Source organism: Bubalus bubalis, chromosome 3 (genome assembly GCF_019923935.1).
Source record: "Bubalus bubalis isolate 160015118507 breed Murrah chromosome 3, NDDB_SH_1, whole genome shotgun sequence".
NCBI lineage: Eukaryota > Metazoa > Chordata > Mammalia > Artiodactyla > Bovidae > Bubalus > Bubalus bubalis.
In genome coordinates this window covers 11177661-11703985 of record NC_059159.1, presented here as the reverse complement: position 1 = coordinate 11703985, position 526325 = coordinate 11177661, and the positions used below count along the sequence as shown (strand labels likewise).

General features: G+C 49.9%; 6 protein-coding genes and 1 pseudogene across 28 annotated transcripts; 2 read left to right on the top strand and 5 right to left on the bottom strand.

Annotated features, from left to right (window-relative positions):
- Positions 1-6529: 6529 nt before the first annotated feature.
- PVALEF (parvalbumin like EF-hand containing) lies at positions 6530-9066 on the bottom strand. The gene is given in 6 exon segments (XM_025282395.2): positions 6530-6576; positions 7645-7715; positions 7717-7755; positions 8033-8150; positions 8153-8167; positions 8952-9066. Coding segments are annotated over 6 exon segments (405 nt in total).
- A 10041-nt stretch (positions 9067-19107) lies between these two features.
- AATK (apoptosis associated tyrosine kinase) lies at positions 19108-58871 on the top strand. Of its 14 annotated transcripts, none has more exons than XM_025279673.2 (14): positions 19108-19384; positions 42457-42590; positions 45583-45730; positions 48014-48093; positions 48715-48833; positions 49021-49108; positions 50035-50168; positions 51443-51527; positions 51600-51721; positions 53093-53242; positions 53705-56360; positions 56452-56599; positions 56760-56945; positions 57781-58871. In XM_025279673.2, the coding sequence occupies exons 1-14, from the start codon at positions 19330-19332 to the stop codon at positions 57819-57821; spliced, it is 4146 nt and encodes a 1381-aa protein (XP_025135458.2). In that variant the 5' UTR covers positions 19108-19329; the 3' UTR covers positions 57822-58871. The 14 variants fall into 14 exon arrangements, with proteins under 14 accessions (XP_025135458.2, XP_044794614.1, XP_025135459.2 ...); XM_025279674.2 differs by lacking the exon at positions 19108-19384 and adding an exon at positions 24866-25057; XM_025279675.2 differs by lacking the exon at positions 19108-19384 and adding an exon at positions 30472-30591.
- Positions 58872-59564: 693 nt separating this feature from the next.
- On the bottom strand, positions 59565-123464 carry BAIAP2 (BAR/IMD domain containing adaptor protein 2). Of its 5 annotated transcripts, none has more exons than XM_006064176.3 (15): positions 123286-123463; positions 108800-108875; positions 107193-107279; positions 85613-85674; positions 85050-85121; positions 84330-84467; positions 75560-75712; positions 72670-72894; positions 72321-72522; positions 71471-71672; positions 70553-70621; positions 70046-70208; positions 68218-68252; positions 65690-65737; positions 59565-60348 (listed from the first exon to the last, which is right to left on the bottom strand). In XM_006064176.3, the coding sequence occupies exons 1-14, from the start codon at positions 123337-123339 to the stop codon at positions 65710-65712; spliced, it is 1566 nt and encodes a 521-aa protein (XP_006064238.1). In that variant the 5' UTR covers positions 123340-123463; the 3' UTR covers positions 59565-60348; positions 65690-65709. The 5 variants fall into 5 exon arrangements, with proteins under 5 accessions (XP_006064238.1, XP_006064235.1, XP_006064239.1 ...); XM_006064177.3 differs by lacking the exon at positions 59565-60348 and adding an exon at positions 63072-64044; XM_006064173.3 differs by lacking the exon at positions 65690-65737.
- A 27390-nt stretch (positions 123465-150854) lies between these two features.
- Positions 150855-158265, bottom strand: CHMP6 (charged multivesicular body protein 6). The gene is made up of 8 exons (XM_006064168.3): positions 158088-158265; positions 155532-155641; positions 155305-155392; positions 154672-154758; positions 153759-153824; positions 153452-153532; positions 152403-152457; positions 150855-151765 (listed from the first exon to the last, which is right to left on the bottom strand). The coding sequence occupies exons 1-8, from the start codon at positions 158148-158150 to the stop codon at positions 151710-151712; spliced, it is 606 nt and encodes a 201-aa protein (XP_006064230.1). The 5' UTR covers positions 158151-158265; the 3' UTR covers positions 150855-151709.
- A 9319-nt stretch (positions 158266-167584) lies between these two features.
- Positions 167585-492755, bottom strand: RPTOR (regulatory associated protein of MTOR complex 1). Of its 6 annotated transcripts, XM_006064162.3 has the most exons (35): positions 491516-492741; positions 418814-418916; positions 410783-410865; positions 356941-357099; positions 341297-341443; positions 326552-326727; positions 296124-296183; positions 269804-269904; positions 269162-269306; positions 260136-260211; positions 253684-253785; positions 246563-246646; positions 245185-245295; positions 222006-222080; positions 218877-218942; positions 218184-218375; positions 217702-217842; positions 212623-212740; positions 211330-211470; positions 210892-211050; positions 205283-205401; positions 201675-201778; positions 200913-201096; positions 199627-199737; positions 189815-189920; positions 186516-186630; positions 185113-185237; positions 183897-184001; positions 180363-180410; positions 173838-173944; positions 173001-173128; positions 171218-171304; positions 170226-170342; positions 169842-169971; positions 167585-169173 (listed from the first exon to the last, which is right to left on the bottom strand). In XM_006064162.3, exons 1-35 carry the CDS (start codon positions 491675-491677, stop codon positions 169105-169107), a joined length of 4056 nt encoding a protein of 1351 aa, XP_006064224.1. In that variant the 5' UTR covers positions 491678-492741; the 3' UTR covers positions 167585-169104. The 6 variants fall into 6 exon arrangements, with proteins under 6 accessions (XP_006064224.1, XP_006064226.1, XP_006064225.1 ...); XM_006064164.3 differs by lacking the exon at positions 341297-341443 and having other exon boundaries at positions 491516-492749; XM_006064163.3 differs by lacking the exon at positions 180363-180410 and having other exon boundaries at positions 491516-492735.
- LOC112584172 lies at positions 225498-225641 on the bottom strand (annotated as a pseudogene).
- Positions 471382-471863, top strand: LOC102413618 (protein mago nashi homolog 2-like). Its single transcript, XM_025279671.2, has 2 exons — positions 471382-471624; positions 471660-471863. The coding sequence occupies exons 1-2, from the start codon at positions 471382-471384 to the stop codon at positions 471861-471863; spliced, it is 447 nt and encodes a 148-aa protein (XP_025135456.2).
- Positions 492756-526325: the final 33570 nt, after the last annotated feature.

Below are 526325 nucleotides of genomic sequence, written 5' to 3'. Positions count from 1 at the left end.
CCAACTTCATGGTTGCAATCACCATCTGCAGTGATTTTGGAGCCCCCAAAAATAAAAGTCTGACACTGTTTCCACTGTTTCCCCATCTATTTCCCATGAAGTGATGGGACCAGGTGCCATGATCTTCGTTTTCTGAATGTTGAGCTTTAAGCCAACTTTTTCACTCTCCTCTTTCACTTTCATCAAGAGGCTTTTTAGTTCCTCTTCACTTTCTGCCATAAGGGTGGTGTCATCTGCATATCTGAGGTTATTGATACTTCTTCTGGCAATCTTGATTCCAGCTTGTGCTTCTTCCAGCCCAGTGTTTCTCATGATGTACTCTGCATATAAGTTAAATAAGCAGGGTGACAATATACAGCCTTGACATACTCCTTTTCCTATTTGGAACCAGTCTATTGTTCCATGTCCAGTTCTAACTGTTGCTTCCTGATCTGCATATAGGTTTCTCAAGAGGCAGGTCAGGTGGTCTGGTATTCCCATCTCTTTCAGAATTTTCCACAGTTTATTGTGATCCACACAGTCAAAGGCTTTGGCATAGTCAATAAAGCAGAAATAGATGTTTTTCTGGAACTCTTGCTTTTTCATGATCCAGCGGATGTTGGCAATTTGATCTCTGGTTCCTCTGCCTTTTCTAAAACCAGCTTGAACACCTGGAAGTGCACGGTTCACGTACTGCTGAAGCCTGGCTTGGAAAATCTTGAGCATTACTTTACTAGTGTATGAGATGAGTGCAATTGTGTGGTAGTTTGAGCATTCTTTGGCATTGCCTTTCTTTGGGATTGGAATGAAAACTGACCTTTTCCAGTCCTATGGCCACTGCTGTTCCAAACTTGCTGGCATATTGAGTGCAGCACTTTCAGCATCATCTTTCAGGATTTGAAATAGCTCAACTGGAATTCCATCACCTCCACTAGCTTTGTTCGTAGTGATGCTTTCTAAGGCCCACTTGACTTCACATTCCAGGGTGTCTGGCTCTAGGTGAGTGATCACACCATCATGATTATCTGGGTCATGAAGCTCTTTTATGTACAGTTCTTCTGTGCATTCTTGCCACCTCTTCTTAATACCTTCTGCTTCTGTTAGGTCCATACCATTTCTGTCCTTAATCGAGCCCATCTTTGCATGAAATGTTCGCTTAGTATCTGTAATTTTCTTGACGAAATCTCTAGTCTTTCCCATTCTGTTGTTTTCCTCTATTTCTTTGCATTGATCGCTGAGGAAGCCTTTCTTATCTCTCCTTGCTATTCTTTGGAACTCTGCATTCAGATGCTTATATCTTTCCTTTTCTCCTTTGCTTTTCGCTTCTCTTCTTTTCACAGCTATTTGTAAGGCCTCCTCAGACAGCCATTTTGCTTTTTTGCATTTCTTTTCCATGGGGATGGTCTTAATCCGTGTCTCCTGTACAATGTCATGAACCTGAACCTCCATCCATAGTTCATCAGGCACTGTATCAGATCTAGTCCCTTAAATCTATTTCTCACTTCCACTGTATAATCACAAGGGATTTGATTTAGGTCATACCTGAATGGTCTAGTGGTTTTCCCCACTTTCTTCAATTTAAGTCTGAATTTGGCAATAAGGAGTTCATGATCTGAGCCACAGTCAGCTCCCAGTCTTGTTTTTGCTGACTGTATAGAGCTTCTCCATCTTTGGCTGCAAAGAATATAATCAATCTGATTATATTCTTCTATTAGGTTGGTGTAAAAGTAATTGCGGTTTTACATTGTTGAACGTTGCTGTTTGATATTGGAATACATTCTTAAATAAATGTAGTTATGTTATATATCATTTTAATGCACATTTCTCGCTTTTTTTTTTGGCTAATGACATTACTTGCTATTTATTTTATATTTATTTTAGACTAGGGAAATGGTGTTAGCAAATTTGAGCAATTTTCTTATTTGAGTTCAAAATGGGTTGTAAAGCAGCAGAGACTACTTGCAACATCAACAATGCGTTTGGCCCAGGAACTCCTAACAAACGCACAGTGCAGTAGTGGTTCAAGACGTTTTGCAAAGGAGATGAGAGCCTTGAAGCTGAGGCGTGCAGGGGCTGGCCCTCAGAAGTTGACAGTGACCAGCTGAGAGGTTATAGGAGCTGATCCTTTTACAGCTACATGAGAAGTTGCAGAAGAACTCAATGTCAACCATTCTCTGGTCATTCAGCATTTGAAGCAAACTGGAAAGGTGAAAGCTGGATAAGTGGGTGCCTCATGAGCTGACCACAAATCAAAAAAATCGTTGTTTGGAAATGTCATCTTCTTTTCCTCTACCCAACAACAATGAACCATTTCATGATCAGATTGTGACGTGCGACAAAAAATGGATTTGATGACAACCGGTGATGACCAGCTCAGTGGTTGGACTGAGAAGAAGCTCTAAAGCACTTCCAAAAACAGTCATGGTCAATGTTTAGTGGCTTGTGGCCCATCTTATCCACTCCAGCTTTTTGAATCTTGGTGAAACCATTACATCTGAGAAGTATGCTCAGCAAATTGATGAGATGCCTGAAAACTGCATGCCTGCAGCTGGCATTGCTCAACAGAAAGGGCCCAGTGCTGCACAACAACGCTCGACTGCATGTCACAAAACCAGCGCTTCAAAAGTTGAACGAATTGGGCTACAAAGTTTTGCCTCATCCACCATATTCACCTGATCCCTCACCAACCAACTACCACTTCTTCAAGGGTCTTGACAACTTTTTGCAGGGAGAATGCTTTCACAACCAACAGAAGGCAGAAAATGCTTTGTAAAAGTTCGTCGAATCTGAAGCACCAATTTTTATGCCATGGGAATAAACAAACTTATTTCTCGTTGGCAGAAATGTGTTGATTGTAATGGTTCCTATTTTGATTAATAAAGATTTGTTTGAGCCTAGTTATAATTTAAAATTCATGGTCTGAAACCACAATTACATTGTACCAACCTAATATTATTCAAGCTCTTCACTTTACTTTTATTCAAGTTTTTGTTGTCGCCCATAATAATTTGCTCCTGACATTAACTGGTTTGGGCCTTTGTGTCATCCAGGGTCTCTGTCCTGCCTGTAACCTGCCCATTGGCCTTGTGGTGGCATCCCACACATCCCAGCTGGTGAAAACGTGTCCCTGGGAGGCTACAATGGTGCGGGTGGGGTAGGGGGGCCTGCCTTGCTGGGACTGTTCCACCTGCTCAGGTGTGCCTCAAAGGAGGGGGACTGAGATGCCATTCCTGTTCCCTGGGTAGGGATAGTGGGCTGGGTGGCGCTATACCCTGGGTGGAGGGTCATCTCTTAGGCCTCAGCCTCCAAAGAAAAATCTCTTTGGCTTTCTAGCTCCTCTGGTTAATTCATTGTGCTTTATCCTTACTGATTCCTTTCCTACTTGCTCTATCAGTTCCTAAGAGAGGAATGTGAAACTTTCCAACAGTGATTTTGCATCACCTCTTTTTCATATTAGTTGGTCCATTTTTGCTTTATGTGTTCGGAGGCTATGTTAGTAGGTGCATACAAATTTAGAGCAGTGTATCTTCCTGGTGAGGTGTTGACCCTTTATCTTTTCAAACCGTCCCTCTTTGCCTAGCAGTGCATCTTGCCTTAAAGTATCCTTTGTCTGACGGTAGCAGCCACATCAACTTTCTCTACATGGCATTTGCATGTTGTATCTTTGCGATTTTTTTTTTAAGCCTTTCTGTGACCTTCTAGTTAAGCATAGCATGAAACCAGCCACAGACAACATGCAGACGAATGAGTGTGGTCAGGTGTGGTCTGCATTGAGCTGAATTTGGACCTCAGTTCAGGGGAATTACTTTTGCTGTAGTAGCAGTTAGGATAGGGACTGGGCTGGCTGAGGCTGGGCTCGTCTCTGTGAGGGCTGACCTGGTTCCCCTGTCCTCACCCCTCACTCCTAGCCCCATAGGACCCACAAGCAAAGACCCTCTTCTCTAGTAGATATTGAAGACCCAGGAGACCACTGGACGCCCTCCTCAGCCACTCAGCCTCTCCCGCACTGTTGTTCAGTCGCTCAGTCGTGTCCGACTCTACGACTGCATGAACAGCAGCATGCCAGGCTTCCCTATCCTGCACCATCCCCGGAGTTTGCTCAGACTCATTTCCATTGAATCAGTGATGCCATCATCTCATCCTCTGTTGTCCCCTTCTCCTCCTGCCCTCAATGTTTCCCAGAATCAGGGTCTTTTCCAATGAGTCGGCTCTTCACATCAGGTAGCCAAAGTACTGGAGCCTCAGCTTTAGCATCAGTCCTTCCAATGAATATTCAGGGTTGATTTCCTTTGGGATTGACTGGTTTGATCTCCTTGTTGTCCAAGGGACTCTCAAGAGTCTTCTGCAGCACCACAGTTTGAAAGCATCAATTCTTTGGTGCTCAGCCTTCTTTATGGTCTGACTCTCACATCGATACATGACTACTGGGAAAATCATAGCTTTGACTACACAGGCCTTTGTTGGCAAAGTGATGGCCCTGCTTTTTAATGTGTTGTGTAGGTTTGTCATAGCTTTTCTTCCAAGGAGCAAGCGTCTTAAATCAGCTTCAAAACTTGGCAGGGACCCTGTGCCAGTGTTAGGCTCGCTTCTTGGACTTTCCTTTCTGGAATCTCAGAACCCATGATGCTTTGCTTGTGCATAATAAACAATATATAAGCAAGTGATGTGTTATATTAGGGGCTTCCCAGCTGTCACCAATGCAGGAGACGCAGGTTCGATCCCTGGGTTGGGAAGATCCCCTGGAGAAGGGCATGGCAATCCACAGCAGTATTCACGCCTGGAGAATCCCATGGACAGAGGGGCCTGCTGGGTTATGGTCCGCAGGGTGGCAAAGAGTCAGACAGGACGGAAGCAACTGACACGTGTGCACGTGGTATATTAGGAGATGGGAGCGCTATGGAGAGAACAGCAAGAAGAATGTGGGATGCTGGGCAAGAGAGTGGAATGTGGGACAGGGTAGGGTTGGCCTCTTTGAGATGCAACATTTGAGGAAAACATAGGAGATGAGGGAGTTAGTCATGCAGATGCCTAGGGAAGCATGGTACAGCCACGCAAAGGCTCTCGGGCAGCGTGGTTCCTGTCTGGGGAGCAGTGGGGAGGCCAGTGTGTCTGTAGTGAGGGTGGGAGGGTCTGAAGTCAGGGAGCATGTGGGCATCCCAAGGATTTGGTTCAACTGCATGACAGGGGAGCCTCTGGAAAGTTCCAAGAGAGTGACAGGTCTGACTGTATTTTAAAAGAACTTCTCTGGCTGCTATGTTGAGAGCCCATTGTTGGAGGGTGGAGGCGGGGAGGGCAGTTGGGAGCCCAAGGTGGTCATCTAGGCAAGAGCTGGTGGTGGCCTGGATGGTGCGGAAGTGGGGCTCTGGATGCGTGTGGAGGGCAGAGGCAGCTGGGTTGCCTTACAGGCGGGTGTTAAAGGGGAGGAGCTAGGATGATGGCTCTTTGGCTCACGGGCTGCCGCTCCTGCAATAGCCCACCTCGGGGGCTCCCGAGGGCAGTGCCTTCGCCCTGCGGTGACCCAGCCACCTGTGGTCCCTCCACCCTAGGGGGCCTGGAGTCCCATGGTGGCTGTGAGGAGAGAACCCACCCACACCCCCGTGGACACAGGGGCTGAGATGGGGGCCCAGCGCTGTCCCAGCCACCAGCCCCAGGATGAAGTGGGGAGCACACTCACACCCTCTCTACACGGTGACCACAGGGCTTCCTGCCTGAAAGCCAAGGAATGACATGGTTCTAACAGATGGGAAGACCAAGGGTGGGGCTTCGGGAGGAGGCTGGGAGCTCAGCCTTGGGTAGGTGCAGTCTGAGACACCTCCATCCCACGAGACAGGGCATCATGTAGCCAGAGTAGATGCAGGGGTCTGGAGTACTGGAGAGAGATGCTGAAACTGCAAGATGGGAGCCTGCCAGGTGGGCGGGTGTGGGTGGAGCAGTGGTTGGGGCAGGCCAGGTGGGGTGGGGGGACTCCTCCAGGAGGAAGGGCTTGGGGAGAAGGGAGGAGGTCTCATGGGGAGGAGGAGGAAGCAGAGATCTGAGCCCTGGACTTGTCCAGAGGGCAGGGCTGATGCTGTCCCCTCACTGTGGACTCCAGGTGGCCTTGGACCCAGCCTGGTGAGCAACCTGTGCAGAGCCCAGGGGAGCCTGGGGCCAGGGGTATGCGGGGATGGGTGGCACGGGTCTGGGCCCAGAAAGCACTGAGCTGGGAGGGCTGATCCATCTGGAAGGGATTGGGCCTGGAGAAGGGGCCACCGTCCAAGGGTGTAGGAACAAGAAGGGGCAGAGGCTGGATGCACCACCCCTCAGCCTCCCATTTTCACTCCTGTACCCCCCGTGCCACCTGCTCCCTACCTGCCACCCAGAGACCCATGACCCCACCCTAGCTGATGCTGCACACCCCCGACAAATACATGAGCTTCAGTTCATTCCATGCTGTTTTTCTTCCATTTTCCTGGCCCAAGCTGTGTCCACCGCCATGGCCTTCTCCACAGGGCCTCTCGAATCCCATGATGCTGCTTGGGGGACACTCAGCTGACCGGAGCTGAGTGTGGCGCTACGTCTTCTTTGGATTTTTCTCCTTTTTGATCAATTCAGGAAATTCTAGAGCAGGAGACAGATTTTCTAGTAAATAACCCCCTGGCTGTACCTCTCCAAGGCCTGCAGGCCCCACGGGAAGCCTCCTTTATGATGGGAGACCCCACGGTGCAGGAGACCCCTGCATCCTGTATTCCCGAGTCCTGGGTGTGGAGCAGGAAGGACTTGGCTGCCCGAGTGCCCCTCACTGCTGCCACGTGCCCTGTGTCCAGCCTGCTTGGTGGTGATGTGTTCGCCCACCCTGGGTCTTACGATGGACCCTCCCCTCACAGCCTCAGAACAGGGGCTCCTATGACCATCCCACCTTCAGTGGGGAAACTGAGGCCTAGAGAGGCTGGGAGGCTTGTCCTAAATGGACCCCTTGGCCAGACTGCCCCTCGGTTAAGCCTCGTGACCACCTACAGGTCAAGTTTTGCTGGCATTTGGGGGCAGAAAGTGGAGGCTGGGGGTGGTGGGGACGGGCACCACCCCCAGTCTGTCCGGGGCTCTGGCCCGTGCTTGCCTGTTCCCAGGGTCATCCTCCAGGCTTGGGGTCAACATCTGGGGAGGATGGGTGGGCAGCAGGATGATGCAGATCCCCAGAGCAGCCATGGGGAGCTCCAGAGAAGGCCTGCAAGCCCCACGAATGCCATTCCTCCTGGGCAACCTCCTTCCTTCTGCACCCACCTCTGCAGCTTCTCAGGTCCTGGTCCCTGCTTCAAATCTCTGCACATCTCAGGAACCGCACCCCCCCATCTTCTGTGTCCCCTTGACCTTCCCCAAAGCCAGCTTGGGCCATCCCTCCTCTGCTCAGAAACTTGCAGCAGCTCCCCTGGACCCAGTGAAATGCCTCAGCCTACTCAGCATCCCCCAGACTCAGCTTCTCCATCTGTGAATTGGGGATGATGGTGACCACCACAGGTGGCTGCAGCTTCGGGGGGTAGGGTCCATGCCTGGCAGTGGGGAACCTGGTCAGCTCTGCGCCAAAATGGGCACTGGACGTGGAGCTAACTGCCTGAGTGTGAGTGATGGAGGGGTGGGGGGGCAGGAAGGTACTGAGAGGTACTCCTGCCCCTATCATCTCTGCTGCCCCACCTTCAAAGTCAATCCTCCCATCCCCATCTGTGTCGGCCCCCTGGATCACAGCCTCAGCCTCCTCGTCCATCAGTGCTGGGTCCCCTGCTGGGGATGGTGGACAGGGTGTACCTAGGGTCAGGGGTGGGCTCAGGTCAGAACTGAGGGGGCATCTGGCTGTTGCCCAATGGCTTATGAGGTGCTCCCCACTTTACAGTGGGGATACTGAGGCCCAGCTTCAGAGGGGTCTCTGGGCCTTGGCCGAGTGCTGTTTCTGGCCTGGCCCCATCTCCCACAAGGCCTGCTGGAGCCCCAGGGGGGTATCAGGTCTTCTGGAGTGGGCATGGTAGCCATAGGCTGGGAAGGGCCCCAGGGTTCAGGACCCCCTGTAGCTGGCTCTGACTGTTACTTTATCTCATTTCACTCAATGAAGCTGCTCTGGTCCTTGTCCAGGGTCTGGAAGGCCTTGCGGATGACGCTGTCCAGCTGCCCTGAGGCCTGGAACTTCTGCAAGTACTGGAAGAACTGATGTATCTGAAGGAGCCTGGGAATGGATGGGTGTGTCAGCCAGCAGGGCCTGGGCTCAGAGGGAGACTCCTGCCCTGGGGCGCGGCCCGCAGTTCCTGTGCCCTACCCCAGCCCAGGGGCTCCTATGTCCACAGGGGGCAGGGTAGTCCGAGACAGGTAGTACCTTGGTGCCTCACGTCCAAGGACAGCAGAAAGACAGGGGGCTCAGACTGACAGACACTTTACAGAAAGCCAGGTGGGGTCAGCTGTCCTAGTACCTGGGGTCCCAGCCTTGCAGAGGCCCCCGTGCCCAGGCCTTGAGAAAGACGTGTCTGAGCCCTGCCTCTTGGTAGCTAGCCACCTTGAGGTGTTACACCTCTACACGGAAGAAGAGACTGAGGCTCCAAGACATTTAATGATGCATGCGAGGTCCTTTGCTCTGCTCCCAAGAGGTGGGGGTGGCGCTGTCTGACCCCTAGGAGCTGCTGGGTAACTTCCTCCATCCTTCAAGGCTCATCTCAAAGCTGCCCGCTCTGGGAAGCCTTCCTGGTTACCTGAAGCACCAGCTCCTCCTGCAGGACTCAGGGCCCAGGGCCTTAGTCTCTCTCTCTCTCCAGGCCCCAGACCAGTGGGCCCTGGTCATCCTGGCTGGACAGGAACTGCCAGCTGGGAGGCATGCTGTGTGCAGGACGGTCTCAAGCTGGTTCTGGACTGAGTGAGACCCAGACGGGCTCCAGGAGGATGGCCCCGCCCCACTCTCAGGTGCTCAGGAGGGCGGTGCATCTGCCCTGAGGGTGTGTGTGCAGGGCATGGTTCCGCACTTCCGGGAGAGTCAGGCGGGAGCCCCTGGGTTAGGCTAGGACTCCGGCTGGGCATGTGGGTCTGGACACAGGCCGAGGGCTGGCAGGCGGGGACCAGGCCGTCCTGTGCCCCCATAGTCGCAGCTTGTGACCCACAGTGCTCTTGGGTTGCTGTCCCCAGGGCGGGTTGGTTCTGGGGCTTGTAGCAGAGCAGCTATTTCAGAGGCTCCTTGGCCCTCTCCAAAGTTGGTGGAGCCTTCTGGAATCTGCTTCTGCCACCAAGAGAGGCAACTCCTTGACCTTTAGGGTGAAAGCCAGTCGGGCAGTGGCTGGAAGAGACTTTCTCCCAGTAGAGAAGCCCCGGGCCAAAGGTTGCAAAGTTGCTGCGGCAGGGGGCAGGGAGGGCTGAATGCAGCCCAGGGCTGTGTCCTACTTCCTGACCCTGGGCATGGCCCTCCCCAGCTGCTTTGGGCCTCAAGCTCCTCATCTGTGACATGGGGAGACCCCTGCCCACCTCTGCCCCTTTGCAGGGTCCTGCAAGGAGCCAGGAGGGAAGGAGATGGTAGGGAAAGGGTGTCGGACCCTGTGGGGGGCCTGGAGCTAGGTCCTCCATGTGTCACTCATAATGGTCAGTTCTTACCGCCAGTCTGGGAGGTGGGGCAGGGGCGGTCAGCTGGGATCAGGGGCAGGCCGGGGCCTTAGAGACAGGACAGACACTGCCAGCCTGCATCCTGAGCTGTGGCCCCGATTCTCCCCTCTACCCTGGAATCTTGGGGTCCATCCTGGAGGGAAGGGATGCCCTGCCTGGGGCCAGTGTCACCCTCTTCTGGAGGTGGGACTGGGCTGAATTCCAGGCCAGGTCTGGCCAAGCCTGCGGTTAACATCCTGACTGCTGAGTGCTGTGGGAGCCCTGGGCGGGGCTGTTAACCGCCGTCCTCCCACCCCATTGCCATCTGGGGCATCTCCACACCCTGCCCTGAAGGCAGGGGAGCCTGGGATCAGAGCTGGGGACGGCAGGGGCCACGGGGCTGCGGTTAGTGTATTTATAGTGCCTGGTCCATGGCCTGGGATAGAGTCTCACTTGGCACGCCTAGTCAGGCCGGGGAGTGGACTGGGGAGGGGGCTACAAGGCACCACACAGAGCCAGACCTGCAACCCCTACCCAGTCTCCTGGGGTGCTCCCAGTGCCTGCAAGAACCCTGCCCTCCTCCTCCTTCCCCCTGAAAAGGCCTTCCACCCTCTCCTCCCACCTCACTGCCCTCCACAGCCAAAGCTGGCTGTAGCTGGAAGGCCTAGCCAAGCGCCCCCAGACCCCTACATATCCCCAGTATTGCTGCATTCTGGATGCCCCCTCCAAGGCGGGCAGCGCCCTCCCCTGACCCCAGACCACCCTGGACCGCCCAGGGGCCTGGCCTTCTTGGGGCTGAGGTCTGCATCTAGCACCTGAGAGTGATCACAAATTCAGATGTTGAGTGATAAAGGCCTCATGGGTGTGGGGGAGGTGAGCAGGGGTGGTGGAGGCAGTGGGGCCCACTGGGATGGGCATGGGGCCCAGAACTGGCTTGGTGGGCCTGCCAGAGTTGGCAGGTCTGGGGGTTTTGGAGTCTCTGTTCTGCCAGGCCCTTCCTCCAGTCAGCACCGGGAGCCCTGTGAGGTGGTCTCAGTCTCCCACTGCTGACCCCACCTCACAGCCATGCTCTCAGAGACCCACATAGGCACGTGTGTGCACACGTGTGCCCACCCCTGTAGATCCAGTTGCCTCAGGGCTACCTCTCTCTTTTCTCCTCCTTTTCCTGCCCACCCCCCAGACCTCCTGGGGTCCCCTAGCACCCATGACCTCCCCTCATCCTGCAGAAGACCAGGGCTCAAGCTCCCAGAGTGCAGCTTGGGCAGCTCCAGCCCAGCCGGGCACCCACACCTCCCCTCCCCGGGCAGGGGTCACCTCCACCTGGCTTCCCTTGAGGGCTCTGGGGAGGCGGGTCGGGCTGGGGGTGCTGAGGGGCTGCGGGGGGCTCCAGCTTTTATACCTGCAGCCACTTGGCCTGTTTACTGCTTGGGGCTGCAGCTGTCCCCCGTCCCTCCCGGGCACTCCAGCTTGGCACTGACTACCCCCAGGGGCTCGCTGGCACGGTACACCCTTACCGGGCTGGGCAGACTGACCATCAGAGGCTGACCATCAGCAGTGCGTGGCCTCTCTGAGCCCAGGGTGAGCAAGTGGACTTTCTGTCTGTCCCAAGAGGTTCCACCCTGCCTGCTGGCCTCATGGGGGTGGGAGGGGGCGGTGGTCCAGGAGATGACCCAGGCTGGCCAACGTGTCCAAGGCGGCAGCAGAAGGCTGGACCATTGACCTCCTCCGGCGAGAAGCCAGGCCGGGCAGCTGTCCTTTGCCTCTGGGTCACTGCAGGGGGCTGGGGAGCCATGCCAGGGTTGGCCTTCAAGGCGAGGGGAGGAGAGGGAGGTCTCTGTCAGGGAGGATGGCTCCGGCAGGCACAGGGAACAGAGCTGTGTGACCCCAGGCAGGGCTGGCCTCTCTCCCTGGGTAGGGACCTCCCAGGGCGGTCCCCAGGGTGAGGACAAGGGTGAGAGAAGGAGGCATTGCCGAGAGCCCCTCTGGCCATGGCCTGCTTTCTCTGCTGCAGGATTTCACAGAGCGGTGCCCCTAGTGGCGCAGACGTCTGTGCAGACTCTGCAACCCCTCATCACCAGCTGTCCTCTGCGGGGGTCTCTACCCCCGTCATTTTACATGGCGCTCATATAGCTCAGTGATCTGCTTTCCCTGCACAAAAGCTCATCACGTATCGCCGGACTCTGCTATGATGTAAGGCCAGCAAGCTGCGGATGCTCTAGAACTTCCTTGACTGACCACCTGCTGCTGCTGAATCTGGAACAGGTCCTAGTGCTTCTCTTCCTTTCTTTTTTGGCCACACTGCAGGGCATGTGGGCTCTTAGTTCCCCAACCAGGGATGGAACCCCTGCCCCCTGCAACGGAAGCAGAACCTTAAACCACTGGGTCGTCAAGGAAGTCGCAGGTCCCAGTACTTCTGTCATCAGAGACACCATGGGAGACCAGAGTGGGAGGACCAGGATGAACGATGGAAGTTTCCACAGTCCTGCCACGTTCTTCTCCGGAAGGGTTACCCTGAAGCTTCCCAGCCTAGCCTGGATGCCTGACATGCTCTGGTCCTGCAGGAGGCGTCATGGACATCGCTCGATGTGTCTGTCCATCAAGTGGAATGTTATTTGCATGAAAACAATGAGGCACCGGCACACAACCACACAGATGAGCCTGGACAGCCCCACGCCGAATGGAAAGGGCCAGTCGCAAAAGGTCACGTAGTCTGTGATGCCGATTGTACACGATGTCCAGAAGAGGTAAACCCCCAGAGACAGAGGGCAGCCTGATGGTTGTGGCGGGGGTGGGGGCCTCACTGGGAAATGGGGACTCACTGTGTAATGGGTACAGGGTTTATTTTGGAATCGTGAAATGTTCTGGAACTAGAGAGCAGTGGTGGCAGTATCATGAATGCGCTAAACACCACGGAATTGTTCACATTAAAATGGCTTCTCTTATACTGTCTGAGCACTCCCTCCGCGGCATCTTCTGGAAGCCCCTGTCCTTGCCCACCCCTGCCCAGGCCACAAGATGAGGGGTGGGGAGCGGGTGGGCGGGCTCCTGCAAAGCACCAGCCGGAGCTGACAGATGGCCAGTCGCCCAGGCAGCCCCTCCCATTTCATTTCTGTCGGGCTGCCCCCCTACCCTCCGCCCCCTCCTGAAGCCCTGGCCCCAGCTTACTGGCCTCACTCTGGGCTGAGCTGGATCTGAAGGGGCCACAGGGTCCAGCTCTGGGGACACCGCTGTCCCCTGTGCCCAGGCTCTGCAGGCACTGCCCCCTTGGGAGGCTCTGGGCACTCAGGCCTTTGTGGGGTTGACACTGCCTACCCGCCATCACCGGGCTGGCCTGCCTGGAACAAATTGGCAGGAGGGGGATGGCCTGCTCTGGGCCCCTCCTGCTTAACCTGGAAACCCCTGCAGAAACCTGCAGCGGGGTCCTGCCCGTGACGTGTTAGACCCAGAAGAATTAGCTCTTCTCTTCCAGGGACCCGTTTTTACATAAGCACAAAGCTCTTTCAAGGCACAGCCTCCTCAGGGCCTGGTGTCTGCCCCCCGCCCCCGCCACCGGCTGGCTGGGAACACCAGGCAACATCTCCCACTTCCGGGGGGCGGGGCAGGGTACCCTTGGCAGCTGCACTTGCCTTCTGAGGGCTCTTTGGCAAATGCTGGAACCCCGCTTACCCCCACTTCGCAGAGCACAGCTGCGGTAGGCGGGCTTGCAGGAGATAGGTTCTCCCGAGGCTGGGGCCTATCCCTGGGCAAGTGTGGGTGGGGGCCGGCCTTTCCCCTTGGCAGCTGCACCCCTCCCGGTACACAGAGGTGGAGGTGAGGACCAGTGATTACTACAAAGGACATCTGCTTCCCGGCCCCACCCCAGGCAGGAGTCACATCCCTGTGCATCAGGAAGGGGTGGGCCAAGGGAGCCCCCTAGCAGGGTGAGGTCTTGGCAGGTAGGGGCGCCTCTGGGGCCCTGTACTTCAGTGCCCAGCATGTGGTTTTGAGAGCTGAATCTAAGGCGACCTTTCATGCAGAGATGCTGGTTCAAGTTATTGTTATAGGAAGGACTCAAGAGGTGCTGGCTGTCCCCATGGCCCTGCCCCTGTGTCCTTTACCACAAAACGTATGTCTGTGTCCTAATCCCAGGACTTTGAATGGGGACTTGTTTGGAAACAGGGTCTTTGCCAACATGACCCTTAAGACGAGGTCACACTAGATGAGGAGGGGCCCTGATCCAGCAACTGGGTCCTTATAAGAAGAGCGACACAGAGGAGAGGGGAGGGCCATGTGGCGATGGAGGGATAGAGGCAGAGGTTGCAATGGTGTGGCCACGGGTCAAGGAGAACCTGAAGCCACCAGGAGCTGGGAGAGGCAGGAAGGGCCCATCCCTGGACCTTTGGAGGGAGACTAGTCCTGCTCACACCTCAGTTTTAGACTTCTGCCTTCAAGACTGAGAGAGCATCCATTTCAGTTGTTTGAAGCCCCGCCCCAGCAGCCCCTTCTTTCCCAGGGACCCTCTCATGGGACCCTGCTTCTGGCCTGTCTCCACCTGCTGTTGGCCCCCACCCCAGCCCCTCTCCAATCTGATCCCCTCCCCAAGCCTCAGGTGAGGACCTGAGTAGGATGCAGCCTGGAGCCCGGAGGGACACAAAGGCAGCTGCATCCCCTAAGCTGGCCAGGTGCCCAACAGGGCTGTGGTTTTTTTTTTTTTTTTTTTTTTTCTTTTTTATGGCTGTGTTGGGTCTTTGTTGCTACACGGGCTTTTCTCTAGTTGTGGCGAGTGGGGGCTACTCTCTAGCTGCAGTGCACAGGCTTCTCACGGCAGTGGCTTCTCTGCTTGCAGAGCGTGGGCTCTAGGTGCACGGGCTGCAGTAGCTACGGCTCCCGGGCTCTGGAGGACAGGCTCAGTAGTTTTGTGGTATGCACAGGCTTAGTTGCTCTGCAGCATGTGGGATCTTCCTGGATCAGGGATCAAACCCGTGTCTCCTGCATTGGCAGGCAGAGTCTACCACTGAGCCACCAGGGAAGCCTGGATTTTATTTTTTTAAGATCTGTTTATTTTATTTTTTGGCTGTGGTGGGTCTTTGTTGCTGCAGGCTGGTTTTCGCTAGTTGCCGTGAGTGGGGGCTGCTCTTCATTGCATCATGCAGGCCTCTCATTGTGGCCACTTCTCTCGTTGCAGAGCAATGGGCTCTAGGTGCTTGGGCTTCAGTAGTTGCAGCCCATGGGCTCTAGGGCGCAGGCTCAGTAATCGTGGCATGCACAGGCTTAGTTGCTTGGCAGCATGTGGGATCCTCCCAGACCAGGGAGCAAAATGGTGTCCCCTGCATTGCAGGGCAGATTCCTAACCACTGGGCCGCCAGGGAAGCCCCCGGGCTGTGGATTTAAGGGATGTCAGGCTGACAGGTGAGCAGTCCTGAGCTTCCCTGGCCTCAGGCTCCAGATGGCTCAGTAGTTTCTACTCCTGCCTTGATTCAAATGTGGGATATGTTGCTCATCATGGATTTTTCTCAATAATTTTGATTCTCTAAGATATTGCATAATACGCAGTATGTGGGATCTTCCTGGACCACGGATGGAACCCATGTCTCCTGTCTCTAAGATATTGCAAAAATAACAGTTACCTCGATGGCCAAGTTTGTTTTTTAACAGCTTTGCTGCTGCTGCTGCTGCTGCTGCTAAATCGCTTCAGTCGTGTCCGACTCTGTGCGACCCCATAGACGGCAGCCCACCAGGCTCCCCCGTCCCTGGGATTCTCCAGGCAAGAACACTGGAGTGGGTTGCCATTTCCTTCTCCAATGCATGAAAGTGAAAACTGAAAGTGAAGTCTCTCAGTCGTGTCCAACTCTTAGCGACCCCATGGACTGCAGCTTACCAAGCTCCTCCGTCCATGGAATTTTCCAGGCAAGAGTACTGGAGTGGGGTGCCATTGCCTTCTCCGTTTTAGCAGCTTTATTGAGATATAATTCACGTGCTGTGAAGTTGACCATTTTAGAGCCTACATATCAGTGTTTTCTAGTCCCAGGTTGTGCAACCATCACCTCTATAAAATCCCAGAACATTTTCAACACCCCCAAAGAGGCCCTATACTCCCATTTTCTCGTCCTCTGGACCTCTGACAAGAGTCAGTCCTCTTTCTGTCTCCATAGGTTTGAGCAGGCTAGGTCTTTCCTATATGTGGACTCCTGTGGGTTTTGCCCTTTTGCTGCTTTCACTGAGCACTGTTTCTAAGGTTTATCCATGCTGTAGTGCATGTCAGCACTCCATCCCTTTAAGTTTTTATTTATTTATGTTTGGCTGTGCTGCATCTTTGTTGCTGTGCAGGCTTTTTCTCCAGTTGCAGTGAGCGGGGCTGCCCTCTGGCTGAAGTGTGCAGGCTTCCCATTGCAGCGGCTTCTTGGTGCAGAACACAGGCTCCAGGTGCATGGGCTTCAGCAGCTGCAGCTCCTGGGCTCTAGAGCGCAGGCTCAGTAGCTGTGGTGCACGGGTGTTGCTGCACCGCGGTATGTGGGATCTCTCCGGACCAGGGATGGAACCCTGTCTTCTGCTTTATCAGGTGGATTTTTTTTTTTTTTTTTGGCCACTGAGCTACCAGGGAAGCCCCTGCTTCACTCCTTTTCACTGATTCCAACACTGCCCTGTATGGACCCACCACGTGTTGTGTATCCATCTGGTGATGGATGTTGTTAAAAGTTTTCGGTGTCCTGTGGTGCCTCCCTCACTCCCCTGATGCCCTAGTCTGGTGCCTGTGCCGTTCCTGACACGGGAGGCCTCTCCCCTCTGTCCCAGGGCCTCTTGGACATTCTCTGGGCCCAGACCCCCTGGGGGGCAGCTCTTTCTAGGGAAGGTGCCCTTCCCCTACTATACCCGGCTTGTCCTTGACCCCATATTGTCTTCCCTGAGGCTCCTGCCCAAGGCCTCTGTCTCCACGGGCCCAGGTGCCCCAGGTCCATGAGAGAGAAGCAGCAGCCCCGCCAGCCTGGCCTTGAGGGTGGAGGTGCCTGAGGCAGTGGTCTCTTGGTGTGGGGTGCCCGGCCCCCACCACTGTCGGGCCTGGCCCCCGCTCAGGTGGCAGAGGGCTCCGGGGCTCCTCGCTTCCCTAGGCGGGCGACCACATCTTCAGGGACCTCTCTCAAGGGAATCCTGAGGCAGGCTGGCCACTGGGCACTCTGTGAGCCCTCACGCCTGTGCTCCCTGGCCCCAGCACTGGACAAGCCAGGCTCTCAGTGAGGGGGACTTTGCCCCTGGGGCTCGAGTTTCTACCCTCTCTGTCTTTTCTCAGAGACGTGTGTGTGTGCACGCATGCGCCTGTGCTGGGGACAGGCCCTCAGGTCCTGAGGCTGAGGAGAGAGCCCCATGCACTGAGCTGCTTACCTCTGCCCTGCCCAGGGCCCAGCACCCCATCCTGTCCATTAGACCTTGTCATGCCAGCGGAGGGTCAGGCTCATGGCTGGCCTGGAGGCCTTGGCCTCAGGGGACCCTGCAAGCACAGCAGTTCTGTCCCAACCCCGGGAAGAGCACAGATAAGCCCTCTCCACTAAGTTCCAGCCCCAGTCTTCCAGCACCCTCGCTGGTTGTCAGTGAGGGCTGGTGGCCAGCCACACACTGGAATCACTGGTCAGAGGACTGGACTAATGGTAGGGGGTTCAGGGCATCCCTGGTTCGATAGCCACCATGTCGTGGAAACAGCAGGGCTCCTGGTTCGGGCAGGGGAAGGTGTCCCTCGGGTCAAATGCAGTGACAGGGCTGGGCCTGCAGCCCTGGTGGCCTTGTCCTGCCCTACCTGGACCCCGGAGTACATCTGCAACCCTAATGCCCCTGGGGTCTGGCCTTCTGTGTGCCCGTGTGTGCACACACGTGTGTGTTCACACGTCAGCCTGTCACAGAGGTTTGCACAGAGGGTCTTCTGACCCTGGTCACTGAGGCTGGCTGTGAGAACATGAATAGGGTCAACTTAGGGCCACTGGATTTTTCCCCTGCTTGTCCCCAGAGAGTCCCCCGGCTGCATCGGGGTCCAGGTATCTGGGGCGCCTTCCTGGTGGGCAGAGACAAGGCCCGTGGTATGCGAGTGGGCAGTGTTGGGCTTTCCTCCTGGGTGGGGAGGGGAGACCTCCACCGGGGATCTAGCCCCCTCAACACTGCACACTCCTAGATCACAGCCCTCAGCCGTCCTTGCCCCCCAGCCCGCCTGGGTCCCTGCCTCTCCCACTGGCCACCTCGGAGAGGAGCTCCTTCCACCTCAATTGCGGCCTGTAGGGCAAAGCTGCTTAGAGTAGTGGCCACACCATCAGGGCCAGTAAGATGCCTCATGCTCCTCCACAGGCCTGAGGGGCCTGGGACCGCCCATGGCAGCGGACCCCGCAAGTCTGAGAGGAAAGAAGGTCCCATCCTTTGCCCAAGGGGGAACTGTCTACACAACAAGCCCCCTTAGGGTAAGAAGAATGTGTCCTGGCACCCTCTCCTGAGGGCTGACCCTCACCATCCTTTCTCTCCCTGCCCACCCCTGTGCCATTGATCCTTGCTCTCCCCAAAGCCTTCCGGGCCCCCACACCCAGTGTCCTCCAGCTGCGTGTCAACCAAGCGGCTTTGCTCATCTGGCCAGAGAATGAATGGATGGATGTAGACTGAGTGACCCAAGTTACATAAAACTCAAATCCCAGCTACACTGTAACTCTCTCCGCTCCCAGGGCGTGGGGAGGGGCCGGTCCCCAGCCCCCTGGGCTCTCAGCCCGCCGGCCTTCCCGCAGCCGCCGCAGCCGCGCAAGATGGCGCGGCAGGGCGCGCGGCCGGCGGGGAGGGGACTGTTCCTCGGTGCCCGGCGCCGCCGCGCCCGCCCGAAACGCCCGGCGCTGTTCCCTCCCGGGCGGGGGCGGCGGCTCCTTCTCCACGGTTGTCGCAGAGTGGCACAGGCGCGGGCGGTTTGTGCAAAAATAGCACCCCCACCCCCCACCCCGCCGGCGCGGGCGCCGCCCAGAGGGCGCGGAGCAGGACCGGAGCTGCCTCGGAAACCGGCGTGTGCAGGCCGCGTGCCAGCCCCCGACCCACGCGTGCCGGGGCCCGCACCTCCCGGCCACCCCGCGCGCGCTTTCGTATTGCTCCTGCGTGCACCGTGCCCCCGCCTTCCCGCTCCTCCTCCCCACGCCTCTTTGCCCACCCCCGTGCTTCCAGGTGGCCCCCTCCCGAGTCTCCATCCCGCCCCCACTCCCCAGCACCTTTGGCCTCCACGGACCCCTTCCCCATTATCCGTGCCCCCGAGCCTTTGGGTCTCCCATCCCGCGTCACTGAGCCCCCCTCAGGCTTCAGTATACCCCTCCCCGCGTTTCTGTGCACCTTCCGCCTCCCAGCGCCCCTCAGCCTCCGTGCCCCCCCATCCTCCGTGCCACCCCTGCGTCTCCGGATTTCCCATTCTGCATCTGTGTCCCCCCGTGCCTTTGTCCCCCCCGCATTTCCATGCCCCCTCAGCCTTCGGGTCCCCCCTGCGCGCGTCTCCGTGCCCCCCCCAGCTCGATAGGGAACCCCCCCCCGCCCCGACCCCGCGCGCGCGCTCCCGCCGGTGTTTTCGGACTGCACCGGCCGGGGGAGGCGCCTCGTCTGTCGCCGCCGCCCGCACCCGCACCCGCACCCCGCCGGCCCCGCGGCTGCGGCTGTGGGTGCTGAGCGGGCGCCGCGGCCAAGGCGCGCTCGCACCTGCGGCGGCCGCTCGGGTGATGGCGCGGTGCGGGCCTCGGGCGTCCTGAGCTGAACGCAGCGCCAGTCGGGGGATGCCAAGCCGCGCTGCTGGCTTTGGCCATGTCGTCGTCCTTCTTCAACCCCAGCTTCGCCTTCAGCTCGCACTTCGACCCTGGTGAGTCCCCTGGCCGCGCCCCTTGCCAGCCCTCTGCCCTCTGCGGCTGCCCCTAACCTGCCTAACTGCGGACATTGATGCTTCCTGAGCCGCTGGTTTTCTATTTTGCATGAAAATTAACCCCTTCCTCTCTCTGAGAGGAGCTGCAGACAGAACTACTTTCCCTCAGGAACCCCTGGAGGCCCGGAGGTGGGCAGGCCTAGGGGTTGGCACCTGCTTGTGGCCTCCAGCAGCCGGGGTGGGCAGTGGGGGCACTGCCTGTCCCCATGGAAGCTTCGATCTCGTGTATCTGGGGCAGGAGGGCCCGTGTTGGGCCAGGTGTCCAGGGGAGGAGGTAGCCAGGACTAAGGGCTCCAGGGAGGGGTGAGAGTGTTGCTGCCCCAGGCCCATGGACCCCCTTGCTGGGACTAGCATGGCAGGCTCCTCCCTAGGCTGGGAGTGCGTTCTGGAGAGCCCTGCCAGGCCACCCAGCCGCCTGCATGGGGAGCTGGGAGCCGTAGTCGACCCACGGAGCACAGTCTCAGAAGAGATGGGCCTCAGTGGATGCCCAGGCCCTCGGGACAGGGATGAGGCCGAGGTGGCGCTGTCAAAGCTGGCTGCAGGGGACATGGGGCCAGGGCTCTTCCCCCCCTTCCCCCAGGCTGGCGGCCCTGGCAGCCTGTTTACCCATGGCCGCCTGACATCCTGGCAGCAGTGGGCCACCATGGTGGGCAGTGGGGCCGGGGGCAGCTGAAGGCCTGCCTCTGTCGCCAGAAGGTGGTAGACTTTCTTCCCTCTGCCTTCATAGGCCCCACCACCCACCCCTCCTTGGCCCTAGTGGGAGATAAGCCCCTGCCCTGGAACTGTGGCCTAAGGGCCCAGAGTCCCACCCACTTGTCACTGGGGCTCTGGCACAGGCTAATCCAGCCAAAACAAAGCCGGATGAGCACATGATGGGCTCTCCTGGGTCTCCCTCCCTGGAGTAGGGCCCAGTTTGTGCAGTGATGCACAGGGTCCCCTGGGTCCGGCCCCATCTGAAGGCATTTGCTCTTGGGGGAGGGGAGCAGACGGCAGGTTTCTCTACTGGACTGAGGATGTGGGTGTCCCTGGCTCAGAAATAACTTCCCAAGGCGACTCCCAGAGCTTGAAGAACATGGAGTCCCAGTGGATGGCCCCGAACCTGGCAGTGGCAGCCCTGCTGGACTCTGAGGGCAGGGGTTGGAGGTGGGGGTGGAGGTGGCCCTCCTGAGCAGTCAGTCCCAGGCCCAGACAGCCTTTTGGGACAGGTATCCAGGTGGCTCCGGGCCAGTGTTCCAGGCAGCGTGGGTCCAGCCTTGGAACCATAGGCAGGGTGGGGGTGTGTGTGCCAGGACTGACCCAGGGATGGGGGACACCCTCCCCACGCCCTGCCTCTTGCACTCTTTGTAGGGCCCAGACCTGCCCTGCGTGGGTTCAGTACCCTCTCCCCCACCAAACACACACTCGGGTGTGTCCCAGCATGAGACCCTTCCCCCATCTTAGGGAAACAACTAGGCTTGTTCCTTTTGCAAATGTTTCTGTTAACAGCTGTGATCAGTGTAATTATAATGTGTCAGTTTAAGGACTTAGCAGGGGAAAAAGTTGTCAGGAGGAAAGGGGAGGTCTGCTCTTTTCAGGTGGAATGGAGGGGAGAGCCCTGCCCCACTGTGGGAGGGGCCCCCTGGATGGTAGAGGTGCATTACCTGCCAGGGTGCAGAACTCCAGGGCTCCATGCTGGCCCCCATGTGGGCATTGGGAAGGAGGAGAGGTGGGGTCCTCTGCCCTCCTGCTAAATGCCTAGCATTCAGAGCCCAGCTCCCACCCCTTGGAGTCCCCCTGCTTACCCTTGCCTTCTCGAGTCTCAGTTTTCTCATCTGTAAAAAGGGATAGCAGCGCCTACACCAGGCTCGGTTAGGGGTTAAGCACCCGATGAAAACCTGACCCTCCATGAACATTGGCTGCTCTTTTGGAGGGGGTGGTGTATGGAGACAAGGCCACAGTGGCATGTGGCTTTCCTCTGTCCCCAAAGTGGGGAGAGATGGTTTTTTTTGAGGTTGATTCCTGTCTAAATGGGGACCCTCCTTGGGATCCACCAAACTCAGAGGGCAGGGGACAGTCATGTTTGTGGCTATCTCAGAGTTTGTTTCTGTGGTCGATCTGGGGTGGACAGAGGGACCCGGCCTGGGCTGAGGGTCCTCAGAGTGTCTCCAGGCCAGGTCTGTTGCCTACTGACAGCTCTGTGTCCGTCATGGATGCTCTGGTAGTCTCCATGGAGGTGGTGACGACGGTGGCAGTTATGTAGAGAGTGACGGGGGCTGCGTTTGAGGCTCCGGCTCTCGGCACGTACTTGATTGCAGTATGGGTGCTGGGGGGCCTTATTTAAACTCAGCTCCTGCCTGGGCCACCATCACCTATCAGAGATGGTCAGGGCAGGCCACTGGAGGGGGCCAGGCCCGAGCATGTTCTTCTGGGACCACAGGCTGGCACAGGCCGGCATCTGGAAGGGCTTCCTCTTCTGGGGTTCAGCTCTTCCCACGATGTGGGTGACTTTGGGGGATTTCTGGGCAGTCACAGATCTCTGACCTCAGTGCTGTGTGGCCTTGGGCCAGTCACTCAACCTCTCTGAGACTCAGCTCCACATAGGTGAAACCTCACTCTGAGGAGACTGGGTGGGTGGGATATGGAAGCCAAGAACTGAGGGGTGAGGAGGGTGTCATGTGGGAGCCAGGAGCACCTGGGCGGAGCTGGTGGGGGAGGTGTGGCCTTGAGGGGGCGGGGCTTGCCTCTCACTGGCGCTCTCTGAGGCAAAGGGCCACCCTTTTTTCTCACCTTCTCAAGCCCTGGGGGGACTGGGTGCAGCCCAGGCCCTCAGCAGGTGCCTGGCAGGCTCAGGCCTCAGTCAGAGCTCTGCAGCCCAGGGCTGGAGCTGTCTGAAGACCCCCGGGGCAAGTAGTGGACCAACCCCTCCCTGATCCCATGGCCCTCTCTGTACCTCTGGTTCTTAATCTGGAACATTAATCTGGTTCATTAATCTGGAGGTGGGCATTACTGGGGTGCCTACCCCAGAGGGTGACTGGAGTGCTGGGTGCAGGCCAGTCCCCAGGCAGCACCCGTCAAGGCTGACCTTGGGCCAGGGGTCACGGTGGACCATTTGGGGGGACTTGGAGTTTGAGGAAACTCATGGAAGCCAGGGCATCCCCCAGCCTCTTGGTCGCGTCCTGCTGCCTGCCCACATTCTTGCCCTGATCTGGCTCTGCCGGGAGCACTCTCCACCGGCATTAATGCGTGTGCTGCCCTGGCTCGGGGCTGGGCAGGCTCGGGCTTTTGGGTGAAGGCATTGCTGGGGGACAGGGCACAGGGAGGGCGTTCTGGCCAGGCATGGTTTGACCTGCATGGGGACGGGTACACTCGGGGACTTGAGTGTTGAGAAGGACCCCAGGAATGAGTTCTTGCGGCCCTCGGGGTCCCATTCCATGGCTGATGGCCATGCACTCATGGTAATTCTCGAAATTGGTGGCCCATCGTTCACTGCCTGCTGCCAGTGGGGCTTGGCTGAAGGTAGATGCTCCCAGACGGGCTTGGCCCAGTGCGGGGAGGGCATCAAGAGCCAACACTTTGACGTGTGTCACGTCCCCTCCCCATGCCCGAGAAAGGCTGGCCCCAGGGTGGAAGCTGCAGCTATTGGGCTGAGTCTGGGGGCATAGGCCAGCTCAGGGCAGGAGGAAGGTTGCAGTATCCCCAGGGCAATTTCTTTGTATTCTGGAACATTCTCTAGGAAGCCAGACTATGCCTTTCTCTCAGAGGGGCTGTTTCTCCCCCACGCATTCCTGTGCAGCTTTATACACGCAGGTGCTCAGGCTCACACACGCGAACACACACGAATGCTCGCAGATGCCTTCATGTGTATGTATGATGCACAGAGCCTAGGCCGGGCTGCAGTCTCTTGGGGGCAGGCAGTCAAGGGCTTGGCTTGGCGGGGGAACCCGATCCACCCTCACCTTTGGCCCTCAGCCTCATCTCTGCTCTCACGTCAGTTGATGGACTGAGCCACCGGGTCCTGGTGGCCTGAGGCTTGGGTAGCCTGGAGCCATCCCTCCCAGTGGCTGGACCTAAAGGACTCCCTGCTGTCACCTGGCCACCTCTTTCCAGGGTGGGCTGAGCCTTGACCCCTCCACCTGCTGTCACTGTCCTTGAGCATATCTGCTGGTTCTCCATCCTCCTAATGCCCTACCTCCCCTAGGTGGGGGCGCCTGGGTGGAATGTGTGTCGCTTCAGTTGTGTTCAACTCTGCAACCCTATAGCCTGCCAGGCTCCTCTGTCCATGGGATTCTTTCTCCAGACAAGAATACTGGACTGCGTTGCCATGCCCTCTTCCAGGAGATCTTTGTGACCCAGGGATTGAACCCACGTCTCTTATGTCTCCTGCACTGGCAGGCAGGTTCTTTACTGCTAGTGGCCACCTGGGAAGTCCCTGGGTGGAATAGTGTTCCCTTAGATGCCCACCTGGAATCTCAGGATGGGACCTTGTTTGTAAATAGGGCATTTGGAGCTGTCGTAAGTTAAGATGAAGCCATCCTGGCTTCATCACTTAGTCGTGTCCAACTCTTTGCGACCATGGACTGTAGCCTACCAGGCTCCTCTGTCCATGGGATTCTCCAGGCAAGAATACTCGAGGGGGTTGCCATGCCCTCCTCCAGGGGATCTTGCCAACCCAGGTCTCCTGCATTGCAGGCGGATTCTTTACCATCTAAGCCACCAGGGAAGCCCCTCATCCCAGGTCTCCAGCACTGCAGGCAGACGCTTTACCATCTGAGCCACCAGGGAAGCCTGTCATCCTGGCTTAGGGAAGCCTAAATCTATGGCTGGGGTCCTTCCAAAAGAGCTGGGGGAGACTCGGAAGAGACGAGGATGTCCTGTGCCCTGTGATGATGGAGGCAAAGTGGGCTGATGCATCCACGAGTCAAGGAAGGCCTGAAGCTGGGAGAGGCGGGAAGGGTCGTGCCCTGGAGCCTCTGGAGGGAGCGTGGCCCTCACGTGGGATGTCCGGCCTCCAAGCATCAGACGGTCCTGTGCGCTGAGGCCCCAGTCTATGGCACATTTTGACAGCAGCCCCAGGGCACTCCTTCAGGGCGGCTCTGAGCCCCACGGGGCCTGGGCTGGGGCTGAGCCTGCCTCTGCCTTCATGCCAGCCTCTGTCTCCTCTGTGTAAACTGGGCCAGCCCTGCCCACCTGGAGGCGTCTTTGGAGGCAAGCGAGGGAACACGTGTGTAAGCGCCTCTGAACACGCGCGTTCACTGGACCACGGTGATGGGAAGCAGCCTCGGCCTGGACCAGCGCGCCCTCCTCTGGGCACCTTGGGCCTCACTCTCCAGCCTCTGGTTGCCTCTCGCAGAGGAACCAGCACCAGCAGGACAGGCGGCCGTGGCCTCCCCGCCCCCGGCAGAGGAAGCCGGCAGAGGAAATGAGGGCAGCGGACGCCGGGCCGGAGCCAGCTCCCAGGCGGCCTGTCTGGCATGTCGTGGTAGGCAGTGTCCACGCCGGGTCCCTGCCTTCCTCCACCAGGGTCAAGCTGGGGGGCCGGGGCCAGGTGCCCCGGGCTCAGGGAAGGTCTACGAAGGGTGACTCTGGGGTTAGACCAGCAGTCGGAGCCACGCGGGAGCAGCCACCCAGAGCTGGGTATGTGGGGGTTTCTGAAGGCCTGTGGGCTCCCCCACAGCCAGCCCGGGGGTTGGGGGGCAGTGAGCAGATGGGGGCTTGTACTCGAGAGGCCCCCTAGTCCCTGCTCCGGCTCTGCCAGAGGAAGCGGTGGGACAGGAATGAACGTGGCCAGGGCAGGGGGTGGTGCTGGGCGGCCCGGGGGGCACTTGTTGTGGGGTGTTTAAGGAGAGGTGGCAGGGTGCTGGCCAGCATCTGAAGGCTGGGGCAGAGTCGCCTCTCATGGTGGGATGTGGCCGGGCCTGGCCTTGCTCACTCCTGGTGAAGTGCACTGGTGCCTTCTCGTCCTGCTGGGAGGGGGAGTGGGCACATGGGCCAGCTGGCCATGGGTGGCCAGGGATACAGCTTGCCTGTTCTGGGAGCCAGGGCAGGGGTAGGGAACCTGAGCCCCAGACCCGGGCTCTGCGGAGGTCACCGCGTGCTGAGGCTGGCGTGGGAGATGGGCAGCAGTATGATGTTTCAGATGCCGTCAGGCACCATGGAGGGTCTTTGTATGGATGGGGTCATTGTGGAGAGGGTCCCGCAGGGCTCATGTTCTGCTCCTGCTGTTGTAAAATTCTGAATGATTTCACAGTGGGCCTTCAGATGCTGATGGGTTTGGTTTCCCAGGTGGCGGTGCTAGTGGTAAAGAACTCACCTGCCAATGCAGCAGACATAAAGATATGGGTTCAATCCCTGGGTCGGGAAGATCCCCTGGAGGAGGGCATGGGAACCCGTTCCAGTATTCTTACCTGGGGAATCCATGGACAGAGGAGCCTGGCGGACTACAGTCCATGGGGTCAAGAGAGTCGGACAAAACTGATGGACTTAGCATGCATGCATGCTGCAGATTGTGCAGCTGGTCCTCTTACCTGGGGACACCTGTCCAGTCTTAGGGTTCAGTTGGGAGGGCCCCGGGCAGGTGATCACTAGTAGGGGGCCGTGGTGCCTGTGTCATAGCTGGTTCCCGTCGGTGGGAAGCTGCTGTGATCCCAGGCCGTTGGTTTGGCTCCGCTAGCTGTGAGGCCCACCCAGATGTCCCGGGACCACCCTGGGAAGAAGGAATCCCACTGTGAGGGGATGCCACACACACAGGACCTACATACGAATGCGTTTCACTGGTCCTGCTGCTCCTCACCCCCGAGGTTGCTCCCTGCTGACGGTGAAACGCCGGGCTCTCGGCCCAGCCATCGACGGACACAGCCTTCCAGGATGCCCAGCTCTGGGCATCCTAGCACCGTCTCTTCCTGTCTGTCCAGGCTTTATTGAGATATGATTTCCTGTACCGTATGATTCACCCACTTCCAGTGTGCTTTTCACTGCACACACAGACACGTGCGGCCATGACCACGGTTCAGAACACTTCTGACCCCTTTGTGAAAGCCCCACACCCACCAGCTGCCCCTTGTCTGCTCCCCATCTCTGGAGGTCACCCATCTGGACATTTCCTACCTGCGGGCATGCAGCTCAGGGTCGTCTGTGTCTCTCTCCACGTGCTGTCTGGTTCTATGGTGGAAATGAGGGGAGTGGGCCTGGATCTGGGGGTGGCTTTCATGGAAGCTGAAGGTGGGGCCACCCCACGCAGACCCCTGCCCAGCACTCAGCCTCTCGGCCCTGTCCCCTGAGCCTTCTAGGAGCGCCACTGGGCAGCCTGACTCACCTTTTCCCCCAGCCTGACACACTCAAGGAGACGCCTCGAGTGCCCTTCTGGGGGCTTGTTGGCTGTTTGGAGTCATCGTCTGGGATTGCCCGTGGGAGCCAGGCCTGCCTGGCTGTGGGTGGCGTTTATATGCTCTGGAGCCAAGCCCTTGGTCAGAGATGGGCGTTGGGATGGCATCTCCATGTCTTCACCATCTCGCTGGTCTGGGGCCCTAGTAGCTGCAGGGCGTGTAGGCGCCGCTGGCATGAGTCTTTCCCGACCCCATGCTCAGTGGCATCAGATTGGTGGCTTGAGAGGGGCTGTGGTGGGAGAATTTGCACCCCAGGAGCCTGCAAAGGCTCCATGTTGGAAATCCCCTTCTGTTTCTTTTTTCCAGAAAGCTGGTTGTTAAGCATTACGAGAAAATCAGGGGTGTAGGCCAGTTTTTTTTTTTTTTTTTAATATTTATTTATTTGGCCGGGTCTTAGTTGCAGCGTGTGGAATCTTTCATTGTGGCAATGCTAACTCTGAGTTGTGGCATGCGGGATCTGACGGGAGATCGAACCTGGGAGCCCTGCATTGGGAGCACAGAGTCTTAGCCACTGGACCACCAGGGAAGTCCCTAGGCTAGCTTGTTAACCCCAGGAAGCCACCTGGAATCGTTTTGACAGGAGGCAGGCATCCCCAAGAGGCAGTTTCTGGCCCCTGGGGATGAATGACTTAGAGGGATGGCCCTGCTTCCTCTTGGGGCCACTCAGCCTGGAGGGAGCCCCTGGGTGGGGCCTGCTTGGGCGCGCAGGGCCAGGGCCTGAATAGTCCTGCTCATGGCTGAGGCCACACCTAGCCTGGGTCCTGCCCTGCCGTCCTGCTTCCCCAGCTCACCTCACACTACTTTCTGCCCCGCAGTGGGGTCCAGGCAGAAACTTGGAAGCCAGGATGGCAGGAAGTTCTGGGCTTGGGCTGCCCACCCCTCCCTGAGCAGCTGGTGGTGGAGTGGGAGCCAGCACATCAGATTCTGTTTTATTTTTCCTTCTCATGACGGGTGGTCCTGCAAGTCCTTTCTGAGACTCACTGTGGCTTCAGTGTGTTGCTGTGATGTCTCCTGGGTCTGGGGATGTGCCAGATCTGAGCCTCGCCGCCTCCAGCTTCTGCCCAGCTGCTCCCTGGACGCTCCCCTGCCCAGGCTTGTGAGAGGGACTCCTTTGTCTGACTCTGGACCCTCAGGGTGACCCCATGCCCCGCAGGTGTCAGGGTAGGGTCCCCAAGTGAGCAGGATGGGCCGGTCTCACCCTCCCAGGGGGTTGTCCTCAGGCCCCTGTAGGGTTGTGGAGGGACCAGTGGGGAAGCAGTTTGGTGGCAGTGGCCCTGGGAACAGAGAGACAGGGACATAGGGGGAAGTATGTAGGTGGGAGTGGGTGAGCACCTGTGTAAACGTGTGAGTGTATGTGCACATACGTGTGCGTGAGTGTGAGGACGTGGGGGCGTGTGTGTGTGTGTGTGTCCTCTCTCTAGGGGGAGGCCCAGGCCCCTGGCTCTCCTCTGCCCCTGGGGGTGAGACCCCTTGGGCTCCCTCTTAGGCTCTGGGTGATGCTGTAGCTTCTGACCCCGCTGGATGGCAGGAGCAGGGCTGACACCTGCCATGCCGACCATCCAGCCACCTAAGCTAAGGGTCTGAGGTTCAGGGCTGAGGAAGGAGCCCTCCTGTGTGGGCAGCTGCCGTGACACGTGACCCGTGGCTGCCGCGGGGTGGTGCCTCCCAGCTGCTTTTTCTCGTGTCCGTGGACTTTGCTGGGTCTGGATCCCTCAGTTCAGGTTGATTCTTAAGCCGGCAGAGCAGCTGCGTCCACTTAGCCGCCGGACACCTGAGTTCCCTTCCCTGGAGGAAGCAGTGCCCCCTGCCTTCCAGCCCTCCTCTCAGTCCTTGGGGTGTGAGACCATCCGGGTTACCTGCCCCTCCCCTCTGTCCTTGCAGCAGTGGCGTCCACACCTGTCTCTGTACATTAGGCCATCCAGACTGGGTGGTGAGGGGGTCTGGAAGGTTCTGGGGTGGGGGCAGGGGGGCACAGCTTCCCCACCATGGTGCCCCTTGGGCCCCGCTCACCTGCTGGGGATGGAGTTGGGGCAGCTGTGGAGGTGGGGGAGCTGCACCCCTGCTCAGAGCCGTATCCTGAGATGGGGTGGGTGAGCCTGGGTGGGTGTCTATCAGCTGGGACTGGGGGCTGTCCATGACTGCCCCCAACGCAATGCCAGCTCTTGGGGCATGGGCCTCCTGCAGATGCACCTTCATCCAGGGAGGCCCCCAAGGAGGCGGGGATGCTGGGGCCCAGTGACCAGTACGTCTGAGCTGTCAGGGCTCTGAGTTCAGTCGCCAGCGTCCTTTCGTTTCTTCACCTGCCCCCAGACATCTGGGCGAGGGAGGAGCAAGGACACAGATGGGTTGGGCCTGGGAGCTGCCTCGGAGGCTCCACACAAGCGCAGTGACCTGCTTCCCTTCCTCTTCTGGGCAGAGGGCCGCCGTGTCCCCATCTGAGGATTCTGTTCCTCTTGGGAGGAACTTCCATGTCTGGGCCCTTGGCCAAACCTTTGCCAAGAAACTGCCCCATGGGGCCGCTGGTGCTGGATCTGCCTTCCAGATGGCTTGTAGGGTACGGACACCCCTCCTGCTGGCCCCTGTCCTGGAAGCCCTCGACTCTTGCTACTTGCCTCAGCTGGGGTCGGGAGGTGGGGGTACCAGGGACAGTTGATGGGCTCCTGGTGGTCTGGGCAGGCCGAGCTCCTCCCCTCCCGCTGTCTGCTTGCCGCAGCCTTGTAACTCAGAGACGCCTGCCTGGTTGCACAGCTCCTTCCTGTACAAGATCCTGTTTGCATCACCGGGCTTGGGGGCAGGGGCACTGGGTCAGCATGTCACCCAGGTTACGCTGGTGACGCCTGCTGGTGACGCTGAGGTGAGCCCCCATCGGCTGCACCTGCACCAGGCAGGGAGGCTGGGGCACTGGAAATAGTGGGATGCGTGGATGTCTTGCTGAAGCCAGGCTTACTGTCTGGGCTTGGTGGAAAGGAGCTCTGGGGGGAGCAGTGACTCATCTAGGGGCACGTTGGGGGTACCCACCCTTGGGGGCCATCAGGGTTGGCACACCCCTGACTTGGTCTCTACAGGTGTCAGACTAATTAACTTTTTAAATTGAGGTGAAATTCATGTGCCATTCATATGCACACGTGCTAAGTCGCTTTGTTCATGTCCGACTCTTTGTGATCCTACGGACTGTAACCCACCAGGCTCCCCTTTCCATGGGATGCTCCAGGCAAAAATACTGGAGTGGGTTGCCATTTCCTTCTCCAGGGAGTCTTCCTGACCCAAGGATCGAACCCGTGTCTCTTAAGTCTCCTACGTTGGCAGGTGGGTTTGTAACTAGCGCCACCTGGGAAGCCCTAAATTCATATGACATGAAATGAACCACTTTGTAGGGTATGGTTCAGTGTTAGTACATTCACGGGGCTGTGCAGCTTCCATCTCTATTTCCAGAGCCTTCCACCACCCCAAAAAGAAGCCCTGTGCCACTCCAGTGCCCTCAGCCCCTGCCCACTGGACTTGCTTGTTCTGAACACAGGGTGCCATGGAGGAGCTGTAGAAATCACCCACGGCTCCTGCATCAGCTGTGCCGGGGCCGCTCTTTTCTCACATCCTCACCAACACTGGTTATTTTCTGCTTTAAATATCATGGCCGTCCTAGTGGCTCAGATGGCTCGCTTATTTTTCAGAGTGGAGGCCTGGCCCCTCCCAGCAGACTGGAAGACCGAGGCACTGGGCTAACTGGAAATGCTTCCTGAGTGCGTGTGTCTTAGGCTCCCAGGGATGTTGAGATCGAGCCAGGCCAAGGTACAGCGAGGGTGAAGGAGCAGTGGGGGGATGGCCACCAAAGGGCAGGTGGGCAGGTAGAGGGCTCGGTGAGGACTTGGGTGGTGCTTTTGGAAGATGGCTTCAGTCCTGGATGAAGAATAGCCTGGAAGCCACAGAGCCCCAAGGAGTTTGGGCAGGGTCGGGCTGTGGGTTGGAACTCAGTGGCCTTAGCGGGGCTGGACTTGGGCAGTGGACAAGAGGGATCCAGAGGCAGCTGGGGTATCCCACTTGGGGAAGGGATGGGAGGGACCCAGGGAGTGGGTTTGCCTTGAGGTGGATGTGGATTCTATGCCGTGTTTGGTTTGAGATGCTCCAGGACACCCAAGGGAAGGGCCAGGGCCAGGTGGTCACTGGGGTCTGGGACCCCAGAGGAAACCAGGGACCAGGGTAGGAGGTGGGGGAGTTGGGGAGTTGGCCCTGATGGGGTCAGGGAAGGGGTATAGGCCCAGCCTGGGCCTACTTGGGGAGGAGGAGGAGCGGGTCCAGCCAAAAACAGTGAAGGGAGTGGCTGAGAAGGTAGAGGGTGTGGGGGCCATCCCAGGACCCAGAACACAGCCCAACCTGCTGTCCTTCCTGTACTCTGGCCTCGAGATGCAGCCACAAACAGAGACCCTTCGAGTGGGTCCACTGACCTCAGGATGGCTGGAATCTCTGATCCTTCTCTTGGCTGATCAAGGCCACCTCCACCTTCCACGTCTGTGTCCCTGGGGAAACCTTGCTTACCTCCAGCCAGGGAGGCTCTTCTGGGTGGAGGTTGAGTGTGGGAGTCGGGGGCAGAAAGGGACCTATGGAGACCCAGGACCCTGGGACATCAGAACAAGGTCTAGGCTCTAGTCTGTGTATGCTGAGGCCGTAGGGGTCTTTAAAGATGGAAGTGATGGGGATAGGCGTGGGTGATAATTAAATAAAATTATACACATCTGATTCTAGACGTAGTACATGCTTATTGTAGAAAATCTGAAAACTGCAGACGAGAAGGTATTAACCACCCAGAATTCTACCACCCAAGACAACAGCCGCTGTTCACATTTTGAATTATTTTCTTCCAGTTTTTTTTTTTTAACATGGTTGTGATCAGGATTTATAAACAATTCTATGTCCTGCCTCTTGTTTTCAGCTTTACTGAGGTATAATAGAAACAGACTAAACAGCACATGTTTAAAGTATGGGATTTGATGGATTTTGGTGTACAGATATGTCAAAACTCATGAAATATATTTATTTGGGAGACCCCATGAACCCTTGCTGCTGCTACTGCTGCTAAGTCGCTTCAGTCGTGTCCGACTCTGTGCGACCCCATAGACGGCAGCCCACCAGGCTCCCCCGTCCCTGGGATTCTCCAGGCAAGAACACTGGAGTGGGTCATGAACCCTTGACCCTATAGTCAAATAACAAGCATTTGCTTTGAGGCCAACTGTTTCCTTGTGTATCCTCCCCTTTAAAAAAAAAAAAATTATTTACTTATTTAGGCTGCGTTGGGTCTTAGTTATGTCATGTGAGATCTTCTATTGCAGCTCCCTGGGCATGTGGGATCTTTCTTCCCTGATGAGGGATCAAACCCACCTCCCCTGCATTGCAAGGCAGATTCTTAACCCTGGATCACCAGGGAAATTCCCTTCCTTTTTAAAAATTAGCACGAAGTTGTTATTTCCTTGTTTATTTAAAACATTTCCTGAAATTTACTCTCTATGGCTTCTTTTGCAGATGTACCATTGTTTTTATTGAATCCTTCTTTTATTGTGACTATTTAGGCTGTCTTTTACTCTTATAAACACCACTGCAAGGAACATCTCTGTGAGATGTGATTCCTGCCTGCGTCATTAACATGCTCCTTCCTTTGTTTTTATTCTGGATTTGTGTGCCATCCGGGCTGCTCTCTCATTTGAATTCCCAGCCTGGGAATTACTTGGCCTGGGAGTTGGCAGGTCTCCCAAGGCCTTCTCGCACGTCTCCAAGTTGCTTTCTAAAGGCTACTCTGACTTACATCCACCAGGGTGTCTGGGTAGCTAGCTGGTCCTGGTGTGCGGGCTTTGGCCAGACACCAACTTCTAAGAACTCCTGTGGTCGGGAAGCCGATATCCGGTGTGACTTCATTTCTTTGATTGTGGATGAGGCTGCACGTTTCCTTTGGACTAGAGAAACTGTATTTCCTTGTTTGTGGCCGGCTGTGTAGAGTTTGCCTGTGTATGTTTTGAGATCTTAAAGTATTTTTATATTTTGTTGATTGTGTTCCCCCCAAAAGTAGTAACATCAGTCTTTGACAAATTTTCCGTCAATCATTCTTCCTGGTTTGTTGTTTGCCTTTAATTTGGAGCTCTATGGGGCTGCCCTGATAGGAAAGAATCCGCCTGCAATTCGGGAGACCCTGGTTCGATTCCTGGGTCTGGAAGATCTGCTAAAGAAGGGATAGGCTACCCACCTCAGTATTCTTGGGCTTCCCTTGCGGTTCAGCTGATAAAGAATCCGCCCGCAATGCGGGAGACATGCGTTCAATCCCTGGGTTGGGGAAGATCCCCTGCAGAAGGGAAAGGCTACCCATTCCAGTATTCTGGCCTGGAGAATTCCATGGGCTGTATAGTCCATGGGGTTGCAAGGAGTCAGACACGACTGAGCCACTTTTGCTTACGGAACATACATTTTTATGTGGCCAAACCCGTTGATCTTTCATGATGCCTTCTATTGCTTTCAGCTTAAAAATCCCTCTCCATGAAGAAGGCTGATATTTACCTACTTTTTCTCAGATGCTATAATTTGACTCACTGATGTCGTATCTGAAGTTATTCTGGAGTGTGGTCTGAGATGAGACAGCTGATTTCCCTGGCCCGCTCCTCAAGTCACGGGGCCAGGTGTTCTGTGCAGGTGGGGCTGGGCCTGGCTCTGGGCTGTGATTCTGTTCCTCACCTGTTGGCCCATCTCCGCCGCAGAACCATGTGGTTTCAATGATTGTAGCTTTTAGGCATGTTAAGACCTAGAAAGGCAAGATGCCTCTCTCTGCACATTTTCTAGTTTCTCTCTCCTGTTCAGAGCTTCATCTGTTACAAGGCTGTGGATCTCGTTGACGGGCGCCTGGGAGGGGATGAGGGAAGTGGGGTGACCCAGGTCATGTGGCAGAGTCCTCTCATGGACTCCGCTCATCTGACTTTACCCCTACTCATGGGCAGTGCAAGTCACTTTTTTTTTTTTTAAACTATTTTTTTTTTAATTTATTTTTTAAAATTTTGACCGTGCCTGCAGCTTTGGGATCTTTGTTCCCTGGCCAAGGATTGGAACCCGGGTCCCCCCCAGCAACAAAGTGCCAAGTCCCCACCCCTGGACTGCCAGGGAATTCCCACAAGTTACTCCTTTTACCAGAAGCCTGGCCTGGCCCCTGGTTCTGGAGCGGCACCATACCCGACAAATGCTCTTTTCCCATCTTCCTGCCAGCCCCCCAGAGCCCTCCCTGGAGACAGCCTAAGGCCAGGACCAGAGAACGCCTGCACTGAGGGCTGTTCACCAAAGGGGTACTGACGGCCATCTGCTCAGGGGAGCACCCCTTCTGTACCACTTGCAGGGCCAGGTCCCCCAAAACAGAAGCCCCTTGATGAAGGGCCCTGAGACCTCCAGTGTGGGCCCTGGGAGGATCTTCTTTCTGCTAGGTGTCCTCCCAAGGGACTCCCAGGTCCTGGCCCTGCAGCCCCACCCCAGATTAAACCAGGCTCCCTCCTTCCTCCCCTTCCACGTGCATCCACTGAGGGCTAAGGGTGGGTGTGACTCGCACCCAGTCCTGGACCCCAGACCCCACTCCTGCCCCTTACTTACCTGCCCTCCCAGCAGGATTGGACTGGTCCTGGAGAGGGCCTGTCACATGGCAGGTGTTACTGTCATGTACCTGGGGGACAGGGCAGGGGCAGTGTCCCAGAGGCAACACCAGGCAGGTTTTATGGGGGGCTGTGGGATGTCCAGGAGGCAAAGAGGGCCTGGGGACACAGGACCCTATTCCTGGGGGGTCTCCAGGCCCACCTGTCTCCCCTGGGTTCCCTACCCCAGTTTCAGGCCCTTGAGCTGATCTGGGGGGCAGCAGAGAAAATGCAGGAGCGGGGAATCCTCAAAGGAATGTGTTGAACTTAAAAACAGCAGGAACAGCAGAAAGGGGGACTGGGGAGGGAAAGGGGTGGAGGCCCATTGGTGGACCCAGGGTCCCTGCTCTGGGAGATGTGCCTGGCTGCAGCTGCATGGGGGGCTGTCACCCTGAAACAGGCTGTAGTCAGACTCCTACGTGTGCCTGGCTGAGTGGTGGTGGGGCGGAGCCAGAGAAGGGTAGTTCTGGGGGGAAGCTGGGTGGTGGGAGTGAGATCGGACCCAGGAGGCCTTGGGGGGGTCCTCTCTGAGACCCCGTTTGCTCATCATAAACTGGAAAGTGGCCCTTCCTAGCAGGGAAGGCATCCCTGGGAGACTGTCGGGACACCCCGTAAGCGTGAGTCACTATTCCTAAACGTGGCCGTGCAGTTTTACAGAATATGGTGCTTCCTTGGAAATGGCTGGGCGGTGTCTGGCAGTGCTCAGGCCTCCAGCTGGCGACGAGGGCAGGGTCCCGTCCGAGTCGCAGAGGCTGATGGAAGCCATGGGCCTGCTGGGTCTACAGGGAGTTTGCTGTCTGTGGTGCTTCTGCAGTGGATGGAATTATTATTTTTAAAAAGGATAATGAAACAGGGTTCACGGCTATCAGTCATCTACCCCGGAGGGCAAGGCTGAGGCAGGATCTCAGCCCAAGGGGTGGCCAGGGACATGGGGCAGCTCAGGTCCGCTTGCTGCTCTGGCTCGGACACTGGGTGTGTTTGTGGGTGTTGTGGGGGGCTGGTGGCTGTCAAGGTGAGCTGGTGAGCATTTGCCAACCCCCCAGGGTGTGAATGCTCCCTCCCTACTACCCTAGGCAGGAAGATGGGATAGCGCCTCGTGGCTCCACGTGCACCAGCTTTGTTGTGATTGTTAACGGGTGTTTGTATTTTGCAGGATGGTGGCTTTCACAGCCTGTGTTTCACATGAGGGAGCTGGACTCTCACTCCCTTCCCACATGAATTTATCTGATTAAGTAGAGCCTTAATCACAACAGAAAGGAGCTGCTCTTACTCCCAGAAACATGGTGGGGAGGTGGACTGGCAGCTGCGCTCAGGGAGCCCTTGCCCCAGAGACCCCCGGCCCCTGTGAGGTTTCCTTCCAGAATCCCCGCCCAGCACCTGCCTCTTCCAGCCCTACAGGCTGCCGTGGCCCCTCCAGGGGTTTGGGCCCAGGGTTTGCCCTGTGCTCTCAGCCACCCACAAGCGCTGCTTCTCCCTGTGATGTCACCACCCTGTTCCCAGTGCCCTGGCTCCTGCTCCAAGTTCCGCCCGCAGAGCGGGCAGGGGTCCCGGCTGGCGGCCCCAGGCTCCTGTCTGTAGCTTCCTTGTTTGGGTGAAGGCAGGCAGGCTGTGTGTCTGTCTGGTGACCTTAGATGCAAGTGCCCCAGAGGGGAAAGGGACTGCTTCATGCAAGTGAGCCCTACAATGGTGGAGGGGTGTGTGCAGACACCCACGGCCGCTTGGCAGGAACCTAGCCCATGGGGTTGACTCGCCACCCAGCCTCCTCCTGGTGAAGGGCTTCTCTGGCCACCTGTCCCTGCTTAAAGCAGCTCAGATTGAGGCCTCCTGCCCTGCCCAGAGTGGCTCTGATGGGGACCACCTGCCCCTACTTAAAGCGGCTCAGATTGAGGCCACCTGCCCCTGCCCAGGGTGGCTCAGATGAAGGAAGCTTGCAGAGCAGCTCCGGTGTCTGCGGGCTGCTGAGGATTGGGGAGGAGGCTCCAGGGACTGAGTGGGGCACATGGCAAGTGAGCGGACCCGGGAGACCCTGGAAGGCAGGGTCCAGGGTTCAGGAGGCAGGCGTGAGCCGAAGCAGTGAGAGCCTCACCCCACTCCATGGGGGCCACACCCCGTGAGTGTCCTGGCCCTGCCTTGGTGGCGCTGAGGCTTGGACACAGCCAGGAGGAGGTCTGCATAGCCCCAGGGTAGACCTGGACAGTGAAATGGACCCTAAGACAGAACTTTCCAGCACTCAGCCATCCTGCTGTCCTGCCAGGCTTGCCCTGTGTGTGCTGAGCGAGCCCTCCCCCATCCCAGCTGGACGGAGATTGGGGAAGTGGGGCCTGAACGGGCTCTGGGATCTGGGTGCCCGTGGGGGCTACATTTCCTGCCTGGAGGTGGGCAGGTGCAGGGGTGGGGGGCTTACTGAATGGGGTACAACCAAGGTCTCAGGCTGCAGGGCCACCCCTGACCACTCCCAGCTGATCTCGGTGGTCTGAACTTCACCTGGGTCTGCAGGTTTTTTTTTTTTTAATTTAATTTAAAAAATTTTTGGCCATGCCGGGTTTTCGTTGCTGTTTGTGGGGTTTCTCTAGTTGCGGTGAGTGGAGGCTACGCTTCGTTGCGGTGCCTGGGCTTCTCTTGCTTCAGAGAGCGGGCTCTAGACACGCGGGCTTCAGTAGCTGCGACACGTGGACTCGAGTGTGGGCTCAGTAGTGCTGGGGCAGGGGCTCGGCTGCCCTGTGGCTGAGGGATCGAATCCGTGTCCCTGGCACTGGCAGGCCGATTCTCAACCACTGGGCTCCCAGGAAGGTCCTGTCTGCAGGTTATTTTTATGATCTTGGCAGGCCCTCTGGGCAGGAGTGTGCCCTCTGCTCAGCCAGCATTATGCTTTTCAGCCTACACTTCAACCCCTTGCCTGGGGCTGGACTGATGTGGCGGAGGGCAGGGGGCATTCTACTGCACGCTCGGGGTCGGGTGGCTCCATTTCCAGACGAGGAAGCTAAGGCTCCCGGCCCCACAGCTGGTGAGGGGCAGGGCTTCCAGCCCAGGGAAGCCCTGCTGCGCCAACCGCTGTCCTGCCTGTCCCTCCCAGCCTAGTTCAGAGCTGTCCCAGCCCAGCCTGGGGAGAGTGAGCAAGTGGCCTCTTCCCACCACAGCCCGGAGCCCCCTCATACTGGTACAAGGTCATGAGGGTATACAGGCACGCCAGGTGCCCATCTCTGGTGGGGAGGACCACAGCGCTGGGCCCCACAGAGCTGAGTGCCCCAGAAGACAGGGGAGGCTTCTCAGGGAGCTGGTCTTCCTCTGCCTAGCAGGTCCCCTGTCACCCCTGGCCCTGACTGCCCGCTTCCTGGAGCTGCACTGGGTACCCCAGCCTGCAGGCCCTGACCATGAGCTGCCCTGGGAGCCACTGCCCCCACCAGCGCCCTCTGAGGCGGCGCCTGTCCACGCATGGCCACTGTGTCTGTGGGGCTGGGCTGCAGCTGTGGGCGCCAGGAGGGTCTGGCCTTGACTTCTGCTTTGGGGGTAGGGTCTTGGGTCAGGGATGGGACCGCTGGTGACGGTGCTGCAGAGCTGGGTCCTGTGATGGTGAACAGGACCCATGGAGGCCCGGGGAAGCCCCGAGTGGGGCCCAGGCACAGCCAGCCAGCGGGGCAGCACCTTAGGGAACGCCTGTAACACAGGATGTTAGCTGCGGCCGTGTGCCAGGACGCTGGTGGGTCCCAGATACAGCAGCCCCAAGCTTGGACCCCTGAGCGGCATGCATCCCGCTATGTCAGTACCCCCCCAACCAAGCAGGGTATTTGTTTCCCACATCCAGGGGCCTACCCTGGCCACCCGGAGGGAGCCTGGCACCTGACACCCAGCCTTGCAGCCCCCAGCCCCACTCCTGGAGCCCCTCATGGTCACAGAAGGGGGTGGGCGTGGTGAGGTGTGTGCTGGGCTTCGCACCCACATCCAGGGCCTGGAGTTCCAATCCTTGCTCACCTGCCCAGTGTCTTCAGGAAGGCTCTCCCTGCTGAACCCTTGGACATAAAACAGCCAGAGAGTGCCACCTGGTGGGCAGCAAGGACCCCACCAGCTGATGCCTCACTGCCGAGGGTCCCCTGTGCCACCATGGTCAAAGCTCAGGTGAGGGAACCGGGACCCAGCTGGCCTGCCCTCCCGCTGGCTGTGTAGTCGTCCCCCAGGCCAAGGTAGGGCGGCAGGCGTCTGGGCTTGGGGTCTGGTTGGAAGTGGGCCTTCAGTGCTGGGCTCGAGTGGGGTTAATAGTCACACTAGGGTGAGTGGCCACAGTAGGGCAAAGGGCTCAGAGTCTGGGAGCAAAGCTGTGGCTGGACACTCGCTGCTGCAGAGCTGGATGACTTGAGGTTTGTTCAAATGGGTTTTTCCTCCTTGAAACAAACAACAAAGCCGTTTGCTGCTGCCTTTGTCTTCCTGGGTCCCCGCGGTGTCGTGCTGGTGATGACATGATCTTTCTGCTGTGTGAGTGGCCTGGCACTGGGGGGATGGATGCGGGGTCATGCTGGAAGTCTCCCTCAGTGGATGGAGCAAGGAAGGACATGTGTGCAGGTGCACAAGCACAGACACACGTCCGTACCCACCCGTGCACCGTAGGTGTGCCGGGTGTTTGTGACCCCGGACTCCACCATCCGAGGCGGGCACCTCGGGCTCTTCCTGCTCCCTGTCCTGTACTGGCTGCAGGGTGTTGCTTATCTGCTCCGTGGAACGAGTCCCCGCCTGCAGCTGCTTTGCCCCCTCCTCGTCCCCTACTGCCCCAGCATCAGCCTGACGGGCCGCGGTGCCCTTTGTGGCCCTGGCCCCCTTCCCTTCCCATTGTCCGTCAGCACAGGCTTTTGGTATTTCCAGTCCTGGGTGTCTGCCTGGCCCTTGACACAGAGAGCGTTCCTGGCAGTCACCCCTCTCGCTGAGGTTGTCACAAGAATGAAATGAGGTGCTGACCCCTCTTGCCCTCTGGGAAGAGGTGGGTCATGAACAAGACCCCACACGGGTCTCGCTGGCTGTTAGTGGATGTCCATCCTGAGGGTACATGTGAGGCCTTCCCTATAGGCGTCTTTAGTGGGTGGTGGAGGGACAGTGAGCTGGAGTCAGGACTGGGCCCACTCAGGCCCTCAAGGACCATTCCTATCAGCATTTGGATGTGTCCACAGTTCTCCAAGTCTCAGTTTTCTTACCTCTAAAGTGGCATGATGATATCTCCTGAGAAGACTTACTGAGGGCACTGGAAGAAAGGGTATGTGTGTGTGTGTGCCTGTGTGTGCACACGTAGTACCTGTAGTGTGTTCATGCTGTGTTGACACAACAGACCTTGGTCTGTTTCACATGTTCATGGCCAGCAGGGCCTGGGCTGTAGGCGCCTGCCTGTGGGCATGGAGAAAAGGCTCTGGAAGTTGAGCCGGAGGTGCTGAGGGCGCTGGCTGCTCCCTCCTGGGGGTGGCCGGGAAGCAGGACTTGAGTGAGTGAAGCCTACATGTGGGAGGGGGTTGAGTGGCCCCCCTGTGTGGCCTTGGGGTCTCGGGGGTGACCCTGGAGGGGACAGGTCTGCCTGCTGCCCAGGGGCTGTTGGAACCCTCCTTCTCCCCCCAGGATCATCCCCTCATGCTGGAGGGCAGGGCACGAGCTACCTGGGGACCGAGAGCAGTCTCCTAGCTTCCACGGGCCTCATGACCTTATGTGCAAAGTGGCTCTGAGGGTGCCACTCCCGTCACCTGCTGCAGTCTCGGGGGCAGGGTTTTGGCTGTTCCAGCATTGGCAGGGATCCAGAAACTGGCTTGTTTTATAGATTTGAAAATTCAAGTCTGCAGCCTCTCAGAGCCACTCCTGGCTCTGCCCATCTGTTTGGTCTCCCCATCCCCGCAGGTCCACTTTCAGGGACGTGGGCATTGGGTGGTGGGGGAGGCCCACCTGCCACCCTCCTTCTGCTGCTGAGTCTGGAATATCATGCTGAATAACCCCTACCCTCAGCCCAGTTTTGTGACCAGGGCCTGCAGAGGGATTGTGGGGACCCACAGAAGGGCTGCACCCCAGTACTAGCACCATCAAGGAGACTGAGGGTGGAGGCTAAGGCTGGCCACCTGAGGTTGCCTGGTGACTGCTGCCTCCTTCCAGGCCCTGGGACCAGCCAGGCTAGGGAGGTGCAAGGGTGCGTGAGCTGGCGGAGGTGGTGGGAGGGGAGCCTGCTGAGTGCCCATGGGTCACCATGGCAACGGCACATCCTTGGGGGCTTTTGTGGCTTCCTGCGGCAGCCAGTGCTGCTTGGCAGCCTGCAAGTACAGGTTATTTGGGTGGGAAAGCCCAGCCCGGGGTGGGGGGGGTGGCCTTACACAATGGGTGGGGTTGTTGTGTTTGCATATGTGCCCATGCACGTACACACACCTGAAACCTGGCCTGTGGAGGCCCCTGTGAAGGTATCTGATCATAGCCCCACAGGACTGGGGGACACAGCCCACATTTTGAGGTCTTTTGTGGGGGCAGGCTGAGCTGGTTTCCCTTGCCATGGTGACCCTTCCTACCTGGTCCCCCCAGCCCTGCCTCTCTTCCTTGTATGTGGATATCCAGAATGAGCTCAGAGGCTTGAGCAGGAGTCCAGGCCACACTTGCCATTGTTCCAGCCTCTTGGGCTCACACTGCCTCCAGGAAGCCCTCCCAGATACCCCATTAGCTGGCAGCGCAGAAGGCCTGAGAGCAGAGGCACATCAGTCAGAGGTCAGTTGTGATGCCTCGGGCAGTCGCCTCACCCTCACTGAGCCTCCATTTCTTCCTGTTCAGTGGAGACAGGCATGGCAGCCACCTCGGTGCCCGTTAGGACCCGGTGAGGTGCTGCTGAGACCTGCTGTGACCTGAGGGACCAGTGATGGCAGGTGGGGTGACGTGGCTCTGAGGGATCAGCTATTGGGAACTGAGGGGTTGGGGTGCTTAGTGGGCAGAGGAGCTGGGGGTAGGCAGGAAACCTCAGGGGCTGAAAGTCCTCAGACAGAGAAAGTCCCTGGGGAAGGGGCATGCATTGGAGCTGGAGTGGAGGGACAGGGGGGCAGCCCAGGGGTGGGGCTGCCAGCCCAGAGTTTAGGGGACATCTGGCTGGCCCCACCACCACGTCCTGACCACGACGTCCTGTGGGCACCAGATGATCTGAATTTCCCTAGAGCTCTAGCTCAGCGGGGGCATGAGGGCAGCTTGGAACCTTATCTTGGGGGCCATGCTTGTGTGTTTGGGGGGTCACGTTCTGCTGTCCTGGGCACTATAGTTTACCTGTCTGGTGAGGGTGAGCCATGAGGGACTCACATGGACCAGGTGTTGCAGAAGACAGGATCCCACTGTCCTCAGAACAGAAACAGCACTGGGGGGCCCTCGGTGGGCAGTCAGTGAGAGGGTGACTTGGAAATGCCAGGCTGCACGGAGGAGCACTACTGTCTGTCCTTCTTGGGTAACGTGACATCCCTGTCCTCAGAGATCAGGTCTTGTGTCTCCTGGCCCAGAGCCTGGCATGTGGCCAGCAGCCAGGCCCTCAATCTCTCCCACTCAGTGGGGCCTGGGTCCCCCTCCTACACCCCCAGGGTCTCATGGCCTCTACCAGTTTCACCCCAGAGCTAGGGCAATGTGACAGCCCCAGGGGCCTGCTCCAGAAGGGCCAGTGTAGGAAGGGGTTCCTGCAGCCCTGAGAGCCTGAGCTCCCTGGGGGCTGTCCACGAACCCCCAGAAATGGGAACTCTGCCAGCCCTGTGTCCCCTGGCGAGGCCAGTGCGGTGCCCAGGGGCCGGCCGCAGATGGCAGCCTTGGTCTGCTGTGGCCGCCCCCAGGGTCCACCTGCCCTGGGCCTAGCGGCTGTGCCTCCAAGCACCGGGTCTTGGAGCAAAAAAGGGTGAAGGTGCTAAGTCTCAGACCGCAGCAAGTCGGGGAGGCACAGAGCCAGGGATAGGGTCCAGCTGGCCCCTGAGTGCCCCTGGGGGCCGGGTGCAGGTGGGGATGGGGACGCAGAGCTGCTCGTCACTGCTCTCTCCCTCGGCAGACGGCGCCCCACTCAGCGAGTTCTCCTGGTCGTCCTCCCTGTCCGTGGTGGCCGTGTCCTTCTCCGGGCTCTTCACCGTCATCGCCCTCATGCTGGCCTGCTTGTGCTGTAAGAAGGGCGGCATCGGGTTCAAGGTGAGGGCTGGGGGTGGGGGGCTGAGGACGGGATCCCCAGGGCCAGCCCTCTGCCATCCACTCGGCACTGGCCTGCCTTCCCTCCTGGGGCTGCCTGGGGATCATGGAGACCCAGGCCTGGGACCCCATAAACCCCTCTTCTGGAGGCAGCTGACAGAGGCGTAGGGGTTGTCAGGGACCCCTCCCACTGCCTCCCCCAGTTTGAGTCTCCCCCATGGGGACAGGGGCTCATTACCATCACCTCCCAGCTCAGGGCCGGGCCTCCGTGGGCTGTGCCTCCAGGGACAGTGAGGAGGGGCCTCAGGGTGGTGGGCGGGGGCTCTGTGCTCAGCAATTCTTTGAGTCTCTGTTCATTCGAATCAGCAAAGGAAGACCAAAGTTGCCCAGACACACTTGCCATCCTGCCAAGCAGCTCTCTGGCTGGGGTCACCTTACCCAGGGGTTTTTCTGCCCGTGAGGAAAGGATTGTGTGCTGTGCAGGAATCATGGAGCAGGGATAGCAGGAGTCGTCATTGCTGTTTCTGAAGCATCGGCTGGACACTGGGCCACCTTTCCTCAGGCTGCCGCCCTGGCGGGGCTAAGCTCCCGGGTCATCCTGGGCTGGATCCCAGGGCCGAGGTGCCTCCTAAGGAGGGTAGCCGAGGGGCATCCCCTGGGGTGCTGTTCCCCAATCCTACAAGTGCCCTCGGCTGCCCCCATGTTCAGCTTCTGGTCCTCTGAGCGTGGAGGACCAGGAGAAAAAGCTGGGAACTGCGGAGCCCATCTAGGGCCCCCGCCCCCAGCCCCGTGGGCCGAGTTCTGCAGACTTAGCACATCGTGCTGCCTGTGGTCATTCTCCCGCCCCCTCGGCTGCCCCTCCCTGGGCTGGAGGTCAGATTCCTGGGCCGGCAGGGTCAGGGGGAGGGCTGTCCTGTGGCCCAGCATAGCGCCACTCTCCACCACTGTTCCCGTTCCGAGTGACCCACTCTGCAGCCATGCCACCCTCCTTTTAGAAGGTAGTGCCCTCCCCACACGTGTCTCACCACTTGGGGGCCGGGAGAGCTGAATCCGCCTGGTGCTTGCCTTTTACCAAGGTATCTCTGCCACACTTCATGGCCAGGTCATTCTCCCAGAGCCCTCTGAGGGGTGGGCTGGGGAAGCTCAGGGCCTGGGCAGCAGGGCCATGGCCCCAGGAGCCTCGGGTCCACATCCAAGCCCCTGTGGTGTCTCCATGATCTTCAGGCACAGTGGGCTGGGCCAGAGCGATGCTGGCATTTTCCTGGAGGATCCTGGCGCCAGGCGAGGTGGAGGAGGGGAGGGCTGGGCTGGGGGCGGGGGCCTGGGTCGGGTTGTATAAGTCAGCCCCTCCTCAGGGTGCTGTGAGAACAAGGCCCCAAACAAGGGCCAGCGTGGCCCCCTCCTACCCGTGCCCTCCTCACCTCCTGGGAACATGGTGCCCGGAACATTCCAGCAGCAGCGCGCTTCCGTGGGAGGGCCAGCCTGTGCAGCAGGCTCCTGCCTGGGCTCCCCCACCTGGAGCTGCACTGGGGGAAGGGGCTGGGCCACGATGCTCACACTGTCCTACCTGATCGCCCGCTGTGCTGGCTCCATCCGGCGGGCTTCCAGGTGGCAGCGTCAGGTAACCAGCTGGGGCTGGGGTCAGGCCCCTGGGGGTGGGGGTGGGCATCTGTGCCCTCTTCAGAGTCCCACCTGGGATTACAGGGCAAGGAGAGTGGTTCTGATGGCCCCAGGGTGGTCGCCTGGGGAGGGGGAATCCCTTGTAGACCTCGTCCCCAGCGGCTCCATTGTCTCAGGGTGCAGTCCAGGACAGGTCCACAGGGACACCCCAGAGGGCTCCCAGCCTCCTCCTTTTAGCCGAGGAAATCGAGGCCCAGAGAAAGCAGGGTCCTTGGGTCTCAGCACTGGGGGAGGAACCCAGGCCTCCTGGCTCCCAGGCCGGCTGCCTGTCCACGGGGGTGGCCCCACTGCAGCTCTGGGGAAGTCCTGCGACCCTTGGCTTCTGTTTCCCGCCTGGCAGTGGTCAGTCCAGGTCAGACAGGCCTGTGGCGCTGGAACTGGGGTTCTGCTTCTGGCCCAGGGCTCCTGGGGAACTTGGCCATGGCTCAGGAATGTGAGGGGGCTTCCTCAGACAGAGGCGGGTGGGAAGTTGTGAAGTTCAACATAGCAGCCAGGCCCAGGAGGGACCCAGCCTGGTGCCCAGGGCCAGGCTCTTAAGGAGTCTGGGGAGAGGATGGATGCTGGCCCGCCTGGGTCAAGGTCCCGGGGCCCTGCAGGCAGACAGCCGTAGCAGATGGCAGCGCCTGTCTGGGGGTGAAACTGGTTGGGGAGATGGGCTGTCAGGAATGCTTCTTGTCCGGGAGGGGTGGGCACTTAGTTGCTTGTTCACTGGGGCAGAGTTGAGGGGGATGATGGAGCCCCCATCCTGGATCTCCCGCCGTGACCCTGAAGCGACTGACCGTGGGTGCCCCACCCAGGGCGAAGGCTGCAGGGAAGTGGGGGGGCTGAGTCGAGTCGGGGGCTGACTCTGGATGGGCCAGGGCAGCTGGCCCCCAGCCGCGCCCCACCCTACTCCCTGCCACCGAGGGGCTGGTGCTGCCTGCTTCCACCTGAGCCTGGTAGGCCTGGTGTGGACGGGCTGAGGCCGGGGGAGGCGCAGCTGCCCTGGGGCTCATGGCCCCCACCCTTGAGGCTCTGCTTGTGGGGGACAAACCCCAACCTCCCCCCCAACCAACACAAAACAAACCCTGCCCTCCTGGGGCAGCTGGTGTCCCTGGGGGAGAGGGGGGCAGGGAGTGGGGTCTGTTCTCTGCCCCGAGGAGAAGAGGTGGGTGGAGGAGGCAGCTGGCAGGGGTGCTGTGGGAGCTGGGCCCTGGGAAGAAAGGGGCCTTTGAGAGCTGGCCTGCACCCCTTGTTCCCTCCCCGCCCTGCCCCCCGACCCTCCCCGTTCTGGGGAGCCCTGGAGCTCACCGCATGTGTTGCCTGCTTGGCCCAGGAGTTTGAGAATGCCGAGGGGGAAGAGTACGCGGCCGACTTCTCGGCACAGGGCTCCCCGGCCACAGCAGCTCAGAACGGGCCCGACGTGTACGTCCTGCCGCTCACCGAGGTCTCCCTGCCCATGGCCAAGCAGCCCGGGCGCTCAGGTGAGTGACGCACCCCTGCCCTCTGGGCCCAGGTGGGAGGCTCGGGAGAGGCACAGGGTTGGTTGTATCCCCTTCCGCTGGGACCTGGGGCGCTGTGAGCAGGCTTGGGCCAGCTGGGGCTGCTGGGTGAAGGGGCAGGAGTTGCTCTGTCTGGTCCTGGGATGGGCACTGGTGTGCTGGGAGGAGGGGCTTCTCCGTGGTCCCTAGGACGTGGGCTCCGGGAGCAGGGCCCACCCATTGCAGGGAGGGGCTCTTTGGGGTGGAGCCTTTCGCTCGGGACCCTGGGTGGGGGCAGGAGAGGCCTGGGTGGGCGTGTGCAGGTGCAGGCGGAAGCCTTGGCGTCCTTGCCTTTTCTTCCACCAGCCCCATCCTGTGGTCCCCCACCAGGCTGGCCACCCCCAGGGCAGATGCAGGGCCCAAACCACAGAGGTTAAAGGTCCGTGGCCAAGCTGGGCTTTGCACCTGCCTTTGCCTGATCCAGTGCTCTGAGAACTCCCAGTTGTGTCTGGAGGCTCCCTCCAGCCCTGGGAACCCTTCCCGACAGCTTTGTGGCCAGGCCTGGGCCTGCCCCCAGCTCCTCCAGGCGCACTGGGTGGGGTGTCAGGCGCCGGGGGGGGCTCTGTTGGCACCAGGGCCTGTGATATTGGCCTGTCCTACCGGCTTGTGTTCTGGGCCCTACTGGGTCCTGCTCACGACGCTGCCCACCCTGGAGCCCAGCCTTCATCCTGGCCTGGGGGCTTCCAAGATTCAGGGCTGGGCCCTGCCCCCAGGCCCCATGACCATCGCTCCCTACCCCCACCTGTATCTCCTGGAGGAGAACTCACCAGTTAGGCAGAAATTTCAGGGCCCACAGGAGCACCCTATAAAGTCTTGAAGGAAGGGTGCTGCTATAGGAGGCCCTCCAACCTTCCTGGGTGACTGGACGTCTCCGCCTGCGCTGACACTGGGAGCTGGTATGGACCGAGTGGTCCCCTCAGGGGACACTGCACCTCTGGCCTGGGCCTGACAACTGCCCCTGGCAGTATGTGGGACCCTGAGGAATCTTTGAGACCCAGCTTCTCCCATCCCTTAGGGGACTGTCCCTGGGGATAAGGGGGACAGAGACCCAGGGGAGGGCAGTGATCACGTTTTCCATTTTACAGCTCTGCTCTGCTCTCTGTTGGGTACTCTGCTTCCGGGGAGGGGTAGAGATTTTGGTGAAGCTGGGAGAGCAACCCACCTGGAGGTTAAGGATTAAAAACCCGGGTAGCAAGGGCCACCCCTTTACACTGTGGGGGAAGATGGCCCAGCCAGGCCCAGTCTTCAGGCTCCCCAGCCTGGCTCCATGGGCTCTACCCCTTGGGTGCAGACCCCAAGACCCCTGGCCCAGCCCGCCTTGCCCCGTGCAGCTGCCAGGAGAGAGAGCTTTTCCACTGACTGGCAGTCGGCATGCTCTCCTCCATCACTGCCCCAGGGTCCACTGTCAGGGCTGCTGAGCTTGCCTGGGGAGACGCCAGGCTGAGGTGGAAGGGGGCAGCAGGCTGGGGCCCAGGGGGAGGAGCCCTGGGACTCAGGGCCCAATGGGACCCCTTACCCCCAATTCTGCTCAGCATCGAGATCAGCACTTCCTGGGGTCTGCAGTCCCCGGGAACAGCCCCTCACCCTCGGAGTCCACTGGCTGGCTGGCTCAGCCTGCCTCCTGGGCCCTCTGGTCAGCTGGCGTGGGAGCAGAATTCGGGGAATCCCTTGGGGCACAGGCAGTGTGTGGGTGGGCTCAGCAGCTCTGGCCCTTCCTCTGGGGCTCTCACTGACCCTTCCTCCCTGCTGACCTCACCCCGCCCAGCCCGCAGGAGAATGGGCCCAGTGTGTTCCGTACAGGGCTGTGCCAAGCAGCCCCCAACAAAGGAGCCTTTGGGGTGCCTGGCGCTGGAATGCCAGCCTGTGGCAGGGGTGAGGGGACGGGCCACTCCACTGTTCTCCTCCCCAAGGCCTCCGCCCCAGCCACACTGCCTGCCTGGCCTTGCCTGTGAGCTGGTCCCGGCTCCAGGCCCCGCTGTCTCCAGCCTGGCTTGTCCCTGTAGGTGGGGGCACAGCCTTCCCAGATCCACTCAGAAACATGCCCAGGTGTGGCTTGCAGGGCAGCAGGCACCCTGCTCCCGATGGCAGCCCCCATCAGGAGGGAGCAGAGGGCTCCAGGCGGCTCCCCAGAACAGGCCAGGCAGGCAGCCTCTTTAGGGGACAGGCGAGAGATGGGGTGATGATGGAGGCTGAGCTGGCATCCCTGAGCCCCCTGCCCTGTTACAGTGCAGCTGCTCAAGTCCACAGACCTGGGCCGGCACAGCCTTCTGTACCTGGAGGAGATTGGACACGGCTGGTTCGGGAAGGTGAGTTGCTGTCCCAGGGGTCAGTGGTGGCAGAGGCTGGCAGCGTGGTCCCTTTTGCCTGGCAGGTGGAGTGGGCGGGCTGGAGACATATTTCCTCTAGAAACCTCCCCAGTCCTGGGGTCCCCTCTTAAGGTGCACCCACTGAGCCCTCCCTGGGGGCCTCCGGATCTGGCACCCCTTCTCCGCAGATCCTGGTATCATGATGGGAGGTACCTCTGACTGGGCAGGGACAGGGAGCAGCATCTTGGTGGCTTCGCCCTGAGCACCAGGCAGGGGGCATGGTGGGTCCATCTTCCTCACGGCAGACCCAGAGCTCTGAGAACAGCTAGGGACCTCGGGGGAGGCAGATACCAAAGACAGAGTATTACAGCCAGGAGGGTTTGCCTAGGAGGGATCCGGAACCCATTTTGCAGATGAGTAAATTGAGGCCTAGAGGAGTCCATGGACAGAGGAGCCTGGAGGGCTACAGTCCATAGGGTTGCAAAGAGTCGGACATAACTGAGGTGACTTAGCACATACCCAATTTGCACAGAATGAGCCAAGCTTTGGCCGGAGGAGCAAGGCTGGGGGCAGAGCCTGGGGAGGGTGGTGTCTGCCCACCTGGCGATGCCTGCCCCGCAGGTATTCCTGGGGGAGGTGAACTCGGGCATTAGCAGCACCCAGGTGGTGGTAAAGGAGCTGAAGGCGAGCGCCAGTGTGCAAGAGCAGATGCAGTTCCTGGAGGAGGCGCAGCCCTACAGGTGGGTGGCCCTGGGGACTGGCTCTGCTGGAGGGGCTGGGGTTGGGCAGTGCCCAGGAGGTAGGGGCAGGGGCCCTGCAGACAAAGGCAAGCTCTGTGCCCTGCAGAGCCAGCCCCCTTGCCCCCTCGCCCCCTCACCCCCTCCCTGCTCTGAGTGCAAGTCAAGGGTGGCTTGTTGGCTCCCGCAGGGCCCTGCAGCACAGCAACCTGCTCCAGTGCCTGGCCCAGTGCGCCGAGGTGACGCCCTACCTGCTGGTGATGGAGTTCTGCCCAATGGTGAGTAGCCCACTCCCCCCAGTCCCTGCCCTGCGCTTCTGGAAAACGGGACTGGCATCCTGCAGAGGGGCCTTGGCGGAGCCGGGGACCCCTCAGCCCCACCCTGTGGGCCTCACATCCCCCCCAAAGTGGGGTCCAGGTGGCCCTGTACCACTGCCTTCCAGAGCTGGCCTGGGGGAGGAGGGAGGTGACCCCACTGCCATAGAGACGGCGGCTGTCAGGGCTGGGCCTCCATGGTGCCCGGGGTGGGGGTGGGGGCAGCTGTGTCCCCTGTGCTGCCTGTGCTGCTTGGAGTCACGGCGGTTTTCCCAAGGGGCACCCCGGCCCGCTTGGGGGGCTCAAAGCCCTCACGTCTGGTCCACAGCCTCGCTCATACTTTAGTCTCCGGCCGTGACTGAGCCTGCTAATGGCCTCGCAGGGTCCCTTACAGACAGACAGACAGATGCACACACATGCACACACGCACAGCTGAGCCGCCTGCCCACAGGGAGGTGCCCTTCCTCAGACATGCGTCCCCCCGCTGTCTAGTTTCTGGACTCCCAGGGCTTCCCCAGGATGGTCGGGCCCCCTGGAGCTGGGTGGTGTCAGCAGGTCAGGGAGTTTCCCGTGGACCCTCTGGTCACCGGCTCTGGGTTCTGTCCAGGCTCGGTGTCACAGCTCATGTGGCCAGAGGCGGGATGTGGCCCCGCTGGCCCTCAGGGCTGCCTGGGGCCAGGGGTCAGCTTGGGGAAAGTGTCCCCTGCCCGTAGGATCATCCTGCTGACGGCTGGCGTTTGGGGAGCGGACACGGGGGCTTCACTGGGCAGCAGCAGCCCCGCAGAGTTAGCAGGACACCTGGTCTCCCACGGGCCCTGCTGGGGAGGAAGGGCCCGGGGGGTGGGCAGCCGCTCCCTGCCGGCAGGTGACGGTGCTGCCCTTCTCGGCAGGGGGACCTCAAGGGCTACCTGCGGAGCTGTCGGGTGGCCGAGGCCATGGCGCCCGACCCCCTGACCCTGCAGCGCATGGCCTGTGAGGTGGCCTGTGGCGTCCTGCACCTGCATCGCAACAACTATGTGCACAGGTGAGGGTGGGGGCGGCCCGCGGGTGCTCAGCCCGGCCTCCCCCTGCTCCGGGGCCGCTGGGGGGCCTTCGTGAACTGGCTAGTCTTTGTTCAGTCTCTCGGGACCACCGTGCAAAGGGATTTTATCAAATAAAAAGCACCAGGCAGAGGGGAGCTGGACACCTGCTTCTGCAGGAGGCTTAATCGAGGGGACGCCCTCTGTCCACCTAGCCTGGGCAGGTACCCGTCCTTGGCCCCCATGATGGTCAGCGCTGCCCAGTGGCCCCATGCTGGCCCTGCCCTCCTCTGTCTCCCTCAGGCCCGGGGGGAGGGGTGGCTCTGTCCTGTTTCCCGCCCTGGCCCCCGAAGTCGGAAAGATGGGCCAGGGTCTGGCCTGGGGGGGCGTGCCTGAAGAAGTGGCGATGGATGTGGCCCCGCCAGCCCTGGACAGCGCACGGGCCGTCCTCCCCAACAATATCCTGGTGCTGAGTGATGGCACACGCAACTCCAGCATCAGTGATTTTGTTGAAGAGGGCAGCTGCCAGCCTCCCGACGCCCGCCGAGCCCGCCCCACCCCACGCCACCCACCCACCCCAAGCGCCCGTCTGTGGCTCCCGGCACAGCAGCACTTTGGCCGATGGGTGCTGAGCCCGTGTTTGCCCAGTGCCCTGGGCCCCAGACTCCCATGGGGCCACCAGGCAGGCAGGGGAGAAGCCAGTAGCCAAGGCTGGCCTTGGGTGGGAGATAAAGGTGGGGGTGAGCAGTCCCGCTGGGTGGGCACTCCACAGCACCCCCTGCCTGGGGCCCTGTGTGGACAGGGCTGGGGCAGGACCCCGTGGCTCTCCATTTCTCCACTGACGCCTGCCTCCAGGGAGTGGAGAGTGGCAGTGTAGTGGGCCGGAGCAGACTGCTGTGTCCCCGGGCTGGCTTGCCCCCAAGGGACAGGTCAGCAGACTGGTGTCTGAGGAGAAGCAGGGGAGTGGATCGGCTTCCAGTGAGGGAGGCCTCGTCCAAGGAGGGCCCTCGGGTGCCTTGCAGCCGGCCCTGGGCCTTGTGTCCCTTGTCTGCATTCTAAAGTGTGCTGCCCGTCCACTCAAACCCTCAAAGTGTCCAGGCTGGGGCTCTGGAAAGGGGAGGGCAGCCTCTCGGATGCCCCTTTACACTCACCCACTGAACTGAGCCCAGGACACCCTTGGCGACAAGCGGCCCAGCCCCCTCGGTGTCCTGGACGCGCCCCCACCCCCCCCACCCCTCCCCCCAGCACTGCCGGCTGACCCCACCCTCCCGCCCCCCAGTGACCTGGCTTTGAGAAACTGTCTGCTCACGGCTGACCTGACGGTCAAGATCGGCGACTACGGCCTGTCTCACGGCAAATACAGGGTGAGTAGGGGGGCCGGGCCAGGGCAGGGCCAGCCGTGTGGCCTGGGGTGACCCTGTCCCACGTGCCAACAGGAGGACTACTTTGTGACGGCTGACCAGCTGTGGGTGCCGCTGCGCTGGATCGCGCCTGAGCTGGTGGACGAGGTGCATTGCAATCTGCTGGTGGTGGACCAGACCAAGGCCAGCAACGTGTGGTGAGTGTGAGCCTGTGGCCCCTGTGAGGACGCCGACAATGCCCTGCCTGTCTGCACCCGCAGCCCTCACGGCTGCCCTACCCGAGCTGAGTGAACATGCTGTGAGGACCGGGGGCATGGAGGGGCTGAGTCCCACCTGCCCACCCGCAGGCTCCCTGCTGTTGGGGGGAGGCATACTGGCCACTCAGGGCAAGGCCACGTGTGTGAGGCTGTGCTTGTCTGTCTAGCCCTGTTGCTCTGTAGGAGGTGGCCAAACGTGGCCCCAGGTGAGGTCGTGGGGGTTCTGGAGCCACCTGTTGCTGCTGGTGCCAAGGCTCACGGCAGCGGGGCGGGCAGAGCTGCAGGGCCCGTGGAGGAAGCCCTGCCCTCCTCTCCCCTCCCAGGATCTACTGGGCAGACGCCCGGAGACGGCAGGGTCAGAGTAGCAAGTTGATGAGACGTGGGGCGTCGTGGTAGCACCTGTTCCCATGAGAGGGTGGGTAGGGGCTGGGGGTCTCCTGTGACCACAGCCTGGAGGTGCTAGGCTGGGCAGGTGTTTGGACCCAGTACTGCAGCCTCTAGAGGCTTGGCCATGGTGGTCCCCTGTTCCTGGTCTTGACCCATCTCTGCTTCCCACTCCTGCTCCCTTCCAGCCTGAGGCCTGTCTGGCCTCCCTCTGCTCCTGATGAACCCTCAGGGCCTGGATCCAGGGTTCAGCCCTCCTTCCTCCAGGGGTCTCTCCTGAGCCATTAATTGTGCCCCTGACACGGACACTCCATTTCCCTGCTTGACTCTCCATGTAGCTGACTCTCCCCTGCCTGCTCGCTCACCCACACTGACTGGTGTCCCCAGATGGCTTTGGCCAAGGACACTGACTTCTCTGTTGCCAAACCTTCTCTGTCCCTCATGCCCCCAGCCTCCCAGGATGGCCTGGGGTACCCAGGAGCTGGCGGAAGCCACCACCCACTGGAAGGATCCCAGTTGCCTTCTCCCAGCCTCCCAGTGTGCTGACTGCCTGGCCAGTTCCCCTGGCCCACTCACGCTGGTTGGGGTGTCCCTAGGCACCCCCATTCCCTCCGTCCAGCCTCCGCAGGAGCCTGGTGGGACTGGGAGCTTCTCCAGGGCAGCTCCTGCCCCTGGCAGTGTCTGGGTTTCAGCCCAGCATGGGAATGAACGAATGAACAAATGGAATTGGTTGGTGGGAGGCCAGTCTGGCTTTTATTTGTCCAGGCACCCCGGGCATGGGCTCAGACCTGCTCAGGTGGCACATCCTGCCCGTTTACTGAAGGAAGGCGCCATCTTCTGGTCACGGGTGTGATGATGGGAGCTGCCCTTGGCATCCAAGGCTTTGAGAACATTTGGACAGCGCTCTGATAGCCGTCATCCTCACAGGTCCCTGGGCGTGACCATCTGGGAACTCTTCGAACTGGGAGCGCAGCCCTATCCCCACCACTCGGACCGGCAGGTGCTGGCCTATGCTGTCCGAGAACAGCAGCTCAAGCTGCCCAAGCCTCAGCTGCAGCTGACTCTCTCCGACCGCTGGTGAGGCCCCTGGTACCAGGCAGGGGCGGGGTGTCCCCAGTGGGAAGGCCAAGGCTGAGAGGGGTGCTCTGGGTCCCCAGAGCCTAAGTGGCTCTTCCTGACCACCTGGGTTTCTAGCTCGCCCTGGCTGCCCCCTGGCTAACAGTGACCTCTGGGCCACTTCCTGTGCCCTCAGTGGAATGGCTTCTTTACCCCAAACAGATTTGCCTGCAGGCCTGGCAGGGATGAATGAGCTCTGGGAACTGTGCCCTGATCCATGCCATCACCCACATCACTGAACCCATTTTAGGAGACTCCCTTAACTACCTCCAGGGGCTCCTGAGTGTGAGCAGGAGGGGAACCAAGACTGGCTGGGGGCAGACTGGCTCACTCCTTAGGGGCTGGGGTCCTGGCTGGGCAGTACCACCTGTGTGTGTGTGGGGTGGGGGCAGGGGCTGAGCCCCAGGGCATCCCTTCCTGCAGGTACGAGGTGATGCAATTCTGCTGGCTGCAGCCTGAGCAGCGGCCAACGGCCGAGGAGGTGCACTTGCTGCTGTCCTACCTGTGCGCCAAGGGCGCCACCGAGGCAGAGGAGGAATTCGAGCGGCGCTGGCGCTCACTGAGGCCCGGTGGGGGCAGCGTAGGTGCCGGGCTAGGGGTGGCAGGCCTGGCCCTGGGGGGCACGGGTGAGCTGCTCGCCACCTCCTCCTTCCCGCTGCTGGAGCAGTTCGCTGGCGACGGCTTCCACGCGGAGGGCGACGACGTGCTGACAGTGACTGAGACCAGCCATGGCCTCAACTTTGAGTACAAGTGGGAAGCGGGCCGTGGCGCCGAGGCCTTTCCGCCACCAGAGGGCGCCCTGAGCCCAGGCCGAGACGCGCGCCTGCAGGAGCTCTGTGTCCCGGATGGCGCGCCCCCGGGCGTGGTGCCGGTGCTCAGCGCTCACAGCCCCTCGGTGGGCAGTGAGTACTTCATCCGCCTGGAAGACCCTGCGCCTGCCGCGGACCATGACCCCGACTGCACTGGCTGTGCCCCCAGCACGCTTGCCGCCGCGCTGCGCCCTGATGGTAGTGACCACGATGATGACTCTGACGGGAGCACGGCCGCGTCGCTGGTCATGGAGCCGCTGCTCGGCCACGCGCCGCCCGCGGATGGCCCCTGGGGCCACTGCGACTACTACCCATGCAAGAGCCGCGCCCGTGACCTGTCCTGCGCCTCCCGCTCACCCTCACCGGAGACACCGATGCTGGCGGAGCCTGGAGCCGAGGATATTGACTGGGGTGTGGGGGCCTTCTGCCCCCCGTTCTTTGAGGACCCACTGGGCACATCCCCCTCGCGGAGCTCTGGGGACCGACTATCTCCAGGTGGGGAGGAGCTGGGGGAGGCTGAGGCGTCCAGAGCCGCCCAGTATAGACACTGGAGCTCCAACGTGTCTGCCAACAACAACAGCGGCAGTCGAGCACGGGAATCCTGGGTCCCAGGCCTCTCAGGCTATACGGATTGCTGCCCTGGTATGAAGCAGACTTTGTGGGCCGTCCCTGAGCTGGGCCATCCTCTGACCCCAGAGGATCCCAGAGAGTCTCTCCTTGGGCCAAAGGGGGCCTCCTTGGGTCAGGAGCTGGGCCACTGCCTCGGCCTCCCCCATCTGTATCCTGCTGAGGGCCTGACACCTGCCCCCTGCCTGGTCGCCTCTCCCTGGACAGAGGCAGCCATAAGTGGGGGTGACAGCCCCCAGGCAGAGCCCAGGCTTGCAGAGGAGGCTGAGGGCTCTGCTGGACTCCAACTGCCCCTTCCCTCCATCCCATCCCCATCCCAAGAGGGAGCCCCACTTCCTGCTGAGGAGGCCAGCACCCCGCCCACCCTGCCTGCCTCACCCACGCCCGCTGGAAGCCAGGCACCTGCCACCGAGCCAGCCCAGACCCGCGACAGCGGCAGCAGCTCCCCTGAGCTGGAGGCTCCAGGGAGTGAAGATGAGGACACGACCGAGGCCACTTCTGGTGTCTTCACTGACTTGTCCAGCGACGGCCCACAGGCTGAGAAACTAGACGTGACACCAGCTTTCCGCTCCCTGCAGAAGCAGGTGGGGACCCCTGACTCCTTGGACTCCCTGGACATCCCGTCCTCGGCCAGTGATGGTGGCTGTGAGGTCTTCAGCCCATCAGCTGTCAGCACCCCTGGCGGGCAGCTCCGAGCCCTGGACAGCGGCTATGACACGGAGAACTACGAGTCCCCCGAGTTCATACTCAAGGAGGCACATGAGCCCTGTGAGCCCGAGGCCTTTGGGGAGCTGGCCTCAGAGGGTGAGAGCCCGGGGCCCGAGACTCGGCTCTCTGCCTCCCTAGGTGGCCTCAGCGAGAAGAATCCCTACCGTGACTCTGCCTACTTCTCAGACCTGGACACGGAGCCAGAGCCCCCCGTGGGCCCCAAGGAGAAGCATGGAGGTGTCCCGGTCCCCGGGCCGGAGCCTGATCTGGACAGCCCGAAGAGCCCCAGGCTGCAGTCTGCACAGCCCTCCCCTGAGCTGGGGGTGCCTGGGGAGGCACAGGGCACTGGACCCAGGGAGGTGCCACCACGGCCACTGTCACTGCCTGAGGACTCTTCCCCAGAGCCAAGCGCCTGCCCCACAGGCCCCAGGCAGGAGCCTCCCTGGCCCCAAGACCCAGCCCAGGTGCCGCCCATGCCCAGCCCCGTGAGTTCTAAGATTTTCTTGCTGACTCCAGTCCGGCCAAGCTCAGAAAGCCACCGCCCGGAGCTCCAGGAGACCCTGGGTCTGCTGTCAGGGTCAAACCTGCAGGAACGGACGGGGGGCCCAGGTGCCTCCAGAACCCCGCTCTGCCTGGCCCTGCCTGGACTCCCTGTGGCCCCGGAGGGGCGGCCTGAGGAGGAAGAGGAGGACAGCGAGGACAGTGACGAGTCGGATGAAGAGCTCCGCTGCTACAGCATCCAGGAGCCGAGTGAGGAGAGCGAGGAGGAGGTGCCGCCCGTGCCAGTGGTGGTGGCCGAGAGCCAGAGCGCGCGTAACTTGCGCAGCCTGCTTAAGATGCCGAGCCTGCTGTCCGAGGCCTTCTGCGAGGACCTGGAGCGCAAGAAGAAAGCTGTGTCCTTCTTCGACGACGTCACTGTCTACCTCTTTGACCAGGTGGGCAGCCGCCCTGGGCTTGGTGTGGGGAGAGGGGGTCTGTGGTGGGACTGGAAGCCTTGGGCAACAAGTGTTGCTTTGATTCCCCCAGGAAAGCCCCACCCGAGAGCTCGGGGAGCCCTTCCCTGGTGCCAAGGAGTCACCCCCCACGTTCCCAGTGGGCAGCCCAGGCTCCCCCAGTGCCTCCTGCCGGCCACGGCGGGCTGACCCCTCCCCCGAAGGCCCTGCGACTGAACAGGGTGAGCTAGGGGCGGGGCGAAGCGGCGGGGCGGGCCCTGGTGGAGGCGGGGCGACGTGGCCTGTGGCTCATTTGGTGGGCGTGGTCAGGGCGTGACATTACGCTCTGGGCGGGGTCTTCCCATCCCATCCTATCCACAACTGACTACAGATTTCTCGCAGACGGAGAGTTCGAGTGGAATGACGGCCTCATGCTGTCGTCGGCCCAAGAGCCGGCCTCGGGCATCCCCGCCGAGACTCCCAAGTCCGTCGCGCCCAGCCCCTTCTCGCGCTTCACCGTCTCACCAGCGCCTGCGTCCCGCTTTTCCATCACGCACGTCTCCGACTCGGACTCCGGGTCCGTGGGAGGTAAGGCACTTGTTGGGCGCCGAGGCCCTGTGCTCATTATTTCTTGTTTTCTGGACAAGCTCAGTTTTCAGATGGGGGAACTGAGGATCGGAGAGGTCAAATCACGTCAGGCCTGTTTACTGTGGCCACCTCGGTGTGTGTCCTCTCCTCCCTGGGGAGATGTAGTGCCCCAGACAGAGCTGACTGGGCCCTCCCAGGACTAGGCTAGATGCCCGCTCCCTCCCAGCACGTCTCAGATCTGATGGCGCTTGTCCAGGGGAGATGGTGATGGTGGTGGTGGTTCAGGTTCCCAGGTGGGGCCCTACTTAGGGGCCTTACCTCGCTCGCCCCTCCCTCCAAGCTCCACCCGTCAGCCTCAGACCAAGTGGGCTCATCCCTGCCCAGTTGCCCTCACCTCCCACCCCCATTCTGCTAGGCTTCCCTGAAAGCTCAGCTCCACTAGGATGCCCCTAGTCGTCTTGTCCCCCAGGCAGACCCAGCCCTTCCCCCTGCTGCCCTTGACCTGTGGCTGCAGCTGCTAGGGAAGGACCTGCCACCTGTCACACAGTGGCATGTCGGAACAAGCACAACTCACCAGGAGGTGGGCATGTGACCCTAGCCAGCCCAGTCCTGTTTGGGTCTGTTAGGAGAATTTCAGAGGGCTGATGCTGAGTTTTGTTGGGTTGGGTCCTTGGTGATGCGGTAGGAAGGATAAATTATCTAGCTCTCACCTAGACAAGCAGGCTGGCAGGCCTGTTGCAGCCTTAGCTGTTCAGTGGCCCCCAAGCCAGGGATCGAGGCCAGGTGGGAGTCCCTGAATCCCCAGTGTTTCCTCAAACACTCATGTGTTTGCCAGGTCCTACAGCAGGTGCTGGGGGCAGCTGTAAAGAGGCTTGAGCCCCAGGCGGCCCCTGCCCCGCTTGGAGCCTCTGCTGGTCCTGTCCCTGGCAGCAGCGAGGATGGACTGAGTGGTGGGGACTTTGATCCTGGCCGTGGTCAGCCGCAGCAGCTTCCAGCGCTTTGGTGCCCCCTTGCCACGCGCCCTGCAGGAGCAGGGCGGGATGAGGCCCCTCTCTGGCCCTGGATGGTGGAGCATCTGTGCACAGCAGCCCCGTGCTGCCCTGGGGGCAAGATCTGTCCTGGACACTTGGGTTTGCTGCTAGCCCCTAGGGATGCCCTACAGCCCTCCCCCCGCCCCCTGCAGCTGCCCCCTCCGCCCTGGCCCCTGCTGTCAGACTGCTTGGCCCTGCCCACGGTCCCTGTGGTGCACTGCAGGCTGCTGTGTCCCCGCTGCAGGTGAGAGGGCAGGCACAGGCCCCCTGGGACGGCCTCTCCCTGCCTGCTTCACCCCTTCTGCCGGTTCAGGGTTTGCTCAGTGCAAGAAGAGGTCACCTGGCTCAGGTGACCCTGCTCCAAGTCGGTGGCTGTTTCCCCTTCACCGAGTCAGCTAGACTGTAAGCTCTCCCTTCCTACAGGGTCAGGGCTGGCTCCTGTCTGGGTCCCACTGGAGCCCTGCGAAGGGGCCGAGGTGGGCAGCCTGAAAGATGGGGGGCTTTCAGGTCGCAGTCTTGCCGCTGCAGCCCCATCTGGAGGTGCCCATGGCTCCCCTCTGCAAGGTAGTGCTCAGCCCTGCCCAGCTGCCAAAGCAATGTGGGTGCACCCCATGGTCAGCGCCAGGGGGTTCCTGCTGCAGGAGTGGGGGCAGTGGGAAGGGGTGGGGCAGCACAGGGAGTATTTTTGTAACTGCTGTTGTCAGAGCCAACGGATATGGGACGCTTTTAAGTTATTGTTGCCAAAGAGACGTAAAGTTTATTGTTGCTTTCGGGGGTGTGGGCGGGGACTTGTTTTGGGTTTTTTGTTTATTCGTTTGAGGCTTAGGATGCTGGTACAATGATCTTGTTCCTTTTTTGTCTGTTTTTTAAGAGAAATCAAAGCTAAGGAAAAAGCCTTCATGCTAAGCGTGTGTGTTCTTTTGGAGTCTGCAGATGAAGCCCTGGGCAGGGCGGGGCCTGGGGTGGGGTGGGGGTGGGGGGGGGTCCCTGTAGTCCCTTGTGACCACTGGGTGAGTGCAGGAGGGAGGCCACCCTCTTTACCCCGCTGTCCCTGGCACACCTTGGTGAGGGAGACAGTGACCTTGGGCCCCCAGTGTGCCCGGGTGGGGGTGTCTTCCCAGAGCAGGGCAGGGGTGCTGACGCCTGCAGCTCTCGCCTCCTGCCTGGTAAGCTGGCCCTGCCTAGGAAAGGCCGAATGGGGGGACCCCTCTGGGAAGCTCTTCCCCCTGCCTTTCCCTCAGCACGGGCCAGCAGGGGGAGGGGGTGGTGAGCCGGGAGCAAGGTGGGGCACCTGTGCACCCCCACTTTGACCATCTGTCTTAGGACCTTGCCTCGCTCCACCTGGCCCGCCTCCAGCTTCCCCCAGGTGAGAGACCTCCGGAGCGCACCCCCCCCGCCCCCGCCCATCCTGGCTTTGTGTTCTGGGGTGTGGGCAGGCTGAAGGTGGTGCAGGGCTCCTAAGCAGCTCCTTGGAGGGTCTGGGAGGTGAGCGAGCGCTGCCTGGGACATCTGAGGTGAGGACTGCTGTCACCAACGTGGTTAGCTTGGCTGTATTTCAGCCTCAAACGTCAAATACCACAGACCCAGGAAAGTTTCTAGAATCTTGTATTTCAGCTGAAATAGGGAAGCAGCCAGGGAATCAATGGGGGAGGCTCACCCAGGCGTCCTGGGCCAGGACCGCCTCAATGGCACACAGCTTGGGGACCCAGGCCACAGCATTGATCCCCCTCCTTGGGGCCAGGGAGGAGAGGCGGGCCCCTGCAGCCATTTCTGGGTGCGAGTTCGGGTATGGGCAGGGAGAAGCCCCCCAAACTGCCAGTGGGCACAGGGAGACCCAGCAGAGGCCCAGGCAAGAGTCTGCCGAAGGTACGTGTTCTTAATAAATGCGTCTTCTGAGCCAAAGGGGCAGGCCCTCCGCTCCCCGCGCCCTTGTGTCCTGCCTGCAGGCACGCACAGGTGAGTGGCCTCATGACTGACCGGACAGGGGCTCCCCTGCAGCTACAAACCGACGGGATGGCCTTCCGTGCACCCTGGAGGCTCCCTGGCCCACACAACAGACATGCCTGATCCGAAAGGTTGGCCCTGCAGGCCCCCCTCATTCTCCTCAACCATGGCCCAGGTGCCACCTCCTGACCCTGTGGGAAGAGCCAGGGTCCAGCCCAGGCCAGATTGAGGTCGGGGCAGAAGGGTTTGGAAGGAGGGAATTCTCTAACAGGGAACAAGCTGATTGTAACAAAACAGGTTGCAGGGCAGGGCAGGGCGGGGGAGAGGGGCCCACAGGCAGTGGGTGCAGACGTGGCGGTCAGCTGAGGAGCGGGGCAGACCTGTCATTGGTCACTGTCGGCTTTAGCTGGACGCTGGCAAAGGGGTTCCTGGGGAGAGGAGAGAAGAGCCATTTCAGTGGTTTTCAGGAGAGGTGCTGCGTGCTGCCCTGCGGCTGTGGACAGCACCAACCCCCACCCCCGCCCCCAGTCAGCCTCCCAGCTCAGAGCTGGGGGTGGTGGAGGCCCCGCCTGCAAGGCCAGCTGAGCCTCAGCGCACCACCCTCTGCTCCCAAACCTGTCCTGCTTTGAACTGCAGGCCCTCCCAGGGCAGGTCGGCTTGGGAGGGCCCTCTGCTCCTTCCACATGTGCCCCAGTCCTCTCTCTGCAGCCCGAGGCAGCCCCCCATGAGCTGCATCCGAGCTCAGTGTGCAGAACCCCTCCAAGGCCCAGTGTTCCCCCCCACCCCCCACCTGCCTGAGCAGCAGCTGAGCCCGTCTGCAAGGACACGGCCATCGACACACAGACAGCTCAGCAGAGCGCACAAGCCCGGCCCATGCGTCCCGGGGGCTCGGAGTGGCCCGTCCCAGACCCACACGACAAACAAGGCGCAGGCACAGTCATGGCGAAGGGGCTGGCAGGGGTGGACACCCACAGCCCCTGCGGAGGGGCTGACCGTCTCCTCAGAGAGGAGCCGTTCCACCCCTGGGTGCTGAGACGGCGGCTGACGGACAGACAGATGCGTCAGACAAGGGGCTGAGACAGAACGAGAGGAGCGCAGGGTGGGGCCGGCACCTGGCCTCGAGCTCACGGAGGCCTCTCCTCCTTGGTTCCCAGTGGGCTCGGAGGACCCCGCCCGGGCGGGGACGACATAGGACAGCAGGCAGTCCCGGGGCGACAGCACAGATGGCATGGAGGACACGGAGGGCTCAGCACGAGCAGAGCCGTTACCTGGGGCTGGGTGGCCTCTGGCGCGGCCGGGTGTCCGTGGGAGCTGGGCAGGCACTCCATCCAGGTGCCCAGGAAGAGCACGAGGAGGGGCACCCTCCTGTGTGCCTGAGGACCTGGCACTTTCTGAAACACTGAGGCACACTGGACTCAGCTGTTTAAAGGTCAACTAGGGAAAAGAGGCTGACGCAGCAAAGCGTGGCTTCCGCGTCTCCAAGACACCGCCCGACAGCTGGCAGCACCCACGTCGGCCTCGGTTCCACCCCTGCCTTGGCGCATCTGCACCCAGCTGGTGGGGCCGTGGGCTCCCTCCCTCAGGGCCTCTCTCTGGTATCCTTGGTTCTGGTCTGTGCAGATACGCTTTGGGCAGGGACTGCCTGGCAGTTCTGCTGTGACCAGGCTCATGGCCCCTGGGACAGGGTGCAAGGCAGCCATGGGGGCTGCTGCCCTGATGGGACTCTGGTCCTGGAGGAGGGCTCTATGCCCTTGGCTGTCCCCAGCCAGGGTCAGGGCAGGCGGTCCTGGGGGGCCTAGAAGTGGGGCAGGTTTGTCCATCCAGAGCTGGGGACCCATCATAAGTGGGGACCCAGAGAAGGGAGGATGGCACGTGTGCTGATCAGAGTTGGGGGCAGAAGGGGGCGCTGGCCAAGTGTGTCCTGACACACCTACAGTCTCATCAGAAAGGGTTGGTGACCAGCCTTGTGTAAATTAATGAAGTTAGAATGCACCCTCACACCCTACACAAAAACAAAACTCAAAATGGTTTAAAGACTTAAATGTAAGACATGACACCATAAAACTCCTAGGAGAAAACACAGGCAAAATATTCTCAGACATAAATCATACCAATGTTTTCTTAGTCTCCCAAGGCAACAGAAACAATAGCAAAAGCAAACCAATGGGACCTAATCAAACTTACCAACTTTGGCACAGAGGAAGCCATAAACAGACAACCTATGGACTGGGAGAACATACCTGCAAATGATGTGACTGACAAGGGCTTAATTTCCAAAATATACGAGCAGCTCATATACCTCAACAAAGAAAAGCAACCCAGCCAATAAGTGGACATAAGACTTAAGCAGACGTCTGTCCAAAGAATACACACAGATGGCCAAGAGACACGAGCAAAGATGCTCAACATCACTAATGATTAAAGAAATGCAAATCAAAGCTACACTGAGGTACCAACCTCACACTGATCAGAATGACCATCATTAAGAAGTCAAAAATAAATGGTAGAGTGGGTGTGGAGAAAAGGGACCTCTCCTACACTGTTGGTGGGAAATTGGTGCAGACCCTATGGGAAACAGTATGGAGAGTTGCCATGTGATCAGCAATCCCACTCCTGGGCATAGATCCTGAGGAAACGAATTCAAAAAGATAAATGCACCCCTATGTTCAGAGCAGTACTATTCACAGTAGCCAAGACACAGAAAAACCTAAATGTCTACTGACAGATGAATGAAGTAAAAATGATCATATATACAATGAGATATTACTCAGCCATAAAAAGAATGGAACAATGCTATTTTGCAGCAACACGAATGGACCTAGAAATTATACTAAGTACATCAGAAATACATCATATGATACCACTTATATGTAGAATCTAAAAAATGATACAAATGAACTTACCTACAAAAGAGAAACAGATTCACAGAGAACAGAGCTGTGGTTGCCAAGGGGGAGGTGGGATGGGTCTGGAGTTTGGGATTAACAGATGCAAATTATTATTTATAGAATGGATAAACAAGGTCCTACAGTAGTACAGGCAATTATATTAGGTATCCTATGATAAACAGAAAATAATATAAAAAAGAATGTGTATGTATGTATAAATGAATCACTTTGCTGGATGACAGAAATTAACACAGCACTATAAATCAGCTACACTTCAATTTAAAAAAAGGAAGGACTGGTGGCAAACCCACATTGTCACCTGCACCAGAGAGACCTTCCCCAAGGGGCTGCCCGGCTCTCAGCCACACTGTCTTTATTTTCTTCCCCAAAACAGTGTGACCATGGAAGCGTGTGCTGTGTACACCCTGAAGGGAAAACTGCGTGACCATGGAAGCGTGTGCTGTGTACACCCTGCAGGGTTAGAGGAAGCAGGTGGTGGCTGCAATTGCTCCAGGCCACTGGAGTAACTGTTTCCTGCAAGCCCTGGCCAGAGACTCTGGGGTGGGACACCCTTACCCTTTAGCACCAGAGGAAAGGGCAAGGCCCCCATGGGTGCCCACTACCTTCTGGAACATTCTGTGAAAGGACAAGCTTATAAGCCACTCTGACGGGGACACTTTAGTGACCCAGGGTGGGTGCTGGGGTCAACACTAGAATGACAAAACAGGACAAGATTTGGACTGAAGCCACTGTCGATCCTCCTGTCCTGGAAACGTCTGTCACCGCTGGGGGCGGATGCTGGGGCCAGTCAACAGCGGACCACCCAGACATGGAACAGCACTTCTTAACCCAAACGGGAGACGTCGGAGTGTGCAAGGGTCAGAGCTGTCAGGATGCGGGGGCTCCTCCCCCAGGGAGGGCCACGAGGCACTCTGGCAGAGGACCAGGGGCTGGGCTCTGTCCCCCTCCTGAGCAGGGACATGGGGACAGCGGCAGCTTTTACATGGAATCCATTTGCTGTCTTGGATGGGGGCAGGCCTGAAGTCTTGGGTATGGTGAAGGCAGGAGTGAGCCAGGCCCCCTGCCCTTTGTCCCCACTGCCCAGTCCTCTGCAGACCCCCTGGCCTGATAGGGTGGGACCCTTGCAGCCGAGCAGCATTCGGGTCCAGCCTCCCGAAGACGTCCGTCACTGAGGATTTGGGGGAGTCACCTTCGGTTATCTTCTGGATCCACTTCCTGAATGAGAAAGGGGGTGGTTCTGAGAACACCTGGGCAGCACGAAGTGCAGCTTGTATCCTGGAGCGACTCCAGAGCAGAGAAGGCATGGAGGGCAGTTACAGCACATACTCCAACTTGCGCCTAGACGTTTTCCTCTTACAACGTGTCTTCCACAACTGCAGAACGTCGGCCCTTCTGGACTTGACTTGGTCTCTTCCCCAGAGCTGTGAGCTTGGGCAAAGCCAAGCAAGGTCCCGCAACCAACCAGAGGCGCCTTGTGACACCCCTGCCCCGGAAGAACCATCCAAGGACAGGCCGTGGCCGCTGTGCTGTGTGCGCCCCAGCCCACTGTGCCCCTGGGGCTCTGTTCCAGACAGAGGCCACGCCAGCCTCCCTGGGCCTTCACCCCCTTCCAGTACCTCCAGGGGATGAGATCTACTGGGCCCTGATAACTCAGAGGGACCACAAGGGCAGTAGAGGTGGGGGTTGCTCAGCTGGGGGCAGGAGATACAGGTGTCTCAGAGCATCTCGTAAAGGGAGGGACAGAGGCAGGGGAGAAGGATGGCCCAGGCCATTCACGCTAAGCCAGCGTCGAAGCCATTTCCCCTGACACCGCCATCTGAGGAGCACTTGTCTCCCGAGTTATCCAGGAATCACACTGAAGCTCAAAAGAGAAGGGCGACAATATAAACAAACACTGAGCAACTTATAACCCTGGTGGTTCCGTAGTTAGGACTTCGCACTTCCACTGCCAGGGGCCTGGATTTGATCTCTGGTTGGGGAACCAAGATCTCACAAGCCACACAGTGTGGCCAAAACCAAACCCAACAAAGGTAGCAAAGAAGAGGGAGGGTCCAGGTCCTGCTGGAGTGGCCCGGCTGCCCACAGGGAGGTCAGCATCGCGGTGACGACCAAGGGGGTGAAAGGACCGCTATCTTTGTAAAGGGCCATGTGCCAGCTTCACGCGGCAGTCTTCCCAGGGAGCGGGGCTGGGGTGGGACAGGGGGAGCAGCGCTGCCCTGACCCAGGCACAGGCACCCAGAGCGGTGGGCTCTCCCCACCTGGCTGCCAGTGCTTGCTTTCCAGAGGCGCCAGGGAAGAGACCGTCACCAGGTGGGAGTTGGAGGCGGCCACTGGGGCTGAAGCTGGAAAGCCTGACGTAGCCCCTCAGCCACTTTGGGGCAGAGGGGAGGTGAGCGTGGGCACACTGCCGGGCAGAGGCCTGTGCCTGCTCCCCCTGCGTGCCTGTGGCTCTCTCCACAGCCATGGCAGTCTCCAGACCTGTCTTGGTCTCCCTAGCCCTCGAGGGGCTTTGATACTCACCAGCCCAGGAGCCAGCCAGGCCAGGTTCGGATCCACGCCCAGAGACTGGTCTGAAGGGCATTCAGCCCAAGTAGCCCAAAGCCAGCCTGGCAGCTGATCACCAGGCTCCACCCCGATTGTGGCCAAAGCACCCAGCAGAGGCACAGGGAACCCAGACAGAGGACCAGGCCAGACCCGCCAGCTTCCAGAGAGAGGAAACCCGAGAGCCCAAGGACAGGTCCAAGGGAAGCAAAGGCCAGAGCTGAGAGCAGAGGCAGGCTCAGCAGAGGCCCAGGTCAGAGGGTCTCCAGAGCTGCTGGGAACACAGGCTGACCAGCACAAGAAAACCAGGGCAACTTACTAACTCTAGCCAGGGGCCGCTCAAAATCTGGCCACTTCCACATCGGCGCTGCAAGGAAACACAAGGCTTGGTTGGTGCAGGTAGAGGGGGTGGGAGTGAGGGCTGAGGACCCCGAGGAGACGCACGCTGGACGGAGGATGGGGCTCCTGGCAGTTAGGCACGCCGCCTGGAGCCAGAACCACTGAACGCAGGGTGGAGCTAGTTGTCCAGCCCCAGGAGGGTGACCCGGGGTCAGGCCCACGTAGCTCTCACTGGGGCGGGGGCCTCCCCAGCTGCGCCCAGGGAGAGCCATGTGGGCCAACAGTATCTGCACCTTGGCTGTTCTGTCGGCAAGGTGGCCGGGCTTGCACAAGGCTCAGGAGCACGCAGCGGGGCTGGAAGGAGGTGCCACACTCAACCGGATGCAATAAATAAAACTTTTATTCAAACAACTGCAGTACAGGGCACAATTCAGATTTTTAAAAAAAAAAAAAGGGAAAGGAAACAGGAAAAATATTTTCAGCACTTTACATCTTCATACAAGTTTTGCGGTTTTGTGTCTACATTCATCCATTGAGCATGGAATCCCCTGGATTTGAGATCTTTTAGCAAAATTAGAACACCAACATAGAAGGTTCTTTTTTTTTTTTTTTTTTTACAAAGGTCCGTGTTCTGGCTTTGTTTTCTCCTTAAATTATAAAACAGGGTCTGTCTGCGTCTTGAGCTGCTTCTCTCACACACGCTACCAGGCACGTCCTAGCCCACTGGAGGGGGCAGGAAGGTTTGGCTAAATCACATCAGAAAAAGGAGGGTCCACAGCTTCACGGGGGCTCCCGCGGTGCGAAGGGCAGAGCAGCTACGCCCTCGCTCACTTCCCAGATTCAAGGCGTGAAGAGGCAAAACCAGTAGCCACTCAGTCCAGCGTGTCTGCTTCTGAAGCCACCGAGACACACAGAGACGAGAGCGTTTAGGGAGGATGCGGCAGGGTGCCCAGAGCTGCCCTCGCTCCATCACAGGCTGGTTAGAGAAACGATTTCCAGAACACGTGGGGGCGGGGGTGGTCTCTGGAGGTCTTTGGAATGTCCGAGTGCGGCCGGGCCCCCTCCCTGCCAGCGCCCTGTGCGGTCGCGGCCATGGTGCCCGAAGCTGGCACCGCGCTCTGGTCTGCACATCGTTCAGTGGCGTCTGGGACCCGGGAGCCGTCAGGGGCCCGGCCTGGCGGGCAGGGCCGGGGCCTCCCTCACAGGAGCGGCCAGCTTCCTCAGGAGGCCCCCTGGCTCGGCCCCAGCCCCTCCCTGGGTGCAGCCCAGAGCCTCTCGGAGCCCCCAGCACCCCCTCTCCCGACACAGGTGCCAGTGTGCGCTGGGGGTCGGACGCGAGATAACAGTGCGCACACCGGAGTCCATGCAGGTCTGTTTTGTTTTTCAGGAAAAAAAGAAAAAGTCCTTTTCCTGTTTTTCATCTTTTTGTTGTTTTTTTGTTTTGTTTTTTTTTGAATTTTTCTTTTTCTTCAGACTTTAGACCTGGCTCATGGTGAGCCTTCAAAGAGGGACAGCGCGGCATGAGTACGGCGGTGGAAGGGGGGCTGTGGCGAGGACGCCCCGCCGGCACCAGCCGGCCGCCTGGCGGGACGCACGGGGGCGCAGGGGCGGGTGTGTAAACACAGGGAACGGAGATGGGGCAGCACCATGGACCCTGGGGGATCACAGAGTCTGGGGTCACCAACTGAAAGGCGGGGAGGGGGCAAGTGGGAAAGAAAAACGACCCAGGAAGACACCAACGAGAGCGGAGGAGACCGATGGAGACCAGACAGACTGGGGGGCGGGGGGCGGCGGGAGCTCTTCTGAGCAGCTGCCCGGTCAGCGTCCTCACACTGTGGACACCAGCGTGCCGCTGCCGCTGCGAACAAAGCACAGGACAGCTGCCGGGCCACACGCCTCCTCGCGGCCAGCCGCCTGGCCCTCAGGGAGTGGGGACAGGAGACCCCCAGGGCCAGGGTGGAGCCCAGGTCAGGGGCACATGGGGCAGATGAGCCCCCCTCCTGGCCGAGAAGAGACGCCTGGATGCCAGGAAAGAGCCAGGCCACAAAGCAACCAGGCCAAGGGGTCATGCGGCGGCGGTGGGCCGCCCGGGGGCCTCCCCAGGAGAGAATGGGAGACCCGAGAGTGGCTGCAGTGGGTCCCTGGCTCCAGCCTGGGCACAGGGCCAGTCCTAACCCCCACCCACCCACAAGGGGAGCATGAAGGCAGCTCCGGGAGGGGCCGCTTTCCCCAATGGGCAATATCCGGGGACCCCCAGCTGCTGCCAGGGGTCAGGGCATCCTGCACTGAGGGCCCTGCCCTGTAGAGCGGACTGGGGAGGGCACAGCGGGGTGAGGGTCAGAGACCAGGCGCCCCAGGCCCCGCTGACTGTCTCGGAGTGGAGACACTGTGGTCTCCAGCCAGGCCCCAACCGAGCAGGCCTGGGAGAGGGACCACCCGACCCCAGCTTCCGGTGGGACGGCTCCCTACTGCCCACAGCTCCCGAAGATGAGTCTGAAAATCTCTTACCTGCTCACGGCCCGTGCCCCATAATCATCCAGACCCTGGTGAGGAACAGGCAGAAACAGGTCAGGCTGGGGAGCCAGGGGCTGAGGCGGGGTCTGCAGGACAGGGGTCCCTCCTGACCCCAGGGTGTGTGATGCTGCCTGCGGCTGAGGACACGAAGCGCCCCTCCCACCCCCAGCAGGGCCCTCCCCGATTCTCAGTGATGCCTCCTTATCTGGCCAGTGGACAACGGAGAGCTCACACAAGACAGGTCACCTGGTGACCCCCTTCCGCACATGTTCCCTGCGGCCCTTAGCTGTGAGGGTCATGTGATAAAAAACCCGGCATGTGAGGGCTTCCTGGGGACCCCAGAGCCTGAAACCATGGAGGGTGGAGGGTGGGGTCTGGGTGGGGAAGCTGGGCTGGCAGAAGCTGATGCAGGGAGGGCAGCCTGCCTCATGCATACCTGTGCTGGACCCTGGGCCAAGCGTCCCCCTGAGCCCCAACACTCCCACTGTAGCCGCCTGGCCCCAAAGAAGTTGCTGCCCCAAAGCCACCGAGGGGTACTGGGGACACCCTCCTCAGCTCTCTCAGCCTCAAAACCAAGTCCAAAGACTGGAATGCAAGAGCAGCAAGCAGTGGTCAGACCCCTCCAGGCATGGCCAGCTGTGCCATGGGGCCTGGTAGGGCTGGAGAGGGACCGGGGTGTCTCACAGCTCAGCAAGTGGGCCCCGTGACCCCTGAGGTGCCACGGCTCCCCCAAGGCTGGATCCGCCTCGCCCTCCCTGCTGTTCACCCTGACCCAGCCTCACTATCTCCAAGATGTTCCATCCAAAGGCCCAGCCACACCACCCACCTCTCCCCACTCACCACCTAAGTTGTCTCAAATCACATGCTCACTGTGCCTAAATCATCAGTTCCCTGAAGACACCCTGGACACCTCATACAGCGTGCACCAGCTGAGCCTTCCTCGTGGCAGGGAGGGGTGGGTGAGGCCGCTCACGACAGCCTCCAGACACGGACATCTGGACAGGGCGAGTCGGCCACCATGTACCCAGAGCCCTTCCTTGCCTTGCCCACTTCTGACGCCACACTGTCAACATGGGAGCCCCCTGGGAGCGCCCCCACCCCACGCTGTTGGGTCAACTCTCTGGCTGCCCAAATTCTAGAGAAATAGGAGTTTTCTTTGATTCCTCTCCCGCCACCTGGGTCCCCTGGCTCCCAGGCAGAGTGAGGCTCTGACCTGGAGACCAGCATGGAACAAAGTTGCTGGCCCCTGCCCACCGTGCCACCACAGCAAACATCCTGGAAGTCTGGGCCCTCTCCAACCCATGAGCTTCCCAGCAGAGCTGTGGGGACCATCCACACTCACATCACGGGCCCACCTTGACCTGAAGACCACCCTGCACTGGAGGACCGCTGGGTACCCAAGCCTTGATCTTTTCCCTCTGGATCCCTGGTTCCAGGCAGGCTGACCACACATGGCTGGCCCTGCCTCCTAAGAGCCCAGACACGCTAGCTAGAAGGTTCTGGTCACGTCTCAGGCAGATACGGGGTAGCCACCCGTCTGCACTCAAACCCACGACTGCAGGAGCCTCCTGGGTCTCAGGGAAGGAGCTCCTCCTCCCAAAAGGTGGCGTCCAGAGTGATCCCCAGGCTGAGGGTAGGGCAGACAGAGGGGTAACCACGCTTCTCTGGAGCCCTGAGACTATAGAGGATGCTGGGCTGTGACCCCTGAGCAGATCACTGCAGGGGTGTTAAGGCCGAATCCAAAGCTCCGGAGTACCAGGCCTTTTGGGGGAGGCACCCTGAACCCGCCCGCCTGCAGCCCCCGCTGCGGCCCCGCACTCACCTGCGAGAACGCGGGCACTGCCACGCTGTAGGGCCTCTGCTTGAAGGCGCCGGCCGTCTGGGTGGGGAATGCCCGGGAGGACGTCCCGTAGTCAGGGGGCGGGAGGGCCAGGTCCTCCTTGTCCAGGAGGTTACCCGTGCTGCTGCTCTTGCCCTGCTGCAGGCTGCGGGGGTGGGCAGGGCGATCAGCCGGGCCCAGCTGGGCCCCCTGCTTCTCTTGCCCCACAAGGAGGATGGAATAGAAGCTGGCAGTGATGCTGCCTGGGTGGGCCTGGGCCTCCCCCAGCCCCCACCCCGCCCCCTCTTAAGAGCAGAGTGTAAGGCATGCCAGGGTGGTAAGGGGAGCCCAGTTTGCCCTTGCTGCCGTCTTGGGTGAGCCCCCACCCCACCCCACCCAGCTCTCAGACACCTCCACCTCTCACAGCACCTCCACACCCCTGGACTCAAGGGTCTCAAGTGTGCAGCCCCTGCCCCGAGCTACAGGTCACCTGCCCGTCAGCACGCTCACCTCATGTGCAACCTGTCCCCGCCGTCGTTGTCCAGGACTCGGGTGTAGGAGAAGGGAAACCAGCCCCGCCTGGAACAGGAGGCCCCGTCAGAGCGCGTCAGCTGGCCCCAGGTCCCACCCGTTCCCCTGCCCAGCTGCACCCATCTGAGGAGGGGTGCGTGCACACACTCCAGGGAGACCAGGAGACCCCACTGGGGCATCCATCCAGCTCTGGGCCACCTTGCCCTGGACGGGAGTAGGGCTATGGGTGAGCGAAGGTGCCAGGACCCAGCAGGGCTCTAACTTCTTCAGCAAGCTGGATGGGATTCCTGGCTCAGCTCCACATGGCTGCAAAGCCACAGACCCAACAGGAGAGGCTGCCCAGAGCCCCCACTGGGAGGGTGCCCCTTGGCACTCAGAGCTCCCCACCCAGGATGGCACTTGCCAGGAAGCCAGAGCCAAGCTCAGCCCAGCCTCTCCCTCCCTGGTGGAGGCAGGCTGACCCCTGGGCAGGGGTCTCTCAGCCCACCTAAAGACACATGCACGATGGTGGTGGTGGTGGGGGCAGTTGGAAGGGACAGCCCCTGACCTGGGCAGCTTCTGGCTGAGCAAGAGCCAGGCATTGGCACAGCCTCTTGGCAACAGGCGTCAAACTGAGCTGTGAAAGTGTGGCCCGTGACTCAAAGCCACTTCTAGAACCCTCACAAGAGTGGCTCACGTGCACAGAAAGGCTCTGGGGTGGAAGGCTGGCTTCTCCTGACTGGGAGGCCATATGCACACGTGGGGTGCTGGGCTGAGTCAAGGGACATAAAAGCGAGGGCTGGTGGGGGTCTGTCCCTCCTAACAGACCCGTGGGACCTGGATAATCGGTCTGAAGGAGGACCCAGGGACAGGACGCAGGGACCTGGGTCAGGAGGCTGACGCCCCCGCCGGACTCACATCTTGGTCTTCTCGCTCTCGCCGTAGTGCCAGCCGTCTCGGGCCTCGGGCACCAGCAGGGTGATGAGGTCACCCTCCTTGAAGCTCAGCAGGGTGCTGTTGTCCCCGGCCGCGTGGGAGAAAATGGCCTTCACCCGCATGCGGCCGTTGCGCTCCAGGCCGGCGGCCATGGAGCTCGAGCGAGGCAGGGTCTTGTTCTCAGCTGCCGGGAACATCAGGGCAGGTGTGAGGGGGAGCTCCACCCCACGCGGGGAAGGGCGCAGTCACCCTCCCGTCAGTTCGGCTGTCTGACCGTGGGACACTCGGAGCCCCCAGGTGGGCCTGGAGGTGGACGCTCCACGCTTATGGATGGCTGCCAGGCCTCCAGGGCTGTCTAGCTCAGACTCCGGAGCTGGGAGCTGGGGTGCGTGTGGATGCGGCCTCTGACCTGCGGCTCATTAGCTGGGGCAGTTCTCTGGGTCTTAGGCTCAGCTTTCTCATCTGCTAATGGGGAGACCCTCACAAGCCAAAGCCCACTGCTGGGGCTGCAGGAGGGGGAGTGCTGTCCATAGCAGATGGGCTGGAGGCAGGGCAGGGAATGGTCCCACGGTCAGCAAAGTGCTCTCCAGCGACGCTCACCCGCTCTTGTCGCTGCTGAGCTGCTGGCGTCCCTGCGCTGCCCTGCCCTGCCACACTCACTTCACGGGGGAGCCCGGTCAAGCTCAAGGATCTGGGATGGAAATCTCGCAGCGGTCCCCAGGGTGCTGCACACACGCGTGCCCGTGAGCCTCCGGGCTCCCCCCAGCCTCCCCTCGGGGATGCCGTGACTGCTGTGGGCCAGGTGGGCCTGGGGCCCCAGTGGAGCGCTTACTGGTGGCGTAGCTGTTCTTGGGCGCCACACTTTTGCGCACGGGAAGCGTGTTGGAGTAGGAGTCGCTCAGCTTGCTCTGAGACTGCGGGGGAGACGTGGACTTGGGCTGGGTGGCCTTGCGGTCAGCCCATGGGTTGTAGTCCTCGCTGTCTGGGCCCGAGACGCCATTCATGACGGGTGCGTTCTCCTGGGCAGACAGCCGCTGTCGAGAAGAGGTGGTGTGGGTGTGGTGTGGCAGGAGGGCCTGAGCCCGGCAAGGTCTCCCTGTTAGGGCACCCCAGGATGCCAACCACTGGCACCAAGGGGAACCACCTCCACACCCACAGAACTTTCTGAATCAAGGACTTACCCCCACAAATGGGGCCAGTTCAGGGGGCACCGGCAGGGGCTTGGCCCCCGGAATGGGGTCTGAGATGACCAGGTTGGACTTGGAGGCCGACAGGCCGCTGGGGAGGATGGAGCCGTTACTGTTGCCCATCTGCTGCATCAGCTGCACGGCGCGCTCAGGGATCTTGTTGGGGTCGGCACAGGCCTGCTGCCATAGTGGCAGCTTCTGCGCCAGCAGCTCCTTGCCCTAGAGTGGAGGAAGCCGAACAGGGCGAGCGTGAGGGCCAGCTCAGGCTTCCGTAGCCAGGGGGGCCTCCCCGCAGGGCCAGGAGAGGCCAGGGCCTGTGGTCCACCTCACAGACACAGCCCCTCGGCTCCCAGCTGGCATCAGGTGGCTCCTGAAGAGACACACCCAACCCCAGGTAGGCACACCGGGCTGGGGCTGCTCTTTGCCAGGTGGGGTGCCTCAACCAGGTGAGCCACCTCTAAGTCCCTGACTCCCGACCTGGGAAAGGGGCCGGATATGGTACAGCGTGCCCCTCAGCTGAGAGACCCCTCAGAATGAGGTCAAACCAAGGCCTGACCTGAAAGGGGCCTCCCCAGGGAGTTGAAAGAACAGAAGCTCACGTGGTCAGCCATGGAACAGGATAGGCTCTTCGTGGGCCAACCATGAGGTACTAGAAGAGTGCTGTTCAGGTAGATTGAGGGCACTGTGGGGAAGGGACAGAGCTGCCCAGGGCCCAGCTGCAGTCTGCCTCCCACCCCAACCCAGGGGCCCTCGAGCCCAGCTGTCCCTCCAGTGTGCTCCGGCGTCTGCCCAGGACACAGGGGGCCGGAGGGCACAAGGGCCTGACAAAGCACGAGGAAGCCACAGGCCTGACCAGGGTCCCAGCATGGGAGAGTGGCCAAAAGCAAGACACTAGCCTGAGATCCCCTGCAGCCCATTCAGGGGTCCTGGATCCAAGGCGTGGACACACTTAGGGCCCTGGAGACGGCTCTGCCTCCCCTGTCCTAGCCCTCTGGCCAAAGTGGGCTACCCTACCTGCAGCACATGATACAACTGTGTTTCCACGCAGATCCCAGACCCACCCTGGGTGGAGCTTAGGGCAGTCAAGGTCTCCAGGACCTCGGATGGGTCTGTCCAGCCCTGTCTCTCCTCACTTATCTTCCCACTTCTTTTGACCTGTGTCTGGGGCAGGGAGGTGGCGCCCACATGGGAAAACTGGGGGATGTTGGACAAACAGCCCTTTGGAGCAGGCCAGGGCCCTTCCCCCAACTTCCGGTTTAGACCAGGGGCCAGCAGACCCCTGCATGAGGGCTGGCTGCTCATCTGCGTAGAACGTTTAACTGGAAAACAGCCAAGGCAGTTGGCTTACATGTCAGTGGCCACATTCCCTGTGCAATGGCCCAAACTGAAGACAGTTACAATCCAGCGTCTGGCTGAAAGGAACAGCTGATGGGTCTGGGCTGGTGGTGAAAAACTGGGTCAGCAGGAACCCTCACCAACAGGGCCCACTCAGGGATCCCCCTCAGTTGATGGCCCTGTCATTGTCAGGCCTGAACCCAGGCAACAGGGAAATGTTAGCTGCCTGCTGCTAGGAATAGCAGTGGGGCTCTGCCTTCATGCCCTGGTGCTCCAGACCCGGGGCTTGTGCCTTTCTCAAACCTCCTGGGGGGCTGGGGTCGTTTCTTGGGAAGTCATCTCGCATACACACGATCTGCCCTCCCGCAGGAAACAGAGATGGTGGCATCCTAGAAAAGGATGGCTTTCCTGCCTTCCTTCCGGCAAGGATGGGTCCGCGCTCTCCTGAGCAGCCACAGGGCCCAGCGGCCGCCAGAGGGCGCGCACGCCTGCCGCACGGCTGCTGGAGCCGCGTGGGCGCTGCGGCGGCCCTGCCGGAGCACCGCAGCTCTAGCAAGCCCCTCCCCGCTGCCAGCCAGCCCCCAGGCACAGGACCTGAACGCAAAGTCTCACGCGGCGGGGTGGCCACCCCGACCCTGCAGAGGACACAGGGCCCATCACTGCCCTTGCGCCGCACCTGTGGCAGCAGCAGGCCCTCGGGCGCCAGGCAGGCAGGAGCCTCTCCATGGAGGCTGAGGGCATCTGCCAGCCTGGGGACCAGACGCTGAGTCAGGCCAAACACGTGTGAGGTGCGGCCCCCAGAACACCTTTATGCAAAAAGGACACAAATGAGGGTCTCCCTGGTTGGCTCGGGCTGCCTAACCACACCTAAGCTCTCAGAACATCCTGGAATGTTACAGCTGACAGCTCTGACCGCACTCCAGTTCCTACCTGTGGACTACGGGGAACGGAAGCCCCAGTGAAGTTACCTGTTTTTTCAGGGGAGATGTGTACTCTGGGTCGTGCTGGCCTCGGGGGGCTAAGCTGGCCTCTACAGGGGCTGGTACTGCAGCACCTCCCAAGGAGCTTGCTCCCTGGAGAAGACCCTCTCAGTGGGCTACTGATGTGAAAAGTGAAACTTGAAGAGTTGTTCAGTCATGTTCCACTCTTTGCGATCCCATGGACTGTAGCTCGCCAGGTTCCTCTGTCCATGAAATTCTCTAGGCAAGAATACTGGAGTGGGTTGCCATTCCCTTCTCCAAGGGATTTTCTTGACCCAGGGACTGAACCCTGGTCTCCTGCATTGCAAGCAGATTCTTTACTGTCAGAGCCACCAGGAAAGCTTGAGTTACTGGTGTAATTGCTCTCAAAAAAAGCAGCTGGCAATTTCTACTGGGAGTTGTAAAACATCTGCAACCTTGACCTGGTAACTGTCCTTCCAGAACTCTCCTCCTGAGGAGATCAGCACAGTGTTCCCTCATCACAGCTCAAGGTGGGGCACGCCCCCGTGTTCCCCAGGGAGGCAGTCTCTGCCAATGAGGGCCCAGCCCCTTGCGGAGCAAGCACCCACCTTGGAGTGGTAGGCAGCAGAGTTCTTGGCCACGGCGCACTGCTTCTCCACCAGGAAGCAGAACCTCCGCCTCTCCTCGGTGAGGGCGGTCTTGTAGCCGTCGGACACGTAGCTCTCCAGCTCACCCTGCTTGTTGCCGATGGCGTCGATGTACTGGGGGTGGGAGAGGCAGATGAGCCCGCAACGGGACAACACCCCGTCAACCTCCCGTTCTGAGCAGCCCCACAGAGGTGGAGCACACCTCCCGGCCAGCCCACCAGGGTGGGCGCTTGGCCGTGTGACTCACTTTGGCCATGAGGCTATCCCGCTGAGCCACTGCCCTGGTGCCCTGGCAGCTGCATGTGTGGGGACCACGTGGCAGACTGCCCGGTGAGGCTGGTGTGGCAGCTCCCTCAGACCCAGACACCAACCATAAAAGCCATCCTGATATTCGGAAGATCAGGACAGCTCAGCTGGCGCTGTGTGTTGGAAAATGACTAGTTCACGCGCGAATCCCACGGGAGTGGGCAGAGAGCACAGTTCGATGCTACAGCACACCAGAACACTCTGGTTCTGCAGGATGGAAAGTTCCAGGAACAGTCCCAGCAAGACGGGGCAGCTGTCCCAGGGAGGCCTGCAGGCCCCCGCGTCTATGTGTGGCCCTGCCTCTGGGACGCAGGAGAGCCTTCCAGCCCCCTCCCTGTCTGCCCTCCCTCCCCCAAGCCCACTCCACGCTCCACAAGTGGCACAGACTCCTCTGTCCTGAACTGGGATCCCCCTCCACCGCGCCGGCCGGCCACGGGGACCAGCCTTCACAGAATCAAGCCCCATCCTCTGGCAGGGGCAGACCCGGGCCACGAGGGGGCGGCCTCCCCCGCCTGACTCACCGCCTCCCCCACAGCTCTGACTCAGCAAGGGTGGGCGCAGTGCAGGCTGTTCCTGGCCCCTCCCTGGTCCCCCCTCGCAGCGGCGCGCAGCTGGAGGGCAAACGCCTGCTGGGTGTGGGCCGTCCCCAGCGCTGTCCCCAGCTCAAGGCTCTGCCAGTGTGAGCCTGCCTGCCCAGCACTCTCACCAGGACAGGGACCCTGCTCCCCCCTGCATGTGCAGACCACCCTCCCTTCAACACTGAACCCCACTCTCCTCACCCTGAGAGCTTAAATGGGCCTCCACATGGCCAGCCCACTCCCTGACCCTGGAGGAATCCGCCCTGGCCCTCCTGAGCAGCCGCACGGCCGGCCAGGCCACGAGGTGTGCCTGACAAAGTCCGAGCAGGAGGGGAGAGGCCCTCAGGGCAGCCCTGCTGGCTGCCTCCACCACCCTGTCTCCCCACTCCCGAGCCCCACGTTATGAAACACGTGCACACCCAGACCTTCAGCCTCTGCCCCTCCAGCCTGCACAGTGGCTCCTCTAGGAAGCGGGGGAGTCTGTAGATGTGGGGTGCCACAGCAGGCAAGGCTGTGCTGTGTGAAAGGACCCCTCAGATGCTGCCCACCAAGGGGCTGGCTCACACCCCAAAGCCCCCATGTGGACAAGAGGCCTGAGGGTGGGAACACCCGCTGGACACAAGGGCCTGGAAGGGGCAGGGCTCGCTCAGAGACGGGGACACTGATGCAGGCCCCTGCTGCCCGCGTCCCATCACCTAAATAGCACCCGGCATTAGACTGAAACCCCCCAGGGCCTCCGCCCACTCTCCTCCGTGGCTGTCCTACCCGCTCCGGGGGACAGTCAAACATCGGTGTGGCCTTGCAGGCTTCAACCAGCCCTGAATCAAGATGCCTCCCTTGGCCTGCTCTCGAGTACATGGCTGCACCTGGGCTCAGCTGCGACCCTGAGAGCCCCCTAAGGGGCTTCTAGAGTCTCTGCAAAGCTCCAGGAGGAGAACTTTGGGGTTTAACTCTAGTAAAAGCCGAAGCCAGCCGGTCCCTGGGGTCACTACCTCCCACCCTCCGGGGTGCCACTCCAGTGCCAGGCAGGCCTGGGAGGCAGGGTGGGCGTGGGGTGACTGGGTAAGAGAGGCTGAGGCCCTGAGAAGTCAGCACAGAGCCTCGAGAAGGCAGGCCCAAAGGAGGCACCCACGGTCACCTAAGCAGAGACTTTGGGGGCGGAGGAAGGCACCTCCGTGAGCGGTCACCCCAGGACAGCGGTGTAAACCGGGACGCGGGCCCCCCGGGTCCACCCGCCCCGAGCCCGCTGCTGAGGACGTCTCCTCCTCTCACCGCCTGGCGTCCCGTCCGTCCTGCAGCCGGTTTCTGGGTTTTCAGGCTGCAGTAACGTCTTTCACCTCAATGTTCCCACTCCCTGGAGGGGAGAGAAACTGGCTCCGGGCGAGCTGGCGCGGGGTGCTGGCCTCATTAGCTGCCTGGCAGCCTCCCGTGCCGGGGGAGGAAGCGACAGTTTATTTTTAAGATTTCCATTTACTCAAACGAGCCCCAAGATCGGCCAGAAGCAGCTCAGGTCTCAGGCAGGGACCCGGGGGCTCCCGGAGCCACGCAGTGTCTTTCCAGGACCACACCTGCCCGGGATGGGGCAGGAGAGACGTCGCCCTGGCTGGGGTGCCCGGCCCAGGAGAGCTGACCCTTCCTCCTCACCCAGCATCTGGCCAGGACCCAGGCTGCCACTTCTGTCAAGGAATAACTGCCAGCCCTCCTGACCTTCCCCAAAGCTGCCTCCTTGCGGAGAGAGGCCACCACTTTGAAGGGCAGACCCTAGAAATCTAGGCCAAGTGAGGAGCTTCGTATCCAAAGTGGCGGGAGAGGAGGACACCCCAGGCCACACTGGCCGCTGTGGGCAGGGGACATTCCCAAACACGCAGGAGTGCCCACACTCTCCGGGACGGGCAGAGGACAGAACGTGCCTCACCTGACAGCTCTGAGGGGTTTCAAACAGGCCACAGAAAATAGCCTGAGCCTGTCCCCGCCACAGGCGGGCACAGTGGCCAGGCTCCCAGCGTCCTGCCTCCCCACCCCCTACCCCTGCTCCTGGCTTAGCGGGTGCTATGGCGACGGCACTATAGAAACACCCAGCTGAAAGCATTTAAGACCCACGGAACGCTCCCACTTAGTCACCCTGGGCTGAACAGCCCTGTAATCCGAGAAGACAAAAGTGATCGGGACACACGTCTCCTCTGTGAGCGGCCTGGTGACTCAGAGCGGGGGAGGGGCGCTCTAGCAAACACCCGGGGCTCTGGTCTCCCTCACCCAATAGGCCAACCCAGCTTTCCCACATTTCTCCAAATTTCTCAGAACCCCCATGCGGTCCCTAACCGCTGCAGCTGGGGAATGACAGGGGGACCTTTGGCCCTCAGCTGTCACTGCCCATGACCATCACTCCAAGGAGACAAGGAGGGAACCCCGGCAGCTGTGATGGACAGAAAGGAACAGCCGGAATGGGATGCCCCCAGCTGCATCCAGTCACTGGGTACGTTCTGGGGTCAGCCGGTGGCTTCCCTGGACCCTTGGACCCTGTGCCCAGGCCAAGAACAGGATGGCCAGCCTTCGGTTCAGCGGATTGTTAAGAATCTCTCTTAAGCACAAGAGCTCCAAGCAGGGCTGGGGACCAGGGCTGAGCAGAGGGCAAGTGCGCCCTCCTTCCCGTAGGCCAGCAGGTGGAAAAGCCAGCAGTCAGCAGTATGGGGCACGTGCTGGGGGCACATTCTCAGGCAGAGAGCGCAGTGCCACTCGCAGGCGACACAGACCCGGGGGCCCAGGCTGCCCATTTTCCCGAGAAGGGGCCCACAACCATCACTAGATCGGCAAAGGGTTCCGTGACCAAACAGATCCCACTGCCCCTGCCCTGCTGGGTGCACTTACCCACTGGAGTCCAGGAAGAATATGCTGGGAGGGGCATGCCAACAGCATCCCCGAGTCCAGACCCCAGGAGAGAATGTGAGGCCACTTCCGTCCACACCAGTGGGTTGGACACGCTGACAAAGGCCTTGAGGCCCAAGGGGACGGGTCTTAGTAATCTGCGAGCACCCTGAGCCAAGTCCTTCGGTGGCTGCTGGGGAGCCCAGTGGCTTCTGGGATCCATGCCACCTGGGTCTGCTTTGCTGCCCTGGGACCTGGAGGAGGGCAGAGCCTGGGCTCCCGTGCCCACTTGCTGAGTGGCCAAGTCTCTGGACCCTTCGGGTCTCAGGTTCCTCAGGGGCTGAGACAGAACGTCACCACCCAACTAGGCAGCCCCTCCTCACGTGACCCCAGAGGTTTCGCAGGTACGGAATTCACACCCAATTTCAAAGACTCAGCAGGAAAGAGACAAACACAACACACCTCACTAGCATCTGGTGCAATGATTACATGTCTAAATAACACTCTAGACGTGTTCTGCCCAGTAAAACGCTTTTCCTGTATCACATTTATTATGTGCCCACCTCTCAGTGCAAGAAGACAGGTGCCATGTGCCTGGTGCTGCCCCCACAAGTCCTCCCAGCTCTGAAAGCATAAGTCGCTCCAGATTTCTCACAGTGTTATCTAGCTAGGCAGCCCACTGGGGGGGCTTAATCTGGGGAACTGGGGGTAGGTACGGGGCGGGGGGCAGAGTCCCCCGGAGGACTGAGCAGATGATGCCATCTCGGGACACAGAAGCCCTAAGAGGATACTCGGGCTTTTCAGTTGCTTTATCCAGAGGACCTCTGCTTATCTCCAAGGAAAGACAACATCCCACCGCTGGGATGTCTTGTCCATAGATGTCTTTCGCACTGAAAAGCTCTTTATAACGAGAACAGCAGACACATAAGGGGCTTAAACCACTGCCGTCAAACCTCATGTGTTATCGGAACCAGCCTCTGCCATTATCTTTTTTGAAGATCTAAATTATGGTTATTTTGTTTTTGCTTTGTTAATTACACATCCCTTTAAATAGAACGAATCTCTCCCCTTTCTCAGACCGCAGTCTGAGCCCAGGGAGGGGGAGCCGACTGCCGGAACTGCCTGCTTCAGTCAACACAGGCCCTGGCAACAGCCCACACCCCACAAGCCAGAACACCCGAGGCCCTGCTCTCGGCATCTCAGAGAGGGAGAGCGGAGGATGGCTAAGGACGCAAGGGGGGCTCTCAGCAGTTCTGGGTCCACCGGCAACCCCAACCCCAGTGGGTGGGTGGGCTGGGGTGGCTGGGCCATCTGCCCTCCTGACAGCAGGAGCCTGCCAGGGTCAGCAGCTCCAAGGACCAGGCTGCTAAGGACATGGTGCTGGGCTGGCAGGGATGGTCAAGGGCCCTGGCCCACTGCACTCAGGAAGCCGGTTTGGCCCACACTGGGGGTGACCCTGCCCCACACCTATGCCCACCCATCTGCCTCCAGCCTTCTCTTCCTGGCTCTCACCTCTCCACTGCGGTCTCAGCGGCCCCTCCCTCAGAGCCTGCACAAGGGCGGGAAGGACGCGCTGTGTCCCCATGACCCCTGCTGGTCACACGTCACACACCAATGTGAATCCCAAAGGCACGTTGACTGCTGGGTTTTCTAACAGTCACGGTGCCCCTCAGAGGCCGAGGACTCCTACCTAATCAGAGCTGGGCTGCGGGTGGGGCTGAGGGAAACAGAAACGGAAGAAATCCTTGGCCAGGTCCTGCAGAATCTGTGAGGGGGACGCGCACCCAGAGCCTGGCCAGCTCCACCTTCCCAAAGGGCTTCACCGGGGACGGCTCATGGCACAGCCACACCCCAGCCCAGACCCTTCTGTCAGAAGCCCCGGAGACCACCGACCAGCCGGGGGCCAGCTGCCCATCAGAATCACCTCGAAGCTTGGAGAACCTGACACTCAGGCTACAATACAGCCATGCACCCATGCCTGGGGAGGAGGACCCCGGGCCAGAGATGGCGCCAGATGAGGCCTGTGACCACACACTGTCAGACACGCAGTGCGTCCTCCACGACCGCCCCCGTGGCACTTCAGCGCCTGTGAGCCGGCAGTGACAGAGGTGTGGAGCGTGACCTCGCCGTGTGGTCAGCGCTTGGGGCGCTCCCTACTTCTAGAAAGAAGCCCGCGTCCTAATTTGCGCCCCAAATGCCTCTAAGTGCCTAATTCCTGACCTAAAATCAGTTCTCTTCATGGAAATCCCAAAACACAGTCTCAATTACCAGCAGTTCCTGAAGATGGCCGGCTCTGACCCAGTCCCCATCACGGGGAACCCATCACAGGCTGACTGGCGGTCAGTCTCCCCCGGCACCACCCGTGGAGCATGGCCCGCGGGCACAGCCCCACCTCAGTGCTCAGTGCAGACGGGCCGCTCGGCAGCAGAGGCGCCTAGGGGAGGCGTGTGGCTGCTCCAAGGGCCGACCTGTGCCTGGCAGGTGCCCAGAAGCCTCTCTACCCTCCCTGGTGAGTGTCCTGTCCACACTGAGCTCTAGTCAGAAGCGGAACACGTGGGCCAGGGGCTCCAGAAGGCTCACAGGTGACCCCAGGGATTGCCCCGGGCAAGCCCACCTGTCTCAGGAGCACTGAGCCACCTGCCTGTGGGAGCCCTGGGCACACACCCACAGCTGGACACCAGAGCCACAGGGCTCCATCAGTCTGGGTGTCCCATCTCCTCTGCCAAGGGGTGTCACAGCTCAGGTCTGCCCAGGCTGTGGCTCAGGGATGCCCAGGTCGGTGCCCTGTGCCAGCCATGGGGCTCGGGATCACCCCTACCTGCACATACGGCCCACTGGGCCACACATGGCCCAGACCCTGGTGAAGGTCCCCAGGGTGCCAGAGACTCTGGGGACTCACAGAGGCTCCGAGGGAGCAGGGGGTCGCCAGTGCCTGGGGTTCTTCCCCCCCCCAGGGGTCCACAGCCCGGAATCCACCCCCACTTGGTAACAGTGCACAAATACACCCGCTTGCAGCAGGCACGTCTAGCGGCCGGGTCACTGCGGTCCAGGTGAGGCCGGGCTCTCCAGGGCAGGGCCGTGAACTACAGTCTGGATGGACGGAGCTGCCCCCACGGCTGATCTGCTACTGGGTGGCCTGTGTGGGAGCACTGGGGGTGGAGGGGCGTTCTAAGAAACAGAGACGGGGAGAGCAGAGTCCTGCTCTCCCTCAGTAAAAGAGTCTTTAACAAGCTGCTTCCTGTGACTCGCAGGACCTTGGCCAAGGCGAAGGGCTGGGCCAACTCAGCACGCCTGCCCTGCTAGCCAGGCACTCCTCCCGGGGAAACGGTGGGAAGGGGAGGGCTGTCACACCAGAAAGTCCCAGGGCCCTCCCAGCCCCTCAAAGCAGACATCAGAGCCTGGCTCCTGGGCCAGGTCCGCAAAGGTTCTAAGAATCAGAAAGAACAGCCCCAGGTGCTGAGGGGCCCTCAGATGCCCGAGTGGGTTGGGCATCCCCACAGGCCACCAGGCAGACCAGAACTGTCCACGAGACAGGCGGCTGGTGTGCCTTCCACTGGCTCAGAGCACACCAAGCGCCTGCCCCCTGCCGCACAGACATGGGGTGAGGGACTCTGATGACCCCCAGCCTGTCCTCTCAGGTTCAGCGTCACCAGGGAACAAGAAACACTCCTCGGACTGCTGCTCTGATTCCCGCCCTTAGAAGATAACTGGAACAAGGTCACGTACTGCCTGTCACCACGTGAGCAGCCTGTGCTGGACACCGGGAGGGACAGGGCAGAACACAGCCCTACCCCGCCCCTGAGTGGACTAACCAAGGCTATTAACACTGCAATAGCACCCTCAGGAGGCTAAGGGGCAGGTGGAGAAGAGGGGTGGGGGTGGGCTTGGGAAAGTGAAAGATGCTACAGAAAGGCTGGAGCTGGGTTATTACTGCAACTCCGTGAGAAACTCGTGAGGAAGGGGCTGCAGAAGCCCACTCCCCTGCAGGCATGGCTGCTTCCCGCATGGTGGGTTGCAGTACTTAGCTGTTGCCCCCTGCCCATCCTCTCCACCAGGAGCCCCAGGCGCAGAAGGCGCAGAGGCCGGGCCGCTCCGGGGGAGCAGGGGGCCTGCTTGTCCACGCCTTACTCAAGTGGCCAGGAGCAGCCTCGTGGCCCTGGAGGGCTCCAGAGGTGCTTGAGGGCAGTGGTGTCGGCACCAGGGGGCATGCCATGCAGGGAGGCCCCGATGGTGTATGTGGTGCCCCCAGACTTGCTGCCCTGATGGCCGGCAGGAAGAGCAGGGCTTTAGGAGCGGAGGAGTCCACCCCAGTGGTCACCCCATGCTTGTGCCCAGGAAGCGCTTCCACTGCTGACCGGCTTGAGGGGTGGGGGTGGCTGTCCTGTTTTTCCTCCTCGGACGCACGACCTTGGAGAGCAGCGTCTGGGCCCGATCTATGTCAACTGGCGGCGGGGTTCTGGTGAGTCAGGTGTATCGGGGCTATGCCTGTCACAGGCCACGCTGTCCTAATTCCTTGCCCCCACCCCAGCACACAATGCCTGCAACCAGGGCTGCCCCTCCTGTGTCCTGTAGCGCCATCTGCCTCACACTGCAGGGCCCCCGAGATGCTGAATGGGCCAGTGTCTGCCTGATGGAGGCTCTGAGCCCACGCTGGGCGTGGGCATTTGTGAGTCAATCGGAGTAGAGGCCTGAGGTCTCTCTCTGAGGCAGGAAGGTTCCCTGAGGCAGGTGGGTTCTGCTCCTTTGGGGGAGAGCCATGGCACCCACCGAGGCTGCAGGACAGGGCTGCCAGCTCTGGGACGTGGGGCACCCATTTCCTCCACCGGAAATCCCCCAGGAGAGTGGAGCCTGGGTCTGATCCATCAGGAGGGCCTGCCCTTCATTGCTCTCTGAAAGGACTGAGAGTCCTGACACCATAACAGGGGCCCGAGCCCTCCGGCGTGTCCCTGTAGGCAGAGCGCCCGGCACGCGCAGCCGAGTCCTACCTGCAGCTCCTTGTCTGAGTATTTCTGGGGGTTTTTGCTCCCTTGGCTCTTTTTGCGGAGTTTCTTCAGCTCAGCTTGGCACTTGTCCAGCGCGTCACCTTTGCTCCTCTGCTCCGTCTGATATTTCTTCAGGGCAGCCTGAGAAACGAATGCCAAGAAAATGTGGGCAGTGAGCCAGCGTGCCCCTCCCGCTCTCCACAGGGCCACGGAGGCCCAAGCTCGTGGATGGCAGGACTTGCGCAGCTGCAAACCTGAGGCCTCAGCTCTGCGCATCCTGGAGATAAAGATCAGGGCTGGGACCGCCAGCTGGGCCTCCCTCTTCCACCCCGGGGCGGGAAGGGTGTGAATTTGTGTAATGAGCACCGGGAGTCCAGGCCCCTCGCCCTTCTGGTCGACCTGGGGGAGGGGACAGGACAAGGAAACTCATGACAGCAGGTCAGAGGAGCTCGTGCAGGTTCCGCACGACGGCCACTGCACAGCATCGTCTTTACTAAAGCAGCTGAGAGGAGGGGCAGAGGACCAGGGCGCGTGGGGCATCTGATGCAGGAGTCCACCACGGGGTCACGTTTGGTCTCAAAGGGACACGAAATGTCAGAGAAGCTGCGGGAAACTACAGGACGCAGAGCTCACAGGAAGCTGGAAACCCCTTGGACTGAGAGAAGTGTTCACACAGAGCCCGAGCAGGGCAGGCAGACCAGCAGGAACGGGTGGGCTACTTACACTCAGGTACCTGGAGTCCAGCTCCACCTTCTGCTCCAGCTGCGTGAGCAGCTCGTTGTGAAAAGACTTCAGCTGGTACGGAGAGAAAACAGAGATCAGCTCTGATGTATACCCCGAGGGAGGGAGCCGCCTAGGAGAGGGGGCCGGTCACCATGACAAGGGTGCCCAGGACACTGGGTACCCCCATGGGAGAGAGGAGCCTGTCTGACCCGTGAGCCAATGACCCTGGTGGCCCCGCGGAAACAGGCGGCCCTGGGAGAGACTGCTGAACTGGAGCCTGGCCTTCGTGGCCAGCTGAGTGTAAGACCCCATCTGGCCTGTGCCCTGCTCTCCCAGGTCCTTCTGTATACCCCTAGGCCCCACGATGGTCACCTCGTTCATATGTGATTTCTGTCTTGGGCCCTGGGTATGCCCCAGACCCGAGTGTGACCCAGGGCAGCACACGCCTCCCTAGGGGACGCACGGCGAGGCACATGCTCACCTCCTCCACTTTCCTCCAACAGCGCCAGCCCACCTGCAGCTGCCCCTCCCTCCCCAGGCCTCCCTGGGAGGCTACGACTCACCATTTCTTCCAGCTGATTCTGAATCTGCCTGTGGACTTCTGCCATCTGGAAGAGAACGTCCCCTGGAAGGCAGATGGCAGGAGAGAAAAGCAGAAGGGAAGTGAGAGCCTCAGAATCACTGCCCCATCACCCCTCCACGGCCGGGGAGCACGCACCGGCGGGCCGGGCACTGGGGTTGCCGTGGTCTAGGGACCGGCAGGCGGGCAGGGTTGCGCTGGGGGCAGGCGGAGGGGTGCCTCTCCAGGTGATGCCACCCAGAGAGATGGGAAATTCTAAAACAAGGACGCACAGTTGCTTGGTGTCTCTGGGGGCTTGTGGGTGTTTGCATCGGAGCCGAGGTTCACGGTAGAGGTCAGATGAAAGGCTCTACTTTTGCAGGTTTCAACCCTGCCTGCGATCCCACGAGCACCGGCATCTCCTCTCACTCGCAGGTGCCAACTACCACTGCCCCAACCACCTCGGGCCCAGGCAGAGGCGGCAGCCTCGACGAGCAGCCCGTGTGTCCTGGGACATAGTGTGGAAGGTGGGGCGACTGTGGAGGGAAGGACCCCATGGCCCAAGACACGCTATGGTCAGCAGAGCCCCAACATCCAGCACCCCAAGTCAACGCCATGGTATAGAAGCTCCGAGCTGGGGCACACACAACAACTGCCTCCAATGACCCTCAGGGCCACCGCCCACACCCACCAAGTCAGCACAAAGGACCTCCCTGGACAAATGGCTCACTTCTTCCCCTGGAGAGAGTGGGTCTGGAACGGGCAGTGTGGGCTGCATTCATTTCACTGGCAAGTATTGCTAAACAGGCGCTGACCACGCACTGTGGCCACATGGAGGAAGGTCTGTCCCTGCCCTCGAGATCTGCTGACTAACTGTCCCAGAGGTGCTGCCTACACCAGGATGTCCCTCCCCTCGTGGCCAGGCCACTCAGGGCTCACATGATCCAGAGAATTCTTTGGTGGGGGGCAGCCATGAGGAGCACCCCTGGTCTCCATGAGGCTTGCTAGAAAGCAGAACAGTTCCTGTGCCTCCTGCCCTAAAGGGACAACGCTGTCTGCTCTCCAAGGTCACATGGATGGCATGCAGGTGATCCCTCCCAGAAACACAGTGGGGTTTGGGGGAGGCCAGCTCCTCCTGGTCATCAGGCCATTCCACCAGCTGCTCTCAGCCCTGATGACCACAGGGCATGGTGACCACTGACCACATGTGGTCAGATCTCCACCAATCCTTGGGGCAAGCTGCCCAAGGTCACTGGGCTGTTAGATGGCTGCGGTGCCCACTTCCACCCTGCAGGCTCTGGAGCCCTGCCTCCTGTCTGAATTCTGAGTTCTCACTCTCAGTGTGCTGCTGGACTGAGTTCCCAAAAGACTGGCTTCCCCTTGGACATATGGATGTCTATTGAGGGAGGAGGAAAAGATGAGAGCGCCTCTGAAGGTCATCTGGCGGCTGGGAGGAGCCGTCGTGTGCTAGCGAACAGGCCCTGCAAAGCCAACCGCACGTCCCCATCAGGAGACATGGTTGGGGGGTGATTTTCCTGGTGGTCTAGTGGTTAGGACTTGGCGATTTTACTGTTGAGGGCACAGGTTCAATCCCTGGTCTGGGAACTAAGATCCTGCAAGCCGTGAGGTGCAGCCAAAAGAGAAGACACAAGCATGTTGGCAGGTCCCCTCGGTCATGGGGTCGGATCACATGTGGCTGGGGTTCACCAGGCCCCGGGCTGAACATCCAGCCTGCCGCCTGTGCCAGTGGAGAGGAGACCCCCTCCCAGGCGATACGTGAGGAAACAGACCCCAGGCTGGCACCAAAGGCAGCAGGCCGTGCACGGCTGCTGTGGAGAGAGAAGACGCCCAGACCCAGCCTGAGGCCGCAAAGGGTGCTCGCGGGCAGGGCCCACACCACAGCGCGTGAGCGTGAGCGAGCACGTGGGTGTGAACGCAGTGTCTGTGTGGGTGTGAGTGGGGAAAGGCGTGTGCATGTGGGTACACAGGGTGTGTGTGGGAGTGAGTGCCTGCATGAATGCAGAGAGAGTGGGTGTGAGTGTGTGTGGCCATGTTGCACGTGGGTGTGGAATGGGCACACTTGTGGCTGTGTGCGTGAGCCTCCGGCTCCCTTCTCTCTCCCAGCAGCACCCCAGGGCTATGTTCCCATAGACACGCGGCTCCAGGAAGCTAAGTGACCAGAGGGACCAGGGCTGGGCCACACAGGGTCTGCCTCCAGGACCACACTCACCCACAAGTGGGCGATGAGAGGACGGGGCGGGGAGATGCCACAACAGGGGCACACTCTGGAGCTCCCGGGACATGACCCCCAACCCAAGATGATAAACGTTACTGAGCCACCAGGATGCCAGCTCTGGGACCAGGGTACGGGGGACACCCATTTGGGACCAAGAGTCCCTGGAAGTCACTTCCCTCAGGGTCCAAAGAGCAGCCTGACCTCGTGCCTGACGGTGCTGTCTGGCGCAGGGAAACAGGGAGGGGTGGCGCCTGGGGACGAGGAGGCCCCACCTCCACCGTGGCCGCCCATGGTCAGCATGGTTGATGGTCAACCACGCACCCAGGGCTGAGCTGAGGTCGACCTGCCCCAGCAGGATACTGCTCAAGTCTTACTCACCCTCTCCTAGCCCTGATCCACTTCTCCACCCCGATCCCAGGGGCCTGGCCAAGGACAACAGGGGACAGAAGGTTCCTGGTCCCCGTCCCTGGCTGAAAAGGAACCACAGAGACAAACAGAAGCAGGCAGTCCAGGGGACAAGGCCAGGCTGCTGCCACCCTGACCCACCTGGCACAGACCTGCAGCTCCCGAGCGGGGTGACGATCCCCCAGATCTGATCTGCTCTGTGGGGACACTGTCCTGTGTCAAGAATGGTGTGCACCTAAGTCTGGACCCACAGGTCACCCTCAGGCCCCAAGGGCTCTCTCAAGTGACATGAAGTCCATAAATAACAGAGCAAGTGGCGTTGTTGGCCATACTTGAGGCCCCAGAATCATAAGTTAACATCCAGATCAAACTGAAAACACGTATTTCCTTAAAAGGCCGTACACAACTAATTCAAGACCATTTGAAAAATGGCAAAAACAACAACAGCTAATCCTTTAAAAAAGGAATTTTTGTTGCCAAGAAGAGTATGCGGAGATTCTCGAGGATTCTGGCCCCTGTACCCCAGGCTCCATCAATGTATTGGGATGCACCCCATCGCCTCTGCTGGCCAGAGACCCCACCAATCCCCGGGGGTGCATGCAGGGAACAGGCACATGGCTCTGAGCTAAAAGCCAGTGGTTACACAAGCCGGTCCACACGGGGAACTTATACAGTGTGTTTTACAAGCCACTGCAGTAAGTCCCATGAACACGTCTGCAAAGTGGTGGTGTGAGCATGTGTGAGCCACTGGGCAGTGGACCCGAAGCACCATGGGGGCACTGGGCCAGCTGCAGGAAGGAGATGGTCACCCCGCCCCGAGATGAGGCTGTGCCCCGAGATGAGGCTGTGCCCCGAACTTGGCTCCCCAGGACAGCTGGGAGCCTCAGGCGTCGGCATGAACACTCACTGGTCCTTTTTTACCCAAGTTCCTTCCGGGTCCTGGGAGGTGGGCTTGTGAAGGTCCTTGGTGCCAGGGGGCCAGCCAGAGCCTCATCCCGTCCCTGGGTTCCGTGTGCCTCCCCGCTTCTCCGAGCTCAAAGGACAGCACGAGAGGGCACACCTTCGCAGGCCCACCCCGCCCAGGGAGGAGGGGGCCGTGGGCTTTGAACCAGGCCTGTTTGGGAATCCAGGTCTGGGTCTACAGTGCATGTGGGTCCTAAACTCAAAAAACCAGGTTTAAAGTAGCAGCTCAGACCTGGCCTCACCAGAGCAAACAGTGGGCGAGCAGGGTAACCAGCTCAAGTGCCACCAGCTGGTGGGCCTGCCAGGGTCCCAAGACGTGTGAACACAGGGGGCAGTGGGCAGGTGGCCAGGCCCCCGGGTGCTGCAGAGGGGGCGGTGGGCAGACCACCCTGGCACTGAGGAGGGTTCAAGAGTGGCCCTTCGGGAGCAGAGACAGGAGAGGGGCACACACAGGTGCCATGGGGCTTCACCCGGGACAGAACCATGTCAGAAACACACACAGGCACCTGAGAACTGGGCGACGCCCTCCTCGGCCCTGCCACCCGGTGTTTACCCTGCGAGGAGGCCGCCAGGTCAGCGGTGAGTCACCTCCGGCTGCACGCCCTTCAGCTCTCAGTTTAAAAATTCCTGGTACTCCCGGTAACCTCATCAAACACCCGCCTCCCGGCTTTGGTTAAGCATGGAAACCGGTACACACGGCAGCTCCCTGCCCCCAGGGGAAGGCGGGGGCTGGGGCAGTGCTTCCTCACAGACACAGGCGATGTGCCGATGTGCCGGTCACCACCTTTCCCTCCATCATAGTCCGGCTGGTGGTGCAACTAGGCCAGGACAACGTCAGGACAGTTGCCACCCACTTTGCTCTGGACACCTGGGGCTGGGGAGCCCAAGCATCCTGCAGATGGTGTGTGGGCCCCTGAAAAGAGGCAGGGTGGTGGCCCTGGGAGCCAGGCAGGGCCCTTGTCCCCCAGGGTGGTGGCCTTGTCCTGGGTGACAGACGCACAAAGAACTGGTCTAACCTCTTAGTAGGGACATGGCCCCCAAAAGGGACACAACCCTGGAGCCGGGGTGGCTGGACAGGGAGGGCTGGAGAGCCCCGGTCTCTGGGGCCCCCAACAGGCCACTCTGTCCTCAAGGACAGTCACAAGGTCGAGCAACCGCCGCTCCTAATTCCAGAAGGTTTCGTCACTCCAGAAACCTGTCCCCATCAGCGGTCACTCCCCTTTCCCTCCAGCCTTGGGCAACTACTCATCTAGTGTCTATTCGGATCTCCCTGCTCAGGGTGTCTCATATCAACGGGATCCCATGATGCAGACCTTTGTGTCTAGCTCCCTCGCCGAGCGTGTTTTTGGTTTTTGAGGCTCACCGGCGGCAGTGTGTCAGGGCTTCATTCCCTCCCTAGTCGGATGACATTCCAGGGAAGGGGCCACACTTTACCTAGTCCTCTGCTGATGTCCGCCGGTGGACATTTGGGTGTTTCCACTTTCAGGCTGTTACAAACACTGGTGCTGTGGTGACCAGCTCTCTCCTTAGGAAGCGGTTTTATAACAACTCTAAATCCTGTTTGTAAACAATCTTCACAACACGATTTTTTAGGTTTTTCCCATCTTCTTAGAGAAAGGAAGTCCACCAGCCAGCAGATCCTGGGTGGGTGTTGGGGAGCTGAGTAAACAGGGGGCCTCTGGCCAGTACCGTGACCACGTCAGGGGCTGGAGCCTCAGTGCTGCCAGGCCCTCCGAGGTTCCTCCAGAGCCAGCGTCCCTCCCAGGCACCCACTGCCATCTCTGCAGGGTCTGCTCCCTGCTCCAGGCTCGCCCAAATCTCCTGGGAAGACGAGGCTGCAGATACTAATAGGAATTGATTCCACAACGAGGAGCTTGCCTCTCCAGCAAGTCGGGGTGACTCAGCATCCCTGTTGCTTCAGAGCTCAGCCAGGAGGGTGGGAGCTGTCCCCAGGGGAGACTTTGCCCCCACTGGCCCCCTAGTAGGAGCTGGCTTCTACCAAACCCAGGGATCGTGAACCAGGGGAAGCACCAGGGCTGTTACTCTGCTTCTATTTTACCAATGATATAAAAAAATTCCCAACAAATTCTTAAGAACGGTGCACAGCCCCTGGCAAGAACCTCAGTATAAGGACAAGGTGGAAGGGCCTGGCATCGGCCAGGGTGAGTGTTGGCCAGTGCCTGGGGCCCAAAGGCACCCACCGAAGGGAGGAGAAGGCAGAACCTAGAGACCCCGCCAGCACAGAGGCAGTGTGGGGATGTGCCAGAAGGTGAGGGCACGGCTGAGGAAAAGGGGGCCCTGGTGTGGGAAGGCCCCACACCTGGGAGGACGGCAGCGGGGCAGACCCTGAGCAGAGTGGCGTAAGCAGGACCAAGGCCCACAGGAGGCCAGGGGCTGGAGCCGCTCGCTTGGAGCTCCAGGCCAGGTCTAGCCGCCCTAAGGGCAGGGCCCCGCTGTGATACGGGAGGAGCAGCAAGAGTCAGGAGTGAGATGTCTTCACTCACTTTACATGTGTTCAGGGATGTAGGACCCACCACTGATATCTCAGATCTCAGAAACATTCAAGTGTTTCCCCAAACTGGGATCTTTGGGAAAAGATAAAAGAGTCCAGGAGACTAGAGAAAGTTACATGTACCAGATTTTTAAAAGGCACAGACTCTAGAAACTGCAGGCTGGTGTCTTGATGTGGGAGTTGTTACTCTGACGAAGGTGACCTGCTCGCAGCCTGGGGCACTTGCTCACCTTCATCTTACCCCTCTGACGGTTGTTTCATGAGCACATGCTCTGTGCAGGTGCCGCCGCAGGTGAGAGAGTTAACCAGAGGCCCTGCCTCCGTGGTGGCCATGCTCCTTCTCAGGAGAGGAAGATAAACCATGGGCCGGTGAGGAACGGGGTGGAGTGAAGGGCGAGTGGGCCAGGCAGGTCAGGAAGGACAGCCGCCTGCGGGCCAGGAGAACAAAGGAGGCCTGTGGCCCTGGATGACCCAGAGATGGTGGGGTGGAGTTCGGCAGGGAGGTTCATCTCACTGATTCTTAAGCCTGAGGTCAGCCCGGGTGCAGCCCTGCCTCCCACCCGAGCTCCACAAGACATCAGGCAGTCCCTCAGGGCACTGAATGCTGACCCTTAGGGGACTTGAATGGAGGCCAGTTCTGTAGCCACACCCAGAAGTTCCACCCACGGCCCTGCGATCAATGTGACCATCGATCTGTCCTCATCAGCACTGAGAAGACAGAACACACTTCTCCCAGCCCCACCCTCCAAACCTCCCCAAAGCTGCAAAAATAGTGAAGCAGGTACCCACTCACCCTCCACCAGGCTCCCCAGCTCTCTACCCAACACACGCACGTTATGTACCACACACACATTTTTTGGCTGAACCATCTAAGACAGTAGTGAGCATCGTGGTGTGGCCAGCACGTCAGCTTCTACAGCTGGAGATCATGACTCGTGTGCACTGGCCCGCGGCCATCCTGACCCAGGGAGGGCGGCCACTGACACAGACCCTCTTCCGTCAGCGCCTGCATCACGGGGCCTGGCGCCCCGATGTGCAGGGGCCCCGATGGCGCCCCGCCTGAGAGCTACTCCCCAACCCGGGACCACACACCCAGCTCCTCAGGTCTTTCTCTCAATAAATCAGAGTTCTGTTTATCTAATGCTGCTCCGTGAGCATCTGGAACAAGTCAGTCATAAACAGGCTAAATCACGGGTTACGAGGAATTAACCTCCAGCGGCACCAGAATTCTTATCTCTCCTCCGGGAGTCAGAGTCTTCAGCCTCTTAAATCCAGAAGAGTCCTCTCCACTTGCATCTCTGACAACGCTGACATTTTTAAAGACTCAAGCTGCTTTTCTTTTTTCAAAAAAAAAAAAACAAAAAAAACATGTTCTTATAATCTGCAAACGACAAGAAGCTGAGGGGGAGTGTGGATCTGGAAGACTGGGAACAAGCCAGGATGGTGGGAGGGTGGCCCTTGTCCCCAGGGTCTGGTGGTTCACAGGCCGGCATCTAGCAGACCTTGGCAGCTCCACTCCCCCTCTGTGAGCCGAGGGGGCAGACTCCACTTGAGGGCCCCTCCCAGGCCACAACACTAGGCTCCTTATCCCAAAGGAGTGAAGACAGGATTTCAGGAAGGATTTGAGTTCTCACCCACTTAGGCTTAAAAAAGAACATGTTTTTTTTTTGCCAAAGCAACACAGGCCTGAGGAAACCAGCTTCGCACTGGCTCCCATGGAGACGGCCAGTGGCCTGAGCTGACCCCCAGCAAAGGTTAGTGACAGCATGGGATGAAGAGGGTAAAGACCTGGCTGCCAGACCCCAAGGCTGGGCACACTGCACGGAGGGCCAGTCCCCTCTCCATAACACTGTGACCGTCACAGGAGAGCAACGCCTCCAATGTCCGTGTCCAGGGGGCAACCCAGTGAACTTCTAAAACCTGATTTACGTGAGGAGGAGAAGGCGGCTGGGCCCCGGGGTGGGGAGGCCACAGAGGGCAGTTCCCATCTCTGGAAGACACAGGTGGGCTGAGCCCTGGCTGGGGGGTGGGGCGGGAGTCCAATAACCACCTATGGAGGGGCCTCCCCAAGGACCCACTGCCACACAGCGGGACCACCCCCCAGAGCACAGACCAGCCTCCACCCTGGTGTGTGTCCACCAGCTGGGAGATGTCCATCACGGGGGCGACAGGTTCCAACAGTCCGGGCATCCCAGGAAAACGGCTCCAGGCCTGGGCTGACCTGTCTCATCATTTATGTGTACACATTTGTACCCCATCCCAGGATTAAATCAGTGAGACCACAGGTCTCTTGATTAGGGGACTGGACTGGCAAAGCTCACGGCATAGTCCCTGCCCCAGAGAAAGGGCCGGGCAAGTATCTGCCCCCATCAGTAATAGTGACCTCGCTAGCCAAGCATCTGGGTGCCATCCATCTAGACATCAGAGGTCCCACCACACTCTCCTTCTTTAAGCGGGAGGATGGCAGGTGCAGTGGTTCAGGAACTGGGCACCAAGACAGGACGTCCTCCTGCGGAGCCCAGCCCCAGCAGGCAGGAGGGTACCACCCACCTGTGGTGCCCTTTTCTCTCCAGCCTATGCCCTTCTTCCCTGGTGACCATGTCTGGCTGGGGCAGGGGTCCCGACTGTATGCTCTCTTCCTCACCACCCTACCCCATACCCATGTCCTTCTGAAAGAGGGCTGTGCCCATCTCTGACCTGGTCGTGAGACGAGCCTTGCATAAAGCCCTGTGGACAAGAGCACAGGGTAGAGGGGCTCCTGGGAAGGCACAGTGTTGGAGTTCAGGGAAGCTGATGTGACAAGAAAGTGGGTATCTTCAGTAGCATTACAAATATGACGGACGCTGATGAGAACCCGGCTCCCCAGCTGCCTGGACCTGGGCAATGTCCAGTGACCCCAGACCAGACCGGGCACTCCCAGCACATGAGGCTTCTAGGATGGATCAGAACACGTGGGAAAGACGGGAATGTCCAGCGCAGAGTCCCTGCCCGCGTGGGTCCCTAAGGGCTCCCTGGGCCACCGCAGCCCGGAAGGCCAGTCCTGTAACCCGCTCTCTGCCCCAGCAGACGTCAAGCTGTGCCACCCCAGGACACGAGCACCCCAGCCAGAGGCGAGACCGAGACTGCACGGCCGTGACTGTAACCACGAGCTTAGCTTGTGTGTGTGCTCCGGTGGGGTGGGCAGGGTTGCTGGTGTTCCCTACCTCCTCCCAGGCAGAGCCCCATGCCGGAGTAGTCCTCAGCAGCCCCAGATGGTGCTCGAGGCTCAGAGAAGGCCTCCGACCCTCCCTGGGGACCAGACCTCCAGCCCCGTCCTCCCAAAGCCGGACTTCAACCCGGCGAGCAGGATGCACCATCACTGCCGAGTGATCACGGTGTTCCTTTGGGCCACTGGCAGCCACTGAGGGGCCAAAACACTCGTTTCTTGAGGATCTGTCATTCCAGGAGGAGCCGGAGCTCGCGGCCCCTGCTGGTGGCCAAGGGGCTCTGAGCCAAGGGGTCAGCTGCTCAAACTTGGCTGGGAGCACCCACCACCTCCTGAAGCCTTCTAAAGCAAATTTCCATAATGCTCAATTATTCTGGTGGCTTCCAGAGCGGAAAGGCGCCTCTGAGAGCTAATTAGCATACGCCTGAACAAGGCACGAATATAGAGCTCTCGTTCCAGGAAGACAGACAGCCAAGGGGCTGCGGGGATGTCGCGCCGGCTGTGGGAGCCACCAGGATGGGACGCGGAGCTCAGACAGCACCGGGGTACCCCTCTGGGATCAGCCACCAACCTCCCATCCTCCCTGCTGGCCTCAAAGCCTCCAGCTCCTCCCTGGGAGAAGCAGTGTTCTTCTCCTGCCTACAAAATGGCAAAAAATGGCAGGTGGCCAGAGGGGTAAGCAGGACAAAAATCGATGGCTGTTACCATGGTGATGATAGCGGACAGTGACCCTCCCTGACTGCCGCTCTGAAGCAGAGCAAGACCAGATGGCTCCTTGGGGTCAGTGCTGTGTTCACAGCTGGACACCCTGGCACCTGGGAGTTGTGGAACGAGGTGCCAACCACACATGGTCCAACTGTCCGGGCTGGCCTCCACCCTACCTGCACTGGGTCAGGTCCTGGACTGGCACTGGCCACTCTGGTAGTCGGCTTGGATCTCAGAAGCTCAGGCCCCACCCAACTCCTCCCGGAACCAGATATACATTTGGATGCATCCTTGGCCGATTCACAAGCTCTCAGGCATCCACGGTCACACTGGGAGTTCTCAGGGTGGCCACTCAGGCCAGCTGGGGGAATTGCTTCAAGGAACTAGATGATGGAGGGCTGTGGAGCACATGGGTTGAGCCTGGGCAACAGGGAGGCAGGGACTTCAGGTCAACCTGGTGTCCTCTCCCCTCGGTCCAGGCAGACCCCGCTTGTACCGGGTCAACAAAGGATCAATAAAGGACCACTTCCTCCTCACTCTCACCTGCAGGGGTGGGGGTGGGGGACTGCAGACACTGAGCGCACACTGCGGGAGGTACCTCAATTCAGCGGGAGACATGGTGGGGTCGCAGGACTGGGGGCCCCCAGCACCCTCCAGACACGCAGGCCCTCTAGTCAGACTGGCCAGGCCGGGAGAGCCTTCGTGGGCATGCTGCCGCACCTCAGTGAGCCTCCGGCTGCAGACCCCAGACAGGCCACACGTCCCCCCTTGGCAGGAACTAGGCCCAGGCCCGGTCTTCACAGACCCCGTCAGCCCCTCCCTTATCACCACCAGTATCAACACGGCTGAGGGCCCCCTTCCCCTCCTCTCCAGCAGGACCCCCAGGAACCAGGTCAGAGGGCCTGGGGTCCCCTGCTCGCCCTCAGGAGAAGACCCAGCCACGCACTGCTGTTCCCTGTGGATGTCCCCACCCCAGAGGGGGCCCTTGGACACCAAGGAAGCTTGAAAACATGCTGAGCCATCTCTCCTGCTACAGCCAAAGCCACCGAGAATAGGCAGATCCAATTAAGACGTTTATTAATCCCTCCCGACACAGGTTTGAGCCAGCCCCATAAGGCTCTCACCAGGGCGGGCAAAGTGGATACACTGGAGCCCCCAGCCCTTGACACCAGGTATGTGAGTCCAGGGGGCCCTGAGGGGTCCCCCTCAGACTGCAGCTCCCCATCCCTGCTCAGCCCCTCTGATCTGTCTAGCATCCACACAAAGCCAAACTGGGAGACAGAGAGGCCGCCAAAGTCCTGCCTGGTGTCAAGAGGCCTGAAGGAGGCTACGAGAGCAGAGAGCGTGGTCCTGGGGCTCCAGTGACTGTCTGCGTGCCAGCCACTCCTCCCGGGGCTGAGGGACAGCTCCTCCACGCTCTGTGGCGCTTCAGCTGTGAAGGGCAGGTGAAGGCAGGATGCAGGTGAGAAGTCCACTCCAGGCTGGCCTGGGGACGCCGTCCTGCACAGAGGCCTGTGGCCAGCATGGAACCACAGTGTGGGGCGACACGGTCCCGAGTGGGGACCCTCAGGGATGTGAAATGAACACAGCTCCCACTGTGGGGTCTAGTAAGTCCTCCAAGCGGCGTCTTGTCAGGAGGGTCCAGCAGGCACAGTCAGGTCCTACTGTTAGGGTCTGACAGCAGGTGGACGTGATAGACTGTCAGCCACCTGCAGGGGAGGCTGGGACACATTCGGGCTCCCCGGCCAGGTGTGGCCGGCTCTGCCTTACGTGGAAGGGACCATGATGTAGCCTGACAGCCTCCTGGAGGGCACAGGAGCCAACCTGGCAGGCAGCCCCCAGCCTGTGGTGCCATCTCAGAACCATCTCTGTGAACAGAATCACCCGGCAACAGTTGCAAAGGTCCTTGGGGCCATGTGGCCCCTGCACTGCAATGACCCACGTACAGGGACTGGCCACCTCACGCTGCTAAGCATGAGGCAGTTGTGGGCAAGTTGGCGGCATCGGCAGGAACCAGAAAAGGTAGCCGGGTCCCACAGGGCAAGTCTCCAAAGGTGGCATGGGATGGCCTGCCTCTGTTCTTCACTTGGGCAGCCAGGCATGGACAGCAGCCAAACGCTCAGAGGAGTGTTCAGGCCACACCTTAATCCAGTGACTCACTGCCAAACCTGGCCCAGTTTCAGGGGCAGGGGAGCCACCTCCCGCCCCAAGGCCCCGCCCAGCAGGGAGCTCCTGCCCTCTCCTGGGCATCAGGACAGATCTGGGTACTCAGGGCGCCTGCAAGCATGAACATGCCTGGGTTCACAAACAAGCGGGCTCTTCAAAGGCAGAGAACACAACAGAGGCCTCAGGAGATGGTGAGGGCCAAACAAAACAGCTGCTCGGTCGCTGGCCCTCAGCTGCAGATGGACAAGATGGCCAGGCTGAGGCCCTGAGCACAGGCCCGGACAGTGGCTCTGGAGGGATGGGCCCGCCGTGAAACTCGGCCACACGCTGAGGAGACAGGGCTCCGGGCAGGCTGGGCCTTTGCTGCAAATGACGGCCTCATGTCAGCACTGACGGCCAGGAAAGCCTAGAGTGTTTGTGGGGGGTGTCACTTCAGCCTCCTGCACAGCCAGAGGAGCTAGCTGACCCCATCTCACATGAACGATTCCAGCACAGAGCGCCTGAGCCACCTGCCCATGTGTACACCCTGTGCCCAGAGCCCGGGTGCACGGGGACCCTGGCCTCCACCTCCCACTCCTGCCCGTGCTGGGCTCAGCCCCACTCTGCACAGTCGCTTTGGGGAGCAGAGCCAGGGGCCTGGCTGCAGACGGCTGCCCAGTGGGCAGGACGTGCTCAGGTGTGCCAGCTCCCTGGGGGCTTCTGTACATGGTGGCATGGCTGTCAGGGGGATGGGATGGCGGCCTCGCCTGCACAAAGAACCAGATCACAATCCGCAGGGGCACCCCCAGGAGCCAACACTGGGGAAGAAACCAGCAAGCAGGACAGACGCTGATTCTGCACAAGTGGACGTGAGGGTGGAACAGAGGGCCCGGAGGCCAGCCTGCCCACTGCCTGGACTGGGGGACCTGCGCTTGCAGCAGGGCTTAGGGACAGCTCGCACGGAGGCTGGGTGGAGAAGTGAGGAGGGGCCACTGTGCTCGCCCCAGGGGAGCAGTCACAGGGCATGGGTGAGACGCCATACCTGGTCTCTGCCAGCAGGGGACAGGCACTGGGGGGTCCCCACCTGCTCTCTCTGCTTTGACATGGTTGAGGGGCCCTGTTACTTAAAGTTTAAGGCAGCGGGAGAGCCTGGAGGGGACACGGCACTGCCGACAGTACCTAGGGCGGGATGGCTCCTGCACTGGCCGCCTCCAGGGCTAAAGGAGTTGACCCGGAGACCTGACCTCCCCGAGCCCACACCGGAGCACAGACCCGCGCTCTGCCTCAGTCTCCCCACCACGCTGGCATCTCAGGCTGGGAGGGGTGTTGGAGGGGTGGGACCAGCAAGGGGACACCTGCCCCCTCTACCCTGCAGCCTCCAGGCAGATGGAGAAGCAGGAGAAATGAATGTTTTCACTCTTAGATCTCAGCAACCCCCCAAATTCGTGGTCTATGAACTTGGAGCGTAAGCCTCCATGGAGCGCTGTGATTGGGGTCACCCTCTTCGCTCCCTGGCCTGGGGAAGGCACAGGTTTGCACACACCGGGGACTGGTTTAGAGCCTTGAACCCAGACGGCATACGCCTTCTGCCCTGAGCTGCCGAAAGCAATGAGGAGAGGGAGCAGATGGGGTCTTGGACCGAAGTACACAGATCAAAGACGTCATCCCCCGCCGCGGGAGGTCCCGGGCATGCCTGGACAGAGCAGGGAGGATGGCAGTCCGGGGACACGCTGACTGCAAGTGTGGGTGGCTGCCAGCGGGGGACAAGAGGGAGGTGAGGCGATGGGAAAGGCGGCCGTCTCGGCACCCTGGCTAAGCCACCTGCCTATCAAAGCCGATCCAGAGCCGAGTGGAGTGAGGATGAGAGGCCGTCTCCATTGTGAGGTCTGCGGCTGCAGCCTCAGACCACCTTCCCGGCCGTTGGACCAAAGGTGGAGCAGCCACTCGCTCTCCATGGGGAAGGGGAACAAAGGGACAGCTGCCTGCTGCTCGGCTACAGCACGGGGACTGGGCTCTGACCTCTGACCTCCACGGGCCTCAGCCTTGCTCACAGCAGGAGACTGCACAGCGGAAGCCTCTGCCCCCGCAATGAGAGGTCCAGCTCCAGGGAGTACACTGTGATGCAAGTGTTGGGGGCACTGTGCTGCTCAAGATCCTTACTCTACACAGGAAGGACAAGGCACAGGGCTTGCAGGAAGATGAGGGGGTTCGGTCCACTCAGGGTCGGCATGGCTGAATCCCACAGCGTCTTAGCAGGCTGCCAGCCCCGGGAGCAGAGCCTGAGCCCTACGTGGGAAAGAAAACGGCTCCTGCCCTTCGTGGGAAAGAAAAGGCAGGAAGAACCGGAAGAACGGGGCAGGGATTGACAGAGAAGGAGGGTGACCGGGGAGTGGCCAGGGTGTCTGCCACTGCTTGGCTGGCAATCCTTGACCCCACAGCCGCCAGGGGCCACACCCAGAGGAACCCCGGCGGGAAGCGGGCCATGAGAAGGCAGACAAAGCCCCATCAAGATGATGTTCCTGGTCAGGAGCGCGGCGCCCAGCCCGGGATGCCGCCAGTGTGAACAGAGCTCCCTCCAGGCCGCCACCACACCTCGGCTGGGGCGCCGCTTCCCCAGAGGCACTCGCCCCTTGAGGGCTCTGGTTCATCCCTGGCAAAGCAGAGGTTCCACACCTCTTCCCTCCCACCCAGAAGAGGAAGGTCTGTTGAGAAGAACGTGGTCAGAAACTGAGCTTTTCCCCAGGGTTGCAGACAGGAAGGGCGGAGGAAAACGAACTTGGCATGAAACAAAACAGGCTGAAAACAGGACTGGTGGGGACAGGGGTCCCCTCACAAAGTTCAGCTCGTCAGGAAAACACAGCTGTGTGCAACTCGCAATTTACACGCTCGGTAACACAAAAACCACACAGAGAAACCAAGGAGCCCACCATCCCAGGGAGTAAGAGGGACACTTCTTTTACTTACTAATTAGGAAGTGGAATTACTGAAGATCTGAACAGTTAGGAAGCTTGCACCCAGAATCAGAGAATAGTCAGGGAATAAAAGTTCTCTTCAAATGTTATAGACATCTATAAACATGGGCATGTGCCAGACCAAACAGTCTGCCGATGAATGTCCAAGATTCAGGATCATTCGGCATCAGCACAGGCCCCCTCCCTGGGGTCCTGATCAGCACTGGGGGAGGGGGAGCTCCTGCAGATGCCCAGGGCCATAGGCAGAGCCAATGGGACCAAGGAGCTGCCAAGAGCATGTTTCCTAAGCAACAGTTTCACTGTCAGATAGTGGCCAAAATGCACTAGCGTACCCCATCCCTGCCACATTACAGCCACGAGCAAAGGGTCCCAAATCTGAAAATCTCTACCATTTCTACCAGAGTCTTCAAGCAGGGAGCAGAAGCAAGCAGTGCAGAAGGACCCGGAGTCCTTGGCTTTCTCAGCAGGTCACTGCAGGGCAGCCCCAGTGTAGGCACCCCCCTGGGCTGGATCGCCCACCCCTGGTACATGGGTGCCCAGCACACCCCGAGCTGTAACCGGGTGCAACTGTCATTCTGCTATGTCCAAGATGCTGGTCCTGGGTTGGTCTTCCCCTCCCGTTCAGGAGCCAGGTGGACCAGAGCTGCTGCCTTGGCACCTGGGAGTGGGGTGGCCTGCAGGGCAGGACTCGCCCACACAGAGGAGGGCACGAGGGCACAGGAGGAGAAGGCAGTGGTGCCCAGCCTCACTCAGATGGGAGCACTGTGGATCATCACATGGGTCATGTGGGAGGACGGCGAGGCCAGGAAGGAGAGACCCAGGACGTGGCTGTTGTGGAACCGCGTGGAGGTCACCTGTGGTGGGCTTGGTTGGCATCACGGTCCCAAGGACCAGCTCGTTCAGAGCGGCAACCCCTCTAGCCCTCATTCCAGGGAATAAGCTGGGCACTGAACGAAAGGACCGAGAAACACACGGTGTTCGTCACATGTTCATGGAATATTCCTCAGCCGTGAAAGTGCAGCGCCTGCTGCTGCCAACGGGTGGATCCCAGTGCAGAGACAAGCAGGCTGCACAAACCTGGAGTCCCAAGGGCGAAGCCCCACCCCACCCTCAGCCTTGCTCCCCTCCTTGGCTCCAGGCTTTCCCACTCCTCCCAGGATGCCTCCTTCTCGTCCACCCTGCACTGGTGGACGTCCCTTGCTCCTGTCCTCCACCCCTCCCGGTGCCCTTGCTGTCCTCAGTTCGGGGCTGCAGCTTAACTCCGGCCTGTTATCCCTCCCATGGCCCCAGGAGGCCGCATGCCTCCTCCACCCTTGGGATGCTTCGTTCTCCAGGCCCCCCGGGGCCCTCCCTCAACATACACACTGGAGCGATGTCTGGAAATTTCACAGCACCTACCCAAGGATAAGGACCTCAAAAGCTTCCAGGAGGGGAAAAACATAAAACTCACATTAAAAAAAAGAAGTCACCAAGGCACTGAAGACAGCAACACCGGGAGTCAGAGGAAAGGAAGCGATGCCTTCCAACTCTGAGGGGTGTGAACTTCCACCTGGAATTCTAAGCCATCAGCGTGAGACAGAAGCATCTACAGACAGACATGCGTTCAGAAATATGTTTCCCCTTTTCCTGCTGAGGAACCACTAAAAAGAAGGATGGTCGCCCTAATTGAGGGAGTAAGACAGGACCCAGGATGCAGAAAATACAGTCCCAGGTTGGAGAAGGGTGTCCCATGCATGCACAGCCCAGCCACTGGCCCTGGGGGGGTGAGGGGGCTCCAGGAGGCAGGTTCTAAGATGGGGAGAAGCAGCCAGGTTAACGGGACCACCGCCAGCTGGGAGGAACCCCAGAGTGCAGTCTCGGGTTCTCGGGTTTGGGACTGAGTTCATGATTGCAAACTGACAACTATGCAGATGAAGGCAGGCAATTATTACCTCTAGGAAAAACAAAGCTGTCAAAATAGTAATGAAAACCTATGGACCACAGTTCAGGAAAAAAAAAATATCACTCAACTGGACTTCATTAAAACTAAACATTTCTGTTCTAAAACTACTGTGACAAAAATGAAAGGCCAATGAGTCTGGGAGAAAATATTTGCAAAGTGTGTATCTGACAGAGCACTTCTACCTAGAATACAGAGAGAACTTTTACAACTCAATCAGAAGACAAAAACCCAACCAAAAAAGGGGGACAAAGACCTGAAGAGACACTTCACCAAAGAAGATAAACAGCAAACAGCACATGAAAGATGCCCGACATCATTAGTTCATTAGAGAAATGTGGATGTGGAAATGCCCCAAACTGGAAACAAGCCAAATGTCCATCAACAGAAGAACGTATAAACAATAGGGCATGTCCACACAGCGGAAACTACTCGTAGTGAAGGCAGGATGGTCTGGAGGTATGTGTAACACTGGGATGACTTTCAAAACAATCATGAGATAAAAGAGGCCAAACAGAGAGAGCACAGCACACCCTTCGTGAGTCTATTTAGAGAGACTCCAGCAAATGCGCTCTAAGTCTCAGGGCAGAATGCATGGCAGTGGTTGTCTGGAATGGGGTGGGCTTGGAGCGAGAGAAGCAGGAGGTGTTCCCTGGGGCTGATCACTACCTGGGCAGGTGTGTGCTACCTGGGCAGATGTGCGCTCACGTCTGTCTCATCATGCTTCCATTTCAGACCTGCTGTCCGCTGTGCTGTGAGCAGACTGTTCTGAGCTGAGGATTCCCGCCAGTACCGTACAAAGGCTATATTGGGCACTGATTAAAGCAAAAGTTGTCATTGTTCTCTTGGGTGGGGAGAGAGGAGCAATATAAAAATGCTAAATCCAAATCCTCTAGAAAGATTCATTAAAAAATGTCCAAAATTAAACAGAAGAAACAGCACAAACTTGCCCGTTTACATGTATGGAAGCAAACACAGGCAGGCAACACGCACGGCTGAGACGTGGGCCTCAGGCGTGTGGGGGCAGGGGGACTGATTTTTAAACCCGGGTGTGTGCCGCTTTAATAAAAATTCAACCCCAACCGTGTGACTCAGCAGTTCCCCTTCCAGGGATATATGAAGTGTCCACACAGACATTTGTGCCGACTGCTGACACCAACAGCGTTGAAACTGGTCAAAATGTGGAAACAGCCCTGATGTTCATCAGCTGGGGAATGGAATGATATTCCCTTGTGTGGACAAGGGGATCTCATTCAGCCATCAAGAGTGGAGCGGACACACGCTACAACACGGATGCACTTCGAAGACACGTTCGTCAACTCAAAGAAGCTGGAAACAAATGGGTTGCCACGGGTCAGTGACCGCTTTCTTCTGTATGAAATCGTCCAGGTAAAGCCACGGACACAGACTTCCAGGTCAGCGGCTTCCAGGGGCTGGGAGAGCAGGAGTGACGCTAACGAAGATGGCCTGCATTTCTGGGATGAAGAAAAGTTTGGGGATGAGACAGTTGTGATGGGTGCACACCTCCCTGAATATACTAAAATGCACAGAGTTGAACACTTTCAATGGTAACCGTATGGCACGTGAATTATGTCCTGATAAAGCTGTTACCTAAAGAAAAAATTGAGCGATGATGTGAGAAGAAAGGCACGCTGGTCTCTGCCTCCCCCTGCCCCCAACAACTTCCTGATATAGAGCTCCTAATCCCATTATCTCCTGGTGATAGCAACGTCCTTTGTTCCAGAGGCAACTCTGCCTGGGCTCCTGGATGGGGGCTCGTCACCAGAAAGACCCAGACAGCGTCAGAAGTAGAGGCCCCACCCCATCCTCTGGGACAGGGGCTAGAGGCTGAGCTAACAACTGCTCATGCCTGGAAACTCCTTAAACACGGGGTTTGGAGAGCTTCCAGGGTGGTGGACACACCTATGTACTGGGAGGGTAGGGTACCCCAACTCCACAGGGACAAAGCTCCTGTGCTTGGCACCCTCCCAGACCTCGCCCTGGGCATCTGCTCCTCTGGCCGCTCACCTGGGTCCTTCATGATATCCTTAAGACAGTAAGCCTGCTCCTGAGTTCTGTGAGCTGTTCCAGCACAGAGCCAGACCCGAGGAGGGGGTGGTGGGAAGCCCATTCACAGCCAAATTGGACAGAAGTGTGGGGAACCGGGCACCCTCCACTCGTGCTGGCCTCGGGGTGAGTGAGGGGGGAGCAGTCTTTTGGGACAAGGGTCTGCACTGGCCCTGGGGAGACGGTGTCATAAGTGAGCTGAGCTGTGCGACCCCCGGCTGGCGTCCTCAGACACCGGAGGGCTCGCTGGTGCTGGAACGCCCACATCTGGTGTTAGAACTGTCTTGAGTGGAGGAAACAGGGTCTCCCCTTGGCTGGCGCATCCCTGGACACACACAGCGGGAACTCCCATTTGGTGATGGACCCCACGCACCACAAGCCCCTGGAGAGATTTCAAAAACCCACAAGTAAACCAGAAGTTCCAGGATTCAGGCTGGAGCCCAGCAAGTAAATTGAGTGGTGGGAGGAGGGACGCCCCTTCCGCAGCGCCCAGTGTGGCCCCGCCCCCTCCACGAGCCGACTTCACGGCAGGAGCCTGCCATCCGCTCCCCGGGCCTGCTGTACAACCCCCAAGGACTTCGACTTCGGGAAATTCGAGAATCGCATATAGATTCGCACATGTTCACCCTCACTATGGGGCCACGTGGGACTTGATCTCCCCATGGCAGACCCTCTCCTTCCGCACATGTGCGTGACCACAGGGAGAAGACACATGTCTCCCCCGGGCTGCCACAATCAACCATGATAAGAAAAGTGTCCCTCTCACAGACAGGAGTCATGTACAAACACACAGGCTCACACACAACACCCGAACTTCCTCTGAGGAACCACAGCTGGGAGGCCCAGGAGCACTAGGCGGGGCCCACAAGTGGCCTCTGAGCTCAGAGCCAGCTGGTTTACAGCCATGACTGGTCACCAAGGAGTTCAGGCCTCCATCCACCCAAACATCCAACATATCACCAGCCAGGCCCAGCCTGCAGGCCTGCCCACCAGCGGTGCCCTGGCCTGACGTCCAGGGCAGGTTGGCTCAGTGTCCTCAAGAGGCCACGAGAGTCCCTCTAGAGCTACAGAGGTCTTCCCTAGTGGCTTAGTTGGTAAAGAATATGCCTGCAATGCAGGAGACCCCACTTTGATCCCTGGGTCAGGAGGATCCTCTGGAGAAGAAAATGGCAACCCACTTCAGTATTCTTGCCTGGAGAGTCCCAGGGACAGAAGAGCCTGGCAGGCTGTATAGTTCATGGGGTCTCGAGAGTCGAACACGACTTATCAACTGAACCGCCACCACCTAGAGCTACAGAGCTGGACACCAGCCAGCTCTCTGGACACTGATGAAAGGCCCACAGCCATGTGAGCAGAGCCCGGCCTCTGTGAGGAGTCTGGCCCCGGTCACTCATGCTGCCTGCCCTCGTCTCCACAGTCACCAGCCCCTGCTCCCAGCCCAGGAAGGTCCCGTAGTTGCTTTGGTTTTTACACTGGCCTCAGGGAAACCCAGATGCTGCTGTTGCTCTGCCAGGGTGGCAGTCAACACACCAGCACACCTGGCAGGCCTGCCAGGGACGGTGCTGGCTCAGGGCTGGGACAGTGGGGCCAGCCAGGCCACCGTGTCCTCAGACAAGGGAGTGGTGGAGGGCACCATAAAGCCCTGTGGTGGACCGGCACGGCTTTCAAGGCAGGATGGTGTGAGAAGTTTGAAGGTGGGCTGCTGGCGAGAGTGGGCGGGTTCTGCTGACGACCACGCAGTGGGCAAGACACAGGCACCTCTGGGAGCCAGAATGAATGGGCACACAGAGAGACCAGACGCCCTCCCACCTGCCAAGAACCGGGGGTTGCGCCGAGGAGCCCATGGCTCTTTACATCCCACACTGTGTGCCTCGATTATAAAAGAAATGTGAGCTGCTGTTGGAAACGTGTCAAACACAGAAAAAGTGGAAAGAAAAGAACCCCACCCAGAAACTCCACCTGTTAAGCTTCTGGGGTCTCCATCCATGAGATAAGCGTGCTCCCAGGGTATTTTTACAAAATCTGGTCAGACTATGCCATGGGTTTGTATCTTTTCTTGCTCATTTTTATACCAGAAATGTTTCCCCACACCATCAAAGGCCATTATCTGAATCCACCTTTTCACATGGCTCCCCTATGCCAGCCAATTCAAGTTTTGCCACAAACACCTATAAACGTGGATCTGCCTGTCCCCTCGTCCCCACACCATGCTTGTAAGGGGACCTGGAGCCGCCTGGTGCACCCTATGCACCCCACAGCCCTCACTAGCTCCAAGGACAACAGTCTGTCTATCAGTTTAGGAAGTCTTTTCTTACTGGACAGGGAAGACACGATCCCAATTGAAAGAAGGGCCAGACACAGGGCGGGTCCCTGATCTGCCTGGGGACATCTGACTTCAGGACCTTTGGGGTCTCTGCCACGGTTCAGAGTCTTACCGAGTTCTTTGGAGCCCTGGCTCTCGCTGGCCAGCTCGCCCATCTTCACCAGGGCGTCAAAATAGCCTTTGGCAGCATACGTCACACCTGAGAGAGGAGAGGAGGGAGTGGTTACTTCCCTCGCAAGGAAATTACCACCTGCGGCACCTACTCAGCCGCCCTGCCCGCCTGCCATGCAGTCGGCTCTCCTGCGCCCAGCAGGCTCCAGCCGGGGCAGGACCTCCACCCGTCTCTTGTTGATGTCCTCTTTTCCCAATGCTGAGAGCACCTTCTCTAAGGACACAGTGTACCACTCAGGTCCAGAGCTAATCCAGTCAAATTACAGGGTGCGCCCTGACCACGAGGCCTGGTGTCCCTGACGAGACGAGCACCGACCTCCAGCTGGAGACCTGTGAAGTTGATTCGACAGGAAGACCCCCCCACAGCCAGCCTGGGCTGAGGAGGACTCTGACAACATCCTCCGTCTCAGAGCTGAGCCGTGCAAGTGGGGGTGAGTCACACACTCAAATCAGGCTAAAGGCAGCATGGCTGGGGGTGGGGGGTGGGGCCTCACACACCACTTCCCACGGCAACTTCTGCTCAAGCCAGAGGTGGACCTGACTTTGCGGGGGATTTGGACGGCAAGCTCCAGGCCGGCTGACTTCCTGGGACCAAGCCCGGGGGGCCGCTGCCTGGGGCGGAGCTTCCTTCAGGAACTCAGAGACCCTTCAAAACCTTGGGTGTTCCCACAAACCCCTTCATCGGACGAGCACCCCCACACCGCCCTTCAGGCTGCAAGGAGGACGAGGGCACCTCCAGAGTGGGGCTGTGGGGAGCATCCACCATACCTACAGTTTCTAATCCGCTTTCTCTAGAACCCAGTTAGGGGCTTATAACTGGGATCTCAATCAAATTTTATTTCGGTAGTTTTCAATTAAGTACACGCAGTCTGCTCTGCAGCCCGGGAGCTCGTGTGGGCCCCAAGCCCCAGGGGCTGAAGTGCCCGCTGCTGAGCAGGGTGGGCTCCTTGGAAGAAACAACAGGAAAGCCTAGCAGGTCCCGGCCTAGCCTTGGAGGGGCCGAGGGCCGTTGAGGGGCTCCATCCTTTGGGGAGGTCCAGGAAAATGGAGGGGAGGACACCTTCAGACCTCCTCCCACCCCAGTCCACGCAGAACTCATGGGGGGGTCCCCCGGTGAGGACGGAGCGGCCCAGAAGGAGGCACGTGCCTCATATCCAAGCAGCCAGGGCGTGTGAGCAGGAGCCCCCAGGCGGGCCGTGATGGGTTCCCCGAAGGCCGTCGACCTGTGTGGCTGAGAGTGAAGTGACGTCACTCCGAGAGAAAGCCCACAGGGGTGAGACATGTCCTTGGTTGTTCCTTTCAGAAAATAAACTGCCATCAGCCTGAAATGTGCTGGCTGACCTGCCCACTTCTAGAGTTGGCCCCATGTCCACGGTGTGCACAGAACATCACAGGCTTCCGTGGTGCGGCACCTACGGCATACACCCTCGCTCAGCCACATCGGGCTTCTGGAAAACATCTTCGTCCCTCCGTCATCAGGGCCCGTGAAGCAGTCTACCTGCTCGGGCATCCTCACTCCCACCCGCAGGCCAGGGACCCCAGCCTCACCTGCCAGTGCCTTCTCGTAGTTCTTGCCCATGGCGATGAAGTTCCGCAGGCTGGGGTTGAACTGCTCCATGATGGTCTGGAAGAGAGCAGAGAACAGCATTAGGGGCAAGGCACCTGGCTTCTTGGAGGCCTGAATGATGAGGGAAAAATCATGCAGGCATCACACATGGGTCAAGCCCATGAAGCCACAGCCGGGCTTCGGGTCCAAACCACAGCTTGGTCCCTGTTGAATGTCCTCTGGCAAGTGACGTTCCAGAGCCTCAGTACCAACACCTGTACAGTGGGGGAAAGGCCAGAACCTGCTCTGTTGGGGCCTGGCAGATCAAACAAGTGAGCATGCGCAGGACGCGTGGGGCCGCACCCGGCATATAGCTGGCGCTCAGACACGCTGTGCTGAGGAGCCATTACCCCGTCTGGCAGGGCTGAGTCAGTGAGGAAGGCCCCCCAGCAGGCCACACACAAAAGGCTCATCGCCGCCTGGAGCCCCCTCCCACCACGATCTTCACTCAGCACATCAATTACCAAACATCAGCTCTGATTAGAGCAATGCTCAGCCTGATTGCAAACACCGCACGATGAACAAGCCAGCAGCTCTGGATCCGCGCACCCGATGGACTCAAGTCTTGGTGCCAATAGCACCAGTTCTTAGATTGAAGAAATCAGATTTTCACTGAGAAGGCCAAATAAATGTTTTAATTACAAGGCATAAAAACAGGCGCACACAAACAACAGCCAAATGTGAGCTCCACGGGGTAATGTGCCCTGACGGTTGGGTGCCAGCCCCCGCCGGTAAGAACACCGCAAGGGAAAACCCCGTCTCAGCCACATCCCACATCTCCGGGTCAGTTATCGTGATGTGCGTCTGATCTTCGCTGAGGGTAAGAAACAAACGCCGCCAGGGAGGGGAAGTCGCCTGGCCCTGTGGGCAGACCATGGAGGCCCAGGTGCTTCTGCATGAACATGGGCAGTGCCAGCCCCTGCTCACCTGGCACACGGGCAGTCCCAGCCCCGCTCTCCTTCGTGCTCCTGGCCCTCAGTCAGCGGGACCAACACAGATTCCAAGAAGGGCTGTGGGGTCACACCCGACGTGTGCCCCAATTCACAGGGCAGGTGCACCCTCCTTTCTGGACATGGCAAAGGGGTGGGCACCTGCCATGTGCTGCACCAGGGCTGAGGCACACGGGGGATGCAGCAGTGACCCCAGAGGACAAAGTCCTGGGAGGGGAGACAGGCCCACGTCACACATGGGCAGGATCCCATGCCCAGAGAACAGGAGAGAAGGACTCAGCTCAGCCGGAGGGGACACCGGGGAGAGAAGCATGTTGTTGAGAGAGGAGGGCTTCAGGCAGGAGCATGCAAAGGCCCCGAGGCCAGGGCCTGCTGGGGTGAGGCACAGGATGGCAGGAGCCAGGGAAAGGGTGGTGGGAGGGAAGAACAGGCAGAAGTGGTGCAGTAATGGCCAACCCCCCGCCTCACAACCCGTGGTGGGGACGCCTCTTTCCCCAAGCAGGATGGGAAGCCAAGGGTCTATCCGAAACATTTCAAAAGGAAATGTACCCCCTGGCTGCTCCAAGGAGACCAGATCATAGCCAAGACTGCTCAGACGCAGGCGACCCCTCAGAGCTGCTCAGAAACCTAAGAGGTGAAGGTTCAGTGGAAAGCTGGCCCCATCACGAGGGACGGAGCTCAGTGGTCTGGAGACCACTCTGGGGGAGAACCTGAGTCTAGATTCATCCAACCCGAGGAGGGCCTGGGAGTCAGGACAGGGTGTCAGGTACCAGGCAGTGGACAACGGACTGGCTTCCAGAGAGGCTGCAGAGGGGCCCCAGGTTAGACTGCCGAGGGTGCACGCACAGGCTGGCTGAGCCCTCCGCCTCGCTGCTCAACGCCACCCAAACCTGTGTTGGGGCAGAGAAGTGCTGGCGGGTGCATGTGTTTGCCTGTTCAAAAGAAACGGACCTGAAGTAGAGTATAGACCTGGTGAGGGTAGCTTCTGACCCCGATTCTGTGCTCCAGACGTGCACACGTGTATGCGTGTGTGTGTGCAGTTTCAGTGTAAGATGTGTGTCTCACTGCAGTGATAGGCACGGGGCTGAGACAGGGACCCCGGGTGGGGGCCTGTGAGAGCCAACCCAGGGCGCAGAACTCTAGGACCACCCCCAGGGCAGAAGAGGCGGCTCCGCAGCTCCCACCAGAGCCCCACACACCCTGAGTGATGGCAGCACACAGCCTGCGGCCGCCCACACCCGCCAGTGACACGCGGGCACAGCGGCCAGGTTTCGCTTCCTCAGTGCAGCAGCTGAGCTCATGCACGGGGAATGTGGGTGCGAGGGGGCAGGGCAGGAGGGGCGCTGCGGTGCCGGCCAGGCCACCTGGGCAGGGCACTGCCTGGTCACATGGGTGCCGCTGACTCGCCTGCCTGAGGCAGGGGCAGAGACGTGAACGCTGCGGGGCTGGGGAAGCAGGAGGCCCTCCCGCTCTGGCCGAAGAACTGTCCTTCCTTCCAGCTCCTCACAGACACCGCCCTGGTGGGAGAGCGGGCTTCCAGCTGCCTCCAGGTCACTGAGTGCTCAGAACTGCGACCACCAGACACAGGTCAGGTCCAAGACCGCCTTGTCTGGAAGGACCCTGGAGGCCTGAGAAGGGCCTGCCCCTCTGGTGGGGCTCCTCCCCATGGGGCCTTTCCTCTGAGAGGGGGCCCTCTCAGAGCCTGAGCCCAAGGCTGTACCAGGGCTCGGGCAGATGCACTTGGACCCAGGAGGCCATGCTGTGCCCAGGCCCGTGACAGGCCCAAACCCACCCTCAGAGACCTGCAGTGGGGCCCTGGCACCCCGACTGCAAGTGAGCGCTCCCCTAACTAGGGGCCTGGGCAGCACCTCCACACATCGCAGGGCCCTGGAGGGGCAAGTCAGAGGCTGACAGAGGCCCGGTGAGCAGGCCAGGGAGGCCCAGGGGCTCCGCTACCTGTTACTTTCTCGGAAGTGAGGGAACTATGGTGTCGTTCTGGGGGACTTCACTGGAAAGATGGAGGGAGTTGAGAGTCAAACCCACAGCACATGCCGGGACTGGAGAAGGGAGCTCGCTTCCTTACTGACGCCAAAGGACGTGTGCAACAGAAGCCCAACCCAGGAGAGCGGCCTCCTCGCACACACCTCTCTGTACCACGAGGCCAACCTCACGCCCGTTGTGGAACTCGGGTGAGCTCAGGAGAGGCCCTGCACCGAGACCACTTCCCTGCAGCCAGGACGGAGACCCAGCGACATGAGCAATGACCAGCGCCTTCTGCAAACTCACACCTGTGCTGTGCAAGTGAAACCAAACCCCTTCAAGTGTGGCGCTGTGGCACACAGTGACTGGGCCTGCCCCCCTCGCAGGGGTCCTGGGCTGAGCGCCATGCTCAGAACCAGCATCTTCTTTCACTTACCTCCCTGGCTGGCTCAGGATCTATGAGGGGCCAGAGGGAAACGGGGATTGCCACCCCACTGCACACACGCTCCAGAAGGGTCAGGGAGAGGAGGGGGTCCCTGCCAGAGACACTTGAGAGCTTGGCGCAGTTCCTGGTGGCCCTCTTACCAAGATGTCACACAGTCCATGTACCTGCCACCCTGCGGTCCCAGGAATCCAGGCCTTAAGGCAAATCTCCAAGGCAGGGTCAGCCCCGCCCCGCCCCGGGGCCCCCAGCCCTGCATTTCTACGGGCATCAGTGGGAGGGGCCAGGCCCGGCTGCATGGGCAGTGTTGGCAGGTCCCTCGCGGCCTTCCTGCCCGGCTGGCTCCTGGGCATCCCAGTGCCTGTGCAGTGACACCCGTTTTGGCTGACTTGGGTCACAGATCTGCCCGGCCAGTGAGGACACAGGGCAGCTGCACAGCCCCGTCTCCACCTTGGGGTCACGAGGAATGAGGGAGCTCTGCCAAGGGACTGTGCTCTGGCTCTGCCCGCGCCCAGGGTCCCCTGGTCGCCATCCTGGCGATCCCGTTTATCCCTCAGCTCTTGCTCCTGGCGACAAACCCCTCCGGAACTTTCCTGGCAGGACTGCGACAAACAAAGAGCAAAGCTCCTCTGCTGAAACAGGGAAGTGACGTGCCTCCTGTTTCCCCTCCAGTTCTCGTGCAGTCTAGGAAGATGGGTCCGGGGGTCCACCTGTGCCCAGCGTACATGTGCACATGTGTGCACGCGTGGGTGTCTGCTTGTGTACCACGGCCAAGCCAGGCTGCACCCTCCCTACACGCTCAACCTTTGGAAGGACAAACTCAGGGGACGAGACCACACTGGACTCCACCTATGGCCTGGGGAGAGGTGGCCTTACACCCTCATCACCCTGAGTCCTCAATGGACTGGTGATGGGTGTTGCGGTCCACTTTACGGATGACAGAAGAAGGTTGAGGGAGGCTAAGAGCCCGTCTTCTGGGTCCTGGTAGAGCCAGTCCTGGCTTCAATGCAGGCTGGCCACACAACCCGGCTGTCCCACTCTCCATACAGGCCTTGGTGTTCTCCGGATGGGTCGCCAAGGCAGGCAGGATAGAACCAGGTGCCATCTGGCAACTCAGCCTGCGCCAGGCTCCCTCAGGAGCCACGTTCTAGCAACGTAAGGGCAGAGGCTGATGCCAGGACACCTGGTGCCTCATCCACTCGCCCCGAGGGGCCTGGCTGCCTCACTACTGCCGACCACCGGACCCACGCCCCACCTCTGTCACAGGCACAACAGGCGCTAGCTTCGGGCCAACAGCTCGCACCCAGTGGGGCGCCACCATCCACCTCTGCTGGGGGAGCTGGCGGCACTCCTCAAAGGGGGCTGTCCTCGCCTGAGGCCGCTGCCCCCCTCAAGGAGCACTGACCGCGTGAGGCTCTGGGCAGAGGGCCCCGCTCACGCTGAAGGAGGGGTGGGGTGAGAGGGGCACGAAGGATCACCCTCCTGAGACACAGAGTCTGGCATCTTGGGGCAGCGCTGCGTGACTCCCGCCTGTGCCCCGCTATGATAACTGGGACCTCTGTCCTGGGGACCTTCCTCAAAGGAAGGAAGCCAATTGGGGAAGTTCCGAGAGTGCTGGGAGGGTTTCCTGGAGGAGGCGGGTCTTGAGCTGGAGCTTTCTTGGCTCCAGCCACAGAGAAGAGGACAACAGGTTTGCACTTGAGAAACTGAGCGGACGCGGCTGCTTCCACTTCCACATGAAATGGCCTGAGGGGTGAGGATGGGAGAGTCAAAGCTGCCGGTGGCTGCAGAAAAGGCCGCAAAGGAACAAGAACACACCAAACTGTGCTCCACAGCGGCTGGTTTCACTGTAACGGCCCCAGGCTCCCCGCCCCCATGTCCAAGAGATGCCCCACAGACAAGAGCCCCCACCCGACATGCGCATTCTCAGCCCAACAACCTCCAGCGAGGACACCGGCCAAGGTCCCCGAGGGCAGGGAGCGGCCAAGCTCCCCACAGCCTCCCCAGGAGGGCGCATGCGAGAGGACCCGGTCTTAGGGACCAAGGCACCTGGGTTGCCCAGTAGCAAAACGGAGTTTCTCAGCCTCCGCCAGCTTCCGGGGAAGTCACCAGCATTAGAAAAAAGTGACAACTTGTGTCTTGGGCACGGAGCCCAGAGTGACACCGGGGAACACAGTGGCCTCCCATGAGGAGGGACCAAGGGGCAGGTATCCCTTCCCATTGCCCCTGTGGGCCCTGCACCTCGGGCTAGGCGATACCAGGAGAGAGACAAACAGGCCAATTCCCCTGGTCCGAGTCCGAGGGTGGGGGAACAGCATGGGCCACGCAAGTTGAGGAAGGAGCAGCCAAGCTCCCAGGGCCCCCCAAGTCCCCCACTCCCTGCAGGGACTAGGCGCCATCACTGACTCCTGGGGCTGAGGATGCCCAGCTCTCACCCCAGCTCTCTCTTAGGACCTGGATCCTCAGATGCCTCCAGCCTGAGCCCTCCTGGAACAGGTCCCGGGGGCAGGAAGCCGTAAGTGGGCTCAGGGTGGGGAAGGGGTCCAGTGAACACTGACTGGGGACTGTCCCACTGGGAGGGCCACCGCCACAGGAACTGGACAAATCCATTAGACCAGGAGTCGCAGAGCAGGGTCCAAACACAGGACCCTCCAGCCCAGCCACCTCCTTCCTATCCAGAGGCACCTCTGGCCGGTCCTGACTTCAGTGGGGCAGGGCCCTGTAGGCCCCAGACATCTTCCAGCATCCAGGCCCAGCCATACCTGCCCCACCTGCTCGGCCTGGCCCCAGGGCACATGCCTTCCACTCTTTCTGTCCCAGGCCAGTGCTAAGCTGGAGCTCAGGCTCCCCTAGTAACTTTCATGGCAAAGCCAGCATGCTCCTGAGAAAGTCCTCACGGTGTCAAGAACTGAGGGCTGCCATCTGACTAACATGGAAAACCTTCAGGGGCTGGAAACACACAGCTCCCTGTGATTCAGACAGTAGCACCCAGGCCGACTCCTAGGTACCAGCCTGCTGCACCTTGGGGTGGCGGCCCCATGACTGTCTGGTGTCAGGGACTGAATTCCAGCCCCGCACCCCCCCCCAACTAAAGATTCATGTGTTAGGCCTAACCCCACCATCTCATTGTAAAGATGCCCTCCAAAGACAATCACCAGAGACAATGCAGGTAAAAACGAGGTCATGGGGATGGACCCCAACTGCACAGAACTAGGCCTTCTTAGGAAAGATCAGGACACAGACACACAGGGGGACGACCACGTGAGGACGCAGGCAGGAGTCCGCCTCCACGGCCCAGGAGAGGGCCCACGGGAGGAACTGCCCTGCCCACACCTGGATCCCGGCCTCCAGGCTTCAGAGGAGCTGCACCTGTCTGTTGTTCAAGCACACGTGGTGCTTTGTCTGGCAGCCTGAGCAGACCCGACGGCTGGACCAATCCCTGCTCGCCCTGTGAAGACTCAGCCGTCAGTTCTCTTATTGTCTGGTTACTGCTTGACTGGTTAGAACATTCCAGGGCTGCTGACCTGTCCTTGTCCCCGGGAAGGCTCTGATCCGAGTTTCACAAGGCTGGGCTCCTTGCTGGACGAGGAACCTCGATGAGCAAGCAACGACACAGCCCCAGACACTCTGGAGCTGTTCTCTTGCTTCCTGCCTCCCTCCGCTGGGTGGAATGAGCCAGCCCAGAAGGCTGTCGTGCTGGCGGGAACACAGGCCCCTCGGCTCTCGGGAACTCAGAAGGCAACAACAGAGGCCTTGCCTGGGCCTCCCGGCCCTCACCATGGACTACTTGCTTCTCCAAGAACTTTCCATCCTGAAAGCCTAATGCTCCCTGTGGCCAGGAAGGGTTCTCTGCTCCAGCTAATTGTGAAAGAGAAAACGGTGGCACAGAAGCTGAAGATCCTCACCTGAAGCCCAAAGGACTCCCAAGTGGGAAAACAAAACAGGTTTGAAGCCACAGGGTAGGCCTGGCTCCAGCTCGGGCTCAGCCGAGCACCCGGGCTGGGCTGGGACACGCCGCTTCACATCTCTGAGGCTCCTCCACCCGCTGGGATGGCCAGGGCCCCTCGTGGAGCAGTGTAGAGATAAACAAGGTCACACACCACTCCCAGCATGGTACCTGGACAGAGTGACCCACTGAAGGCTCTTCACACGATCATTCAGAATTACCAGCCAACTGCAAAACCCCAGGTGGCCACAGCACCTCCCCCAGCAGAGCCAGAATGAGAGGAGCGTGTGAGACCATCTGGGCCCCAGTAGCCAACCTCACAGTCTCCTGCCTGGTGGGATCTGTGCAAGAAGCCTGCAACCAGGCCTCCTGCCTGGACTGGACTGCGGCCCTTGGCTGCCTCCCAGCTGTGACCAGCAAGGTCCTGGATCCCCAAGGGCAGGGCTGGCCATGGCCTGAGCGCCATCAGTCCCCTGGAGTGCAAACGACATGACTTCCGTGGGAGGGGCAGGAAGGAAGAAATGGAGGTGTGGACAACAGATCACTTCTGCCAGGCTGTCCTCCAGGTCAGAGGGGGCTCCACTGGCCCCAGAGTGGGCTCAGCGGAGCAGTGGGTGTACAGAGACCCCTGGTTCCCTCCACCTGGGCCACATCAGCGACACTTCGGCCTTCACTACACCCCCTTCTTTGAACAGCCCCGCTGGAAACAACAAAGGCCACTCTGGCTCAGCAGGTAAGCTCTGCCCACGCTTGGCTCCTAGAGACACAAACGCCCTGCTGGATGAAAGTCTAGCTCCCAGGGGTGGGGGCACGCCCTCTCTCCTACCAAGCTCCCACCCCCATTCTGCAAGATGTCGACTTCTTTCACAGCACAGACACCTGTGAGGTCCTAGCAAGTTTCACAGCCTGTTACGTGTGTGTCGTCACTCACACAGGCCTGCCTGATGGCTGTCCCCAGCTTGGCTGAGCGGGGACATTACGTCCACACACCACTCAGCGACTAAGAAGGAACGGAGATCCTGGCTATCATGGGGGAAACTTCTCAAATCAAGGAACAAAATGTCAGCAACGAAAGTGGCAGAACAAGAGTCTGAGAGCTTGGAAGGAACCCCCCCACCCCGCCATGACCAACACCTGGAGGGCCAGAGATGGGGCCCAGCAGATGCTCTGACCCCAACAACTGTGAGCTGAACCAAGGCTCCTTAGAGTCAGACTTTGAATCCGAAGAGGTATTAGGAAAATCTTGCCAATTTATTTCATGTACATTTGACATAGAACTTTTAAAACATCTGTCCAAATAATTCTAAAAGAACTGTTTCACAACTAGAAAACCAATTTCCCAAGCAAGAAAAAGGCACTCTGTTCCAACTGGCGGCCCCGACTCCTCCTTGTGGTCCAACCTCTCCCAGCGCCTCACAACTCAGGGTACTCGTCATAGAGGACACATGGCCTTCTCACACACACCCCGAGGGTTTGCAGGAGGCCCTTTGGCTGTTCACCTCACAGCCCAGGGTGTCAGAGCGTCAGGACAGGCTCTACCAGGCCCCGCTCAGCCCCTGGAGCCGCAAGGGAAGCCTGGAGGGATCCAGGCCCATCCTGGTCACTGTGCACACCCCACCAGCGAGGCTGCGCACGGCCAGAGACAGGGGGGAAGAGGCAGGAGTGCCCGAATGTCCCGCAGGCGTGGAAGACCAGACAAGACTTCCAAGGAGACTTCCAAGGCTCCTGCGATGAAACTTGGGAGGAGAGGCCAGGGGCAGCTGGAGGTGCCAACCTGAGACCCCGCTGCCCTGGGCAGACAGAAAGGGGTCCTGTTGACACCCACTGGACACTGAGTCGCAGGTGCAGATCCCCTGCCTGTCCCCAAGGTGCGCAAGGTCACCTCTGAGAGACAGGATGCCCTGGCTCTCAGCATGGCCTGGCTGCACACCACCAGCTGTCCCTTGGCCCCCAGGACACGGCGGCACCAGGTGCTTCTGGCTAACACCCTGGCCCACCTTCAGGCCCTGAGAAGGGACATGAGCTTGCCACCGCCTCCAGAACCTCCAGGGGTCCTGGGCTACTGCCTGTGGAGCAAACAGCTGAGAGACCAGACCCACGACCGAGATGGTCACAGCGATGCACACACGGGGGCCCCAGAACCAGAAATGAGGCTCAGCCACTTCCAAGCACTGACACACACATGCCAGCCATACTTCCAGGCGGGGGGCCCCCCCACAGTCAGGAGCCACGTGGCTCCTAAGTCACCACACCTGGCTGCTTGACAGCATGTCAGGTGGGGACAGAAGGATTTTCCCCAGTAAGAGAGGCCTGGGCACCAACCTCCGCCCAGGCCCGCCTGCTGCTGGAGCCCCTGGGTGCAGACCCTTGGGCGCCCCACCCCTCTGGTGGGGCCCCTTGTGTTATTTCACAGCTGTGCAGTGCCATCAGGACCAGGATGAATCAGAGCAGGGGCGGGGGGAGGGCAGGGGAGGCAGGTGCGGGCACGGTCCACGCCTGCCTGTAATTACCAGGGCCGCAGGCTGCAGACAGTAGCGGAGCGCTGACAGCCCCACTGGGCACCTGGTGCAGGGTGTCCAGTGGGCATAGGCCTGCACCGTAATGAGGACAGCCTCTCCACCCCAAGGCATCAAGAGAAACCACCTGGGCACAGAGGCCACACAGGATGGGCCCTGGCGCGGTGCACGTAAGGGCTGAGAAAAGAGAATGGCAGGCAGGTAGCCAACCGGTGGCCCAGGGCACCCCCACCAGATCATGGCTCAGGTGTAGCTGCCCTTGGAGAGCAACACCAGTCCCAGAAGCCATGCAAGAATGAGGGGGGACCACCGAGCGACAAGGGCAGCCCTGTCTGCCAACCCTCCGTCCTACGCAGGGCTCCCCTGAGCAGGACCTACTCCTGCAAACTAGGGGTGGGGAGTGCCAGGTGGGCCTTGGGCTCCCTGCCAGCCTGCCTTCCTGCTCAGGAGGGGACAGGGTCCTCTGCTCAGCGGCCAGTCCTCCCCTGAAAGGCCCCCGAATCTGGGCAGCCCAGCCAGCACCACCTGTGCTGGGGAGGGACGGAGGGAGGCAGAAGGACCTCTAGGCCCTCAGTGAGCTTCAGGAACCTAAAATCAGGTGGCAACAACAAGCACACACGCGGCTCCCATGGCAGCCCCCACTGACGCCCCGAGAGCCCTGGGCAGCGCCCGGAGCCTCAAGTGCACATGGTCTGTCCCATGAGCCAAGGAGCCTCCCCAACAAAAGACACATTCTCCAGGCGAGACCAGTGGGGATGGCAGTGCAGGCAAAGCACTCCTGGCCTGCGAGGAACTCTGCAGCGCCACCACGCCCCGGGCCCCCTCCTTTATGGCCATTAGCAAACACCGGCAAGGTCCAGCAGCCGCAAGGGTCCTGTGCCAAGGGGCCCACAACCTCAGGACCGTGACCTGGGCACAAACAGCTGCTGAAGCCGGTGGCCCAGAATCAGCGCAACAGAGAAAGCACCCTTCGCTGCCCGGGCTACTCCAGGGGATCGGAGATGTGCTGCCGCCGCCACACAGGTGGTGGCGAATGGGCTGCACGCTGCATGGACGGCTCAGTCTACTCGGACAGCAAGCCCCACGTCTTATTGGAAGATGCTACCTCCACAGGGTACCCTGAGGTGCCTCTATAGCAAAATGAAGTCCCACATGCATGCACACACAAACTCACCTGGACACAGAATACTTGTGAATACACAAACATGTACATGCATGGGCTTGAACTCACACCTGTCTGCACGGACAACATATGCACGCATGTTCCTGCGCACATAAGTACACACAGAGCCTCAGGTCTGCTGCCAGCACGCATTTCTGTTGCTAAGGAAGCGCCTGTCAGAGCATCCACTTCACCACGCTCAACTGCGAGCCCATGGAGCCCTGTCCATGCTGGGTGCCAGGCTCCTGATGGCAGCCAAGAGTTCCGTGTGACTGCTGAGCAGTGGAAGGGGTTCTGAGGTAGGCAGCAGAGAACCTGGGGCCTCCTGCTTTCCCCTGCTCCTCTAAACACTGGGAGGAGGGTGACGGGCAAGGCCTGGCCAGCAGTGGGCTCTGACCTACACAGGTGGGCTCCCTTCTGCCAGCGCTGATGCCCACCACCTTGCACTAGCAGTATGAAACCTGACGGGACTCCAGTTGCAGGAATCTACTGGCCACAGCTGTCTTCACAGGACAGATGCAACAAGCTTCCCCACAACGGCCGGAGAGTGAGGACCACCAGACAGCCTCTGGTGACACAAGCCTAAGGCCCACGACACCCTGAACAGCCATGCCTGAGGCCTTCCTAGGGACTTTCTTCGCCAAAGTCTGTGCCCATCTTCCCACGTCCTCAGGATAGGATGGAGGTCTGTGGGGCTCTTCCTCCACAAGGTGCCAGAGCCAGCGCTCTCCACGGTCACAAGGTTGCCTGGAGCCAGGGCTTCTCATGAGACATAGGACCATGAAAAAACCACCAACCTGAGAATCACTCCCTGGAGCTGAAGACTAAGATCAATTGCTAAAGAAAGCCCTCTTGCTGCAGCACGTGGGGACATTTGGAGGCCTCTCCCAAGAGAAATGTAATTTGGGCTTAATTCTCAGAGGCAGATCCCCACCCTGCAATTCTGTCTCTTGTCCCAGGCAATCACCTAGGGCTGCCTGTAGTCCCATCACGAGGGGCCCAGCCCAGGCTCTACCCCAGGAAGCCCCCAGAGAGCTTCAGTCCCTGTCCCTCGGCCCAGGGTCCAAGGGTAAACTCTCAGTGAATGTCATTTCCTGCCCCTTCATCTTCCATGAAATTCCCTGAGGACACAGCTCCCACGGGAAGTGGGCCACGAGAAGAGAGATTAAATCCTGAGATTCGGATTCTTCCAGGGAGGAGAAGCAAAAGTGGACATTTTATTCTCGCGTCTGTAATCAGCAAGGCCAAGGCCGGCTGTCCCCGCTGTTCCCTTCTCTGCCAAGGCAAACACCACTTAGAACTGCAGCTGATACGACAGGGGCCAAAGCAAACAGCTGAGCTGTAGCTCAGGGTGACGCCGAGCAGGGCCACATCCTTGCCACTCTCCCACAAGTCACCAAACCAGGCACAGAGTTAGGGTGGAGGACCAGCCAGACTGGCCGGGGTCTCCACACAGCAGCTTTGGCTGTGTCCTGAGCATGCCTCGTGTTGGCTGGATTCTGCCCAGCCAGTGTGCCAAACTTACCCAACCTGTCCTGGCTCTGCTGTGGAACCCGAGCTCCCCAGTGACGAGCCACAAATCGTAAGAGAGCCACACCACAGCCGCAGAGTGGCAGGGGAGCACCACCCACAAGCCCACCTGTCCACTGGCCCCGCAGCCTCAACTGGCCAAGAGAGTGTAAGACACCCAGCACTGTGGACGCCCACTTCCCGAGGTGTCTAACCTGAAAGTCCCTGGTCTCGGCCACACCTTCCCATAGGAGCTCAGTCATCAGCTGACTGGTGAGCACAGAACGCAGACTAGCTTGCTGAACGTGTGCCCCAAACCCCCAAACACTCAGATCCTAATAGTTTTCTGCCGACAGATTTCACTCCAGACGTGCAAACACATCTTTGCTTCCTCCAGAAGCTGCTCCGCTGGAACAGCATGCCTGACTGCTCCGTTCTAAGAGTTTTATTAAGACCGACCATGGGGTTCCCCAGAGCAAAGCCACGCCACGCACTCCCTCTTAATTCTGGCCATTAAAGTTCCTGTCTAATGGTTTCGGAGAAGAAGCAGGGAAAAGAGGGGAAAAAAGACCAAGACTGGCACTTCTCTTCCACCCCCTGCAATAATGAGCAAGTGGAAATGAAACTAATGACTAATAATTTAATAAATCTCCCTCCCTGACAACCATTTACAGAGCAACAGGACCAAAAAGCGTATGCCACTGACTCTCGTGATACAAACATAAAAACCCCAGAGGCTGTTCCTTTTACGTGCTGCTTCCTCGTCAGTCTCCACTCCTGTTTACCAGCAGCTCCAACATGGCTTCAGAACTGACTTAGTCCACCCTGACCCGGCCTCCAGATTCTTCCAGGTGACCTAGCTGCAACTTTAAAAACCTTTATTAGCAGCTGGGATTGACTGCGGCCGCGCTGGACTCCAGCTGAAGGCTCAGGGCCCATCAGAGGCCTCCCTCCGCGCAAAGAGGGCTTGGCAGGCCGCTGGCTAAGGAGGCACAGCGTAGTTGTTTAACACAATTAGAAACTGTTGCTCTGCCAGCGCGCTGCAATCCCACTCCGCCGCCATGAACCAGCCGCCGCCGCCTAAATATCAACTCCGAAACCCCTCGGCCCCTCGCGTAACCCCCAGACACAGTTTTGAAACAGAGCCCGGCTTTGTACGAGGCCCGCGTGGACCGCCCAGGGCACGACTCTCCCGTGAGGAAATGCTGCCTGGAACAGCCCTGAGCCTCCGGAGCCTGGCTCTGTGCTGGTGGGGGTGGGGGTCCAAACCGAGAAAATGGATGCTAAGAAAAGGAAACTCGGGTGTCTGCCAACGTGCACAGCGGCGCAAAACCGGCCCCGGGCGGGGGCGGCAAGGGTCCGGCGGGCTGCCGGCGCTCCGACACACGCCCGCGTTCCGCACCGGGGGCTGAGAGCCGACTCCTCACACATCAGAAGCAGAGGCGGGCGCGCCAGCCTCCCACACAATTAGTCTTCTCCCTCCGCGGTTACATAAGATGACGGATTATCTGTCTACCCATCGAACCTGCCCGCGCGCGACCTCCCACCCGGCCACATCCACCGAGAAGGAGTTGTGGAAAGGGAAAGCCTGTTGAGAAAAAAGTGCCCTAGGCTTGCGTAACCGTGCCCGGTGGGGCCACCACGGGGCGCAGGGCGACGGGCAGCCGTGGCCCCGGACCCCCGCAGACCTCGGACTCCGCAGTCCGCACACCTACTCAACTCGGGTCCGAAGGCTCCGGCCCCCGCGCACGCGGAAGACTCACGGAAGGGCGCGCGGGGGCAGCAAGAGGCTGTCGGGGCAAGCGGACCCGAGCGAACCTCTGCCGGTCCGGCGCTGGGTCTCCGCGACAGCGCCGGTAAGACCCCCGAGGGCCCAGGGTCCGCCCCGGGAGGGCGCGAGGGCGTGTGTGGCGCGTAGCTCACCTTGTAGACATTTTCCGTGAGCCGGTGCATCTCCTCCGAGCGAGACAGTGACATGGTGCTGGTCCGGCTGCACCACTGACCAAATCAGGGGCGCAAGTAGCGGCGACTGCGGAAGCGACGAGGAGACCTGACAAACAGCGCACGGAACCGCACCAGGAGCGCGGCGCCCAGCCGGCGGCCTCCTTTATAGTTGACTAGGCCCCGCCCCCTAGAGGCCCCGCCTCCCGCGCGCCCGCCCCCGCCGCACCCGGATCACCACCCCCGGCCTCCCGCCCCCGCCCAGCCGCTGCTGCTAGGCAACCGACAGGCCCCGCCCCCGCGCCGTCTTTCCCATTGGTGAATTCCGAAGACTGGGGAAAGGGGCGGGGACAAGGGCGGGGTTTGTGGGCCGGCAGCAAGGAGCGATTGGCCCGTGGCGCCGTCGATCGCGGGGGAGGAGGCGGAGGCGCGGCGCGGGCTGGGGCCCTGGGAACAGCCTGGGGGGCCGGGGCGACAGCAGTGCTGGGGGCGGGGAGGCGGAGGCGGGGTGGCGCAGGAAGAAGGGAGCAGAAATCGGGTGGGGGCGGGACGCCGGCCGCGAACGCGCGTGGGGGAGGCACTCCGCAAAGTGGCGAGTCAGGGAGGCCGCGTCTTGGGCGCCGCTCCCCCGAAAGCGGTCGGGATCAGGCGTCCGCACTGGGCAACAGAGGTCCCTGAACGCTCGGACACTTCCTGGGGAAGGGGGCGGGGGCAAGGGTAAGGACTCGGTGAAGGAGGATGAGAGGCTGGCGTGCTGTCCCAAGGGTCCAGCCTCTACCGGGCACTTTCGGAGGTAAGTCCGGTGGGTGGCTGCGAGCCCTGGGCCGGCTCTTCCGGGGAGGGAGGACCCTGAAACGGGTCTCGGGGAGGGAGGACCCTGGGGAAGACCCTAGAGAGGGGTGGACCCTGGGGAAAGACCCTGGGAGGGGTGCATCGTGAGGGGGGGCCCTTAGGGCTGGGATTCTAGGGAGGGCAGAGCCCTGGGTTTCAGAGAAGGACTCTGCTAGAGAGGGGTTTTGGGGGTGCGGATTCTGGAAGGGGTGGAGGAGGGATGGGGAAAGGATCCTGTGGTGAGGATTGAGGGGCACTCAGAGAAAGAGGACCCTTGTGATGGTGGAAGAAGATCTTCCTTGAGGGGTAGTTTCCTTGGGGAGAGGAAACTCAGGGAAGGGGAGGGGCAGGGAAGAGGGAGGTGAGGGGGGTGGGAAGTGGGGGGGTAGGGGGTGGGGAGGGGGAAAACCTGGGGGAGGGTGAACCTTCCTGGATGGAAGAGATGGGATCAGAGATGTCTGATTTTTAAAAGCAATTCCTGGGAGGTTCTGCTGAGGAAGTTGACCAAGTTGGCACAGGGGGTTCCTGGTACAATTCCTTTGGAGAAATATTTACATAAATTACACTAACATAGAGAAATTATTTGCTTTACCTTGTAAAACACCAGATCTAAGTGTTTCTCTTTAATTAAACCTGACACTCTCCACCAGCACCACCCTCAATCTATCCTTGGACAGTCATCCCTTCAAGAGCAGGTGCCCAGGAGACAGAACCCCCAAGATGGCTGGAGGACTCCAGAAGACAGCAGGGGCTGAGACAGGTTTTTTCCATGGGGTCATTAACCCAAATGAACTATGCTCTGCTTCACATGGATTCAAAGAAATTGGAAGGGATATTCAGGAAGCATTTGCCTTTGCTCCTAACCTCAGAGCCTTCGTTCACAGAGATTCTCCTTGGTTTAATTTCCTTTCAACACCAACTCCAGTTTCTTCCTTTTTATTGCTTGCAGTGTTTTAAGGTAGATTTCAGTATAATATGTAATTTCTGGGATTCTTTTGGTTGCAAGTAACAGAAAGCTGGCTCAAACTGGCTCCAACAATGAGGGCGTTGTTGACTCATGTGTCAGAAGTCAGGCCTGTCGTCCTCCCCCAGCTCCCTTTCCTCCAGGCCAGCTAGAGGCAGCTTCCATCCTTCCCACCCCAAGACTGATGTCCATTGACCTGTATGAGGTCACAGGCCAATGAGGAGCCAGGTGGGTATAGAGCAAGAGGTGTTGCTCATTCAAAGGGAGCAGAGTGACCAGGACAAGGAGAATGGTGGGTGGAGGCTGGCCAGTGAAAACAGGGTCTCATTGCTCTGGGAGGGGAATTAGCCTGGGGAGAATTCTCCAGGGACGTCTGCTCCCATCAGTCACGAGACAGTAGAGGAAGGATAGGGGCTTTCCAGAAAAGCTTCTGTGGCCCCGAGCCCCACCCAACCCCACCCCCTTGAAGATCCTAGTCTTGATCGCCCTCCTGCCCAACTGGACGCTCACGTTTGGTAGCAGCTGAGGAAGGAGGGCTAATCACCTCACTTCGGGCCTGCACCCTCCAGCTGACATCTGGGCAGGAGGTGAACAGCTGGGAGAGAAGCCATCATTCAGAAGAGCGTTCGCTGAGCACCTGGGCCAAGTGGAAATAAGCACATCCAGCCAAATGGCACTGAGAACGTGGGGCTGATGGCAGACACAGGGCAGGACTGGAAAGGGGCTTACACCTGGGCCTGGAGAATTGCAGTGAGAAAGTCCACCCCCTGCTGGGCAGCTTCCCTTCCCCCGCCCATCCTCCAACCACCAGTCTACTGGGGTGCCCGGCCCTGCATGCTGACCCCTTCAGCAGCGAGGAGGTCTGAGCCGCAGGCCAGGAGCCCACCAGTGATCCCCGAGGCCTTTCCTAGGTGGGAGCCCTTTAGATAGCAGCAGTGTCTGAGCGGGGCTCAGCAGTGCCCAGGGCTAGGGGTGGGCTGGGTGCTGAGGCGGTCCCAGTGCCACTCCTGGAAGTCAGAGGGGCCCGCTTAGGGTCAGGGCCACCTCTCTTCAAGACCAGCAAGTCACCGCCACAATGGAGAGGCTCTGCTTGTTCCACCGGCCCTGCAAGGACTAGCGGCAGGGCCAGCACCCCAAGCCCCCTGCCCTCGCGCAGACCAGGGTGTTGTTCTCCCTGCACTATTTGGGGGGGCAGGTAGTGGCTCATCATGAGTCCCTGAGAAAGTAGATGGGCTGGAATCTGCCCACTGCTGGTTTCCCTGTCACTTCTGACTGCCCATCCTCACCTCTATGGGCCAAGCGACCAGAGAAGTATGTAGCCATGGCGACCCGCAGCACCCCACCTCTGAACCTGAGGTCCCCCCATCCCCGGCACCGGTGATGGGACCTCGCGCACATAGGGTGCCGAGCCAGGGTCAGCGGCAAGAATCTGACCACGTGGTGCTGCGGACACTAACCCCGGGTCAGCTGACCCCAGCACGGGTGGCCCAGGAGAAAAAGGCTGGAAGCAGGGAGAATCAAAGTGCATCTCTTCATCAGCTTATTTTTAGTCACGTTATGTAAGTGGCTTCATCTCAACGTCACGTAGGGAGGGGGGGTCTCAGATTTAATTACAGGATGACAGCCTCTGCTTTTCAAGCAAGCTGTTCTCCTGGCAAGGCAGGCACAAGGATCTGTGATTTTTTGCTAAACAGAAGGAGCCCTTTCTGAGGTGACCGCAAAACTTTCAGGGTTTTCACCACCATCTCTCTCTCTCTGACCAGCCCAACCGGGTTTCTGCGGAGCTTGGCCTAAGGGGGTGGCAGTGTGTCTCAGATCACAGGGAAATTTCGTGCCTGTCAAGGGAGCTGTTTCTCCACCACCGTCTCCTGGCAGCCTCCCCGTCTCTCTAAGAGAAGGATCCACCCAATCAGAACTCCTCTTCCTTTTCTCCTTCCTGGATTAGAGCACTTGTAATCGGCAACCAGAAAGTTCCAGAGCAGGAGAGAGAGGAGGCGTGGACACTGTCACGTCTTCCCCATCCTCTCTGGCCATCTCTGCCTCCTCCCTCTATGCCAGTGCTCTGGGTGACTGACTGGGGCAGGGCTACCAGGCCGAACTGTCCAAATTGTGTCCAGAGGACTGTTTTCTTGGTCCTCAGCCCACATTCTTCACACTGTCAGCGTTGTCAGCAAGAAGGCGTGGGGGTGCCTGGAGCCGGAAGCTCCAGGGGGTGTGGTGGGGGAGGCCTGTGTCCTGCCAGCGGGAAGTTCACCTCAGCGGCCTCCAGCACACTGTGGCTTTGTACGGCTGAGGTAGGGCCACGTCGCCTGCCACGGGGTGAAGCTTAGCATCTACCTGGGACTACTGCTAAGGGCGTGGGCACAGACTTGGGAAGCCAGTACCCGGGGCTGGGCCAGCAGCTGCATGATGGCCTTGGAAGCCTGGGCAGCAGGTTCTGGATGGGCAGGCTACCTGGGCAGGGTGTCAGAAGGGCTGAGGTATAGATGGCAGAAGAAGCCTGGCACCAAGAACCATGCCTGGCCTGTGGCAAGTGGTCAGTGTGTCTTAGAGATTGTCATCATCAGTGGTCAGACGGGACCTTCCAGAGAGCACCCAAGCACCCATGGGTGCTGCCCCCTCTAGTGGGTGCTCCAGCCTCGGTGTGGGCTGCAAGGCAACTTCCAGGAAACACAGGTGCTGGGAGACACTGACGAGCACGCCATAGCCAGGAGAGCCAGGCCACGTCTTCAGGATGAGCCATGGGACTGTACGCGGCCTTGACATGCTGAGAAAGGCGGCACTCCTCCCCAGACCCGTCATCCCAGGCTTATCATGAGAAACATCACCAATCTCAGTAGAGGGACAGTCTGCAGACCCCTGTCCAGCATGTTGCCCAAACCAGGGAAGTCTGAGACCTTCGGGGCCAAGAGGAGCCCGAGAAGACGTGATGACCAAATGTCACCTGGGATCCGGGCTGGGTGCTGGAGCAGTAAGAAGACACCAGGTGAAAGCTAAGAAAACCTTAATAAAGTCCAGACTAGTGAACAACAGTGAGTCCACGTTGGTCTGTTAATTGTAGCAAACGCATCACAGCGACGAGAAATGTTAACGGGGCGGGGCGGGGGGGATCTCTTAGGTGTGGGCTATCTTTGCAGTAGCTGTGTAAATCTAAACAGTCCTAACATGTAAAGTTTACTCACGGGGGCACCTATGGCCTTGGCACAAGCCTCCATTTGGCCTGTGGGTCTGAAGGAGGGGCCTGCGCCTCAGCCCAGAGTCCGGTGTCTGTGGGTTCAGTGGGCAGAGCAGTGGCCCTGTCCCCACAGAGTGCCCCAGGTCCACTCTGCCACCTGCCGCATGGCGCCCGTGCAGGAGGCTGGCCTGGGGTGGGACGGGGGGCGGGACGCGTGGGCCGGGCTGATGGCCAATCTCCTGCCTCCTCCCTCCTCCCCAGACTTTTACTAAGATTTGCTCTTCCCTCAAAACCCGCTCCCCCTTGACCTGAACGTGGCTCAGAGGCTTTCGTCTCTCCGACCAAAATGTTGGCTGCAGACAGCACAGGCTTCACTCTGCCTCTGGGGATGGGTGACATTGCCCTTTCTGCCCTCGGAGGGGCCTCTGAGCCGGGCCTTGCCTGGGAGGAGGAGACACCTGGCGCACAAGGGCCCTCTCCCCTCTCCAAGGAGGTGGTGGAGTGTTTCAGGAGCAGGTGGCCTCCCGTGTCCTTCCTAGTTCAGCTTTAACCCTCTTATCGAGGCAGCGTAAAAAGTTCCCAGAGCTTCCTTACTGGCCAGGCCGGGAGGGGCCCGCGGGGGCTTCCACTGAGGGGACCTGGGGAGGTGTCGCCCTGTCACTGCGCTGGGTGGGGAGAGGTTCCCCAGCAACGGGCCCTCTTACATAATCCAGCGCATCGGCGTGACTCCAGGTGCCCGTGGGAGGCAGTGTGGGGGTGAGCGCAGGGGCGAGGACGAGTCTCAGAGTTTCACTCGGTGTTTCTCCCCCTCTTATTACATTTCAGCGTCATCCTGCGTCTGCCAGCTCGGTCACCCACTTGCTCGTTAGAATATATTAACTGACAACGCGGATTTAAATAACTCGGGCAGAGCCCCCAGACCCGGGTCTCCCGCACCGGCCCAGGTGAGGCAGGAGGGCTGGGGCGGAGGCAGGATGCCGGGGTGAGCGGCCTGCTTGGGCCTCGTGTCCAGAGCTGGATGGGGCGGACTGGGAAGGGCAGCCCAAGCTCAGGGGCTGGGTCGGGTGGGCAGGGAGGAGCTAAAGGCAGGCAGCAGGGGACCCCCCCCACCAATCTCAGGCACACACACCATCTTTTGTGCAAACCCAGCTTGTGACAGAATTCTCTGAGCAGGGGGACCGGAAGCTAAGGAAGCCAACGATGGCCCTCACGCAAGCCCCCTTGGTCAAAAGAACACAGTGTATTAGGCGAGGAGGCCAGAGGTGAGTGACCTGAAGGGCTGAGCACCCAGCCGGGCTGCCCCAGGCACACTGGCTCTTGGTCGCCACTCAACTTCATGGGAAAGGTGAGGCAAGAGGCTGGCTTCACCCTCAATATCATTATTTCATTTCCCTCTGAAACGCAGTCTTTGTTTTCTTATCATTCCACCTCTTAAATGACTTAAACTGCCTTGAAAGTGATCTCAAAGCTAAGTTCGGAGTGGAGAGGAGAGAGTCTGTTGTCTGGAACGTGAACTTAGAGGACACTCCGAAAACAAGGCTGGACGTGTCCTCGCGGGTTCTTCCCAGAGGGAGGGCGGCCCCAGGCCTGCGGTGCCGGCTCCCGGCGCTGCCAGCGAAGCCCAGACGCCGCCTCGCGTGCGCAGATGGCTTCCCTGCCCAGGCGGCTGCTTCTAATTTCAGCTGCTGGAGGCTCCGCGCGCTCTCTCTCTCTTTTTTTAAATCCCATGTTTATTTAAAGCCAGATTTTAAAATGTTGTCTTCAGCCCTGAAACCTGACTTTTTCTTCTTGCTGCAGATCCTAAAACCCCACTTAGGGTCCCAAAGCTCCCAAAGGGGGAGCTTTGCGGCCGACTTGGGTGGCTCTGTGGGTCAGCCGGTCAGTGGGACAGAATCCCCTCCCTGCTGTCCAGCACTGTGGCATTTGGACAGCTGGCAGATGTTTTCCTATCAGGGCAGTCTCGTGTGGTGTCGACACAGCCAGAACATGGGGCGATCCTCTGCCCCCTGGACGTCCTGGGTTCCCAAATGTGTGAGAAGTGGTGTGCGATCTCGGGAGAGGAGCACGACCCCTATGATGCCAGGTGTTCCCAGGAGATGGGAGTCTGGAACCACCCACCTCGTCTCCCCATCTAGGCCCTGTGGCAGAGGGACCTGTCTGGTCTAGGTGGGTGCCCTGGAGGTGGGAAGGGACCAGATGGGCGGTTCCTGCCTGGGGAGGGGTGTGGTGGGCAGCAGCTGCCAGTCGGTAGTTTGTGGACTCCTTTCCCATCTCAGTCAGAGAAGGCAATGGCACCCCACTCCAGTACTCTTGCCTGGAAAATCCCATGGATGGAGGAGCCCGGTAGGCCGCAGTCCATGGGGTCGCTAAGAGTTGGACATGACTGAGCGACTTCACTTTCACTTTTCACTTTCATGCATTGGACAAGGAAATGGCAACCCACTCCAGTGTTCTTGCCTGGAGAATCCCAGGGACGGGGGAGCCTGGTGGGCTGCTGTCTATGGGGTCACACCGAGTTGGACACAACTGAAGTGACTTAGCAGCAGCAGCTCCCATCTCTGCTATCCCTGGCACCCAGGTCTCCTCATTTCTCTTGTACCTGGGAACCAAGGACATCGAGGGGGGCACTCCGTGTTCTGACTGTGTAAACACCACACCAGACGCCTCAGATAGGGAAGCATCAGTTCACTGTCTGCAGGCCAGTTTGCAAAGTGTGGGACAGCTGATGCTGAACAATGGGAGGCTCTGTCCCATGGGCAAGGTACCCCACCGACCCACCCGAATGCTGGTGGGCACTCGGGAAATGGGAGGTCCTATCCCTTTTAGTGTAACCACTTCATCTGCTTCTGTGGCTCACTCCAGAATGTCCTAGAGGAACTGTAATGAAACTGGATAGTGAGAGGCCAAAATCAGTCAGGGGGCCAGGCTGGGCTCTGGGGGCCTGCGGGGTGGCGGGGCAGGTGCTGGCTGGATACTTGTGAGGACTGAGTTTACTGGTCTGATCACAAGCTCCTACAGCAAGAGGTAGAAAGGCTGAGAGCAGAGAGGCTGGGGTCTTTGGAGAACTGTGATGGCCTGAGCCCAGTCTGCAGTGAAAGCCACAGGACTGCCCAGGTGGCTGGGAGGCTGGGGTGGTCCAGCGAAGACTGGTCTGAGTTGACGCTGGCTGCAGGGGCACAGTGGAGCACCTGTTCCTGTCCGGAACCAGGGAGTTGTCTGGATGGGAATCAAAGCTGCCGCCCGGGCTGTCCCAGCCTCAGGAAGCGTGGAGTATTTTGGAATTTCTTCATTGATAGGTCTGGTCAGAAAGTAATAGGATTTTGAGAAAAATTATTTTAGTGTCAAGCTAGAGAATATCATTTGCCCTGTCAGGCTCTTTTTCTTTTTTTCTCAAAAATCAGAAGAAACATATCTTCGTAGAGGTTCATGGAAAACTTCAGCTGTTGCCTAGCTGTCCAAACAAAAAGATGATTCCATCCACGGGGGAAAAACAATTTCAACGAATCCAGGGGACCTTTAACCCACAGTCCAATCAGACACCATGTGACCTCTGCAGTGTCGATCTGTTGCTGGCAGAAACAGGGCCCCTGCAGAGATCTGGCAGCTCAGCCCCTGGAACCTGCTGCTAATTCTCACCCAGATTTTGAGGTTTTCTCTGCAACTTCAGGAGCCGAGTCCTTTGTGTAGCCTCAGGCCTTGGTTTTCAGAGCCCCTGGGCTTGGAGATGTTAGATTCGGTTGTAATTTCCCCTCATTCCTTGGCTTATAGGTTTCCCACTGGGAAAACCCCAGAGACCTTGATTCCACCTCAGGTGAAGTCAAAGCCGAGGCTCCCCACCGGGCACAGGCTCCTGGTGGAAAGCTGTGGACTTGTGGTGTAGTGGAAAGCTGAGGTAATGCTTTGCAAGCCGTTTCAGGCAGATGGGGTCTCATGCGATGTCAGCTGCAGGAGCACAGCCCTGTGGTGCTTTGCAGGACAGACTCTGGCTTTCAGTCTCCCGGCCTGGTGTCTGGAGCTCAGCCTCCCCTGAGTTAGGCAGAGAGGACTGAGGACGCGGCCACACTCATGGGCGACGTGACCCCAGCATCTTGGCTCCTGGTCCGCAGAGGACATGGGGTGCTGGCAGGGCTGCTGGGCAGGGACACCACATCGGGGAGCCTCCACTGCCACCTGGTGGACAGACGCATGGTGGGCGACGAGCCGCATGGCAGGCACAGGGAGTGGTGGCCCAGCCAGCCAGGTGGACAGGCTGCAGGGGGTGGAGGGGTGGTGCCAAGGGTGGGGCCGCCCAGGCTGGGGCGGCGGTCTCGTGCTTGCCTGTGAGTCTGGGTAGTCAGCGGGCAGCCCTCAGGGCACCGGCTCCGTGGGACCTGAACTCTACTGATATGCATTCTCAGGTGGAAAGGAGTACCATCCTGCCAGGACCCAGTAGCAAAGAAAAGACGGTGCCTGGGAGAGGCTGCCTGGAACCTGCAGAGGGAAAGCGGGGACTGTAGACCGCTGGCCATTTTCACTCTGAGAAAACTGCTCACTGTGATGCTGATTTTCAAAGGGCCCTATGACATGCTTTTTGAGAAAATGGAGATAAAACTCAGCATAAAATCACCCATTTTAAAGTCAACAATCCTGTCCACTTTAGTGGCGTTTAGTGCTCTCACACTGTTGTGCACCCACTGCTCTAACTGGTCCTGAAACAGCTTGATCACCCCGAGGGAGACCCCGTGCGCATTAACCGCCAGGTCCCGCGGCTCCCTCCCCTGGCCCTGGCCCTGTCTCTGTGGTCATCTCACATCAGTGGAATCACGTGACGTGTGACCTCTGGCACCTGGCATCCTTCACTCAGTGTCTGAGGAGCATCCGTGTTGTCACGTGGCCTGTGCTTCACTCCTCATGGCTCAGGAACATTCCTACATGGGGAGGACTTTTTGTGCTTCCAGTCATCGGTGGTCGATAGATGGTTGTTACCGCCTTTGGGTGGCCGTGGGGAGTGTGGCTATGAACAGGCACGGGCAAGTTTGGAACACTGGTTTCCAGTCTACTTTAGGAGCGGAGTTGCTGGTCTCAAGGTCGTTTTATGTTCAGTTTTCTGAGGAACCACCAAGCTGTTCTCCTAGCAGCTGCATCATTTTATGCTCTCATCAGCAGTGCACAAGGATTCCACTTCCTCCACATCCTCATCAACCACTGTTATTTTCTGTTTGTTATTATTATTATTTTTTAATTCTAGCTCTGTCTTATTGGGTGCAATGCAGTGCTCATTGTGGTTTTGACTTAAATTTCCCCAATCCCTAATTGAATGTCTTTTCATGTGGATAACATTCTGTTTATTTTGTACTTATTTATTTTTACTTTTAAATAAGTACAAAATAAACAGAAAAGTGAAGAGGAACTAAAAAGCCTCTTGATGAAAGTGAAAAATGAGAGTGAAAAAGTTGGCTTAAAGCTCAACATTCAGAAAACGAAGATCATGGCATCTGGTCCCATCATTTCATGGGAAATAGATGGGGAAACAGTGGAAACAGTGTCAGACTTAATTTTTGGGGGCTCCAAAATCACTGCAGATGGTGACTGCAGCCATGAAATTAAAAGACGCTTACTCCTTGGAAGGAAAGTTATGACCAACCTAGATAGCATATTCAAAAGCAGAGACATTACTTTGCCAACAAAGGTCTGTCTAGTCAAGGCTATGGTTTTTCCTGTGGTCATGTATGGATGCGAGAGTTGGACTATGAAGGAGGCTGAGCACTGAAGAATTGATGCTTTTGAAGTGTGGTGTTGGAGAAGACTCTTGAGAGTCCCTTGGACTGCAAGGAGATCCAACCTGTCCATTCTGAAGGAGATCAGCCCTGGGATTTCTTTGGAAGGAATGATGCTAAAGCTGAAACTCCAGTACTTTGGCCACCTCATGTGAAGAGTTGACTCATTGGAAAAGACTCTGATGCTGGGAGGGATTGGGGGCAGGAGGAGAAGGGGACGCCAGAGGATGAGATGGCTGGATGGCATCACTGACTCGATGGACGTGAGTTTGAGTGAACTCCGGGAGATCGTGATGGACAGGGAGGCCTGGCGTGCTGCAATTCATGGGGTTGCAAAGAGTCGGACACGACTGAGCGACTGAATGATTTTTACTTTTTATGTTCTTAAAAAACTTTTTTTTGGAGTTAGTGGCTTTACAACGCTGTGTTACTTTGTTATGGTTTTGTCACTCAGTTATGGCCTACTCTTCCGCAGCCTCCAGGGACTGACGCCTGACAGGCTCCTCTGTCCATGGGATTTCCCCAGATAAGAATCCTGGAGTGGGCTGCCATTTCCTTGACCAGAGGATCTTTCCGACCCAGGGATGGGACCCGTGTCTCCTGCCTTGCAGGCGGATTCTTTACCACTGAGCCACCTGGGAAGCTTCTGTACAGCAAAGTGAATTAGTTGTATGTACACATATACCCACTGTTTTTAGATTTCCTTCCCATTGAGGTCACCACAGATCGCTGACTAGAGTTCCCTGTGATAAACAGGAGGCTCTCATAAGTTATCTAGATTATATAAAATAGTATATATATTGGCATCATTTTTAAAAGGAACCAGGCTTTTGAAGAATTTCAGCAGCTTTACCTCAGAACTCTGTCAGGGGTGAGCCTGGGAGGGGCTCCCTGGTCCCCCCAGTCAGCTATGTCTTCCAACCAGGCCGAGTTCCAGAAGCTGCAAGGCCCACCAAAACTACTTCTATGAGTTGAGCAATTCCTGCGTGCCTTTAAGATGAAACCCGCGGTGTGATGAGGGTAGAGCGTGGATTGAGGGCTCCTGAGCAGACCCGTATCAGAGAGGTCTGTAAGAAGGCCCTATAGCCCCTACCCTTGGCCATGTGGAGTGAGTGGAAGTCCTGACAGGCTGCCTGCAGATGCCTTGGGTGGGAGCCCAGACCGTCCACGATCCTGGCAGGACTGTGATGCCAGGTGGTGGCCCAGAGCCAGGGAGTCAGGCCCAGCAACCTGCCAAGGCCTCTGACCACCAACCCCCAGGACAAGAGGGGCGGGACTGGGCATTCATCAGCCTCATCGCGCTGGGGCATGGGCTGGGAGGGGCTTTCCCAAGGCCACACAGCTGGGCAGGAGGACTCAGAGCTGCCCCACCTGGGGCACAGGCAGCTACACCTGCCGGAACTGGTGGGCAAGAGCCTCAGCGACTTCAGCAGAAATGGGCTTTGTTGAAAGGAGATCAGGTAGATTACTGGTTGAAACCCTGGAGAGCCACCTGAGCCAGGCCTGGCCTGAGGACCACCTACCTATCAAACAGGCCTAGCTGGCCCAGCAAACCTGACCCTGGGCTGCTGCTGTCGCTGCCCCCTCTGCTCACCGCACCCCCACGCCAGGCACCACAGCTCTCCCTCTCTCTCTAGGCCCCTCCCATCCTCTGGTGGCCCCAAACCCCCCATACTGAGGGGCCCCCAAACCGGGAAGGGGATCTGACACCTGCTGTGCCAACAACTGACTCCTGAAACCCTCCCTCCTCTGCCCTCTAGCCCTGTACCCTACAGAGCTCCCAAGATCACACTTGAGGACACGCACATCAGACTCAGGCAAATGTTTTTAATTCTGGAGACCCCTAGAGGCCCTGACCTCCCTCAGTAAGTCCCAGTCTTCCTTGAGCTGCTCATCAAAGGGAGCCTGAGCCTGAAGGTTTCCCGTGAAGGGCTGGCAGTATCCACAGGCCTAAGAATCAAATTAATTTCTCAAGGGACTTCCCTGGTGGTCCAGTGGTTAAGAATCCATCTTGCAATGCCGGGGACTCGGGTTCGATCCCTGGCCAGGGAACTAAGATCCCACGTGCCGAGGAGCGACGAAGCCCGAGGCACAACTATTGAGCGTGCCACAACTAGCGCGCCTGCGTGCTGCGATGAAGCTCCTGAGTGGCGCAACTGGGATCCAACGCAGCCAGAGACATAAATATTAAAAAATCAATTTAGCAAAAAGAGCACAAGGAGCGGTCACGGACTGAGGCACCCTAGGGTCCCAGAGCAGCAGGAAGCGACCGTGACTGCTATTCACTCCACGTGCTGCTCCAGGCACCTCTCCATAGCTCACGAGGTCGATTCGATTCAGACCCTCACTTGGGGTGAGGGAACTGTGGCCCCGGGAAGGAATTTCCCTGGAGAGGGGGCTGACTGAGCCGCCAGGCGGGGAGTCAAGAGGTTGCCTCCTGCTCCCCTGGGGCCCCAGAGGGAGCCTGGCACAGGGCCCCTGCCTGCAGGCCCGCCCCTTGATCATCCCAGCTCCTGGTGCAACTCAGGTTTTCCCTTTAAACCCAGACGGCTGCCCAGTTCGTATCTCGTGCCCAGACCTCTCTCCTGGGCTCCAGCTCTGACCACCTGCCCAGCATCCCCCCTCCAGGCCTCCTTTGTGGACCCGGTCCAGGTCCCGTGCCATGATTCTCTTGCTTTACTGTCCCCCACCTATCCCCAAGACCCTTAGCTTCGTGCTCCTAATTCTCCAATCCAGTTCTCCACACCCACCACCCACCCCTCCACCCTAGACCCTGGCACTGGTCCCTCCCGATCCCCACATCCCTCTGGTCTGTACGAACTGGTCCCTATACTGCAGCCCCAAGAGGCCGACCCCGTCCCCGTGGTATTGTGGTGCCAGCCCACGGCATCCTCATCCCTGGGGAAGAGAATGAGACCCTCGAGCAGCCCCTGAACTCCCACCTCATGGCCCCCTCCCCCAGGGCCACAAGGATGACTTTGGACGCCTGTGTGGTCCTCAGCCCTTGGCCTCCTCACACTAGGCTGCTCACTGGCTCCCCCAGAAAGCAGGCACACAGGGGAGGGGGCAGAGAAGGGGGCCTATGATCTGGGTAGGAAGGTTCAATCCCCATGGGCACCCTTCGCAGGTAGTTACCATTAACTAACTTGGTATACTAACTTGGCACACTTCTGGTGCCAAATGCAGCTTCACTTATTAGCTGCAACATTGAAATGCAGCCTAAATTGCCCAGGATGAAGTGTGAACTGCTCACATCTGCCTGGACAGGGAAGTGTGGAGATGGCAGACTCTTAAACGTTGGTTTACATAGACTCCGTTTCTCCATCTTTTAATCTACTTTCTCCATCATTTCCTCTATTTAGAAAAGTGTCCTGTTTCCAGATCTATCAGAGTTCTTGTCTGCTAAACCAGTGCTCAGATAACCTGTGGACTTGCTGCCACTGACGGGTTTTTTCCTCTTGGCTTTCGGTCACCTGGTCCTCTGAATTAGTGCTGGTGTCATGTGCTAAAGAAGATGGGAGGGGCTTCCCTGGTGGTCTGGTGGTTAAGAATCTGTCTTGCAATGCAGGGGACATGGGTTTGATCCCTGGTTGCAGAAGTAAGATCCCACATGCCGCGGAGCAGCTAAGCGCCTGTGCCGGCTCACCTCTTCTGAGCGCGAGCGCCGCAACTCGAGTCAGCGCCTCCCAGTGGAAGAGCCGGCACGATGCAGCCAGGACCCCGAGCGCCGCAACTAAGACCCAATGTGGCCAGATACTAGTAAATAAATATTTAAAGACAGTGGGAGCAACGGATTGGGGGTCAGCCGACTACAGCCTAGTGGCCAGATACCTGTTTCCGTGAAGTTTTATTGCCATGTCCACAGCCATGTCCATTTGTTTACACAGCGTCGACATGGAGACAGCAGAGTTCAGTAAGTCAGAGATCATACCTCCTGAGACATTTACTATCTGGCTCTTTAAGGAAAAGTCTGGCAACCCCTCCTCTAGACAATGTTGAGCTCCAGCACAACAAAGGACAGGAGACAACCTCCCAGAGGTTCCCACACTAGCTCTTTAATTAGCATCCTCACACATTCCTGAATCTGTCAGTCTTAAAGGAAAGATCAGCCCTCAAGTCTCCATTCTTTTTATGACTAGACAGCCCTTAAATCTTAAATTCTGTCCGTAAACCCAGCATGAGCCAACACTTGGCAAGCAGTGTGCGCAGATGGTCAGCTATCGTTCCGCGGTCCTGCCCCTCTGTGGAATCTTAAACCCGCTTGTTTCCATTGCTTCTGCAGTTCTCTGACACATTTAAAGAGATGATTTATATATTTTGTCTAGCTTCTCTAGTTCTTAGTGGGAGCACTGATATACCACACACTACTTCTTCCCACTTGGGAAGTTTGTTTCCCGTGTTTAAACGTCGGTTTCCGGTTCTTTGTTGCTAGTCAATGGAAGTACGTATTGAGTTCTGCACAGTGACCTGGTATTCTGTGGCCCTGCTAAATGTACTGACTAGTTCTAGTGGGTTTCTTACAGATTCTGTGGGATTCTGCATTTTATCTCTTTTCTTTGCTTATTACATGGACTAGGACTTCCAATGTGATGTTGAATAGAAGTGGTTACAGTAGTCCTCTTTGCCTCATTCTCAGTCTTGTGGGGGAAAGCATGCTGTCTTTTACCATGAAGTGTGACGTTAGCCACAGAGTTCTTGTAAATGACTTTTATAAAGTTTAAGAAGTTCCCTTTTATTCGTAGTTTGCTAAGAGTTTTTAAAGTTCTTTTCCTGCATTTACTGAGAAATCATAAGCTTTTTCTTCTCTAGTCTATTGATATGCTGAAATATACTGATTAATATTTAAAGGTTGAGCTAAACTTTTATTTCCAAGATAAATCCCATGTGATTTATCCTGTAAAAAAACAGGCTATTCTAAGACAAAGGCCCCACTTTACATACTGCTGGGTTCCATTTGCTAATATTTTATTGAGGGTTTTGTATGTATGTTCATAAGGGATGGAGGATTCCCTGGAGGAGGGCATGGCAACCCACTCTGGTATTTGTGCCTGGAGAATCCCCATGGACAGAGGAGTCTGGGGTTGCAAAGAGTCGGTCGGACACGACTGACCAGCTAAGCACAGTTTAGTTTCTTTAAAAAGACATACGACTATTCATTTTATCTATGTATTCTTGCGTAAGCTTTAGTAATTTGTGTCTTTCAACAAATTTTCCCATTTCATCTAAACTGTTGAATTTATGGGCACGAAATTGTAGTAATTCCTTAATATTTTTTTTTTTTTTTGACCATGCTATGTGGCTTGTGGGATTTTAGCTCCTCAACCAGGGATTGAATCCAGGCCCTCAGCAGGAAAAGTGTGGAGTTCTGACCACTGAACCAAAGGAAAATTCTTGCCTCAAAAATATTCTTTTGTTTTAAAGGATTTGTAGTGATGTTCCCTCTTTTATTCCTGATGTCATAATTTGTATCTTCTCTTTTTTTCCTCATCAGTCTAGCTCAAGGTTTGTCAAATTTACTGATCTTTTCAAATAATCAGTTTTTGCTTTTTTCCTTTAGTGTTTCTCTGTTGTCATTTTCTTTGATTTCTGCTATTATTCCGTTTGTTCTGACTACTTTAGATTTAATTTGGTATTTTTGTAACTAATTAAGGTGAAAGTTTGGATGATTGGAGACTTTAAAAAAATAGATAAGCACAATCCATAAATGCTGATTTGCTGTGTTTTCATGTTCTGTAGTTCAAAGTATTTTCTAATTTCCCTTGTGATTTCCTCTTTTATTCATGATTTAATATTTGTGGATTTTCCAGATCTCTTTGTTACTGATTTCTAGAGTAATCCCACTATAGTCAAGAACACACTTTGTCTGATTTCAATTGTTTGAGATTTGTTAAAGTCCAGAACATGGTATTTTGGCAAAAGTTCCACATGTGCTTAAATAGAATATGTGCTCTGTTGTTGGGGGCAACATTCTATAAACATGAGTTAAGCTGGCTGATAAAATTGCTCAGGTTGACTGTACCCTTAATGATTTTCTGCTCTCGCTTACTGAAGGAGGGGTGTCTAACCTTTAAGAGGCCATTTGTCCTTTAGTTCTGTCAGTTTTTGCTTTCCATATGTTGAAGTTCTATTGTTAGGCAAATATACAGTTAGGATTATCATGCCTTCTTTCATTTTTATGTAATTACCTCTAGTGATACTAATGTAACCACTCTAGATTTTCTTTGAATAGTGTTTCCATAGTATGCTTTCCCCATTTCTCTACATTTAACTTGTCTGTCTCCATATTTAAAGTGCGTTTCTTGCAGATAGCAAATAGTATTATTTTCTTTAAATTTCCAATTTGACCATCCTGTCTTTAGTTGGTGTGTTGGAGAAGGCAATGGCACCCCACTCCAGTACTCTTGCCTGGAAAATCCCATGGATGGAGGAGCCTGGTAGGCTGCAGTCCATGGGGTCGCTGAGAGTCGGACATGACTGAGCGACTTCACTTTCACTTTTCACTTTCATGCATTGGAGAAGGAAATGGCAACCCACTCCAGTGTTCTTGCCTGGAGAATCCCAGGGACTGGGCAGCCTGATGGGCTGCCGTCTATGGGGTCGCACAGAGTCGGACACGACTGAAGCAACTTAGCAGCAGCAGCAGATCACTTACATTTAATGTAATTAAAGTAGCTGAATTTTGGTCTACCATTTTATTGCTTTCTGTTCATTTCCTTTGGTCCACGTTCCTGATGCTTTCTGGATTATTTGAGAATCTTTTTAGTGTTCCACTTTGTTTTACTTACTGACCTTTATTAAGGCCCTATCTCTATTTTTTAATGATCACACTAAGGATTTTTATATACATGCCTATCCTTTGTTTATTTAGGTAGTGTTGTACCGCCTTACCCCCAAGTAATTTCCTCTATCTTCCCCCTTTGTGTTATAGTTGCTGCACCAATTACTTTTACATATGTTGAAAATCCCACGAGGCAATGTTATAATTTTTGCTTTCAAGAATCATACATATTTTTTAAACCTTAAAGGGAAAAATTACCTTGTTTATTTACCCACATGTTTATCATTTCTGTTGTTCTCTTTTCATTTTCCATCTGGTGTCATTTCCCTGCAGCCTGAATAGTTCCGTATTATAACCTGCATAGTAAATTCTCTTAGTTTGCCTTCATCTAAGAATGTCTTTATTTTCCCTTCATTCCTGAAGCATATTTTTGCCAAATGTTGAGCTCCCATTGACATTTATTTCTATTCTTCGATACTTTAGACACTGTTTCATCATTTTCTAGCCTCTGTGGTTTCTGATTAGAAATTTGTAGTCCTTCAACTTCTTGTTACTCTGCATGTAATGTTACATTTTAATCTGGCAGCTTTCAAGATTTTTTCTTTCCCTTTGATTTTTAGCAGTTTAATTATAATGTGACTCGGCCTGTTTTTCTTTGAATTTATCCTTTTTGGGGATTATCACGTTTTTTGAATTTGTAAACCGATGTCCTTCATCAATGTGGGGAATTTTCCTCCATTATTTCTTCAAATGTTTTTTTGTCTGCGGTAATCTCTTTCTCTGCTCCTTCTGGGATTTTGAAAACACATGTTAGATGTTAGTCCTTTTGATATTGTCCCAAAAGTTCCTGAGGTTCCCCCCCCCGCCCCACACACACACCCTAATCTTTTCTTTCTTTGTTCTCCAAATTGGATGATTTCTGTTGCTCTGTCTTCAAGATCATGGAGTTGTTCCTTAGTCATCTGCTTTCTGCTGTTGAGCCTGTTCATACTTTCTCAGATATCTGGCATTTTTTTCAGTTCTAAAGTTTTCAATCTGTTTATTGATATAGTTTCTGTTTTTCAGCTGAGACATTCTATCTTCCCATCTTCAGAGGTATGTCTGACGCTACCTTATATGATCGGTCACAATAACCACTTCAAGATTTCTGTCTGATAATTCCGCCACCTGGATCGCCTTGGAGCTGACCTCTGTTGACTGTCTGTCTCCTTGCATAATTTGGGGTTGTAAACTGGATATTTTGACTGTTATGTTGTGCAGATTCTGGGTCTGTTACAATCCTCTGGAGAACTTTGCCCTGACTCAGGAGCCCATCAGTCTGGTGCGTTCAGACCACAAGCCCTGCTCGCCTTCAGTGGCCAGTGGTTCCACTCTAAGTTCAGTTATCAAAAGCTTTCTGTGCTGCTCTGGGTCTTTCCCGTGCCCGTGTCACCTGGAGGTCAGCCCACGACCTGCACTGGTTTATCCAGAGCCAGGCCCCTTTCTCCAACTCTCTCCTCTCCAGGACCCCTGCACTTTCTAGAACTTGGCTCCTCTGTCAAGAGTTCCTCTTGCCAGAAAGACAGAGTTCTACCAGAGTTTTGGTCTGGTGTTGCTGTGTGGTCCTGCAACTGAGGCCACCCGAGGCAAAAAGGAAAGGGAAAATAAAATGGGAAGGCTCTCCCTACACAGGTTACAGCGGTTAAGTCTGAACTTGCCTTCACAATCCACCTGCTTTGGTTCACTCGGCAGAGGCCTTAGGGAGCTGCCTTTTTTTTTTAACTTGAGTTTTCAGTTGTTATAGACAAGGGCGGAAGTGGGCTTACATTACCATAACAGAGCTGGCCCCTCCATATATTACTTTAAAACAGTAGAAAAATAATCTGGAGATGATGCAGTTAATCCAAAACAATTGATTTGTAAACATTTCCACTTTGCTTAAGGATTCAGCATTACCTGTTATTCAGGGATTCACTACGTCCACGCTCCCCTTCCGGTTGAGCGCCACACAGCCAGATTTAAAGTGTATTCGTGGGCATAGAGGGAACACACCTCAACATAGTAAAGGCCAAGGATGACAAACCCACAGCTAACATCACATCAACAGTGCAAAGCTGAAAGCATTTCCTCTAAGATCGGGAACAAGACAAGGACACCCACTCTCACTACATTTATTCAACGTAGTATTGGAAGTCCTAGTCACAACAATCAGAGAAGAAAAAGAAATAAAAGGAATCAAAATTGGAAAGGAAGATGTAAAACTGTTGCTGTTTACAGATGACATGATACTGTATGCAGAAAACTCTAAAGACGCCACCAGGAAACTACTCGAGTTCATCAATGAATTAGAGAGTTGCAGGATACAAAGTTGATATACAGAAATCTGTGCACTTATATATACTACCAGCAAAATATCAGAAAGGGAAATTAAGGAAACAATCTCATTTGCCATCCATCAAAAAGAATAAAATACCGAGAAATAAACCTACCTAAGGAGGCCAAGAGACCTGTACTGTGAAAACTCTAAGATGCTGATGAAAGAAACTGAAGACAACACCAACAGATGGAAACATATATCATGTTCTTGAATTGGAACAGGGCATAGCAGCACTATTTACAAAAACCAAGACATGGAAGAAGCAACACAAGTGTTCACTGACAGACAAATGGATAAAGAAAATGTGGTGTGTGTGTGTGTGTGTGTGTGTATAATGGAATATTACCCAGCTATAAAAAAATGAAATACTGCCATTTGCAGCAACATGGATGGACCTAGGGACTATCATACTCAGTGAAGTCAGACAAAGTCAGTCATATGATATCACTTGTATCTGGAATCTAAAAAATAAAACAAATGAACTTATTTACCAAAGACAGACTTGTTGGTAGAAAACAAACTTATGGTTACTGAAGAGGAAAGTGGCAGGGTGAGATAAATTAGGAGCCTGAGATTAACATATACATACTACTATATATAAAACAAGAGAAGAAAATGACAATCCACTCCAGTATTCTTGCCTGGGAAATCCCATGGACAGAAGAGCCTGGCGGGCTATAGTCCATGGGGTCACAAAAGAGTCAGACACAACCGAGCAACTAGACAACAACATGTATAAAATAGATAAGAACAGGGTCCTCCTGTACAGCACAGGGAACTCTACTCAATATCTTGTAACAATCTATAATGTGAAAGACTCTGAAAGAGAATACATACATACACATATATTGAAATGCCTTTGCTGTACACCTGAAACCAAACCAACGCAATATTGTAAGTCAACTACACTTCAATTAAAAAAAAGCGTGTTTGCTATCCCTCACTTCCCTTCATGCCAGTACGCTGAGGGCAGGCAAAGCAAGAGGTGCAGGATGAGCCCCAGGTCACCACGTCCCCAAGAGTCTGTTCAGTTGGTGGTACGGGCGTGTGTGACGCACCTCAGTGTGTCAGACGAAAAGTCCATGGAGAATGGGGCTTTCCTCCAGGACATCACCCTTGGAATAAGGAAGCGGCCACTTGCTCTTGTACAGACCCATGTGTTCTCTACACAATCTACAGCTAAATGTGTGTTAAATGTTACTGATTTGGAACTAATGGAGAGAAAGTAAGATGAGTATATTTTTATATTATTTACTTAAAGAAATGTTTCCTAAGAAGTGAAGTAAGGGAAAACTACAGTACTAACGTGACACTGTGCTTAGAAACATATTGTTTCAAACGTGGCTTGGTGGCTCAGGTGGCAAAGAATCTGTGGGAGACCTGGGTTTGATCCCTGGGCAGGGAAGATCCCCTGGAGAAGGGAATGGCAACTCAGTCCAGTATTCTTGCTTGGAGAATTCCAGGGACAGAGGAGCCTGGCAGGCTACAGTCTGTAGAGTTGCAAAGAGTCAGACATGACTGAGCGACTAACACTTTAAACACATGAGGAGGACAATACATAAAGAAAGACGTACGGAGACCCTCCCCCAGCCTGCAGATGTCACCAGGAAGGACACATTTCTCATATAGCTCACATTCCTCATAGGATTCCTCATACAGGAATCCTGCAGATAGCCGCAATCTGCCTGTGCAATCAGTGAGCACTTGGGAAATGCTGATCACCACGACTCTAGCCCAGCTATGGTGATGCCTGTTACATGACCAGGTCAGCACTCAGGAGGCTGGGACACCACAGCAAACGCCTCAGACCTGTCTCTGCCCTTCTCTGGTACACTTTGCTTAAGCAGAACATTCAGAATCTAGCCTTTTCTTGCTGACTTGGGCAGCACGGTAAACATAAGCTGGGGAGGGGATGGCGGCAGCCCACTAAGATACCCTACTGGTGAAACCTATGGGTCTATCAAGGATTTAGTAGCTGCACCCACGGTTCCCCTGCAGAGTTCGCAGGCAAAGTCCCCAGGTCGCCTTCAAATGCCTCACCGCCCCACAAAGGTTTAACCTATCAGCCCACACAGTGGCCTTTATGGGACTTCACGTGCCCTCTGTTAACACACTGTCGGGGGCTTTGGCTACCACCAGAGCCATCGCTGTGAGTGTTGCTCACTCTCTTGCTGCCCCTCCCAGTGGAGTCACAGCACAGGAGATCTTTTCCCTCTGCTGCTGTGGAGGCAGTAATCAGTGCCTGCCTGGCGGCAAACCCACTCGCAGCGATGCCGCTATCAAGCTCACATTTCATGACGGAATCCACAGAAACATCAGGAAGACTGACGAGAACGGTGAAGGCCAAGTGGGTCAGATGTTGCCTGGCCTGTCAGCCCCACCACCCCGCCTGGCTAAAAAAAAAAAAAAAAAAAAAAAAAGATGATGAAAAGAGAAAGGTAGGAAAGAACCATCAGGAAAGAAAAAAGAAACAGACTGGATTTTGTTCCAAAATTTTGTAAGGATTTTGTTCTTCCTGTTTTTTTGGAGGGATGGGAATGGAATAGAAACATATAAAATGAAGACATCCATTTCTCTTCAACACTGTCCTGGAGGTCTCAGCCAGGAAAATTAAGGCAAGAAAGTGAACTAAAAGGCATCCAGGTTGGGAAGAAGTAAAAATATCTCTATTTGTCATGACATGATCTTGCATATTGAAAATCCGAAGGGTTCCACCAAAAACCTACTAGAACTAATATATAAGTTCAGCATACCAAAAAAAAAAAAACCTATTGTATTTTTATACACTTGTTAACCCGAATAACCTGAAATTGAAATTAAGGAAAAAACCTCTATTTACAATAGCATCAAAAAGAATAAAATAATAATAAATTAAACAAGTGTAAAACTTATAGGTTGAAAACTACAAAATTTTTTGAAAGGAATTAATGAATAAATGAAAATACACCTGTGTTCATGGATCATAAGACTTAATATTTCTAAGATGGGAGCACTCCCCAAACTGATCCACAGATCCAAAAAAATTCCCATCAAAATCTCACCTGACTTCTTTTCAGAAATTAACAAGCTGATCCTAAAATTCATATGGAAATTCAAGGGACCCAGAATAGTAAACCCAATTCTGAAAAAGAACAAAGTTAGAGGATTCACACTTACAATTTTGAAACTTACTACAAAGCTACAATAAGGGTATAGTGGTAGACACAGACAAATAGGGTAGAATTGAGAGGCTGGAAAAAAACTCTCACATTTGGTCAATTGATATTTGACAAAGGTGTCAAGGATTCAACGGGGGAAATAACTGTCTTTTCAAATGGTACTGAAATAATCGGAAAAGAATCAGTCAACTTCCACATTAAAGGAAGACAAATGTGTTCGTCTTCTTAAAAAAACACTTCTAAAAAAAAAAAAATCCACGTGTAAAAGAATGAAGTTGGACTCCCAACCAAATACATATAAAAATTAACTCAAAATCGATCAAAGATCTAAGTGTAAGAGCTAAACTATTAAACTCTTAAAAGAAAACGCAGAAATAAATCTTCATGACCCTGGATTAGGTAAAAAAAAAAGCCCAAGCAACAAAAGAAAAAATAAACTGGATTTCATCAGGATTAAAAAACACTTGTGTTTGAAAGGATACTATTAAACACGTAAAAAGAAAACCCATAGAACAGGAGAAAATTTTTGCAAATCTTATATCTGATCAGAGTGTAGGATTAAGAATATATAAAAGGGGGACATGCCTGGGGGTCCAGCGGTTAAGAGGCGAGGCTTCACTGTCACGGACCCAGGCTCGATCACTGGTCAGGTACTAAGGTCCCACGAGCAATGTGGTGCAGGAAAAAACAATATATAAAGAACTCTTGTAACTCAATAATTAAAAAAAACCAAATCCAATTAAAATATGGGTAAAAAGATGTAAACAGACATTTCTCCCAAGAAGAGGTACAAATGGCCACTAAGCACAAGAAAAGATGCTCAACATCATCAGTCATTATGAAAATACAAATCAAAACCATGCTGAGATAACACTTGAGGATGGCTATAACGAAAAAAACCAAGAACGAGCTAGGGCTAGGCAGGACGTGGACAGAGTACAGTCCTCACATCTGCTGCTGGGAGTAAAGATGGCACAGTCACTTAGGAAAATAAGCATTGCTTCCTCCAACGGCCAAACGTAAGAGTCATTACATGACCCAGAGTGAAATCACTCTAGGTTTATACCCAAGAGAAATGAAAACATGTCTACACAAAAATGTGTACAGAAATGTTCACAGGAGCATCATTCATAAAAGTGAATAAATGGAAACAACGCAAATGTTCATCAGGTACTGCACAGATAAGATGTGGTCCATCTATACACAATGGAACATTACTCAACCACAAAAAGAAATGAAGTACTGATACACACTACAACATGGACAAACCTCAAAAACACCACACTGAGAAGCCAGACCAGAGAAGGCAACGGCACCCCACTCCAGTACTCTTGCCTGGAAAATCCCATGGACGGAGGAGCCTTGAAGGCTGCAATCCATGGGGTCGCTGAGGGCCAGACACGACTGAGCGACTTCACTTTCACTTTTCACTTTCATGGAAATGGCAACCCACTCCAGTGTTCTTGCCTGGAGAATCCCAGGGACGGGGGAGCCTGGTGGGCTGCCATCTATGGGGTCACACAGTGTCAGACACGACTGAACTGACTTAGCAGCTTAGCAGCAAGCCAGACACTAAAGGTCATTCATCGTGTGACTCCATTTATGCGCAATGTCCAGAATGGGCAAATCCAGAGAGACAGAAAGCCGATCAGTGGCTGCCAGGGGCTGGGGGGAGGAGAGCGGGGAAGAGGGCACTAGTTAGAGGGCACAGGGTTTCCTCAGAGATGATGGGACTGTTCTAAAGCTGTCTGTGGTGATGGCTGCACCACTTGGAGCGTAATACAAATGACTGAGCTGCACATTCAGTGCTTTTTACCAGAAGAAACCCACAAAGCGCAGCTCACTCCTCGCGGGTCACAGTGCCGAGCGCCTCCCATCCACAGCACAGCTCCCACGGTCCTCATTCCCTGCTTACTCTTTTGAGCTCATTTCAGAACTCTGGCTTCTTAAGGAGTGCTTACCCCGCAAGCCAGATGAGAGAACAGAGTCCTCACACCCATTAAATGTCTTCCCTAGATTAGCGTGCGCCTCCCTCAGGTACAGGTGTGAAAGAACACATCTGCCTTCTGACACCAGTCCGGGACTCCTCAGGGACAAGGTGGCGAGCGGCGAGAGCAGCCCCAGAGGCCCCCCAGCCCCCAGCCTGAGACCTGGTCCTTGGGGAGGCCTGGGCACCAGTGATAGGGCGGGGCTGTGTGTGGGAAGTCACTCTGTAAAGTTGGGGTTCAGGGGGTGGGGAAAATGACTAAGGGAGAAAGATCCGGAGTGTTCCCACTTTCTGAGTGCCCCAGACACATAGCCTCGAGGATGCTGGGGATCAAGAAAAGCGTGAGGCGCATGCCAAGGTGGCAGCTGTCCCGGCTAAGGGGCGCAAGTGTCCACAGAGGAGGCCAAGGCTGGGTGTCGAGGCTTTGCCTGGGGCCACAGGCCAGCTCCACCCGGGCCCAGGCCCAGCTCCACCTGCTGACCTGCTGCCCCCACCCCAGTGGCTGAGCACCAGCAGAGATGGAAGGCGTGGTGGGGTCCCCTGCTGAGTGACCTGGCTCCGTGCCTCTCCTGGGAAGGCAAAGGCCCTGTGTTGTCATGACAATTCTCTGACATCCCCAAGTTCTCTCCATGAGCAGGCAGGGGGGCACCAGATCCCATGGGGCAGCAGTGGGTAGGTGGCAGGGCAACCCTGTCCCAGGAATACCCCCACCCAGCCCTAGGTGCCCTCTGACCCCCAATTCCCCATCCCTTGCTTTCCTACTTTCCACATTGCCTGATCACAAACATGCCTCCGGCCAAATGGTCCCGCTGCCTGGGTTCTTTTCCCTACTGTCCTGGTCTGTCTTTTCTGGATGCCAGGCTTGCCGGCTTCCTAGAAGTCCCCTTTGTGGTCAAACGGGCCTCTTGGCTCCCCCTTAACGCCTCTCCCACCCACCAGGCACGGGGGCTCTCAGGCCCTCTGTGGGTGGCTCACTTTGGCCTCCCCTTCTCCACCCTCCTCCCCCACCAGGCCACCACTGATCTTCGGCAGGATACCAGCTCTGCCCCCAGATTTTGCACCCTACTGTGACTGATTTGTCATTGAGTCCTAGGCCCCCCCAGATTAGGAGGCTGGGTCAGGGTCACACAGTTGGTGCTTTAAGAGCAAGGCTCAGCGCTCAGCAGGAGGATGTCTCATCCTGGCAGGAGGGACTCCCCTGACCCAACACATACATGGGGGGGGCCTAAGAGCCAGGCGATCTCCAAGGCTGGAGCCCTGGAGTCAGCTTGACGTCAGCTGGATTTCAGAGCAGGGCCTCCCTGGGTCCACTGGATAAATTTTTACAAAGAAAAAGGCAATTTGCTAGGTACGTGACATCTTACATGTTGGTGGTGAAAGGATGGGGCTTCTCTTGTCGTTCCAGACAAGGGGACCTCTTGAGCAGGCCAGGAGGAGGCTGGTCATGACCTTCCCAGTGGTTCCCAGGGAGCCGAGCCACACACGCCCACAGGCAAGTTCTCCAAGCGCTCGCCCAGCGGGGGTCAGAGCCCACAGGCCCACCACAGAGTGCCTGGTGATGAAACCGTCAAGGAGGTGGGGAATCTCACCAACGGCGGCCCTCACAGACCTCCCTGAGCTCTGGGTGCTAGGAGACAGAGGAAAAGGGAAGGGGTCCACCCTGCTGGGGTGGGGAAGGGTGGTCTGGAGGGGCCGGCCCTCCTTGCACACCCTCCCCTGGCCTGGGACCCACTGCTGCAGAGGGGACAGGTCACTGGGGGCAGGAGGGGCAGGGTCTGCTTCCCTTCTCAATCAGAACTGTCCGCAGGATCCCCACAGTTCCAAAACCAAGTGGGCGGGGCCCAACAGACAGACTGGCACTGGCCAAACCAGTTTCTGGCAAAATCCTGAAACTGGCTGGCAGAGAGCCCCTTCCTGGCTGAGGCATGCATTGCACCTGGTAAGCGTGCTTTCACATGAAGACTATCCCCTCAAAACTGGGGTCTCTAGCTCCTCTTGAAGAACCCCAGACCTGGCAACTTGTCTTCATCCTACTGTGCCCTCTGAGTGGAGGGCATGGAGGTCCCCTGAGGTGGAACACCCACCTCTCCCTCCTTGCTGTTGCCTGCTTGCTCCCTGGGGCATCTGGCCTCCCACCCTAGACACAAGACTCTAACCCAGACCCGCTCACCCTGCAGACACTAAACTGCACAACCTCCCGGCCACCTGCCACGGAGTGACGCAAAGGGTCTTTCCCCCGAAAGAAGAGAAACCACTAGCATCCCTTCTAAGGGAGGAAGGGCCAGAGTACCACCCTGCACCTTGCTGCAGGCAGCTGCCCCGGAGGCGACTGCCAGAGCCCAGAGTCCCGGCCTGCTTTCCACCCACAGCTGGGCAGGGCTAGAACCGCACCAGCTCCTGAGTCCCCAGGCCCCATGTGGCACTGACCAACCAAGTGTCCCGAAGTATCCCAGGAGGGTCAAGAGGCCGTGTGCCAGGACCAGAGACAGGAGCCACACTAACCCCCCCAGGCCCTTCCACAGACCCCAGTCCACGAGGCGGCAGGCTGTATGGGCGTCAGCTTTAATATGGGGCTGGCCTGTCTTGGGGCTAGGAGGGTCCACTTTGTTTTCTTGTTGGGAGCGAAATCTCAGTGAGATTGTCTTAATTCCAAAATGAATCATGAACTAGGGAAGGCATTTCCATCCTTCCCAGTCTCTGCTTGGCTGCTGACAGCTCGGGAAGCCTCGGCTGGACCTGCTGGCCGTCCTGGAACGTCCGTCCTGGCAGGACTGGGCCTCAGCGTAAGGCCCCAGAGAGGGGGGTGCGGGCAGAGATCCGAGAGTCAGCAATCCAGCAGGCATGTGCCCCTCCTGATCTACCACCCCCAAACGCCAACACAGAAGCACAGAGGTTTTCACCCCCAAATCTGCATGGAGAGTGGGCATATCAGGGAGCCAGACCAAGCCAAGGATCCCTTAGCCAAAGCCCCCGTGAGCTAATGAGAGCAGCAGGAAGAAGGGGAAGGGCGGGGCGGGGTCTGAGGTGCCTTGAACAGAAGACAGCGCTGTGGAGACACTGGCTCGTGGAGCCTCACGACCCGGGTTGGGCGGTGTGACCAGCACCAGGAGCGTCGAACCTGGCCGTGGCCTGTGGGAAGCACAGCTTCAGAAGCTGTGTTTGGCTGGAGGATCTGAATGTTGCCATCTAATCCAGAAATGAGAGCAGGACAGCAGGGCCAGGGCAACACTCCGCAGAGTCAACCCGACCGGGAGCCCTGTGTGTGCTGCGCCGCTCCGTCAGCACCCGGCCTGCCTGGCCCGGCGCCCGCCTCCTGGGAGCCCGGTCAGGGCTGGCCACGCACCCAAACTGTGGGCTCCAGTCCTCCGAAGTCCCCGAGAGTCCCATGCGAGAAGGCCGCATTACGAGGCTGCCACCAGTTCCGCCTGCCTGGGCCTGGCTTTGACGGGGACTTTCTCTGTGGAGGAAACAGAGAGATGTCTGTGGCGTACAGAACACCCCACAGGCAGGAACTTCCCGAAAAGGACAAGAGGTGGCAAGGAGCCAGGTCAGGGCTTGGTGCTCTGGGAGGAACGGGCGCAGCTCTGGGGAAGGCGAGGCATACACAGAAGCCGGGCGGCTGGCAGAGAGCAGGCACTGGGCGCAGGCACTTGGGACAGCGCAGCGGCGGGCGTGCACCCTCCCACGGACCCCGGAAGGAGGCCAAGGAGCAGCAAGCCGAAGAGGAATCACGAAGGCGGATTTCTGAAGGTGCTAGCGATGCCCCAGGGAAGGTCGTCCCAGTGACGAATCAAGGACGGCTGGTCCTGGGCTGGACCCGGAAGAGCCCGCACAGCTAAATGTGCCCTTTCCTGATGCTTTGGGACTCGCCTCTCTGAATGGGGTTTGGCTCTTATGAAGCTACCCAAACCCCTCAGAGGTCTGGGCCCAACCCCAGGGCGAGGCTGCACTCTGCCTGAGGTGGTACCATTGAGCACCCAGCACGGAGGTGGGACCTGAACCTCACCAAGGAGGAAGGGCAGGGCCCAGCGGCCGGGAGATCATGATTTGCTCTAGGAGGCACTGTTCTCCAAAGGACATAACAAGGCGGGTACCTGGGATCTTCTCAGGAAGGGGCTCTGAAGGAACCGCTGGTAGCTCTATCTGTTCCTGCGGGAGACAGAGGGTAAAGGCCGTGAGACACTCTCGCCCCATCCTTGTCCTGGGAAGGACAGCATCCTGTCCACCTGGCTGCTCTCAGCGGAGTTTAAATGGCACGTGACGCCGCAGCACGCACACCCTTGGCTTCTGGCGTTTCTGTCACTCAGATCGGTGACCACAAAAGGTGGCTGCTCCCAATGACCTGGACCCTGAGGGGTTCCCCGCCCAGAGTTCTGTTCTGAGTCTGGGCTGAGGGCTTTGGAGCAGGTGCCCATGCAGGTCAGGGGCCACGGTGGTGCCCCAGCTTGGTGTGGTGGTGCCCAGGTTGGTTCCTGGGTACGGAACCACTGAGCATGGGTCTGCCTCTCGGGGCTCAGGAGGAGGTGAGTCAGCGGGCAGGTGCACGTGGGGCCCCTCAGACGGCTAGCAGCAGTGCTCAGGACCTGCTTTCCTGTGGCCAATGGCCAGCGGGGTGGCAGGCTGGTGGGCACGGCGTGAATGTGGCTCGCTGAGGCAGGGGCCCCCAGAGATGGAGACGTCCTCTGAGGGAGCAGACTCAGGGTCTGAAGAGACGGCTGACCAGTTAGAGGCCTCCAGGCCGACACGTGGCAGTGACAGCGAGAGACCCACCACAAGAGGGAAAGAGCACCCGTTTGATCTAAACCCCACCACTGCCCATTGGGGAGAAAGGGGCCGAGGGAGCTAGGTGAGCCAGTCTTTCGCTCTGTGCACTGGGCTCACTCTCAGACTTGCCACACCCGGTGGACAACCTGCAAAACGTTCTCTCCAGGCCAGTCCCACCCTGTGGCCAGCCAGGCGGACGGGGAGAAGGAGCTTCGGTTTAGAACAAATGCTAGTTGTCTTAGGGAAGTAAAACCAGCTGTAAAACCAGGGCTTGTGGGCTCAAGAGAAACTCAAGGCAGGTGCTTGCCGAGGCCAGTGAGCAGAGGCCTCCCGGGGGCCCCTCCACCGGAGCCTGCGTCAGTCCCAGAGCTCCTGTTACCTGAGTGATGGCGTCCAGCTCCTCCAGGATGGCATCTTCATCCTCCTGAGTGAAGCTTCCTGCCAACAGCTCATCTATTTGCTGCAAAAGGAGGAGCAAAGGTGAAGAGCATGGCTGGGCCAGGGCAGGGGGAGAGGTGCCCCCTCATGGAGGAAGGAGACAGCCCCGGCCCAAGGCTGCTCTCCCTTGAACGAAGACAGGCAGCCCCCGTGTGGCGTGGGAAGGCCTGGCCCTCACGGGCAGGGCTGGCCACTGGCCACCACACTCCCTGGCTGCCAGACAGCGGCCCCGACACGGCGACACGTACCCGCTGGTAGTCCACGGCCTCCTGCGTCTCGTCCAGTATCCGCTCCACCTCCTCTATGGACATCACCTGATTGGTTACAAGTTTTTGAGTCTTGTCAGTGAAGCATGTGACAGAAGCCCCTTCGTGAAGCCCACCTGCACTGGCAGCGCACACGGCCTTGCCCCTCTGTTCTTGTTTAAAGGAAGCCACGCCAAGTGGGATATGGTTATTTATGTCTGTAAGTAACAGCTTTGGTTATTTATGTCCCCGGTAGGGCCTGTCTACACAGGCATGGAGCAGTTAGACCAGTCTTTTCAGAAGCCTCAACTGACCTTCTCAGACCCCTACTGGCCCTTCTCAGTGGACCTTCTGGCACCCAGATCAACCCTAGCAGTAGTAACAAATATAAAGTTTTCTCTGGCCACATGACTTAATTTGTTTTGGGTTCAAAGCAACACCTTTGCTTGACTGGCCCCCACACTGGACAATCAGAAAGGCAACGTAACTTCAGCTCTCTGCCCAGCCCCACCTGCCATCCACTCATCGAGAACGAGATGGGGTGAGGCTGGGGCGTGGCCTCTCTGCACCTCACTTCTCCTTTCACCATCCACCTCTGTGCTGCTTCCTGAGACAGGGCTGTGTTCACCTCCTCCAGGAAGTCCTCTGATTAGTTCACCACACCCCTCCCCCACTCTGAAGAGGCGATCCCTCCGGTCACGCTTAGAATCTCTGGATCCAAGTTCTAGCTGGAGTCCCTATTCTCGGGTCAATATTCCTGAGTTTGTCTGTCTTACTAAATGGTCCGCCTCTCCTCATAATGACTGACTTTCCCTCATGCCCAACGGCCTGGGTGCAGCTGTGGCCTCAGGGACAAGCCCCCTCCTTGGTCCACAAGGCTCCCTCTCCTCTCTGCCCCCAGCCCGCCAAGACTTACCTGGTGCATCTTATTCAGACACTCATTTCCAATCTTCAGCCCCTCGATCACCTTCATTTCAATCTGGGTGAACTCAATACTCTGGACCTGAGGAGGAGACCTGTGTGGTCAGGGGCCCGCCTTCTCTGCCGCCTCACGCAGACCCACGATGGGAGTTAGGGCCACACTGTCCCCAAGACTGACGGTCTCTGCCCTCCTCTTCCCTCTGTCCTTTCCTGGTGCCCTGACCACCAGCTGGGCGGGACTGAGAGGGCCTGGGAAGAATCTCTTATCAGACTGCTTGTAACAGCAAAACTGTTAGTAAATGAGCACAACCCGAGCGCTGCACCCTGAACCCAGGTTGCCTGGGAGCCTCCTGCAGATCTTAACACCTCTTCAGTCACTGGGGCAGAACCGGCCCCCCATCCCCACCACCCAGAAGCGGCCTAGCCCCCCAACCACAATCCTGCAGCAGCCAACCAGCCCCAGACCCTTAAGAACATCAGGCTCCCAGTAAAGCTTCTCCTTTGCCTCCAGGCCTGACCCATTCCATAGCCTCTGGCTGAGGGTCCAGGAAAGGAAAATGGTGGGTTTCAGTTCTCTGAGGGGCCTCTGGCCTACATGGCCCATACCCCTGACCCCCACTAGGCCTACCATGGTCTCCAGGCTGGTGATCTGGTTTTCTGTCTTGTCCAGGAGCTGCTCCCGGTATCGCTTCTTCTTGAGCAGCAGCTTGGCCCGTCTGCAAAGGGGACCCAGCAGTCACGGCCTTTGGATGTCCTGGCCCAGCACCAACCAGCCTCCCCGGCCTACCCCACGCCCAGCTCTAGGCTGACGGGGGATGGCTTCCTTCCCCCGCACACTGGTCCCACCCCACTCACTCCTTCCTGCCGTCACGCAGGAGCTGCCGGGCGATCTCCCGCTCCCGCTCCAGCTGCTGGGTGATCCTCTTCTGGTACTGCTTCAGCTTGTCCCGCTGCTGCTTCAGTTGCTGTTGGGAGAGCAGGCCTTGTGTTGGCACGGGCCCATGCAGTGCTGGACACTCGGTGGGCTACCTAGTGCCCAGGAGAGCAGGCACAGAGACTGCCAGGGACACCGTAGGGCCCCCCACAGGCCAGGCTGCCCCAGCTGCCACCCATGGAAGCGCATCCTCTGAAACAGAGCTCTCCATGGGGACCAGTTTGCCCTCCAGGGCACGTGGTACACTCCCTGGAGACATTCCTGGCTGGCCCACTGGGGATGCCGCTGGCATCTAGGGGGTGGAGGCCCAGGATGAGGCTGGATATCCTACAAGCCCCCAGGATACCCCCCAACCCCAGACAGCGAGGAGTGTAAGCACTGGTCAGGGAGTGTGGCCACCACCTCCAAGGTGCAGAGACGACACAAAATCATTGGTGAGGGCCACCTGAGTGCCACCAGCCCAGTCCAGCTGTAGCTGGAGATGGGGCCGTCCCTTCCAGCTTCACCCCCCTGGGGATGTCAGCCATATGCCTTCAGCTCCCCCACTGTTGTCTCTTGCCACTACACGTGGGTGGACAACAGACAGCGCATTGAGGTGATGGGTTCACATGACTCACGAAGCACCTGGCACCCTGGAGTCCTGTCCCAAAAAGGATGCAAGGCCATTTACACGCCTTAGCCTCTCCTTCCCTGTTTTAGGTCATTTACGTTTCTTCCAAATTCCGTCATTTCAGGTGACGCTGACGGTGAGCACCTGCAAGTGTGGGGCGCTTCTCCGATGGAAGATGACGTCTTCAGGGTCGGTTACCAGGAGTGAGTTAAGTGAGTCAAGGGTGTGCACATCTTTTGGACTCAACATGGTGAGAAATTAGCCCCCGGCATGGACATGGTCTAAAGCGGCCGCTCCGTAGCTCCCTTTTTAGAGGCCGTCTGCCCCAGTGCACTCTGTGGTTGGTGGCTCAGGGCAGCCACATGTCCTGTCCACGCTGACATGAGAGATGTCCGCTGACAATGAGATATCACCCCATAGCCAGCCTATCAGCCGGGCTCAACTCTGACTTGCTTCTCTTCCATAGGGGCTGAGCACCCACTCTGCAGGCGGCGGACAAAATGTCAGGCAAGAGCCAGAGGGAGGCAGGTGTGGCCAGGCCGCCCCTTTGTAAAACAAGAAGTCTCAGCAGAAGGTCCCGGGGCAGCTCAAGGTTCCTCAGCTCAGCTTTTCATTCTCAGAAAACATCAGGCAATAGTTTGTTCTGTGGTGTGCCAACTGAGTTGTTCCTGTCACGACCCCACCAACGTGTATCCTTGGCAACAGAAAGGAGAGCTTCGGGGGCTTCCTGCTCAGCCAGAGGCCCAGAAGCCCAGGATGGAGGCCAGCACATGTTGGGGACCGGACCGCAACCACAATAAAAACCCAACGACAGCTGATCTTCTCCGGTGACAAACAGGCCTCTTTTTCAAGGGGAACTTCAGTTAAAAAGTTTTATAACTTCTGGTTTCAGAAGCCACAGTAAAACCACGCCCCACCCCACCCCAAAACAACCTGCCACTTGAGTTAGTTTCTTTTTTAGTACCAAAAATTACGTACTCTTCCTGCAGAAAATTAGAAAAGAAAGCGAAGGTAGATTCCACTCACATTCTAGGCTCTCTCCTTCATGACACACTTTTCTTAAAAAAATGGGTTATTCTCAACACGTCATTTCACTTAACATACCACACGATTCTTTCCCTAGAAACTAACTTTCATATCAGTGCTCTCCAGAAAAAGACGCTGGAATCCACAGGTAGAAACATAGAAACATCACCATCATCTGAAACTTTCGAGGGCCAGGAGTGGCCTGGAGACAAGGGCAGCCCACAAGCTCGGGGCCAATGGCTCGTTCCTCAGGGGCCGCACAGATTGTAAGTTTGACAAGGACTGGGACAGGTGTTGAGTCCAGCCTGAGTCCTAAGCACACAGAACACGACCGTCCCACAATGAGCGCGTTTGCTTAGTCCCCCAGTTCTGGGAGCAGCAATGAGGCCCCACTGCCAGATATCCCCTCCCCACGACCTCCCACCTGAGTCGGCCACGCAGGCTCCGAGCCCGCACCGGGCCGGGGCTGGGGCTGGAGTTTAGAAGCCCCACCCGCAGGCGCGGACTCGCCCACGGACAAGGTACAACCACGAGACAGTACAACGAGGGCCCCGCCTCCCGAAGCACAGCTCAGCCACACCCGGACCACCTACACCCGCAGCGACAGGATTCGCTCAGACTCGCTGGGAACCGGGCCCGGACATGCTTCCCAAGGGGAGCCCACTGCGCATCGCCCCAGACGGGCTCCGAGGCTGCAGCCCGGGCGTGAGGCTGGGCGGCCAGAGGGACCGGACCCCTTGGAGAAGCGGAGCGCAGCCTGCCGCCGCCCAGCCTCGGTTTCCCCGTACGGTCCGGGGGTATCCGGCCCGCGCCCACCCGCCTGCAGGGCCCGGTATCTCACCAGGATCGCCTTGTCCTGCTCCGTGACCCGGCTCTGTTTCTTACGGCCGAACAGGTTGCCCATGGCGGCCGGCCCGGCCCGTGCCCCGCCGCCCTGCCCGGTCGGACCCGTGCCCCGTGCCACACGGCCACCGTAATCCGGGCCCAACCCACCCCCGCTACGGCGGCCGCGCGGGGCCTGGCACCGCAGAACGCGGAACGCGGCCGTCTGAGGACGGAAGCCCCGCCCAGATAAGGGGCTGGACCTGCAGTGGGCGGGGCTCAGGGACCCTGGATTGTGCGGCTCAGGTGCATTTCCAGAAGGCCCCACCTGCTTGGTCTTCAAGACTAGAAGTTCCATCTACGGTGGGAACCCTGCAGGGTGACCGCGTGGACCGTCTCCCAGGTCAGAGATCTTGTTCACAAATCACTGCCCCGCCGGCTCGGATGCACAAAATGCTGCGTTTACTGATGTTACAACCCTGATCTCCAGTGTCCACTGAACTGTCAACTAGGCAGCGTGCCCCACCGATTCTGTCATCCGGGCCGGTGGCCAGTCCCCAGGGGAGCCCATCTTCTGGTTCCGTGGTCCCGGAAGAAGCCTCCATGGGGTATCAGGGATATAGGTTGGGGTGCCACCCACACCTGCAGCCCTGGCTTCCACTCGTGTGTCCTGGCTGGCATGAGGGATCACAGTACTCAGCCCGGTTTGGTCGCCCAGGCTGAGACAGCAGCCAAGTCTGCATGGGCCCCACCACCTTTCTAGCAGTCCTGGGCAGGTGGGGTCATAAGATGAGGTGTCCTATGGCACATCCCCAGCGCTCACTCCTTTCTGTGAAATGAACTCCTTGATCAGAAGCAGAGTTGCATGGACACCACTAATGGCTTCCAAGTCCACAACAGTGCAGCTGGCAGAAGCCTCCTAGAGTGGGCGGAGACAAATCCATATCCAGAGTATCTATTCCAGCAGCAGTCCGTGGAGAGGGCTGTGTGGGGAGGAGTCAGCATCCCTTGCTCTCTGGATAGATGCGCTTTCTTGTCAGGGGAGTTCTTATCCCCCATCAGCTGGGCCATTCAGCTGGCATCCCACAGAGCAGAGATGAGCCTTCCCTGCTGACTCTGCCTAAGTGCAGAGCCGGGGCAGGGGGAGGTTGTTAGGCAGCAGCAGTACCTGGCACAATGGTTCAGGCACTGGGGGGAGGTTTGCCAGGCATACTACATAGACCCCTTCATGAGGAACCCATTCTCCCTTCTGTTCAGTCCCGGAACTGGGTGAGAGGTCATGATTCTCCTCTAAGGCCCTTCCCATCAGATCTCTATCTCCCAGATCTGGCTCGTTGCTTAATGATCCATTGAGGCTTTCTGAGACTGTCCAGCTTTTGCAGTTGGCCAGTGTCAAGGGCTCTCTGGAACCGTGCATTGTGACTACTGCTGGGTTTTCTGCCTTTTCCAGTGACCTGCCCATGTGAGCTCTGAGCCTGCGCCTCCTGGTTCTCAGGAGAAATCAGGGCCCCTGTTTTGAGGGCAGCGCTTCTACTGTCTTCCCTGGCCTGCAGACCTTGGAGGGCTTTTCAAGAGCCTGAGGTCCTCACCAAGGGATTTCTTGGGGCCTCTGTCCAGTGCCTGTGCCTTGAGGACACAAGGAGCTCAGTGAGTGAGTTGCACCTGATGAATTCATGTCAAGTCCTTATCTGATCCAGCCCTTGGAGTCCTTCGTCTGTATTATGCCAAGAGATTCCTGGTATCTCAGCTGGGCCATACTAAGTCCAAGTACAGATGAAAGCAAACAGTGCGGCCCAGAGTCTCAGGCGCTCATACCCTGTCCAGCTCGCCCAGTGTTGGCTGCCATGTGCACCCGTGAGGTCTCCCCAAGACTCTCCAGTGTGAGTCAGCAATTTCTCGGAATTCTTGGGATGTGCCCCCACCTTCCCTGGAGTCAGCTGGGCTCTCACTGCAGTTATGGATCTGGAGGCAACATGGGGTTACTGGATGGGGTCTTGAGGAGAATCAGTCTCCTCTCAGCAGGTCTCCCCCTACCTGCTTGGGGTGGGGTCTTCATGAGCAGGGGGTGGGAAGGACACTTCAGATGGGGAGCAGGGTCGCTTCTGCTGGCAGGCAAGGCTTGATGTGATTATGAGGGGGTCAAGATCAGCCCACTCAGCTCTCTCCATCTGACTCTTTCACAATGACCTGCTGAGGCTGAGAATTCAATTAATGTTGTAAGCCTACAACCCGCAGAAAAGAACCGGGGGAATGATATCCAGACACAACAGTCCTGCTACAAGAAATAAGATTTTCTTTTATAGTAGTCCTACACATTTTCTGCTTTTCAGACTCTATCTTGAACTGAGAATTTAAAGCCCTTGCTTGTCGTTTTTTAAAATGAAATCTTCCCAGTGTGGTCAGAAATCACTCGCATGCCCCATAGCCCTGATTTCCCCCAGGACGTTGCTTTGCAGCTACTTGGACTTCCAGAATCTGGCTTTCAGGAAGTGCTTCCTTCCAGGTCATCGCATAAAAGTGTGTGGCGAAAGCAGGCCTCCACTACCTGTGTCCTATTTGCCACAGGCTGTGGTAGTCTGCTCTGGCTGCCGTGACAAATTACCACAGGCTGGGCCTCTCAGGCAACAGAAATGCATTGTCTCACAGCCTGCAGGCTGGAAGTCTGAGTTCAAGGTGTCGCAGGGATGGCTCCATCTGAGGCTGTGAGGGGGAATCTCCAACCTTCTGTTGGTTGTTGGCAAGCCGTAGCATGGAGAAGCATCACTGGACTTTTCCTCCATCTTCACGTAGCCTCCCTGTGTGCCCATCTGTGTCCAAATTTCCCCTTTATATGAGGACACCAGTCTTGTTGAATCAGGACTGACATGAATGACCTCAATTAACGTGTTCACCTCTGTAGAGACCCTCTCTCCGAATCAGGGCATAGTCTGAGGTGTTTGGGGTTAGGACTGCAACATCTGAATTTTAGGGGGACACACAGGTCAGTCCATGACATAATAATGAGATCATCACTGCATACAATCAAGTTTGGGTCTCTGTCTTCCAGGGTCTCTCTCCGGGACTGACTTCTGGCCCTAACTATGCATCATGGGAACCTCTGTAAAGAGGCAGCTCTCTGGGCGTTTCAAGCAGGAAGACGTCTATTACAGAGAATCAGTGATTCAAAGTCAGGGTAGCAGGAACGAAGGCCAGGGTTCCCGTCACTGGGTCTTGGGGAAGAGGGAGTTTTCTTAGACTTGAAAAGAAACTCAGGGCCCAGTGACACCCCACCCCACCCCTATTCTGCCTCACAACTACCAAAGCCCAGTCAGCCGTCCCTGCAACTCGGCCACCATCCACAGCTTGGAACACTTCCTACCGGAGGAAGCTAAGCTGGGAGCCCGATGGGAGGACCTCTAGGGAAGGTGACAATGGGGTAGCCCTTACCTGATGCGCAGACCCAGGGAGCAGGTAGCGTGCAAGTGCAGCCTTGTGGGCTGGCCTGCCGTGTGCGCACAGGCGTCAACAGGGTCTTGCAGGCCTGCGGATGGCAGCCCAAGGAGCACATGGCAGGAACCTCCACCAACCCCGACGACGGATGAACGATTAGCGCAGGAAGCCATCCGGGACCCCTTGCCCCTTGTCGCTCTGCGGCTCACATTCGCCATCCACCTCCTCTATCCACCGTCTCCAACCACCCGCTCCCTCCAACTTCTAGGCCTACCGATCAGTCTCCGCTGGGTGCCCACCTTCCCAGACTGCCAAGCGTCACTCCCAGATAAGGGCTCTGATTGGTTCCCTACAAGCCAATCAACTGTGGCCTTGCTGGTGTCATATCCTCGCTGGAGCCAATCCGCAGAGGGGAGGGTGGGCGCTCGCGGGCAGAGTGGAGGGAATTTCCTCTAAAACAGGCACTTTTTGAGGCCACTAAGCACCAGGGTTCTGGGATAAAGCTTCACATGAGAACAGGAGTCATTCCGATGCTTGGTCGGTCCAGGACACATGGGGAGGATGAACTGGGGGGCTGGCCAGCGGTACACGTGCAGCATGTTGAGAGCTGTCAGGGTCGTGGTCAAGGGTCCCCAGGGTTAGGGGTCCTGGGGGGTCAGACTATGGAGGCGGTGACAGAGCAGCAGAGAACACGGGGTTAGCCAAGGAATCTTCTGGAAGAAGTCAGAAGGATTCAGGCCAAGTCCCAGGCGTTGGGTGTGAGCCCAGGAAATAGTGCTGAAGACACAGATGAGGTGTTGGTAGGACCAGCTTCATGGACGCTACGTGGGCACAGAGGATGGGGCATCCCAGGTCAGTGCCGGTAGAAGCCCCTAGGCGTGTGTCCTGAGACGAGGGACGTCCTGGGGAAGGCGGGAACTCGGGCTGCATGGAGGGCTGAAGAGAAAGTGCTTGCCTGCTGGTAACCCTTGGGGGACCCATGAGTGGGGACGCTGGGTCGCGGCGGGTCAGAGGTTGAGACGGCTCTTGAGGGCTTGAGAGCAGATAAGACGCGGGGCCAAGGAGAGGGGTGCAGGGCCGCGGAGGCGTCCATCCTTCTTGGAAGCCTAGCGCCTGACCCTCAGCCAAGCTGCATCCGGGTAAGAGCGAGCCCCGCGGCGGCCACGCGGTGGCGCTGCAGGACAACCTGGAAGCCGTAGGACAACACCTGGGCCAGGGATGTGGGCTGGCTCCCCAGGAGGTGGCGGCACCGGTGGCCGTCCTCAAGCACTCCACATCCCAGCACTGGACACTCAGGCACCCCCACACCTAGAACCCTGCGCTCTGCACCCCACACCGGGTACCTGCTCCCAGACACAAGCCCCTTGTACCCCAGCACCTGTCACCCCACACTCAGCATCTCAGACACCTCACCCTGTGCGGGCGGCATCCCGCCCGCATCCTAGCACCTTCCCAGCCCACACCCAGCACTGGTGCAAGTCCACCCCTTGCACCGGTGGGGGAGGTGCAGGAAGGTGGGTCCAAGAACAGACCGTGAGGTCAGGGGGAGGATCTGCCATGGGTCTGCCCTAGCTTGGAGAAGCCACATTCTTTGAGCTATTTTGCAGATACTGAAACGCCCACTAGGTGGGAAAAGTTAACTGTATACTGTCCACAAGCATGTAGACACCAGACCCACTGGAACCAGAAGATGGGTGATGTTGACTCCCAATTACCTACCAACCAATCAGAAGAATGTCCATGAGCTGATCGTGTACCCCACAACCCTTCTCCCTCACCCGGTCTTTAAAAAACCTTTCCCTGAAAGCCTGCAGGGAGTTTGGGCCTCTTAAACGCTAGCTGCCTGGGATTCTCTGCTTGGCACCTGCTGCCGCACTTGTTTTTACCATTACTTGGTGTCAATAGTTCGACTTTACTGTGTGCGGGAAACAGACCCAAGTTTGCCTCTTTGGAGAAACGTCTGTTTAAGTCCTTTGCCCAGTTTTGAACTATTTGTTTGTCCTTTGGTGAGTTGTGAGAGCTCTTTATGAGTTCTGGATATCAAATCCTTAAACTCTTATCAGATATATGATTTGCAAATATTTTCTCTGAAATCTTTTTCTGCAGATTTCTTTTACATCCTTGTCTTTTGATGCACAAAGACATTTTAATGAAGTCCAGTTTATCTAGTTTTTCTTGTGTCAAGCTTCTGGTGTCAAATCTAAGAATCTGTTGCCAAGGTCATGAAAATTTACCTCTATTTCCTGCCCCCCCTCCTTAGGAGTTTTAAAGTTTTAGCTCCTGTATTTATGCCATTGATTGATTGTGAGTTAGTTTTTGTATGTGGTGTAAGGTAAGGGTCCACCTTTTGTGTGTAAATATCCAGCTGTCACAGCACCATTTGTTAAAAGACTATTCTTTCCTTACTGAGTGGTTTTGTCACCTTGTTTGAGAACCAGTTGCCCCTAGATGTCTGGGTTTATCCGGGGCTCTCTATTCTGTTCTATGCTAGAACCACTGTAGAATGATTACTGTAACTTGGTACTAAGGTTTGAATCAGGGAAGTAGAAAGACTCCAACCTTTTATCTTTCAAAGTTGTTTTGGGGACCCTTGTAATTCCATATGCATTTGAAGTTTGATCGGTCCAATTCTGCAAAAGGGTCTTTAGGATCTTCTAGGACCTGCATTGAATCTGTAGATTGCTTTGGGGAATACTGCCATTTAATAATATTGTCAATCCGTGAACACAGAATGTCTGTTTATTCAGGTCCTCTGTAATTACTTTTAGCAATGATTTGTTGTTTGGTGTACAATCTTTCATCTCCTTTACTGCATTTATGCCTAGGTATTTAATTCTTTTTGATGCTTTTGTAAATGGAATTGGCCTGTTAATTGCCTTTTCCAGTTGTTCAGTGCTAGTGTGTCATTTCTTTCCCCAGTGCAAAAAGTTCCAGTAAAGAGCAAAAAAGACAGGAAACCCCACGTGGGTTTTGCCTGGGCTTTGGTTGTTGCTGGCAGCTGCCACCTTCCCTGTGGAGCTGGGATCACTCCCTCCACAGGCTGCAGGGGCGGGAGTCCCGCACGTGGCTGGGTTCCCTCACAGAATAGCCCCCAGGCCATTCCTCCTGCAAAGCAGGGCCCTATGGGTGCTGGTGACAAGTTCTGGGCTGCCCCCCATCACCTCCAGTCCCTCCCTTGCAGTTGGGGGCCTCTCTGGGAGCTCCCTTGCCTTGTATCTGGCATGGAGGGCTCTGCTGCCCCAGAAGCTGTACCCGCCTTGCCCCCCCTCCTCTCTGCCCCCTGGTGTCTGCTGTACACTTGGGTAGAGCATCTCCTCTTTCATGGCCTCTCCTCCTTCAACCAGTGGCAGCCCCTGGATCGGTGAACTGGACGCCTCACCTGGATTCCTGATCCTCAGCAGCTCGTCCCAGCTGCACACTTTTGGGTGCATGTGGGCCTGGCGGGGGTCTCAGGATGTGCCTGCTGGCTGTCCCTTTAGGGGACACAACTGGGCCCATCCCAGTTGCCACTCTCCCTCTGGTCCCTTTTCCCTCAACTGTTCTCATCCTACCCCATCTTCGCCTGCCCCAGGCCAGGAGGCACTGGCCAGTTTTCGGGCCACGTGCACCCTCAGCCAGCTTGTACAACTGAACCCGAGAAGCAGGACAACCTTGAGAGGCCAATCCCTCTGACCTCTTCCCAGAGGACCCCTGTAGAAACCCAAAGATGGAGACAGTGGCCAGCCAGCCTTATGGTGCACCCAGCCCTTGTCTGTTGTTATGTTTTTCCAAACTTGTTCTGTAGGCCCCACGTCCTGAGACTGAATCACTACCACCCACCTGCATGCACACGCTTGACTGTGTCGCCCAGGTGAACACACCTTTGCTGGGAATTCCTGGTGCCTCCTATGTGCTGAAGCATGGTGTCTGCGTGGGGTTGAGGACAAGCCTACGGCCAAGTCTCAGGTGGTCCTGTGCCGAAAGCCACTGAGCCAGGAGGGACCCACAGAGCAGAGCCTCCCCGAGCTAGTCCTCCTGATAACACCTTCCCACCCTTTCTCTCCTCAGCTGGACGGCTGTCCCTGCATGGCCACCTAGGACAGTTATCCTTGGCTCCTGGCTGGCAAGCTGACACCGGCCCCTTGGTGCTGGTGGGCTCTTTTCCAGCTCCTTCACTGCAGCCGTTCTGAGCTGGTGCGTGGAGGGTGTAGCCCTGGGTCTGGCGCCCTCCTGTGGTAGCTCCAGCCACATGCCCATCTTTCATTTTTACGAGCACTTGATTTGTATTCAAATCCCGGTGACAGGATAACTGATGCTAATGGGGAAAATATTACTCTCGCTGCTGAAGCGTGCCAGGTGCAGCTGAGTAAGTGCTGGGTATCCTTCTTGTTTTAAACAAACTGTAATTTAATTCAGGAGTTCCAGCTGCTCAGACCCCAGGTTTCCATGGCAACAGTTCCCCTCCCCTCTTTGGAGTGGGTGCTGTACTGGGGAATCCACCCGTTTCCCCACAGTCTCCCTCACGTGCCAAGGCCTCAGAGCCTCCTCCTGTGGGTCTCCCCAGGGATGGAGAGGCAGCTGGCTCAGAATGCACAGAGGGGCCCTTCCCTGCTCCTCAAGAGCAGGGATGGATGTCTTGCTTCCCATTTCAGTGACCCCTCACCTCCTCTTAGGCCACCCCCGGCATTTGGGGGCTCTGCTTGGTAGGGGACTTATAGACAGAGAGAGTGGTCAGCAGAACCAAGTCTCTCAAAGAGGCCCACATCCTAGTCCTGGGAGCTGTGAACCTCAGGTCATGTGGCAAAGGGGATTAAGGCTGCCAATCAGCAACTTGGATGTGGAGAGATTGTCCTGGATTCTTCAGTGGGGCCGTGCCATCACAGGGTCCTTGAAAGCGGGGGGTGGGGTCCGAGTCCGAGTCCGAGTCCGAGTCCGAGTGATGCCCTGTGAGAGAGACTCCAGCTGCACTGCCGGCTCGGAAGGAGGAGCAAGGGGCCACGAGCCAAGGGATGAGGGCGGCTTCTAGAAGCTGGAAAAGGGGAAAAGTGGTTCTCCTCCGGAAGGAACCTGCCCAACTCCTTGGTTCCAGGTCTGGCGTGGGGCTCTCCAGGCCCAGGAGGGTGAGTCTGTCCTGGCTGACATGTTTGGGGTGATTTGCTGCAGCTGCCCTGAGGGCTGACACAGGGGCTTCCCTGGTCTGGGCCCAGGGGGCGGCTGGTCTGCCTCATTCCTGAGTCCTGGCTCCTCTCTTCCCCGTGTGCCCCCACAACCATGCCCGTCACAGCCTGCCTGGCCTCCTCAGGGGCTGGCCTCTCGTCCTCGGCCGGGTCAACCCCACCCAATCTAGTGAACCCGGTTCAATTCCTGTCGCTCCTTCGGCACCAGTGTGCATGGCTGGCTCCCGGTGCTGCCCACTTCCCCACTCACCACACCCTGTCTGCTGAGTGAGGTTCCATCTTGAGGCCACGAGGTCAGGATGCTGGGTGGGACCCCGGTTCCTGCTCCCACCCACCCAGTGGGTATGGCTCTGGGTGAGTTACTTCACGCCTGGGGCTCCATTTCCTGTCATCAGGGTGACAAGAGCTGGGACCCAAGCTGCTTCTAGGGACTGGGACCCCTAAAGCGTGAGGTGCATTTAAGGGGCTGGGACCCCTCAGGTCTGTTGGCGTGTCAGTGGAACATGGACTCCAGGCCCCACAGGGGAGCCAACCCTGGACCACTAGGTGGGCCTGAGGAGTCACAGGAGGACCCTTCAGGCTGGGATCAGAGGGGATGCTGGCTGAGGAAGGAATTGGGGTCCCCAAGCCACAGGATGAGGGTGGGAAGACGGATCCCCAGGACAGAACCCAGACGCAGCCTTCTGGCTTCTAACTGTAGGTGGTTAAGTAAAAAAGACACAGGAAGTGGCAGAGGGATTCCCTCTGGGAGCCTGGGCTCACAGGCAGAGTGGGGTGACCCCAAATCTAGGGCCTTCTCTTGGGCCAACTGTCCAAGCCACAAGGCTGGGGCTGTGCCCAAGGGGGCCAAGGGCCGGGAACCACCACCTTGTGCCTGGAGCCCCGAGGGCACGGAGGACTTGCCTTAAAGGACAGCGCCTCCAGCCAGCCCTCTGCGTATTTATCTTTTATTAACAGTTTATCCTTCTCGCTTTTTGTGTTACAATTCCATGTTTCATCAAAGTCTTTCAGTTCTCATTTTGATAAAATAAATAGAGATAAATGAACCCTTAGGTCGCACTCTCTCGAGCCTCTGTAACTTCATGATTGAATTTTCGCATCAGACCTGTGAAGACAGCCCCACTGGGGCCCCCGTGCTTCGCCTGGGGATAGTTTTGTCTCAAAACAAACAGAACCACACGTGAGCTCAAAATGTGGAGTGGAACTGCTCTGTGAAATCGGCTGTGGGCAGTCAGCTCGGCATCTGTGGGTAGAGCTCAGCTTCTGGAAGGTTCCCAAGTCACCATGTCTGGAGCACTGGGTGAGCTGAGCTTTCTGTGGCCTTCCCTACCCGCACGCTGCTCACTCACCCAGCACACGGTGGACACCGTCCTGGAACTTTCTTGGGGGAGCAGTCATGTCCAGCCCCTGGCCCAGCCATGTGCCCTGTACAGCCCCCGCAGGTCCACAGCATGGCTCTTCCTCACATTCCCACTATTGTTGGCCTCTTACCGGCAGAATTAACTAAGCCAGCTCACTCCTCTATCTTTGAATAATCCTGATTCCCAAGGAAAATGGAAAAAATGATTTTCAAAATATCATCGTGGTTGTGTCTTGCGTTCCAGGCATGGCTGCTCAGGGCCCCTCCACAGATGCGTGCATGCAATGGTCACGCGTGAAGCTGCCGCCTACCTGGGAGCCCTCCTGTGTCCCTTGCAGGTGTGAGCTGCCCCCATGTGTGTGGGGACAGAGGGTTGGGGCGGCGCCGTTTAGCCCTGGATACTTGGGGCTGGGCGGCCCCTCCACGTGTGCTCATGTGATGCATGTGGGGCACGGGTGGGGAGGCCAGGGTTCCCTGCACCAGCCGGGGAAGAGCAGCACTTGAGAGAAACAGGCCCTGTGGCCCAAGGGACCTGCCTCTCCTTCCAAACCGGAGCCCCTCCTGCCGACACTCAGAGGGGAGGCCTGCCTGTGGGGAGGGGTGCGCTCGGGCTCTGGGGTTTGGCCAGACGGCCTGGGGTGACAACCAGCGGGTGGCAGGCCACCTCCATCTGTCCTTCACTCAGTCTCAAGCCTCCACCTCAGCCAGCGGCCTCGGACCACCCTAGGAGCCCACGCCGGGGGGGACGCAGCCCCAGGAGCTGGCTTCCGTCTGGTTTGGAGACTAATGCTCGCATCGCTTGGAAAATAAAGCAAGTGTGTTACCCCCTTAAACCTCAGACGACAGCAGGACGGGGGGAACTGGAACGCACAGGGCCGTGCCCTCCGCCCGGGAGCCGTGTCTCAGCAGGGCAGCCACCGTCACACCAAGGACTCCAGCAGAGCCCCCTTCTCTGGGCTCCTGGGCATGACAGCGAAGACAGACAGACAGACAGTGCGGGCCCTTGCGAGCCCTCAGCAGCTGGTTCGGGCCAGTGTTCAGGGCAGCGTGGTGGGTCCCCTATGTACACGGCGGCCTGTGGGGAGGGGCCGCTATCTGACACGCTTCTCCACCGAGTACACGGAGATGTAGTAGTCGTTGCTGCCCACGGCCAGGTGCGGCTGCGGGAGGGAGGAGAGAGCAGGGGGTGAGCGGCTGGCGGGGGTGTGTAGGCCAGGCCTGGTCACCTCAACTCCGCCCGCAAGGCCAGCGTGGAAATGACGGGCTCCTGGGCCACACAGCTCGTGCAGATTCCTCACCTCCGCCCTGTCACAGGGAACCCGCCCGCTCTGCACACCGCCCACGTTTTTCTTTCCAGCATGGCTCCCCAGGGACAGCTCTGGGACCCTCATGCCATGCGTTTTGGCAGAGAGCCACATGCCAGGCTCCTGGGGAGCCTTGCGCTGCACACATGCAGGTAGGGAGAATCCTAATTTACAACATGGCAGCCCCCAGCTGCACGGCTGACTGTAATTTAGGACGGTGCCGTCACCCGGGTTATGGGGTCTGGGCTGCTCCTACCCCAGTGGACTTTTCAAGGGGAGCTTTCTCTGGGGCTGGGGTCTATGCAGGGGCCAGAGGGGTCGCGAAGAGCGGGGCTACTTCATGTCTTCCCTGAGTGACAGGGAATTTGACACTGCTTCCAGAGGGAGTGCAGTCTGGGGGCTATGGCCCCTGGAGATCCTAGGGTAGCCGACTGCAGTGAGGGGCGGGGGCCTCTGCCTGCCGCTGCTAGCACCTCCCCACGCCTCCCGAACCCCCAGCCCTTGATGGGGGCAGAGACACAGACCCAGTGTGGGTGGAAGGCCAGACAGCTGATGGCACCGACCCGCTGGCCCATGAAGCCGTCGTAGTACTTGATATGGTTGATCAGCTCTCCGCTGCCGTTGTAGATGGCGGTGAACTGGTTCATGGAGCCGCTGCATAGGAGAAGGCCTGGCGGTCAGCGCGGGGAGCAGGTGTGTCCATGGGGAGAGGGGGCTCCTCTCTGGTCACCCCCATGAGGGGGCTTGAGCCTCAAGGGCTGTGAGGCCAGGAAGGTGAGGAGCAGCAAAGGGGCCCCACACTCAGTCCCTCCTCCACAGGTGTGGGGGTGGGTCATGGTGCCTGCTGTTTACACAGGGCCTGGGAGCTGGCTGGGCAGCGCGGGGGGCAGAGAAGAGGCAGCACCTACCACGCAATCAGGTTTGCCTGGGGGTGGATGTCGAGCGCTGTCAGCCCCTTCACGATCTGCATGACGTTCACAGACTCTGGCAGCCGAGGGTCAAAAAAGCGCACATCCCCGTTGACGCTGCGGGAGTGGGTCGTGGTGATGCTGGGTGGGCATACCGGGGCCCCAGGATGCACCACGTGCAGTCAGGGGCCGTCCACACGTGCTATTCAAGGCCACGGTCCCCTGGACCCTCAGAGTGTCCAGGGAGGCCCCTGGATGGCACATGCGCCCACCCCACTGACTCTGGCGCCAGGCCTGCTGCTGAGCCCCGGGGACCCCTCCCTACAGGCAGAAAAGGCCTAGCCGCTGAGGCACACAGCAGGGTGAGCAAAGACCTGGGGGAGGCTGTGAGTTATTTGTTCATTTCCGGCCGGATATTAGATTTTGCATAGCAGGGAATGTGGTGATGGGTGGGAGGGGAAGATAGGAGGTCACCTCTTCCTGCCCTGGGCCTGGCAGGCAGCGTTTTGAGAGCTGTGCTCTGTTTCCACATTACAAACAAAGGAAGAGCATCTCTTTGGAGAAATGGTGGTTTTGTGATAGTAAATTACATCTGCTGTCCCTCTAACAGGCAAATAAATATCCGCCGCTCTCAGCACAGGATTTACCAGGCAGCAGGAATGGATTTATGGGCAGACGATGGATCCGCACGGTGATCCTGGCACATGCCCGGCAGATGCTGCTGTCGCGGAGAGGCTGTGCCCCGGTTGCCTCGTTCACCCCTCTCTCCTGCCGCCCACAGGACGCCCGTAGGCCAGGCTCTCCAGCGGGAGGACCTGCTGTCCCTGCCCTGGTGCTGGCCCTGACCTTTCTGGCCAGTCCCAGAGCAGAAGTTAATTACTACCCTGAAATGCCATATTTCCCAGCTGTTTAAATACCAAGGACATATTTTAGATGGAGGGAAAATAATGTTTTTACAGCAAAATGTCTCACGAATATTCCACGCTCATTACCTGACGCTCATGATGTGGCCCTCGGGGTGCTTCTGGAGGTAGGCCTTCACCACCCAGGCCGTATGCTCCCGGTAGGTCATGACGCGGCTGGAGGAGAGGAAGGAGGGGTCAGGGCCCGGGCACAGCTGTGGCGTCCCTGACGCTCCGAGGCATCAGGACGGGAGGCAGAGTGGACTTTGTTTTGAGCAGAGGGAACCAGGCACTTATGTAAAGTGTCCACGGTCTGCCCATGCCCTGAGGTCAGCCCTCACTGTCTCAAGTTTGCCGCGAATGACTGAGTGATCCCGCACCACTGGCATGCCCCTCCGTGGGCACCTCAGGCCATGCTGGGGCCTCTGGAGGCGGGGTGGCTGTCATGCCCTCTTGGGGCCCCAGGCACTGCCAGCCCCCCTACTAGGACTTCACATTGCATCTCCCTGTAGGTTTGAGGGCGGGGACCGAGAACCCCAGACTGTAAAGCTGTTGAAACAGAGGGACACGGGCTTTCCTGGAAGCCTGGTGTGGTCCATGACTGGCAGCGGGATTGGGATGCACGTGACGGGGAGGTGGGGTCAGACTGTGACCCCCGGGAAGGGTCCAGGACACAGTCACACCCAGCACACACAGGTCTCTGCCCGGGGATGCCCAGGAGCCCCCGTGTATCTGTCCTCAGACCTCAGGCCAAAGAGGAGGTCTAGAGACCCCAGCCCCTCCCTCACGGCCGCTCTGTGACCCTCAGCTCTTGTCGATTTGCCAGGTTACTGCCTGCCCAGGGAGGCTTCTTACAATAAGTCTGATTGACATTTGATTCACATACATAAGAGTCTCCTGTAAGCATGTATTCACTGATTTGACACGTTCTTACAGCTGTGCGACCATCACACAATTTTAGAATATTTTCATCACCCCAGAAAGGAACCTTGCTCCCCCACTTCCATGATGGCTGCTTCTGGTGGGCAGTGTAGGTTTTCGGTGGGGACTCTCCTGCAGAGACCTGCAGGGACCATGAGAACCAGGGGCTGCCTGGGGCCCACTCGTCATCCAAGCCTCAGGCCCAAACTCCTGCCAGACTGGCTGGTGCCCCTGCTGGCTGCATGGGTCCATACTGGTCCTCCCGGCTGCTCCCAGCCCTGCACCCTCAGAGCCTCACTCTCTTCCTGCTGGTGTCACCGATGGGGTTCACCTGTGCTCAGGCCCAGCTTGGCCCCGTCCCCTGTCCTGTCCCCTCCCGCTCCCCTCCCCCGAGGATCCCGTTAGCTCCTGTGGCTGCACACGGGCCCACCTGCTGCTCCCCATTCCATGGGACAAGGTGGGTGTTCAGTAAACATCACTTCGGAGCCCGGGCCCGCGGTCCCGTGGGGCTCTGTCATTTACCAGCTCTGTGTGACAAGCATCTGGACCTCCATGCTCACCGGCCCACACAGGGCATGGGGCAGGGCCCCTGGGGGCCTCAGCCCAGGGCAGAGTGGCGGTGCCCAGAGCAGCCACGACCATGTGAACGTGTGTGGCCCAGAGTGGCACAGTGTCCACAAGTGTCCCTAACGCCATCTCCTCAGCTGTTCATGAGTTTGACCTGGGAGGCAGCAGCCTTGTCTGTGTTCAGGGGGGAATGGAGGCCGGGAAGGCAGCGCCTTGCTGGGATGTCCCCCCTCAGCCTGTGTTCGGAACAGCCCGTCCACGGCTGGTGGGAAGCTGTGCTCCTCCATGTGCCGGGGGGCGCGGCACTGGGGGAGGTGGCCGTCTGGCCCTGGGGGCTCGCTCCCCCTGAGCCCAGGAGATGGAGGGGTAGGCGAGGCCCAGTTACCATTCGCTGAGTGCCATCCTCCTGTCATAGACGCGGATGGAGCCGTCGCCGAGCCCGGCCACAATGAGGGAGCGGTGGGAGTCGCAGGAGAGGCTTGTCACGCAGCTGTCGGCGCCCGTGGGGATGTCCTAGGGCCGACACAGACCCGTCAAGCACCCTGGAGTCAGGGCCCCGCCCGCGCCAGCCGCCGGAGGAGCTGGGCCCAGAGGGAGTCAGGCTCCATCTGCCCGAGTTACAGCCCGGGACCCTGAGGCCCGCAGCCCAGAGGACACAGCCGTAAACACCTCTGTGCCCATTAAACTTTCCAACGTCTCCCCCTCTCCTAAGAAGGAGGATGAAGCACATTTCGGCAGGAGGAGTCTTTGTCAGCTCCCTCTTAAACCTCCTGATTAGTTCAGGGAAGGGTCCAGGAGGAATCCTTCCACCCATAAACCATCCCCTCGCCTCTCCTCCTGGCAGCTGTAAAAGCTGGAGAAGGGCAGGAGGTGTGATGAACGCTCAGCAGAAAAGAGCAGGAGACAAAAAAATGGGCCCCAAGAGGGGGAAAAGTGCTTTTCCAATCAGAAGAAGTTTGCGGCTCAGGCACACACAAGGAAGAAATCCAACAGGGAAGGAAACCAAATCATTGTACCCGTTTTAAAGGTACAAGGCAGCCTGACTGGGCCTGCTTTCCTCTGTCCCCCACCTCTGGGGACACCGCCTGCTCAGAGCACTTCCATAGACCCTCATTCTTGGCCCTTGACCTTGAGGGTGAGTGGAGCTGGGGAGGACGGCGGGGTCTGTGCACACTGGCCCGCTGCGCCCCCAGGGAAGCCCCACAAGGGACAGTGTGCTCACCTGCACCTTCATCTCGCGGTCTGTGTCCCAGATCCGGATGATCCGCACGTCTCCCGAGCTCATGAGGAGGCCGGTCTCCTGCTCCCAGTCCACCACCATCCCAGCTCCTGGAGAGATACAGATAGGCACCAGTGTCACCGAGGGAGCCTGGTCTGGGCAGTCGCTCAAGCAGCTGGTGCCAACCCATAGGGTGGGTCTCCAACCCCACACAAGCTTGAGGTTGGGGTGACAATTCAGAGCCTTCTCCGTATCTCTGCTGTTTTCAGGCATCTGCCAGAGGGAGAGCAGGATCTCGGGGCCGTTTGTCCAAGATGCCCACCTTCCAGGACACCTGGCCATGACTGGCAGGTCTGGAGACTTGAGAAAGGGTGTCAGAGGCACACAGGTTTGAGTCCTCTGGGTCCTGCAGTTCCCTGGGGGTGAACAGCTTCGTGGCTGCCCCTCATGGAGGCAGGGGGCTGACCACAGACGATCAGATTCACAGAATGCATCAAGGGGTAGCCCTTTCCTCAGACTGGGCGGGGTTGGGGGGGCGCGGTGAGAACCTTCAGCCTCCCTAAGGGCAGCACTGACCTCACAGGAGGGACTCTAAAATAAGATTTAATTTCAAATGTTTACTTGTATTTCAAACATACAGAAAAAACACAGCAGAAATCCCTGAACACACCACTCAGATCTAAGAGTTGCTAATATCTTTTTTTTTTTAGTTGCTAATATCTTGTCATTTTTACTTTTTTTTTTTTTCTTGAAAAGAAATGAAATTTAATAAAAGCCTCACTTGCCTGCCCTTTCCCCAGATGAACTTCCCCCCTGCTGCAGATATCCTCCCAGGCCTGCCTCTGTGCATTCCAATGCAGGGCCATGTGTCCAAAACCACAAAATACATCTCTTACATCTCAAAAGTTGCCAATTTCAACTGGGAGTATATTTTCTGGCAACTTGTGTTTTTTCTGTAAGGTTATATGGTGAGGTTTCACCCAAACCTATGAACGCAGATCTGGCTAATTTGTATAAATTTGTGGGTAACATGCTCTTGGAGAATGAGCCCTTCACTTCTGTGATCCCCTGAGATTGTAAGCCACGCCACCCTGACGACGTTTCCATGCTCCCTGTGTGGAAGGAGGCGGTGGCAGCACCAGGAAGGGGACGTGTCCATCTGTGCTTCAACGTCTCCAGGAATGGCCATCCACTCCCAGAGCGGGTGCCGGCCTGCAGTCTCAGCAGAAATGGACACAGGGTGTGGTTTCCCTAAATCCTGGTCAGCATTGGTGTGTGAAGCCTGCACACCTTTAAATAATTAAAAAATTAATTTATTTATATTTTTGGCTGTGCTGGGTCTTTGGTGAGGTGCAGGCTTTTCTCTAGTAGCAGAGAGCGGGGCTACTCTCCAATTGCAGCGTGTGGGTTTCTCACTGCAGTGGCGTCCCTCACTGTGGAGCACAGGCTCCAGGCCGTATGGGCTTCAGCAGTTGGGGCAAGCAGGCTCTGCAGTCGCAGTTCTGGGCTCGAGAGCACAGGCTCAGTAGCTGTGGTGCACGGCCTTCGTTGCTCCAAGGCATGTGGGATCTTTCCGGATCAGCTATCGAACCTGTGTCTCTTGCATTGGCAGGTGGATTCTTTACCACTGAATCACCAGGGAAGGCCCCTGCGTATGTTTTAATATATATTCTGACACTGATGGTTGAATTCATATACTGCAAATATCCTTTCCTATTCTGTCACTGACATAGCTTCATGTATGTTTTCTTTGGTCACACCGAAATCTAAACTAAAGTCACCGTGCTTTTTCATACATCTGTCTCTGCTTCTCGTGGCAGCAGCTCCTGTGTTTGCCTCTGTGGTTTTCCCTTCTCTCTCTGTGGGTGTCCACTCTTCTCCCAAATTCCTGAGCTGGAGGGCGTGACTCTCATTTGTTCTTTTCTGATATGTTCCCTTCAGGCTACAGAGTTCCATCCAAGTGCCTAATCTCCTCTTGAACCCCAGACTCTCATTTGTACACATCACTTCAGGTTCCTGCTCAGAACTTTGTCCCTCGACCCTTGCTCCAGAGACTCCCAGTGGTCTCCCAACTGGGCTCCCATTCTGCCCAAAAGGGACCAGCTTGGTCCTCTTACCTGGACCCTGGTGCCTGGAACGCCCCTCTCCTGACATCCACACAGCCCCTCCATATTGTGCTCAGTCACCTTCTCAACCACGCGAGGCTATGATGTCTCCCTGTTCTAGAGGCATCACCTCCCACATCCCCTGCCCCGTCCTTCCTGTTTTGCCAGCAGCTGTCGTGTCTACTCTGCAGAAATGTCACCTCCGCACAACAAATGGACCAGCCTTTGTTTCACCTTTTAGAATGCAGTCTCTCCACTGCAACACCCCTGACCTCAGGCAGGAGGAAATACCCCAAAGTACCGTAAAGGTTTCCGCGGGTGACAAGGCTGCAGGCATGGCAGATGAAACGGTATGACATGCGAGTCCCACTTCTGTCCGGGAAAGCCCAGGTCACACTGTGACCAGTCAGCCCACAAGCAGAGCCTGAAACCAGGCCACTGCTTCCCCTCATGATGTGCCTGGTGGGCATTATGTGAATTAATCACAGAGGATGCACCCACCCAGGACCGGACTTTGGGCACCAGGTCACTGCAGAGGCTCACAGACTCCTAAATCCATGGACCACTGCTGGGGTGGCCTGTGTTCTCGGGCATGCTTAACAGTCTGCTGGGAGCTCCGTGTTGGCCCTGAGGGGTTTTCAGGAGCAGTGTAATTAAGGAGCGGTCCTCCATTGAGAGCATGGGGCCAGGTGACATCTGGGATGCTCTGGGATCATGGGAACAAGTTGTGGAGAATCTGGGGGGACCACACAAGGGCTGGGAGGAGTCTCAGCCCCAAGCCTATGCAGGAAGCAGAGAGGAGGCTGTGGGCATTCCCAATGGAGCGAGAAGGCCCACCTGGCCTTCAGATGAAGCAGTGGCAGCTTCCTTCTCGCTGCATCTCCTTCATGGTGGATTCAGAGCTGGTAGGAGCCCTGAGTTAGGGCCCAGCCCAGTGACTTCATTTCACCTGAATCCTTTTCTCAAAACAGTTGCCCTCTGAGTGCTGGGGGTGAGGACTCCAACACATGAATTTGGGGAGATAGAGCCCCCATCCAGGCCCCATGTCTCCATCTGCACGGAGGCACGGGAAGGTGTGTCCGTGCAGCCGTCAGGTGATATGGAGACATAGGTTACATGAGCTCTGAATCCTGTTTCAAATCTGGACTCTCTGATGTGGACTATCGAGCTTCAGATTCTGGTTTAAACTAGTTCTAAAGCACGGTGAAGCCAGCAGAGGTAAGAAACGGGTTTCCTAGGGTTTTCCCAAGTGCTGTGCATGTTGGGGAGGCAAGTGCCCTGCATGTGCAGACAATTCTGGGCAAGGCTGTTTTCTGAGCTGGGCCTGTTTGTGGAAGTTGTGTCTCCTAAGACAGTGAGCTCTTATCCATGGAAGAGTCTCAGACCAATATGAAAACTGTTGGGATAAAAACAACAGTCTGCTCACATCCTGACCCACCTCCAGGAAGGTTCCTCTTCCTGCACCTCCTGGCCCCCACCTCATTCTCCTGCAGGTCTGGGGCCTTGGCTGGTCCTCTGGCCCAGATCTGAATGTAATCACTGGCTTTCCTCCTTGAGACCTTTCCCAGCCAAGCCTGTGTCTCGACCTCTAGACACAGTGGAGGAGAGATGATCTGACTCATCACGAGTTGGGAAAAGATGGGAAAAAAGGTGACACTCTTCCTTGATGCGCTGAATACAAGGAACAAAACTGATGGCTGTGATTTAAGTAAAACTCATAAGATAGGAACATCATGACCTTGAACTAGAGTGCAGATTCCAATCACTTTGTTCCTGGGGAGCATGGCCTCAGCAGTGTTCCCCTCCTTGCCCTTGCCCAGAGAAGTGACAGTGGTGGGGAGGGCCCCAGCCCCTGGTCCCCTGGCCCTTTCCTGTTTTTCAGGAGCAGGCAAGCTGCTCTGGGCTTCCCTCCAGAGGGTCCCTCCTCCTGGTCCATGCCGCCGCATTGAGGACACCGAGGGTGGTTAATGAACGGAGGCTGCGCGTGTGCTGCAGCCTTTCTCCTGCTGGGCGGGCACCCTGAGCGCTCAAGAGCACAGTCTCTCTAGTGTGACGTTGCTCTCACTGCCCGGGAGCCAGGGGTGGGGTGGCCCTCGCCAGGAGGCCGAGATTCTCAGCTGACTTTATTCTGGATACGAGCCCTGCTCACATGTTCCTCTCCAAAAGCTGGCCAAAGAGGGGATTTCTTCATTAAAACATAGGCACATTGTGTAGGGAGGGTTGGAGAACAGCAAGCTCGAACGTGTAAGTCAGGGACCAGGCAGAACCCAAGCCCAGCAGACAGAGAGAAGAAGAAACACGTTGTTTCAGAGGCTTGGGTCTCTGCGATGTCCATAATCAGCCCTCCAGGCTCAGCGGCCAGTCCAGACTGACCTCTAAGGACCTCCCAGTCTGGAATATGCCTTTGAGAACCAACACAGGGATCTGACCTCTGAGGACCCATTATGTGGATATATGACTAAGGACCCATCACCCCCAACCTGAAATGCCCTTGGGAGTGATGGTTCTAGAACTCCAAAGGAGGAAGCGCAGGTCCCCACTCCACCAGCACATGTGAAAACCTCAGACCTGTGGGATGGTGACCCCCACTGCCTCCCCAGGGATGCAGACGCAGCACCTCCCCATGAGGTAAGGCCTCTCTCAGAGCCTGTGAACACTTCTAGACACCTGGCAGGTTCAGAGGCTCAGGACTGGGCTGGCAACAGAAAGCTGGGCTATTCAGGGGCAAATGACTTCACCTAAACCTCTGTTTCTCACTTAGGGAGATGGCCCAGGACACTTGGCAGCTGTGAAGGATCAGAGCAGACCCGTGCAGGTGCTCCCTGTTAGTGGGGCTGGGCACACGTGTCCTGGGCGAGGAGGGAACTGTCATTCCCTGTGGCCCGTGTGCCTGCCCTGCGGGCCCACGGGAGCCACCACCCGGCCTTGCGTCCTGGCTCCAGCATTGAGAGGGCCTCCCACTAAGATTTGATTCCGGATGCCTGTGACGCCAGAGGAGGCGTGCAGGTGGGAGAGAAGGGCGGCTGTGACCCTCCCAGCCCCACCGGCTACCCCAGCACTCTGTGGCTGGTGCCCTGCTCGCTGTCCAGCTCACTGCCCAGCTGCTCCAGGTGACGAATACCAACAACTGACCGAGGCCCAAGGTTTACGTCCAGTTCACACGCGGGTGCTGGATGATCTGTTCCCTGTCCTCTGGGGTCACTGCTGCCCTCCACGCAGGTGACAGCCAGGGGTCTGGGCCGCTCTCCTCCAGGTGCCCCAGGGAAAGGCTGTGAAAGGCGTTCCCTGGTCTCTCTTCAGGGTTTTGGGGCGAGTGGCCCTGTCACTCGTCCGAGGCCCTTTCTGAGAGAGCCCCTCCTGGTTACCGCCTCTGCTATCACTGTTGGTGAGAAGCGGAGGAGTGAAGATGGAGTCAGTCCTGGGTTTTCTCCATTTTTCCTTCATTTTGAGCTTTTTACTACAAGAGTCCTTTGTAAAATATCAAACTGTGAGTCTGTACGTTTGTAAGGACATCTTGCTCTTCGCTCCTCTCCGTCCCTCCAGCTCTGGTGGCACGAGGGGCCCTGTCAGGCCCGCGGCCACCACTGCCTTCCTCCAGGGAACCCTTGTCGAGAGACGGAGAGGTCACCACAGGGCTGGTCACACTCTAAACTCAGATGCTGCAAGTTAAAGGCCAAGAATTCTATCTGCTGCCAGGATTCATAAGGCTCCATCTCTTTACAGTTTACCCCACTAGTGAAATCGGGAGAGAAAAGGACTCATTTCAAGCGTGCGTATTTTAAGTTTGCCAACCCAGTGTATGCATAGGCAAGTGCAGATTGGCGTTTTGGTAACTATCAAACTTATATATGGATTTTCAGATGGAAACAGATGCTTTAAGAAACTCTGCATTCAGTTCTGGGAAATATTCTCTTTGAAGAAATTTGGTGGGAACACAAATCTCACTTTGGAATGACATCTATCTCTGTCCTAATGGAATCGTGAGACGTCTTCCCTGGGAGCCTGAGAGCTGCGCCATCCTTACTCTAGCAGATGTAGACTGGGATTATTCCCGTTCCAAGGCTGCTGTGAAGGTGGCATGGAGCACGGAACTGACTGTCCTCGAGCCAGTCCAGAGTGAGGCCACTAAGGAGGCCGGGAGGCGCGACCACGAGGCCTCGGATCCCAGGGACAGTCCTGTCTACGGCGCTCACTGAGGTCTCTTTCCAGAGCTGCATGCAGCCACTTCATTCATCCCATGAGATCTGAGTGTTCAATAAGTGAGATCTTTTGTATCAGAGGAGAGTACGCGGATGAAGGAATAAGAAAAACCACAGCCCTGACCCTCTGCCGCCTGAGAGCATGGTGGGCAAGAGAATGTTGTCGTGCAGAGCAGAGGAGCCGGCTCCCGCCCAGCCCTCACAGATAAGGGGAAGGCACTCACCTCCCTGCTTACTGTGGTCAAGAAAGATTGAGACCTTTCGGGCCAGACCTGTGAGGAAACAGGGATTATGGGCTTGATGCAAGGGGAAGCCGGCCAGCCAGAGCCAAATCAGCCAGACTTAAACACACCACAGAGTCAGGGAGCACCATGAAGGAAACGGGGTGGGGTTGGGGGGGCAGACAGTGGCCCGGGCCACGGCTGCAGTTGGAAGACAAGGGCCAAAGTACCTACGAACTTGAAAACTCAACAACTGGAGGTTTTGGCTAAAAAAAGACTCAAGATGGGAAATCAGAAGGTGCTGAGACTCAAGGGAAACGTGGCCTGACATGCGTGGCACTTCCAGCGAGGGGTAGTTAATGGCCAGTCACACACACGGTTAGTGTGGCCCAACTGGCAGGAGCTGACCCACTGGCCACGGCCGGAGGAGCGGAGGTAACCCTCTGTCTAGGTCCTGAGTGAGGACGGCTCTTCATTCACGAGGCCCCGGGTCGGTGAGGAGTCCTCTGGGGAATGGTGCTTATGTCCAGGTGACTATGGGCACCTTGGCCTGACGGCGGGTGGTACCACCACTGGTTCTATTTCAGAACATGGCTCACTCAGCTCCAGGGGATGGCCAGGGACCCAGACTGACTTCAGTTCTCCTGACCGCAGGGGATCCCCATGAGGGGAGTGTCCCCAAGTTAACTGCACGAGCATGCACAGGAGCATACGTGTTCACATGTGCACATGCATGCATGCGTGTCCATGCCTGGGTACACATGTACACGTGAGTCAGGGGCATGCTAAGATGACGCGGAGACCCTGCACGTTTCACACAACTTCCAAAAGGCAGGAGTAGGGCTCCTGCAAGAAACAGTCTCTTTAGTCCCAAACCACTGGTTCAGATCTTTGCAAACAGGCTGCCACGACAGCGACCCGGTGAGTGAGTTCTGAGCTGGAGAGCACACAGGAGAACCTCACAGGCAGAGTTTCCCCACTGCTCAGGGGGCGCCAAGTCCTCCCTCCCAAGTGCCTTACATGCCAGTGTTCACAGACGAGACCCCCATGACCTCTGGAGCTGAAGGACAAGGTGGGCTGGGCCTTGCAGGGTGCAGAGCTGTGTAGGATCCCCTGTCACAGGTGCGTGGAGGAGTTGATGACGGCAGCCCCTCCCCTCAGGGTGCCTCATCCCCACGACACAGCTCAAGGCTGCCTGGGACCCGAGACCAGGCGGAGGACCTCCCTGTGCAGCACAGGGAGTTTCATATGCCCGGGAGGTAATCTGGAGCAGGGAGTAGGGGCTGTTGCTTCTGCCTGACAAGGTCCCGGAGGACCACAGCCAGGACTCTGAAGGGCCTCACGCTGCAGGGGGGCCCCCAGACGCTGATAAGCAATGGCCTTAGAAGCTGCTAGTTCTCCCCTCAGAATCACGACCAACAGCTCTGTGATTGTTGTCAGAGGCCAAGATGAGTGAAGAGAAAGATAGCAGGTACTAATGGGCAGAAGGCACCCAGAAGTTGGCAGAGGGGCCAGAAACTCACCAGCCTCACCCCTTGGTTACTGAGCTTGAGCTCCTGAAATGGAAATTATAATTGGGGTCTCTCTGGCCCTGCTGGGGTTGCAGTCCCTGTGCTGCAGAGGGAAGCTGTGGAGGCTGGAGGGTGCGGGGGTCCCTGGTTCTCAGGGCGCCCCTCCTGGGCCCTGCAACACACAAGCCCTCCTGTCCTGACCCTTTAAAGCAGCTGGCCTCCCAGGTGCCCTGCCCCTTCTACCTTCCACTCCTCCAGAAACAACGAGGAAGTAACATTTTCCTTTTTGCTAAGTCCACTGCTGCCCGGTCAGACGAACTCTGGCTTAGCTGCCGAGGAGTGCCCGCTCCAAGACCCCCTCACCCCACCTGCTGACAAAGACTTGGAGGTAAGACCCTCACCAGCCCTCACCAACAACGCCTGTCCTGGGAGATTTCTGAGACCCAGGAAAGGGGGCGGGTCCAGTAGGAAGGAGTCTGTAGGAAACACACGTCTGTCTCCATCAGTGGATCCCACTCACAAGGAAGGGCTGCGGCGCACACCTGGGCCAGGAGCAGCTCCCCACACACAGGTGACGTCTGGGGGCGACAGGGCAGGGGTGCCCCAGGGCTGTGCTGCTGTCAGCTCAGCTAGACCCCGTCACCCCACCTGCATGTTGACTCCTGGACAGGCAGCTCCTCTCACCTTCACTGGAGCAAAGGCAAGCGACGCTGTGGGCAAATAAACCACAGATACATCATTTGGGGGTGGCAGGTATTTGGGGGCTACAGGTAGGTGGACCGTTGTAAAAGGAAAAGGCTAGACAACAGCATATTCACTGGGCCACAAGTGGGCTCCCCACCTTCCCATCCTCTGGCCCAGCTGGAAGCCTGACCCTGCTCTCCACCAGCTCCTGCCTTCCCCACACAGGGGTCTGCGAACGGCGGGAGCCTGGGACAGGTTGCCTGCTGGGATGGCAGCCGGAAGCTAAGGACTGAAGACCGTGACTCATCTTGCCCAGCATATCCTGCGATGTGACGGTGAGCACCTGAGGACCACGGGGAGGCCGTCAGCCGCCTGCACTGCTGGAGCCTCAGCACAGGCCTAGGGTGGGGCCGGTGGCTGAGCGTGTGGAAGGTGGGGGCGCTGCAGGGCAGGGAACAGGGAAAAGCGAGAGGGATGGAGGGGCCCTGTGATGGCAGCTGTCATCCACGGGAGCACAGGACCGGGCTCACAGGGGCCCAGGCAACAAACACGGCTGTGTTGGGGCTTGCGGGATTCGATACACAACTACTTTGTCTCTGAAGAAAATGTAAAAACACTTAAAATATTAACATATAAGGAAGTGTCTGCTGTGGAGCTGGCCATGCCCCTGAGGGCACTTAGATGGAGGAGAGAGAAGCAGCCACGCAAGCACCTGATTGCTTCTCAAGGCCACGGAGAGACCCCAGGTGGGTGGAGGGGGGTGGGGCGATGAACAGCAAGCCGCTCTTGCCTCCATCAGGGGCTTTGCAATCACACTGGAGGGTGGCTCTGGAAATCCAGACCGATGGCCACATAAATGCTCACACAGTGAGCGCCAGGCTGAGGGGCGCAGACCTCCCGATAATGGTGTCTCTCACCCTGGCCGTGGCGTGGCCGTGCCCACCAACAGGCAGCACACAGAGTGGGGTCTGGTGGACACTGCAGCCACACCTCCTTCAGCCCAGAGCGGGCAGGCGGTGCACTGGCCTCTGCCGAGGACCAGACACTACCAGGGTGCCCGCTGTGTGCTCCTCACCGAGAGCGGATTACTCTGTGTATGAGGGGCACAGGATGCAGCCCCAGACCCCGCCGTGCCCGTGCTCTCACAATCAACACACGCTTCAAGCCAAGGACAGGGGCTGCGGGCTGCTCAGAACTCGGCAAGAGACACACACACACACACACACACACCCCCTCCCCTTCACCTCGCTGCAAGCAGAGCCTCCCAAGAGGGAAGCTGGCTGGGTCGGGACTCAGGGGCTCCGAGTGGACCGACTTCCTGCAGGACCCCAGGAGCACCCACCTCGGGTGGTGGGCAGCATGTCCGAGAGTCCCTGCCAGGCCGTCACCATTTCCGGGTTCTTTTCCAAATCAGCAAAGTTCTTCCAGACCCTGATGGCACCGTCATCTTGGGGAGAGGAGAAAGGAGATTAAAACGCAGGCCTGGCTGCTCTGGGAAGGGGAGGAGGCCCCTTTCTTGGGGGTGCCGGAAGACACGGGGCTGCTCAGGCCCACACCAGGCAGCCCGAGGGACAGACGGTTCTCTCATCTGGGGAGGAGCCACACACAGGCAGTGTGAGACCTCTTCTGACCTGACTTGGGGCTTCAGGGTGGAGCCCCCGCCTCAGCATTCCCGATTTCCCCCACCGCCGCGGGCATCATCTGCCAAGAAGAGCTGGTCTCTCACAGGGACAGGGCCTCTCTCCTCACCCCGTCACATGACTCAGGAGACCGGTGGGACGCCCCTCCCCGCCTCACCAGCCCCAGGACGGGGCAGACGTCCCAGTGTTCTCCAGCAGATGGGCAGCCAGGTGGGCCTGAGTGTGGGGCCACCACCTGTCTGCTGGTCTGTCTATCCTTCCTTCCTTCCTCCTGGTGTTGCTGTTCCCAGGACCCTGTTCTCTAGCCTCACTAGCCCCTCATGGACAACCTGGCCTTGAGCTGCAGAGGGAGTTCAAGGTCACCTGGGGACACACTGGGGAACTCGCGTCAAGCAGAGTCCCTGGCTTTGCCATCTGCTGATCCGCCCCAATCTCCGCTGAGACGTGAAGTCTCCCTGATCTAGAACTTAGGCCTCATGCTGCTTCTCCACTGGGACCTGACTCCCAGAGGGCCCTTGGTCCCTCTGCCATGTCTGCTGTTTCCAAGGAATCACCTCTCTGCATCCTCTTTGAAGCTCAGATAGGCTCATTGTGACCCGTTGTCAAATGCCCCGCAGACCCTACTGGCTCCCGCACCACTGTGGGGTTTGTCTTCCCCTCCCTGCCTGAGGCCTGCTGGGGGCCGCCTTGGGGCTGGGGCTGGACTCTGTGTTCCTGGGGAGGGCTGCCAGCAGGACCTCTCCCCCTAGGTGTGCCTGTCATGATGGTGGCCTCCACTTGGGACTGGTTGGTCCCCTTTATCAAACGAAACAACGGAGGTCACAGGAACCTTGCTGCCAATTTGTGCTGGGGTCCTGCACCTGTCCCCTGCCACCTTTGCATCAGGGTTTAGGTGTCCACCCTGGGAACCCTACTCACCTGTGGCTGTGAGCAGGAGGGAGCAATCCTGGCCATTCAGATACTCCATGGCCGTGACCCTTGTGTACCGAGGGTTTCCGTTGTGGAAATAATCCAGCTTCTCCCCTTTCTCCCAGTCCCAAAAGCTTCCGGGAATAAGAGAGAAATACGGAGAATGATCAGGGAGGAACAAATGAAAGCCACAAGGAAATACCACCTGACACCCAGCAGGTCAGCCATCAGCAAACACAGAGAAGGACAAGTGGAGAAACTGGAACCCTGTGCCCTACTGGTAGGAATGTGAGATGGTGCAGCCGTCACGCAGAACAAGAGCGGTTCCCCAAGATGACTAAACACTGAAGTACCACGTGTCCAGGATCCCACCTCTGTGTACATATCCAAGAGATGTGCACCCAGGTCACAGCAGTGTCACTCATAACAGCCAAAGGATGGAGGCAACCCAAGTGCCCACTGATGGATGAAGGAGGAAACAAAATGTGATCCACACACTTGGACCACTATTCCATCTTAAAAGGGAAGACGTTCTAACACCTGCTACAGCACAAATGAACCTTGCGGATGGATGCTAAGTGGAATTCGCCAATCACAAAAGGACAAATGCTAGATGATTCCACTCATTTGAGGTTCCCAGAACACACAAATTTCCAGAGACAGAAAGTTGAGTGGTGGATGCTGCGCCTGGGGAGTGGGGAGGGGGAGTCAGTGTTTAATGCGGACACAGTTTCAGTTTGGGGTGATGAAAAAGTCCTGGAGGTGGACGGTGGTGACAGCTGCCCAACAAGGTGAAAGCACTCAATGCCACTAAACTGCAAGCTTAAAACCGGAGAAGACAGTAAATTTTATGCTATGTATAAAAAAGGAGAAGAATAACAAATAGGTAAGAATTCTGTCCATTTTATCAGCTATAAAAATAATCATCCCCATGGTCTCTCCCATCAAGTGTGCACTTTCTCAGCGACATAAGGGCAACAGTCGCTATGAGTTAAAGTGGTGTCTTGTTACTGACGCTTTCCCTTTGCACACTTGCTGCCCTTGCACCTGAGCGGGTCCCTCACATGCCCTGTCACTGGGGGGTCCTAACAAGCCCCTGTGCTCTGCTCTCTGTTCATTGCACAGGAACAGCCCCATCTTAGTGCCTGAAGCTCCGGTCCTGGCCACATGTAACTGTGGTCAGGCCTCTGGAGCGCCCGTGGCAACGTGGCCAAGTGCAGCCCTGGGAGGGTGTGGGCAGCACCAGGAGGAGAGACATCTGCGGGCAAGTTCTCTAGCCTCCACCCCCGAAGCAGCCCAGAGGCTTGGGGTGAGGCGCTTCCACGCCTGGACGGGGTGGGGGTGTCCTGCCCACACCCCCTGGGGCTACTTGTTCTCCAGCTGAAAGGCCAGCCCCATAAGTATCCCCGTACCAGATGCTGTCTTTGTCAGCGACGGCCACGCATGGCGTAAAGGGGTGAAACTTGACCACGGAGGGGACTCCAGGGTTCCTGTTCAGAAATATCTGGTCGTCCAGTCTTGTGATACCTGCCGAGGGAAACACAGGACGATGGGCCTCAATTTGCAGTAAACGTCACTGCTGTGTTTTGCCAAGGCTGACGCCAGCCAGTCGCATCTGGGGGGTTGGGAGGGGCCCAGAGGGAAGCAGGAGGCAGAGTGTGGGCGGGCTCCTGAGGGTGGGGCTGCCTCTGTGCAGACAGGCTGGCATCCGACTCACGCTTACGACAGCCCGTCGGCAATATTCAGAGCAGCGCATGCGGGTTAAGGTTTTCTGAAAAGAATGTCACAGATTTTGGAATAAAGTAAGGCGGCGATTCGGAACTCAGACCCAAGGCTAAAGCTTTGGTTCGGCCATCACTGTCCATAACCCAGCCAACTCCTGTGTGGAGGCGGGGGCCTCCAGTCTGGAAAGGCGGGAACCTTGAAATGACGGAAAGACAGCTGATCAAGAGTCACATGGAGGATGGAATGGGGATCTGCTCCCCAGGCCCCAACACAGGTACCTAGGAAAAACTGCTATGGCCCTGAAGGAGCTCTAGAAGAGCAACGAAAAGAGGATACCAGTGTGGGGAGCATCAGATGGGTTCACACACGTATCTGCAGAAGGATGCAGGCTCATGTAGATGAGCCAGGCGTGTGGCCCCTGTACCTGCCCGTCGTGGAGGGCAAGCAGCCCCCACAACACTCAGCCCCGGGGTCACCCCCTCCTTGGCCGCTGGCAGCTGGTCTTGGGTGACACAGAGGAGAGCGACCGTGGTGCTCGTGCTTCGTGAACCCGGCACCTGCTGGGTGAGCTGCCATCACCCACGATTTCAGGCTTTTTCGCCTCCCTTTGCTAAAAAAGCTAACACTGAAAACCACTCAATTATCAGGATGTGGTTAAACTAACAGGCAAACAGGCCTGGGAACGTTTAACTATTGCCCAGAGATGCCCTCCCCCTCAGCCATGGGTTCCCCAGGGAGGGCGTATAATTTGACCCAGGAAAGATGAAGGGACACCCAGGTCCTGAGTCACTGCAGGCATTCTGCATGCACGCACAGATCTGGGCACGATGGTGAGGTTGCAGCATCACGGGGGCTGGCTGGAGGGGTCACAGATAGGGGAGGTGGCATTAACTTTTCCAGCTCATCTCCTGGGGCCTCACGGACTCGTCTAATGACTTTGCTGGGCCCGTAGGCGATAGTCCATGATTCACGTCCTTCCCAGCACAGGGCTGGCCTCAGATGAAACCACCACTTCACAGAGTCCAGGCTCTGAGGGCTACAGGCAGTGCAGGAGGCCGTGGCCTTGCTAGTGGCCCTGCCCTCTCTGCCCACGTCTGCTGGCGGTGAGGCTCTTGCCTGCAAGCTCACTTGCCAAGGTCTCCAGCAGCTCAGCAGTTCCTTTTGGTGTGTGTCAGACAAACAGATCTTTTCCCCACAAAGACTGGAAAAGAGAACCCCTGACCCTAATTTACAAAGATGATTTTTTTCTTTTCTGTCTGCAAAACCTGGTTGGTTCTCAAATGACCAGCTCTAATTTCACTCCCTGTGCAATGTTGACCGAAACAACACCAGCCCAGAGTGTGGCCTTTACTGCCTTCAGATGTTCACTGTGTGCAGCAGACTGGCTCCCAGGCCGCCTGTGGGTACAGGGAAACCAATTTGTCCTGCTGTCCCCTTTGGTAGGCCCGGGGTTCTAAAGAACCACAGACTTCCAAGAAAATAGGTCCTTGACACCATAATTCAAAGAGCTCCTATCAAGCTGGGCGGCTCAAGCTCTCCTGGAAAAACTGGCAGACTGTGAATTCTACATCCCTGGGGGCTTTACATCTAGAATGCGCCCTCATAGAGGTGAGTTACAAACAACCAAGATTGGTTTTAGCAGAAGTGACCCTGCATTAATGGAATGTGACCCGAGCATCTCAATGAGAGCACTGTGAATGCGCTCGAAGTGCTTCTGAAATGGCATTGCTTCTGGAAGTGCTCAGGGGGCACCAGGCCTGGGCAGGTGGGCCAGAGATGAGATCCCGCCTCCAGGCTGCCTGCAGGTAGGGATGGGCTCATGGGTCCTCAGCCGCAACTTTAAAAAGTAACTCATAATACAAAAAAATTCTCTGGTGGTCCAGTGGCTAAGACTCCATGCTCCCAATGTGGGGGGCCCAGGTTCGATCCCTGTTCAGGGAACTAGATCCCACATGCTATACGCCACAACTAAAAAGATCCTGCTTGCTGCAAGTAAAACCTTGCATAGCCAAATAAATAAATAAATTTTAAAAAATTAAAAAAAAAGTAACCCTTAATAATCAAGGGAATTTGACACTATAGGGAGAGAAGGTCATGAAAATAATTCCACAAAAGTGTGAGGAGTCTGCTTATCTACTCTGTGCAGTAGCCAGGGAGCATCGTCCACTGCCCAAAGTTGGCCCAGCAACAAGGACTCAGGCAGAGCTGGAAGACCAGCCCACCCACAGATGTGGGATTGAGTTGGCTCCTGGGCCCTGGGGGCTGTACTGCTGGGAAAGAGGGAGGAGAAGGCTCGTCCCTGGGTGGGGGAGCTGCCCAGTGCTCTGGCCCTGTCCTAACCACAGGGTGGAGCCCCTTGGCTGCCCCCTCCCACCTAGCCTCAGTGCCTGAGGGTAGGGGGCTGCTGCTGCTGACATAAGGGGGACCCATGACACAGCAGCCCTCCCTGTGGCAGCCCACGTCCCCACACTGGTGAGGTGGGGTGGGGCTGGAGGGTATGCAAAGTGGGGAGTTAGGGTACCTGTTGGCAAATTTAGTAAAAGGTTTGGTCAAAATGTGACTGATATACAGGCTTGGGGTAATAGGGAGCAATTATCTGGGGGCCATGTGGGGTCCAGGCAAATACAACCAGGGCCTGATGTTTGTCTTCTGTCCCCATGGTGAGGACACAGGCCACCCTGCTGTGGACCCCAGGGCTGCAGAGGGCTTGCTCCCTTCTCTCTGGAAATGACAAAAGGCAGAAGTCACGACTGTCCCAGAGGCTGCCAGTCAGACAGGAGCTTCCTTGGACCATGATCCCAGAGAGCCTCCATGTCTCCCTGGGGACAAAGTCCCCGGGGACAAGGCCTTCCCGGGCAGGTGAGCGGTGCCCCACAGCGGCATCCCTTCCTCCCTGGAGCATCTCCGCCAGCCTCGTTCCTTGCCTGCACCAGGGCAAGTGGGGGCCGGCTCACTGCCCGCGGTGGCCCCTGGGGATACCCCTTACCCTTCTGGATGAGCTGTTGCGCCTGCTTCCGGACACGGGTGTTCCGTAGAAACCGCCACTCCCGCTCCTTGCGGATCTGACTCTCCAGGTCATGCTCTTCCGGAATCTCCAACAATTAAAAAAAAGAAAATTAAGACAATTATTTCCAAATGAGAGGGTTCCCCCTCTGCAGGTGCAGAAGAAACCTGGTTCTCTGGTCGGTCCAGTGCCCAACAGCAGTCAGAGCAGACCCTTACAGTCAGAGGGTGGTCACCAAGCTCCTGAACCTGCTTCCCTCCCTGTGCTGGGGGCATTGCACCCTGCTGACAGCTGGGTGTGGAGGTTCTGGGACCCGGGACCCGGGGGAGGGCTGGCTGGCTTGGGGACATGGAGCAGAGACTTAGGAAGCCCCTGCCTCTGACAGCCCAACCGTAGAGGCCAGAAGCTGTCACACTCTGACAGGGCAGCGAGGGGGCTGCTTTCAAAGCAGACAGAATTTGAGGGGGAGGTGCAGAGATAAGGGCCAGGTGTTTCCTGCAGGAGGGGAGATAAAGGGCTCTGCTGTGCTGGACACTAGATTGACTCCTTTGTACCCTTAAATGCAAAATCAGAAAAAGATGTGGTGTGCTCAGAGAGGTTTGCTTTTATTCTGATGCCAAAGGGAAGCGAAGCCTTTGGTTAGAAGATGAACGCGCTCATGAGAAGTGACAGAGGGCAGCAGGCACGGTAGTGCTGCCCCCTGGGGCCAGAGAGGCAGCCTGGGCCTGAGGGCAGGGCCTTCTCGCCCCTGGCAGGCAGGAGCCGCTGCCCGCCAGGCTCCACCTAACACAGCAAAGGGGCAAAGCTGGCATCAGATTCCATGTGGGTGGAGAGTGAGGAAGAAGCTTCGAACCTATGCCTGGGAACTTCTGCCCTCCTTCACCAGCTTCTGCATATGAAGTATGTGGAAGCTGCAACAGTCCCCTTTCCTGGATAAGGGCCCTTCTTGCTTCATGGCATCTGGGTCATGTCTAGGAGAGGGCCACACTTAGCAAACAGTAAGTTAGATTTAAGTTTACTATATTCAGAACATAATCACTTGTCGTGTAAAAACGATGTATCTCCTTTGTCATACAGTCAACTTGCCTAACTCTGGTTGCCTGCTTGAGAACTCAGACCTGTAAAGTTCTCAGATATAAAAGGAATCAAATAAACTAGGAAAAACCCTACTTCCTCTTGGCTGAGAGCTAACCTGCCTTGTACTCAGCCAGGTAACACTGCACAGGCAGAGGGAGCCCATATTCAATATTTTAAAAGTCATCTTCTCTGCTGGAGAAAGCATCAGGATGAAGAATGGTGAACGTGGTCACGTGTACGTGCCTGTGTGTGTGCAAGCACAGCTGAGAAGATGGGAAGCAGTTATTACACGAAATGGTCACGGAGCACTTTTGTGTCTTCTTAAATGCTCCGTGTTATCTCTGATCACAAACAACTCGAAACCTCATCTCATCCCTGTGCACAGACCAGAGGGGTCTGTGTTCCAGGATTAACCTGCTACAGTCCTGTCTTTTTTCTCTTAAAAATCACAAACCCACAGCCAGCAAAACAGCAAAGATATCCTGACACGGAGACAACAGAAGAAAAGTCACCTAGAGCCTCCAGAGCAGTTAGTGTTGTAGACATAACCCCACGAAGGCCCTTGGGATAGATGGTGGGTTTTTACCAGTTGGTTTTGTTTCATGACAATCCAGAGATTACTGGAAAAGAAATTACAGATAACCAATAACATAGAGTGATAAAAAGAAAACCTCCAGATGAAAAGAAGACAGAATCAGAATGAAGCTCTGGTTTCTGCAGGTTTAGAGGAAAGGTCTGGAAGCAGGGAGGGAGTGGGACAGACAGAAAGGAAGTTCTCCATGTGGTGAGGGCAGGCAGGAGGAAGGAAGGGGGCAGGAGGCAGCTGTGGGTGGGAGTGTGGCCACATGCGCCCTGGGGCCTCAGACAGACTGACCTCCACCGCACAGCCGGGCATCACTGCCCCGGGCTGAGTCCTAAGCAGCAGAACGCTGAGCTCTGGGGAGTGGCCCCGCTGAGCTCAGGAAGGACTTGCAGCATTGAACTGAACTGAACCGCAGCCCAGGAACCAGCGCACACACCGTCCTGGGGACAATCACCACGAAGCACTAGGACAAGCAGGGGCGGGCAGCAGGGGGGCAGTGCGGGAGGTGTGGGTGGAGAGAGACGGGGAGAGGGAGAGGGCAGAGGCTGCGAGAAGCAGCAGGCGTCAGCCGGCCGGGAAGGATGAGGATTGATGGAGGGACCAGACTGTTTCCTGCTCAGCCCTTCTTAATCATCTGCTCAGTTGCCTGCCCCTTCCCTTACCACGTGGCTCTGCAGGTTGAATAGAAGCTTCCGAGTAAACAGAAGCCCAGACCTAGACGGTGCTGAGCTTTCCTCCCGGCAGAGCTGGAGGGACGTGGGTGAGGCTAATAGTGTTTCATGATTAGGATCATGACACGCTGAGGATTCCTAACACCTGGCTTCTCCTCAGACAAAAACCAATTATGATGCTGAAACCTCCTGAGGCCTCCCGTGGAGCCGACAGCTGAAGGCTGGTGACGGCATTCCCCTTGTTCCTTAACTGTCACTGGGGCAGCCTGGGCTTGGGAACAAAGGAAGACCAGAGGGTCTCAGAAGCCTGATGGCAGGCCTTGCCAGGTAAGCAGGTCCTCATATGATGAATTTGTGAAACACAGGGCACACCCTCAATGCCTCTGAATTTAAAGGGGTTCAAGTGCATGGGATAACATCCACAACAGGCATGTGGCTATCAGGACTGAAGCTCGACCCCTGGAAGGCTCGTGAGGTCATGGAAGTCCCCACCAAAGAGCTTCCTGGGTTCCCACCAGAAACAAACCACCCTCCCCAAACAACGACGGAGTCAGCAGTGCCGGGAGGGAGCGCACTGGCTGTGGGCTGACTGGTCTCCGCTGGGCACGACGTCTAAGGAGTTACCAAGCTGAAGGCCACTGACCACTAAGGAAGAAGCTCTGAAGGGCAGATCGGAATTCACTGTAGGTTCTGATACCTAAATACAGGCATTTTTATCATGTGACCACACCTCACAAAGCATCAGGGTGACTGAGATGCAATTCACATGCGGTAAATCTCACCCTTTGGGGCCCAGTTCTGAGTTCTGACAGGCCCCACGGTCATGTAACCACGCACAATGGACATGTAGAATAGTTCCTTCACCCCAAACTGCTAGATGGCCTCTGTAGCCTGGCCCTTCGCCCAGTCCAAGTCCAGCACCACCTCTGTTTTCCATCGCTGTAGCTTTGCCTTTTCCAGATGCCGTATAAATGAACTGTACAGTTTAAGTCTGGCTTCTTTCACTGAGCGTAACGCAGCTGAATTTCATCCATAATGTGTATGCTTCAGTTTATTTAGAAAACATTTGGTGAATTAGTATTTCATCATATGAAATATTCTAGCAGTTTATTCACCCGGTGAAGGATATCTGGGTTGTTCCCAGTTCCTGGTGATTATGAATAAAGCCACTGTAAATATTCGAGTACAGGCTTTTGAATGAACAGACGTTTTCATTTCTCCTGGGTGAATATCTAGGAGTAGGATTGCTGGGCTCTATGGTAAGTATGTGTTTAATTTATGAGAAAGGGCCAAATGTTTCCAAAGTGCTTGCAATATTCTGCCTTTGCACCAGCAAAGTATGAAAGTTTCAGCTGCTCTGCATCCTTTGCCAGTACTTGGTATTGACAGATTTGAAAATTTTAGCCCTTCTAACAGATGTGCAGTATCTATTTCATTGTGGTAACTCGACTTCCCTTGTGAATAACTGCTGTGACGCTACACATCTTTTCTCAAGCTTATTCGCTGCCTGGGTACTTTTTATGGTAAAGTGTCTGCAGATCTTTAGCCCATTGTTTTTAATGGGGCCACTTGTTTTCTGATTATGGAATTTTGAGTATTCCTTATATATACTGGATACAAGATTTTTTATCAGATATGTGTTTTTTAATTTTCTTTTGGTCTGTGGCTCATGATTTCATGTTCCTAACAGGATTACTCAAAGAGCAGTTATTGATTTTTGGTGAAGAGCAATCTGCCACTTTTTCTTGTGTGGCCTGTGCTCTTTGTGCCTTATTAAAGATACTACTGCCTAACCCAAGGTCAGAAAGATTTTCTTCCACAAGTTCCATGGTTCCAAGCTTCACATTTAAGAAGTGAGTTATTGTACAAGGTGTGAGTGAGTGACTGAATTTCTACTTTTGGCAAATGGGTGTCCAATTACCATGGTGCCACTCCGCTGGAAAGACACATTCTTTTCATTGAACTGAATAGTTCTCATACCTCCATGGAAAATCAATAGGATGTACTGATGTGACTCTATTTCTGGACTCTGTTCTGTCCCGTTGATCCATGTGTCTGTTCTCTCACCAATTCCACGTCTTGATTATTTAACTTTATGGTGAATCTCGAAATCAGGCAACAAAAGTCCTCCAACTTTGTTCTATTTCAAAATTGTTTTGGTTACTTTAGTTTCTTTGCTTTTCCTCATAAATTGTAGAATAGGCTTGTTGATTAAAAAGAAAAAGCCAGGAGGGAGGTCCAAGAGGGATGGCACATATGGCTGATTCATGTTGATATATGGCAGAAACCAACACAATATTATAAAGCAGTTATCCTCCAATTAAAAATAAATAAATTTAAAAAAAAGAAAAGAAAAGGTCTATTGGGATTTGGATTCAGACTACATTGCTCTATATACATCAGTTTAAGGAGAACTGACATCTGAACTTCATAGTCTTTCAACCCATGAATGTGGTCTTCACTGATTTAAGTCTTCTCTGATTTTTTTCATCAATGTTTTTCATTTTTCACCATTTGGATTTTGCCTTTTTTTTTTTTTATAGATTTGTAGCTAAGTTAAGTACTTCATGATTTTTTTTTGGATGTTATTGTAATTTCCAATCATTCATACAGAAATAAACAGATTTTTGTATAATGACCTTGTATCCTGCAATCTTACTTAACTCACTTATTCTGGCAGCATCTTTCAGATTACTTAGGGTTTTCTATACATCCAATATTAACTGTGAATAGAGTTTTATTTTACCCTTCCCATATGTACACATTTTCTTTTCTTGCCTTGCTGTGTAGGACCTCTGGGAGGATGCTGAATGGGAATGGTAAGATGAGACATCTTTGCCTTACATACACCTGGTTTTGGAGAAAAAGCACTGTCTTTTATGAGTGAAGATATGTTAACTGTAGGTTTTCTGTAGGCACCCAGTATAAGAGTAAGGAAGTTTCCTTCTATTCCTAGTTGGCTAGGAGTTTTTATTTTGAATGGCTGTTGAATTCCATCAAATCCTTTTTCTGCAGCTACTGAGATGATCATATGGTTTTTCTTTAGTCTGTTGATACAGTTATAGGATTAATTTAAAAGTGCTGAATCAACTCTGCATTCTTGGGATAGAATCCACTTGGTCACCAGTGTAGAATCTATTTTATGTACTGCTGCATTTTATTTATGAATATTATGTTAAGGATTTTGGGTTCATGTCCATGAAGAATACTGGCTTGTAGATTTTTATTCTTTTAATGTCTTTGACTGGTTTTGGTAACAGAGTAATGCTGCCTCCGTACAATGAAATGGAAGTACAAGAAGTATTTGCTCTTATTTTTTTATAAAGCTCTTTTTGTAATTAAATGTTATATTTTAATCTGTCCTGAATTATGAAACAAAAAATTGTTCTTTCTAAAAAATTCAAAGAGCTGGAAGTATATAATGTAAAAAGGACAGTCCCTTGCCCTGCTTCCAGTCCTACCTTCTAGAAGAAACCACATGAAGAGTCACCTTCCAAGCTTCCTCTGATGCTTACACAAATCTATGGAACCACAACATCTGTGCACATGTCTTGGACCATCGTGTTATGTGACCTACTATATCAAGGACATCCCATTAAGGCTTCACACAGAGATGAAGCTTACTGACTAATGTCTATGTCTACTACACAGATGAATCATTTTTAACTGTCTCCTTACTAATATTCTCTTTTTCTTTTTCAAACTTTTTGTTATTACAAATAATGTGTAACAGCATTTCTTGACACAAGTTATTACATATCCATGTACAGTAGTGGGTTTACGATCTGCTCCTCAGAGTGGGATTGCTGGTTTCTGTGCTGTGCTCAGTTGTGTCTGACTCTGCGATGCCATGGACTGTAGCCCACAAGGTTCCTGTCCGTGGAATTTTCCAGACTAGAATACTGGAGAGGGTTGCCATTTCTTTCTCCAACTGCTGGTTTCTAGGGCCTACCCATTTATAGCTTGGATAGCTACTACTGAACTGCCCTATACCAAGCTAGTGTTTCACCAGCCACCCATAGTGTGTGAGACTTTCTATTACCCTGTACCCTCCGGTAATCCATCCTCTTGCTAGAAATCAATCTTTGAAATTTACCAACCTGAGAATGAAAAAAGAATTCATATTATTTTTATAATCAGAACAAATTTCAGTATGCCTCTACTTTTTAAACACAAGACAGACCATTTTTAATATCCTGCCTAAAGTAAGATATGAACTCTGGAAACCAAACCAGAGAAGACAGAGGGGGTACCATCAATCAAAGGAGAACAGTCCAGAATGTAGTTCTTTTTGGTCACATAGACTTGTAAGAAATCTGACTGTGGACTGATAAAAAGTCAGCACAAACTGTCATTACGGTCATGTTCTGAGGATTCAATCCTACTAACCATTAGTTGCACGTGACTGTAAATACTGGGCATAATTATGTTATCTGGTGAAAATGTAGTTTCCTATGCTTACCTCTGAAGTGATTTAGAGTTTGGGGTTCTTCTGTCCTTGCTGAGGTACAATCCTAGCCTTGAGCTATCTTTAATTTGCATATGAAACAGGGTAATAAAAAAGTTCCTAATGCATTTTATTGCACAAACGTGTCATTCAATGATTAATTACATTAATAAAAGAAGGCCCTTATGAATACCACCTGGAAAAAGTAATAAAATTTTTAAAAAAAGCAATGAGATTAAACATGTCCTCTTCTAAAGTTTGGAAAAGGTCTCTAATTAAAGTAAAAGAAATCACTTGAGTCCTAAGCACCCTAAGTTGCCAACAGGGATTACAGACAAAACTCACTGTAACAATTTCATTTTCAACCATAACACCTCAAGCTTGTCATTTCGAGCTACATCCAACGGGAGTTTGTTATCACAAACATGGCGAGTCAGAAAGAACATGCATGCAGCAACTGTTTTCCTGGCTCCTCTCGCGGGCTCCACAGTGAAAGCTGACTTCATCCTGTGGGGACCCTTCTCCCCTCATTGCACCGCAGGGTCCACTTTGGGAGCCAGCATGATGCAGCGGGACAGACCACTGGGCTCACAGCCTCTGTCTCCTCCAGGCTAGCGACACGCGGGACCCTCCCCAGCGGGAATTCTCAGACACACTTCCAGCTAGAACACACACAGAGGAGCACAAAGGCAGGGGAACTTGCTGAGAAAAAGGGAGGCATGGCTCAGTCCCAGAGCAGATGCTGGCTGTGGGTTTGCACCTGAGTGAAACATGTAAACACATATGTAGGGGCCTCACAAATGGCAGCCCTCGCCCAAGGAGCCTTCCTCCAAGGTTAGCTGATGTGTGCTCACAGCGGGCACCTGTGTTCTAAGTACCTGATGCCTAGGAAAGGAAAGCAGATCCTTAGGGGAAAAGTCAAGTTTGTGTCTATGTTCAAGAAAAATGTGTTTTGGATTACCTGTGCCACTTCTTCCCACAGGAAGAACTGAGAATAGGCATGCCCAGAGACTTCGAGAACAGCAGCTCAGCGTCCTACCAAGCAGCTTCTGTGACTTACAGTCACTGCAGTTTCAGTGAGATGGTGGACCAGCCACCTAGAGTCTGTGTCGCTTGACCACACTTGCGTGAAGCAGAAGACTGTATCATGGATTCTGAATGTCTGTTACTACTAGACTAGACTCACCCGTCTTAACTTCAAAGCAGACAGTATGCACCACAGATCTAAAGGATGACTTGCTACCCATAGCACCAGCAACGAACCATCTCCTGAGACAAATTCGTGTTTGCCCACTCTCTCCATCCTTAGCCAAAGAAGCCTGAGAGATCAGGGGGAGCAGGTCGACCCAGGTGTGGACAACATGCTTGGTTGACTGTAACAGGCCTCAGTGATCTCTTGGGATCATTTCTTTAATGTATTTTTTCCATGATATAAAGGTGCATGCTCAGTCACTCAGTCATGTCCAACTCTTTGTGACCCCATGGACTGTAGCCTGTCAGGCTCTTCTGTCCACGGAATTTTCCAGGCAAGAATACTGGAGTGGGTTGCCGTTTCCAGCTCCAGATTATAAAGGTAATGTGTGCTAAGTGTGGAAACTCTGTCCATCTCGTGGCCAGTTTATATCTTGTTTTTTTTCCCTTTTAAGGAAATTTTATGAGCATTTTCTTAAGTTACTAATTTCGAAGTTTTATTTTCCAGTAGCTCCAGTAGTATTATATCAAGTACTTCAACCTTCTTTAACCATTCTCCTCCTGCTGGGCATTTACATGGATTCTAGTTTTTGCTACTGAGAGACTGCTTTTCCTTTATCACCTGCCTTAGGCACTGACAACCATTATTCTGTCTTGTAATTGGCAAAAGCCAGTATCACTACAGAGAAACAGGAAAGTAAGAGAAAAGCTCTAATACAGTCCGAACACTCTTTCTGGAAATTTCTTGGATATATAGCTTGATACACAAGTAAGAATAAGCTGCAGTTTTCAATTTTCCATTATCTATGAGGGGAAAAGAAGGTAAGGCAATGGCGCCCTACTCCAGTACTCTTGCCTGGAAAATCCCATGGACGGAGGAGCCCGGTAGGCTGCAGTCCATGGGGTTGCTAAGAGCCGGACACGACTGAGCGACTTCACTTTCACTTTCCATTTTCATGCATTGGAGAAGGAAATGGCAACCCACTCCAGTGTTCTTGCCTGGAGAATCCCAGGGACGGGGGAGCCTGGTGGGCTGCCGTCTATGGGGTCACACAGAGTCGGACACGACTGAAGTGACTTAGCAGCAGTAGCAGCAGCATGAGGGGAAAGGAAGGTAAGAACGTGCTTTAGACCATCAAAGTCTAAAATGAGCCCCTGCAGTGCTCCCTGCAAAAAGATGGGCACCAAGATTCTGTTTTGATAGCACTGCCCTGTCTCACCCTGGCACCCTGAATGTGTGGCCCAAGTCTGTAGTGAAAGGACATGTCACATCATCAAACCTGGAAGGCAGTGTCCCAGAATAAATCAGATTAGCCCTAGCTAGCTAGCTCAGTCTGACAGTCCCTGAAGCCGGGAGCAGCTTAAGCCTGGGGAGCTCCTGGGTGACCTTGCCAATCAAGACAAAATGACACATTTTATACTGGCAAGCTCAGAAAAGCAGGTAAGTGAAGTCAGTTTCTTTTGCTGTTTTTTTGACTGTTAATTCCAGCTTCCATGACAGCAATCTGGTGTCCCCTTAACAGCCACGCTCGGTGGAATAGGCCAGTGGGCACAATAGGGCCCTGTGCAGCCCTGTGCCTGCCCCACTCCATGACCCAGGGCCAGGCCTGCGCAATGGCATGTGGGCTGGTGGGAGTCACAGCCCCTGAGGGTCACAGTGAGCAAGCCAGTGGGGATCAGACCTTGAGCTCAGAGCAGAAGGGTTCAGACACCCAGGCCTGAGGCTGGGGCTCTGGAGGCCCATGCTCGCTTGCTGAGAAGACGAGGGCAGTGCTGGCTGGGGAATTTTGGCTTTAAACCCTGAGAGCTGCTGACGCATGGCTACCTTCATGACAGGCTGGGCAAAGTACCGCGCGCTCCAGTCGCAGAACCCCGTCTGCATCGTGGCCGAGATGAAACTTTTGTGCCCGGCAGTATCATCTGGGTCGTCGGTGGTCTTTGGGGCGTTTGGAAAAGAGAGGAGAAGACAGAAACAGAGTTAGTCATGGCAACCCCAACCCTCTCTGTGAGCTTGAGACAGTCCCTCTCTGGAGACCAAGGCATAGGTGTCAGTGGTCAGGTTTCTGAGGACAGTATCTCTATGGTCCCCTCACTTCTCTGTCCTGGTGACCAAGGAACCCTGACTGTCAAAATGGGGCTCTGAGTTTGTGCAAAGAAACAGAGTGTTCCCCGGAAACGGCCGGGCTAGGCTGGGCTGCAGAGCCTGACACTGGTCCTCAGCACTGGGTCTAGCTGCCCCACACGGGGCCTCTGCCGCCTGGTCCCTGGGCTGTCGCTCCCACTGGGCCAGTCATACACGTAGGGCCTCGGCCTGCCCTGTGGCTCCTGGACAAGGGCGCAGCAGAGCTCGGGCCATTTGGGATTTCTAAACATTAAAACTTAAAACACTTGGTGCTGCAGTGGGGTGGTGGGTCAGTTTGTTTCCTGCTGTAGAACCAATGTGGGCTGGGCTGGCGGGGCAGGGGTTGGCCTCACTGCACATGACAGGGCAAGAGAAGTGCCTCAGAGAGGAGTCTCTGCTACCCAGAGAGATGGGGTCAGCAATAAGGTCTTACCTCCCGCCTGCCAGGGGGAACTGCAGCGCTGCTGGGCCAGGACTCACGGATTGTGGGTCAGCCACTCCTGCCTGGCTTACTCAGGCAGAGTCCAGCTGGGAGGCTAAACCTGACAAAGGTGCCTGTGGCCATTTTTGTCCCTCGGCCATTGAGGCAAGGGAAGCAGGCGGCTCCGAAGCCAGGTGGGCGGGGCTAGCAGCAGGTGTGGACACCTGTCTACCCTCAACACCTGCTCCAGCTCCAAAGTCAGCCTGCAGGCTGCTGTGACCTTCCTATTAAAATCGCTGGTCACTGGTGAGCTGAGACGCGTCCTTGGTGTATCCAGAATGCCCTTCTATATTGTGTCCACTTGGCCGGGACAGCAGCAAGCAGTATCGACAAGACCCAAGGCCCCAGCTTCCGAGTCCACCCTTGTATGTTTTCTCGCAACCCTGACAAAGGCGCCAATTCCTCCCTCCCCTGAATAGCCTTGTTTAACTTAGCTGCAGAGACTACACCTGCCTATGGGGTGTAACTGAATGTTGACGGAAGTTAGTGTTGAGAGCGACATCTGTACCTGGTCTGGGCCCTTGTCGAACATCTTCCGCGTCCGGGGGAACTGGTGGGAGTGGGGTGTGTACTGTACCCCCACGGGGCCTGTGGCGCCCGGCCGGCCTGGAGGCAGGTCTCGACTGACCGGCTGCTTGGCCACGTCGTTGGTCAGGCTGGAGCTGCTTGCACTGGATGTTGGAGGGGAGCCTCTGCCGTCGGGGAAGAAGAAACTGCATTTTACCCAGAGCCCATTCCTTTGACACCAAACCCCAAGCAACCTCCACTGAGCCTGGGAATGGGCAGAGGGTCACCAGTTTGGAACAGCCTCAATCACCTGACTTGCTGATGTGACTTCCAAACCTGAACTGCTGCTGCTGAATTAATGACCCCTTCCAGTTTCTAAGAACCATTCTAAGAACAAGTTCTAAGAACCATCCTCCCCTGAAAACCAGTGCAGCCAGAGGCAAGCTTGGCTGGGCTGTGAGTCAGCCCTAGGAGGGTGCAGGGCACATGTTCTCCGCTGGGATCCAGTGCACAGCCCTGTGAACACCGATTTCGAGGAGGGTTCCAACCTGCTGGTCACTGGCTGGAAGACATGACCCTCGGATAAAATCCTGAATGGAGTCAGGTTCAGTTCAGCTTTGCTGAACAGTTGTGCAGATGAAGGTAGGAAAGGATTCTAGGAGGGGCTCAGATAAATGAGAGAGAACCTGCAGACTTGGCAGGGCCGGGGAGGCTGTGTCGGGAACCTCCCCAGACCCCGGGGGGCGGGCTGCCCACCACTCACCCCGCCTGGTGGATGTGGATGCCTTTGTTGGTGGGGCTGGCAGGCGCCGACTGCGTAAGGGAGGAGGTGGTGAGGATGCGCTGAGGCCGGGCGTTCACTGTGGCCTGAAGGAGCAAAGTGACAAGTGAAGGGGTGGTCACTGTGACGACCTGAGGCTACAAGACAAGCAGAGGTTGGTGGCTGCTTTTGAGTGGCTGCAAAGTCACAGAAAAGGGCTTTTGGCTGAGGAAATCTCCCAGGAATGGAAGGTCTACTTGAAAATTTCCCCCGAAATGTCACCCTGTAGATAAAGTGATATTCTGTAGCTCTTCTGGAAGGTATTCACCTGCTCCAGTGAGGCTCCAGGGATGCATCCCCCACGCCCATGTGACAAATACGGTGACTAAACTGCACCATGACTAATGAGGACGGGGCACGCCCAGGCTCCCACTGGGGCAGGAGCTCCCCTGGCAGGGACAGCTTCCTGGGCAGAGCTGGCACTCCAGAAGGAGCCTGCCCAGGCTTGGCCTCACTGTTCTTTTGTATTTCAGGGCAGACTCAGAACAACCACCTGGGGGCAGCACTTTGTGAATAGAGACGAGACCCAGATCTGTGCCCCGTCTCCCATGAGCACGTGTTCCAGGAGAACCCTGGACTGGCCACTCACGGAGGACCCTCCCATTCTGGATTATCCTCTTGGCAGTTATGAAGGCCATACCTATGTTCAGCCCACAGGCAGAAAGTTATAGAAAACAAAACCACCAACATAATATCAATGTTTTCCAGATAAACCCTCACTTTGAAATGAAAACAGTTAGAACTGGATCATAATCAGCCTATTAAAAGGCTGTTTTTTTGTTTTCTGAATTATAAAAGTTGTATTGTTCATGTTTGTTTTGCTCTGTTATTTACATTATTTGACCTACACACACACACACACACACACACACACACACACACACAACCCCAACAAAGCCTGAGAGCCAAACGATCCCTTAAGAGGTTTAAAAGAAGAAAAGAAATTTAAGCTAAGAAACTAGGTGCCTCCTCAAAATTTCCAGGAAATCAGTGGGAGGTGATGGAGAAAGACTTTGGATTGAAATGCAGACTTTAGCAGAATCCATGACCTTTCAAAGGCTCCCCAAGCCCAGAGGATCTGCTGTTGCCTGAGCTGCAGCCCACAGAGCTATCTCCCCAGGGACCCCCATCCTGAAGGCCCCCATCCAAGGAGGCTCCAAAGGAAAGAAGGTGTGGGCTGGGAGTGACTGACTCAGCCTCCCTGCTCTTTCCGGGGGCGGAGGCGCACAATCCTGGCTTGTTCTCTCTCGGCCTTGAGGGCAAAGTAGACAGCCGAGCTTCTTCAATGCATTTCACACTGAAGGCTGCCACACACAGCTCTAGTTTTGCATCTGTTCTAGAAATCCTGAGAGGTGGGCGTGCCACTGGCTGGGGAAGCCCTGTGACTGGTGATTGATTGTAGGGTTTCAGGCTTAGATGATGCTTCTTCGCCTAACGTTTCTTATTTGTGCAGCAAACATTCATTGCTGCAGAGCTGCAGCGATGAGCCTGAGTGGGCAGTGGTCACGCAGACCCACCTGCCTGTGGGCCTGGTGGGGACAGAGGCTGCTCAGGGAGCAGGTGTGGGAGATACCCTCCAGAGAGGCCCCTTTCTGGGCTGGTCGCAGCTGCCGTTTCACAGAGAGCATACAGTCAGGAAAGGGTAACACAGAAACACCGGTGTGCCTGCTGGGCATCAGGTTTGGGCTGTTATGGAGGAGGATGGAGCGTGGGTCTGCAAGACCTCAGGACCCTGCTGGGAGCATCACTGACTGTGGGCGCACTTGCCCATGGCTCTCAGGGTGTTGAGATGCCCTGTCATTTTCCCCTCCATGATGCTGGACTGGGGTCACTGGACCAGCAGATGGGCTTGATGAAGGCCCAAGTCAAGTGCTGAGTCCAGAAGAGGAAGGGCAATGGCAGGAGGTCATGGTCACAGCTACAGGCCAACTCTTCGGAGGGCAGCAAACATCTTGTTAACAGTCAGATTCTAGCTCAGATGTATCCTCTTAGCCCAATGCAAACAGAAATGATTTGCAGGGACACACACACGTGTGCACACACCAGCCCCACCTGTGCTCCCTGCCTCCCTGCAGTTAACGGGGGCAGTCTCTGTCATGGGAGCCTGGGCCTGCAGTAAGACGCCTGCTTTGTCTCCAGCTCTGAGCACTTTCTTACTCTGCAGATCTTCTCCCAGAAACATGTTGCCTCACAAGAACTCGGGAAAGTCTAATTCAGGGCAAACACCCTATAGAGATGAGGGTGACGAGGACAGGAGTTTCCTAACTGGATCCTGACATAGTCAGGCTTCAGGACACCAAATGAGGCTTTTGGCTGCTCTCTCTTGGGGGAGGGAGTGTTTCAGAGGAGTCCCTGTTAACTGCACACCAAGGATCTGGATTCGTGTGTGCGTTGTACTAAGTCGCTTCAGTCGTGTCTGACCCTCTGTGACCGTATGGACCGTAGCCTGCCAGGCTCCTCTTTCCCTGGGATTCTCCAGGCAAGAATACTGGAGCAGGTTGCCATACCCAGCTGGGAAGAAAGAAATGGCTGTTTTCGGACATTGGGTACTGCAGGCTTGTGGTTTCTGAGAAGGGAACTCATTGCCCAGCTCCTGGCCTGCAGGCAGTTCCCGCAGACCTGGCTGTGGTAGGGGAGGGCACGCAGATAGCCTGGCAGTGCGGCAAGCAGAGGGGACAGACAGGAGCAGCATGGAAACTGGGGTGGATGGAATCTGCAGGGCAGAGAGTAGAGGGCTTCCAGGGTCTATAGGGTAGACTCCTTGAATCTGTGATTACTTTCGCTTGAGGGCGGGGTGAAAATCCATAAGGGTGGGGAAAGAACCACTGAAAAGTCAAATAATTCCCAGAGCTCACGAGAAGAACTGGGAGAGTTTACAGTCCCTAAAGAAGAAAGGACTAAAATCAATGACCTAAGCTTCCATTGTAAGAAACTAGAATCAGAAGAGAAAATTGAACAGGGTAAGCAGAAGAAATGAAGCAATAAAGCTAAAAGCTGGTATCAATACAATGGAGAATGAAAAACAACAGAGAAACACAGCTGACCCTCAGACAGCATGGATTTGAACTGCACGGGTCCACTTAAACACATGTGTTTTCCAATAAACACCCACTGTGGTCGTATACAATCCAGGGATGCGGAGATGTGGATGAGACAGGCTGCAGGGGGTCAGGGCTGGTGCCCTAATCCCTGTGTTTGTGCAGGAGTCAACTGTACTAATGAAACCAAAAGCTGGTTCTTGGAAGAGTTTCCTTTTATCAGAACGGTCATGAATAAGGGAAGTCGTACGATACCGGTGCTGGGAATGGAAGAGAGGGTGTCGCTACAGGGCACACACACGTCTCCACCTGATGTGGGCAAGCAGAAGCACTGACACATGCCCCAACACAAGCTACGTGCACATGGAGTTCGTGAACCTCTGGATTCAAAATGCTTGTTCGAAGTTCCTAAACCATGGTGAAGACCTGAACGTGCCTGAAGTTCTCTGCATGAATATTCATAACTGAAAACCAGGGTCTGGAGAGCTTCGTGAAGAGCGCCTTCACACGTACCTTGTAGGCAATGCTGTTGAGCACTTTCATAGCCAAGTCAGAAACATCTGGATAGGGGTCCGCAGCCAGATGCAGCAAGACTCTCCAAATTTGAGTGTAAACACTATTGAATGAAACTCCTGGGAAAGAGAAACAGGAACTGTTTTAATAACAAGGAGCTGCCACTGTGTGTTTGGGAGGGTGGGCGGAGGCGGGGAGGTGCTTCTGGGATAGCTCCCTCTTCTGATGACCTAAGCATGCACTGGGGGTGGACACTTAAAAGAGCTGGGAGTATGGGAAGTTCTGATTTTGTTATCTGCTAGGGAGCCTGAGATTCAGAAATTCCATGTGCTGAGCAGGATTGATCACACAGTTTCACCTCTGGCGGCTAGATCTTTCTGAAAGGAAAAGTTAGAAAGGGGCAGGACTTCCTTGCAGGCCTGGATGAGGAAGATAGCCACATACCACTGCATCCTTTTTACTTGCAGGAAGCTGGACAATTGGTTTGTTGAAAACAAAGTGCTTGCTCAACGACAGGGAGTAAAAGAGGATTTCAAACAAGCTGTGATCACATGTCATCCGACCGGCCAGCCCCTAGTTAGGAAGTCCTTCTAGTTATGAAGAATTTAAATACAAGAAGGGCCACTGGAGGACAGTGTTTCTTGATGGGCACCATTGTTCAAAGGGAATGAGTTTTATACGACATTCAAATCACAGAAGAGAGACTGGAAACAAAGGTTCAGAGTAAAGGTCAGTTTCTCTGTGCGCCCACGTCCATGCTTATGAACAAGTCCTGGCTTGCTGCGCCCGACACCTCGTTTGTAACAGGAGGAGGCATGGCCCCGGCTGCCTTTCCACAGGGACTGTGGTTCCTGTTTGCAGTGTGATGGAGCTGGAGGAGGCTGACCTCTCACTCGTGTGTGCAAGTGGCCTTGCTCTTCAGGTGACTACTACAGACAAACTACCTTCCAGGGAGCATTTACAAAAACTCTCATCACCTTATCCTTCCACCCTCATGGGAAAAGGTGCCAACAGCTGCCACGGCCTCTGAATGACTCTGCAGGAGCACAGCTGCCTGCACAGGCTGACCTCTGACAGGCTGGGCTTGGGAGGCCTCTCCTACCACTCCGGCCATAGGACTTCACACTCGCTCTGCGCACGGTCCCGATTCACAACACCAGGGGGAACGAGGTGGAGCTCGTTCATGGACTGGCTCACTCAGTCAGGAGAAGTGGTCCACGGATGGGACGTTCCTACAAAGACCCCTCACGCTCAGCACAGCCACTGGGCAAACCTCTCTCCTGTTGTTTCTGAGCTCAGACTGACCAGGGCAGTAGCTTCCCCCTGTGACAGAGGCTGTGATGGGCACATAAATGTCCACTTGACTACAGATGACAGACATGTGGTAACAGGGAGACCAGGAAAGGAAGGGAACAGTGGGGGCCAAGGGGCCCATGAGAACCTTAATCAAGGGGCCTCTGGCATGAACATGCAGAAGGAGTACAGGGTGCCACTGTGCACTGAGAAGGGGGTACCGTTCACTTTATAAAATCTGTTTTTATTACTATCATTGACTCTCTTGCAGAAGATTTTGACTTTGACAGCTCTCTGTTTTTGATTCAATTTGTTGTTGTTCAGTCGCTTAAGTCATGTCTGACTCTTTGCGACCCCATGGACTGCAGCATTCCAGGCTGCCCGTGCTTCACTGTCTCCCAGAGTTTGTTCAGATTCATGTCCAATAGTGAATAACAAAAAATCTAATTTTTGTCACTGTCCTTGACCACAGTAAATAGTATACGATTTACTAGTAAAAACAGAAGAGGAGCCTGGAATTGCCACCCCCTCGTCACTGCTCTCCTGGCGCTGACCACCCCATCTCAGCCTGTTTTGTGAACTGTCCTGGTTTTACACCTGCTGTCCCTAATGGGAAAATTCTGAGTTTGTGTGGCACAGAGCTCAGACCCCTCGAGTGCATCCTCTGGGGGGATGGGAGAGTGGGGTGGGTGCTGCTGGGCTGAGTGAGCTCAGACAGGGGGCCGTGTCTGGCGCTCACCGAACTCCCCATGAGTGCTGAGAGCCTATTTTCAAGTCTAGACTAAAAGTAATAAAAGATCATAACTAATGGCTTTAGGATTTATTTTTCAGGGCAATGGCCACAACTTTCTAAATGGAACTGGCGTAGGAAAATGTGCTCACAGCTTTGTGGCCAACTCTGGGTCCCAGAGTCCCTGGGGGTGGGCAGGGCAGCTTGGAGAAGGAAGGTGGAGCCTCTTGGAGGCAGGAGCTGTCACTTGTGACCTGTTGCCTGGGTCTTAGGGGTCACTGACCCTGACTTTCTATCGCAGGACTTGGCCGGGTGCCTCCCTGGGAATCAGCCCCCGGATCTGGAGCTTCTGCATTTCCCCTCTTCATAACCCTGACTGAGCCCCCCTGGGAGGATCCTGCCCACTTTGCTTACTTTTGCTTACTGGACGGAGCCCTGGGTAGATTGGGCAATGCATCTATACAACCCTTTCAGAAGGCTTCCCCAACCCCGTCTCACCTGGAGGACAAGGTGAGACACAAGCACAAGGCCTTCCCTCCCCAACTCTGGACATCAGAATGGGGTGAGGCTCAGACAGGGAGAGACGGAGGGAGGGAGAGAGGGACAGAAGCGCGACGGGTGGACAGGTGAGGGAGAGCAGGGCAGGTGATAAAGGGAGGAGAGGCTGCTCACCACAAAGGAGAGCAAGAAATAGCAGCTTTACCAAACCTGTTGATTAAGATAGCAATGTCATGGCCTGATGTGATGCTGCGGGTTAAGTGTGTAACATGAAGGCACTTGATGGGTCAGGGACCTCCTGAGACGCCACAGAAAGTCAGGGCGGAGAGGAATGGGCGACACTGCTGTATGGAGAGGCGGGTGCGGGAGGGGAGTAAATGCAGAGGTGCCCAGGCCCCACTCAGGGGCCAGCGGCTGGTCTGGGCGGTGCGTGCAGTGGGCGGGGCTACGGTGAAGGCCAGGCAGCTCTCAGTAGGAAGGCCTTGAGTGCTGGCCACAGCTTGGACTTTATAGGAAATGAGTTTCTGTGATGGTGTCAGCTGGATGGTGGTCTGTGCAGAGCTGATGTTGGTGAGGGGGGGCCTGCTCTGCAGGGGTGGTGGGGAGCAAAAAGCCAATGCCTAGTCCTGGGGTGGGGGGCCCAGAAACGGAAAGAACTGACTGGGGACACACGTGGAGGTCGGGCTAAATGGCTGAGTGGGTGAGACACACAGAGGCAGACATCAAAGAAGATCTCAGAAGGCGGTGACACAGAGCCAGGCCCCAGTGCAGATCACCGACGCTGGGCAGACATGCGCAGGCGTAGAGACACGCGCGATCAGCCTTTGCTCCAGCGGGGGACAGCACTTCCCTCGCAGGTGAGACTCCAGCGCTCTGGAGACAGTGGGGAGAAGGGGGAGCCTGGGAGGGCCTAGTTTTCTGGGAGAAGATGGGAATAAATGGATGTCCTAGGTTGCCATGGTTTTGAAAACCTCTTTTCCAATATTCAGTCAAAGAGGCTAAAGAGATTGCTAAAGAGATTGTTCTTTGGTTGAAATGAAAGGAAAAAATTGGCTTTAAACAGGCGAATGCTACCAGTAATGGGATTCTGTGTAGGTTATGAATTTTAAACACTTATGTAAGCACCACGTTACCAGGTGGACGCCCGCTCTGGCCCCCCATTACTTTGTCTCCTTAGCACTCCTTCCAGCGCCAGCTCATTGTGAAACTTGTTCACTGAAGTTTCAAAGATCTGAACCATATACAGATAAAATTCAGTTTTCTCCAGTAAAAAATGTTCAGGAACCAGGTTTTGTATGGAGGAAGGAATCAGTGACAAGGCTCTCAAGTCCCTGGAGGACACGGAATGTGGCTGGGGTGGGAGGGGTGGGCTGTGCCCTCCGAGCTCTTGTGGCCTCAAATGAAACACCAACGCTTCACCCCCAAGCTAGCACCAAGGACAAAAGGATCCCCCTTTCGGGCTGTACTGCAGTGGGCGGGGTGGTGGTAGCAATAGCTCTGGACCCTACAGTCATCTAGACTCTTATGGGCCCCAGGGAGAGGCGTCTTGTGGAATTAGTCCTGAGGGCTTCCTAGGGCCAGCAGAGGACTGATCTCCTGGCTTCTGATGGCAAGCATATTTGGACTGCCGTGCCCCTTCACATCATGACACTGGTGAGTCAGAAACATAGAACACTGTCACATGATGCCAAGAGGCAGAGGGGGTATCAGGGTGTCTGCTGCAGCCCACGCCTGTGCACGTTATGGGTACTTACTGTATGCCTGGCATGGGATGTGCGGGGTTGGCGCTATGGCAGGTGACAAAGTTCCTTCACTTGTGGCTCTGACATCCCTGGTCAGAGATAGAACCAGGCAGAATAAACGGGAACATACATCATAAGTCTGCTGGGGAAAAGTTCTCAGGAGGAAAGCAGAGAGACGGAGAGAGATGCTGAGCGACTGCAGAAGGCGATTCTGGGTTGGGGTCGGGGGAGCCTGGAAGGCTTCTTTTAAGGTGACACTGGAGCAGGACTGTGACTGGACTGAGGAGCAGCCCGTGAGGTAGCTGGAGGCAAAGCTCGCCAGCCAAGGGGAGGAGCCCAGGGGCCAAGGAGCTCAGCATTGCTGAGTGCAGCAGGGAGGGCAGGAGGCGGAGCTGGGGCCAAATCCTGAGTTTGCTTTTTAAAAAAGGAGGAAAGAAGGAAAAGTCAGAGCAAGGTCACTGTCCACCAACAGGAGAATGGACAAGCAAATCGCAGCAGATCATGAAAGGGAGCAAACGAGACTTAGGTGAGCAGCATGGACACACAGCCGCCAGCAGAGTAAGGACAGGGGATGTGCAGCGCCAGACACAATGTGTAAACCCTGGGAAAGGGCGAGAGTTCGCGGGAACCTTGCACGGGGAATGGGGAGGGGCTCTGGGCTCTTTAACTTCGTCTATAACTCAAGCTGGGAACAAAACACACACGTGGGAGTGTGACACATTAGTCCAAGTCTTTATGGTTGGTTATGCAGTGAGGATACGTGGTAACTTCCCATTGCTCAGTGAGAGTAGCAGCAGAACCAGGGGGTTCCCACTCAAAGCAGAACACAAGACCACTCTGAGCCTTTGCTCAAATGTCAATGTCCAGGCAGTCAAGTAGGAAACTGATGGGCTGACTGAAGGTGAAAGCACAGAGTGGGGTCCTTGGTTGGTGGGGGAGAGGGTCTGGCCAGGGAACTTGAGTAGGGAAGGGCCATCTGCACCCTTGGAGCAGGGCTCTGACCTTGGACCTCACACATGCCTCCTCTGGGGGGTCCTGGGCGCCATCAGAGGCCACACCACCTATCAGATGCTGGGAGCCTCCTCGCCCTGGCCACGACACCCCAAACGTCTCCTGAGGGCAGAACCATCCTCCTCTGCAGCTCCGGGAGTCCTATGGCCTGCCCAAAGACAAGGCTGGCTCCCCGGACGGCCTGGGTCAGACCAGTGTCCAAGAGTGAGATTCCTGCCGCCACAGCAAGACGATCCTCACTTCCTCCTCCCACTGAGCGTGTCTCAGCACTGCCCACCTGGGCGGGAACCCGTGGGTGCCCAGGGGACCGGTGGAGAAAGGGAGGTGGGACTCACCGATGAGGGAGTTGAGGGAGGAGTAGGAGCTGACGCGGCGCATCTTGTCAATGGTCTCGAAGGACAGGATGTACTCCTCGTTCTCGGGGCTGCCCAGGGTGCTGCTGGCGCTGCTGCTGGTGCTCAGGTTCCCGGGGGAGAAGGCCACCGAGCCACCGGCTGGCAGGGCAGCGCCGTCAGAGGGGGCAGTTAGCACACACCCACCCCCATCTCCTGGCTTGCAAGAAGGGCTGGGCTTCTGGGCACAGGGCTGGGGGAGGGTGCTGGGGGCTTAGGACTGGGCATGCCCAGTGGGGCTGCAGGACAATCACCCAGTGCTGAACCAGGACTTCTGTTCACGTCCAGGTAGGCAGGAGGGGGTGGGGGCCCATCTAACAAAAGGTCCCAGAAGATGACCCACGACCACCCCACTCGAGCACCCAGCCTCTGGGCTCTTACTTTCTTCCGTCAGGCTCAGGTTTTGCAAAGACTTGTTTAAGTTTCTAGCCGTGGTGACGGCACGGATATTCCCGTAAGAGCTCACGGAACGCAGTCTGGGGGTGCAGGGGCTGTCCCGCACGGGGGTCAGACTCCCACCCTCTGGGAGGAGAGAAGGAGTGAGAAGAGTGAATGAATGGAGGGCTCAGGCCGGAGGCAGCTCGACAGCAGGTGACAGTGGCTTATTTCTGGATGATGGGACTCTACAGCAGGGACCTCAGCTCAACAGGGTCTCTGCCACATGTGTGTTGGGGTCACCTGGACAAGATCATGACCACAGTGAGGGGAGCGGGAGCAGATGACCCTGAGCCACACTTGGCATTTTGTAAGAGTTCAACTAGAGAGGTCCACACACAGTGGTCTCCCCCAGACCCCCACCAGGTGCTCTGGGACCTGCCTGTGGCTGCTGCCCCCAAACCAAACAGAGCCAGAGTTGGGGCGGGCTGGGACAGCTGTCTGCTGGCTCAGCCTCCCTGGCACCGCCCCTCACCAGGGCGTGCCGGCCGTTCCCTTCCCTGATGTACTAAACACAGCAATGGTCCCATGGCTGATCACAAAGCCTCTTTTCTGCAGAGATGGCTGTGCTGTGGCTTGTGCTCTGAAGCAGCCCAAGATGAAGAAATATAAATTCAGTAAATGTGAGATGAGGAGCTGCCTAACACAACACTGACGTGAGACCTGTGACGGGAAGAAAGTGCGACCTCCAGTCCCCATGGCAGCACCTCCTGCCCTTCGAGGTTTCTGTGACTTGATTTCCAAAAAGGGTAAAAAGGAAAGAAACCAAGGGGTCAAGGAGGCCCTCTTTCTTGCCCTTTCTAGTCTTCTGAGAAGTTAAGAACTGCAGATATCTGTGTGGCCAGGACTTGACATGTGGGCTCAGGACCCAGCAGAACGAGGGGCCTGCTGACAGTTCCGACTGGGGTCCCTGGGCCATCGAGTTGCATAGGTTCCACTTCAGCACTGTCGGAGAAGGCAATGGCACCCCACTCCAGTACTCTTGCCTGGAAAACCCCATGGACGGAGGAGCCTGGTAGGCTGCAGTCCACAGGGTCGCTAAGTCGGACATGACTGAGCAACTTCACTTTCACTTTTCACTTTCATGCATTGGAGAAGGAAATGGCAACCCACTCCAGTGTTCTTGCCTGGAGAATCCCAGGGACGGGGGAGCCTGGAGGGCTGCAGTCCATGGGGTCGCACAGAGTTGGACACGACTGAAGTGACTTAGCAGCAGCACCGTACCTGTGGTGGTCCTACCTGTGGTGGCTGGAGAGGGCAGTGGGTAGTTCTTCTCCTCTTCCATGAACTGCAGGGCCACGGTGCAGAAATTACTTTCATACTGAACGACAAGGTGACTCAGAGCCACTACCAGCTCCTGCCGGGAGGAGAAGAGACAGAGACACTGACTTGGGCTGGGGAGAGAACTCAGCAGTGAGTCGTGCATGCTGGCACTGAGTGCTCGAACCACCACGGAGAAAAGGTGAGGGTGGGGTAGGGGACAGACGGCACTCAGTGCTGAGACGGGGGCTGGCCCCTCAACACAGCACCCTCGAGTGTCCGGTGTGGGCGGAAACCTCTGAACAAGCAGTGAGATGAAGATGAGGGCCTCTGAGGGATGCCCCGGACACCTGGAGGAAAGAATGCTGACCGCTGGGTGTGAGCGGCAGGACTGAGGGGCCTGATAGGGATACAGGGGGAGGACACCCCAGAGCGGGACAGGGAAGAGCCCTTAGGGCCTCCTATGGTCAACACCACGGAGAGCTCCAGGCATTAAAGCAGGGCGCACTGGTTTCTAGTCCCCAAAAGGCAACAGGAAAGTTCTACATGACTTTAGGCCCAGATGCCTCAGTCCAAGGGGAAGGACACACCTGATCTCTTTTGGGACCCGATGACCTGTAGATCCTAAAAATCACGGGAAATAAGCCTGGATATAGGTTTGTACTACTTTTCCTATCACTATTCAAATGGTTCCCATGACTTTATTTTACTTTTTTAGAATACTTAGCAGAAGGCCAAAGTCTGAGAGCCCCTTATTGTTCTGTGAATCCCTCAGACACCCAGGGCCACGAGAGCTGTGCTGAGGTGTCAACAAGCTAGGGCAGAGCCCCCGCTTCTCTCCTACCTCACCCTTACATACTCCTTGGCCTCCCTGGCTTGTGTGTGGGTTTTACTCCCAAACCCACCTCTCTGATCCTGTCTCTGAGACTCAGGCTGGTCCTTCCAACTGCTGACCTGCATGCCCACCGAGCACTCTAAAAACCCACCTTGACCTGCCCAGGGCCTGCCACCCACCCCTTTCCATTCAGCCCCTGCCAGGGACGCTTGGCTTGTGCCCTCTGGTGGCCTCAGTGAGACCCTTGAATCATCCTGATCCATCTCTCTCTCTGCCGATCCTGCCACCCAACCAGCCTGTCCCTAACAGTGCTGGGTAACAGGCTGTCGAGGGGTTGCCCGCTGGCCCCTCCCAGTGAAGAAGTGGCCCGCTCGCATGTGTGCTCAGTCGTGTCTGACTCTTTGCGACCCCCCAGACTGTAGCCCACCAGGCTCCCTTGTCCATGGAATTTTCCAGGCAAGAATACAGGCCAAGTTGCCATTTTCTACTTCAGGAAGAAGCCTGAACTGTCTTCAAAAGACACAGGTTTTCCCTTCACTCTGAAGTGGTGAAAACATCTCAGCTGGACCTAGGTCTCGGACAGTTTGATCTGGGGAAAGCTGTGAGGGCTGGTCAAACTCCTCCTGCTGGGTGGTGGCTGTGGGCTCTGGCCCTCAGAGGTCTTCAGGCAGGTCTGGCCAGAGCGAGGTTGGGTGGAAGGCTTGAGCTGTTCTCAGGCCTCGGAAGCATACCAGCACGGTGACCCGAGACCCTCCGGCCAGCAGCCTCACCCCGTTTCCCAGCAGAGCGGTCCCGCCACCTCCCCACTCCAGCCTCCTGCTCACACTGTGAGCAAGCAGGCCTCCTGCTCCGTGCCTTGGCACGCGCTGTCTGCTCGGCCTGGGGAGGCCTCCACCTCCACCAGGGATCTTTGCTCTCTACCTTCACTCCTGTCTCCAAGTTCAAGCTCTGGAGGTTTCCACCCTGCACCATATCCAAGTGCAAGTTCTGGAGGTCTGGTGACCCAGGGCCTGGCCCACAGGTGGCGCTTAACAAGTATCTGCTGACGGAGTGAAGCCTCTTCCCTTCAGACACAGCATAATCTTTAACAAACGGTTCGACTGTTTGGGTGACTTGCCATCAGGATTCAGGGATATCACGCCTGGTTACACACACGGCCCAAGGGGAGTCGGCTAACGCTCCTCCTGTGGTGGCCGGGAAGGCTGGACCACACGTCTTCCTGGGTGGTCCCCCAGGGAATCCATGTTTCCAACAATGAATTCCTGGCTGACATTTGTTTTCGGCCCATGGCCACCAAGTATCAAGCTCAGCTCCCTGGAGGCCAGGGCGGCACTGCCGGAAAGGGAGCCTGTCTGCTCTGTCCGGACGGCCTCTGCGCTCGCCTGTAGGAGAAGGCGCTCCAGTCCGGGTGGCTTGGCTGTCCCGTCGCCACCACCAGAGATGTCCTGAGCATCGACGGGACACCCTCTGATGCCATTCATCAGGTTCGGTTGGAGTCAGACGTGTGTGAAGGGAGGTGGATGCCAGGAACTGCTCCTCTGTGGGTCTGTGGTTACTAAATAAATGTAAACTAGAGAAAATGGATGCAACGTGTCGTGTCCTGCTTTCTTTGCTAAGGTCCCAGTCAGCTGCAGCAAGGGTCGCAGGGCTGGACTGGTCAGCCCTTGAGAAAAGCAGGGTGACAGTGGGTGGTCACAAACCTCCCTCTCCCCCTCCCCCCCCACCCCGGGGCCTGGCCCTTCTTGATGAGGTGTGGGCGGCTTGCTGACCGGGCAATCTGCCATCATGTACTTCCTGCACAAGTTCAAGTTCAAAATAATTTGGGTGAACTTGCTGACTCTTGATTTTATCAAGTAAGCTCATTAAAGAGGTCAACAAGCAAAAATCTTCCCTCTCTGCCATGACTGCCTCCTCCAGAAAAGGATGCTTTCATCGTTCAGGAGTCAACAGGGCAAATGTTTTATATTGTAGACGTGTGACTTTACGAAGCCCCGCCATGATATCCTGACACGTCTTGTATTGCCACAAGCTAGAGACATCAGCAGTTGGTTACAGCTGGGACTTCTCACACCTAAGCACAGGTCAGCTCATGAAGTGCAGTGCTCAAGGCAGAGTCTTGTTCCGACCCTCAGGTGCCCTGGCTCTGGGTCTCCTGGGCCAGCAGGCTGGGCCTGTGTCCCCTGAGTACATTGTGCCATGACTGTCACCACACGCTCTGGACAAAGATGGGAAAGGCAAGCTGCCAAAAGCATTAGGGTTACAGCTGTGATGAGAATGAGGGCTCAGCCTCTGAGCCAGTGTCACTCACCCTATCAAAGCCTGGGTCCTCTCTCCAACCCACAGGCCCCAGTCTCCCTGAACCTCCGGGCCACCCATGTTTCCATAGCAAATGTAGCCCCCTTATTTAGCAGGCCTGCACTGCTGTCCAGCTCCCAAAGAGAAAAAGCCCTGAAGGCAGTGACGGTCCGGAGTCCCAACACAGGACCTGGGATGCCGAGGATGCTCTGTGCTCTAGCGCACAGGATGGGCAGCCCTGGACACACTATGGTCTTTCACGTGCCTGGCCCTTTACACACGCTCCTGCCTCACTCGCTCTCCCTGTCCCTTGTCCCTTACAACCTAGGCAAAGGCTCCCCTCCTCAAACTATGGGGCCAGCACCCCTGACCTGGGCTGGTCTCTAGGGTGTGGCTCACTTATGAGGGCTTTAGCACAATTGCTGGTTCTGTGCCTGCCTCTGCACTTGTACCCTGTATCTCTTGAAGGTGGGTGACTGCTGCTCCATGCACTGAGTCTGGTGTGCTGAGGCAGCTGCGAACTGAACTCGAGTGCTGGATGGGCGAAGGCAGAGCCCTTCTTAGCACCCATGTCTGCAGGCCCAGGCAAGGCCAACCCCAAGTGCCCACAGGAATGACCTGGCTACACCCGAGCATCCCAGGTCTGGGGAAGGATGGCAAGTAGAGTGAGGCCGGGAAAGGAGCCCGGGGCCACGTCAAGTCACCTGGAACATGCTTGAGTGGTTGGTCCCTGTGTTCCTGATGACCTGGAGAACATCCTCCTGATACTGGAGACTCAGATGGGCATTCTTCCTATTTTTATTAACATCCTTTTAAAGTTTTTTGGGGAAAGAACTGAAAAACAGAGTTCCTTTCTTTAAAAGGAATCTTAACGGACAATTAAGGATACTGCTGAACCGCTGCTTTGATCACATACAGGCAATCTGACTTGGGAAAAAGAAGACTCTGACTCAAGGAAGCCAGCTTCAGACAGATGCTAATGATGAGAACCCAAAATAAAAACATGAAAAGGCACCTGGAGGATCATTCCACATTGTTAACACTTCTCTAGATGACCTGGCCTATTAGTAACTGGGTTCACGGCTCTCTGAGGGAACTCAAGATGGAATGAGTCCTTTCCGGCTGACCTGAACTTGCCCCAACAACGTTCCCGCCACTAAGTCAGTGGAGGTTTGCTCTCCAAACAGACACCCTCCAAACCACCCCTACCTCTGAGAAACCCAACCTCCCTTCCCTGGCGCAGGGCTGTTAGACATGCCAAGAAGTAGCCCAGCACCATAGGTGATGAGGTGGCTCAGGGTCACACACAGGATGGCACTGCCCTCCCGGTCCTAGAGAAGTCTCTGCTCCCAGGGTGGGCCTCCAAGGCCACCCTGAAACGTGGCCAACAGACGGTGGGGTTCCCCCCATGGGCCTTTTTGGCTGTGGGAGGGAGAGGGTTGATCTGTTCTGAGCCAACTTTTGACAGGGGGGTGAGGTCTTGGATGGAGATCATGGCCTTTCTACATTGAAACAGAGAAGTCAAAGTTTCAACTGCAAAGAACTGTTCTGTTCAGTCGCTGACAAACATGGGGGCGGGGAGGGGAATACACTACACAAACCTTTCCGTCTGTCTGTGGGTGGCTACTGCTCTTTTGAATCTCCGTGATGTGTGTATGTGTTGCTCCCAGGCAGGAAGGAGCCTATTATACAAGCTGCCAGGAGACGCAGCCTGTTAAATGCCTTTAAATGAAGCAAACACACGAGTATCTGGTGAAGAAACGCATTTTGGAGAGAATTAAACAAACATTTAAAGTTGGCTCTCGGCAGGATGTGCGCCGGGGGCGGACTGAGCACTCAAAGCTCCGGTCAGGTCAGGGTCATGGCTCGACCTGGGCGCCAAGGGGGCCCAGCCTGGAGGCACCTAGCGCTGCCTGGGAGCCACGCACCTTCCGGACCACAGGGCTGCCGTCATTGATGAGCTGGGCCAGCATCATGGCCACGTTGTGGTCGATGGTGGTGGAGTGGTCCGTCCTCTCTGCAGAGTTGCCCACAAACGTGCCGAGGGCAAAGACAGCTGCGCAGCGTACCTGCGGGCGGGACAGTGGGCAGTCACCCCGTGGCCGGCTGTTTGGCTCTGGCCCAGGCCCCTGGAGCCTACTAGATGCAGCTCAGTCCCGTCTATGGTCCTCTCAGCCTAGCTCCACTTGTGCAGACAAGCAGAGCAGGGAAACAAGAGGCTAGTGGCGGCCCCGCCCAAGGGTCAGGTGACAGGCTGTGTGCAGGCATCAGACAAAGCCAGGCAGGCATCAGAGACCAAGCCAGGGTCCAAGGAACCCACGGGACTGGGGCGGGCAGGGCGCTCTGGGGGTGTGGTCCCCAGGTACACCTTGGCCTCACTCAGCCCGCAGTGGCGGGGTTACAGACTCACCTCAGGGATGGGGTCGGAGAGGAGGCTGCAGAGCTTCTCATGGGCGCTGTCCCGCACCCCGCACCACCGGGCCGAGTCAAAGTTCTGCCAGATGCGGCCCAGGCAGATGGCCACCCACTGGCGCAGCAGGGGGTGGGGGTCGTTGAGCTGCTCCAGGCAGATGGCGATCAGGTTTCCCTGGAGGCAGGCTTCCTGCGAGAAGGCAGGCAACACAGGGCATCACCCATTGACCATTGAGTGGTGCGGGGTCCTGGGCTGGCCCTGGCCCCCCAGGTTTCTCAGGGAAACCTTGCTTAATCACTTTGCAAGATGTGTTCAATTTTCCTCTTTTTTCTCTGTGCTACGCCATGTGGGATCTTAGTTCCTGGACCAAGGATTGAACCCATGTACCCTGCAGAGGAAGCTCGGATTCTTAACCACTGCACTGCTGGGGACATTCCTCAATTTTCCTCATTTTAAATCCCACCAATTTCAATTCACCTGGGGCTAAACAAAGGGTCTGGACCCCCACTCCTCCCATGGAGCCCCCAGGGCTGGTGTGATCCCCAACCTCTCCCTCGCTTCTGAGGTCACTGTTTCATCAGACATACATTCAGGACAGTTCCTCTGGCCTCCAAATCTTAGAGCTTGCAGCTGTGCCTCTGCAACCCACAGGCAGGCCCTGCAGGGGTGGGGAAGGGGCGTGACACTCACCTGCCCCGTGTTATAGCTGTTGACGATTACAGCCAGAATGAAGGCCGTCATGGTCCGGTGCTCAGCCTGGAAAACAGAAGTCACCGGCTAGTTCGCACTTTCTTTGTGGCAAAAACTCATCACACTCATGCACTAGAGTTATCCTTTCAGGATCTTTATGACGAGCCTGGTGTGTAGTTAAAGTAACGAGAGCCAGCTTTGTTGTCTTTTGAGTCTCCAAAAAGGAACTGCGCTTCAAAGAGTCTCATGGCTCTGGGTTGGCCTCATAGAGGACGGGTGGGTCCCCAACATCTGATGCTGCACAACGGGTGACTCTGCTCCATCAGAGGCCCTGTCCTGCCCACGCCTATGGAAGTAGACCATCGGGGTCAAGCACACTGGTCGTAAAAAGACTGACCACAGTCTCTACTTGACTTCATTTTCCCTTCTTTCTGGTCTTCTAGTGGATGGATCGATTCTCATTTTCTCCTCTCCTCTGGGCTTCTACTGACTCAGACATCAGTCTATTTTTAACTATTTGTGGTACCTTGTGTTTTTAACCTGGAGCAAAGTCTAAAGTTAGTCATTCTCTGTATCTGCCTTGGATTCCTAGTTTTCCTCCTCTGGTTTCAGTCCCTCAAGCGTGACTGCTCTTACTTATTCTTACAGCCAATGCTGACTTACATACATGGCATGTTTGCCAATGTCTGCTTTCTGATGCTTCTTGCTGACTTCTGGGCTCCATCTCCTCCTGAAGTGTGGGCCTCCTGGCTGCCTGAGAAGCCATTGGCCCTCAGATGTGCTGGCTTTGCCCTCTCCCAAACTGACACTCGTGGGGACACAGGGTCCCTGGGCGACCATTTCCCTTGTGTTTTGAGGGCCCCTTAAATGGCAACCCATTCCAGTACTCTTGCCTGGAAAATCCCATGGACAGAGGAGCCTGAAGGGCCACAGTCCATGGGGTCGCAAAGAGTCGGACACGACTGAGCGACTTCACTTTCACTTTCACTTTTTCTGTCTTCCATCCGTAACTGTGGTGACTGCTGTCCACATCCTTGCAACAATCTTCCTTTACGTCCTGGTTACTTTAGAGATTTTTACTCTTGCCTTTGACATTCTCTACTTTCATTATGACGAGTCTTTGTGTGGATTTGTTTTTACTGAACCCTCTCAAGGCTCATTGTGCTTTATAAACCTGAAAACTAATTTCTTCTTCAAGTCTGGAAAGTTCTCCACTAAACTGTGCATCCCCTCGTCTCCCTCTGGCCTTTGTCGATGCAGCTAGCCTGCTCAGCCCCTCAGAGCCTCCGTCACATCTCCTCTTTGCTTCCTCCCACGAGTTCTCCACAGACTTCTTTACTGGTTGTGTCAATTCTGCTGTTTAATTCGTATATGGAACTTCTAATGACTATATTCCATTACAGGTTCTTTTTTTCCCCCTCCAAAATCTGCCTATTTATTAAAGACCCTAGTTGGTCACTTTTTGAGAAGGAGTGAAAAGGACAGAATACCTGTTCTCTTACAACAGGCAAGAAAGTACTTCTGAGGAAAAAAACACCAGGGTTTATTTTTGGACACAATTAAAACAAATTGTTTATTCAGTTATCTTAACATACTTATTTGTAAAGCTCATCACTCTTTTTCCAGAGAACTCTATTAGTTTCAGTTCTCTGGGAGCCAACCTTCCTTTGTGCCAGCTCAGCTTACGTCACTTGAACCTGGGTTAGGAGCAGGGTGGTGCTCCTGGCGTGAGTCTTGGTACCCTGGCTGTGAAGGTACACAGAAAGGTGCCCTGCAGAAAAGGTTCAGCCTTCGCTGCTTCCAGGCAGGCCCTGGAGATTTCATGTTCCTCACTTGGCTGGTGGCTCCTCCCACATGGGGAATTTCCATTTCTCACAGAGGCTTTTCCTGACTTTCTGCCCAGACGTGGATGGACTGGATTAGCTCTTCTTGTCCTCGTCCAGTGAGTGGGCAGCTCGCCCCACAGGCCTGTGTTTTTTGGTGCAGACTTGGGGCTGCGGACATGTGGAGCTCCAGGGTCACTGTGAGGTTCACCCAGGACCCACTGTGCCCCTCCTCTGACTTCAGGTGTTGGCATTTGTAGATTGAATGTCCTTTCTTTCAATCTGGCTAGCTCCTCAAAACTTCAGTGTGTTTGCAGCTGAAGTGGGGCCCACTGGTGCTGACTTTGTCCATCACTCTGCTGCACGTCTATCAGCTCAGATGTCTCTCTCAGTCGTTTGGCCTCTATCTTACTCACGCTGTATTATTTCCAATGCTCACATAAAGTCTAAATGTAACCACCTTCGATGATGTTTAAATACCACACTTCAGTTAGAACATATGAGTTCTGCTTACCTTTTATAACAATCCTGTTTCTAATGTTTCCTGGATTTTAGAAAAAAAAATTTTTTTTTTGAATTGTCATTTAGTTTAGAAAACCAATGAGAGGGTAAAACTACACCCAAAAGTTCCTTTCCACAACCAGAGGCACCTATGACTGTGTGAACGAGCCGTTAGATTTCATTAACCATTCTGATAAAATTAAGTTACACTGAGTAATTATTGATACTTAAGGTGTTTATTTTATTCTCTTTACTAAGCTAGAAGCTAGAGGGAGAGAATATAAATATTAATTTAAAAACATTTATTGGGAGTTATTTTATATGCTATTTATGGATGACTAATTTTTAAACAACTTAATACAATAAAATATATTTCAAATTTCAACTTTCAATTTTTCCACCACCTCTACCGCCCAAACCCCCTTCCTGATTGATAAAGCGCATTAGCCTCCCCTTGGGTCCAGATCCTGCACTGGCCAAAGGAACTGCCAATACTATGGTGGATGTACAAATATTCATTGATCTAACTTGGTTGACAGGGTACAAGGCACAGTGGATTCTACTTCACTGCAAAGAAGTACCCGGAAAAAGGAGTCAAGTAAACAAAACTGAACCAGCTTGTGTATCAAGGTTCACTGTGACTTACTTTAAGAAAGCAGCCAGGAAGCAAAGGGTATCATCCAAGTGAGGCAGAGATGGGAGTGTAAGTGGGCCCCCACTCCCACCACAGGTCCCTCTGTGTGGAGCAACCTTTCCCAGAGCCCAAAGGAAACGTGTCACCAGAGTGTAACATGCTGGTCCTTACTGGCATGTACGGGTCTGCCAAGACCGAGAGGAAGTACTTGTGGCCGTTGTCCTTCACCAGGTCAGCTTGGCATGACTGGGGGGAGAGACACAGGAGAAACAGTGAGTGCAGTTCCCAGGAAGGGGCTCCTTTTTCTTCTTGGAATGTGTGAACAAACGAATGTGTGATGAATAGTTTATGTCTTCATCATTTTCACCTCTCAAGTCCAATTTTCATCTGAAAAAATAGCTGGAATGGCTGTGTACAAATGCATTTTCCCTTGGCTGTGGGGAAAGGGCTGGCACTGCACACACTCTCAGAAGTGCAGCGGCTCTGAGGCGTTCTTGAAAGCACCTTCTGGGTACCTGCCGGGTGCGGGTACCCTGGCTGCTGGGCCGGCTCCTTTGGAGGCCGTCTGCGTCCTGCAGCTCCCATACCTGTCCTCTCTCCTGAGTCAGCCCAGGGCCCATGCACCTCTCCTCCCACTTCTGAGCGGGGACGTGCCCAACGCCTGAAACCACTCAGTTTCTGCAGACCCCAGCCCCTGCCAGAGCTTGTCATACACCTTTGCTTAGACTGACAAAATCTATGTAAACACCATAATTATGAATTATGTGCATCCCACGGTTATATTCCAACAGGTGCTTCCTAGAGGCCTGTCTCCAAAGGAACAGTTCCAAGTGGAAAGTTTGATTTCAGGGCCAAGTGGGTGGCCAGGTGTGCAGCTCTTGCCACCTCCTCAGGGTACATGGCACGTGTAGGCACCGCTGTGTCATGTGTTAGCACAGTTTTCAAGCCCCACTAGGTGTCCAGCACTGGCTCAGTCCTGGACACAGAGCCCCACACCCTGCTCACAGTCCTGGGGAGACAACTGAGCAACTCTGGCTCACGATGAGACGCTGGCTTGGGAGGCTCTGGGAGGGGTGAAGAGCTGGGGTCATCCATGAAGGAAGGGCAGACATGAGTGGGGGTGGAGGGTGGGAAAACAGGTGGGAATCCTGCTGGGATATGGAGCCAGGGAGAAGGTGGCCAGGGAAGGCAGGAGACAGAGAGCTTTGACTGCTTCATGGATGGGGTCTTGAAGACACCAGAGGGCACTGGGAATGCGAGGGGGAAGACTGTTGAACTGCAGGTTGAAGAATCACTCTGGCAGCTGCAGTGGAGGGTGAGCTGGAAAGCCGGACTGGAGGTGGTGACCATGTGCAGCAGGGTCAGAGATGGTGGGGAGGACCCTGAAGACTTGAGATCGTTCTAGAGGGATCTGGGTGGGAGGAGCCAGGCAATCCGACTGCTTGGCGAGACCACTAAAGAGGCGGGAGAGGTGGGGGCCATGTCATCAGAGAATGAGAGGGCAAGGAGTTGGATTTGGGGTACACTGCATCAAGGCACCCCAGAGACACACAGCGGAGCTACCATGAGGAGGCGAGCCAGGATGAACTCCTAGATCAAAAGTCATGCACGTACTGGGTGGGAGCCCATGGCCACAGGGTGGAGGGGGGGGTGATCTGGAGCATGAAGGACGAGCTGGGAGACAGGGAAACAAGCGTGTGAGCAAAAGGGGCTCCAGGTGGTACCAGGAAGCAAGGAATCTAAATCTTAGGGAAAGGAACTGGCCCTGAGGCAGTGGGGTCATCAGAGACTCTGCTTCTATACCAGGCTGGCTGACTTGGGGGGCATTTCTGCAGGTGCTGGCTCTTCAAGGGATTTAAAACAACTGTGCCTCAGACATTCAGGAATTGACATCCAGGGAGGCGGCCAGTAAGAGAAAGAGGCAAAGAAACAGGCTTCACGCCCAGGTTCTCCCTCTTGCAGCTGTGGGACCCTAGTGACATTTGAGAAATCTTTGCTCAACTGGTGGAATCAGATGAAACATCTGAAATATGGAAGTGCAATCTGAACATGGGAGTGTGACTCATAAATCACGGATGCTCTCGTTCTTGGAAAGCAACCCACAGAATGTGGTCATACTGCTCACTAAGCTTCCTGGATCAATACCCAGAAAAACCGCTTGGTGATTTAGGGTAACCTGTTCACAGGGAGATGCTGAATTCCATCAGCTCCCAGCACGCTCCACTCCAGCGGATAAAGGCCATTCAAGAAGTAGAGAGGGCTGAAATTTTAAGATCTGAGTTTCTGAGAATAAAAGGAGAAAAGTTACACACTGCAAAACCTCCCTGGCTCTGCAGGGCACTGCTTGGCTTGAGGGCACGCCCAGTGTGAAAGTCTCTCAGGGGCAGGGTGATTTTGCAGATAGAATCTGCTTTTTACTGCAGCCTGGAGCCCTGACCTCCTCTCTCCCACGCTGGCCTACTTCTCAGGGTGCTCTGATAATGAGGTGTTTTTCCTCACATCAATAAACTAATAAGGTGGTGACTGGACTCTGCTGTTTAAGTTCAGACTGAGCGAGATGGAGGAGGTGGTCAGGGAGCAGGGGCGCTAGGAGCTCAGGTTCGCAGGCCAACAATCCCCAAGAGCCAGGGAAGCCAATTAAGCATGCAGCTTTCAAGTCATTCCCATAAGGGATGCCTTGCTTTGAATGAAGGTTTGGATAAATGAGCTAAAAGGTGTCAGCAAGATGTTGTCTGCAGAGGCTCATTCAGAAGGGGCCGGGAGGGCGCACGAAGACGGTGCCTGCAGCAATGCCTGCGTCTGGGGACAGGGTTAAGGCGCCAGCACCGAAAACAAAGCCGCTCTCCTTTGTTTTTAAACCAGAGGTGCCACGGTCAAGCCCAGGTCCACATATTTACAGCGACGCTCATAAAACATATCTCGTCACAGAGTGACGACGTGTTCCTAAGTCATATCTGCTAATTCAGAAGCCGAGGCACATGTGTGAGTAGGTGAAGCTATAGCTTCATTATGGCTTCAGTACTGGAAATGGCGATGGTCTTGTTCATGTAGAATGACCTCTGTCTGGAAGAGGCTGCCATGCAGGTGGGAGCAATTAACGTTTTCGGGTCATGTCCACCCTCACTCTCAGAGCTCAGCAACTGTCCTTTTAGAACTGGCTTAGAATCACCCCATCAGCCATCCCAGCCCTCTCTGTATCTACTTCTGGGGCCGGAGAGCCGGGGATCTGCAGGACGCTGACTTCTCAGGATGCTGAAACGGTCACCAGCTGCCCACTCTCCCTCCCGACTTGGCCAAGTGCCTTCTTAAAAGAGAAAACAGTCCTTGAAACTACAAAAGCCCAGAAATGCAGGCAACAGACACGTTGCACACACAGGCTGGTGGGAAGCTCCCCTGAGACATGCAGGGCTCCAGCGGCCCATACTCCTCCACACGGCTGCTTTTCAAGGGCCCTCTCTCATGTCTCTCTGTTTTCTCCCAGATAAAGCTACAGGTTTGACATATTAAGGCCAGCATAGAAAGAGGGTGGAGACGAGGAAGAGCATGAATATGAAATGGTTTTTTCCTAAGCAAGCCCCCCCGCCATTGCACACCTCTGTGTGTGTGTGTGTGTGTGTGTGTGTATATGTATGTATGTATGTATTTTTCCCCCCTTCTTCTTAGTAGGGAAAAGTTCCCCACTATCACAAATTAGGCAGTCGACTTTCCCACATTTAGGAAAACCGCAGGGGTCAGCACATTTGGAGTGCAATGGATAAGCCTCGCGCTGGGAAAACCACCTTCATATTCATTGTATCAGGGAATTATATTTTTAACATGAGAAAAAGGGAGGGAGGTGAGGAAGAGAAGAAAAGCAAACAGAGAAGAGGAAGCAAGTACATAGTTCACTGTGGCTGAAGATGCAGTCTGCAAACTGATTTCAGGAGGCAGCAGAGACCAGGACGAGCCCAGAGACCACAGACTCTGGATTCTGCGAGGGTAAGTTCACAGGGCAAGGGCAGGTGCACCCCCTCAGAATATTCTAGCAAAGAATGCTGTGGGGGAAGCCCTACCTTCATTCTCCTTAATGCAGATTATAATGTCTGTCTCCTGGGGAGCAGGAAGACACAAACAGCACAGATCAGCAGACCACCAGCCTCGATGCATCAAATGAGGCCCAACTAGCAGGACAGTCCTGAGCAGTGTCACCAGTGGACACAGCCACTCGTGTTCTGATGTGAATACGGACAAAATCACAGAGGGGGGGTCCTGTTTCCTGTCCTTGGGTTGCAGAATTCACTCCCTGGGATGAGGAAAAGATGCCAGAGAGGTGAGCTGGGTTCACACAAGGGACAGAAGCACTGGACTGCACCCTGACCCACTGCCACCAGAACATTAGAATTGTCTCCAGACAAATGCAGGACTACGTTGACCTGTTTATACATCGAGAGTCTTAAAAACAGCTCGTGGCCTTAAAACTAGTAGTGCTTGAGAAAATAATCCCAGAGTGGGGGTTCTGCTCACTGCAAACAAGAGCTCACTGTTCTTCAAACCCAGGGGCACAGTCCCTCCCAGGCAGTTAAAGATGAATGTCCTTCTGCACAACTCAAAGGCCTGGCACAATGGCCTTCCCACTTGCCAAGTGCAGTAAGATATTTATATACATATATAGGTTTTCATTTTCCAACAAATGGTTTATTACTTTAAATGTTCTCATGTCAGATGCTCTTGTGTTGAAGGTAAACTTTAGAATGAATGACGAGATACCAGGAATGTTGAAATAACTGTTATCAGTGGGAAAATCACACATACATGAATGCTTTTATGCCTCTGATCTACTTTTCTGTATGTGTTCTAAAATTTATAAATGTAGGCATTTCCTGGAAAATCCAGAGGTCAGGACTCAGTGTTTTCACTGTCGTGGCCCCGGATTCAACGCCTAGTTGGGGAACTAAGCTCTTCCAAGCCACGTGGTGTGGTCAAAACAAAACAAAAATTTGTGCATGTATTACAGTTCAGTTCAGTCACTCAGTTGTGTCTGGCTCTTTGTGACTCCATGGACTGCAGCACGCCAGGCTTCCCCGTCCATCACCAACTCCTGGAGCTCACTCAAACTCATGTCCATCAAGTCGGTGATGCCATCCAACCATCCATCCTCTGTTGTCCCCTTCTCCCGCCTTCAATCTTTCCCAGCATCAGGGTCTTTTCCAATGAGTCAGTTCTTTGCATCAGGTGGCCAAAGTATTGGAGTTTCAGCTTCAGAATCAGTCCTTCCAATGAATATTCAGGGTTGACTTCCTTTAGGATTCACTGGTTGGATCTCCTTGCAGTCCAAGGGACCCTCAAGAGTCTTCTCCAACACCACAGTTCAAAAGCATCAATTCTTTGGTGCTCAGCTTTCTTTACAGTCCAACTCTCACACCCATACATGACTACTGGAAAAACCACAGCTTTGACTAGATGGACCTTTGTTGGCAAAGTAATGTCTCAGCTTTTTAATATGCTGTCTAGGTTGGTCATAGCTTTTCTTCCAAGGAGCAAGAGTCTTTCAATTTCATGGCTGAAGTCACCATCTGCAGTGATTTTGGAGCCCCCTAAATTAAAGTCTGTCACTGTTTCCATTGTTTCCCCATCTATTTGCCATGAAATGATGGGACCAGATGGCATGATCTTAGTTTTCTGAATGTTGAGTTTTAAGCCAACTTTTTCACTCTCCTCTTTCATTTTCATCAAGAGGCTCTGTAGTTCTTCACTTTCTGCCATAAGGGTGGTGTCATTTGCATATTTGACGTTATTGATATTTCTCCTGGCAACTGTGATTTCAGCTTGTGCTTCATCAAGCCCAGCATTTTGCATGATGTATTCTGCGTGTAAGCTAAATAAACAGCTAAATAAACAATATTTAGTCTTAACGTACTCCTTTTCTGATTTGGAACCAGTCCCGTGTTACATGTCCAGTTCTAACTGTTGCTTCTTGACCTGCATACAGATTTCTCAGGAGGCAGGTAAGGTGCTCTGGTATTCCCACCTTTTGAAGAATTCTCCACAGTTTGTTGTGATCCACACAGTCAAAGGTTTTGGTGTAGTCAATAAAGCAGAAGTAGATGTTTTTCTGGAACTCTTGCTTTTTCTATGATCCAACAGATGTTGGCAATTTGATCTCTGGTTCCTCTGCCTTTTCTGAATCCAGTTTGAACATCTGGAAGTTCACAATTCACGTACTGTTGAAGTGTGGCTTGGAGAACTTTGAGCATTCCTTTGCTAGCGTGGGGGATGAATGCAATTGTGCAGTAGTTTGAGCATTCTTTGGCATTGCCTTTCTTTGGGATTGGAATGAAAACTGACCTTTTCCAGTCCTGTGGTCACTGCTGAGTTTCCCAAATTTGCTGGCATATTGAGTAGCAGTGCTTTCACGGCATCATCTTTTAGGATTTGAAATAGCTCAACTGGAATTCCATCACCTCCACTAGCTTTGTTCGTAGTGATGCCTCCTAAGGCCCACTTGACTTCGCATTCCAGGATGTCTGGCTCTAGGTGAGTGATCACACCATTGTGGCTATCTGGGTCATGAAGATCTTTTTTTGTACAGTTCTTCCGTGTACTGTTGCCACCTCTTGATATCTTCTGCTTCTGTTACGTCCATACTGCGTCTGTCCTTTATTGGACCCATCTTTGCATGAAATGTTCCCTTGGTATCGCTAATTTTCTTGAAGAGATCTCTAGTCTTTCCCATCCTATTATTTTCCTCTATTTCTTTGCATTGATCACTGAGGAAGGTTTTCTTATCTCTCCTTGCTATTCTTTGGAACTCTGCATTCAGATGGGTATATCTTTCCTTTTCTTCTTTGCCTTTAGCTTCTCTTCTTTTCTCAGCTATCTGTAAGGCCTCCTCAAACAACCATTTTGCCTTTTTGCATTTCTTTTTCTTGGGGATGGTCTTGATCACTCCCTCCTGTAGTGTCGTGAAGCGCTGTCCATAGTTCTTCAGGCACTTTGTCTATCAGATCTAACCCCTTGATCTGTTTGTCACTCCCACTGTATAATCGTAAGAGATTTGAATTTAAGTCATACCTGAATGGTCTAGTGGTTTTCCCTACTTTATTCAATTTAAGTCTGAATTTTGCAATAAGGAGTTCATGATCTGAGCCATGGTCAGCTCCCAGTCTTGTTTTTGCTGACTGTATAGAGCTTCTCCATCTTTGGCTGCAAAGAACATAATCAATCTGATTTTGGTATTGATCTTGTGAGGTCCATGTGTAGAGTCTTCTCTTGTGTTGATGTAAGAGCGTACTTGGTATGACCAGTGTGTTCTCTTGACAAAAGTCTTTTAGCCTTTGCCCTGCTTCATTCTGTACTCCAGGGCTAAATGTGCTTGTTATTCCAGGTATCTCTTGACTTTCTACTTTCGCATTCCAGTCCCCTATAATGAAAAGGACATCTCTTTTGGGTGTTAGTTCTAGAAGGTCTTGTAGATCTTCATAGAGCGGTTCAACTTCAGCTTCTGGTTGGGGCATAGACTTGGGTTAATGTGATATTGAATGGTTTGCCTTGGAAATGAACAGAGATCATTCTGTCATTTTTGAGATTGCATCCAAGTACTGCATTTCAGTCTCTTTTTGTTGACTCTGAGGGTTACTCCATTTCTTCTAAGGGATTCTGGCCCACAGTAGCAAATATAATGGTCATCTGAGTTTAATTCACCCATTTCATTCCATTTTAGTTCACTGATTCCTAAAATGTCGATGTTCACTCTTGCCATCTCCTGTTTGACCACTTCCAATTTATCTTGATTCATGGACCTAACATTCCAGGTTCCTATGCAATATTGTTCTTTACAGGATTGGACTTTACTTCTGTCACCAGTCACATCCACAACTGGGTGTTGTTGTTGCTTTGGTTCTGTGTCTTCATGGTTTCTGGAGTTATTTCTCCACTGATCTCCAGTAGCATATTGGGTACCTACTGACCTGGGGAGCTCATCTTTCAGCATCCTATCTTTTTGCCTTTTCATACTGTTCATGGAGTTCTCACGGCAAGAATACTGAAGTGGTTTGCCATTCCCTTCTCCAGTGGACCACATTTTGTCAGAACTCACCACCACAACCTGTCAGTCTTGGGTGGCCCTACACGGCATGGCTCACAGTTTCATTGAGTCACACAAGGCTGTGGTCCATGTGTATTTAAAGGCTCAAAAATCAATATGCCACCGAAAGGTATAGAATGAGCAGCTTTTCTCTGTCTTCTGTCCCTGTAAGGGGTACAGGGAGTCAGTATATCATATCTTAACATAGAAAATGTGACATCTGGGTCAAAATGAAAATAAATATGAAATTAAATGTAAGCTTAAAAAAACACTCGTCCACCACTATGTTTAATCGCCTTATTAGTTTCTTGCATATTCTCTTGACTAAACGTAAGTAAATATGCATATATAGACCAAACTGCTCTCTCCTTAAGCACAGGACCTCCCCTACCTGGCTCTGCCTCTTGCATTTCCTCACCTAGGAGGTCTTGCCATTTGGGCTCACAGAGAGCCTCCTCCATCTTCACAGCTAATGCACAATATCCCACTGCAGAGGAGCACTGCTCACTTAACCCAGTCTCCTGTGGTGTCGGGACCTGTGATCTGAACCAGTCCCTTGTGATTACTCACACTACTGCCATTAATAAACTTCTACATGCTATTTCATACATCTGCAGATAAAGCTGTTAAACTGTGCTCCCAAACATAACACTGCTAGATCAAAGGGTAAATGCATTTCTAATTTTGACAGATATTACCATTTTGTATTTTTACAACAGAGTACATTGTAAAATATTTGAATTTTTGCCAATCTGAGGAGTGAAAAGTGGTATTTCAGTGTAGTATTACAGTGCACTTATTAGGAAAAAGATTGAGCATTTTCATAAATCTAAGGGCCATTTTTTCCTGCTTTCTGTGAACTGCTGTTTTGTGTACACTGACCATTAGATTGTTGGTGTTTTTCTTGACTTCAAGGAGCTCTTTATATATTAAAGAGGCTAGTTTGTCCATAATCCAGCTCCACAATGCTCTTTATGACTGAACCTTCAGAGTTAGTTTTGAGATATGTAGGATTAATTCCCTGTCATTATTCTTCCTACACAAAATTTCCCTGGCTATTTCTATTTATTTCTCCATAGGAAGTTTAGAAAATGTCTAGTTTCAGACAAAAAAGCCTGCTGGTGATTTTGGAGAGATTATATTAAAGTTTAAATTAATTCAGGGAACACTGATATATTTATGATGATGAATCCTTCTGTAAGTGAACAGGGATGCTTTCACTCGTTCAAGTTGATTCTTGTGTTCTTCAGGATTTTTTTTTTTTTTTTTTTGGCTGCTCCTCGTGGGTGGCATGCAGAATCTTAGTTCTCTGACTAGTGATCAAACCCATGCCTTCTGCAGTGGAAGCTTGGCACCCTAACCACTGGACTGCCAGGGAACTCCCAGGAATGCTTAAAGTTTTCTTCACAGAGAATTTTCATGTTTCAGGTCAAGTTTATTTCCAGTTTTAGGATTCTTTTATAAATGGCGTGCATATATCTTTTTTCCTTGCATTTATCTTCTAACCGGTTGCTTCTTTTGATTTCTGTGTGTTAAAGTCTTTAACCTCACTAAGTTCTCTTCTTAGTCCTATTTAATTTATTCCACTGGGCTCTCTAGCATATAATCATATCACTTGCAAACTCTAATGGTTTTGCTTCTACCTTTATAATTTTTACGTCTTTAGTCTCTTTCTCGTCTAATTGTATTAACTGATAGAGACAGTGTCGGCTAACAACCTCGCCATTCAATTCTCTACCTGCTCAAGCTTATCAGAGAGTCAGTTGGTTCCTGTGCACCCACCCACCTGCCCCGGGACCTTCAGCTCTGCTCTGGGCTGATTTTGGTCAAGGCCTAATGAGCTGCCTCCACGCTGAAGGGGTCTTGCTGCTGGGCTGCACCCTATTACCCAGAACTCAGCTGCAATTCCTAGGACTCATTTGAATCGTCTGATATATTTCTGTAGCATAGATCTAGTAATGATATCATCCCTGACAGGCCCTAAAACCACCATCCCTCAGGGTCACACTGAGCCACATCATACAAGGTCCCCTGCCTGGTGCCGGACTCAGGGGTAGCAGGACTGAGCAGTGTTTCTGAAGAAGCCCACCCCAAGAGCCTCCTCCCCAAGACAGGCGCTCTTGTACACTGGATTGTCTCTGCTGTTACTGCCTTCATGTGCGCGCATCTCTGCTCACGGCACCCTCACCTCCCACTGGAGGCTGAGTGCCCTCCCTTCCCAGCCACCCCTCCTGCCTTCCTCTTTGATCCCAATTTGAGTCGCTGCCTTTGGGTTAGCTCTTTGCACCTTCTACCTTCTCTGCTAGACTTCCAGCTCTTTGAGGACCAGGACTCACAATGCAGCCTTTCTACCAGAGGCCCAGTGAGTGTTTGCTGACTGCATAAATGAACTGATATGTGCACCAAGAAGTAGGCCAGTTCCTAACCGTGTGCCAGTCACATCCACTAGCTGCTGCCCCATGAAACAAGGAGGGAACAAACCTCCCTGGATCAGTGCTGCCGAGGTCCAGTCTGTCCCTGACCCTGGAACCCGGGTCACTGCCAGGTACAAAGAACATGCCCAGGAGTACTGGGCAAGAAAGGTGCCTGAGCTGGTGCGTTCTGGGCCAATCAACCCAGCCTTGATTTCAGGCTCCACACAAACTGTGATTGCCCTTTTATAAAACTTTTGAGACTTGGCTGTGTGGTCTCTGCTTTCTGGCTGACCAGCCTCTGCCCACCCACCCACCCCCAACTGAAATCAGTACTGCAGAGCTGGTGATTAATGCAGCCTGACAATTAATCACGCAGCCCTCTAGTCTCTGAATTGCCCTTGGCGACAGACTGATGCATTCATTGGGAAGCACCTTGCAGCCTGAGTCACTGCACCCATTCATCCTGCAAAAGGGCGATCTGCCACCTCCCCAGCAGCACATGGTCCAATCTGCCAGTGTGGGGCCGAGTCGCCTGCATGGGGAGGGCGGGTGACAGCCTCCTGCGTCCCTCCTTCGGCTTTTCACTTCACTCTTGGCAACTACAGGTATCTGAACAACTGTCTCCCTCCTGATCGACAGACTGACAGAGATAACCCAGCTGCAACCTGACCTGTCATCAATGAGCAGCATGTCTAGCAGGGCCTGACCTCCTCGCAGGTGGGTGGTCTTGGGGCTGAACCAGTGTCAGGACAGGCAGACTTAGCTCCTGGGACATGAGTGAGGTCTCTGCTTTGCTGGCCCATCCATAGTTCTCCAGGGACCCCAGGAGGGTGGATCTGACTCTCCTCCCAGAGTAAAACCCACTCCCAGGGCTTCTGAAAAGCAGCCACCTCATTTAACCAGGAAGACAACTAAGAAGAGGCCATTCTGAACAACAATTCTATTTTACCAAAAAACTCTTTATCCCAGAAAATGCATGGAAGGGGACTGTAGATGATCCCTTCCTTCCTGCTAGTGTTGGAGGGTCCTCTGAGGAGGCAGGTGGCAGATGTGGCTCACTGTGGAGATGGGGACACTGTCCAGTGGCAGCTCGCAAGTGCTTGTTGACCTGGGTCATCTAGAGGCCATCATTTTCTTACCAAGCTGCACCATGTTGATGTAAGGTATTAACAAGAGAAGAAATTGGGTGTGGGACATATGGGAACTCTATTTACTATTAAGTTTTCTTTAAAATTATGATAAAAATACATTTTATTAACATACAAGCTAGGAATAAGGCAGGATACAAACAAATTCCTAGCACAGGAGGTGTGTTTGCCCCAGGTCCTCACAGGACCAGACCAAGGGCTGCTCTGCCTTCAGCGATGGACCATTAAGAAAGCAGGTTTTGAAGAGCAGATTCTCTGGCCCATGTGATCACATTCTGATCTGAGTGACGATTAACAGATGGTCAATACCGAAATGAGACTGATTATATTCTTTGCAGCTGAAGATGGAGAAGCTCTATACAGTCAGCAAAAACAAGACCAGGAGCTGACTGTGGCTCAGATCATAAACTCCTTATTGCAAAATTCAGACTTAAATTGAATAAAGTAGGGAAAACCACTAGACCATTCAGGTATGACTTAAAAATCAAATCCTTTATGATTATACAGTGGGAGTGACAACAGATCAAGGGGTTAGATCTGATAGACAAAGTGCCTGAAGAACTATGGACAGCGCTTCACGACACTACAGGAGGGAGTGATCAAGACCATCCCCAAGAAAAAGAAATGCAAAAAGGCAAAATGGTTGTTTGAGGAGGCCTTACAGATAGCTGAGAAAAGAAGAGAAGCTAAAGGCAAAGAAGAAAAGGAAAGATATACCCATCTGAATGCAGAGTTCCAAAGAATAGCAAGGAGAGATAAGAAAGCCTTCCTCAGTGATCAATGCAAAGAAATAGAGGAAAATAATAGGATGGGAAAGACTAGAGATCTCTTCAAGAAAATTAGCGATACCAAGGGAACATTTCATGCAAAGATGGGTCCAATAAAGGACAGACGCAGTATGGACATAACAGAAGCAGAAGATATCAAGAGGTGGCAACAGTACACGGAAGAACTGTACAAAAAAAGATCTTCATGACCCAGATAGCCACAATGGTGTGATCACTCACCTAGAGCCAGACATCCTGGAATGCGAAGTCAAGTGGGCCTTAGGAGGCATCACTACGAACAAAGCTAGTGGAGGCGATGGAATTCCAGTTGAACTATTTCAAATCCTAAAAGATGATGCCGTGAAAGCACTGCTACTCAGTATGCCAGCAAATTTGGGAAACTCAGCAGTGGCCACAGGACTGGAAAAGGTCAGTTTTCATTCCAATCCCAAAGAAAGGCAATGCCAAAGAATGCTCAAACTACTGCACAATTGCATTCATCCCCCACGCTAGCAAAGGAATGCTCAAAGTTCTCCAAGCCACACTTCAACAGTACGTGAATTGTGAACTTCCAGATGTTCAAACTGGATTCAGAAAAGGCAGAGGAACCAGAGATCAAATTGCCAACATCTGTTGGATCATAGAAAAAGCAAGATTTCCAGAAAAACATCTACTTCTGCTTTATTGACTACGCCAAAACCTTTGACTGTGTGGATCACAACAAACTGTGGAGAATTCCTCAAAAGGTGGGAATACCAGAGCACCTTACCTGCCTCCTGAGAAATCTGTATGCAGGTCAGGAAGCAACAGTTACAACCAGACATGGACAATGGACTGGTTCCAAATTGGAAAAGAAGTATGTCCAGGCTGTATATTGTCACCTTGTTCATTTAACTTACATGCAGAGTATATCATGTGAAATGCCAGGTTGGATGAAGCACAAGCTGAAATCAAGGTTGCTGGGAGAAATATCAATAACCTCAGATATGCAGAAGACACCATCCTTATGGCAGAAAGAGAAGAGGAAGTAAAGAGCCTCTCGATGAAAGTAAAAGAAGAGAGTAAAAAAGGCTTAAACCTCAACATTAAAAAAACTAAGATTATGGCATCTGGTCCCATCATTTCATGGCAAATAGATGGGGAAACAATGGAAACAGTGACAGACTTTATTTTAGGGGGCTCCAAAATCACTGCAGATGGTGACTGTAGCCATGAAACTGAAAGATGCTTGCTCCTTGGAAGAAAAGCTATGACCAACCTAGACAGCATATTAAAAAGCTGAGACATTACTTTGCCAACAAAGTCTGTCTAGTCAAAACTATGAATTTTTCCAGTAGTCGTGTATGGATGTAAGAGTTGGACCATAAAGAAAGCTGAGCAACGAAGAACTGATGCTTTTGAACTGTGGTGCTGGAGAAGACTCTTGAGAGTCCCTTGGACTGCAAGGAGATCCAACCAGTGAATCCTAAAGGAAATCAACCCTGAATATTCATTGGAAGGAGTGATGCTGAAGCTCCAATACTTTGGGCACTTGATGTGAAGAACTGACTCACTGGAAAAGACCCTGATGCTGGGAAAGATTGAAAGCAGGAGGAGAAGGGGATGACAGAGGATGAGATGGTTGAATGGCCTCACTGACTTGATGGACATCAGTTTGAGCAAGCTCTGGGAGCTGGTGATGGACAGGAAAGCCTGGTGTGTTGCAGTCCATGGGGTTGCAAAGAGTCAGACACAACTGAGCAACTGAACTGAACTGAGTGATATAAGTCATCTTTGGATGGAAGAGGAAGCTAACCCGCCTCTTTTTCAACTGTGAGCTGGAAGTGGGGAGATGGGAACAAGAGAGGATATAGGTACAGGAAGAGAGGCAGTGAACTGGGATGACATCACTGAAGCGAGAACAGTACAAGTTTTGAGACTGGGAAGGAGAACTAGCACAGATGTTGGGTGGGGGGAGGGCACGTTTACAGAAATAAAACTGCTAATCCCTGATCCGCTTTTTACTCACACATGTTTCTTCTTGGGATCAGGACAGCTGGTATATACAGTGAAGCTCTCTGTGTCCCCAAATCTCTATTTCCTTCATCTATACCAACATACAAAGTCTTTCCAAATTCAGTGACATTGTGTCCTTGGAGTCCCCTGGTGGCGCTATAAATAAAAATTTATTAGCTATAACTAGGGAAAGTCTGCCTGAATTACATATTAACTGTGTCTATGAAAAAAACCTCAATTAACTGGAACCTAGTTTACAGAAATCTTTTACTGTCTCCCTTCTCTTGATCTTGTTAATGAGCAGGAAGACAGATGATAACAAACCCTTTGTTGGCCAAATGATGTCTCTTCATGATGTATAATCTTTTTTAAATATATTGTTGACTCTGATTTGCTAAATTTTGATTTATAATTTTTGCATCTGTCTTCACCAAGGATACTGATCTGTAGTTTTCTTAATCTGGTTTTTGGTATCAAGGCAAGGCAAATCTCATAGGATGATATGGGAAGATGCTTCTTTGCCATCTATATATTTCATTAATGATTGGGTAGAACTCAACAATGAAGCCATCTGAACCTGGAGCTTTCTTTGTAGGGAAGTTTTAAATCACAAATTGAATTTAAAACTAGATACAGTGCTATTCAGATTATCTGTCTTCTTAAGGGAGCAGCTTGTGTCCTTCAAGGAGTTAATTTCATCAAAACTATCAAAAACTTTGGCATCAAGTTCATAAATTCCTTCACTATACCTTCAACGTCTCCAGAACCTGTGATGCCACTTCTCTCACTCCTGATTTGGGGTTTTATGTATTTTTTCTGTTTCCTTCTCAGTCTGAGTAGTTATTGATCTGCTCAAAGAATCTAGCCTTTGATTAAGTGGATTTTCCCTACTGCTTTTCTGTTCTCTTTTGCATTGATCTCTGAAGTGATCTTTTTTTAAAATTAATCAATTTGTTTATTTTTGGCTGCGTTGGGTCTTCACTGCTGCGCTCAGGCTTTTTCTAGTTGCAGCGAGCAGGGGCTACTCTTTGTTGCAGTATGAGGGCTTCTCATTGTGGTGGCTTCTCTTGTTGCAGAGCATGAACTCTAGAGCATGGGCTCAGTAGTTGCGGCACACGGGCTTAGCTGTTCCGTGGCATGTGGGATCTCCCCAGACCAGGGATCAAATCCGTGTCCCCTGCATTGGCAGGCAGGTTCTTAACCACTGGATCACCAGGGAAGTCCCCACAGTGATCTTTACTATTTCCTTTCTCTCACGGTGGCTCAGAGGTTAAAGCATCTGCCTCCAATGCGGGAGACCTGGGTTCGATCTCTGGGTCGGGAAGATCCCTGGAGAAGGAAATGGCAACCCACTCCAGTATTCTTGCCTGGAAAATCCCATGGACGGAGGAGCCTGGTAGGTCGCGAAGAGTCGGACACGACTGAGCGACCTAACTTTCTCCTACCTGCTACTGCTAAGTCGCTTCAGTCGTGTCTGACTCTGTGCGACCCCATAGACGGCAGCCCACCAGGCTCCCCCGTCCCTAGGATTCTCCAGGCAAGAACACTGGAGTGGGTTGCCATTTCCTTCTCCAGTGCATTAAAGTGAAAAGTGAAAGTGAAGTCGCTCAGTCATGTCTGACTCTTAGCGACCCCATGGACTGCAGCCTACCAGGCTCCTCCATCCATGGGATTTTTCAGGCAAGAGTACTGGAGTCTGGTGCCATTGCCTTCTCTTTCTCCTACCTACTTTGGGTTTAATCTGCTTTTCTTTCACTAATATCAGGTCCTTTGACCCTTTTTAAGTCGGGGTTTTTTTGAGTTGTAAGAGGTCCTTATATTTGACCCCTTAACAGATAGGTGAGTTGCAAATATTTTCTCCCATTCTAAAGGTTGTTTTTTTTTCCTTTTGTTGACTGTTTACTTTGTTATGCAAAAGATTCTAGTTTATGCAGCCCATTTACTTATTTTATACATAATACTTATAATTAGAAATAAATGCTTTAACATATCTATGTTGCTTATAAGTTTATTTATATAACATTTATACATTAATATTATATATTTTATTTTATATATTTATATTGATTCTTAAAATTTTGTTTTATAATTGAAATGTTTTAATTATTTATTATGACAGAGGATGAGATGGTTGGATGGCATCACCGACTCGATGGTCATCAGTTTGAGCAAGCTCTGGGAGTTGGTGATGGACAGGGAAGCCTGGCGTGCTGTAGTCCATGGGGTCACAAAAAGTTGGACATGACTAAGCGACTGAACTGAATTGACCTGAATCATTTATTTAAAAGTACACAAGTCTCCAAGTGTCCTTGATTTTCTTATTATCTATTTTGATTTTGCATTTGATTCCACTATGGTTGTAGAATACACTGTGTAAGATTCCAGTTCTTTTAAATGTGTCTTGGTTTGTTAAGAATACAAACTTGTTAAGAATACAAACTGTACAAAAAAGATCTTCACGACCCAGATAATCATGATGGTGTGATCACTCACCTAGAGCCAGACATCCTGGAATGTGAAGTCAAGTGGGCCTTAGAAACCATCACTACGAACAAAGCTAGTGGAGGTGATGGAATTACAGTTGAGTATTTCAAAGCCTGAAAGATGATGCTGTCAAAGTGCTGCACTCAATATGCCAGCAAATTTGGGAAACTCAGCAGTGGCCACAGGACTGGAAAAGCTCAGTTTTCATTCCAATCCCAAAGAAAGGCAATGCCAAAGAATGCTCAAACTACCGCACAATTGCACTCATCTCACACGCTAGTAAAGTAATGCTCAAAATTCTCCAAGCCAGGCTTCAGCAATATGTGAACCGTGAACTTCCTGATGTTCAAGCTGGTTTTAGAAAAGGCAGAGGAACCACAGACCAAATTGCCAACATCCGCTGGATCATGGAAAAAGCAAGAGAGTTCCAGAAAAGCATCTATTTCTGCTTTATTGACTACGCCAAAGCCTTTGACTGTGTGGATCACAATAAACTGTGGAAAATTCTGAAAGAGATGGGAATACCAGACCACCTGATCTGCCTCTTGAGAAATCTGTATGCAGGTCAGGAAGCAACAGTTAGAACTGGACATGGAACAACAGACTGGTTCCAAATAGGAAAAGGAGTTCGTCAAGGCTGTATATTGTCACCCTGTTTATTTAACTTCTATGCAGAGTACATCATGAGAAACGCTGGACTGGAAGAAACACAAGCTGGAATCAAGATTGCCGGGAGAAATATCAATAACCTCAGATATGCACATGACACCACCCTTATGGCAGAAAGTGAAGAGGAACTCAAAAGCCTCTTGATGAAAGTGAAAGTGGAGAGTGAAAAAGTTGGCTTAAAGCTCAACATTCAGAAAATGAAGATCATGGCATCCGGTCCCACCACTTCATGGGAAATAGATGGGGAAACAGTGGAAACAGTGTCAGACTTTATTTTTCTGGGCTCCAAAATCACTGCAGATGGTGACTGCAGCCATGAAAGCAAAAGACGCTTACTCCTTGGAAGGAAAGTTATGACCAACCTAGATAGCATATTCAAAAGCAGAGACATTACTTTGCCAACAAAGGTTCGTCTAGTCAAGGCTATGGTTTTTCCTGTGGTCATGTATGGATGTGAGAGTTGGACTGTGAAGAAGGCTGAGCGCCGAAGAATTGATGCTTTTGAACTGTGGTGTTGCAGAAGACTCTTGAGAGTCCCTTGGACTGCAAGGAGATCCAACCAGTCCATGCTGAAGGAGATCAGCCCTGGGATTTCTTTGGAAGGAATGATGCTAAAGCGGAAACTCCAGTACTTTGGCCACCTTATGCGAAGGGTTGACTCATTGGAAAAGACTCTGATGCTGGGAGGGATTGAGGGCAAGAGGAGAAGGGGATGACAGAGGATGAGATGGCTGGATGGCATCACTGACTTGATGGATGTGAGTCTCAGTGAACTCCGGGAGTTGGTGATGGACAGGGAGGCCTGGCGTGCTGGGATTCATGGGGTCGCAAAGAGTCGGACACGACTGAGCGACTAATCTGATCTGATCTGATCTGATGACACAGGACAAGGTCCATCATGGTGTACTCCCCTGGCACATGGAAGGAACAAGGGGTCTGCAGTCATATGAAGCGCTGTCCGGCTGGTGGATGGCCCCGTTCAAGCGTTTGAGAGAACCTCCTTGGTTCCACTTCTACTTGTTCTGTCGTTTACTGAGAAGAGAATGCTGGGACCTCCAGGTGTAATCATGGATTATTTACTGCCATCCCACACTTCCACCAGTTTTCAGTTTATGTGTTTTGAAATACTGTTATTAGGTGAATAAGCATTTAGACTCTACTGTTCTCATGATGGGTGGACTCCTTTAGCATTAGCAAACAACTCTGCGTCCCTGGTAATATTCTCTGCTCTGAAACCTACTTTGACATATTAATAGGGGCATTCTCACCTTCTTTGTTTAGTGGTAACACATGTTTTTGCTTTTAATCTATTTGCATCTTATATTGAAAGTACATTTCTTTTAAGATCATGTAATTTTCAAAAATCCAATCTGACAGTCTCTGCCCTATAATTGGGTATTTAGACTATTTACATTGTGATTATTTATATATATATATGGTTATGCTTAAATCTATTGTCTTGTTAACATTTGTGGTATTTATCTCATCCATTCTTTGTTTTCTTTCCCTCCTTTTCTTTTTTCTTTCATGTTACTTGTATATATTTATGATTTCATTTTATCTCCTTTGGTGGCTAACTGGCTATAGTTTAAAAATTTAGTGATAACTTCAAGGCTTATGGACTACATTTTATCACAGTTCACCTTCAGATGATATTTTATCACTTCAAAGAAGTATGAGAAACTAACAACGATATTTCTTCAGTTTCTCTCCTCCCAACCTTTTTGCTATTGTTAACATACATTTTACATATGTTACAGGCTCCATAGTACACTGCTATTATTTTTTGATCAAGGATAAAAAAAAAAAACACCACCACCCACACATTTATCTGTGGAGCACTCTTTTCTGGTGCTCTGAACTCCTTGGTGTCCATTCATGTTTCCTCCTGGTATTATTTTCCTTCTACTTGAATGGCTTTCTCTAACATTTCTTGTACTGTGGATCTACTAGTGATGAATTCTTTCAGTTTTACATGTCTTTGAACGTCCTTATTTTGCCTCCAAGCTATCTTCAGTGGGTTAATGTGAACTCTACGTTCAGTTTTTCTTCCAGGACGTTAAAGATGCAGTCCCAGTGTTTTCCTGCTGTCATAGTTTCTGACAAATGATCCACTATCATCCTTAGCTTCTCTGTTTCCTTTCTTATCGACTGCTTTTTAATTTTAAATTTGTTGTTTTTTAAGCAATTTGATTATCAGGTGCCTTGGTGTAGTTTTCTTCATGTTTCTTGTGGTTGGGGTTTGTTGGGTTTCCTGGATCTGCAGGTTTATAGTTTTCATCGAATTTGAAAATTTCTCAGCCATTATTTCTTCAAATTTCTTTTCTGCCAGCCCCCTGTAGGGGCTCCCAGTACACATATATTCAGTCACCTGCAGTTGTCCCACAACTCAAGGATACGCCTTTAGTTTTATAAAACGTTTTCTCACTGTGCTTCATCTTGGACAGTTTTTATTACCATGCCTTTAAGTTCACTAATTTTTCTTCTGCAATGTTTAATTGGTTGTTATCCCATACTTTTCATGTCACATATCAGAGTTTTCATTTCTAGAAGTTTAAGCTGGGTCCTTTTAATATCTTCCATGTCTCAATGGAGCTTTTTTATGTGGAACAGATTTCTAATGACTTAATGTCCTCGACTGCTAATTTGAACATCTGTGAGAGTTCAGAATAAGTTTTGGTAGGCCAATTTTTCCCCCTCTCATTACGGATCATATTTTCCTGCTTCTTCACATCCGGTAATTTTTGATGGTAGCAGTGAGTGTAGAGTAGCACGTTGTATGGGTGATTTGGGAAGAGACCCTCAGGGGCTTCCCGATGGCTCAGGGGTAAAGAATCTGTCTGCAATGCAGAAGACACAGAGGTTATGGGTTCGACCCCTGGGAAGATCCCCTGGAGGAGGAAATGGCAACCCACTTCAGTATTCCTGCCTGAAAAAATCCCATGGACAGAGGAGCCTGGTGGGCTACAGTTCACAGGGTCGCAATGGACACAACTAAGCACATGCCTCTGGGACCAGATTCCTTGGAGATAATCAGGGCACTGAGACCACAGGAAAGGGCTTTCCTAATGTGCTATTAATAGATTTCCTTGTCTGGAGACACGCTTGCACATTGGTGCCCCCACAGGGTACACTGCCCACTTCAGTCAAATGGCACATGGTCCTTCAGAGCCTGGAATTCCCCTCCTTCCTTCTTCCCAGACTGAGCCTACTTTCTCTAAGGCTGAGGTAATTCCTGCTTCCTGAATCCTTTAGGAGCCCCTCACACAATGGCATGTAGTATGTGCTCAACATATGCTTGTGGGGTGAGCGGAGGTCACAGACTCACCCCTCAGCTGGGAATGCAGCCAGAGTGGGGCCCACACCTTCTCAACTCTTGGGGAAGAGCCCTGAGGGTGGGCAGCTCCTCAGCACAGGGACAGCTGAGAGTGCTGGGGTGCTGGGACACCTCGCCCGTGCCTCTGTACAGATTCATTCACCCCAAGGTGGGCATCTCTGTCACAAACAACTTGTCTTCTGACCTTCACTCATGGTGGCCATGTCAACGGCTCACTCCAAGAGCTCTGAGCTTTGCGGGAGGCACACAACATGTGAGTACTCGGAGGCCAGATGCCAGCTTTTGAAGGGAGAAGCAAATTCCCAGAAACACATGGAACTTTAATCTCTCAGAAACTCGGACCAGGGTGATCATGAAAAGTAAACGACACTCAGTCTCAACTGGAAATGTTAAAAACGTCTCCTAGTGGGATGACTGCCTTTACATAAACAGGTGCAACAAGCTGGTTAAGGCGCTAAGCCACAGGACGGTCCCAGCACCTGCAGGCATTTACAAGAACACTGCAGGCTAGGGCATTTAAAGCTGGGCCTGGAAACAGCTCCTCAACCATTATTAAACGTGTAATTCCTCCAGCATCGAGCAGACATGAACGTAAGCACCGAGACAGCCTTAGAGCACTGCAGCATCTGTGCTTTCGAGGAGCTCTCCCATGTTCGGCTCCAAAGACAACCAGGCCCCTGGAGACAAATGTGACCAAGAGGCAGTTTCAAACCAGATTCCTTGTTCTGAAATAAGATGACCAACTGCAAATTCCATGAGAATTCAGCAGCAAAGTGCAGTTGTGAAGGGTCATCTACTTTCATATAAAGAAAAAAGATTAAAGCAGAAATAGACACTCTGAAGACTAAAAATAAAGATACTCCCTATTTCCAGGTGTTAAAAGCTACTAAAATCCTGATGAGTACGAACTGCAGTTGACTGAACATGTTCTGGAGCACTGGTGGCCCCAAGGAGCAGGTTCAGGTGGCTGACCATCACCCTTATGGGCTCGGGGAGAAGGGGACATCTTTTCTGTTCCTCTCCCCACACTGGGCTTCATGTCATGGTAGTCTCGTCCTTTGATGCATCCAGAACCTTTGCACATGGTCCCTAATGGCAAGAACAGTGCCAGTGAACTTCTCAACACATGATATAGATGACAAAGGTATTGAAGTGGGAGAGAAACAAGGTTCTAAAATAACTTCCCCAGAAAAGCGTCTTCTTTATGTGGTAGCTTGGCTCTTCAGTTAAATTTGATGAAGGGCAAAGTAGAAGTGACCAAATGATACAGTTTCCTGAGCCCCAAGGCCAGGCTTTCAGATCGGCAACAAAAGGCTTTAGTATAGCAGAGGCAGGCTGGGTAGAAATGAGGTTTTATCACTACTCCCTTCACCTAAAATTTCTAAAACTGCTTTACACACTGTGTAAATTACACACACACTGTGGTCCTGATCTCTGCAACCATACTGTAGGAAGCGTTATTACCACAACTTTACAGAGACACATGTGATGGCTGGGGGAGGTGAAAATGGCTGGCTTAAGAAATCAGTGGGAACAGGCTGCATCACCAGTGGTCCCGGGGATGCTCCCTGCACCGCACCCCACCCCCGGCACCACTGTCACATGACCAGCCCTCCCGCCACACAGGTTCAGACTCGAGAACCCACCTGGCCCTACTGTCACCTTGGCATCCCTGCCCTGGCTCTTCCTGACCACTGGTTCTCACCTACATGGCCACCCCCACTCCCTCTGGATGTGAATTCATGTAGCAGCCGGGCCAGTGGCCCCCTCCCACCTGGGTTAACATTATAATCTCCGTGACACTGAGGCACACAAATGCAGCCCTGCCCATAAGATTTCCCCACTTTTTGAAAAGTCACCCTTGTGATAGGCAGGTGTGTGTATTCACAGCAGAGGATTTGGTCCCCAGTGGACAGTGTTGAGGGCAGGGACAGCTGAGTTTTGCAATATCTTTGGCCTTCAGCACGATTCTGAGTACAAGGCCCTGCCAAGGACTTCAGCAGCAGACATGTCACTGCAGGCCCGCAGGCATGAGGACAGGGGTGGGAAGGTGCTTGCTGGGAGTAGAGCTGGAGACGTGGGCTGGGCGGTCACGGCTGAGAAGTGACTAGCGCTATGGCCCGAGCCTTACAGGTGACAGCTGGGGCCTCCACAGGACTGTTGCTAGGGTCAGGGCAGGGGAAGGAAAAGCATCAGTTGGTTGGGGAGACCAGTCAACAAGGAATCGGGCAGGGTCACTGGCTGGAGGGGTGGTTATGGGTTGGGAAGGGGCAGTGCACAGAGACAACAGGTGAGCTGAGGGCCAGTGTGACAGACCACGACTGGGCCAAGGGGAAGCAATGCCTTTCCTGGGAGGGAGAGAGGCCATGGAAGGCATGAGGCCAGGAGGAGGGAGCGTGGATAGCAGTGCCAGGCCCCCCGACCTGCTCTCAGCAGCTCTCCTGTGGCAGTGGGGGCACACAGATATCACTCACACTGTCCACAGCGAGGATCTTGGCCCAGATGAAGACAAGGAGAGGCCGCAGCTCCCTGGCTGAGCTCTGGAGCAGCTTTAGCACGTAGGGGAAGATGCCCACAGACAGCGCCTGTGAAAGAGAGCATGTGAGCCCCATGCTGGAGGGAGCAAAGCACGTGGCGCCCTCAGCATGGACAGAGAACTGCGAGGGGCAGGGCTGTCCTCCCTGACCTCCGGTTCTTCTCCTGGAAGTGACCCAGGCCTGCCTGCTTGGGCTGCACCAGTACATGCAGACCACAAGGTAAGAGACACGCCAGGCCTCCACCCCAGTCTACCCATGTTGAGTCACACATGGCCTCCCTGCTGGCTCCTGGGGGTGGAAGTGGGCCAGTGAGGAGAGCTCGTGCAGTCTTCCTAACTTTTAGGTTTTCCCTCTTCTCCTTTTTGCTGAACTATCAATTATCACTCTTGGTTGACAGTATATAATGAAACAACTTACATACATCACTGGAAGTAAAACAACATGCCGAGCTCTCATGTGCCCTTTACCCGGCTTCAATGCTGTCAAACCACAGGGTGCAGCATCCTGGCTGGCCCCACCCACTGTCCTCTCCTGAATGTTCTGAAGCCCCCCCTTAGGAATCACACAGTGTGATTTGTAAACACTTAAGTGTTTCTCTCTAAAAAATAAAGTCTCCTTTATGAAAATATGACCACATACCATTACCACACCTAGAAAATGAAGTTACAATTATTTTTTAATAATATAAAACATTCAATTCATGTAAACTTTCTGTTTCTTGAATTTTAATTTTTCAAATTCAAACTTTCAAACTTTCATTTGCAAACAGAGCCCCATAAGGTCCACACTCTGCAGCTGGCGGTGGGTCTCCTGAATCCCCTCTTATCTCTAGGTCCCTCTTGATCTCTTTCCCTGGTGATATGTGTGGTGGAAAAATGGGTCACTTTTGACTCTATTTTTTTCAGTGTTTTGTTTCTACTTCTCCGTAGAATGAATGATTGTAAAGTGCTTCAGAGTTGTGCCTAAAACCAGAGGGAAAGGACAGTGAGTGAGGCTTCACAGGCTGCTTCCAGGAGAACAGGCACCACCTGTGGCCCCCAGCTCAGAGACTGCCAGCTTCCTGGTGTGACAGGGGCGAGCCCCTCCCTAGAGAATGTTCTTAAAGGACACCTTCTGTCCCACAAAGGTGACGCCTAAAAGTGGATGGGAAAGGGCCCCCCACAACATGACAATGAAGGTGCAAAGAGAGGTCCATGGGGGCCTTGTGGGTTTAATGGCCACCCCCACAGTCACGCTTGGCTGCATGGCCAAGGACCCTTGATTTCTCAGTTGGTGCCCCTTCGACTCCTCCCCTGCTGATGCAGGAAGCACGCACCAGGCTCACTGCCCAGGGGCCCAGGTCCAGAAATCTTCCCAGCAAGTCCAGGGCTCTCAGCCGGTGCACTTGGCTCAGCAGCACCTGGAAGGGAGAAGAGGCAGCGTCACTGCAAGGTGCCCCAAATGACCCTGGGTGAGCATCCCCAGGAGCTGTTTACCCGGGTCGGCGGGAGCCCCTTTCTCCATGGCTCACACCTTACACAGGCTGGGAACACTCCATTTCTTGGCTGCGCATTTCTTGGCCGCGGTCAAGTCCATTCATCCTACCCTTCCAGTCAGCCTCCTGCCAGCCTGTTGCCCACAGCGAGCACAGTGGGCGGGCCCCTCTGCTGCTCTTCTGAAGAAAAGCTGAAGCCCTTAGCTTGGTCTGCAGGTCCAGCCGGCTCTGGAGCGTAATGCGCGTAAATGATGTGCGCACTGTAGGAACTATTAGAACAGACACTTTCTAATGGTGTTTAAGAAAATATTCACTGATAACACTGGTCCGTTCACTCCTAGATGCTGTTCTCTAGGTATAATGTCCTGTTTGTTCTAAATTCAATGATACTATTGTATTTCTCATCTCCTTGATGAGTAAATGATACACTGTCAGTCTTACTCCACAACCCTAGATATGTTTGATCATATCACTGTCAATGGCAGTATAGAAGTGCATTTCTGTAAATGTGCATAATTCATTTAAACAATCTCCCTGTTGCTAGATTTTTAAATTATTAATACATTTTTGTTACTGTAAAAATGCTATGATAAAAATACTAACAGGTACATCTCTGCACATTTATATGGTTTCCTCCCCCCCTTCCTCCTAGGATAAACCTGAGAAGTAAAATTAGAGGGTCAGAGCACCCACATTTACATCACCAGACTACCCTCCAGCTGAACAAACTTGCCCACCTGCCCACCTGCCAAGCCTCAGCTGGTTACCAGGCAGCAGGACATATTTGCTCTGGTACTCACAGGTTGCGCAGGCTTGGGCACGTAACTTCTCTGAACTTTAATTTCCTAATTCATAACACAAGACTCAACCATGAGGGATTTATTAAATATCAAATTAAAAGCTCCCAGGAAAATATTAGCCCATGTTACACTATTTGCCAACATGACAGTTAATAATAAAATGCTCTTTTAATTTGAATTTCCTTGATTATAAGTGAGGATGAATATTTTTTCATAGATTAATTGGCTATTTCTCTAGTAAACCAGCCAGGCATGTCCTTATTTTCCTACTTAAATGTTTTACTTTTTTCTTTTTCATATGAAAGGATTCTTTTTAAATGAAAGAGAGCAACCTCGGCCACGTTTTTCTTTTTTCCTGTGGTATATCAAAGTTTTGAGCTTTAATGGAGTCATTTATATTGACTTCTCTCATGGTGTTAACATGTGGATTATGTGTACAGAGTCCTGTGATGTAGAGCCCTTCTGCCCACCGCTGTTCCCAGCCATCAGGTATGGGGCACCTACTGTGTTCCCAGCCATCCAAAGTGGGTATGGGGCACCTACTGTGTGCAGACACGGTGCTGGGGGTGACTGGGAACAGCAGGAGCCTTCCTGTCACAGGAGGGGCCCAGAGACAGACATTCCACATCCACACCGCAATAACCACTGTGATGGTGAACAGATGACCGGGGGCGGCCGCTCCCTACTCGGGGTCTGAAGGCTTTCCCTCCCAGGGGGCGAAGCGTGGGGTTCCTGGGCTTCAGGCAGAGGGGCTGGCGAAGCAGAGTGTCTGAGGGGAAGCAGGGTGTCTGAGGGAGGCAGGCAGGCAGGCTGACAGGGAGGCTTCAGAGCCGGCTGGACCTGCAGACCAAGCTAAGGGCTTCAGCTTTTCTTCAGAAGAGCAGCAGAGGGGCCCGCCCACTGTGCTCGCTGTGGACAACAGGCTGGCAGGAGGCTGACTGGAAGGGTAGGATGGGTGGACTTGACCGCAGCCAAGACTGATGGGGAGAAATAGATTCCAAGACAGCCGGCAGGCATGACCCAGAGCCTGCTGGTGGAGGGCGAAGGTGGGTGAGAGAAAGGAGCTGCTGGAAGATAAGGTTTGGAATGAGGCAAGAGAAAAGACAGGGCAGGATAGGCCGGCCAGCCTGGGGCGGTCTGCCAAGGGGGAAGCTAGGTGAAGGAACTGGTGAGGGACAGGACAGGAGGCAGGAGAGGGGACAGGAGGTTTGAACTATGTACCTACTGAGGGGGGCGGGCAGGATCAGCAGCAGGACTCAGGAAGTGGACCCTCTGGCTGCAGGGATGTGGCCAGTGGTGGAGGGACTGAACAGGGGTGAGGAAATGGTGCCACCAGAGCAGTGGTTTGAGGGGCGCCCCTCTGAGGGGCAAACACGGGCAGGTGGGAGGAGGCTGAGGGTGTAGGAGAGTCAGCAGGTGGGGGACAGAGGAGGTAGCGAGAGAGGCTGGAGGGAGTGGAAAGAGAGGAGGGCGTCCCGGCAGCACAAGGCTCCCGAGGAGTGGTTTTTGATAGGGATGCTGGGAGCTTCCCTACATGGGAGTGTGGCCTATGGCTGCAGGGGAGCTGAGAGCAGGCGTGTCCACCTGGCAGCAGCCCAGGGGTCAGGGAGGTGGAGGTGGCTGGGTTCAGCCACTGAAATGTCATCTCCCATTGGTTTGGAGCCTGTTTCCATATTGCTCTTTTGAGATGGATGCTCAAGTGGTTCATTTACTGTTTGGAGAAGTTAAGATTCTCTGATAAAGAAGCTGTTGGGAGAGGTTATGTGGGTGCTGCTCACAGGGGCCTATCTGAACAGGACCTGATCCCTCTGCATGTTTAACTCGTGGGTTATCATGTGCCACCATGGCAGAAAGGCAGCCGTGGAGGGCAAGGTTAGACGGTGGTAAGGTGCGGGATTTGGAGTCAAGCTGACCTGACTCTTTTACTTCCTGACAGTGTGGCTTAAACCACTACCTTTGGACACTTTTGTTTCATCATCGAGAAGAATGGAGATGATAACATGTAATTTCTAGAATTAAATGAGATGCAGCCTGTCTGGTGTGATGATTGTTACCGTTTCTGTGATGTTACAGCGTGATGACTGTTACGTTCAGCACAGGATGGCTCCACCTCTCAGAAGAGATTTGATTGACTATTTATTTGTTTATTACTGTGCTGGGTGGCTTATGGGACCTTAGTTCCCCGACCAGAGACTGAACATGGGCTCTGGCAGTGAAAGCGCCAAGTGCCAACCCTTAGAGCGCCAGGGCATTCCCTCTTTTGTTTTTTAAAGAAAATGGAACCACCAGAGGTTCAAGTTTCTAGGGCAAGCAGAACCTTTCATTTATTAGGTTTGTGAAATAAGGTGTAATTCATCAAAAATCAAAGACATGAGACACATCTAGCACTTGTAAAGATTCTGTTTTCTGATTCTCTTTGTTTTTTAAAACGCTGTCAACTTGAATAAAGCTCTGGGTTTTCAAGTAAATAGCACATCAATTTGCAGTGGAAGAAATGGCAATGTGGGCCAAGAAACCTAACGCATGGGTAGTCTGTACTGCTTATTTCTCATGTGCACTAACCAGCAGTAAAAACTCTGCATCACAACGCCTTATTCACAGACGGCAAAAGCAAAATGGAAAGCGTCACCGTCACTTCTGCAACTCCATCTCTTCCGACTCTGCTGTCCACAGCGATGCAGCGCACGTTAGAGCGCCAACAGACAGCTCGCTTGTCTTGGAGACTCAAAGACCATCAGCAATGCAGGATTTTGTGCTGTGGGTATTGATGTTTTGTTGGAAAATAAATGGCACCAATAACGAGCCCTGGAGAACATGTCGGGTACTGGCTTTTCTAAACATTACCCCTTCCTTCCGCTGATTTACATTTTAAAACAAAATTGAGGGCCAATATAAATTAAAATTACTTTAAAAAAAAAGAACTGGCTTTTGCTTGTATTTGCACTTAAAAAAAAAAAAAAAATTCCTGTTTCAATGTGCTTCAGGTCCTGGGGAAATTAGAGATAAATGTCAGTGAACTAAATGAGTTACTGGGATTTCTTTCTGTCTGTGGCAATCCAAACTAAAGATCAGTGGTGGTGACATCAACACTGAAATTGAAACAGCTGCTAGGGCAACTACTTTTCATGCACCTTGTACACAAAAGGCACACTCAGGCTTCTGGGCTGGGACCACTGGCTCAAGCCGGTTATGAAAATCCAGATTTTCAAGCTCTAGTTCTGGCCTGGTGCACCTGGGAATCTGATGATCAGAGATCCTGGAGCCACCAATGTAGGTAATATGTGTAGTAATAACAGTCCACTTACTATCCTGCTGCCAGCCAATAATAATGCTGTACTTTCAGACCAAAAATTCTCTTTGTAGATGATGCCATGAAAGCCAAGAGGGTTTCCTAATGAAATGCCCATACTGACTTTGTGGAAAGGTTCTAACATGGAATCTTGTAAAATTCCTCTTTCCTCTCTTTTCCATGACACTGATTCTTCCTACTCTTGTTTGTACACGGGCCACCAGGGAGGGCAGACAGTAATGTTGAGTCCAGGCAGGGCTGTCAGACCATGAGACCACAGGGCCAGGCCTTACGGTGCTGCAGGGCTCGAGAATCTTCCTTTCCATCCTTTTTGATTTATATTTTTAAAAGGTGAAAAAGGATGTCAGGGCTGGTCAGGAAAAGTGTAGATTCATGCTTACATCTACACAAGGGCTTGCAGATCCACTGCCCTAGGGGACAGTTATTTTACTCCGATGGTCCTCAGTGAATGCCTCTGAATTTCCGGGTGGACAAAATGCTTGCTGGTAGTGGAAAAAGTAGCAGGGACTGGAAAAGCTGTGATGTCTCTGTATTAAAATTCTCTCTCAAAATGTTGAAATAAGTACATACATGTACAGGATGTGCTGACAGTGTTTCAAATCATTAGGGAAATACCAAAATTACCTAATAAATTATGTTGAGATGACTAGATAATTATCTGGAGGAAAGGTGGATTAAAAACAAATAAAACAAAATAAAATTTTCTTTCTTTTCAGCAACATTTCTGAATTGCCAAGGTTCTGGGGATAAGTGATAGATGATGGGGCCCGGGTTCTGGCAAAATAACTGAATTAAAGAGAACGAAGCGGATACCACAGGCCACCCCAAATGAAGCGAGGGCTCCTTTGCACTGTGTTGGGTTTTCTTGTTAAGTCAAGGTTCCTGCACTGATCCAGGCGGGGCATAGCCCAGACAGAACCCCCAGAATGATGAGGAAACTATGATTTAAGTTTGATGGAAAGATTGCACATAGGATGCCCCTTTTCTTTCAGTTATTCCCTCATTTTGGCATTAGCAAGTTGGGTCTTCTCTTTTCCTGGGGGAATGTGGGTTGTAAATGGGACATTAAAGAAAAAGTCAACGGGGGGCCGCTTACAACAAGGTTGTTTGCTGGCTGGTTGCAGAGTGCTGGGCATTGTGCCCCTGCTTGGAAAGGTTTTATCCATCCCATTACTGAAGTAATGGGAAGGTCAGTGGAGGCTGGCCACAGTCTCCGCTTATGAAAATTTGGGGGACCCTAGTTGCTGGGGAACTCAGCACACCCAATCAGCCACTGCCACCCCAAAGCCCTGCCCGTTGGCCTTCTACTTGATGAGAACTCATGGGCTCTGCCAAATGGACAGTGTTCTTTGTTGTGTTGTTATTGTTGCTTTTTTTGGTTTCGTTTTGAAAATCTGTTGATAGCTCACCCTGCGAACTCAGGATAGTCTTAAACTAATCTAGAAGCACACATGAGGAATACCAATAATTTCTGCATTCTTTTCATAATGTCAGAAAAGCAGCAGCCATAATACATTAAAAGCACCAAAATATCTCCAGGGAAGGATCCTGGCCAACAGCCTGCCCCAGCCGATTATCACGCCACGAGGACTGGCTGTGTGCTGGCGTTCCACAACTGTACACCCTGCTCTCACTGCTTGCTGTCTGGGTCCTGCACACAGTCCTGAGTTCGCTGAGATGTCAGTTCTGTTGCAGGCAGACCACTTTCGCAGGCCACCACGCAGTAGGCACAGAGTGGGAGAGCAGACCATGTGGGGAGGGGGGCCGCCACACTCCACGTGGGCCAAAGGTCAGCTCAGAACACACGCCTGGGCCAGTGAAGACAGATAGGGCTTCTGTGTGATGTGCTCAGCGGCCTGGTGAGAAAGTGGAGCCCTCCTGGCGGGGAGGAGGGGCAAGGCCTTGTCCTCAGGCAGGTGGATGATTAGGCAAAGCAACCTAAGCAGCTTTCTGGGGGAGGAGGTGATGGTCCTCCCGGCCAGCTCTCAGAATTTAAGACCCTGCTTCCTAACTGCATGCGGATGTAAATGCCCACCCCTCTCTGCTGCGGCCTGGCCCCTCCCACAACTGCCCACAGTTCTTACCCAAGGTTCAACTGCCCCATCCCCACTGTACACAACTTTTTCCAGGGCCTAAAGTGAATTATCAGGCCTTGGTGTCTATACTGACAGTGGTTTTAAATCTCATTTGACACTATCTAAGAGTAAAACGCCCTCCTTACATCACAGTCTGGTCCCTACACCTGCCCCATAAATACACAGTAACTGAAACAAAAGTTCTGTGAAAACTCCTACCTGTGATGAACTTTGGTATTTTGCCATCTCAGTAACCCAAAACTTAGCTGGGTGAGACCCACAGAACTGACCTCCCAAACCATTCGTGGGGCACCAACTGCCTCAAGAATACACACAAGGTACGTGGTGACTGAACTTGACAGCCCATAGCACCCCCAGGCACAGTCCCCCGGAAACGATCAACGCACAGGTGCTGACGGCCTGTGTGTGTAATCGGCTCAGTCTCTCCCCTTTTTTCTGCGGCTGATTTGCATCTCACATCCTTCCAAAGAGAAGGGGTGCTGACACCACGAACAGTGCTGGAGCAGAGCGCACTGACAGCAGCTCTGGGGGCAGACGAGAGAGCGGCTGACGACCCAGATCAGTGTTTAATTGAGGGAGGGGGCAGTGATTTCGCCAGGGGAGCCATGGAGGAGCAAGGACTCATCAGCGACAAAGCATGGGGGCTGTCATGCACACTCATACACTCAGCCCCAATAAACCAGTCCCCTCACTGGGAGGCTGCGGGGTTCTCTGGCTCCCTCCCTGGGCCAATCTGGTCCACCTGCAGATACTCACCTGTAAGACAATAGGAAGCTGCTCAGGTGGGTTCCTGTTCTCCACGCCCATGGTGAGCCACACCTGGAAGGCGGTCAGCTGCTCAGCAAAGAAGGGGCTGTGCTGTGGGACAAGCAAGATGGGTTAGTCAGGGACTCCCTTCTTCACCCGGCTCTGCCTAAACATACCCCCACCATCAACTCAGTCATGTGTCTTTGTGAGGCCCCAACTCCGCTCGGCTACCACTTAGGCGAAAGTCCACAGAGCCAGGCCATGGCAGAGGAAGCAGTGAGATGTAGTCAGGCTGGGATGTTTCATACAGCAGAGTCAGAGGACTCATGGACAGACTGGGTGTGGATAAGAGAAGGGTTGTGGTAAGGTTAACGCTGGGGCTCAGGCTTAAACAGTCTCCCCTGGTGGCTCAGTTGGTAAAGAATTCCCCTGCAGTGCAGGAGATCTGAGTTCCCCTGGGTGGGCAAGCTCCCCTGGAGAAGGAAATGGCAACCCACTCCAGCATTCTTGCCTGGGAAATCCCATGGGCAGAGGAGCCTGGTAGGGTACAGTCCACGGAGTGGCAAGAGTTAGAGACAACTTAGCGACTAAACCACCACCACCTCAAGTCTAAACACCAGGAAATGGGGTCCCATGACCTGAGGTGACTTGGTGACTAAACCACCACCACTGCAGGTCTAAACAGGAAATGGGGTCCTGTGACCTGAAGTGGGAAGACCGAAAGAAGCATGTTTCGGAGAAGCACATGGAGAACTCAACCTAGATGCATTGTGTTTAAGGCGCCTCCTGGACACCCAAGTGAGACATCAGGGGGGTGGGGTGGGAGTGGGAGAATGGCCTTCATGAGCCTGCAGTTCAGGAGACGGGTCTGGGTTGGAGAGACAGATCTCGTTTATAACGTGAGAAAGAGTGGGGACCCCGGGCTGAGCCCTGGAGCACCCCAAGAGCAAGAGGCCAAGGAGGTGGAGACACTAGGGCAAGGCCAGTAGAGGGAGCAGGAGCAGGCAGCAGCCAGGATGCCAGGGAAGAGTGATTTAGCTGAAGGCTGTGGTTGGCACCATCATGTCATGATGTGGAGGGTCAGGCAGGACCAAGGTCCAGGGCTGACCATGACATGAGGGCCCTGGAGACTGACTACTAAGAATGTTCTGGGGGGCCGTGGTAGTGGGCAGAAGCACAACTGGACTAGGTTCAAACAGAAGGGAAGATGATTTAGAGACTCAAGAATAGTTTTTTGCAGGAATCTGGCTGCAAAGGGGAAGGGATCAGATAGGATCATGTGACCAGGCATTTCTTTCTAAAGGTGGGAGAAAAGGGCATATTTGTAAGAGGGGGAATTGCTGATGGAGGAGAAGGTGATGGGCGAGAGCCCTGGCAGGTAGGCACCAGGGAGCAGGAGCCCTCCGGGAGCTGGGAACGGGACACAGATAGGAGGGGATGCAGGGATGAAGTGGGCATGGAGGGACTCAGAGGCTCCCTCTATTGCTCCTGTTTCTCAGCGAGGTAGGAAAGGGAGCAGGTGCCGTGGACGGAGGGCAGAGAGGGGACAGGAAGGAATGAAGGAGACACATCTGGGCAGCTACTAGGCAGCGTCTAAGGATCCTGGAGGGCAGTGACGAAAGCAGGTTACAGTGGGCTTCCCCAGCCTGGCAACTGGGGTGCGGAGGGTGGCTTGTCCTCTCGAAAGCCCTGCGGAGGGGATGACTTTGGTGGTGATGACAGGGACCAGGGAAACCTCAGATTAGCGGCTCAGGTAGGAGGGGGCCTAGGCCCTCGGAAGGTCTCTGAGAACCAAGAGGCCAAGCGGTAGGACTGCTGGGTTTTCTGTATTACACGGTCATCCCCACTTAATATGCAGCTCTGTTGTCTGTGAGCCCCAAACAGAATTTCAAATCTCTGCCTCCCACCCACTCTGCCCACACTGTTCCCCAGCGGGAGAGGAAGGGTGGATGGGAAGGCAGGGATGCGGGCTCTGACCCCAGGTTCTGGCACATGTGGACATGTGCTCGTAGAGGACTCCAAGTGGTGAGGTGGGCTCAGTGAGGCTGGGAGCCAGACTGGGGCGCTCCTGCCATGCCCTCTGCAGAGGGGCCTGGGGCTCAGAGCCGTGGTGCCCCTTGTAAAGAAGTCAATGTCGTGTGAGAATTGGGCAGAGAAATTTCACACTCAGGAATTCATGTTCTTGCAAAGTCAGGATACATGAAGTTACTCAAATTTGGAGGGCAACCGGGGGATTGGAATGGAGCCCCCAAAGTGATATTCCTGTTAAGTGTGAGGTATTCACAGATTGGTTTAAAAATAATAGTCCTGTTAGGTGCCCCCTCCCCAGCTGTACTGAGTGAGGGGGACCTTCAGTCTGGGAAGGGGAGTTGGGAAACTCAGGTAATTCCACCTCTCCCCCTTTCCTGCACTTTGGTTTTACCTTGTGGATACAAACATGTGGTTCACTGCTGCAGAAGCTGCTCTGTCCCCAAAGACAGACAAACACTCCTGATCTTTTCACCTAAAGCTGACAAAGAGGGAAAAGCCCTTCTCGTCGAAGTGTGCTGTGAGGTTTGTCATGCTTTTTAAAGCTGCGGAGATGGTGACAAACCAGCTCAGTCCCTAGCATAAGCGTGGCTCAGCATTTTAAGTAACACTTCACAGAACAGCTCGAGAGCTGCCCTGTGACTGTCTGAGATGATTCACCGAGAGCTAATGTTTTGGGCCAAATCTTCAAGACTACCTCCCAGTGTGTCAGAGCTACCGTGTAGATTCTTGAGGGGAAGACGCAGAGCCCGGGATGAGTGTTCTGGAGCAGAACTCACAGCTTGTGGGTAGAGGCTCTGAGTCACGTGACCACGTGGCCTGGGCCTCAGGGGGATAACTCCGACACAGGTGGTCAGCCCATGTGTTAGATGGGTTGGAACGGGTCTGAAAACAGGCACCAGACGTGATGGACTGAGAACAGAAAGGCCATCTCTGGGCACAAGGAGCCACACCTGACCCCGAGGGCTAGTCCACCCTGTCTTGTGCTGTCACCTTGGGGATGGAAGATAATTACTTCATATCAACACACTCTTGCTCTTCTCACCTGCTGACCCTGGTCCAAACACACTGATGTTGGCTGTCTCATAATAAGTAAGATTTCTTACATGGGTACAAGTCCTAACCATAAAAGAAAAACATTGGTAAGCTGGGTATGGTAAAACAAGAACCTTCTGTTCACCAAGTAAAAACATCAAACAAGTGAAAATGAAATCTACAGAATGAAAAAAGGTATACACAATGTGTGTCGGGCCTCCCTGGTGGCTCAGCTGATAAAGAATCTGCCTGCAGTGCAGGAGACAAGAGAGACATGGATTCAACCCATGGGTCAGGAATGTCCAGTGGAGAAGGACATGGCAACCCACCCCAATGTTCTTGCCTGGAGAATTCCATGGACAGAGGAGCCTGGCAGGCTACAATCCATGGAGTTGCAAGAGTCGGACCAGACTTAGCAACTAAACCACCACCAGCATTCACAATGTGTGACAAAGGATTTGTATTCAGCGTATAAACAGAACCACTACAAACTGATAAGAAACATAATGCAAAAGAAAAATGATCAAAAGTCTTGAACAGGCAACTTATAAAAGAGGATATTCAAATAGCCAACAAAAATATGAAACAGGGCTCAATACTATTAACCATGAGGGAAATGCAAGATAAAATCTCAATGAAACACCATTACATATGGAACCAGAAAAGCCAGAAGGAAAAAAAAAAAGGTGGAAAACATCACGCATTGACAAGGATATGAAACAACTCAAACTCTCATATATCGTGGGAAGGACTGAAAATTGACTCACAACCACTTTGGAAAACTATCCAGCAGTTTTCCTACTGAAACTAAAAATATGCACAACTGGAAACCAGAAATCTCATTCCTCAAGTGCACACCTGACACTAATGTACCCAAGCACAAGGGATTAACAGCGCCTGGCCTCACCTGCCCACCCACCTAGGCCAAACTTAAGGGGACACCAAAAACACAGTGATTGAGGCTAAAAAAAAAAGGAATTTAAAGCAGTATTTAAGAAAATAAAAACAAAGGTAAAAGTCCATTATGAAAAAAATATCAAAATTTCATATAAAGACAGGCCCAACATGACTGATTTCTTTTTCTGCCTCAGGCACCAGTATCTTGGTTGGGCAGTAGTCAGGACAATTTGTGAGGTCCACAGGATGGACCATGAGCTTTGAGGTTTCAGGGCTATAACAGGAATGAGCTTCGAGTGCACAGATTGAATAGTGTTGAGTGAAAGCAGCCAGACACAAGGATTCTATTTACCAAAATACAAACCGGACAGGGCAGCACGTGCCCCGGGGAAAGCAGTGGCCAGAGTGGGGCCTCAGGGGGCTGCTGATGTTATGACTTGGGTGCTGGTTATGTGACTGCACTCAACTTGTAAATTCATCAAGCTGCACAGTACGATGCCTGCAGTCTTCTCTGTGTATGTTATGCTTTTAAAAGAATGGAAACTAAATAAAACAGCCAGCATGTGGCTCTGTCAGGAATCCCTCCCCATCACAGTTTGGTGACATTGCTCCCAGAGGCAGAATCCTGAATCCAGGAGATGGGAAATGAGGCTGAAGACCCTTGAAAGGAGGCTTGGCACTGGAAGGAGGGGTGAGGACATGGAACAGTGGGACTTTATTACCCGAGAGTGTGCAGCTCCCACCCCCTGACGGTAAAAGGAAAATCAGGCACAGAGCACAAAAAAGCACGAGTCGAACGAGGTTCCCAAACACGTGTGCATGTGTTAACAGGCCCTGTCCCTGTGTAGGTGGAGCTCGTGAGGGGCAAGAGTCCAGGACTGTTCCCTATGGGGACTTGTCACTGCCTCAGGGATTAGGGTCCCCTGGCAACATCAAATACATGGGTGGGAGACACGTGAAGGTCCTGCCAGCTCCCACTTCTGGGTTCAAGATGCAAGGCCAGTTTTGGCTTCCTCCAAGTGCATTAAAGGAAAGGTGGGTGGAGGTGCGGGAGCTGGTGGAGTGGGCACTGCAAACGCTGGTGGAGAACCCAGCGGGGGGCAGACGGGATCTTGCTGCAGAATTCTTCCAACTTTGCTGTAGGTTTGAAAACGTTCATAATGGGAAAGATTCCAGCAATAAAGGAGGGGACAAAAGATAAGACAAAATTGAGAGGGAGGACCTCATAGTCCAGGTACCCCAGTCTTGGAGGCATTGAAATCATCTGAGGGGTTAACACACACACACACAAAACACCCCCCACAGATATGCACACATGTACACACACCCGACAGAGAACACACACACCCATACCCCAAAGATACATGCAGGCACACAAATATACATGCACATACACCCCCCGAGATATACATACACACACACACACCCCCACCCAGGCCCCTGACTCAGTAAGGTTCAAAGCTTCCCTGATGACCGTGATGTGCACTAAAATGAAAAACCTTTGCAGTGAGATGTGGGTGCCTCTGACCTCGGTCAAAGCTGTGTGACTACACCAAAGGTCAGGAACCCTCATGTCCAGCAGGTACCATGTGCCAGGCTCTGCCCTCCAGTCCTCACATGCTCCTTGAATTGGATACAACTAAAATTCCCGTTTAAAAATAAGCAAACAGCTGCCCACTGCAGTCTCTTCAACAGGACCAGAGAAGATGGTGTAGAGAGAAAAAGCCAATAACTCTGACCTGCAAGCCCCACCCTCCATCCCCTTCAGGGGACGGCTTGGAGCCACCTGCTTCCTCCCACTCCCTCCAGCCCATTTACCCCCAGTCCCAAATGCCTGCCTGGTCCCTTGGGGGGTCAGGGTTGGGGGGGGAGTCTAACTGTGTTCTAACTTGAGGGGTGGTTGTTCTCTTTTTCACGGGTTTCTTGAGAGAAGGGACTGGGTCTCACCCACATGCACCCAGACATGTTATCTGATGCACAGCAAACACTCAGCAAATGAGCAAATTCTGAATAAAAACGGGCGCTGTTTGTGGAAAGGAGGCAAGAGGAGACCCTTGGTGAGCTGCTGCCAAGTCCCCTGGGAAGAGGGGAGAGTCAATTTGCCTCAGGGGCCACGAGTGACACCAGATGAACTCAAGGACGACCAGACCACTAGCTGGAAAAGCACCTGCTGACCAGACATACCCTCAGGGCTGAGAGTCTCGAGCACTGTTCACAGTGAAAAGGCTGAGAACCCGCTATCAAGGAGTGCACACTAAGAAAAGCAGACCCAAGACAACAACACTACAGAGAAGACATCTTTAAGAGCTAACCGTTTCATAATCTAACTTGAAATAATCCCTGGTTGGAGCAATCTTTTAAGCTTCTGGCTAATAAATCTTCTCCCAGGTGGGTGAGGGCTGTCTCTGACACCCAAACAGGGCTTTGAAGGCCAGGTGGCCAGAGAAACAGCTGCAGGGACCAAGCAGGATGCCCTGGGTAGGAGGGGAAATGGGACTCACCCGAAACGCTGTGCCTTCTTCGATGATGGTCGGCAGCTGGGAGAGACAGATGTCCACGGCCAGGTCCCAGGCTTGCCTGGAGAGAGAGCAGACAGGGACCCATGAAGCATTACCGATGGGCTCACCCACAGGGGCCCTGACAGCAGAGGAGCCCGTGAGCGGCTGAGTCAGGGTGGAGCTGCCAGTGGGGGGCACAGGAGGCGAGGAACTCTCGGCTGGCAGCACTAAAGCCATTTTGTTGATGACAGCTTTTCTCTTCAAATTAAAAGGAGAAAGAGCTCAGGAAAAATAAAGGGACTTGTCCACGTTCTAACTACACAGCTTCTGCCCCAACTTGAGCCCACCTAGTGTTGCATTTGGGGCTCTGAGTGGCCAGACTGGGGCAGCATCACACACAAACTGGCCACGAAAGGCTGTGGTCAGGCTGAGGCGCTTCACCAGAGACAGGGCAGGTGGGGCTGGGAGAAAGGGTCTCCCTTGGCCCACCCACAGCTAGAACTGCCCCCTGTTCTTGTGGCCGCTGCACCCCTCTGTGGGTAGTGGGAACCTGTGTCCAATGCAAACCACTGGGGATGAGATGGGTGGTGCCTTGTATGAAGGGAGGCAGCAGCCTCTTCGATGGCTGGGCTTGGTCACCTTTTCCAGCTTCCTGTGGTGCTGGACCTGGCTCCACCCACTACAAGATGTGCAAGACAAGGCCACATTGACTGGGTCATGGCATCACCTCCCAAGGGTCAGTTTCACCACCTGTGAGGTGGGCTAATGATTGTGTCTCCTGCACAGGGTCCTGAGAAGACCTCAGCAGGTGGATGACATCGAGGGACATTTACAGAGGCCTGCTGTTTCCCGGCAACAGCCAACATTGACTCTAAAGTGGACACAAACAAGTCTTTTCCTTTCTCTGTGGTCTCAATCTGAGTGTGGATTCCCAAGGATATAAAGATTCTCTGACTCAGACCTCCCTTTCTTTTAGAAATGTGCTCCTCTTGGAAGTGATGGTCTGAACAAGGGGTTTTGTTTCTGGTATGGCAATCTCCTCCTACTACAATGCCCTGACACATACAAGGATTCCATGTTAGGTTTATTTAGACTAATAACTGCCTGTTTGTGTGCAAGAGGGTTTTCTCATGGGTCTTCATAAACGGTCAAAATAGGAACAAAAAAAGGAAAATATCCAGAAAAACAAAATGGAAGTTGAACAGAAAGGCTAGAAAACTCTTTTTCGAGTATATGGAATATCTTTCTTTTGCCCAGACTGGCCCCTTCTGCACAAGCCTGCCCTTCCCCCCTCCAATCTAATTAAGAGGCAATCATGAGATAATCAAAAGTGCCTCAAAGTACGGGCAATAAATAGCTCCCATATGCTCAATAAGTGCCCAGCCTGCAGGCGAGATGGTTATTCTGTGGCGTTGAGGGAGCCGCTTACTCTTTGTTAAGACAGAAGCAAAGTCAATTATTGTAATTAAGCTCTATGAAGATTCATTGAATTTAATCAAATTAAAAGTTTCAACTTCAGGAGTTAGAAGAAGAAAAGTGAGCACCAGATGGGGGAGGTTCTGTGGGCGGCGGGGGGGGGGTCTGGGGCAATTGGTGGTCTTGATACAGCCACTTCACTGTAGGGGGCACCAGGAAACTGTGCCTTCTGTACAGCAGGCTTCCATGCCTTCTTCCAGAACCATCTCCTCAAATTCAGGAGGCGAGAATTGTAAACCGTTAATAATATCCCTGCTGGGGTGTCCTAGACAAAGTATCAGAAACTAGGCTGCCCTGGTGAGACCAACAGCCCTCAGACCTCTCCAAGGAGTGAAACAAAACCCTACGAAGCTGCAGCAGGCCCTGGGCAACAATCGTCTGAGGAGTGTGGGCTGTCTGGCCTGCCACCTCCTAAGGGCTGGCTCCCACCTGGGTCCAGCCGCTGAGGAGGGTCGAGTCCTCTGCCAGCTGCACATTTCTGTGCCAGAAAAGCAGCTCAGAGGAGACTCCTGGCCTGAAAGGAAAGAGGTGTCTCACCTGCTTCACCGGGAGCGAGGAGGGGCCATGTCTGCAGGGGCACAGCTGCCTAAGTGAGAGGGGATGGGGACAAGGGGCTCCGTTCAAGGCACCGAGGACAGGGGAGGAAGGAGGATGTGGGGGAGCACTGAAGACCTGCTGGATACCAAGAGGCCAAACAGACTACCAGCACGCAGTGAGGCTGCCGTGAGCCCCGGGCAGGGGCGGGAGAGAGCAGCAGGCTGGCGCTGGGCAAGCCGGTCTCTCTTTGGGGCCTGTGGTTGTTGACTGTACAAAAGGAAAGGGTCAGGCTGAGGACCTCAGAGTTCCCATCAAGCCTTTGAGCACACGGCGGCCTTTTCAACAGTACGAAGGTACCCTCTGCTGAGCATCTATTCAGTTGGTTAAAACTGGCTACATTTTCTAGGGTAAAATCAAAACGAACTTGGAGTCTTAATTTGGGATTCTCACTAAGGGAAAGTGGGAAAGCGAGTCCTTAAAACCCTGAGCCGTGGTGGGGGGCTGCTGGCACCCAGGCGAGCGTGGAACTTGGGAGGTGTCTGCGTTCGCACTTCCCACAGCCCCTGGGACCAGCCGCGCCAGCTGCACCCCCCCCCCCACCTCCCGGAGGGAGGACCCCGGGCTCCCCGCCCCCGAGGCTCAGAGCAGTGGGGCCCTGAGCCGTGGGCTGCCGATGAATCACGGCCTAGAGAACGTGCCATCCAGGCAAGAGCTCGGGTTTTCAGGAAACGGGCCTAAGATGGCAGGCACCCAAGGAGTGGGCCGTGAGGAGAGCCTTCCAAGAGCGCCCGGCTCCATCTGCACCAATCAGTCAGTCAGCCAGGCTCCCTCGATGGGATGGAACACACAGGTTATTACTGTGGAGGAACGCAAGGTTTCAGGACCTGCTGAAATTGAAAGTGAAAGCAAACGGCTCCCCGATGGCTTCACATCAAAAATTAAACAGGAGCCGGGCGCTGAGCATTTCATCATCAGCGCCCCCCGCCTGAAGCAAAGTGTGAATGTGTATGACTTCATGTTTTAACCTCAATTTTTGTTAGGCTTTGTTCCCTGCCTCCCCCTGCTGAAAATTCAGCCTCTTCATCACCACCCAAGGAACACAGTAACTAGACAGTAAATTATTTATTAGGAATGCTCTTTCCAACTCCTGGCTGTGCACTCCCTAGGGACAAACAGACTTTGGTCAATTTACCAGGTGGGAGAAAGAGCTGTGGGCATTGTTGTCGAGGGTTTCATCACCTGCATGAGCTCTGCTAAAAGCCCATGGCAATGCTTCACCATCCAGGAGCCTAGATCTCAGGGGCGGCTGGTGAACCCGAGTGCAGGAGAACATGACCTTTCTGGTTTCCAAGCCTCACACGCTCCTGCCTTTGCATCACAGCTCTCCTACCTCCCCTAAGGACAGGACTGTGAGCTGGATGCCTGCTACCCATGACAGAGATCACACCCCCAGCCTCCGTAGACCAAGTGCCACACACAGCCACTGGGGAGAGTGGAGACCTGTGTCGCTCAAGTGAGCCACTTGGCTATACAGGAAAGAGGAACAAACTCTCATTTGTAAAGCCACTGGATCTGGTATTACCACCTAACCGGTATTCTTATAAAGCCACTGGATCTGGCATTACCAACTAACCAGTATTCTAACCAGTACCTCTGTCCACTTCCAGGTGAGGAGGGAAAACACCTGGGAGTCTATCCATCCTAAGCAAGTCAGGGTCCCTTGATGTGGCTGCATGCCGTATGCAGCTGCTTGACCTGGAGTTTATATGAAGTATCTGTGGTCTCTGACTTGGCATGAGACAGTTCTGAATGATTTCATAAATAAATAAAGGTTATCACCCACACTGAGTGGTTTTCTCCTCTCTAGATCTACAACACGGTAGCATGGTCCAACCGGAGGGCTTGTGAAATTCCTAGCCCAAGTGCCATGACCCTCCAGGAGGAGCTGCTGTCCCTCTGATCAGTGGGGAGGCTCATCCTCTGGAGACCCAGGCCATGGTGCTGCTCCTACGGAAAAGCCCCATGCCAAGAGGGTGCAGGCTGCTCTGGTTGGTCCCCATGTCTCAGAGACCTGCCATCTGGCTTCTGATCGACATTTCTCTCTTTCATTGCATGATCATGCTCCTACAAGCATGTTACTTCTTCAATCTAAAGCCTGATTTTATATTCGATTCCAGATCAAAGTAGGTTAATGGTATAATTTTCAACATTTTTAATGGGCTTGACTAACATTTATCTGGCTACAGGCTCAAGCTGGCACTGTTAGGAAGAACCCCATTGGGGGAGGATGTGTTATATGCCTGCGATTCTCCTCCCGTGAAATCTCATCTCCTCTGATTTCTGTATGAAAAGACCTAATTTAGACTTACCTATTTGGCATTCCTCAGAATATAAAGATCGGAAGCCATGATATTAGATTTCAGAAAAAGATCCCCACTTGGAGAACCTTTGGCTGTGGACATGCAGAGCAGGACAGGCCACACCAAGACCTGGGTGAGCAGAGCACCCTGGCCCCACCCCACTTTTAAGCCCTGCACATGGTTATCAAGTGTTTCAGGGTCCCTGGGCCACCAAGAAGCTGTACTCCCAATTTCAAACTCAGGGCATCCCAGCCTGGCCCAGAGCCCCTAGTGGACAGCCCACTGGCTGCATCTGGTACCCAAGCATTTAGTCTGGCCCTCAGAATGTTTTTTTAAAAATGCTATATTAGATACCAACACTTTAAAATAGGAAATAATAGATGAGAATACAGATTTTTGGCTGCTCTTTAAAAGCTGCGGTTGGGGCTCCATGATGCACATGATGCAGCCCGGCTCTCGCCACACCACCGCGCTCCTTGACAACTCCCCCGCCTTTCATTTTGAGGTCTGAAGGCCACCCTCTTTGTGTGGCCTTCGAAGCCCCCTGAGGACGTGAAGTGTCTGCCACGGAAGCGAACGAGGGACAGAGAGATTTCCTACTGCCTGAGGCCCTTCCTTCCACCCCAGTGGGGAACATACTCTGGGTACCAGCCTGCTCTGTAACCTGCATGTTTCTGAAAAGCCCTCTCTTCACGCCCACACCCCGATGGGGCCCTTCCCATAAGTGGTGGTGGACACGACACCAGGACCCACACAGTCCAACCCTGAGTCTGTGTCTGTGGTGACACGAGGGCCGTGTGTAAGGGCTTGATGCCCACCTGGGAACACACAATGTGTCCAGGCTGGGTCACCAGTGCTTGATATTCAATAAATGCTCAGGCATTACTTCATACCTTTCCTAGAATGGCTTTTTAATGATCTTTACAATGATCTTGACAAGATCTCCCAGTGCCCTGTGCATAGTGAGCGTGCAACTACATGCTAAATTAAATTATTGCTGCAATTGGTGTTGCAGCAGCAATCCCGTGTATAGTAACAAACACAGGATGGAGTCAAATGCATCTGAATTGATTTTCAATTTAGGGTTTCAATGAGCTCGTTGCACAACATTTAAAAAATATCAAATATCAAATGAGATCAAGTACAGGTACTAACCCTCAGGAGTTCTACTAGTTACACATTTTTTTTTCATGCAAAGAAGCACCCAATGATTCTTCTGTCTCCAGTTTTTTGTTTTTGACAAGGAATATCTCAACCTTAATGACTTAATTAAAAAAAAATAGCTTTAGTGTTTCAAAGGCTTAAAACATATACATGTAGATTTTTAATTACAGGAATAGTATCTATCAACTTTTAAAAGAGAGCATTCTCACTCCAATCCTCTGGTCCTAGTATTAACACCATTAGCATCTTGTTATAATTCTACCTAGCCCTCTTGCCCATGCATAACACAGAAGTAATTATATTGCTGATACAGTCTGGTGTTCTGTTTTTGTCATTTAACATATATTTTGCATAATAATAAATAATCTTCATAAAATTTTAAGATGGCTTGAATTTTTTCAAGTATATGTATTTCAATTACATCCTTGTTCTATTAGGTACTAGGGTTGCCTCTGGCTTCCCTTCTTAAAGCTAACATTCTGACAAACGGCTTTCCTTGTCAAAGCCTCTCTGACTGTTTCACCAGTCCCCCTCAGCAACCTGCTTAGTCCTCCTCCTGAACTGAGATGGGCAGATGCAAAGTGGACAGGGCAGCAGGGGCTGGAGTGAAGTGGGAGATGCCAGGGTTCAGGACTGCCAGGTAGGGAATGTGCTGGTCAAGGTTGGACGGTCAGGGGTCAGGCTGCCTCCCCATCCAGGGAGGTGATCCCAGGAACCTTCCCTCACAGCATCCTACACTGATCCCCCTCCGAGTCCATTTCCCATGGACCCCACCATGCAACAACCAGAATTTGCCTAAAAGGGAGGGGGGAGGGATTCAGGCTACAGACGGTGCTTTGCAGGATGGCGGACCATGCAGCCTGAGGGACTAGACTGTACTCATGTCCTAGGGAGCTTATCAGCTGCAAAGGGCCCCTGGAGTGTGCAGGCAGGCTGGAACCAGATAAGCAGAAAGACCCAAAGGTGCATGTATGACTGCTAGCAATTTCACATGCCCCGGGAGACCAGAGGATCTTTCCCTGCGTTTATCTGGGCCTCTGTGGGTTGCTTTATTAGCTCACATTTCTCTGCACAACGAATATATACAAATGAGGATCTGTTTTATGAGGTTCACAGAGAGCTAAACTTGCAGGTGAGAGGGCCATACTCAGTTTTCGAGGTGGGCATGGAAATCAATGAGAGAGATGGGCAGGATTATGAGATGCTGCTGTTAGCATTTGCACCTTGTATTAAACAGTATTTATGCGAATTCCAGGATTCAGACATGTTCTAAGAGGCCAACACTAGAGAAAGCTCCGTGGGGGATGAAGAGACCCAGGTGTCACCATTCTGTACTGTGCTCTCCGGGTGCCTCCTCTCCGGGCCCACTTCTTCTGCTGCCTTCTTCCCTGCCTGTTCTGTCTGCTCTCAGCTCTGGCTCTGGTTCTTCTTCTCTTCTCCAGGACCAGACGCTGTATATTACTCTGTGCAGCTGAGCACACCTTAGAAGAGGCAGTTTCACATCCAGAGAAACATGCACACAGAGACAACTGTCCCATGGACTTGCCACGGGGTGGGCAACAAGGTGGAGGGGAGGACTTAGGTTGCTCCTTGCTAAAAGCTGGTGCCCTCTGTCCATCCTGTATTTCTGTCTCCTGGGGGATCTGCTTGGCCAGTAGCCCAAGTGACCGTGGTGGCCCAGGAGGCCCTTCACACTGGGAGGCTGGTGTGAGGCCCATTTCCTGTGGTTTAAATAGTTTTCTATCCATGACTAGACACAACACTGACAACACTGACACTGTCTAGCTCTTTTTCCTTTTTCTTTCCTCTTTAATAATACATATTTTATAAAAACCTGGTTCAAAAGTAATAGAACTTAAGGCATCACTTTTTCTTTTTTTAACAGGATAAGGCTGTTTTGAGGATTTCCTCTTTCAGAAATGTGGGTCTTCTAATTATTCATCCTAAGCATTAGAGAGGCTTTTCCCCCCACTCCCGCTCCTAGTTCTAATCATGGAGGGAAGGAAGCTGCATCGGCTGTTCTGCCGGTCTGTTCTCACAGGATCTAAACAGCTGCAGAGCGACTCTTCCGCGGCGGTCTACTCCTGTTCCTCTGTTTCTTCATAACTTGTTCTCTAGTTTATGCTACAAGCTCTTACAAAGGACATGGATGAGGCATGTTTTAACTTGATTTCTGTTTACAGTCTGGCGCTTCGGCAGCATAGTGCATCTTGATTTATCTCATACATAAAAATGTTAATTTCTGATATTCCTCAAGTGGATAAGAGGAGGGGAGTGTACCACCTCCTTCTTGGTTCTTGGGGCTTCCAGAGTCAGGGGAAAGTGGTCATGCACATATTTAAAAAGAAAAAAACCACCACTCCAAATGAACCTGAAAATACACCATAAAGTGGTTTTTGCTGTTGTTCAGTCGCTGAGTTATGTCTGACTCTTTGTGACCCCATGGACTACACAGCACACCAGGCTTCCCTGTCCTTCACTATCTCCCGGAATTTGCTCAAACTCACATCCATTGAGTTGGTGATGCCATCCAACCATCTCGTCCTTTGTTGCCCTCTTTTCCTCCTGCCCTCAATCTTTCCCAGTATGAGGAAAGTGGTTTTTAGGGCTAAATAGAAGTGAATTACTCTTCTAAAATATTTTGCATTAGGGTTTCTCCCAGATGGATATAACTAAGACTCATTTTCCTTTGTTACTGCCCCTTTTCAGTACGTCCTCAAACTCTGCTTGTGTCACAAAAGCATGGAAACGGGAAGAAACCAAACGCCTTCAGATATAATGTCTAGATTCAAGACAATTTCCATTAATATTGTTATAATACTGTGCTTACTACTAGCAGTAGTGTAAGGAACAGTAACCCAGTTTTGAAGGAAATTTATAATCAACATAAAAGTGTCATAGAGATCACACTCGTGTGTGTGAGTGTGTGTGTATACATGCACGCATGTATGAAATAAGCATGCAAATGACCTGGTCATGAACCCAGCAGTTTTCAATCTCTGGAGCAATCTTGGACACTCTTCATGAACTCAGCTGGCAGTTTCTTTCCTCAGTACGAACCCTTACAGAGTCAGAAACTCACCCCGGGGCCCTCTCCATCTGAGCCATGAACCACAGTGCCTCTGCAGGCACTGGTCCCGTTCGGCCTTGGACGACCCTCAGAGACAACTGTTCTTCTGCAGGGGACTCAGGCAGAGCTGAGTGCCTGACCCAGGACTCCATGCTTGGAGGCACGTCTTCCTATTTTGCTCAGGTAATTCCCTTACACTTGGACTATCTCAGAAATGGGAGGGACTCCCCTGGTAGTTCAGGGGATGTGGGTTTGATCCCTGGTTGAAGAATGAAGATCCCACACACCGTGGAGGAATTAAGCCCATGTGCCATAACTAAGACCTGATGCAGCCAAATTTAAAAAAAAAAAGAAAGAAAGAAAGAAATGGAAAAAGCATGCTCCTTACAGAACCTAACACTGGTCCAGCAAGAAACACTTACCACATGGCGTGCATGTACGTGGGGGGTAGGCGTGGACTGCTGACGGGGGTGCAGTTATATGACCTCATGATTCTTTCTGCCAATAAAAAATTTCGAAACAGACTAGCCACCAACAGGTCCTGTCTGAAGAGCTTTTGGAAGAGATCTGAGGGCAGAGAAAAGATAAGAATTTGTCTTCAGTGACTCATGCCCAGCATTTAAAGCCAAATATACAAACTTACTTCTATCAGAATTTGCCACAAGCAGGTTGGGACTGACATGCACATTTTCCACTGGCAGTAACCTCCATCTGTTACATATGTAACTGGAACAAACAGCAGAACCCAAGCAACTATCAACAGAAAACACAAAGGCTTCATATACTACAGTAGCAACTGCAGTTGTAAGAAATACGGATGTTCCATGAAGACAGATGAGCCTTGAATCTGCCCTGAAAACACTAAGGGCCAAAGCAGATGCTTCTCTAGACGCTCTTCATCCTCGAAGAACCTCTGGGGTTCCTGCCCTCTCCTGTCCACCCCCTCAGGTTTCTTCACTGAGAGGAACACGGTCATCCCTTTTGACTTCTCTCATATCCCAGGGCCAGAGTCTCCTGACTCCTGGGCAGCAGCCCTCCCACCAGCCCATGGCCGGGCGCCTCACCCCGAGGAAGCACGTTCCACGCAATCGTGTCCGTGATGGCTGTGAAGATCCAGTTTAGCTCGCCCAGAGGGGTCCTCCTGTCATTCAGCCGCCCGGGAATCCTAGAAAACACAAAACAGCCACAGCGACAGAAACAGGTGATGGAGGCAGGAGGTGGTAGGAAAAGAAGGAGTGAGGAGACAGCACATCAGACCAGGGGTGGGGGAGGCTTGGCTATACTGGGAGGACCTCTGTGCCTTGCGGGGATTTTTGAGACTCCTGATGTCCAACCTCACATCTTAAAGTTCAGCTTCCACTTCACTTTCTTCCCCTCCCCATCTGCACAGAAGGAGCAGGTGTGGCCCCTCCAGCACTCATGTGTGACGACAGGCGTAAAGCAACTCTGACCAGGGGAGCCCCTGGAGCCCTGCAGCCCACCAAAGGCTTACTCTCAGCCTCTGGGTGGACTGGCCCTGTACTCGAATCAAGACACTCCCCTTGGGCTGGACACAGGTCACTTCCCAGAAGCCAAGGGCAAAGGCCAGACCTCCTCTGTGGGCCCAGCTCTTCACCACACATTCACCTGTTCAACATCAAACACACTTACTCAGGCCTAGATTCTACCTCTTAAGTTCACAGGGCGAGCATTGCTGGGCTGAAAATGCCAGCGGTGAGGACATGAGAGGCAGGCCGGCTGCAGCCCAGGCCTCCCAGTGGGGCATGTGAGGGGACCTGGGCTTAATTCCCCACCCCCACAGGGAAATTTGAACATAGCAAGACAAAACCCAATGGACAACTAGGCAACACTCTTGAGTGACGCTCCGCTTGTGGCCACTCACATACAACACCTTGGGTGTGTATGGTGGCACAATCCTTCAGGTCTGTATCCTTTCTTCAGTAAGTCTGCTCCTAGGAATCAGTCTTGAACCAGAAATGAAGAATGTGGAAACAAGTTATATTTTTCCAATGTTTTATTTATAACAGTGAAAAGGCAGAAACTACCTATGTGACCAATAATAAAGAAATGATTAATTATGGAACCACCACGATGAAATAACTGCAAGTTAGTAAACTGTTGTTTATGAATATTTTAATGATATGGGGAAAAGACTGCTTTGTAACATTAAGTAAAGAAGTGGGACAAATAACCATGCTGACATAATTACACAGAACACCCCCAAGGAAAGCTGATCAGGAGGAAAACCCCGCAGTGAGGCAGTGGCAACACTCTCCCTGCTCACCCGCCTCCTCGCCCTGGCAGCTGGTGGAGACAGGACAGCGTTCTTGGATGAAGGAAGGTCTGCTGAGGTTTATTTTCAAACTAAGACCAAGGATGTCAGGGGCGTGAACAGTGCCCCTTGAGTCAGGTGACATGACACAGCTGAGCCACTGGAGGAGCGGAAGCCACTCTATGTCAGGTGGAGGTCAGTGTGCATTTAGGTGGGTTTTGAAAACCCTCACCTTATGACAATTGCCGGCAGATAATTATAAAACTAGACTCCCACTAAGATCTCCTGAAAATTCTACTGATGTTTTTTCACTAAGCTCATCATGAAATCACAGACCAAGCCATCAGCCCAACTGATTCCAGACAACCTGGGAATCATTCAAACTTAACAATCAACCAATCATTGCGAGACCTACCTTCTGCATTCGGCAGCCCGGAATGGATGACAACTGGGAAGTGAATCCCACTTCCCTTTCTTTCCATGTCATTCAGAATTAAGTCACTTCAGAAACTACTTGTTCCTGTTTTCCTTTCCGTATTTGATCCTAAATTAGAACAGCAAAACCCAACCCACTCTGGAAGCCATCTGGGTCAGCAATGCAGGACCACGAAGAAAGGTCTAGCACAGAGCATCAAGTCCAGGACACATTTCGTTACTAAAGTTTCTTTCACCTGTACCCTCCCCCCGATTTCATTAATAAATCAAAGTGGTTCTTTGAAAAGTTAAACCCACAGTGTTAACCACAGATTAGCTTTTACATGAAAAGCACAAGATTTCATAATTTAGGGCTTCACTGGGGTCCAGTGGTTAAGAATCTGCCTGATAAGGCAGGGGACATGGGTTCGATCCCTGGTCCGGGAGGATCCTACGTGCTTCGGAGCAACTGAGCCCATGTGCCACAGCTACTGAGTCCGCATGCTATAACTACTTAAGACTGTGCACCTAGGCTCTGCAATGAGAAGCCCCCACACAAGTAGAGAGTAGCTCCCGCTACTCACAACTAGAGAAAGCCTGTGCACAGCAACAAACACCCAGCATGGCCATAAATAAACTAATACATTAATTAATTAAAATTTAAAAGAAAAAGAGTTTAAAGTTATAGTTTAGGAACAGATGATAGAATTGGGAGATGAGGAAAAACGACTCTAGTCCCAGCTGTGCATGTCTGGGTAACTTCTGGCGTCTTGTTCCTCTGCTCTGAGTCACCCAGACTAACCTCATATGCAAAATGGGGACCAAAATAAAGTGGATAGCACTTCAAAAGGAGATGTAGCAGACACTTTCTTGGAAAATGCATGCCACCTCCTCAGACTCCTTATCACCGCTATCAGGCGTTGGATTTATTCTCACCTCCCCCGACATCTGGGCTCACCTACGGCTTTCAGCACTGCCCGCTGTCTGGAGCCTGACTCCAGCCACGGCCACTCTGCTTATGGATCTTACAAAATAACCCAACACAAGGTACCTGCCTTCACCCTTTGCTTGCTGTCTTCACACCCAAATTTAACCACGTCTAAAATCAAGCTCATCCTCATTACTGCCATCTTCTTCTCCCCTGTAGTATGTGTCCTCGCTCCAAGAGTCCCCGTGGATTCCCTTTTGTCAGAGCTCAAACCCTGAGACACGGCCCACTCATCTCTGCCCCAAGTGCAGCTCATGTTTCCTGCTTCTTGCAAGGCATCTTTTCCACTGCCTTTTGCTCATCACTCCCACTGCAAAGGTATCCTCAACAGCCTTCTTGATTCTATTCATACTGGGCAGGGTGACGGCCCTTAGTATAACTTTATTCAAAAATCTACAGGGTTCTCTGCTTACTGCTGCAGTGTTCCAAATGGCATTTTAGTTCCCTCTACTTCAACAAAATCTTGCTTTCAATTAAGGAAAGTGGAGTTCCGATGGCTGGAAGGTTGAGGACTGGGAGCCACTAGCTTCTTAGCGGCCTGTGCCTCCCTAGATGGCCACTGTGAGGTCTCCAAGGAGCAAGGGTGAAACCACTGTTATTGGAGTTAGGTAGAAAATTCCCAGTTGGCTTCAATGCCATCAGTTTGACACATTAAACTTTGAAACTAGTTCCCTCTGGTCAGGTCCATAACCTCACAGTTGGACAAAAACATCAAACTTGGTCTCCTTTCATTTGCCCACTTGGAATAGCCTCCCACCTGCCTTGGGTTGGTTCTGGTTCAGTCTTCACAAGCAAAGCCCAACCTCCCTGTCCATGAAGACATCCTGACCATGACAGCCTGTGCTCAGGTCCGTTGCAACAGCATCTCCCTTGGGATTCCTCTGGCAGCCTGTCGATCACTTACTTTTCTTATTTATTCACCGTTGCTCCATGCATGTTGATTATCTGTGTAACTAGGTAATAAATTCCTTGTGGGCAATGACTTACTTTCCTCGATATAAATCAGTCTCCTCGTAGATTCTGGTGGAGTGCTGAGCACATGCACGAGCTCACAGCCCACACATCTGACTCATGTTACTTCCCTGCTTAAGAACAGCTGCTCACACTTGGCCAGCAGCTCCCCAAACTCCATGAGGTTGTGTGGCTGACATGGAGAACCACTGCCCAGACCCCCAAGAGAGGCTGGCTGCTCAGCAGGGGAGCATATTCGGGGACACTGTCCAGCTACGGAGTGAAGCTGTCTCAGCTGTCAGACTGGTTTCCAGCTGACCGCCCTGGGGCTGAGATGTGGGGCTTCCCCAGGCGGCCCATGCTTAGCAGCCCAGCCTCATGGCCACTGCTTCCTTGTCTCCCTCTGTGCTTCTCCTCAGTAAGCTTGTGTCCCTTGTCTCCATGTCTGCCCCCATCAACCGGCCAGCAGTGTGGTCTGGGGTAGATGTCAGGACTCTGCTTCTGTGGGTTCCTTTCTATGTCTCCCCAGCTTTCTCTCTCCCCAACACGCCAAAGTCCAGCAACATGGAACCTGTCCTCCTCAAATAGCCCACATGCCCCTGGACCTGCGCAGACACCCCTCTGCCTTCTTGGCTCAGGAGATTGGAGCAATTCTGACATTCTGCCTCGTTCCTCATTTCTGCCAAGGCCCCCCGCCGCAACACCCTGCTTTCTGGTTCTGCCCTGAGGCCCCCACAGAATCCATGGATGACAGCTGGTACACAGGCTACATCTCCCACTAGGTTCAGGGCTCTTGGCCGGCAGGCCCACGTGCTTCCTCGTGCTAACCCAGTGCTCAGTGCACAGCGTTTAATGCATAACAGGTGCCCCATTCATATTTGATGAGCGAGTGGATGGATCCCTGCTGGATGATCACAGCTCTGTGAAAATAAAACACTAAGTGAAAAGCTATGGTTTCCAAGAAAATGACACAAACTTACTAAACACACTCAAGTGATAACACAAAGATCACTCCAAATTTCACGATCAAAGGACCAACAGAAACATTCTGGTGCCCATTCCTCCAGATATCTCTTAATGTACAAAATCAAATAACCTTAATTGTACTGAAATAACAATATGAAAAGAGTTGCCACATTTCTAAAATGTTTACATGTCTTAAAAACATCCACCTATATGCTTAGGAAAAAAGTCTGGGAAGGTCTGCATCAAACCAGTAACAATGATTATCTTGGCATGGTGGAAATTATGGATGATTTTATTTTGCTTATCTGTATTCAATAATACATATGCTAAAAACACACTGCTTGCATAATAAAGAAAAATGAAAGTTAAAAAAAATTTTTTTTAAATTTTTTGGCTGCACCATGCAGCAAATGGGATCTTAATTCCCTGACCAAAGATTGAATCTGCGACCCTGCATTCTTAGTGTGGAGTCCTAACCACTGGACCACCAGGGAAGTCCCTGAAACTTTTTTTTAATAAGAGGGAAGCTAAGCAAGTTTTCTGAAAAGAGAAAATATTTGGAAACTGCATGATTTTATGAATTTACATTATCTCATATTCAGTTCAAATAAAGTAGGATATACCATAAGTGTGTTTAAATGGCTTTATGTAAATGATGGTGCAGAGAACCTTCACCTAAACCGTTTTCTTGATGCATATAATTCATTACTTAGAAATGTTCTGGAACTAAGAAAATAGGGAGAGAACCCAGCAATTTCTTTTTATTTTTTTTATTTTTTGCAATTTCTTTTTAAAACAATTCTTTTGAATATCCAGGTCAGTACACACTGGTCAGATGCTTGGTTAGACAAAGTCAGATACATGAGACCAGGGATCTCAATGTGTGGGGTAAGAGACAGCACTCACGACATCATCAGGAGTCCCTCAATATGTGTACAGGTACATTTTCTCAATCAATTAATGCCATATTGAAACCAGATACACACATACATGACCTCAAATCATTCTAAAAACTCAGCTGAACAGGAGAAGAAAACTACTTGACATAAATGAAGGTTAGGAACTTCTGCCCTAGATAGCACATTTTGTGACATATTTCTTCACATGCTGGCATTTTGCTGAACCAGACCAAGCCATGTCTCTATAATATTCCTTTCTGATATCTCTTTATTTTAAATTGTGTACAATTCAGCACTCTAATATTATCTGTATTTCTTATTACTCAGTGCTTTTTTTCCCTAACCAGTCATAGATTTCAAGTGATGATCATCCAAGTCTATTTCGGTATGCATGAAACCTGCAGCTTATAAAACGTGACATGGTTTGTTTACAGCCTGAATAGTTTGCTGTTTTACAGAAGTTCCCCTTTAACTGGACTGCAGGACTACATATGAGTAGTCAGGAGAAAGGGAGTGAGAAACACGCAGTAAGAAAGCCTGGTTGGAAATGGAACTGTACTTGTTTAAATGCAGAAAGCCTGTGGACACACTGCACTCAGCTCTCAGCACTCACTCATAGACACTCGACTGTGCAGTCACTGGGACGCTCTCTCATAGCTGAGTCAGCTAGGCCCTAAATTACATCTGCAAAGCCTGGGGCATGCGATTCAATTATTCTCTTAGGGTTTAGATGACGTCATCTTTCTGACAATGGTAGATGAGGTGACTCAGACCATTCACCCACTGAGAACAACCAGACGTGCTGTGTGTATGTGTGTGAAAATCTTTTTGAAGGGAATAGAAGACTGGCAAAGCTGTGCAGAATTGTGAGGCCAGAACCTGAGAGGGGGAAGCCCCAGGCTTAAGCTGATACTTGGGGCTCCATGTGTCCCGAAGGCGCCTGGCAACTCTTGAGAGGCAGAGACCCTGAGCTGAGCTTGGCGGACTCACAGGCTAGAGAACAAAAACTGAGGGCTGGCCAAGGAGATGGAGCTCTGGTAAAAAAACAAACAAAACAAACAAAAAACCCAGGCTTGGATCTGGGTGCATAGGATGAACTAGAAATAATGCAGACCTTGTAGTCTCAGATCAACCTAAATCTCTGTACAACTTCCACTTTCTTTCTTTTTTAAAAATAATTAATTAGGCTGCATTGGGATCTTTCATTGCAGCACACAGATTCTCTGGTTATGGTGCTCAGGCTCAGCAGTTGCCGAGTGCTGGCTTGGTTGCTCAGCAGCATATTGGATCTTAGTTCCCTGACCAGGGATTGAATCCAAGCCCCCTGCATTGCAAGGTGGGTTCTTTACCCCTGGACCACCAGGGAAAGCCCTCTATTTTCAATTTGCAACCAAGCATTTATAATAACCAAGCATTTATAATAACTATAAATGGAATATAATCTATAATAATTTTGAATCGCTATATTGTACATCTGAAAACAATATTGTAAATCAACTGTATCTCCAAAAAAACCCCTAAAACAGGCATTTATATGCTTAAAACCAAGAAAAACTGAGAAGAGAAAGAGACGGATAGAGGATTCTGATAATGGTGACATCAGACACCAACGTCGCAATAATTTTACTTAGCATGTTCATGGAATTAATGGACAGGATGGAAAACTCTGGCTGAGAACTGGAAACTCTGGAACCTCAAAAACTTAATAATAATACAATATACTGAATTTAAAAATTCAACAGATGGGCAGAACAGCAGATCAGACAATACTGAAGAAAGAAATGGAAGATGGGTCAGAAGAAAAAACACTCAAAATTAAGCAAAAGAGATGAGATTGGAACATAAGAAATAAATACATAAGAAACAGTGGATATTGTGAAAAGATCTAAGATTACCAAGGGCGAGTCACTTTGGGAAAGAGCTGGGAAGTTTCTGATAAGGTTCAATATGCACCTGCCACACCACCTTCTACTCTTCGGACACAAAGTGTCCGGATGGGGTTGCCCTTTCCTTCTCCAGGAGATCCTCCTGATCCAGGGATTGCACCCAGGTCTCCCACATTATAGGCAGACACTTTACTGTCTAAGCCACCAGGGAAGCCCAGTCTCAGACACAAAAGAACACAGTATCTCTTCTACTTATCTGAAGCTCTAGAAAAGATAAATCTAATGTATGAGAAAAAGCAGATCAATGTTTGTTCGCGCCTGGGGGCTAGGGTGGGGGATTAATTGGGATGAGGTACAAGGGAACTTTTAGGATAGATTTTTAGAGTAATAGTGGTTCCACAGGTATATAAAACTGTCAAGACTCATCAAACTGCATACTGAAAGTGAGTTTCTTTTATTGAATGTAAGCAGTATTTCAACAATGTCAATTTAAAAATGTAAAAAATTATGGCACTTTCAAACAATAAAAACTTTTCCCTGGCAAACCTGCACTAAAGGAGATAAAGAAAAATGATCTCACGGAAGCCCTGAGGTACAGGAAGGAATGAAAGACAGTAGAAGATGTAAATATGTGGGAAACACAAATGAGTATTAACTCTATAGAATATTAATAATGTTTATGGAGATGATGATATATAGAGAGTTAAAATATATGACAATGATTCCACACATTTCAGGAAGTCAGTAAACAAAGCTGATTCTTCTAAGGTCCTCACATCACCTGAGAAGTGGTAAAAGCACTAATTTATATTAGACTTTAAGCCAGGGATTGCCAAAATCATGGCCTGCAGACCAAATCCAGTCAGTGGCCTATTTTTTGCATGGTCTGCAAGCTAATAACAAGCCTTATAATTTTAAAGGGTTGCAACAGAAGATAAAGAAGAATAAACAACAGAGACTTTATGCCTCTGTTGTGTTGTGAAGTGTTCACTGCCTGGCCTTTAACAGAAAGCACACGGAACCCACAGCTCTGGGTAGCCACTCCAGTGCATGAAAAGAAACAGTTAACAAGCCAAAACAAGGGGAGGAAAGGGTGGTAAAACTGCTAATCAATCCAAAACATGGCACTGCAGAAGAAAAAAAAGGAAGGTGGAAAAAAGAAATGCAAAAAACAAGAAAGAAACAGGATGGTAGATTTAAACTCAAAAATTATTACAGTAACTATAAAAAGACTATGTATTTCAATTAAGGTGAACAATTTTTAGTCTAGATTTAAAAACAGAAAAAAGTCAACTATACCCCATTAAAAAGAGATGTAATGTAAAATATAAAGCTACAGAAATATAAAGATACCTGCCTAAATACACACAAAATTTATATCTAATACAATTATGTACACACACATTATATATGAAAAGACACACTGTACAAATAAAAATAAAACAACAGTTGTATGGCTACGCTGTGTGTGTGCTAGTCACTCAATCATGTCTGACTCTTTGCGACTCCATGGACTATAACTTGCCAGGATCCTCTGTCCATGGAATTTTTCAGGCAAGAGTACTGGAATGGATTGCCATTCCCTTCTCCAGGGGATCTTTTGACTCAGGGATCAAACCTGGGTCTCCTGCATTGCAGGTGAATTCTTTACTGTCTGTCTGAGGCACCAGGGAAGCCCATTGATATGCTACAGTCCTACAAAGTGGAGTTTATGGAAAGGGTATTACCAGAGATGAAGAGTGATATTTCTTAATGACAAAAGGTTCAGTTCATTCTATCAGGAAGGTGAAGTCAGTCATGGTGAATGTGTCCTTCTGTAGTTCTGAAGGGCAAAGCCCATAGTCAAAATAATAAGCTTTTAAAGTAAAATGACAGTTCAGTTCAGTTGCTCAGTCATGTTGCCTCTTTGCAACCCCATGGACTGCAGCATGCCAGGCCTCCCTGTCCATCACCAACTCCCAGAGTTTACTCAAATTCATGTCCATTGAGTCGGTGATGTCATCCAACCATCTCATCCTCTGTCGTCTCATTCTCCTCCTGCCTTCAATCTTTCCCAGCATCAGGGTCTTTTCGCATCAGGTGGCCAAAGTATTTGGAATTTCGCCTTCAGCATCAGTCCTTCCAATGAGTATTCAGGACTAATTTCCTTTAGGATGGACTGGGTGGATCTCCCTGCTGTCCAAGACTCTCAAGAGTCTTCTCCAATACCATAGTTCAAAAGCATCAATTCTTCAGCGCTCAGCTTTCTTTATAGTCCAATTCTCACATCCGTACATGACTACTGGAAAAACCATATATTTGACTAGATGGACCTTTGTTGACAAAGTAATGTCCCTGATTTTTAATATGCTGTCTAGGTTGGTCATAGCTTTTCTTCCAAGGTGCAAGTGTCTTTAAATTTCATGGCTACAGTCACCATATGCAGTGATTTTAGAGCCCCCTAAAATAAAGTCTGTCACTGTTTCCATTGTTTCCCCATCTATTGCCATGAAGTGACAGGACCAGATGGCATGATCTTAGTTTTCTGAATGTTGAGTTTCAAGCCAACTTTTTCACTCTCCTCTTTCACCTTCATCAAGAGGCTCTTTAGTTCTTCGCTTTCTGCCACAAGGGTGGTGTCATCTGCATGTCTGAGGTTATTGATATTTTTCCCGGCAACCTTGATTCCAGCTTGTGCTTCATCCAGTCCAGCATGTCTCATGATGTACTCTGCATATAAGTTAAATAAGCAGGGTGACAATATACAGCCTTGATGTACTCCTTTTCCTATTTGGAACCAGTCTGTTGTTCCATGTCCAGTTCTAACTGTTGCTTCCTGACCTGCATACAGGTTTCTCAAGAGGCAGGTCAGGTGGTCTGGTATTCCCATCTCTTTCAGAATTTTCCACAGTTTGTTGTGATCCACACAGTCAAAGGCTTTGGCATAGTCAATAAAGCAGAAGTAGATGTTTTTCTGGAACTCTCTTGCCTTTTCGATGATCCAACAGATGTTGGCAATTTGATCTCTGGTTCCTCTGCCTTTTCTAAATCCAGCTTGAATATCTGGAAGTTCATGGATCATGTACTGTTGAAGCCTGGCTTGGAGAACTTTGAGCATTACTTTGCTAGTGTGTGAGATGAGTGCAATTGTGCAGTAGTTTGAGCATTCTTTGGCATTGCGTTTCTTTGGGACTGGAACGAAAACGGACCTTTTCCAGTCCTGTGGCCACTGCTGAGTTTCCAAAGTTGCTGTCATATTGAGTGCAGCACTTTCACAGCATCATCTTTTAGGATTTGAAATAGCTCAACTAGAATTCCATCACCTCCACTAGCTTTGTTCATAGTGATGCTTCGGAAGGTCCACTTCGCATTCCAGGATGTCTGACTCTAGGTGAGTGATCACACCATAGTGACTATCTGGTTTATGAAGATCTTTTTTGTATAGTTCTTCTGTGTATTCTTGCCACCTCTTCTTAATGTCTTCTGTTTCTGTTAGGTCCATACCATTTGTGCCCATCTTTGCATGAAAAGTTCCCTTGGTATCTCTAATTTTCTTGAAGCAATCTCTAGTATTTCCCATTCTATTGTTTTCCTCTGTTTCTTTGCATTGATCACTGAACAGTATGAAAAGGCAAAAAGATAGGACACTGAAAGATGAGCTCCCCTGGTTGACAGGTACCCAATACGCTACTGGACATCAGTGGAGAACTAACTCCAGAAAGAATGAAGAGATGGAGCTGAAGCAAAATGACAATAAATCATCAAAATTATTTCCTGAATAAGAGAGGAAGAAGTTGAGGTATATGTATCAGCAACAGTAATTAAAAATGTGGCAGATTATAGGAGACCATAACATGGTATTAGGCTGAGGGCAGAATTGGCATTTAGGATGACAGAAGAAAAATTTCACATATTGAGGTAAGGGTAAGTCATTCCAACTTGTACATAATTTGGCCTGAAGTTTATGTTAACTAGAACAGCCTGTCTTATGACCTGTTTATCATCCATTGTACATCTGCTTTAACCACTAAAAAAAGAATGCAGTATCCAGGGAATTCACTGGAGGTCCAGTGGTTAGGACTCTGCTTTCAGTGCTGGGGCCAGGGTTCAGTCCTGGGTCAGGGAAGTAAGATCCCATAAGCTGTGTTGCTTGGCCAGGAAAAAAAACAACAATACCCAAAAGAATGTCCACTTTGTGCTAATCTATATCTCTTTTGAAACCTTGAAGGGATATAGCCCTGTCATGTTGGTATATGTTCTTTACTCTGATGAGATATAAAAAGCATGGTGCTGAAAACCATGGTTCTTCCAGACTAGTTCCTCAGAGCTACTAAGAGGGTGTCTCCTGGGCTATGGTCCTCAGTGTGGCTTGGATAAAACTCTCTTCTATCCCTTATTATAGATTGTTTATTGATTATTTGCGTCAACAGGGATTACTGATAGGAAGACGAGCTACCTATTAAGAACATTGACTACTCGAGGACAGACATCAGGGAGCTAGTACATCCACATCCTCAGGGAACGTAAGTGGCTTTCAGACTTTTTTGATCACAACTCCTAGTAAGAAATACATTTTGCATGGTCACCTGATACATACATATAGATGATCATATGTATAAATATACACATTCAAACAACAGGACCAGAGAGCATTCATGTTGCTAGAAAAACAAGGATATTCTTTATGTGTTTCTCTTTTTCTTAATGTAAGGCTGTGACCCACTAAACTGATTTTACAGACACTAATAAACCATGACCTGCAGTTTAAAAAAATGTTGACTTAAATTAACTTGTTAATTTCTCCTGGAAGCTATTGGCTCAGGTTATCAAAATGGTTTGATGGTGAACATGGCATCTGAGAGATGTAAGAGATTAGAAAATTACATAATTCGACCTCTGAATAAGCTGACTGGTATTTTTTAAAACCCACACAGGCAGCTTGTTTCCTAATGATTTTTTAAAAATCTGTACTGAGCCTTTAAATCAAATGGCTTATGTGTGCAGCGCTGCTGTCCCTCACATCCCTTTCCTTCTGCCTTTTAACAGCTCCCACAGAACAGAAGCCTGCCAATCTTCACTTGTGAAACAAATGGAGAAAAATGTATCTTAAAATTCTAGGGGGAAAGGAGTGATGATTTCTAAGGCTCGGTGGTAAGCAGGAGTTATTAATACAACAGTGGAGATGCTCTCTCTTTTACTGAGTTTATTACACAATGATAAACTATTGCCTATTCCTGGAGCCACAGGCAACAGCAGCACCGGTACTGGCACGAGTCCCTCTGGAGGCTGCAAAAAGCACTCACAGAGACCCAGGTCAAAGAGAAAAAAGGAGCAGGTTCTCATGTGCTTATTGAACATGTTTATGATACCAGGAGAACAGGTTCTTTCTATTAAAGAGTACAGAAACAAGCTGAACCTAATTTTATTTTTTAAAGCATTCCCTGAAAGAGTGGATTTTCTTTGGCTTTCTGGATGTTGAGGTTGACTTACAGACCAACCCTTTCTTGAGAGCTACAGGCCCAGGAGCCAAGCAGACATCTCCTCCAAGCAGAGTTCTCTGAAAAGCTGCTAAAAAGCCTATAACATTCAGAAAAGGCAGCTTCTAAAATGAAGGGGTGTAGGTGAAATCCAGACAAGCCCCAGGGAGCAGCCCTCTTTGGTCCAGACGGACAGGGAGCACTTCCTTTCTGAGATGCTCCTCTGCCTCCAGGCTCTGCTCTCCAGGCGCCCCTCCTTGAATGTACTGAGGCACCCTCCTAAGGGAGCTTCTCTATAAAGGAGGCGGGAGGAGAGGAGGCGGAGGGTGGAACTGGCCTCCTCAGCAGCAGACCTGGATGTAAGACCTTCAAGTGTTTCAGAGAAATTGTTCCTGACCTTTCTAGTCCATGAAAGGCCTGGAATGCCAGGGTTACTCTATACCTCGTGCCGAGAAGGACTGCAGGTAGCCTTGCTGGAAATTCTGTCTCTTACTGTCAGTTGGTTCAAACACCACATATACAATAGCTTTCAAATACAATCAGATTGTGTTTGCTATTCTTCATCTCCCAGGATAACTCTCCTCTGAGGTTTTCCTGGCAGGGCTGCATTAAACAGAGGTGAGCTCTCCTCCTCCTCCCAGGTACTTGGGAGTCTGGGCCACAGTGACCAGTTACTCCTCCTACACTGTAGACGTCCCCTCATCTTTCCTTGCCCTTGGAGATCAGACACCTAGATGCACGAAATGCAGGCCACCTCCCTTGTAAGACCTTTTCTGATATGTACCCAGCCAAAATATACCCTTCCTTCCTCTCCACATGCACACAAGAACTTGCAGAATGTTGAGATCCTTCAGTGTACACAAGGCATGGAGATAAGGGGGTGGAATCAGGGGCCGGGGTGTGAAACCTCCAGGCTCTGTTGCTTCTCACTGTGTGACTTTAGGTAGGTTACCTAACTTCTCTGAGATTCAGTCACTTCGTCTGTAATACCTAGCCCCACAGGAACTAGAAAAGTAGAGTAAGTTAACAACCTAACAAGTTAGCACAAAACCTGCTACATAGCAAGGGCTCAGAAAATATAGCTGCTCCTATTTATTTGCTGGGCTTTCCTAGATGACACAGTCCTAAAGAATCCGCCTGCCAATGCAGAAGACAAGGGTTTGATCCTCTGGAAAAGGAAATGGCAATCCCCTTCGTTCTTGCCTGGGAAATCCCATGGACAGAGGAGCCTGGTGGGCTACAGTCCATGGGGGTCGCAAAGAGTCGGACACAACTTAGCGACTAAACAACAACTTGTTTGCCATTAAAACAAAATCCCTACAAGTTCTGAAACAAATTAAATCAGAAATGTTGGCCTAAATGCAGTCAACCCCTAAGTTTAATATAATAAACACAATAATTTTATGAGAACCTAAGTAATTACATGGAGCACATTTTCACTTTTGTGAACTTTCATTTTTCCTTTCTTTCCCCTAATAAACAGGTAGATTTTTTTCCCACTTGGAAGTCATCTGTTTCTTGCTTTTCCCAGCATCACAAAAACTGCTGCCTCAGTCCAAGGGGCCTTACACATCGCCTCCTGGTTCACCTCACCTCACAGCCTTCGCTCCACCTGGTGTGCCCTTCCCACTGCCCATCTTGTCTTGGGGGTTCTGACCACGGGGCAGTTCTTCGTGATACCAAGACTGCTTTCCCTGAAGCTCCTGCCAGGCAGCTCTGACGCTGGCACTTCTTGATACCAAACAGATATGTATAATTTACCTGAATCTCATGGCTTTTCCATTATCAAAAGCAGTTACCTGTCATTCCAGAGTCTTCTCTGCTCCAGGCTAAGTGTCCCAGTTCCTTAAAGTGCTTCTCACCTGGCCGCCCACTCCACGTCCCACCTTGTCCCTTCAGGGTCTATCACCTTCCTTCTCTAGATTTTTCTGGTTTTTGAGCAGTCATTTTGAGAAGCTGACCCAAATTAAATTCAGTTTACTAAAATCCTGACTTTTTCCATATCAGATTTTTCAAATCCCATACTTGTACATGTGATTTCTGGTGACTACTGTGAGATCTATATACATAATTCTGATCATCTGCATTTCATTCCTCAGCCTGTCAAGACCTTTTTATATTCTAGTACTGGGTCCACCTTAAAGTTTTCTTATATGAACAAATTCTTAGTTGTGCTCTCATTATTTCTAGTAACAGTATTATCATGATTGATCTGAACTTCTGAAAACTTTTTGATCGTTTTGCTCTACTATCTATGGTTAATTATTAGATGCATCGTTGTTGAAGCAGAAGAATGGTGCCGACATGAAGAATGTGCACAGGTGAGATCAATTGTTGCTGCTGTCACATCTAAACAGGCTCCTACTACCCGGAGCAGAATTCTGACTGCTATTCTGGTGGTAAAAGGCAATGCATTACAGCTCTAAGATACCACACACAGCACACCAAATTGACCTGGTACATCATCCAAGGAAATAATCTTAAAGATCTTGCAAGAAGACCAGTTGATCACCTTCTTCAGATAAGATCAGGGACAGCCCACCTTGTGGCTTTCCAGTTATACCCATTCTCCGTCTGACAAACACAGGATGTCCACCAGGCTTTGTACCACCACCCTCTTTGGTGGAACGCTGTGGTTAACAGACTTACAGAGCAAAGCATGGCCTGTGTTCCTCGTCACTGAACCAAATACTGCCTCCTCTGTGAAGCCCAGCCCATGGGTCCTCTTTCATTAAGTTGGCCCTGGAACCTCCAGCTTGCCGAGGCTCTTTCCTCTCTGGACTGCTATCCACTCACAGGCCTTCACTGACTGCCCCCTACACACTGTCCACACAGGAGAGGAGGTAAACCTCTTACTGAGTATCCAGTCCAATCTCTTAGCTCTAAGAGGCTTGCAGGCTACAGAGCTCAGGTCTTCCTTGTTAAAGGTTCTACATATATGAACCCGAGCTCCCCAGTCAGTTTCTAAGCTCTAGAGGACACATCATCTCATATACTATTAGTCTTACATCATCAACCCCCCAGCACCTGGCATGTTACACACTGCCGGTGCTCCAACACCTGCCTGTGGATGGCGTGGGAGAGTAAATGTCACTGCATACCCACACAACCCAGCAACTGCAATTGGAAATGGTCTAGCTCCACTTCCAATTAAGGTACCAACCAAGCTTTTAAGTGATCAGTTCCCCTGTGTGATGCAGGGAATTGAGTCAGACCCTAAGAGGCCACCTTGAAACCACTAAGTGTGTTAATTTTAAATACTAGACCGATGGACAGTGAGGCCTGGCATGCTGCGGTTCATGGGGTCACAAAGAGTCAGACACGACTGAGCGACTGAACTGAACTGAGACCGATGAATACCATTCCAGGGCTGCACCTGGAGCACAACTGGCTCCCGGTTGGGACTCTCCCCCCTACTTCGTCTGGCTGGCTCTTTCTGGCCAGGTAGACCACTCTCCAGACACCCCTCTTAGCTGCTCAATCAGAGAAGCACCAGTCACTGTTATAGCTTCCTTTGTAATTGCATGTTTTTTTAATTTATGCTTTCATGTTTCCTTCTCCCAATAAGAATGCAAGGCCACACACCAACCCTTCATTGAATCAATGAATGAGCAGCCCAAGAGAGATATCTGGGTGTTTTTAAGCCTGGAATCTCAGAATGTGTGTGTGTATGTGTGGGCACCCATTCAGTTGGGTCTGACTCTTTGTGATCCCATGGACCAAAGCCCGCCAGGCTCCTCTGTCCATGGAATTTTCCAGGCAAGAATACTGGAGTGGGTTGCCATGTCCTTCTCCAGGGGACCTGCCTGACCCAGGGATCGAACCTGAGTCTCTTGCATCTCCTGTATTGGCAAGCAGGTTCTTTACCAGCTGAGCCACCAGGGAAGCAGAATCTCAGATGCCCTTCTCAAAAGCAGGCATCTCATGTGTGACTCATTGGCTTCTAGTTCAGATGATGTGCTCAGATCAGAGTGGGCAAGTGTTGTCTCTGGAAAGAAAACCCGGTGCAGTCACCAGTGGGTGTGGTGGTCGAAGCAGGCAGGAGCCGGCTCCGCCACTTATTGAACAAGTCACTCAATCTCCTTTTATCGTGGTTTCCAGGGGCTGAAACGGAGATGGTGCCAACAGTCCCTCCCTGGACTGATAGGGACAGCTGGACATTTGGGGTGCGCCAAGGCCTGTGCCAACATGGTGACAGCAGGGTTCCGAGTCCTGTGTTGAGAGACAGGCTTAGGGACCACTGCTTGGTGCAGCTGGCCTCCTCCCTCTCCACCCAATGAAACAGAGCCCACTGCCGGGCTGTGAGGGAGAGGACCGTGGTGTAGAGCTGGACCTGAACAAGCTCTCGGAGACAGGTCGGCAAGTAGCCCAAGAAAGGAGGGAGACAGGGCAAGCTTCAGTAGGGACCGAAGTGAGGTGAGGCACTGACTCAGCCTCATCTCCTCCGTCGCGGGCCTGCTGTGATAAGTGTCTCTGGAGCACCAACAAGCCTCAGGAGACAAAGTTGCCACAAGGAAGGCCAATCTCCGAGAGACTGGAGGCACACGCTGCGCCCCCGCTGACTTTCCCCTCTCACCGCCTGACGCCCGCCTTCCATTAAGAAAAGCCACCCACAACCACCATCTGTATCCCCGGATCTTGGGGATGACACATTCTTTACAGACTCGCAGACACATTTTCCTCAGGACACCAGGAGGGTGCCCAGGGCATCGGGAGATGAAATGAACGCCACAGATGCTGAAATGCCCTGAGCGGCGCTTTGCAGCCTTTGTTTGGATGACGAGAGGCCAGGATTCAGTCCCACAGAGAAGGAAATGGACGCTCTGGGCGGTTAGCAGGTGCCCCACGGAGGTCCCGGGAACCTCTCATGCTCCCTGGGCAGCTCATCTACAACCTCCTCCCAGACAAGCCTCCTTCATGCTGGCTGATCAGCACAGGCCACGGGGACCATATGGGGTGTGGGGATTAGCCCCCCTTCCCCTGCTGCCTGAGCAGGATCATAGCGACAGGCAGAAAAGCCGGGTCTAGTCCAGCCACTCACCCCAGAGGCAGCGCTCCAAGGCCAGGCTGATCGATGTCTGACTGACGCCTGCTCGCGGGGCTGGGAGGACCTGTGACTCTTCCTTCACAGTGTTTCCACATTTCCGCCAATTACTCACATTCTCGCCCCTTGTGCCGTCTCTTGGGGATTTGTTTTCCCCACTTCATTTCCAAATTAGCTGCCAGTGAATCATTACTCATCTTCTCAGTGACTGGCAGGCGTTAATGAATTACTGATTTTCACCTTCAACCAGCCAATACAATATATTTATGTTGGAAAGAAAGGTACTTTTTGAATTAAGACTTGTATCTTTTGATAGTTTTCCTTTCAAACATAATACATGTGTACAGTTCTGGCTTGACAGTGGAGTAATTCTAATCACAGCTACTGAGCCTGGGTGGCAGGCATGGGCTGCCACCAGGCTGAGTCCTTCTGCTCACACCAGCCCCATGGGATGCCGCTTCCCTTCCTGCTGTAATGCTGGGACAGACCATCCAGCATGGCCTGCACAGACACTGGGCTGGCTAGTTGCCTGCCGCGAGAGCCTCAGTCTCTTTGGAATGTGGACAATAATAGCACCTTCCTTCGAAAGGCTCCAGGAATGAACAGACTGAATATATGTAATGCCCTTAACACACAGTACCTGGTACACAGCAGGTGACCAATAAATATCACCTATTCTTGTTCTTAACTCTCAACTAAAGAATCGTTGGGTTACCCTATATTCTCAAGCCATAATTCATGTATTTTTTAAACTGGAGTATAATTACAATGTTGTGTTAGTTTCTGCTGTACAGTGAAGTGAATTAGTTATATGCATACATACATCCCCTCCCTTGTGGACCTCCCTCCCTCTCTCCCCCTCCGCATCATCCCACCCCTCTAGGTCATCACAGAGCACCAGCTGAGCTTCCTGTGCTTTACAGCAGGTGCCCACTAGCTACCTGTTTTACAGACAGTAGTGTATGTATGTCAGTCTTAATCTCCCAATTTGTCCCACCCTCTCCTTCCTCCCCTGTGACCTCTTCCTCACTGTATATGCAGGACTCATGAGACCAGGATTCTTAAGATGGAGACCGTAGTTAAGTAAAAAAAAATTGCTCGAGGTTTCAAAGCGAAAATCAAGCCCCAAATCCAAACTCATCTTCAGCCCCTGCTTATGGACTAAACAGGGGCTAAACTGCTATTCAAGGTTCTGAGGAAGCAGGACACAGCAACTCATTTTATTCAAGACAGTGGACTGTTAGCTATTTAAAAATGCTGTTTACACAATAGATGTTAATTATGAATAATTTTTTGGTGTGCTCTGTGCTTCCAGTGATCAGAATACTAACTAACAGCCTCATGGAATAGCTTCCTCATCTTTCTGATTCCCCAGAGCCTTCTGAGTACCCTAATATTTCTAGCACTGTTTAAGCGTTTCATTACTTTGTTTCAGGGCTGAAAAATGTCCCTTAATTTCCAAGCATGGATCTTATTGCCAGTCTCTCAAAGGATTCAGAATATAAATATGTACTGCAGTGGCAACATGCCTATTCATCAGGCTGCTAGGTTCGTGTAGATAATTAGAAATCGGGAGATTTCTCAGAGAAGGTTCACTATAATTTACTTCCAGACACAGCAGCTTAATTAGAAAACAAATTCCTTCCCTAGCTTTAAAGATTGCTAAATAATTATAATACACACACACCACCCATGTCTCCTCCTCTGGTTTGGTGCTGAGACTCTAAACAACACATTTTGCACATCTGACAAAGGTGGCCGAGGCTGGGAAGGGGTTAAGCCCTGATATCCTGGGGAACCTTATGCTGAGCTGCTGCACAGAGGCAGCTGTTTGAAACAAACCATATTTATCAAAGAATTACCATACAGCAATTCAGAAGTGTGAAACTTTTCAATCAATTTCTCCAGTGATGGCAAAGAAGAAGGTGATGACAGGATCGGGCTGCATTTCTGACCGTTTAGGGGCAGCCACGGAAGGTGCTGGAAGATGGCTGGAAAGGCAGGTCATACAGGTGAAGCCTAGCGCCACCTTCAAGACCCCACATCTGACCCTGAAACTCTCGGGGATCCTTGGATGGTGTCGCCAGTCTTGCAGCGTGCAGAGCAAGATTCCCTCTCCAGCTCACGCCAACATTAAGAGCCCGCTCCGGTCCTAAGGAGAGGTGGCCCTGGAGACCAGGGTATACACAGAGCCACATGCAGGGGAAGGAGTGGCAGGTGAGGCTGGCGGGCTAAGGCCACATGCCCGCCATCCCAGTCCACGCACGCCAGGCCTCGGCATGGCTACTCATCCAGCTCTGTCAGGACCATCCCTCACACACTCAGAGCCAGCACCACCCGGGGAAGGAAAGGGGCGGTCAGAAGACTAGATGGACATTATCCTTATTTTCTGCAGGTCATTAAACTTGAGGGAGGGAAACAAAACTCAACAACACAACCCAGTGTCCTTCTGGTTTTGCTTCATCTCTGTGTTGTGACTTGTCACTCTAATCAGGTGGCACAGTGACCAGAGTCACCCTCACATTTAGGGGTGATGGAGAGGGTCTCAAGTTCAAGAATTTCCATGTGGTAAGCTGAAACCAGAGAGTCACACTGGATGCAAAATGCCTTAAGACACTCGTGAAACCAGCAACATGTCAGTGGCAGCCCTCCCAACCCTCTGCGGATGTGTCTCCAGGAGCCCCCAACACAGGTTTATCCCACCTTCCATGCAGGAAACACTCTCCCCACAGCAACGCCTTCTTAGGTGCTTCCTTGTTGATGGAGTTTTGTCCTCTCCCCGACCAATTGACAGTGCTTAGGATTTCATTAGCAATAATGAGCTGCTAAAGAATAAACGAAACAGGACCAAGGAATTGAGCAAAAAAAGCCAATTTCTGTTTGATCCTATAATTGTAACTAAGCACAAGTTATATCCTGCCAATTAATCTAGACGCACAAACGAGATGCACTGGAAGTCCTCGTGCGGTTCTCACTTCATCCCCTAAAGGCTCCACCAGCTCAGTGGCTTTTGCTGGGAGTAACGGTGAGCCTCTTAGGGAGAAGTGCCCATGACACCCTGTTGGACGTCCCTTGCACCTCTTTAGGTGAGTCACAGGCCTCGTCCCAAAAGCAGAAGAGCTTGTGCAGAGGATGGGCATCCACTGGACAAAGAGCGCTTGATACGGTGAGAATGGCCATCCAAGGAGGGCACTGCAAATGAAACGGAGGCAAAGGGTAAAGCAGCTTGGACAGCCTGGCCTGCAGCAGCGGTGCAAATACTCAGCACAGCGAGTGAGGAATCACTGCACAGGACAGCTCCTGTGCGAACCTGCTTCATCCACGGGCAGGTAAACATCACAATGAGTTATGATCCTGATAGAACCCCAAGTGGCCCCAGCACATAGAGTGGAGACCAAACACAGCCCCAGAGATGCAGACACCGAGAGCCTGCTGCATCCAAGAGCTGCATATTTTGACCGCAAGTCTCCAGAAAATGATGATAGGTGAAAATAATGAGACATCTTCCCCAGGAAGGTTCTCTGAGTACAGAGACCTTGGCAGTCTGGAAGACTACTGAACACAGATGTGCTGTGTTTCTTTCTAACCTTGTAACTTCAAGGTCACACCTACTAAAAATGTTTCTTCTTATGGACTCTAAGCACAGTTGGGGGGAAAATCTAAATATTAAAACAACAGAATAGCATTAAAAATTTTTTATTTATGGCTGAGCTAGGTCTTCATTACTGTGTGGGCTTTTCTCTAGTTGCAGCAAATGGGGGCTACTCTCTAGCTGCAGGGCAAGGGCTTCTCACTGCAGTGGCTTCTTGTTGCACAGCACGGGCTCCAGGTGCTAGGACTGTTGTGACTGTGGCACGTTGGCTCAACAGTTCCGGCGCACGAGCTTCATGTCTTGACAGTTCCGGCGCACGGGCTTCATGTCTTGACAGTTCCGGCGCACGGGCTTCATGTCTTGACAGTTCCGGCGCACGGGCTTCATGTCTTGACAGTTCCGGCGCACGGGCTTCATGTCTTGACAGTTCCGGCGCACGGGCTTCATGTCTTGACAGTTCCGGCGCACGGGCTTCATGTCTTGACAGTTTCGGCGCACGGGCTTCATGTCTTGACAGTTTCGGCGCACGGGCTTCATGTCTTGACAGTTTCGGCGCACGGGCTTCATTTCTTAATAGTTTTGGCGCACGGGCTTCATTTCTTCGAGTCACATGGGATCTTCCCAGATCAGGGACTGAACCTGTGTCTCCTGTATTGGCAGGCGGATTCTTTACCACTGAGCCACCAGGGAAGCCCCCAGAATAGTATTTTAAATGGAAAATCTCTCGAAGAAAGCTACAGAAATTAAGAACTTATATCTACTCAGAAACAGATCTCATGGTGGTAGTGGCCAGGAATCCTGTGGGGCTATATATCTGGATTTTTTTCTAGTGCCATGTAACTAAAGCCTGTAGCTTGTCCTGGCATAAAGAATAAACATAATTCAACCCCGCACATTCACCCTAACTGTGGCCAGGCTACAAGGGGAGCAGCCATATAGCGCCTCCTATTGGAAATGATGATGTGTATGGGTCTCACCTGAACTGTATGTTTGCTAAGTTGTATTCCAAGAAGAATGACTCAGACCCAAACCATTGTACCTTGAAAAGTTATTCATGACAAAGAGGTTCTGAGGTTTCTAAAATATCTTATTCTTACTCACTTTTTGTCACCACCATCATGAGCCACTCAGATGAAGTTCCATTTGGGAAGCAAGTATGGTTCATTTTGGATGCTCATAGCCTATCCCAATTAATCTGGACAACAAGCTTTTATAAAATGCAAACTTATCTGGTATGGGAATGATCTCTTTTTAAACTGCACTGTTGGACTTGTTTACACAATTTTCCAAAAGTTGTGTGGTGGCATTCACCCAATGGTGGCTGGGGCTGGTGTATGAAAGACACTCTCTCCGTGAACCACCCCCTCCCACCCCAGTCTTTATCAGAAATCCAATGGCTTCAGAAATGCAAAGTAGTATTAACCATTATTCCCAGTGCAGCTTCGGGAAAGTGGTGAGAGAACAGAAGTATTTGTGGGGGTGAGATGACGCCCACAGAGCCGACCACATGCTCCTCAATCCACCCTGGGCCATGGTGACAAATGCAGGGGTGAGAGGTATGCGCCCAGTGAGTGTGACTCCTGAGGGTGAGGCTGGCCACGTCTGTCTGTCTGTAGTCTTCCACCACCCCCTTTCCCTGCCCCCATTCCCACGCAGAGTGCTATTAATGATGTTTTTCTTTTTAAATTAAAACACACAGACACCCAATTTTTCAGCATTTCACCAACATTGTAGCACTGCCTGGGACAGGAGAGGGGTTGACGCAGAAGAAAGGACACCGTGAGCCAACCTTCAAAGGGCCACCAGAAGTCACAATCGCCAGCTGAGAAAGGCACTCAGCACTGGGGAGGGTGGAGTCAACACTGGGTGTTTTTTGGGAACACGGGTGGCTACAAACTCTGAAGTTGTGATTTACGAAAATTGCACTTGATAAAAAAATATTAAAATCTTATCATATATAGGAGGTGTCTGCTTCTATTTTTCAATCCTCATTAGCCAGTTTAAGTTGTGAGTAAAGGTTTCTCCCCAACCTCAAACCCTCTTCAGTAAAATGTCTCTTGTCCATTTTTTTTTTGTTTTAGTGAGTTTTGAGATATCTTCATATATTCTGGATATAAGTCCTTTGTCAGCTATGTGATTTGCAAATATTTCCCCCCAAGTCTGCAGCTTGTCTTTTCTCTCTCTTAGCAGTGTCTTCCAGAGAGTAAACATTTTAAACTTTGATGAAGTTCAATTTGTCAATTTTTTTCTCCTGTGGATCATGCTTAGGGTGTCAAGTGCTATGCACACTTTAAGTCTGAGAACGTGACGGGATGAGAGCTGGCTGTTCAGACACCAAAGTCTGGAAGAGCGAGGGCCTGTGTACAGGAAAGACCACAGAGAGACGTCCAGACACCTGGCCACCAGGCTGGCCTGACACCACCAGGTGGGAGTGCCACTGAGGAAGCTGAAGCAAACCAAATGCCAGATTCCTCTTCAGAACTGTCTGAACGGGCCAGCAGAAGTCACTTCGCTAGGAAAGAAGGTAACTTAATCACAGTTTTAATGGTTTGTCTGAGAATTACATGTCTATGGTGATCTGTGGTACATACAGGTGATGGAGGCTCTGGCACTCAGAAATGGGGGGAAAGTACAGACCCACAGACAGAGTGCAGCGGCGCTGGTGAACGAGTGCTAACAGGACAGCTTCCAAACTCTGAAATCTCGCCAGGGAACTGGACCAAACAGGCCGGATGAGCAGGCCGGTCCAACCCTTCCTTATTTTTCAGCTTCTCTCCATGTGATGCTTGTTTCTCAATGGCTGCCTTGTTTGCCTAGCACTTGTAAATGGTTTTCTCGGTTTCAGTCCTTATTGGAGGTGAAGCTGGATTAGAAGAGGGAGGAGCAGTTCCCCTGAGAGGAGGGGCCGAGTCCTGTCTCTAGAAGTGAGTTGTGTGAGTGTAACCAGGACGGGGCGATCATGGAGGCCGGTTAACAGAGCACTCAGCACCCAGCCACCTAGCCCCCTGCTTCCTGGCTGCACTGAGCCCTGGAGCACGGGCCACCCAGCAAAGACGGGAATGGGGACACGAGACCACCAACGCGCTCTCCCCACCATGTAACCCTCAACGCACCAGAGCTCCGATGTGGAGAAAACCAGCAGCTGCATCTGCCCAGAGCAGCAGGACTTTGAAAAGAAGCATGGGTGCACTCTGTATTACACACTGGGGGCGGAGAGAGCCAGGCCTGAACCCTCCCTGATCCTTGTGAACATGACACAAGTATTTGTGTCATGAGGTCTGTGCTCCCTGCTCTGACTGAGCCAGCACAGCCAGCGCCCCAAACACCACTCTGCTGCTGGTATCAGTCCCAACCTCAAGTCCCGCTGCTTCCCCCCGAGTCTGCAGTGCCCATCTATCAGCACCTCCCTGCGCCCAGCCTCGGCCAGCACTGCCTTTCCAGCAATGGCTTTGAAATCTCCTCAACTGTGGGTCAGTGGAAACCAAGACCCACTCTAAGCAGAAGGACCACAGGCCTTCCTGTTTGTCCTGCTGGCAGTGATCAATGTCACACTAATTCTTTCTTGTCACAATACCCCATTTTGCTTGTGGACAAAAGCATCTTGAAGTAAACAGATGCAGTGACCAGTCACATGATTTCCTTAGACATTTATCCAAAATTTAATGAAAAGAATTATACTCAATGAATTGTTTGCAGGTATCCTCATTATATTTTGTTGGTTCTTTCTTTTCAATTTATTTGTACCTATATTTTACATATCTATATTCTTATAAAAAAAATTAAACGAGATGGAAAAACAGTTCCTTAACATTGCTCCTCCCTGCTTCTTGCTCCAAATTCCACTTTCCTACCCAGAGTGGAGTGCAAATATTTTATTTCATGTCTTGTTGATATGTACTCACACACAGAGAGTTATGCATGGTTCTGCAGCCCATGGTGGGTGTCATGTCAGTCTCTTAACGAAAGGCCGCTCCCTGTTGATGCAAGTGCAGCCACCACACTGTATTCTCCCGTGGGGAACGCATGTCATCGACTCCACAGTGCACTTGCGGTGGGCATTCAGGCATAATATTCTTGTGCATTTCCCCTGACACATAGGCAAGTTGTCTTCCAGGAGAGAAACCTAGAAGATTTGCTTTTTCTACCTGAGGTTAATAATTAAAATCAGGCCTTTCTGCTTTACCACACGATTCTGTATATCAAGACTTAGGGAACAGTCTGTATGTTAATTCTAGAAGAAATGGGGTTCAGAGAAGAAGCGTTAGGAACTACCTAGGTGAATTGGGATGAATGAAATGAACACACAAACAAACATAAAATGCAGGTCAAGTTTACAGCTCTGAGATGGTGTACTGACCCAAAGAGGCTCATGACAGGAGCAGACAAGCTGGCCCCAGGACCTGGGAGGACAAGGAGAGGCCAAGCAACCACTGCACATCATGAAGGACCCCTCCTGCCGGGACTACCACACCTGCCTTAGATAGAATGTCACACTGGGTTTATATCCTCCCTGAGTGAGGAGAATGGAAGGTTGCAGAAGGTAAAAGGGAAAGTTGAGGAACGTGGGGAAGATGCTAAGCTATGATCTGACTATTGATTGCAGTTGAGGAGCAGAGTGATCTCTATGTGCACTGACTGGTCTGTATGTGTAACGATATATATGTTTTTGCTTTGGTTCAGTGTCGTGAGTATTTTTAAATGTTCAAAAGGATTCTGGTTATAGTCTTTTCCTTTTAATATGGCCCCAAATTTAGCTTGTCCTATGTAACAATCACAAACTAGGCCTTAATCAGAGAACAAAAGAACACACGAAAGGGAAACATCTGTGCTGACAGGAAGTACTTCTGAGAACCAAGAGTGAAAAATGGAGACTCCCTTCACACCAGAAGCCACAATAGCTTAAAAATCTGACTTACTTTTCTATCAAATCCAGTGTGACTCCAGGCACCAGACTAACACATTTCTGCATGCAGAACCTGCAAAGAAAGAGAAGACAGTGAATCACAGCAATGGGATATGTAATGGGAGAATACAACAGTCCCAGAGAAAAAGCAAAGAGAGGAAGCGGGGCATGGGGATTCCCACAGTGAAAAGGTAAACCAAGATTTTCTTAATTCTGTCAGCTCTTAGGTTTATGAAGAAAATCTCCCTGCAGCCTCTCAAAGAGGCAGGAACACTGAGCTGCAACCGGAGGTCTTCAGTGGAAGGAGAAAAACAAGTCTACAGGTGGTGAGGCAGATCCCCCCTTTGCGGGGCTGGGGGCGGGTCCTCGTGAGAGTCACCGGACAGAAAGCTTCCACCCAGATGATGGAACAGGCTCCACTTTTCCATTTTTCCTTCTTAAGGAAGTAAAGCTGGAGAGAGTGATGGAAGGATCAGTGAACCACCCCGAGGCACACAAAAGAAATTTGTGGGAGAAGACAAAGAAAAGTGAATTCAATTATTCGCTCAGTCGTGTCCGACTCTTTGCAACCTGTGGACTGTAGCTTGGTGTAGCCCACCAAGCTCCTCTGTCCGTGGGATTCTCCAGGCAAGAATACTGGAGTGGGTTGCCATTTCCTTCTCCAGGGGATCTTCCCGACCCAGGGATCGAACCCAGGTCTCCCACATTGCAGGCAGATGCTTTAACCTCTGCGCCACCAGGGAAGCCCATATCATTTTAATTATCATAAAATCATAGGAGCTATGAGACTTAATCTTTGCTGCAGAGCCATCCTGGAGGGCTGGGTGGGGTGGAACTAGGGCTGGGGGACTGGCCAGGCATCATCTAATTTGTGTGCACTGACAGGAGGTTGAAGACCATCTCTTCCTGTCAGGGCTACTGGCACATGGCAGGATAGAATCAATGGTCACGAAGAGCGAAAAAGCAACTTAGCATTGGTCGCAGGAGAAATGTAAAGCATTTAATTCACCTGCTTTAAAAATGAAGAACAAATAACCCCCTCTATGAAAAGAGAAGCAGGCACAGAGCAAATACACCCAAAAAACGCATTTCTGCATCACTAGATGGACGTGAAACGTGGAGGAAGGTTGGAGAAGCCAGTGTGCTCATGGGAGGGGATGAATACAAGGACCAGGCCACATTCAGGGCACATGAAGTGAGAGGTGTACAGTGGATGGGTAAGGACGAGGGAGAAAGACAAGGACATAGAGACCCAGAGGTCAGAAGATGACAGACAAGACCATGATGACAGCGTCTGGTGCGCAACTGGCTCCTGACATGTTGGCCCTCCAGCTGGGATGGGGGAACCCTGAGAACCCAGCCCCACAGCTCACGGCTTCAGTGAGCAACACCTTGCTCAGCCACAGAGCAAGTTATATTTCTGGCTGTGGCTGAGCTGGCCAGCGCTCTCCATTCACAGGGCAGCAGAAACACCAATGAGACAGAGCCTGTCTCCCTCGGGCACAAGTGACTGGGCTGCCCAGATGCTCCACAGGGCCAGTCAGTCCATCCGGACAAATCCTCCTGTTTCCTTCCCTATGGGAGAGCTCGGCCCGCCCGCTCCCACACATCACTGCAACCGCCCACAGGCAGCTCTGACAGTGGCTCCACGTGAATCAGGATCGCTCTGTGGATGGAAATGGTTTACAGGAAATGTACCTTCCAGTCCAATTCTGAGGCCTATGCAAACAGGACTGCTCTGATGTTTTTTCCTCTGCAACGTGCTTACTGATTGGACCTTGGCATTTCTATAATGACAGAATAGTCTGTACCAGACTAATCCTTTTGTCAATAACAACAGTAAGCTCTGGGTAAAATATAAAAAGCAACCACTTGAAAGCATCAAAGAGTAAACAAATTCAGGCAGAAAGGGAAGGTACGACCCTTACAAGAAGAGTAACCTCACAAGATCCGCCTTAACCAGTATTTCCCACACGTGCTCCCCAATTCATAAAGCATCAGGGATAGCTCAACTGGAAGGAGATCAGAAGCCCAGAGCTTTGGGGGAAGTCTTAGGAAGGAGGAGCCAAACTCTCCTAGGACCCTGGGCTGACCTGGGCACTGCACAGGCACGGGATCAGACCCCAAGGAGCCCTGGGGACATCAGAGCTGAAGGGTACCGAGCAGAGATTTCCACGCCTGCTCACCAGCAGATGCGCATAGACAGGGACAGCCAGTGCCACACTGGGGAGCTACGAACACCTGGGGCTTTCCACTGTGGGGTGTGGCCTGAGCTACAACCATGGTTCAGGTAACAGAGTTGCACCCCCCCCAAACCAGGAGCAAAGATGACTAGTCCTATAGCCGAGAGACTACAAGGTCAATTAAACCATCTACAGCTAAACAGGAGGAAGTTAGCAGAATCCAGACTTTCTCAGTGTCTCATTCACAATGGAAAGTATTCTAACCTAAAATCAAGAGAAAAATAGTTAATAAAAATAGATTCATTGTTGACCACATTTTGGAATTAGACTTTGTAAAAATAACTTATTAACTGGGAAATAAGTATTATCATAAATCTGCTGGAAATATAAAGTTAAGAAGGAAATTAAAAATAGGGACACTATGCAACTTTAAAATATGCATGATGTGGTATGAGCAGCATGGATGAACCAGTGACTGACAGTCCACAAAACTACATCAGCCTGTATTCATTCCCTTTGCACCAGAACTACATCAGGCAAAATCAGAGACAATAAAAATGGCTCGACAATTCCACAAAGCTGGATATTAGTAATTATAACAATAAACACAACAGCTGGCAGATGTTTAGTGCTGACTACATTGTGCTGGTTGCTGGAGCTCATCAACAGGCTGGGCCACTTTTGACTCCTCTCTGTCTGACTTGCTCTTTCCGAACTGCGGGGGAGTTACACAGCGCCTGACCACTGCTCACCGCCTGCCTGCTCACCCTCCAGGCCAGGGTTTCTCAGTTGGGCACTAAGGACACTGGGGCCAGATCATTCTTTGCTGTGGGGGTGGCATCCTAGCCTATACCCATGAGATGCCAGCAGCACCCCATCCCAATTGGGACAACCAAATAGGTCTCCTGACGCTGCCTTATGTCCTTCACCTCCTGAGGACACAACCCCAGGCCAGGACCCAGCATCCCTCACATTTTCCAGAACAGCCTCTCTGCTTCCTTTCTTGCCTGTGCTCCCTACTTCTCTCCCAGGAATTCTATACCAGGCAGCCAGAGCGAGCCTTTTATGAGGAAATGCGGGGATAACTCATTTCATCTTGACCCTCCAGAGGCTTCTTGCCATGCAGGATGAAATGCAGCATGCTTGCCTAGCCTCCCAAGGCCCTGCCCTGGGCTTCCAGTCACTGCTCTGACTTTACTTCCTCACTCTCACTCTGCTTAACCAGTTCCAGTCACCCAGACACACTTTCTTCTCCTTCCATCTGCCAGGCACAGCCCCATCTCAGGGCCTTTGCACAGGTTGCTCCCTCTTGCCCCAAACTGGAAGGTTTACTCCTTTGTTTTACTCGGATTTCTTCTACCTTCGCTGACCAGCCTAAGAAAATAGCACCTTCATTCTCTACTCGTGTACTGTGCTTTTTAAAAATAGCATTTCTTGCTACCTTAATATATATTTGGATTGCTTGTCTTCATCATAGAAGACAAGCTCAGTGAGGACAAGGACTTCTTTCATTGTGTTCATCAGTGTGTCCCGAGTACTTAGAAGGCTGCCCTAACATACAGTTTTAATACTCCATAAATGGTCACCAAGTGAATATGGTATAAGATTGATTCCTAATATTTCATATATCTTTTTTTCCTGTTGCTCTTGCAAGTGACTGGCTTCAAGATTTTTATGAAGAACAAATTAATGGATGCTAAAAAGAAAACTCAACTCTGTAACTTTGTAGTGTCATATAACTGCTGGATGCTATTGTTTCTGAGAATGGAAATATACTAATTTTTTTTCCAATTAGAAAAAATCCCATACATTTATCATAAGAATTAAAAGTATAGAAAATTACAAGTGAAAATTACCCCCAAATCTAAGATAACAATTAACACTTTTATATTTACCTCTTACAGAAAACTGAACCATGCTGATTTATTTTGTGCTGGGATAAAATAAAATCAGTCCCTGGAAGAGCCCAAACAATACAGACGATGGGAAAGTGGAGTTGGTCCTGCAGCCCAACCCCACTGCCGACTGCCCCTCTGCATTGACTGTGCCTAGCACACATGTACAGTCAACATCTACACTTGGGTTTTGTTTAGCTTTTGTTTCTTACCATAAGAGAATCTGCCATACACACTACAGCTTTCCCCTCACCCCCAGTATTTTCCAACATTCAACAAAGTTGAAAGGATTTTAGAGTTAAGCTCCTGGATCCCACCACCTAGGCTCCACCATCAGCATTTGATTACATTTGCTTTATCACATTTCTGCTTCTCCATCCATCAGTGCATCTCATTTTTCATGAGACAGAGGAAGTGGTATACTTACTTCCCTTTAAATTCTTCAGCACACAAACCAACGTTCAGTATTTGCTCTTTGTTTTTTAACTTTTGATGTAAAATTACATATAATGATGTGCACACATCTTTAACTGTTCATTCACTGGGTTTTGACAAATGCATGTGCCTGTGTACCCAAGCTGCTACAGGGACTTCTACCAACATCCCAGGGAATTTTCTTTAGCCCTTTCTCAGCCAATTCCTACTTCCTCCCATTGCCCCCAGGGGCAAATACTGCTCTGATTTTTCCACTGATTTTTACTCCTCGGTTCTAGAGTTTCATATACAAGGACTCATTGAGTACGTACTTTTGTATAAGACCTCTTCCAGTCAGCATGATGCTTTAGGTATTTATCCATGCTTTTGCTGGTTTCATGAATTTACTCTGCTCCCCTGCTGACTGGTATTCCATTATATGAAAAGATTGTCGTTTATACATATGTTCTATAAGTTGTCCTTGTATATATCATGGACAATACAAAAGCTGATGCACAGAACACTGTTTCTCATGAACATGAGTGTGCTGTCCTCAAGATGTATTTGTAGCAATGGAACTGCCTGATGAATGGGGGCCCCTATTGAATGACCAGCCATTGTCTGATGGCTCTCCAGAGGAAAGTGTCATTTAAGGTCACATCAAAGCTGAATATATCCACTTTTTAACTTCTGGAAAATACTGCGTTTATCAACATAAAAGAAAAACAACCCTCGTTCCTACTGATAGGTGAGAAATGACACATCATTGGAATTGCTTTGATTATTATTGAGGTTAAATACGAGCTAATAATTTTTCCGGTTCTTTGTATTATTTTTTGGCTTATTGCCTGTTTATGCCCTTCTTGTCTTATTGATTTTAAAGTGTTTTACACATTAACAAAACTGAGGGTGGCTTTGTTATATATTACACAATTTTCCCCCAATTCATAATTTTTTTAAAGTTTTGTTTTTTGCTTTCTTTGCCATACAAACCTTATAATTAGTATTAAATAAAGCCTATCACTTCCTTTACAGCTTTTTAATTCTAATAATTTTTCCAGTACTTTTGTGTTTTCTTTTTCGCATTTAAAACCTCAGTATATTTGGAATTTATTTTATCATGGTAAGAGGTAAGGATTAGAAAAATTTCAAATGGTTAGCCCTGTGTCCCAAAGAATACTGAGTAATTCACTCTTTTTCCAAATGATAAATTCTTAAATAGATTCTGTTTCTGGAACTGTACTCTGTTCCATTGACTAGAATGTCTGCTCTTTTTCTACCTGAACCTTCAAAATGTATTTTAATAACTAGTAGTTTTCTTTCACAAATCTTATTATTTTTTTAAAAATTTCCATGGGTATTTGTAAACATTTATCCTTCTACTTGATCTTTAAAATCACTTTATCTATATGTGTCAAGTTTATGATTTAATTTATGGAGAATTTATACTCTTAATCTTCTGGCTCTCACCATGCAATAATAATGTGGTCAGTTCCTTCATTTATTCAAACATCCTTTCATATTAATCAGTAAAGTTTTATGAAATTTTCTATACAAATGTCCAATATACTCTTAGCTCATTTATGTTGTGTCATTGTTATCGTTGCTACTGTGAATCAGATTTATCTTCCTACCCCAAATTTCCTTGTTATTTTTAATATATAAAAAGGATAACAGTTTTAAGGAAATTGTAAAGTATATCATATATGAAGAGTATACAAGATACAGATGTGAGTTTAAGGACTAATAAAGTAAATGTAAGCACCACCCAGATTAAGAAATAGCACATTACAAAATCTAAAAGGTCCCCTGTGTCCACACCATGGTATCTGCTACCATCCCTTCCCCAGAAGTAGCCTGGACTTTTATGGTTTATAGTATTGATCTATGTTCACTTAGTAATCAGTCACTTTGCTGAATGTTCATGTTATTGCTAATAATTTTTCAATGGTTTTTATTGTGTAAAGTTAAAATTCAGACCAGACATAAATAATGCGAATTTGCCTTCTCTTTAGAATATGTATACTTTCACTTTGGTTTTGCACCTAATTATTATATTGACTAGCATTTCCAGAAGTTGTTGAATGAATCACACTTAGTATACATCCCCGCTTTGTTCTCATTACATTAATGAAACAGTATCGAAGCATTAGTGCAGGACGATAGTTGAGAAGAAAATTTCTCTTATGTAAATGAAGTATTCTTCTATTTTTATTATAAGGTTTTATTAAAATTCATTTTTAATTTTATCAAGTAACTATTCTCCTCTCACCTATTAAGATGATGAATTATATTAATAGGCAGCCTAATAGAAAGTCATCAGAGCAGTCCTGGAATGATTCTCACTTGGCCAAAGTTTTTTGTGCTTTTATTATACTGCAGGATGCTAAGTGCTAATATTTCATTTTGAATTCATCTGCATTGTGTGTCTATGTATATGTGTGCGTGTGTATTAATATCTGCATGTGTATACACACTGCATTTGTCAGGTTTGGTACCTCAGTCGTGGTAACTTCATGAGAAGAAAGAGAAAACTTATACTTATTGAAATATGGCTTATGTTTACACATTGCTTTGTTACCAAGTGTTCTAGTCCATATTTTAAGGATAATTATCTGCATGTTGAATCTTCACCGTTTTAGTTTTCTTGCTTCTCATTATTTTTTTACTGCTTTCTGTCTCCTGTATTTCTACTTCTGACCAATTTTAAAGTCACAAACTTTAGAACTAAATTTGATTTCTTAAACTTTTTCTTTCTCTTTGTTGGTTCTCTTTGCATCTTGATGTAATGTTTTGTCAATCTCAATATTTATTCATTTTTTTTCAGAGACCATTCTTCTGTAACTTCATTGAGGATACAAAGTGCATGCTGTCTCCTTTCTGGAGCTCCCTTTGACCACAACTGAGTTTAAGCTGATGAGGTGATTCAGGGTGGGAGCTGGTCACCAGAAGGACCAAACACTGGATAATAGATGGCAACTTCCAGCCACATGCTGACCTCCAACCTCTGACCTCAGGAGGGAAGGGGGCTAGAGACTGAGCTCTACAAAGAATCTTGAACAAAGGGATTCAGAGCGCTTGCAGGTTGGTGCTCTGTGGAAGCGGAGTGCCTTTCACTCTCTCCCACGCACAGGTGACCCTGTCCTCCAGCGAGAAAGACGAGCTCTCAGCGCTCCCTGTGCAGGTTTGGCCTAGCACCTGGGTCAGAGCTGGGAGAGCCAGGGCAGGAAAAGACCCATGGGACCGGATCCCCACTATGAGTGTTATTCAAGGTTTCTGATTTCAGTCCCAAAAGTGCTGCCTGCTTTCTGGAGTCCTCAGGTAGCTGCGTTCTGAGCAGAGGCTGTACTGAGCATGGCCATGTCCTTCTCAGGGGCTGGCACTGGGGTTTCCATGGACGGTGATGCCGAGGAAGCTTCACAGATAAGACTATTTTAACCTAGTCCTTCTGAACGTGAAAGTGCACTGCCAGAGATGTCAGGCTTTTAAGGAGTTTTGGGAGACAGCCCAAAGTGGCAGTACACTATTAAAATAAGACAAGCAAGTTCCTTGACATTTCATTTAATCCAGCAGGTTAAAAAAACAAACAAAAAACCTACATGAAATAGTGTGTCGATTATCTGGTATTTGAAGCTAAATTTAAAAGTATGCCATGTGTATTATTAGGAGAAAAAAGGCAGAAGAGACTTTTCTAATTTATAACCTTTAAATAGCTATCACTTTTAAATGTACAGAACTCTCCTCAGGAGCTTCTAGGCCAGTAACCAGGACAAGATACAAATGAGGTTCACGAGTCAGCTGTCTAAGCTGCTGTCAGCTTCAGAAGCAAGCCAGCTAAAGGGAAAACTAATTATTTCATTAGACAGAGAAACGCACACCATCACCTCATCTGAGTTTCCTGCCAAAGGACGGAAGCTGACCCCACTTGTCTCGTTCCGAAGGCCAGAGCCTCAAGGATATCCCAGGGGTTCCTTAAGTATTTGCCCGGTGAAAGCAGAAAGAACTTTCAAGGGAACAGTGCTAACTCCACAAGGGTGCCTTCACTTTGGTTCAGAAGAGATGAAAAGGTCAAGACAATTGCAGTCATAAGAAAACAGTTTTTTGTTTTTTTTTTAAATTTATTTTATTTTTAAACTTTACATAACTGTATTAGTTTTCTAAAAAATGCGTATTTAAGTATTGGTGGGTAGATAGCATTATGTCTGTAATTTACTAAAAATAGCCATAAAAAGAAAATGATAGAGCAAGTAACAATTTTAAGATTTGGGGTGATGAGTACAAGGGAGTTTGCTTTATTATTCTCTTGACTGTTGTGCAGAATGGCTGAAAATTGCCCTGTAATGAAAAGTAAGTGGAGAGAGAAAGAGAGGGTCAAAGCAGGTGATCCTATGTCTATGAGTCAATGTCAGGAAACTGTTCCAAGGAAAGATCTAATTTCTCAAAACTTGAGCAGTTTGTTTCTATTTTTGAAGAAAGTCAAGATGTGAAGAGTGGCTCCCAGCCCCTCCCAGCCCAGCTCATCCCCACGGTCGTTAGCAGTGAAGCCCCAGCACTGACTGGCGAAGGCAGAAAGCAACCCACTCTCTTCAAAGGGCAGCTCTCTTCCACAGAGCTCATGCTCATGACCCCCAACCACAAGCCACAGGAAAGAGACGGAGCACACAACAAGCTTCCATGTGTTTCTTCCCAACTTTCCGGGGCCTGTTTCCATGGAATTCACTGGGTAAAGTTAGAATTCTGCTTGTTCGGGACAGCCTCACGTGTTCCAGCCTTCTCAGCCTGATTCAGATCTTAAGTTGTAATTTTACCTGATAAGCTGAAAACAAGACTGTATTTACCCCACTCCTCTCACTCAATAACCCCTCCGTGAGCCCCACTGCATAGTTCTGATTTAGCAGGCGTCTTCATGAGCCGGCAGAGCTGAGGAAAGGCTGAGAGGCGGTGGCGGAGCCTGCGGTCCCCTGGGAATGTGGTTCTCTAGTATTTATATTAATATAAAAGGAAAACAGGGCTGAAAGACTGAAGGGAGTGTTTGCCAGTAAACACACCTGTTTACTCTCATACAGAGCAGCTGGGCCCTCATCTGTCCTTATCTAGGATGTAGGATGGCCCCAAAGCAGACCCAGAAAGTTAAATTTATGTAAAAATTAAATGATTCTTTTAAATTCAAGAGCCAAATACTAATTAAGTTACACTCTTCCATCATATTTATTATTATCTTTTTCTTGCCGCTGGATGGGCTCTTTCTGTATTAAGAAACTACGTTCTTGACCCCCAATCTTCTGTCTACATTCGAAAGTTCACTCTGGGGGTCAATTTACGCCCGTGTGCACAAGGATGAAGAAAATCGAGGTGAACAGAGGCCACCCCTACCCCAGTGATGAGGAAGGTGGTGCTGTAGCACCAAATTCTGTACCACCTATCATTCAAGTGACAACTTCCAGAGAGCTGACCCTATTTAAAAACACAGGCCCATGATACGCTGAGAGCAGCAGTGCCTGTGAGCTACACGGCGACCTGCGTGGATCATTTTAGAACCAGTCAGTCCCCATTACAGAGAACTGAAGCTGATGTCACTGCAGAACTCTGAAGTCCCGGCACGTCTGGTGGCCCCGAGCCAAGTCCTGATTCTTCTCCAGATACAAGTGAGAGGAGGAATCGGCTGGAAGGAATTTTAAGCAGGACTGGAGACCAAGATGAGCCATGCAGTGTCACACTCCTTCCACGATCAAAAGATACAAACAACCCCTCCAGCGCGTTACAGACGCTTTACTGAAATAACGCAGACATTCATTTCTCTTCCTGCCTCTGTAACCAGCAGACGACTCCCTGCCCTGGAGAGCTGGGGGCTGGGTTGGAAATTCAAACAATGGTCTTGTGCATGCCCAGTCAGTTCAGACCCGGTCACTGGGCTCCCATCATGGGAGAACTCGCACTTCCCACTCGTCAAGTGCATGGCAAAACCCATGCTTAAAAATGGCCACAGCAGAGCCTCTTTGGAATAAGCCCCAGGTGTTTTAAACCTGGGAGGTTCTTACTGTTAAAAAATTCTTCAATCTCTGACTCAGTCCCTAGGTTTAACACCTAAATGATTCCTGGGAGGAGAACACAACATGGAAAAGAGGCAACAGGTTTGGTATTTTAGGACAGAAGCTGTGAGCTGAGCCGATATTATGTGATGGGAGATGTCTGGGTAACCCTGAGCAACCCCCCTTCCACACCCCTCCAACCTCAGCCTGCCCAGAAGCATCTCCAGGGATTCAAGGAAGATTAAGATCAGGACGAAGTCATTAATGAAGTAACTTCCGTGGTCAGACAGCTTATACATTGGCTATTATTATTATTATTATTATCCCTACTTCATGTGGGAGAAAGCTGAGGATCAGAAGGTTCTGAAATCACCCAGTGACAAGGCCAAGCATACAGACATGTGCCACGGCGTTCCCATGGGGACTAAGGCCACTAGACCCAAACTCCCAAATAATGTACCTTGTACTCCTCCTGACAATTCAATGCATCGTCTCAAACTCGATCAGGGAAAGCAGAAAGAAAAGAGGATACAAGTGTAAGATGAAAGCTTATAAAGAGAGAGACTCCTTCAGCCGTGCAGGGAAGGCCACAGGCAGAGTGGAAGCCACCAGGCAGGGTGAGTGGTCCAGTCATAGGCTCTGGAGAGAACTGACTGGAGTGCCTGGACATCCCTGTGTAACAGGTAAAATACAGGCAACAGAGAAGTAGCTTAAACAGCAAACAAATGAGAGGTGTGCACATCTCAGGTCTGGTTTTAGTTCAACCTGTGCTCATCAATAAAGGCCAACAGCCTTGCAGGAATACTAGAGCCAAGTCTCTCCTTCCTGGGCTTCCTAGGTGGTGCTAGTGGTAAAGAATCCACCTGTCAATGCAGGAGATGCAAGAGACAGGTTCAGTCCCTGGGTCAGGAAGATCCCCTGGAGTAGGAAACGGCAATCTGTTCCAGTATTCTTGACTGGAAAGTCCCATGGACAGGAGAGCCTGGTGGGCTACAGTCCATGGGGCCACAGAAAGTCGGACACGATAGAGTGACTGAGCACTCCTGCCTGCCTGGACCACAGCTGACAGGCCAGCTGCACAAGTTTGGCCTTGTTATTGTTGAGTCGCTAAGTCGTGTCTGACTCTTTGCGACTCCATGGACACAGGCTCCCCTATCCTTCACTATCTTCCGGAGTTTGCTCAAATTCATATCCATTGAGTTGGTGACGCTATCTAACCATCTCATCCTCTGGCGCCCTGTTCTCCTGCCTTTGATCTTTCTCAGCATGAGGGTCTTTTCCAAAGAGTTGGCTCTTTGCATCAGGTGACCAAAGTATTGGAGCTTCTGCTTCAGCATCAATCTTTCCAATGAGCATTCAGAGTTGATTTCCTCGCAGTCCAAGGGACTCTCAAGAGTATTCTTCAGCACCACAATTCGAAAGCATCTTTGGCTCTCAGCCTTCTTTATGGTCCAACTCTCACATTCGTACATGGCTACTGGAAAAATCATAGCTCTGACTATATACTTTTGTTGGAAAAATGATGTCTCTGCTTCTTAATATGCTGTCTAGGTTTGTCATAGCTTTCCTTGGGCTACAGCCTATGCAGTTGTCTTCCTCAGGATTTAAATCTTCCTGGTTTAAAGTTGGACCAAATTTGTATAACCAGCCCCATCCTCTTCCTGTCCCTTCTAACACCTAAGCTCTCCCTATGTGCTTTTCTGCACTCATATCTCCAATCACACCAAGGAAAAGGAAACACCCCAATACGCTTCCGAACATTAATAGCACCAACATGATTTTAATTCTTATGATAAATATCAATTAAGTATACTCTGATAAGCACCCGCTATCCCAGCTGCTTTATGAACCGTGAGTCTGTGCCCATTAACTTAGCAGCAGGTGGACACAATAACATTACTGATCTGAGGACTGTGTGGGGACAGCCACCAGGCCAGGGTGGGTTTCCCATGCAGACCAAGCCTGGCAACGCTGGGTCAGGTGCAGGGCAGGAAGCCCAGCCATTCCATCAGCTTCCCAGGGTTCTCACAGAATTAAATCCACCAGAAAAACAGTTCCCGGGGATGGAGGAGCACTGCTGAGAAACTGAGCCAACTCCTGGCATTCTGGCAGCAAATGAGTGAATTCAGGTTGATTTTCCAATTACCTTTTAGATGAAATTGAGTTCTTTAACATACCAAATACACAATTTGTCCTTGGACTCCCAAGCCAGGTAGGAAGCTTGGAAATCACTCCACGAGGGTGTTCATTGAGTCACTCTAGCTGAGTTAACCTACTTGTCTCATGGGTTCTGGTTTAGGTGTCAGGTCAGTGGCCGTGGGAGGGTAACGTTCAGCCTCTGAACTCTCAATTGTTTCCTCTCTGAAAGATATCTCCTTCTAGTCTACAAATGTTTGCCTATTAAAAACAAGAGGAACATTAAAAAAGCAACTAACTTAAAGCCAACATCCATTTCCTAAGTGATACATCTTCCCCTGAAAAGAGCATCTGATCCTCAGCCCCTCACTTCCTTAACACAGTTCACACCTGTGTGGCCTTCCCTTTTTCAAAGTAGCCCCATGCCTTCTGGCTGTTTCTGCCTTGGGTGACCGAGGACTTCTTAACTAACTTCAAGGCCTCTCCCAATCCTCAATCCCAAAGGGTTGCCAGAGGGTGTGGGGGTCTGGCTGCCCTCTCCCCTCACTTCCTCTGGCCAACTTTCTTGCTATATTTGGACTTGAAGAACCCAGCGCATCCTCAATGAGCATCCTCAACCACACTGAAACCCTGGTGATGGACCCCAGTGAAACAACTCCTTCAGGAGGAGCTTGTCTCATCTCACACAACTGCGGAAGCCTCCTGAGCCTAAAACAAAGTGACAACTGATCCTTCCGGAGTCAGCAAGGACCCCACCCTCCCCACCTGACAGAGTCCAGCTCTACTCTCTTCCTTCCCTCCTGGCCCTCAGATCTCCTCTACCTGGAAAGCCTCCATCCCACTCCACCCCCGCCTCCCCTTTTTTTAGTAGGAAGAAGGCATCAGAAGGCCCCGAAAAGCCTTTATGAGTCACGTCGGCAAACCCTGCTGCTCTCCGCTTGGGCAGTGGGTGGGGCTAGGGAGCGGCTAGCTGGAAACGCCCAGGTGTCTTGAGTTTGCCCACACCCACTTGGGAGCCACTGCTACAGCCACCTCCAGGTCTTGCCCACCCCAGGAGTGCTCTGTCGGGTGTGGGTCTGTGCCTCTGGACGCCCGTTTCCAGTGGCACCCAAGTAACTATTACTGATCCACGTATATGTCTCCCGAATCAGCCATCGTGCTCCTGCAGGGGAGAGAACAATCCATCTCACTGGCTTTGGAGATGGGACCCTCGACCTGGCACCACACCCCTGGAACAAGATCCTATGGAACAGTCCACCTTCCAGCTGCAATCCACGGCTCCATACTCCACTGCTTTGCAGTCACCCATCTTCCCTCAGGCCTCAGGGTCCCCAGCACATGGGATGCTCTGCTACCACAGAGACCAGCAGTGACCATCAACTCAGGTGCAGCCTCCTCTTCCTCCTTTGAGTCAGACTTTATGATCCCCACCCCCCAGGAAGATGCTGGCTGCCTCCACAGTGAGCAGAGGAGTCTCATCCTCTTCTCCACCCCTAAGAGGTGGAGAGGAGGTATGTCTCTTTAGCAGATGGGGGCTTGGATCTCACAAATCTTTATAATTTAAGTACTTACAAGGCTGACCAAACAGAATACACCTTCAAAACAGGTTATTTCCACAGGTCCATTCAATCTCAGGATAAGCAAACAAGCTGTTCTTATGACCTTGGTGACAAGAGTTAATACTAGAGAGAGGTTTAATGCCCAGTCTCAGCACCTTAACGTGGCCTTCACATCCAGGTTAAACATTCAGAGTGAAGCGTGTGGACATTAGGGAGCAAATGACAAGAAGCTAAAAATACAAAGAAGAAGCTGACATCTCATGGCTTCATTTATACCATGTTAGACACTGATGGGACTCCCAGGTAGTGCAGTGGTAAAGAATCTGTCTGCAATGCAGGAGACCCAGTTTCAATCCCTGGGTTGAGAAGATCCCCTGGAGAAGAGAATGGCAATCCACTCCAATATTCTTGCCTGGAGAATTCCTGGGACAGAGGAGCCTGGCAGGCTACAGTCCCTGGGGTCGCAAGGAGTCGGACACGACTGAGTGACTACCACACACACACGATGATGGGGTCACTATGCTACTGTCTGCAGGGGTTTTACATGGTCACATGGTTCTGTTATTCAAAACATGATGCTATTTAAGAGGAATCATCAATTTCATCTCAGCACAAGTAAAATGAGAATGAAACTGGTTCATGCAATATGCTGTCTAGCTCAGCACGAAGGGATTGTTTTTTTTAATTCCATAAGGGTCATGAAGGTGTGCTGTTAAGTATGCAGCTGTATACATTAACCATTTTTGAAGCAACAGGATTTAATGTTACTAATTTTGCATCCTTAGGCACACAAATCAGATAAGTCAAAGTACTAGTTAAAATGCCCAGAAGTTTAATAAGAAGATACAAATAAGCAAATAAATAGTTAACAAGTAACTGTTTTATAAAAAGGGATATAATTCAGTTGCTCTGCAAGTATGGTTTCAAACAGGGATTAAAACTAATTTGGAACATAGTGATGATGGTATCAAAGCAGCAGAAGACAAATGACTTTGTTCCCATTGGCTGCTGATCATCAGGAGGACCAGGAGGGAGGGAGGCTGGAGGGGGTGGAATGTTATTTTATGAGCATCATTTCACCCAAAGTTGATTTCCTGGAATTATATTAATAACTCAGTGGCTGTAAGAGCCCCACTGTGAGCTGAACTGCATATAATCTTTATTCTCTCCTGAACACTGCTGTTCTGTTAAAAGAATATTCTGTTCACACTTGTTCCCCTTGAGTCTTCCACTCACGTTACATACTGATGTGTTCAAACTCGCACAAAAGACTCTTAGACTCACTGAACTGCCTAATGAGATCCGTTTGAGATAACACATTCCACATACTCTTGTTAGGTAAACACTGGAGAAGAAGGGAGAATATGAACCAGTATGGATGTGAGAGTTGGACCATAAAGAAAGCTGAGCACTGAAGAATTCATGCTTTTGAACTGTGGTGTTGGAGATCTTGAGAATCCCTTGGACTGCAAGGAGATCAAACCAGTTAATCCTAAAGGAGATCAGTCCTGAATATTCACTAGAAGGACTGATGCTGAAGCTGAAGTTCCAATACTTTGGCCACCTGATGTGAAGAACTGACTGGAAAAGACCCTGATGCTGGGAAAGACTGAAATCAGGAGAAGGGGATGACAGAGGATAAAATGGTTGGATGGCATCACCAACTCGATGGACATGAGTTTGAGCAAGCTCTGGGAGTTGGTGATGGACAGGGACGCCTGGAATGCTGCAGTTCATGAGGTCGCAAAGAGTCAGACACAGCTGAGCAACTGAACTGAACTGAACTAAGTAAGCCCCAACGTGAACAAAAATAAAAAGGCAACTTGCCCTTCAAAGAAAAATTTACTTAATACTTTTCCTTAGGGAAATAAGATGATTTTCAAAAGGCCCTATGTGCCTAAAATTTTTTTAAAAGATTTTTTTTAATGTGGATCATTTTAAAAATTCTTTATTGGATTTGTTACAATATTGCTTTTATGTTTTGGTTTTTTAGCTCCGAGGTGGGATCTTAGCTCCCCCACCAGGGATTGAGCCTGCACCCCCTGTATCGCAAGGCAAAGTCTCAACCACTGGACCACAAGGAAAGTCCCTTAAAATTTGGTCAAATTTGTCAGTATTTAGACAGTAATTCTGCAAACATTATTTCTTAGCTTTTTACCATTATTGATTACATTGAGCCTTGGGACAACATTTTAACACTGATATCTGATATTTAAAAGAAAGAAAAGGAGACATGATTTTAAAATCCTGGTATCTTGCAAAGGGTGGTCTTCCTAGTCCAATTCATATATGTGAACTTTCTAAGATGTCAGCTGTCCAGAAGGCTGTTCACAGTTCCGCATCAGTGGAACAAATCATCACAGGTGTACACCTCTTTTGTATTGCTGTTTTCTTCCCTACTTCCCCAACCTGTCTCAAACTCCACAGGCACCCACCCACATCTATTTAATGTATGCCCTTCCATATTTTAAGTATATGTGCAAACTTGCAAACTTATTTATACTTTGTTGGTGTTTACAAAAAAAGTATTGTATTTTTTATTCTTCACCCAATATTATGCATTTAAAAACATTTAAATCAACTTCAATGAGGTGCAATTTACATACAGTAAAATGCACCCATTTCAGATTATAACAGGAAGCATTTGACAAATGTATGTCTGTGCAACTAATCACTCCCATCCCCTCACAGGACATTTCCATCACCCTAAAGCGCTGTCCAGCCCATCCGTTGTCTCTCTCCAGCAAGTTCAGATCTGCTTTCTCTCACTATAGTTCACACTGAGAACATCACAAAATTATAAACTATGTACTCTTTTGGGGTTATCTTATTTTAAGCAGTGACTTATTCACGTTATATTGAGAGCATGTTCTTTATTGGCAAGCAATAATACACTAAGTGTATGTCCCTAAATTGGCCCATTCACCCATGGATGAACATCTCTCTGGGCTGTTTCTAGGTTTCGGATACCGTGAACAAAAGTCTGACCACTCATTGAACATCTTGGTGTGGACACATGTTTTCATTCCTCCTGGGTAAATATATAGCAGAATTGGTAGGCTGTATGCGAACTGTGGAAAATTCTGAAAGAGATGGGAATACCAGACCACCTGATCTGCCTCTTGAGAAATCTGTATGCAGGTCAGGAAGCAACAGTTAGAACTGGACATGGAACAACAGACTGGTTCCAAATAGGAAAAGGAGTTTGTCAAGGCTGTATATTGTCACCCTGTTTATTTAACTTCTATGCAGAGTACATCATGAGAAACGCTGGACTGGAAGAAACACAAGCTGGAATCAAGACTGCCGGGGGGAAATATCAATAACCTCAGATATGCACATGACACCACCCTTATGGCAGAAAGTGAAGAGGAACTCAAAAGCCTCTTGATGAAAGTGAAAGTGGAGAGTGAAAAAGTTGGCTTAAAGCTCAACATTCAGAAAACGAAGATCATGGCATCCGGTCCCACCACTTCATGGGAAATAGATGGGGAAACAGTGGAAACAGTGTCAGACTTTATTTTTCTGGGCTCCAAAATCACTACAGGTGGTGACTGCAGCCATGAAATTAAGACGCTTACTCCTTGGAAGGAAAGTTATGACCAACCTAGATAGCATATTCAAAAGCAGAGACATTACTTTGCCAACAAAGGTTCGTCTAGTCAAGGCTATGGTTTTTCCTGTGGTCATGTATGGATGTGAGAGTTGGACTGTGAAGAAGGCTGAGCGCCGAAGAACTGATGCTTTTGAACTGTGGTGTTGGAGAAGACTCTTGAGAGTCCCTTGGACTGCAAGGAGATCCAACCAGTCCATTCTGAAGGAGATCAGCCCTGGGATTTCTTTGGAAGGAATGATGCTGAAGCTGAAACCCCAGGACTTTCGCCACCTCATGCGAAGAGTTGACTCATTGGAAAAGACTCTGATGCTGGGAGGGATTGGGGGCAAGAGGAGAAGGGGACGACAGAGGATGAGATGGCTGGATGGCATCATTGACTCGATGGACGTGAGTCTGAGTGAACTCCGGGAGTTGGTGATGGACAGGGAGGCCTGGCGTGCTGTGATTCATGGGGTTGCAAAGAGTCGGACACGACTGAGCAACTGATCTGATCTGATCTGATTCTTCCCTGGTGGCTCAGTGGTAAAGAATCCACCTGCCAACCAGGAGACATGGGTTTCATCACTGGATGGAGAAGATCCCCTTGAGCAGGAAATGGCAACGCACTCCAGTATTCTTGCCTGGGAAATCCCATGGACAGAGGAGCCTGACGGGCTACAGTCTATGGGGTAACAAAAGTCAGACACAGTGACTAAAACAACAACAATGCTATGTGTGTATTTAAAGTTATTAAAAATGGCCATACTATTTTCTAAAGTAGCTGTACTATTTGCATTCCAACAGCAATGTAACAGCATTCCAGTTACTCCACATTCTTGCCAACATGTGGGCATCTTTCATGTGCCTATCTCTCTATCTTGCTGTTCACCTATCTTCTTTGTTAAGCATCTATTCAATCATTTGGCCACTTTAAGTTGTCTTCTCATGGTTGAGTTTTTACAGTTCTTTATATATTCCAGATACAGGTCTCTCTCAAATACATGTACTGTAAATCTTTTCAACTAGCTTGCCGCTTCTCTTTTTATTTTCTCAATAGTGTCTATCAAAGAAGTTTTTATTTTAATGAACCTCAATATATCAATTGTTTAATGATTTGTGCTACTTGTGGTTTGTCTAAGAACTTATGAACACTTTCTCCTATGTTTTCATCTGTAAGTTTTATAGTTGTCTTTTAAATAGAAGATCAGAAATTAATTTTTTGTTTAGTGTAAAATAAGAGCGGGGTTTTATTTTTGTCTTTCCTGAAAGGAAAGCCAGATGGTCCAGTACCATTTGTTGAAAAGACAGTCCCTTCTCCACTGAACTATCTGGTTTCTCTGTCCAAAATCAATTGATCATATATGTGGGGGTCTATTTCTGAACTCCATATTCTGTTCCATTGATATACATGGCTATATTTACACGAATACCACAGTCTAGATTATTGTGGCTTTATATTAAATCTTGAAATGAACCACATATCTCTGTTTCAAAATTGTTTTAGCTAGACTCTTTGCATTTCTATATAAACATTAAAATTAACTTATCAACTTCCAAAAAAAAAGTGATTTTTGACTGGGATATTGCACTGTATCTATAGATCAATTGGATCTATAGAATTAACATTTGGATAGAATTAACATTTTAAAATATTAAGTCTTCTACACCATAAGCATAGTATAATTCTCCATTTATTTAGGTCTTTCTCTATAATGTTTTATAGTTTTTGTGCACAGGTCTAGCGTATATGTTGTTACATTCATCCCCAGATATTCTAGAATTTCAATGTCATAGCTAATAGTATTTTTTTTAATTTCAATTTCCAACTATTAGTTACTACTTTATAGAAATGCAGCTGATTTGGGGGTATTGATCTGATATCTTGGAACCTTGCTAAAACGCATTATTAGTTCCAGTGACTTTTTTGAAGACCTTGTGATTTTCTTTTCTTTTTCTTTCTTCATTCATTCATTTGGCTGCACTGGGTCTCAGATATGGCACGCAGGATCTTCTCTCTTTTGTTGTGGCATTCAAACTCTTAGTTGCAGCATGTGTGATCTAGTTCCCTAACCGGGGATCGAACTCAGGCCCCCTGTGCTGGGAGCACAGAGTCTTGCCCACTGGACCACCAGGGAAGTAAGTCCCTCATGTTCTTCTATGTAGATAATCATGTTGTCTGTGGAGAGATTTTTTTCCTTCTTTGCCAGGCTGCATGCCATTTTATTCTTTTCTAGCTTACTGCACTGACTATGACTTCCAGTACAATGTTGAAAGAAATGGTGAGAGTGAACATTTTTGCCTTGTTTTCAGTCTTCTGGGGAAAGTGTTTAGTCTTTCGCCATTTCAACTATAATGTTAACTGTAAGTTTTTCTTAGATGCCTTTTATGAGCTTGAGAATGTTCTCTTCTATTTGCAGTTTGCTGAATCAGTTTGTCATGAAACCAGTGCCAAATTCTGTCAAATACTTTTTATGCGTATATTGAAATAACCAAATAGGTTTTCCCCTTTATTCTGCTAATGTAATAGATTATGTTGATTGATTTTCACATTAAGCCTTGCATTCCTGAGATAAGCCTTACTTGATCATAATACTTGATCCTCTCTCTATACTGTTGGGCTTCATTTGCTAATATTTTGTTAAGAACTCTTAAGCCTATTGGGACTATCCTGGTGGTCCACGGTTAAAACTCCAAACTTCCACTGCAGCGGGCACAGGTTTGATCCCTGATCAGAGAACTAAGAATCTCCATCCTATGAGGCACAGCCAAAATTTTTTTTTAAATATTAAAAAAATGTTTTTTATACTTGGGTTCATGAGGGATCTTGTCCTGCAGATTCTTTTTTTCCTCCTCTTGCAGAGTCTTTGACTTTGATTTTCAGGATAAAGTTAGCTTCTTAGAATGGGATGGGAAATGTTCCCTCTTCCTCTTATTTTCTGAAAGAGTTTGTATGAAGCTTGGTATCATTTCTTTTTTAAATGTTCCCTAGAATTCATCAGCAAAGATATCTGGGCTTGGAATTTTTCTTTGTGAGGGAAAAACTAGGGAGTTCAATTCCTTTATGAGATATAAACTATCCAGATTTTCTTTCTCTTCTGTGTCAGTTTTGTTAATCGGTGTCTTTCACGAAATTCATCCATTTCACCTAAGACACAAAATTTATTAGCACAAAACCCTTCATACTTAAAGTATTCTGTTACTATCCTTTTAATGCCTGCTGGATCTGTAGTGATGCTCTTTGATTTCTGAAACAGGCGATTTATAGCTTTGTTTTTCCTGACCATTCTAGTTACAGTTTAACATTTTTGTTGAACTTTTCAAAAACTATCATCTATTTTCATGGGTTTTGCACATTTCTCTGGTGTATCTTCTATTTTGTTTATTTTTACTGTTTTCTTATTTCCTTTCTTCTACTTACTTAAGGTTTGATGTGATTCTCTTTTTCTGGTCTTACAGAGAAAGCTTAGACTGTAAATTTTAGACTTTTCTAATTAAAATCTGTTAACATCATTACGATTTTGAGATTATTTTTGGTGCATGTAAACCTAGTTCAGTAATTTGATATTTAGTAACATATTTAGTAATTTGATATATCAGTAACATGATATTTAGCCCACGATCCATAAACACTGAGTCAGTTATTTCACAAACAGTGCAATGAGAAAGGTTATAGCACACGTCTTGATGTGGAGTTTACTGCTAAGAAAGAAAAAGTGCTGCCAACCGAACCAGGCACGTTATTTATCAAAAGATGGTACTATATCTCAGCTATGTTCAGATGTGAAAATGTACCTCCTAGAACTGATGAAATATGACCCACTCTGCACACAGATAATTATAAACATTGTATCTTGTCTTACGGATGACCAGGACTTCTAATACTGAAGCACCACCAGAGAGAACCCTTGCCTTATTCCCAGTGTCAAAGAGAGCGCATCTTTAGTTTCTCCACTAAGCATATTTGCTGGAGAACCCTGTACAACCTTTACCAAGTAAATGCCCATGACTCAACTTAAACATGCTGGATTAAACATGCATATGGATCTCAAGAAAAAGAGTAAGACAAGGACAAAGAGAGAAAATTATGAGAAGCCAGTCATCACGTAGATCATCTGGAGTGTCAGTGCTGGGGTCAGGACAGGGCTTGAATCCTGGCTCTATCAGTTACGACCACATAGCCTTAATTCCCTCCTCTTGAGAGTAGGGCTGAAGGTAGGCCATGCCACACAGGCTTGCTGCAGGGGCTGAATAGGTTGATTCATGTAACGGTACAGCATAATGTTCAACAATTGTGAACTACTTTTATTACCACAATTTAAAATTTTAACCAAGAGTTGGGCAATTTGTAGCGACTAAGCAGAGAGAGACCGAAGCCCTAAACCTCCAAGGGGAAAACCCAAAAAGAAGCACCCTCATAACGGGGAATCTCTGAAAGAATGAAAACTGAGGTACCAGACTCGCTTGAAGGAGAAGCCAAGGATGAGAGTGCTGGTCCAAAATTTGTATGAAGAGCAGTAGAGCCCTAGGACTGCTCCTCCTGATTGGGAGAATTCTAGAGAAATTACCCAGAGGGCCTCTGGACGTGGAGACACGATGAACAGCCCAGGGCTGCCTTCATCTTTAGGACTGCCTTTCTTCATATTCCTGTTTGTTTACTGCATTTCCCCCCAGGGTCTTTACAGTGAACATCTGATTTTCCTTTTATTTTTTATCTTCGTTTTCTGACTAAATGTATTAAATCCTAGCTTGCTTTAACTACATCTCACAGACATGAAAAGTTGTGCTCGCACTGTCATTCAGCTTTGAATATTTCATAATTTTTTTTAAAAAGTACTCCCTCTTTAAGGGTTTTTTTTTTTTTTTTAAGAATAAGATTTTTAGTTTTCAGACATTTTAAAGGGGCTTCCCTGGTGACTCAGACAGTAAAGAATCTGCCTGTGATGCAGGGAGACCAGGTCTGATCCCTGGGTTGGGAAGATTCCCTCAGAGAAGTGAATGGCTGCCCACTCCAGTATTCTTACCTGGAGAACTCCACGGATACGGGAGCCTGGTGGGCTACAGTCACTATGGTCACAGAGTCAGACACGACTGAGTGACTAACACTTCTGCTTTCTTTTCATTATCACGCTCCAACTCTATTGTATGGTGGTCTGAGAATAGATTTTACATGGTATCAATTCTTTGGGATCATTACAGCTTTCTTTGGAGTCTGGTACACAGTTTTGGTTTGTGAATGGTCCACCTATGCTCAGTTCTCTGCTTGTTGGGTATATGGTCCTATATGCCTCCATTAGACTTAATTAATCCTGCTATTAAAAAAATCTAAACTATTTTTCTTACTTTTTATGTACTTAGTCTCAGCACCTACATTCCTGGTTTATTCACTTCTACCCAGAGTCTTTTTGGTTCCCATCTTACATGTTTCAAGGCCATGTTGTTTGATGCATATAAAGTCACGATCAGAGTATCTTCTTGATTATCTACTCTTTTTACCACAATAAAACATTTTTCTTTGTCCTTTCAATATTTTTTTAATCTCAGATTCTTCTTTGATGCAGATCAAAATTGTTACTCCAGCTTTTTTTGTTTTGGTTTCTATTTCTCCTCTTTTATCCTTTGATTTTCAACCTCTCAAATATTTTGTTTTAAACACAAATCCTGTGATACATGCTGTATCATGATAATTTTTATGCAACATGAAAATCACTGTCCTTTGAGAGGTGAATTCAACTCACTAAGGACTAACTAATCACTTTCATTTCAAAACTTATTCCAGACATCTTATTTCACATTTTCTATTTACCTTGCTTTTCTTTTTCTACCTTCTTTTGGAGAGAAGAAATTCTCTCTCCTCATGCGAACACGATATATTCTATTTTCATTCTTTTGGTGGTTATCACTAACACAGTGAGACCTAAACCTATTCTTAATTTTCATGATCAGTATCTCAGATATTCAAATTTCTACCTTTCTGGTCATTCACTCTTTCCATCTCTATCTCTTTGGTGGGAACTCCTCAATCCAGTCTTCCAGTTCTCTAATCTGTCCTTTAGTAATATTCATAAAGCTACCTTTCAATCCACCCCTTAAATTCTTTACTTCATCAATTATATTTTTAATGACCCATATCTCCAACTAATCTTTCGTATTTCTTCCTAGTTCCAATATTCTCTCTTATCACTTCAGGTATGCTTATTCTCACTCTGAATTACTCTTCTATGGTGTAGTGCTCTTGATTTTTATAGGCGTATATTTTCCTACAAAGCAGATGTAGTACACCTTGTTTCTTTCCTTCCCTCTGAGCTCCAGACATGGCAGGCAAGTTGCACCATCCACGGCAATGAGGGAAAAGACCACGTGCACACTTGAGGACCCACCCTCTGCCTGCCCTCGCCTGCACCTTCTGGTCTTCACCCGCTCCACTCCCCACCCTCAACAGTATCAGCCATCAAGGGCTCCACACTGTTTCTGACTCGTTGAGTGGACTCACTGGAGGACCCATCAATCTTACTCTTCCCTGGCAGCCCGAGGACTGAGCTCAGGGGAGGGAGTGAGCAGCCTGTGCCATCCTGTCTGGTCCAATTTGTTTCTCAGCAGCATAAATCAGGTTTCAGCATGTCAACTTTTTTTAAAAGGAGCTCTATTACAATACATTATGATATTCATCTTAATTGAGTGTATGTCAGAGACAGGAACAATGAGAGTACATCGTATAGTTGGGGGAGAAAAAATATTTTCCTCAGAGTGGGCACATGACAAATTACATAACCTAAGGGCTGTAAATTACCCTGAAGCTCTCCTGGCTTTACACAGCAAGGCCAAATTACAGTTATGGCCACAATGTCAGGGCCTCTAGATTAAAAAAAAAAAAAAGTTTAACTAAATCCCAAATTAAGTTTATTACAAGGTCTACAACCCAAAGCGTGACATTACTACAAAGTAAATTGGTAAGAAAATTTCATTCATGACTGTATCTAGATCAACTGCCCTGAAATGTAAGAAATAAGGAAGTCATTTTAATTCAGTTTTTATAAGAAGCTGAAAAAGATGACAAAACAGAAAGCACCAATAGGTAGGCAGAAAGTTTGCTCTCCAGCAGAGAAGTTGTATTTGAGAAAATTGTACAGAAAATACGGAGAAGGTAATGGCACCCCACTCCATACTCTTGCCTGGAAAATCCCATGGATGGAGGAGCCTGGTAGGCTGCAGTCCATGGGGTCGCTAGGAGTCGGACACGACTGAGTGACTTCAATTTCACTTTTCACTTTCATGCATTGGAGAAGGAAATGGCAACCCACTCCAGTGTTCTTGCCTGGAGAATCCCAGGGACAGCAGAGCCTAGTGGGCTGCTGTCTATGGGGTCGCACAGAGTCAGACATGACTGAAGCAACTTAGCAGCAGTAGCAGCAGCAGTACAGAGAATAAATGGTGAATCCCAGTATCAAACACCAGCAAGAATTAATGTTTCTGAAAGCAATTCTGACTGATTCTTGGTTGAGTCTTCAGGACAAAATACAAAGCAAATGCCACAAGTGTCACAAAATACAAAGCAAGAGCCTGCAGTGAGACAAGCAGGACACAGCGAAGGGCCGGGCGGGATGGACGATGCAGGACCTCAAGAGCAGCTGTAGGGCAGGGTGTCTGTGCAGCTGCCTCTTGCACTGGGCAAAGATGAAGACCAGACTTCCCATGCTGACAAATACACATTAATACTATGCCATTAACATTTAAACTCCTTAGATCACTCAATTGAAAGGAAGGAAACACATTTCTTGACGTCTATTCAATTCAAGATAATGTCTGCCATTTTCATTAACAGACAATACAACTGCATGCCACACAATGCGATGGGCATCAATCTATTTAACAGCAAGTCCCACAGCAAATTAAGCACCACTGAGTTATAATTTCAGGAGCACACAAACATATCCATAGTAAATTTAAAATGGTATTCTGCCATTCAATCTAGTAAGTAGAAAACAGCCTAAAGAAAAAAAGAAACATTTCTTGGACTCAAACTATATGGAAGTATATAGTAAGGAAATCATTTATAAGGAGAGTAATGTAATTGCTCACTTCAGAGTTACTGATATTATCAGTTTCTGATATGAAGAAGATTAAGAAGGAAATGAAACAAAAATCAGAGAATGATGTATTCTGACAACTACTTCATCAAATAAGATTTATAAGCACATCTGGCATTAAATATACATACATGTATTATGTACATACAAAGTAAGGCTATATCCTGTTTATAAGGCATATGACTTTCTCCAGCAACTATGCCTTGTATGAGTATAGTGAAAACCATCTTCTTAGTTATACAGGAATGTTCCTGAGCAAAGCTTTTTCCTAGGTTATTTATTGCTCAGGTTCCTTGACAAATAGGTAAGTGCAGCAGTCATTTTTAGGTAAAATCCTGGTTCCATTTTTTTTTTTTTTAATTTATTCATTTGGTTGTGCCAGGTCTTAGTTGCAGCACATAGGATCTTTGATCTTTGTTGCCATATGTGGGATCCTTTATTTATTACATGCCAGCTCTTAGTTGCTGCATGCAGTATCTAGCTCTGACCAGGGATTGAACATGGGCCCCCACAAAGTCTTAGTCCCTGGACTACTAGGGAAGTCCCCTGTTTCCATTAAAAGCAAGGGTTGCCAAACTATGGTTCCCAGGCCAAATCTGGCCCATTACTTGCTTTTGGAAGTAAAGTTTTATTGGAATACAGTCATGTCATGCTCATTTGTTTACATACTGTCTGTGATTCTTTCATGCTATGTTAATAGAGTTGGGACCCTTGAGCTCACAAAGCCTAAAATATTTAAAATCTGGCCCTTCATAGAAAAAGTCCATGGACCACTATTCTAGAGCTAGTTTGAGCTATCCTACTTTTATATACCTGAATCCTAAGTAAATAGGATTACTAAAGCCCTGTACTTGTTTAAATAAAACAGAACATCAATACAGTGAAATGTTATGCAATCACTACAAATGACATTTACCAAGAGTTTATAGTGGTCAAGGATAAATAAGTTTGTTATGCTAAGATTTAAGTATATGAAATTGAAAATTCAGTCTAATTGCATCAATGAAAAACATACAAACACAGAAAAAAAAAGACTTTTCAACTAAAAAGTTAACACTAACTGTGGTAATGATGGTAAAATCTTTTTTACATTTTCCTTCTTTTTTACTTTTTAGTAAATTTTCTACGAAGAATGTATATCCCATTTTTCATTGGAAAATATTAAACTGACTTTAAGAAATCCTTGACCCTAAAAATAGAAGTATTATCTGACAAACTGTCTCCTTTCTCCATTTAAAAAGAAAAAGGCTGGTATTTTTCTTTAACTCAGCTGTTATAAAGAAGTATACGTTTCCCTTGACAATTCTTCCAATGAATATGGTTTATTGCTATTCATAGGCTAAGAACACTCAGTGAAATGTTATGGTCAATCCAATTTCTATTCCTCAATATGCAGAAAGTGGTTAATTGTAAAAAGATCTTCCCACCTGGGACTCTGCTTAATCATTCCAGGCAGTGCTTATCTGATGACCAACACCCACAGTCGTGATGTACTGATCTCAAAGTCCATTCTATGGTAACCATATTAGTTTCATTCGCTTTTCACTGTGCTTCCTACTGAATGCTTACTTTAAAAAATTTAATTATATATTAACTCCGAAAGAGGATTTCAGGTAGGTACCGAGACAATGCCTCACATCATGGTGGAGTGAAAGCCTGCTGCCTGACCCAAGGGTAGGAACCCACAGCTGCCAGTGAAGGGATGTCTGGCCCTCCTGACTGGTGGAGGACCACAGGGCTGCAGCCTGGGTGGAGGGGGCATGGGGGAGAAACAAATCAACTCGCTGCGCTGGCAGCAGGGTGGGGAGTGGTGAGAGCGGAAGGCCCATCTATGCTCTTCCTGATGCTTCCCTCACCCATCCCTGCCCTTCTACTCACAGCCCCTTTGACACAGCACCCAGCCCAGGTCCCAGAGCAGAGCTGGTGTGCACCATCAGCTCTGGAGCAGTAAGGACAGGAAATCCACAGGCAGAAGCAGGAAAATGAGTGGGGATGAGGCCGGTTCTACCGCAGATTTGTGGGTGCCTCTGTGGGTGTTCCAGCCATGGAGCTTATGGCGGTTTCTACCCTCCCGCTGCGGTTTGAATCCTGACCACACTGCTGTGATAAAGGTCTCATCTGACCAAGGTCTCCCCATCCTTACATGGATTATCTTAAACAGTATTTGTAAGTCATTTCCCCACATTAACGCCTCCCCCTGCCAGACCTAGAAGAGCCAAGGTCCTTAGCCCAACATCACGGCAGTCCACCCTCTGATGTCAGCCCACCCTCTGACCTCATGTCACCCCTCTGGACGCCATCCTCTACTGACCCATGTTTGTGTATGAGGAGTCACCTGCCTGTGTGTTCTCTGTTCCCCTTCAAGTCGCACCATCTGCCTAGACCCAGACTCAGTTTCCCTCTCTTCCAAGAAGTCCTCCCTTATCCCCTTGGCCCCTCTGTCCTCTGGAAACAGAAACAGCCCTTAGTGCCCTACCCTTGCTCGTGGATGGCCTGAAATGTTGATTTCCTTGTCTGACAGGAAGCATTCATTTAATTAATGAATTTTCAGGTCACATCTTGTCTCCTCAATGAGACCATAAATTTTTGAGAGCAATGGTTCTTTGCACTGCCTATAGTGCTTAACATGGGTTTTAAGTACACTGGTGGTATTCAGTAAATTATTTCTTGGACAATAAATAAAATGAACAGCTTCCTGAGCTATCTGGACCATAGATCTTCCTGAGGTCATGTTAAATGGCACCATAAACCTTTTCTGACAGTGATCACAGAGTACAGAGAATTAAATAGAAAAATTCACAAATGAAAGAACGAAAAGACCTACAGTCAAGGGCAGGAGCGTGGCCACGGAGCAAAGGGGTGATGCTCTGAGGCAGTGTTGGTATGGCTGCCTCAGCCTCACCGGAGGGCAGGTCCCTGTTCTCCTCCTCTCCTGTCAGCCTGACCCTCTGGATGAACTGGGGAAGCCTCTGGATGAAGCCAGTGTCAGCACTGGCCTCAGGTATTTCCAGCTCTGCCTCGTTCGCCTTCTCTCTCCCCATGGGAGCTTCTACCTCCATGTCTCCTGCTTTTCCACCTCTCTCCCTCTGCTGCCTCCCCCAGCACCCAGCCCCTTGCTGTAATCTCCCAACATGCTAATAGGCAACAGCTACCCCCTCCTAGTAGGAATCCCAACCATTGTGTCCTTCGTTTCAAACACCATAGTCCTCCCACCTGTGTCTCTATGGGATTCTTTTCAACATCCCTGGTTTGTAGTCTCACTGTGTTATCAGCATCTTCCTCCCTTCACCTCCCATCACACTTGATGACTGTTCTTGATGACAACAGTCCTGCCTCACAAGAAGGCTAGCTCAGCTCTCTTTCTTCCATGGGTGAGGTCCCTCGGGGTACACTTTGGCCACATGCATTCTGCTTTTTGCGGTGCAGTGGAGGAGCGGCCGAAGTCAGGCCCTGTCTGAGTGGGCTGAGCTGTGGAGTGGGCTCGGCAGCTGGGGCCACTGCCCATCACCCCCCTCTTCTCCTCTAGCTCCTTAGGGATCAGCTGAGCTAGAAAAGGCTTCTCCTTGGAGACACCCACAGCTGGGACTTGAGAGGGATGGGGTGGAGTGGGAGGCAGATGCCCTATTCCAGGTGCTGTGTGTCAACCCAATGTTGCAACAGAGGCAACACTGCAAGTCCAAGTTCTCATCGAACCAGCCACTGGAGGCAACTCCATGTCCCGCCCCCCACCCAGGCTACAGTCACTCAAGGGGCCTCCCAAAGGGTTGAGCACCATGTTGCTGCCCCTAGAGTCCTCTCCTGTCTCAGTACTTTCTCCAGGGCTGTGGGGAAGGAAGCAGGACCGTGTGTCTGGTGGGGTTAGGACACCGTGGCAGGAAGTTGATGAAGAAGCCCCCCCCAGAGTCCAGTGAACCCACACGGCTGCACCGTCCTGCCTGTGGCTCACCAAGGGTTACTTACCTTCATGTATATGGTTTCCAGCAAAACATAAAAATGGAAAGGCAGATATTAAGTGGGAGCAAGACGGTCTAAGGGACAAAGTTGGACTTGGAGGCAGGAAGCACACACATTCCACTGTGAGTCCTGCCAGGGACAGAGGGCCTTACATGCAGCTTCTACCATCCTGGAATAGTCCATGTATTTCCTTAGTCATAGGCACAAGAGCTTTGAACTTCTCAAAAGAGTGATGGTAGGGAAGTAATATGAAATATTCTACTTCAACTCGAGCAAAGAATTATATAACTAGAGAAGCTTATTTATTTATTTTTTTTTTTAAAGAAAGTCCACTTTTCAGCATGACCCACCTTGGTACTGAGGACACCACCTCAGTTAGCCAAGATATGGACAGGGAGCTCCTAGAAACCATGCACACACTTGACATGGGGGAAAGAGCATCCTGAGCCCTGAGAGGAAATCCCCAGCATCCACATGGGGTCCTGAGTTCATGCCTGGAACCTGGTCCACCAGAGTCAGGTAGATTTCTTGGGTCCCCATGGCAAGCCCCAGGCAAGTGAGGTTGCTGGGATTTGAGGCAGGCGCCACTTACCAGCGCAGGGCGATTTTGATGGGGGTGGTGAGGCATGATGTGAACAGGTCAGCTGGGAGGTCGGGGATCATGGGCAGGAGCTCGTTGGCCTCACAGGCTGCCAGCTGAATGCAGTTCTTCATAGACGGGGGCAAAGGCATCTGGGCCAGTGGGTGGTTTGGGTTAATAGCAGCGACCTGCAGGGGGACAGGAAGGAGAGTGGCTTAGCCGTTGTCCACAACTGGAGACTAAGCCAGAAATATGACATGAAGGAAAGGATCTGTCGACTTGAGGCTTCAGGTTGAGGGGTTCCAGGCCAAGTTCCCCAAAAAGAGGCCCAGCTGTCGGATCCTCTCCTGGAGAGGATCGTTAGCTCCAGCCCCAAATCACTTGTTATGCCAGGACTCTTGGGTTATAAAGGCCGGGGACGGGGGAGCTCCACGAAGACCAGGTGCTGGGGTTTCAGGTGATGATGGTGCCAGGCGGGCAGATGGGACAGGAAAGTGCAATTTTTAATCGCTGATGGCTACTTGCTTGGTTCCCAACTTGAAAAGAATGTTTATGCTTCTCAGGTTTTGCTCCTTACTAAGAATCCCCTCTGCATGACTGTTTCTTTCACATTTGCTATTTCATTTGCTTTTTACAACATTCCCATGAGGTAAGTTTTCTTTCCATTTTAAAAGATCTTTTTACAATGAGGAAACCGAGACCCCAAGAAATGATGGGAATTGCCAGTCACCGGGCGAGTCCTGGTCATGGGTGGGGAGGCTGGTCCTGAGCTGAAGTCTCCCCTACCTCATCCCATCGGGGCCCTCCTGCACCCACACCACACCTATGACACTAACACGCATGCTCTGCAGGAGCTGGGCCTAAGAGCATGCTCAGGTGCACTTTGTAAGTTATACACACAAAGCTGTGTTCACTCATATATCCCTACCATAGATTATGACATGTAAAGTGTTGTCATTATTAATGTGGATAAAACCTTGTTTTATTTCTCAAATGGAAGGCAGTAAAAGTTGTATTTCTATTAATAACCCCTTCTGCTATAGGAATAGCAAGTCCAGAATACACATCAAATTCTAGTATACTTAAAACAAAATAAAAAAGGCAATTTCTCGAGGAATGGGTTTTTTTTTTAATTATTGTGGCAAAATACACACAATATAAAACTTACCATCTTATCCATTTTGTTTGTATGGTCAGTAGCATTAGGTACAATTCACATTGTACAACCATTACCAGAGTGCGTTTTTTAAAGTACAGAGAAAAGGGAAGGCAGAATCACGTTTAATCTTCTCCTTGGCTCTGGCGCTACGATCTAAAATAGCACCAGTGAAGCAACCTGCTCCACACAGGAAATTAGTTTCCAGGTCTGCTGTGACAACCCGCTAGGAAGGATGACGGGTCTGGGTGCCGTGTGGGTCTGCGGCTCATCAGACCTGAGTCATGCGGAAAGACGTGGAGGCTGCAGATGTGTCAGAGTCAGGGGAGGCTGCCGGAAGTGCTCCACTCACGTGCTCTGTGGAAGCATGTCCTCCCCAGGTCAGGGGGAGGATGACAGCAGCAATGGGTCGGGCTCCGGAAGGGGCACGGAAGGCACAGCTCCAAACAGTGAAAGGGGCATTGGAGAGGCGGCCTGGGACTGAAGCCGACACATATGCATCTCGTGAGCATTACCACTAACGGGCACAGATGAGATGACCACAGGAAACGACTTAGGAAGAGTTGTTTATGTAAAACCTAGATTCAATATTCTCAAATGCTGTCGTGCTAGTTTCAACTTCTCTGTCTATAATCTGCTTCCACAGTAAATTTACTTTCTGAGAACCAGAGAGCAGGTCCACTGGCCACAGGCCTTCCACCTTCACTGTTGCCTGTCACTGAGCTTCTGCAGACTCAGGCTCTCTGAAGTGAAGCAGTCTGTCACATCAAGGCCATCTTTCTCCCAAGACAGAGGGCCCCAAGCGGAGACAAGGGTGCTCGGTGGGCTTAAGGCGACTTCTGCAGGGGTCAGGAGGTCCGTGCCCTGTCCCCTGTGGAGGCGGTGCTCCGATGCCCCGACAGAGCCAGGCGGTGCTGTTGGGCAGCAAGTCTGCTCAGTGCCTCTGTGTTAGACCTGCCTCAGGCTGCACCTCGTGGTCCATGGGCACTTCGCCCGGAGCCTCGCAAAGTACCTGAGGCAGTGGAGCCCCAGGAGACGGGAAGACGATGCAGAAACATCTTCATCCCAAGTCCATTGGAAACTAAATTTCCCAATTCAAAATGGTCATTGATAGAAACCTTGATTTCTTAAACAAGCTCCTTGAAGTATGCTGGTGTATTATTGGCAGAAAGCACTAAATGTGGCTGCAGATAACCTGAAGTATGGTAACACACAGTCATAGTCCCCCGAGGACTCAGATCAGATCTGTCGTCACCACTAGGCACTCAGAAGGCAGATGAGAGCTGCACTGGGGTTAATTAGAATCAGTAACATTTTGTAAAAATGACATTCAAAACAAAGGATTCCACCAACAATTCATTTTTTTTAAGCTTCTAACCCAGGAAAACAACAAACAAACAAAAATTATTTTAACAGGTGAGCTATTTCCTGTCTATTGTTTTGGTTTTGTATTTATCTAAGATATTGACCTTTTAACTGAAATTCGTCTTTGGAATAATAAATAGCCTGCATGTAAAGCTAACTACTAGTGATTCAGAGAACTTCTCAAAGGCACCCAAGTAAAGAAGCTGGTCCAGCTGGGAGCCGCCACTCACCCTGCAGGGCACACCCCAGACGTACTTGTACCCAAAGGGGCTTCTCCTGGGGAACCCAGAGGCTCAAACACCAAGAGAACTTTCTTCGTTAAAAGCTCACTAGAGCCTTCTGGAGGATTTGGGAAGGATCCAGAAAAACCCTCAATGCGATACACAGCAACCAGATCCAAGAGAGACATCTGCTACCTCTTCCACACGTGTGGATAATGTAGTGCTCGTGCGTTCAGAGCTCATGGGAAGGCTGGCCAAGCGGCTCACACAAGGCCTGGAATCACTCGCTCCAGAAGCAAGGCTGGCGGGGCTGGGGGTCACTGGGGCAGCACCTGAATCTCTCATTTCCTAAATAAACCTCTACCATCATGCTGCTTCTTTTCTCCATATACGTATACATGTTAAGAGACAACTCGATTAAGGCACCAATAATTTCAGAGGCGTCTTTAACAAGCAGCTTTCTGAAAATAACATCTACTTGGTAATAATTCCAGTTCTAGCTTAAAGCAACTTTTATTCTCAACTCAGTAACACCTACTTACAGTGAACATTTTTGCAAAGTTCAGAGAGAGATTAAGATCTGTAAACAGATCAGGTATTGCTTGCCCAGCTCATTATGATATTAACCCCATTAAGATATTAATGGAACATCTATCACACATCAGATACTGTACTAAAAATAGCACATAAAAAGTGAAAGTAGTAATTTTTAATATATAATATATATAATTCTCTTTGTGTGCGTGCGTGTAGTCAGTCACTTCGTCATGTCTGACTCTTTGCAGGCCCACGGACTGTAGTCCACCAGGCTCCTCTGTCCATGGAATTTTCCAGGCAAGAATCCTGCTCCAGGTTGCCATTTTCTATTCCAAAGGATCTTCCTGACCCAGGGATCGAACCCATGTCTCTTGCATCTCCTGCACTGGCAGGTGGATTCTTCACCACTAGCACCACCTGCAAAGCCTCAATTCTATATATATCAAATATTAAATAGCATTAATAATTTAAAAACAAGTTGCTGGAAACTGAAATTTATGTCAAGAGAGCAGAGGAAGTCACTCTGTTGCAAGAAGACTTGTAACAATAATAGGGAAACCCCCAATGTTCCCCACAAAGGGCAGCTAAAGAACATGCTTCACAGCATAGTCTGTCATGATTATCCTGAGAGCTTACCTAAATGGACCATCCACTGTTTTAAAGCCATTTCATTGTTAGCAATCAGTTTCTAAAATGCTCTGTAATTATTCTATAACTCAATAAAGATGCTTAGTTAGAAATTACAATGAAATTTCTCCCCAATTAACTCTTAGAGAAGCAACTAAAAGAAGGTAACTCAAAAATTCTCCGATCCTTTACATCACAAAGAGCATTTACGTTTGGGGGTTACTGTGAACAATGCTGCTGTGCATCTGCGTACAGGTTTTTGTGTGGACACATGTTTTCAAGTCTCCAGGGTACAAACCTAGGAATGGAACTACTGGGTCATCTACAGCTCCAGGTTTAACGTTTGAGGAACTGCCAGACTGTTTTCTAAAGTGGCTGCACCATTTTACCTTACTTAACCATCTTGATGCGGTGCTATGGTCTGAATGTACATGTTCCCCCCAAATTCATATGCTGAAATCCTAACCCCCAAAGGTGACAGCGCTAATAAGAAGGTGGGACCTTTGGGAGGTGATTAATTTATGAGGCTGAAGGCCTCCTGAATGAGGTCAGTGTCCTTACAAAGAAAGCAGCCTGACAGCTCCCTGACCCCTTCCACCACATGAGGACACAGCAAGAAGGCCTGGCCATGAACTAGGAAAAGGGCCCTCACCTGACCAAGCTGCACCATGATCTTGGTCTGTCCAACCTCCAGAACTTTGAGAAATCAATCTCTGTTGTTTAGAAGCTACCCAGTCTGTATTTTGTTACAGTAGCCCAAATGGACTAGGACAGGTAGGAATTTAAGATTATTCATTTGATACTTTCTCTATTTTCTAACATAAAGATCTAGTGCTGTAAATTTCCCTTTCAATTGCTTTCACTGTTTCTTATCAATGCTGACAGGTTGTACATTTATTTTCTTTTTTTCTGTTTATTTAATTGAAATATAGTTGACTTACAATGCTGTGTTAATTTCTGCTGTACAGCACAGTGATTCAGTTATACATATATATACACACACACACACACTCTTTTTCTTATATTCTTTTCCACTATGGTTTATCATAGCATACTGAGTATAGTTCCCTGTGCTACACAGCAGGATCTTGTTTACCGTTCTGTATACAATAGCTTACATCTGCTAACACCAACCTCCAGCCCCTTGGGAACCACAAGTCTGTCTTCTATGTCCTTGAGTCTGTTTCTGTTTCATAGATAGGTTCATTTGTGTCACTTTTTAGAATCCACATACATATAAGTGATAACATATGGGATTTGTCTTTCTCTTTCTGATTTACTTCACTTAGTATGATACTCTCTAGTTGGAACCATGCTGCTATAAATGGCACTATTTCCATCTTTTTATGGCTGAGTAATATTCTATTGTATATATACCACATCTTTATTCATTCATCCGTCAATAAACATTTAGGCTGCTTCCATGTCTTAGCTATTGTAAATGGTGCTGTTTTGAACATAGGGATGCATGTGTCTTTCTGAATTAAGAGTTTTTCTGGATATGTGTCCAGGAGTGGGATTACTGGATCATATGGTAATTTAATTTTATTTTTAGTTTTCTAACATATATTGATTTTCATTCAGTTAATGTACTTTCTTTTATTTCCCTTGAGATTTTCAACCCGTCAATTATAGGTTAATTTTTTTTTTTTCGGATATTTTTCTGTTGTCTTTCTGCCGTTGACTTCTAGTTGATTTTACTATGATCAAAGAGCAGGCCTGTGTGATTTCTATTATTTAAAATATGTTGAGGTTTGCTTTATGACCCAGGATCTATCTTGATGGATGCTTCATGGACACTTGTGTATTTTGCTGCTGCTGTTGGAGTGTTCAGTGTCAATTAGAGCTCTGTGACTGATTCAACAGATAGGATTGTGCCTTCTGTTTTTTCCCCTTGCACAAGTCTTACTGTACAATGTTGAAGAGGAATAATGAGAATTAACATCTTTTCCTTGCTTTTGACCCCAATGTTAAGAAAAATCACTTATCCTCTTGTCCCTCCCCTCAAATGGGCTGGTAACTTCCCACCTGCCCTTCTCCCTGTGCATGGCTCTGTGACCACCCAGCTGAGTACTGCCATTTTTCCGGTTGCCACCAGAAGCACCGTGGCCTGTGCCACCACAGATCCTTTGCGAGAGAACCTCAGGCCTTTATCTCCATGGCCTCCAGCTGACAGAGGGGGGCCCTCCTGTGATAGGAAGTCAGGCCGTGCAGATGAGTCCTGCCAGGAACCACAGCACCCTGCACCCATATCCCATGGTGTTGATCATGATCTGTGGTCCAAAATATTAAGTGATTTCTGGCATGTTTTAAAATAGACTAAATTAGGAAAAAGCATTAAACTCTTAAGACTTAACTTGGAGAAGCTCCCAGTTTTATGATAGCTGCAATAATGTACTATATTCATGGATTTGGGTTAATAATTTTTCCTTTATTTCTTTTTACATTTCATACAAATCAATCAAAGATTAAACACAGTCAGTGAGTCATAGATATATCTAAGGAAGATAAATAAATGTAGCTTATTCAAATGTATATTTATTTATCAGACCAAATCTGTAAATGTTTCCTAAACAGCTACTTCATATGAAGCTTTCTTGATAGGTTTACATAATAGGTTTAATAAATACAGCAGACAACACCAATAGAAGAGATACTATAAGACAAGGCATAATTATTTTGTCAAATGAACTGCATAAAAATTTGCTATAGGAGGTCATCTGAGTAAGATTTCAGGTGCAAGGAAGTAGAATTTTAGTTACACCCTTAGAGCTGACTGTACTAGTGATACACTTTGCTTGTCTGTGGATTTCATATGATACTACCAGTAGTGAGGGTTTCTGAATTTTTTATGCAGAGAAATCACATTTCTTTTACCCAGAGTCTTCAAATTCCAGGACTAGGAACAGTACAAGGTGCCAAGAGAAATGAACTGCAGGTTCCCATAAAAATCATAAAAGGGAAGGTGTGCACAGGAGCTGAGTCTGGAGACAGCTTATGTATGTTCTGTTGCCCAGGCTGACTGGACTACATGTAAAAGTGCTCTGCAAACTAGAAAAGGTTGTACAAGTAGAGGGTAGGTAGTGTCCCTCAGCTAAGGCCTCCGGGTGCTCTGGCCTCCCCTGGTGGTGCCTTTCCACCTTGCATGGTCTGCTCTCTTCCCAGTTCTCAGTGGCAGCAAGGGTCCTGATCTTTGACAGGCTGCTTTTCTTATCAGTGCTTTTCTGTGACCCTTTCCACTTTCTGGTTCGCAAGCCAGCTCCCAGCACCCTAGGAGGTCCACCCTCCTCCTCCACTCATCATTTCCATAATGGCTTCATCTTCTCCAGCAAGGGGCTGTGGGTGGCTGTGTGGAACCCAATGAAAGGAGTTTCTGCTGTATTTGCTTACAGGTTAACCCCCATTCACTATCCTATAAAAAAGTGGAAATGGCAGCATTTTTTCTAAATTTACAATTGTGGAGGGGGAAGTGTTTCAACAAGATAATAGGTTTCTTACCAATATTTGTTTTGAAAATGTTCACTACTAACAATTCTTACAGCTTACTATACATAGAGTATAAGATACTGAAGGGTGAACTTGACCAGCCTTAATTTCAAAAAGGGCCTGTTCAGGGTGTGTGTGGAGAAGCAAATGGGGGAGGCACTTCACTGCTGAAGCCTGAGGTGGTGCAGGGGTAAGACAGGGCTCACCTGAAGACCTGCCATCAGGACGGCCTTCTACTCACCCATGTCCTAAAGCCAGGCGTCCTGCAACCACCCCGCCCTAGGAAGCACCTGGAGGTGCTCTTCTCTAAAGAGAGTTACTGATGTGTCTGGGGGAAACTAGGGTGGCTAGTGTAGTCGCCAGCTCTCAGAGAAGGAATGCTCTCTGGACTGTGGGCAAGGGTGCTCCAGGATAGCCAGCTCCCACCTGCCTGCCCCTCCATGGCACACAGCGACAGTGGGTAGCCTCCCTTCATTCTTAAATATGAGAAGCAACAGGGAGTCATCATAAGCCTTCTGTAGAAAGGAGAACAACCCAAATAACTCATTTATACAACCCAAATAACCCACAAATTTATACCGGAGGTAACTTAGAAAAAAGGACATCTTTTTAAAGTCCATATATTAAAAAATAAATAAGGTTATCACATCACAGACCTCTTGTTTCCCTGCTACCTACAAATGGTAATTATGAAGCTACAGAAGAGAAATAATGGGAGACTTGAAAACACTTGCAACGTGAAAGCAAGAGATGGACAAGCCGAGCTCCCTGTAGAGTTAGCATGGTGGACCCCTGCTCTGTAGCGTGAACATCCCGACAGCAAGTCCATGGAGAATGCTCACAAATTCACAGACACAAGCTCCATTTAGTAAGCAGTCATCAAGACATATTCCTTATCTACAGATAACCTTAGAATTAACTTGTGACACTCAAAAACCATAGACAGACATTGTAATACTATAAATATTAACCTTAACACAGTTAACTTCTATTTCAAATTCCACAGACATCCACACAATGTGCTGTCTACAATAGTAGCACAGGAACCACAAGGTTTCAAAATACAAATTCTCTAGTTCTATGGGATACACATTTAACATTTTTTGAAGAAATCTGAAGTGTGATGTTAGACATTTTTCTCACCATTAATTTACATATGTGACATAAAATTTAGTCACAGTGATGACTACATGAAGATAATGTCATATATCAGTATGAACAGAGGATTTCAAATGGGTGTTTAAGTCACTGTGAATTCAGTGATGCTGCAGGATCACACCTGTTTCTATGAAAATGAGTGTCCGCTGGACAAGGTACTGAGCTGCTGGATGCTACTGCTGGAGCCAGCAGAAGCGGGTCACACAAAGAAGTTAACCAAATATTGGATCAAAACATGATTCTTGGTACTTCCCTGGTGGCCCTGTGGTTAAGATTCCACACTTCCACTGCAGGGCGCAAGGGTTCGACCCCTGCTTAGGAAACTAAGATTCCGCACGTCATGAGACATGGCCAAAAACAAAAACATGATTCGCTTGGAGGTATTGTGAGAAAAGCCCTGTCAAGTGTGAACAGACTGTAAGAGGAGAGAATGATGCCACCACAGTAATGGCCTGAGCCTCGACAGCAGACCCCCCACCCAAAGTGTGTCAACTGTCCTTGGAGGAAGACATCATCCCACCACTGCTATGGCTGCCACCAAGAAACTGTCTGGGCTCCCGTCCCACACCAGTGAGGACGGTCATGCTCAGGATCAAGTCTTACAGGGACACAGCGCAGCCCCATCAATCTCTGGAAAAGAAGGGCACTCCTTTTCCCATCACCAGACATCAACTTACCTCTCTGCCTCCACAGAAAGAGAGAGAAAGGCCAAGACTTGACCCCTGCTTCACTGTGGTCTTCAGTGAAGAGAAGGATCGTAACTGCTCATGGGAAGTATCTACTGGGAGCAGAACTAATGGATGAAAAAACTTGATAAAGACCATTTCAAAGAGAATCCATTTTAAGATTTGGTCTCCTTTTAGAGCTACAAAGATTCTATATTCAAGATAAAAGTTGTTGCCAAAAAAAACAAACAAACAAACCCTGGATTCTCTTTCTCTGTCAACGTAATATATGTGGTGGATATAAATACTCCTCTGGCTTTTATCATGAATGGAGGTAGCTGGACCTCGGGACTCTTGTGATGGCTACAACAAGGCCACCAGGCAGACTCTCAAGTCCACCTTCTCACCTACCGTAAGGAGGAAGGGTGAGATTGTTCCATGAAGAGAGTCTAGAACTCCACACTCAAACTGTCCATGATGAGTGTGGACAGAATGAAGACAATAAATAGCATATGCCATATGGGGGGTGGGGTGGGGGGATCGTATAGGACCTAGCTTTAGCCAATGAGATTCTCACGAAAATGACCTAGCTTTAGCCAAAGAGACTGACCTCATCGTACATGACCTAGCTTTAGCCAATGAGATTCTCACGAAAGCAAGTGAGCAGAAGTCTCACTTGCTTTCGTAACAAAGAGACAGATGTGAGGGTTCTGCCCTTTCCCCTCCTCATCTAGCCTCAAAATGGAAGAATGTGATGTAAGCATCAGGATAAAACATCAGAGTGGAAAGACTAAAAACAGCCTGGTTCCCTGATGGTACAGCTGAATAATTAAATCATTTGCCTCAGAGTTCCTAGCAAAAATGACAAACTGTGACTTGTTTAGAAAGCAGAAGTGAGATTCTTCATTATTTACAGCAGTCCAAATACAAGTGCTTCAAGTCTGAGAAAGATTACTCCTATACATCCTTTCTTAGGTTGCTACTTGAGGATTTGCCCTAGCAGAACAAAGGAGAAAATTGAGGAGGAAAGAGACAAAGGTAGAATCTAGGAAACAGTGGATGCATCCAGAAGAACAATAAGGAGAACTCCCGGGAAGACAGTTTTGGAGCAGGCCTGTCTAAAACAGCTGATGAAGCAGGTGGTGGAGAGCTGGAGAAGAAGAAACTTTGGGAAGGGGCATATTTTGAGATTCAGTGCTACCCATGCAAATTTGGGAACTGTGGAAATGCTAAAGATCTAATCAAGAAGAAAGACAATCTCCAGGAAAATCAAAGCAACAAACAATTGTAAAAATGGAAAGCACAGCACCCTAGTTAGCCATTCAATGAACAGTATTTACATGGTCGTAATCAGGGAGCTGAAGTTTAATATTTGTCATTTTTTAGGCATACCTTCTTAGTGTATGTATTCATGGGGAGTTAATTATGCTCAGAGACTAGAGAATAATCATAAAAGTACAAATGACAGAGGTTGGGAAGGTCCAGAGGTAAAAGAAAGTCCAAAGAAGCTAAGAACCTATTAATAAAACCAGAAGATAGGACTGATTATTGAGAAAACTATTATAGAAATAAAAACATAAGCATATGATTTCAAAAGGCAAAGGTTAGAAAGTATAGGGAATCCAAATACAGGGACACAACTAAATGACAGCGGGGAAATAGGAGAGGGTAGTCAGCGACCCTCTCTCTTCAATTTCTCTTTAGAATTCACAATTTACAATGTACTAATGTGACTTAAAACTATGGGGTACCATGTCTCTTTACTATCTAAGTTCTATATAATTTCTCCAATTGTTTAAATAGAATTTACTCATGGCAGTTCTGTTTTTGGTTTATATGGTAGCAGAAAGCCCAGAGATAACCTAAACATTATGAATCAAGAAGTAGTAGTATAAGCATAAACTGTGGAAAATTCTGAAAGAGATGGGAATACCAGACCACCTGATCTGCCTCTTGAGAAATTTGTACTCAGGTCAGGAAGCAACAGTTAGAACTGGACATGGAACAACAGACTGGTTCCAAACAGGAAAAGGAGTTTGTCAAGGCTGTATATTGTCACTCTGTTTATTTAACTTCTATGCAGAGTACATCATGAGAAACGCTGGACTGGAAGAAACACAAGCTGGAATCAAGACTGCCGGGGGGAAATATCAATAACCTCAGATATGCACATGACACCACCCTTATGGCAGAAAGTGAAGAGGAACTCAAAAGCCTCTTGATGAAAGTGAAAGTGGAGAGTGAAAAAGTTGGCTTAAAGCTCAACATTCAGAAAACGAAGATCATGGCATCCGGTCCCACCACTTCATGGGAAATAGATGGGGAAACAGTGGAAACAGTGTCAGACTTTATTTTTCTGGGCTCCAAAACCACTACAGATGGTGACTGCAGCCATGAAATTAAAAGACGCTTACTCCTTGGAAGGAAAGTTATGACCAACCTAGATAGCATATTCAAAAGCAGAGACATTACTTTGCCAACAAAGGTTCGTCTAGTCAAGGCTATGGTTTTTCCTGTGGCCATGTATGGATGTGAGAGTTGGACTGTGAAGAAGGCTGAGCGCCGAAGAACTGATGCTTTTGAACTGTGGTGTTGGAGAAGCCTCTTGAGAGTCCCTTGGACTGCAAGGAGATCCAACCAGTCCATTCTGAAGGAGATCAGCCCTGGGATTTCTTTGGAAGGAATGATGCTGAAGCTGAAACCCCAGGACTTTCGCCACCTCATGCGAAGAGTTGACTCATTGGAAAAGACTCTGATGCTGGGAGGGATTGGGGGCAAGAGGAGAAGGGGACGACAGAGGATGAGATGGCTGGATGGCATCACTGACTCGATGGACGTGAGTCTGAGTGAACTCCGGGAGTTGGTGATGGACAGGGAGGCCTGGCGTGCTGCGATTCATGGGGTCACAAAGAGTTGGACACGACTGAGTGACTGATCTGATCTGATCTGATCTGAGTATAAGCATATTATTTGCATTTATAGAGATACTTATAGAGGAACTAGAAATATAAACAGTTCAAATAGGTTCCCTATAATAGAAGAGTCTTGGCCAAGGAGGGGTGGGGCCAGGGACTACTTCATTCACCATAAACCCTCAGTATTATTTAATTTTTAATATCATGGCATATACTAATTTAGTAAAAATAAAACCATGTATCTTAAAAAAAGAAACACTGAAAGCAAAGAAAACTGAAGCAATATGCAAAGCAATATGACACAATGAAAAATGCAGAGAACGTGACTGAGTGACAGGCACTTTCCTGGCTCTGAGGAAGTCTCTATTGTGTGCAGTAATTTATTCTGTGCTTTCACAGAGGTGTGTGCTGCTTTACCTGCAGTTTTCCTTTGAGATGGAAGTCCACAATAAGTAAACCTCCTGCTCCCAGCACAAACACTGTGCTCTGGAGAACGTGAAAGCTGATAATCATCTCTTAAAATTTATGTCACTCATATCTGTTGTTAATGTTTACTACTTAGAGACTTTCTGGTCCAGGTAACTATTTTCTTTCATTATATTTAATCATTTTTACCCTCTTTATTTTTAAAACTCTGGCACAAACCATTTTACCTGCCAACTTCTTTCAGTTTCATGTCATCAGCTACCCAATAAAAGTGTTCAAATGTATCGTAAATTTACAAAGAATCTGGCCAACTGGAGACAGGGAAAGAATTTTTTAAAAGAATAAACCTAAGAGGCCACACAGGATTGTGGTTTCTACAGCAGATTAAAAAAAAAATGACTAACATGAACATTAAGATATTAGCTGGGAGCCAATTTTATCATTTTAATTTCCACTCTTTATGCAAGAGATCGGCTGAACAATAGCCAATAATAGTAAGTGTAATGGAAAACTGAAAGACTTATCTACACTGTAATTAAGAAAAGAATGAAGATTAAAGTTGGAGCTAATTATAAAACATATGGTATAACTTTGCATTGCCATCTATTTGCCACTTCAGATAACGTATTTTTCATTTACTCTCCTCCATGAGGGATTAGTCAATTAAACATTTCACTCCCTCCCCCTAAAAAGAAAAAGATGGATGGAAAACTTTTTTTGTCACACTCAATGAAATGAACAGTTTCTCGGGCTGATTAATCCTTGGCAACATACAGAGAACACATACAGAACCAAGAGAGCAGATACACCAAGTGCTAGAGCATAAACATTTAGTTTCATGCCTGAGAGGGAAATGCTTGCCTTCTGCTGAGAGGGTGGGAGAGGGGCTGTATTTAGCATGTTTTAATTATCAAAGGATGATGTACTGGTCTTTCCTTAACCACCCTGAAGCTCAAAAATTGGGAATAAATATCCGGCCAGATTCTTTGGCATTTTTATTTACATATTTTAAATGAAAAAAAAATTTTTTTGCAATATTTATTACTTGATGTGAGGAAAAGCAATTACCTCTTGGTGTTTTTGAGTTTTTAGCACTTGTAACATAACCTATCCCTTGGGTAAACAGAGATGACATGCCTAAATGCAAGGTAAAAATTTAATGCTATAAAACTTGATCTTTCCCTTCCCTTATTCTAGAATGCAAATGATAATATTACTAAAGACAACAACAATAATAACAACTGGTGGCGCTGGGTTCCATTTTCAAGAATAAAGGGCAATTTAACACTCACTCTGATGCAAAGTTCTGCTTAAGGGTAATTTATAAAATATTTATAAATTAACTGTATGACATGTTAAATTCTACCAAGTAGAACTTCAAATTTTATTCCTGATACTTTCAGCAATATCCTCAGATGAAATGCAAAAAACATAACAATACATTAAAATTGGATAGGCCCAAAAGGGCTTGAGGAAACATGTTCTCGGGACCATTTCTGTTCTGAATTGAGAATTTCCTGCACAGCAACCAGTTGGAATTCATGACCCCCTGGAGGCTGCCGGATACTTTATTCTCACTCTTGTGCAGGCCACAGGATGGAGGCCTCTTAACTGAATCTGCCTCTTCAATTTCTCTTTAGAACTCACTGTTTAATTCAAACATCAAATATTAATTAAAACAACCAAGTAAAACAGCTCTTCACAATCAGAGCACTACACTGCCTCTCCAGTTCTTTAAACAGAAGCCACCAATGGCAGCTATTTTGGTTTGTTTTCTGTATTTAGCCTAGTAGGGTTTTTTTCTTCCCCCAGCACCAAAGACGAAAAAAAAAAAGAGCAATAACAAAGACGAGAGTGGAGCTGAAGACCATGCCCAGACACAGGCCCATTTCTCTGAAAATAAATGTGTCTGCTTTATTTTCACATTTATCTCGGAGGCAGAGCCCACTGGAGCACAAATCAACTCTATTAATGTTATCACTTAATTAAAATTTGTATTAAAAATGATGCTGGGTAAAGCAAAATGCAAAATAAGACCAAGAGCTTGTCTGGAGTCCCTTCCAAGTTCTTTGTCATGGACCCCACCACCTTACTCTGAGCACTCTGAGCACCACAGAGAGCTCACCGCACCTGAGAAAATAAAACCACTGAGGGGCTGACCTTCACCCCCAACTCCCACCCTAGGGTGCCCGGGGCCTCACCTCCAGCTCCTGCTCCCTCTGCAGGGCGAACTGCTTGAAGGACTTGACAATGAGGCCAGCATTGGAGCAGTCGTAGACGAATATGGAGGGGCTACCCATCCACGTCTGCAGGTCATATATAGACAGAGGGATGTACTGAGTGTAGTTCTGGAAAAGAAAACAGTGCATGTTTGTGACTCACACCTGGAGAACTCTGTCTGCCCACCAGGACCTGCACCTCCACGAGGGTCCCAAGCATGGGACCTGCTGCATATAATGTTTTGCACACTGTAGTAGAACAGCAGTAGTCTAAGCTGCCCACCATCTGCCCGTTTCAATCATAAAGAGGCGGGCAGTGGTCACAGTTCAACCCCGGCTGGAGCTCCTCTCGTCCTCTGTTCGGCTCTCTCCTCTCCTCCCCTTGGGAGCACGCTCACTCCACTGAGGGATCTCCTTCCACATGTCCCATCACGGCGCCTTCACACCCACCCTTCCTCTGCCACCCACCTGCAGTCAAACCACAGCCTTCTCTATAAAGCCCAAGGCTCTGTATGCTACTCTGTTCCTGTTCACCATTTACTCCAAAGCTTCTCCAGGCTTATATAACAACCCACCCCTCACTTACAAAGTCAGCTCGGAAGAATTGACTAGGTCCTCAAATGTGCAGGGTTTCTCTGCAGTCCCCTTCATTTCAGTCCTACCCGTAAGCGCTTTATTCTCTAGATGATTTAAATCACACTGAAGGTGTACAAGTGGATTTGGCCCCATAAACTTTTTTCAAATCACAGAATAGTAACATATTAACATGAAATCTGCTAAGTGAAATATTTTTCTGGACATGCTGTACTCTTCAGTACTTGAAACCACTCCAGCAATTACTGGTAAACATAGAAAGGAATGGCCCTCATCTCAGCAGAGAAATTATTAAAAATCCACACTCAAAAGTAACATTTTAAAGCAATTCTTCTGCATAGAACACCCCACTTATTTACCGTTCCTTGGGCACTAATGGTTTAAGTGGTGAAACTCCGGCAGAAATCAATTCTGTGCACTTACAGGAAAGGTGACGGTGTTCCCTCGAGGCTGAGCCACAAACACTGCCTCTGGTATTGCCAAGAGGATCATTTCTAATGCAATAGAGAAAACAGGCAGAAGACCGGAAGACCAAACCAGGCCTGGAGAAGACTGCCATCAAGGTGATGGCAAAAGCCTTCTTGTTAAGCACACTCGTCACCTGTCTGGAATGGGGAGGACGTGCCGGCAGCACAGGGGTGGTGGGGGGTGCAGGCATCTTCAGCACAAAGGGACCACCCTCTGCTCATGCCATGCCACTTCACCCTGCAAAATGCAGTCACCTGGTGTCTTGCTCACTGTCACTGCAGAAGGTTAAAGAACACTTGGATATGCTCTCTCTAAATAAACTCTCACGGAAGAGTTCTAAAGAAAGCAGTCGTTCCTAATGAACCTATAAATGCGGCACCCAATCAAAATACCAGCAGGGGTTTCCTGTAACGGAATTTGACAAGAGATTCTAAAGTTAGTGCTGAAGAGACATTTATAAGAATATCCCCTCAAAAACTGTGAAGAAAGAATAACCAGTGGGGACTCATGCTGGCAGATACTAAATACATTATAAATCTCTATTGTAATTACAGGATGCTATCAGGGAAGGAGAGACAAACAAATAAAACAGGAGGGAAAGCCCAGAAATAGACCCACAAATATAACTGTAACGGCGGTGGCATTTCACCCCAGTGAAGAAAGAATGAACAATTCAACAAGTGATTCTGTAAAATCTAACTGATCATTCAATATTGCCATCTGAGATTTCACACACAAAATAATCAGGACAGATTTAAAAAATAAATAAAAAGCAGAATAACAGATTTAAAAATTTGTTTTGGTGTAAGAAAGACCCTCTTAAACATACAAAAGAAAAATGTAACAGCATAAAAATTAAATAATTCTGGTAAAAGTGCATATCAATGACAAGCAATTTAAGAGTGAAGTAGGTACAATGTATGTGACATAGGGTCTGTATTGAGGATATGTGTATATACAAGCTTGTGCTGCAAATCAACAAAGACAAAACAACATACAACAGGCAAAAGCTGCACACAGGCAATTCACAGAAGAAACATGATGATCAACAATTATGAATGTTTCACTCTCTCGATTAATCACGGAAATGTGAATTACAATGAGAATCATCCATCTATCTACCTATCTTCATCCAGCAAACTGGAAAAAAGTATAAAAGATGAATAAAGCCCCATGTTGACAAGGATGTTCAACAGGGCACCAGCTCATCATTGCTGTGAGTATAAATTTAGGAAGATTTTTAGGGAAGGCAATTTGGGTGGTTCTTAAAATTTTTTAATGTACATGCCTTTGACTTCTAGGTGTCCATCTTATAGAAATACTTGCATTTGTATGTACAGGGATCTCTGATACTTTCACTGGTAAAATCCTGTAAGCTGTCTACATGCTACTGTGGAAAAGACTGCCAGTCTACAACCTATTTTTTACCCTCTTCATCATCAATGCAAGTTTAGCTGAGCACTGTTCCCAGTTTCCTTTGCAGCTAAGTCTGATCTTGCAACCCAATTCTGACCTATGGGACATGATCAGAAATGTGTCCAAATTATAAGTGCTGCCCTAATGCTCACCCCTTCCTCTTTCCCTTCCTGGGAAAAAAACGCAAACATGGCAGGCCATCCACCTTTGACTGTACAGGGGGACTGGAGAGTTGTGTGATGGAAGGACTTGGGCTCGGTGTCATGAGACAATACCGCAGCAGGCCCAGATGGCCCAGAGGGACTGTCACAGACAACCTTGGATCCTAATATATCCAATATGAAGGGATCATTAAGTAAAAGGGGCCCATACTATGGAACACCATGCAAGGTTATTTATAGGCACTGACATGGAGAGATGTCAGAGGCTTGTAATGATTTTTAAAATTCAAGTATTAGAACCTCATATATAATATGATCCCATTTTGTGTGTAAAGCACCATATCCCCAGCACGTAAGTTGAATGAAATAAGAACTCAGTAGGCATGTGCTAAGGGGAAGGTCCTATAAATGGTGCTGAAAGAACATGGAACGGCTAAGGGCTGTTTTCTCTGACCTGGGAGGTGACAGGGGAGTGGGGGCTCGTAAGAAAGTGTCACATCTATTTCTTTTAAGATCTCTTTTCTCTTGGAACATTTTGAATAGAAATTACTTGTATTTTTTAAAAGACAAAATGTACATAACTACTAAAAGGGAGGAAAAGGGTAAGCTCTGGGGTTCACTATAATGTATGTTCATTCCTGGTGTTTCATAACCAGCAGGTATCACATGTTATCTGTACAAGTAAAAAGGCTTCAGCTAAGCCACACTGGACAGAGCAGACATGAGTCAGTGCCTCCCTGGACAAAGCAGGAAGAGCAATCCTCTCCAGCCCTCTCCTCAGCAGCCCCCTCCCTTGCTGACATGCAGGTCTCACTGCTATGGGGGGGTGGGGGCGTGGGTTGGTGGGGTGTTGAAAATGAACCCGTTAAGTGTGCAGGTACACCCCTACACTGATAGGAGAAAGGATTTTAGCACCAGCCTAGGAAACCATCGCATTTTTATATACCAGCCACACTCTGCTGTTTATCTGCTTTCCACAAGGTTCTAGCTCAGTGACAAGTGGCCACAAACGGCTGGGGCAGTTCTGACCCCCTTCCTGCCACCCTTCATCCCCATGACTGTCGGGAAAGGGTGATGCTGTCATCTTTGCTGCCTTCTAGGTACAGCCCCACAAGACCCAAAGACAGGGAAGAAGCATGAAATAAAATATATTTTAACATATTAAGTTCTGAAGTCTGGCCTTTGTAACTGAAATGTAATTTTTATATTTCCCCAAAATCAAAAGTTACTTTTTAAATTTCTGAGATACAAAGGTAATTAATGGTGATTCATTAAAATAATGAAGCACTAATCCATCAGGAAACGTGTTAAGCATTTTCCCTTCCATTCCCTGTGCCTCTGGCTGCCCCTGAAATGGTTCAAGCGGAGTTGTCAGCCACTGAGCCCCACTGGAGGGCAGAACTGCCTCCATTCTCTAATGCTTGTCCAAGGGACAGCATGCAAGGAGATTTCAGAATTGGTTTTCAGCCTCACGATTTTTAGTTGTGAGAGGGGCTGGCATCCTAGGCTGTCCACAGGGATGCTTAGCCACAGAGAATGGCTTGGACCCATTCTTCCACACAGATGGGCTGCGTGGTGGGTGCAGCCTCTGGAATGCCAGTTGAGGATAAAGGGCCTTTGTAGCTGAGGTGGAGGCACCCCAGCCCTGTGGGCGTTTGGGGCTGGTCACTCGGTGTGGGGCCCAAACCACACCCATACCCAAGCAGGCGCTGCCACGCTTGGCAGCATCCCTTGCCTCAACCCACTACCTTCTAACAACACTTACCCCTCTCTGCCAGTCGTGACAACCAAAAGGTTTCTGGCGGCGGTGGTGATGGTTTAGTTGCTAAGTTGTGTCCAACTTCTGTGACCCATGGACTGTAGCCCATCAGGCTCTTCCATCCATGGGATTTCCCAGGCAAGAATACTGGAGTGAGTTGTCATTTCCTTCTCCAGGGAATCTTTCAAACCCAGGGATCAAACCCACTTCTCCTGAATTGCAGGGGGGTTCTTTACCACTGAGCTACCAAGGAAGCCACCAAAAGATCTCTGGACATTTAAATGTGCTCCTGAGAGGGAGGAAAGCCTCCTTGATGAGAACCTCTGCCTTTGAGGAGAGAGAATTTCATTTAAAGCAGGAGCTGTATTCTGCAGTTTAGTAAGCCTGTAAAACTTGGAAGTCTGTGTCCCTGGAGGGATACAAAATCAACTCTATTAAACCGCATGGAGGAAAGTGGCCTTTGAGAACTAATCCTTATTAGAACTTGAGCGGTGGATCTCATTTCCCATCTCGGAAGGATCCTGGGGAGTCTGTCAAGCTTCAGCCAGAATCACAGTTTTGCAAACCTGCAAAGGGCAGCCAGCAGGATGCTGGCTGCAGCGAGTGAGCGGAGGACAGAAGCAATACTCAAAGTGCAACTATTTCTATCCCGTGCAATATCCCCATGTCTTCTAGGCTGAACCAACCTACACAAGCTGGAGAAGTCAAAGTCCCCCGCACCGAAGGCCACCTGGAACACTCCAGGGCCTTTCAGGCATTGGTTTGGTTTCTCCCCCACCAAAAACTACAAGTACAGAGAATTCCTAATCAAAGCATCTCTCCTTTTTCTTGAAAAAAACATATCCAAGGCCATGTTTTCATTTCAAACAAAGAAAAAGAAATAGGTTTTAGATAATTTATTCATTACACTCCACTTTAGCTGTCAGGTTATATTAAACATTAAAAAAAAAAAAAAAAAAAAAGCCACATGCTTCATCAGACTGTCATCACAGCTGAGTCAACCACAGAGCTGGGAGGAGGTGCACTTTGTTCTCCAGGTAAAGCCAGTGGCTCTCTATCTCTGAGCAGATTCTAAGTTCAGACAGCCCCTAACTCCCAATGGTTCAACTCATGAGTTTTTGACTTCACACTGGGGCAAAGTGACATCCATGCAGTAGAAACTATACTTTGAATGGCGATTTTTTTCTGGGCTAGTGACATGCAGTCCTTGATGCTGGGCAGCAGCAGTGAGCACACCTCCCAATTAGCCCACAATCAGGAGGGTGAACAACCTATACACTTATAATTATCCAGGACACAAACAACCTTTCTGTTGGCTGATGGACTCTTTATCACTGAGTCACCTGGGAAGCCCTAGGTTAGGTGCAGCAAATGCGTTTTCAGCTTTTGGTATTTCCAAGTATGGTGGGCTTATGGGACATAACCCCACTGTAATGCTGAGGAAGGTCTGTACATCTGCTAAAGAACTCAAAATATGAGTCAGAAGTCTCAGCCAGAGTAAAATGGCATCCTCCTAAGGGTTTTCTGGTGAAGTCCCCAAGGGCGCATGTTTCCTCTGACCTCACAGGCAAGAAGCACAGGCGCATCCGGATGTGTCATCCTGGCTTTCTCTGGATGGTAAAGGCATTTGCATGTGGCTATTCTCCAAGGAGAGCAGGGGAGCATGGGTTAGCAGAAGATTCGTCTGCCTTCTGAAGGAACCAGCAGCGGAGGTGATGGCCCAGAGATGTTAGGTATGGGGTAGTGTTACTTGTGAATCAAACACTCCAGGGTTTAAGTCACAAGCAAACTCCTTAAAACCCTGAAGGCTGAAGGTTTATTGGTTTTGTTGATACTTTCTCTGCCTTTCCTTTATTGTTGTTTAGTCTCTAAGTTATGTCCGACTCTTTTCAACCCCATGGACTAAAGCCTACCAGGCTAGTCTGTCCGTGGGATTTCCCAGGCAAAAATATTGGAGTGGGTTGCCATTTCCTTCTCCAGGGGATCTTCCTGACCCAGGGATTGAACCTGCATCTCCTGCATTGGCAGGTGGAATCTTAACCACTAAGCCACCAGGGAAGCCCTCTTTCCTTTATTACAGCTCAATAATTGTTTACCCTATGAGTAATTTTAAATAAATGTTATTTAAATAATAGAATGTATTGGTTTGGAAAAACTGCACACCACTATCAAATAGGTATCTCTTATTCTGGTTTAGTATATAGTTCATTACTGAGTCTGTTGAAAGATGGATCATAAAGGTTTTTAAATGTGCTATTATCAAAAGGATGTATTTGTGATTTTTTAGAATCAATATTTGTGCCAGACCATATTTAACATTTTTTACAATTGTTACTTTATCAATACTGAGAGTATAGCAGTCCCCCTCCTTGAAAAAAGTGGGTAATTTTACTGTAAACTTGGTCTTTCTAGCATCTTTGTTTATGCTTGCAATGGCTGAAGACCATCAGAAAAAATTCTATTTCTTCAGGAGAAGAGTTAGCAAACTTTGGACATCTCTTTATATGAACTTTAAAGTTTTTTTTTAAATACTATTTTCTTGATGCTGAGATGTAAAACTTTAGACTATATCTTAATTGATTTCTCAGATATTCTATATTTGAAAACCAGATTTATGGAGGAAGAGTTCTCAAGTGAGTGTACATCAGAATGGCCTAGAGGGCTCGTTAAAATGAGGATCTCTGGGTCCCTCCCTGGAATAGGCTTCTCTAAGTCTTCAGTAGGTTGTGATAATTTGCATGTATCATAAATTCCAAGAATATCACTGCTACCATATTTTAAGAACCCCTGGTGCAGACAGTGCAAATGCTGGGGCAGAGGACATTCACTTTCCAGTTTGAGTGTCACCTGTTCTTCCTATGGATCATGGAGAACACTTGCTTTTTTCCATCCATGATTTAACATTTTACATGTAATGATCAGGATACACTTTGCTGATGATACTTATATAAAAATATCCATTCATCCATGAGTTGACATGTAAGAAGGGTTTTTTTTTTAATATAAATTTATTTATTTTAATTGGAGGTTAATTACTTTATAATATTGTAACTACGAATTCAATTTCGTTGATTGATCTAGGGCTATTCAGATTTTCGACCTCATTTTGGGTCACTTTTGGAAAGCTGTATTTTAAAAGGCATTTTCCATCTAAGTTGTTAAATGTACTGGTATAAAATTATTAACATTCTCTTATCTTTTCAATGTCTATAGAATATGTGGTGACACCTTTCATTCCTGAATGTTGTCTTTTCTCTTTTTTTTCTTGCTACCTAGACTTGTTAATTTACAGACATTTTCCAAAAACCAAACTTTAGCTCTTTTAACCTTCTGTACAACCTGGTCTCTGTTTTACTGATTTGTGCCCTTGATTATTTCTTCCTTCTACTTCCTTTGAGTTTAGATTGCTCAACATTTTCCAGTTTCTTAAGGTAGACATTTATATTTTTATTTTAAGTCTTTCTTTCTTTCTGTATAAGAATTTAATAAGGCTATACATTTTTATATAAGCACTGCTATAGCTGTATCCCACAAGTTTTGACAAGTCATCTTTTCATTACTGTTTAGTCTGAATTATTTTCATTGTCCCCTGTCATATCTTTTTTGATACATATATTATTTAATTTCAAAATACTGGAGGATTTTCCAGGTAGCATACAATTTCAGATTCTGTGGTCAAGGAATAGACTCTGTATGATTTCAACCCTTCAAACTTTATTGAGACATTTATTTCTGTAAGGCGGAACAGGTCTTTCTCATGTTCTATGGGCATTGGGTGTAGGGTTCTGGTAACTGAGTCAGAGCAACTGATGGTCTTTTAAGTGATTTTTTTTTTTTTAATTAGAAAAATATACCATGTCTGGAGTTTTCTTTGTGAGAAAGTTTTTAATTATCAATTTTAACATTGGTTTTAACCTATCAATTACTGCCAGACTGTTACTCAAATACTGGATATGTTTCTTTCTCTAACTGGTCCTGACAATCTTGCTTTATGTATCTTAAACTCTATTAGCCATCTATGCATTCAGGATAGGTATAGCTTCCTGATGACCTGACTTGTCTGGTACAATGTCTCTCTTCATCTCTGGCAAAACTCCTTGTCGCAAAGTCTATTTTCTCATTAGTAATACAGCCACTTTGGCTTTTTTTCAGCTAGTCTTTCGTGATACACCTTATTACATTCAAGCATCTCTCAGGACTTCCTTGGTGGTCAGTCCAGTGGCTAAGACTCTGAGCTCCCAATGCAGGGGTCGTGGGTTCAACCCCTGGGGAGGGAACTAGATCCCACATGTTACAACCAAGATTCACAAGCTGCAAATAAAAAGAGCCTGCATCTGCAACGAAGATGGAAGATCCGATGTGCCACAACTAAGACCTGGTGCAACCAAAATAAATAAATAAATGTAAATATTAAAAAAAGAAATAAAGTGCATCCCTTGCTGACAGCAGAAAGTGTGATCTTGCTTTTTTATTCAGTGCGACATAAACTTATAAAACACAAAGAATGAGGGACGTTCTAGAGGATAACTGGTCTGCACTCCAAAAAGTCAATGTCCACTGTTCAGAAAATGGAAACACAAGTCACAGAACAGGAAGGACTCTTTTAAAGATGAATATCTGATAAAGGACTTGTACCCAAATGTAAAAAGGAACTCTTAAACTGAGTGAGAAAACAAATAGTCCTATTAATTGATAAAAGTGGGCAAAAGATATGGAAACCCCACCAAAGAAAATACACAGATGGCAGCCAAGCATATGAAAAGATGCTCAACATCCTATGTCATTAAGGAATTGCAAATTAAAAGGAGATACCACGATGCACCTAATTAGAATGGCTAAAATCCAGAACACTGGCAACAACAAATGTCAAGGAGGATGTGGAGCAATAGGAACTACCATTTATTGCTGGTGGGAATGCAAACGACGCAGCCACTTTGGAACAGGGTTTGCCAATTTCTTAGAACGCTCAACATAACAGCTAGTCTAGCAGTGGCTCTCTTAGGTATTTACCCAAATGAGAAGAAATCTTATGTCTATACAAAAATCCACCCAAAAGTGTAGAACAGCATTATTTACAATTCCCCAAAACTGAAAGCAACCAGGATGTCTTTCACTAGTGGTACATCCAAATAATGGAATCTTTTTCAGTGGTAAAAAGAAAATGAGCTCTCTAGCCATGAAAAGACATGAAGGAAATTTGAATGTATACTCCTAATTGAAAAAAGCCAGTTTTAAAACACTACATTCTACATGCTTCTAACTATATGATATGCTGGAAAAGGTAAAACTATAGAGACAATATGATACAAATAACATATTTAACCCCTATATAAAACATATAATTGATGAAGACACACTAGGTTATCCCACAAAGGAAAGGTATATTTAATACTAGAAAATCATATATCTTTCAATGCATTTCAAGTTTAAAGGAGAAAAATCATACCATCATCTAACACATACATACAAAATGGCTTGGAGGGAAAAGCAACATCTATTGATGACTTGAAAAAATAAACTAGGAATAGAAGGGCATCTTTTAAAAAATATTTGTATAATGCTGTGTTCATTTCTACCATACAACAACACTGTGGGGGCTGTGGTGGTTTCGTCGCTAAGTTGTGTCCGACTCTTCGAACCCCATAGACTGTAGGCCGGGAGGCTCCTCTGTCCATGGGATTCTCCCGGCAAGAATACTGCAGTGAGTTGCCATTTCCTTTTCCAGGGGATCAAACCCAGGTCTCCTGCATTGCAGGCAGATAATTTACCGACTGGGCTATGAGGGAATCAGTCATAATTATACATATATCCCCTCCCTCTTGAGTCTCCCTCCTTTCCCCCATCCCACCTCTCTAGGTCATCACAGAGCACCAGACTGGGCACCCTGTGTGATACAGCAACTTCTCATCCACTATCCACTTTACACACAGCAGTGTATATATGTTGATGCTACTTTCTCCATTTGTCCCATTCACTCCCTCCCCCACTGTGTCCACAAGTCCATTCTTTACACCTGTGTCTCCACTGAGAAGGGCATCTTTTAATCTGATAAGGGTTTTTCTTATTTTTTATTCTTTTTACAAATATCTATAGTGAATATCATACAATGATGCAGAGGACGCACTCCTTTCCAAATGAGCAATGAGACAAGGACATGCAGTCACCATTCCACTCTCTGGGAGGTGCTGGTAACACAGAAAGATACAAACAATAAACAGCAGGACTGGAAGGAAAGTAAACTTCTGTGATTTGCAAACCACGTGGTAGTCTGTTAGGAAATTTTAAAATATGTACAAATCATTAGGATCAACAAGAGAACAGCAAATTCGAAAGAAGGAAAGTGAAGTCGCTCAGTTGTGTCCGACTCTGCGACCCCATGGACCATAGCCCACCAGGCTTCTCTGTCCATGGAATTTTCCAGGCAAGAATACTTGACTGGGTTGCCATTTCCTTCTCCAGGGGATCTTCCTGACTTGGGGATAGAACCCGGGTCTCCCACTGCAGGCAGACGCTTTACCGTAAGCTAGTTAGCAAATTAGCAGACATAAAAAAAATGTACAAAAAAATCAACTGCCTTGCCACACACCATGGTAAAAACTCACAAAACAAATTTTTAAACATTTGTAACCACGTGGCCAAGAGGAGCTACGCCTCGCCCGAGGTCAGGGGTGGCGGGGGGAGGAGCTACCCCACACGCGAGGTCAGGGGTGGCGGCCGAGAGGTGCTACCCTACGCCTGAGGTCAGGGGCGGCGTGGGGAGGAGCTACCCCATGCCCGAGGTCAGGGGTGGCAGCTAGGAGGAGCAACCCATGTCCAAGGAGCGGTGGCTACGCAGGCGCAGGAGGGCCGAGAGGAGCTATTCCATGTTCAAGGTCAGGAGGGGCGGCTGTGAGGACATACCCCTCATCCAAAGTGAGGAGGAGCGGCTGCGCTTTGCTGGAGCAGCCGTGAGGAGATAACCCACATCCAAGGTAAGAGAAACCCAAATAAGACAGTAGGTGTTGCGAGAGGCATTAGAGGGCAGACACACAAACCATAATCACAGAAAACTAGTTAATCTAATCACACGTACCACAGCCTTGTCTAACTCAATGAAACTAAGCCATGCCATATGGGGCCACCGAAGACGGGCGGGTCATGGTGGAGAGGTCTGACAGAATGTGGTCCACTGGAGAAGGGAATGGCAAACCACTTCAGTATTCTTGCCTTGAGAACCCCATGAACAATATGAAAAGGCAAAATGATAGGATACTGAAAGAGGAACTCCCCAGGTCGGTAGGTGCCCAATATGCTACTGGAGATCAGTGGAGAAATAACTCCAGAAAGAATGAAGGGATGGAGCCAAAGCAAAAACAATACCCAGCTGTGGATGTGACTGGTGATAGAAGCAAGGTCTGATACTGTAAAGAGCAATATTGCATAGGAACCTGGAATGTCAGGTCCATGAATCAAGGCAAATTGGAAGTGGTCAAACAGGAGATGGCAAGAGTGAACATTGACATTCTAGGAATCAGAGAACTAAAATGGACTGGAATAGGTGACTTTAACTCAGATAACCATTATATCTACTACTGCGGGCAGGAATCCCTTAGAAGAAATGGAGTAGCCATCATGGTTGACAAAAGAGTCCGAAATGCAGTACTTGGATGCAATCTCAAAAATGACAGAATGATCTCTGTTCGTTTCCAAGGCAAACCATTCAATATCACAGTAATCCAAGTCTATGCCCCAACCAGTAATGCTGAAGAAGCTGAAGTTGAATGGTTCTATGAAGACCTACAGACCTTTTGGAACTAACACCAAAAAAGATGTCATTTTCATTATAGGGGACTGGAATGCAAAAGTAGGAAGTCAAGAAACACCTGGAGTAACAGGCAAATTTGGCCTTTGAATATGAAATGAAGAAGGGCAAAGGCTAACAGACTTTTGCAAAGAGAACACACTGGTCATAACAAACACCCTCTTCCAACAACACAAGAGAAGACTCTACACATGGACATCACCAGATGGTCAACACCGAAATCAGATTGATTATATTCTTTGCAGCCAAAGATGGAGAAGCTCTATACAGTCAGGAAAAACAAGACCAGGAGCTGACTGTGGCTCAGATCATGAACTCCTTACTGCCAAATTCAGACTTAAATTGAAGAAAGTAGGGAAAACCAGAAGACCATTCAGGTATGGCCTAAATCAAATCCCTTATGATTACACAGTAGAAGTGAGAAACAGATTTAAAGGACTAGATCTAATAGAGTTCCTGATGAACTATGGAATGAGGTTCGTGACATTGTACAGGAGACAGGGATCAAGACCATCCCCATAGAAAAGAAATGCAGAAAAGCAAAATGGCTGTCTGAGGAGGCCTTACAAATAGCTGTGAAAAGAAGAGAAGCGAAAAGCAAAGGAGAAAAGGAAAGATACAAGCATCTGAATGCAGAGTTCCAAAGAATAGCAAGGAGAGATAAGAAAGCCTTCCTCAGCGATCAATGCAAAGAAATAGACAAAAACAACACAATGGGAAAGACTAAAGATCTCTTTAAGAAAATCAGAGATACCAAGGGAACATTTCATGCAAAGATGGGCTCGATAAAGGACAGAAATGGTATGGACCTAACAGAAGCAGAAGATATTAAGAAGAGGTGGCAAGAATACACAGAAGAACTGTACAAAAAAGATCTTCACGACCAAGATAATCACGATGGTGTGATCACTCACCTAGAGCCAGACATCCTGGAATGTGAAGTCAAGTGGGCCTTAGAAAGCATCGCTACGAACAAAGCTAGTGGAGGTGATGGAATTCCAGTTGAGTTATTTCAAATCCTGGAAGATGATGCTGTGAAAGTGCTGCACTCAATATGCCAGCAAGTTTGGAAAACTAAGCAGTGGCCACAGGACTGGAAAAGGTCAGTTTTCATTCCAATCCCAAAGAAAGGCAATGCCAAAGAATGCTCAAACTACCGCACAATTGCACTCATCTCACACGCTAGTAAAGTAATGCTCAAAATTCTCCAAGCCAGGCTTCAGCAAAATGTGAACCGCGAAGTTCCAGATGTTCAAGCTGGTTTTAGAAAAGGCAGAGGAACCAGAGATCAAATTGCCAACATCCTCTGGATCACTGAAAAAGCAAGAGAGTTCCAGAAAAACATCTATTTCTGCTTTATTGACTATGTGGATCACAATAAACTGTGGAAAATTCTGAAAGAGATGGGAATACCAGACCGCCTGATCTGCCTCTGAGAAACCGGTATGCAGGTCAGGAAGCAACAGTTAGAACTGGACAAGGAACAACAGACTGGTTCCAAATAGGAAAAGGAGTACGTCAAGGCTGTATATTGTCACCCTGTTTATTTAACTTATATGCAGAGTACATCATGAGAAACGCTGGGCTGGAGGAAGCACAAGCTGGAATCAAGATTGCTGGGAGAAATATCAATAACCTCAGATATGCAGATGACACCACCCTAATGGCAGAAAGTGAAGAGGAACTCAAAAGCCTCTGGATGAAAGTGAAAGAGGAGAGTGAAAAAGTTGGCTTAAAGCTCAACATTCAGAAAACTAAGATCATGGCATCTGGTCCCATCACTTCATGGCAAATAGATGGGGAAACAGAGGAAACAGTGTCAGACTTTATTTTTGGGGGGGCTCCAAAATCACTGCAGATGGTGACTGCAGCCATAAAATTAAAAGACACTTACTTCTTGGAAGGAAAGTTATGACCAACCTACACAGCATATTCAAAAGCAAAGACATTACTTTGCCAACAAAGGTCCGTCTAATCAAGGCTATAGTTTTTCCAGTGGTCATGTATGGATATGAGAGTTGGACTGTGAAGAAAGCTGAGCGCTGAAGAATTGATGCTTTTGAACTGTGGTGTTGGAGAAGACTCTTGAGAGTCCCTTGGACTGCAAGGAGATCCACCCAGTCCATTCTAAAGGAAATCAGTCCTGGGTGTTCTTTGGAAGGACTGAAGCTAAAGCTGAAACTCCAGTACTTTGGCCACCTCATGCGAAGAGTTGACTCACTGGAAAAGACTCTGATGCTGGGAGGGATTGGGGGCAGGAGGAGAAGGGGACGACAGAGGATGAGATGGCTGGATGGCATCACCGACTCAATGCACATGAGTTTGGGTGAACTCCGGGAGTTGGTGATGGACAGGGAGGCCTGGCGTGCTGCAATTCATGAGGTCACAAAGAGTCAGACACGACTGAGCGACTGAACTGAACTGAACTGACTGAACCACGTCAAAAAAGTATAAAGTATCTAGGAATAAATCTAAAAAATGGTACAAATCTTTATGAAATTATAAGATACCACTGATACACACTTTGAAAGAGCATAGTTTGGAAAACTGAATAATATAAAGATATTGAGTCTCCAAGCCCCACACCATTTAATCTAGTGATTTATAAGCTGACTGAGTATTTTCATGGAAGATTAACAGACCAAAAAGAATAAAGCAGGGAAACTCACCTTCCCAAATATCAGGAATCACTGAAAACCTACACTGATTAAAACAACTAACTGGCATAAAGGGAGACCCACAGAACAGAACAGAGAGCTCGGAAACATACCTACTCACTAAGGAAACCTGACTGAGTCCACAGCTGGCATTAAATGGTAATGGTATCCACTTGAAAAAGAAAAAAGAATTTTAAACCCTACTTAAAAGTATGTGCAAAAATTAGTTTCAGGTGGATTAAAGATCCAAATTAATGGACAAAAATACACATCTGTGAAAGAACACATGGAATATTTCAGTGACCGTGGCATAAGGAAAGTCTTAAGAAGATACTAAATGCCCACATCCTAAGAGAAGACTGAACAGGGGCCACTTCAAAATAAAGAAAGCCCATCCACTAAGGGACATCACAAGAGAGCAGAAGCAAACAGACAGACCCAGAAACCAAGCCACAAACTCAGGGACATTTGCAACCAACAAAAATGGTAAAGGGTTACTGTCTAGGATACAAGGAATTCCTCCAAATAAGTAAGAAAAAGACACAATCTAAGTGAAGAACAGGAGACACCACTGCAAGAGGGGGAGCCTACACGGCCAACCTAGAAACCGGAAGGCACCTGCATTTGGTTTTGTGGAAATGAATCAACTATTGATGGCTCCATAGAAGCTACAGGTGAATAGGATCTGCAGCCAACCACCAAAACTTAAGGATTTTCTTGTAAAAAGATAAATAAATTGGATTCATGGGAATTTTTTATGGTGCACCCACCTTGTTGAAGACCCAGATCTCACCATTAACGGTGGGCCTGGGCACCCCATGGCCGTTGTAGTGGAAGAGGACCCGCTCCTCCTTGGCATTTCGGCGTAAAGACGTGCAAAGCTTCTTTACTTCATCCACAGTCGGATCGAGGCTCTGCTTGTACCGCGCCTGTTGCAGGAGACAAAGATTAAGAAACTTACCATGGATTCATAAGAATACATAAAACTTAAACTCCATCCTTTACTCTGAGTTTGCATTGAATGGACGCTGCACAAATAATCTCATGTCTCTCCATCTCCAGCTGGGATGATGCCTACTTCACAGAGAGGTTGTGAACATTCATTTACTCAACAAATATTTATTGCAAAGATCCCATGAGATAAATAAGTAATGCCTGCCACACAGTAACATGAGTAAAAGGTAGCACGACTGTGATATCAAAAATATTTCTTAGAAGCATTGAATCTCTTTGGAAAAACACTGGAATGTGGAAGAGGCAACTTACTTAAACACAGAAAGCTGTAATACAGTGGCAAAGGAGAATAGTTTCAAAAAGACAAGGTAAGAAAGCAAAATGCCCCTCTCTTGATTAGTCATATTCGCCCAGCTTAGCCCCCTCCCACTATTCCTGCCTAGACCCTTGCTGATGAAGCTAAAGAATACACAGAAATCAATACACATACACACACACACACACAATCGATAGATGGTTAAAGGACACAACTGTAAGGAACTCCCACTTTTAAAGCAACAAAGAAGATTAAACTTAACAAGAAATGCACAAAACTCTACGAAGGAAATTTTATAAAACTCTCCTGGAGAACAGAAGGAAGCATGAACAAACTGGAGATGCTCCCAGCCTGGGAAGATGCACCCACATTCTTAAGACATCAGTTCTCCCTAGGTTAAGAGTCCACATGTTCCCAATAAATATAACAACACTATTTCACGGAGCTGCTACTGAAGTTTGCATGGAAAATAAACATGCCAGAACAGCCATGAAAACAATGAAAGGAGAGGTTTGAGGAGTCCTGCTCACCGAAATTTCGACCTCCTCTGGGCCTCTGTAAGGAATCAAGTGAGGATCAGGGCCCAGAGAGACCAGCCTGCCAGGGAGCTACTACATAGTCCAGATTTAGGTCCAAACATGTTTCCTCATGCAGTCACAATGTTACGAACGCTGATTTTATTTCATTAGAAACTGTGCTGACACCAAGAGAACCTGAGTCTGCCCCCTCTGCACAGCTTTCCAGCTAGGATGTGTGAAGTCCTGGTTCCACTGAAAGACCATTCAGTGTCCCCCGAGGTTAGTCCTAAACAAGAGTGTTGTTCTCCCCTACCACCCATAAGGTCACAGGGTTGACGTTACTCGGAGACATCAGTAAAGTTGGGGATTCATTATTTCTGACCTTGGCTCCATCAAGGTCTTCTCCTGTGGGATGCAAAAAATGATTCAGCCTCGTTTTCTTACCTGTCGCCCAGAAAGGACACATTAATGGACCAGCATGAAAGGCACTACAGATATTAATAATATACCTCCTGGGACTTTATGGGAATTAATTAATATTTTTAAGGGCTTTGAAATGAGAAGCACTAAATTAAATGTCACTACACCACGTTAAGGTTTTGTTTCAAAACGAGAATGCCTGGGATAATGGCTCCACGGCTGGAGGGAGTGCCGAGCACAGGAAGCATCTCACCATTTGGGAGATTTGTGACAACTGTCGCTGGGCGTATTAAATGACAGTGCAAGTCTCTGAAATACTGCCTGTTGTGCTGGGCATTGCTACTGTAAGTCCAAATCTCAAGACAGAATAAAATACAATGGTGGAAATTTCGGGGGATGTGAGAGAGCAAGAGAACAGAAGACGGAACAACGGGAGGAAGGAGGAAAGGAAAACTGGCCCTGGGCTTAGTGAAGGGGATGGGGCTCCAGACTTCACTTCCTTCCAGGACTGTCTCCTGCTAACTCCAAATGCTAACAAAGCTAACAAAGCCTAAGTAGACTCTGCCTTCCCTGCGGAGGCGGCCCCTCCTCCTGCAGATTCCAGAGGCTACGCAGTGTGGGGGCGGGGCGGGGGGGGGGGCGGTGACTCTGCTTCAAGACGCTCAGTGGGCAGCGGAGGCCCTTCTCCATCTGGTGAAGCCACACGGGGTGCTGCTGTTGTGCCTGCAGGAGAATAACAGCAATGCCCGGGGAGGAGCAGGGGCTCTGCTGGGTGATCTCACACCAGAATCCCATAAGGAAGAAACCTGTGCTACTGGAGCAGCACTGCCTGTGCTCCTCTGGGGTTTCTAGTAAAGATTACTGCGCATTACTCGACTGGGAATGTGATTATGAATAATGTTATTTCCATCCTTCTATGGCAATGAGCAATACCTCAAGTTCAGAACCAAGAAACAGAAATGCCTGAGAAATTTTCTCAGAACTGTCCAGGAGGAATAAACATACTGTTGGATTTGGGGCTGCTTCTGCCTCTGTTCCAAAGTCTTGCTAAGATTTCTCCCTCTCCCTCTTCTTCCCAACTAGGAAGCAAAGGCTTTCAGGAAGCTGCTGGGCAGGGGGAAGGTCAGGTCTGCTCAAAGGACACCTGTCTCAGGTGGTGTCCCATGTAAGAAAACTCCAAGCCCTTGGCAGTTCAGGAGCTTTATGCCACCACCCCTCACAAAACACTTAGCGCCCTTTGCATCCTCAACATCACTACCGAGGCCAAGCCACTGCGACCATCACCACCACCATTATTATCAGCACCTCCAGAACCAACACCATCACCACATTCCTCTCCCCTCCTCTCCCCTCCCCTCTATCTGCCCCTCCCCTTCCCTCAGATTGCTCTGACTGTTGTCTCTTACCTCTTCCCAGGTCTATGCTCCTCTGTCAACCTCTAATGTGACTGTGACTCAGCTTCCCTTCTTTTTTCACACTACATGCTCCTCCTGGGCAGCATCTCTGAACAAACCCATGGCCAAATTCCTTGTCGTGCTCCACATGTGCCCACCCTCTGGGGTCCCGGCCATAGTCACCAGCATCAGTCCGAACCGAGTCACTCAAACCACACCCCTCGGGGCCTGTCCTTTTCGATGCTCTCCTTCTCACCTCCCCTTCATCCAGTGACCCGAACATGTGGCTGTACCACCTCTGCCTTCAGCAGGGGTCAAACAGCCCCCAACTCTCCCCAGGATTCCAGACCATCCTCTCCAAATCTTTCCATTCAGTCACAGCCTTCCTGCTAAAACACACAGCAATCAGGCCACTTGCCCCTGAAAATCAAGTCCTCAGTGGGGGCGTCTGCTGCCCCCAAGACAGCCACCATGCCTGACCATGGCACAGACACCTTGGCCACCCCACCCCCACAGCCCTCCACTCAGCCACCGTATCTTTCCCAGGGGTCCTGAGCAAGCTGTGCGCTTTCACACAGACCCCAAAGCTACTCTGTTTTTAGGAAGAATACAAGGGCGAGGTGTTGTGCAGCACAAGTACACTGTCCAGTTCATTTGCATGTTTTATTTCTGCTTAAATGTTTTCACTATTTCATAGTAAGATGCTATCCTGTATAATTTTTTTCCAGTGTTATCGTGAGACTGTTCCCTCAGCCCCCAATCTCTTAATCGAAAAACAAATGAAAACCAACAACTGTTTACCTTTTAAGTTGAAATGGAAAACTTGAGTCCTTGAAGTGCAAACAGGAGGCAGGAGCCTCCTGTAAACAGGTGTTCAGTCTATAAATTCCCCGCGCCCCGCCTCCCCCCGCCAGAATCCACTCAGCCCTAAAGGAACTCACAGACACTGCGCTGGCTCTGAGCGTCACACCTATGGAAACAGGTGCAGTTTTCATCTAAAATGTAACCAGAGCCTTCCCAAACTCATCACCAAAAGGTGGATCTCGAACAAATCAAAACCATCTCATGAAACAAGAAGGCAGCCCAGAGCCCTTCGGCAGAGCGGGAGCAGAGCCCCAGCCCAGCCTGGTGCCCAGCCTGCAGGCCTCACCTTGGCCTTCGTGCTTGTGCACTTGTGCAGCCTGCGTCTGGTCACTCAGTACAGGTAGAGCCAAGCTTAGTTGCTCTTCAGAAATAAAAGGGCAGTCTAGAAACAGAAGTCTCCGATCATTTTCCAATTGGTTCCCACCTTTTCATATTATTCTGGAATTTTATGTCACATACAGAGATAGAATGTATAAGCCATCATACTGACCCCTTCGGAGGTCCCTGGCTCTGAGAGTGGCTGACAGATTAGGGCCGTTACACCTGCCCAGGTCATCACTAGAATAAGAGGCTCATGACATGTGCTCTGCAGAGAGATCTGATCTGACTTTGATTCATGTCTGCCTCAACAATCCAGGGCCCCTTTTTACCATTCATTAAGTAGTAATTTATTTTCTGTCTTCTAAGAATCTCTCTTCTTGACTCATAGTCCTCAAGGCTCCAGCACAGACTGTTCTAGCAATCTGCTCCACCCACTTCACAGTGTTAGTTGAGCAGCAGACACAAATATTTTCAGGTATCCCACCACCCACACCCTGCCAAGATCTGCCAAGGGCAGTGATGTCTCAAAGGAGGCTTTGACTGTGTTAAGACAAGTGACTGAACCACCTCACCATAGCCCGCCCTAAAATCAAGTTCCAGTCCATTTCCAGGCCTGACAGTAAAGCCACCAGCTGTCAATGTTCCATCAAGCCTCCAGGGAAAGACAGGCTGCAAGCAGGCCAAGTTTCAGTGAGGTCCCTTGGAAAGTTCTGGAGTCCTCCTGGTCACCTCCTGTCCACTCCCTCCATACCCACGACAGCTCTACGGTGGCCTCTTTCCCCTGGGTCTCTGTTCTGCCTCCACCCCTCCCCACTCAATACTGGAGATGAGTCGCACAGCAGTCAGGTCTGCCCAGTGGTGAGTCCCTCCCCTCTGCAAGAGCAGGGGTCCCTGATATGGAGGGCTTGGGTTCATCCCCAGATCAGTGATTTACCAGCCATTCAACTTGGGAAAGCTCACAAACCCAACCCAAGCTCAATTTCCTCCTCCGTAAAACAACTAAAATACTACTGTCCCTGACTACTCCCTAGGCTGCAGGGACCACATGAGAAAGTACTTGTCATTAAGCTGGAGGACACAGATGGAGCCTGGCACTGGCGCTGTATTTCTGATATACCAGCCTCCTGACCGTCACACCCACTGTGCAAAGTAGGCATTGTCATCATATCTGTCTCACAGATAGGGAGCTGAGGCACAGAGAGGTGCGGCAACTACCACGAGGTCACACAGCTGGCACGGGGCCAGCTGACTTCAGAATGGGCCCTGGGCGGGGGGTGGGGCAGGGCCCATTCTGAAGTCAGAAGCATGAAGACATCCATGGGAACTCGGAGACCAATGGTGAACTTTCTCGTGTTGCTGCAAACTGGGGACAAGCAGGGAGTAGAAAGACAGACCAGCCCTCTCTGGCCATCCTCACGTGCTGGCATCCTGTCGTGCTTCAATATGACCCCTGGGCTCTGACACCCCTCTAACAGGAAGGCCTTCCTCTCAAGAAGGGCTAATAGCCTGAGCACCTGCCTTGACTGAGCAGCAAAGATGAAAACTGCTTCAGAGACTGAGAATAGCTTAAGTCACTCATGGCTACTGATTTTTCCAAATAATTCCACATCAGCACTGACTCTCTCCTTACATTAATGCCGGACTACCTCCAAGCAATATCAATAACTGCTAGTGACCTGAACATTCAAAATTTACTAATCTGCCTGATGGGCAGAGAAGGAGAAAACTCAGAATGTAATAAGCTGTATGCAGCAAGTGGAGGGGGCAGGAGAGGGAAGACTGAACCTCAGTCCCTAGGGCCAGAGCATTCACTGGACACAGGAATGCGGGCATCCCAAGCCTGCAGTTGTGCTCTGACCCACTGCTCCAGCTGCAGAGAACTTCTGGAAACAGCTCATATATGTTATCTTTGGCAGTAACAAAATGAGCAAAGGGAATAAATAAATACCTAGCAGAGTGAGGAGGAAATAGGTATCATTAAATGGTTGCCAAACCAGGCCAGGATAGCGGTCTGCTGGGGTGTGCCCACCACCTCGAGCCAAGCTGGAATTCATTCAGAGAAACAGCCACCAAATTGACTCATGAGAAGGTGTCCCTGCTTTATACCTCCTACCATCAGAATCCACTCTGAGTCAAGCACCAAACAGGGCTGCCCCAGGGTCCAGGAGCCAACAGGGGGGTCGAACTCTCAGAGTCTATATCTCCAGCTAGTCTATGGCCATAAATTCAAACTTTCATCTGCCATAAGAAGCATTCTTGCTAACCCCATTCATTTACTTTTCAAAGAAATTTCTCATTTCTTATTAGATTTCTTATAATGTTCAGGATCATGTCTGTAGTGGCTAGTCTGATTTCTACATGGAGGCTCAACAATCTGCAAGTGACAGGATAGGACGAGCTGCTGGCTCCAAGACAGCTCTGGAAGACCCCAGGGACCTCTGAGCAGGGCCCCAGCCTCCACACTGAAAGTCGAAGAAGTCTGCCTTCCAGGTCCGCGCTCATCTGCTCCACAGAATGTTTTCTAGAATACTAGTTTGGATAATTTCATCGCCCCATGGCAAAATGCCCTGGCTTCTCTCTGCTCACTCACCAGTACAACCTGACTTCCACCCTGAGTGGGAGGAGAACGGCTGTGCCTGTAGCGCCCAGGCCTCGGCACTAGAGCTCCCAGGGCCGGGGAAGCCCTGCTGGCAGGCACGCGTGGGCGAGAAATGCTGAACGCTAGCACCGAAGGGTCACTATACAAGGTCAGAGTAACTCCTGGTGTTTTCAACATGTATCTTCCCAATAAGAACAGTTTTACATGAAATCTATAAAATCACTGCCTCTCTTTCCTTTATGTATTATTCAATACCAATTTTCTCTTCCTTCCTTAATTTGCAAAAGAGGCAGGAGAGAACGAGAAGAGCTGGTTTAGTATTCAAAGTCCAGAAATAGCAACCATAGCTTTGAGATGGGGTCTGAGTTCACTTGTGAAATAAAGGGCTAGTGTGGTCTCTGCAGACATGCTTAGACTCTCCCCTCAGTGGATGTGAGAGACACTATTGTCATCAGAGAGCAGTTCTGTCCCCGAGGGCACATTTGGTCTGGAAGTAGGCTTGGTTGGTACAATGGGGGGTGGTGGTAGTTCTCTTGGCATCTGATGGGTAAATGTCAGGGAAGGTGCTAAATATCCTACACCTATGCTCACAGTGTGTGCGGACATTACTGCCACAAAGATAAATCATCTGGCCCAAAATGTCAACAGGGCTGGGTCTGAGAAAGCCTGCTTTAGAGGGAAAATATGAAGCTTTGATTTTAATGAGGACACACTGATCCTAATCTAATAAAGTGAAAAAAAAAAGGTGAAGAAAAATGTATTTAATATACGACCATTTATCCAAGAGGGTAACAAATGCGTGTAAATATACATATATTTATATACATATATATATATATATACTGTTCAATATATACTGCTCAGCAATACGTGAACCGTCAACTTCCAGATGTTCAAGCAGGATTTAGAAAAGGCAGAGGAACCAGAGATCAAATTACCAACATCTGCTGGATCATTGAAAAAGCAAGAGAGTTCCAAAAAGACATCTATTTCTGCTTTATTGACTATGCCAAAGCCTTTGACTATGTAGATCACAATAAACTGTGGAAAATTCTGAAAGAGATGGGAATACCAGACCACCTGACCTACCTCTTGAGAAACCTGTATGCAGGTCAAGAAGCAACAGTTAGAACTGGACATGGAACAACAGACTGGTTCCAAATAGGAAAAGGAGTACGTCAAGGCTGTATATTGTCACCCTGCTTATTTAACTTCTATGCAGAGTACATCATGAGAAACACTGGGCTGAAAGAAGCACAAGCTGGAATCAAGACTGCTGGGAGAAATATCAATAACCTCAAATATGCAGATGACACCACCCTTATGGCACCAAGTGAAGAACTAAAAAGCCTTTTGATGAAAGTGAAAGCGGAGAGTGAAAAAGTTGGCTTAAAGCTCAACATTCAGAAAACTAAGATCATGGCATCCAGTCTCATCACTTCATGGCAAATAGATGGGGAAACAGTGGAAACAGTGGCTGACTTTATTTTTCTGGGCTCCAAGATTGCTGCAGATGGTGACTGGAGCCATGAAATTAAAAGACGCTTACTCCTTGGAAGGAAAGTTATGACCAACCTAGACAGCATATTAAAAAGCAGAGACATTACTTTTTCAACAAAGGTACGCCTAGTCAAGGCTATGGTTTTTCCAGCGGTCATGTATGGATATGAGAGTTGGACTATAAAGAAAGCTGAGCATCAAAGAATTGATGCTTTTGAACTGTGGTGTTGGAGAAGACTCTTGAGAATCCCTTGGACTGCAAGGAGATCCAACCAATCCATCCTAAAGGAGATCAGGCCTGGGTGTTCATTGGAAGGACTGATGTTGAAGCTGAAACTCCAAGACTTTGGCCATCTGATGCAAAGAGTTGACTCACTGGAAAAGACCCTGATCCTGGGAAAAATTGAGGGTAGGAGGAGAAGGGGACAACAGTGGATGAGATGGTTAGATGGCATCACCGACTCAATGGACATGAGTTTGGGTAAACTTCAGGAGTTGGTGATTGACAGGGAAGCCTGGTGTGCTGCAATTCATGGGGTCACAAAGAGTCAGACACGACTGAGTACTGAACTGAACTGAACTGAACTGAACTGATACTGTTTAAACATTTAAACAATTACCTACAGAAGAAAGGGGGACAGCGGATGGCAAGGACAGGAATAGAAGCCAGATTTGAATCCACCTGTCAAAACAGGGAACACGGGTTTGATTCCAGGTCTGGGAAGATTTCACATGCCATGGAACTAAGCCCATGCACCAAATCAACTGAGCCTGTGCGCCTAGAGTCCGTGCTCTGCAACAAGAGAAGCCACAGTGAGAAGCCTACTTACCACAACTAGAGTAGCCCCCGATCACTGCTGCAACCACAGAAAGCCTGAACAAAGCAATGAACACCCAGTGTAGCCAAAAATAAATAAATACATTAAAAAAAATTTTTAAGCAGTTCTTTAAAAATTCTAAGTAAAATGAGACAAATGAACCTAATTGTGTGTTCAATTGGCTACATAACCAGGCAGACAGGGACTCTTCAGTGTGACTGTATCTACACCCTGATATCAGAAAGAACTGAACACACTTCGTGTACAGTTGGCAGTAATGGCATCAGAAATGCTGGTTTTGCTTCTGGAAAGGGCTGAGTATAGGGTGGGATGGTGTACCTAAGTACTTCAACATCAGTACTTAGGTGGTGTCCGCGAAGAACATCAATGCTCAGGGTGGGAAAAACAGATACAGCTTTAAGACCCAGGGGATTAACTAAAACCTTGCAGTCCTGAAGCTGAACCAGCAAGAGCTCAAAACGCATTGTCTTTAAAACAGAGAGAAAGAGCACATGGTAGAGACTGCACAGCAGTGGTCACCTTCAGGCTCAGGTTAGGCTCTAAGTAACAACGCCTATTAGGGGAAACCAGTGAACCCTGGAGACTTGGCTGAATTCAGGCCTGGAGCAGAGGATGTACAGAATGAGTACACAACATCCTGTCTTGTCATAGGAGATAGGAAAGAAGTGATCAAAGACTTCCAGACCTGTAGCAAAGAGAACCAGGAGCCAATTTAAAGAGGCTTTAAGTGGCCAAAGAGAAAACATGAGCATCAATGATTAACAAATGCAACAAACTTTTATTGCACATGAAAGATAATGGAATGCATACCCCATACCCGTTACCTCTGAGAGAAGTGCATTCATTATTTTGCAGTGGGATAAAAAAAAAAAAAAGTATTCATATTGGCTTTCCTATATGAGGTATATCTCAAGATACCGAAATAATAGATGAGAGGAAATTTCCCTTCTTAGCAATATACGAGTTAAGAGACAAAGGGGAATAATAGAGCACCACCTTTTTACAACCTCCAATGGATGGGTCCAGGTAACGATAGCCAGTGGCTGCTAACTTTACAGAGAGAAGACAAACCATTCATCATACATATCCTAAAGGAAGTACATACCATCACCTATGGAATGTTGTGTCCCCAAAGCTCCCTCCAACTGGAGGAATCTGGTCAATCCTGAGGGGTGAGGGAAGGGTTGGCAGAATTCAGGTTTCAAGGAATTCTATAGGGCACATAACCTGATTCCTTCAATCAATATTTGCAGGAAGAAGCAGAGATGGATAATTGGTACAGGATGGGAGAAGGGGCTTTTTAGATAAATTCTATGGATTAATAGGGTAGATCAATCAGTTATAATGTATCCACCTTACTTACATTCTGATTCAAATAAATAAACTGTGTGTGCATGCGTGTAGTTTTTTAAAGTCATAATTACCTTCAAGATACACTGAAATATTTACAGATGAAATTATATGATGTCTGGGATTTGCTTCAAAATAAGCCAAGGGAGTGGGTAGGAGAGGGGGGTGGGTGGTGGTGTAGATGAAAGAGGACTAGAACAAGTTGATAACTACTGAAGAGAGATGATGGGGAGATATGAAAATTTTCCACAATAAATTAAAATTAACTCTGATGCTTTAAAATTAACAAAGGAATAAGCCACAGAAACAAACAGGCAAACAAGCAAACAGCATTTCAAAATGTTGCCATAATTAAAATGGAACTCCCCTAGAATTGTTTTTATGCATAACTTAATGTCAAAATTGGCTATTTTTGATTAAAATTTGCTTATATGAAGCATTTTGGAATGACATCTAAAGAAGGTGTTCAGACAGGTGAAAAACTTATGAACGTGTTTTTACCAATAATCTGAAAGATTAACATACCTGGGGAAAAAGTTTCATAAATATAGCACAGATATTGGTATTTCTCAGAAACCGGTCTCGTGTTTCATACACAATAAGGAAGTATAATAATGGTTCAGCTTTCTCAGAACTAGTGTTGATTTTTCACCGTGGGTCACATTTCCCAGCTGACCAACTAATGCCGTTTTGCGCAGCCACTGCCTCTAATGGGGTTGACAAAGCACTCTGGCCACATCATCTCCTCTGTCTGCATTACAAAAGCACTCACCGTCCTGCACTGGAGGCTAGACTCTGGGAGCAGGCCTGTACCCCATCATGCTCATTAGAGGCCAGCAAGCCAGGGGAGCACAGGACAGTGGGGGCACAGGGCCCGCCGTCCCTGCCAGGCAGTCTGTGGCTTCTGTGAGTAAACAAGTGACCATCATGCAAGCTGAGGCGCGTAGCGGTGTCTCTAGAAGCAATGCTGCCATGCAGTTGGTGCTATTTGTGAGTGAGAGGAGTATCAACTGGCCTGGGGAGGTATCCTGCTTGCTTTAAAGAGCGAACTAAGGAACTGGAAGGAATGATGCTAAAGCTGAAACTCCAGTACCCTGGCCACCTCATGCAAAGAGCTGACTCATTGGAAAAGACTCTGATGCTGGGAGGGATTGGGGACAGGAGGAGAAGGGGTCGACAGAGGATGAGATGGCTGGATGGCATCACTGACTCAATGGATGTGAGTCTCAGTGAACTCTGGGAGTTGGTGATGGACAGGGAGGCCTGGTGTGCTGCAATTCATGGGGTCGCAAAGAGTCGGACATGACTGAGCGACTGATCTGAACTGAACTCAACTGAAGGAACACAACAAAGGTCCGTCTAGTCAAGGCTATGGTTTTTCCCATGGTCATGTATGGATGTGAGAGTTGGACTGTGAAGAAAGCTGAGCGCCAAAGAATTGATGCTTTTGAACTGTGGTGTTGGAAAAGACTCTTGAGAGTCCCTTGGACTGCAAGGAGATCCAACCAGTCCATGCTGAAGGAGATCAGTCCTGGGTGTTCATTGGAAGGACTGAAGCTAAAGCTGAAACTCCAGGACTTTGGCCACCTGATGTGAAGAGCTGACTCATTGGAAAAGACTTGATGCTGGGAGGGATTGGGGGCAGGAGGAGAAGGGGACGACAGAGGATGAGATGGCTGGATGGCATCACTGACTTGATGGACATGAGTTTGGGTGAACTCCAGGAGTTGGTGATGGACAGGGAGGCCTGGTGTGCTGCGATCCATGGGGTCGCAAAGAGTCGGACATGACTGAGTGACTGAACTGAACTGAAGGAAAACAAAATGTGAAATAATCAAATAAATGTTTATAAATACTCAGAGTAACATTTTTAGGCAGTCATGCCCAGAACTGGAAATGCCACTTGCTAATACTTACCTGGCAACCCGTCAGAATGGCAGTGGCCAGCTGCTGTTTTGTATAACAGGCCGCTACAGGGCCAGCTTCCCCCAGAGAGGGGCCCCTGTGTGCACCACACAGCCCACTCACCCCTCTCACCCCCAGGGCTCAGGGCTGGGGAGCAGAGGCTGGGCTTCAGCAACACTTGTCCAGTCAGGATGTAGCCCTGAGCTGGCAAAAGACTACATTCTTGCCACTGCCCTAGAGATACATCTAGTCTCAGGAACAGGACCAGAGAAACTAGTAATACAGGATGGGCAATGAGTCACATTGGCTGCCTTCCTCACCCCTTCGTCTCTCCGGCTCACACCTTGTCCCACCAAAGAGGCTGGTGTGGAGGAAGAAATTTTCCTCTACCCTTCTAGGTCTTTCTGACGGGACTAAGAATTAAACTGACATGTGACTGTTTAACAGGATAAAATCAAACAAAAGTTTAATAGCACATATACGTGGGAGAGGGGCTACCCAGGTGGCGCAGTGGTGAAGAACCTGCCTGCCAATGTAGGAAACACAAGAGACTCCGGTTTGATCCCTGAGTTGGGAAGATCTGGAGGAGGAAATTGCATCCCACTCCAGTATTCTTGCCTGGAAAATTCCATGGACAAGGAGCCTGGCAGGCTACAGTCCATAGGGTCACAAAAGGTCGGATATAACTGGGTGGCTGAGTTCACACACACAGTAGCTGCATGGGAGAGATCCAGGAAAACTGAGGGACTCACTAAAATGACTGAAGCCCTCGCTCAGTTTACCATCTTCAGCTAAAGACAAGAGAAAACGGTGGTGGTGGGGACTTCAAAGGGGAAGAAGGCAATTCAGGCAGAGACTAAAAAGTTAATGTTTGGTAAACAAATGTCTGCTGGGCCCTGCACAGACAATGGGATACAGAGAAGGAATTTAACAGACAGACTTTGATGGGTTCAGGTTTATACTGTACTTATCTATGGGGGTGGCTCCCTTCCTCTAACAGGTCCTGCATCTCTAGTCTTGAGGTTCAGGGGAAGGTCTAAGTTTCTTCCTGAGTCTTTTGGGCATTGGTCATCCATTGCTTTCAGTTTAAAATAATCTGCATGCCAAAGAGACATTTGGGGTGGCAAATTTTGTTCTCCTACAAGGCTGAATGTTTTCCAGGCACCAAGCCCAAGCAGGGAGACCTAAGGACAAGCCAGCTGAAAGGCTTCTGGAACAGTGTTCTCACAAAGAGAATGGCTGTTCCTCCTCCTTTCTCCCTTTGAACACAACTCTATGGATGTGATGTTTGGAGCTGCAACAGCCATCTTGTGATCATAAGGGCAGAGTCAAGAAAACAGAGAATCTTCCAGAATCTTGATGCTACTAAACCATATATATATATCTGATCCTAAAGCCATTTATCTTCAGACTTCGCAATAAACTTTTATTTGCTGAACCAGAGAAAAAGTACATATAATGGCTGAGAGGATGAACTCTGAGGACAGAGAGAATTGCAGCTCATACTAGGTTTGTGATCTTGGCAGATTATTTAACTTCTCCATACCTCCATTTCTTTATCTGCAAAATGGAAAGGCAGGGGTGGGAGAAAGAGGGAGCTCACAGTTTTTGTGAAGATTAAATGAGTTAATACATAAAAGCTCTTGGAATAGTGTCTGGCACACACTACCCATTATTGGAATGGTTACAAATGTTACTTGTTAACAGGAGCATCCCAACTAATCAATTTCCTTCTCCCAGCCCAACACCAGGTCCTCAGTCCTGAGCCCTCCTTCTATGTTCTGCTCCCTAAACTCCCCATTCCTAAAGTATTCTGACTACTTTTCTGCAGATGTCTCTGAAACTCAGGCAACCAGCCCTGATTCCTCTCCTGTTGTTCCCAGTGCCGCCTACTCCGCCTACTCTGTGTGCATGGTCTCCTTCAACCTGATGCTTCCTCCTGACTCCCTATTTCTCTGCATTTCTCCCAACACTGAACATACTGGCTCACGCATACTGAACAGTCAGTCACTTAATATGAAACATACGTTAAGTGAACGAATGTGTTATGTGTTTGTGCTCAGTTGTGTCCAACTCTTTAAGACCCTATGTTCTGTAGCCCACCAGGTTCCTCTGTCCCTGGGATTTTCCAGGCAATACTGTAGTGGGTTGCCATTTCCTTCTCCAGGGGATCTTCTGGACCCAGGGATTGAACCCACTTCTCTTGCGTCTCCAGGACTGGTAGGTAGATTCTTCACCACTGTTCTACCTGGGAAGCCCAAGTAAATAGATACTGTTGGCTATATATATATATGTCAATAAAATCCTATAATTTTCCATAAAATTAAAACTTTCAGATATGTTATGGTTAGGACCAAGAGACTAATGAAGAATGAAAACACAGTAAATTTGACCTGGACTACCTGTCTGTTCAATTCAACCAATTTGTTGAGCCCAAAGCTTGAAGCTCTGGGCACTGGACTGCAGGGTGGCAATGGGCTGTCATGTCGAGGGTGAGGGAAGCAAACGCCACGGAAGGGGAAGCCTCAGGAAGTGATGTGAAGTCAGACACAGCCTGTGAGACACAGGCCACCAGGAGCTCACAGGGCAAAAGCTGGGGGCACTCCAGATGGTGCAAACATCACATTTCTGAGCTTCAGAATTTACTGTTAACCTCACTATGTCACACATTTTAAATCTTAAACATTACACTGTGAAGCCATCACTTCATTCCAGTGAATGAGCACTCTAGAACAGGAAGCAGTCAGAAATAATCAACATAAACTATGCAGACACTTTTCATTTTCCTTTTTCAAAAAAAAGAATTCTGTGGCTATGCCATGGCACTCGTTTTACATGATTCTTCACACATGCAAAAAAGCACATCTTCCAGTATGAGACACAGAGACGAGCATCCAGCAAGCGCAGAGTGAGTGCTGGCACAGGGGACTGGTGGGGGGCAGGGGCGCTTCTGACCTGTGGCACCTAGCCTGTGGAAACAGAGCTGCCTCATGGGAAACAGCCACAAGCCACCCAAAGGAATGCACTCTGGTTACGGAACACCCAGACAAACAGGTTCCACTCCTTGTTACTGACTTGAAAGAAAACAAGAGCTGGCCTTCAGCCCTAACTAGAATTGATAGGTTCAATAAGCTATGTGATTTTCACCCTCACAGCCTCCACCTTAAAGGCTCCCATTAAAATAAATCATGAGCAAGAGTTAAAATAAGTCACATTTAAGGGTCCAAAGCAGCATGGCTCAGAACCCCCTAGCTAGGATGGGGGCCTCACCAGCTATCCTTGTATACATCTAATTCCTTCTGTTCAGGAAAGTGCCTGAGACATGTGGTCTCATTAACAGAAAATCATTCTTTCCAGCCTTCCCAGGAGGAACACCTTCTAGGAGACTGACTCACTGGAGAGAAATCTGAATTATGCAAATGGTTCAGGAAGGAAGACCTAGGAGTAGAGTCCCTTTTCGCTTTGTTTGGTGAAGCATAAACATGGCCACAATTACAAAAGGGCAGAGCCACGTGGGACGTGGAGGAATGGGTCTGTTTCCTAAACTGCAAACGGGACCGACTGCATCTGCTCCCGGGGCTGCTGTGGAGAGGATGTGAGTTTGTACTGTCAGGGCTGCACCTGGGGTCAGGACACAAGTTATGAGCAACACTACTAAGCTGTGGACACCCCCTGAGCGCGCGCGCGCGCACACACACACACACACACACACACACACACACACACAGTTCTTCATCTCAGAGACACAAAATCTCAGAAATAAGTAGCACTGGATGTCCACTGGTGGCTAGACAGAGCTGGGAGATTTGACTCCTACAAAAATCTTCTGCCACTGTCCACCCTCTCCAGGCACAAGATAACCCTGCCCTCCTGAAAGGTCACCATCACACTGCCAACTGGCAACATCTTTCCCCTTGAGGACAACAAACTCCTCGTGGGGGATCTGTGCTCTGCTCTCCAGCATGACTCTGATTTAGCTTACCCTCGCTGCTAGAAGGGATTTGGCAGGCAAAGGCAGATGGGAATTTATGGGGTGTAGCAGCTATCCCCATAATGTTAAAAATTATGGGAATAAAAAATATTCTATGAGAAAAATGGGCAAAAGACCTGAACAGACAATTCACAGCTGAAGACAAGGAAATGGCCCATAAATATTCAAAAATGTTCAACTCCACTTACAATAAAAATGAGAGAACACTGCTCCCCTAGCAGACTGCACACACTGGCACATTAGAGAGCACCACAGGGTACTCTGAGGATCTGGCGCTTTTACACATTGCTGGTGGGAATGTACATGATCCTCAGGTAGAGGGATCTAACAAGAACCCCAAAAATCTATACATGCATTATTTTTGACTCAGTGATAATATCACTATGAATTTACCTTAAAGATACACTCTTAACTACACAAAACACATCTGAACAAGGTTATTCAGTGCAGTACTGTTTGTAATTGCAAAATACTACAATCATAATGGCATCTGCAGGAGACTGAAAAAACAATGTACATTTATATAGTAGAGTATGATAGAGTTTAAAAACACGAGAGAGACTTTCATGGTGGTCCAGTAAGTTAAGAATCCACCTGCCAACACAAGGGACGTAAGTTTGATCCCTCATCTGAGAAGATCCCACATGCCACAGCGCAACTCAGCCTGCATGCCTCAACTACTGAGTCCAAGCACCTTAGAGCCAGTGCTCCACAAGGAGAGAAACCACCACAATGAGAAGCTCCTGAGTACAGGAGCCCCTGTACTCAGAGTAGCCCCTGCTCACCACAACCAAAGAAAACATGCAGGGAGCAATGAAGACCCAGTACAGCCAAAAATAATCAAACAAGTAAATAAATAATCAAAGAAAAACACAATGCGAAATCTTCTACAGACTGATATGGGGTGATTCCCAGGATATATTGGGAAATAGAAAAAAAGCAAGCAGAGGAGTATACCTTTTGTGTAAAAGAGAGCATGAAAGAAAAAGATAAACATATATGTTCTTATTTTTAAAAAGAAACCTAAGAAAGATAAACCCAAAACTAATGAAATTCGTCGCCTAAGGAGAGAGATGGGAACAGCTGCAGGGAGATGATGCTACTCTGAGTGGAACTTCTTAGATTGTTTTGACTTGTGGGATTATGTTAATATTTCTTGGGTGTGCTGTGCGACTCATCCACTAAATAAACACATGGAGGATAACGGGAGCCAAGAGCAGTGAGCACATGAAAGCCTGCATGTTGGTTCCAAACATCACTCTCCAGTAAAAGAACCGGGCTCCTTGGAGACATGGCCAACTCCCAGCTCAACAGGAAGGGACAATATGAGCCTGCTACATCCTGTTGTGTCAGAAAGCAAGTGAGTGCTCGAAACTGAAGGGAAGTGTGAAAAAAAAAAAAGCTTGAAAAGATAACCAACAGTCAAATCCGGGACAACTAGAGCTTCAAAATAATGACAGCAGCAGACTATTCTGCTGAATTTTTTATTTGATAATGATATAAAAGAATGCGTGAATGAATAAGTGGGATGAAAAGAAAGCCCTTTCTTATAGTATAATACCAACTAATAAATGTAGAAGGAAAAATGGAATTAAAAAATCAGAAATGGGTAAAGTGGGTCAAAGGGTACAAGATTCCAGTTTTAAAAATAAATAAGCCATGGAAATTTTTTTTTTAAAGGAAAAGAAAAGAAAACCAGCACTTGGCAGTCATCACAGTAATAATAGACAAGAATCATCAATGGATGTAAAACTACAAGGAATGGGATATTTACATCATCTCAAAGGACCCCCCACAAATTACTTATTACTTATAATAAAGGGGGAAATAGCAGACAGTCAAGAAACCTGGCCAAAACCATCTCAATCAATGATTAAACTCAGCATCACCAATAAAGGGAGAAAAGGACAGCAAGTACCCCTGTTGAGCCGGAGACAGTGACAGCATCGCGTCTGCTGTGCTCCTGCCAAAACCAAAAGAAAATGAGAGGAAGATGTAAAATGAGAATTAGAGGCACACTGGTCTGCAATGTCAAGAACATGGACTGGGCTGGGGTGTGGGGGGTGCGGTGGGAGGGCAGGCAGGGGTGCTGGATGGAGGAAGGGCGAGTGTGAACCAGGGGTGGAGCCCATATGGGGCCGGGGATTCAGGATGTTCCTGGAACAAGTGGCAAAATTTGATTATGAAACAAATCAGACCATAGAATTGAATCAATGCTGCATTGCCTAATTTTGATAAATGTACTGTGGTTACGAAGGGGGAAGGAAGTCCTTGTTCTTAAAAACCGCACACTAAAGTATTAATGGGTAAAGGGATATGATGTTTACAAACGACTTTCAAATGGTCCAGGAAATATATATATATGTGTGTGTGTGTATATATATATATACATAGTAATAGATTTGGGGCATGAATGATAAAGAAGTCAAGTCACATGATAATTCAAAGGGCTCTTCATTTCGTAACAGAGCTCCAACAGACGGGCGCTCTATGGGGACGCGACAGTTTTGTCAGTGCCATATCCCTGCCCCTGGAAGTGCCTGGGACACAGCAGGTGTGCAATAAATTTTTGTTTTATACACGAATAATGATATGAAAAATTCAATATCCATTTCCTTTCCACAGAAAACATCCATTTCCTAGCAGGGTGTCCAGTCCCCTGCCCTGGCAGGTGCGGTGGGAGCCACGTGTGCACTGGGCCAGACTGACTGAGGGGAGGAGAGCGCTCCATCCGCACCCTGGACAGACAGCGATAACGGCCAAGAGGCAGTGAGAGGCTGTGGGGACTCAACGGAGAGGAGAGAGGCCGAGGAGGCAGAATCCAGGGCTTGATGATAGACTAAACGACTGAAGGCAGGCATGACTCCAGGTTTCCAGGCCTGGGCAGCTGGGAGGACAGTAACAGTGCAGAGAGGAAACACGAGAGGAGGGGCAGATAAGGAAGATTAAACACGGTACGTTTATTCTGGACATTTACCGACTTCCCACATGAGGCCTAATCCAGAAACACATGGTAAAGTCACATCCCTCTAGGTCACTGCTCCACGTCTGTGCTGACACCTGTGGCAAAGGTCGCTGGCCTGCCAGAGGTATATTGTCCAGAAGGACCTTCGGTGTCCTTACTGTCCTCCATGATTGCAGGCAGGCAACACACCCAGGGGACCGGCTGACAAGGCTGAAAGAGAGGCACTCTAGTCCATGCTACGAACATAGAGGTATCCAATTTGGCTTTCTTCTGCAGGTCACAGAGGAACCATATTTTATTAATATGGTGGTGAAGAGCAGTGATAAAACCGAGCTTTCGCCAACGGTAGTCATATTAATTGTGTCTACACGTGAAAACCAAGATCTCTTCATACTGCTCTTGTATTAGTTTCCTGTGGCTGCTGTAACAAACTACCATGAGGCTGTGGCTGAAAACAACAGAAATTCATTCTCTCACAGCTGTAGAGGCCAGAAACCCAAAATCATCACGCCGGCAGAATCACGCTTCCTCAGAGCTCTGGGGACGAGTCGTCCCTCTGCCTCTCCCAGCTCCCCACGGTGGCTGGTGTGCCCGGGCATTCCAGGGCTGGTGGCCACGCTGCGCCCATCTCTGCCTCCGTCTTCACAAGATCTCCTCTGTGTCTGCCTCAAAGCTCCCCAGCCCATCTCTTATCAGGACACACGTGACTGCATTTAGGGTCACCTGTCACTCCAGGATAAGCTCTTCCTCTCAAGATCCTGACCTTATCACATCTTTAGCCATCTAAAGTAACTGACTGTTTTGCCATCTAAGGTAACGTTCACAGGTTCTGAGGATCAGGATGTGGGTAAGTCTTTGGGGGCCACAGTTCAGCCTACCACACATTGTAAATGCGTAATGTCAGTCCTGGCTATATAGGAGGATCCCATATTACTGACCAATATTTTAATAAACTGACATGGTAACAGACAAATTCACTCATCCTCACTGTTTATATAACAGGAAAGAAGATCATAACTACAATAAAAATTTTCTTTATTACCTGACTAGTCAACAAAATATTTCATGAAAATAAGTAAAATAAAATTTTAACTTAATGAAGGTATAGCAAACTTCCATGGTGTTGGTATTTACAACAAAAAATGTTCATACATATAAAATTGGTTTTCAACACTGGATAATATCAGCCTTTCCTTCTATTTGTGCCAGCTGCACTCTGACAGCCTGTTTTTAATTGGATGTTGTTGAAACAGACTTAACCACGGTGTTGGACTAACTGTCACCTGTCTGGGGATCACACTGCAGTGTAAAACAACCACATAAAACACATACACTCCAGACAGCAGTGTGAAAAACTGAACACAATCTGCACTGAGCAACTTGAAACCTTCAGACCTAGGTAAGACCACTGGCATTTCCACAAGCACAGTTATTCTGCTTTTTAATTTAGTTTGAGACAACACTTAAAGGTGTTTTTTTTTTTTCTAAGAAGATATTGATCTGAATAAAAAAATAAAAGGAGTTACTCCACTGCTAATATTTAGAGACCACGTTTTACTGACACATTAACTGACATTCCACAGAGCTCATGATGCTGCTACAAAGACCCTGCTTCCCAGGTAGTGCTACTGGTAAAGAATCTGCCTGCCGATGCCAGAGACACAAGAGATGCAGATTCAATCCCTGAATTGGGAAGATCCCCTGGAGGAGGACCCACTTCAGTATACTTGCCTGGAAAATTCCATGGACAGAGGAGTCTGATAGGCTACAGTCCATGGGGCTACAAAGAGTTGAACATGACTGAACTCACACACACTCCACTGCTAGTGTTCAGAGACCACGGTTTACTGATGCATTAACCAACCTTCCTCAGAGCTCGTGATGCTGCTATAAATACCCACCCTCCAAGATCTACAATCCATGGGCCAGGCTGCCTGTCCTGACACACCCACATATGCATCAAATGCAGGGCTACTGGCATTGGAAACAGGCTCTTCCCTCCATCACCTCTTCCTGTTTTGCACTATCTGAACAAGAATTTATGGCAAAAAAAAAAAGAATTTATGGCAAAAAACAAATGCCAGCTAGACATGAGAAAACCATACTACTAACCCCTTTCGTTGAGTTTAGAGAGGTTCTATCTTCCTATACACAGTAACAACTGTGCCGGGCAAGGCAGAGGATTCACTCATCAACTCCTCAGGGGGCCACAACCTTAGGATCTACACAAAAGCCAACTTGGGAAGATGGATACCAACCCACAGGACAGGGGCATCATGTGAACCCTGCAGGGTCACAGTGCTACCATGTTTGGTCTTCCCCATCATTCATCAAGGGAGCTCCATCTGAAATGACCATGGGATTTCACAGGAACCAAAACTGTTTCTCACCGGGAAAAGGTTAGGGATCCCGTGTGCCCTCGGGAGCAGAAAATTGCAACTGAGCCTTGGGAAAGAATGGGCATTTAGAGGAAAGGAAGGAAGAAGACTGAGAAATACAGGCTGAAAGACAAAGCCAAGAACTCAAGACAGAAGTTCCTACCCCAAAGAACATTTCCATTTCTCCAGTACGAGAGCCCCAGGGAAGAAAGAAGGATTAGTTTTGAGACAAGCACCGAAGTAGAAACATTTCACGCAAAGTCTGAAACACAGAGCTGGTGTTTTAGGCAAAGACACACCTGGAAGAGAAGGGTTGGGCATGCACCTCTTTAAGTCCTGCAGCAGACAAAGCCATGCTCCAATGTGATAAACAGGAGACACAAAACGACCATGAGGCTCCCAGGGTTCTAACTGAGAACATCTGGAGATGTTTAACTCTGGGACAGGGACCATCTTACCTCCTTCCCTGTAGCCAGAGCTCTGGAAAAACAATGGAGACAGACTGGCACCAGCGTTCTTCCTCACCAACTGTTAACCCAATATGCTGGAAGCGGGGGTTAGTTAGTCAAAATAGGAGAAAAGGTTGGTAACTGATGAGATCTGGGTACACCCGATGCAAAACTGAGTGATTCCAATTGCAATGAGCTTCAAAGCAGAAATATTAATGCTGAAGGCACATCAACTCCTTGGGTTTCCCAGGTAGCTCAGCTGGTAAAGAATCCGCCTGCAATGAAGGAGACCCCGATTGATTCCTGGTTCGGGAAGATCCCCTGGATAAGAGACAGGCTACCCATTATGGTATTCCTGGGCTTCCCTGGTGGCTCAGAGGGTATAGAATCTCCCTGCAATGCAGGAGACCTGGGTTTGATTCCTGGGTTGGGAAGATCCCCTCGAGGAGGGCATGGCAACCCACGCCAGTATTCTTGCCTAGAGAATCCCACGGATGGTGGAGCTTGGTGGGCTACAGTCCATGGGGTCACAAAGAGTCAGACACAACAGAGAGACTAAGCACGAGCACGAGTACATTGACTCCATATAAGCCATCGAGATTTAAGTTACTAAATGACGTATTTTCTCCAAAGCAAAATCAATCTTTTGGACGCTCAAAATTTAGGCTGAGAGACACAAAAGAGACAGAAATACAAGAAATCCTTAAGTTTACATGCGTTCAAGTAGGTCTATTAAGGTATCCTACTATTCCTGAGCCCTAATCTGATGAAAAAGTAAACAAAAACTTACAGTAGCATCATTAATTACCATCCCCCCAAAACTTAACTCAGGTGAAAGAAAAGAAAGCCTCTACGTTGCCTCTCCTTACTGACATGGGGCTTGTGGTAGTAGACCTCAAGGTCAGCTGTGATTCTTCACCCAGGAAATGTGCCCCTACAGTTTCTTTCACATTGTTCTCAAGACATCAAACTTGCATCCAGAGAAAAGAAAAGAACAGAGGGATAATCACTAGGGGACACTATGAATAATCAGGAAAAGCACAGGCCATTTCTTTCGAAGTGAGAGAGAGCAATGCCTGGGAGATGACAGTCACTGCTGGAAAAGCAATAAAAAGAAATTGCCCCACCAGATAGAACAGTAAAAACCACTGCCTGGGAGGTGAGTAAGCAGAGGGCTGCAGGGCCACAGGCGAGCAGAAAATCTCTGTGGAAGGCTCTAGTCGGTACAGATGAGGAGTCACTGAACAGATGACACGCTCAGTCCATGATGACTCAATCCATAGTTCTAGCCCATGGTTTGCTCCACCCTGTTTGTGCTTTTTTTAAAAAAACATGTACGTATCTTGAGTTAGAAAACATGAATGAGTGACTATCTACTAGATGTCAGGTGTCATACACAGCACAACTATAAGCAGACATATTATTCCTGCTCTCTAGTTTTTTTCTTTTGAAATAATTTTAGACACTCAGAAACATTGAAAAATTAGCACAGAATTCCCACTTAGCCTTCACCCAGCATCCCCTAAGGTAAGCACCTCATATAACAGTGCAATTAATAAAAGTGGAAAATTTACGCTGGTATAATACTATTAGCATATCTACAGACCTTACTTGAACTTTATCAGCCGGTGAAGTCACCGTGCTCCCTTCCTGTCTGAGAATCAATGAAGGATCCACATAACATGTGGTCCTCAAATGTCCCCTGTCTCATTTAATCTGTGACAAATCCCCAGTCTCTGGCCATCCATGAACTTCATAGTCTTTAAAAACATCAGGCAATTCTTTAGTAGCCTCTTCCTCAGTTTTCGGTTCTCAGATGTGTGTCCCCTTGGAGCACAATCAGGTGGACCAAAATGTTTGGTTATCAGTGATGAGAACTCTGAACACTTGATTAAATCAAGTCTGCCAAATTTCTATACTGAAAAGTTGCTATTTCTCCCTTTGTAATTAATAAGTATCTTCTGGGGGAAGACTTCATGATCTTTGAACTATATCTCAACATTCCTTCCAAGACTAATTTTGGCATCTTTCAGTGACGCCTGCCTATAATGAGCACGGCTACCCTGAATGGCACTGTGCATGGGTTTCTGAATTTTGGCAGTGTATCTTCAGTGCCAATCCCTAGAAGTGGAATTGCTAGGTCACAAGGTGGAACTGTTTTCAGTTGTGAACTCCCCTCCAGAGTGAGGTACCAGTTTGCACTCCCACCAGCAATGAGGAGGGGGCTGTCTCCCCACCGTCTTGCCAATAGAAGGTGTTGTCATCCTCTTTAATTTTCACCAGTCTGATAAGTAAAGAATGGGGACATCTCAGTGAAATTTCATTTTGCATTTCTCTGAGTGTCAGCTTCAGTGCTTTTTCATATTTTTAAGGCCAATCTTCATATCTCTTATGTGTGTGGATTATCTGGTCATCTCTTCTTCCTGCTATCACATTTGTGATTCCTGGATAATCAGCAATTGTTTGTACATTATGGACACTAAGCCCTTTGTGTGTGGTTTGTGTGCTTTTTCCCTCCCCCCTACCCCATCCCCTCACCCCCAGTTTGTAATTAGAAAGCCTTTCCCTACACTGAGATAACAGGAACTTTCACCCATGTTTCCTTCCAGGGTTTGCAGAGTTTCACATTTTACATTTATGTCCCTGGTCTATTTGTAGCTTATTCTTGTATATGGTGTGAGGAATGGATTTACTTTTATTTTTTTCCAAACAGGTACCTAGTTGCCCCAGCACCATTTATTTAAATGGCTGCCTCAGATAAGATGTTATATTTATGATACATTTCCAGTTGTACTTGGGTCCACTTTCGATGATTTTAGTTCTATACCCCTGGTCTATTTGTCTCTGGGTGAGCCAGCAGCAGGCTGTTTTAATTACAGGAGCTTTTTAGGACGTTCTCACGCCTGGCAGAAGGCAATGGCACCCCACTCCAGTACTCTTGCCTGGAAAATCCCATGGACAGAGGAGCCTGGTGGGCTGCAGTCCATGGGGTTGCTAAGAGTCAGAGACGACTGAGCGACTTCACTTTCACACATTGGAGAAAGAAATGACAACCCACTCCAGTGTTCTTGCCTGGAGAATCCCAGGGACGGGGGAGCCTCGTGGGCTGCTGTCTCTGGGGTCGCACAGAGTCGGACACGACTGAAGCGACTTAGCAGCAGCAGCACGCCTGGCAGGGCCAGTCATCCCAGGTGAGTTTTACTTTTTGGTCTTTTTCCCAGCTACTTCTTGTTTGTTTTCCCATATATACTTTAATATCAACTTGTGTAACTCCATTTTTTTTTAAGTGTCAGTATTTTTACTGGTATTGCATGAAGTTCATGAATGAACTGGGGAGAATGGAAACTTTTATAAATCCAAGTCAGGCCCACCTAGAAGGGGAGGCTTCCCAAGGTGCTCAAGTTATCTTCTATGGCTTTTAGGGGTGTGTTAAGTTGACCTCAGAGTTTCACACATTTCTTCTTTATTTCTACAACTCTGCTGTGGCTCCAAAGCAGCCTCAGACAATATACAAAGAAGTAGGTGTGGTTAAGTTCCAATAAAACTTTATTAGCAAGAAAGGCAACAAGCCCAGGGGCCTTAGTTTAGTGACCCTTGCTTTTGTGAATGTTCTGCTGGTGAGAGAAAAAGTTATGTGAGCCCCAATTTTTTGGTTCTCTTTTACAAACAGGATCCCAACGTTCCCTCTTCTGCTTCTTTTCCCCTCAACACCCAAATGCCAAAGGATGCTTCTCTCTCCCTTTCTGCCTTCTTCTCCTGCAGACTCTTTAAGCCCATAACCTATAATCCATGGTCTGCTTTACCATCCAGTTTGTTCAGTGCTCTTGGACTACTCATACAGGACTCAGACTTCTGGGCAGTGGTTTCCAGTCACCCTCAGTCCCTGCCCCGAGCCCCCTTCTTCTCATTTTCCAGCAGGTGTTCCTGGCCTCCCTTTGCAGAGCCTGCTGGGGGCCAGGAAGGTGGGGTGGATAACTGAGCTTATATGTTGAGATCTGAGTTTCTCATTATTTTCAAGTTTTGGCATATCATGTCTTTATGCTGAGGGCACAGTTTTTCTACTGTGCTCAGTCTCCCTCTTCTTGTTTTTCTACATTGTTCTGGAGGAAATATTTGGAGGCGGGAATGTAAGACACAACCACTGTCATCAGCTATGAGAAGTCTCTATTTCCTGTTTCCTTGAAGCCTAGAGACTAATGAGCAATACTGATACCAGTACCAAAATTAAGATGATGATGGTAACAACAGTAATAATAATGTATATCTTACAGTACAGATATCTTACGGAGTGAAAATAACATCCTTTGGGAGAACAAAGGAGTGGGCATCTTTCTGAGGGTTTGTTTTGTCATTATTTTTTAAGATGCTAAGGATTAAGGATTCGGGGAAGGCTCCTGAACAAAATGACATCAAAGATGAGACTTGAAGCATGAATAGAATCCAGTGGGCAGAGGAAGAGAAAACTTGGAGGCACAGGGCGGGGGGAAGGTCAAGCGCTCTAGACACTGAGAGTCAGCTGGAGTCAGTGTGGCGCGAGGGCTGGGGCTGCAGTGAGAGCAGAGACCAGATCAAAGTGACTTTTCAGGCCAGTTACAGAGTTTTAGACTTTGTACTGGGGCCAATGAAAAGCTATTAAAATGCTTCAAGTAGGCCAAAATCCCTCTGAAATGAAACCTATAATGTCCCCAGAGTGGAGAATAAGTGCCAAGTTCAGGAATTACTGCAGTTTTAGGGTTACACTTTCTTTATTGTACTTCAAAAACACAGAGAAAAGATGATAGTTTGAAAAGCATAGAATTTCTAAGTATCTCTAAGAGCACAATGTAAAAGGCAGACATTAAGGTGACAGCTAAGAGAGAAAGAGGTATATTTACTGCTAACAGTAAGAAAATGCTTATTTTCTTATCACAATAAAAGCTTCTCACAACGAACTCCTGTCACAATAAACAAGCAAAAGAATGATGAATATGAAACATCGTCTTCCCTGTCACCCAGGGGCAGCCTCTGACTACGCCAGGCCCATGGACATCAGACCCTGTCTCTGGACACTGGAACCTAAGCCTACTGTCTTTTTACTGCTCTTGGTTTTCAAGGCCTGCCTTTAGCTGATTATTGAAACAAAAGTCTTCCTACAGTGTTGGCTGTAATTAAGTAACACGAAGTGTTGTTATTTAGAGATCACCAGCCTATAAACCGAGAAGGCAATGGCAACCCACTCCAGTACTCTTGCCTGGAAAATCCCATGGACGGAGGAGCCTGGTAGGCTGCAGTCCATGGGGTCACGAAGAGTCGGATGCGACTGAGCGACTTCACTTTCACTTTTCACTTTCATGCGTTGGAGAAGGAAATGGTAACCCACTCCAGTGTTCTTGCCTGGAGAATCCCAGGGACGGGGGAGCCACCAGGCTGCCGTCTTTGGGGTTGCACAGAGTCGGACATGACTGAAGCGACTTAGCAGCAGTAGCAGCAGCAGCCTATAAACCTGGTTATCTGGTCCTGGTTCTGCACCTCCTAGTGATAAGCCTCCTGCCTTCCTGGGCCTCCAATCTTCACAGAACAAGAAGACCAAGCCAGAGGCCTTGCAAGGCCCTGGTTCCAGCAGTCATGCAGGCACCCAAGGACTACTGACACCAGCATTTTTCACATGCTACCTTAGCTTACCTAGCTACTCTTCCCTAGCACTTACCTAGCTACTCTCTGGCTCCCAACTCTACTCTACTCAAACTGCCCACTGCTACCTGCCAAGCCCCCACACACTCACTGGTTCAGGATCGGTGAATGGACATCCCAGCAGGCAGCACCTAATGTGGTCAAGGCATGGGGACAACCTTGGCTACTCAACCTGCCCTCTTCAGACTTCAACTTAAAAATGACTAGGGGTGTTGCTCTCTGGGCATCCAGACGCCTGGTGCTTGTCCTCATGGAACAAGAAGAGCTGAGGGTTTTTTGACATGCTGGCCATTTGCTCTTTCTCTTGATACTGTTAACCATGGTTTAAATCAAAGCTGGAAGTGACACCATCTCCACAGTCACTCACTTCCCTCAGAAATGTTTGTGTTTAATCAAATTGCATTCACTACTCATCAGTGCTTAACCACTTATCTACTGGAACTTTCTTTGACAATTATGCATCTGCATAGACCCTATGTACTTCTTTCCCTCTCTTAACACAAAGCTTGCTAACTTATAAATTGCCAGAACTACCTTCAGTTCTTAGGTGAACTGAATCCTATCCACCTGCTGCATACAGTGCTTTATCCCTGAAAATGGCTATCTTTGACACGAGGCGCTCAGTTACCTTTTCTATTTCTTTCAGAAACTGTCAGGTTGTGTCATTCAGACTCGTGATTTAGTGCAACTCATGCTCTTGAAAATATTGCATCATACAGCTCAACTTTAAGATTAAGACCTGGAACTATTACATCCCTGGAAGGAACACATAAGGAGTCACATTTGCAGCAACACAAAGACCCCAGATGAGAAAATGTCCAGCAACGTGGTGGGTAAACCTGGGTTCCTAAGCTACCCTCCCATCAAAAAACGATGGGGAAGCCTTGGAGTGGTGAAGCAGACAGACAGGCAAGGGGATACCTTCTCAGACACCTTCTAAAAAAACAGATGAGCTGGTATGAAATTGAAATATACTCTAACCATACACTGAAGTGGGGAATCCAGCCAGGCAAACAGAGGAAGATGCCAGATCTCACCTGAATGGCAAGTGCCAAGCCCAGTGCTGAAGCGTGGGCATTTACAGTCACAAGTGGCCTGAGGACAGGAGACAATCAAGGCCCAGGCTGGCTGGGGAGTCCAAGAGATGGCCCTCCAGAAAGGTGGTGTGCCTGTAGAGGACTATAGATTCAGAGTAAAGTTTACCCACAGTAAAACCACCCCATCAAGCAGCAGCACAGAAAATGATCTGTCTCTAACCTTGGGAGTAAGTGGAGAGGGAGGAAAAGCACATTTTCAATGCAGCTCAACTTCATAATGTCTTTGTTCCCCAAATGTAACCTGAATCTAATCCTAAGAGAGTTCTGAGACAGATCAGATTGAGAGGCAGTCCAAAGAACAGCCAGCCTGAACTTTTCAAAGTTGTCAATATTTGCCATATGATCCAGCAGTCTCATTCTTGGGCATACATCTCGAGAAAAGTCAAAATTCAAAAAAATACATGCACCCCATGTTCAGAGCAGCACTATCTACAATAGCCAAGAGATGGAAGCAACCTAAATGTCCATGAACAGATGAATAGATAAAGAAGATGTGGTATCTATACACAATGGAACATTACTCAGACATAAGTAAGAATGAAATGCCATTTGTGGCAACACGGATGCAACTAGAGATAATCATACTAAGTGAACTAAATCAGATAAACACAAATATTATATGATATCACTTACATGTGGAATCTAAAATACAACACAAAAGAAACTTATTTATAGAAACAGACCCACAGACATAGAAAATAAACTTATGGTTACCAAAGGGGAAAGGGAGTGAGGGAGGGACAAATTAGGAGTTTGGGATTAGCAGATATAAACCACTATATGTAAAATAAGTAGAATCTAAAAGAGAATGGATATATGTATATGCACAACAGATTCACTTTGCTGTACATCGGAAACTAACACTACATTGTAAATCAACTATACCTCAATAAAAGTTTTTGTAAAAAAATTCAACATTCTTAACAACAATAACAAGAAAAAAAAGATAAATAACAAGGCCCTACTGAATAGGACCTATATTCACTATCCTGCAATAAACCATAATGGAAAAGAATGTGAAAAAGAACATGCATATATATGTACAACTGAATCACTCTGCTATATATCTGAAATTAACACAACAATGTGAATCAACTAAATGTCAATGGAAGTTCTTTTAAAAAAGGAAAATACACACACACAAAATAGGAAAAGCTTTACATGAGTGAGAAGGTCCAACATAGTTTTAATAAGATTCATATGGAAGAGGGAATGGGGCAAAAGCAATATTTGAATAGGTAATGGCTGTGAAGTTATCAGATATTATGAAAGATGCCAGTACCTAAAATGTAAAAGCCCAATAAATCATAAGCAGCATGACTAGAAAGAAATTTACACTTAACACATAATAAAGGATCTCCAGAGCCCTAGACAAAGAGAAGCTCTCAAAGTAGACAGTGAAAAGATAGAGACCACTCTACAGGAGAAGTGGTTAGACTGACAGCTGACTTCCAGAGAGCAAAACTAGAAAGCAAAAATGTGGACTCACAACTTCAATGTACTGCAAGAAAATGAAGTGTCAGACAACTCTATACCCAGTACTTTCTAAACAAGAGTACATGAAAATACATCATGGTGGTGGAAACTAAGAAAGTTCATCCCAAAAGAGAAAATACAGACAAGGAAATTCCAAAGGATGAGCTTCAGACAGGAGGAAAATGATTATGGTGGGAAGTTTGAGATGCAAAGGAATTGGCAAATTTCTGGAATAAATATACGCAAACACTAACTGTATATAAAAATAGTAATACAATCCTGGCTGTATCCTCTCTGAAAAGGCCTAGAAAAAATGGCCAATGCAATATCAGTGAATATCCCCAGCTCTGAGACTCTGGCATTGAAATACAAATTTCTAACCTAAGGAAACCAAGTATTGGAAAAATGGGACAAGAAATGTACAATATGAACCTGTACCATCTTATCACAACCAAGAGCAGGGAAGCTCTACAGGAGAATGACAGACAAAAGCATTACTCCTCACAAGAAAAAAAAAAAAAGTTCCTGATTCCCTGGGGGAAGCAAAAAAGCCTATTATTCCAGGGGACCGTTTCAAGTACCACTCCTGACCATTTATCTAAGAAAGCCTAGTATTTATGCATTTCATCTAGGAATATTCTATTAGCCTCTTAGCAAAGAGCTGGACACAACTGAGCGACTGAACTGAACTGAATCTCTTTTGTAAGAATTCTTCTCAGAAATGCTAATAAATAGATGAAGCCAAGACTGAATGTAATTTCTCCAAATTTGCAATAGAAAATGTCTACAGGTGATAAATAATTTTGATCAATCTAAATTAGAGACATGTAAAAAGAAAAGGTTCCCTTAGCAGCAGTAAGGTCAGTTTTCTCAAACATGGCACCAGTTTCCATGTTGTACCGGAAACCTCTGTGAATCATCCCACACCTCCCCAATTTCTCACAGCTTGGCTCCTCTCCTTTTACAGCCTTGATGCCTGGCTCCTATTTTAAGGAACAACTGATCACCGAGGTGCCCTTCCTTCAGGCTCTCCAGGCACTGTCATCACCGGGACAAATCATCCTCATATTCTCGATGCATCTTCGATCACAACCTGAGATACTTCAAGCTTAGAACCAATTTAGAAGGATTAACAAATACTCCAATGCAAAACCATTCTCTTCTTGGCATGAGGGCAAGACTTTAGCTAATCAACATCAGCCAGGACGGTACTTAAGCCAGAAAGTGCAGATTTTCTCCAGTATCTGTTCCACACTTTCCCTGAAAAACAGAACCCCCAATTTTTATGTGGGCACAGACAATTTTCTCAGTCTCTCAGTGAGAGTGCTAAGTGTAAATTTTAAGAAACATCCAGAAAGGTAAAGAGAGAGGGGCTTTCCCTCCTACTTATTCCTTCCTGTAAGGTGAAATGTGTATGTAATGGCTGGCGCTCCAGCAGTCATCTTAGACAATGAGGTGACTGAATGGTAAAAATCCTTGCTAGGTGCCAAGGGCCCTGATATTATAGAGCCCCTAAGAGCTCTGAAGATTTGGACACGACTGAGCGACTGATCTGATCTGATCTGAAGAGCCCTGAATGGCTACTTCTGGATAATCTTCATGTGAGGAAATTTCAATTTTATTTACATTCCTTTTTTTTTTTTTTCCTGTAATTCTTAACCAAACTAAATCCTACTGCAGAGAGATGTTAAGGTGACAATCATGAAGGGAGTATGCAGGCCACTGCTCCCCTGCTTTTGTCTCTGAGTCTAAGAAGATTTATTAGTCAAGTAAGTACCTGCTCAAAAATCTATTTTGTGATGTCAGTCCTTTTTTTCCCCAAAGTCCATCTATTGCCCATTATATTTTTAAAAGGAGCAATGGATTCAATGTACAATGGAAGTATTTGTTGGAACGTAGCCAGCGGAATGTAAGGCTGCAACAGTTACTGTGAAATTGAGCCTACAGTTAAGTGTTAGTGATGACAACTGCGTCCCTCACAAGCTCCATGCTCACCACATGCACAAAGTAGTGCGTACATTGCAATCTGCCCTGCACTGTTCAGAGGGCATCACCTGCGACCTCATGCAGAGCTGTTTCTCTTCCCATTCTTTTAAGAACCTTTGAAAATATCCCTTTATAACTTTAGCAAGCCCCCTTCTCCACCCCATTTTTAAGTGTCCTTTCTAAAGGAATCCTAATCTATTGGAAATCACTATAAACATCAACTGGTCATTGTAGAATTTCACTCAGCACCTGACATACAGGCCAAGTAGATACATCATTCTCAGGAAAAGAGAAAAGAAACCAACAATTATAGCAAGTGAGGGCTCTGATTTACCCACAAAGCATCAGCAGGAACATACACACTCACCATAAGTGTGATTACCAGGAACCAAGGGAGGAATGAAGGCCCTTGCCATGGCCTGGGGCTCCTGTGGAGAGGGGAACGAGACTGGGCAGTCAAGGCAAGATGCGGGTGACGGGAGCGCTAAAGCGAAGGAATCAAGCTCACACAGGGTGATACTAGAGAAAGCACCTCATACTGTGGACTCTGAAAAACGAAGAAAGAACAGGAGAGAGAAACTCAGGAGATGGCCCAGCAGAGTGAAACCCCGTGTCCCGCACCAGAGCCAGGCGGTGGGAGCACAGAGCCTGCTGGGGTGGCGGCGGGAGCTCCAGTCTGCGGAGGATCTGCACCCCTGATGGAAGAGACCCTCACGGCTACGGTTTAAGAGTGACCGGAAACGGGAAGGAAAGGGAGTTGGGGGTGGGAGATGGCCAGATAATCCAGGTTAAAGGTCAAGATGAAGACTTCCCAGGTGGCACAAATCTATTCAGACACAATAAATCTGGAGACAGTGAAGTGAAGTGATGCTGTGGACTGTCACAGACAGAAAACCCAGGAGAGACAACAGGTCAGGCCTGAAGAGGCGCCCAGAAACCACAGCTGTGACGACTGGAGAGAAAAATGGATCGATTCTCTGAATTAGTGTCAGCTCAAGGAGGGGACGGAGAAGGCAGTGGGCAACCCACTCCAGTACTCTTGCCTGGAAAATCCCATGGACGGAGGAGCCTGCTAGGCTGCAGTCCGTGGGGTCGCAAGGAGTCAGATACGACTGAGTGACTTCACTTTCACTTTTCACTTTCATGCATTGGAGAAGGAAATGGGAACCCACTCCAGTATTCTTGCCTAGAGAATCCCAGGGACTGAGGAGCCTGGTGGGTTGCCGTCCATGGCGTCGCACAGAGTCGGACAGGACTGAAGCGACTTAGCAGCAACAGCAGCAGCAGCAGCAGCAAGGAGGGGAGAGAAGGAGACGGGAGGGAAAAGAAAGGAAAAGGAGTGATGGGCCCCAGAGGAGGAAAGTGCCAGTGTGAAGACAGAGCGATGAGTTACCTGCCATTGAGTGGTTTGGGCCAACCTGGGTTTAGAGAGGAAATATCACAGAGGCACTGTAAGAATAAAAGACTACTGACTGGGGATGGTGTTGGGGCACTGGCCAGGACAGGGAGCGGGTGCTGAAACCAGCGTCCGTGCAGGAGGGCTGCATGACTAGGGGTCCTGTGGCCTGCAGAACCCTTGGAGGGACAGAGGGCAGAAGGTCACACTGAGCTCCCAGGGACAGGGAGCTGGGTACAGATCCCACTCGTGTGAGCGAGGCCAACACGCAGGCCCAGCCAGCAGGGACGTGTGTGGTGGCTCTGGCCTGGAGGGCCCAGGGTGGAGTGAGCTGCCCTTGGCACCCCCGAGACTACTAAGCCGCTTCCCTTCGTGATGTTCAACTTGTCCTTACAGAACACTGGCTGGGAACGAAATCTGACATTTAAAATGGTTGTTTTGAACAAATTCAACATGTTCTACACTCCGGCCAGCAGGAAGTGGAGTGGCTGTCCTCACATGGCTCCACAACAGGACCTCCTCTGCCCACGAGCCCCAGGCGGCTGCTCTGCCGCACAGAACACTGAAACAGAAGGTTCTGGGAAATAAACACGGAGGAGTAAAGGTTGCCAGGAAGCCAGACAGAAAAGAAATACAAAACGTGAGAGGGAGCATCAAATTTTTCATTTTCTCTCTTTCAAAATGAATGAGGAACAGGACTATGAAATTTATCACAAACCTTTAAAATACAAACAAGGCACCATTACCATGCAAACAGCAGGCACAGCACTGTTCATTTTTAGGAGCGTGGGGCTTGTGGCAGAGGCCTGCTCAGGCAGGCGAACTCGGGAGGGTCACCCTTCTGCCACCAAGTCCCTGGTGCTCTGTGAGCCAGCCCTCCCTGTGGCAGCATGGAAGGGCGCCCCCTGCAGGCTCTGTCCTGAGGGAGCACTCCTGAGGTGAGAAGAGAGGCACAGGACCCCTGATCACTGTCCAGGCACTGAGCCCACTGAGCACAGTCACCTCTTCTCAGAGAGCCCCCCTCCCAGAGTTCAAGACTTAAAGACTGGTCCTCACAGCTCCTAAGAAAGATGAAAACATAACTCTGTACTTTAAAAGGTTGCGAGTCAGTGACTCAGTCATGTCTAATTCTATAGCCTGTCAGGGTCCACTGTCCATGGAAGTCTCCAGGCAAGAATACTGGAATGGGTAGCCATTCTGTTCTCCAGGAGATCTTCCTGACCTAAGGATCGAACCCAGGTCTCCTGTATTGCAGGCAGATTCTTTACCGTCTGAGCCACCAGGGAAGCCTGGTGGGAGGTCCCATTATTATTATCGGTAGAAACAGATGGAGTTGGGAAAAAACCTTGGAAATTACCAGTGCAACCTTAGCCTGCTGGAAGGTGAAAGATGAACTGCCCCTGCCCCTCAGGAGACAGGATAAACTGCCTTCCACCACAGCATTTGCAGTCTGCACAACCAATGGCCCCAGGCTAAATGACCCACTTGAAAATCAGTGTTTCTTCTTCCCAAGTTACACATTCGCACTGAATCACCCTTGATTCTCAGGTTCCAACAACTGAAGACCAGTCTTCCCATTTGAAGGTTTTCAGCAAAATGACAGATGCTTGAGGATTTTCCCATCAAATGATCTCACCAAAAAAGTTAAACTTGTATCACAATATTGCATCTCTGGTGGGAATCAAATGAATAAAATGCTACAATAAACTGGTTTATCATGCCTTATCACAATCACAACCACACTACTCATTTCACTAAAATCTTTCAAATCACCTCTATGACCTTATGTCCAAACTCCAATTAGTCAAGAACTCCCATCTCTGCCCCATGAAACCTGAAAGAACATTAATGTTTTTCTCTAATTTGTCATCCACTTGCTATGCTGGCTGGTCCCCAGAAACACAGCTAAACAAAGGTGAGGGCGAGTGAAGGACATGACTACCAGGAAGACAGGTTCACCATTAAGATGAACGAGCCACACACAGCTCTCTACAGAATATCTCTAAAATGGGAAAACAAATCACCATTCAATTTCAACTATGAACTCTGTACACACTGTCAAATACCTCAGAGAAATAAACTTTGAAAATGGCATGAGTAGAAAAAATGACACGGCAGAGGGGTTTTCAGTGGGGGAGATGACTGGACACCTCTGGAAGCATCAGAGCTTCTTCAGGCGCACAACCAAGCCACAGCTTGGGAGCCTCTCTTCCCGAGGGCGGCCCTGCCCTCACCTCAACCACTGGGCCAGGTCAGGTCCCCTTTGCCCCTGGCTTGGACATGGCCAATTCTGTGGAGTTTCCCTTAGCTGCTTCTCTTCTTCCCTCTGAAAGACTAACAACTCTTCTAACTCGGAGTGACTTCACCCCCTGTACACAAAGGGGAGTCAATGAGATGCAATGGAAAGATGACAGGTGCCTGGGGAGGAGCTGAGCAGAATCTGCTCTCGGGGCTGGAATCCTGGGAAAAGTAAATGGAGATGATGCTTCTTACCTTCCCAGGTTACTGTGAAAATCCAGGCCCTATGAGCTATGCTCTAACCACACAGAAAGCACCACAAAGGACATCTTCCATCCCTCCCATTCTCTTGAGCATACAAAGAAGGGGAGCTGCTGGCAGGCTCTAAAGCCTTCACTGGGGTATGGGGGGAGTGCTCTGGCCTGTCAAGCACTTGATCAGGAACACAAGAGGAATCCCACATGACGTATTCCTTGCTTCCAGTCACTTCTCCTGGTTTGCTGTGATCCATCCATAGTATATCCTGTGATGTCATCTTTCTCACCCACTGGACTCTGTGCTCCACTATGGCAGGGACCACACTTGGTTCTGCTCAGACTCTTGAGCTTAGTATAATCCTGATAAACATTATTGATGAATGCATGAACCAATCAATGAATCAATGCCTATTCTCCCTGTAAGACTTGGAGTCCAACACTGGTAGGAAGCATTTTATTTTCACACCCACAGCAGCCAGCAAAGTGGGATTTTGTTGTGCTGAACCAAGTAGGAACGGTTTTCATGATTCTGCCTCCCCCACTCTTTGACCAGCACAGTGACTGGATTTGTGGTGGCCTCGCTCAAACAACAATGACCCTAATGCTTCTAAATTCTCCTGAAGACCCCAGTACTTGGGGCCTCTTCCAATCTCCATGTCATCTCTGATGTCTTCCACTGGGCTAAACAGAAAGGGAACAAGAGTCTTCTTGAGTTCAGACCAGGGAGAAGGAAAGAACAATTTAAAAATGGTCTATTTTTATGAGCCAAATTTGGAGAAAGGTACTTCTTCTTTAGGTAATACCAAAGGCAATGTTCCTTGCATTCCATGGTGAAGGAGACAGAAAACATAGTTTTCTCTGGAGAGAACCACTACAAATAACCAGCAAGCCCTCCCTGCTCCACACGCCCCAGGTCCCAGAATCACGTGGGGACAACACTACAACACATGCAGAATTTCAAGAAATAAAGACTGGAAAGAAAGATAGTGAATGGTTTTGAGGCTTAACAGACAAGCGAGACTTCTCCCATGCTTCCTATGAAGATTTTCCTTGAGTTTTTAATGACTTACATCACTTTTAAAGGAAAATTTTCTTAAGATGAAATAAGGACAGTAGTTAGGAGGCACCCTAATAATTAGACAGTGTCTTCAATTAGCTTCCCTGCCTTGCTGGGTTCTCCCTGGGAAACCTGCAAGTCTTTGATGTGGAACAGCCAGCAAACCACTAATTAGTATGACAGGCTGGAATTCCAGGCCCACGGTCAACAATGGCAGAAGTGTTTAAGAGACTTGCTTTCAAATATCTTAACTGACAGAGAAAAAGAGGGAAGAAAAAAGGGAGAAATGTGGAAAAATACTGGATAGAAGGAGGTCTCCATGTACGCAGAAAACAAAGCAAAACAAAACTTTCTGTTCCTTGTGAGGAGTAAAGCTGATTAAAGCTGTATCAATATTCTGAACATAAAATTTATAAAAGCACATTTCTCCTTGTGAGAAAAATTCCAGGTCCTTCTGAAGGAAATGAACACTATAAATTTATCTCAGGCACTTTACGGTTAACAACCCACATTATTATAAATGCTCCATCCTCGAATCAAGCCAGCTTTGAACAGCATGATTCCTTTAGAGACCTGGGCTCTTTTCTCTTCCTCATCTCTTCATTAACCGACACTTCCTAAAAACTGCCAAGGTCAAGGATTCTGAATACTGCTAAGTGCTTCTTAGGAGATCAGCTGGGAGAGAGAAAGGGGAGATGGTCAGGGAGGGAAGGAGGTCAAGAGAAAGGGAAGGAGGGGAGAGGAGGAGGGCATAGAAAGATGGACGTGGGGAGGCGGAGCTAGGGAGGAGGAAAGGAAGAGGAGGGGGGAGGAAGAGGAGGGGCGGCAGCAGCTTTGTGGGGGAGGGCCTACCTCAGCACCTGAAGCAGAAAACCAATATTGGGCATAAAAATGATTTTCTCAGGTTTTGCTTCTGTTCCTTAAAGAGGAAACAAAAATGAACACAGCTAAATGCACTTGTCCTCAGAATTAATATGGATTGGTATTTCTTGCTTTATATCATGGAGAAGGTAGGATGAGTTGCCTCCAACGCCCCTTTCAAGGAGCCGGGAAGCCTAGACCAATCAGACTGAGTGAGCCAGCAGCTGTCCTGCAGGAGACTGCACAGGAGAAGGGTGGCCTTCCAACAGGGGCCCTGGCCCAGCAACAGAGCCATCAGGACCAGGGCGGCAGCTGGGCCCCACCTGAGAAGATGAAGATGCACAGACACAAGCAGCAAGGCCTTTCCCAGGCAGATCCTAGAAGCAGTTCTGCAGATCGCACCAAAAGATGCACAGTCCTTCTCAACGGATTGTCTGTGGACAGCAAAAAACTGTAAACAGCCAAATTTCCATTCTGTCACTCCCAGGGAATACACAGAGCAGGAAGAACAAAAGAACCCAAACCAGCCAAACAAATCTGAAAAACAGTGCTGAGCAAAGGAGACGCGAGTGCCACAAACAGGGCAAGCTGACCTCAGTCCAATTAGGGTCTTGTTCACACACACACAAGGCAATGGCAACCCACTCCAGTACTCTTGCCTGGAAAATGCCATGGACGGAGGAGCCTGGTAGGCTGCAGTCCATGGGGTCGCTAAGAGTCAGACATGACTGAGCAACTTCACTTTCACTTTTCCTTTCATGCATTGGAGAAGGAAATGGCAACCCACTCCAGTGTTCTTGCCTGGAGAATCCCAGGGACAGGGGAGCCTGGTGGGCTGCCGTCTATGGGGTCGCACAGAGTCGGACACGACTGAAGCGATTTAGCAGCAGCAGCAGCACACACACACAGACACACACACACACACAGACATGCACATCACTCTTCAGAAAACAAGTGAAGGCACACAGCTTGGCCAGGACAAGGCTGCCTCTGCAAGATGAGGGGGTTGTCATCAGGGAGGGACTCGAAGAGGTTTTAAAGCCACAAGTCACTTTCTCTTTCTTAAGCCCAATAATGGATAAGCAATTAATTTGATTAATTTCTAAACCATGCATGTATTCCATAATACGCACAAATGGCCTAACTCACTCCCCACCGCAAAGGAAAGTATATTATTTGAGAGGAAAACAATGCTCAATATCTAACCTAAAAATTCATACAAAGACAACCAAACATCTCCAAGCTCATTTATGTTCATATTTTCATGTCTCCAGAGTATTTGGAGAAAACTGTAAATAAGATTTCTCTGCAGATTGCCTGGCTCTGCAAAGAAAAACAGATGATTTTTGTCATTTTGTCAATTTAGAACTGCTTACAAAATATAACGGAAAACATAACAAGTACCTCATGACCTGCAAATCCATTCCTAGGTATTTACTCAAGAGAAATGAAAATATATGCCCACGCAAAGGCTATTACATGAACCCTCCAGCAGCTTTGTTCATTGCAGCCAAAACTGGAAAAAACCTGCATGTGCATCGGGAAGAGGGTGGGGAGACAGGTTTGAGTCCATCCATGAGCTGAGACGCTGGTCGGTAGTAAAGGAGAAGGAACTACCGGCAAGTGCGACAATGTGGGTAAACCTCAGAATCATTATGTTGAGTAAAAGAAGGCAGACCCCAAAGAATACCCACCGTGTGAACATTTGTATGGAGGTCAAGGAGGGACAAAAGTCATCTATGGTGATGGATGGCTGCAAGAGAGTGGTTTCCCCTAGCCAGGAGGAACTGGCTAGGAAGGAGAGTGAGGGAACTCTTTGGGTGATCAAATGTTCCACGTCTTGTTTTGAGAGGTGATTAAAGGGGAGTGCACAATTGCCAAAACTCATCAAACTCCTAAGAGCTGTACATGTTACTGTATGTATTTGCATGCATGCTAAGTTGTTTCAGTTGTGTCCAACTCTGTGCGACCCCATGGACTGTAGCCTGCCAGGCTCTTCTGTCCATGGGGATTCTCCAGGCAAGAATACTGGAGTGGGTTGCCCTGCCCTCCTCCAGGGGATCTTCCTGACCCAGGTATCAAACTCGTATCCCTTACATCTCCTGCATTGCAGGCGAGTTCTTTACCACTAGCACCACCCGGGAAGCCCTACTGTATGTAAATGACATCTAAAAAATAGCTTGTAAAAAAAGTTTGTAGCATGACATATAAAAACGAGATATTCTAATTTTTTAGAGATTTAAAGACATGAAATTGAAAACAAGGTAAAACAAGATATATAAAATTGAAAACAAGACACAGTTTTTTGTGCATCTCCAAATCTGTTGTTCTGACTGTGAATTACTGAGCCCGGTGTTCAGGGCTGGGAGTCCTTAATGGTGCAGAGCACTGTTCTGAAGTCAGGAGAACCCAGACAACTCTTCATCACAGCCTGTGCCTCAGAACCACACAAGATACCTATACTGGAAGGACCCAAAAAATCAGCGACAATGTAAGAACCAACATGGAATGACAAACAGTATTCTCAAACTAGATTCTAGAAATCTATTAGAAAAGAGAAAGGGGAAAAGTTCCCTTTCACAACAGTAACAGAAAGTCTTAGAAGAATCTTTGTGGAGAAATCAAATCATCAGACCTCATGGAAAGACATAAAACAAGAACAGAACAAATGGAAAAGCATACCCTAGTTGTGGTTATAAAATCGCCAGTTCTTAAGTTGGTCTATCAACTCAGTACCATCCCAATCAATATCTCAACACAACAGTGGTGAAGAATAGGCTGGTGGAGTTGCCATAAACAAGGAGAGTTCTGGGGTCCCCACCTTCCCTGAGATGCACATGGAGTCCTTGCTGACCCCCTCATGCTGTGACTCGGAACCACTCTGCCCTCCGATCTGTTTGGCTGAAGACTCCAGGAGCAACCCTGACTCTGAGCACAAGTCCCTTTCAATCTACCCCCCAAATCTCCAAGCCAGCCACATGGGATCCCTAACCGGCTCAAGCCAGAGCATCACCATCTCCATCTGACACAGATGGAGCTCCTCCACTCTGGAGCTCCAGAGCTCAGGGCTGACACAAGAGAGAGACTGAAGTCAGGTGGGCAAGCTGCCCCCTTAGAATGTGCGAAAGATGAGCAGGGAGCAGAGATGAACCAGGGGGAAGCTGACAAGGGTGAGAGGGACAAGCACCCTCCTGTGGGCGGTGGGCTGGCTGGAAGGAACATCAGACCAGAGGGTGGCTGGGGTTGGGGTGGGATGTGATCCTGTTTTCACTTACTAGTTTAAGCAGGCAAGTAAGCAGCACCAGACCCTGCGGGGGTGGGGGGGTGGAGAGGACGGGAAGAGGGGACTGATGTAGCAGTGGAAGGAGGCATGGGGCGAGAAGGTCCAGGATTCCAGGACAACAGGCAGAGCCAGCCAGTAGCCATGTTGGAGAGGGGCTTCCCGCACCATTAAACTTCACGGAGCCTGTCTCGCAGTTCCACTCCTCCAGGGGTGTGGCTGTAATTTATATCAAAGAGATGCTCCTACTTCACAGAACATAAAAAGCCACAGGCTGAAAGACGTGCCACTGCTTGATGCATCACTAAGGGGAAGATGTTGCCGACTACACTTGGCACGATGTTTCCTTATCAACTGGAACTTACAGCTAGTATTTAGTGAAAGAGCTACTGTAAACTGAGTTGGGCAGGTTTATCCTTTATCACCCTTGTATGTACCGGAAAAGAAAAAGTAAGCTATAGCCACTGACTTGGGTATTCCCTCACTTTCCTTCACAGAGGCCCAATCTCTGTGACCAAAGATTGGGAGTGGGGGAGATCTGACATCTCCATGATGGTCTCTGGGCTTCCCTGGTGGCTCTACAATAAAGAATCTGCCTGCCAATGCAGGAGCCACACAAGATGTGGGTTTGATCCTTGGCTCAGGAAGATCCCCTCAAGGAGGAAAGGGCAACCCACTCCAGAATTCTTGCCTGGAAAATCCCATAGACAGAGGAGCCTGGCGGGCTACAATCCATAGGGTTGCAAAAGGTCGGACACAACTAAGCATGAACTCACACACATGGTAGTCTCTGGGGGTCTTTCAGGTCACTGATTTTGTCCTTAGCACTCCTCATCCAGGACTCCTACTCTCTCCACAAGTGGGCCTTTTGGCTACTTTCCAAAACACTAACCGCTGTCCAGTCATGCCCCATGTCAGTACTGATTATAACACACGTTCTGATTCCAGAGATGTTAATGTGAAGAGAATGAGCACCTTGGAACTGACAGCTGATATCATCATGGAAATAGGTTATAAGGTGGAAGGAAACTTTCATCAAAGACCATGAATAATTGAAGAATCAAATGGAAATTATAGAAAAGAAAAAGTATAATCAAGAATTTGGGAGGTTGGCTAAATAGCAGATTGGATACTGTAACAAAAGGGGATTTGAGAGTTATGAGACAGGTCAGCAGGAAATATCCAGAAAGACGCACAGAAAGAACAAAACCTGAAAACAACCCACTGAACAGAACACAAAAAACATGGGACACAGGGAAAGGACAAACATACTCCAATCGAGTTCCAGGAGAGAAGGGACACAGGTGGTATCTGAAGTGATAATAACAAAAAACATCAAGCCATGGGATCAAGAAGTGCCAAAAAGGATAAATATACAGTCAACCAACCCAAGAACACCTCAGTGAAATGATGAAAACCAAGAAAGAAGCTTTTAAACCAATGTTGGGTGGGGGGAACCTCAGAAAAACAAATATTAAGACTCATAGCCAACTTTTTAACAGAAAGGACAGAAGCCTAAAGATGAGGGGGATACACTTTTAAACTTGTTTTAACTGGAAAAAACAAAATCAAACCACCACCAACAAAAAGCCTTTACATGAAAAGAAAGAAACTGCTATAGAATTCTACACCCAGTTCCAATCCCTGGTCCAAGGAACTAAGATCCTACATGCTGCACAGCACAGCTTAAAAAAAAAAAAAAAGAAACAAAAACCACTCACCTCTAAAAAGATCATCTGACTTTAATCGTTAATACAGACTTTTCTGTTTCATTAGATAAATAAGAATAAACCCATGTTAGAACAAGAGCATTTTAAAGCTGCAGTGAATTTTAGAGATTTATCCAAGGTCGCAATTATTCAGTGGGATTAAACAGGTCTCCCAACTCTCAGGCAAATGCTGTGCTGTTAAGGAGTTATCATTAACTAAAGAACAGCTTTTGTAAAACAAAGCAATTTCTTTATGGTGATGGAGGCAGGAACACCCTCTCCCAACACTAAGTTACCCCAGACTGCACTCCCTTTGAGTTCCATATCGGTAACTCTAGGGAAAGTACAGAAAAGTAGACACGACTAGTTAGATGGTCAACTTTCTAAAAAGAGGATTGTAAACTGATGCTCACTTCCATTATCTGCAATTCTCATCATTGAATTGGGTGGTCACTTACCTATTTTTTATGTATTAAAAACAATGACTTTCCATATTGATGAAAATACTAAACTTGTAAGTAAAATCACCATTTCCTCTCATTTGAGGCTATACCAAGAACCTACTGCATTCAGCCAAAGTGGCCCTTCACCCAACTGTAACCTACAGCCAGCTGGAATCTACACTGCACGTACACACCCTCAAAGCACCTAGGCCACTTGGACAGGTATCACTTAATTTTAGAATGAGTTTAGGATGATTAGCCCATCTCTATTCTTTGGGCAGTAATCCCTTTAAGACAGGCTATTACCTTCCCACTACAGGATCCCAACCTAGACAGCATATTAAAAACCAGAGACATTACTTTGCCAACAAAGGTCTGTTTAGAAAAAGCTATGGTTTTTCCAGTAGTCATGTATGGATGTGAGAGTTGGACTATAAAGAAAGCTGAGTGCTAAAGAATTGATGCTTTTGAACTGTGGTGTTGGAGAAGACTCTTGAGAGCCCCTTGGACAGCAAGGAGATAAAACCAGCCAATCCTGAAGGAAATCAGTCCTGAATATTCACTGGAAGCACTGGTGCTGAAGCTGAAACTCCAATACTTTAGCCACCTGATGTGAAGAACTGACTCACTGGAAAAGACCCTGATGCTGGGAAAGACTGAAGGCAGGAGGAGAAGGGGATGACAGAGGGTGAGATGGTTGAATGGCATCATCAAATCAATGGACGTGAGTTTGAGCAAGCTCTGGGAGTTGGTGATGGACAGGGAAGCCTGGAGTGCTGCATTCTATGAGGTCACAAAGAGTTGGACACGTCTGAACAACTGAACTGAACAGGATCCCTCACATGAACATTTAAGGTGCTATCCATGACCAGTGTTTTTGTTTTTGTTTTTTTGAGATGCTTATCTTTTTTTTTCCCTTAGAATATTCAATAAAACACTTTCCTTCCACTAAGACAACATCATAATTTCTCATCAGTTGTTGTCTTAGGTTAAATGCCCCTAACAAGCTTAGCTATTTCGATGCTTGGAGTTGGTAAACAAAGTTAAAGGAACAGGTTTGCTGAGCAGAGACCTCCTAGCACCACCCCCCGACACACACTGCCTCAGGTGACTATATAAACTGCACTGCCCTAGGGGTGCTGCCCTCAGGGTGGTGCTCCCCACTGCACAGCTCTCAGAGGGACCAGCCCTCCCCATTGACTTAAACGAATCTCTATGGAGAAAATGAAGGCTGCCCCCAAGATGTAAAGGGCTGAAGGAAGGCCTCAGGCAACAGCCTCTATGGCTGCTCACATCACACACACACACACACACACACACACACACACACACACACACACTCTCTCTCTCTCTCTCTCACACACACACACACACACACACACAAATAAGAGAGCCCAAAAGTGGCAGAACAAACTGCATATGGATTTCACAAAGCCAGTAACATGTGTCCTTCTGCTTCACACAGTCCCATTCCTACACTAAGTGATACTTGGAGAACAGCTATTTTAAATCAGATGCCTATTACTAAAGTCACACAGAGTCATGATTTTTAAATACAAGGGATAAAGGACTTACGGTAAAAGTAAGCATCTACCCCAAACTCACCATGACAAACGTTTTGTGCATCATTTCGGGGAGTACCTGTGTAACTACATGTTGGTGGGACTAGAAGTAATCAATAGAGCAAGATGCCACAAAGTAAATGGAGAAGGAGAAAAACTAAGGCAGCCGCAGGCTCATCTCCCATCACATTGACTCCAGGGCATTTGAACAAATGGAAGGATGGGCAGATCAAGTGATCAGGGACCGACCGACCAATCGATCTACTCATACATACACACAAACACTTCCATGTACACACACATCACACACACCTACACTATTAATTTGATGAGAAGAAACAGTTGAATTTCTCTAAGTTACACATGTATTTTCTAAGACTGCTGAATACATTTTCTTCTTGTGCTTTGCTTATTAAATTTATCATATTCCAGTACCTTTTCATAATAGAAGTCAAATAGCCTGAGAGTTCTGTGTTCCTCCAAAGTTTGAAATCTTTTGGAGGAAGAAGTGGGAGAAGACCTCTGTGATAACATTCTCTATTTCTTCTATATTGACTGATTTATTTTGAGTTTCTATCTTTTCTGAGGTCAGTTATGGACATTTGATTTTCCTAGAAAATCATGCCTTTCACAAAGGTTTTCCAACTTGTTTACAAAGGTTTGCAAAGTACTCTTTGATGACTCTTTAAATTTCCTCAAATCTTGAGCTATTTCTCCTCAATAATCTAGGTTCTCTCCTTGATTTTTACTGAAATTTGGCTGAAAATTTTTAAAATCAAAACAAAACATAACTAAGAATCCATCAAGGAACCTACCCTACATTCAGATCTTTAAAGGAGAAACTTCCGGGACTTCTCTGGTGGTCCAGTGGATAAGACTCCACACTCCCAATGCAGGGGGCCAGGTTTGATCCCTAGTCAGGGAACTAGATCCCTCAGGCCACAATTAAGAGTTTGCAGGCCACAACTAAATGATTTGGCATGCCAGAACTAAGAGCTGGCAAAGCCAAATAAAACACATTTTTTTAATAGAGAAAGAGAAACTTCCTTGATGACACTGACACAAGTCCTATATGAGCCTCTTGGTTGGGCCACGTGCTCTACATCCTGTTCACAGCATTATTCACAAAAGCCAAAAGGTGGATACAACCCAAATGTCCTTCAACAGATGAATAAACGAAATGTGGTCTAACTAACCAATGGAATCTAATTCGCCTACAAAAAGGACTGAGTTACTAATACATACAGCAACATGAACCACATGGATGAACCTTGAAAGCATCACACTAAGTGAAAGAAGTCAGACACATAAGGCCACATATTATATGATCCCATTTATAATTTTATGCTATGTGAATTTTATCTTAATTTTTAAAATAAATATCTACTGTATATCACACTAACAAGTAACTCCTTGACATTTAAGAGGGGCTATTCAGAAGACTCTGTGAAGCCCCAACTCACATATATCACTGTGACATACAGTTTAACCCTATAAAATGAAATCAAGATAACAGGAGTGGCCATTTCACTCTAATCCATTCTCATTTCGCCCTTGATCAGCACTCTGTAGTTTGGCTGGAATATAATTTGACAACTCTTCTCAGTTACACATGGTGAGCATACGGTGGGCTCCCTGCCATCTCTAAATTTCACATTCCATTCTTTAAAGCACCACCATCTTCTACTTTCTTAGAACCAAGCACTTCCTCAGACATCTTTATTTCCATCCACGCACATCCTCCAGAGCTGTTTACACAGGGTTCTGCATCCTGGGCCTCCAGGTTAACTCGGAAACAGTCTTACACATGAAATTTGTGAATGCCAAGCTGCGGTTTTAGTCCTCAAACTGACAGCATTTGGTCTTCATTTGCAATCTGTCACACACAGAGAGATAACTGTCTTGTTAAAAGGAACAAGAAGATGAGAGATGACGTCTGGGAGTAGCTTGTTAAGGACAGAGTTAAGGCCGTGTTTGTCTCTGAAAAGTCGATCCTTCAAGTAGGTCAGTTCATAGAGGACAGTGGGGAAAGGAGTCAGCCAGGCAGGAGAGGGGACCTGGAGAGAGGGGGTACCCCTGAGCGATGCACTTCACTCAAAGGGCCTCCACTCTCAAGGAAGGTAGGGATCTGCCCATAGCACTGTGGCGCCTCATTCCCCCATTAAGCTTACTTTCACATTTAGGTGACTGTATATACTCCATGGGGTCGCAAAGAGTTGGACATCAGTGAGCAACTTTCACTTTCACATTTAGGAATCTTAAAAGTTGAGTAGCAACTTCTTAAAGTGACATTTCTAGAAAGTAGCAAAGCCAAAATTCAACAAGCCCAGGTTCTCTGCCGGGTGACAAGGCCATGAACTCACCCCTCCCCAGAAAGAGTCAGAGTTCTAGTCTCATGACAGGCAGTTCATCCTCCAGATGGCTGCAAAACGATTTCCTTCTTCTTCTTTTATAATATTTGTTGTGTTTCTGAAAGAATGCCCAGGTCAGACCTGTGAATGCTGGTGGAGGGATGGCCAGGCCCGTAAGCTGTCTTAGGAAAAGTAATGGGAGATGGGAGTTGGTAGGGGGAGTTTGGAATATAATTTGACACCTCTTCTCAGTTACACATGGTGAGCATACGGTGGGCTTTGCAGAACCTACACTCCACATCCAGAGGCTGGTTCCACTCCCATGGCCTCTGGGAACAGGGAAAGACAGGAGGTATGTGGGCAGGGCTAAAGAGGACGCATTTGGCTGATGACCATAAATCAGAATTCACACTGAACACGGTACATGCAAAAGCTGTCAGGTGAGCAGTGATTGAAAAAAGGGGTGAAGATGAAGTTTGGGAACACTGTCAAGGCCAAAGGAAAATATAAATAAAATGTTTGTCACAGGTACAAATCTTAATGTTCAGGGCAGAAAAGACTTGGGTTAACAGTGAAACTGTCAGAACACAACAGTTAACCCCAAGAACACCAGAAGTCTTTGTCTACACTGTCATGCAAATTTAATGAGTACTGGATGTAAAGTGCTTCACACCAGATACTGAATTATGTAAACTGTGAGCCACCCATCCTCAATTCTGCCTTTGGCTATGAGTCCTCCTTTGCAGTCTGTCACAAAAACACAAACAAGGTGGCTAAAGCCCAACCTTGGGATCCAAGAAAAGGAAAGGGCCAATGAAGGGAAGCAGAGGGAGACATGGCTGGCCTAGGGGACAGCAGAATGGGAGTGACAGTGTGATGCTGGCGTTAGGGCGGCCCTCAATCTGCCTTACGGGGCATTTCCACTGGCTGAACTGCAATGTCATTTGGGACTCGCGTCATGACGTGACCCCAAGCAGAGTCACTACAAGAAATAACCCACCTTGGTCTATTCTACAGATCTCTTCAGAGCACCTCCCAGGTGGGAAACACAGCCCAAACTTTCTTCTGTGAGTTTTTTTAATTGGCTCTGAAAAGCCCAAGAAAAGGCGGAGCCCACTTACATGAGGTTTTCTACTGCATCCCAGTAGAGAACACATTCCACAGCACTGAAGGGGGCAGGTAAGGACAGTTGTCTGTATTAACAATACCTGCTGCTCTGCCCCTGCTCTCACCCACAATGGGGCAGGCACCACAGCCTGTGGGCCACAAGCCCTGTGACCACCCCAGGAAGGAGGCCAGCAGGGGCAAGTCACCCAGCAGTACAGTGAGCTTCAAAGCCCGACCCAGCAAACTGAACTGAGAGCCCATTCCCTAACACTCACCAGTTCAACGGTCAATCCCCAAAATGCCTGGCAGCTGAATTCCTCCTCCCAGAGGAGGGCAGGCTGAGCTGTCAGGCTCATTTCCGGGAGCAGTCAGGAGCCTAAGTCCAGCATCTTAACCACAACCCCACCAGGAAACACTGCTGCACAGTGTCAGGGTCTGCCAACAGCAGCTGCGCCTAAACCCCGAAGATAAGCCAACAAATGCCCAAAACGTGAAGAAAGTTGTCCACTGGCCCTGTCATTCCCCTTTCCTCCAAACTCTCTCCTCCACCACAAGGTACAATCATGGCTGCAATTCATTTGCACATGCTCTGAGAAGATGCAGGCAACTCTGTGACCAAAACTGAAGGAAAGGGCAATGGTCACTTAAAACACAACAATTATCTCTGCTTTGATGACGGACCAGGTGGTGGAGGGTCACTTTGTTCCAGGCAGATGCCTACCCCTATACATACTCCGCCTGGTGGGCAACACTCTGAAAATACGTCTTTCTAACAGCAAAACCAACTTTCCAACTTTCATCCCTTGACCACCTGATAGACTTGAGAGGCACAATGAACTGAAGGCAAGGCTGAAATTGAGCCTCTGCTACGTGCCATGCAGCAAATGTCCTGCATGTGGTACCTAAGAACAGTCCCCAGAGGACTAACTGAGGTTGTGGAGCACCTTGGCTTCCTGGAGCCCCCCCAACCACTGCACGAGTCCCCATGGCCTGGCTGGAGCAGGGTGCATCACAGCAAAGCACCACAGGGCACTCTTCATCCCCTTTCACAGGTATGCACACAGGACATAATGGGCTAAGTAAGGGTCATTTCAGACACTTGCTGGCACTGGAAGTCTTGCTAAATGCCTTCACTAACCTTAGGAAGTTATGAATATTCCCACTACCTTTGTTTTCAAGCCACCCAGGAAAACGGCCCAAGGAAAGGTGCTGTGGTCTTGATGGCAGTTTGGAAACTCTTTGGGGAAAGAACAGGAGAGCGACAGGACCCTTTGTTTGCCATCTTCCCCTGGCCCTAGTGCCTAAATCACACCTTGTACTAAACTGCCAGAACCCCCAATTTGTTTGTTAAGTCTTAAAAAGATAAATTCTTCACTGTAGATGCTCAGCTTTATAATCTCCTGATCCATCTCCCAATAAAACTTTCAGTTGAGACTTATGATGAACTGAGTGAGGTTTATTTAACTGCAGGATTTTCAGCTGAAACAACAGTTGGCATTTTTCCTTCAAGCTCCCGCAGAAACACAAATTTATGTACCTACAAGGTAATAAGGCAAAGTCTTAAATTTAATCAGAAGAAATATTTCACCTGTGGCATACTGATAAATTATTTAGAAAAGGAGGGGCTCAATTGGCCTGGCAAGGAAATCTGGGCCAGATACTCCGGAAGCTTCAGACAAAAACATCATCATCAAGGTTTCTCTAAACTCCTTCTTCACCCCAAAACACCTTTATCAAAATGTTTAATCTTGAACAATCAAAGCCAGAAAAGTAGAAGCTTTCTACTAGGAGGAAAAACTAGAAGCATTTTAACACCAGGAAGGAAATCAGCTCATCAAAGTACCACTCTGATGACGCTGACACGCTTCCAGTAGTTTATTCTCTGCACTCCCTGGAAGGGAGGGAGACGGCAGGATTCCCCAGCCTGCTCCCTTCCACGGCAATGTGGAGGCCTCCGAGGATTTCCACAAACATTAATGAAAATGACCTTATTTCCAGTGGCCCAACCTTTGTGAGTCTTGCAGTACAGGATACACAGAGAGAGAGAAAACCAGATCTATGGGTATCGACATCAAAGGTCTAGAAATTTAATAACATTCCCATTGTTTTATTGCAGATGCAATCAACCTCTCTTTATTACTGCAGAAAACTCGAGAGCCCTGTAGAGTGCAATGAAATGGTGTGTGTTTCGCTCTGCAATGTTTCAAAGGACCCTGATTTACAGTTAGAAAGCAGGCGCCCACACGTAAACATCTGAGCTTGGTGACTGCCTTTTGTTTTGCGCAAACTCTATGAGGCAGCATGAGGCTGCCACCACACTCTGAGAACCACCCCATCAGATGCCAGGTTCCTTCCCTCCTGTAAACCCACGTGAAGGTGTGCAGGGCAGAAAAGTGTGCACCTGCATCAGGACATGTACTATTACTGCCCAGTGCATGTGGCACAGCCCCATGACTGACACCAGTCAGTCAGTCAGGTATCTGGCTGCACCCTTACCTTAGGCTTGTCTCTGAAATACACAAGTCCCACTAACTAACTGTTTGTAGCAGAAACACTGTAAACATTTTATAGTACTTAAAAATGAATGTAATGGTCTTGGCATTCAAAAAAGAAAACATTAAGTATTCATTGTTGTGGTTCTGCTTCCTGAATGCAAGCAAAAAGATACCATCCTGTTGCATGAACTGCTTCTTACTAGGCTACAGCTGATACTTTATTCCAACTCTACTTTATAAACCAACCCAGATGGAATCCCACCGCACTAGTATATTGGCACCTTTGCCAAGGCTTCCAATAATCTGGAAACATTCTCCCTCACCAGCCCTTTGAACCATCTCTCTTTCAAAAAGTTACTTTGGAGATCTTGAAACCCCATTAACTTTAACAAATTTTCTCAGACTAACAACCATCCTTCCAGAGGACTACACCCCATTGTACCACTGCTGGCCACCTGTGTCCTGGGAAGGTAATTTCTCAGTCCTATGTGTGATTCCACACTGTCATTTTAGGCTCTGCAATCATTTCTCTCTATATTAATGCTGCCTGCTTTACATGCTAATGCCTCTTCTAGATAGCATGGAAGAGCTTTGCTTACAGGCAGTAATTTAGATTAAAAATAATAATGATCCTACTTTAGAAGATTCCATTTACTGTTAGCTAGCATGAACTTGCTGATACCTACCAAGCTAAACTAATAATAAAGCTAGTAGTAAATCAACTCTTAGCACACGAAAAAAAAAAAATTGTAAATCACACCAAATGGAATAAACATAAAATGCCTTGATATATTAAACATGCATTCTGAAAAACTGTATCTTCTATGTAGTAATTCTTTAAAAGGAAGAAAGAATTAAACCAGCAGAGACCCTTCCTATGAAGAATACAATCAGTAGATCTGAATTGATCTGGTAATGTTCTTTCTTAAATGTGTCTAGCAAAGAGAAAACAGAAAGTCAAACCCAGAGGAAGGTCAGAAGTAGCTAAGTCAGAAAGGCATTCTTTTACACTTGAGCAATGCTGGTTCTCAACCTTCCATCTGCCAGGAGCATCACATCTTCCAGTGTCACCTGTGCATGTTGTCCCACATGGACCGTAAGGTGTGTCTGAGCCTCTGAGAGCACTCACCCCTAAGTGTCTGTCTAGCCTGGAGTACTTTCAAACTCCTCAAAGAAGCTATTTTCTACTGATAACACCAGGCATCTCAATTATTTTTAAAGGACCACACCATCTAAATCTTACTGGTCCTCATCCAAGCCCCAAACACACTGCACTCTAAAGAAAAATGCTACTGAATTTTTGTATAAGCCATCAAGAATAACAAATCTGAGGGAGGAAAAAGCAAAACCTTTAGACATAGATGAAACTCTCTACTAAGAATTCTAAATTCTTGTTCTAAAGAACAAGAATCCAAGAGGTTTCCCTGGTGGCTCAGTGGTAAAGAATCCACCCGCCAATGCAGGAGACCCGGGTTCAATTCCTGATCTGAGAAGATCCCACATGCCACGGAGCAACTAAGCCCATGCACCACAACTACTGAGCCTGTGCTCTAGAGTCCTAGAGCTGCAACCACTGAGTCCAAAACTTCTGAAGCCTGCAAGCCTAGAGCCTGTGCTCCACAAGAGAAGCCACAGCAATGAGAGGCCCACACACTGTAACTAGAGACTAGCCCCTGCTCTCTGACACAAGAGAAAGCCTGCAGCAGAAATGAAGATCCAGCACAGCCAAAAATAAATTTAAAAAGAAAATGAGTAAGACTCCATTATTACTTGACTTGACAAGTTAGGGATGCAAAGCACAAGGACACACCTGAGGCACAGAGATGTTTCATGACATTAGTCACCTGATACCGTGAGCAAAAGCAGAAATTACCAAGGGCACCATCACAGGCAGGAATATATTCATTCCTGGCTATTCTCTTCTCTAGGAATGTAAATAATCCATGTGGAATTCCCGAATTCCAGATCACATGGATAAATGATCCACAAACAAAAATCCTAAGCAGGCAAATGTTCGCCGGTTCTCTGAGACGTTGGCTCCCATTAGGCTCATAACCCTAAAAGCAGAAGCAAAGGCCCACAGGAGGCACGATGACAGTGCCACTAGCTCAAACCCCCACCCCCATCCCATTCCGTCCTGTAGAAAATTCCAGAACCAGCGTCACACAAAGCTGTATGGAAAGGAATCTCCATAAACACCCCAGATTTCTAATTTTCTATTAGAATTATTAAATCTTCAAACTAGTTAATGAGAAAGACTAAAGAAAATAGGTCTTTGGGTGGTTTACAAATAAATTCAGATCTTAAAGGCAATTTGACACAGTTATATTCTATGCCACATTTCTTTCTTTAAAAAAAGTTTAAGATATAGGCAACAAAAGACCCAGTAATTGGTAACTGTCTCCTTAAAAAGAACCTTATCTTTTGATTCAAAGACAAAGCATATGATAGGTGTCATCTTTTGAATGTTGACTGCTTTTTTTCTCAACTATTTGAAAATTGAAGATGGGAGAAATAGCTATAACTAGTTGAGGTTACAGAGTATTACTGAAAATACATTTCCTGTGCAAAATAAAAACTGCGATTTAAGAGTAATATGAAAAATACTTTTTTCCTAAACATTTCGTGGGAAAGCTGAGGCAAAATAAAAATTAGACCATCCGATCAAAGACTCACACTAAGGCATGTGCTTCCTTATCAATCTATGGAGCACGTCAACAGACAGAAGAGGGAGGCAGGCCTGCCGTAGGGAGTGTCCCATCACTGGATTGTACGAGGAGAGAATCTGGATTCAAAGACTGTTTGAAAGCAAGAAACTAGATTTCTCCGTAAGAAAGAAAAAGAAGAGCAAATAAAGAGCTTACCCTTGGCTGCCAGTTCTCGTACTGCTTCTGTAGATTTGCACCAATGGTTTCCAGAGCTTTCTGAGGACCCATCGACAGAGGATCTGGGAAAGCAATGAGAAGGAGAAAGTTTTTTATTTGTTCATTTCCTCCTTGCTAAACCTCTCTTTCAGAGTTTCCTCTTAGACAATTCACTTCAAAGTCACCTTTGACTAAAGACAACACAACAGAGCCTGAGGTTTACCTGTGTTTAGCCTGACTTACAGAACTACTAAGCCTTCTTGGGAGGCTAAGAAACCACAACTCTCCATCTTTCTAGGGAAAACTGGTTTTATTACTGGTCCCGTGATTGTTTCCTTTCATCCACATTTGTCATTTTAGCACCTATGGTGCTCTTAACGAGAATGAAAGAAGAGTGTAAAAAAAGCCAGCTTAAAACTCAATATTCAAAAAACTAAGATCATGGTATCCAGTCCTATCACTTCATGGCAAATAGAAGGGGAAAAGGTGGAAGCAGTGACAGATTATTTTCTTGGGCTTCAAAATGACTGAGGACAGTGACTGCAGCCATGAAATTAAAAAATGCTTCCTCCTTGGAAGGAAAGCAATGACAAACCTAGGCAGTGTATTAAAACGCAGAGATATACTTGCCAACAAAGGTCCATCTAGTCAAAGCCACGGTTTTTCCACTAGTCACGTACAGATGTGAGAGTTGGACCATAAAAAAGGCGGAGAGCTGAAGAACTGATGCTTTCAAATTGTGGTGCTAGAAAAGACCTTGAGAGTCTCTTGGACTGCAAGAAGATCAAACCAGTCAGTCCTAAAGGAAATTAATCCTGAATATTCACTGGAAGGACTGATTCTGAAGCTCCAATACTTTGGCCACCTGATGCGAAGAGATGACTCACTGGAAAAGACCCTGGTGCTGTGAAAGCTTGAAGGACAAAGGAGGAGATGGCAGAGGATTAGATGGTTAGGTAATATCACTGACTCAATGGACAATCTAAGCAAACCCCAAGAGATAGTGAAGGACAGGGAGGCCTGGCGTGCTGCAGTCCATAGGGTCAACAAAGAGTTCAGACTTAGCAACTGAACAACAATAACAAAACTGTGTAACAATGCAAAAGGAAGCAGAAAACAGTTTCAACAAATAGCTGGTTATGTCCTGGGTGTGAAGACCAAGAGAGTAACTGCCAGCTGGTCTGAAAGCCTCTAACTCCTGTACCCTCACTTCCACACAGTGACCTTGTGGTCAGTGCTCTGGCCACAGCTAATCTGTGGCTAAGAGAACAGAAATGGTTTCCTCTGTAAACAGATAAAGGCCTGTCCAGAAGTCACACTGATCAGGGGCAGCTCTTAGACACATCCTCTAAAGAATCACAACAAAGACAACCGGAGGGAGGGAGTTCCAAAGGCCCACGGTGGGGAGGATGAAACGCATACCGTCCTCAGACTGCACCCTCCGGAAAGCCCGGCCCCCACCTGCCCCTTCCTCCCTTGGCTGCTCCCAGGGGGGCATGTCAAAAGTGTGTGGGAGCCAGAGAGAGCCGCACCGTGCTTCTCCATGCACCTCACCCACGGCCCTCATCAGCAGTGGCAGCCCCACAGCAGCACGCACTCTTCTTCCCCCCGTCTTGGGTCAAAATACGGCCACCTGAGGGGAGAGCAGGGACAGCTACAGTAGTCCATCAGGCTACGATCAACAAAGTGAGGCTTTGTTGGCATCCAAACCACAGGAGTCGCTGTGGTCAATTAGTTTTATGGTTTCCTCCCAATAATATGACAGGGAATGGGAGGGGGGAGGGGAAGAGAGGGAAAGGATGAGGACAACTGAAATGGTGCATTTAATATGACATTTACTAAAATAAACAACTAAACAACTTAAGTAAACTAAAACAAAATCCCAGGTGGATACTGCTGACAATTTTGTCAATCTGACATGGGGTGAAGTAAATTTAAAATTGTAGTTCTATCTGAACAAAACACTTCTCTTCAAATGCCTTCACAGGTTTCTACTTAATGAATGAAGGATTAGTGAGTGAGTAGGCGGGTGGGTGGGTGGGTGGGTGGATAAATGGAAAGAAGGAAAAGTAGACGGTAACTGGCGTTTGTATAAAATTTTAGCTCTTCATAAATCTTGCCTGCAAGCTCTTCAGCATAACCCTCTGTATTTCATGATGCTTAGAACTTGACATTGACATGGACTTAGTCCAACGTACCTCATAACAAAGAAGAGAAAGCTGAAGCTTAAAGTGGTCAGACAACTTGGTCCAAGGTCACAAAGGTTCTTGGTGGTGCTGGCATTCAGCCAATGTAAGAAGTGGAGTCTTTTTTTTACCTCCCATCTTCTCCACATTTACACAACCTGACTACCACGTTCTACCCAATTTTCCTTCAAAAGAGCCTGCTCTCCATCACTACGCCTACACTGGCCATTACATGATGGTCACCACCCCCATCAACTATGGTGGTGTTGGTCCCACCTGCAGCTTCTCATGTTGACACTATAGAGATTCCCTGCTCCCAGTCAGTTCCCAAAGATGCTACAGGGGACAGAGGGCAGAGGGCAGGGAGCACAGTAGGGCTCACTGACCTGTCTCCTCTCAACCCACCTGGAGACCAACCAGCATAGTGAGTCCTTCTAAAATACTGCTTCTATGATGTCACTCCCCACAAAAGGCCTACGGTGCCTCCTGAATGCTCCCACTTAGATAACATGCAATATCAGCAGAGCTAACAGACTCTGTCAAGACAGTGGAGGCTTGAGGCTGGGATGACTAGAAGGTGACAACAGACAAGATGGGCTTCTGGGCCACTGATAATACTGTTTCTTGATCTGGGTCTGCTCAGCTTGGGAAAAGTTATCAACTATATACTTGGATCAGTGTACCCTCCTATACACATGCTATGCACAGATGTTCAATCATGCCAACTCTTTGGGACCCAATGGACTGTAGCCCTCCAGGCTTCTCTGTCCCAGGGATTTCCCAGCAAGAATACTGAAGTAGGGTGCCATTCCCTTCTCCAGAGGATCTTCCTGACCAAGGGACTGAATCCACATCTCTTACATTTCCTGCACTGGCAGGTGGATTTTTTTAACCAGTAGCACCACCTGGGAACCCCACATATGCTATACTTTAACACAAATTAAAAATTTAAAAACATGCAGAACTCACTGCTCAAGGAACAACTGTACTTCTCCATAGCTTGTATTTAGTGGACATTTCCTAAGTATTTCTTCACTGAAAAATGAACAAGGTTTAAACCAAAAGTCATAAGAGCAAGAGGCCTAGGCACAGGCACAGGGTGCACCCAGCATCCAGCAGCAAAGCCCAGACAAGCCCAGCAAGCACTCCCAGGGCTGTGCCCACAGCCAGCTCCTTCCCCTCCCAGGGTTCATTCTCACCTCCCTGTGCAGCCCCCAACCCCCCATATGGCCTGTTCCAACTCCACCGTGTCTGCTGAGTTCGAGGGGCCTGTCTCTCTTGTACTGCTACTACTGCTGCTAAGTCACTTCAGTCGTGTCCGACTCTGTGCGACCCCATAGACAGCAGCCCACCAGGCTCCCCCATCCCTGGGATTCTTCAGGCAAGAACACTGGAGTGGGTTGCCATTTCCTTCTCCGATGCATGAAAGTGAAAAGTCAAAGTGAAGTCACTCAGTCATGTCCGACTCTTAGCGACCCCATGGACTGCAGCCCACCAGGCTCCTCCGTCCATGGGATTTTCCAGACAAGAGTACTGGAGTGGGGTGCCACTGCCTTCTCTCTCGTGCTGGTCTTGTCTAACACTAAATCCTAAGAAGCATGACTACATTCCTATATATACCTCTGCACTTAACAGGTAGGTCTCCACCTAACATCTGTTGACCAACTCAACTATCCGTCAGACGACAGGCTGTGAAAATGTCTGTAAAACCAAGAGCTGCACGCAAAGGCTTTTTTTAGCCTTTGCTAGCCTTTTAGCCCTACCACTATTTTTAGCTCATCGACACAGGTCTCTTAATATCCACATGTGGAGGGAAGAAGAAAATGCTTTTCTCTAAGAAGAAAAACAAAGTGCCTCCCAAATATTTTCTTAGGATAAGAGAATTCCCAAGCATCCAGTGAACTCACAGCCATCTTACCTCTGAAACACAGCTAATAGATGCAAAAGACATCAAGGCTAAATGTCGCTCCCTTCCCTTCAGCGCTCAGCTCATCTACACTCCGCTTTCAAACACTGATCCTCTCAGGTACAGAAGTGCTCTTCTTTAGTGGGATTGTTTTTAGTTTAATGTGGGGCCATAAAACAAAACAGCCTCTCCCCTGCTTCCCTGAGTGTCGCCTCCATGAAATAAAACAGCATCTTATTGTCTAGAGGGACACAGGGGCGGCACCCATGTCCGCACACCCACTCCTGCTGGGCAAGCCGGGGCCATGCGCCTTTCCCCCTCCCTCGCTGGAGCTGGAATCTGGGCCTTGGCTGTGCAGCAGTCCAGCAGGGAGGGCGGGCTGTCACTGCTGGGTAGCACAGTGCATCTTCTACTTACTTATCCTGGCACCACAGGAAAACATAAGGGCCACTTCGGGGACACTCAGGTACATCCTCTGAGCCTCTGGAAGTAGGACTCTCCCCAATGTGTGTGAAGACTGTAGGCACACAGGTACACAAAAAGGGACTAGAAAGTAAGAATTTGCCTATTTTTCAAATTTCCAGACCCCTTTTCCCTACGATCAGGGCAGTTTCAACCAGCAGTCTCGCCATTTGATGTGTGTCTGCAGCCATAAAGCAATGCATTAGTAATCCCCACCCAGCCCCATGCACAGAAGCATGGTTCTTTCCCCTCTCTGTTCCTCTCACAGAAGGAACAGAGGCAGAACAGATGTGGGAACAGCTCACGTTCCTACCCAGCACCTTGGCCTGTTGGGTGGGGTGGGGAGGTGCGTGCAGGCCGATGGTGGCTGCTCCTGGCTGTGAACAGTCCCCAAGTTGAGCCCTGTTCATGCCCCAGTTAATCGCCCTCCAGCCAAGAAGTGGGTGCCATTATCAGCTTCATTTTGCAGAGGAAACCAAGGCCCCAAATGGTTAAGTGACTGCTTGAGTGAAATAGCTGGAATGAATAAGCTGAGGTCATGATGAGTGCAAAAGCTTTTGATTTCTGGTAACACAGCACAAAATGCTAAGACCAAGTATAAAACATCAATTGCTGCCTTCTAAACGGGAGCATCTTTTTAGGTTATTAGAAGGTACCAAGCCCTAAAAGGGGTCTTCCTCAGGACTCCTTTCCCAGCCATGACATGCTCCAGGCATACCATCCTGAAAAAGGCAGAACCAACTTGTCATCAAGCCTAGATCTCCCTGCCTCACCAGCCAAGCCATGAGTTCAAGTCGAATAAATTGAAAGTCTGATAATGAAACATTAACACAGACAAAGCACCTCTTCCCCCAAAATGCTTATTAACTACAAAAGGGAAGGGGGGAATCTTACAGCTGAAGTCCAGGTACCAACTTAATCAAATGATAAGAGAGCTACATACCCAGCAATGAGATAAATTAAAGTCATGTGCCACCTGATAGGATCCACGGGGGAAGGTGGATCTCTTCCATGACACTCCTGCCAAAGAGGCATAAACAAAATGTAATCCCAAGGAACCACTGGGGACATTCTGCTAAACAGAGCGCCTATGACCTTCTAAGTGTCAAGGTCATGAAGGTTAAGGACTGAGGCCTGTTCCAGGCTGAATGAAACTAAATTAGGGACGTGTGAAGCAGGAAAGAGTCTTTGTGCCGTAAAGGACCTTATGGGGACACGTGGCAACCCTGAAAATGCAACCCAAGGCTTACCCGGTAGTGGCACATCCATGTTAATCCCCTGTCTGTGAGGACCAGGTTGTCATGAAAGAGAAAGTCTTGTACGTAGCAATCATACGTTAATAGATTTCGAAGTGACGGAGCATCATTTCAGCAGCTCACTTTCAAATGAATGAGGAAGAAAACTGCTTAGAGTGCCACATGCAACTTTTGAAAATGTTTTTTCAAAATAAAAATTAACAGATAGGCTGCCAGACACCATTACAAATTTGCTGATTCAAATCTCTAAGACTTTCCCCCTCCCTTATCCCATATTGTTGAAATCACCATAAGGACTTGCTTTTTAATAAAAGCCAAATGAAAAATTTTCAACTCACTAAAGGCAATATGCCCTGCTGAATTCAAAATCTATTGAAATGATTACAAAGTAGATTGCATATCTAAACTGCAGAAAAATTTTAAGACTATAACATTAAAAAATCTATTCGTTTGCTGATTTCACATCAAGAAGAAAGTAAGGGATTCTCTGCATTTTTATTAACACTGTCCCATAAATACGGATCAAAGAGACTACGTGAGATGTGAGGGAGGGTTCTTTGATTTCTCTTTGGGGGCAGGAGTGTAGAAAGCAAAGGATCCCTGGAGAATCTAATGAAAACCAAAGCCCCTCAGCCCAGAAGGTGCACTTCTCTACTCAGACACCACACTCACACAATCCCCAGGAGTGCACACTGGGATCTGGGCTGAGAAGTCTTATGCTAAAAACCTAACAGAAGAATAGTAACAGAGGGAGGAAACAGAAAACAACTGATTAAACGCAGCTTTGACAAGGGGTAAATGAAGTGGAAACAGTCAGTGGTGGCTAATAAGAAGTCAATTTCAATCGGCACAGTCACCAAGGGATGGCAGAGGGCCAAGAAAGCATCTAAGAAAACTGGCCACAGAAAACAGCTACTGTCACCGGGTTGGGAGGACAGGGGGCCTGTGCTGCAGGCAGGAGGCTGTGAGATAAAGGCTGTCATCCTAAGATACCCTCAAATAGTGAAACAGGTAAGTAAAGTGGGGGAAAAAACCTATTTCCCAATTCAGATTATAACAATTTGTAATTTTTACTGTTTAAAGCAGATAAAGGGAATTTCTGCTTTTGTTTAGACTAGAGAAAGCTGCAGAGAGGTGGGGTATGGATTGCCCCAATCCTACCAACAAGAGAACGCTGAAAATCCAATGATGGACACAAAGGAAACTCATACTGTGATGGCTTCACTGGTGAATTATACCAAAATTTACAGAAGAAATAATACCCAATTCAATACAAACTCTTCCTTGAAACAAGAAAGATGGGAATATCTCTCAACTTGTTTAATGAGACCAGCACTGTTTTGCTACCAAAACGAGACAAATATGTTGCAAGATGAGAAAACTATCGACCAACAACCCTTATAAGCAGAAATGCATGATTCCTTAATAGAATATTAGCAGTCAAATCCAGGAATATATGAAAAAGATAAAACAAGTGAAGCTTATGCCAGAAGGCTCAACAAGATCAATCCATATAATTCACCCCATCAACAGACTAAAAAAGAAAAGCCTGGTTATTATCTCATTAGATGTTGAGAAAACATCTGATAAGATTCAACATGGATTCCTAACAGAAACTATCAGCAAACTAAGAATAGAAGTGAACTTCTTAACTTAGAAAAGACATCAGAAAAAAACTTTGGCTAGTGTCCTTTCAGTGGTAGGAGCCTAAAGCTTTCTCCCTAATGTTTTCTCTCCAGAAACAAGTGAGGGTTGTGCTGCACCATTTCTAGTCAACAATGTGCTAAGATGCTCTGGGAGGGTGACGACAAAGAACAACTCCGCCTCCTCCTGGAGAGAGGCAGGTGGGACTCCGCGTTGCGCAACTGAGGCACCTGCGTGCAGGTATCAGTGCTTCAGGGTTTTTTGGTTTGTTTGTTTGTTTGTTTAAGTGTATATAACTAGTACTAGGTACCAGATGCAGGGCAAATTTAAAGGAGAAAATTATATAATCCAATAGTCATCATTTAATCAATTTTTCCTGAGACACTCTCTCCATTGCAAATGTTAAGTAAATATATCTAAAATACCTTAAAGGTTATATAACTGCAAGATGAGATAAAATCTTCAGATTTATACAAACCAATCACAGGCCTGCAGTGGACCAAGACAGGCCCTGCCAAGCCAAGAACCCCATGCAGTGACCCCTGCGACAGGTGGTAAGGGAGGGACCTGCACTTACCAATCCAGCATTCCAAACGCGCACAAGGGGTGGTCTTGACCACATCTGGAGGGTCCACACCGACATTCAGGCACAAAACTAAGGCAACACTGACAGTCTTCATCTGGAAACACAACAGAAAGAACAAATGTTTCAATACGAAATTCAATGATGAGCTTTCCAGGTGTTAAAATGTTCGCAGACATACAGAGCCCTGCATTCCCAGCCAGTCTTCAGTCGTCTGTCACCTGTGCCCCTCTTCGGGTATTTCACAATTAAGACAGGGTTTGAGTCAAGCAGGCAGATGGAGACAGGTACATGGCAGGGGAAGCTAGCTTTTCTCAGGCTTTCTTAAGATATACTTCAGAAACAATTATTTGATCAAAAGATGTAAACATTTTAAGACACTTGATATACTGTGCCAAACTACTTCCCAAAAACTCTTGCACAAATTTACACTCTGACCAGTTTATTGCTATTCTTATTATTTAAAATTGTTAATTATTTAATGAGAGAAAAAAGTATCATACTGCTTTAGTTTGCCTTCTTTAGTATTAATAAGGCTGAATTTTTTTTCCAAATATTTGTATCCTTTATCTTCTGTGGATCTTCTACTCATGTTTACACTATCATTTTTGTCTACTAACAGTGATCTTTGCTGATTGATTTTCACAGACTCTTTGCATGTTAAAGATGGTGTCCACATTGTTGGTTGTAAATATTTCCTTAGTCTAGTGTTTGCCATTGGATTCCTTCCTCCTTCTTGACATACTACAGCCCTGGGCCCATCAGCTGACACACCTTCCTCCACACCTGCTCCTGCTCAGGTCCAGGGTCTCCGTGTTAGGAAAGGTCAGCCCCATCTACCCAACTGCTCCAGCCAGAAATCTGGAACTCATCCTTCATTAGTTCACTTGTTCAACAACTTGTCCAACCCATCAGGTGCCAATTGCAGTTTTTAGAAACTGAGGACATATTAGTAAATCAAAGAAATAAAAATCCTGGGGCTTCCCTGGTGGTCCAGTGGTTAAGACTCCATGCTTCCACTGTAGGGGGCCTGGGTCCCATCCCTGGATGAGGAACAAAGATCCCATGGGCCACAGAGCATGGTCCAAAAAAAGGAAAAAAAAAACTCCCTGCCAGGAGTGGGGAGGCTGTCATTTCAAATAGGGTGGCGGCAAGGAAGACCACTTGAACCTCTGCTCCCTCCACCTGGGTCCTGAGCGCCAGCGCCCACTGTGACCACCCATCTAGCTCGTTCATCCTTCTCCTAAATGTCTCAGAGTCTGTCAACTTCACTATCCCAACCCCAAGCCACCTCCACGTCCAACCTGTGCTCCACCACTTTCCTAGGACCCCTTCTCCTGTCTCCCCCAGTCCAGGCTTTCAGACACATCAGCACACTGCCCTGTTTTCAGTCAGTCCCCCAAACCTTCAAGATTTACTATGAACTGCTCCACATGCTATTCAAGGCCTGTAAGCTTCAGCTCCTGCCAAACTCCCCACTAGTGTCTGGTCTCGCCCTCAATCTCTGTCCTCAGTCCACCTGGCATGACCTCTGGGTCTTCAGACACATGACCCTTCTGTCTGGAGGGCTCCTTGCCTGGTCTCACCAGCTTGGGCTCTCTCGGGTTCAAACTTCCATTCCTTGCAGAGGCCTTCCCAGATCTCGTCAGGGCAGAGCCATCCACTCAATGCCACCCCAGCATCTGTGCCTTCCTCTTGGCAGAGCCAGGCTGGTCCACATTTCTCTGGGCACCTGCAGCTCCTCCAAGGTCAGAGCTGACACATGGGAGCAGACACCTGACCCAGTGACCATCTGCTGAGTGAGTGACTACAGGGATTTTCCTCTGACATTTTCACTTGCTTCATACTTCACCCTTTTAATCCAGATGGATGTTATTTTGGTATATGGTACCAGGTGAGGATGAGATGGTTAGATAGTATCACCAACTGAAAGGACATGAATTTGAGCAAACTCTAGAAGATAGTGAAGGGCAGAGGAGCCTGGCATGCTGCAGCCCATGGGGTCACAAAGAGTTGGACAGACCTTAGCGACTGAACAACAATACAACCAGGTGAGGATTAATTTTTTCTCAAAGAACTACCCAATGATGCCAATTCCCCCTGTTAAATAACTTACTCAAACTCATAGGTTTGTAGTAAGCATATATTCCACATAGACTGAATTCTATTTCTGGGTCATACCTCACTGACTTAAATAATTTATCCTCACAACATTTCAGTGTTGGGAAACCCAGTTTTCTTCCTCACAATTTTTTTTATACTTTTACTCAGCTCTATTTATATTCATCTATTTTTTTTCCAAATTAACTGCTATTCAATTTCTTAATCCCATGGAGATGTTGTTTAAAGTTGTTTAACCAAACTGCCCTATTGATAACACTAAGTTTTTTTAATTGTATTTTTTGATCAAACAATTTCACACATGAAGATCTGTCATAAGAAATACAAAATATAATGAGAGAATCTTCTACGTGTGATGATTTTCTTCACAGCATTTCTTATCATGGAAAACAAGTGGGAACGACCTAAATTTTAGGCAAATGAAGGAATCTTTAAGCACACCATTATATACTCTTAACAGAATGACACAAATTCTTAAAATGTTAAATGAATAAAAATGGATTCAAAATACAAAAACATTACATTTAACATATAAACCAAACTTGGCAAGACATAAAACATCCTTATGATATTCTATTTTTCCATACTGGAATACAGTTTATTCAGATTTCAAGCTTATTCAAATTTTCTTTTAATTTTTCTCAGTAATGTTTTTATAGCTTTCTTTGCCAAGTCTTGTTCTTTTTTTTTTGCGGCGGTGGGGTGGGGGTGGGAGGAGGCGGGGTGGTGCACATGCTATACAGCATGTGAGCTCTTAGTTCCCAACCAGAGGCTGAACCCGTGCCTCTGCATTGGAAGTACGGAGTCAACCACTGGACCTCCTATTCATTTCTTTTTTTTTTTTTTAACATAAATTTATTTATTTTAATTGGAGGTTAATTACTTTACAATATTGTATTGGTTTTGCCATACATCAACATGAATCCGCCACAGGTATACACGTGTTCCCCATCCTGAACCCCCCTCCCTCTTCCCTCCCCGTACCATCCCTCTGGGTCATCCCAGTGCACCAGCCCCAAGCAACCAGTATCATGCATCAAACTTGGACTGGCGATTCATTTCATATATGACATTATACATGTTTCAATTCCTGTTCATTTCTTTTAAGATTATTTCTGGACTGTTCACAACTATTTGGGAGCAACATGCTACAAACCATGTATTTTGCCCACAGTAGTTTCTTACTGATTGCTGAATTGTCAGAATAATGTTTAAGTCACTTTACTAAATTCTTAAATATAACTGCTTTTAGGTGACTCTCTCCAAGTTTTGTTAGCATACAAATATACTGTCTGTGAATAAGGATGAGTCTAGCTCATTCTTTTTAATAGATTACTCTTTTTCTTTATTAGGTCTCACAGCATTACACAAATTTTCCAAAATCATATTACTAATAATTACAAAATGATGACAGTGGTGATCTTTGCACTTGGTTTTAATAAAACTGTCATAAATGTTTCATCATTAAGAATGATGATGGTTACTGATTTGATATAATCTTTATTACATCAAGAAAATATTCCTGTTGAAAACAGAATTTAAAGTTATATGAGGAAAAAAGGAAGTATTTTTGTCTTTCCTCTCCCAACACTTAAAAAAAGCATTTATTAATAATAATCTGTCTTTAAAGTAACTGCAACCCTGTGTCCAAAGACATATTGAATAGAGGAATAGTATTTTCTCAGAGACACAGACAAGAATCTTCTCATTATGAACCATAAGAAACAAATTTTGCGTCCTTGACCTAATGTTAAGGGAAAAGGTTGAAAAATAATCAGAGAATAACAAGAATTTTGTTAGTCATTTTCCAGTATTTATTTGATCAGTATCAACAATTCCATACAGACGATTGTTTTATAGCAAACTTACTTTTGTGTACAAGTTGCTTAAAACGAGACGCTTCTGGAAACATTTCTGTGCTCTTCCTATGGCCCTGGTGAATAAAACTACTAGCACCTGTCCTTTGCTACACTTAAATCAAGGGCGTTGTTTCTGTGCTCTATAATGTGGAACTTTGAGGTCTCCATGGGGCGTTGGTTAAACCCTGGAGCAAGTTTTAAGTTGCTTCTTAAAAAAAGTGTTGCTTTCCTTATAGTCATCTGAGGGTCCTCTGGACACAAGAGAAGCCTTCCATGGACAAAACATTCCATATGGATCAGGGTCTCTGCCTAGACTGTCTGCGCCACCGCAATTTTGTGTTTTGTCCTCAATCTGCAGAGAGAGCCCACTCAGATCCTTCACCTCTTACGAAGCCCAGGGGAAGGACACTACACTCAGGGGTCTGCTCTAAGGCCCACCCCACCCACTGTGCCTCAGCCAGCCCCTGCCTGTTACAGACCCATGAGAAAGGGGTCGAGCGGCCTTCTGGGCTGATGAGAGCTCAGGAACGCCCCACATTACCCCCTTCTCTTACCTCCAGGAGTTAACACCTAGGTCTCAGGCCCAGTCATTACTGACCATTTCTGAGCAAGAATGGCCTCCACATGCCAATGCTGACTCCCTATTTGGCACATGCTATGCAGTCACCAAAAGCCCATGAAGGTGGTTGTGCCCCCACCTTAAGGAGGCATGGAGGGAGTAAGGAATTTGGAGAGAGGCACCAGGACTAAACCCTAGTCACTGGGATTTCAAAGCTCCATCGCTGGCATATGTGCTTCATCTCTATGGGGTCAGGGAGGTGGTGCAGGGTGAGGCAGAGCATTTATGTAGCATTCCTGTGATCTCTGGTCATAATCCTATTTCTCCCACCTCATCTGACACTCTAGAAAAATTGCCTTCCCTCCACCCCTACAACTGTAGTTAATGAGCTCAGTAAAATAAATAATTTCTAATTTCATTATAAAAAGTACAACCTCTGAGGCTCTCAAAGTCCTTAGACAGAAATACTAATGGAAGCACAATCACTGCTCTTTACTATCCTGCGAGGCAGCTTGTGGGCCCCGCCTCACCAGGCCTCCACCAAGTGCTGTGTTCATCACTAACCAAACATTACTGACAGCAACAGTTTCTCTGTGATTGCTTTGAAGGTGAGCAACAGGAGAGCAGGGCCCTCAGAGAGAAAGTGTGAAATTAGCTCCACTCCATAAATGAAGACATGAAAGGAATTAATTTGATTCATCCTGGCTTATACAATACACACCTACCCTATATCCTGCCTTTTAAGAAAATAAGGGAGAAAGTCTCAAGAATACATTGATACGTGAACTAGAAACATGTATTTGGCCTAACACTTAGCTACCAATTTAATTCCACAATTGGACCAAAGACATTACCGGCAACTGCCCTCAAGCCAATCAAATATGTCTGAGCTCCCCTGCAAACTATAATGGCATTGGCTTGATTTCAAATGTGGTGGATTTTCAATCCTTAGCTATACCCGAAAGTGTCCTTTTCGTCTTTTATTTTCATTTCTATGGTAACCTCATTCCAAAAATTCTAGATTCATGTTTTTTAATAATACAGTTACAGCATTAAGAAAATGTAAGGGCTACCAAATTTAGTGTGCAAAAACTGCATAATAGTACATAAAATAATCATTTTGGACTTTAAAACAGTTCCTCCCCAATGCCATATAATTGAAGATGACAGAGTTATAGCTCTAGAGGTTAATTTTGCATTTGAAAAGATCATCATTCTGAGAAGCTCTAAAACATTGGGATCACTAAAAATGTGTGACCTTCGACATGCTGGTTTACTCCAATCTCTCCTGAACAACTCCCTCACCCTGAAATGATGTCAATGATCTCTTAGGCCCCAAGACGTCTCTGATCCTAAAATTTTGACTCCAGGATTGGCCTCTCCAGCCGTATGGGAAATATCCCTAAAGGCATGAAGCATGCTGCCTTAGGATTCTAAATTCAACCCAGAGGTCTCAACACTACCTTGGAAGAGGCTTGGTACAAGGGGCATCTGATGCTGTAGTAACAGCTTGGGCAGTTCCCTGTACAATCCTCTGGCATCAGAGTTTTGAAATTCATGACTTTTCTAATTTACAAAAGGATAATATGGTCTATATCCCATATGGCATATAACACACAGAGAAGGGTCTGGAGTAACATCCTATTCAAAACTATTAAAATTTCCGCTGAAATGCACAAATATCCACTATCCAACAACCTTATACCAGCTCACAGCCCAGTTTTGCCCTCAAATGAGTTGTGAAAACATTTTCAATATTCAGAGCTTTTTAGATTTGAGAATTGGAGATAGGGGGTCTGTGGACCCAGATCACTGCCCCTACTGAAAGCCTCTGTATACTACTTGTCACCTTGCTGATTAAAAATACATTAATGCCTGTCACCAAAGAATTCAAAACAAAATCACAAAGAATTCCTTTATTCGTTTCTTTCTATTCAATTATCTGATAAACCATATATTTTTTAAAAGACAGAGTGGATCAAACTTGAGTATAAATTCACAGGCTGCTGTGCACAATGACATCCAAGCTGTTATGCAGAATGAAGAAATCATGTAGGTTAAACTGGCCAATCACTGCTTTCTGCTCCCCAAACCAAGAGTCTGACTCACTCCTATTCCTTCCGACATAAACAACTGAGCGTCATGGAGAATAAACAGAAAGCAAGACTAGGGTTTGCCATATACGCCACAACATTCACTATTCCCCTGTTCGTCTGAGGCAAAGCCACCCAATTCCCAGCAGTATTCATTAAGATTCAGAGCATCAAGCAAAAACTTTGAGCAGAGCCGAAGCTATACAAATACATAATTTATAAAGAAAGTCAGAAACTAGAACATACAGCAAAGAGAGTAGATGCACCACAGGAAGAGTGGGGGGAATCAAGTTACTGACGAAAAGGAAAAACTGGCTTGCCTCCTGATTCTCATCCCAAAGACTGCTAGAAAGAAATGAACAATAAACCTAGCAAGAAGCACATCAAACAGAATTTTTGCAACCAAGACCCGTAATACAAAACAAGATCCTCATCACCAGCAGCAACTGTATGAACTTGGGCAATCCTGTTTGTCTGTTCCTTTGTTCATTTCAGTGGGAACTGGCAATGAGGGAGCGGTTCTCTAATGTATGAGCTCAGTTTGTTACCTTGAGCCACCGGCCTAATTTGGGTTTAAACACTCTTTTTTGAGGCCAAATTCTGTTTATAGTTCCCTGTCTAGATTTACCACTAAATCCACCTTCACTCCTGTAAAATAGCCTAATAAAAAGGGAAGACATAAGAAGTAACTCTTCAACATGGAGAATCAGAAAGTCTCATCCAGAGATGTTGTCTCAGACGGGTGCAGAGCTCTCCCCTTCTCCCCCTCCCACTCCATCCGAATGCTGAGGACATGTGGAGCAAGAGTACTTCCAACATCGGAGACCCTTGGGAAATTTAGGTTTCTAAAAACCAAATTAAAGAACTGCATACAAAATAGGTTGATACAGAGATCATAACTGCTTTAAACAAGCCAAAGAAATCCCTTCTCAAAGGAATACTACACTGATTCTTTTTGTGATTCCTTCATGAAACAGATGGTCTCCCCTTGGCGCTACCTTTGCAAACCTGGGCATCTGTGATGGGGGTTCTACACGCCCCCCTGGTCTGAGGAGCCAGTCCACTTGCACTAATGAGCTGAGTGAGTGAGGAACCAAAAATGACGTCCTTGCCTTTTCTTGTAAACCCCTTTTGGGATGAAACTTAAGTGTGTACACACACATACACACACAATTAACTCTTCAGTCTGCTCCCTCATAAAGTGAAAATAAAAATACTTGTCACAGAGGGATTAAAGAAGCTGTCTATACTGAAAAATTAACTTTAAATAAGTCGACAATATACAAACAATTCTGTTGAGGCCTCAGGGTCTGACTTGAGGGCACAGGTTAAAGAACACTCTGGGTCATGTGCTGGAGCATCTACAGGTTGCACAACTCTGTTGGAAGCCTGCAAACTTTGTAACATGGGCACTAGATATAGATCTCAATAAACTTGTTAGAAAAGACATCTTTTCAAAGAATGTTAAATAGCATGAGATAAACCCAAACATAATCTAAGTGGAGAGAGGAGGTACACAACCAGATCCGTAATTCTTATTTCAAATATGCAAGTACACGTATGCTGAAGACACAGAGTTAAAAAACAAGATGTCACAAGTAGTTCTGCTCTCTGGGGAGTGGAAAGTGTAGATGATTCCTCTTTTTCTTTCTACCTGGCCCTGCTGTGTGTGTATTTTCAAACTTTCTACCATGAACATACGTCATTTCTATAAGCAAATGGAAAGGTTATAAAAATTATTTTATCACAATAGTCAAGGAGTTTCTGATGTGTGCGTAGATGTATATATCATCTTTATTGTGTCCTGAAAATAAAGAGAGTAGCTTGTTCAGTTAGCTGAAGCTTAGACTAGTATCCAAGGCAACAAGTGGGCCAGGATCGTGTGAGGAAATGCAATGTGGGTGATTCCCAGGGAACCTACAGGGACAGCACTATGCTAACCAAACTAAGCATGGCCTCATAATCAACAACACACTGGTCTTGGCAATGCAGGGAAAGCAAATGGCTCTATATGTCTTCTCCACTCCTTCCCAGGTTAGGACACAAGATAAGGCCCACTGCTAAAATTGCTTTCATGGGAAAAACAAGATTTTCCAATTCAATAAATGGATTGATTTCAAGGCTGTTTGGAGGTTTGTGTCATTTGATAAAACACTGAACTGCTGCTTTACCACTCGTAATGTAAATTACAATTAGCAGCAGCAGCATGGGACTGAGTCATTCATTCAGGACTAATTTTTCATCCCCTCTTCATTATCCAGCATATGTTACCCACAGTACAGACTTCATAAAAACAATTTCAAGGCAAACCAAAGCACACAGAGGGCCCATGCTGGCTGAAAAAATATACCTGAGGTGGTTGGAACACCTTGATAACAGGCATTTCACCACTGAAAGACTGAGGATGCTATGTGTGGCTGTTTTCTTCTAGCCCCATCCAGCCTCTTGGTTGGGCCACCATATGATATGAAGCCATTCTCAAAGCTCCCACAGCTCCAAGCAGAGGGCAGTGCAGATTCTGCTAATGGAGACCTTGAAGAGCATCAGCATCAGGAACTGGCAAGCGGGCCCCACTAAGCCATCAAGGCAGAAGTGTGGCTAAACGGATGTTTTTCAGGAAGACTAACTCATGACAACAGCTAACATTTACTTGGGAAGGAAGAGGTTGAAAGAAGGGAAATTAGCCAGGAAACTGCTACAGAGGAGAAGAGGCGTACTGGATACATGCAGGGAGAGTGGGAAAGAAAGAAACCTCTATTTCAAAGAGAATAGGGGACAGCATGTGCTGCTAAGTGGGTGCTGGAGATGAAAGGCACAAGGAAATCAAAGGTCCTGCATGGCTGCAACTCTGTTAATAAGCCATCATTTAAAAGCACCCACGGGAAACCACATGGTAGACATCTGCCATCTGACTCCCCATAACCTTCTTAACACCTTCTATACGTCTTGATAACCTCCTATGTTGTGGGCCCCACCTTCCCAAAGTAGAAAGTAAAAACAATGGTCTCAGACTCTCTTGCAGCTAAGGGGCCAGCATGTGGCCTGGGCTCCTCCAGACAGATACACCTGCCTGAGAACCAGGTTCTGAATCCAGTAATGCCAAGTTATCGCTCCACAGGGAACTCTGTGGCTGAGGCACCTGGCTCTGGAGGGTGGCAGCCACACAGTTCTTGGGTTCATACCAATGTACCAGTGGTTCAGCAGCTACAGAAGCCCCCTTGGGGTCTTCATAACCTCAGGGTCTGGCCCTGGGTCCTCCCAGGGATCTTCAACACATTTCTTTTCTGCTTAACCTCACAGCATGCACTCCAATGCCTATAACTAAGAATCCGTAAGGCTCTTTAGGGGTGAAAACATTCAGAGGGTACAATCATCATTGGATTTAATTATATGGGCATCTTATATTAATCACTGCTAGAATCAGGATTGCCGGGAGAAGTATCAATAACCTCAGATATGCAGATGACACCACCCTTATGGCAGAAAGCAAAGAAGAACTAAAGAGCCTCCTGGTGAAAGTGAAAAAGGGGAGTGAAAAAGCTGGCTTAAAACTCAACATTCAGAAAACTAAGATCATGGCATCTGGTCCCATCACTACATGGCAAATAGATGGGGAAACAATGAAAACAGTGACAGACTTTATTTTTGGGGGCTCCAAAATCATGGCAGATGGTGACTGCAGCCATGAAATTAAAAGATGCCTGCTCCCTGGAAGAAAAGCTATGACCAACCCAGACAGCATATTAAAAAGTAGAGATGTTACTTTGCCAACAAAGGTCCATCTAGTCAAAGCTATGGTTTTTCCAGTAGTCATATATGGATGTGAGAGTTAGACTATAGAGAAAGCTGAGCACTGAAGAATTGATGCTTTTGAACTGTGGAATCCCTTGGACAGCAAGGAGATGCAACCAGTCCATCCTAAAGGAAATCAGTCCTGAATATTCATTGGAAGGACTGATGCTGAAGCTGAAACTCCAATACTTTGGTCATCTGATGCAAAGAACTGACTCACTGGAAAAGACCCCAATGTTGGGAAAGATTGAAGGTGGGAGGAGAAGGGGATGACAGAGAATGAGATGGTTGGATGGCATCACCAACTCAATGGATGTGAGTTTGAGTAAGCTCTGGGAGTTGGTGATGGACAGGGAAGCCTGGCATGCTGCAGTCCATGGAGTCGCAAAGAGTTGGACACAACTGAGCAACTTAACTGAACTGAACTGATACTAATTACCAACTCAGACATCATCAAACCAGGGAACTAAAGACACAATTTTGCCAAGGTACTATTATCCCAACAAGTGGCACTTTTGGCTCCAGTCTGACACAGACTAGCTGTGTCTAAGGAAGGGAAGAAGGAAATGAAAGGTAAGAGCTGAACCATCACCACCAAGAATCTTTCTGAGTCCTAAACACACTCAATCTGAAGGCACCAAAAGTTGTATCTTAACCTCACAGTAATTTAGATCTAAAACGGGTTCTTGCAACTCCTTTCCCTTTGGTATAAAAATGGAGCCCACCAAGTTCTCAGCACAGCACTCCCTTGCCTGCCCGCCCTGTATCTCTTACAAGTGTCCTATCCTAATAAACTCTTCCCTTACCTCTCATCCTGCCTCTTGCTGAATTCTTTCTGCACCAAAACAGAAGAACCTCTGCTCTACTGAGCCCTGAAATGTGCTCTATGGTTTCAGGACCACGGCCAGGGACATGTACAGCAAAGACTGCACACCTGCCAGGAGATGAGCTTCAGCTTCATCTACAGGAACCGGGCCCATGGAGGGTCCCTGGCTCTGAGGAACTGTGGTGATGTTTATGTACTGTGAAATCTGAGTTGCTTTTTGGTCTTTTTATAAATATACACACACACTTCTATATATTGGAAATAACTATTGGCTCTAAGTGGAAGATCCAAAGGTTTTCACCATACCCTTCTTTCAACTTTTCTACTTGTATGAAAGTTTTTCAGACTAAAAGCCCAGAGGCAATCTACATTGAAAAAATAAAAACTGATCACAAGAATCCAAGCAAAAATGAAAGTAGTTTCCAGGTAATAGAAAGCATTTTTGTTTCCATGAGAGGACAGTTCTGGAAACCATTCTCCCCAGCAGACTGCACACAGAGCTGCCTCACTCTAAAGGTCCACAGAAAAGGCAGGGGCCCACAACATCCACACAACTTTCTGCCATTCAGCTTAGCTGACGGGGAGCGCGACAGTAGCCTGAGCCCAACACTAAGCCTGGAGATCAGAGAACTTTCCAGGTTTCCCTTCAGGAGTGAGTTCTAACTCATTGAGGACGGCAGTACTTCCTGTGGCCTTCTCTTTATCAGTAAGTCTAGACTCTCCCTCAGCTCCTGTCACGTGGGTCAAAGGACCACTCAGGAAGCTCTGCCTCACGTGCCCGCCCTCTCACAGACCGAGCTGCACGAGAACCACAGACACATGGGTGCAGTGTGAGAGCATCACCTCCTGCCCTTCCCCAGGCAGAGGTCCCACACGTGGCACCTCCCTACCAAACCAGCTCCCTCCCTGCACCAACACCACCAGCAGGACACCCCAGCGTTCTGTAACTAAATAACTCACAACAGCAACCAAATACTTGCTCACTTTAATAAGCTAAGGAAACTGACAACAATGGAAACATTCCTCAGTACAAGAACAAAATTCAGTAATGCTTTCCATCTATATCATCATCGTGTGGTACAATCAAGCTTCTGCTGCACAAACCAATACTAGGAAACATTTTGTATTTTGCTTAGTTGATTGTATAATGAAAACAGTAAAATTGAACAAACACATGGAGAAGAAGGGAGGAGGGAGAAGCGGGGAGAGAAGGAGGGGAGAGGCCAGTTCCTGCTGGGAAGTCTCTTCTCCTGCTGAGTGCCCTCACTCTCCTGTCCTCTGACCTCTCCTTGTCATCATCCGTACTTCCCACAGCCCCAAACCTACTCCATTTGTGTTGCCTCCTATGTGAGTGAAATGTACTGATGATTACCCAGCTCTAAATCTGGACATTTCACCCCAATCTAGTGTTCTCAAATTAATGTCCACACATCCCATCTCCATCCCCTGGGTTCAAGCCTCAGCCTGTCTCTCCTCCATGACTCCGATGGCTCCCCTCCAATTCAAGCTCCTCTAATACATCTCCATTTTTAACACCATGGATGCCTTCCATACTGACAGCCTAACTATGCCATCCCATCACCCTGGACAGCAGAGCAAGGCCCCAAAGGATCATTCCTTTACATTCACATACGCAGCCAATGGGCTTTCCTGGCGGCTCAGATGGTAAAGAACCCGCCTGTGATGTGGGAAATCTGGGTTGGGAAGATCCCCTGGAGGAGGGCATGGCAACCCACTCCACTACTCTTGCCTGGAGAATCCCATGGACAGAGGAGCCTGGCAGGCAGGGCCACAGTCCATGGGGTCACAAAGAGCTGGACACGACTGAGTGACCAAGCACAGCACACATGTAGTCAACAACTCCCAAAATATATGACACTCTCTCACATTCTTTGCCTTTTTTCTGCCGGATCACCCTTTGCTTTATTACATGTGCACACGTGCATGTGTGCGTGCACACACATGCTGCATGCAGATTTCGGAGAAATTTCCATCTCTACACCTGACTCCACTGTTAATATTGATTTGTTTTAAAAAATGAAAGAAAAAAAAACAAGAAAAACAAATAGCAAAAACTAGGAAAAAGAACAAAAAAATACAGACAAGCCCTTTCTAAAAGAAAAAACTCAAAAGGCCAATATACATACCAAAATCTTTGCATCCTCACTATTTCTCAGAGAAATAGATGAGATACCATTTCATATCATAGGACTGGAAAAGGCTTTCCAGTCTGACAATACGTATACTCGCAAGGTTGTAGGTGAAGAGGAGCTCTGGACACTCCTGGATGTGGGAGCATGAAGGCACTACTCCCTGGAGAGGATTCTGGCGACGTGAGGGAGTGGAAGGGTGTACGTGTCCCACAGCTCTGTTCCATTATAGCAAATACTGTAGACATACGCTCACACAAGTGCAAACATGGGCACGATAAGGACGTTCGCTGGGCTGTCTCGAGAAGTGAGAAAATTAGAAACAACCTAACTGTCTAACAAGAGGGACTGGATACTTGTGCATAGAGCTCTTCTCCGCAGGGGACGAATGAAGATTTGTACTGAGATGTCAATGAGGCTATGAATATTACTATGTTTTTTCAAATGAATGCAAGGATTGGAGAAGAGTTTATAAAAGCTATGAAGGTGAAGGGCAGCGCAGAGACTCCTCTGACTGTAGGAGAATGAGAAGACCACCCATGAAATCACCATGGTGATGTGTCCAGAAGGGACAGACAGCAGATGGGAAAATCTGAATCAAGCACATTAGGCAGGTTTTCCACTTTTCCGGGAAGAACCACTCCACCCCATTCAATGCTGATGAGAGGACAACGGGAAACAGAGACTGTACTGTATGCAATGTCTCAGCTTCAATGTCTCTGGTTCAAGTCACAAGCTGCCTCACAAGTTTCTGCTTTGCTGTTTTGGGTGCCTTAGTCCCAAACTTGGATCCTAGAGTATGAACTATGTCATCACCTTCTTGCAAACTCCTTCTAGTGTCAAATGAAACACCGTGTCAAACAAAAGTTAGCATAGGATACAGGCCTACTGGACAAACAGACTATTACACACTGCAGACATCTGAGCTGTTACCATGCTACCTGAGTGCCTCTCAAAAGCAGCCACAAAAGTCCCCTGGCTAGAAACAAGAACCTTCCTGCTCTTGTAAGAGCATATTATGCTGTGCTTTGAGAATATCTAATGAACTTGTGACACAATGACCCGCTCCCCTGCTGAGCCCCACCTTCCCAATTCCACCTCTGCGAGAGCCCATTCAAACAAGAAAAACATCATCACAATTCAAATTGCATGGAGCTTCTTCCCAAAATGCCTCCTACAGAAGAGTTCCTAGATACCAGCACCATCAAGGATGAAAGGATAAAAGTTAAAAGCTACACAATCTAAGACATGAGTCAAATAAAATATAAACCTGGGTATCCTTCTCCTCATCACAGAGAAGCACCACAAATGGTCCCATAATTAGCCATAAACCCGAGGTGTCACACACCCCCCTCGATGACCACAAATGTACTAGCCTGTAAGAGGACCCGCAGCTGTTAAGGCAAACATTTAAAACAAAAAGTTGGAAACTAACAGTGCCTGCTAGCCTTTGAAGAGAGGAAAAAGGGAAACTGAAGAAGAAAATTTTATAACAGATATAGCCAAAAAGATAAACGTACTTCTATTTGACATTTTTTTTTTTAACATTTGCAAAGTAACGATAGGTCAATCCTCTATTACTGATTCCAATCCCAACTTGAAAGATGTGAGAATGAGGACATGCCAGGGATAAGCAGATTTCCTGAAACTAAAATATAAACATGAATAATATGAATGTAAACAAAACAGCTGCCCCACAGAAATTGCTTCCAGAGGACCCTGGTTTCCAATGTGCGTTTCTTCACAACCTGAATCCACATTAATAAACCCTTTCAACCTAAGACAGCATGAACTAACATTCAAACTAATCTGCCCAGCCTTTAGTTTTAAATGGCAATACAATGAAAATGATAACAACCATAAATCTAATCAAAACTTAAATGTATAGTGGTCCCAAAAAAGTAAATATTATATTTTAGTAAACTTCCTGGCCAAATTCCCCAAAACACTGCATCCCAAAACAACAGGGCAGCTGGTTGATGGCCAGAACCCTCATAAGAAAATTTCAAGTAGCTTGGCAATATTACTGAAAATGTCATACCACATACCTTGTAAACAGAGGGAATGCACGACTCATAAAAATGCTTCTGCCAAGATGGTGCAGTCGACCTCACTCAGTAACTGAATACCCTACACAAGATCACAGCCATCTAACACACGGCAAGCCCTCTCCGTGAGAATCACAGGTTTTACTGCAAGTTTCCAGACTTCCATGTGCTGCGCTTTTGCTTTCTCCCTATCCAATAAAACTAGATGTTTAAGAAGCAAGTGGGGGGTGGGTGTAAGGGTCGATTTCTTTTTATACAATCAGAAAATCCATCTGAATCCCGCTGTGACACTGCAATAGAACCCCAGAACAACCCACTTGATAATAAGTTATAAAAGTTTAAAATCCTAGCATCCTTCCCCTAATCTGAGCAACTTTTAGGCTACAACAACTTCAAAGGCAGACAAGCCAAGTCCAACTTATACCATGTTTTATTTTTAAATAAATAGATACATATATAGATTATAAACAAGAGAACAAAGAATCATGATATTGACCCTTTGCCAATTCCAAACAAATAATTTTGAAGAAAAAGTCCATGCGCTCTCAAAGGTCGATTGTGTAGTGTTGAGTGCCTCTCTGTAACACTCAGTCGAACAATTAATCCAGCTGGAAAACAAAGTGAACAGAAAGGATTACCATTGAATTCAGGTGCTAGTCGCATATTTTCTTTTTCTGACCCCCAGAAATCCATGGACACGAGTTTGCGCAATCTCCGGGAGTTGGTGATGGACAGGGAAGTCTGGCGTGCTGCAGTCCATGGGGTCACAAAGAGTCTGACACAACTGAGCAACTGAACTGAAATGAGTTGCATATTTTCTCTCTTTTTCTGACCCCCAGGCACACACACAGAGAGGCCATTTACAGAGCTCCTGATGAAGGTCCTCATAACCCCCTAGCTCTAACTTCTGAAATATACATTAGCTAAAATAAAAAAGGGATAGTTGTCACCAGAACAGATGTTGCAGGGTTTTATCTCTAAGCGCTTCATGGGAAGAAATCCCACTCACCAAATGGCAGTCACCACAGAACCAAGTGCACCACTGTTGATTAACGTTCACCACACTTGAGAAACAAAGGAGAGAAGAGCAACCCTGTGATGGATATTTTTAATTAAAACGTTCAGTTTTCCGTAATAGCTAGTTCCCTCTGCTGATTTTTAAAGGCTTTTATTCTTGAGCTGTGCTCCAGCCCTTAGACAAGCTCTTCCACACACAGGGAGGGCACACACATTCCTGCTTTGGGGGGGGAAGGGAAATGCTGCAAGTGTTTCTAGTGTCACGTGGCTGAGATATATGTTTTGCCCAAATGCAAGCACTTCACGTAAAGCATTATATGGCAACAACAAGATGGCTGGAAATGCTGGTGTCAGGTTGAGAATGCTCCCACATTCAAAGAACTTAAAGGTCATTAAACACCATTTTTGTTTCTATAAACCAGCAGCTCTCAACCTTTTTGGTCTCAGGACCCCTTTACACTCCTAAAAATTACGGTAGATATCAAAGAACTTTTCTGCCAATTGTAACAATATTTGTCATGTGATAAGTTAAAACTGAGGATTTTTTCATTTTTATTAATTCATTTAAAATTAACAATTATAAGTCTATTATGTATTAATATAAATGATATACTTTATTTTTAGAGATTTATCTCACCAAACAAACAAAAATTTAATGAGAAGTGTGGCAATGTTTTTATTTTTGCAAATCATTTTGATATCTGACTTAATAGACAGCAACAGGATTCTCTATCTGCTTTTGTATTCAGTCTGTTGCCGTATATTCTTTTGAAGTATACAAAGAAAACCCAACCTCACCTGAGTAGGAAGCTGCATATATATATAGATAGTCTTCTCAAATAATTGTCAATATTTTTTGATACTACACCAAAACTCAACAAGTGGTAGTTTCTCAAAGGTTATTTGCAATGTAGACTCTGAAGCCACTTCAAGACCCTTATCCTATTCTGTTACACTAAATTCCAGCATTTTACCTTGTGCTCTAAGTGGCTCATTAACCCACATGTGATTTTGCAACATCATGAACATCTAGAAAAGACTGGGTCATCTAGAAAAGACTGGGTCACCAAGGGGTGTGGACCTTCCAAAAACTGACACAATTCATTCCTCAACATCAAACCAGCACGTTCAGTACCATCACGATTGGTCTCATCTGAAAAGGGTTTAGGCAGTGGGAAGCTGTCAAATACACAGTGGCAGATACAAGTTTTTCAACCATCTGATTTTCAGTCAAAGCTCAAATTTTATCATTGGCTCAGTTGTTTCCCTTGAAGCAACAGCTCACTTTTCATTTTGGAGAAAATTCTTACAGTTGTTCTTTCAAGGAAAAACAGTGATGGCGGGGGCGGGGAGAGGGGGGACCAGTTCAGCTCACAACTTGACTGCACAAGTGCTGTTCACTGAGATAACCATCAATCTCAATATGCTGCAGAAGTGCTTTTGGCATATTTTAAGTGGTCTAAAGGGTCAAGATTTAACAGTCTCTTCCCGCTTCATCTTAATTAAAAGCGGCATTATTTTTTTTACTGCAAACGTGAGACTAGGAAGAACACAATGTCCAGCCCAGGGTGGGGTGGCTGCCTGACTCACACTCAGACAGCAGCGCAGCTTCACCTGCCACTCCTGTATCATCTGTGCACATGTCAACACAGGGAAAAGCCACCAATGTCTCAGTAACTGACCTTACAGAACCTGGAAGGATCATGGAGGACCCCCAGGAGTCTGCGAACACACTTTGAGTACTGTAGTACTGAGTTTGTAGAAATATGAAAACATACTGCACTGAATCTTCTTTATTTATCACAAGACTTGCAAGAATACTTAAAGTGAATGTTCCTAGAGAGCTGTTTGCCCCAATAAATCAGGAGATTTAGTGTTCTGTCAAGAACACTAAATAATCATGGAGGAAAATGGAAAGTTACCAAGCTACAGCTTACTAAGATCTATTGGGTCAGAGATGGCAATAAATGATCTGTCCAATAAAGGTTATTTTACAAACAACTTGCTCACTTGTGTGATACTGTCCCATCACCTCTCCCACACTGCACATCCCAAATCTGCCCTCCTCTTGCCATCTTGCCACTACCACCTCGGGACAAGCCACCAGCAACTCTTACCCACAGACCAGAGCACCCTGAGTCTCTCCTACCTGCCCCTACAATCCATTCTCCAGTCTCTTAAATAGAAACCAAATGACACCACTCCTCTGATAAAACCCAGAAATGGATCCCTAACACACATAAAACAAAGTCAAACTCCTTACCAGGGTCCAAATGCCCTGGCATGATAGTCCAAGCCAACTGCTCTTTAGCCTCACCAGCTAACAACAGCGAGTCTAGCCTTCTTTCTATTCCTCTCCTGGGCCACACTCACTCCAGCCTCAGGGCCTTTAAATGGGAAGTAGATGAACAGATCACAGCTTGGGGGGACAGGGTAAAGCTGCACTGGTCGGGGGAAGGCATAGCCATGAATGCACAGAAAAGAAGAAAAGCTAAGAATAAATGAATAAGCATCAATCACAAGAAGCTAGGGGCAAAGTAGATAAACCCAAAGAAAGTAAAAGGAAGGAAATAAAGATCAGATATTGACAAAACAGAAAATACATACAGAAGAAAAGACTAACAGAGACACAAACTGGCTCTCTGAAAAAGACTAAACTCCAGTGTAGTACCTCCCAACCTTCTTTTCATCACTGACCCCTGAAGGGTCTTTCTAAACATTTTTTTCCAGATGGCTCTCCCCATAAAATTCTAATACTGCAGAAATACCGCCTATTTGTCAACAGGAAGCACACCTGGGCTTTGTGCATAAAGAGTAAGAATTTTTCTGTCCCCTCTACCAAGAACCAACTTTCCCCCTTGAGGCAGTCCGGTCCCTGTGGAGAACAGATGCTTCTGTGAGACCAAAAGAAATGGCACAAATAACCACTATCAAGAATAAAAGTGCAGTTCTAGGGACACTGAAGAGAGGAGGACTTTTTGAACAACTTTATGCTACTAAATTTTTTAACTTTATTAGATAAAAAGTCAAATTCCTAAAAAAATACAACTTTTCAAAACCAAACAAATCGTAACAAAAAACATTCACAGAAATGAAACTAGACTTGGATGAATAACTGGAAAGTTCTACAAATACTGCTGAAAGCCAGAGAAAAAATAAATAGAAAACATTCCCAAAACTCATATTTTTATGCTAGCAAAATCTTGGTATTAAAACCCAACAGACAAAAAATACAAGGGGAAGAAAAGAGGTAACCTCTTATTGAGAACATAGATAAAAAAATCTTAAGCAAACCAAACCCAGCATGAGACATGATGTTCAAGCAGGGTTATATCTGAAACGTGAGACAGGTTTCACTATTAAAAACATCGTGGTACATGAGAACAGACTTTTGGACATGGGCTGCAGGGAGGACAGAGGGGGTGATACGAATGGAGACGGTAGCATGGAAGCATATACACTACCGTATATAAAACAGACAGCCGATGGAAATCTGGTTATGACCCAGGAAACCCAAACCAGGGCTCTGTAACAACCTAGAGGGGTGGGAAAGGGTAGGAGGTGGGAGGGAGGTTTAAGATGGAGGGGACATATGTACACCTATGGTTAATTTATGTTGATGTATGGCAGAAATGAAACCAATATTGTAAAGCAATTATTCTTCAATTAAAAATAAATAAATTAAAAAAAACTGTGTGTGTTTTCACATACGCACATGTGTATACAGGAATACATCAACTTCACCATATTAACAAATTAAAAAAAAAGAAAAAGCATATGATCACCTCAATATAAGCAGAGCATGCATGTGCATGCTCAACAGATGCAGAACAAGTATTTAAATAAATAGCACTGCAACATATACATTACCATATGTAAAACAGAGAGCCAGTGGAAGTTTGATGTATGATGCAGGGCACCCAAAGCTGGTGCTCTGTGACAACCTGGAGGGATGGGGTGGAGAGGGAGGTGGGAGGGGGGTTCAGGAGGGAGGGGACACATGTATGCCTAAGGCTGATTTATACTGATGTATGCAAAAACCATCACAATATCGTAAAGTAATTATCCTCCAATTAAAATAAATTAAAAAAAATTCTTTTAATTTTAAAATTTAATAGCCACTTAATATAAAAACAACTCTTGAACAAGAAAAAAATAATTCTTAACTTGATCAAGACAGTCTACAAAAAAGTATAGCAAAAATCATCTTTCACAGTGAAAGACTGAAAGTTCCCCCTTTGAGATAAGAAGCAAGCTAAGAATGCGCCCACCCCTATTCAACACCAATCCCGGTCAGCGTAGCACAGTTAGAAAAGGAAAAGGAAAAGTACACAAAAAGACTGGAGCAGAAAAAAACACACCTCTCATTAGCTGCAGAAGACTGACTGTGTTTACAGAAATCCAAAAGAATATGTGGATAAATACTCAAATTAATAAAAGCATTTGGCAAGGCTGCGGGATACTAAATCAGTATATAAAATCAACTGCATTCCCACACACCAGAATAAACAACATAATGCTTCTAAGACACCATCAAATGGCATTTAAAAATTCAAATATCTGAGAATAAGTTCAACAAAGACATGAAAGACTTCTACATAAAAAATTAGAAAACTTAAGTTTGAAAGATGTCAATTCTCTGAAATGATCTATGGACCTACGGATTCAATTAAATCACAACCAAAATCTTGACAGGTATTTTGCCCTCTTGGTGGAATTTGACCCACCGGTTCTTAAAACATATATGGAAATGGCAAGGGAAGAGAAGAGCCAAGACATTCCAGAGGAAGATCACGAGGAGACCATCTGCATTTCCAGATTACTTGAAGCTTTAGGGATGAGGAAAGAGTGACACTGGCACATAGAAGACAGGTCCCCAGAACTGCACTGAAAGAAAAATATCCAAGCATATTCAGCACTTGATTTATACCAAAGACAGTGCTGCAGGGGAGTAACAGTGGTCCTTGGCAATAAAAGGTGCTGGAGCCTTTTCACATATTCATATGAAACAAAACAAAACAGTACCCCACCTCACACCATATGCAAAAAGCAATGGTGAGTGGGCAACAGACAGCCTGAATGTGAGAGCTGGATATAAAGAAAGCTGAGCGCCGGAGAATTGGTGCTTCTGAACTGTGGTGTTGAAGAAGACTCCTGAGAGTCCCTTGGACTGCAAGGAGATCCAACCAGTCCATCCTAAAGGAGATCAGTCCTGAATATTCATTGGAAGGACTGATACTGAAGCTGAAACTCCAATACTTTGGCCACCTGATGCCAAGAACTGACTCCTTGGAAAAGACCCTGATGGTAGGAAAGACTGAAGGCAGAAGGGGACAACAGAGGATGAGATGGTTGGATGGCATCACCGACTCGATGGACATGAGTTTTGGAGTAAGCTCCAGGAGTTGGTGATGGACAGGGAAGCCTGGTGTGCTGCAGTCCATAGGCTTGCAAAGAGTAAACACAACTGAGCGACTGAACTGAGCTGAATAGACAGTTTGGTTATATAATTTACCCTCCAACCTGGACACTTTATTATAGAGTAAAAAAGGATGCTATGAATAATTATTCTAAGACAGCAGGTACTAACTAGGACTGCCCTCAGCACACTGGGACTTATGGTCATCCTAGTTACAGACCTAAATATAAACAGCAAAATCATAAAGCTTTTAGGATACATTAGAGGACAGAGTCGTGACCATAGGAAAAAACATAAGCATAAACCACAGGAAAAGTACTGATACATTCAACTACAATATAATTACTTCTGTTTATCACAGAGGTTCATAAAAAGATGGAAAAATCAGATCACAGAGTAGGAAATGTGCCACATATCAAACGTATTTAAAAAGGACTTAATCTAGAACATGCTAAGAACTCCCACAAATCAATACAAAACAACAAACAGAAAAATGAGCAAAACCCTGGATAGGCATTTTAGGCAACAGGCTAGCCTAAATGACCTGTTAGTAGACAAAAAGGTACTCAATTTCATTAGTCACAAAAGTAGTGAAAATTACCTTTAATTTTATTGAAATATAGTTCATTTACAATGTCCTGTTTAATTTCTGCTATACAGCAAAGTGACTCAGTGATATGTTCTTTTTCATATTCTCTTCCATTATGGTTTATCACAGGGTATTGAGTACAGTTCCCTGAGCTATACAGTGGGAACTTACTGTTTATCCATCCTACATGTAATAGTTTGCATCTGCTAATCCTAAACTCCCAACCCTTCCCTCTTCTACGCCTTGGCAGCCACAAGTCTGTTTTCTATATTTGTGAGTCTGTTTTTGTTTCACAGATATGTTCATTTGTGTTCTATTTTAGATTTCACATATAAATGATATCATATGGTATGTCTTTCTCTTTCTGACTTTGCTTTAGTATGATAACCTCCAGGTCCAGCCATGTTGCTTCAAATAGCATTATTTCATTCTTTCCATGGCAGCGTAGTATTTCCATGTGTGTGTGCGTGCACACGCGTGCATGCATGTGCATGCACACACACATTTTTTGTCTATTCTTCTGTTAATGGACATTTAGGTTGCTTCCAAGTCTTGCTTATTGTAAACAGTGCTGCTATGAACACAGGGGTGCATGTATCTTTTTAAATTAGAATTTTGTCCAGATATATGCCCAGGAGTGGGATTGCTGGATCATCTGCTAAGTCGCTTCAGTCGTGTCCGACTCTGTGCGACCCCATAGACGGCAGCCCACCAGGCTCCGCTGTCCCTGGGATTCTCCAGGCAAGAACACTGGAGTGGGTTGTCATTTCCTTCTCCAATGCATGAAAGTGAAAAGTGAAAGGGAAGTTGCTCAGTCGTGTCCGACCCTCAGCGACCCCATGGACTGCAGCCCACCAGGCTCCTCTGTCCATGGGATTCTCCAGGCAAGAGTACTGGAGTGGGGTGCCTTTGCCTTCTCCATTGCTGGATGATACAGCAACTCTATTTTTAGTTTTTTGAGGAACCTCCATACTATTTTCCATAGTGGCTACACCAATGTACATTCCCACCAACAGTGTGGGAGGGTTCCCTTTGCTCCATGCCCTCTCCAGAATTAGTCACTTGTAGATTTTTCAATGATGGCCATTCTGACTGGTATGAAGTAGTACCTCTTTGTTATGATTTGAATTTCTCTAATAATCAGCAGTGATGAGCATCTTTCCAGGTATGTATTGGCCATCTGTATGTTTTCTTTGAAGAAATGTCTATTTAGGTCTTCTGCCTATTTTTCAGTCAAGTTGTTTTTTTTGTTGTTGTTGTTGTTTTTTTTCTGTTATCGAACCATAGGAACTGTTTGTGTACTTTGGAAATTAAGCCCTTGTCGGTCACATCATTTGCGAATATTTTCTCCCATTCCACAGATTGTCTTTTTGTTTTGTTTATGGCATCCTTTGCTTTGCTTCCCTGGTGGCTCAGACGGTAAAGCGTCTGCCTGCAATGAAGGAGGCCTGGGTTAGATTCCTGGGTTGGGAAGATCCCCTGGAGAAGGAAATGGCAATCCACTCCAGCACTCTTGCCTGGAAAATTCCATGGACGGAAGAGCCTGATAGGCTACAGTCCATGGGTTGCAAAGAGTTGGACATGACTGAGCGACTTCACTTCACTTGCTGTGCAAAAGCTTATGTTTGATTAGGTCCTATTTGTTTGTTTTTGCTTTTGTTTCTATTGCCTTGGGAGACCGACCTAAGAAAACACTGGCACGATTTATGTCAGAGAATGTTTTGCCTATATTCTCTTCTAGGAGTTTTACAGTGTCTTGTCTTATATTTATGTCTGTAAGCCATTTTGAGTTAATACTTGTGCATAGTATTAGGGTGTGTTCTAACTTCACTGATTTATATGCAGCTGTCCAACTTTACCAACAGCACTTGCTGAAGAGACTATCTTTTCCCCGGTATATTCCTGCCTTCTTTTCCCACAGTATGTTCCTGCCTCTTTGTCACAGGTTAACTGTCCATAGTTGTGTGATCCCTGGCCTCTCTATTCTGTCCCATCAATCTGTACCTCTGTTTTTCTGCAGACACCACAGAGTTTTGATTACTGTAGCTTTTTTTTCAGTATTGTCTGACGTCTAGGAGGTTTATGCTTCCTGATTTGTCCTTTTTCCTAGGGACTGCTTTGGCAATTCTGAGTCTTTTATGGTTCCATATAAATTTTAGGAATATTTGCTCTAGTTCTGTGAAAAATGTCATAGTTATTTTGATAGATATCTTATTAAATCTGTAGATTGCTTTGGGTAGTATGGCCATTTTAACAATATTAATTCTTCTAATCCAAGAGCATGAGATATCTTCCCAAGAAATAAAAATTAAAATCATGATACAGCCACACCTACAAGGATGACTAAAATGAAAATAAGAACATTGGTCAGAATACAGAGCAACCAGAACTTATTGGCAGAAGAGTAACAGCCCTTCTGAAAAGCCATTTGGCAGTACCTTCAAAACTAAAACTTTGAATACCCTATTAGCCTGAAGTTCTATTCCTAGGCATCTACTCTCCCTCCAAAAAAATCTGCATATATGCTAAGCAAAAGGCATACATAAAAATGTTGATAACAGCACTGTTCATAATATTTTTTTAAAAACTAGAACACTCCCTATATTCCACACTTACAGAATGACTGACTAACTGTGGTCTATCCATTGAATGGCCCGTGTACTACAGCAACGAGAGTGAGCAACTACTGCTGTGGGACAACAGGGATTCATCTCAGGTACCCTGTGTGCAAGGGCTCCTGACTCAAGGGCTGGCAGGGCATCCTTCCAGATGTGGTGGAAATTATCTCAAATGCTGCTTTCTGGGTATCCATTTCACTATATATTTGTTTTATGTCTCTTTTCTGTATACACAGCACATTTCTAAAACATATAAAGGTTAAAGAAAACATAGATGAAGTAGTACGTGACTGGTACATGTTTTCACCCAACAGACATTTCTGAAGACCAGTTACAAAACCGTCTGCTCACTAATGGGGGAGGGAGGACTTTCTCACCCTCAAAAAGCCAGTCTGAGGAACGTAAGCAACTAAGATACATAGCAAAATGTGAGAGAGATGACAAGAAAGAAAAGAATTTAGCAGAGGAGACATGAGGCATTTGAGCTAGACCTTAAAGAGCTGGAAGCGGCTGGACAATGGGACCAACCTTCAGCTGTTCCTCGCTGTGTTTTATGTAAAAGGGAACAGAAGCACGTGGGGCTGTTCTCTGTGTCCACCCAGAAGCCTGAACCTCAGCCCATGAGGGCCAGAGGCGAGGAGAGATCTGGCAAAGCACAAACACAGCAAGTGACCAGAGCGACCCTTCAGCCTCCTTCAGGGCTATAAACGAAGACCTGCATGCCCAAACCATTCGACCATGTTCTCCCTTTAACTCTTTATTCTTACTTTCTCAGAAAGGGAACATCAGTGTACAGTTTACAGTGTACAGCTGGGTCATACAGAAAGTGACATGAAAACAGACATCCCCATCTGGGCAGGGAACTCATCCCAAGATGTCACCTCGAGTCACAGTGTAACAGTTTACACGAGGGGGCAGGGCTGGGGCAGGCAGAGGGCATCCAACCAGCTCCACAAGTCTCAATCCAGCAACATCTATGACAACTCAAGCATGAATTTTTGTCTCTCAGGCTCAATTTCCAAGACAAATAGACCTGTATAAAACCAGCATCTGTAGGAGAGCTCAGGATGGGTTGAAGTAGAAGTTAACGTATGGCTTCCCACTTGAACCAAACAATTAAATCTGTGCCAGAAACAGAGGATTGATGCCCTCGCAGATCCTCAGCATCCTGCTTCTCAGCCCCTCCATCTGCCCGGCTGCACAGCACCTCTGACAAACCACAAACAACATTATGATGTGTGCTGCAAATGTTACTTCACAGCCGTGACCGAGAACACAGAACTCCAAAGACTTGAAGCAATATTTACTGCACTACTCTGAAGGACTCTGGGTAGACTGCCTATATATGCCTAGATTGTAAAAGGAAGCAGATTTGGAATAAGTGTTTTTCATATATATCTCAATTTTTGAACTTCCAGTTACTACAAAATTTGTTTTGCAGCCATTCAAATATTTAAAAACTCAACCCCAAAATAACATAATTTCTAGATGAAGTAAATCTCTAGGTTCCTTCTCACAATTACACATTATAAAGTACCTTACTTCTAAACTATATGCAAATAGCCCTGAGTAAAATTTATGTGCCTAAGTTTAAGGAAAATGGACGGCATCACCAACTCAATGGACCTGAGTTTGAGAAAGCTCCGGGAGATGGTGAAGGACAGGGAAGCCTGGTGTGCTATAGTCCACGGGTTGCAAAGAGTTGGACACGACTCAGCGACTGAACAACAACAACAAGAGTTTAAGGCACATGAACCTGGGGCCGAGAGCAATGAGCACAGTGATGCGGATGCACCGTGGAGTTGTGTGCTGAGCACAGTGATGCGGAGGCACCGAGGAGTTGTGTGCTGAGCACAGTGATGCGGATGCACTGTGGAGTTGTGTGCTGAGCACAGTGATGCGGATGCACCTGGAGTTGTGTGCTGAACACAGTGATGCAGATGCACCGTGGAGTTGTGTGCTGAGCACAGTGATGCGGATGCACCATGGAGTTGTGTGGCGAGCACAACCCATGGATGCAGCAGCACTGAGTGCTTCAGAAGGCTGAGGAAAAAACAACAAACTGAAGCACTTGGGTTTCCCTGGTGGCTCAGGGGATAATGAACCCACCTGCAGTGCAGGAGACCTGGGTTCAATCCCTGGGTGGGGAAGATCCCCTGGAGGAGGGAATGGCAACCCACTCCAGTATCTTGCCTGGAGAATCCTATGGACAGAGGAGCCTGGCGGGCTACAGTCCAAGGGGTAGCAAAAAGTCAGACATGACTGAGCACCTAATACAAAGCACTGGAACAATAATAGGACATTATAAAACCAAGGGCATTCTTACACAATTTGGTTTTAATTCAATTTCCAGTTGACCCTCTTCCCTAGCTTTTACAGCCATTCACATAGAAGCAAATTCTCACTTTCTTTTGGAAAAGCATAAAGAAGTTGGGGGAAAGAATGGAAAAAAAAAAATCCAGATAACCAGCTCATGCTCCTTTTATATTTTATGAATTGATATAAATAATATGTGGCTCATTTTAAATGTCTGAACTCTGGTAGCATCTTGTCAGTAAATATCCCATACATCTGAGATCATTTATTTTAATAAAGTTTCGTGACTCACCAGCTACCAAAGACTTGATTTAATTCAAAATCCAAAACATAATTCCCATTTTTGCATTATTAAAAAAAAACTTTCTAAATAAATAATAGATCAAAGCAGCATCCCACTGATGGCATCCACATTCCATAAGGCAGAGAAGTGAGGCGATGGATCCTGCAGTCAGGTAGTTCTCAGCAAAGGGGGAACTTGCAAGGAAATGGAGGGGGAAACATTAAGAAAAAATGAAGCTGTGGAAAAGGACTGTCTTCATCGCCTTCCTGGGACATGGTAAAGACAGTGACGAGAGGAAGAGCAGCACTCCTACTAGACTCTTCACTCTACGCAAAGAGTATTATATGGGGTCTTCAATGTTCTGCGTGGGCAGAGAAGTGCCACTGCGCTTCTTCCCATAAGAATTCCATTCATCCTGAAAGACAGCTATTTATGAGTCATGCTATAAAGTTTAAATGTTTATATTTTTACATATTTTTTAAGTTCCCAAGAGTTCCGACCTTAAAAGCTCAAAGAAAACTCCGGTACTTCACAACCTTCCTTTGAAACCCCAGGTGAGTAGTTTTTCTGTAGCTCTCAGTAAAACCCTAACTACAAAAAATAAACTTCATTAAAGTGCAATTCAGGATGCTAATTTATTCCCTTTTACAGCTTAGAAAGAACACTGCATTCAGAACAAAAAAAGTTGGAGATAAAAAAACGCAGGCCTGCCTGTAGCCATCTCACCCGCACAAGCCACATGGCCTCCAGGCAGCCTGTTCACCAGGTCCAACAGCCACGAGAATCCACCTCTGCAGAAAGACGCCCGTGATGGTTAATTTTATGTTTCTACTTGGCTGTGCCACAGTGTCTAGATACATGGACAAACGTTATTCTGTGAGGGTGTTTCTGGGTAAGACTAACATTTAAATCGGTGGGCTCTGAGCAAAGCCGACTGCCCTCCATAATACAGTGGGCCTCACCCTATCAGTGTAAGGCCTGAACAGAACAAAAGCCTGTCCTCTCCCAGCAAATTCTGCAACAGCCTCAACTGCTGCACCTCAAGCCTGAAGTACAACATCAGTTCATCCCTGGGTCCCCAGGATGCTGGCCCATCCTGCAGATTTTGGATGTATCAGCCTCCACAAGCACGGAAGCCAATGCACGTATGTCCTATAGGTTCTATGTCTTTGGAGACCCATCCCCAAGCCAGTCAGGGCCATGCCCTGGCAGTGTTATGAGTAAACAAGAATAGCACTTTTCATGCTTCTCAGAGTCAGGACCACTTTGCCCAGCCACGAAGGTCCTAGAGGTAAAGGGAGACAGGCGTTAGGGAATAATGTCCTTGGAATTGAGAACACATCCTCTCCGGCCTCTCCCCTCAGTAAACTGGAAATCAGGTAAAGGTATAATTCTCTATATGACAGTCCAAAAAAGAAAAATTAAATGTCCTTGTCTCACTCATGACCATAACAAGCTAAAAAACATGTCATAAGAAGAGCGAATTATGATGGTGATATCTCAGTTTTTATTATGCAGTATCCACCTCTCCTCTGAGGAACTCAAGCACCTGCCAGAGAGGACCTAATTATTCCTCCCTCCCTACCAGAATTACGAGGCCAGTATCATTATTCTGGCTTTACAGACAAGGATTCTGAAGAAAAGAGAAGCTCAGTGGTTCCTATCAGCACAGCAATGGGCCCAGAAGCACAGGGCCCACTCTGCCCTAAAGCTCACTCACTGGGCCCCGAGTGTGAGAGGCCTGAGAAAGCAGCAGTGGACAACGACAACCCACAAGTATGTTTTTACTGACAGATGCTCTTACATGAGCTGAAAGTACAAGCGAAGTTAGAAACGCTGATAAATGTTCTAATAAAAAGGCCACAGTTTTAAAACAACTTGTCTGCCCTGCTGTCCTCTTCATAATAAGCATGTGTGCCATATATTCACACTATGGATGCACTGAGAGAACCCCAGAGCCGTGCAATTTAGAATGACGGGGGCTTGGATCCACACAGAGTAACTTTTCAAGGAAGGAAAGAGAGACTGCACTTGGGGGACTTACCAGCACTCTCTCTTTAGATGCTCACATCAATCATGGCAAACAGGTATCAACAATCCATTTTACGGGAAAACCATGTTCAGAGTGATTAAAGAATCAATCATCCTAAGGCCATAAAGCCGGGAATTGGTGTGCTACCCTCTGAATTCAAGTACACCAGGTATCCCTTTTCCAAGATCTGAAGCATCCTCCTAACAAGAGAGAAATCCTCACATCCCAGGAGATGGTCCACCAATTACTCCTGGAGTGTTTCCAACAGGAATGAGATGACAAGGCTGCTGGCCTAGTGAGGGACAAATCTGCTGTGCTGGGCCTCTGGGGACTGTACCCAGTAGGCCCTCAGGAGCAGCGGGCCGCCTGATTCTCTCACATGCCCAGCGGCAGCTCTTCTAGGTTTGGAAGAGAGCCAGTCAGTCCCTCCTCACTCTCTACAAATCAACCTAAGGAGCCACTGCTTCCAGGCCTCTAGGGACCTTAGTCACTCTCCTTGGCCATCCTGTCTGATCTGTTCTGTGACCGCCTCTCAAAAGAGAACATCCGGCCTCAAATAAGATACTCCACATGTGGTCTCAAAGAGACCCATGGATGGAAATCTATAAGTCAGATACTTAGCTTTTTAGCATCCCTAGGTCTTTACACATGAATTGCTAAACATTTGTATTTATGCAACTGGTGGGAAAACAGGAACTGAAAAAAGTGGGGGTGGGCATGGGGAGGCAGAGCAGGAAGGAAGAAAGGAAGTGGGAAGGAGTCAGACACAGCCCTCGCTTGCCATGCATCTCTGTTGTTTAACCACATTCCACCAGCATTTCGCCCTTTCAGAATCGTGTTCAATCCTGATTCTGTCATCTACATTATTACCTGTCCTTCCCAATTTGGCAAACATGGTAAACACACCTCCCAAATCTTTATCCAAGGCACTGACAAGACTGTTAAACAGGACAGGGTCAATACCTGAGCTCGGAGCCACGCTCCCAAGGAGCCATTATCTAGGCTACCAGAGAGTTACAGGACAATCCTCAGAGTACAGCTGTACTCACAGAGGACACAAGGTTGATGGGTTGATGCCCCGCAGCTCACCTCGTTCACCGTCTTACTCACAATTGGGTAAACAACACTAACAATTAGTAAAAGAATACAACTGATGTGTAAAAATGTTCAGCTGTACAAGTACTTGAAAAGTGTAATAACAAGAATGAAATGATCAGGTATCTGCTGCTGCTGCTGCTGCTAAGTCGCTTCAGTCGTGTCCAACTCTGTGCAACCCCTTAGATGGCAGCCCACCAGGCTCCCCCACCCTGGGATTCTCCAAGAACACTGGAGTGGGTTGCCATTTCCTTCTACAATGCATGAAAGTGAAAAGTCAAAGTGAAGTTGCTCAGTCATGTCTGACTCCTAGCGACTCCATGGACCGCAGCCTACCAGGCTCCTCCGTCCATGGGATTTTCCAGGCACGAGTACTGGGGTGGGTTGCCATTGCCTTCTCCGGATCAGGTATCTACTTCAGCCCAGATACATTTTAATGGCAATGCCGAGGCTTGGAAAGAATCACTCTCAGACACTGCTAGCAGGCAATAGTAAATAAAACCTTCTGTTTTAACCAAGTCCTTTGTTTCCTGTATTTCTGATGCTTTGACCTGCTGACCCTGGAGTGACTGCCCCTCCTAGAGTTGGCCAATTTCAGAAGACAGTAAACAACTCATGTCTCAAATACAAACCAACCACCACATCCCCAGAGCCCACACCACCAACTACCTCCCACAGGGGCTCTCACCCTCCGGCCACTGTCCACCTGCTCTAACTACAGCAGGGCCAGGAATCTGACAACTCAGCACAGCCCCTATGCCCCAGAGCCTACTGAAATTATTCAAACTAGCCCATCCTCAGCCTGCTTGCCCTGCCTTGCCTCTTCCCTCCAGCAGAAACCTCAGTAAAGGTATTTGCCCACAGGCCCTGCCAACCCCCACATCCTGACCCAACCCAGTGCTTCCCCACACGGCATGGCAAGCTCTCTTCTCCTGAGAACTGGAAATAATAAACTATCTTCTCAATGACAATCATCTCCTAATCGGAGAGGGCAATGGCACCGCACTCCAGTACTCTTGCCTGGAAAATCCCATAGACAGAGGAGCCTAGTAGGCTGCAGTCCATGGGATCGCTAAGAGTCGAACATGACCGAGAGACTTCACTTTCACTTTTCACTTTTATGCATTGGAGAAGAAAATGGCAACCCACTCCAGTGTTCTTGCCTGGAGAATCCCAGGGACAGGGGAACCTGGTTGGCTGCCATCTATGGGGTCGCACAGAGTCAGACACAACTGAAGCGACTTAGCAGCAGCAGCAACAGCATCTCCTAATCTGCCAGCCTTAGTATCAACAGCAATTTTGCAAATTATGTTTATGTGTTATTATCCAGGTATTTATGACTTCTAAAAACTTAGACTAAGAAATAACCAGCTATCTGGTCAAAATTTATATAAAGATTTCCATCATAATATTATTTATAACACTGAAAAATCAAAAGCAGCTTAAATGTCTAATAGTAGAAAGATGGTTTTAAAATTATAGGTATATCCTAGCAACTAATAACTTTAAACTTTAATATTAGATAACTTTGGCTTACTATAAAAGCAATAAAAATCATGTTTTTAAAGAATCAGTAAATGATAAGAGGAAATATACACAATTTGATCTTAAATGAAAAAGACAAACGTAAGACTATATCTAGGTGTGTGGGGAGGTGCGCCCAGTCATGACCAGCTCTTTGCGACCTCCTGGACTGTTGCCTCCTGGACTGTAGGCTCCTCTGTCCATGGAATTTTCCAGGCAAGAATACTGGAATGGGTTGCCATTTTCTACTCCACTATACCTAGGATATGATCTCAATTTTTGTATAAAAAGGGAGGAAATAAACTATGTACTTCCAAAGACTTTCTCCTTAAAAAGAATATAAAATCAAGAAACACAATCTGATTTTGGGAAAGCTACATTCATACTACATTCATACTGAGTTATCAACTCTTTTCTAAACATTTATAAGTCAACTATTTTAAAATTCTGGTTATCCTTCTGCCTGCCTGCCAATGCAGAAGACAAGGGTTCAACCCTTGATCTGGGAAGATTCCACATGCCTCGGAGTAGCTAAGGCTATGGGCCACAACTATTGGTCCTGTGCTCTCGAGCCCAGAAGCCGTAACTGCTGAGCCCAAGTGCCACAATTACTGAAGCCCATGCTCCCTAGAGCCAGTGCTCTGCAGCAAGAGAAGCCACTGAGCCGTAACTAGAGAGCAGCCCCACAACTAGAGAAAGCCCGTGCAGCAACAAAAACCCAGCACAGCCAAAAATAAATAAGTACATTTTTTAAAATAAAAATTAAAGATAAAATACAGAAGCAAAAGAGCCAACTACAGATGCAGAGCTGTGGATCCTCCCCACAGGCAGCACTAGTTGGGAATGATGCCACAGATACAAACTAGGACTCCAAACCACGAGTAGAAATAAAGAGTTAATAGGAATTCCCTGGTGCTCCAGTGGTTGGGACTCCACGCTTCCACTGCAGGGGACCCGGGTTTGATCCCTGGTCAGGGAATTAGGATCCTGCATGCTGTGTGGCGTGGCCAAATAAACGAACAAATAACAATCTAAGAACTTAAAACACAATTGTACTACAATGCTCTTGATTCTAGAAACGTGGCTTACAATTTGAAATACCTTAATTTTCTCTTTCATTTAAAAAATAAAATAAAACAACAGCCAGCAGGCTCACTCTGAGTGTTATAGACATATGGTCAAGGGCTTCATTGACTCCCACAGCTTTTGGAGAGAGGAAGGGCTTGTCTTCCCTCTCCTCTTCCACCACAGAGAATGTGAGCTTCCCAGGCTTCGAAGGCTCTGGTGGGATGGGTGACATGTTAGGGTGGCAACTTAAGGGGTCTACAGGGTTTCTAAAGTCCTCATTTGGGTGAGGTTATTAGGCACTCTGAATAGACGGACCTTTGTTGGCAAAGTAATGTCTCTGCTTTTCAATATGCTATCTAGGTTGGTCATAACTTTCCTTCCAAGGAGTAAGCATCTTTTAATTTCATGGCTGCAATCACCATCTGCAGTGATTTTGGAGCCCCCAAAAATAAAGTCTGACCCTGTTTCCACTGTTTCCCCATCTATTTCCCATGACATGATGGGACCAGATGCCATGGTCTTCGTTTTCTGAATGTTGAGCTTTAAGCCAACTTTTTCACTCTCCTCTTTCACCTTCATCAAGAGGCTTTTTAGTTCCTCTTCACTTTCTGCCATAAGGGTGGTGTCATCTGCATATCTGAGGCTATTGATATTTCCCCCAGCAATCTTTTCATTCCAGCTTGTGCTTCTTCCAGCCCAGCATTTCTCATGATGTACTCTGCATATAAGTTAAATAAGCAGGGTGACAATATACAGCCTTGATGTACTCCTTTCCCTATTTGGAACCAGCCTGTTGTTCCATGCCCAGTTCTAACTGTTGCTCCAGTGGTCATGTATGTGAGAGTTGGACTGTGAAGAAAGCTGAGCGCCAAAGAATTGATGCTTTTGAACTGTGTTGGAGAAGACTCTTGAGAGTCCCTTGGACTGCAAGGAGATGCAACCAGTCCATTCTAAAGGAGATCAGTCCTGGGTGTTCTTTGGAAGGAATGATGCTAAAGCTGAAACTCCAGTACTTTGGCCACCTCATGCGAAGAGTTGACTCATTGGAAAAGACTCTGATGCTGGGAGGGATTGGGGGCAGGAGGAGAAGGGGACGACAGAGGATGAGATGGCTGGATGGCATCACCGACTCGATGGACGTGAGTTTGAGTGAACTCTGGGAGATGGTGATGGACAGGGAGGCCTGGCATGCCGCGATTCATGGGGTCGCAAAGAGTCGGACGCGACTGAGCGACTGAACTGAACTGAACTGATTAGGCACCCTGACTCCCCAGATGGTGCCAGTGGTAAAGAACCTGCCTGCCAATACAGGAGATGTTAAGAGATGCGGGTTCACTTCCCAGGTGGGGAAGATCCCCTGGAGGAGGGCATGGCAACTCATTCTAGTATTCTTGCCTGGAGAATCTCATGGACAGAGGAGTCTGGCGGGCTACAGTCCATAGGGTCGCAACGAGTCGGACACAACTGAAGAGGCTTAGCACAGCATAGCACAGCATTAGACACCTACAGTTAAGCAAGATTCTATACAGGAATAAGAACCAACGGTAGAATGACTGTGCAGGAAGAACAACTGCAGCTTTACAGAGCAGACCCTAGAATACTGTCATGTGCGTGTGCAGAAGCCCAAACACCCCATGAGTGGCCTGCCCTGGGGTCCAAGCAGCCAGCCTCTGCCGTGGGGTGGGGGCACCGGGGCTGCTGGCCCCAGTTCTCCAGTCCCAAGGAGATTTCTCAGGGTTGTGCCCTAGGCACACTAGAGGAGGGGACAGGGGACAGGAGGAAGACTGTCCTCTCTTCCCGCCTGCACTCTTAGGACCCGCCTCACCACGTGCCAGCAGAGGCACCATTCATACCATTATCCATTCACCATCATACATTCCTACCTCCATGGCCTTGCTCCCCAGCCCTGGGGGTGCTGGCTGCCTCCGGCAGTGACCGCCTGGCCGTAATACCTCGAGGTTCCCTGTTCGCCCTTTCGGCTCCTCTGGAACCAATTTCCCACCTAAATGCCCTCTGTTGAAACACCCAGGATGTGTTCTGTTCTCTTTACTGGATCCTGACTGATAGGCCTTCATCTCTAAGAGAAAAGAAATACATCATCATGTTAAAACTACAAAAACCCATCGCCTGGCTACACTGAGAAGCTGGTCAGTTTGTGGGTCAGAAACCACGACTCTCCCAGCCCATCCACTGCCTGGAAGGCAAGCAGGCCTGAGTTCAGGGAGCCCCATGCAAATCACTTCACCTCTCACACCTTCAACTCCCTCCTCTGTAAACTCAAAGAGAAGCAGCGCATACATCACACAGGACCCCTGACATCCAAGAGGCATTCTCCTTCCCCGATCTCCCACAAAGGAACACTGTGCCAAGGAACACGCCCTGGTTCCTTGACTGAACCTCCTCAGCTGACACGGTTTTGAATCCCTCCACAATCTTGGCCACACACCTTGACTAGTTCCTGCTGAAGGAAGGTTTGTGTTTTTTTTTATTTTTAAGAAATTTTATTTTATTTATTTATTTGGCCACACCATCCAGCATACGGGCTCTCAGTTCCCCGACCAAGGATCATTCTTAAACATGAAGACCCTCCTTCCTCATTCTGGACACTGCATTCTATCTATCCATAAAGCAAAAGATGACACCCACGGTTTGTTTTCAGATGCACATCACAGTTAAGTCATATTTTTGCCTCCCATCAATGAAAATACCTAAACATGCTCTCAGAAGCATGGAAAGTGCTCAAACTGACCATCTTTTCATTTGGTGCATGACTTCCAGAAGAGGAATGGAAAACAGTCTGCATTTTAGCCATATACCTCTCCCTTCCAGAAGGGCTCTGCTTTCAAGGCTCTTCTGAGGATGGCACTAGAGACAGACATGACTGAACTACAGTGTGGTACCAAAGTACAGACCCCGAAGATGCATCCCCAGGTCTGAAGGCTGGCTCTCCTCCTTACCAGCAGTGTGATCCAGGACTAGTCACCTAGCTGCTCCATGTTCATTTCCTGATTTGTAAGATGGATGCATCACCTCGCTGGATTATACCATGCGGATTAAATAAGTTAATATACGAAAAGCACTTAAACAGTATCTGGCATATAGTAAGTTTACAGAAATGTTGGTTCTTCTTAACTAGAAAGAAAGCTACCAGTAATAACACTGTTTACATCATCATTTGAATTAGCTTTCTCAAAATAACCTTACGGACAAACTTAAAATTGAAAGTGAGGGTGGACTTCCCTGGTGGTCCAGTGGATAAGATTCTGAGCTTCCAATGTAGGGGGCCAGGGTTTGATCCTTAGTCGGGGAACTAGATCCCACAAGCCACAATTAAGCCTGCGTGCTCTAGAGCCCACAAGCTGCAACCAATTAGAGAAGACTGAATGCTACAACGAAGACCCAGCACAGCCAAATTAAATATAGTGACTTAAAAAAATTGAGCGGGAGCTGCAGCGATTATATTGGAACCCAGAGGGCAGAGACACAGACATAAGTTTCCAGACAGCGTGATACCTCAGCCACTCCTGATGCTGCATTTTTATCTATTACTTGAAGAGAGGTTTAGAATGTACCCTTATCCATTCTTTTTGCCCTTTCTTCTTTTTCTTTTCTTTAACTGTGCCAAACGGCATGTGGGATCTTAGTTCCCTGACCAGGGATGGGACCTGCACCCTCTGCATTGGAAGGCAGAGTCTTAACCACTGGACCACCAGGGAAGTTCCCTTTATCCATTCTTACATAGTATAACTGGAGGGGATTTTAAGTAAGCAAGATAAAGAATCAGAATCCAAGAAAGATCTGGCCAAGCAACCAACTCTAATGAGATAAAACTTAAGATTAAATCCTAAGTTCTGCACCCAGCAGAAACCAAGTGTTTGGACAGGGGTGGGGCAGGTGTAAAATGACGCCTAAGGAGTGTTCTGATAGTAAGTACACCGGGGTCAGCAGGAAGAGACCTGCGAAGCAGGCAGTACACACACAGCAAATGTCAACTTCCAGGAAGACGGCGAGGACAGCCACCTCCCTGTCTCACCCATCGTGAGCGTGGCGTCCAGTTCTGACCACTACATTTACAAACAAATTTACAGTCATTTCACAATAATTCCGATGATTACAGAAAACCCAGAAGTAGCCACTGTTCACACAGTCGTGTTTTATTCTTCCTCCCTCTCTACTACACAATACATGGCAGTGTTGGAGCCAGTGTTTTTCTCACTTAGTCATGTGGTGAACATTTCCCTGTCATTAAAGGTAGATCAAGATGTTTCTTTTTTTTCAACTAGGAAAAATTATTTTCACCTTTCAACTTATTTTCCAAGCACTGGTTACAGTAAAATCAATGGTGTATATATACTGCATATTAAAGAAAAATATATTTAATTTAGTGATCAAATGAAGAGCTTTTGATACTGCTTATATATGGACATATAATAAAATATGCTTCGATTGGAAAAACATCTCAAATCTCATCAGTAACACACTGAAATGATACAAAGGTGTGCCGAAGGGAAGGGAAGTCTAAGGAAGCCCCGTTTGCTCCTAAGACAGTTCCCAAGATGGGTGCGCTTTGAAGTTCCCGCTGCCACGCACAAACTCACACACAGACACACCCATGCACGCATGAAGCGAAAGCACAACTTTCATGATAGTCTACCCATTCTGCTAGTCTGTTTTCTTCACTTTACAATGTGCCCATCAGCTTTCGTGTACTATCCCCTGTTTGCAGCAATCTTACAAGTCTGACTTTATGTCTGTTTCACAGACAAAAAAAAAGAGATTCAGGGTCAGGCAGCTAGTTACGCAGTAAATGCAAGATGTGAAGCTGGCCCTCCTCACCCCTAGCCACCATGCTACCTGCCCTACTTGGGACAGAGCAAGGAACAGGAAGAAAGGGCACAAAATGCCCACACTTCAGAATACTTGACAAATATTCCCACTAAGAGATGGCAAGACGGTAAAACTCATGTAAAAGAATACACAAAAACAAGGCCAAAATCTTGTGGACCAACATCAACCTCACTTTTCACTTCTTTCGGTCCACAGGCCAAGCACTAAAGACCATTCACCCACACTCCCAGCTGCACACTGCAAGGTGACTATCTGAAAAAAAGGTATTGCATAGCAGCACGGGTTCGCTATTATTCCATGAATAAAACATTTTTTTCATCTAAAAATGTAAGTATGAATACTTTTTCACTGCAAACTCTGACAGGGGCACCTTGTCATGAATCGATGAGTTCTGGCTAAGTAAGGTGTCCCCATCTCTGGGAAAAAAAAAAGTGTATGAAAACTGTATTAATGAGAACAGTCTGGGAAACAGAGATGTTTCAGGAAGAAAGAGTAACAGCAGCAGAACCTCCAAGCAAAGAGAGCAGCACATGAAGGAGGAGGCGTGAACTTAGGGGCTGCAGTCTCCTCCACATCCTCCCTCCAAGGGTCCTCTTCTCCTGCTCTCGGACTTCCAGAATCCACACCAAGGTAATAATTCTTAACATGGGGGGAGGGAACCATACAAGACGAAACCTGAATAGCCAACAACAGGAGACAACAGTGTGGACTAATAAGGAGCCACCAAAAATTCATGAAAAGAACATTTAGCAATCTGGGAAAACTGCATATGATAAGGTAAGTACAAAAAGTAAAACACAGGGACTTCCCTGGTGGTCCAGTGGTGAAGACTTCCAATGCAAGGGATGCAGGTTCGATCCCTGGTCGGGAAGCTAAGATCCTACATGCCTCACAGCCCAAAAACCAAAACATAAAAATAGAAACAATATTATAGCAAATTCAAAAAAGAGACTAAGCATTAAAAAAAAAAGTAAAACATAAAACTGTACAGTTACCATGACAGCAACATGGGATCACATATGTACCTGAAAAATGATAGGAAAGGAAACCAACAGTCAAGTAGCTCCCAGCATGATTTCATCAGTATGACTACCATCTTCAACTTTTCACATCTTCTATCATATTGCTTTCTTCTACAAATTTTTTTAAAGGTAAAAAGAATAAAACAGTAAGCTACAAAATGAAAGTTAATTTATGTTCTAAGGCACAAAAAGGTATAAAATGCTATGGGACTTAAAAAGGAAAAGGTAGAGACAAGGATTCATGAAGAGGTTAGCATCTGAAATAGACTTGAAAGATGCTACAGGTCTACCAGGGTTGGGAAGCAAGCACACTACCTTGTGTGATCAAATTTTTATATGCTTTGCAGTTTCAAAGGGTGTGTACGTGTGAGTCTATAACAACAGCCAGATAACTCCAAACTCGACATCCTTTTGTCACACAGGAATATAAACTTGTGGGAGTAAGCAGAAAGCCTGAAATTTAAAAAAAAGAATGCAACACACAAAAGAAATACCATTTTTAAAAAATCATGATTATTTACATGCAAGTTAAAGAGAAAGTGAAATCACTCAGTCGTGTCGGACTCTTAGCGACCCCATGGACTACAGCCCACCAGGCCCTCCGTCCATGGGATTTTCCAGGCAAGAGTACTGGAGTGGGGTGCCATTGCCTTCTCTGTTAACAGCGGCTAGGCATATTATATTTACTTGGAGCTGGTATACTTGGTGACAGCCTCAGTTAACATACTGTAAATTTTGAACTCAAATATTTTATTAACCTCATTTTAACTCACTAACTTGGTAAATATGGCCTTTTGTGTTTTCACTTTAGCAGAAGTACTATTTGATATGTTTTATTGTCAGTGCCTCTGTAGAGCTCTTCCGCTGTCGCTCTTCATACATCTGATGTCTTTACTCAGCTATATCCATTCTTTTCCCAACCTTACCAAGAAAGGCAAACAGCTACGGGCAATTCACAAAAACCAAAGCTTAACACAAACTAGCAAAAAAATCTAGGAAACAAAAAGAAAGGGAATAACATAATCCATAGTAATAATTACTGTGACAGTTATTTTCCTTATTAAAAAAAGCATACCAACATGACCGCTTTATTTCAAGCCCTCCCCCACTCCATATCCCTCTACCAAATCAACTCAATTTCTAAAATTATCCTGGTAAAAATAAAATGAAGATGTTTGGAAACAAATAGATTAATTACCTCTAACCCCTGGTGCCAGTCATTGCCCTGGTTTCCAAAACCACTGAAACTGAGGAACTCTTTTATGAGGAGTTATCATTTGTGTATCATCACTTGTTTAATTAATAAATGGTAGAAAAGGCATTTCTACCCCAAAGCACCAGGAATGTTTAATAAGAGTGCAGGAAACAAGCGGACAGGGGAGGCCTTCCACATCCGGTGACAACAGCAACGTCTTCCAGACCACAGGGTGGGAGGCAGGGGCAGTGCAGACAAGGACGGGGCAACCTGGGCCAAACGCTTTTGCTTTCTTTTGATTTACAACCTCCTTAAAAGCACTGAGGAGCTATCAAGCTAGCCAGAAACTACAAGGTCAAAATCTGAGGGAGAGCGGGGACCAGGAGGCAGCAGTGGATAGGAAGGGATTTTCAGGTGAAGTCAAGGTGCCCAGGCAGCCCAGAGCAGGAACCTCGGAGGCAAGGCCCTCCACGTAATCAGGACCCCAAGGGGCTACTCTCACAGAGCACCAGCCCACGTCCACCCACAGCCACCACCCTGGGCCAGAAAAGGAGAAAGAGGAGCAAAACATGGCCCTGAGGACTTGCAGCCACAGGGGGCCTTCATGCACTTTCAGAACAGCTTTATGAGTTATTTGTTATATATCATAAAATTCATGTTTTAAGTGTACAAATGAGGAGTTTAGACTATTTAGAGTTTTGCCACCATCACCACCATCTCATTTTATAACAGAACATTTTCATCCCTCCAAAAAGAAACCGTCATGCCCATCTGAAGTTATTCTCCATCTCCCACCCCTGACCTAAGCCTACTCTGGACATTTCACATGGAATCATACATGTGGTCTTCTGTGTCCTTCGTGCATTTTGCAAGCTGGGTTCTCAGTTCTAAACGGCCCAGGGAACCTCAGGCCATGAACCACGGTTTAAAGCAGTCCCAGACCAGGACCAACTGCCTGGCAGAACAAACAACAACATACCCTGGAGGAAAGTGCCTTCACCCTGGGCCAACAGATAATCCCAACAGATAATCACTTCTGAAGCAAACCAGTACACACCAAAAAATAACAAGGCACACATATAAACACAGTAAAAGGGCAATGATAAAAAACAAACAGCAAACACAAGACCCAAAGATCTTCAAACTGGAATACTAGACAGTGACAAAATGCCATGCTCACCGAGTCAAACGAACTAAAAGGCAAATTGAAAACAGTCACAGAAAAGGGAAAAAATTTTAAGTGATCTGATAGTAAATCAAATAAAGTTCTAATTCTTAAAATGCACACACAGAAAATTAAACCCTCAGTGGATTGAAAGAATTAAGCAGAGTGCAAAATGTGAAAAATTCAGTGAATGACAAATAGCAGCTTAGATATAGCTAAAGAGAAACTGCATCTACATGATAAAAAAGAAACTGTCCACAGTGGAAATGAGAAATAGATTTAAGGGACTAGATCTGATAGGTAGAGTGCCTGATGAACTACGGACTGAGGTTCATGACACTGTACAGGAGACAGGGATCAAGACATCCCCATGGAAAAGAAATGCAAAAAAGCAAAATGGCTGTCTGGGGAGGCCTTACAAATAGCTGTGAAAAGAAGGGAAGCAAAGGAGAAAAGGAAAGATAGAAGCATCTGAATGCAAAGTTCCAAAGAATAGCAAGAAGGGGTAAGAAAGCCTTCCTCAATGATCAATACAAAGAAATAGAGGAAAACATCAGAATGGGAAAGACTAGAGATCTCTTCAAGACAATCAGAGATACCAAGGGAACATTTCATGCAAAGATGGGCTCGATAAAGGACAGAAATGGTATGGACCTAACAGAAGCAGAAGATATTAAGAAGAGTTGGCAAGAATACACAGAAGAACTGTACAAAAAACAGCTTCACGACCAAGATAATCACGATGCTGTGATCACTGACCTAGAGCCAGACATCCTGGAATGTGAAGTCAAGTGGGCCTTAGAAAGCATCACTACGAACAAAGCTAGTGGAGGTGATGGAATTCCAGCTGAGCTATTTCAAAGCCTGAAAGATGATGCTGTGAAAATGCTGCACTCAATATGCCAGCAAATTTGGAAAACTCAGCAGTGCCCACAGGACTGGAAAAGGTCAGTTTTCATTCCAATCCCAAAGAAAGGCAATGCCAAAGAATGCTCAAACTACCGCACAATTGCACTCATCTCACACGCTAGTAAAGTAATGCTCAAAATTCTCCAAGCCAGGCTTCAGCAATACATGAACCGTGAACTTCCAGATGTTCAAGCTGGTTTTAGAAAAGGCAGAAGAACCAGAGATCAAATTGCCAACATCCGCTGGATCGTCAAAAAAGCAAGAGAGTTCCAGAAAAACATCTATTTCTGCTTCACTGACTATGCCAAAGCCTTTGACTGTGTGGATCACAATAAACTGTGGAAAATTCTGAAAGAGATGGGAATACCAGACCACTTGATCTGCCTCTTCAGAAATTTGTATGCAGGTCAGGAAGCAACAGTTAGAACTAGACATGGAACAACAGACTGGTTCCAAATAGGAAAAGGAGTACATCAAGGCTGTATATTGTCACCCTGCTTATTTAACTTATATGCAGAGTACATCATGAGAAACGCTGGGCTGGAAGAAGCACAAGCTGGAATCAAGATTGCAGAGAGAAATATCAATAACCTCAGATATGCAGATGACACCACCCTTATGGCAGAAAGTGAAGAGGAACTCAAAAGCCTCTTGAAGAAGGTGAAAGAGGAGAGTGAAAAAGTTGGCTTAAAGCTCAACATTCAGAAAACGAAGATCATGGCATCTGGTCCCATCACTTCATGGGAAACAGATGGGGAAACAGTGGAAACAGTGTCAGACTTTGTTTTTTTGGGCTCCAAAATCACTGCAGATGGTGACTGCAGCCATGAAATTAAAAGACACTTACTCCTTGGAAGAAAAGTTATGACCAACCTAGATAGCATATTGAAAAGCAGAGACATTACTTTGCCAACAAAGGTCCATCTAGTCAAGGCTATGGTTTTTCCAGTGGTCATGTATGGATGTGAGAGTTGGACTGTGAAGAAAGCTGAGCACCGAAGAATTGATGCTTTTGAACTGTGGTGTTGGAGAGGACTCTTGAGAGTCCCTTGGACTACAAGGAGATCCAACCAGTCCATTCTGAAGGAGATCAGCCCTGGGTGTTCTTTGGAAGGAATGATGCTAAAGCTGAAACTCCAGTACTTTGGCCACCTCATGCGAAGAGTTGACTCATTGGAAAAGACTCTGATGCTGGGAGGGGTTGGGGGCAGGAGGAGAAGGGGACGACAGAGGATGAGATGGCTGGATGGCATCACTGACTCGATGGACGTGAGTCTGAGTGAACTCCAGGAGTTGGTGATGGACAGGGAGGCCTGGCGTGCTGTGATTCATGGGGTTGCAAAGAGTCGGACACGACTGAGCGACTGAACTGAACTGTCCACAATGCAGCTCAGAAGGACGAAAAGGAAGTAGATAAAGAAGAGAAATATGGAAAAAAGAGAGTGAATATAAATCTAATTAGAGTTTCACAAACAGTGTGTGGGAAGAACTCCAGGAATTGCTTGGCAGCTTCTAAGCCACAACAGAAGCAGGAGGCAGTGGAATAACTTCAGGTGCTGAAAGAAAATGCCAGTCCTGGATGCACATGTGGGGAAAGCGTCCTTTAGGAACCAGGACTTAATACAGACATTATCAGATTAACAAAGAGAATGTGACATTAGGAGATCCTCATGAGGAGAAATTCTAAAATCTTTCAGTCATGATAAAAGTCATCCTGCATGGAAGGTCTGAGATCCAAAAGAAATGAGACTAAAAAGTCATAAACATGCATTAATCTAAAAGAATGCTGGCAGTATAAAGCAAGAATAATAGCTATTTGTGCCTACAAAAACAAGAAATAAAATACACAATGCTGTGCTATGCTTAGTCACTCAGTCATGTCCAACTTTTTGTGACCCCATGGACTGTAGCCTGGCAAGCTCCTCTGTCCATGGGATTCTCTAGGCGAGAATACTGGAGTGGGTTGCCATGCCCTCCTCCAGGGGATCTTCTCAACCCAGGGATCGAACCCAGGTCTCCCGCATTGCAGGCAGATTCTTTACTGTCTGAGCCACCAAGGAAACCCAAAATACACAATACTAACACATAAGAAATAAAAAGTTAACAGGGATTTTTCCAGGCTTATGCTGTCCAGAGAAAAGTTTAAATAAAGGTCCTGATTAACTTTATGCTTTTTTTGTTATTGTTGTTGAATATTTCTACTGTCATTGCTACGGAACTAGTACAATGAGAGAAAAATAGTATGTTATCTCACAAACAGTAAAGGGGAAGAAATTAAGTAATAAAATATTTTCAGTCCATAAAAAGGCACTGGGCAGGGGGGAGGGGACGGCAAGAGGAGTACAGGCTGGACAAATAAAAAACACAAAATAAGATGTCAGTTTGAAGCCCAAATAAATGTAAACAGACTAAAGGCTCCAGTTAAAAGACAAAAATCATCAGACTAGACTTTTTTTTTTAACTCTAGCTACAAGCTGTTTACAAAAGACATATGAAAAACATAAGGTTGAAAAGAAAATTTGATGTATATAAAAGGACAGAAAAATAAATGGTGCAAATACTAAACAAGTAAAAAACTGCTGCAACTATATTAATGAAACATACTTTAAAGCATTATTAGGGATAAAGAGAGTGACCTCAGAGCAATTCAAACTCCAATTCACCAGGAAGATACATAGTTTTAAATTCGTGTAACATAATAATATAGGCTCAAAATATAAACAGAGCACAAATATTTGACATATTTATTGATATAATCATGGTGAGAGATTCTAATACATTTCCATTATTGATAGAAATCAAAAAAGAAATCAGTAAAGATGTGAATGATCTGTACATGCCAAATAAAATATCTGACTTGAGGGTCACATAGGGCACCTAGCAACTGTAGATACACATTATGGTCAGGCACACAAGGAACATTTACCCGATACAGGTCCAAAAGGCAAAGCTCAACAAATTTCAAAGAACTGGAATTTGGAGTGTACACACACACACACACACGCATACACTCAGAGAGCTGTACAAGTCGCATGATCCAAAACACTAGGGGGTGCCATTCACAAAAGACAATGATGTAAATGGCTCCCCTAAGGATGCCCAGTACATCTGTTACTGCATTATGAAATCACACACATGTTCTCTGATCAAAATGCAATTAAGCAAGAAATCAAAAACCAATCCTAGGAAAATTCCTCTACATTAAAAAATTACAAAACACACTTTTAAATAACTCATAATAAAGTCAAAATGAAACTCAGAACTGTTTAACAAAACTGAACTGTATACTGAACTGTATAACAAAAATACTGCACATCAAAACTTGATGACTGCAGCTAAAGATTTAATTCACATATCATAATTTCAATTTAAATATTTATAAAATGCCTACATAAGAAAAGACAAATGACTAGAAATTAATAAACAAAGTATCCATCTCAAGAATTTCCCCCTCAAGAATAGGGGAAAGGGCAAAAAAAGGAATTCAAGGATAGCAGAAAAGAAATAGGATTTTTAAATAAAGTAATGAAATATTAATGATATAGCGTATAAACAGAGCCAAAGGCTGGTTATTTGAAAGACTGAAAACTGGACAATCCTCTGGCCAGAAGTGAGAAAAGAGAATGGACCTACAAACACTCAATGTCAGGAATAGAAAGGGAAAATTACTACAGTTCTATAGACTTTAAAAACATCACAGGAGAATATGATGAACAACTTTATGCTCCTAAATTTGAAACCTAGAAGAAATAGACAAAATCTCCTAAAAACACAATTTACTAAAATTGGCTTAAAAAAAAAAAAAATCAGATGTACAAACTTCCAGTTATAATAAGATAAATAAATGCCAGGATGTAATGCCTACAACTTGATAAATATAATTAGCTCTGCTGTATGTTATACACGAAAATTGTTAATAGAGCAAATCTCAAGTGTTCTCATCACATGAAAAAATTTTTTTCTATTTCTTTAATTTTTTATCTATATGAGACGATTTACATTTACTAAACTTACTGCGATAAGCATTTCAAGTATCAGGAAATGCTGTTACGCAGTGCTGTAGGCCAGTTAGATCTCAATAGAAATGGAAGGAAAAATAAATAAATAATGAAAATTGGAGGGAGAAAAAGAATACCATTTCAAAAGCCTAAAGAACTTTCACAAACTCTTTTTACAAAGAAAGTTTGGGATTGCGTGGCTTCACTGGCAGGTCTTACCAAGCATTCCTGCAACAGATCATTCAACTGTTGAGGGACCACTCTCCTTGGCTCCAGTCACCACAAAGCCTGAACATGTCCCCAGAGCCATGCAGCAAGGCACATGAGTGGGGCTGATGTCTCACAACATCAACTCCCTGGAGATGCGCCAGGTACAGAAAGTAGGGAAGGCTGGTGCCGGGAGCCCACAATCTGATCTGTGGGATGATAGCGCCTGAAACAAGAGCTGTCAAGTGGTCCAGCGATTAGAATGGTATTAAACCAGTAAGAAGCTAAGGCGTGACTTCTCTGTGTCCACATCTCCCACACACACAGCCATCTCATCCCCAGCAGCCTTATACACACACTGCACAGGGAGCAGGCAGGAAGCTGTGCCATCCAGGCCTGTGCTCACACAGGGCCTTCCAGGACTCCTGATGAGATGGAAGGTCCCATGAGCTCTGAATATAAGATGAACGACATTCTAGTACATGAGGAAAAAAAATGGATTTTTAAAAGATGCTACTTAGGAAAGCATCAAGAAAATATCAAGTACTTAAAAGAAACCGAACAAAAGATAGGCAACACCTCTACAGGGGAAGTATGTAACTTAGGGAAATTCACAGATCTTCCTAAATAAATGAAGATGCATCATGTTCATGGACTGGAACACTCAATTTTGTAGAGATGTTAAATCTCCTCAATTGACATACAGGCTCAATGCAATCCCAATCACATGCAACAAATTTTATTTCTTTGAACTCGCAAGCTAATTCTCAAACTCACATGAAGAGCAAAAGAACCAGAAGAGCCAGATGCTCTCAAAGGAAACAAGTGTGGGGACTTCTCTCAGTCGATTTCCATAAAGCTGGTAATTAAGACACAGGAGCAGTGCAAGGGTGACCACGGAAAGAGCAGACATCCCCTGACAGGGCTAAACTGACATGGTCTCTGGACAAATGACAGAGCCCTGCAGCGGAGGGAAGGATGAGCTTTCTAGCAAAATTCACTAAGACAACTAGGTATCTACAGGGGGAAAAGAAAAAATTAAAATTGGACCCCTTCCATAGACCATACAGACAAAGTATATAAAAGACCCAAATGGGGAGGGAGCCTTCCAGACAGGAGAGGGGATCATCTTCATCCTACCAGGAAAAAGAGCAGGAAAGAAGTTCTTAGCCAAAATGGAAAACAGCTTGAAGATGAAAGAGAAAAAGTAACAAATCTGATGACATTAAAACTGAGATGTCAAAAGACTCCACAAAGAAAGCAGAAAGACAAGTTTCAGAGTGGAAAGGCACTTACAGTAAATATCCAAAATATATATAAGCTCCTAAATCAGTAAGAAAAAGACAATTTCAATAAAAGATGGGCAAAAGACCAGAACAGGCTTTTAAAAAAGAGAATATACGATTATCTTGTACCAATGTGCTATGCCAGGTTATGCGTACCAGACTACATAAGAAGGCTCACTTCAGCATCATTCAGGAGTAGGGACAGGTAAGTAAATTATGACATATCCTGCAATGACATGCACGGAAGTGAAAATGAATTAATTACACATATATTCAATAATCTGGGTAAATCTTATAAATGTAATACTGAAAAAAGAAGCAATGCAAAAAAATAAATGCAGTATATCAACCATATACTCTTCAAAGTGGCAAAATAAGCACAGTTTTCTAGAGATGCATGCATAGGGAGGAAAACCATTAAGAAAAGTGAAGAAATATCACCCAAAAAAGAAAGAACAATATTCACCTCTCTGAGGGAGGAAGTAATTGTGATGAGGGTGGGATGTCAAGGACTTCCAGGGTGGGGGTACACAGATGATCTTTTTATAAAGACAAGTTAAACTGTAAATGGATGTTTTATGTATTTTTACCTCATAATTTTTAAAAAGAAAGAAAATCAAATCAAGTAAGACTGCTGCTGCTGCTGCTGCTAAGTCGCTTCAGTCGTGTCCGACTCTGTGCGACCCCAAAGACAGCAGCCCACCGGCAGCCTGGTGGCTCCCCCGTCCCTGGGATTCTCCAGGCAAGAACACTGGAGTGGGTTGCCATTTCCTTCTCCAAAGCATGAAAGTGAAAAGTGAGAGTGAAGTCCCTCAGTCGTGTCTGACTCTTTGAGACCCCGTGGCTGCAGCCTACCAGGCTCCTCTGTCCATGGGATTTTCCAGGCAAGAGTACTGGAGTGGGTTGCCATTGCCTTCTCCACAAGTAAGACTAGACCCACTTAAATAAAACAGCTAAATGAAAAGAGCAATTAGACAATTCCTTCTAGGTCTCTAATGATTATTAACAGGAAAAGAGAATTTCTGTACAATTAACTAAACCATTAAGATAGCAGGTCAAATCTGGCACTTTAAGGCTTCATGATGAAGTGCCTGATTTAGATCTCTAACACCAAACAGGAAAGGATTTTATTTTTAAATCCTCTTACATGTTTAACAATTATTTCAGTTTCAACCTCTGACCTACCTGGCTTTATAAAGCCCAAATGAAATGCAAATGTTTCTATCAGAGAAAGGAGGACTCTAAACCCAGACTTGTAAATTACGTGTCTAGGGATCATGCAAGCTCAAGCCCAGTTAATCTGTACTATCAACTTGATACAGTGTAATCTTAAATTTTAATGCCCTGTTTAAACTGAAAAGAAAATTCCACCAGTGGAAAAATAACATTGGGTAAAAGAACAACTACACACCTGACAATTTATTAATTATAACGAATCAGCTATCAATTAGTACTCCACTGAATAAAAGGTGATCTAATCACGCATCATCAATCTCTCCAACACTTCCAGTCCTTCTTGGCTCTTCCCAGGGAGCCATCCCCTTCCTGGAAAAAGAGAGTAACCAGTTACAGACCAGTCTTCTCACCATACATAACTAGAAAGCTGGATAAAACATATGAAACACTTTTTCAGACATTAAAGTACATGCAGTACAGGAATGTGATCCCTGAGAAAGCAAGCAAATAAGGTGAGCCTCATGAGGCAATGGCACCCCACTCCAGTACTTTTGCCTAGAAAATCCCATGGACGGAGGAGCCTGGTGGGCTGCAGTCCATGGGGCCGCTAGAGTCGGACACGACTGAGCAACTTCACTTTCACTTTTCACTTTCATGCACTGGAGAAGGAAATGGCAACCCACTCCAGTGTTCTTACCTGGAGAATCCCAGGACGGGGAAGCCTGGTGGGTCGCACAGAGTCGGACACGACTGAAGCGACTTAGCAGCAGCAGCAGCATGATCACTGAGCTTTCTGTGTGGATAGACATGGCCCCAAATGGGGAAAGGTAGAATCAATGAGCTGAGGAGACAGAGATCAGAGCTTGTGAAGCTGGAATTGGTGGGCCCAAGTACCAAGAAAGTATCAAGAAATGGTGCTCCAGAAATCTACCTGGGGTCCCTTGCGTCCCTGGCTGAGCATGCAGTCAGCGAGACTCTAGGAGGCTGGGAAACATTCAAGTTCCAGTAAGTCAGAGTGAAGAGGCCTCACTGACCACGCGGAACACTGACCCAGAAAGGCAGCCACATCTCAGGCACAGGGCTAGAACAGACTCAGAGCAAAGGCTTCTCTACAAGGGGGTCATCCAATTTTTCCTGTAAAGGGCCAGAGGGTAAGTATTTTAAGCTTTGCTGGCCAGTCTCTGTCCAACTACTTAAGTTTGTCACCAAAGCACAAAAGTGACACGGACAATACATAAACGACATAGCTGTGTTCCAAAAGACTTTATATACAAAAACAAGCAGTGGGTCTTATTTTTGCCAACCCCTGATCTAGACCTGCTTTAACAAAGCCAGAAAACAACCCCTGAAATAATGAAGCTGATACACTAGTAAATTAACTTCCTTCCATAACAAAACTCAACACTATTTAAATGAAGACAGTAACATACAGATTTTCAACAACATAACACTCATCGTGTCCAGCATCCCATCAACAATTACCAGATGTAAGTAAAAGCCAGAAAATGTGATCCATATGCAAAAGAAAATCAATCCAGACAAACAGACCCAGAAATGACAGTGATGATGGAAATAACAGACAAGAGTTTTAAAACAATATATTAACAATGAAATTATTTGTTCAAGGATTTAGAGAAAAACATGAACACAAAGAAGAGAGAAATAATAAATTACAAAAAAGACCCAAGTAGAATTTCTAGAAAAGAAAAACAAAATATCAAAACGAAAACTATTAATATATTGTGTGCTGTGCTTAGTGGCTCAGTCGTGTCAGACTCTTTGTGACCCCATGGACTGTAGCCCATTAGGCTCCTTGGTCCATGAGGATTCTCCAGGCAAGAATACTGGAGTGGATTGCCATGCTCTCCTCCAGGGGGATCTTCCCAACCCAGGGGTGAAAGCCAGGTCTCCCACACTGCAGGCAGATTCTTTACCATCTGAGTCACCAGGGGTGGGAATTCCCTGGCAGTTCAGTGGTTAGGATGCAGGGGTGCTTCCAATGCAGAGGGCACAGGTTCAACCGCTGGTTAGGGAACTAAGCTCCCATAAGCTGTTCAGTATGGCCAAAAAAAGTGGAGGGTGGGGGCGGCGGGGGGCGGGGCGGACAACTACATTGGGTGGGTTTAACAACTTATTAGACGCTTCAAATAACAGACTGATAGAACTTGAAGACACTGAAATAAAAATGATCCAAATTAAAACAAAGAGGAGGAAAAAAGGTATGAGTGGGGAGAAAGCCTCATGGGCCAATATGAAGGATCTAAGATAAACGTAATTGGAGCTCTGGAAGATTGAGCTGTAGTACTATAGTTTTCACCAAATCAAGAATCTCAGGGGACTACAAGCAGGCTAATCACAAAGAAAACTACACCAACGAACATCATAATCAAACTGCTAAATTCCAAAGATAAAAAGAAAGATCTGAAAACTAGCAGGAGAGAAAAAGATACATTTTACATCCTGGGGAACAAAAACAAGACTAGAGCACACTTCTCATCAGGAACAAGGCAGGCCTGACCGCAACAGAGCATCTCCAAAGTGCTGAAGAAGAAACGTCAACCCAGAACTCTACATCCAGTGAAAACATCCTTCAAAAATCATGATGAAATAAGGACAGTTCCACACAAATAAAAGCTGGAAAAATGTACTGCCAGGGCACGCTCTTGAGACAGTGGAAAAATGACAGCAGGCTCAAACTCAGAACTACACAAAGCAATGAAGGCTGGGGACCGAAAACAAGTAAATATAAAAGATGCTCTCCATTTTCCAATTTCATTAAAAGATAATTGATTATTTTTTAAAAAATAGTAACACCGTAGTCTGGGGTTTATAACATGTGTAAGTAAACTGTGTGCGTGAACAGCAGAAGGATGGGGGACAGAAGCACCTAGTGCCAGGTTCCTAAACACACACATGAAGAGGCACGCTTTACTCGAGGCACAACGCAGTGAGTTAGAGATATAACACTGCAAGCCTCAGAACCAGCACCAAAAAATAAAACAGAGATACAGCCAACAGGCCCACAGAGGACATAGCATAAGGAGAATCATTTTTTAGATAACAGTAAAATAGCTATGCAGAAGGAGTCAATAATTAAGTACAGGAAAATATAAATTTTTATAAATATAATTCTACTGATCCCTATCTCCCAGCCCGTCCTTAACTGTGTACCTTTCCATATATTTCTACATAGATAAGCATTTATTTTTATATGTGTGTGTGTGTGTATATATATATAAAAAAGTTTCTTAAAAACACAAATAGAATCATTCTTGGGCGACTGACGTCACTGCCAGGCGCCGGGAGTCACGTCGGCCGGTCCTTCGGTGGGCTTTTCGGGGACAAAGATGTCCATGGCCAGCGATTTCTACCTGTGCTACTACGTAGGGCATAAGGGCAAGTTTGGACATGAGTTTCTGGAGTTTGAGTTGCGGCCGGACGGAAAGCTTAGATATGCCAACAACAGCAATTATAAAAATGATGTCATGATCAGAAAGGAGGCTTACGTACACAAGAGTGTAATGGAAGAGCTGAAGAGAATTATTGATGACAGTGAAATTACAAAAGAAGACGATGCTCTAAAAAAAAAAAAAAAAAAAAAAAGAAGACGATGCTCTGTGGCCTCCCCGACAGGGTTGGCCGGCAGGAGCTTGAAATTGTAATTGGAGATGAACACATTTCTTTTACCACATCAAAAATAGGTTCTCTTATTGATGTCAATCAGTCAAAGGATCCTGAAGGCCTTAGAGTATTTTACTATTTGGTACAGGACCTGAAGTGTTTAGTGTTTAGTCTTATTGGATTACATTTCAAGATTAAACCAATCTAAACTATAAAAAAAAAAAAAAAAAAAAACACACACAAATAGGATCACAGCAAATAGTCTGCTCAATCAATGTCTTGGTGTTTTTAAATATGTGTGTGGGGTTTACTTTAATAATGCATCTTAGAAACTTCCCCGTAACAGTGCACACAGAATCATCTCACTGTGTGTGCTAGCTGCATGGAAGTCTAGTGTATCACCAAAAGTTAATTAATCAGTTCTCTATTGATGGATATTAGGTTATTTGCAGGCACTCAATAAATACAGACCAAGTGAATAAATGCTGCAATGAATATTCTTGTAGAAAATTGGGATAATCTTAAAATGCCAGATTTTCACATTTGCTTGATTTACTATTCCTAAATTTAAAATAGGCTCATAATTTCATAAGACAATTCCATAAAGTTATGCCATTTAAAATGAAGAAAGAATAACCTATAGAATCAACCAATCTAATTAGCATGAAATTCTTCTCAAAGAAAAAAATATCAAATATTGTCAGGGACATTCTGGCATTTCTCACATATATTCATTTAAGTGAAAATGTATTTAGTTAAGTGAAAACTATCAGCAATTTTAATAAGGTAAAAAAACAGATCATAAAGTAGGATCCACTGTCTCAAAGTTAGACACAGTAACGTAAGACACTGATAGGGCACTAGGGACTGATGTCCTGGGACAGTGTGCAATAAACAAGGGCAGAGCAAGGGGCTCACGGGCATCACATTCTTTCCCCACAGCGGGACCAGGTGAACGTGAGGGAGGCGGGCAAGGTGTAAGAAGAATGAGTCAATCTCCAGGCCCGCTTCTGGCACCTGGAATTCTGGAGTGCATCTGAGGGAGACACAACACAGGGAACCCAACGCCGCTCAGGGCATCACTCCATACCCTGTATTGCAGGACCCAAGCAAACCCAGGAAGGCAGAGCTGATGAGGTGCCCAAAACCAAGATTCAAAAGAATCTGAAGCAAACCAGAACTCACACAGGGACCTGAGCTCTAGAACTTAGTAACAAAAGCTGAGGCTGTGTGAGAGCAGGGAGTCACTGAACAGAGTAAAGGAGGCATGGATCAGCACTGGAGACAAAGGACCAAATGTAGGTCACAGGAAATGCGGCCCAGACACAGTTCCAAAGTCCAGCCGTCAGAGCCAGGCTTCAGGTCAGCCCCCAAATCCCACTCCCAGTGAGGCCCCCAGGGAGCTGAAGCACTTTCTATTTGACTCATTATTCCTGGAACCCAGGACAGCACTAGGCCAGTGAGCCCACCCATGGGAAGGCAGCACAGAGCAGGAGTCAGGGACGTTACCAGCAGCAAAAGGCTGCGCGGCAAGCATCTGTCCAGAGAATTTCCCACTGCGGTGTCTGTTAAACCCAGCAGTTTGCCTCATAGGCCACATAATGCAGAAATAAAGCACTTCAGCTTCAGAGCACCTTTACTAGAAAGAAGGGAACAGTAATGACCTCAACTTCCCGGTCTGACTTGGTAGATTCTGAGAATTGTTTTTATGAGAATATTCTTTCTGAATGAAATGAACTTGATGTCAGGAAAAAAAATGTGTGAGCTATTATTGAAACCCTAATGTTGCCATGATGGCTTGCAAGAATCACTTCATTTTCTGTAGTGTTCACAAACAGTGATTTATGGGACATATGTCATAAAGTCTAGTTTTTTTTATAAACTACATTTACCGGAACCTCACATAAACACATTCAGGTAGAGCATGGATCTTAGAGGAGAGCTCCCATTTTAACTCAGGAGAGGGGCAGGGGTTGGTACAAAACATTTTTAAAACAGAAAGGGAGCTAAGTCTGCCTAGTTTGGCGCTCCTCTTAGGATGGCAGTCACCTAAACCACTTGTGCCCCTTACCAACTGATGAGAACAGCAGGCGTAGCTCTCTGTCTTGACGTGCAATTTCCGCTCCTTTTCTTCCAGTCAATCACATGCAACACTGCACCACCAACAGGAGGCAATGGCTCCTTAGCAGCTGCGCAGTGAGGAGCACGTGGGCAGAAACCACAGCGGTGCAGGCTGCCCCTTAAACACTGAGCTCAGCTGTGAGCCCCTCAGTCCTCCCACCTCACCAATCGGATCACGTTTAATCCTTGTAACACACCACCACGAGGTAGGTAGCCTTAGACCCACTTTACAAAGCAAAACACTAAGATCTACACCAAGAACAGAGAGCTAGAAAAGGAACCAGCTTGGGCCAAGGTCACTCTGACACCAAAGTCCATTCTCTTAGATAAAACCTCCACTGCCTGTTCAATTTTTAGAAGTCCACCAAAATTTTCTGAGTCTTCATAATGTGGGACTTTAACCCAATGAGAAATCTCACCCAAGCCTGTCCTGCCAATGGGATGAGAAGCAAGGCGGAAGCCCAGCTCCACGGTTGTCACACTGGGGCCTGGACTCCTGGCTCAGCTCCTCAGCAGTTCAGGAATTCTACGGGGTTGCCTGCCCCCTCTAAGTGGCCTTGGCTCACTCAGGTAACAACAGATGCCTGCCAGGGGTGTTGTCAGGAATAAGTAAACTAGATCCATGTGGGAAAAAATGCTCAGAAACTGTAAAGCCATAAAGTGGGAGCAGCATAGCTTCTGCCCTCACTACCGCCCCTTCCTGGCCTCTTTCTGCCACCTTCTGTCTCTCCCTCTGTGGGCTCCTCTGCCTTCAAACATTTGTTTGCTGCTGCCCCTACTTCTCTCCTCCCAAACCCCTGCTCTGTGACCACTGCCTCACTCTCCCCCCACCTCCTTGACAACTATTCACCAGAAGTTCAGCTTCCACAAAATTTTCTATTCAACCGAGTCATCACTCACAAAAGACATTAAGGGCTCTAGCTCTGTCATGCAACAAGTATTTATGAAGTCTGTGCTGCATAACAGACCCTCCCTGGTACACACACATTCATTAGCTTTCCTCCAGAAGCATGCTGTTGTCTGATTTCACCTTATGTTACTAACCTCTTGGTTTGAGATTTACAGTAACAACAAAAAATTTTTAAAAAACCAAAACCAATTAGATCTGAAGATATCACTGCAAATGCATGTTTAGCTTAACACAAATCGAGATGGTTACATACAGAAATGTTTACAGATGTGTGTATATACACAGGGGTCAGTATATGCACATGTATCTCTTTGCTCTGTGACCTGAGAGGACCTAAAGGTAGTGACAACCCGGCAGCCATGAACACACCCAGCACCCAGATCTTGGTCTCTAACCCCATCCTCCAATAACAGGAACCAGGGCTCCTTGGGAAAACACCTGAATTTAGAACCGAGGCAGGAAATGTACAAGATGAGCCTGGAGCATCCCGTGCTCCAGAAAGTAAATTAGGTGCTTAAAAAAAAAAGTCCACCAGGGTGGGACTTTGTCAAAGCAGTGCGGGAGCCAACTGAAAGACTTTTCACTGGCCAAAGATGGAGCAACAAAATACAGTAGTGGATTATAACCCAGAGGACAAAATAAATATCTATGAGTCCATACTGATATTAAGTAAATGACTGAACAGATTAATAAATGGGGAAGAATAGATAAGTCTCCCATACAGAAAAATTCCAGTTAATGTATGCCCTTAGGGAGGTGGAGCACAACTCTCCTCCCCTTTTAAGTGTGGGCTGGGCACAGTAAATTCCTTCCAAAGAGAACAGGATGAGGGTGGGAAGGGGATATCAAGTGGAGACACCTGACCAACAGGACATCAACCCATATCAAAGTCATATCAACAGTAATGAGTCATGCTGAGTGCATGGACCTCTGATGTGATATTAGGCAAAGGGCACTTTCCCTCTGTGATCTTCCTCTCCAAAACCTATAACACCAGTTTTATCATAAGAAAAACATCAAACAAATTCCTACAGAGGGATAGTCTACCAAATCCCTGACCAGTACTGCTATAAACTGTCAACGTCACCCAAAACTAGGAAAAGTCTGAGAGACCATCATTACATTCCATCGTCACATTTCCTTGGACCCTAAGGAAATGTGATGACGAAATGTAATGTGGCATCGTGGGTGGGGATCCTGGAGCAGAAAGAAGATAATAGGTAAAAACAGGAAAGCCAAATAAATTACAGAGAGACTTTAGTTGATAATAATGTATCAGTGTTGATTCATTAGTTATGACAAACAGAAACAGGTACAAAGTTCTAAGGGTAAAAGAAGAGCCACGCAAGAAAACACCAAACTGAACAGAATTCACTGGGCACAGCTCATCACCAACACCCTTGGGCACGGGGACAAGGGGTGCAGTGGGGATGGATGAAGGCCAAACACCAAGGGGACCAGAGGCTGGGAACCACTGATGCACCGCTTTCAATATTTCCCACTGAAACATTCTTTAAGGAAAACTTTCTCCAAGTTCCACAGCCAGATACACACTCTTTCCCTCCTGAATGCTGGTAGTGGCTCGTTCCTCTCCCTCCTGTTAATACACCCAGCTGGAACCAGCAAGTCATTCTGTTGCCTCCTGTACCCAATCAATGGCCAAGTGCGATCAAGCCTTGTTCCAGGGAGAACTGGGGCTGCCTAGGTGTCTCACTGGCATCTCCCTAGCTCCAGTCATGGCCAGCTCCTCCCTGCTTCCACCTTACGCTCCTCAGGAGGCTTCTGACCTATTTCCCCTCCCTTACACACACTTATACACACACATATGTATATACACGTTCCCTGGTGGCTCTGTTGGTAAAGAGTCTGCCTGCAGTGCAGGAGACTGGGGTTCAATCCCTGGGTCAGGAAGATCTCCTGGAGAAGGAAATGACAGCCCACTCCAGTATTCTTGCCTGAAGAACAGCTGCCGGGAGGAGCTACCCGACGCCCGAGGTCAGGGGCGGCGGCCGAGAGGAGCAACACCACATCCATGGAGCGGTGGCTGCGCAGCCGCAGGAGGGCCAAGAGGAGCTACTCCACGTTCAAGGTCAGGAGGGGTGGTGGTCAGGATACCCCTCGTCCAAGGTAATGAGCAGTGGCTGTAGTTTGCTGGAGCAGCCGTGAAGAGATACCCCACGTACAAGGTAAGAGAAACCCAAGTAAGACGGTAGGTGTGGCGAGAGGGCATCAGAGGGCGGACACACTGAAACCATACTCACAGAAAACTAGTCAATCTAATCACACTAGGACCACAGCCTTGTCTAACTCAATGAAACTAAGCCATGCCCTGTGGGGCCACCCAAGACAGGCGAGTCATGTTGCAGAGGTCTGACAGAATGTGGTCCACTGGAGAAGGGAATGGCAAACCACTTCAGTATTCTTGCCTTGAGAACCCCATGAACAGTATGAAAAGGCAAAATGATAGGATACTGAAAGAGGAACTCCCCAGGTCGATAGGTACCCAATATGCTACTGGAGATCAGTGGAGAAATAACTCCAGAAAGAATGAAGGGATGGAGCCAAAGCAAAAACAATACCCAGCTGTGGATGTGACTGGTGATAGAAGCAAGGTCTGATACTGTAAAGAGCAATATTGCATAGGAACCTGGAATGTCAGGTCCATGAATCAAGGCAAATTGGAAGTGGTCAAACAGGAGATGGCAAGAGTGAACGTCGACATTCTAGGAATCAGCAAACTAAAATGGACTGGAATGCGTGACTTTAACTGAGATGACCATTATATCTACTACTGCGGGCAAGAATCCCTTAGAAGAAATGGAGTAGCCATCATGGTTGACAAAAGAGTCCGAAATGCAGTACTTGGATGCAATTTCAAAAATGACAAAATGACCTCTGTTCATTTCGAAGGCAAACCATTCAATATCATGGTAATCCAAGTCTATGCTCCAACCAGTAATGCTGAAGAAGCTGAACAGTTAACTCTATGAAGACCTACAAGACCTTTTATAACTAACACCCCAAAAAGATGTCCTTTTCATTATAGGGGACTAGAATGCAAAAGTAGGAAGTCAAGAAACACCTGGTAACAGGCAAATTTGGCCTTGGAATACAAAAGGCCAAAGGCTAATAGAGTTTTGCCAAGAGAACACACTGGTCATAGCAAACACCCTCTTCCAACAACACAAGAGAAGACTCTACACATGGACATCACCAGACAGTCAACACCGAAATCAGACTGATTATATTCTTTGCAGCCAAAGATGGAGAAGCTCTATACAGTCAGCAAAAACAAGACCAGGAGCTGTCTGTGGCTCAGATCATGAACTTCTTATTGCCAAATTCAGACTTAAATTGAAGAAAGTAGGGAAAACCACTAGACCATTCAGGTATGACCTAAATCAAATCCCTTATGATTATACAGTGGAAGTGAGAAATAGATTTAAGGGCCTAGATCTGATAGGTAGAGTGCCTGATGAACTATGGACAGAGGTTCGTGACATTGTACAGGAGACAGGGATCAAGACCATCCCCATGGAAAAGAAATGCAAAAAGCAAAATGGCTGACTGGGGAGGCCTTACAAATAGCTGTGAAAAGAAGAGAAGCAAAAGCAAAGGAGAAAAGGAAAAATATAAGCATCTGAATGCAGAGTTCCAAAGAATAGCAAGAAGGGGTAAGAAAGCCTTCCTCAATGATCAATACAAAGAAATAGAGGAAAACATCAGAATGGGAAAGACTAGAGATCTCTTCAAGAAAATCAGAGATACCAAGGGAATATTTCATGAAAAGATGGGCTCGATAAAGGACAGAAATGGTATGGACCTAACAGAAGCAGAAGATATTAAGAAGAGTTGGCAAGAATACACAGAAGAACTGTACAAAAAACAGCTTCACGACCAAGATAATCACGATGGTGTGATCACTCACCTAGAGCCAGACATCCTGGAATGTGAAGTCAAGTGGGCCTTAGAAAGCATCACTACGAACAAAGCTAGTGGAGGTGATGGAATTACAATTGAGCTGTCCCAAATCCTGAAAGATGATGCTGTGAAAGTGCTGCACTCAATATGCCAGCAAATTTGGAAAACTCAGCAGTGCCCACAGGACTGGAAAAGGTCAGTTTTCATTCCAATCCCAAAGAAAGGCAATGCCAAAGAATGCTCAAACTACCGCACAATTGCACTCATCTCACACGCTAGTAAAGTAATGCTCAAAATTCTCCAAGCCAGGCTTCAGCAATATGTGAACCGTGAACCTCCAGTTGTTCAAGCTGGTTTTAGAAAAGGCAGAGGAACCAGAGATCAAATTGCCAACATCCGCTGGATCGTCGAAAAAGCAAGAGAGTTCCAGAAAAACATCTATTTCTGCTTCATTGACTATGCCAAAGCCTTTGACTCTGTGGATCACAATAAACTGTGGAAAATTCTGAAAGAGATGGGAATACCAGACCACCTGACCTGCCTCTTGAGAAACCTGTATGCAGGTCAGGAAGCAACAGTTAGAACTGGACAAGGAACAACAGACTGGTTCCAAATAGGAAAAGGAGTACGTCAAGGCTGTATATTGTCACCCTGCTTATTTAACTTATATGCAGAGTACATCATGAGAAATGCTGGGCTGGAGGAAGCACAAGCTGGAATCAAGATTGCCGGGAGAAATATCAATAACTTCAGATATGCAGATGACACCACCCTTATGGCAGAAAGTGAAGAGGAACTCAAAAGCCTCTTGATGAAGGTGAAAGAGGAGAGTGAAAAAGTTGGCTTAAAGCTCAACATTCAGAAAACGAAGATCATGGCATCTGGTCCCATCACTTCATGGGAAATAGATGGGGAAACAGTGGAAACAGTGTCAGACTTTATTTTTCTGGGCTCCAAAATCACTGCAGATGGTGACTGCAGCCATGAAATTAAAAGACACTTATTCCTTGGAAGGAAAGTTATGACCAACCTAGATAGCATATTCAAAAGCAAAGACATTACTTTGCCAACAAAGGTCCGTCTAGTCAAGGCTATGGTTTTTCCAGTGGTCATGTATGGATGTGAGAGTTGGACTGTGAAGAAAGCTGAACGCCAAAGAATTGATGCTTTTGAACTGTGGTGTTGGAGAAGACTCTTGAGAGTCCCTTGGACTGCAAGGAGATCCAACCAGTCCGTTCTGAAGGAGATCAGCCCTGGGTGTTCTTTGGAAGGAATGATGCTAAAGCTGAAACTCCAGTACTTTGGTCACCTCATGCCCTCTTTCCTACCACGCTTGCCCCTCCCTGCATCCTCACGACCTGACCTGCACACACTTCCCCCACCCCCATCAGGGACCCCCTACTGCACACAAAGCAGGGCTCAACCCACCCAGTACCTTGGACATACAGACACTACCTAAATGTCTAGCAAGCAGAAGTCCTTAAATCACTACTTTGTTACTCAAGTGCGGATACATAATTACTGTGTTGTGTTTTTACTTAACATTGTAAAAGGATGCCTTTTTCTCTAATAAGATAAAATTCCTCAAGGGGCCACACCCACATCTTCTGTCTCCTCAGATCCCACACTACCCCAGGCTCAGTGCCATGTATGTAAATGGTACAAAGCGCTCATAAGAACAATTATTTCCCCACAAAACACTGAGAAGCCCTGTAGGTTGCTTTTGGATAGCATACACTGGTAGTTGGGATTTGTGCATTTCTGTATATACAGTTTGCCTCAAACAATACTGTAAGTGAATATTAACCTCTCAGTTAATAAGCGTGCTTCCCCAAGTGCCATGGGTTAGCAAACTCCCCTCTGTGCATTCCAGCCAACAAATGACTCAGTGAGGACGAAGGAGCCAGGTTCTCACTGCTGGGAAGGAAGTAACAAGCCTGTTAAGAGGGACAGAGGAGACAGGGTCCAGTGATAATCACCTCTGTACATCACAGTATGATGCCAGCAGTAAGAAAGCAATAAATCCAGACAGACATGGATGCCTCCACCCAGCATCTCTGCTGAGGTGGCCCACAAACAATGGCACATCAGTAGCAATGCCAGACCTGGTGCCAGGTATCGCATCTGAATTCTGTTTTCCACCAAAAGGAACTGAGGATCATTGGAGAAAAGGCTGATTCCAGGGCTGAGGCAGGGAAAATACATGATGACCCTGGAACATCTCATTGTGCCAAAAAGCTAAGGAATTGTTCAAGCCTGGTACGTCCAAAGCCACGGACGACAATGTGAAGAGGCCTTGCTAGGCAAGAAAATAAGCAATGACAGGGATGGGCCAAGTGAACAACATTAATAAGGTTGGGACCAAGCAACAAGGTGTGCTTTCTGATACAACGCTCGGGAAAAAGCACATGACTTCAGCAGCATCCTCACACAAAATGTGCAACGTGAATCTGAGTACTGGGAAACATCAGGACAGTCCACAATGGAATAGGAAACCTGAGAATGTTCCACAAAATATCTGCCTGTATTCTTTTAAAATGTCAAGGTCACCAAATTCAGAGACAGAAAGTAGGATGGTGGTTACCAGGTGCTGGGGGAGGGGGAGGGAGAGTTAGTGTTTAATGGGGACAGAGCTTCAGTTTGGGCATATGAGAAAGTTCTGGACATGGACGCTGGTGATGGCTGAACAATGTACTTAATAACTGTAGCCTTAAAAATGGTTTAAATTATGAACTTCATATTATATATATTTTATGACAATAAAAAAATGTCAAGGTCAAGGAACTCTAAGAAAGCCTAAGAAACTCCTTTAGATTAAAGGAGGCTTTCTGCTTTATTGACTATATCAAAGCCTTTGACTGTGTGGATCACAATAAACTGTGGAAAATTCTGAAAGAGATGGGAATACCAGACCATCTGACCTGTCTCTTGAGAAACCTGTATGCAGGTCAGGAAGCAACAGTTAGAACTGGACATGGAACAACAGACTGGTTCCAAATAGGAAAAGGAGTACATCAAGGCTGTATATTGTCACCCTGCTTATTTAACTTATATGCAGAGTACATCATGAGAAATGCTGGACTGGATGAAACACAAGCTGGAATCAAGATTGCCGGGAGAAATATCAATAACCTCAGATATGCAGATGACACCACCCTTATGGCACACTTCATGGGAAACAGATGGGGAAACAGTGGAAACAGTGTCAGACTTTGTTTTTTTGGGCTCCGAAATCACTGCAGATGGTGACTGCAGCCATGAAATTAAAAGACACTTACTCCTTGGAAAAAAAGTTATGACCAACCTAGACAGCATATTGAAAAGCAGAGACATTACTTTGCCAACAAAGGTCCGTCTAGTCAAGGCTATGGTTTTTCCAGTGGTCATGTATGGATGTGAGAGTTGGACTGTGAAGAAAGCTGAACGCCAAAGAATTGATGCTTTTGAACTGTGGTGTTGGAGAAGACTCTTGAGAGTCCCTTGGACTGCAAGGAGATCCAACCAGTCCATTCTAAAGGAGATCAGCCCTGGGTGTTCTTTGGAAGGAATGATGCTAAAGCTGAAACTCCAGGACTTTGGCCACCTCATGCGAAGAGTTGACTCATTGGAAAAGACTCTGATGCTGGGAGGGATTTGGGGGCAGGAGGAGAAGGGGATGACAGAGGATGAGATGGCTGGATGGCATCACTGACTCGATGGACATGAGTCTGAGAGAACTCCAGGAGCTGGTGATGGACAGGGAGGCCTGGCGTGCTGCAATTCATGGGGTCGCAAAGAATCGGACTGAGCTACTGAACTGAACTGAACTGAAGAAGAACTAAAGAGCCTCTTGATGAAAGTGAAAGAGGAGAGTGAAAAAGTTGGCTTAAAGCTCAACATTCAGAAAACGAAGATCATGGCATCCGGTCCCATCACTTCATGGGAAATAGATGGGGAAACAGTGGAAACAGTGTCAGACTTTATTTTTCTGGGCTCCAAAATCACTACAGATGGTGACTGCAGCCATGAAATTAAAAGACGCTTACTCCTTGGAAGGAAAGTTATGACCAACATAGACAGCATATCAAAAAGCAGAGACATTACTTTGTTAACAAAGGTCTGTCTGAGCGACTGAGCTGAAACAGACGAGACTTCTTAGGCAGTGCATGAACCTGGATGCGGGAGAGTAGAATGGCTGATAAAGGAGCAAACCAGCCACAGCCTTTCAACGTGAACTGGATTAGTAATAGCAGTATATCAAGGACAAATGTTCTGAGTTTTACAACTGTCCTATGTTTACGTAAGATGATGTCCTCTGTTCTTAGGAGACACACACAGAAAGGCATAAAAGAGCACTGTCTCCAAGTAAGTTGTGTCCAACCCCCTGCAAGCCCATGGACTGCAGCACGCCAGGCTTCCCTGTCTTTCACCATCTCCCAGAGTTTGCTCAAACTCATGTCCACTGAATCGGTAATGCCATCCAACCATCTCATCCTCTGTCGCCCCCTTCTCCTCCTACCTTCTATCTTTCCCAACTTACTCTTTAATAATTTGGGGGAAAGAATTACATATTCTCATTTATAAGTAGAGAAGAGTAAATGAGGCAAGATGTAAAAACTGGTGAATCTGGGTAAGGGTACACTGGAATTCATTACACTATTCTTGCGATTTTTCTGTGTGAAATTATATTAAAAAAAAAAAATACAAGCTAGTCGCAATAATCCACCTGGAAAGCACATCTGTCGCTGGCTGTCTCTCCTGACCTGTCTCCCCTTCTGTTTTAAAGGCACAACCTTCTCTGCAGAGTTGAATGTACTGGGCAAGTTTAAGGTTCAAGAACATGATTAAATCATTAACATATCATGCCATATATTTAACTGGAATGGCCTTTTCTATGCATTTAACTAGACTTACAAAAAGAAAATAGTATCTACCTTGAGCTCTACGGAAACAAGCATGGTGGATGCTCAAAGCACTTTAATGGCTTCTGAACAAAAAGAAGACCGAGTCAGACACCTGGAGGACACCCTCTATATATAAGCCACATGGATTTTGTTAGAACTCTAGCTTTAGAACTCCACAAGGTGATAATGAGGCAGAAACATCCTCATCCATTTCAGGAAACTTCCACAGCACAGCATGTTGTTCAAAATGGAAAACGGCACATTTTTTAGAGCAGGTGAAAAAATATCTATGTAGATGTCCCTTTGGAGCTCCTGAGTCTCACATGACAAACGCCTATAGAAAGTTCATACACTTCAAATGCAAAGTGAGAGAGTGACTGACAAAGCAGCAGGGCCCGCCCTGTCCTCCACCCCTTCCTCCCCCAACCCCGGTGGCTCTCACCTGGATTACCCTGCTCGCCTCCCCAGCTGGTGATCCCACCTCCACCGTAACCCCTCTCCAAACCCTCCACTCCATCCACAGTCAAAAAGACCTTTCAAAACACAAATCTATGTCTGACATTCCTCTGCTTAAATCCTTAAGCAGCTCCTATCACCAAATACCTCAACAGTGAGTTTAATGCTGGGTCAACCTGACTGATTTATAGGTTTCAAAAGTGCAGTTCAATGCAAATAATTTACTTATTTAAATACACTCAAGGAGGCCATGGCCTCCTCCCCTGTAAATACACCGCGTATTATAATCTGGTATTGACATCTGTCTGTCCCACCAGACGTCAAGGTATGGTACAGCACACTGAGTGAGTAACAAACCTCCACTGAGCTGGAGTGAAGGTTTCTACCTTCTACCACCTACCTCCCCTCACCGCCTGGATCCATTCTCCTCCTCTCACAGAATGAAGCCATCTTGGGTGGGTGGCAGTGTGTCTCCCTGCAGGACACGATCTAGAAGTCTGGGGCAACGGGAAGCCCTAACCCTGCCCAAAGGCTAGACGTAAGACAAATGCCTTCACAGTCGCAAAGGCTCTCCACAAGCTCAGAGGATGGAAAGAGGGTACCAGATCCCTTTCAAGTCTGTCACCTGATTTCTAGTCAAGCTTGCTATTTTTGGCCAACCATCTAATACCTCACGCCTTCTTCCTAGTTTAAGTTTGATGCCCATTTTATTTTAACTAAACTAAGAAGTCTCAAACATTTGATAACAGGACATCTAACTACTCTTAAAGATTACTAAGACTTTCAAAGAGCTTTTTATATGAGTAACACTTATCAGTATTTTCAATCTTAGAGGCTAAAACCAAAAAAAAAAGAATAATATATTTCCTTGTTAATTTATTTAAAAATTATACTTATTACATTTTCAATAAATGTTTATATGAAAAATAACTATTTTCAAAAAATTGTTAGACAAGTGACATTGTTTTCTGCACATCTCTTTAATGTCAGCCTTAATAGAAAACAGCTGACCTCTCACATGCGGCACTCAATCCGTTGTGATATGTTGTTCTACATATGTGAGAAAAATATGGACTAAAAAAGAAATATAGTTGGAAAGGACAGGAGTATCAGAATAGCCAATAATTGGACATATTCGTCTTTGATATTATGTCAAAACTCAGTATTTGGTAGTTTCTTAAAGGTCTACTGCAATCTATCTGAACAGAATAGAAAATGTAATCTATCCAAAGCCACAGCCATGACTTTTCACACTCTATTATGTTAAAATACATTGGCCCTGGAGAAGGAAATGGCAACCCACTCCAGTATCCTTGCTTGGGAAATCCCATGGGGAGTCTAGTGTGCAACCGTCCATGGAGTACAACAGGGCTGGACACGGCTTAGCGACTAAAAAACAAATGGCAGTTCTAGCCAATGTGTGAGAACAAACACTTGTAAGGAATTGGGGGTTGGGGCTGAAACCAACATCCTGTTGTTTACAGATGTGAATGTTATTTAGAAAATCCAAAATAAACTGCAAGCAAATATTTGAAAAAAAAATAAAAAATAAAAAAATAAAATACATTGGCCCAACTTTGGATCTTTTACCCATGGATGATTTTATAATACCATGAATTGGTCACTTGAAAATATTGGTTCACTGAATTATGCAGATGTTCCAAGTGTGAAACACATTTCATTCTACAATATAAGAGCAAACTGTATTCATTAACACCCCCATCACCTCATCCGAAACATCTTCACATACTGGGAAGCTGGGAACCGCACAGTGGCCAATACAGGTGTTCTGAAACTCGAATTTTCACTTGAGAGCTTAAATCTTACCACTGGCAACAAATTCTGTCACTTGCTTTCCTTAAAGTGAAGCTAACTCAATTTATCTTTGAGAAACTATCTGCCAGAACCCAAGCCTGACCGGCCTGCCAGCCTCCTCCAGGTACAGCTTGTGTTCCAGGAAGGGCTGCGGCTGGCGGCCCCGCCAACCACAGATGCTCTTCCTCCAACAACCACACCAAGGATCAAAGAGGTGTGTGATAAAGAGCCAAGATTTAAGAAAACTAATCATTTTAATGCCTTATGAAGGGCATTCTGAAGTGAAACTGGAAGCTTTTTTTACTGCGAGTGCACGGTGATGAAGAAAACAATAACCACCAGCCCAGTGTGACACCACCGTCTGGATTCGCGCTCAGGCACCAGCCATTTCACCCACCATCACCTCTGCACCATCAATGCCCCTGTCAACATGAGGAAAAGACCAATAAGCCAACAATGATAAGAGTGTCGCTTCAGGAACCCAGGCGAGCGCGCCGGGAGAACAGCTGGGCTGCGTCATGAGCATCGCCATCCGTTACCACTCTGGGGCTAGTGCACTGTCTGCACCCCCGCACCACCAGCCCCTCACCTGCCCCATGTTTTTGTTTCAGACTCCCTGGTCTCTGAGCAGGAGTCTTCCCGTGGAGTGGAGGCACTCTGATACAGTTTTGGTTGTTTCTTTTTACCTGGGCTTTGTTTCTCAGATTTCGCTTCTTCTGTTGGAGCCCTGAAATGATGTCCCTGCAGGCCAGCCTATTAATCAAGCCTCAGTTTCCTCATCAATCACATGGAAGTAACAATCCCTGCTATTGAGTCTTAAAAGACATAGTCTGTGTGGAAGTCCTTTGTGAGTGATTCATTTTTTCACCAGTACTTTTTAAAAATAATTTTATTTTTTATTTATTCATTTATTTTGGCTGTTTTGGGCCTTCGTTGCTGCTTGGGCTTTTCTCTAGTTATGGCGCACAGGTGGCTACTCTCTAGTTGCAGTGGGTGGGTTTCTCACTGCAGTGGCCTCTCTTGTTTTGGAGCACAGGCTCTACAGTACGTGGGCCCAGCAGCTGCCACTTGTGTGCTCCAGAGCCCAGGCTCCATAGTTGTGGGGCTCGGGCTTGTGGCTCCATGGCATGTGGGATCTTTCCAGATCAGGAATCGAACCCGAATCTCCTGCATTGGCAGGCAGATTCTTCACCACTGAGCCACTAGGGAAGGCCCTCATCAGTACATTTTTACTGAAACGCTACTGTGTACCAAGCACCATCCTTTATGACAGTGGAGACAAGGTCTTTGCTTTATGATAAAAAGCTAATTTCTGGGGGTGGAGTGTGAAGAAAAATATCAGAGACATAAAGAGAGATCATGAGCCACTGGGGAGCTGCTTAAGATGGGGTGATCAGGGAAGATCTCTGAGAAAGTGACCTAGACGCTGGCTACAAACCACAAGAAGGAGCTAACCGTGCAAAGGTGAGATGGAAGAGCATTCCAGGCCTTTCCATTCAAGAAGCAGAAGAGGCAGGCGGGGCCAGATTATGAAGCTTTGTGAACCAGGGTGGCTTCTCTGTTCTACTCCAAGTACTAGGAAGCCAGGGAGAGGCCTAGTAAGGAAGTGATGGGATCTGATTTACACTTTAACAAGATCCCTCTGACCACTATGTGAAGAATAAGTTGTCGAACTTCCCCGGTGGTCCAGTGGTTAAGAATCCACCTGCCAATGCAGGGGACATCGGTTGCATTCCAGGTCCAGAAGATTCCACATGCTGCATCGCAATACTGAAGCCTGAATGCCTAGAGCCTGTGTGCCCCAACAAGAGAAGACATCACAATGAGAAGCCTGTGCACCGCAACAAAGAGTAGCCCCTGCTCATCACAACCAGCCCTGCACACAGCAAAGAAGATCCAGCGCAACCAAAAATAAATGAAAAAAAAAAATTTTAAGATAAATTGTAGGGCAAGAGAAGACACAAGGAGACCAGTCAAGACATGATTCTAGCTGTCCAGATGAAACATGGTAATTGCCTGGACTGGGCTCACAGCAGTGGAGACAAAATGAGGTAGTCCAATACAGAATACACTCTGGAGGCAAAGCTGACAGGTCCTACTGATGAAACGGATTGTACAAAGAGGAGAGGAAGAGGAAATAATTACGAATCTAATTACGAATAAATTCCAGATGTACAGCTTGAAACAACTGAGTGGGTGGTGAAGGCAGCGTGTTGTGATGGAGAAAACCAAGGCAAAGCAGGCAGCCAGGTACCTGAGACAGGAGTCAAGGCATGTAGACGGCACATAAAACCATGAGACTAGATGAGGTCAGCTAGCAAGGAGCATACAGAATAAAAAGATCTCCAAGATCAAGTTCCCAGGTGCTACACACTCTGCTGTCAACCACAAAGGAGTCTGAGGAGGACCAATTAGTGACCTCAGAGGAAAACCTGGAGTTTCAGGAAGACATAGATGCAAGTGAGGGAAAAGCTTTATGAAGGAGGGAGTGGTCCACCCTGGAATGCTGCCAAGAAGTTGAAAAGATAGGGACAGAGAAGTGACATTTAGGTTTAGCAACAAATAATCACCATGCAGAAGGACGGCCTGAGTGGCATGAAGGGAGTCTAAATGGAATAGATTGAGAGGATTCAAAGTGAGGAAACAGGGAGTAAGAAAGAGTTGTAAAGTATTACTACATAGCCTTGCTACAAAGACAACCTAAATATTTGACTGTCCACATAACAGTTTAATGTAATCTACTCAGCTTCCTCCATGGTTTATTCAAGTTTGGCTACAAAGCAAGGTGACTAAGTCTAAAGACTGGTTTGGGAAATGGTGTCATCATTTTATAGCTGTATCTCTTGCACACTTGCAGGTACAGTGTGTCTGCTGATGGTTTTCTTTCAGAGCAGTAGCTCTCATGTTCCCGGACTCCATCCCACACATGCAAGGTAAAGATTCATCTGAGACCAATTACATCCACATGCCCACTTTCTAGAAAATGAACTCTGTGATAACGATGAAGTATCACAGTAAAACCCAAATGGGGGAGTTCTACACAAATCTGTTTTAGCCATAGGTCCATGAATGATTCATTTTTGAACTGTAATTCATATGTCTAGTTATTTGAAAATCACAAATCAAAAATGCCATCGATGCATATACACATTTACTACACACAGAAGTAACTAAAAAACCAACTTGATAATTTGATAATAACAGTACAGAACTAACAGTAACTTAGTAATTAAAATGCAACAGTAGTGGCATCTGAAAACCAGAAATGATTTAACACCAAGATTGCAGGAATTCCAAACAAGAGTGTACTGTAATTCTGTGAGGATGCCAAATACCGAGCGGCAGAAAACTTGGAGTTGTTACTCAACTTTGGTAAAGTTGTCGATTTTAGGAACACTTAACAACTCCACTAAATAGGACACCAGCAAGAAACTGCTTATACATATATAGTAAAAGTATGTGGACTTGCCTGCGGATCACAGGAAAAAGCAATGATTGAGTCTGCATTTAGGGCAATCGATGGTGCACCAGAAGTGGTCTACATTGGTCCGCATACAGGACAACTGGACCCACACCTGCTGCTTTATGACAACGCTGCACCATCAGACTGCTGGAGACCACCCCAGCACAGGGAAACAGTCTGGCCTGGATGCCCATGTGCTCAACAGTCCTAGAATCTTGAAATCACATATAGGTACCACTTGGCCAGAGCCAGCCCCACAGATACACTGCTTCATGGTTTATAATATTTGAAGTCGTTCCAATATTTTAAAATTGGAAAACTTCACATAAAAAAAAAAAGTTTTCTGGCTTCTCAAAGAAAAGAAAGAGAAAGGGAGACCTGGCCAGGCTCAGCTGCCCCTTGAGCTGCACCCTGTGCTCTTCGGAGCCCCACTGATCCCACCCTCCAGAAAGTCAGAAACGAGCCAAACCTCAGTTGCCATTTGTCTCTGAATCTGCGCCGTTATTCTCCTTCTACCTGGCTTTTTTATACTACCTCTCAACTCTCAGCATCATTTGGATTTGCACCCTTCGTCCTAGTAGAATGTACTGAAAAACCCCCTCAGGGTCTAACCAGGGAAAAGAGACTATAAGGATGGCCAGATGCCAAGTTCTCAGAAACAACTAAAAATGTTAGCTGCTGATATTTTTTCTTTATTAAACAACTTGCAAAGGCTGGATCCTTTCTCAGCTAGCTCTAAGTCACAATCTCAGTAACTACTCAGACTCCCAAAACTTTTCTTCCTATTAATAACCTATGAGGAGCTTATCAGGGAATGTTGATCATTCACAAGTTGTTTTAAATAAAAGGTCAAAAATAAATCCATTTATCAGTTTTGAACAGTTTAAGTATGGTTTAAACCTGTTTAACAGTTTAAGAAAACTACATTTCAAAAGAAAAAAAGCCCTTCAATTAGAATGAAAAAAGATTTCAGTTACTTTTTAGAATAAATCTTTTCATATATGGACAGCAACCACAAAAGCTTTAAACCACGTAATTAGTACCAAAGAGGAATAAGACAGACTTTACACAATCTTTTCCAATGACCATCTCTGTTACTCCCTAAACTACTTTTGGATGAAACAGATTTTCCTGACCTTTTGAGCATGCTCAGTAGCTCAGTCCTGTCTGACTGCAATCTCATGGGCTGTAGCCCACCAGGCTCCTCTGTCCATGGGATTTTCCAGGCAAGAATAATGGAGTGTCATTTCCTTCTCCAAACCCTTTGAAGGTATGCCAAATAACAACTGAAGCACTAGTTACTAGTGACTGAATAACTAAAATTACCATAAGGGTAATCGTATATATGTTCAACATCATATACTGAAAACAACCATCTTATATAAACATATCCATCAGCCCAGAGCAAGCACACTACATGATAATACCAACTACCCTTCTTAGGCTAAAAAGTTCAAATAAATAAAGACAGTCTTGAAGCAGAAAACAAAACACAAAAAGACAAATTATAAATATGTATGGGTGACACAGTCCCACCCTTTTGCTCTGGAGACCAGGAAATAGATGGTGGTTGAACAAAATTGACTTTCTTTCCTAGCAGCCTGGGTCACTATCCACATTTCAACACCATAAGGAACCACTACTAGACCCAAGTTCCAACCCCTCATACTCTACTATTAGAGAAATTTTGCCTCCAAGTAATAGTAACAGGACATGACATAAAAGGAGCAAAGCCTAGATTCAAGACAAATTGCTTAGAAGGCTTTGGTAAAGTTCATTGTAACTTTAAAATAACTTTGCATTAATTTGTTACTAGCTGAACATTTGCCAGTAATCTTGTTTCCTAGCATACTATATTAGACTTCTGCATTCCACCTAGCTTGGACCAAAAAAAAAAAAAAAAGTAATCTAGCCACTAAAAGTAGACCTACCACGTGGGAACAAATATTACATCCCACGTTGTCTTTCCTCTAAGTGTTAACAGTACTAAGTATATCCAAAAAAGCATGCAAATACTTGCAATGCTGTATTTTCTAACTTGTGTAACTTTCATTGTCTGAATTAGAACTTCCTTTGAATCTAATTAACACTATCCAGTGAATAACTACTAACCAAAACAGCCTTTTCCATTTACAACCAAAACTGGAGTCTGAAATGATTTGTGCTTTTTAGTTGACAGGCAACATGTGTCTGGGAAAGAATATCGCCGCTCTACCAAGGACATACTTCTGGCTCTGAACTTTCTTGAAAAAACTACCCAGGTCCAAGGGGCGCAGGCGCTATCCACTTACCCGATCCTTCATCCTCCAGCTCTGAGCTAAGGATTTGGAGCCTTCGATTTTCTCACAGTGCCTCTTTTTCATAAAAGCCAAAGGCAAGTTCCAGTCTGTAAGGTCAGCTTCATCTTCCTCCCCGAGTCCCAAGAGAGGCGACTGCAGCATCTCGGACTCCATGAGCGGGGGAGGGGGTGGGGGAGTCCTGGGCAGCAAACGCTCGAGAACCTCCAGCCTTGAAAACTAGTGTGTACCAGAATGGGTGAAATAAGAAACAGAAAAGGGGGAAGTAGAAAAAGAAATGGGTGGAGAGAGTGTGGAGACCCTCACTCAGGCAAAAAGTCTGAGATTCTTCTAACTCTGCGCGGGAAGTCGGAGGGGGTGGGAAGAAGGGTGGGAAATGAGGGAACCAAGAGGCTCCTCACAGACACACACACGCCCCCAGTTCCCAAGCCACCGGCTGCTTCTGAGGCCGTCAGTTCCCAGAGGGGCTGCGAGCGGAGCTGTCAAAGGCGTGCGAGACTCCAGGCCTCACGATGACCCTGCTCTCGGCCTCCAACGTCTCAGCCGATCCGAGGACAGGCAGGCCGCCCGCTCTTGGTGCCGGTTCGCCGACTGGGCTGAGGTCTTCGGCCGAGGGGATGAGGTTCAGAGCTCCTGAGGTCTCCTGCAGCCACTCTCAGCCCTGCGGGTCGCGCACTTGCCGAAGCTGCTGCAACCAGAGCCAGGACCGGCCCATCGTGCTCGCCCGCAGCCGGCTCCTCAGCCCTGGGTCCGCGCGGCCTGGCCGGTTCTGGCCTCCAGCCCTATGGCTCTCGCCCGTCTGAGAACGAGTCTTGAGAGACAGGCTACACAGGGCCGCGGAAAAGACGGGTAATGTGGGCTTATTGGGTTTAGGGAGTTTTGCCCTCTGGTTTCAAGCTACAGTGAAACTCCGCTCATCAGCACATCAAGGAGGACGCCATATTGCCAAGACCCAGCATGCAGCGCGATCTACGGCGTGGGTAACAAGCCAAACTTCTTCAGAACGTTCTGGCCGCGCTTCCCAAGAGGCAACGAGAGAAGTCTCCGCCCCCCTGTTACCATCGTTACCACAATTCAGCTTGCTAGTTTATGGCTTTTCGTTCAATAGATGCGTCACATCAAAGTCAGTCCTATAAATGAAACTTAATTTAATTAATTTTGAAAAAACTTTATTATTACAAGTAGACCTACATCCTTCTGAAATTAAAGGAATCGACCCCTTGTTTTTTCCAGATTTTGAAAAAGCAAAATTCTTCCGAAAGAATCATTGATAATATTACAAAGGAATATAGTATCGGACGCGCGGTTGGGAGGAGACGTTCTATCCTCCACAGTATCAATCAGATTCTTTTTTATTTTTAAGGAACACTGAGCGAAAAAATTAATTTTGACAATTGTAATTTTTTGTTTAATCCATTTATTTTCTGAGCGGTTTATTCTTATTTGCATGTAGCGTTACTTACAAACAACTAAAAGCTATAGATCTCTATGCGTGGATCGCCTCCTGCACTACTTTATTGCTCTATTCCGTAAACATTGGGTGTTTAGAGTGTGTGAGAATGTGTCCATGCAAAGGGAATATAAACCCCAAGCAGCATGCAATGCCTGTCTTCAATAAACATAGTGCCTAGTGAGACACACATGTAACCATTAGATAAAGTATGGGGAGGGAGCAGGAAGATTGGCAGGGAGGCTGGTCTTCCCCTCTGCATTTAGGCTTTGAGGTAAGGCCCACCTGTATCTGCATCTCAACTGTATCACTTTCCATGCCTGTGACAACCTTGGTCCATTCCTTAACTAGTTCAGCCTCACTTTCTTCAACTATAATCTGGGTTAATATAATACCCACCTTGAAGGGTAAAATTAACCTGTGTAGGAGTCTGGTATATGGTGAGTGTCCAATACAATGCCAGCAATGATGGGTGTACACTAGAGGGAAATCCAGCAGCCCTGTGTGCTTTGTTAATCTAAAAGAATCAGGCTCTCAAAGAGACCCTCTTTCTCAGTATGGTTTCCTAGGGCTTTGACACGATGTCGAAGTCCATATCAAAATCCTGAGGGCAGGTATTTCCCTGGCGGTCCAGTGGTTAAGATTTTGTCTTCCAATGGAGGGGGTGCAAGTTCAATCCATGGTTAGGGAGCTAAGAGTCACATGCCAAATGGCCAAAATACCAGAACATAAACAACAGAAACAATATTGTAACAAATTCAATAAAGACTTTAAAAATGGTCCACATAAAATAATAATAATAATAATTTTTTAAAGAGAACTGATTTAACCAAAATCCAAACAGCATTTGTGTTCCTTTCAACATCTGAGTAAATAGTGCAATCCAAAATCATTCTCACCTAGCACATAGCAGGCATTTAATTAAAATTCTTGGATTAAAACATTACCATTCTAAACATTTGTTCAGTTATTACATCCTCATGAGCCCCATTCTCCCATGAAAACTCAAGGCAAATTCACCAGAACACAATATCTTCCTTTTTCCTTGCTCTCAATGTTGGCAAAATGTCCCCCACTGTCATCAGCAGAGGCTTCAGGACTGCAGGGTCCTGAGAAGATCCCACTCTCACCTAAGGGCAGTGTAACTCCAGCTCTGCCTGTCACCTGCAGCATACAACAGTGAAGGCCAAGGTCCCCAGGCACTCTTTCAGGAAGCCTCAGCTACAGGAGAGTGGCAGCAATAAGCCCATTCATTCCCAACTAGCCCTGTGACATGGGCATCAGTGAAAGTCACTCAGTCATGTCCGACTCTTTGCAACCCCATGGACTACAGTCCATGGAATTCTCCGGGCCAGAATATTGGAGTGGGTAGCCTTTCCGTTTCTCCAGGGGATCTTCCCAACCCAGGGATTGAATCCAGGTCTCCTGCATTGCGGGCTGACTCTTTACAAGCTGAGCCACAAGGGAAGCCCAAGAATACTGTAAGTGGGTAGCCTATCCCTTCTCCAGCGGGTCTTCCGGACTCAAGAATCGACTGGGGTCTCCTGCATTGCAGGCGGATTCTTTACCAACTGAGCTACCAGGGAAGCCTGTGACATGGGAAAGCCACTTAATCTGTGTGGGAATTTCCTGACCTATGAAGTATGTCACCTGGGGAAATCCACGCAGCCTGTCTGACATACTAAGCGAAGGTAGTAGTGGAGCCTGTGGAACCCAAACGTGGCAGGTTGTCAGAATTACCTGGGAAATGATTTTAAAATTAATTTGCCTGAGTCCCAGCTCAGACATACTGAATCATGGGGAGAGGGAGGACAGAGATTCAGAATCTCTATTTTTTAATCAGATAACCCTGATAATAATTTAAAATCAGTCAGATGTGGGGACACTGGACAATATTCTCACTAAGGATATCAGGCAATAGTCTCCTCCAGTGATTCCATTCCAGCCTAGCGGTGGACCCTCAATAACTGCTTGTACTGAATTGGGGTGGGTTGCCATGCCCTCCTCCAGGGATCTTCCACAGGATCCCCTGTTTTTTACGTCTGCTGCATTGGCAGGTGGGTTCTTTACCACTAGTGCCACCTGGGAAGCCCCAAATAAATGAAACAATTATCCAATCTTTCATCTATTACATCAGAACAAGACTCACCCTCTCCCCCGAACTACACAACGAAACACCCTCTAGTGTTTTACAAATGTGACCCCAGAACCTAGAGACATTTGGGGTCCATGTACTGGACTGAGGATTTGATACATACATTCTGTCCCCAGCCCACCACCAATTCCTACAGAATTTCCAGTCTCTGCCCTCCTCTGTCCACAGTATTCACATCTGAGACAAGAAAACTTTTATTTTTTGGCCTCACAGCTTGCAGGATTTTAGTTCCTCCACGAGGGATCGAATCCACATCCCTTGCTTTGGAAACATAGTCTTAATCACTGGACCACCAGGGAAGTCCCAGGCAAGAGAAACTTAAAGGTGAACCTCCAAGGACACTTCAGCATCAAAATTCTGTTATTCATGTAAAAACCAGAAAGGGGCTGGTGAAAGCCCAGCTCCCAACCTGAAGGTTCAAGAAGGGGCTTGAATCATTTCACATTTAAAAGACATTTAAAAGAAACCTCTTCCCAGTGTTGTCGTGACTCTATTCGAGTCCCAGATAAGCATTTGGAAGCTTGACTCCAGGTTTCTGGAAGGCAGGGAACGTCGATGACTAATGACAGGCTGGAAATTCAAGGGCTAACATTTCTCACCTGGGTGATCTCATTAGCGCGGCGTGTGATCCGCGGCCGCTTGGGCCTGCAGTTTGGGTTCCCAATGTCTCCAGTTCCTTACAAGCAAGGACATCTCCTGCTTGCCACAAAGCCTCTAAATAAGATACTTTAATCATGAAAACAAGTTCTACAAATCTCAAAAAATGTGTGAAACCTGATTTGATTCGATCTGTGGAAGGGGAGAGGGTGTTGATGATATCCCGCTGGGAGTGAACATCAAGCTGCACTGTGGAACTGGGAGAGAGAAAGGGCTTTTAGGACCAGCTCTGATGTGAAACGTAGCAACTAAATCACCACCACCACCACTGATGTGAAACAAACAATAACCTTTGACCTTCAGGTACAGAAAGGGGAGTGCTATGTGCCAAGTTGCTTCAGTCATGTCCGACTCTTGGCGACCCTATAGACTGTAGCCCACCAGACTCCTCCTCTGTCCATGGATTCTCCAGGCAAGAATGCTAGAATAGGTTGCCATTTCTCCCTCAGGGGATCTTTCCGATTCAGGGATCGAATTCGTGTCCCTTATGTCTCCAGCATTGGCAGGTGGGTTCTTTACCACTAGCACCACCTGGGAAGCCCAGAAACGAGGGATCTTGTCTTATAATATGAAGGCGGAGCAGAAGACCCCTTAAAACCCTAAATCTCAGATTATTTGGCAACCAGAGGCCAAAGAAACTGCAAAATGAATGAAGAACAAATATAAATAAAACCTGAGTGTGTGGGTCAAATACAACACAGGTCAGGGGTAAATCTAGGGGCAAATTTGGGAGAACAGCCAGGGCAAGGAGAGAGTCTGAATAGATGCCTTGGGAACACAGCACGTTGCCCAGGAAGAACCAAGGAGGCTGGGTTTCACAGCCTCCAAGCTCAGCGGCTGGCTCATCTTCTCTCAAAACACAAGACCATCACAGCCGAGGTATTCCATTTGCAGCAGGATAGCCTGCGTTCCATCCTCCAATATTGCAGTTCCTCTGCTAAATCAATCAAGGGCACTGAATGTGTTTTGTCATCAAGAATCAGAAGCAAGCCTGGAGGTGAAGCAACTTGAGAAAACCGGGTGCTTCGCTGAGTTATTGTTTTCCATGCAGGGAGATAGGCCAGCTCCTCTCCTTTCCAGAGAAATCTGTGCTTAGCTTAAAAGAAACCAAAATAGATATAAAGTACTTTGCTTTTTGTCTGAGCATCATTACTCTGTTTTTAGCAGACTCCAAGCCACCCCCCTCTGCAGGTCAGATGTTTTGTTGACAGCAAAGTGAGAAGAGAGAAAGAGAAGTAACATCACCCACAGTCAGAGACACAGGCTGCAAGAACCCGAATGAACCTGCCTCCCTCTCTGCCCATCCCACCGTCTAAAGATATGGCAGTGTTTGTGTATGCAATTTCACCTCCTATTGCACATCTTTCTATTTTATGTACTAATTTTTTTTTACAAGTAAGTAAGATTGAGCAAGTAAGGTTTAGAGATGCAGAAACAAACGTTATTCCATTTTTTTAAGGCCTCCCTAGTGGCTCAGTGGTAAGGAATCCACCTTCCAATGTAGGAGACACAGGTTTGATTCCTGATCCAGGAAGATCCCACATGCCGAGGGGCAACTAAGTTCTTGCATCACAAATATTGAGCCTGTGCTCTGGAGCCTGGGAGCCGCAACAACTGAGCCAGCCTGCCTAAAGCCTGTGCTCCGAAATAAGAGAAACGATCGCAGTGAGAAGCCTGCACCCCCCAACTAGAGAGCAGTCCCCGCTTGCCGCAACCACAAAAACGCCTGCACAGCAACAAAGACCCAGCATAGCCAAAAATGAGTAAATAAGTATTTTTTAAAAGAACGGGGGTGACCCCTGAGTAGCAGGGGGATATGGTAAAAGATGTCTCTTAGTAAATAAAGTTCACCCACTATCCACACTTCTTTCAGAATTGAGAATTTTTGCCTATCCTCAGCCTTGAAGAGCCAGCTCATAAGGAAACACAAAAGAAAGGGAACAGAAGTGGATCCATCACTCCCAGACCTTTCCTTCCCACTCTGGAGGCTGTCTGTGGAGGGGGCTGAAGAGCTGTCTGGGGACCCTAGAATCGGGAGCAAGATGAGGAGTGATGGAGTTGGAAGGAAATGTGCCTCTGACTCAGTTGGGCCTGGCTTGCAACACAGGCCATGAGCTCCAAGTCTTCCCTGGGCCAGACACTACGATCCACTGCTCTTGTGAGAAGGGACAAAAGCCAGTGTCTTTACCGGGTCACAAGATCACTTATGTGAGCCTCTTCTTCCTCTCTCAAGACCCAGAAGTAGAATCACTGAGATATGGTCTATGCCCAGGGCAGAAAGAGTGTTCCAAAAGAAAAAAGAGGGAAAAAAGGAAAGCTTTTATGATAGAGTCAATATTGAAAAAAAATTTGTTAGCCAATCAAAAATACACAAACGGAATTTTGTAACCTTTTATTTTAATAGCATTGCCTACAATAAGATTCTACTTTTTATGAAAACACAAATAATATAACCACTGTCTCTTTATAAATTCCCCACTTACTATTTTATATAATATGCACATCTCACCAATGATTCTCAGGTTCTCAGCGAGCATGAGGTCCTGGGGGAGCCAAGGCTAACCCAGCCATTGCCTCTGCCTTTAATAGAGGGGATTAGAGACTGTTTCAGTAACTAAAATACTGCAATCCTGAGAGTGAATGTTTGTGGAGAGCCAAGTCCCTTTCATGAGAATTAACTCCTTTAATCCTCCTAATAACCTCCGTTAAGGTTCCTGTTTTAGATCCATTTTACCAGTAAGAAACTTGAGGCAGAGAACAGTTAAATAGCTGTCCTCAAGATCTCCCTGCTGGCCTGGGCTGGGTCAGAGTCCAACCAGCGTGTCTCAGGCCAGGACTTGGGAGGCATGAGAATCTCCTTGGGCCCCTGGGAGTCACAAAGACCAAAGTTCAAATCCTCACTCTGGTGTTTCTGTGTCCTGAGGTCCTGGGAGAGGTGTTGAATGTACCCCAGCCCCAGTTTCATGTGTAAAATAGGGAAAGTAATAGTTTCTGTTTTGTAGCACTATTATGGGGTTCCCTGGCGGCTCAATGGTAAAGAATCCGCCTGCCAATGCAGGAGACACAGGTTCGATCCCTGGGTCAGGAAGGTCTCCTGGGGAAGGAAATAGCAATGCATTCCAGTATTTTAGCCTGGGAAATACCACGGACAGAGGAGCCTGGTGAGGCTGCAGTCCATGGGGTCTCAAAAGAGTCCGACATGACTTGTAGTTGTTGTTTAGTCACTCAGTCGTGTCCGACTCTTTTGCAACCCCGTAGACCACAGCCTGCCAGACTCCTCTGTCCAAGGGATTTCCCAGACAAGAATACTGGAGTGTGTTGTTATTTCCTTCTCCAGGGGATCTTACTGATGCAGAGATCCAACCAGCGTCTCCTGCATTGGCAGGCAGGTTCTTCACTACTGAGCCACCAGGGAAGCCCTGGATATGACTTAACGACTAAAACAAACAAACAAGAGATGTTTTTTAAGTGTCAAATCAACTAGTGCCAGGCACACAATAAGCACTCAATAAAGGCTGTTTTTATTAACAAGCTGCTATAAGAATACATTTCATCTAGGGTGATTAAAAAGGCTTCATGGAAAACACAGCATATGTGCCTGAGCCTCAAAAGTGGATTTCTTTTTTTTTGAATAATTTAAATTGTTTATTTTCCAAATGAAAAGTTTACACTTGGGATGGGAAGGCAAGGTCAGAATGGCATGTCTCATTCTTCACAGGAGATGTCAGTGGATCAGAACGTAAGCTGATTTTTAAAGAGTAAAGAAAGACACTGTAAACATGCTATGTAGAAATGCTGATCTGAATGTCAGAAGAAACAGCCCAACATTTGGACCATCTGCTCCAAGGGCATGGACCACCACCCTCCCTGCATTATAATCCCAGAAGTATTATTTGACATTTTAAACAGTATCACATAGTATTTGACAACTTTTCTTAAATTTTAAAAATTAAAGTAATAAATATTTGTTGGAGGAAATTGGAAAATGTCAAAAAGAATGAAGGAAAAAAAATCAAAATTACTCATCAGTTCACAGTCCAGGTTTTCCATAAACTGTTTCCATTTTATGTATTTCCTTTCTGCCTTTTCTTTCTGACATACATATATTTAAAATTATATTTGCTTATTACATTTAAAAATAACATTATTCTGAAACATTATTTTGAAGGTAAACACTTTTAATTCTATTGCACACATAACTGCTCTTAATATTTCTTTGTATAGCCTTTCAGTATATATTATAAATGGACATACTTATTTGTAAGGTTTTACAAAAAAGAATCATTCAATTTTATATAAACACTATGTAACAAAACATTTCATTTTGTGACTTTTCACATAGCAGAAACATTTTCCCCAGTCTATACTTCCTAGCTTTCTGCAAATCGACATCATTCATGGTTGCATGTACCCCCAGCACAGAAAGTAACTGAAAAATGTGGAGGGGTGACCCACAGAGAAGGATTTTAATTTAAAAAAATTTTTTATCATGGGCTCCACCCTTGGGGCTGCTGCCTTTAAGTCAGGACTTTCTCAACAGGCTAAAACTTTGATTACAAAGATAGAAGGCAAACACCCTCCCATTCCAAAAATGTTTTTGGACTCATTTGGAATCATTTACAAATCATTTCCAAAAATGTCCTTAGGGATCTTATGGCTTTTGGAACCTTTAGAAGGCTCTTAAGTGTTTTAGTATTAATTAGAATAATTATTGTAATAACAATGGCTGTCATAGCATACTTCCTAAAGGCCAAACCCTGTTCTAAGCACTTCACACATTTTAACTCAATACCTACAACACACCTATTGCCCCATTTTACAGATAAGGAAGCTGAGGCCAAGGCAAGGCTACACAGCTAACAAGTGACAGTACGTGGATTCAAACCAGCAGATTCCCAAATTTTGCTACATCAGAATCACCTGGGAGGTGGGGGATCTTTAAAGGTCTAATGTTCAGGCTCAGTAGTCTGGAGCCCCCAAGTATTCTCAGTGCTGAGAAATGAGGGACCCATGTCCTCAAGGCCTAAGTTGTTCCTTTTTTTTTTTTTTTTGCATTTATTAGTATTTTTTAGTTTTTGGCTGTGCCTTGTGGCATGCAGGATCTTAGTTCCCCAACCAGGGATGGAACCAGTGCCCCCTGCAGTGGAAGCATGGAGTCTTAACCATTGGACCACCTAGGAAGTCCCAAGGCCTGAGTTATTAGCCACTGTGTTAACCACACCCAGGGGCTTATTTCCAGCTTGCTGGTGCCAGCATGGAGGCAGTGACATGGTCTTGTGAAAAAGCGTGATTTGGTCCAGCTTTGGAGAAACGTGCTGTTGTGGTGTCTAGGCTGTGCCATCTATAGCTGCAGGTGAGGGCTGCTCCAAAACTGGGAGCAAGCTGGCCAGAGAGGGCTTGTGGTGGGCTGGATTAGGTCTCCACGGGTGACTGGGTATCCTGGTTTCCTGGGGCAGCCTGGGCTGCGCCTTCTGCCTGAACATGTTATTAACAGTGCTTTCTTACATTCCCTAAATGTCCTGGTTTGGATGACAAACTACAGTCACCCTACCTTTACCAGCTCTCATGGGACCCTATACTTTCTACTCATGGCATATAGGATCAGAGATCAGATCAGATCAGTCGCTCAGTCGTGTCCGACTCTTTGCGACCCCATGAATTGCAGCACGCCAGGCCTCCCTGTCCATCACCAACTCCCGGAGTTCACTGAGACTCACGTCCATTGAGTCAGTGATGCCATCCAGCCATCTCATCCTCTGTCGTCCCCTTCTCCTCCTGCCCCCAACCCCTCCCAGCATCAGAGTCTTTTCCAATGAGTCAACTCTTCGCATGAGGTGGCCAAAGTACTGGAGTTTCAGCTTTAGCTTCAGTCCTTCCAAAGAACACCCAGGGCTGATCTCCTTTAGAATGGACTGGTTGGATCTCCTTGCAGTCCAAGGGACTCTCAAGAGTCTTCTCCAACACCACAGTTCAAAAGCATCAATTCTTTGGCGCTCAGCCTTCTTCACAGTCCAACTCTCACATCCATACATGACCACTGGAAAAACCATAGCCTTGACTAGATGAACCTTTGTTGGCAAAGTAATGTCTCTGCTTTTGAATATGCTATCTAGGTTGGTCATAACTTTTCTTCCAAGGAGTAAGTGTCTTAATTTCGTGGCTGCAGTCACCATCTGTAGTGATTTTGGAGCCCCAAAAAATAAAGGCTGACACTGTTTCTACTGTTTCCCCATCTATTTCCCATGAAGTGGTGGGACCAGATGCCATGATCTTTGTTTTCTGAATGCTGAGCTTTAAGCCAACTTTTTCACTCTCCACTTTCACTTTCATCAAGAGGCTTTTTAGTTCCTCTTCACTTTCTGCCATAAGGGTGGTGTCCTCTGCATATCTGAGGTCATTGATATTTCTCTCTGCAATCTTGATTCCAGCTTGTGTTTCTTCCAGTCCAGCGTTTCTCATGATGTACTCTGCATATAAGTTAAATAAGCAGGGTGACAATATACAGCCTTGACGAACTCCTTTTCCTATTTGGAACCAGTCTGTTGTTCCATGTCCAGTTCTAACTGTTGCTTCCTATGTTTATTTTGAAGTCCTTTTTCCTAACTAATAGAAGCTCCATGAAGACAGGGACCATGTCTTCTGATTCTGCCCTGCAGGCAGCACAGAGCCTGGTTGGGTGGCAGACACACCGGAAGTGTCTGTTGAATGACTCAGATGAGCAAGACCTCAAGGAGTCATGACTGGGGCTGTGTTGGTCGGATGAACACTAGGCACAGACACACTGACCACACTTTAGGGCCACAGCAGCTACTGTTACCCCAAAACTGGGTTTGCCTCTTGGTGGGTGTCAAGCCAAAACTCACAACCAATCTAAGAGCAGAAGGTAGGATTTATTACTTGCAAGAAGTAAGGAGAACACTAGTGATCTTTCCCAAAGTGTGCCTCCCTGAACAGCAAAACTCTGTGTGTGTGTGTGTGTGTGTGTGTGTGTGTGTGTGTGTATTAGTTGCTCAGTTGTTTCTGACTCTTTGCAATTGTAGCCCTCCTGGTTGCTCTGTTCCTGGGATTCTCCAGGCAAGAATACTGGAGTGGATTGCCATTCCCTTCTCCAGGAGATCTTCCCAACCAAGGGATCAAACCCAGCTCTTTCTCCTGCATTGCAGGCAAATTCTTTACCATTTGAGTCACAAGGGAAGCCCAACAGCCAAACTAGGGAAATTTTAAGTCAAGGGTACATGCATATTCATGAAGGGGCTGGAGCACAAGAGAATTAAGCACAGAATTGGGCCAAAAGTCAATGGAGTCCAGTCTCTTGTGATGGAAGTCAAGAGCAGCAGCAAAGTCAACAAGTCAACATTATGATTCCTTAGGCTCTAGTTAGTCTGGTGGTGGAGTACTCAGGGGGGCTTGGATCCTGCAAAACAGCTCAAGAATGTACTTCAGGGTAATCTTTACTCTTACAACTGATTTATTACTTCCAGTATAGTTATTTCCCTGGTCTGGTAACAGCTGCTGGTTCTTATCTTCTTTTGTTCCCTTAAAATCATTAACTGCTGCTGCTGCTGCTAAGTCGCTTCAGTCATGTCCGACTCTGTGCGACCTCATAGACAGCAGCCTACCAGGCTCCCCCATCCCTGGGATTCTCCAGGCAAGAACACCGGAGTGGGTTGCCATTTCCTTCTCTAAATGTGTGAAAGTGAAAAGTGAAAGTGAAGTCGCTCAGTCGTGTCCGACTCTTCGAGACCCCATGGACGGCAGCCTACCAGGCTCCTCCATCCATGGGACTTTCCAGGCAAGAGTACTGGAGTGGAGTGCCATTGCCTTCTCCGAAAATCATTAACTACTGAAGCCTATTCTTGTGCATGGATGAGCACTGTAGCCAGGCTAAGATCACAAAAGTGGTTTAGACCTAAAATGGCTTCTCTTGTGTCAAGAAAGCTGTCATGGCAGTCAGGACCTAAGGTTGGGGACAGAGAGGAACTGAGCCAGTGTGTGCGAAGCCCTTGGGGCAGGCCCAGGAACCCCAGGGTGTTTGCAGGGCCGGGAGCAGCCATCACAGAACACCAGCCAGACAAGGATGGAGGGACATTTAGCTAGCTGAGATCATAGTTCTCTTCTTGTGGGAAGCAAATATCAGAAAGCAGAGAACGCAGAAATTTCCATTTATCCATCTGAAATTCAGGTTTCCAGCGAGGACCCTGGATGGCTTTCTGCAGACAGCGCAGCTGCCCAGGCTGGGAGAGGCTTGTCTGGCTGGCTTGTCACAGTGGCAGTTCGGGCTGATGGTTTCAGGAGATGAACGTGGCAGCAGCCGCTCAGAGAAAGCCATCCACGAGGCCATCGGTGCCACCACACATCAGAACACTCTGTTCTCGGTCCAGAATAACCCCCGCCCCCGTGAATTATTCATGCCAGCCACCTTGTGATATGTGATCACATTCCAGGCAGGATGTCAACCCGGGGAAAATTTGTAAATGTAATTTGTATCCTCAATTTTTGTCATAGTTTGGGTCGTTATTTTCCCTTCGTAACTCTCCATCTTCCTCCCATATTTTCCCTTCTCGGGTTTTTAATCAGAGGGATCTGTCAAGAGTGACTCAGAAAGTCCCTGCCTTTCCTCACAATGTGCTCTCCCGTGGCAGAGAGTGCAGCCTCCAATCTCCGAGTTTATGTTTACGATACGTATTTTTATTACCTTTGAGTGAAAGTGATTGCTATGGTTATCTCCTTCTGAAATATATATTTTTCTTTCATTTATTTTGAGTACGGTTTGAATTTTTATGCATCTTTGAATCCCTGTTCCCCAAAGAGGTAGGCGGGGCAGCTGGGATGGGGGTGGGGGGGCCACCGCTCTCCCTGCAGCATGACCGCCCCCTTCACAGCATCCCTAGAGGGATGGTCCTCCCTTCTGTGCTCCACTGGGCACCACCCACTCTCAAGTAAGCCTGAGGAGGGTTTTCCAGGGCCTTCTGAGAACCCAGCTCTCATCAAAGCTAAGGGTTGAGAGACGAAGGTTGAAATGGGGGGGAAAAAAAAAGCAAGCATGTAACTGTCAAGCTGATTTCCACTGGATTAAAACGATCTTTATGATGAGAGATGCGAGGAGGGCCCTAAGCCAACTCAGAAACTCATTTCCAGAACCAGAGGCTGCATCACTGACTTAAAATGGTCCAAGGTTGACAACATAATCAAAGTCAGAACCTCCCCCAATTCGGGTCTCAGGGTTAGTAATTCCCACTTCCCTTTAGCCTTTCAACATAGCCACAGCCATCATGCAATTTCCCCCTGAGCGCTTGGTTAGATCACAGAGGTAATGTAATCCAGTGAGAAGGCTGAATTTCTTGTGAGCCAATTTACTTTCCAAAAGAAAGGCAAGTTGGACCTTGGAACCCTTCACTTCAACCTGACACCACCCAGCGCATGGGCCTGTGGAAGAGAGTGGTAGAGTTGGGTACATAATCGTCTGGGCTGTGAGGTACTCCCATCTTGGGTCTCTGCTCCTCAGATGCTGATGGAAACTAAGGAGGGTAGAGAGTTTGACTAAGGAATCAGAGGAGGTAAAGGTGATGGAGGGCTGGCATGTGTTCCCAGCCGTCTGGAGCGGAGCGAGGCCCAGCCAGTTAGACGGGGCAGGGTACCAGCTGCAGGAGCTGGGACTGGGGAGACTTTGGGGACTCTAGGCATAAGCAGGGCCACCTAGGGGCCCTGGTGACATGATATGGGTTAGTGTCGAGGGGGTCATTCTCCAAAAAGCAGCTTGGGTGTATCTGGGAAGCACTCGGGCACAGTAATAGCTTCTCCCCTGAGGGTCCCTGAGAGCTGAGACAGTGATATCAAACCACAGCAGGACAACCAGGAGGGATGACAATCCTCCAGGTGACCATCTTGGTGAGCTCATTTGAGGCTCTTGGGGGACATGGGACTGTCTTGCTGTAATTTGGGGCAAGGACTGTAGGTCAGGGGCAAGCAGAGGGAGGGACTTTAGGCAACTGCTCTTCTGCAGCTTGTGGCATTGGGTGACATGTGTGAAATGGCTGCATTTACCCCTGTGCTATCACAACAGCTCATGCAAGCCAGCACCAACCTGTTCCCGTACCATCCATGCCGGTGTTCCTCAGCCTTGGCATGACTGACATTCTGGGTAAATGATTCTGCTCTGTTTTTGTTTATATTTTAGCATTTTTTAAACACTGTGGTAAAGATATATAACACTTTGAACTATGCTTAAGTGTATAGTTCAATGGCATTAAGTACATTTATATTATTGTTCAAGAACCTCCAGCATCATCTCCAGGACATTTTTATCTTCCCAAACTGAAACTCTGTCCCTGTGAAACCCTGACTCCCCATTCCCCGCCTCTTCCTAGCTCCTGGCACCCACCATCCTACTCTGTCCCTATGGATTTGACTCCTCTAGGGACATAATGTAGGTGGAATTAGACAGTATTTGTTCTTCTTTGTCTGGTTTATTTCACTATGCATGATGTCCTCAAGGTTCATCCAATCTGTAGCAGGTGTCAGGGTTTCCTTCCTTATAAGGCTGAATACTATTCTGGGCAGATGATTCTCTGTTGTGCGGTGTTCTGTGCACTGCGGGATGTTTAGAAGCACACCCAGTCTCTACCCACCGGACACTGGAAGCACTTCACTCCTCTCAATTGTGACAACCCCAAATGACTCCAAAATTTGCCAGACATGCCCCTGGTTGAGAACCACAGCTCTGTGCACGGTCATTTCTGAAGACTTGAGTCTCCCCTTCATGTACCTGAGCTCCACAAAGGGCCAGGGACACCTCAGGAAGTGTCCCCTGGCCCTAGCTGCAGCCCAGCTCCCAGACTCCATCAGAAAGTTCCAGCCACACACACATCCCATGTCAAGATCACTTAATAACATAAGGACAGATTCTCCAAATGGCCATTTTTAATAATTTTTAAAAACCCTCTCTTTTCTTAAATCCACATTAAGCATATGGCAAGCCATGTGCTGGCTGCATCACCTCCTGCAAACTCAATGCTGGCCTCTTGTTTTTCACCTTCCATCTGGGGAGACATAAATCCTACTTAGAGTCAAACCTCAGGAGATGTGCGTAGCATGTACGAGTCAAAGATAAACAGCCTGCTTTGCCCTTGGACACATAAGCTGGATTTTCTCCAGTAATCCAGGCCCTTCTCAGAAACAGCCAAGAGCAAGGAAACTTTTCAACACGATGATCCATAACAACACACACACACACACACACCAAAAAGAGTGAGTCTGGCAGTCGAGGCAGCTGACAGCCACAATACAGGCAGAATTTCAGCACATTGCTTCCTCCTCCCAGACCCTGCCAACACAGCTCGGGCTGATCCACACAAATTCCACATTTCCACTCAAGCCCCATATAGCTCTGCTAATACCCATCAACCAGCAGACAAAATCTTTTATTTCCTCGTAAGCCTGCAACAATAACAGAAAAAGATGCATTTGCACCAGCTTTGGGAATAGAGGAGACACACCGGAGGCCCTCAGGATTATCTTGGCAGAGAATGAATTTTGTTGGCACATGTATGGTTCATCAGGCATTGATTAAGAGTCACAGGATTTGGAGACTGGGATCAATCAGAGCACCTCAGAGTGGAAACAAAGAAAACTACCTTCCAGGGCCAGAGGGGAAGCCAGGAGCAGCAGCTCTCCAGCTTTTAGTGGAACATTTCAGAAAAGTGGCAGATTTTTCTCGCATTCTTCGTCCCCCCTTCCCCATTTCCCCATCCTCTGCCATGTGACCTGCAGCTCTTCCCACAGAGGCAGACATGCTTCCCTGACCCTGGGCCTCAGACTTGGCCTTGAGACTTGATGTGGCCAGTGAAACGCTAGCAGAGTAGCCAAAGCAGGGGCTGGGAACGTGCTAGGGGGTAAACACTCCCCTTGTTTGCTTCTTTCTCCAGAGCAAGCAGCCAGCCCAGTGAGGTCCCCCGCCTGAGGAGGGCGAGAAACTCAGGCTGCAGAGTGAGACAGCCTCCAGCCACCCCCAGATCCAGGAGAGTCGGTGCTGCCATGTGAAGCCATGAGTTGGGCTGGGTTGGGTTTTTTTTTTTTAATTAATTAACTTATGGCCGCACGCTTCATGCTGTGTGTGGGCTTTCTCTAGTTGTGGTGAGCGAGGGCTATTCTCTAGCTTCGGTGCACAGGCTTCTCATTGCCATGACTTCTCTTGTTGAGGAGCAGGCGCTCTAGGTGCACGGACTTCAATAGTTGTGTCTCACAGGCTTAGTTGCCCCGTGGCATTTGAGATCTTAGTTCCTGGACCAGGGATTGAACTGATGTCACCTGCATTGCAAGGCAGATTCTTAACCACTGGACCATCAGGGTAGTTCCTAGGCTGGCTTGTTATGCATTGCTATTGAGCCAACAGCTGACCAATACAGACACTTCAAATCACACTTCCAGGGGTGGGCCTCTGAGGTCTCACTATCATTCTTACAAGGAACTCGCTGACTGCTGCCAATTGGGAAAGCTCAACTTGACAAGAAGGGTGTTGCCTTGTCAATATCATTGTCACTGGACAGTGACATTTCTGCTGTGCTGGCTTTGTGCCTGTCTACCAGGCCGTGGGTGAGCTTGGCCACTGAAACAATCCAAAACAAGTCAGTCCTGGATGCAGCAGCCTGTTGGCTAGTTTGTGACAGCTCTTGAGTCTCCTCTGCATCTCCCTCCCTCCTTGGAATGCTGGGGGAGACACCACTTATGGAGAAGATCAGTCCTGGCACTCAGAGTGTCCACACAACTGAGGACCTTCACAGAGTGAGCGATGGCCATGCCAGAGGCAGGTTGTTTTGGAAAAGGCTAAGCCCCCACTGCAGCCCAGCAGCCCTGATGACCCTACCCTCCTGGCCCTTCTGGTTCCCATCACAAGTGCCCTGTCCTGATGCTTGTACCCCCAGGTTCAGAGAAGCATCACTCAACATCATCAAAAGGTAGAAGCAATTCAAGGGTCGATGGATGAATGGATAAACAAAACGTGGTCCATCCATTCAATGGAATATTATTCAATCATAAAAGGAAGAAAATCCCAACAGGCTGCAATGTGAATGAACCTTAAGGATCTTAAGCTCAGTGAAATCATCAACTCACAGAGATGAGTACTGCATGATTCTACTTAGATGAGGTCCCCAGAAGAGTCAAATTCACACAGACAGGAAGAAGAATGGTGGTTTCCAGAGGCTAGGGGGGGTGGGAATGGGGGTCTGTCGTGCAATGGACACAGAGTTCTAATTTGGGATGATGACAAAGTTCTGGCGACGGTTGGTGGTGCCGGCTGCACAACAGTGTGAATGTGCCCAATGCCACTCACTGCACACTTAATGGAAATTGGGGGTTGTAAATATCTTACTACAACTTTAAAAAAATGACCTGTCCTGTGTACCAGCTCCTTGATGCCCAGCTCCCACCTGGCTGTCAGACAGCAAGGCCATCTGGGAAGTGGAACCGTCACATGGTGGGCATGGGGAAGGCACTGTCTGCTGCCAACCTGTCCTCTTTGGTTCCCTTCGGTTTCCACAGGAATCTCCAGCACCCTCGCTGCTTTAACTCAAATGAAGTGACTACTCACGGGGACCACCAGGCGCAGGGGCGGGCCAGTAGGAAGATACGGGGGTGGAGAGAGTCCTCCAGATGCTCCCCAGAGCCCACAGAGGCAGCAGCAGCCCCATGGCGACAGATCAGCACGGGGTATGCTTATCACACACTCCACATACTTATTGCACACTCTCAGTGGGAGGGAGGGCTCTTTGTGGCTGGTGTCTGGCTGAAAGCTGGAACTTGAGCAGGTGGGGTCCCAGTTGCGGATCCTCCTCCAGGTTGCTGAGCATGTCAGGGCTCGTCCTTCACGACATCATTCCCATGTTGTCACAGTGTTCTCCTCTTGCTTTAAAGGAACCACCTTTGCTTGACCCTGCTGTCCAAGAACTTTCCTCTAAAATTCCACCAGGCTAGGGAGGGCAGATGAGAATGCAGGCTGTAAATCAGCAGCCCTCATGACATTTCGATCCATTAATCCATCAAAAGAAGATTTACTACCTCTTAGCTCCACAGAGAGACCAGAAATCCTCTCCCACGATGGCCCGGAGGCTCAGGCACCACAATACTGCTACTCTGCACTTCTGCAGGAATTTGCGGGATGTCCGTGGTCTTCACTGTGCCTGGCACTTGAGTTGTACCAACACCCCCAACCCAGCGGAAGGAGTTTGTTACCAGGTGCCTTTGCTTGTCCCCAGATTGTTCATGAGAGAAGAAGCTAATCCTGAAATGTTGAGGAGAACATAAGCCACCCCCATAACCTATAGGATTCAGACAACCTTCCAGACTGGGAGTTCTTTGAGAGCTGGAGCCACCTCTGTCCTCCAGCAGTGAGCCCTAGGGCCTGGCAAAGGATGGGTGGGTGGCTGGGTGATTGGTGGGTAGATGATGGATGGGTGGATGAGTGGGTGGGTGGATAGATGGGTGGATACATGACTGGGAGGATAGATGGCTGGGTGGATGGATGAATAGATGAATAAATGAATCTCTAGCCAAGGAGCAGATGTTCTTGTTCAGAATCTATCTCAGTAGCCTTGTAATTTCCCTCATTTGTAAAGTGGGGTGAGGGTAGTTCTTTTTCTATCCATTCCATAAGGTTGTTGTGAGAAAAAAAAATTGGATGATATATTTTAAAATCCTTGGGCTACCCCTATAGAATTATACAAATGAGAAGAAGCATTGTTCAAAAGAAAATCTTTTCTACAGCCTAGTAAATGCTTATAGGAGAACTCGTTGGTACAATCCATGACTTAATGAATCCTCTTGAGGGAAACAGCACTGAGTGGGAGGCAGGATTCAGAACAGCAGACACTTGGACAACAAGCCATCTCACTTTAGACAGGGCTGCACATTACATATATTATCACACCTGTACCTCCTACAAGACCGTGAACTTATGGAGGGCAGGTACTTGTGTCTTAGACCTATAATCCCCCACGTCAGTAAAAATGAGTAACTAATATGCACTCAAATACCTACTGCAGTAATAACCAAATCACATCATGAAAAAAGATATTTCTTCACAAAAAGAAAATAATGCACAAATACCAGCATGAAACACCTGTGCAAACTGTGTCCTGGTGTGACCGAATTTAGAGACAGACATTTGAAGTGGGTTTAATCTATTTTAAGTGAAAGTGCAAGTCGCTCAGTCATGTCCGACTCTCCGACCCCCATGGACTATACAGTCCATGGAATTCTCCAGGCCAGAATACTGGAGTGGATACCCTTTCCCTTCTCTGGGGGATCTTCCCAGCTCAGGGATTGAACCCACATCTCCCACATTGCAGGCGGATTCTTTACCAGCTGAGCCACAACGGAAGTCCAAGAATACTAGAATGGGTAGCCTATCCCTTTTCCAGCAGATCTTCCTAACCCAGGAATTGAACTGGCGTCTCCTGCATTGCATGCAGATTCTTCACCAACTGAGCTATCAGGGAAGCCCATTTAAACCTTATATTAAAAACCTATTTAAACCTTGTATTAAAGATGGACATGGGGCTTTCGTGATCACAAGGAGGGGAGATAATGTGAGACAGTCTACATAAAGAGCCTGATGCTGACATATAAAAACACTCCATTCATAGTGGCTTATTAAGGTCTCTGTAACTTGGGGGTCACTTGGTCTCTGTGGTCCTGGACCCCCTGTCTTCTTTCCCTATCTCAGAAGAAATCCCCTTCCATCCCCTTTGGGTGGGGCAGGAGGTGGTGAGGGCGGTTCAGGTCAGAGGGGGACAGGAGCATCTGGTCACACAGGAGGGGCTGAAATCCCTGTGCCAATGACCCTGTCTCCTCTTCCTCCCCACTCCAGCTGTTGTCCAGCTGGACCCCAACCGCCAAGGCTGGAGGGCCAAGTGTTCACCTTTCCTGGGTGTACGTGAGGATGCAGAACCATCACTGGACTTGTTTGGGGCTCTGGACCAAGGCAGTCAAACTAGACTGGGAAAGAAAGGGGGTGTGACTGTCACAGGCTTGTCCTCAGAGCACCCCAATGTGCTGGCAGCTGCCTGCTGCAGGGCTCACTGGGGGACAGGACTGGGGGAACACAGTGGCAGTTTTTATGCATGACAGCTCTGTGAAAAGGGCATAGCATTTACTTTAGCAAACTTGGGACTGGGGATTGGTGAACTGACCAAAGTTGGTAAATATCAAGGGTTAAGCAGCAGGCCCCCCATTATCCACACCGTCTCTGAGTTGCAGACATCAGACTTCCTAAAGGACAGGAGCTGGGGGTCAGCAGAGACTCAGACGCATTAGAATTCCTAATATCACCATCCCACAGTTGGGGATGAAATGAAACAGCTCTATTTTAACCACATAATGTCCCCGGGAGCTGGACCCCAAATGATCTCTAATTATTACAGATATCTCTTATTTCTGGGCTGGTTTCCAAGGCTACTATTGTGGCTGTTCAGTCATGGCTGGGGGCCTGGAGTGATGGTCAGAGAATCAGACACAGGGGAAGTGGGATGCTGCAGGAGGCCCACTGTGGGTTCAGGAACCACCCTGTGCTCTTGAAGACATGGGGAAGGAGGCATTTGCTGGGCTCAAGATATTTAACCCCCAGCTGAGCTAGAAATGCTAGAGCTCACGGAGCTTGGTGACTGACTGAGTCACTGGCCCGCAGGTCCCAGGGGACTTCTGGCTCTCTTACCACTTTTCCCCGAGAGATTTTCACAGGAGCCTCCTCCCACCCCTGACCCAGGACTCACACAGAAGTAGAGAGGGGACTTGTCTTTGGTTGTCATAAGTCTGGGGACACTCTAGCTCTGAGTAGGCAGGGACCAGAGATGGCAAATGTCCCTCACTGCACACACAGCACCATTGAGGTTGTTGTTGTTGTGTCGCTAAGTTGTATCCAACTCTTTGTGACCCTATGGACTGCGCACGCCAGGCTTCCCTGTCCTTCACCATCTCCCAGAGTTTGCTCAAACTCACGTCCATTGAGTCGGTGATGCCATCCAACCATCTCATCCTCTGTCACCCCTCTTCTCCTCCTGCCCTCAATCTGTCCCAGCATCAGGGCCTTTTCCAATGAGTCAGCTCTTTGGATCAGGTGGCCAAAGTACTGGAGCTTCGGTTTCAGCATCAGTCCTTCCAATGAATATTCAGGGTTGATTTCCTTTAGGATTGACAGGTTTGATCACAGCACCATTGCAATGGTTAAATTTTATGTGTCAGCTTTGCTGGGCCATGGTGCCCAGTTGTCTGGTCAAACACCATCTGCTGCTGCTGCTGCTAAGTCACTTCAGTTGTGTCCAACTCTGTGTGACCCCATAGACGTCAGCCCACCAGGCTCCCCCGTCCCTGGGATTCTCCAGGCAAGAACACTGGAGTGGGTTGCCATTTCCTTCTCCAATGCATGAAAGTGAAAAGTGAAAAGTGAAAGTGAAGTCGCTCAGTTGTGTCCCACTCTTAGCGACTCCATGGACTGCAGTCCTCCAGGCTCCTCCATCCATGGGATTTCCTAGGCAAGAGTACTGGAGTGGGTTGCCATTGCCTTCTCTGAAACACCATCTAGATGTTGCTATAAAGGTACTTTTCAGATGATAGTAACATTTAACTCAGTAGATTTTGAGTAAAGTAGTTATAGATGACACTTCCTAGTGTGGGTGAGCCTCCTCAAATCAGTTGAAGACCTTAAGAGAACAAATTGAGGTTCCCAGAAGAGGAAGGAAGTTTGCCTCCACACTGCCTTGGGCTCAAGACTTCTACATCAACTCCTGCTGGAATGTCCAGCGCCTTGCAGACTTGAGATGGGCCAGCCCCACAATCTCAGGAGGCAATCCCTTAAAATAATCTTTCCCCTCTCTACTCCTCACACACCCCTACACCCTCTCTCTGTATCTATACCCTACTGGTTCTCTTTCTCTGGAGGACCCTGACTAGTACAACCATCCTGCCCCAAACAGGGTCCCCCAGAAAGTCACTGAGTGGCCTGGCCCAGTCCCATGTGGACCGCCTGTTCCCTGCCTCTATAATAGAGGGACAAGATGGAAGGCCACTCTGTACTAAAGTTCTGGGATTCAATATTAAAAGTGAACCCCAGGGGGGCAGCCTGTAGGGAAGTGCCTGATGTGTAAAGGAGACAGTAGGTCCAGGTCACGAAATGAAGCTGAGTCCCCTCAAAGCTAGCCCTCAAGTTTGCCCACCAGCCCCCAAAGGCCAGCAGCCCCTTTGAGAATGGCTCCAGCCCATAGCCTTCCTCCCACACATGTGGAGGCTCAGATCTCCAGTCAATTGTCAAACTGGATTGTTGGAGACAACAAAATCTCTTCAGTGTGAAGGTCCCATGGTGGATTTCTGGCCTGTATTTTCTAGTCAAATAGTCCTGGAGGTTGTGTTAGTTCTGAAACCTCAGGGCATGACCTTGCTGGGAAGGGCAGTTGTGGATGGAGCAGGGCAGAGCCAAGGAAGGAGGGTTAGCGCCAAGGAGCAGAGGTGTCTGTGACCTGGGTCCCAAGCCCCCTTGGGATTGCTTAACATACTGGCCAGAGTGCTTAGAAAGCCTGGATCTCCTGGATGCCTCCAACCAAAGCAGCCGTGGTCTAGTGGAGGCACCTGGATTCTTGGCTCACAGGACCTGGGTTCTGGCCACCAATTTGCTGTGTGACCATGGACAAGCCACTTGCCCCCTCAGTCTCAGCTTCCCCATCTGGAATGGAGGCCTTGTGGTCTCTGGGTGTTGGTGGCCCCTAGTTGCCTCATGATGCTGGCCTCCGGGGCTCTGGGCAGCTGCCCTGCAGCACAACCTACATCCTCAAATTCCACCCATGTCCGCCCCACACCAGCCTCGCTGGTCTCAGCCATAAACAGACAGTCCACTTCATTGAAACAAAAACCTCAGCATGGAGAAGAAAGCCCAAGGTACCAAAGTGAGACAATGACTCCAGAGCAAACCTGAGATGCCTTGGCAAAAACAAAGGCGATGAGAAACCCAGGAATGACAAAAGTCTGTGCCAGGAAGTTCTGGTCCAGGTGTGGAGCCCCTGAGTTGAGCCTTGAGGAGAATAGACAGAGCCCAAGCCATACACAGAGTGCAACAGGGATGAGAGGGGCTCAGGGCAGGGACTTCTCCCCGGAAAGGAAGGAGTAAGAAATCAGGATACAGGAGAAAATGCAGTGCCTGTAAGAAAGGTCTGGTCCAATAAATGCAAATGAAAACAAGGAGTGATTCTGAACCTCCAAGGGGGTGACAGAGCCCAGGTGAGCAGTCCTGCGAGGGATCCAGAGCCTCAGAAACTCAAAGACAAGGAGTCAGGCTCTGCCCCACTGCACATTCACGTGCACGCTTTTCCAAATGCAGAGCATCGCTCTGGGGCCAAAGCCTGAGATGTCAGACAGTTACTGCCTTGCAATGGAATGAAAGACCACCAGCCAGAGCAGTGAAAACTGGAGCAGGGCTTGGAATCAAGGGTGTCCCAGAAAGACAGGACAGCACTCCCCTTCTCACCAGGACAGAGAAGCTGTGGAAGCCCGCAACTGAGACAGCTTCGAGCACAGAATCCAAAGTCAGAAAGTGAGTGGGGGAGCCTCACGGAAGTGGGGAGGGGGCCAGGTGCCGCCAGTGAGGAAGCCTCACCCAGCACAGCAGATAAGCTCTAAAGCAGATAAATCAAGAAACGGCATTATGAGTGTATTATTTAGGCTCGTGGAGACGACCGCCATATAATTAAAAATGAAACAGTTAAAACTGCTTGCCTTCAGGGCTGAGAAAGGGGGAACAGGAGGAGGAGGGTTCTCTATAAACCTCTCTGAACTGAGTTTTTTTTTTCTTTTTTAATTTGATTTTTCAAAAGAGTGCATGAGTGATAAAAGAAGAAAAGAAAATGAGGAAGCCTGACCTTCAAGCCCAGTTTTGCATGGTTGAGGTCCTTTCAGCTGCTGCTGAGTCTGTGTGTGACTCAGTGCTGGGAGTCCCTCCCAACATATTCCCCCAACCCTGATTTCCTGCAGGCAGATCTTTTATTAATAGTTGCAGCACGCAGGATCCAGTTCCCTGACCAGGGATCGAACCTGGGCCCCCTGCACTGGGAGCACAGTCTTAACCACTGGGCCACCAAGGAAGTCCCACCTGGGCCATTTTAAATGGAGAATTGTTGGGAGTTCTCTAGCGGTCCAGTAGTTAGAACTCGGCATTTTCACTGGTCTGGATTCAATCCCTGGTTGGGGAACTAGGGGACTGCTGAAAAAGATGTGGCAAGTCGTGCAGTGTGGCCAAAATAAATAAATAGATAGACAGATAAAATAGAAGAAGTCTGTAGAGAGGGATGGGGCAGGCAGACTGCAGGAGATAAAACACAAATCAACCGTGTGAAAGTCGTTTCTAAGCCCTAAAATCTAGGAAGGCAGCAGGAATTCATATCATTGTCAACAGCGTCTCAAAAACCACTGTCACCCTTGTTGCCTGTGTCCTCCGGTGACAGGGGATTCTCAGGGGTGGGGGCCAGGCCCTGTCTCTATCCTCCCCTACCGAATTCCACCATCAGCTGATGATGTTCCCAAGCCTGGCTGGACCAAGAGAATGAGCACGCGGCTAAGTTAGGACCAGGCAGGGTCCAAAATCCAGCTCCACTCCTCGGAGGCTCCAGCCTGGCCACGTCTTTGAGGTTTCCCATCCACCGTCCCATGGAGCCCCACCAAAGAGACAGATCCATTTCTATTCCCAACAACAACTCAGAAAGGTGAGGTTGGCTCATCCAGCTGTGGGGCCCTGAAGCTTCTCTCACCTCGTCTGGGGATGATCCAGAAGGTGGGGGAGGGGGCAGTCCCTGCCGAGCTCTCATGAGAGGACCCTGCCCCACCCATGCATATATGAGCACCATCCACAGACAGTAAATGAACCTGGTCCTATAGGGGTGACACACTCAGGGTGGGAGGCCAGAGTGCTAGTGATATTTTTAGTTGTTACTTTTCATTGCAGTAAAATTCACATAACATAAAATTGACCATATTAACCATTTAAAGCATACAGTTCAGTGGCATTAAGTGCATTCACATCACCACCATCCATCTCCAGACCTTCATTTTCCCATGCTGAAACTGTCCCCATTAAACACTGACTCCCCACTGCCCCTTCCCCAGCCCCAGGCATCCACTATTCTACTGTGTCTCTATGAATTTGGCTACCCTAGGAACCTCATACAAGGAGAATCATAGGGTTATTTGTCTCTTCGGTCTGGCTTATTTCATTTAGCATAATGCCTTTAAGGTTCATCTACATTGTACCATATGTTAGAATTTCCTTCACTTTTAAGACTGAATAATATTCTGTTGTGTGGCCGCACCATATTTTGTTTATCCATTCATCCACTAAGGGACACTTGGGCTGCTTCTACCTTTTGGCTGTTCTGAATAATGCTGCCATTAACATGGGTGTGCACATATCAGACTGTGCTTAGATTGGGGGACTTTGGCTGTTCTCATAAGGGCCCTTTCTCTTTCAGAATTCAAAGTACTTGTTTTAAAATCAGCATAGTGAACATGGTGGAGCTCTTTCTCAGCCCTGGTAAATGCTAAGAATGTCTTACCTAATCTGCTCAGGAGGGCATTTCTATGCTTACCCCCATTTTTTCTTTAATATTTATTTATTTATTTGGCTGCACGAGGTTTTAGTTGCAGCACACAGGGTCTTGGATTTTCATTTCGGGAAGTGGGATCTTTTGTTGCGGCATTCAAACTCTTAGTTCCTGCATGTAGGATCTAGTTCCCTGGCCAGGAATCAAACCTGGTCCTGCTGCATTCAGAGTGCAGAGTCACAGGCACTGAACTACCAGGGTTCACCAGCCACAGAACCATACGTACCCTCATTCTACATCTGAGGAAACTGAGGCACAGAGAAGCTAAGAAACTCATCCAAGGTCACATATGAAGTAACCACTGGGGAAGGCTTGGATCAGGACAGTCTGATGAGTCCACATCCTGAAGCATTCTACCCAACGCTTTTAGTGTCCCCATGAAAAACAGAGAGGTCAGCATAATTGTTGTTCTGCAGAAAAACTTAAGTCACAGACAACTTAGGTAGCTCTGAAGGCCACACAGCCTTACCTCTGATTCTGCTTCTGTGTCTTGGAAATCCACGGTACCATTATTTCTGACATCTCCCCCACCCTTGCCTCTTCAGACACAGCATTTCTAGGACTTTACTTTTTTTTTGAATCCAGCCTCAGTCAGCCATCCCACAGCTTGATAGAGGCATCGTGACATCATAATCCACAAGAGGCAAGCCATTTGCTGAAACCTGAATGAATCAGACAAGAGAAAGTTTAAGCGGCCAGGGGGAGCTAAAAGCCCCTAAAAGTTTAAAGAGGTTCTGCCAAATGGGTGATTGGCTCCCGCTGAGATTAGTTTTAATCAATTATTAAGCAACAGTTTAATATTTTAAGAGTTTGCTCAATCACAGAGAAACAAAAACATTTCACAACTTTCTTCTCCTGTACCTTCTAAAATTAAAAAAAAAAAAAAAAGCAAAACAAGTGTAGACACAGTGGCATGGATTTAAAAAAAAAAGATTTCTGTTGAAATAATTGGATTTTTTAAAAACTTTTTATCCCCCACAAAGCTCCACCCAACATGAGCCCAGGTGGTGCTGAGTTCTGATTGCCTGACATTCCAGCATGTTATGTTCAAGGGAAATCTGTCCTAAAGTGCCCTGGCTCACTGACAGTGGAGGGGCAGCCCCTTTTCTCAAGGTCTCCAGGTGGGCCACGTGGGAGAGCCTAGCATCAGGTCCTTGAGCTCTGTCTGTCCTCTGCAGATCTGAGTTACCCCACCCCTCCTTGCTCCCCAAGCCCTGCCTTTCCAGCCAATAATCCAGGAACTGGGAAGAAAATGATAGAAAGCAACAGGGATAGAGAAGGATTAAAGCACATTACCAGCTATATGATCAACCCTGGAGTAATATTTATTCTGTGGTCAATTCCCCTTGGAAATCTTTGATATAAGGTGGCATTTTGAATATGAATCCCCTTTGATATGATAGCTTTTCCCAGTCATGCATCTATTCATAAACCCATCCACCATCCATGCACACATACCCTCATCCATCTACCCATCCACACATTCATCCATCCACCCATCCATCTATCCATCCACCTGTCCATGCCTCCATCCACTCATCCTCCACCCATCCATCCACACACCTATCCATCTATCTCTGTATCCACCTCTCCAACCATCCACCTATCTATGCACCCATCCATCTTTCCATCCACCCATCCATCAAACCAGTCAATCCTAAAGGAAATCAACCCTGAATATTCATTGGAAGGACTGATGCTAAAGCCGAAGTTCCAATACTGTGGCCACCTGATGCAAAGAGCCAACTCTTTAGAAAAGACCTGGATGCTGGGAAAGATTGAAGACAGGAGGAGAAGGGAATGACAGAGGACAAGATGGTTGGATGGCATCACTGACTCGATGGACATGAGTTTGAGCAAACTCCAGGAGATGGTGAAGGATGGGGAAGCCTGGTGTGCTGCAGTCCATGGGGTTGCAAAGAGTCGGACATGACTGAGTGACTGAACAACAATAACAATCCATCTAACCACTCATTTATCCATTCATCCACCCATCCAACCATCTACCACTCAGTCACCCGCCATTCATCCAGCCATCCACCTATTCATCCAGCCAGCCAGCCAGCCTTCTACTATTCATCAATCCATCCATCCGTCTACCCATTCATCAGAGTGCTAAGTGCTAAACTAACATCTCCTCAAAGTAAGCTGGGCACGAGGGAGAGAGTGGTCCATCCTCAGGGCAGGGAGGCCTCACAGGGAAGGGCCTCTGCGCTCAGTCCAAGTAAACCAGATGGGGTGAGGAGCTGCCAGTCAAGGGAGAGAGACCAACACTGAGTCATGGGCCCCAAACCCATTTTGTTCAACTGAGCCAGCTCCAGCATATTCTGCCCCTTCAATATCCAGTCTCCTGCCCTGTTGAATAAGGACATCAACCATTCTCTAGGGGCCTGCAGAGTGTGGGTTACTTTGAAGTGGTCTGTGTGCGGGGCTGCTGCTGCTGCTGCTGCTGCTAAGTCGCTTCAATCGTGTCCGACTCTGTGCGACCCCATAGATGGCAGCCTACCAGGCTCCCCGGTCCCTGGGATTCTCCAGGCAAGAACACTGGAATGGGTTGCCATTTCCTTCTCCAATGCATGAAAGTGAAAAGTGTAAGTGAAGTCGCTCAGTCATGTCCGAGCGGGGCAGACCCCAGCATTTCCTGCCAGCCCCTGTCTCCCATGGGAAGCTCATGGGGGGAGGAGGCAGTCAAGATTGGAACCTGTTTCAGCAGATTATTCAGATCCATTTGCTGTATCTAGATCATGCTGTGTCCTAATTAATGCAGACCTTCAAGGTTGTACTGCATTTGCAAAGTTTTCTGAAATGGGCCAGCGCTTTAAACTACTTCCGCCTCCCCACCTGGAATTTTCTCTTCCTCCCTGAGGCTGCCTCCAGAAGCCCCCCAGCTTCTGCTCACAGAGGAGAGTCCTTCTGTACAGCTGGAACATGAGAACTTGCTTTTGACTTTTCTGAACTTCGAGCCTCACTAAACAAGGGCGTCAGATAACTGATTTGCCCCCATAAAATTCATAAGTGACTAACCCAGCCAAGAATTCCCAAGCTGCTCCTGGCCGGACGTTCTGTCCTTATTGGTATGGGTTATTTTCAGTGGATGTCACCGAAGACGGGGTGGATCGCAGTCAGGAGCCATGGCTGCAGGTATGCTGGGCCCTGCCAAGGCCGAGCCTTGCCTATAGTCTTTGGGTTCGATAACAGGGTTTGCTTTAACTCTTCAGACAGGGGATCTGTATATCCTAAAGAGAGTATGTAAAATATTTATTAAGAAGAGTATCTATTTTTAACTAGGGGTGATTTCAGTTCTATTATTCATGCAGCCTCAGGGGGCAGGCTTCATGCTTGGCAGCTTGCAGGAGCTGGGGGACCAGGTAGAGGCGAATCTGGAATCAGAGGAGGGAGGTCTGGGGGAGGGCAATGGGGGAATTCCAGGGGGTGGAGGTGGGGGCAGCTGATGTCACCTGTCTGATTTCAGTCAAACCTCCACATTTAGGGAACTTCGCAGGCGCTGGTGAAAGCTTTGGCCCTGTTTTAAACCCAAAGCCATCTGCACTCGCAGCCAACTCTTTCGAGGCTCCCTCTTACAGGGTTTTGGCCCTGTAGGAATCGAGGAATGTGCCCCCTCAGTGTGCAAAGCCAGGTAAACATCCCTGTTAGAAACAGGTGCCTGCTTTCCCGGCAGCCCCATGCCGATAAGTCTCGAAAAACAAGCGGCAGCCTGCCAGAACCCAGACCAGGATGTGCTTGGCAACTCATGGGGCTGGTGAGTGTGCCAGGGTGGTGATCCACTGCAGGCTGAGCTTTGCTCGCCCTCCATTCCCCCAGATCTCCCCAGAGCTGCTGAACACCTGGAGCAGGGGTGACGCGCAGGGGCTCGGGGTGGGTCACCGAGCCGGAATCCTAAGTCCACCAGGACCAACTCTTGACCCTGGGCCAGTCCTTTGTCATTCAGAGCCTCAGTGCTCTCATCTGTGAATGGGGAACCCAAGAACAGTGCCCCCTAGAGGTGTTCTAGTCGCAGAAGGCGCTCCCATCTGTGCTACCCCAGCACCACTGCAGACCGTCAGTGTCTGGTAGTGGACACACGGTCCCTGGGGGCGCAGGGCTCTCACTGGGATGTCGAGACCTCCATTTTGTGGGTGAGGAAGTGATGACAGAGGAAGAGAAATGGAGACAGATGCCAGGCCTTGTGCCCGACACAGGTTATTTCAGTTGAGCCTGTGCACTTTGCATTATTGATGCCACTTCCAGGTGAGGAACTGGTCCCCAACCCTTCCATCCTTCCTCACACACATGGGGACCCAGTGTCAGAGAAGAGTCCCCAAACGGGGTGACGCTCAGGCCATCACCTGCTCAGCTGTCCAGCGTGCAGACCCAGAGCCTCACTTGTCTCATTCCCAGAGGTGGGCCCAGAGTGGGGTGCCCTTGAGAAGCACAGGCCGTGACAGACACCCCGAATCCCTGCTACAGCCTGACTTTGCCCAGTGGAATCAGAGGGGAGGATGAGAGCCGGACAGGGGAAGGCACAATGCCTGGGGTATAAAGAACATCAGGGGTGAACACAGAGGGACAGAGGAAGGCAGGAACCGGGACAACTAGGTCAGTGCCAGAGGGCCCCGTGTAAAACCCAATTACCACTCCTGCTATGAAGGGGCCGCTGGGAAGGTCACTAGGTCAGAGCGGTTCTGGCCTCGGCTCACTCAGCTTACCTTGGCCTGCATCCTGACACAGATCCCTGGACAGGTCACCGCGGCCACCCAGGGCCCCAACTCCTCAGCAGAGAGTGGGGGACGGAGGGAGGAAGACACAGAATCCCAACCTACTGCTTCCCTGGAGGGTTGGTGGGGAGACACATGCCCGCTCCTGGGGACCTCCTCAGCCGCCCTGCATCCTGCTCTGCCCCGCTCTGCCCCTTGCCCTCTTCTGCTCTTGCTCCTGTGGAGCTCTCAGCTGGAGTGAACTCACAGATGCCAGGACATCACCCAGCTCAGGCTGGCCTCACTCTCCAGCCTGCATCCTGGGATGGTCCCCGACACCCTAGTGACTTCCTCACCTTCCCCTTCCCGTGTCCCACCTTCTGCTCCCTTTCAGCTTTGCAGCCCCGAATCTTCCCACCCCGCTCCCAGGCTCCCTAGCCCCAGGAAATATCCAGGGAACTGGCATAGATTCAGGGCCACTCGGTCACATCCAGCGAGCCTTGACAACTGTCCACGAGTGTGAATTACTTCTCATGGGCATCTAGGGTTTTTTTTTAAAGTGTTATTAAGCATAAAATTAATAAATTAAGATGTGCCATCACCATTTTTAAAGAAAAGAAGACAGAAGCCTGGGTTGGGTGGGGGTGGAAGCCCTCAACGGTCAGATAAAAACTGAGAAGTAGTCTAGGTACTCTTTGAGCCCTCTCCGACCCAAGCCTGTTGGGTTCGATTAATTCAGTTTGGTTCTGGGCGCCAAGTCATCCCGCCCCCACCTCTAAGTGTGGCCAGCACCCCAGTCCCAACCCCTACCACTCTGGAACAGCAGGACTCCCTCCTGGGGAGCTCTGCCACTAGCCACTGCTCAGTCTCACCTTTGACCTGAGGTCAGATTCCCGCCCCCACACACCCCTACCAGCAGGGTCCCGGCACCTCCTCACATTAGAGTGGGAGATGGAGAGACCCCATGGGCAAGCTAGCTGGGCCTCACTCCAAAACGCCTGCATGGGACAATCCAGGGCTGCACGCATGTCAACCCCCACAAGAGCTGGTGACTCTAGGCTCAGCTCCCGGGCGTGGAGTGCATCACTGTCTCTATTCTACGCCCCAGAGACCACGGTTTATCAAGTTGGTGGGGCCTGCACAGACAGTGCACAGGAACGAGGACTTGCACACACTTTGGCCTGGTGCTGAAGCCCATACCCAGAGCCACCAGAGTGCGCCACCTGCCCCAACCCCCAGCTCTGGGTTCTGAGCCATATGCCCATCTCTAGGCTCCACGTGCAGCTCGGGGAGGAAGGAGGGCCCCAGAGAGCAGCACCCAGGGACATCACCCTCTGGCCTGCCTCACCATGCTTACTATGCTCCCTCCTGGGGATGGCCGGCCCCACACCCCTCCCATGCCATCTTGAGTGGGGGCACGTTGCCTACGCCCATCCCCCATTCCATTCGCAGCCTGGAGAATAAGAGGTACCTGACCCAGAAACGGAGCACACGAGAGGCTTCTCTCCCGCCCCTGCACTCCCTGGCGAGGGCTGTCTTGCAGCGTGCCAGGGCGCTCTGGGGTGGACACACCAGGCGAAACTTCCTAATGGCCAAGTTATTGCCTTTATTTATGTCCCTCCGTGGAGAGGCTTGAGGCTTCCCAGCAGCAAAACACTTAAACAACAGTAAGAGAAGCCTGGATCCCAACCATAGGAACCCTAGAGCCTGCAGCTGGCACTCAGCTCCGTCCTGGAGGGTGGGCTGGGGAGGACAGTCGGCTCCTTCATGGAGGGAGGGGTGCAAGTGGGTGGCTGGGGCCGAGAGCTCACAGACGGTGAAGAGGAGGTGCAGCCTGACTTTCTGGGTTGCTGTGTGCCACCCTTGGCCTTGATGGATGGTACTATGACAGCGTATTGAGAATCTGTTATGTCCAGACACTGTGCCAGAAGCTTCATTCATTTCCTTTCCTGCCATCTTCCCAACAATCCCATGTCTTGTTATCACCATATTTCAGATGTGCTCATTGGTGTTCAGAGAGGTAAACTTGAGCAAGGACCACAGATGGTCATCACTGTGTGAGTGCATGCTAAGTCACTTCTGTCATGTCTGATTCTTTGCACCCCTTGGACTGTAGCCCGCCAGGCTCCTCTGTCCATGGGACTCTCCAGGCAAGAATATTGGAGTGGGTTGCCATGCCCTCCTCCAGGGGATCTTCCCAACCCAGGGATTGAACCCATATCTCTTATGTCTCCTGCACTGGCAGGTAGGTTATTTACCACTAGTGCCACCTGGGAAGCAGTAGGATCCAAACCCAGGCTTCTGGGGTGGGGTGGGATGTGTAGGCAAAGCTATATTACTAACTGTTCAGCTGCACCCTTCAGAGGTAGGAAAGTTCCTTCAGTAATCTTTCCAACACACACACAACCACACTACCTCTTTCTCCAGTGACCCTCATCTGTGTCTGAAACCCAGGCCCCCTCCACTCCTCCAAACTGCCTTGCCCACATCCCGTGATAAGTTGGTTTGTAACAGCTGAAACAGCATCCTCCACCAGGCAGGATGCTGGTTGCAAAGAGCAAAGTTTAACTCAACCGGGGTCAAGTTAAACAGAAAAGGTATTTTTTGGACAGGTATGTTTTCTTAAAGGAAAACAGAAACCAGGAGAATGAAGCATGGGCAGGTCCAGGGAAACTGGGCTGACCCCTTGGTCAGCTCATCCATCAGGACACGGGACTAGAAAGCCGCTAGGTCACGCCACAGTCAAAACATTCTGGTGTGCCAGTCGCTACAGGTGACAGGTGTCCTTTCTTTTTACATCCAAGGGATTTCCCCCACAAGTCTTCAAGGCCTCCTATTACCTCCAGTCGCTGTGCCAGGGGGACAAGAAAGGGGGTTGTGGGGGTTCTGCAATGCCCTGGGCTGAAGCCATGCTCAGGCTTAGTTCATTGACGGCAGGAGACCTCCAACCCAGGGGTCAGTGTGGTGTCCCCCTGTAGAAGGAGATGGAAATACTTGGACAACAGGCCAAGAGCGGTCACCAGAGTCATTTGTTAGCACTGGGGTTCCCTGGGAAGCGAGGAGCCCTTCAGTTCTTATCAGGAAACTGAAGAAGCCCTGGGGGCTGGTCCCTGGCCTTACTAGGCTAACCAGACAAGCCCTGGGGAGGGCAGAGCCTGGCTTCTCCACCAAGCCCAGGTGGTTCTGCTGACCCCAAAGAGCTGAGCAGGCCCCTGGGACAGAGGGCACAGCAGCAGAAACCCCTTCTTGCTGAGCCCCCTCGTCCAAGCCATGGAGAACCATCCGGACTTCCCATGTGGCAGACTGGGCAACCTCCAAGGTTTAACAGAAGCTGAGGAGGCCACCAGGGGCAGAGGGCACTCCCCCATGCCTCAGAGACAGGCCCTCATGCGGAGGGGACCGGAGCCTGCCCCCCAGTGCCCCTGCTGCTGCCTGGCTCCTGGTCTCTCTCTCCCCTCGGGCGACCTCGTCACCCTTCACGGCTGCCTTCCCAGCACTGGAAGGCGTCACGCTCAGTCACGGCCGGCTGGTGACGATCCACATGCCGTCCCGGCCCCCTGCCCGTGGGACCCCCGCAATGCTGCCCTTCCTGTGGTTACAGTGACCAATCTTCTCCATTGTATCCATCCCAGCCCACCTCTTCCAGAGAGCCTTCCAGGAGACCTGGGAATAGGCCACAGAGGAGCTGGAGGCTTGGGGTTGGGGGGTGGGGACGCTGGGTCCCTGGGCGAGCATCTGAGCTCCTTCATGTGGCTTCAGTTCCTGCATTTGTAGTGAGGGGTGGGGACCATATGATCCACCATTCCCACTTCTGGGTATATATATAAAATCAGTGAAGGCAGGGTCCAGGAGACTTATCTGTACACCCACCTTTATAGCAGCACCACCTCAATCACCAAATGGTGAAAGCAACCCAACTGTCCATCGTCAGGTGAGTGGATAAACCAAATGCAGTCCATTCATGCAATGGAATAGTACTCAGCCTTGAAAAGGAAGGACGTTCTGACACCTGCTACAACATGGAAGGACTTTGAGGAGATTATGCTCAGTGAAATAAGTCAGTGGCAACAGGACAAATATGTATGATTTCACTTACATGAGGTCCTTAAAGGAGTCAAATTCAGGAAGACAGAGAATGGAATGATGGGTACCCGGGCCTGCAGGGAGGAGGGATAGAGAGTAGAGTTTCAGGGGCACAGAGTTTCAGTTTGGAAAG

Excerpts from the sequence above, each read along its gene's own strand:
- AATK (XM_044938671.1), top strand. The coding sequence starts at position 34,193 with ATGAAGGGCCCTGAGACCTCCAGTGTGGGCCCTGGGAGGATCTTCTTT. Across the intron at positions 50,169-51,442 it reads CGCAACAACTATGTGCACAG|TGACCTGGCTTTGAGAAACT; the intron begins GTGAGGGTGGGG and ends CCCGCCCCCCAG. Across the intron at positions 51,722-53,092 it reads ACCAAGGCCAGCAACGTGTG|GTCCCTGGGCGTGACCATCT; the intron begins GTGAGTGTGAGC and ends TCATCCTCACAG.
- LOC102413618 (XM_025279671.2), top strand. The coding sequence starts at position 471,382 with ATGTCCATGGCCAGCGATTTCTACCTGTGCTACTACGTAGGGCATAAG. Across the intron at positions 471,625-471,659 it reads ACGATGCTCTAAAAAAAAAA|CCCGACAGGGTTGGCCGGCA; the intron begins AAAAAAAAAAAA and ends CTCTGTGGCCTC.
- BAIAP2 (XM_044938680.1), bottom strand. The coding sequence starts at position 123,339 with ATGTCACTGTCTCGCTCGGAGGAGATGCACCGGCTCACGGAAAATGTC. Across the intron at positions 85,122-85,612 it reads AGAATCAGCTGGAAGAAATG|CTGAAGTCTTTTCACAACGA; the intron begins GTGAGTCGTAGC and ends TCTCCGTACCAG. Across the intron at positions 75,713-84,329 it reads ACTCAGACAAGGAGCTGCAG|TACATCGACGCCATCGGCAA; the intron begins GTAGGACTCGGC and ends TCCCACCCCCAG.
- RPTOR (XM_006064162.3), bottom strand. The coding sequence starts at position 491,677 with ATGGAGTCCGAGATGCTGCAGTCGCCTCTCTTGGGACTCGGGGAGGAA. Across the intron at positions 186,631-189,814 it reads GCAACAGCTCATCCAGAAGG|GTATCACAAGACTGGACGAC; the intron begins GTAAGGGGTATC and ends TTCCCTCGGCAG. Across the intron at positions 170,343-171,217 it reads GGCCACATCATGAGCGTCAG|CGTCAACGGGGATGTGCGCT; the intron begins GTAATGAGCGTG and ends CCACTCCCGCAG.
- CHMP6 (XM_006064168.3), bottom strand. The coding sequence starts at position 158,150 with ATGGGCAACCTGTTCGGCCGTAAGAAACAGAGCCGGGTCACGGAGCAG. Across the intron at positions 155,393-155,531 it reads CTGCGTGACGGCAGGAAGGA|ACGGGCCAAGCTGCTGCTCA; the intron begins GTGAGTGGGGTG and ends TCCCCTTTGCAG. Across the intron at positions 152,458-153,451 it reads AGCTGGACGCCATCACTCAG|GAACAGATAGAGCTACCAGC; the intron begins GTAACAGGAGCT and ends TGTCTCCCGCAG.